Here is a 576,716-nt window from a genome sequence, read left to right on the forward strand (position 1 = left end):
AGGATTTAGAAAAGGCAGAAGCACTCTAGACCATGCCTTTGTCTTACACCATCTCATAAAGAAGACTAAATCCGGGGTGTATAAATCCCTTTATTTAGCATTCATTGACCTCCTCAGCTTTTGATCTAATTGATAGGGACTTACTGTCCCTATCAATTACAATTACAAATTACACCAGGCAGGAATTGACAAGAGACTGCTGTGGCTGATCCAGTCTCTCCACCAAGACAACCGGCTAAGGGTCCGCCTTGGTTTGAATGGAGCTCTCTCCTGTGAAATCCCAGTTAGAAGAGGTGTGAAACAAGGATGCCTATTGGCTCCTTTCCTGTTTAATTTTTTTATTAATGACCTTATCCCCTCAATGGCCTCCCCTAATTTCTTTCCCCCTTCAGTGGGTACCAGGAAGATAGCCTCCCTACTTTATGCAGATGACCTGGTTCTGCTGTCCTTAAACAAAATTGGGTTGAAAAGAATGTTGGTACGGTTAGAAGAATATTGTGAGGCCCAACATCTACATGTCAATTATTCAAAAACTAAAATAATGATATGCAGGAAATATAGTAGATCAAAATCTACTTGGTCCTTAAATGGTCAACCAATTGCACAGGTCAACACCTTTAAGTATCTGGGTATATGTTTTGACAATCAGCTTCGTTGGAGTCCACATTTGGAGATGACTATGCTGATGGCCGCAAGATCCAGCGGCCAATTAAGGAAATTTTTTTATTCCCGCGGAGGCCAACTCATTAATCCAATGTTAAAAATCTATGTGGCCAAACTTCTTCCCAAAATTTTATATGGTTCAGAGCTTTGGGGACTTTCAGAAAAAGCCAGAATTGAAGTCCTCCAAAATTTATTTATGAAACAGATAACTGGTCTCCCCAAAGGTACTCCTTCAGCCCACCTAAGAGCGGAACTTGGTTTACCCTCCCTGGCAGCCAGGATTGATTTAGCCTTCCTGCGTTATTGGAAAAGGGTATCTCTTACAGAGGGACCCTCCCTCGTAAAATGTTGCTGGCAAGACCATGTGAGGGCGGATGATTGGGCCTCAAAATGTACAGAGCTATTAACAACCTATGATCTCTCCCTAAGCAAACTACTGAATCTTAATCCCTCTGATTTACAAAAATTGATTTTCAATCATGATGCATACCAAGACAGAGCATCAATTGATGCGGCCTCCTTTTTCCCATGGTTCCCAAAATTTAAACTTAACCATGCCCCGGCTGCATATTTTACTAGTTTGACCTGTGCCCCGTGGTGCAGAGCTTTTACAGAATTGCGGTTTCAATCCATGCCCACAGCCAATTTAGAGGGCAGATACAAGGGCATCCCGTTTGCAGAACGTCTCTGCATTTTTGGTTGTAAAATGCCTGAAGACCTAGTACATTATATGTTTCTATGTCCCTTATACCAACATCCCAGAGAAAAGTTTCTAGCCCCTTTTCTGCATCCTGCCAGGGAACTCTCCCACAAAAAACTAGCAATGGAGTTATTAATGGATAATAACATACAGACTACAACCGCCGTGGCTAACTTCGCCCTTGCCGCCAAAAAGCTTAGAGCAATCTATGTAAATTCGCTACGTCTCCAAACTGGAAATGTTTCCTAATTTTAAGTTTCCTGGTTTTAAAAATTATTCCCTGTATTTTTATAGAACCAAATAATGTTTGTCAGTTTTTAAAATGGTTATATGTATATTTTATGGTGCAACGGCCTATGGGCACATGCAAATAAACATTGATTGATTGATTGGATTTATAAAGCCGTGAACAACTAAGGTCCAGGGTATCTTAGGGATTGCTTGAACCTTTGAATCCCAGTTCAATCAATGAGATAATCTGCAGGAACAGCTCTGGCCATCCCCTGCATTGGCAAGACTCATTTAACATCGACACGAAATCAAGCCTTCAGTACCATCAGCCCAGTCCTCTGGAATGCTCTGCCAACAGAGATTATTTATTTATTTATTTTATTACATTTTTAGACCGCCCTATAACAATAAGCTCCCAGGGCGGTGTACAGCATAATAAAACAGGTTAAAATACAAGTGAATGTAGATACACAATAAAACATAATTAAAAATTTTCAATTTTAAATTCAAATTTTAAAATTTTTAAAATGCCTGGGCGAAGAGGTAGGTCTTTACCTGGCGCCGAAAAGATAACAAAGAAGGCGCCAGGCGTATCTCATCAGGGAGGGCGTTCCATACTTCGGGGGCCACCACTGAGAAGGCCCTAGCTCTAGTTATCGTTCTCCGTGCCTCCCTATGCGTTGGGACACGGAGAAGGGCCTTCGACGTCGAGTGCAGCGACCGGGTAGGTACATAGCGGGAGAGGCGTTCCGCCAGGTATTGCGGTCCGATGCCATTAAGGGCTTTATAGGGAAGAACCAACACTTTGAATCTGGCCCGGAAACATATTGGTAGCCAGTGCAGCTGGGCCAGGACAGGTGTTATATGATCAAATTTTTTTGTCCCAGTAAGAACTCTGGCCGCAGCATTCTGCACCAGCTGAAGTTTCCGAACCGTCTTCAGAGGTAACCCTACGTAGAGTGCATTACAGTAGTCCAATCTAGAGGTTACCAGAGCATGGATAACTGTGGCAAGGTTCTCCCTATCCAGGTAGGGTCGTAGTTGGGCTACCAGCCGAAGCTGGTAGAACGCATTCCGTGCCACCGAGGCTACTTGAGCCTCCAGTGACAGGAGCGGATCTAATAAGACCCCCAAACTACGGACCTGTTCCTTTAGGGGGAGTGTAACCCTGTCTAGGGCAGGTCGGACATCAACCATCTGGGCAGAGAGCCCCCCCACCAACAGCATCTCAGTCTTGTCAGGATTGAGTCTCAGTTTATTAGCTCTCATCCAGTCCATTATCGCGGCCAGGCAGTGGTTTAGTACATTAACAGCCTCACCTGAAGAAGATGAAAAGGAGAAGTAGAGCTGCGTATCATCAGCATATTGCTGGAAACGCACTCCAAATCTCCTAATGACCTCGCCCAGCGGCTTCATATAGATATTAAAGAGCATGGGGGACAGAACTGAACCCTGTGGGACCCCGTATTGGAGTATCCAGGGACTCGAGTAATGCTCCCCAAGCACCAACTTCTGGAGATGATTTTTGAGGTAGGAGCACAGCCACCGCCAAGCAGTGCCTCCAACTCCTAAGTCCGCAAGACGTCCCAGAAGGATACCATGGTCAATGGTATCAAAAGCCGCTGAGAGATCAAGGAGAACCAACAGAGTTACACTCCCTCTGTCTTTCTCCCGACAGAGGTCATCATACAGGGCGACCAAGGCTGTTTCTGTACCAAACCCCGGCCGAAAGCCCGATTGACATGGATCCAGATAATCAGTTTCATCCAAGAGAGCCTGGAGCTGGTGAGCGACCACACGCTCTAAAACCTTGCCCAGGAACGGAACATTTGCTACCGGTCTATAGTTGTCAAGATTTTCAGGGTCCAAGGAGGGTTTCTTTAGGAGCGGTCTCACCACCACCTGTTTCAGGCAGGGTGGTACCACTCCCTCTCGTAAAGAGGCATTGATCACCTCCTTGGCCCATCCGGCTGTTCCGTTCCTGCTAGCTTTTATTAGCCATGAGGGGCAAGGATCCAGAGCAGAAGTGGTCGCCCGCACCTGTCCAAGCACCTTGTCCACATCCTCGAGCTGAACCAACTGAAATTCATCCAATAAAACAGGACAGGACTGGGCTCCGGACACCTCATTAGGCTCAACTGCTACAATATTGGAGTCAAGGTCCCGGCGGATGTTTGTGATCTTATCTTGGAAGTGTCTCGCAAACTCATTACACGAGATTCAGCAGGTGCCTTCTGTTTTAACTTTTAAACTCCTGCTGAAAACTTTTCTGTTTTGTCAGGCTTATGCAGGCAATTAAGAAGATGTCTTTGCAATAACTGGTCTTTGTTTTTACTGTATTTGTAATGGTTTTTATTGTACAGGGTTTTTTTCTTTTTTAAACTGCTTTGATGTTTTTAAATGAAATAAAAAATGTAAAAGTGCTGCCCTCAAGTCGATTCCGACTTATGGCGACTGTATGAATAGTGTTTTCATGAGGCTGAGAGGCAGTGACTGGCCCAAGGTCATCCAGTGAACTTCATCGTTATGTGGGGATTCGAACACTGGTCTCCCTAGTCCAACACCTTAACTACTACACAACACTGCCTCTCTTAAATGTAACAGTGGTATACAAATATATTTATAAACAAATAAATGAGTCTGCATGTATGACTAGCATGTGACTTGGTGACTAAAATGGCTACTACAATTCTAGGTTGCATCAACAGAAGTATAGTCTCCAGATTGAAAGAAGTAATAATACCACTCTATTCTGCTTTGGTCAGACCTCAGTTTAAGGATATTGACAAAATGGAACATGTCCAGACTCCACAGAAGGATGACAAAACAGTGTTTGTTTATTGAATTCATATCCTGCCCTTCCTTCTGAAGGAACGAAGGGCAGCAAACACATCAACAAAGCAATTTATTTTTAAAAAGCTGTCTAAGAACAGTTAGTTTAAAAGTCTTTCATCCAATGATCTCTGAGTTGCCAGGATCAGTCTCCTTCAGTCATCAAAGGCCTGGTAAACAATAATGTTTTCAAATTCCTCCTGAAGGTCAATAATGAGGGAAACAGATACACCTCACTGAGGAGGGCATTCCACAAGCAGGGATCTGCCACTAAAAAAGCTCTGTCACAGGTCAGCGCCAACTGGGCAGCCCCCAGTAGTGACTGCACCACCCACAAGGCCTCATCAGCTGATCGTAGGGCCTGAGATGGTAGATACTGGGAAAGGCGCTCTTAGGTACGTGGATGTCCTGGCTAACCCCATTGGATTCAGACCCTGCCCCACTGGTGTATTTTTCTCTGTTACGTTTAATGTGAACTTCGGTCTAGAGCATTTCACGGATCAGCTTACAGGTTACACAGGATTCTGCATCTCTACACAGCATAACTAGGCTTAACTATTCAACTACTACTCAACTGCATTGTTGCAATAATTAGACACACCCCCTAAGTAGGTTTGGGGTGGCCTCTTTCTACTTGCATGGGGAAAGCTGTCACTGAATAGGAATGCGTAGGTGAGCAAGCACTCCTCCTAGTTGGAAAAGTGGTGGCCCTCTGAGCCTGCTGGTGCATCCGCCTGCTTGGCCAGGGCAATGGTAGCGGTGGCACCTCACTGAGATCCTCCTCCTGTAGAGGAGCTTGCATGGTGACAGTGATGGCTTGGGCAAAGAGGGGAGGAGAAGGTAAAATAGCGTTACATGAGGATGCCACACCCAAGTTTCACAAGGCCCATCCAGTTCCATATGCAATATGCCAAAAGGTGGAAACTGAGCCAGCTCACATGGAACCTGAAAGAATTTTTTTTAAAGTTGATTGGAGCCCATGGGCTACACCTGTGGTTCCCATAGCTAAGAAGACTGGCGCTGTCAGAATCTGTGGTGATTTTAAAGTTACCATTAATCCAGTATAATGCGCTGAGCAGTATCCATTGCCCAGAATTGAGGACATTTTTGCTAACCTAGCTGGGGGACAACGTATCAGCAAAATAGACCTAGCAGAGGCTTATTTACAAATGGAAATGGAAGATGATTCTAAGATGTTTCTCACCATAAATACACACAAAGGGCTATATTGTTATAACAGACTTGTTTTTGGAATAGCATCAGCACCAGTGCTTTGGCAGAGAGCCATGGCTCAGGTGCTACAAGGCTGTCCAGGCACTCAGTGCAATTTAGATGACATTATTGTCACTGGAGAGAATGATGAGATGCATTTACAAAACCTCAAGACAGCTCTGCAGAGATTGGCAGACTACAGACTCAGAGTACCATGTGACAAATGTGAGTTTTTTAAACCTAGCATTTCATACCATGGTCACACATGGCCTGCCTTGCCCTTGCAGAGAATTCACATAGAATTTGCAGGACCATTTCTGGGCACAACCTTTTTAGTTGTGGTGGATGCATGTTCCAAGTGGCCAGAAGTGTTTATAATGACTTCAACAGTGGCCATGCATACCATAAAGGTATTGTGAGACCTCTTTGTAAGAACAGGTGTTCCTGAACATCTGGTGAGTGACAATAGACCGCGATTTGTAGCTGAACAGTTTCAAGCCTTCCTGAAAAGGAATGGAATTAGACACATAACATCAGCACAGTATCATCCAGCTTCAAATGGATTGGCTTAAAAAAATGCTTTGTGAGCAATGTTGGGGGAAAACATCACACTGAACCAAAAGCTTGCAAATTTTCTATTTGCATACTGCAACACTGTACATGCAACCAAGCACCTGCAGTGGTCTTGCATCGTACTTTACATTTAAGGTTGAATCTTCTCAAGCCCAATTTGAGAGGAAGCGTTCAGGACAAACAACTGAAACAAGTTGAGCAATCTTCTCATGAAGAAGCACAACAATTCTCAATAGGAAAACCTGTTCTAGCGAGGACTGCAGAGGAGAACAGAAGTGGGTATCTGGGACAATCAAAGAAAGGATTGGACCACTCTCTTATACTGTAGAGATTGCTCCCAACAACATTTGGAGATGACACATTAACCAGTTGAGGAAATCAGGGGGACAGAACAAAGAAGTAGCACCAGACATGACTGGAATTCCAACTGCAATTTCTGAGTCACCACCATCAACACCTGCCCTCGAAGAAGACATTCCACCAGTGGTTGCTCCACAGTCACCAGTACCATCAGACACATCAAGTGTTTCTGCCTGTGGTGACCAGAGCTTGGAAGTAACTAGCTACAAGTAACTAATTACTTGTAATTCATTACTTTTTGAGTAACGAGTGGGTAATTCCTTTACATTTTGATTGTAATTGAACTAGGAGTAATTTTACTACTTTTGTGGAGTAATTGAAACATTTCCAGAATTACTTTTGGACATTACTTGGGGGGGAGCAGGGGAAGTCTTCTGCTCCTCTGATTTGTGGATGAAAATCATGTGCCTCAAACTGGGCTTTTGTGCAGTGTCGCTCTTTCCTCATGCTCTGTGGATGGGTAGGAGGCGACGAGGGAGGCGACGAGGGAGGAGGCGGGGAGTAAGACAGGGTGGAGTGGAGAAAATTATTTTAAAAAATGGATAGTGGTGGTGAAGAATGGAGTGGAGGGGAAAAGGATGCGGAGGTCAAGAACATGGATAAAGGAGGAGAAGGAGGCAGCAGCAGAATGGAGATGAACTGTGGAGGTGAAAGATGACAACGTACATGTGTGTGTGTGTGTGTGTGTGTGTGTGTGTGTGTGTGTGTGTGTGTGTGTGTGTGAATACTGTGTTTGCACTTGGCACACAAAGTGGCCACCACCCTCTGTGGCTACTGTGCTGTATTTGCAGTATTTTAACTTTTTTGCATCTCAGGAGAAAATGTTTGCTTGAGTAAGTGTCCCTTAGTTAGTGGCAGGGCAGGGTCCGGGAGGTGGTTAAGTGAGAGAGATTATGCTGGCTGGCTGAGTGGGGGGGTTGCACTTGGTTTGACCTGCAAAGGTCTGAGTAGTGGCCTCAGCCTCCCTCCCCACCACCCTTACCAGCGGAGAGAGCACCATTGCTATCTTATGAATAAAAATAATTATTCTACTACCTCTGTATGTGTTTATTTTTAATGTTGTTTTAGGCTATTTAGATGTGCAGCAGCCAAGGCCAGCACTTTGTAGGCGTTTTTTTTAAAGTAATTGAAATGTAATTGTAGTGATTACTTTGGAGGAAAGTAAAGTAATCAGTGACTTTCAGAGTAATTGTAATTGTAACGGTAATTACTACTTTTTTGGGCCATGTAACTGTATCTGTAATTTATTATTTTTTAAACGTAATCTTCCAAGCTCTGGTGGTGACAGGCGCTATCCCATTCGAATAAGAAAGCCACCACAGCGCCTAAATTTGTAGAGATAATATGGGTTTATATCCAGCAGGAAGTAGTATAGTGTATTGGGTCAGTGTTATTATGACTGTGATTGTTTAAGTATGTCTTTAATCTATTGTTCTGCCAGTGATTATTTAGGGCTGCCTGGAAAACATATTCGGGCATGCCCCCTGCAGATGTTTCTTCTTCCTGTTCTTTCTTGTTTTAGAATATTCAGTAAAGAAAAAGCTGGCAGCAGAAAACTCTACTCTGACTCCTGTGACTTTTTGGGTAAAGAGCATCAGGAGGACTTAACAAGTACTCCCAGACTGCGAACCTGTTCCTTCAGGGGGAGTGCAACCCCTCCCAGAACAGGTCATACATCTAATGCCAGACACAGGAACCATGCACCCACAGTACTTCTATCAGGATTAAGCCTCAGTTTATTGGCCCCTATGCAGTTTATCACCACTTCCAGACACCTGTCCAATACCTTCACAGTCTTTCCTGATTCCAATGTAGGGAATAGAGCTACATGTCATCAGCATGCTCCAAATCCCCAGATGACAGCTTCCAACAGCTTCATATAGGTGTTGAATAGCATAGGAGACAGAACAGACCATTGTGGGACCCCACAGCCCAGAACACATGGAGCTGAACAAAATCTCCTAGTCCTATTTTCTGGTAGCAGTACTACAGGTAGAAGCGGAGCCACTTTAATATAGTGCCTCCACCTCCCACCTCCCTGAGTCGCTCCAGAAGAACACCATGGTTCAAAGCCACTGAGAGGTCAAGAAGAACCAACGTAAGGGTCATCAATCAGGGCAACTAAGGCTGTTTGGGTGCCAAAACTGGGCCTGAAACCAGACTGGAAAGGATCTAGATAATCTTTCTCCAGACATACCTGCAGCTGCCACCACCCTCTCAACCTCCCTCCCCAGGAACGGAATACTAGAGATTGGATGGTAATTTTCTGAAATCTCTGGATCCAGGGAAGACCTTTTCAAGAGAGGCCATACTACTGCCTCTTTCAAGGCAGTGGGCATAACTCTCTCCCATAATGAGGCATTGACCACTCTTTGGGCCCATCCAGTCAATCCCCTCCTACTAAATTTTACCAGCCATGATAGACAAGGATTGAAAAGGCATATAGTTGACCTCACCACCGCAAGGATGGCTCCTACTAGGAGGAAGGGGGGATATAAATGAATGAATGGATCTTCGGGCTGCAACAAATGAAACTGATCCCTCAGGCTGTAATTTGATGGTGCTCCAGGGACTTTCAACAAGGCTGAACAAGCATGGATCCAAGTCATTTTCCCCTGTTGCAAATCTCTCGCAACAGGCTATTGAATGGTCCACTGGGAGGGCAGGTCAGCATGGCAACCCAAGTCTCTGGTGTGGGGGGTAAGCAGGGGCAACAGGTGTCAAATGCCTACTCCCCATTATTCTACGATAATATTGACTACCCCCTACTCCATCCCTTCTCCTCCCCAGGACCCTGGTAATAGCAGCCCCCTGAACCTTTCCCACCTGCTCCTTCTGATCCAGGATCATAATACCATCACTGATTTTCCCCACCACCCCTAAGTCAACTGCTCATTCCCTTAACAACAAGGCTCAGTATCACATTTACTACTCACCAAGCATCCTGCTTATGTGCCCACAAATGGCTTCCATGCTATCACCAGGTCATAATTCCCCGGCACTGTGTCTCTCACCGAGAGGCTTGGGTTAGGCCCATATGTACCCTCTAGGTTGTTTCTGCCTCTCACAGAGGAATCAGCCCAATCAGCACTCAAACATATCTAATACCCTAGACTGAGTGGATCCCAAAGGGAAAATCTGCTTTGGTATCATCCCTTTGGTGGCAATCCCACCACTGGTGGGACTAATGCCCCAGGTAGCATTCCTTGCAAGCCACTGTGGAACTGTTGGTAAAGGCAAGGCGCAAGTACTTGAAATCAGGAAGTGCCAAGTCAAGCCTGACTGGCCTCTTTAGGAAGCCATGCTCTCTTGCAGAGCCAAACTGCCCTGCAAGAGTACCACAGGTACAGCCAGCAGGCAATAGATGTTAAAGCGCACTATTCATACTCTGCCTGGGCAGATGGTCCAGGTCCCTTATACCTCTGCTGCTAGGGTTAGGTTGGTGCTAACAGACCAGGGCCTAAGGCAGCCTCACCAAAGATGGTGAGGTGCCTGGAGACAAAGACCTTTGGGGAAATGTTGAAGGAGTTGGATACATCTAATCTGGAGAAGAGACTAATTGTTGCAACCCAGGCGCAAGAACAGTTAGATCAGGGAGAGGAGTCAGATGAGGATGAGGTCACTGGGGACATTATAGGAGGGGGGGCTCTGTCAATCTGCAGACTTCCTCACCTATCCCTCCTGCCGAGGCCGATCCCGCCTCGTCTGCGAGTTCCCTGTCTGAGCCATTGGGAAGTGACCCTCTGCGCACGCCAACCCCGCCCACGCTGGAATCCCCGCCTGGCACTTCAAATGCTTCCCCTCCAACCAGTTTCCCGCTCCCTGAGGTCGCACCATCACCTACCAAACCCCACCATCACACGGGGCATCGGAGGCTCACCCCCCCTCACCCCACACAAGAAGCGGGACTTGCAGAGGGTGGAACTGCGGAAGAGCCGCTGGTTATGGGCGAATACCTTCCCTACTTAAGCAGGTGCCCACCCAGACTCTGGTGCTTAGTCAACTCTCCCCATATACGGCAGAGACTGTTTAGGTAGCTTAGCTAGGGAAAGTAGTGAGCTAGAGTAGCCAGGTTTATGAAGTGCACTGCTTTGGATGTAACCATCACCCTAATAAAACAAGAATTAAACCAAGCCTCACCTCCGTCTCGTGTCTCGGGCTTTGGCAGGACAGCTTGACTCAGCCATTACCTCCCTTCACCGACGCTCCCATTACCACCACCATGGAGGCTAGCGACACTGCCAAAGGGGAACTTCAAGGAACCATCGAAGCCTTGTACGCCGAAGTCCAGAATCTCCAAGCAGTAACCCAGAATCTCCAACTTGAGAATCAAAACCTTCGAGCCCTGATTGCCCAAAGAGGTGCGGCACGGGCAGCTGCGCCACCCATCCGAGTCAAGGTGCCAGTGGGACTACCTCCTGGCTATGGTGGACAAAGTGACCAGTTCGCCACATTCCTTACCCAGTGTGAACTATACATACGCGTACATCAAGGTGAGTTTCCGAATGATGATGTGAAGGTGGCATTTATCATCAGCCTCCTGGAAGGGGAAGTGACCAAGTGGGCTAACCTGTACCTCATGAGAAATGACCCTGTCTTGGGTCAATATACCGCCTTCATCGCAGCCATGACTGAGATGTTTCGTGACCCTCAGCGTAAAGAGACAGTTGCCTGCCAGCTAGGAACTTTGAAACAGGGGAAGTGCTCCGTGGGGACCTATACTAACTCGTTTCGCATCTTAGCCCAGGAGCTGGAATACAATGACCCATCTTTGATGTACTTTTAACAGAATGGGCTTAACCCAGAGGTGCTGGACGAATTGGTGTGCACCCCTCCGCCGGCAGAGCTGATGCAGTCATGTTTGCAGATAGACAGTCAGATTGAAGGTCACAGCTTGGAGCGCAGGGTGGAATTTCCACGTTCTCAGGCTCCCACACCTCTCCCCCGCGTCCATTTCCCACCTAGCATGGGAACCTTGACTTTGTCAGGGGTGGAGCCCATGCACATTGGAGGGGCTGGACTGCACCTGTCAGAGGAGAAGGAGAAGTGCAGGAGGGAGGAGTTATGTCTGTATTGCGGGAAAGGGGGCACTTGGCCCGAGGATGCCCCTCCAAAGGAGAAAGAGCTCCGGTGCAGGAAAACTCCAAATCCCAGCTCTTGTAGAGGCCAAAGAGCAAAGCAGACACTGCGGCCTCACCAGCAACCCCTCCCATCACAGCCTGCCCTTCACCTGCCAATTCGACTGACTCTTCCTTTGGGGCGAAGTATCCAGGTCAGCGCCATGATCAACAGTGGAGCTTCATCAAGTTTTATAGACTGGGACTTTGCTCAGGAGCATGACGTGCCCACCCAAATGCTTGAGCAGCCCTTGTCCGTCAAGACCATTGATGGGCAGTCCTTAAAGTCAGGAACTGTTACCAGGGTGACAGAGATGCTAGAAATGGAAATCCCAGGACATGTGGAGAAACTGTCATTCTACATGGCTTCCTTGCCTCTGTTGGGAATGCCCTGGTTGGTTCAGCACAGTCCCACAATTTTCTGGGATGAAGTGGTGGTGGTGCTTGCCATCAGCACTGCCAACCACGGAAAAAGCCTACCCCCGACATTGTGACTGAAGTCGTACAGCAGGAGGGAGTCATCCTGCCAGACAATTATGAGGAGTACCGGATGTGTTTGACAAAAAGGAAGCCAATCAGTTGCCCCCCCATCGACTCTATGACTGTGCCATAAATCTGATGCTGGGGGCACGTATCCCTGCAGGGCGGATATATTCCTTGTCAGAACCGGAGCTAGCGGTGCAAAGGGAATTCCTGGAAACTAACCTGAAGAGGGGCTTCATTTGACCCTCCCAGTCTCTGGCCGGGGCCCCTTTGCTGTTTGTTAAGAAGAAGAATGGAAAGTTATGCCTGTGTAATGACTACCAAGAGCTGAATAAGAACACCATTCCCAACAGCTACCCCCTCCCATCATCACGGAGATGCTGGAGCAACTGCGGTCGGCCAAGATTTATACCAAGCTGGATACGAATCAAGGAGGGGGATGAGTGGAAGACAGCGTTCAAGACATGTTATTGATAGTTTGAGTACTTGGTCATGCCCTTTGGACTATCCAATAGTCCAGGGGTCTTCCAGAACTTCATGAATATTTGAAGGGCTGTCACATAGAAGATTAAACTTTTTTTTCCTGTTGCTCCGGAGGATAGGATTTGAACCAATGGGTTCAGCAGATAATTAAAAAAGGCTTTAGACTAAACATTGGGAAGAATATTCTGATGGCATGAGCTGTTCGATGGTGAAATAGGACTGCCTTGGAAGGTAACAGACTTTCCTTTGTTATATGTTTATAAGCAGAGGCTGAAGTACCACCTGTTGGGGATGCCATAGTAGTCTGGCATTGGTAGGGAATTGGACTAGATACCCTTTGAAGTCCCTTTCCAACCCTATGATTCTCCCCTTTGAGGGAATGCATTTCATGCATATACATATAATATTTCTCCATTATTTTAAAACCAAAAACAACTATGGAAGAGAACAATTAGGAGTGGGGGCCTGCCTCACAATCAGTTTATATTACCACTTTTTATCTCATAGAGTTCCACATGGGTGTGGGAAAAAGCACTGGTGACTTTCTCATATGGAGCACAAAAATGCCCAGCCGAGAAAGCACTGAGCACCCTCCTTCCTGCTGTTCATTCACTGTTTATTTAAGTTGCTGCTCCTTAAACAACAGTGGAAATTTAATGCATAAATTTTCACATAGTACTTCAATATTGTACTGACATATAATTACATCTCTTTTTCAAGATTTTTTTTAAGCACCCAGGAACTTTGCAGATAAGTAAGATGCCCAAGTATTCTGGAGATAGCTCAGTTGTCTCAGCACAAACATAAGCATCTTGAAAAAGGAAGTGGGCTGTAGCTCAGTGGTAGAGCATCTACGTTCCATGCAGAAGGTCTCAGGTTCAGTCCTTAGCATCTCCAGGTAAGGCTGGATGAGACCCAGCTGGAGAGCTGGTGCCAGTTGGACAATATTGAGCTAGAAGGACTAACGGTATGACTTAGTATAAGGCAGATTCCTATGTTCTTCAAGAGGAGATATGAGGACCAAACCAAGAACCAAAACTGCACTAGAAAATGAAATTGTTACATCCTTAGTGTCATTTGGTGTACAATGGAGCTGAGCAAGATATTCCATCTGTATTTTGAAGAAATTCCTATGCTCATCAGTGCCTCAAGGCAATTTCTCTAGAAAATCAATATCCAAATGGATTATATTATTTTAAAAAAACTACTTTTCATGTTGGTTAAACATGCCTGAAAATGAGTATTAGTTTCTTAAAATGCTTTTACAGCATTAGAATGTGAAGTATTGATATGGAAATCGGATACGGCTGTGAGAGTGGTCTATGATGCCAAAGGCACCATCTGACATCTGAAAACCACCAAGTAGATGTTATTAGGATGCTTGATGCTGATCCAGTATCTAATTTTTTAATCTACTGAGTAGAATTTCAAGAATGCTATTGATTAGAGCTCTGGAAACCTATACACAGCTCTCCAGTTATACCAAATGTGAACACTCACCCATGACCTAGTTCCTACTGAAAGGGAGAAATGTGGAAATTGCATCGGTTATTTGGTACATTTTTTCCCTTTAAATGATACACCAACAATCTGGCAAATAAATAGGTAACATGTTCTACAGAAAGAACAAATGAAATTACAGCTGTGAACCCTTTCTTTTATACCAAAGAAAATAAAGAGTATTGGGTTTGTATCCAACACTGATGTTCCACTCACTCACTCACTCAGAAGATATTTCTGCCCAAGCAATGGAATTTCCCTCTCCTTTCCTCTGCAGCCCCCCACGGAGCCTCAAAATCTTTTCCAGATGGTTGGGGGACTCTCCAGAGCAGATTTTGGGGGCATGCAGAGAGAGAAGAGGAAGGATAAACCTTGTTGCATGAGCAGAACTCCACTCAGCATTAGATGCAACCTTATGTATGTATTTGGGATAACAGTAGGAGATTGCAAGCATGCCTTCAAATTACTGGATGCTGCAGAACACACACTCACTTGAACACACACTTCAGCTTAAAGCTGGACTTTTAATCACAGTTGGAATGATTATAGAAGACGATATGCTTTGACACCTTTATTTTGAACCTCTTCCTCTCAACATATTTAAATGATGAAAATCATGGTTGTGCTCAACATACATAGAACTGTTATCAGCATTAATGTTCATTAAAAAAAATAATTGCACTATCCCACAAATTAGTATTTACTATGTGAGGAAATTGCAGCCCTTTGCTTTGTAGAGTACACATTCTATTTGTGATGTGATTTAGTACGAATTTAGGATAGCAGTACAAGTAGGAATCACAAAAAAATTGATGTGGGATGATATTTTTACAGTCAGAGGAAATCAGTGGTATGTAATAATTAAATTCTGTCACTTCAAAGCCCATTGCCAAAGGTTAATACATCTTATTCTAAAACAGACTAGGAACAACATAGTCTGTGTATGTGCCATCAATTAGACCTTGTCCATTATTGTGAATAAACCAACAAGGGACATTTGTGCCATGCTTTACATCTTCTGTGTAATCTTTCTGCCATCCCCTAAAAAGAAAAGAAAAAACACACATTAGTGATATTAAAAGTATGGGCTTAATGCAGAGAAAATATTATTTCCCAGATATTTAAATTACTGCTTACCTGGTTACTGTCAGCTGGTTATTTTTCACGATCATTGTAGCATCTGGTTTCTCAGGATCAGACCCAGGATGGACTTCAAGTATGTTAAAGTCAATTGGGTGAAAAAATTGCCCTAAACGGTAAAGACAGCAATAGCAATTACCGCTATGGGCTTGGGTTGCTTCCACACACTTCAGTCTTTCAGTGGTGCTGAGGCAATTGCTCTTCCGCAATCAGCTGGAACAGCAATTATCATAGCACTTAATATAATGCCAGATTTTCCATTCCCCATTCCTGCAAATCCTTTTCCTATGGGCAAGATCCTAATATATTAACAGCATAACCCTATGGAGGTGTACTCAGAAACGTCCTATTGACTTCAATCCCACGTACGGTTATATAGGATTTCTGTCTACCTGATATGTTTTAAACATTGCTAGACCACTTTTCTATAAAAAATATTCCAAGCAACTTACAGAAAATAAAACAGTGATATATGTCTACTCAGAAGTCAGTTCAGGAAAGATCCTATTTCTCCCTGTGAACCTTGGTAATTTCCTTCTTGTTCTTTCTTTAACACCTTCTACTTCTTGACTACTTTTTAAAAATGAGCTCTGGATACAAAAGTAAACCAGAAATTACACCACAAGTGAGGAACTGACTAATTAATGTATCAGTTCAGAAATGTTGTGGCTATGTACATGGAGAGGAAGACATGAAGTAGTCAAGAAGAAGCTGCTTTATATTTTAAAAAAGGAAAGGAGGAAACCACCAATTAAACTGCCAGTAGATAGGAGAAGCCTCACCAGTGGTATACATGCCAGTGCTACAACTGCGATTTAAGAAATCACCATTAAGTGGAATTGGAGGAGGGGGTCAGGAGAACAACTTAAAAAAACCACTGGATTAACAATGGCTTGGCCAGTCACTTCATCTAGATTCTCCATAAAAGCTGAGTAAAAGACTTAGTTCCACTGTGGAAAAAACAGCTAGCATGAAAACAATCTAGAACTCGCTGAAATGGTAAACAGTTTCTGGGCTGTACTACTTCAGACTGAAGGTGATGGAGATGGGAGCTCACATCAATAACCACTTCTCTATACCCCTCAAAACATAGAATCCTACACACAGAAAATGAAATGTCAATGAGAAGAGTTCCACCTTATGCCTTTGCCCTACACAACTGTTTTCTATGTGCAGGGATTAAAAAATATATATTATCCAGTCATGTGAGCCTCCACCTACAATCTGAAGCTGCACAGGCCAGGCACAAATTTATTACCTCAGTGCAAACTAGGACCTAATTCCCATTAAAAGATCCATTCTTGTTTTATTACAATATTGCTCATAATGACCATTGGTTACTAGAATTATGTCCCCATTCCAAACACATGACTTGGGAATAAAAAACATACACTTCTTAGCATGCCCAGCAATGTTAGGAATATAAATTTAATAAAATTAAATAAATAAATATGTTATGGATGAATCGGTCTATGGGTGGATTATGGATGAATCAGTCTGTTTCCAGTCTATTTCCCACTTTTGCATGTGTTCACTCATTAGTCTGTTTGGCCCCATTTTTCACACTGATCTGCACATTTTTAAAAATCTGCATGAAAAAGGCATTTAAATATGTAGTTTTAAATGCATTTTCTGTCAAAATATGTATTCTGCCAAAAAAATCCTACATGTCTACTCAGAAGTTCCACTGATTTCAATAGAGCTTGATTCATCCAAAGTAAGTGTTAACAGGGTTGCAGACTAAATATATTTTATCTCAAAACATGCATTTTTAGATGCATTTTATTAAAACAAAGTAAAATTTGAGTTGAGAACTACATCAGAAACATTCAGGAAGTACAAAAGCTGATAGATAACTAAGTTCTAATGTCTCCATTAGACTTGGATGTGTGAATCCTTGGCCAGCTCCACGAAAGTTCAGACTAAAACCCACAGTGGATTCTCCAGTGCCCCACTGACGTGGGAGCCACCAGCTGTCACTGGGTCAGTCCATATCAGAATTCACAAAGCTCAAATTCCTCAAGCATCTCTAGTTAGGAACACATTCTCTCTTTTTGCATTAATCTCTCTCTTTCGGGATTGTAGTAGCTAATTTGTAGACAGGTCAAATATGATTGTTCTTAGAGTATCTGTAATATTCTGGGCAGAGAACAGATATAAATATCTATCTTATTATCCACTTGGATGTTTTTCATGGAATGAGGCCAAATCTATGGATGGCCAGTGGTCCTGTCAGGGTAGGACCCAGAGGCAGAAGGCCAGCGCCCCCTTCAGCAGAAGAAGTAGGGGCCAGACGCAGCAAAGGTAGTTGAACACATTTTAAAATAAGTTACAGAACACACGCTACCATCTTAAAAAGGCACCCCATGCACACATACATAAGACTATTAAGTCCAGAATCTAAAATTATCCAACTTGCCATTAAATCCATTTAAGCAGTGGAGACTGGTGGCTGTGATGTCAGTGAGACAGTGAACCTGCTCTGGGTTTTAGTCCGAACCGCTCTGAGTTGTAGTCTTGAAAGTTCAAGACTAAAATGCAGAGAGAATTCACTGCCCCGCTGACATTGGAGCCACCTGTTTCCATTGCATTTAAGCACTTCTTTCCTAGTTTACAAAACAATGGCAAGGGAAAAATTCTTATCATTATGACACAGTTGTGTGTGTGGGGGGGCAAATTAAGGCAAGATATTGTATTATTTAAAATTTGTGTCTGCATAACATGACCCATTTTATAGACCTGTAATAAACAGATGTACAGCCTAATCTTACTAGGGGCTCATCTACATGGTGGTTTACGGTATGTTTGGAGCTACTTACATCTCCTTTTAATTCACATGGTTCACATGATGTTACTGGCAAATAAAAGCTATCATACAGTTTCCCCCCTGTAAATCCATACTAACCCAATCCACTGATAATACGAAAAGTTTAGAACAACAAAGCTCCACTCCACTCCACACATCTTTGCAGATGGTTTAATGGCTTTTTGTGGGCAGGTGAATCGTCACTTTCAACTACTCCCTTTTCTCCACCCACTAACTCTCTCATGAATTCCATTTTGTTTCCGGTGGTTTATCTAGCAACTTCCAACTGCTCTGTCCTCCCCACCCTTCACAGTTTGCTTCAGCCCTCCTTTCTTTCCTCCCTTTCTCCCCAAGTAAACTTCCTTCACTCCTTGTAACTAGGGATAGGAATTACCACTGGATTTTATCATTCTTTCTCATATTCTCTGACTTTGCAGAGAGAATTTTGAACTAACTTTTCTTCGTGCCTGGTTTTTCTGATTTTTTTCCTAAAAAATCTAAAGTGGATTTTAAAAAAAAGTCACCTCAAAAATATCAATATTAATATTTTCTCAAAATACTGATATTGATATTTTATTTAGAATATTGATATTATATTTATTTGTTTTTTCTGCAGGGAAAAATTAACTCAGAAAAAGCAAGGGTCAGTGGAGAAAGAAGGTTCCTGTGAATTATCTTCTTTTCAACCGCCAAACTTCAGTAAGCAGTAGGGGCAGGAGGGAGTGGAAATACTGCACGTGTCAAAAATATTTGAGCATGCCTAGTAATTGAGCAACCAAACGGAGTAAAGGGCAGGGCCACAAGGAAACAGTGATACTAATCCTTCCCAGAGGAATGCCTGCTTGTGTGAATGGAAAACAACGGATTTGAAGCTACCATTAAGCACCAAGTGTGGACCTTGCAAATCTATTACTGAGAAGGAAGCCTTATTTTGCCCAACAGTACTAAGAAACTAATATCCTGTTTCCTCCATCCCACTTCCCCATCATACTTGGTAGTTTACTCCTTTGTTGAAAGATTTGCAAAAACCCATAGTGTTTTACTATCCCCCTTTCAACTCAAAGAAGGCTTTCAAATGTCAGGAAAATGAATATTGCTTTTTTCACATTCAACTTATCAGACTCTTTTTACGAATTCATACCTAATAAACCATGGGTATGCTCAGACAACCTGTGACTATCCAACGTGTAGAATCCTAGAAAATCCTGATGGACTGCATGTTTCCTCCATGCTTGATGCAAAACCACTACAAATGTTGCTCCTTCTCCCATTGAGACTTCCACATTCTTTTTTCGAATGATTTTCAAAGTCAAACTAGTTTGGATAAGAACATACAGTGTGAACAGAAAAATGCAGTGGTTTTCACTAGGAACAACATCACAATTACTGCAGCTGATAAACTTAAGTGAAAAACTTTGGTGAAGCATGTTTAAGAATGCTACATATTTTAACTATTTTATGCATATTTTTGTCCTCCTAACAATCTGCTGGGTCTTGAAATCACATCCTCACCACTTACCCCTCTATCAGATTAAATGGGTAAAAAGCTCTTACTGTGATGGTAAATCTATAAAGCGAGAAATTTTAAGACGGGAATATCTGATCTCAGCCTAATTGTTACTTTATGTCTTTTACATGGAAGTCATAGAAGGTACCTCAAAATTTGACGTAGATCTGGAGTTGCCCACTTTTGGAAAACTTAAGCTATCTGACATAAACAGATGGTATGACAGGGCATGGCATATAGCACTTGCTGATAAGTTGATGCAGCAGTGTAGATTGGCCAGAGGAGAAATTGAGAGGGACTGTATGGGGGGGGGGGATTGGGCTAGCTTGCAAGCACTTTTTGTGATTGGCTTTGCTACTTACCAGATGAAGTTGGGTATTTGTTTTGTTAACTGAGAGGGTACACTGATTCCTGCCTGTATGATGTCAGATAGAACATGTTGTTATGTTTTACTTCTGTCTTTAATCAAATTTATTTTTTTTAAAAAAATTGAAGAGCACTTTACTGTTGTGTATGTTTCATAAGCCAGTGGCATAGGTGCACATCTCCCTTCAACCATGAATTTCTGGCCAGTCACTACCTCTCAGTTTAACTTACTTCACAGGATCAAATGGGAAATGAGACTATGATGCTAGGCCAAGCTTCTTAGAACAAGGAGTAAAAATGAAATTAATTAAATAATAGACTAAACTTTTGAATGGGGTGGAGTTGCATTATTTGTATTTCTTTGCTCAAGAAAAACTATTTTAAAACATATCTGGTAAGTAAATTTCCTCTAGGCAAGGCCCAGGCCCCTGAAGCCAAGCTGCCGCAGCCACCACCCAACCTGAACCACTATAAGCAGCAGCGGCAGCAGCAGAAGCCCGGGGAGCAGCAGTTGAACAAGCCCGAGGAGATGGAAGCAAGCTTATCTGGACACTGGCGGAAGTCACTGCTACCAAGGAATCTGTTTCAGCCTTCTTTGAAGGATACGGACTGTTATATAATGATGGACTTTTATCTCTCTCTCTCTCTCCCTCTCTCTTTTGCAGATTAAATTGATTTGAGTTTTCAGCCTGTTTTTTGATATTTTGGGTGTTATTTATTGATACTGTTGTAGTTTTATTGTTATTATTATGTTCTGAATTGTTTTTATTTTATTGTTTTGTTCTTGCTATGGAAGCCGCTTTGAGGTCACCCGTGATGAAAAGCAGCATACAAATATACTAAATAAATAAATAAATATTTTTTACCCAGGATGTAATAAGGTGATTTCATCAAACCATGTGAATGTCATCTGCTTTGTACCACTGTGAAGCGTGATATTCTCAGGAGTTATTTCAATTTTGAAATTCAGTTGTGTATTTAGAATCCCAAGTCTTCCAATATAGGTATTGTGTATTGGCACTACATCATTGCTGCTCTTCTTATCTCCAGTAAGCTGCCCATTGACAGTAATACCTAAAAGGGGGAAGAGAAGGAAAGCTCTGAGGAAAAAATAAGCCTTGGTAGTTAAAAGAGCAGTTTCCATGAGAAAGTAAAAGTATCATATAAATAAAAATGCATATTTTTATACAGACAAAATAATTGCTACACTGATTAATTTTGTCCTCTCAATTAACTAAGAACTGAGCCCCTAATTCTTAAGCAGCTGATGAGATCCATGTCTGGACAGTGACACCTCAGACTGCAGATTGGGGTTCACATGAAAATATTCCTCCAGGGCTGGCACCAGATGTTGGGATTGGCAGGCACCTGCCTAGCAGTAACAACTGGTGGGGCAACATGGCTGGGGCTCTGTTGCTCCCCCCCAGCTTCCCCACATTGTGGGTCACTGCCACTGACCATGAGGGAGAGGGTAGAGGCACAAGAAGATTGGCGTCGAGTGTCAGGAGTGTCAGATTGGCTCAGCCACTGCACCCCACAGCAGACCAAGCTCCCCCCTCGCCCTCCCTTGGTCTGTAGCAGTGTCCCACAATATTGGGAAGCCAGGAGAGTGACAGAATGCCACCCATGCAGCCCCACTGGCCATTACTGCTGCAGAGACCCACACGTCTGCAGATGGAACAGTTTGTTCTTACCGTAAACGGTATTTTTTCATGGATGACAAGAGGTCTCCACGTGGGTACTGCAGCTCCCCCTACAGCTCAGAGACCGGAAACGCTTCAGCAAACATTTTTTGCTCCTCCCTTATTGCTGAGGCTCAGTTTCATTCTTGTAAAACTCCTATAACAGCCTCAGTTGAACGGAAAGAATATAATAGGTGGAAAAACACAACAGTTGTTAAGAAACAGAATAACAGTTAACGAATAGATAACACGCCCAGGCAAATGAGTAGTCGTGGCACTCAGTGACACCGTCCCATGCCACCAGCCAGATATTAGGGAGGGCCATGGAGACCTCTTGTCATTTACGGTAAAAACAAACTGTTCCTTCTCTCATGGATGACAGAGGTCTCCACGTACGACATACCAAAGCTATGACCTAGGGCGGGTCAGATGGAGGCAGGACCTGTTGCAAGACTCTGTGACCAAAGGAAGCTTTGGCCGAGGCATAGATGTCAATTTTATAATGTTGTGTAGAAGGGGACGACCAGGTAGCCACCTTACAGATTTCCTCTATGGAGGCATTAGTGGAGAAAGCCGCAGAAGTAGCAGCTGATCTGGTGGAATGAGCGGTAAGATTTAATGGAGAAGGTAGGTGTAGGGCTTCGTCTGCCAGAGAGATGCAAGCTCGAATTCACCTTGCCAAAGTATTACGTGACACCTTCTTTCCCAAGGTAGGGGGATGGAAGGATACAAACAGGGCATCAAATGTAGGAAAAGACTCAGTTCTATTAATATAGACATTTAGAGCACGCCTAACGTCTAATGAGTGCCACACCTTCTCTCTGGGATGAGAGGGGTTAGGACAGAAGGAAGGTAGGTTGATTTCATGCTGCCTATGGAAGGCAGAGTTAACTTTGGGGACAAAGGCTGGGTCAGTCCTCAGCTCTACTTTGTCTTTGTGGAATGTACACAGATGTTTTTGGACTGAGAGGGCCTGCAACTCAGACACCCTGTGTGCCGTCGTGACAGCCACCAGGAATATCAATTTGAAAAATAGGACTCTTAGAGGAACAGATCCCAGCAGCTTGAAGGGAGGTTTTTGGAGAGCGCTAAGGATGGCATGCAGGTTCCATGATGAAAATCGATGTAGTACTGGAGGAGTTAAGGCAGTGGCTCCCCAGAGGAATCTTTTGACAAGAGGATGTGCCGGCAGGGACGTAGCGCTGTTGGGAAGTAATATAGATGACAGAGCAGGCACTTGCCGTTTTAAAGTGTTGGGCCGCATGCCCATTTGCAAACCTTCCTGCAGGAACTGCAGAACCTGTGTAACCATTGCCGACTCTGGAGGGATGTTGTGCTTGGTGCACCAGGAGGAGAAAGCCTTCCATGTCGACTGGTAGCTTCAAATGGTGGAAGGGCGCCTTGCCAACAAGATGGTATTCACTACTGCAGGGGAAATACCCAGTGTTAACAGTGACTTACGCTCAACTTCCATGCGGCTAGCCTGAGCCATTGTGGGTCTGGGTGTAGCAGAGGACCTTGGTGGAGTAAGTCTTGACGCTCCGGAAGGTGAAACAGCGGGCTCTGTGCCAGTTGAACAATGTCTGAGAACCAGGGACGTCTTGGCCAATAGGGGGCTACAAGGACCACCTGAGCCACTTCTGCTCTGATTTTCTTTAGGACTCTGGACAACAGAGGAGTTGGTGGAAAGGCGTAGAGTAGGCCTTGTGGCCAGCTTACCGCCAATGCATCCTGTTTCTCTGCTCCACGACTTTGGAAGCGGGAGAAGAATATCTTTGTCTGATGGTTGTTGTCTGATGCAAACAGGTCTATTTTGAATGTGCCGAAATGCGCTTGGAGGGACTGAAATACTTCCGCATTGAGGGACCACTCGCCCGGAAAGAGCTGCTGTCGGCTCAGCCAATCTGCTGTTATGTTTAAGCGACCCTGAATATACTCTGATGAGACTGATGACAGGTGTTGCTCTGCCCATAGCAGCACTGAGGTTGACTCGAGGTTCAGAGACTTCGAGCGAGTACCTCCTTGTTTGATCAGGTGAGTGCGGGTCGACATGTTGTCTGTGCGTATGAGGACATCTGGGAAGACAAGTATGGCTGCAAAGTGACGAAGGACCAGGTGTGCTGCCCGTAACTCTAGCCAGTTGATGCTCTTGGTCTCTTCTACTGACGACCAGCGGCCTTGGATGTAATGGCCTTGGCAATGAGCTCCTCAGCCCTGGAGGCCTGTGTCGGTGGTGATGACTGATCGAGGAGGATCCTGCAAGGGAACTCCCTTCTTTAGGTTCTTTGTCTCCATCCACTAGGCAAGCGAATGCCTGACTGGGCTTGGAAGGAGGACTTGACGGTGGGTGCGAAGTGCAATGTCGGATTGAAAATGCAGAAGGAAAGTTTGGAGTGGGCGGGAGTGTAAGCGTGCCCATGGAGTAATCCCTATAGCTGAGGCCATCATACCTAGTAGTTTGGCAAGCAACATCACATCTGCTGATCGACGTTGCAACAGAATGGATGCTAGGGTGGCAATCTTCTGGATCCTCTCTGGTGACAGGGAGATGAACTGTCGTGCCGTGTCTAGCATTGCCCCTAGGTGGAGCAGCTGTTGAGAGGGGTCCAGCTGACTTTTTTGGGAATTTACTAAGAAGCCGTGATTCCTCAGGAACGTTAGTGCAATCTGCACCTCGTGTTGAGCCTGAAGGAAGGAACTGGAGCAGATAAGAAGGTCGTCCAAATATGGGTATATGTGGAGTCTTGTATCCTTAGACCTGCCACCAACGTCACCATGACTTTGGTGAATACTCGTGGAGCCGACGCTAGTCCAAATGGTAGAGCCTTGTATTGAAAATGGTTTACATTGTAGCAGAAGCGGAGTAATCGCCAGTGTGGCGGAGATATAGGAATGTGCAGGTAGACTTCTTTTAAGTCCACTGATGCAAAAAAGTCTTGTGGAAGCAGAGCCTCTCATATGGACGTAAGGGTCTCCATCCTGAACTTTCTCTGGATTACAAATTGATTTAAGAATTTGAGGTCGAGTACCACGCACCAGGATCCGTCCCTCTTCCCAACCAGGAAGAAGATGGAGTAAAGTCCTGAGAAAAGCTCTCCTGAGGGCACTGCCTCTATGGCAGAAATAGCCAACAGGTGGTGAATTTCATTTAAGATTGCTTGATGCTTTTCCTTGGATTTGGCTATGGGGGAAGGAAGGAATCTGGTGGGCGGGACACCCATGCTTAACACTCATTTGTCCTGGGTAGTGCCTTGCCATTGGGAGGCATACTGGCTTAGACAACCTCCCACCGGTGGTATCAGCACTGAGTCAGAAGCACTGTTGGTTCTGACAACCTTGCCTCACTTGATTAGAGGATCTAGAGGCGGGGCCCTGAGGCTTCTGTGGAAATCTCTGCCTATTCCAGTAGGAATGGCCACCTCTGGTTGTGAACCTGGAGCCCCGAAAGGACTGGAAGGGCTAAAAAGAAGAGCCAGGGCGCTTGTATATACGTTTATCATCTCGCTCTGTGTCAGCATAACTTTCTTTTTATCCCTGGTTTCCACCAGGACCTCATTTAATGCATCATTGCTGAAGAGCTCGGTGCCTGAAAAAGGAACTGAAGCGAGATTGGCCCATGAAGCTGCGTCCACGTCCCAGTGGTTAAGCCATTGATGTCTTCTAGCTACCACTGCAGCTGCCATTGCTCTGCAAGAAAATTGGGAAGAGTCCAATGTAGCATTGGCTATAAATACCAGTGACCTAGATACCTTTAGTAGAGTCTTCTTGAGTCTGGCAGGGTCTCTGTTGGGATCATCCATGAGGTCCTCTACCCATAGCAGAGGCCGAAGTGGAAGCGCGTATTGATAGGGCATTGGCCTCGTGAGAGCGCTTCAGAGCTGCATCTAACTTATGCTCAGAAGGATCTTTGAGCTGCACATCTCCATCTTGTGGCAAGAGCGCATGGGAAAGTAGAGCAGATATAGGCCCATCCATGGCTGGAATGCAAAGCTGGTCCATGACCTCAGCATCTAGGACATAAAACTTATTGGCGTAGTTAATACCTTTCCTGCATTGAAGAGGTAAGTCCCACTCTAACCTCAATTTTTTTAAAAAATGATACTGGCAATGGCATACACCTGGTGGAGGGTTTAGGTACAGGGAGCACCAGTGCACTCTTAGACAAGGGTCCCTGCTGTTTTTGCGCCACATTTAAATCCAGAGCTGTCACCACCTTATGAAATAGAGGGGCAAAATGAGCATCTACAAACAGCCTAAGTGACTCAGTGTCACCATATCTGACCCTTCATTCCATTCCCCCTCTTCAAGGTCTGGTTGTCTGTCTTCGTCAGACTGAATGCCCTCCAGAGTAAGCCCCTGCTGTATGCTATGGCCTCTAGCAACAGAATGAGGGGAGGGGGAAGATGCCCTATCGCTGCAATGGTGCACACTTGAGAGCCTTTTAGAGGCTGGAGGGAATACATCCACATTTTCCCCTAGTGAGGGAGAAGGCCTTTTGGATGCCCTGCTGCTTGCTAATTCCGCAGCCAGATCGCCAATCATAGCTTCCTTAAGCTGTTGTAAAACAGCAGGGGACAGCAGGTCAGAAAGCAAAATCTGCTGCTGTTGGTGCATTGTGTTTAGACCAGATGGCAGGGTGGGGTTAATACATATGGTGTCTCAAGTTCAGCCAGAGGATGCAAGACACCCTTTTGGGCTGCGTTTGCTGCCAGGAATTTCCCCCTGTTTAGTTTCCTTTTTGCAAGGGACAAGAGGGAAAATATCAGATTTATGTGATGCAAAATAGATAGTAGTATGGTGTGTCATGGGTAGGAAGTACCCACATCAGATCTGTTTGCTAATCTAGAAGATCCATGAGCATGGGTCATGGCACATAATCATTCAGTGTGAGATAACAGAAACAGTCAAACTAAGAGCAGGTCAGCCTGGTGGTTAGAGCACAGGGCTGTAATCCAAAAAGACCCCCCCCATTTTATTACGCATCGCATAATAGTTTCCATTTTTCAATCATGTAAATAATATATGGTAAATATTTAAAAAGATATAATACAAGAATGTAATACGAACAATCTACTAAATACTGTAATTCTTACTGTACTGTACTGGCTATATTGTTATTGTATTTTATTATGTTTTATTGTACGCCGCCTAGAGTGGCCATTGGCTAGATAGGCGGCCTATAAATTAAAGTTTATTATTATTATTATTATTATTACATATGCCTTGAACTGGGGAATCATACTGCCTTAGTTCCTCTTCTTCTGATGACAGTTGCTCCAGCTCTCTAGACATGTAAGCAACAAGTCGCAGGGGTTCTGGAGAGCGGAAGCCGTGTTCGAGACAGGCATTAGCGTTAACAATAGGCGGGGGCAAAGGTGTAACATCCCCGGTTGTTCCTGCAGGAACTGTCTGTGCCACTCCGGCTTCCAAAATGGCGGGTGCCACATGTTCATCCGTGAAAATGGCGGGCGCCGCACCACAATGGGCTGACATCGGCTCCATTATAGGTCCCGCTAGCAGGGGAGAGGGATCAGTCGACTCACTATCACAAGCAGGCCTGTGGGGTTCTTGGGAGTCCATACGAGAAGACCCCCCTCCAGAGGGTCCTCTCTGCCAATAAGCAGCCCTTGCTGAGCATTGGCGGGAATCCGGAGCGGGCGGGAACCGACCACGGCCTTGGCCGAGTACTGCCCGGCCTTTTTAGAGTATTTCTTCTTCTTTAAAATGCCACTCTCCATTTTATCCATGTCTTGCAGGGAGTAGAAAGGCAAAGGGGGAGACAAGTCGAATGGACCCACAGAAGAGTAGGAATGACTAAGAGGTAAGTAGGAATTTTTTTTTTTAAACACTGAACAAGTAAAGAGAGAAGTGATTAAATACAAATAGATAGGGAAAAGGTGGTATTAGACGCCACAGGGAGGAAAGAAGCTAATCTAGAGAGGAAGACAGCCAAGTAGGATGTGCTCCAAGCTGAGACAGGAAACGAAACTGAGCCTCAGCAATAAGGGAGGAGCAAAAAACATTTGCTGATGCTTTTCCTGTCTCTGAGCTGTAGGGGGAGCTGCAGTACCCACGTGGAGACCTCTGTCATCCATGAGAGAAGCCCATTACCAGGAGCCCACCTGCTCCTACAACTGCTGCTTCTCATGATTACCACTTGCTCACTCATCCACCCTTTCCCTCTGGCCCATAGAGGGGGACCAGTGGTGGCAAGGAAAATGAAGAGCAGGGGGAGAAGCAGCAGCAGCAAACTACTCACTCACTCAATCACTTGCCAGCTCTCTCTCTAGCAAGTGAGCAGGCAACAGTAGTGAGGAGTAACAGCAGCATCTGGTAACAATCGCTGCAAGGAGGAGGGAGGGCCCCCCACTGAGGGCATCCTGTCTTAAGGGCCCTCCAAACCTGGGGGTAGCCATTTGCTTCTCCACACAATACCATATTTGCATCCCCTTATGGTTAGAAAACTGTCAGGAAGAAGCCTACTCTTTGCTTGACATGACTATTTTCTGTGTGTCAGATTGTTTTGGGTTTTTTTGTCTACAGGTCAATTTACCAGTATATAATGAATATAAGTTGTTTTGAACTTGCTTGGATGTAACTCCCCATCCCCAAGCCAACCTCTACATGTAGTAAAATGGGGAGCAAGTCTTGGGATCATACACTTTCTCCCTGCTCCCCTCACACATTGATTGATTGATTAATTGATCGATTGATTGTATTTATATACCGCCCCATAACCGAAGCTCTCTGGGCGGTTTACAGTACCTAAAAACACTAAAAACACATATACAAATTTAAAACACATCTTTTAAAAACAATTTAAAACACAATTTAAATGTTTAAAACAATTTAAAAACACATGCTAAAAAGCCTGGGAGAAAAGGAAAGTCTTGACCTGGCACCAAAAAGATAACAGTGATGGCGCCATGCGCACCTCATCAGGGAGATCATTCCATAATTTGGGGGCCACCACTGAGAAGGCCATCTCCCTTGTTGCCACCCTCCGAGCTTCCCTTGGAGTAGGCACTCAGAGGAGGGCCTTAGATGTTGAGCATAGTGTATGGGTTGGTTCGTATTGGGAGAGGCGTTTCATCAGGTATTGTGGTCCCAAGCCATGTAAGGCTTTATAGGTTAAAACCAGCATTTTGAATTGAGCTCAGAAACATACAGGCAGCCAATGCAAGCGGGCCAGCATCGGTTTTATATGTTCAGACCGTCTGGTCCCTGTTACCAATCTGGCTGCTGCATTTTACACAAGCTGCAGTTTCCCAACCGTCTTCAAAGGCAGCCCCACGTAGAGTGCATTGCAGTAATCTAACTTGGAGGTTACCAGAGCATGGACAACTGAAGCTAGATTATCCCTGTCCAGATAGGGGTGTAGCTGGGCCACCAAGTGAAGTTGGTAGAAGGCACTCCGTGCCACCGAGGCTACCTGAGCCTCAAGTGACAGAGATGGTTCTAGGAGAACCCCCAAGCTACGAACCTGCTCCTTCAGGGGGAGTGCAACCCCATCCAGGACAGGTTGGACATCCACCATCCGGTCAGAAGAACCACCCACTAGCAGCATCTCAGTCTTGTCTGGATTGAGCCTCAGTTTATTAGCCCACATCCAGTCCATTGTCGCAGTCAGGCACTGGTTCAGCACATTGACAGCCTCACCTGAAGAAGATGAAAAGGAGAAATAGAGATGCGTGTCATCAGCGTACTGATGGCAACACACTCCAAAGCTCCAGATGACCGAACCCAACAGTTTCATGTAAATGTTGAACAGCATGGGGGACAGAACTGACCCCTGCAGAACCCCATACTGGAGAGTCCAGGGTGCTGAGCAATGTTGCCCAAGCACCACCTTCTGGAGGTGACCTGCCAAGTAGGAGCAGAACCACTGCAATGCAGTACCTCCCTCTCCCAACTCAGCCAGTCTCCCCAGAAGGATACTATGGTCGATGGTATTGAAAGCCGCTGAGAGATCAAGGAGAATCAACAGAGTCACACTCCCCCTGTCTCTCTCCCGACATAGGTCATCATACAGGGCGACCAAGGCTGTTTCCATGCCAAAACCAGGCCTGAAACCTGACTGAAATGGATCCAGATAATCGGTCTCATCCAAGAGTGTCTGGAGGTGGCCTGCAACCACTTGTTCAAGGACCTTGCCCAGGAATGGAACATTTGCCACAGGCCTATAGTTATTAAGATTTTCTGGGTCTGAGGAGGGTCCCTTCAGGAGTGGTCTCACTACTGCCTCTTTCAGGCAGCCAGGGACCACCCCCTCTCACAGAGAGACATTAATCACTTCCCTGGCCCAGCTGGCTGTTCCATCCCTGCTAGCTTTTATTAGCCAAGAAGGGCAAGGATCCAGCACAGAAGTGGTTGCACAAACCTGTCCAAGCACCTTGTCAACGTCCTCAAGCTGTACCAACTGAAACTCATCCATGTAGAAGGTTCTACTGTTGCAAACTGGGGGAAATGCAGGATCTCCCTAACCACCCAGTTTAACTGCACTCCATTCTTTCTGGGTATATACAGGATAATCGGAGGGGTACCACAATTTGTGTCAGATCCTTGGGTTCAAGCACTACCTTCTATATGCAGCCCTGGGGGTTGGAATGGAGGGAAGAGCCCAAGCCTCTCAATCTCAATACATGCAGGGGTGACAGAAAAGGAAGTAAAGTCTGAACAGGATCGTAAATCATTTTCCTTCTTTTTAAGCGCTCTCTCTCTCTCTCTCTCTCTTACACAAAGGTTGTGTAAGGGATTATACGGGATCTCATTTCAGGATTTCAAATGCCACAGTGGGTATGAAAATGAAAATGAAAAACCTCTGCCAAACTTTATGTCATGGCCCCAACCTTGATACAGTAGCCGAGACTCTGACACAGAGGGAGTGGATCAGGGAGACCTGAGCCAGAACTATCAATTACAAGCCCCTTGAGCTAGAGAACCTTGAGCTGGGAACCTGGGAGACAGTGCCCATTGAGCCAGATTCCCCCAAGAAACCAACCTCTTCACACTAAGGGGTTCACACTCATCAGTGTCTGCTTGCCAGAACAAGCAACTCCAAGGTGGCTCCAGGCCAGAGGACTATCTCTTTAAGGAACTGCACTCTTGAAAAAGGGGGTGATGCCTGGGAGGCCTAGTCGATTTCCATTTTTATTGCTATTTACTGCTCCTGTTTTTCCAGGTACAAATCAGTCTGCCTTCCTCACAGCTCCTGCCCCTTTGAAGGACCAGAAACATGAGGAGTAAGAACATTTTTACTATAGCACATTAACAATTAATATACATAAGTCTGTCAGTAATGACTGTCAGTTTTTCAAAAGAAAAGTTTACCTGTAGTTGGATCTCTAATTAGGTTTAACACTACACCTGGATCTTCATTAATGTTGAAGCAAAGGGCGTCTTCTTTTTGGGGCACATCAATAATGAAATGTGGATCTCCATCAACTGCAAATAAAGGTTTACATTTAGATCATTCCATCCCTTGTTCCAAGTTCTCTGAAAGCACTGTGTATCTTTTTCTGAATTGACTTCACATTCTATAAACACAGAAAGAGGCTAGAAATGTTGAAATAAAATATTTCTGCTTTTAATGCCCACAGTCCACAACCCAGCACAGAATTAGGATGGAATTACATGTTACTACAGCAAACATCAGTTTTCCCAAAGAACATAAACACTGTGGCGGGGTCGTGGGATCTTTGTAGAGCAGAACTGATGGCATGCCTAATCTGGGTAAATTTTCTTCCTATGCTGTTTTCCCCTCTGCTCGTCTTATTTACAAATCTCAGAGCCTTAAGAGGGAAAACAGTAAGAAAATGGTGGATTGGTGGGGTTTGCAGGGGAGAAGTGGGTTATGGAAGGGTTAAGCACGGCCATTTCTTGCCTACAATTCTTCCTCACAAATGCTCCTCCCCCGCTTTCTCTAATATGGAGTTAGGAGGCTAACACAGAGTGAGGAACCACTTACCTATTTCATAATGTTAGGCATGCTGGAACTACCTATGCTGGGGTGGGGAACCTCTGGGCTTTAGTGTGCCTGCCAGGCCTCCACATTTGACCCGCCAAGCCATTTTAGCCAAGCAACGCCCACCTGCCCGATACCTGATGTCATATATGTATATAACATCATATGTGACATTGGGTGTGGGGCAGGTAAAAAGCTGGCTCAGCCAAAGGTGGTTTGCAGGCACCGCCGATCAGCTGATCGGCAGTACCTGCAAAGTACTATCCAAAACACAGGGCAAGATAATACTTTGAAAGGTGCTTCAGTGGAGACCCAACAATCAGCTGATTGTCACTCTTCAGGAACCTTTCAGAAGCACTATCTTGCCTGGCGCTTTGAAAGAGGCTTCTGAAGATCTCCTGTGGGCAAAAAAGGTCACCTGACAGATGGGTGGCTCCTCCCGTGTGTACATTTTTGTCCACTAGAGGAGATAACGATCTGGTCTGCTGGCCAGATCCAGTTCCCCAGGCCTGGGCTCACAAAAAAAGCCTTTCTAATTGGGATGAAATAAGACCCAAATTTAGTCATAGTTTAAGGGGAAAACAAAGAGGAACATTTGACAATTATTCCAGTTTGACATAAAATATAAACTGTATTTAAGAATTATTGTTTAAAATATATAGTGATATATGGAGATGGGATTGGGATATGGGATCCAATGAGCCTAACACCTTATTCATGCACACCTCAAAATCTTCTGAAGGTATGAATAAAAAAATTACTGAAGGCTTTTTTTCTAAACAACTGCTGCATTGAAATATGTAGCTATTTTATGGTTAAGATGACAATCCTATGTATACTTTCTTGGGAATACGTTTCATTAAACTCCATGGGACTTACTTATGAGTAAACTGGATTCCATGGTAAATAAGAGCTTTCATCTTGTTTTATGCTGCCCACATTTGTTTTAAGAAGTTTTTTTTTAATTGAAACTCTCAAATTATATCAAACTCAAATTAAATCACACACAGACATAGACATAGAGAGTTAGGTGGGTTTGAAATTCTGTAGAATGATTACTGCAGGAGAATATATGGAATATGAAATGCTGCCCAGGGATCCTTTGGGACGAAGGGTGGGATATAAATTTAATAAATAAAAGGGAACATAATCAGCAATTGTTCTATGCAGGGATCATAATAAGCAATTATTCTGAAAATGTAAATGTGTTATTAAAAATATGCAAGAATTCCATAGAATGTTATTTCAAAATAAGGTTAAAATGTGTCAGTGCTTACTACACAATCATTTTCAGCCCAAATACTAGAATCCTTTAACTTGCTTAATGTTTTATCAGCTGGTTTATTTAAGTAATTTATTTTTATGTACTACTTAGTAAATTTTAGATGAAGGGCAGTGGCAAAATAAATAAATATATTGCTCAGCACTGACTGCAACAAGTCTCCATTATTTAGCAATGGGATTTGGGAATGTGCCATAGGTCATCTACTGCCTCTGCCCTGCCTATGTCTGGGTTTCCTACTCCATTTTCTGGTTCTCTCTAACCAGAGTTTGTTAATAACTGTGAATCATCTGGTAAGTCCCCTGCATATGAAACCATGGTCACAAGTAGATTTGCAAACTATGGTTTAGGGGCAATGCTGTCCAATTTGGATGTCATGGCATACCATATTAGACAAAGCTAAGAAGGGAACTTGCACATGAGAAGAGGCAGCGTATGAGCCCTCGAACACATTGTTTATTTATTTAATTTGTATCCCGCCCTTCCTCCCAGCAGGAGACCAGGGGCTTATCCAAACAGAGCGGGATAATCCATGGTTTCCATATTCGGTTTGTCATCTGGTAGTCCTCACTTTGCCTTTTAGTTCGCTCTTTCCCAATTAAAAAAAATGCTTTTTTGCACCTGCACACGCAGCGGTAAGACCCCTACATTCTTTTCGCTTTTTCCAAGCTCCGCCTCTAAAACCTCCCCCTGTCAACCAATTGGTCAGCAAAAAAATTATGTATGCTCCTCTCCCCCTTTGCAACGAAGCACAATATGGCTGTAAAGGAGTTCTCACCTCCAAAGGAAAGGCTGCTGGTCGGTTTCACGCCTGCCTTGTTTGTATTTGCGATATTATGCTTAAATGAATGTATGCTTTTCTGCCTTTATTGATATTTAAGGAGATACACACGCTGGCAATTGCACTTATTTCTCCAAAAAAGCAAGAAACATGTCACCCCCCCTCCTTCTCCCTTTCCTTCTCACCAGAATGAAATTGACAAAGCTTTCCAGAGCAGATGTGAAACCTACCAGCAGCTTTTTCTTGTTTACATTTGCGATATTACACTTAAAGGAATGTATGCTTTTCTGATTTGAAGCAAAACCCCCAGCAAGTACAATGAAATTGACAAAGCTTTCCAGAGGCAGGCTGAAACCGACCACCACCCCCTTTCTCGCTTGCTGTGCATTGCAGATCTCACCCAGTTTGCAGGCTGGCAAAAAATAAAATGCATCTGCGCAGTAGTTGCAGACACCCCCCAACACCCCACCATTGCGATGATTGGTTCAATTTTCCCGGGCTTATTCTCGCACATGCGCAAAAGTGCAGATACGTGATTGGCTGGAATGAGGAGAAGGGGCAAGGGGAAACACCCAAAAACCACCCATCAGCTGTAAAGTCTGCGGTATTGCATCCTAACTCCTGAAGGCACAGCGGATTATTCCTGATTTTAAACAGCAAATCGCATTTTTTCCGGTATTGAAAGGAGCGGATTTAACCTGCGAAAATGCATAACAGCACAAGATGCCATTTGGACGACCGAAAAATAATGAACACACATAGCGGGCGTGTCACACATTTTGCAGTCGTCTGGATGAGCCCCAGGGTGGCAAACAAGGCACTAAAAACACTTTAAAACATCATAAAAACAAATCCTAAGATACATTAAGACAAAACAGCGTTAAAAACATTTTTAAAACTTTTTTTAAGGGTCAAAAACATTATTAAAAAAATATTAAGCAATTCTGACACAGACACAGACTGGGATAAGGTCTCAACTTAAAAGGTTGTTGAAAAAGAAAAGTCTTCAAAAGGCGCCGAAAAGATAGCAGAGAGGGCGCCTGCCTAATATTCAAAGGGAGGGAATTCCACAGGGTAGGTGCCACCACACTAAAGGTCCATTTCCTATATTGTACAGAACGGACCTCCTGATAAGATGGTATCTGCAGGAGGCCCTCACCTACAGAGCGCAGTGATCAATGGGTATATAAGGGATAATACGGTCTTTCAGGTATCCTGGTCCTGAGCTGTATAGGGCTTTGTATGTCAAAACTAGCACCTTGAACTTGGTCCGGTAGCAACTGGGCAGCCAGTGCAATTCTTTCAGTAGCAGGGTGACATGTTGGCGATACCCAACTCCAGTGAGCAGTCTCACCGCCGCATTTTGCACCAGCTGCAGCTTCCGGACCAACCTCAAGGGCAGCCCCACATAGAGTGCATTACAGTAATCCAGCCTGCAGGTTACCAGTGTGTGGACAACAGTGGTCAGGCTATCCCGGTCCAGAAACGGCTGCAGCTGTCCCACCAGCCGAAGCTGGTCAAAGGCACTCCTAGCCACTGAGGTCACCTGGGCCTCTAGCGACAAAGATTGATCCAGGAGCACCCCCAGACTACGGACCTGCTCTTTCAGAGGGAGTACGACCCCATCCAAAGCAGGCAACTGACCAATTATCCGAACTCAGGAACCAGCAACCCACAGTGCCCCCGTCTTGCTAGGATTCAGACTCAGTTTATTGGCCCTCATCCAGCCCACCACCGAGTCCAGGCAGTGGTCCATGGCTTGCACAGCCTCTCCTGATTCAGATGTTACGGAGAAATAGAGCTGGGTATCATCAGCATACTGCTGACACCTTGCCCCAAATCTCCTGAGGACTGCTCCCAAGGGCTTCATACAGATGTTAAACAGCATGGGGGACAAGATGGTACCCTGTGGCACCCCACAGCACAGCTGCCAGGGAGCCGAAAGACAGTCACCCAATGCTATTCTCTGAGAATGATCTTGGAGATAGGATCGGAACCACTGTAAAACAGTGCCTCCAATACCCATCTCACCAAGTCGGCCCAGGAGGATACCATGGTCAATGGTATCAAAAGCCACTGAAAGTTCAAGTAAGAATAACAGGGTCGCACTCCCCCTGTCCTTCTCCCGATAATGGTCATCCATCAGGGTGGCCAAGGCCGAATCAGTCCCATAACCAGACCTGAACCCAGACTGAGATGGGTCAAGATAATCTGTTTCATCCAAGAGTACTTGCAGTTGCTGTGCCACAACCCTCTCAATCACCTTCCCTAAAAAGGAGGTATTTGCAACCGGTTGGTAGTTGTCACAGACCAATGGGTCCAGGGTGGGCTTTTTCAGGAGTGGTCGAATCACTGCCTCTTTCAAGGCAGCTGGAACCACTCCCTCCTGCAATGATGTGTTGACCACTCTCTGGATCCACTCGGTCAGACCCCCTCGGCAAGCTTTAATAAGCCAAGAAGGGCAAGGGTCGAGAAGACACGTTGCTGGCTGCATCATCGCAATCACCTTGTCCAAGTCATCAGGCTGCATCAATTGAAACCGTTCTCAAGAAATTGCAGCAGACGTTGCACTGGACAGCTCGTTGGGGACTACAGTATATGTAGATGGGGCATCAAGAGGGCTTGAAGATCTGCACTGGCTACCAGTTGTTTACTGAGCCCAATTCAAGGTGTTGATGTTAACCTTTAAAGCCCTACATGGTTTCGGTCCAGTGTATCTAAAGGAGCGCCTCCAGCATCACCAAGTATGCCGCCTGACGAGATCAGCCTCTCAAGACCTTCTCTCGGTCCCACCAGTTAGAACAGCTAGACTGGTGCGGACCAGAGAGAGGGCATTCTCGGTTGTGGCCCCCACCCTCTGGAACTCTCTGCCATATGACCTACGCCATGTCCCCTCCTTGGTAGGCTTCCGCCAAGGACTAAAAACATGGCTGTTTCAGCGGGCATACAGAATCACTAGTTAATTTTAATTCTATAGTGTACAGATGTGGGTAAATTGAATATGTTATGATTGTATTTATATGTGTATTTTAAATTTTAATTATGTACGCCACCTAGAGTGGCTGTTTATTCAGCCAGATAGGCGGCCTAAAAATAAAATTTTATTTTATTATTATTTTTTATTAACTATTTGTTAAGTCTCCAAATCATGGTTCATGAAATCTGAACTAGGAGCAGGGTCTCTGTGTAAAGATGGAAATTGGCCACAACATAGAATGCCTTCTAGGAAACTTTAAAGCTTAGTTTTGGAGCACAGAGGCCATCCTCTCCATCATCTGTAAATAATTCAAAACATAACTCACCACTAGTATATCTGTGATAGGTTGGTTGTGCTGCATACACTGGAACAACAGGCGATGATGCTGTGTAGAAAGAAAAGAAAAGTTATCCTGAAGTCAAAATGGAATTCCTATATATGTTTATTGATGAGTGCTGAATTTTCATACTAATTTTAAATGCATGCTTCATAAATATAATGAATATCAGTGCTAGGTCACAGTTATAATGTAAAAAGTGTTCCAGCTATTATTGAGTAAATAAAAGGGAGGAATAACCAAGATACATGCAATAAAATAAACACAGGATGTACTATATATATTGTTAGAAAAAACTCAGTAACCTGAATAAGGGGTTCCTTACAAATCTGCAGGAACAAATCTGCAGAAGACACACCTCAGGAACCTCATACAAGGGTATTCTCTCAACTGCCTAAAATATACACAACAAAATATTGGGCACCTCATTATTTCAGTCATTCCTACAATGATGATAAGAATGTCTATCTACAGTATGTGGACTCCACTGTCCGCCACTATGCTACCAGTATATCTAGCTGTTTATGGGACACCACTAACTTCCCAAGGTAACTAAAGTCAATGGACAATTTTCCAGAGAATAATGTATCGCAGCAATCATGAGTGTGGCGGGTCTATATATCAACATCCCTCACAAAGGTACCCTACATGTTCAAGCCATGTTTTCTTTCATTGTGTTTTTCTCAAATCCCTTCCTCTTTCTCTGTTTATCACGATAAACTACTTAAAATGGAACCATGCTATGAGTGGGAAATTTGCAAGCAAGAAATTTTAGCACATATATGGCCACTTTTCTACTACAAGATTTGAAAGGGGGTAGAGCAGAGACTTTACCCAGTGGGAACTGGGAAGATCTGTTGCCTTGCCTGCAGAATACTCCATGGTATCACACTCTCTCCCCACTGTTGACCATCACTAAGGTTCCTTAGACTGGGAAAGAAGGTGGTGGCACTAACAAGACACAATTCACTGCTATTTAAGGGGCAGCAAGGTCAAGATCCTGGTCACAGTGCTATCTTAGATGGCTTCAAAAGGAAATTTGTCTTTAACAGACAAATTCAAGAGGGATAGGTGTCTTGGTGGCTATAAGCCATGACAGATAAAAACTTCCAGATTCACCACTGAATGTTAGTTCTTTGCGGGGAGCAGGAGCCAAGGTGGGCTCTTTACTTCAGGCCTTTAACACTTGCGGGAAATTATCTTTTCACTTACAAACACTTTGCAATCTCTACACTATTCTCATTAAAATGGATGATGTACTATTCGTGTTCTTTAGGCACAGTGTGGAATTGGAGTGTGAGGCTTTCCAGCAGTCATTGTAGACAGTACTGGGCTTATTGAATGATAGGGAGAGGAGACAGCTGCTTTGGATATCCCAGGTTCACTCCCTGGATTCTGGATGGACCAGTAGTCTGGTCCTTATAAGGTAGCTCTTAATATCCATATAAAAAAACTCTAGGTATATATTGTATTATCTGTAATGCTTTCTTAACTTCATGCTAGTTTTTCCATTAAAAACCTGAAGCAAAGAGTCGCAGGCCCTCACATAAATTGAAAATAAGAATTCATATCTAAATATAGACATGTCCTGTCTTTGGATAAAATATAAGTATTATTGATTAGTATAAGTGAAATGGCATAAGAAATATTTCTACCAAATCTGTTTTTAACAAACTACATTGATTCAGAAATTCAAAATTACAACTTACGTAGACGAGTAGCTGTAAATAAAGAAAATAAAGACATTCAGTGTGAATTTTAAAAAATCTGATATCCTAATTTACTTGATTTGTCACCTTGCAATTCCTGATTAAACCTACCATTTCCACTGTTCTAATGACTCTCTCAACTACTTCCCCATATGTATCCCAGATACATCTAAAATATTTGTTAATGTTATTTTGTGTGTAGAACCTGTATGCCTTAAGATGACTTCCATATGACTCAACAGTTCACACACAATATTTGTATAAGTACTCATTTCAATAAAAGGTATGGTTGTCCTTGATATGAGACCAGTTCAGCTTCAATATTTTGCATTTCTTTAGTTATTTAAAAGTTGTCCACATGGATAATAAACAGGAGGTCATCTCTCTTCGAAGTTACAGCTGCATTTCTTTTTCTTAAGGGAAAAAATAACTGCTTTGCTTTGTCTTGCAAATACTCATAAGGGCAGTGCTAAAGGCCATTTCCCAGAGAAAACCATGGCAAAAGACCATAGCTCACACGCTTTGCATGCAGGTGCAAACTCTGGTATCTCCAGATAGGGCTGGAAAAGACGTGTGAACAAGCTGATGCCAGTTGGTCTTGAGCGTTCACAGTACTGAGCTAGATGGCCAATGGTCTGACTTGGTAAAAGACTTGGTAAAAGGCACCTTCCTGCGTACCACACAGATGTACACCTTTGTAATGTGCAGATGGTCAGATACAAGTCTGTCTTATCAGAATTCTAAATCGTAGCCAAAACTTAACAGACATAACTCAGACTTATACATGAGTCCACTGTGATGTCCCCCCCCCACCAATCCCTGCTTTCCTGCAGCAGGTGGGGGGGATGTCTGCCTCTATATGCTGTATAATATACCCTTTACACACGTACAGAAGCTATTGCCCAACCTTATGTGCAATATTTTCACTCATAGCCTGGGCACTCCACTGTGTCTCTCCCTTATCTCTGGGTGATCCTGGATACTCCTAACCCACTGTGGTAATATTTATAGCTAGGTTGTACTTGTAGCAAACCTTTCCTTCAAGTGATACCCATGTGGTATAAAACTGCCACCCGTTTCAGAATGAAACATCTGTTTAATATACACCAAGAGACACTATAGATTGTATTAGATTCAGTAACATTTGTTTATTCAGCATCCCCCTGACTGATATTTATTGATGGTATGCAGTGATCAAGCATAGGTGTGAGTATGGAATAATAAAAAACAAAATGATACTTTATTATTTACAGATGAGTATTTTTATACCTTACAGACAGAAATAAGCTCTGATACAATATATCCCTATGCTACGCTATCTAACTTAAATCTCTTCCTTTCCCAGACCAACCACTACCCTCTAACACAATTCCTGATTTAACTATCTATCCAAACCCCAGAATAAAACCAACTGACTAACTACCAAAACCTCTCAGTATATTTTAAACACAAACCCTCACTCATTCCCTCCACCCAACCAGAGAATTCAACACCTAATCAGAAACATTCACCACAAACTCTCACTCCATGACATTCCATTTTACCCCTCTCCTCTCTACTTACCAAATAAGGACATATGTTAGCAAATAAATATCAACAAAACCAGGATTACATATTTACATAGTCTTGTGATGTCACATCCACATTTATCACAAAGACACTATATAGTAGTACATACCTATTACCAGCCCACGCTTCCTTGGCATGATTACCGCCATAATTATGGTCCTTTCCCATGTGAATTTTTGAAAAACCTCTTCTTAAATACATATTTAAATGCTTGTTTTCTTTCAACATACATTTTTAAATTAATATTTCTCTCAAAATACATACTAAAATATTTATTTTCTCTCATATTAAAATGCATATTTTCTCTCAAAATGCATGTTTAAACATGTATTTTCATCCAGAATATCTATTAAAATGCATATTTGAAAATTTTTAACTGTGTCACAACATTTAGAGATGTGCAAAAGTGATGGACAGCTGTTTTGATCTGCACATTGGTCCAAGAGGTAATGTCATATAGAAATTCAAAGACTCAGGTCCCACAAGCATCCTTACCTTCTGCTTACTTTACTTTCTTATTCAGATATTAAGAATACGATTAGAAGAAAATATCATGGTTAACCTTGGGAAAATAGGATGCAGAACTCCAGAACCTGATCTCTAAAAGAATTTGCATAGAGCTGTGTAAAAGTTGCATCTGTGCAAATGAGTTCTCAGATTCATTCTGTTCCTCAGGCGGCCAGATGCAAAGGAGTTCATAGCTCTTGTACTTTTAACAGTTTTGTAGCAGAGGAATTTCAGCAAGTACATCTTTTTCTCATCCTTGCATGACAACCTGTTAAAATTTAGTCTTCTGCTCAACTCCTATATAGTAGCCCAGTTATCTTTTGGCTACTGTTCTTGCACTTCTGTATTTGTTTTTATTTCTGAGTTCTAAATATGACATAACTAAAGTTTAAGACTGAAATAACGACATGAACCACGCAAGCTTCAATTGTGTGCAAAGTTTAGAGTACTATTACTGAATCCTGGTAATTTCCCTTAATATCCTTAAAATTAATTAAGGGACAATGCACACCATATAGCTACCTCTCAGAAGCCGCTTTAAATTTCTCCACATTGGAGCAGTCTCCCCACAGCAAACTGTTTGTGCGTGGAGGCTTTCCAAGCAAATGGTGCAATTTTCTTTCCACCACCACAAAGCATCCAAAGCAAATGTCTGCTTGATCCATATGAATAGCTCTGTATACAAATGGCTTGCTCTATGGAAGCTGTCACTACTGGGAGCAACACTCCCCATGTGGTATACATTTACCCAATAATTAAAAGAAAATAATAATTCAAGGTAAAATGTTAATTAAAGTAAAACTTACCATCAGCTGTTTTCAACAATGAAAATAAAAAGAAACAAAAAGAGTTACTTTTTTGTAGAAATATATCCATTTATATGTAAAATTCTTTAAAAACAAACAGTGGAATATTCTATTCTGATATTGTTGTAACCCACCTTGGGACTTTATAGTGAAGGACAGGTAAGAAATCCAATAAATCATTATAATAACCATAATCAAGAAATGGCCTTTGCTTTAAGATTTAGTACTTATAGAATGCACTCTCTTCACCCCACCAAGACTTATATACAGTTGTGTCCCTCCACTGATGGAAGGCTCTTTAATACAGCAGAGGCTTCTGTGAGTGGAAAGAGGGGAAGCAATTTTTGCTGATTCGCCTTCCTTCTGCATCTCCTCTGCACCCCCCATTTGTTCTAGGGCTTGGGGGGGGGCTTTGGAAAAGAATAGGAGGTGGCACTTAGAACGAGCGCAGAAGGGAAATTTGTGAAAATCACTTCCTCCCCCATTATGCTCATAGAACCCTCTGCTGGATCAAAGAGCCTTCTGCCAGCAGAGGGACACAAATTGGTTACAACCCAATATTCCATAGCTATTCACCTAGGATGGATATGTTCTATGTATATAGCTAATCTGAGCATGAGGATTCATGCCACTTAATATAACCAAGTATCATCTCAGACCTCTGCCACAGGTTCATTGTCACTCTTACTCTGGTTTCAAACAAGGTATGAAGACACACCTTCTATATTAGCTGTCCACATTATGCTAGCAACTGTATCCATAGCCCATTCATATACCAACATTAGTTTTATTTTCCTTTTCTGAATATCAGCAGAAATGTTGCTGGGATTCTTTCCCACTGCCAGTAATTGGCCAGAAGACTAAAAAACCTAGGAAGTTAAAGCAGATTTACAAAACAGTGTACCTGTCTCCGGAGTCAACTTGCAATTTTAGTAGTGAATGAAATATACACATCACTGCCATATATTTTTCAAACATGATCTTAACATTCGGCAATTAAATGGGGAGTTAGTTGGGATCACTACCTTCCTGTAGAACATTTTTAAAGTATAATATATCTTTACCTTCCAGAGGCTTGTCAGCAACTGCAGCCTTATCTTCATTGTCTTCTGGCTTTGTGACCACCATGGATGTCAAAGGAGTTACAAATTTATATTTCAGAGACAACTCCAAGGCTTGAGCAGTAAGATTAGTCTTTTCATCATCCTTTGCTGCATTGCTGAATGAAAGGACATTAAATAACTAATTTGCCCTAAGATGTCATATAACAGGGGTGGCTAGCTTAAGGTCTTCCAGAAGTTGTTGGACTCCAATTCTCATCAACCCCAGCCAGCATGGCCAAAACATCAGGATGGCCACAGATGAGCCTTCCCTGTGTTACAGCCCATGGTGCAGATGGTTAAAAAGGATTATACAAACCCATGGAAAATAAGCTTGTCAATGGCTATTAACCATCAAAATAGCTAAGAATTGAACTTCCATGTTATGTAACATAATTGCATAAAGGTCTTTGTACCTTGATGGACAGAATCTATAACTCTATAATTCTCCAAAGAGTTTCTGTACTGGTGAGTTGATATTGCTTGTGCAATAAATCTCTGGTCAAAAACAGAGGGACTTTATTAAGAGTGTCAATTTAAAGTGCAAATCCTGCTTCCAACTTTGCAAACAATTTTGAAAGATTTGGTGGGCCACGGTGGGAATTTATTTGCACTCGGTGGGAATATCAGTGAGGTAAGACAGTAGAGAAGGCAGGGTTTTTTATGCCAGAAAACTGTCATATAAGATTCTGGCATTGGTCATTGGTTAGGGCTAACGATTCTGAAAGAGTCTCAGTAGTATTGCTTAAAAGGAACATAATTCCATTGGTTTCAATAGAAAATTGGATATATTTGTTTAGGATATATTACAGTATATAATCTGATGCCTCTGTTGTAGTCTGTTGGTCAAGAAACTATTTCCTCCCGCCTAAGAAAGGAAGAATTTTTTTAAAAAAATCACCTCCCTCTATGTAGCAAGGGTTTTCGAGTTTTTCGCCATAAAGAATGGCTTCTATATCAACTTGCCTATCAGGGAACATCTGCACATTACAGAGGACTCTAGGAAATGTTCTCGAACACACATTTAGTTCACATGGGGTGGTAGCCAGGTCTGTCATGCCTGACTGTTGTTCTGGATGAACTGTGCCCTAGAACACTCCCCTGAACCTGAATAACATAAGGGAAGATCAGTAGTCATGGGCAGGCTCTTTCAATAACGATACCAATCTTGTCATAAAGGACCCCCAGAAAGCTTCTGAGGAAGACAGGTATAAAGACAACTGCTCTGGGCCCCTGGGACTTGCCAAAACTGGATACAGAACTAGTTGATTAAAATGATTCAGGATCTAATAAAATGTGAACTGGAGAAATAAATTGGAAGAGCAAGTTTTAGTGTTTCATATTAACTGTACTAGAAAGTGCCTCCACAAAGCACAAGACTGATCCAATAAAAGGGTACAAATGTCTCTTGAGGGTACAATTACAGAACAATTCTATGTGTGTACAGTGCAACCCCACTATGAGCTAACTCTAGGAAACTCAATTTTCAGTCTTATTGAATTAAATGTGAGATATTTCACCAAATCTTTGAGCTTATTAATGAAATCAGAAAGTACTCTTCCATACCGTTTTTCCAGAAGTTGTTGAATGGTGAGATAAGCCCATAGTCTCTCAATATAATCCCCAAATATGTATTTCTGATCTTCAAGAGCTTTAGCTGTTTGTTCAATATCTCCTTGTTCAGAGTAAGTCACGTCATCTTCTGCCTGTTAGCAATTTTAAAGAAATCCTTCATTGTACTTATTTATTACCTTGTTTGTGACATCTGTATACTGCTGTTTTGCCAAGGCAATTTGCAGTTTAAAATAATAGCTTAGAAATATAAGACAAAAGACAAAAAGGAATAGGGAGGGAAGAGGGAAATAAGCAAGCTTGGGTACCAAATATTTCATATTGCTGCATAGTGACCAGGAGGAATGGCTGTTGATGACGGTAGTTATGGCAGGGGAGGAGTCAAATGGTGTTTCCAGAGGAGCCAATGGAGGGTGTTTCACTGTCTCACCAATCCCTTAGAGGCAACCAAATAGAATGGTTACATATAAGCATGAAGGAACCTTCTGGGTGGAAAAGAACCCTTTTTTTGTAAAGCAAACAATATGAGAATCATAAAACAGCTGAAACTTTTTTGTATATTTTGTATTATTTTGTATAAATCCTGATGCAGAACTTGTAGCAGTAGCGTACAGCATGGTGGGACAGATGTGCTTACATGACCTTCCAGCTGGTGAGTTGCAGCTGTTTACCAAAAAGGAGATGGGGAGGCGCAAAGTAGCAGTGAGGGCAATAAGGTGTAAACGCACTGGTAGAAGCACCAGATTGGCTCTGCTGTTGTGTTTGCACTACGTTAACTTCACCCCTCCTGGCAACCAGCAGAGACTCACTTGCCAGGAGGTCAGGGAAGTGCCTCCATCCCACCACCTCCTACTGCCTTGAAGAAAACTTCCCATACTAGTACAATACTTTATGTTACTTTACAATAATTTTACAGGAGAGGCAGTAAGCTTTCAGGCAGAAGGCTGAATAACATGGATCTAAAGTGCAGTGAGCCACAAAAACTCTGAATAAATTCACTTCCACATAGGTTAGGAATACAGAACCTGTGATCCTCCAGATTTTTTGGGATGCAACTTCCATAATCCCTGATCATTGTCCACACTGGCCAGGCCTGATGGGGTTTGGAGTCCAACAACATCTTGAGGATCACAGGTTCATATCTGATGTTGGCGAACATGAAATCCTTGTGTAGATAATAAAATGTGATGATCTTCTATACAGCTTTCCAATCAATTCCAATATGAGCCTTTGATGAAGGAATTATGGAGGTGCAAAACAGCCTAGAATGGGTTCATTACAATATGAAATGAGCTTTTTAGAGTTGTCCGAGGGCTACTTCATTCTGGCCCTGAGGACATGATAGTGCCATCGGTAGCCCGCTGTAATGAGTTTGCTGGGCACTTCCAGAATAAGATCTTATGCATCCGCCGGGACTTGGACTCCCAGTTTACAGCAGTTGATCCTAATGAGGTGTCCGGAGCACAGTCTTGTCATGTTTTATTGGATGAGTTTCAGTTGGTTCAGCTCGAGGACGTGGACAAGGTACTTGGACAGGTGCGTGCAACCACTTCTATACTAGATCCTTGCCCCTCCTGGCTAATAAAAACTAGCAGGGATGGAACAGCTGGCTGGGCCGGGGAAGTGATAAACGCCTCTTTACGAGAGGGAGTGGTCCCTAGCTGTCTGAAAGAGGCAGTAGTGAGACCACTTCTGAAAAAACCTTCCTTGGACCCAGAAGACCTTAATAGCTACAGACCAGTCGTGAATGTTCCATTCCTGGGCAAGATCTTGGAATGAGTGGTTGCTGCCCAGCTCCAGGTGCTATTGGATGAAACCGATTATCTAGATCCATTTCAATCGGGTTTTAGGCCAGGTTTTAGCACCGAGACAGCCTTGGTTGCCCTGTACGATGACTTATGTCGGGAGAGGGACGGTGGGAGTGTAACTCTGTTGATTCTCCTTGATCTCTCAGCGGCTTTTGATACCATCGACTGTGGTATCCTTCTGGAGAGGCTCGCGGAGTTGGGAGTTGGGGGCACTGCTTGGCAGTGGTTCCGCTCCTACCTGGCGGGTCATCTCCAGAAGGTAGTGCTTGGGGAACATTGCTCGACACCGTGGGCTCTCCAATGTGGAGTCCTGCAGGGGTCAGTTCTGTCCCCCATGCTTTTTAACATCTACATGAAGCTGCTGAGTGCGGTCATCAGGAGTTTTGGAGTGCGTTGTCACCAGTACGCTGATGACACGCAGCTCTATTTCTCCTTTTCATCTTCTTCAGGTGAGGCTGTCAATGTGCTGAACTGTTGCCTGGCTGCGAAAATGGACTGGATGAGAGCTAATAAACTGAGGCTGAATCCAGACAAGACTGAGATGCTGTTGGTGGGTGATTTCTCTGATCAAATGGTGGATATGCACCCTGTTCTGGATGGGGTTACACTCCCCCTGAAGGAGCGGGTTCGTAGTCTGGGAGTACTTTTAGATCCTTCCCTGTCACTCGAGGCTCAAGTAGCCTTGGTGGCACGGAATGCGTTCTACCAACTTCAGTTGGTAGCCCAGCTACGTCCCTATCTGGACAGGGAGGACCTCACCTCAGTTGTCCATGCTCTGGTAACCTCTGGATTGGATTACTGCAATGCACTCTATGTAGGGCTGCCTTTGAAGACGGTTCGGAAATTACAGCTTGTGCAAAACGCGGCGGCCAGGCTGATAACGAGGACCAGGCGGTCCGAACATATAACACCTGTTGTGGCCTGCTTGCACTGGCTACCTATATGTTTCCGGGCCAGATTCAAAGTGTGGGTTTTAACCTATAAAGCTTTATAAGGTGCGGGACCACAATACCTCCTGGAACGCCTCTCCCGATATGAACCTGCCTGTACACTACGTTCCACATCGAAGGCCCTCCTCCGAGTTCCGACTCATAGAGAGGCTTGGAGGATGGTTACAAGAACTAGGGCCTTCTCAGTGGTGGCCCCCAAATTGTGAAATAGTCTTCCCGTTGAGGTGAGCTTGGCGCCGACATTGCTATCTTTTCGGCGCCAAGTTAAAACCTTTCTCTTTGCTCAGGCATTTTAGTATATGTTTAAATTGGTTTTAGATTTGTGGATTTTTATATATATGTTTTTGTATCGATTTATTTGATTTTATTGTATATACTTCTTGTTGTACACCGCTTGGAGAGCTATGCTAGTGGGGCTGTATAAAAATTTAACAAATAAATAAAAATAAAAATAAATATGTAACAGATACCATCCAAATAAGATTAGTTTTAATGCTATTCAGCCACAATATTCAAGTCTTCTGAGCTACAGTCCTGCCCTTTAAATTGGCAAATGCTATCAGGATAGGGAGTTTAACTAATTTATCAATGGCAAGAAGCAAAGCTTGTGAAAAGCTAATCAAGGCTCAGTAAAAATGCACCAAGTCATGCGCATAAGCAACAAACTTGTGTTTATCAAGAGATGGGTTAGCAGGCCAAATGTGGGAACTTCTGAAGGAATGGTAGACAGGTAAAATCTTCTGAACACTTCAAGCTTGGCCAAGGAAAAAGTCGTACAAACAGTATTTTGAATAAAGGAATGGAATATACATGGAGCTGCCTTTGCTCCCTTGGTGATTCCCAAACAGAATTTGGATCTTTACATAACTGGAAGCTGTTATGCCAGGCTGGCAAATCTGAGTGACCATGGCCCCTCAGAACACATTATCGCTCATGCTTCCAAATGTTACCATTAACAAAACATCACGTAGAACAGCTAAGTAGACACTTACCCCATGAGCTTTCACGTCTGCAAAAATACTGTTGAGGTCATTGTCTATAATACGTCCAGCCACAACAATTTCAGAACCATCATAGTAGTGCTTAAAACTATTTTGAGTCAAGTCAGAGATGGCATTTTCAGGATACTTTAATTCCACTTCTGTAAGTAAGGGATTGGCCACCTCATCATAAAAGCCCTAGAAAATAAAAATTAGACCAATGTTGAACAATTCAGTACTTTCTCACCATAGTTTCAATACAATTTTTAGTATTTTTAATAAAAGAATGCATATAAGCATTACAAACATGCACATTGTAACATTATCTCTTGATAGTCTTGAAGGAAGAGTAAAGGAAACGATTATATGTATGTGCTCTAAAGACAGGTGCTGATCCACCTGAAATCTATACTATCTATCACCAACCAGTATGATGTAATGGGTCATAGACATGCATGTGGGGTGACAAACCATGTTCAAATCATTGCTCAGTGTTTTATTGCACCCCACCTTGGGATTGCTTGTCAATGAAGAAAAGCTAAAAATGCTCTTAAATAAACAAACAAACTTACTCACTGTCAGCATAACCTGTTTTAGTTGTGAGGGTATTGTTGAGAAGCTAAAATGCTGCTTTAAGCTCCTTGGAGGAAATACAGAAAGACAAAGAAATTCAAATATAGAGAACAAGGCAAGCTGTCCATCACAAGATGGCTGTTGATCAATCTTTGCACATTAGCAGCAGGAGAATTTCACCCCCATAAGCTGAAGGAAGACCAAAAAAACCTTAAAATCTTGAGTCGAAAGAGACCTCAACGTTCACCTAGTGCAATCCACTACAGCAGGTGTGGATTGGTCATCCAGATGTTACAAAACTAAAACTCTCATCACCCTTGCCCATTGGTTATGCTTGCTGGGGCTTGCTAGGGGGCTACAGCATTCCTAATAGGCAACCATTCAGCCTCTGCTTAAAAACCTTTACTGAAGAAAATGTGCAGCATAATAATCTTGGTATTCCAAAGGAAATGTTGTAGCTAACATTCTGGCTGAATTTCTCTACTGTCCTTATAATCATAAGGAGGGTAGAGTAGAGATTGCCTTGCCAGAGCATGTATAATGTTAAGCAAAGCGAAGCAGAGTTTTTTGAAGTAATAGCATGCTACAGTAATGAAGTGGAGGAGTCTTCATCCTGAAAAGAAATTACCTTATCTTTTATGACCTTAAAATAAAAGCAAATCTTAGTATAAATATTAGAATAAATTACACTTTTGACATCACTTAATGTTACCATTCTTTACCTGTAACTGTAGGGCTGAATCGGAATCCTCGTAAATACGACGAGCCAATCCATTATTCTCAGCTGCCATCTTTTCTAAAGAGCCGTAGTCAAGATCATAACCAAACCCAAGATTATATAAGGGATATTTCCCTTGAATTGCATCTCTGACATTAGATAAAATTACTTGGGTGTTTCTCTCCCCTGCATGAAAACACAGAAAATAATTAGTGCTGGGTAATTGTTTCTTGGTTACATAACTTTTTTTAAAGCAGTAAAGAAATCCTGTTATATTTGTTTCTAAGATACCAGTATTAATGTTTTTCTTTCCTTTCCCCAAATGGAAAAGGATTCAGAATGGATTTTACAGGCTCATTTTCCTTGGAGATAAGAATTTAGGATACCCACTTAAAGAGAGTGGTGATTATGTTTAATAAACTTAACCCCTTGACCAACGCAGTGGTTCTACACACTGAGTTACTATTGTTACAATACATTGTTATTTATACACTATACATTGTATAAATAATTATAAGCAATTAAATGGTCCTGTATACCAGGGATGCATGTCAAACACACAAATACCTTTACTTAAGAAAGGCTTACTGATGGACTTCTATCATCAATATGGATATAGTTTTAACAAAGTACAAAAAAGAAAATCACAAAAGTCATTTTGAAACACACAGATGTTTTTACAATACAGTCTTGAATGTATCAAAGAGCAGACCTTTGAACGTTGATGAGACTCTTGACCTCTCTACTGAAATCCCCCCCGAAATCTGAAATAACACCTCTCCTATAGATCTCTGTGAAAATCTCTCATTTTCCACAGCCACTTTATGACATGTGAAGGCTATTTTGCCTGTCAGAAAACATACCTTTAGTGGGTCTGCCATCTGTTAACATGATAATTAAAGAAGCACTTCTTTCAGGCAGATAACCATTTTTGTGGGCTTCATTCAGCATTTCAATTCCAGCCATTAAACCACCATTAAGATTTGTCCCTATGGAGAAGCAAAATTTAAAAATAGAGCATGACTAGAAGGGTATTTTGATCACAAACTGTGTGTTTCTTCTAAAATAAGAACGGCATTTCTATGGAATGAAAGAGAAACCATAGTAATATTCCACAGCCAATTACATGTTTAGAATACACATTACAGAATTTTTCTCTCAGGTATTTGAAGGATCACCTGTCCCATGCAAACCTGTATGTCCTAACATCCTGCATGTCCTAACATCTCCTAAAATATACTGTTGGGATCAGGGAGAAGGCCTTTTCTGTAGCTGCACCTGAAGTGGACTGCCTTCAAGTCGTTTCTGACTTATGGCAACCCTATCAATAGGGTTTTCATGGTAAGCAGTATTCAGAGGGGGTTTCACCATTGCCTTCCTCTGAGGCTGAGAGGCAGTGACTGGCCCAAGGTCACCCAGTGAGCTTCATGGCTGTGTGGGGATTTGAACGCTGGTCTCCCAGGTAGTAGTCCAACACTCTAACCACTACACCACACTGGCGTAGCTGCACCTAGGCTATGGAAATCCATTCCAAGGAGGCACATCTCACCCCCCCTTGCCTTCCAGGCAAAACCTTAGTTTTGGGTTTCAGAAAGGTGTTTTATTGCATTGATTTTAATCTGTTGAACTGCTGTAGCACTGATGTAGTGTTGTTTTACTGTTTTTAGCATTTTAATGTTTTTGTTGTTGTTATGTGCCTTCAGGTAGGGCTGTGGAGTCGGTATGCCAGACCTTCGACTCCGACTCTGACTCCGACTCCTCTATTTTTCTACTGTCCGACTCCGACTCCTTCATAAATGGCAAATGAATATTAACTAGTAATAATAAATTTACCATAGTAAAATGGTAGCACAAGGCATTTCATCACCACCACGTGAATCCAGAGCTTGGAAGTTACTTTTTAAAACTACAACTCCCATCAGCCCCAGGGATTGGGCTCGTGGGAGTTGTAGTTCAAAAAAGTAACTTTTCCAAGCTCTGGATTCACATGGTGGTGATGAAATGCCTTGTGCTACCATTTTACTACAGTAAATTTGTTATTACTAGTTAATATACATTTGCTATTTATGAAGGAGTTGGAGTCGGAATCGGAGTCGAAGTCTGTACATTTCTACTAACTCCGACTCCAACTCCACCCAAAATTGCTCCTGACTCCAACTCCGACTCCATGACTCTGACTCCCGACTCCACAGCCCTGCCTTCAAGTCGAATACGACTTATGGAGACCCTATGAATCAGTGACCTCCAAGAGCATCTGTCATAAACCACCCTGTTCAGATCTTGTAAGTTCAGGTCTGTGGCTTCCTTTATGGAATCAATCCATCTCTTGTTTGGCCTTCCTCTTCTTCTACTCCCTTCTTTTCCCCCCAGCATTATTGTCTTTTCTAGTGAATCAGGTCTTCTCATGATGTGTCCAAAGAAGGACAACCTCAGTTTCATCATTTTAGCTTCTAGTGACAGTTCTGGTTTAATTTGTTCTAACACCCAATTATTTGTCTTTTTCGCAGTCCATGGTATGCACAACGCTCTCCTCCAACACCACATTTCAAATGAGTTGATTTTTCTCTTATCCACTTTTTTCACTGTCTAACTTTCACATCCATACATAGAGATCGGGAATACCATGGTCTGAATGATCCTGACTTTAGTGTTCAGTGATACATCTTTGCATTTGAGGACCTCTTCTAGTTCTCTCATAGCTGCCCACCCCAGTCCTAGACTTCTTCTGATTTCTTGACTATTGTCTCCATTTTGGTTAATGACTGTGCCGAGGTATTGATAATCCTTGACAAGTTCAATGTCCTCATTGTCAACTTTAAAGTTACATAAATCTTCTGTTGTCATTACTTTTGTCTTTTTGACATTCAGCTGTAATCCTGCTTTTGTGCTTTCCTCTTTAACGTTTACTGTTTTTGTAGTGTACATTTTAAATTGTTAAATTATGTTTTGATTTTATTGTCAGCCACCTTGAGCTTTTTGTAAGGAAGGTGGGGTATAATTTTTTTTAAAAAATTGAAACGTTAGCATTTTCCCCTCGTTTCCTTCAAGCCATTGTTTGTACAAACAGAACAGGTTCCATGACTGTGGCTGAACTGATGCAATACTAAAAGTAAAAAGCCACTGCTCAGTGGAGACTGGAGAGAGCACATGCTTTTTATGTTCCAGATGTGATCCCCAGTTAAATACTCCCAAATTTTTGGTGCTATGAAAGATCTCTGCATGAGAACTAGGACAGCAGCTAACAGACAGAGTAGACAATCTGGGCTGGATGGACAAGTGGTCTGACAGTATGACAGCTTCATATGAACTCAGAAGAATACACTAGGAGTGTGCAATCATTCTAGGACAAATTAGCAATGAGACAATCAAGGCCCTTTGATTCCTCATAACCCATTGTATGCTAAAGGTACATATTTATTCAATCTTATTTTATCTAGCCATTTATACCCTGCCTTTCTTTGAAAAAATCAAACTTAAGTGACTCCTGATTCAATAGCTATGGAATATTATTACTATTCAAGAGCACCATTTGTGTCTCTTTTGTTTGGTTTCTGTTTCCTTTGCCAGCTGGGGTAGGGGTGGGGAGGAAAATAGCATTCTAACTCTCCATTTTCAACTCAGACACATTGTTAACAAAAGTGCCCATCATTCTTATAGGACCTCTGTTTATGAGTGTTATGGGAAGAAGTGGAGGAATATAAAAAGGTATACAGATGTGCTTCAGTTTATGGTTCCTTCATTCTTCACAAAGTGAGAGAATGAATGGTTTTCCACTTGCCTTTGTGTGCAAATTAAGACACAGCCCCCCCCCATCTCTTTGTGTTTGGAATTTTTATTTTCTAAATTTACGTTGTCTGGTTTGACTGGTTTATTCTCAGTTTTTTGTTTTTTGTTTTTTTTAAGTATTTGAAATACATGAGTTGTTTCGACCTTGAATATTTATTCATTGTCAGTTCATGTGCTTTGGAAGCTAGTTATCATTCTCAGTCAACTAAATGAAAAACATCAAAGTTGCAAGCATAAGAAAGCACCTGTATCTCTCACTGAAAGTGTTGGGCTGTGTTCCCAATGTGCCTTTCTGACAGTTCAGTCCTATGCATACCTACTCAGAAGTAAGCTCCAATGAATTCAGCAGGACTTATTCCCAAGGCAGCTTACTGTACAGGACTGCACTCTAAATTGTATTCCAAATTGCTTACAAAACAGGGGGTCTTTCCAATAACTGTCTGAAATTTGACAGGTGTGATCTCACAGGGCTAGGGTAGTAGAATGCCTGAAAATGTTGAGCCAATTGCATGGAAAACACATACGTTACAAGCAGGAGAAGAGCAGGTAGGCCAAGTATTGAAATAAATTGGAATATAAACAAATAAAATCTTCCCATTGTGTCAGTACACTGATGCCTTTGTTGTTATTGTTGTTATGTGCCTCCAAGTCAACTACGACTTATGGCAACCCTATGAATCAGTGACCTCCAAGAGCATCTGTCATGAGCCACCCTGTTCAAATCTTGTAAGTTCAGGTCTGTGGCTTCCTTTATGGAATCAATCCATCTCTTGTTTGGTCTTCCTCTTTTTCTACTCCCTGCTGTTTTCCGAAGCATTATTATCTTTTCTAATGAATCATGTCTTCTCATTATGTGTCCAAAGTAGGATAACCTCCGTTTCATCATTTTAGCTTCTAGTGATAGCAGAGCTTTTCCGAGTGGTTTAGTACCTTCTAGAACCATTCTCTGGATGCTAGTGCTGACAGAATTAGGTAACTGAAGCCTTTTTAGGGTGTCAACCTATCTTGGGAATATTCTCAGCAGGGAGGTTCACCTTGCATCTGATGATATGGCCTTTTAGCACGAGGTGATATTTTTGTTTGCCCAGGCTTTCTAAAAAATATATTTCTGAGTACAATGCTGCTGATAGAATTGTGTAGCTTTTACTACTGTCCTGCTGCATTAGAATAATTGTGTTAATGTTGTATATCTGAAGATTTTTAGTTTTTTTTATTTACTATGAAGTTCTCTGAAGTTAAGAGCATGATAATAAATAAATAAAACCTCCAAAACTTACATCCAGCTATATTAATATTCTGAACATAACGTCTTGCTTCAGCCAGGTTCTCAGGAGTGGCTTTGATTAAAGTGTTTTTCCATCTGTGTACATCATCGCCAAACAATACAAAATTCAAGTGGTCATCTTCCTTTATATCTTCTAATATTTTTAGCAATGCATCCTTTGTCTAAAGTAAAGTAAACACAAGGACAAATTATTAAAGCCAGAACACTGATAAAGAAACATAAGCTTAAGATGAGTTCACACAGCATGACTGATTGACTGACCGGCCGGCCGGCCGGCCGACCTGTCCTTCACCAAAAGGTCCCAGAGCAGGTTACAACAATTTAAAAATGTATAAGTAAACCCAGTTTAAAAACAACCTAAACAACATCACAGAAAGTAAAAAATATACATCTCAGGTGTTGAAGGCCAGGGTAAAGAGGTGTATCTTCACTGAAAATTGTACAATGAAGTTGCCAGACTCACCTTGATGGGGAGGGAGTTCCACAGCTTAAGGACTGCCACAGAGAATGCCCAATCCCAGACCACCACCACCTTGAACTTCTGAAGGTGGTGGAACTACCAAAAGAGCCCCCTCTGCTGATCTCAACACCCAAGAGGGAATTAGACAGTCTTTCAAATATTTGAGACCTAAGTCATTAAGGGCTTTAAACACTAATGTGAGCACCTTGAACTGGGCTCAGAAACAAACTGGCAACCAATGCAGCTGTTTTAAAACAGTGGTTATAATTGTAAATGGAATCCCAACCAGTAATCTGGCTGCTGCATTTTGGACCAGCTGTAGTTTCCGAGTTGTCTTTAAGGGCAGCCCCACATAGAGCACATTGCAATAATCCAGTCTGGAAGTTACCAGAGCATAGAGCACTGTGGCCAAGTCTTCTCTGTCCAAAAGGGACCAAAGCTGGCAAACCAGCTGGAGCTGGAAAAAGGCACTCCTAGCCACCAAGCCCATCAAAATCTCCAGTGACAGTGTTAGATGAAGGAGTACCCCTAGGCTGCAGAACAGACACCTCCGTTGGGCTTGCTCTAACTGTGACATCCAACTCTGTCCTAATCTGATCAATTTTGTCCGTAAAGTGCCTTGCAAAGTTGTTACAGCAGGCCTCTGAAGGTGTCAGAGCAATGCTCTCTTGGCTAGATGACAAAAGCCCATTCATCACCCAGAAAAGCTCTGCCAGCTGGCTATTTGTGAATTAGGCTTTCTTCACTGCCACCACTGCTACATGGTAGGCATGATACTGCAGCCTTACCCACGTTCTGTCAGGTTCGGGCAGAGATTTGTGCCACCTGCACTCCATTCACCGACCTTCCTGTTTCATCGCACGCACATCACTGAAATATAAAGGTGACCTACGTGCTCCATAGCAACAGCAGGGACACTCAGGAGCGATCATGTCAATGGCTCTATTCATCTCACTATTCCACAGTGAGACAAGAGCCTTGACAGGAGTACTAGCCATGCCAGCCAGAAACTCCCCCAGAACATTCAGGAATCCACCGGATTCCATAGGTCTCTGAGGGCATACCATCTCTGAGGGCAGACCATCTCACCTTGCAGAGTGGAGTAGCTACATTCAACCCAAACCTTACCAGGTAATGGGCCATCCATGACAACAGGTTCACAGTGAGTCCTCTAATCAATGGCATAGTGCCAATCTGCTCTGTGGCAGACCAGGCCAAGGGTATGTTCAGCCAAGTATCTCGTGCCATTGACATATTGGGACAGCCCTATGGTTGTCATGGAGGCCATGAAGGCTCAGGCTGGTCCATTTGAGGCAGCCTCACCATGGATATTGAAGTCCCCCAACACCACCATGAAAGGGTTCTCCAATACCACATCCAAGATCACCTCCGCTGGCTCGGTTAGGGAGGTTGTAGGGCAGTGGGGTGGACGGTACATTAATAACATCCCTGTTCTGTCTCTCTGGCCCAACATCACAAACAGTCCCTCAACCCAAACACAGTGCGGATTGGTCTCCTGGTAAGAGAGATGGAATTTTTATGGATGGTTGAACTTCCCCTCCCTGTCCCTCTGACCTGGAATGGTGCTGCACCAAGTACCCAGGCAGGCACAGCTGGGTTAGCACAGGGCCACTGAGCTCACCCGCCCAGATTTCAGTTACACATGCAAAGTCCGCCCCCTCATCCACAATTAAGAGCTCTACTTGACCACAATCAACTATGGAAAAATCTGTATCAGCCATTTTCCCTCTACAGCAGCACATCTTCCAGCTCCTTTAATCATGGGTTGAAACTATGCCTATGTACAATCAGGCTGCCTTTCTGTGCCATACCATGAAGTCTGGGCTTATATCCAGTGTGATGCCAAATAACTCTCCCATAAGGCACAAGGATTTCCACTTGTGTAATGGGACCTTCCTCCCCCATGCTCCCCCTAAATCTGTTCTGCAGGAGGTGGGAAAGTCCCTTTGCACAAATGTAAATCCTTGTGCTGATGGGACAGCTACATTGGATACAAGTCTATCATTTGTTAAAATTTAACATGCCTGACCTGCATACTGATGCACACAGCTCAGCATTTCCACTTTGTTCCTCCTCTAATCAAAAGGAGAAACAAACCACAGAATGGCTGGCATAATGTCATGGCCAAACGAGCACTCATGGTTTGTTCTTGACTTCCTGAACATGGTTTGAGAGAAACAAACCATGAGTGCTGGTTCAGATGTAATGCTAAGCCAGCTGCTCTCCCACTCAATTAAGGGAAGAGCAAAGTAGGGGCCATCAAACTGTGTGTACCAGCACACCTTGTGTACATTATGTTTAACAAACCATAGCTTAGCATTCTGTATGAATGTGGTTTCAGGATCACACTGACTTTTTCCTATTCATGTGTGTGCTCATGGATGACTTCAGGATGCTCAAACATTTAGGCTACCCAACTTTTGGGAGGCTTGACTCAAAAACTTCAGGACTTATGGGCACTTCCAGCCAGCCAAATTTATTCAGTGAAATTAATCACATAATGGGATGACATTTTCTAACCCAAGACATGACAGTAGAAGAGGAAAGTATTAAAAATAAAAAAGAATGTGCTAGTTTGGTATGATTTTCCTATAAAATAGCTCCTTGCTTCTTAAGAAAGGAAAACACTTGTAAGAAACTTTTTAAAAATTACCAATGCCAGACTGAAGCAGGAGCAAAAGACTCAGATCCTGATCCTGGCATTTCCAGAGTGTACAGACTGCATATGAAGCACATACACAACCTCCTTTAAAAAGATAAAATATCTCTCATGACCCAAATACCATGCACTGTGAAATGGAGGACTCAGAGGAGGCTGAGGCTCTGGCTCCGGCCTTGGGAGAACAACTGCTAAGGCTATCTTCAGGACTCTCTTGACTGGAAGACACAGCTTTGCTGCCGTCCTCCGATTCAGAGGATGAGTCTCTCATGGTACTACTGTTTCCTCAGCTCTGAAGGAGCCAAAGGTTGCAGAAGAAGGTGAGGGTCAGTCAGTGATTCTGGAGAAGCAAGGCTCACTACACTCCAGGTCCAGACAACATATACAGTACGGTCCCACTCATATGGCGGGTTACATTCTGGACCCCCGCTGTAAAGCGAAAACTGCTGTAAAGCGGAACTCATTGAGTAGAATGGTGCGTGATGCCTGAAAACGGCCGTAAAAGCGGAACAAGTGCCGTATGAGTGGGGCTTTAGTCTAATTGCGAATAATTGCAACTGCTGTATTAGTGAATCGCTGTAAAGCGGGGCCCAACTGTATAAGGCTTCAGTTGGAGCTAGGTGCTTGCAGAGCCAACAGCTTGCAACAGGACCCTAGGAGCTCTCAAAGATTCTGTAGGAGCTCTGTGTGCCTCAGACTCTTGACTTGGGTTTCTGATGGGACACTGCTGGGCTTCCCCTGTGAGCATCGAGCTCTTGTAGAGCAGAAGACTATCAGTTATCAAGTGACTGATGGAGAAGGGAGAGCTAGGTGAGGAACTACCCTTATTGCTACTTCTCCTGAACTGTCTCAATCTTTTTTTTCCCTAACTCAGCTCTGTTCTCACAGTCTCAGCTTTTGGATTGGGGAGGCGACCTGTGTGTGCAATGCCCATTTGTGCATTCAGTTTTTCATCTACTGAGAGTTACATATACAGATGTTTCATCTTGCACATGGATGGCCTCTAACTGGATCATGGCAACTGAGTCTCCCCTTACACACACACACACAGCGCTAAAAACACTTTTCAGCCTCTCTCATGCTTTTTGTGAACATCCTAACCAATGTGGAATTTATGTTCAAATGAGAGGCATGAGCAGCACAAAATCAGGTTTGATCATCACATATGAAAACAAGCTGAGAAAAAAGAACAGAGAACCAACCAAACCTTAAGACTAGGAAACAGTAGCACAACAACTTCTGGAAGGCCACCACTCTAACCACTGGCCATGCTGGCTGGGGCTGATGGGAGTTGGAATCCAACAACATCAGGAGGGCAACTGGTTCGCCGTCCAAATATAATGAAATGTTTTCCTGAATTACAGAGCAATCCAAACCCTCCTCACATTGAACTGCGGGGAGCGGGTTAGACTAGGCAGAAGTGTGGATTCCACACACACACATCCAGCTGAGCAGGTTTTCTGATAGCAGCCCTTGGACCACTCCCTTCTACCCACCAAATGTGCAGGTGGGTGGGAGTGCCACTGGCAGGCTGCCCATCAGCAGCAGCCAGTCAGCCAACCTTAGATCTGCTGGGCTGGTTCCTGAGCCTGATCATCCTACACTCCCTTCCCACCCTTCTGCTGCAGCCACCCTGAGTGGCAGGGCTATGGATATAGTAGTGCCCCCATTGGTCCACAAAGCCCTGTCAGCAGCAGCAGGGGAGTTTGGATTATGCCCTAAGGATATAATCTACATAATACCAATATTGTGTGATCTTCACTGGCTCCTGCTATATTCCCAATCCCTGCCTTACAACATGTAATAGTGTAACTCAATAGAGAAGAACTTTAGCAGAAAAGCTGAAAGGAAGGAAATATAGCTTGGCTAGGGTTGGCATCAGAGGGCACCTGCCAAGGGCTTTACCTTAGCAGGGGGCCACCAGGGCTGTTGACCAGCGCCCCCTAGCCCTGTTGCTCCAGCTCCTTGCCATTGCTTTGCCACCCACCCACTCTCTGTCTCTCTCTCTCTATCTCTGTGGCCCAAAGGAAGAAGGCAACTGAGGGATGAGAGCGGGAAGCTGCAACAGCCCCCTTTGTCTGCTCACTCTCCTGCTCTTTCCCTCAAGGGTTTGTAGACACAGCAGGCTGAGAGGAAGTGGAAGAGTGAGTGGGCAAAGCTAAGGAAGCAAGCCCACTGAGGGCATTTGCCCAAGAGCCCTTCAAAACCAGTTTTGTTAGACTGGACACAAAAATATGACTAAGCTTAGATTCAGGCTCTAAGTGCCTAAGCATTTACTCAACAAAAGTATCCCATAAACTCTCTGGGTATTGTGACTAAACTGTGTGGAATAAATGATTACAGGTACATCCTCTCTCTGCTGACTTAAGTGTTGGTGACCTTTAAAGTTGACTTTAGACTATTTGATTACCTGCTGTAGTTTTCGTCCAGACATTGAGATACTGACATCTATGATAAAAACAATGTTCTTAGGTAAATGTGAAACATTTTGTGGTGCAAAGAAGTGTACAAAGTACCCATTGACAATCTGAAAAAGAGAAACAAAAATTTGTGTTGGATGATATTACAATCACATCCACTGGCACATCAGTTAAGATCAGTTCTGTTTACCTGTAAATCACCTGGGGATTCTCTGTTGACATCATATTTTATGATGAAATCTCCATTCAACAGTGTTGTTGGACAATTTACACAGGTCCGTTGTTGGTCAATGGTGGGCTTGAAAGACACGTGGCCCTGAAAGCACAAGCACCTGTCACCTTAAGATTTTAACAAATGATTCTGAAAGACCTTTGTATTCAGTCTGGCATTACTGTAAAATATTGCAAGATAGTTGGTACCTTGTATAGGAAGCACTTTGAAAGCACAAGGCAAAGCTTCGAATAAATGTCTAGCCCAGATCTTCCAGTTAATTATTGCTCTCTCATGTTTAATGGACATTTTTAGTGCTTTAGAACTGTCTTTATGTATCATTATAACATACCTTTTTCCCTGAGAAAGTCTTTTGTATGACTGGCAACAAATCATTGGTGATGAACGATCCTTCTGCCTCCAGATAGCTGATGCCCTGGGGCTCAAATATGTTTGCCTCAATCTGAAATGTTAATTTAAATAATGCTATCATTGACAAAGTCACAAACGTAACAATTCAGAGGTAGATCCACTAAAAGAACATGAGATAAATACATGTAAACAACAAATTTCCTAGACAACAGCTGAAAGAATGATAATTTCTAAACCCTTCTTTGAATCAGAAAAGCACATTTACTAACAATCTTAACGATAGTAAGCATATTTGTAGCAATCATGGCTATGGCAGAATCTCTCATCTTCAACAAGGTGCATTCAGTTCTTTAAATTTCTGTCACTCATTCAAGATTATTTTGATCTATAGCAGATTTACAATATATAAAGGATGTTACCTCAAAGTTATTGACAAGCTGCTTTGGGTTTACTTTTAGAAACAACTCATATTTTCCAAAGATTCGCTTCAACAGCACCTCAAAGGTCAACTCAAAAGTGATCTTGCTGGCTGGTGCTATGTTGACTGAAACACTGAATTTTTCCGTTTTTCTCCCAGAAGCCCTTTATGTGTTACAAAGAAGTTTATATAAGATATTGAAGATGGCACCACATATGCACTGTATTGTGGATATAATACAGGGTCAGCCAACTAACAGTTCCTGAGCTGGTAATCCTATCAAACTGTATTATTTATTTATTTATTAAATTTATATCCTGCCCTTCCTCCCAGGAAGAGCTCAGGGCAGCAAACAAAAACACTAATGGCATTTTAAAACATCTTATAAAACAAAAGACTTTAAAACATATTAAAATAAAACATCTTTAAAAATACATTAAAACAAAACATCTTAAAAACATCTTTAAACATCTTCAAAAACATCTTAAAAAGCAATTCCAACACAGATGCAGACTAGGATAAGGCCTCTTCTTAAAAGGCTTGTTGAAAGAGGAAGGTCTTCAGTAACAGGTAAGAGAGATGGTGCCTGTTTAACATTTAAGGGGAAGGAATTCTAAAGGGTAGGTGCCACAGCACTAAAGGTTCACTTCTTATGTTGTGCGAAATGGACCTCCTGATAAGATGGCATCTGCAGGAGGCCCTCACCTGCAGAGCATAGTGATCGACATCTTGTATTGCAACTTCCATATCTTGAAATAATTAGCAGGGGTCAGAATATTAATGTTAAATCAATAGCAACAATGATTTTGCCATTATGTTCAACAAAATGTACCCATAATTCAGGGGCAACCTTTTTTTGACTGAGGGACACATTGACAGTCAACCACCTCCCTGAAGGCCACATGTCAGCAGCAGGCCAATGTATTTGTGCATGTATGTACACACACACACACAGCACTCATACAGACCAGAGACACAAATACACTCACTACACATGCACATTCACTACACATATAGCACACACATACACTCAGGAGACCTGCAGGCACATGACACTCTCTCCCCAACACATACACACAGACCTCCTGATAAGATGGTATCTGCAGGAGGCCCTAACCTGCAGAGCACAGTGATCAACTGGGTATATAAGAGGTAAGATGATCTTTCAGGTATCCTGGTGCCAAGCTATTTAGGGCTGTGTATTAAAGGCCACCGAGAGATCAAGTAAAGGTCATCCATCAGGATGGCCAAGGGAGATTCAGTCTCATAACCAGGCCTGAACCCAGATTGGAATGGGTCAAGATAATCCGTTTCATCCAAGAGTACTTGCAATTGCTGTGCCACAACCCTCTCACCTTCCCTAAAAAGGGAGTATTTGTGACTGGGCGGTAGTTGTGACATACCAATGGATCCAGGGTGGGCTTTTTCAGGAGAGGTCACACCCTCTCTCAAAGACACATTGACCACATCCTGGATCCACTCAGTCATACCCCCTTAGCAAGCTTTAATAAGCCAAGAAGGGCAAGGGTTGAGAGGACACATTGCTGGCCACATTGTCACAAGCACCTTGTCCATGTCATCAGGCCCATCAACTGAAACTGATCCCAAGAAGTTGCAGCAGACATTGCACTGGACACCTTACTGGGGTCTACAGTAAATATAGATGGGGCATCAAGACTGCCATGGTGGTGAGCAACTCTACCCTTGAAGTGTCTTGCAAACAATTCACTGTGGGCTTCCAAAGGATCTAAAACTCAGTTTCCTGAAGATGACATTAACAGACCCGACAATATGGAAAAGCTCTACCAGACGGCTACTTGAGAATGAGATGAAGGCAGAGAAGTGGGTATGGTTATGATGTTTTACTCATACCCAATCAGCCTCACAGCACATCTTTTGCCACTTGCTCTCTAGCCATCGTCCAGCCTGTTTCATTGCCCTTAGTTCACTGGTATAACGAGATGCAAACCTGGCTCCACAATGCTGCAAAGAGCAGTCAGTGGTAACCATGTTAACAGCCCGACGCATCTTGTTGTTCCACAGCGTAACAAGGGCTTCAACAGGGTCACCTGCTCTATGTATTGGAAACTCCTCCAGGGCATTCAGGAATCCAGTGGATCCCATTAGTCTCTGGGGTGGACGATCTTAATCTGTATACCACCCCTACAGAGGAGGATTAGAGCCATAAATCCAAACTTCACCAGGAAGTGGTCTGACCATGACAATGGGGTGCCATCCAACACCACCCATCTCCAGATCACCCTTTCCTCCATCTGGAGCAAAAAACAAATCGAGGGTGTGTCAGACTGGTGACAACTTGAAACAGTCCCATGGTCGTCAAGGAGGCCAAGAATTCCCAAGCCACTTGTTTCTACTTGTAAAAAGGAAAGAAAACGTTTTTAATTTGCCCGGGCCCTGAGATCTTCAGGAGAGGCCCTTCTCTCAGTCCCAACACCCTCACAAGTGCGATTGGTGGGGACGCGAGATTGGGCCTTCTCAGTGGCTGCTCCTAGGTTGTGGAACTCCCTTCCTAGGGAGGCACGAATGGCCCCCTCCTTGCCATCCTTCCGTTGGCAAGTAAAGACTTTTTTATTCCGACAGGCTTTTGGGATAGAAGGTGTTTAGGATTGGGCTTTACAAGGCTTGTTTTATTGTTTTATATTATTATTTGTATTATTTTAAATTGTTTTTAGATTTTTAAGTGCCTTTAAGGTTTTAAGGTTGTGCATTGTTTAATTGTATTTTAATTGTATGTTTTTCTATGTTTTTAACTACATGTAGTTTTATTTGTAAGCCGCCCTGAGTTCCAGTTTGGAAAAAGGGCGGGGTAAAAATAAAGTTTCATTCATTCATTCATTCAAAAAGTGTTTCCATAATTGAAGCTGCAATCCTATTCACACTTACTAGGAGTAAGCATTATTGAACACAGTGGGACTTACTTTTGAGTAGACATGATTGCTAACATCATATCTGTCTTTTGGATTTTATGTAATGCTGTTCTTGAGCGCATGTGTTCTGTAAATGCAAAACCCTGGCTCTAAGACTGCACAACTTTATAATGGAGTTTGATCACTCCTGCCCATCAAAAGCTGCTCATTCTAGTACATATTGGTCCGCATGATATATCTATTTCAATCCCACTGAAATCCTAATTTTTGTACACAAATTTTGTTTAATCCAAAAATAAGCTAAGAGGATATGGAAGGGTCTCACTCTTACTTTACAAGACCTGCAGTCTGTCCTCTTGAAACTGCCTGTTGATATTGTTGATGGGCAGCCTCTTTTTCCTTTATAGTTCCAGGATAGGTGACACCATCAATAGTCCTATAGAAGAAACAACAGGTAAATTATCTGCATTTCTATGCAGATATATGAAAATATATTCACTGACCTTCTTTGCAATTTATCAAATTAATCAAATTTCCTCCCTGTAAATTATAGTTTATAGGGTTTCATCTTGCTGGATACATTGTATATTGAACATTTTCGATTGTCTCAAATGTTACACCAGGGGTATCTAATGTGGTGATCTTTAGATGTTGTTGGACTCCCATCATCCCTGACTGTTGTCTCTGCTGGCTAGGTTTGATGGACGCTAGAGTACAATATTGGCTACAGCTAGATTAGATTTTTAAACCATGTAAGCATTATTATTACTATTATTTTGCAGTGTCAGTGCACAATTTATGTCCTGCAAAAAAGAAGGGCTCAGTGGTAGAGTTTGTGCACATATAAAGTCTCAGTTTCAGTCCCTGGCATCTTCATGTAGAACCTGGGAAAAAGCCCTGTCTGGAACCCTAGAACAAGGGTGGGAACCTTTTCTGGCCAGTGGGCCAGATTGTTATCTCCCCACTCCCTGGTGGGCCAAATTTGACAGGTGGGCAGCGTTGCCTATTTGACAATCACCTAACATCATTATGACATCAGGTGATGCTGCACTTTGAAATCCCAACTGTTGGGATTTCAAAGCACAGCACTATTTTAAAGCCCTTTTGCTGTTTGCAACTGGCTCTGACAGCCCCTGCGCTCCTATTTTAGTCTCCAGTTTTTGAAGATTCAAATTGGAGTGCTTTCAAGCAGCCCAGAATTTGTGTTTGACCCTCCAAGGCTCAAAGAAACCCCTGCCCCTATCCAAATCCTTGAGGCTCAAACAGGAATGCTGCTTCAACTGAGTAGGATTTAACCCCTGTTCATCAGCTGATGAGTAGGGATTAAATCCTTCTGTTCCTGCTGGGAACATATAGCTCATATAGCTAACAAAGAATTTAACCCTGTCTTTCTGCCCATCAGCTATGTCACCAGAGATGTCAGCTGATGGATGGGTGGTCATAGTTTGGAGAAAATGGCCTCACGAGCCAAACTGGACACCCTGGCAGGCCAAAACTGGCTTGCAGGCTGGAGGCTATCCACCCTTGCCCTAGAGAGCTCCGGCCAGTTAGTAGACAAGATTGGGCTAGATGGAAATAACTTCCTACATTCCTATGAGATGAAAGTGGAAGCGACAGCTATTACCCCAAAGATGATCTTGATGAACTCTTCTGCGAAGGTAGCTGAGGAACAGTGACTGGGTTGATGAGGAACAGCCACAGAGCTGCCCTCCCAGCACTGATGTAACTACAGCTTACGTGAAGGGCACCGGGATGGGACAGGGAGGCAGGAGGTCAGGGCTGTGTGTACACACTGGGAAAGCCAATCCAATGCTCCTGCCTGTGTCTTTGCACAACCATGACCTTGCCACCACCCTGCCCCACCCAGTGCCATCTTGGTAAACTGTAGCAATGCCATTATCAGGATGGCTGCTCTGCCCCATCGGCCAATATTATAGCTGAGAGATGATGTCACTAACATATTATGAACCACCTTGTTATTGTTCTAATTAAAGGCAGTAAATAAATTAGATTAATAAAATTAAAAAGGTTTTATTTCATTATTTAAAATATTTCTGCCTTACCTTTCTAGCTACATGTTCAAGGTAGCTAATACAACAGATTGGGTTGTACTAAGTGCTACTCAGAGTAGACCTGTCAGGCCCAGGATGCAACTCAGGAACCAGACCAGAAGTTGTAGTTAATTCGTGTTTTATTAGAGTAATGTCCAACAAAGACTGCGCTTTCTCATGAAGCAATACAGGGATACAGGTCCTGCGACATTGGGAGAAAGTTGACAGAGCAAGGGGCTGCTTCCCGCCTGTTCTTTAAGAAGGGGCTAAACGGGCGTGCAACCTTTCGCTCCTCCTTAACTCCCCCTCAGGTACTGCCCGCCTTCCCCCCCTTCTCTCCTGTCTTTTCAACCGTCTGCGTGTGCGTGGTGAGCGGGGAGGCATCACCTCCTCCTCTTCTGAAGTGTCCGATTCCCCTATGGGTGATAAAGAAGAGGCTGAGGGTAAACCATCTCTCCGCCTTTCTGCTGTGATCAGCCCTCCCTCTTGCTCTGAGCTGCGGAGAAGGGAGGGCCTGGGAATGTCTGGGGGGGATTCTAAAACTTCAAGGCTCTCAGGCTCCCCGTTGCTAGGCGACCCTATCTCTGGCATGTCCTCTGTTTCGGCTTCGCTCCACAGAGGGTAAGTTCCTCCCTCCTCCCTCTGCCAGCCATTTGAATCCTCTTCTGACAACCCCCCAGGAGCCCAGCTCATCCTCCCGACACCATCCCCCTTCTCAAGCTGTGCCCCCCTCCCCCTGTCTGGCTTGGGGCGGTGAGGAAAACGTTGATGGAAAAGTTTTACTAACTCTGGAGCATGCACATCATCTGCATTTTCCCATGATCTGTCAGCCACTCCATAGCCCTTCCAGTGAATCAAATACTGCAGCTTGTGGCGTCTGATCCTGGAATCCAAGATTTCCTCAACTTCAAACTCAAGCTGCTCATTTATCAGGAGTGGGGACCCAGGAGGCTCCTCCGGCCGCAGCTCACTGGGAGGGGCAGCTTTCGTCAAGAGGGATCGATGAAACACAGGATGTATTTTAAACGTGTCAGGTAGCTTCAGCCGGTACGCCACGGGATTAATTTGAGTTTCTATTTCAAAAGGACCCACCCTTTTGTCTTGTAATTTTCTACATTTGCCCGGCATCTGGAGGAAACGGGTGGACAGCCATACCTGGTCTCCCAGTTGAAGGGGGGGGCCCTCCTTCCTGTGCAGGTCAGCAACTCGCTTGTACTCTGTTTTGGCTTCGTTTAACTGCTGTTTCAGTGTTTGTTGCGCCGCTTGCAATTCTTGTAGGAAGTCCTCAGCTGCCGGTACCAGCATTCCTTCTGAGCTGCTTGGAAAGACTTTAGGATGGAATCCATAATTCGCAAAGAATGGGGTTTGTTGAGTGCTGGAGTGTAGAGAATTGTTGTAGGTGAACTCTGCAAAATGCAAATATGATACCCAGTCAGTCTGTTGATAGGACACATAACTTCTTAAATATCTTTCCAAAACGGCGTTCAAGTGTTCCGTTTGCCCATCTGTCTGGGGGTGATGGGCGGAGGAGAGTTTTAATTCCATCTGCACCTGTTTCCACATTGCTCTCCAAAATTTGGCTGTGAACTGAGTTCCTCGGTCTGAGACTACACTGTTTGGCAACCCATGCAGTCGGTAGACTTCTTTGATGAATAACTTGGCCGTTTCCTTAGCCTCTAAGGCCCCTGCACAATGGAGGAAATGCGCCATTTTGGTGAGTAGATCTACCACGACTAAAACGGCTGTCATTCCTTGGGATTTGGGTAGATCAGTTATAAAATCCATGGAGAGATCCTTCCAGGGTTCATGTGGGACAGGTAGCGGTTGTAACAGTCCTGCTGGTTTTCCTGTTTGTGTTTTTGTCCGCAGACAGGCAGAACAGGACTTTACATAGCTTTCAATATACCTACGCATTTTAGGCCACCAGAAGTCCTTGGCCACGTTCTGAATGGTCTTGTAAATCCCAAAGTGTCCCGCTGTGATGGAATCATGGCACTGGCGTAGGATTCTGAGCCTTAATTCTCCTTCTGGCACATATCTGGCTGTTTTGAACCATAATAGTCCATTCCTCCAGTGAAAGGTTACTTCTGAGTCTTGACTTTGTCCCGTCTCCTGCCCATATTTTAGTACATCTGCATCTTCTTGTTGTGCCTTTTTGAGTTCCTCTTCCCACGAAGGCTGGCATGATCCCAACATTAATTTCTCTGGCGGTATCACGTACTGAGGCTGGTCCTCGGATTCACTTTCTTTGTACTGTGGCTGTCTGGATAAGGCATCAGCTCTCTGGTTTTTGGCTTCGGTTTGGTAAGTGATCTTGAAGTTAAACCTGGTGAAGAACTGGGACCATCTTATTTGTCTCTGGTTCAGCTTTCTGGCAGTTTGGAGGCTTTCCAGGTTCTTGTGGTCGGAGCACACTTCGATCTGATGAGGGGCCCCCTCTAGGTATTGTCTCCAGTTTTCAAAAGAGTCCTTGATGGCCAGCAGCTCCTTCTCCCAAACTGTGTAATTCTTCTCTGCAGGCTTTAACTTCCGAGAGAAGTACGCACAGGGGTGCAGCTCCTTTCCTTCTTGGTCTAATTGCAGAAGGACCCCCCCGATAGTAAAATCTGAAGCATCTGCTTCCACGATGAAAGGGCGGGTCGGGTCAGCAAAGTGCAGAATGGGCTCGGAAGCGAACCTTCTCTTCAGCTCCTCAAAGGCCTGGGTGGCATTCTCTGTCCATTGAAACTTCTTCTTTCCCCTTAAACAGTCAGTCAGAGGAGCTGTCAATTTGGAAAACCCTCAAATGAACTTTCTGTAATAATTGGCAAACCCCAAAAACCGTTGTACATCCTTTTTGGTGACAGGTTGGCCCCAGTCCAATATACAGCTTACTTTCCCTGGGTCCATCTCCACGCCTTCCGCTGAGATTCGATATCCAAGGAAGTCTAGAGACTTGAGGTCAAATCCACATTTCTCTAATTTAGCATACAGGTGATTTTCTCTCAGTCTCTGCAACACCGTCTTCACATGCTGGTCGTGGTCTTCCTGGTTCTTTGAGAACACCAGGATATCATCTAAGTAACAGATTACATATGTGTCCAACAAGTCTCTAAACACGTCGTTCATGAATTTTTGAAAAATTCATGGACTTCCACAAAGCCCGAAAGGCATGACCAGGTATTCATACTGTCCGTAAGCGGTCAAGAACCCTGTTTTCCATTCATCTCCCTGCTTCATCCTGATCAGATTGTACGCTCCTCTCAAATCCAACTTCGTGAAGATTTTTGCAGAGCGCAGTCGGTCCAACAACTCTGAGATCAGGGGCAGCGGGTAGCTGTTGGGGATGGTGATCTGGTTCAATGCGCGATAGTCATTACAGGGTCTGAGTTCCCCCCCTTCTTTTTCACAAACAATAGTGGCACTCCAGCAGGGGTTTGTGAGGGGCGTATGAATCCTCGTCTCAGGTTTTTATCCAGGAATTCCTTCAGGGCCTCCCTCTCATTCTCTGTGAGAGAGTAGATTCTCCCTGATGGAATGCTGGCTCCTGGCACTAGATCAATCGCACAGTCATAAGGGCGGTGGGGGGGTAAAGTCTCTGCCTCCTTTTCATCAAACACATCTTTGAATTCTTCATACTTTGGCGGCAGGGTCACTTGCTCGATCTCTTGCACTGCCCCCGCTAAGGTGTTCTTGATTCCTTCAGGTTGACAGTTCTCCTGGCAATACTGTGAGGTGAACCACACCACCGCCTCCTTCCAACTTATTGTGGGTTCATGCTTTGCTAGCCAGGGCATTCCCAGAATCACCTCAAAGTTCGAGAGATCTGACACGTATAGCGAAATGAACTCTTCGTGCCCGGGGATTTGAAGTTTCACTTCCTCCGTGGCTTGTGTCACCCCTCCTGACTTCAGGGGTCTCCCATCGATAGTCTCCACAGCTAGGGGAGCGTTCAGTTTCCACCGGGAAATTCCATGACGCTTGACTAACTTTACATCAATAAAATTTGTGGAGGCTCCACTGTCAATTAAGGCAGTGGAATTAAACACCACTCCTCTGGAAGTTGTAATCCGAATAGGAAAGACCAACACCCCCTTTGAGGGAGGTTGGATCGTTGGGGGGCCTTTATACAACGCTGCCCCCAGTCCACCGGCCTGCATGTGGACTGGGTGTTCTAGTTTCCCGATGGCTCAGCTTTCCCCCCTTTTAGTCCACAGTCTCTGGCCACGTGGCCCGGCTTTGAACAATAAAAGCATAAACGTTCTCGGCGGCGTCTTTCCTTTTCTTCTTCCGACAGTCTTGGCCTAGCCCCTCCCTGTCCCTCAGCTGCATTACCTGCCATTCCTGCAGAGGGAAGGGTCTTGCTGCGAGATGCTGAGGCTGAGTATCTCGGGACCTCCTGCTTCCTTTCCAGGCGCCTTCCTTCCATCCAGTGATCTATCTGTAGGCATAGCCGGATGAGCCCTGGTAGGTCAGCGGGGGGGGGAGGTCCTGGCCAACTCATCCAGGATTTCAGCATTTAATCCACTCCGGTACATAAACATCAGGGCGGCGTCATTGTAACCAGTTTCCTGGGACAGAATTTTAAAAGCGTTAGTGTACTTGGAAACAGTCCCTTTAGCTTGCTTCAGAGCGCCTAGTTGCCGCGCTACTGTTTCAGCTTTTTGCGGGTCTTGGAACATCTTGGTCATCTCCTGTATAAATCCTCTGTACCTTCTTAAGACAGTATCTTTTCTCATGAGATACGGAGTCACCCATTTTGCAGCTTCTCCCTCCAGGAGGCTAATCACGAAGGCCACTTTAGCCCCATCGTCTGGAAACTCCATGTGTCTGACATCCAGATATAACTCACATTGAGCCACGAAAGTTGCCAACTGATCACTTTGTCCCGCGTATTTTGGGGGCAATCCAATGGGAACCTTTACTGCGGCAGCTGGAGGGGCTGTTTGCATCTGGTCTATCGTGGCCTTCAAGGTTTGATTATCCGTCTTCAGTGCCTTGACTGCTGCTAGCAGGGCTTGGACATCCATCTGCAATTCAGCTACCTTAGTCCTCAAGAGTTTCACTTCTTCCGTCTCAGAAGTGGGGTTCGTCCCCCCGCTGCTCCCTTTGACATCTTGTCCCAGTCAAGTGAAGAGAGCATTGAGGGTGATTTAGGTGGCTCTGTCAAGCTGTCAGGCCCAGGATGCGACTCAGGAACCAGACCAGAGGTTGTAGTTAATTCGTGTTTTATTAGAGTAATGTCCAACAAAGACTGCGCTTTCTCATGAAGCAATACAGGGATACAGGTCCTGCGACATTGGGAGAAAGTTGACAGAGCAAGGGGCTGCTTCCCGCCTGTTCTTTAAGAAGGGGCTAAACGGGCGCGCAACCTTTCGCTCCTCCTTAACTCCCCCTCAGGTACTGCCCGCCTTCCCCCCCTTCTCTCCTGTCTTTTCAACCGTCTGCGTGTGCGTGGTGAGGGGGGAGACATCACCTCCTCCTCTTCTGAAGTGTCCGATTCCCCTATGGGTGATAAAGGAGAGGCTGAGGGTAAACCATCTCTCCGCCTTTCTGCTGTGATCAGCCCTCCCTCTTGCTCTGAGCTGCGGAGAAGGGAGGGCCTGGGAATGTCTGGGGGGGATTCTAAAACTTCAAGGCTCTCAGGCTCCCCGTTGCTAGGCGACCCTATCTCTGGCATGTCCTCTGTTTCGGCTTCGCTCCACAGAGGGTAAGTTCCTCCCTCCTCCCTCTGCCAGCCATTTGAATCCTCTTCTGACAAGCCCCCAGGACCCCAGCTCATCCTCCCGACAAGACCCAATGAAATTAATGGATCTAAGTTGGTCATGTCCATCAATTTCAATGAGTCTGTTTTCAATAGAAGCAACATTGGATACAACCCAAAATGTTGACACAATAAAATGCAATGGTAATTTTGTTGTTCAAAGGTTCACCAGTGCCTTCCGACAGTGACTGACCACTGTGAGAACAGGATGTTGGACTAGATGAGCCACTGCCTGGTCCAGCAGGGCTCTTCTTATGTTCTCTGTTCACCAAAGTCTTTTTTGCAGATTGTGGTAGAGCAGTTTTCTCCAATCTGTGCCTTCCAAATGTTTTTGACTACAGCTCCCATCATCCCTGAACCTTGGCCTTGCTAGTTGCACTAATCAGAGTTGTAGTCCAAAACATCTGGAAGGCATCAGGTTAGGGAAGGCTGGGCTAGAGTACTGCATGAGAAAAGTGTAGTTTTTACCAAATATGCAATCAATCAGAACTTGAATATGAGCCAATTCCACAAATAGGGCTACCTGGGTCAAATACTGGACAACTTGAAAGAAAAGAGCAGAAGAGGACAATTTAATCCACAAACTGAACAAGTCCACACATTCACTGCAACAATTTTCCTAACAAGTTGCACCATATCTCAATCACTTTTTATAAAAAACATATATTTTCAAGGGTGGCCACTGAGTCTATTTGTAAGACAACCATCATCCTTTAAGCACAGAAATCAGATGGAAGGCAAAACAAAGAATGCAACACCATCATCAAGTATTTTAAGTCTATAAACACTGAGTTGTCTTGTGCACAATTCCACAGTATAATAGTTTAGAAAGCAAGTTTTACACACATGGTGAAATTGGTGATGAAAGCTGTCTTGGGGAGCTCCACTTCAAAGATGGCTTCCTTGGACACATTGGCACGATTGGCAGCTCGACTCGTGATGACATTATGGGAAAATCGGGAGGTAATCCTGCAGTCAGTGTTCATGCTGTAGATATCTATCCCATCAGTGATCTGGAGAGACAGAGAAACTAGAAAATAACCACCACTTGTTTGATGCAATAGTGAAACATTCACAAATGAGAATTTGAATAAGCAAAATGTATATAAATAAAACATATCTTCAGTGCATGGTTTTAATCCCTCATTGTGGAACAGGAAATAAACAGTAGATATGTATTACTAGAATTACCTTCCATTTTCCTCATATTTTTGATACTCACAAATAATGGGATAATGTTATGCTCATGGCTACACTGTCAAAGCGCTATTGTTAGACTTTTCATTATTGCACTTCTTGAGACCTCTGTATTCCCCTTTAACTATTTAAATATTAATATTTGTTATATTTTGTAAATATTTATTTACAAATCTACAGGTTGAGCATAGGTGGAAGAGCATAGCTTAATACTCCAAAGTCTGCTGCTCCCACATGAAGCCTGCCAGGGGAGTAACCTATACCCGGAATGCTTCCAGAGCACAATCTCAATGCTCTGTTCTCTCTTCCTTTCTTCAAACCACACATACACACTCGCACACATACACAGTGTGGATGACATCATCTCCAGCCAGGAAAGGGGATGGTTGGCAGAGGAGGGGGAAGACATGCCCCCTTCTCCAAAATTGTCCTCCCATTCCAAAAGGAGTCTCTGGACATTTACTCATCATTCAAAGGAAGATGGTCTACAATTAGTTCCTATATTAACCTACCACCTGAATTCATCTAACAATATAATATGCCTCAGCATCACCTTAATTCATCTAACAATAGAATATGCCTGGACAAAATCTGCCTGGCAGGTGTCAGGCCCACTAACCGTCTCAGACTGAAGAAGCACCAAGTTGGAAGGTACCCTGAGAGATCATCCAGATCAACACACCAAACTCACAATGATATGTAGTTGCCATATCAAGGCAAATTGGTTCATCTCTACCATTAGTGCCTTCTGTGAATGGCAGAAGCTCTCTAAAGTCCTAAGCAGATATAAATCTTTCCCAACCTTCATTTCTGAGATCTTTTTCATTGAAGATCTCAGTGACTGAACTTAAAAACTGTGCATGCAAAGCACGTATTCTACCACTGTGCTAAAACCTCTCCTCATTTAACGCTGTGGTGTAACGTTAAAGTGGGAACACACAAATATCTCATCATAGTAATCTGGAAAAAATATATCTAACCACAGGAGCAATATAAGAGTCAGTCAAGAACAGTACCCCATTATATTCCCTAGCAAATTTACTAGTATGATATATAGGTATGCAAACACATGCCTGTCACATTCTCAACTTTCATCTTCAAGTGTACACTCCAACGATCTTAGGGATACAACTAAAAATATGTGTGAAGAAGCCCTGAGAGGGAAAGCTGTTTCTTCATCCACTACTACTACTACTACCTCAAGAAGGATTTTCAGAAACTGCCAAGAGTCAAGTTAACCTTGCTCTTGAGCACTAGCTCTCATTTTCAAAGGTCCAAAACCTCTCCGTCCCCATTATTTATTTAACTTCAAAACAACTGTGGTGGCTCCAATTTTGATAATGGCAGTGATAAGGGAAAGGAGTGTTTTTTAATCCTCTCTTCATAGTTTAAATTGTCTAACAGGCACAATATATGGATCAAGTGTGTTATACCTCTTTTGGTCCTGATGGTGCAGCGGCACCCCTGGCCTAACCTCAGATAAAATTTCTACTTGGGACTCTTTTTTTTATTATTACTGCTTGTTGATTCAATCCCTTATTTCTACATACCCTTTATTCTGTTCTTGGTTTTACTAAGCAACTTAAGCAAATATGCTGAGCAACATTTGTGCAATTATTGATTGCAGTGGTTCAACAGTTATACTCCCAGCACCTAAAAAATTGGCTTTCTACTAATCACCCATGGTTTCCCACTGATTGACGATGTAAACCACTTTACAACCTGGTGACCTCTATATGTTGTTGGACTGCAACTTTCATCATTCCTTAACACTGGCCATGAAACTTCCACATTTTTTTATTATTATTATTAATCTTAGTAGTAGTAGTAGTAGTAGTTAAATTTATATCCTGCCCTTCCTCCCAGTAGGTTCGAATCCCCACATAGCCATGAAGCTCACTGGGTGACCTTGGGCCAGTCACTGCCTCTCAGCCTCATGAAAACCCTATTCATAGGGTTGCCATAAGTCGGAATCGACTTGAAGGCTGTACATTTACATTTTTAAAAAACATATTCACACAAAATAACTTTAAAAACATCTTTTTAAAAAAAAAGCTTTAAAAACATATTAAAAAGCAATCCCAACACTGGGATAAGGTCTCTACTTTAAAAGGCTTGTTGAAAGAGGAAGGTCTTCAGTAGGTGCCAAAAAGGTAACAGAAATGGTGCCTGTCTAATATTTAAGGGGAGGGAATTCCAAAGGTTCAGTGCCACAGCACTAAAGGTACACTTCCTATGTTGTGCGGAACAGACCTCCTGATAAGATGGCATCTGCAGGAGGCCCTCACCTGCAGAACTTAGTGATAGACATCTTGTATTGCAACTTCCATATCTTGAAATAATTAGTAGGGGTCAGAATATTAATGTTAAATCAATAACAACAACAACAACGATTTTGCCATGATGTTCAACAACATGTACCCATAACTCAGGGGTAATTTGACCAAGGGACACATTGACAGTCAACCATCTCCCCAAAGGCCACATGTCAGCAGTAGGCATAACCAATGTATTTGTGTGTGTATGTACATACACACACAGCACTCATAGAGACCAGAGACACACATTCACTACACATACACATTCATTGCACATGTAGCAAACACACTAATGAGACATGCAGGTACATGGCACTCTTTCCCTACCACATACACATACAGAGAAAGAGAGAGAGAGAATGCTGCCAAGAGCAAGCAAAGGGTTTATATCCAGTCTTAGCACTGTGGCACTTAATGCTAAGATCAGGAGATAAAATCCCTCTGCCCACTCTGTTAAGGTAGCATTTGCCCCCAATTCTCACTGTAGGAGGGAGAGAGAGAGAAAGAGAAAGAGAAAGAGAGAGGGAGAGGGAGAGGGAGAGGGAGAGAGAGAGAGAGAGGAATGCTGCCATTTACTGTTAAAGAGCAAGCAGAGGGCAAATCTCTGATCTTAGTGCTGTGGTGCTCACAGCTGAGACTGAAATCCTTCTACCTGCTCTTTAGATGGATTTTTTTATATATATATATTTTAAAAAACTTTTTTTGGTTTCCATCTAAACTCATTTCAATAATTGATACAAGAAAAAGGGAAATACAAACACAAAGAAAAGGAGAATACATCAATTTTTAAATATTATCTTCACACTAGTAACTGAAGGTGGGGATAACAACCAAATGGTTGTAGAAAGACAGAATTATTTTATGTCCCATTCAAAGCATTGAGATTGGGAGATAAAACACTCCGTTCTTTAGAGATTGTTTTCTAAAAATCAGTCCGGTTACTTTGTCTCTCCTCAGGTTACCCACCCACCCCCGCCATAACTGATGCAACAACAACCTAAGTTAAAAAATAAGACTACTTACAGTATTTGCAGCATTTCTTTTCTGTAAAGATGAAAACAAAGAAAACATGTCATTGTTACTACAGTAATATGGAAATAGTCACAGTAAAAGTTGTAAGCCATACAGCCTACATATTGCATAACATCTCTTTTTTCAATTTACCCTTTATATATTTATATTCATACCCCACTTTTCCAGCACAATTTTCAACACAGCTTAAAATCCAAAATTTAAAAGTCATATAAAATCAACATAAATTAAAGCTATCAATCAAGTATGTGATCACATGTGCATTCCACAACATGTTGCAGTGCTAGGAGCCTGCATGAAGAGAGCCCTGCACTGGTGCGAACACACACAGGACTTTAAAAATGCATAAGAACCGTGTCAGTGCACACTCCTTTGTAAGTACACACACACACCTCTTCCCCCTTTCAAGGGCATCCTCAATTCCTTTCACCTTCAAACAGCCAGAAAAGTCAGTCAAAAGGTTCAGCCCAGTACTGGCAGCCTCATGTATTATAGTAATCCAGCATGGATGTTACCAAAGAATGGGTAACTGGGGCAAATAGCATGGTCATCCCTTTCTAGGAAGGGATCCAGGTGGTGCATGTGCAAAGGCTCTCCATAAATAAATAAAGCTAGTGAAAGGTGTAGTGTGTTGGGTCAGTGTTATTATGACTGTGACTGTCTGAGTATGTCTTTAATCTATTGTTCTGCCAGTGATTATTTAGGGCTGCCTGGAAAACACATTCGGGCATGCCCCCTGTGGGCGTTTCTTCTTCCTGTTCTTTCTTCTTGTTCTAGAATAATCAGTAAAGAGAAAGCAGACAGCAGAAAAACTCTACTCTGACTCCTGTGTCTTTTTGGGTAAAGGGCAGCGGGATGACTTAACAAAAGGCACTCCATAAATAAATTCCATGGACATCCATAGTCAGGGACAGATTTAAAAGCACCACGAATCTTGGTTCCAAAAGAGTGCAACTTGATGCAGTATAGGCCAAATAACTCCGCTATGGTCAGTGACCCCACCTATCTGATCATCCTGGAAACTAGGTGCAGAAGATACAGGAAAATAGGAAAGTGCCCTAAACCATTGGTTCATCTAGCTAGATTATATAGCCACACGAGTCAGCATGGATTTTTTGCATTCCGCAATGTTAAATTGAAAATACCCCCATGCCATTCTGATGCTTCCCATAAGCTCATTTCAAACAAATCCTTACAAAACTTATAGTCCTGAAATCAGAAACGCTTGCTTAACAACCCTGTAAATTTTCATGATGAGAGAATTGAGAGTTCAAAGTGTTAAAAGAGACAGGAAAAAACCAGACCCCTTTTGAACTTTTTTTCTGCCAGAGTTCTCATAATTTGTTGAAATTAATTTAAAAATCAGCCATGTTCACAGAGTACCTATAACCCAGTTTAAAAGTTAAAAAAATGCATGGCTGATTTTTAATTAATTGAAGAAATTTTGCATTGAACTCAATGATAATGTTGGGCATGCTCAGTATTTATTTATTTATTTATTTATTTCATTTATTTCATTTATATACCGCCCTAAGCCTGATGGCTCTCTGGGCGGTGTACATAAGAGATAAAAACAACACAATATATAACTACAGTAAATATAATAAAGTCAAAAACCAAAAACAAACAAATAACAACAAAAAGCAAACAGCATCATAATACAACACTAAAGTACAGTTAAAATACACTTTAAAAACAGATTAAAATACACTTTAAAATGCCTGGGAGAATAAAAAGGTTTTCACCTGATGCCGAAAGGATAGCAGCGTCGGCGCCAGGCGCACCTCATTGGGGAGACTGTTCCACAATTCGGGGGCCACCACCAAAAAGGCCCTAGATCTAGTCACCACCCTCCGAGCTTCTTGATGAGATGGCACTCGGAGGAGGGCCTTAGATGTTGAGCGCAGTGTACGGGTAGGTTCATATTGGGAGAGGCGTTCCACCAGGTATTGCGGTCCCATGCCGTGTAAGGCTTTATAGGTCAAAACCAGCACTTTGAATCTAGCCCGGAAACAAATAGGGAGCCAGTGCAGACGAGCCAGAACAGGTGTTATATGAGCGGACCTTCTGGTCTGCGTCAACAGTCTGGCCGCTGCATTCTGGACTAGCTGTAGTTTCCGAATTATCTTCAAGGGCAGCCCAACGTAGAGCGCATTGCAGTAGTCCAATCTAGAAGTTACCAGAGCATGAACAACAGAGGTGAGGTCATCACCGTCCAGATAGGGACGTAGCTGGGCTACCAAACGAAGATGGTAGAAAGCATTCCATGCCACCGAGGCCACCTGGGCCTCCAGTGACAAGGAAGGATCGAAAAGAACTCCCAAGCTACGAACCTGTTCCTTCAAGGGGAATGTAACCCCATCGAGAACAGGATGAACATCCACCATCTGGGCAGGGGAAGCACTCACCAACATCGTCTCAGTCTTGTCTGGATTGAGCTTCAGTCTGTTCGCTCTCATCCAGTCCATTATCGCGGCTAGGCAATGGTTTAGTATGTTAACAGCCTTAGCTCAGTAAGAACCAACTATCAGTGTTCTAAAAGCCAGACTCCCAGCTGCTGGGCTTGCCTAATCAGGGGGCCACACCCACACCAGACCTTTATTTCACTTTAGGCAGTCATGGCTTCCCCCAAAGAATCCGGGGAAGTGTAGCTTGTGAAAGGTGCTAACAGAATACTCTTATTCCCCTGACAGAGCTCCAGTGGCCAGACTGGTTTAACAGTCAGCCGCTCTGATTGAAGCTCTGTGATGGGAACAGGGCCTCTCCTAGCAACTTTCAGCACCCTTCTCTAATTACACTTCCCAGGATTCTTTGGGAGAAGCCATGACTATTTAAAGTGAAATAAAGGTCTGGTGTGGATGTGGCCAGGGACAGTTTTGGATTAAATTTGGGTGAGAGACTATATGTGCCTGCTGTAAAATAAAAAGGTGGAGGAAATCCTGAAAAAGAATGATACTTGTCACAATGGTTTCCTTTTGGAAAGGAAAGAGGCTTCCCTTTTGGCCAGTGCCCACTCATTCAATCTCCTCCCCTCCCCCTTCCTGCCCTCCTCCTCCCCCCACGCCCCTTGCCCAGGACAGTTTCCCCTATCCTAAGCATCATTGCAGGGGAGTAAATCCCACTGAACTCAATAAGCATGCAAATGAGCAATCCATTCTCAGCAAACTTGCACAGAATCCCATTTTTTACCTCCCGGATTAAAAAGCAGAGAAATTCACTAATAGGCAAAAATTTAAGAATGTACCTTTAGCCAAGAGATATTTCTATCAAACTTTAAAAAGCAGGGATATTGGGCAGCTATAGTGAATGTACCAGGGAAGCAGGAGATCTGACCTCCTCTCTGAGATATTGTACTGCCCTACAAATTTGTCAAAATGCAAACATAATTTGGGTTGGTCTTTCACAGTCCAATCCACTTCCTGTGTAGCTTCGAATAATTTGGTAACATGTGCCTCTGAGCATACGGTTTGCTCTGAATTAGGGGCATAACAAGCATAGAGGTCCGTGGAGACTATTTTACCCTTTTCGCTGCTTAATTGTTTTCCCCACTACTTATCCAAAAAGAAGCTTCTGACAACTCTGGGAAAATGTCTTTAGTGCACATCTAATTGCCCTAGTGATTACAAACTGTAATATTAGATCTTTTCATTTCCATGAAACCCTGGTCTATGAACAGAAACTTGGAGAGAAGATTTTAGGGATGTGTGGGAATTTCACCATTTACTACCTGCCTTTGGTTCCTTTGTTTCTCTGTTTCCATTAGGGATGTGCAAAATGATACTGCAAAAAAATCAAACTTGATGTGACTGTATGAATAATTACATTTTGTGAGACATTTTAACAATCCACAAGTTTAACCTGTTTGCATCAGTAAAACCGACAAAAAATGGATATAGCTATAAAATTGCATTAAGACTGCTTTCTCTTTTCTTTTTGCAGTGTTTTTATCAGTGCTTTAAACACACTGGCCAGGGCCTTTAGGGGAAGAGCTGTATGTAGCTCAGTGGGAAAGTCTGAGGTTCGAGCCCCAGCCTTTCCAGGTAGAGCTGGGAGAGACTTTCTCAGATCCTGGAGAACTGCTGGGAGTCAATAGCAATACTGAGTTTGATGGCCCAACTAAGTATAAGGCAGCTTCTTATGTAATATGGAGATGGTGCAGGAAAGATATGACTACACTGAATGCAAAGTGTTTATATACATATCACTGAGTCCAAAGTTGGAAATAGAAAACAGAACAATGGAGAATTCCTAATGCTTTGGTTCCACTTCAGAAAAGGATTCAGAATTCCAAAAACAAGGGACACATTTGCATTAGGAGAATTTCAGAAACATCCATAATGGTTGGGGGGGGGTAAAAAGAGGAAATGAGCATTACAAAACAAATGACATGGCTTATACTCCCCAGATTATCATACTTATTCTCTGAATTGTAACCTACAGTTCAATCTGTACCCAGGGCAGGTGCTATCATTAGGCCAACTAGGCAGCCACCTAGGGCACAGACCTCAGAGGGGCACAGTACTAACCTTTGAGGGGCACAGTTTTAAACAGATTAGTTTTTTTAACCCTTGGAAAAAATGCAACTGACAATTTATATTTTTTATTTTAAGATAAATTCCCCAACAGTGCTATGGAATATAATTAATTATACAGTCTTATGAAACATTTCTATATTCTGTTTTTTACTGATCCATCAATGGTTGACATATTCAACCTCAAAAGATGTGGTTTTTTGTTTTTGCTGTAAATTGTTCAGCAAAAAAAATGGTGCATCAACCCTACAAGAAACAGGTTCAAAAGACTAGAAGAACATTGGAGCAATTGCCATTTAGAAAACTATCAGACCTGGACAGAACTTGAATTGCACTTATCTAAAGGAAAAACATTTGCTGATATTAACCAGCAGAAAATAAGGCAAGAAGAACAATATTGGCAACAAATCTTGGAACGCTTGATTGCTTTGGTCAACGTTCTTGGCATGCAAAACTTGGCATTCCGTGGTACAACTGAAAAGTTGTACAGTGCTAGCAATGGAAATTGTTTGAAGTTTGTAAAATATCTAGCCCTTTTTGATCCTATCATGAATGAACATACATGTAAATGGCCAATTGCCAAGAAAATCCAACACGGTCACATTTGACTTCAAAAGAGGAAACTTCACAAAAATGAGGGGATTGGTAAAAAGAAAGCTGAAAAACAAAGTCCAGAGGGTCACATCACTCGAAAATGCTTGGAAGTTGTTTAAAAACACTATATTAGAAGCTCAACTGGAGTGCATACTGCAGATCAGAAAAGGTACTGCCAGGGCCAAGAAGATGCCAGCATGGTTAACGAGCAAAGTCAAGGAAGCTCTTAGAGGCAAAAAGTCTTCCTTCAGAAAATGGAAGTCTTGTCCGAATGAAGAAAATAAAAAAGAACACAAACTCTGGCAAAAGAAATGCAAGAAGACAATAAGAGATGCTAAAAAAGAATTTGAGGAGCACATTGCTAAGAACATAAAAACCAACAACAAAAAATTCTATAAATACATTCAAAGCAGGAGACCATCTAGGGAGGCGATTGGACCCTTGGATGATAAGGGAGTCAAAGGTGTACTAAAGAACGATAAGGAGATTGCAGAGAAGCTAAATGAATTCTTTGCATCTGTCTTCACAGTGGAAGATATAGGGCAGATCCCTGAACCTGAACTAACATTTGCAGGAAAGGATTCTGAGGAACTGAGACAAATAGTGGTAACGAGAGAGGAAGTTCTAGGCTTAATGGACAATATAAAAACTGACAAATCACCGGGCCCGGATGGCATCCACCCGAGAGTTCTCAAAGAACTCAAATGTGAAATTGCTGATCTGCTAACTAAAATATGTAACTTGTCCCTCGGGTCCTCCTCCGTGCCTGAGGACTGGAAAGTGGCAAATGTAATGCCAATCTTCAAAAAGGGATCCAGAGGGGATCCCAGAAATTACAGGCCAGTTAGCTTAACTTCTGTCCCTGGAAAACTGGTAGAAAGTATTATTAAAGCCAGATTAACTAAGCACATAGAAGAACAAGCCTTGCTGAAGCAGGGCCAGCATGGCTTCTGCAAGGGAAAGTCCTGTCTCAGTAACCTATTAGAATTCTTTGAGAGTGTCAACAAGCATATAGATAGAGGTGATCCAGTGGACATAGTGTACTTAGACTTTCAAAAAGCTTTTGACAAGGTACCTCACCAAAGACTTCTGAAGAAGCTTAGCAGTCATGGAATAAGAGGAGAGGTCCTCTTGTGGATAAGGAATTGGTTAAGAAGCAGAAAGCAGAGAGTAGGAATAAACGAACAGTTCTCCCAATGGAGGGCTGTAGAAAGTGGAGTCCCTCAAGGATCGGTATTGGGGCCTGTACTTTTCAACTTGTTATTAATGACCTAGAATTAGGAGTGAGCAGTGAAGTGGCCAAGTTTGCTGACGACACTAAATTGTTCAGGGTTGTTAAAACAAAAAGGGATTGCGAAGAGCTCCAAAAAGACATCTCCAAACTGAGTGAATGGGCGAAAAAATGGCAAATGCAATTCAATATAAACAAGTGTAAAATTATGCATATTGGAACAAAAAATCTTAATTTCACATATACGCTCATGGGGTCTGAACTGGCGGTGACCGACCAGGAGAGAGACCTCGGGGTTGTAGTGGACAGCACGATGAAAATGTCGACCCAGTGTGCGGCAGCTGTGAAAAAGGCAAATTCCATGCTAGCGATAATTAGGAAAGGTATTGAAAATAAAACAGCCGATATCATAATGCCGTTGTATAAATCTATGGTGCGGCCGCATTTGGAATACTGTGTACAGTTCTGGTTGCCTCATCTCAAAAAGGATATTATAGAGTTGGAAAAGGTTCAGAAGAGGGCAACCAGAATGATCAAGGGGATGGAGCGACTCCCTTACAAGGAAAGGTTGCAGCATTTGGGGCTTTTTAGTTTAGAGAAAAGGCGGGTCAGAGGAGACATGATAGAAGTGTATAAAATTATGCATGGCATTGAGAAAGTGGATCGAGAAAAGTTCTTCTCCCTCTCTCATAATACTAGAACTCGTGGACATTCAAAGAAGCTGAATGTTGGAAGATTCAGGACAGACAAAAGGAAGTACTTCTTTACTCAGCGCATAGTTAAACTATGGAATTTGCTCCCACAAGATGCAATAATGGCCACCAGCTTGGACGGCTTTAAAAGAAGATTAGACAAATTCATGGAGGACAGGGCTATCAATGGCTACTAGCCGTGATGGCTGTGCTGTGCCACCCTAGTCAGAGGCAGCATGCTTCTGAAACCCAGTTGCCGGAAGCCTCAGGAGGGGAGAGTGTTCTTGCACTTGGGTCCTGCTTGCGGGCTTCCCCCAGGCACCTGGTTGGCCACTGTGAGAACAGGATGCTGGACTAGATGGGCCACTGGCCTGATCCAGCAGGCTCTTCTTATGTTCTTATGTTCTTAACATTTGCGCAGAGTTAAAGATCAAGAAACAATGGTTCACCTCCTAGGAAAAGATATCCAAAATGAGCTTATACAGCTTCTAGCAGGTGCTATAAAGCAGAAACTTTTAGCACATGCAAACTCAGCAAAATACCACTCAATTATTCTGGACTGCACACTTGATGTTAGTCATATTGAACAAATGACAATGATTGTATGTTATGTTGATGTAATCAAACCATCAGATAATGAGATGTCTGAGCCTGATGTTATCATAAGAGAACATTTCTTGGGATTTGTTCCACTAAAGGAGACTACAGGTGCCTTTATGACAGATGCTCTTCTTGGACAGCTTGAGCAAATGGGATTACCAATTGAGAATCTGCGTGGTCAAGGTTATGATAATGGGAGTAACATGAAAGGCAAAGAAAATGGCGTACAAAAGAGAGTCCTGGACATAAACCCACATGCCTTTTTTGTGCCCTGCAATGCACACTCTTTAAACTTGGTAGTCAATGATGCCGCTAAGTGTTGTCTGGAAGCAATTAGTTTCTTAAGTTTGGTTCAACAGATCTATAATTATTTCTCTGCATCAACTCAGCGTTGGCAAATTCTAACTAACCATGTATCAGACTTAGGCATAACTGTTAAGCCAGTGAGCGAAACAAGATAGGGGAGTCAGATCAATGCTTTGAAACCACTGAGATATCATCTTGGTAGTATATATGATGCTTTAATAAAAATCTTTGATGACACAAGCCTAAAAGGTTTATCTGGAAATACTTCCTGAATTGAAGCTAAGGCCCTTGCTGATGCAATTTGTAAGTTCAAGTTTGTGGTATCCCCTGTTACATGGTACAACATCCTTTTTGAAGTCAATCTTACAAGCAAGCTATTACAAAATAAGGAAGCTGATTTAAATTCAGCTACAAGCCAATTGCAAGTGACCAAGAATTACCTTGTGGGCTGCAGGTGTGATGAGGGATTTCAACAAGTTTTGATAGATGCTACTGAGGTTGCAAAGGTGCTAGAAATACTACCAAACTTTGAGACAGTACAGGTTAGAAAAAGGAGAAACGGCAGTTTGAGTATGATGCCCAAGAAGAGGCACCACAAGATCCAAAGCAGAAATTGAAAGTAAGTTTCTACTGCTGTCTAAGACATGCCCATACAATCTGTTGAAGAGAGATTCCAACAGCTATAACAATATAATTCCCTATTTGGCTTCCTGTATGATATATACAGTATCAATGAAAAATCTACTGAAGATGTAAAGGCCTGCAACAATTTGGAAAAATCATTGATGTGCAATGGAAACAAAGATGCTGAAGATGTGTGCTGTGAACTTATAGCAATAGCTCGAAGACTTCCGAATTGTGGAGCGGTCTTTCCGATGGGGTGCGCCTGGCGCCTAAACTTTTGTCTTTTCGGCGCCAGGTTAAAACCTTTTTATTCTCCCAGGCATTTTAACTTAATTTATTTTTTAGCTTTCAATTTATACCAGGCTGTTTTACTGTTTAATATGTATGCTTTTTACTGACCTTTGTAATTTTATTGTATTTTACTCTATATTGTGCACTGCCCTGAGAGCCTTTTGGCTGTGGGTGGTATAGAAATTGAAATAAATAAATAAATAAATAAATAAATAAAGTCTATGCCACCGCAAGGAATACCTCTCTTCATACTACAACAAAAACTCCTGGATAATGTGCCTAATGTTTCTGTTGCTCTAAGGATCCTTCTCACACTTCCAGTGTCAGTGGCAAGTGGTGAAAGCAGTTTCTCAAAGCTCAAACTTATAAAAACTTACATACGCTCAACAATGTTGCAAAAGAGACTAGTTGGCTTGGCAACTATATCAATTGAACATGCCCAAGCATCAGCACTTGACCTGAAGGAATTGGTGACAAAATTTGCAAAGGAAAAGGCATGCAAAGTGAGATTTTGATGTGCCTGAAATTGAAACTTTTAAGAGACTTAAATTTTAACATCACAATTCACAAGATTATTCAAAATGATTTGTGTGCTAAAACATTTTCTTTTGTATTTGAGAAAGATAATAAAAAATTGTTGTATTACTTATTTTTGTAATTTAAAATAAATGTAGCAGTTTCAAGTTTTGTGCTTTTCATTTTTTCTACAAGACATCTGTTTCTGAAAATTGAAGTTAGCAATTTTTTTGGGAGGAGGTGCCTGAACCCTCTCAGAAGTAAGTCTCATTGAGTTCAGTGGGCTCAAGTGTATATAGCACTGCAGACCTAGATGCATATAGCCTTTAGAGTCCAAAAGATAAAGCAGAGTTTTTCTGGGTATCTAGGAGTATGGTTTGATTTCAAGGAGAAACAATTCATAAACAGTTTGTCTTTTGTTCTAGGACTATTCATGCATTAGAAGAAATAAATTTAAATTTTAAGGACCTTGTCTTTGAAGACTTTACTTGACATTTCAATGCCAACATGGGATTTATATGCATCTATCATATAATCATATTATTTCTATCACTGCTTCTTTGTACACTTACCTTGACATTTCTGATATTAGTGATTAAAAAGTCCGAAGTTCCAAGAGCAGGAATCAGTGCCAACAGAGTGTAAAACAGTAGCTGGCTCCCCATGGTCAAAGAATGAACAAGAAAACAGGAAGGATGCACAGCCTTAATAGCCCGTTTTGCAATATATTAATAATTAACCAGACAAAGCCCCAAATATTTATGTAAGCCTTTTGTCAATAGCTGGCCTAGGGCTGCTAGATCTCCAGCATCCCATAGCCTGGGGCTGATATCATTAGGCTGCCAACTCTTTAAAAAGGCAAAACTCGGATATAATACCTAGGCAAGGGGCATGTGACCCAGCAGTAAACGGGCAGAGCCCGAAATGTGACTAACTCAAGTGAGGAATTCGGGGACACCTTTTCAGGGCAGCAGATTGTTGGGGCCCCACCAGGACGTCTTGAAATCTAGCTGCCCAGTCAGCTCGGCTACTGCTCCGCCTCCCCCCATGAACGGCTTTAAAAATTAAGCAGGAAAGCTGAGCAACACAAACAAGGCGGCAGCCGAGGCGTAACTCCTTCTGCAGGCACTTGCACCTTTTGTTCTCTTCTTCATTTGGAAAGAGTGTGAGGGTTGTTTGTGTGCAAATCCAGGCCAGCTGTGGGGAGAAATGAGAAAGATTGCACGCGTGCGCCCTAGTCTAACTCCCCTGCAGCGGAGGGGAAGGGGGCGCTTATTTCAGCCTTCATTATTCTTCTCAACTCTCCTCCTTTTTGCTCTTATCCTCCTTTCTCTTCTGGCAGTAGTCGCCATGCCCTGACTTTGGGACAGCTTTCCCCAGGAAAAACAAGAGCTTGGAAAAGTTACTTTTTCAAACTACAACTCCCATCAGCTCCAGTCAGCATGGCCACTGGATTGGGCTGATGGGAGTTGTAGTTCACAAAAGTAGCTTTTCCAAGCTGTGATATTGGGCAAAAGGTAAAAATTGTCCTTTGCAGCACCAATTCCACAGTAAACTCCCATCTGGCAGCAGCTCCAGGGACAGTCTAAAACCGGGGACGGTGTAAAAGCCGGAATGGAGTGAAATGGGCCAGAATGGACCCTTTATACAAGAAATTGATGCAAAAAACCCCACTGGGATGTGTTAGAGACGCCTGAGAACAACATTTAGGAAACAAAACCATTCCCATATTATATTTTATTGACCCTTTAACAACCAAAATGCCATCTGAAACAGAATGGAATGGCCCAGAACAGCAACTTCCCAGCAAGCCAGACCTACCAAATTCATCAGTCTCACATGGCAAGATGGGATTCATGCAGTAAGCCACAAAACGTCCACAAACGCAATGTTCTGATACCTGTTCCAGGCTATAATACATTGTTATGGAAAACGGCCCAGAACAGCAACTTCCCAGTAAGCCAGATCTATCAAATTCCTCAGACCAACTAGATTCACAGAAGAGTGGATGAGATCAAAGCAACAATTGGCAAAACCTCCACAGAAGCTATGGCCTGGTGCCTCTTCCATGCAATAAACAGTATTCTTATGAAGGTATCTGGAATGACCATTTGTGAGTTAGCCAAAGCAACAACATTACAGTTACAGTTAACCCTTAGAAGGTCTGAACAGCTTGGGACCTTGTTATTTAAAGGACCGCCTGTCTTGGTATGAACTTGCCCAGTCATTAATATCTGCAAGAACTGCCCTTCCCAGGATGCTGTTGCTCGCAGAGGCCTGCCTGTTAGGCATGTATGAAAGACCTTTTTTCCTGTGTCATTCCCAGAGCTTGGAAGTAACTAGTTACAAGTAACGAATTACTTATAATTCATTACTTTTTTGAGTAACGAGTGGGTAATTCCTTTACATTTCGATTGTAATAGAACTAGGAGTAATTTTACTACTTTTGTGGAGTAATTGTAACATTTCCAGAATTACTTTTGGGCACTACTTGGGGGGGAGCAGGGGAAGTCTTCTGCTCCTCTGATTTGTGGATGAAAATCATGTGCCTCAAACTGGGCTTCTGTGCAGTGTCGCTCTTTCCTCATGCTCTGTGGATGGGGAGGAGGAGGACAGTGAGACAGGGTGGAGTGGAGAAAACAATTATTTTAAAAAATGGATAGTGGTGGTGAAGAATGGAGTGGAGGGAACAAGGATCCGGAGGTCAAGAACATGGATAAAGGAGGAGAAGGAGGCAGCAGCAGAATGGAGATAAAGAACTGTGGAGGTGAAAGATGACGACGTGTGTGTGTGTGTGTGTGTGTGTGTGTGTGTGTGTGTGTGTGTGTGTGTGAGAGAGAGAGAGAGAGAGAGAGAGAGAGAGAGAGAATGCTGTGTTTGCACTTGGCACACAAAGTGGCCTCCACCACCCTTTCTGGCTACTGTGCTGTATTTGCAGTATTTTAACTTTTTTGCATCTCTGGGGAAAATGTTTGCTTGAGTGAGTGTCCCTTAGTTGGTGGCAGAGCAGAGTCTGGGAGGTGGTTACGTAAGAGAGATTATGCTGGCTGGCTGAGTGGGGGGGTTGCACTTGGTTTGACGTGCAAACATCTGAGTAGTGGCCTCAGCCTCCCTCCCCACCACCCTTACCAGCGGAGAGACCACCATTGCTATCTTATGAATAAAAAGAATTATTCTACTACCTCTGTATGTGTGTGTTTATTTTTAATGTTGTTTTAGGCTACTTAGATGTGCAGCAGCCAAGGCCAGCACCGTGTAGGCGTTTTTTTAAGTAACTGAAATGTAATTGTAGTGATTACTTTGGAGGAAAAGTAAAGTAATCAGTGACTTTCAGAGTAATTGTAATTGTAACAGTAATTACTACTTTTTGGGCCATGTAACTGTAACTGTAATTTATTACTTTTTAAAAGTAATCTTCCAAGCTCTGGTCATTCCCAAATTGGGTAATGCTCTCCCTTTAGAGCAGAGCTTGGAAAGGTCACTTTTTTTGAACTACAACTCCCATCAGCCCAATCCAGTGGCCATGGTGGCAGGGGCTGATGGGAGTTGTAGTTCAAAAAAGTAACTTTTCCGAGCTCTGCTTTACAGCTGTGACAGGTTCCCATTCTCCTGGCTTCTTAGAAAGACTCTATAGACACATCTTTTTAATTTAGCCTTTCAAGTATTTTTAATTCCTTGTAAATGTTTTATAATGTGTTTTAAATAATTTTATTGATTGTTTTGTGATTTTTATTGTTGTATACCACCTCCGTGGCCTTTTTGGCAAAGAAGGCAGTACAACAACAACAATACAACAACAATTCCCAATGTAGAAAGCAGGTGCAGAGGTTAAAGCCTCCCAAGCCCACATGTCAGGATCCCAGGGCCCATCCATACCAAACTTCAAAATCCATATTTTCCATATTTGATTGGTGGCCTCGAGATCCATATGTGTCCTGTTTGTGGTCGGATTATTGTGAAAACCTGATTATCAAGCATCCATATGTGTGGGCTTTCCCCCCCCTAATTTGCTTTAGCATTTGCCACTCCCCTAAGTCCACCCCTTTTCAGTGATTGATCCATAATGGTCATTTGCTTTTCACACTTTTGGAAGAGCGCAGAAATGTGTTGTTTTTTTAATTCCCACACATTAACAGGTTTGTGGATGTGCTATTGGGTGGGAAGGAGATGAGGGGCTTGGCATATGACAGAGGCCTATTGCAGAAAAGTCTGCAGCATTGCATCCGAGCGCACAGATGTTAATGCGATTGATTATCAATACAGGAAAGCATATTGTTTTGGGATGGTATTTCTAATGTGGATTTGTTAACACGAAAATCTGTACTAGCTTGCAGCATCATATGGACAATGGTGAATTAACGAGGACACAAAGCTATAACACTGCAGATTATACAGTCGGATGGATGGGCCCTTGCTATAGATCAGCAATCCTGCAACTTACTTTTGCAAAACTCAATTTACTTTTGCAAAGCTCATCATGCAACTGGCATCTCATTTAGTTTAGCCCTCCGACTAGCAGTAGCTATCCAAGTTCCTGCTCTCCAGCCTTGTTACCTGAGAGCTTTTAACTGAAAGGTTCTTCTGCCTCCACGTCATGTGCTCTGTTCAATGAGTGAGAGTCCCTCCTACAGGTTCCTGCCTTGAACAATTAATAACCTTGATTTTGAAAGTAGTTATGTCAGAAGTTCAATTCACAGACGACAAACTGGTGAAGTTAAGACACAAATAATTTGGCCCAGAGCTTGACTACTAGGCAGAGGCAGAGTCTGAGCCGAAACACACAAGAGTGCTTTTTTAAACCCAGTTTCTGTGACAGCACATTTATTTCACAGAAGGCAAACTCTTGCTTTCTCCCCCCCACCTTCTGCCAGCCAACATGCACTTCCAATCTCTCTCTCTCTCTTCCTCTTTCTTCCTCCCTCTCCCTCTCCCTCTCCCCAATTAACCATGCATACACAACTTGGTAGCAGCACCAACAGTACTGCTTAGGGGGCTTAAAAACAGCCAGAAAGGGTATTATTAATCACCCCAGAGATTATTGTGTTGTTGCACAGATATCTGCCTGTTACCTCCCATTTCCAAATGGGAGGGGCCACAATGTGCGTGACTGTTGAATTTGTTAGGTCTGGCTCACTGGGAAGTTGCCATTCCAGGCCATTTTCCATCAAAATGTATTATAGCCTGGAACAGGAGTTAGAACGTGGTTTCTATGGAAGTTTTCTGCCTTATTTATTTATTTATTTGATTTCTTAGTCGCCCATCTGGCTGGCTAACCAGTCACTCTGGGCAACGTACAAAATAAGCAAAATAGCACAAAATGACACATCAATACAATAACATTAAAATCTAAAAGCAATGATGTTAAAATCTAGCCCACCCCAAAGGCCTGCCTTATTGCATTAATCCCATCTAGGCATGTGCTGCTGTTATTCACAGGGTCTCCATAACTCAGGATCAACTTGAAGGCAGTCCATTTCCATTTCAGCTCACTGTGAAGTTGCCATTCTGGACTGTTTCCATAAAACATTTTATAGCCCGGAACGAATATTAGAATGTGTTTTGTGTGGGATTTTTGTGGCTTGTTGCAGGAATCCCTTTCAGTTTTGTGCGACTGGTGAATTTGGTAGGTCTGGCTTGCTGGGAAGTTGCTGCTCCAGGGTGTTTTCTGTAAAACATTTTATAACCTGGAGCGGGTATCAGAATGTGGTTTGCATGGATGTTTTGTGCCTTATTGCATGAAGCCCATCTTGTTATGTGTGAGTTGTGAATTTGGCAGGCCTGGCTTGCTGGGAAGTTGCAGGTCCGAGCCATTTTCCATAGAAATGTATTATAGCCCGGAACGGGTATCAGAACGTGGTTTGCATAGATATTTTGTGCCTTATTGCATTAATCCCATTTACAGTAGGGGCCTGCTTTCCGGCACTTCACTTCTCGGCACTTCACTAATGCAGCAGTTTTGAATTGTATCCATGTTCCTTATGTTTGGCACTTGTTCCGTTTTTGCGGCGATTTTGCAATTTTGCGGCATGATGCGAAGACCTTGGAAAAGAGAGACGCTGAGTGCACAAATTGATGGCGCCCGACACCCTGAGTGCATCGTCAGAGCTTGGAAACGTTCCTTTTTTAAACTACAGTTGGGCTGATGGGAGTTGTAGTGGAAACAAGGAACATTTCCAAGCTCTGACGATGCGCTCAGCAGCTGAGTCCAAGAAGGGTGTCTGGCGCCATTTTATTGTCGGTGATTCAGTCTGATTCAGCATTTGTGAGCTCTGCATCTCTCTGTATTCTGGCAATTTTTCAAAGGTTAAGGTTTCTGTATTATATTATATTATATTATATTATATTATATTATATTATATTATATTATATTATATTATATTATATTATATTATATTATATTATATTATATTATATTATATTATATTATATTATACACTGTATATATATATTCTACAAGGCACAGCTATGGGGACTCGCATGGCTCCATCATATGCAAATCTCTTTATGGGTAAACTGGAACAGGAGATCCTCAAAAAGGCCATCAACAAACCACTTATATGGTGGTGATACATTGACGACATCTTTATGGTCTGGACGAATGGGAAAGAGAGTTTGGAACAATTTAAAAATTACATCAACTCTATCCATCCCTCTATTAAGTTTACATTTAATAGTACAAATGACAATCCACACATCCCTTTTCTGGATATCCTTCTTACCATTGAAAACAACAAAATAGCCACTGATCTCTACAGCAAACCCACTGATGCCCACACCTACTTAAACTGGAAATCCTGCCATCCTAGGCATATAAAGAAGAACATTGTGTATAGCTTAGCTCTGAGAATCAAACTTATTTGCAACACTGAAGATAAATACCAGAGAAGGATCAGTGAACTTAAAGAACACCTTCTTCGAAGAAGATATTCTCCACATATTATGAATTGCAACATCCATCGAGCCACCATTCTGTCCAGAGAAAACCTCCTCCATCATACTGAGGTGTCAAAGAGCAGAGAGCAACGGATTCCATTTGTGGCAGATTTCCATCCAGCATCTCCTAACTATCACCGAGCAATCAAGGAGAGCTACCCATTGCTGGCAAACTCTGAACATCTTACCAGAGCCATCAGCAGGCCTCCTGTTATAGCATTTCGCCAACCTCCTAATTTGCGCAGACTGTTGCTGAGAGCTGTGCTTAAGCCACCTATCACCAATCCAGGGTCTCATCCTTGTCACTCCAAACGCTGTATCACCTGTGTGTACCTCAGGGAGACAGCCACTTTTACAAGCACTAGGACAGGCAGGACATATTACATCAAACAGAACATCACCTGCAGGTCCTGCAATATAGTTTACATCATCGAGTGCAAAAGACCAGAATGTCATATCCAATATGTAAGAAAGACCACAACTGACCTACACACACGCTTCAGGAACCACAAATCGGCAATTTTGAAAAAAAAAGTGGAGCAACCAGTTGCAAAGCATTTTAACATCGAGGGTCACAACCTGTTGGACTTTTCCATTACAGCAATAGAGATGCCAGCAGATCCAGCAGCACTGACCAAAAGGGAGAACTTTTGGATTTACTCTCTGGACACATTGGCACCACATGGCCTGAACCTGGAGGACAGTATCAGCACTGCTTAGCTTCTGCAAATGAAGCCCCTCTGAGCATTCCATCCTCAAAGCTCTATTACTGCCACCTTGGTAACAGCATTTGTATGTTGGCAGCAGATGAAGGCGGAAGCTGAAACTTTATGTTAATATAATAAAAACCTCTGTTTGGTTAATCACAATTACGTATATATATATATATATATATATATAATTTATAATATTTATAATTTATAATATATAAATATAATATATATGATATTACATATATATAGTAATATACTGTATATATATATACTGTAATATATATAATATATACTGTATAAAAATATATACAGTAATATTTTTGTGTTAATCACAATGGGATCTCAGTGTAGTACTAGTGATAAAAAAAGGAGTCATAAGCCTCTTACTTTAGCTGCCAAGTTAGAAATGATTAAACTAAGTGAGCAAGGCATGTCTATGCCTGAGATAGGCCGTCAGCTAGGTTTGGCTCACCAAACAGTTAGTACAGTTGTGAACACTAAGGAGAAAGTGTTGAAGGAAATTAAAAGTGCTACACCAGTGAACACTACAGTTGTAAGAAAACGTGATAGCCTTATTGCTGACATGGAAAATTTTTTATTGGCGTGGATTGAAGATCAAACCAGTCATAACATGCCTTTAAGCCGAGCCATCATCCAGGGCAAGGCCCTAAGTCTCTTCAGTACTATGAAGGCTGAGAGAGGCAAGGAAGCTGCTTAGGATAAATTCAAAGCTAGCAGAGGCTGGTTTAATAGGTTTAAGGAAAGAAGCCATCTCCACAACATCAAAGTGCAGGGTGAAGCAGCTAGTGCTGATGCATGAGCAGGGCCGGCTCCAGGCATGTGGAGGCCCTTGGGCATCAGCTTGCCCTGGCCCCCCGGTGTGTGTGTACGTGCATGTGCATATGGGTGCACACCAAGCCCCCCCGCACCTCCCACACCCTCCCTACCTGTCTAGACTTTACCATTGCCCTTAATGAAGATGGCAGCCACGGTTTCCCTAAGGGGAATGAAGCCTCCAACACCATCTTTGTTGATGGCACACGTGCATGCTACACGTGCACATCTCTGCCATCAACTAAGATGGAGGCAGCGGCTTCAGTACCTTAGGGAAGCTGCGGCCGCCATCTTCATTAAGGGCAATGCTAAAAAGCCGGCTGACAGGTAAGTGGGGGGCATGGGGGGCGCGGATCACGGAAGGGGAGTGGAGGGCCCCTCAGGGGCTCCTGTAGCTCCAGGGCCCTCGGGCCAGTGCCCAACCTGGCCAACCTGGCCCTGAACGTGAGCTTGCAAAGATCATCAAAGATGATGGATATACTAAGCAGCAGATTTTCAATGTGGACGAAACGGGCCTATATTGGAAGAAGATGCCATCTAGGACTCTTATTGCTAAAGAGGAGAAGTCAATGCCTGGCTTCAAAGCTGCAAAAGACAGGCTAACTCTCTTGTTGGGGCTAACGCAGCTGGTAGATTGTAAGTTAAAACCTATGATGCTTTATCATTCTGAAAATCCTAGGGCCCTAAAGAACTATGCAAAAGCTAGCTTCCCTGTTCATTATAAATCCAATTCAAAAGCTTGGATGACTGGTGATCTTTTCTTAAATTGGTTCATGGACTATTTTAAGCCTACAGTCGAGGCTTATTGCAAGGAAAAGAAAATTCCTTTTAAGATTTACTTCTTACAGACAATGCCCCTGGCCATCCTAGAGCTCTAGGAGATATGTACAAGGAGATAGATGTTATTTTTCTACCTGCAAATACAACTTAATTGCTGCAGCCTATGGACCAAGGTGTAATTGCAGCGTTTAAATCCTATTACCTAAGAAGAACTTTTGCTAAGGCTATTAATGCCTTAGACAGCGGTACAGTAGCTGGGCAAAGTGAAAATAAATTAAAAGTATTTTGAAAAGGCTTCACGATTTTGGATGGTATAAAAACGATTAGAGATGCATGGCAGGAAGTTAAAGAAACGACATTGAAAGGTGTTTGGAAGAAGCTAATTCCCGCACTTGTGGATGATTGTGAAGGCTTTGAGAATCCAGTGGAGGAAGTCACTACAAATGTTGTGGAAATGGCAAGGGAATTAGAATTGGAAGTCGAGCCTGAGGATGTGGCAGAATTGCTTGTCTGTCATGACGAGACCCTAACACATGAAGATCTTCTTCTGAGTGAAGACCAAAGAAGGATGTTTCGCAAAGAGGAGTCCCATCGTGATGACAGTCCTGCTGTGCCTACAGAAATGACAACCAAGGAATTGGAAGAAGCTATCAACTGTATAGAAATGGGGATGGCAGCTTGTGAGAGATTGATCCAAATTTTGAAATAAGTTCTAAAGTGAATGCAAGCCTTCTAAATGATATTGCATGCTATAAAGAAATTCTAAGGGAAAGGAGATCAGGCAAAGTTCATTGCTTTCCTACTTTAAGAAAGTACCATCTCAACCTTTGACAGCAACAGTTACAGCTAGCCTTGAACAACCTTCAGCATCAACGTCAACATCAACAGCAAGAGCTTCATCCAAGTCTCCACCATAAAAACAAATAAGATTCATTGATGAGTCAGATGATGAAGACTTGGATGACTTGGAGTCAGATGATGAAAATGTGCCAGCCCCAGGGGCAACAGTGAAGGCTTGCCACACAACAGAGAGCCAGCCCGCCTCACAGCCCTAAAGGATGAAAGGGCAGATGATGCCAAACACTTCTCTGCCCAGAGGCTGATCACCTTTGCGTGTGCAGGAATAACACCTGCATCAGCCCCAACCTGCTACTCAGCGCTGTGCCACGAGAACCAGCAAAGACAGAAGCACTGCAGCCAACACTCTAAGATTTTAAGGTAAGCAATATGTGTGCACCGAGTGAGCAAGCGAGCGAGGGGGGGCGGTGGGAGGGCAAGTGGGAGGACGAGCCAGGGAGCCAGCGGTAGTGAGTGAGCAGGCAGGGGGGAGGTTGAGCGGGCCAGGGGGGATGATTGAGCAAGCAGGCAGGGGGGAGGGTGAGCGGGCGAGGTGGAGGACGAGCCAGGGGTAGCGAGCGAGCAAGCAGGCAGGGGGAAGGGTGAGTGGGCAAGGGGGGATGTTCGAGGGAGCTGGCAGGGGGGACGGCAAGCAGGTGAGGGGGAGTATGAGCCAGGGAGCCGGCAGTAGCAGGCAAGAGCGCAGGCAGGGGGGAGACCGAGTGGACAAGGGGGGATGATTGAGAGAGCTGGCGGAGGGTGAGCGAGTGAACCAGTGGGCAAGGGGGAGGGCGAGCGGGCAAGGGGGGACGAGTGAGGAAGCCGGCGGAGGGCGAGCAAGCAGGAGAGGGCAGGCGGGCAGCTCCCTGCTTGCGATCCGCGGCAGGGAACATTACTCCCCCACTATAACGAGGGCGAGTGAACAAGCAAGCGAGGGGAGAGGGCGATGCACGGAAAAGTGGAACATCGATCAGCTGTTGCACAGGGAGCTTCAGGGGCCAAGCGCTGTCAGCTGGAGCTCCACGCGCTACAGCTGATTGATGTTCCATTTTTCAGCGGTTTTCACTTTTCGGCAGGGGTCTGGTCCCTAACCTGCTGTATTAATGGGGCCCTACTGTAGTGATGTGGGACTGGTGAATTTGATAGGGTCTTGCTTGCTGGGAACTTGCTGTGTCTGTGGAAGTTTTGTGGCTTATTGCATGAATCCCATCTAGTTGTATGCAGCTGGTGAGTTTGGTGGGTCTGGGTCACTGGGAAGTTCCTGTTCCTAGCCATTTTTGGTAAAACATATTATAGATCAGAATGGGTATCAGAATGTGGTTTCCGTGAAACTTTTGTGGCTTATTGCATGAATCCCAGCTAGTCATGTGCAGCTGGTGAATTTGGTATTGTGGCTCACTTGGAAGTTGCCGTTCCTAGCCATATCAGAATGGGTATCAGAAAGTGGTTTCTGTGGAAGTTTTGTGGCTTATTGCATGAATCCCATCTAGTCATGAGTGAGTGGAGAATTTCGTAGGCCTGGCTCACTAGGAAGTTGCCATTCTGGGCTGTTTTCTGTAAAACATTTTATACCCTGAAACAGGAATCAGAATGTGGTTTGCATGGACATTTTGTAGCTTATTGCATGTACCCCATCTGGGCTCCTGCTGAGAGGAAGGATGGAATATAACTCTAATATATAAATAATAAATAGCCATGGTGGGCTTGCTGGGTAGTTGCCGTTCCAAGCCATTTTCTGTAAAAACTTCTTATAGCCTGGAACGGGTATCAGAACGTGGTTTGCATGGAAGTTTTTTTTTTGCTTTTTTGCTTTTTACATCAATCCCATGTAGTATGTGGGAATGGCAAGTTTGGTAGGCCTGGCCTGCTTGGGAGTTGCTGTTCCAGGCCATTCCATTCCGTATGGAATGTGAAGGCGATGGGACAGGAGGACCATGGGCTATGCTGGGATTCAGCAGTGGGCGTGGAGGCTTGTTGATCTATGTGTGCTGATGAAAAAGAGGTGTAAGGAAAACTTTTACTAGAAGAGGTCATCAATTCAATATCAGGCAGAAAATATCTGGGGCTGTTCCTGACCAGGTTTAAAAAAAAAAAAAAAGTTGGGAGGGAGGATTTGGAAATCTTGGGAAACACTGGTCAGGGGAAACCCATCCTATGCAACATTTTATTTCAGAATGAGTAGCTCAAATAAATAAATAAATAGTGTTTTCATATTGGTACAGGCGCTGCTGCACACCTCTTAAACTCAAGATTCAAACATAGTAATTTCAGAAATAAGCAACTGCAGTACTCCAATCCAGTTTATACTCCTGATCTGAACTCAACTGCTACTTGCCCCCAAACTCAGATTGTGCGTCTAGCATGTTCACCAATCCCACCAAGCAAAAGGTAGCAGCAAAGAGAGGAATTTCAGCACTTTTTGAAGACCTTGCTTTTTCACTAATTGCTTTTAATAAGCGATTTAACCCCCTTGTGTGTTCATTAATTCACTGGCATTCATATGACAATCCCTGCCATTTTTTACTTTCTCTAGAGAAATCCACACTTCCTGTACCGTGCTATAAACCCATTATTATTTCTGTCTCGATTATTAACCACTCTAATCTCTATAGTGAGGATGTCTTTCCACAATTTTTTTTATTATGGGCAGATGACTGGATTAGATCTCACTCTCTGTCCATGCCTCCCCCTCCTTGCTTATAGTTCTTTTCTGCTTCCTGTACTGAACAAATCACCGGGCCCGGATGGCATCCACCCGAGAGTTCTCAAAGAACTCAAATGTGAAATTGCTGATCTGCTGATCTGAATTTCACATATACGCTCATGGGGTCTGAACTGGCGGTGACCGACCAGGAGAGAGACCTCGGGGTTGTAGTGCACAGCACGATGAAAATGTACTAACCTTTGAGGGGCACAGTTTTAAACAGATTAGTTTTTTTAACCCTTGGAAAAAATGCAACTGACAATTTATATTTTTTATTTTAAGATAAATTCCCCAACAGTGCTATGGAATATAATTAATTATACAGTCTTATGAAACATTTCTATATTCTGTTTTTTACTGATCCATCAATGGTTGACATATTCAACCTCAAAAGATGTGGTTTTTTGTTTTTGCTGTAAATTGTTCAGCAAAAAAAATGGTGCATCAACCCTACAAGAAACAGGTTCAAAAGACTAGAAGAACATTGGAGCAATTGCCATTTAGAAAACTATCAGACCTGGACAGAACTTGAATTGCACTTATCTAAAGGAAAAACATTTGATGATATTAACCAGCAGAAAATAAGGCAAGAAGAACAATATTGGCAACAAATCTTGGAACGCTTGATTGCTTTGGTCAACGTTCTTGGCATGCAAAACTTGGCATTCCGTGGTATAACTGAAAAGTTGTACAGTGCTAGCAATGGAAATTGTTTGAAGTTTGTAAAATATCTAGCCCTTTTTGATCCTATCATGAATGAACATACATGTAAATGGCCAATTGCCAAGAAAATCCAACACGGTCACATTTGACTTCAAAAGAGGAAACTTCACAAAAATGAGGGGATTGGTAAAAAGAAAGCTGAAAAACAAAGTCCAGAGGGTCACATCACTCGAAAATGCTTGGAAGTTGTTTAAAAACACTATATTAGAAGCTCAACTGGAGTGCATACTGCAGATCAGAAAAGGTACTGCCAGGGCCAAGAAGATGCCAGCATGGTTAACGAGCAAAGTCAAGGAAGCTCTTAGAGGCAAAAAGTCTTCCTTCAGAAAATGGAAGTCTTGTCCGAATGAAGAAAATAAAAAAGAACACAAACTCTGGCAAAAGAAATGCAAGAAGACAATAAGAGATGCTAAAAAAGAATTTGAGGAGCACATTGCTAAGAACATAAAAACCAACAACAAAAAATTCTATAAATACATTCAAAGCAGGAGACCATCTAGGGAGGCGATTGGACCCTTGGATGATAAGGGAGTCAAAGGTGTACTAAAGAACGATAAGGAGATTGCAGAGAAGCTAAATGAATTCTTTGCATCTGTCTTCACAGTGGAAGATATAGGGCAGATCCCTGAACCTGAACTAACATTTGCAGGAAAGGATTCTGAGGAACTGAGACAAATAGTGGTAACGAGAGAGGAAGTTCTAGGCTTAATGGACAATATAAAAACTGACAAATCACCGGGCCCGGATGGCATCCACCCGAGAGTTCTCAAAGAACTCAAATGTGAAATTGCTGATCTGCTAACTAAAATATGTAACTTGTCCCTCGGGTCCTCCTCCGTGCCTGAGGACTGGAAAGTGGCAAATGTAACGCCAATCTTCAAAAAGGGATCCAGAGGGGATCCCAGAAATTACAGGCCAGTTAGCTTAACTTCTGTCCCTGGAAAACTGGTAGAAAGTATTATTAAAGCCAGATTAACTAAGCACATAGAAGAACAAGCCTTGCTGAAGCAGGGCCAGCATGGCTTCTGCAAGGGAAAGTCCTGTCTCAGTAACCTATTAGAATTCTTTGAGAGTGTCAACAAGCATATAGATAGAGGTGATCCAGTGGACATAGTGTACTTAGACTTTCAAAAAGCTTTTGACAAAAAAGTGTGCGGCAGCTGTGAAAAAGGCAAATTCCATGCTAGCGATAATTAGGAAAGGTATTGAAAATAAAACAGCCGATATCATAATGCCGTTGTATAAATCTATGGTGCGGCCACATTTGTAATACTGTGTACAGTTCTGGTCGCCTCATCTCAAAAAGGATATTATAGAGTTGGAAAAGGTTCAGAAGAGGGCAACCAGAATGATCAAGGGGATGGAGCGACTCCCTTACAAGGAAAGGTTGCAGCATTTGGGGCTTTTTAGTTTAGAGAAAAGGCGGGTCAGAGGAGACATGATAGAAGTGTATAAAATTATGCATGGCATTGAGAAAGTGGATCGAGAAAAGTTCTTCTCCCTCTCTCATAATACTAGAACTCGTGGACATTCAAAGAAGCTGAATGTTGGAAGATTCAGGACAGACAAAAGGAAGTACTTCTTTACTCAGCGCATAGTTAAACTATGGAATTTGCTCCCACAAGATGCAGTAATGGCCACCAGCTTGGACGGCTTTAAAAGAAGATTAGACAAATTCATGGAGGACAGGGCTATCAATGGCTACTAGCCGTGATGGCTGTGCTGTGCCACCCTAGTCAGAGGCAGCATGCTTCTGAAACCCAGTTGCCGGAAGCCTCAGGAGGGGAGAGTGTTCTTGCACTTGGGTCCTGCTTGCGGGCTTCCCCCAGGCACCTGGTTGGCCACTGTGAGAACAGGATGCTGGACTAGATGGGCCACTGGCCTGATCCAGCAGGCTCTTCTTATGATCTTATGTTATTATGAACCACCAGGGTCCTTCCTCCTTCTGGCTTCTGCAGCTGTATCTCATTGCTTCTCTTTTAAAACTACTATTTTGCAATCAAATGTTTAATGAATATAATTTCCACTTAAAAGTTATTTTGCTATATTATGCAAACAATTCATTGAAAACACAGAATGCCCCACTGTATTAGTAGATTTTAAGTAGTATGTACTATGTTATATGTAATAGTCCAGACAAGGGTATTTTATTAAAAAATGTTTTCAATAAAGGTTGTTTATAATAATAATTTGCACCTTCTGCAGTTTTATTTATTTATTTATTTATTCGACTTATTAGTCGCTTATCTGGCTGAATTGTCAGCCACTCTAAGTGACATACAAACCAGAACATGTAAACATCAAAACATTAAGAGACTAACAATAAAAACTAAACAATAACATAAAAGCAACAAGTTCCAATAATAATAATAGTTGAAGGAATTTCTATTTAAACAGTTAATTAGTGTGTGTGTATACACACACACACACACACACACGTTTTTGCATTCTTCCGGAAAAGCACATGAACAGCAAACTACCTTTATGGACCAATCACCGTAAAGGGGTGGACTTAGGGGCGTGACAAAATGCAAAAGTGAATTAGACAAAAAAAAGGCCACATGTATGGATGCTTGAAAATCAGGCTTTAACAAATAAATCTGATCACAGACAGGACACGGTGGGTGGAAGGGCAGGATATAAATCAAATAATAAATAAATAAATATTAGTAATTAAATAATTACTAAATAATTAGTACTAAGTAGTAAATAAATAGCTAGTAATTCCAAAGTTGCCAGGAACAATCTTTCAACCACATGATCCTCATATTGCAGGTTGGAAGGGGCTATGGCTAGCAGAAAGTGGCTTCTGGCAGCCTTGCAGAATAGTTCTTGCTGAATTCTATAGGTTTGGGATTCAGACTGAGAGGGCGCTTTACAACAGCCATGTGGTATAGTGCTGTTACCTCCCTGTTTCAAGTTAGGGTTGCGGTGCGAGAGTAGCATACATTAACCCTGCAGTGTAATTCACTGTTTTATCCTTATGGGAAGGAGGGGGCTGTGCTGAGAGAGAACACCTTACAGCAGCCCTGCAACCACTCTGAATATGACAGGTCAGAGGTGTGGCCCTCATTATTATTAGAAGCCACATACACCATTGATTTATAGACTCTGCTTTTCAATAACCTTTCCCCCACACCCCTTGTTCACTAAGTTGGCGTCAACCGGTGGGGAAGAGAGATCTGTTGCCAAATCACAACTGAATGAAAAACTTAAGATTTGGCCCTTGATTTCTGTGGGCAGGTTTCCCTTTGATCTCTTTTTTTTTTCTTCAAGTGTTTTTTTTAAAAGTTTTATGGAAAATGAAAATTAAAGACTTCCGGGAAGGGAGACTTCGCTTGTGCCTGCTTTTGAGACGGGCTCCCGCCTCAAAAGAAGCTTATTCAGATATAAATCAGTCAGAACATTTTTTTTTTGACTGATGAAATTTCTCCCAGGCAGGGAGAAACGTAGAGATCAACCTCAAAAGCCTGTTTTTGTTGGGAGGACTGGATTTCATTAATTTATGAGAAAAGGTCCAGCCAGCAATGCCGGACGGACTTCCGAACAAGCTCTATCTGATTAATGCGATACGTTTATCTTTTCTTCAAAGAGAAAACGGACTAACAGGCAAGCACCCTTCTTTCTATTATTTTTTTTACTTGGTTTAAATTGTTGCAGCAAAAAGAGATTTGTCAAATGAATCAGCTTTAAAGAACTTCTGGGTGAGCTATAACTCTTCTCTGTTATTCACGAAATTAACAGCTTATCTCTGCTTCTATTGCAAAAAGCTGTCCTGGAAGTGCATTCTAAAGATATAAACAGAAGAGGGATTTCTATTCCGAGGAACATTATATTGTCTGGGACTATTCTCTTTTTGGTCTATTTTATTTTGACGAATCTGCTTCTTCACGACGCCACTAACTGTTTTGATGCTGGGAACTAAATTTGTTTTGTGTTCTTGAACATAGATAGATAAGGCAGGCTGCTCTGTTTATACTGTGATGTCATCAAGCCTGGAATATTAACCCAATTGTTGCTGAAATAAGAAGTGGTTCTTTATTTTTGTTTTGTTTTGTTTTCGTGGTTTTAAAAATGGCAATCAAGAAAGTGGCTGAGAATCTGGAAGTAATTATGTTTCAGAAAATAATGGATGAGATTGAGATAACGAAACAAACCCTGCGACAGGGCAGTAAGGAGCTGAAAATTGAACTGAGCAAAATGACGCAAGAGCTTAAAGAAATAGGGGATCCTGTGAGAGAGGAGAATGAGATCAGAGATGAGAAAAGAAAAAATAAAGGGAAGATACAAGCCCTGGAGATTGGAACAAATGTGGAATTGGAAAAAGATCTGGAGTTTATGGATATTAGAAATAAAATCTACTGTTTGGAATTTAACGTTATCTCTGAAGAAATTAATGAAGATATTAGAGATAAAGTTATCAATGGCTTGGATAATCTTCTGGACTGGAATGACGTGATGGAGCTTGATATAGAGAAAATCTATGGAATTAACTGCAGCCATGTGACAATGGAAAAACTCTCAAGAGATGAGCCAGTGCATTTTGTAAAAAAGAAGAACAGAGATATGACTTTACAACAATATTTCAGCAACTTATTCAGAATTGATGGCAAGAAAATATTTGGGATAGAGGAAATTCCCATCAGACTCTTATTATATGACTATGGCTATGACAGCAAGATTATTATGGAATACTGATAATGGAAGATTGGACACTGAAATTACTGGACTTAACAGGACTATTGAAGATGGAAGATGGAATTAATAGGGATAATGGAATAATGGCCTATTGAAATTATTGGACCTAACAGATTTTGATGAGATGGATTAATCAATATGTTTATTTGGACTATGGTTATGACAATAAGATTATTATTATTATTAACGAGATGGATTAATCGACATGTTTATTTGGAGAAAAATTGATAGATATATTTCTTAAAGAATTGAAACCTCTCTTTGACTTTTTGTGGAAAGAATAAAGTAATGTTTATGAAATTTGATGATTAATTAAGATAACTACTGGAGGAAAGTGATTTTATAATATAATTTAAGAGACAGGATTGTTATATATTGTAGACCTACAACTGATTTGATCTGCGACAAATGGGAAGTCAACATTTTATTTTTTTGTTTAATCATTTTTGTTTTGTTTTGTTTTTTGTCTTTGAATGTTTTATGATTTTGTTTTGTATGTTTTATGAAAATTTGAATAAAAATTATTGTAAAAAAAAAAAGGAAAATGAAAATTAAAGTATATGTGTGTGTGTGTGTTTATATGTCTCTGGGAAAGAGTTAGAGGGGTGGTGCTGGGGGAGGATAAAGCATACCAGATTGCCATCGGGAAAGGAAAAGAAAGCCAGGAGATGCTTGTACACATATAGTGCAAAAACAGGCATATCTACCGTAGAGAGAAAAGCTTTCCAGTTATTTATGAACCCTATGAGTAACACAAATATTTTTACAAATCAGGGCTTGGAAATATACTTGAATTCAGCAAGAACTATTCTGCAAGGCTTGCATACCCAGATCTGCACACTGCAATTATTTGTATGTTTATTTAGAAGTTAGTTGCACTGCGTTCAGTGGGGGACTTGCTTCTTAGTAAGTGTGTTTATGATTAAGGGACTTGCCTCAGTGATTATGCCCTTCAAGCTTTGCAAGATTTAAATACTATCAATGCAAATCCTTATCAGGCATTCTGAATAGGGCTTCCTGTGGGGAGGAGAGATCATGCACACTAGCTCCACAAACACCCACACAGTCCTCATTGCCATCACCCTCTGCATGTTCCAGGATAATGGTCTGCAATGGGGAAACCTCCTGTACTTACGGCTGAAAAATAATAACGTCCTATCAATGTGCAAATATTAACCTACGTGATTTCCCAATTTTCCCCAGATCCTGCATGTTTTGAAAGCCTGGATAGTCAAAGTTCCAAAACACACAGAAACCTTTGTGAATGCTTCCAGATGACCTGTTTATTGAGTTCATTCTGATTTTTTTTGCAGGGAGTTAGATGGTATTACATTAAAGCAAGTGTTATCCCACACTTTCTAGGATAATATGTGTTAGGATGTAGAGAAGGAGGTGAAGGGGTGCAGGGGAGGAACATTAGCAGGGACATTGAAGTTTCTTTCAGACTTGGGTCTGCATATTTCACATGTCCTTGAGATAAGCACTCTGTAGCTAGAAACAAAAGATAGATATGGTATGGGGCATCAGTTGCAACCGGGGGCCCCTTGAGTGGCGACAACCTTAATATTGCCAGTCTTGCATTTCAAAGACTTACATGTCAAGGTTTATAGGGCAATAGGGAAACTTTAACATTTCTTTCATGATACACTTTGCAACTATATGCGAGGTATTTGGTTTGGGTATGTTACAGGAAACAGGGAGGGAGGAACGTTTCCAGCTTAAACCGGCTTTTATTCATTGAGCCTCTGGAATGTGAAAGGTCAGGTCACCAGGAAATAAACCGATATTAAAATCATATCAAGTCCAAATACATTTCCATCCTAACATATGGTTGAAAGATATACCAGTTTCCAGCCCCACTCTTCCTGATATCCTGTCTTTCAAAAGACTCACAAAAAATAAAACCATCATTTTGAAAATTGCAGATCTACAGATAATTTATTTGTAAGAGTTGATAAATAAGTAGGATGAGGAAATTTGGGAAATCATGTAGGCTAATATTTGCATATTGATAGGACATGATTATATTTCAGGCTCATTGAGCAAGTGAATGAATCCTACTTGATATGACCTCATCAGACCCTAAGTAGACACAATCCTCAGAGGAGTGTGAGCGGATTGACAGCGGTCACTGTGTGCCAATGACTGGGGGTACTGGGGAGGTGGCAAGAGAGTGGGGTACCTGAGGGTTCCAGGGGTTATGTGCTGGGATTTCCACAAGGGTGGAAGCCCAAGTATTATGTTGTTGTGAGTTTGGGAATTGAAATTGATAATTTCTCTGAGTCCCCTTGGAGCCTCCAATTTGGAATCCTGTGCCTTGGCTTGAGAAACTCACTCTGCTGGTCAGATGAATTTCTTTTGTTAAGCTAATAGAGTGGCTAGGTTTGTTAATGGGTCTATCAGGTGCCCAGCAACTGGTGAATGGGCCAGGAAGACCCTCTTGTCATTGAAACTCTTCAGGAGAGCCTCCTCCCTTTCCTGGGGCCGAGGAGAGGATTGTGTTTAGAGTTGTGTCAGAGAAAGGCTGGAACTGGAGGCAGGCAGAGAGACTGGCTCTCTGCACCATGGCTTTAGGATGCCTCCTGTAACCCTGATGGAAAAGCTGGATATTGGACTGCTGATGCCTTGAACCCCTCCATCCTAAGCTCAGTCTGGAATGTGTGTAAATAAATAAACCATATTTCATAAAGACACCACAGTCTCCGCTGACCTTCTTCCCAAGGAAACCAAACCCAGGACAAGTGCAGGGACCCCTGGAAATCCCACCACTCAGAGATTGGGGTGGCGCACAACAATATATTTTCACCAGTGAAATTTGCCCTCACACTGTATAGACTTTTGGCAATGCCTTGTAGCCAATCATATTTGGGTATGTGGATCAGAGGATTTTGCCCAAATCAGTTATATAGGGCATTGGTCTTCAACCGGCAGATCAGGACCCAGTACTGGGTTGTAGCCTAATCTAAGATGGGTCACAAGAGCAGCGCTAATATCATATAAATACATGGTATAAAATTACATTATAGGTTCCCACATGCATGTTTGGGTTTAAAGGTGAGTTCCAAGTCTGAAAACATTGAAGTCTACCAATATAGGGAGTGCATTTCATGTGGGTAAACTTTTTCTTGAATGCTGTCCCCATTCACGTGAATGGATTGATATGTAAAAAAAATTAATATCTCACAATAGAACTGGAAGATAGTATTTCCTTGGACTGCCTATGTAGCTCCTTTCTTATTTATGCTGGTGGTAAGGGAGCTGCTGCAACATGGCTCTGTCCTGCATCACCAAGAAAACATGAAAAGGCCTGGGCCATGTGAAAGAGTCCATAATGCGATTCCTCCCAATGGTAATGGTAGAAACTGAGGCAGTGCTGACATAAGATGAGGAGCTGCAGCATAGTCTCCTTCCACGCGGACTGGAGTTTCTCTTTGTTGTTTGCTTTTGTCATTTTGTTTTACTGGAATGACCAGAAAAGAGTGATTCATAGACACGACACAACACGTAACTCTCAGGTAGTGGCAGTCATTGAGTATTCCTCCAAAAGCTATTATTTTGCCAAACAGGCTTGAATTGTTTTAATCCCATGCAAGCATAGTTGAAAGGTGTACAACTACAGAGGAAACCATTACAAATGTATTTATACAGTAATTTCTTCACTGGGAAAATATCAACATTTTATTCTATTTATTTATTTACTAAATTTATACAGCTGCCCCATAAACATTAAATTATTTTTATATATGATATGAAACCTCAGCTACTGTCAGAGAGGAAAAAATCTGTGAAACATCAAACTCAGGAGGAAAGGCTTAATAGGATATTTATTTCTGCAGGACTGGATGACTTGCCATCATTTCCCCCTAGTTGGAAACCTATGATTCTTGAAATGTGGGGCTGGGTGGGGGAGGGGAATACAGTTAACCATATACACATGGCAGATGTTTCCATGATGATGGTTTTGTTCCACAATCCATCTAGAACTTCTCTACCACCACCACTGCATTTAATACATGACATAATAGCACATATGGGGAATGGGACTTTCTACTGAACAGCTCCGTAGGATATAGTTTTTTGGGAAATAAAAGTGAAAACAAGAGGCCAAACAATCAGAATTTCAGAATCTTTTTCGTAATTGTACTATATATTGCAGACACACACAGAGAGAACACCTTTGTCAACCAGGTGCCCTCCAGATGAATCGTTTTCGGAACAATATATCTCAATTTTTGTTCCTTGTCTGTGTTGCCAAAACAAAACAGAAACAAAAAACTAGCCTCAAATTCATCTGATTCAAAATGTCACAACTCCAAATTTAAAGTTCTGCATTAAACATTTTAAATTTTAATATGTATCAATGAAATGCCAAAGTGAAAATGAAATGCGATAGTTACACTTAATATAAAATGTGGACAGCTGTGTGAAACAATAATATTTTCACTGCTTGTTCTTCAAGAGGTTATATTCAGTGACCAGCAAGTAATAATGCCATTGACTGCTGATTCAATCCTGTAATCTTTCCGACGTTGCCTGAAAATAAATAAATAAATAAATAAATGGAACAATAAGTAGTGGTCTGTGACACACCCACAGTACCCTGTTGAAAACCACATGGGCTTTTCAAGTATTCTCCACACTGGGAAAACTTGATTGACTTTTCAAGCATTTAAAAGGAAGACTCAGAAAACCAAGGGGGTTTCATGCACACATTTTCCCTGACTTTTGTTAGCAAACCTCTTTCCTTTGCAAAGGGGGAGAGGGTAACTGGCAATGGGAAGCTCACAATCAGACACTGAAAATGGTGCCCTTTGAACATGATCATCAGCATCATTTCCTTCAGGGATCATGAGGTTTAGCAGGAGTCTCTGCACAGGAAATTATACTTCAGAGCTTAATGTTAGACAGGCACCTATCTATGAGCCCCACAGCTTTTGAACACCTCCTTTCACAAAAGTAATTGTTTTTTGTTGGCAAAAGCTGGGGGAACTGGGAAAAGAGAGTTAGTAAGAAAGAGATGGGTGGTGAATCTGCTGTAGACTTGGAGGGCTGGGGATGAGTCAAAATGGGGTGTAGCTTTTTGGGGGGAGGGGAGGGAAAATAATTTGAAAATGAGCATAGAAAAGATGCATGTTATCCTTGGAGGGCTCTAAATATCAACAAATACTTTGCTGATATAAATATTTGAGGTAACACTGTTCTATTTGCAAAAACGTTTACCAGTTTACTATATTTTTATTGTCAAACTCTTTCAATATTCCTCTTCAGGTAAAATATCCCTCAAAATACATGGGTTTGTTGGTTATGTGGTAAAAGAGAAATTCAAAAGACTTGAGCATTTTTATCCAGAGAAAAGAAGATAAAGTAGGGGTATCCTAAGTTCTTAACAAGTTTCAAGTATATATACATTAGAGACCAGATAATTCCATACAGCAGGGGTGGGGAACCTCCAGCCTGTGGGCCTAATTAGGCCCACCAGGCGTCCCCATTTGATGGTCCAAGCCATGCCCACCTGTCCTACACCTGACATCACATATGACGCTAGGTGTGGGACAGGTAACTGGCTCAGGTGAAAGGATGTTTGCAGACATCTCCAATCAGCTGATCGGTGGTAACTGCAAAGCTGTTTTCAAAGCCTTGGACAAAATAACTATGCAAAGCAGAGTCTACAATAAGTGGTTTTTGGTGTCTTGTACCTTGTGACATCATGTGATTGTCCATTTGTAATCAATGTCTTCTTCCCTCTGGAGTGTTGGCCAAGGGGACTTTCAAGATGTGTATTAAAGTAAAACTGACCTGAGGAACACAAAGACAAATATTGGCATTTCATCAGCTATGAATGATCCTGGGGTTTTTTAATGCACCAATATACCAGAATGTGAAAACTGGGAAATAGGTATCTCTGTGTTATCTACTACACAGCCCAACCAAAAAAAATATATTTTTTTAGTTACCAAGGATGTTTGAATGACTTTAGGGTAGTTTGGGGGTGCTAAATCCAAAAATGACATTAGTTTTGCTGAATTAGCTCTAGTTTTTGAGATAATGGATACCCCTCAAATGACGATTGTACCCCAATACGACCTGTAGCTGCCGACATATGCAGCAGGGTTTGGTCTGTCTTTTTACTCTTGAACATTGTTTTGCAAGTTTATCCATTGCATATAATATCATATTGATACTTTTTTTTTTTTTGAAGAGGAATATGAGTTTGTCACGAAGAGGCTGCTTAAACAATCCTAATGCTACAGTTAATTCTAGCTAATTCTGCTACAGTAGGGCCGGCTTATACGGTGGGTTCCATTCCGGACCCCCGCCGTAAAGCGGAAAACGCCGTAAAGCGGAACCCCATTGACTTTAATGGGGTGCGTTGTGCAAAAATGACGCAAAAGTGGCAAAATCGGCTTCAAAATTGAAAACGAAAGCCGCCTCATTAGCAGAACGCCGGGAAGCGGAGCGCCGGGAAGCGGGGCCCTACTGTACATTTGTGGCGAATACACTCTGCAAAAACAAAGAAAAAACATCACTGACTTTGTAAAACAAGCATATCTTGCTTATTTTGGAGTGAAACTTGGGCTCCCCATAAGGTTTGCAAAACCTGTGTAGAGTGCCTACGACAGTGGAAAAATGGAGAAAGGAAACGTTTAAACTTTGGTGTGCCTATGGTGTGGAGAGAGCCGCAAAACCATCACGATGATTGTTATTTTTGTGTTGTGAATGTGAAAGGCTTCAATCGCTACAAGAAACATAAGTGGGAGTATCCTGATTTGGACTCAGCAAGGCGACCTGTGCCACACAGCGAAGACGTTCCCATACCAGTGTTTACCTCACTGCCTGACCTTCCATTGTCAGATGTCGAAGAAATGCTGGATGTGGAGTGTAGCAGCCCTGGAAGTGGATATGAAGAAGCTTTTCAACACCTGAGCAGTTCTCCCAAAAAGAACTCAATGATCTGATACGAGACCTCAGTCTGTCAAAGCAAGCATCTGAACTTTTAGCATCCAGGCTAATGGAAAAGAACTGTCTACAGCCGGAAGCTAACATAACAGCTTATCGGACAAGAGAGGAGGGACTTCTTCCGTACTTCAGCCAAGATGAAGAACTTGTATACTGCAATAACATTCCTGGACTTCTTCTCCAAATGGGACTACCGGAATATTGACCAGAAGATTGGCGGCTTTTTATAGACAGCTCCACCAGAAGATTGAAATGTGTTTTATTGCACAATGGTAACTGCTATGCATCTCTTCCAATTGCTCACTCAACAAAACTTAAAGAAGAATATGAAAATATCAAAATGGTCTTGCAGAAGCTCTGCTATCATGAGCACCAGTGGTCTATTTGTGTTGATCTAAAGATGGTGAACTTCTTGCTTGGGCAGCAAAGTGGATACACGAAGTACCCTTGTTTCATCTGCTTATGGGGAAAAAGTGACATGGCCTTCAAGGGAACACATGACTGTAGGTGTAGCGAACATCATGAACAAGCCATTGGTTGACAGAGAAAAAATCATTCTCCCACCACTCCATATCAAGCTTGGACTGATGAAGCAATTTGTTAAGGCCTTGGACGAAGATGGTGATTGCTGCAAATACATTTGTAGATCGTTCCTTGGACTGACTATGGAAAAACTAAAAGCAGTTGTCAAGAACTTCTTGGGTAACCACAAAGCAGACAATTATGAAGAATTGGTGCAAAACATGCTTGCTAACTTTAAACATTTGGGTACTAATATGAGCATAAAGGTACACTATCTCCATAGCCACTTAGACAGATTTCCGGATAATCTTGGTGATTTTAGTAAGGAACAAGGGGAGAGGTTCCATCAGGATATAAAGGTGATGGAGGAAATATATCAAGGCAGATGGGACAGACACATGATGGCAGACTACTGCTGGAGCCTCCAACGTGATTGTCCTGATGCCCCACATAAAAGAAAATCCTACACACAGCGTTTTTCTATGCATTAATTGTGATTAACTGAATCAGCTTACTTTGTTTTAATGTTATTGTACTGAATACAGTGCCATTAGGTATTTCATGTGTTTACTTTTGTATGATTTGAGACAGTTTCCATGTCATTTGTGGGTAGGCTATGCCTGTCCATTAAATATTTTGAATTTATGTTTTTCAATGGGAACATCCATTATCTCAAAAATTAGAGCCAATCTAGCAAAACCGATGCCATATTCGGAATCAGCGACACAAAGTTACCCTAAAATCGATCAAACATCATTGGCAATAAAATTAGTGTTGACCAGGGATCAGTGAAGAAGGATGTTCCATACTAGTTGACATTCTTCTTTAAGAGCACAACAATGTGAGTGATGAGTGTGGAGCAGCGTGGGCCTCAAGAGCATCTTCCTCAGTTTTCATGAAAGCATGTTGCCTGCAACCAGGTCCAGCTCAACTCTGTGCCCAAATGTACTCCTTTCTCTGAGACTGATTGGGGAAGCTTTGCTCCAAGAGATAAAATCCATGGGTCAGCAGGATAGGTTCTAAGTGGTTGTTGTTGTTATGTGCCTTCAAGTCGATTATGACTTATGGCGACCCTATGAATCAGTGACCTCCAATAGCATCTGTTATAAACCACCCTGTTCAGATCTTGTAAGTTCAGGTCTGTGGCTTCCTTTATGGAATCAATCCATCTCTTGTTTGGCCTTCCTCTTCTTCTACTCCCTTGTTTTTCCCAGCATTATTGTCTTTTCTAATAAATCATGTATTCTCATTATGAGTCCAAAGTATGATAACCTCAGTTTCATCATTTTAGCTTCTAGTGATAGTTCTAGTTTAATTTGTTCTAACACACAATTATTTGACTTTTTCACAGTCCATGGTATGCACAAAGCTCTCTTCCAACACCACATTTCAAATGGGTTGATTTTTCCCTTGTCTGCTTTTTTCACTGTCCAATTTTCGCATCCATACACAGAGATCGGGAAAAACGTGGTTTGAATGATCCTGACTTTAGTGTTCAGTGATACATCTTTGCATTTGAGGACCTTTTTTCTAAGTTACATAAATCTTCCATTGTTATTACTTTAAGACTTCTTGACATTCAGCTGTAGTCCTGCTTTTGTGCTTTCCTCTTTAACTTTCATCAGCATTTGTTTCAGATCATTACTGGTTTCTGCTAGTAATATGGTATTCTCTGCATATCTTAAATTATTTATATTTCTCCCTCCAGTTTTCACACCTCCTTCATCTTGGTCCAATCCTGCTTTCCATATGATATGTTCTCGGTACAGATTAAACAAATAGGGTGATAAAATACACCCCTGTCTCACACCCTTTCCAATGGGGAGCCAATCGGTTTCTCCATATTCTGTCCTTACAGTAGCCTCTTGTCCAGAGTATAGGCTGAGCATCAGGACAATCAGATGCTGTGGCACCCCCATTTCTTTTAAAGCATTCCATAGCTTTTCATGATTTACACAGTCAAAGGCTTTGCTGTAATCTACAAAGCACAGGGTGATTTCCTTCTGAAATTCCTTGCTCCATTCCATTATCCAACATATGTTTGCGATATGATCTCTGGTATCTCTTCCATTCCTAAATCCAGCTTGGACATTTGGCATTTCTCGCTCCACATATGGTAAGAGCCTTTGTTGTAGAATCTTGAGCATTACATTACTTGCATGGGATATTAAGGCAATAGTTCGATAATTACTGCATTCCCTGGGATCCCCTTCCTTTGAAATTGGGATGTATATGGAACGCTTCCAGTCTGTGGGCCATTGTTTAGTTTCCCACATTTAAAATTTTTGGACAGATTCAGTTTCATTAGCTTGTAGCAACTCTATTGGTATGCCATCTGTTCCTGATGGTTTGTTTCTTCCAAGTATTTAAAGAGCATTCTAAAATTTCTGGTTCTTCTTCATATGGTTCCTCCATAAATAAATCTGTCAGCCTGGCATCTCTTTTATTGACTTCTTCAGTGTATTGCTTCCATCTTCCTTTTATTTCATCTCGTCCACTCAGTGTGTTCCCCTGTTGTTTATTCAACATCCCTACTCTTGGTATAAATTTCCCTTTCATTTCTCTAAGATTTTGGAATAGGGCTCTTGGGAGGCAGCTGACCAAGAGAGGAGGAGGAGGAGCTCTGGTGAGGCTCGGCGGCGCTCTCTGCGAGGGAGAAGGGACTCGGGATTCCTGACCCTGAAAGACCTGAGAGACTTGGGAGGCAGCTGACCAAGAGAGGAGGAGGAGGAGCTCTGGTGAGGTAAGCAGCTCATCTGCATACTTTCTTTCCCATCAGGCTCGGCGGCGCTCTCTGCGAGGGAGAAGGGACTCGGGATTCCTGACCCTGAAAGACCTGAGAAACTTGGGAGGCAGCTGACCAAGAGGGGAGGAGGAGGAGCTCTGGTGAGGTAAGCAGCTCATCTGCATACTTTCTTTCCCATCAGGCTCGGCGGTGCGTGCCTTATGGCATGCAAATTTAAATAAAAAAACCCAAAAACAAAAAACAAAACTACAATCCGTTCAACTAATTCCTGGCACTGACAACAGAAACATCAAGACTGCCACTGACAACAGAAACAGGAAACAACAAACATAAAATGGAGGGGGATCAAGCAGTTGTTGTCACATGCAACGTGTGTGCTATGTTCATCTTCTTAACGGAAGCCAGACACGATTACACTTGCAGCAAGTGCAGATTGGTGGCGCTCCTAGAAGAAAAGGTTAGGGGGCTGCAGCAACGCATAGACACCCTGCGACTTATCAGAGAAGATAAGGACTTCCTCGATAGAACACAACACAAGAGGAATTAAGGGAGCGACACAAAGTGCAGGAAGAAAGTGACAAGGAAGAACAGGACTGCAACAGCAACAAATCCCCGTGGAGGACTGTCACTGTAAGGGCAAGGAAAAACAGGAGGGATTCAGAACTGCTGCAATGAACAAATCGCTTTCAGCGTCTCTCGGCAGGCAGCACCCCTGAAGAGCCTCAACAAACTCACCTGCATCAAGAGACACTGACTGCAATGGAAGACTCCACACCCCAGAAGAAAGAAGCTGATGCAACCACCGCTCGCGGCAAAAAGAGGAGGGTGCTGGTGGTTGGAGACTCATTGCTCAGGGGGGTAGAGGCACCGGTATGCCAGCCGGACAAAATGAATCGGGAAGTCTGTTGTCTCCCTGGGGCATGCATCCGGGACGTCGCTGACAACCTGCCGAGGCTCATTGGGAAACAAGATAGGTACCACTTTCTCCTCATCCATGTGGGCACAAACAACACGGCCAGAAACACCTTGGAACAGATCACCTTGGACTATGAGGCTCTGGGTAGGAAGGTCAAGGATTTCTGGGCGCAGGTGGTCTTTTCGTCAATTCTTCCCGTGAAGGATAGAGGACTACAAAGGGAAAGGAAGATACTGCAGGTCAATGACTGGTTACGCAGATGGTGTCGATGGGAGAGGTTTGGATTCTGGGACCATGGTCTAAGCTTCTTGGAGGGAGGACTGTTGGCAAGAGATGGGCTGCACCTCATGAGGACTGGGAAGAATCTCTTTGGCAGAAGTATGGCAAAACTCATCAAGAGGGCTTTAAACTAAAGCCTCTGGGGGATGGAGATGATAGCTTAACTACCGATCCAAAGACAGCGGGTTGTAAATGCAAGGATTTGAAGGGTACAGCAGACACTGGGAGAGAGAAAGGGATGCACGGCAAAGCTCACAGTATATTAACAGAGGAATCCAATCAGGACAAAAGAGACTTCTGGTGTCTATATACCAACGTGCGGAGCTTGGGAAACAAGCAAGGGGAGCTTGAAGGCTTAGTGCATCAAGGCAAATTTGACATCATAGGGATAACAGAAACTTGGTGGGATGACTCCCATGATTGGAATATAGCCATTCAAGGATATAAACTCTACAGAAAGAACAGAAGCAACAGAAAAGGAGGGGGAGTAGCGTTATACGTCAAAGACAAATACACCTCTATGGAAATCCAAGAGAGCGAACAAAGGGGTCCGATAGAGACCATTTGGGTAAAAATAAATGGAGAAACAAATAAAGCCAACATGGTACTAGGTGTCTACTACAGACCCCCTGGCCAAGAAGAGGTGGTAGGCAAGGCCTTTCTCAAACAAATATCTGAAATCTCAAGGAGGCAAGAAGTAGTAGTGATGGGGGACTTCAACTACCCGGATATCTGCTGGGAGACAAACTCTGTGAAGCACAAAGCCTCCAACAAATTCCTGATGGGCCTTGCTGATAATTTCCTCTTTCAAAAAGTAGAAGAAGGAACAAGGGGATCGGCAATCCTGGACCTGATCTTAACTAACACGGACGAATTGGTCACGGGAATTAAAGCGGTCAGTACCTTGGGGGAAAGTAAACACGTAATGCTGGAATTCAGGATTCTGGGGAAAGCCAAAGAAGAATATAGTCAAACATGGACCTTGGATTTCAGGAAAGCCGATTTTAGCAAGCTCAGGGAAATGATGGGTAGGATCCCGTGGCTAGATAGACTAAAGAAAAAAGGAGCCCAAGAAGCATGGGAGTTCATGAAGAAGGTATTACAAAAAGCGCAATCGCAAACAATTCCAAAGAGGAAGAAAGATGGAAGACATCGGAAAAAGCCAATGTGGCTACATGGAAGACTGGTGGAGGAGGTAAAAGTAAAAAACAGCATGTATAAAGAATGGAAGGAAGGACGCATCACCAAGGAAGAGTACCGACAAGTGGCTCGGGCTTGCAGGAATAGTGTAAGGAAAGCTAAAACCCAGAATGAGCTGAGGCTGGCGAGGGAAGCGAGGAACAACAAAAAGGGGTTTTTCAGATATGTTCGAAGCAAGAGAAAGACCAAAGAAACAGTGGGACTGCTGCTCAGTGAGGATGGCAAAATGTTGACAGATAACGTGGAAAAAGCAGAACTGCTCAACACCTATTTTGCCTCCGTTTTCTCCCAAAAAGGGAACAGTGTGCAACCTTGCATCGGTAGCAATCTCAGTAAGGGGTCGGGATTGCAGTTCAAGATTGATAAGGAGATAGTCAGGAAATACCTAGTTAACCTAAATGAGTTCAAATCTCCAGGGCCTGATGAACTACATCCCAGAGTATTGAAGGAACTTGCGGATGTACTCTCGGAACCTCTTGCCATCATCTTTGAGAAATCCTGGAGAACGGGAGAGGTGCCGGAGGATTGGAGACGGGCAAACGTCATCCCGCTCTTTAAAAAGGGTAAAAAAGAAGATCCAGGGAATTACTGGCCGGTCAGTCTGACTTCAATACCGGGAAAGATATTAGAACGGATAATAAAAGAGTCCATTGGCAACTATCTAGATGACAATGCTGTGATTAGAAGGAGCCAGCATGGGTTTGTCAAGAAAAAATCCTGTCAAACTAATCTCATCTCTTTTTTTGATCGGGTTACTAGCTTAGTAGATGGTGGAAATGCTGTAGATGTCATCTATCTAGATTTCAGCAAGGCGTTTGACAAAGTCCCCCACGACCTTTTGATTAGCAAACTAGTCAAATGCGGACTACATGGAAATACTGTCAGGTGGATTCACAACTGGTTGGAAAACCGTACTCAAAGAGTAGTCGTCGGTGGCTCTGCTTTGGACTGGAAGGAGGTCTCGAGTGGAGTGCCACAGGGTTCTGTCCTGGGGCCAATACTCTTCAACATTTTTATCAATGACTTAGATGATGAAGTGGAGGGAAGCCTTATGAAGTTTGCGGATGATACGAAACTGGGAGGGATAGCTAACACAATGGAAGACAGGAATAAAATCCAAAGGGACCTGGATAGACTAGAAAATTGGGCTGAAATTAATAAAATGACATTCAATAAAGACAAATGCAGGATTCTGCATTTAGGCCACAAAAGCAAAATGCATGGGTACAGGATGGGAAATACCCGGCTTAGCAGTAGTGCGTGTGAGAAGGACCTTGGAATTGTAGTGGATCACAAGTTGAACATGACCCAGCAGTGTGATGCTGCGGCAAAAGAGGCAAACACGGTTTTGGGCTGCATAAACAGAGCTATAGTTTCCAGGTCGAGGGAAGTAATAGTTCCACTATATTCTGCATTAGTCAGGCCTCATCTGGAATACTGCGTTCAGTTCTGGGCGCCTCATTTTAAGAAAGATATAGACAAGTTAGAGCGGGTTCAGAAGAGGGTGACAAGGATGATAGCCGGTATGGAGAACAAGTCTTATGAGGAAAGGAACTTGGCATGTTCAGTCTGGTGAAGAGAAGGCTGAGGGGTGACATGATTGCACTCTTTAAGTACCTGAAGGGTAGTCACATAGAGGAGGGTACAGATTTGTTCACTGTTGCCCCAGAGGGTAGGACTAGGTCTAATGGTTTTAAGTTGCAGGAGCGTAGATTCAGATTGGACATTAGAAGGAACTTCTTGACAGTAAGGGCAGTTCGGCAATGGAACCGACTGCCTAGGGAGGTGGTGGATCCTCTTCGCTGGATGTCTTCAAGCAGAGGCTGGACAGCTATCTGCGGGAGATGCTCTAGCTGTGGATTTCCTGCTGTGAGCAGGGGGTTGGACTCGATGGCCTACAAGGCCCCTTCCAACTCTATGATTCTATGATTCTACCCTTTTTGTTGTCCTCTTCTATTTCTATACAATAACTATTGTAATAGTCCTCTTTGTCCCTATGTACTAGTTGCTGTATAGTTGCGTTTAGGGTTCTAACCGTGTTTCTGCCTCCTTTTGCTTTCCTTCTCTCTGTAACCATTTTAAGAGTTTCTTCAGTCATCCATTGAAGTCTTTCTCTCTTTTTAACTAGAGGTACTGTCTTTTTGCATTCTTCCCTGACTTCACTCCATAGTTCTTCTGGTTCTCTGTCAACTAAGTTTAAAGCCTCAAATCTGTTCCTTATTTGATCTTTATATTCTTGTGGGAGGTTATTGAAATTGTATTTTGGCATTATGATTGCTTTGTTGTTGTTCTTTAGCTTTACTCTGATTTTCAATATTACCAGTTCATGATCTGTACTGCAGTCTGCTCCTGGTCTTGTTTTCGCAGAAAGTATGGAGCTTCTCCATCTTCTGCCAGCAATTATATAATCAATTATGTAATTGTCAATGCTTGAGAATTTCTAACTTTCCCTGGTTCATGCTTCTCACATTCCATGTTGCTATTGTGTGCGTCCAGACTCTCCTTTAGCATCTGTGCACATCAGTCTCTGGGCTTCCTTTTGGCTTTGACCCAGATGCGTCATTAGTCACAGCGCTACTCGTACTTGTCCTCTGTTCTTCCCCAGTAGCTCGGTGAGTGCCTTCTGGCCTGGGGGTCTCATCTTTCAGCACTATCTCGGGTTGCATTTTGGATAGTTTGTTCATAGGTTTTCGTGGTAAAAGGTATTCAGAGGTGGTTTACCACTGCCTTCCTCTGAATTTGGATGCATCTTAGTCTGGTGTCTCAGGTTTGACCTTTCCGCCTTGGGTGCCCCTGCTAGGAGTCTAGCCTCTTGGTCTAGACTCCTGATGGCATTGCTCTCAGCTTCTTCAACACTCTCAAACCCCCTCACCACCTTATGTTGTGCTTCCTAGAGAGAGCTTCTAAGTGGTAATGGCACAGTTATCGAATATCCTTCTTAGGTAGGTTGGCATTTCAACGTAGTTTCTGTTGGCAGGTTAAGATCTTATTTCCACAGGGTTTTACTTATGCGTACAGCGGTTTTACGTTGTGGTTTTAGGCTGCTATATTGGCTTTGAGGGTTTTATGGGTTTTAATGGTTCTGTAAATCACTATATGCTAAGAAAAGGCTCTAGTAATACATGTCATAGGGATGTCACTAGTTATTGATATGTTATCAGTCGATAACGAGTGACCTGCCTATGGCATCACAATCCCAAGGGTCATCCACTATTTCAAAAGCAAGGCTCATGCACTATTTTAAGGCTGACATAGACTGAGTTCAGTCCAGAATCCTGTACAGCAGGGTTGAGGACCCCTGCACCTGGACCTCAGGTATTTCCAGGGACTCTTCACCTACTCAATTAGTGAATGTTTGGAAACTTTTAATTAAAAATAATAATGTTCCTAAATAGAAGGAGCAGGTGCGCATGTCTTCGCCTCCCTCTCCAGGTATAGAGTAGTATTCTTGTTAGTAGATCCCAACCTGAGTAGCTAGAGCTTCAGAAGACAGCAAAACACTAGTACTTGTCTTCCTAGACATTTCAATATTTAAATTTATTTATAGTATTTATAATACAGTTTAAGAATAAATGGAAATGGACTGTCTTACAGTCAATCCTGACTTATGGCGATCCTATGAATAGGGTTTTCATGGTAAGCAGTATTCAGTGGGGGTTTACCATTGCCTTCCTCTGAGGCTGAGAGGCAGTGACTGGCCCAAGGTCACCCCGTGAACTTTGTGGCTGTGTGGGGATTCAAACCCTGGTCTCCCAGGTCATAGTCCAGCACCTTAACCACTATACCACACTGGCTCTCTTAGAATCTATAATATGATTAATTAATTCATGCTAGTGTGGGACACTCCATTAATTTTTATGTGAGTCAATTCACAGTCAAAAGGATTCCCCTCCAGCCCAAAAGCAGTGTAAACCCTCAGAATTAACTGTTACTTGCTCACGGTCCATTTCCAAAACATTAAGAAAACTGTAGTAGAGGCATTCCAGAATGCAGCTGCAAGATTCTAAATGGCTACAGACTGTTAACACAGCCTCTCTCTCCAAAGATAGGAGAAAAACACCAAGTTGGGCCTCAAAAATGATGACCATCATCATTGGTGTCTGTATTTACAATCATATGAGCATCACTTCCTAGCTATCATAAGATCTAGTGTAGTGACTGAGAGATTGGGCTGTGAACCAGGAGTTCCCAGTTGAAATATAACTTAAGTCATCATGAACTGACTAGGTGGCTTAGGAAAGCTACTTTCTCAGGGCTCCTCCTCCCACCACCACTCCATCTGCAATATAAATCATGCTACCCTCCTTACAGCATTGTTTTATCGATATTTTAAAAAGCATATGAAGTGATTTGATCATACTATAGTGCTATGTAAAAGCCAAGTTTAATTATAATATAAAATAATATAATTATAATATAAAAGTGAAGCCTATTAACATCAGGCAGACACCTTCGCTGTGCCTGCTTAAAAAGCTTTTATTTAGGCAAGCTGATCCAGACACATAGATGCTGATGTGATTTATCTGTTTTTAGTATACTGTTGTTTTAATTCTGTTTTTAAAATGTTTTTAATTTCTTGTTTTTAATTGTTTGTATTGACAATTTTAATAATTTTTGTAAACCACTTAGACGTTTCACATAATCAAGTGGTATATACATTTAGAAAGAAAGAAAGAATTTTTTTTGTTTTTATTATTATTAGGCAACTGCAAAATCTAAATACATACCCAAAAGTCCAGCAACTTTGTCAGAAAAAAGGTCACTATTCTTGAAATACAATCCAAGGAAATTAAGAGGAGCTTTCAAATAGGAAACTTGTATTGTGATACTATCTGGTCCTGCTAGTGAAAGACTCTTTTCCTTTTCAATTGTAAACCTCAACCTAAGAAGGAAATGATGTTGTTATTTCTAAATATATAAGTATTAAAATAAATAAATATTAATATATGGACATTTATACATTACAATAGACTGCCAGTGTTTGTAGAGTTGCGTGACATATAATAATTAATAATTTAATATCAGAGAGACAAACATTAAAAGACAAAATCATCATTATAGAAGGCCAAGCAAAACAAAGGAATGTTAAAAGCCCATTTAAAAACAACCAAAGAAGGGGTTTTACGAATCTTTGGGGAGGCAATTACATGGATGTGGGGCCACTAGTGAAAAGGCTCTGCCTCTGGTGGCCACCATTCTGGTTTTTCCTGGCAGACTATCTGAACCCCATCTTAAGGCTTGGGCAGGTTCTACAGGTGTAGGTAGGCTTTCAAATAACCTGATCCTGTTTAGAGCTTTACATTTAAAGATCAAAATCAGCACCTTAAATTGAAATTGCCATCACTGAAATCAGCACCATCTCCAGACATCTATTCAGAGATCTCACTGCCTCCTTGGAGTTAGTTTCTGTGGTTTCATATAGGTGTTAAAAAGCACAGGGAACAAGATACAATCCAGTGGCATCCCAAAGATCTACGGCCAAGGGATAGAGTACCAGTCCACCAACATAGCCTTCTGAGCATATCCTTCAAAAGGATTGGTAACACGGTAACTCTTTGGCCCCAGTTCCCATTCCAGTAAGGCTCTCCTGGAACAGACATGCACATTCTTAAGGAGCTAGTCTAGCCTGCCAAAGTGTGGGGAAAGAGATTCTTCCACCTCTTTGATATCAGATGTTGCTGCTCCTGCTAAGAATTTTTTCTCTATTTTTCCCCAACTGAATACCACAAAATGTCCCCCTTAGCCTGGAGCAGATTTTCAAGGTTTTACTCAAGGAAAGAAAAAAGGGAGCTGGAACTGTGGAGAAACACCTGCTCTTGAAAAGGGAGCAAAATCAAGTGCTTAAGGCAAGGAGAGAGAGAAGGAAATTTGAAGAAGATGAGAGCAAGGTATTAATGCTATTGGAGATTCAGAAGAGACATCTGTGTTGCCTAGGCAAAACAAACAGACTTGCATCCCAAGCAATATTTGTATCAGTTTTGATCGAATAACTGCTACTCACCAGGCTAAATTGACATATATATTTTGAAGCATCTACCTCAGTTTATGCTTATTTAAGAATATACATCTGCATTCAAACAACATTTTTAAAGTCCTAAATGAGGAGTTCAGTTTACCTAATGTTGTATTTCAACACTAATGATGGATGAAATTTCACATGAATGCTATTATTTGGATACTTGAGCAATGCACTTTGTGACTTGGCAAGGTACATATGTATAGGAGACCAAGAATATGTATGTATGTATGTATGTATGTATGTATGTATGTATGTATGTATGTATGTATGTATCTATCTATCTATCTATCTATCTATCTATCTATCTATCTATCTATCTGGCATCAAAGTCAGACCAATTAACAATGAAAGGAAACTGAGAAGATCAATTTTTACCCATTAGGTGTCACAAATGCATCCTTTGTCCATGGGAAAGAGCGCACATTTCCATGATCATTCAGTATAATTTCTCCCCTTGACACATTGATTTGCATATTGAGCATCTGATAGGTTACTTCAAACTCCACAAACTCTCTGTTTTCTCCAATCTTGCCAGTCACTTTGATCCCTGAAAATATATCAATCCATATATTAATTATTAATTAATATATGCATGATACACAAGAAACACATCAGTATGTTGCGGCCAGAATTGCAAACGTTACAACCAGAGCCAGAAGTTGTGGCTAGCCTTTATTTATAATAATAATAATTATTATAATCATCCATCTCTCCACCCATAGTGCCATTATTGCTGATTTCTATAAGCATATGCATGTAACTTAGCAAAGGGTGATGACACATAGAGATGATACAGATAGGGATAAAGGAAGTATGTCTTGAAACTCTCAACTTTTAAAACAAATAGCACTGATTTAGTGATATGTTGACCTGTGGAACAAGAAATAGCAGCAAGAACGACAACAACAATAAAAAGTGCAACTTGCAATTCAGGGTTGCAGGAAGGATTCCTCAGATAAGGTATGTAAGGCATGTTGACCAATTGAAATGAGCTATATAGACACTAAGTATTATGATTAATGCATGCTATTAACAACAGAAAACCACGCCCTAGCAGTTTTCACTGTAAGCTCTATAAGACCAACAGTGCTGAGAATTCTCTGGTCAGAGGCTTTAATGTATTTGTCACATAGAATTTTATTTATTTATTTATTTAAAATATTTCTATCCCGCCCTTCTACCCTACAATAGGGCACTCAGGGCGGCTACAATAAAATGGCACACATATATAATAAAAGACACAGTAAAAACACAAATGTTACAGTAAATTAAAATGCACAGAATACAATTAAATATATAAAATGCATTATGCATACACATACACACACATACAAACATACACACATGTATATATGTGCATACACATATGAGGGAGTGAGAATAAAAGAACTTAAACAATAAAAATCAAAGATAAAAAACTTAAAACAGTGTCAGGCTGACCCGTCAGTCCCAACCAAAGGCTCTCCGGAACAAAATAGTTTTTACAAGTTTCCGTAAAACCATCAGGGAGCGAGCAAAGAGGGCTTCTTGGGGCAGGGAATTCCAAAGTCTGGGAGCCACAACTGAAAAGGCTTTCTCCAGCATTTTCATAGAGCACTGGACACAACCAAAAGGCCGGACATGAAAGCTGGGAAGCTGACAACAGTTTACATTATAATTCATACCTTTGTCTGGATCAGATAGCAGGGTTATGGGTGCTTGTGACTGTCCTTTGATATTTAAACAAATGGGATATCTTTCACCAGGTAATTGCAAGATGAAATGTGGATATCCTGTAGTCCTGCCTGAGAGGAAAACAAAATCAGGAACTACGGATGTTTGCTTGGTTTTATTGTTTATTTGTTAGATAGCCAGACATTCCTTAGGTCAGAGGTTCCCAAACTATGGTCTGTGGACCACCAGTGGTCTATGAGCTTCATTCAGGTGTTCTGTGACATATCCATATTAAATATCCATATTGATTTTTAATTATATTCTATCGTTTCTTTTATTTTATATTGTATTTTATTGTATTACAATTATGAATTCTATGGAATGTACTAAAATACAATATAAGAAATAAAAGAAGCTAAAAATTACAATTAAATACAAAGCACAGCACATTACAATTTCTGCAGCTGGCAGCAAAATCATTAAATGGGTCCACCAAGATCATCATCAATTTTCAATGGTCCATGGGGGGGGGGGTGAGTTTGAGATCACTGCGTTAGGTGTATCAGTGAGCCAATTCCATCAACAAGGCATGCTAATTGTAGTGGGAGGTATAAAACAGCCCCCTATAATTCTTAAGGCTGCAATTCTTGAGCACTAACAGTTGTTTCCCTCCAGTCAGCACCTCCTCTGTTGTCTCTCCTGAGATTTGAACTGGGAGAGAGGAAATGCCTTCAAGAGGGTTCTTTCCTCCCTTTGTAGGGCCTGAAGTATCTGTTTTCGCAAGGAGCCCTTGTGAGGGCACTGTCTCTCAAACCCTGAGAAACACAGATAGAGGAATTCCCTTTCTTTTTCTGCCCTCCCCACTGTCTCCACAGCAAGTGTTCCTGGGTCCTCACTTTACCACACAAGATGGCACAGTTCTTTTTACAGCAGGACAGCCAGACAGGCTGTGAACACACTAAGTGCCAGAACAAAGTGTTTCCATTAGCCACATCTGGAGGGGAACAGGTTGATCTGCTGATCACTTGCAAAATCTCTTTGAAGCAGAATTTTTAAAAAATGCACTCAAGCTGATCCCACCAGGTTTTACTGTAAAAAGGGGCGCAGTCTGACTAGCATCTTATGCCCTTGTTTTCAGAAGAGAGAGGTAGAGATGCACTGGAACTGGCAGAAGAGTATGTTTCTACTTTGAAAGTCTTCCCAGCCACTAAACTGTCAGCATCCCTCTGAAGCCAAGTTGGCCATTCAGAAAATAATCATTAACACCATTCAACATTTTTTCTTCAGGAAGGAGATGATAGGTTAAAAGACTTATACCTAATACTGCCCTGGGGTGAGTTCAGTTTGAAAATGGATAATATATTGAGAGTCTTGGCAAAGCCAATCCAGGAAGGGAATTGTCAAACCAGTATCAATTTAGTAAACAATGTGGTGTAGTGGTTAAGGTGTTGGGCTACGATCTGGGAGACCAGAGTTTGAATCCCCACACAGCCATGAAGCTCACTGGGTGACCTTGGGCCAGTCACTGCCTCTCAGCCTCAGAGGAAGGCAATGGTAAACCTTCTCTGAATACCGCTTACCATGAAAACCCTATTAATAGGGTCGCCGTAAGTCGGAATCGACTTGAAGGCAGACCATTCATCCATGCCATATCCTGCACATAGATGATAAAAGCAGTCATCCAGTGGGCTTGAAAAATAAACTACAGCAACCAGGAAGGAAGAGAATTCATTGAGTTTTCCCAACTCCCAGATATGAGCTACACTACATATTACAAACATATAAGAACATAAGAAGAGCCTGCTGGATCAGGCCAGTGGCCCATCTAGTCCAGCATCCTGTTCTCACAGTGGCCAACCAGGTGCCTGGGGGAAGCCCGCAAGCAGGACCCGAGTGCAAGAACACTCTCCCCTCCTGAGGCTTCCGGCAACTGGGTTTCAGAAGCATGCTGCCTCTGACTAGGGTGGCACAGCACAGCCATCACGGCTAGTAGCCATTGATAGTCCTGTCCTCCATGAATTTGTCTAATCTTCTTTTAAAGCCATCCAAGCTGGTGGCCATTACTGCATCTTGTGGGAGCAAATTCCATAGTTTAACTATGCGCTGAGTAAAGAAGTACTTCCTTTTGTCTGTCCTGAATCTTCCAACATTCAGCTTCTTTGAATGTCCACGAGTTCTAGTATTATGAGAGAGGGAGAAAAACTTTTCTCGATCCACTTTCTCAATGCCATGCATAATTTTATACACTTCTATCATGTCTCTTCTGACCCGCCTTTTCTCTAAACTAAAAAGCCCCAAATGCCTCGTAATGATCCCCTTGATCATTCTGGTTGCCCTCTTCTGAACCTTTTCCAACTCTATAATATCCTTTTTGAGATGAGGCGACCAGAACTGTACACAGTATTCCAAATGCGGCCGCACCATAGATTTATACAACGGCATTATGATATCGGCTGTTTTATTTTCAATACCTTTCCTAATTATCCCTAGCATGGAATTTGCCTTTTTCACAGCTGCCGCACACTGGGTCGACATTTCATCGTGCTGTCCACTACAACCCCGAGGTCTCTCTCCTGGTCGGTCACCGCCAGTTCAGACCCCATGAGTGTATATGTGAAATTAAGATTTTTTGCTCCAATATGCTCTTAACAAAGCTACAAAGAGTATTAGTTTTTTTTTTTAAATGAACAGCAACCTCAGAAGGCTGTGAATTTCAGAAGACAGGAATTGCCTTATACTAAGGGCTCATCTACATGAGAGCATTTCTTCATAGGAAATACACTTCTTTTACCTTTGCTTTTCATTTGCATCATCCGCAGTTCCTGCTCAAAAGTTAGCTGCTAATTGCTTTTTCCCATTCACACAAGCAGGCATTCCTCTGGGGAGGATTAGTCTTGCTTTTTCCTTGTGGCTCCACCCTCTAATTATACAGTTCCACTCCCTCTGGTTGCTAAGGTGACGAAGCATGCTCAGTTTGTTCTACCAGCTGCAGTAGGTTCCTTTAAAAAAAACCCAGAAGTGCAAATATCTGTGTTGTGTCTGGTAGGATACAGCTGAAATACAACTCTTGGTTTGAGCAGTGTTATGCTTTTGCACACAAGTTAGGTGAAAAAGAAAATAAAGGCACCATTTCCAGCAACATAAAAACAGCCAACAGAATGGAAGATGATTTGGTGGATGAAGTGGCAGTTACGGGAACTCTGGGGGAAAGTGACAACACCATACTTGAATTCTTGATTTTAACAGAAGCGAAAGCTCAGAGTAGCCATATGTGCACCCTGGACTTCAGGAAAGCTGATTTTAATAAACTCAGAACAATTGTAAGTATGGTTCCATGGCAAGCCACCCTAATGAGAAAAAGAGTCCGAGGTGGGTGGGAGTTTCTAAAAAAGGAAATTCTAAAAGCGCAATGGCAAGCAATTCCAACAAGGAAAAAAGGGGGGAAACAACAGAAGAAGCCAATGTGGCTTCGCAAAAAGCTTAGAGATGACCTGAAAACAAAAAAGGACACATACAGGAAGTGGAAAGAAGGCCAGGCCACAAAGGAAGAGTATAGGCAGGTATCATGGAATTGCCGGGATGGTGTCAGGAAAGCTAAAGCTGAGAATGAGCTGAGGCTAGTGAGGGATGCTAAAAGCAACAAAAAAGCTTTCTTCAGGTATGTCCATAGTAAAAGACAGAGAAAAGAAATGGTGGCACAGCTACTCAATGAGGATCGCAAAATGATAACAGTTGACAAAGAAAAGGCAGAAGTGCTCAATTCCTACTCTGGCTCAGTCTTCTCCCAAAATAGGATCTATGACCTTCCTGGGAGACATGAAGTAGAAGGGGCAGGATTGGAGCTTGAGATTGATAGACAAATGGTCAAGGAATACCTGATCACTTTGAACGAGTTCAAATCTCCAGGGCCTGATAAACTGCATTCTAGAGTATTGAAGGAAGTGGCTGAAGAACTGTCAGAACCGCTGTCTATTATCTTTGCAAAATCATGGAGGACTCGTGAAGTGCCAGATGACTGGAGGAGAGCTAATGTTGTCCCTACCTTCAAAAAGGTCAAGAAGGAGGAACCGGGGAACTACAGACCAGTCAGACTAACATCAATCCCTGGAAAAATTCTGGAGCAGATTATAAAGCATGCAATCTGTAAGATCTTTGAAAACAATGCAGTGATTACTAGGAACCAACATGGATTTATGAAGAACAAATCCTGCCAAACTAATCTCATTTTTTGATTGGGTAACCTCCCTTGTGACTGTGGGAATGCTGTGGACATAATCTATCTCGACTTCAGCAAAGCTTTTGACGAAGTGCCCCATGATATTCTGATTAGCAAGCTAGCTAAATGTGGGCTGTATGGAACAACTATTAGATGGATCAACAGTTGGCTCCAGAATCATATTCAAAGAGTGCTTATCAATGATTCCTTCTCAAACTGGGCAGAAGTAATGAGTGGAGTACCACAGGGCTCGGTCCTGGGCCCAGTGCTCTTTAACATTTTTATTAATAACTTGGATAAGGAGGTACAAAGCATGCTTATCAAATTTGCAGATGATACAAAGTTGTGGGGCACAGCTAATACCGTGGAAGACAGAAACAAAATTCAAAGGGACCTTGATAGGCTGGAGCATTGGGCTGAAAACAACAGAATGAAGTTCAGCAGGGATAAATGCAAAGTTCTACACTTAGGAAAAAGAAACCAAATGCACAGTTATAAGATGGGAGATACTTGGCTCAGCAGTACGACATGTGAGAAGGATCTTGGAATTGTCGTTGATCACAAGCTGAATATGAACCAACAGTGTGATGTGGCTGCAAAAAAGGCAAATGCTATATTAGGCTGCATTAACAGAAGTATAGTTTCCAAATCGCGTGAAGTACTAGTTCCCCTCTATTCAGCACTGGTTAGGCCTCATCTTGAATACTGCATCCAGTTCTGGTCTCCGCATTTCAAGTAGGATGCAGACAAACTGGAACAGGTTCAGAGGAGGGCAACAAGGATGATCAGGTGATTGGAAACAAAGCCCTATGAGGAGAGACTGAAAGAAGTGGGCATGTTTAGCCTGGAGAAGAGAAGACTGAGGGGAGATATGATAGCACTCTTCAAGTACATGAAAGGTTGTCACACAGAGGAGGGCTGGGATCTCTTCTTGATCATCCCAGAGTGCAGGACACGGAATAATGAGCTCAAGTTGCAGGAAGCCAGATTTTGACTGGACATCAGGAAAAACTTCCTAACTGTTAGAGCCATACGACAATGGAACCAATTACCTAGAGAGGTAGTGGCCTCTCCGACCCTGGAGGCATTGAAGAGGCAGTTGGACAAGCCATCTGTCGGGAATGTTTTGATTTGGATTCCTGCATTGAGCAGGGGGTTGAATTGAATTGAAACTTTATTTTTACCTCGCCCTTTTTCCAAACTGGAACTCAGGGCGGCTTACAAATAAAACTACATGTAGTTAAAAACATAGAAAAACATACAATTAAAATACAATTAAACTATGCACAACCTTAAAACCGTAAAAGGCACGTAAAAATCTAAAAACAATTTAAAATAATACAGATGATAATATAAAACAATAAAACAAGCCTTGTAAAGCCCAATCCTAAACACCTTCTATCCCAAAAGCCTGTCGGAATAAAAAAGTCTTTACTTGCCGACGGAAGGATGGCAAGGAGGGGACCATTCGTGCCTCCCAAGGAAGGGAGTTCCAGAACCTAGGAGCAGCCACTGAGAAGGCCCTATCTCACGTCCCGACCAATTGCATTTGCGAGGGTGTTGGGACTGAGAGAAGGGCCTCTCCTGAAGATCTCAGGGCCTGGGCAGGCTCGTATAGGGAGATACGGTCTGACAGATAGCCTGGACCTGGGCCATATAGGGCTTTAAAGGTCAAAACCAGCACTCTGAATTGTGACTGGAAACAAACTGGCAGCCAGTGGAGCTGTTGTAACAAGGGAGTTGTATGGTCCCTTGTTGGACTTGATGGCCTTATAGGCCCCTTCCAACTCTACTATTCTATGATTCTATGAGAGCAACTGGACGTTGCTTGTCAGCCTACAGGAAATAAAATGAACACAGGGAGGAGGAGGGAGTGGGCATGGAGAGGGGAATGATTGACATACCCACCTAAAAGCATCGGAGCAAAGCATCTGCAAGCACCAGAGAAAGGGAGTGAAGACTTTTTTCCCCTTCCCTTCTAGTATTATTATGGATTGGGTTAGTACGGATTTACAGGGGGGAAACAGCACGATAGCTTCTGTTTGCTGGAAATGTCATGTGAACCATTCAAATTTAAAGGAGACGTGAGTAGCACCAAACACACAGTAAGCCACAGTGTAGATGAGCCGTAAGACCATTGGTCCATCTAGCTCAGTACTGAGTGTCTGCACTGATTGGCAGTGGCTGTCCAGGGTTTCAGGCAGAAGTCCTTCCCAGCCCCATCTGCAGATGTTGGGGGAATGAATTCGATCTGGCATGGAGGCTGCTTAACCTTCACCTCTCTAAATCTTTTCCCACTCAGAATCCGGCAAGCTGCTTCCCTCCACCCTAACCATGGAATTCTAGATGCACATACCCATATTCCAGATACACCTCAGGGTGGGGTAGGCATATATTAATAGAGAATAAAATATATGTTACTCACTAGGTCTGCTATACGTCCTTGTTCTAAATAATCTAAAATATAGAAATTAGTAATTTTCTTCAGTTGGATGTCATAGGTACTAGATTAGCTTTCTGCAACCTGTTGCCCTCCAGAGATTTTGGACTGCAATTCGCATCACGCCTAATCACTGGTCATATTGGTGGGGATTTTATTTTATTTTTTATTCAATGAGATGTATATTCCATGTAATCATCAAAACCTCTAAGTGATTTACATAAAATATAAAACACACATTAAAATTACCTATAAAATCAAAATATAAACAAAATCAGCACTTTTAAAAAATATACATTATAAAATAAAATTACGAATTAAAATACCTGTTAAATCTACATTTCTGGATTGATGGGAGTTGGTGTCTACCAACAAATGAAGGGCACCAGGTTAGGTAAGGCTGGCCTAGATCATTTTATCAATTTTTATACAGAGGCCTTTGAAATGTCATGGGTGCATTGTGGTGGTTTGGAGGAAAGGAATGTATAGTTTAATTGTACCTTAATTGTATATTTTTGTATGTTTTAACTACATGTAGTTTTATTTGTAAGCTACCCTGAGTTCCAGTTTGGAAAAAGGGTGGGGTAAAAATAAAGTTTCATTCATTAATTCATTCATTCATTCAGTGTCTCTAGACCCCACATTCCCCCTGATGCCATGACGCTCGCCCACTCTCCTAATATCCACCATCCATTTACTCATCAACTGACATTTTCTCACTCAGACTCAGTCCTGCAAGCTTACCCCCAGCAAATGGAATTCAAGATACATGTACCCATAATGCCAACACCTTGGAGGGAAAATATATTAACAGAGAATGATAAATATTACTCACCATCAAATGCTACTTCAAAATCACCTAAAAATATAGAAATTATTAATTTTCTGCCGTTTGACTTCATACTAAATCAGCCTTTCACAACTGGTGGCCTCCAGGGGTTTTGGATTACACATTAGGCCTAATCACTGGTCATATATCCTATCTTCCTGCACTAAAAATGCAGAAATTATTAATATTCTACAGTTTGACTTTATAGGGACTAGTTTATTTAAAAAAATTTCATACAAGCAAATAGCCTGGGAAACATCATGGGTGCATTGTAATGGTTTGGAGGAACGAGCTGTCTCTTTCGCTTACTTTCCACCTCATGCCATGGCCCTTCCCCACTCTCCTAGTTTTCGGCTTCTATTCAGATCACCTGACCCTTCCTTATGCCACTGCCCTCTCCTGATCTCTATTCCCAAGCTTGTTTGCTTCCTCCAGTTCCCTCCCTTTGAGCAAGTCCATCAGCCAGTTTTGCCACTACCCACTCATGATGCGCCCTACATCCACTTCAGCCCTCACAAGCAACTCTACCCCAAATTTCTAACCCTACCATTATCATATCATTATAATGTAGCTGTTCAACAATAAATTTTTCTTGGCAGTGCAACAAAATAAAAGCAATCATGCAGTATTTGAAAATACCAAAGAAAACAATTGTCAAAACTCAGTAAAAACAACATAAAACTGTCCCTAGCAGAGACAGGATAAAACAATTGCTTGAAATCATACTAAAGAGCGACTATACGTTTTTAAAAAAATCACATTCTTAAAAGGCTTAGTTTTTTTTTAAAAAAATACAAGTTTAAAATAAACCTGGGAAAATTAAAAGGTCTTCACATGGCATTGAAAAGATCATAATAAAGGTGTCAGGTGAGCCTCTCTGGGGAGGCTGTTCCATAACCGGGTGCTCTCTCCTTTGTTGCCACACACCTCATGTCACTTGGCATTTGCTCACAGAGTAGGGCCTTTGAAGAGGATCTTAAATGAAGGTAGGTATATATGGGAGGAGGGGAACCTTCAGATCACCTGAACTCAAACTGTTTAGGACTTTATAGGTTAAAACTACTATTGGAAGTAGACACTATCCCTCTGCCCCTGTTTCCTGCTATTTGCTCTCACTCCTTTCACTCTCCCTCCTCAGTACTGTATTCCTTTGTAATGATATATTTTCCATTCTCCATCCCTGGAAGAGGAGTGGAGTTAGAAACCGAGGAGAATGGATCCAGCACCTGCAGGAGAAATAAGAGGTTCAGCCGGGCAGAACTGGAATGGGGGATATAAGGAAAAGGAGAGTAAGCCTCACACCCCATCTGTTATAGGTACCAGTGTGTCCATGTGAAGGGTGTGATAGAAATCCTCACTCTTCAGGACTGTCCCGAGATGTTTGGTGCTTGAGGCGAAGGACTAGATAGCACTCCTCTGCATTGGAAGCCAACCGGACTGGCACTTGAATCTTATTTCAGCACTGGCACTAGGGCATCATCCTCCACTCTGAGGGCAAGAGGTACCAAATTTATGGTATTGGGGGATCTCAACATTCATGCCGAGACCGCTTTGTCTGGGGCGGCTCAGGACTTCATGGCCTCCATGACAGCCATGGGGCTGTCTCAATTTGTTACTGGCCCTACGCATATTTCGGGGCACACTCTAGACTTAATTTTTGCTACTGGAGCAGGGGATGGTGATCTGGGAGTGAGGGATTTTACATCTATTCCTCTGTCATGGACAGATCATCGCCTATTGAGGTGTAGGCTCACAATGTTTTCTCCCCTCTGCAAGGGTGGAGGACCAATTAAGATGGTCCGCCCCCGGAGACTAATGAATCCTGAAGGTTTTCAGAAGGCTCTGGGGAGTTTTCCGGCTGATAAAACTGACGCTCCTGTCGAAACCCTGGTCAATCTGTGGAATACGGAAATGACCCAGGCAGTTGACACGATCGCCCCGGTGCGCTCTCTCCTCTGCAGAGCTCAATTGGCTCCGTGGTTTACCCCGGAGCTAAGAGTGATGAAGCAAGAAAGGAGACGGCTTGAGTGCAAATGGAGACGAACTCCCGACGGCTGTGGTCTTGTACTTGTGAAGATCTCTACCAAGCTCTATGTGAAGGCGGTGAGGGCAGCGAAGAAGCAGTACTTTGCTGCCTCCATTCAGTCATCTTCTAACCGCCCAGCGGAACTTTATAAGGTTGTTCGGGGACTTTTACACTCTGGTCCTCAGAACGCAATAATATCATCAATAGCCCGCTGTAATGAGTTTGCGAGACACTCCCAAGATAAGATCACAAACATCCGCTGGGACCTTGACTCCAATATTGTAGCAGTTGAGCCTAATGAGGTGTCCGGAGCACAGTCCTGTCCTGTTTTATTGGATGAATTTCAGTTGGTTCAGCTCGAGGATGTGGACAAGGTGCTTGGACAGGTGCGGGCGACCACTTCTGCTCTGGATCCTTGCCCCTCATGGCTAATAAAAGCTAGCAGGAACGGAACAGCCGGATGGGCCAAGGAGGTGATCAATGCCTCTTTACGAGAGGGAGTGGTACCACCCTGCCTGAAACAGGAGGTGGTGAGACCGCTCCTAAAGAAACCCTCCTTGGACCCTGAAAATCTTGACAACTATAGACCGGTAGCAAATGTTCCGTTCCTGGGCAAGGTTTTAGAGCGTGTGGTCGCTCACCAGGTCCAGGCTCTCTTGGATGAAACTCATTATCTGGATCCATGTCAATCGGGCTTTCGGCCGGGGTTTGGTACAGAAACAGCCTTGGTCACCCTGTATGATGACCTCTGTCGGGAGAAAGACAGAGGGAGTGTAACTCTGCTGGTTCTCCTTGATCTCTCAGCGGCTTTTGATACCATCGACCATGGTATCCTTCTGGGGCGACTTGCGGACTTGGGAGTTGGAGGCACTGCTTGGCAGTGGCTGTGCTCCTACCTCAAGAATCGTCTCCAGAAGGTGGTGCTTGGGGAGCATTACTCGAGTCCCTGGGTACTCCAATATGGGGTCCCACAGGGTTCAGTTCTGTCCCCCATGCTCTTTAATATCTATATGAAGCCGCTGGGCGAGGTCATTAGGAGATTTGGAGTGCGTTTCCAGCAATATGCTGATGATACGCAGCTCTACTTCTCCTTTTCATCTTCTTCAGGTGAGGCTGTTAATGTACTAAACCACTGCCTGGCCGCGATAATGGACTGGATGAGAGCTAATAAACTGAGACTCAATCCTGACAAGACTGAGATGCTGTTGGTGGGGGGGCTCTCTGCCCAGATGGTTGATGTCCGACCTGCCCTAGATGGGGTTACACTCCCCCTAAAGGAGCAGGTCCATAGTTTGGGGGTCTTATTAGATCCGCTCCTGTCACTGGAGGCTCAAGTAGCCTCGGTGGCACGGAATGCGTTCTACCAGCTTCGGCTGGTAGCCCAACTACGACCCTATCTGGATAAGGAGAACCTTGCCACAGTTATCCATGCTCTGGTAACCTCTAGATTGGACTACTGTAATGCACTCTACGTAGGGTTACCTCTGAAGACGGTTCGGAAACTTCAGCTGGTGCAGAATGCTGCGGCCAGAGTTCTTACTGGGACAAAAAAATTTGATCATATAACACCTGTCCTGGCCCAGCTGCACTGGCTACCAATATGTTTCCGGGCCAGATTCAAAGTGTTGGTTCTTACCTATAAAGCCCTTAACGGCATCGGACCGCAATACCTGGCGGAACGCCTCTCCCGCTATGTACCTACCCGGTCGCTGCGCTCGAAGTCGAAGGCCCTTCTCCGTGTCCCAACGCATAGGGAGGCACAGAGAACGATAACTAGAGCTAGGGCCTTCTCAGTGGTGGCCCCCGAATTATGGAACGCCCTCCCTGATGAGATACGCCTGGCGCCTTCTTTGTTATCTTTTCGGCGCCAGGTAAAGACCTACCTCTTCGCCCAGGCATTTTAAAAATTTTAAAATTTGAATTTAAAATTGAAAATTTTTAATTATGTTTTATTGTGTATTGTATTTACATCCACTTGTATTTTAACCTGTTTTATTATGCTGTACACCGCCCTGGGAGCTTATTGCTATAGGGCGGTCTAAAAATGTAATAAAATAAATAAAATAAAATAAATAATACTCATGGGGGTACAGGACAGACTACATGGTAGACACAGCTCTGTCCTCCAAACACTTGCCACCACTCCCTGCTCTCTCATCACCTGCACCTGATATGCAGAGCCAATGGGGGGGCATTTGGCCTGGTGCCTGAAGTGCGGGGGGGGCTCAGATTAGGACACATGTTAACCTTTTGGCATTTCATCCATTTTGCAACCAGCTATTAATATTACTATTATTACTATTACCACCACCAGCAGCATCCCACCCTTCCTTCCAGAAGAAGCCCAGGGTGGCAAACAAAACACTAAAAACTCTCTAATCTTAAAAACAGACTTTAAAATATATTAAAAGAAAACATCTGTAAAAACATATTAAAAGAAAACATCTGTAAAAACATCTTTATGAAAAGCTTTGAAACATCTTATAAAGCAATCCCAACAGCTATTTTCAGCTCAGAGCTGCAACATTAAGCAAACAAGAGATGTGATTTCGTAAGGCTTTTTTTTGTTAGCCAATACAGAGTTTGTCACATTAAAGAACTGCAAATGATCAGAGGTGTTAATAAAAATGTCTGTTCTGATGGCACAAGATTAGACACTCACTCTTTTATGTGCCTTATTTTGTTTTCTTTTGGCATTTGATCCATTTTGCATCCAGCTATTATTATTATTAATAATAAATAAATAAATAAATAAATAAATAAATAAATAAATAAATAAATAATCCTGCCCTTCCTCCCAGAAGAAGCCCAGGGTAGCAAACAAAACACTAAAAACACTCTAATCTAATCTTAAAAAACAGACTTTGTTGTTGTTGTTATGTGCCTCCAAGTCGACTACGATTTATGCTGACCCTATGAATCAGCAACCTCCAATAGCATCTGTTATAAACCACTCTGTTCAGATCTTGTCAGTTCAGGTCTGTGGCTTCCTTTATGGAATCAATCCATCTCTTCTTTAGCCTTCCTCTTTTTCTACTCCCTTCTGTTTTTCCCAGCATTATTGTCTTTTCTAGTGAATCATGTCTCCAAAGTATGATAACCTCAGTTTCATCATTTTAGCTTCTAATTATAGTTCTGGTTTAATCTGTTCTAACACCCAATTATTTGTCTTTTTCATGGTCCATGGAATGCACAAAGCTCTCCTCCAATACCACATTTCAGATGAGTTGATTTTTCTCTCATCTGCTTTTTTTACTGTCCAACTTTCACATCCATACATAGAGATCGGGAATACCATGGCCCGAATGATCCTGACTTTAGTGTTCAATGATACATTTTTGCATTTGAGGACCTCTTCTAGTTCTCTCATAGCTGCCCTCCCCAGTTCTAGCCTTCTTTTGATTTCTTGACTATTATCTCCATTTGGGTTAATGACTGTGCCAAGATATTGATAATCCTTGACAAGTTCAATGTCCTTGTTGTAACTTTATGTAAAGTTACATAAATCTTTGTTTAGTCTTTAGTCTTCTTGACATTCAGCTGCAGTCCTGCTTTTGTGCTTTCCTCTTTAACTTTCATCAGCATTCGTTTCAAATCGTTATTAGTTTCTGCTAGTAGTATGGTATCGTCTGCATATCTTAAATTATTGATATTTCTTCCTCCAGTTTTCACACCTTCATCTTGGTCCAATCCTGCTTTCCGTATGGTATGTCTGCATATAGATTAAACAAAAGGGTGAGAAAATACACCCCTGTCTCACACCCTTTCCAATGGGGAATCAATCGGTATCTCCATATTCTGTCATTACAGTAGCCTCTTGTCCAGAGTATAGGTTGTGCATCAAGACAATCAGATGCTGTGGCACTCCCATCTCTTTTAAAGCATTCCATAGTTTTTCATGGTCTACACAGTCAAAGGCTTTGCTGTAATCTATAAAGCACAGAGTGATTTCCTTCTGAAATTCCTTGGTCCGTTCCATTATCCAACATATGTTTGCGATATGATCTCCGGTATCTCTTCCCTTTCTAAATCTAGCTTGGACATCTGGCACTTCTGGCTCCATTTATCATAAGAGCCTTTGTTGTAGAATCTTGAGCATTACATTACTTGCATGGGATATTAAGGCAATAGTTCGATAATTACTGCATTCCCTGGGATCCCCTTCCTTTGAAATTGGGATGTATATGGAACTCTTACAGTCTGTGGGCCATTGTTTTCTTTTCTATATTTGTTGACAAATTTTTATCAAAATTTGGGCCGATTCAGTTTCAGTAGCTTGTGGGAACTCTATTGGTATGCCATCTGTTCCTGGTGATTTGTTTCTTCCAAGTATTTTAAGAGCAGCTTTCACCTCGCATTCTAAAATTTCTGGTTCTTCATCATACGGTTCCTCCGTGATTGAATCTGTCATCCTGGCATCTCTTTTATAGAGTTCTTCACTGTATTGCTTCCATCTTCCTTTTATTTTATCTCGGTCAGTCAGTGTGTTCCCCTGTTGATTATTCAACATTCCTTACCCTTGGTTTAAATTTCCCTTTCATTTCTCTAATCTTTTGGAATAGGGCTCTTATTCTACTCTTTTTGTTGTCCTCTTCTATTTTTATACAATAACTATTGTAATAGTTCTCTTTGTCCTTAGGTACTAGTTGCTGTATTATTGCATTTAGGGTTCTAACCATTTTTCTGTCTCCTTTTGCTTTTGCTTTCCTTCTCTCTTTAACCATTTTAAGAGTTTTGTCAGTCATCCATTGCCGTCTGTATCTCTTTTTAACTAGAAGTATTGTCTTTTTGCATTCTTCCCTGATAATGTCTCTGACTTCAATCCAAAGGTCTTCTGGTTCTCTGTCAACTAAGTTTAAAGCCCCAAATCTGTTACTTATTTGATCTTTATATGTTATTTAAATTATATTTTGGCATTGTGATTGCTTTGTTCTTCTTTAGCTTTACTCTGATTTTCGATACTACCAGTTCATGATCTGTACTGCAGTCTGCTCCTGGTCTTGTTTTCGCAGAAAGTATGGAATTTCTCAATCTTCTGCTGTCAATTATATAATCAATTTGATTCCTACATTGACCATTTGGTGATGTACAGTCATCGTTTCGGTTGCTCAAAAATATGTTTGCAAGAAACAAATTATTTTAAAGTTATTGGCTTCACAGAATTCAATAAGTCTTTCTCTTGTGTCATTTCCATCTCCTAAGCCCCATTTTCCACAATTTAAAAGAACAGACTTTAAAATATATTAAAACAAAACATCTTTAAAAACATCTTTAAGAAAATCTGTTTAATGTCTTAAAAAGCTAACCCAACAGCTCTGTTCAGCTCAAAATTAAGCAAACAAGGGATGTGATTTCATAAAATACTTTTTTTTGTTAACCAATATAGATTTTGTCATATTAAAGAACTACAAATCGTCAGAAATATTAATAAAAAGGTATCTCTTCTGATGGCACAAGATTAGACACTCACTCTTTTTTTGGTACCTTATTCTGTTTCATGTGATTTATTCTGTTTAAATTTTTTATTAATTTTTTTAAAAAAATTAAAAAATTATTATGCCTACGGGGCCTCAAAAGTTATTTTATTTGTTTATTTTATTTATTTATTGTGCTTTTAGACCGCCCTTTAGCAACAAGCTCTCAGGGCGGTGTACAACAGAATAAAATCACATTAAAATACAGGTGAGAGTGGATACAATACAGCTATAAAAACATTTTAAAAGCAAGATTAAGACAAAAATAAAATAAAATTACAATTACAATAGATTTAAAGTTAAAATTAAATTAAAATTAAAATTGAAATTAAAATGCCTGGGCAAAGAGGTAGGTCTTTACCTGGCGCCGAAAAGATAACAAAGAAGGCGCCAGGCGTATCTCGTCAGGGAGGGCGTTCCATAATTTGGGGGCCACCACTGAGAAGGCCCTGGATCTAGTTATTGCTCTCCGGGCCTCCCTATGAGTTGGGACCCGGAGAAGGGCCTTCGACGTTGAGCGTAGCAAACGGGTAGGTACATAGCGGGAGAGGCGTTCTACCAGGTATTGCGGTCCGATGCCGTTAAGGGCTTCATAGGTAAGAACCAACACTTTGAATCTGGTATCAACACTTTGAATCTGAAGTTACAAGTGTCCTGGGCCTCTCTAGACTTCTGGGAGTCTTCTCAGTCTGCCTAATGATTGGGCCAGACCTATCCCACAAAAAGGTAGCTTCCTTGTTTCTCCACTTTAAATCCAGTTTCTCAGTTGCAGTCAATAATGTGGGAAACATTTTGGCCACCTTTGTCTCTGACTCCAAAGTAGGTCCAAAGGAAGACATTGCTTCCCTCATCCCCTCTCATTCCTCAATACTTTTGATCACATGCAGTCTGCAACAAACAACATTGGCAACTGGCTTTTACATATATCAACTGTCAACTGATTTTGGCTCAAAGATTCATCTCGAAGAAGAACCACCTGATATGCTTACACAGTGCAAAATCATACAATATCAGCTGTTAAGCAAACAAAACAGTCCCCAGCATCTCCAAGTAAGGCTTGGAGAGACACACACACCCCGCCTGAAATCCTGGAGAGCCACATCTAGTCAGTGGAGACCCTGAGTCTGACTCAGTATAAAGCAGCCTCCTCTGCTTCTATGCTATAACCTCCCTAAGCCCTGCAAAAACCAGCTACAGTAGGGAGCCCCGCTGTAAAGCAAAAACCGCTGTAAAGCAGATCCCATTGATTTACATTGACCAAAATGCTGCCTGGCGGCAAAAAACCGCCATAAAAGCAGAACAAGCACTGTAAAGCGGGGCCTTTCTACAATTCACAACCGCTGTATTAGCGGAACGCTGTAAAGCGAAGCACTGTAAAGCGGGGCCCTACTGTATTCACAATCACTTCCACATCATGAGGATAATTACAGTATGTCACAAATCAAGAAAAAATGGGAAGTGATCTCAAATCTGAACAATTCCAGCACCCCCCAAACATTAATATATTGATAATATGGTGGTTTGGGCTCTCTCCTTGCCCCTTCCAAGGTCTGCCTCTGCCCTACCTCTCTGCCCCTTTCTCCTCCCCTCCTCAGTGTTGCTTTTCATATATTGCCCACATTTCCATTCTACATTCTCCATCTCTGGAAGAGCTTGGGAGACGGAACTGCAGGAGAATAGAAGCAGAGGTAATAAGGGACTCAACAGGGCAGCACAGGATCATCATGTGGGCAGAGTAAAGAGAAATCAAGAAAGAATTCCTCAATCCCGCCAGCTTTAGGTGAGAGCATTTGTAGCAATGACAGCCTCCCCCCTCTCAAAGGCAGCTCCAAGGCTGCAAAAGTGGAGAGATGGGTTGCACTTCCTACTCCCACATTGTCCAGGAATTCATAACCCTGGATGGATGTTTGGGAGAGGGAGGGAAGGAGGACAATGCAGTGTGGAGCAGATGGCTTCCCTGCCCTCTTCCCCGATGGAAGTTATAGCTGGCAAAGTTTGGGAGGATTTGTTGCTCATCCTTCCAGCTATAAGCCAAGAGCTGGAGGGAAAATTCATCCCTTCTTTTTCCTGCCCCTCCTTTCCCAAGATAATTCCTGGATTGCAGTTGGTAGTAGTTTTAGTCCAAACCTTGGACAGCTTCTTGAAAGTTTGGACTAAACCTCAAGGTGGAATCACTGCTCCATTGACATTGAGGCCATCAGTCTCCACTGTTGAGACAACCAGAAATAATTTTGGTCCCATGGGCTCCTCAAATACACGTAATGGTAGGAAAATTACTTCTTTAGACTGTCACTCCCTATTTGCACAGCTCAACCCCCGCAGCAATGAAGACATCTCCCATCCAATGATAAAAACATGCAACCAGTTCATCGATAAATGCCCCACAAGCAATATCCAAAGCATCAAATACTCCAAAGTATGAATGTGACTTACTTGCTAGGGGATCTAGCAGTGGCATAGCTAGAAAGAACATGCAAAATGCATTATTTATTTTAAAAAATGATATGCCTCCTTTTAGGGCAAAACCCTCCCAAGCCAGCTTATATCAAAATGGTTAAAATTACAACATGTAAACAAAGCTATAATATAAAACTGGAATAGTAAAGCATTTCAACATTAACATAGAAGGGATTAAAAAAGCAGTTTGAAGTCATAAAAAAATGTTTTGAGAGTCCATTTTATAGCTTACAGAATAAATGACATACAAATCTCCCATGGGGCCGCTGCAAAAACAGTCCCCTCTCTCATGCCTATGAGTCTGATCTCAATGTCGGGCCCACATGCAGTGCTTCTGATGCCAGTCTCATGGCCTGCGCAGGTTCATATGGATGCAGGCAGTCCTTCAGATAACCTGGTCTCAAAATCTTGGGACTTAAAGGTCATTACCGTTAAATCAGAGGCTTTCTGAATCAGCTAATTTCTGAACAATCTTAAAAGGCAGACCTATGTAGAGTGCATTTGTGGCAACCCCCTTTATTTTGATATGAACCAACAGTGCCATCTAGAGTGTCTGGGACTCTGAACCCATGCAGAGAACTCCTGTTTCAGACAAATATCCTGGGCTTTCATCTGCAATCCATTTTTCCTGATTAATCTCTTTTTTACAATAATTTGATGCTGTGAAAGTAGTTTTTTTTGTAATGGAACTTGAGAGCCATTAAGGTGGAACCAGCCTCTATACAGACTATTTATATCAGAGATGGAAATTATTTCACCTTAGCTTCATTGGTTTAAAAAGGCATTTCTCTACATTTTCTCACTAAAATTGTCTCCATGTGCCAAAACTGCATGGCTATTAAGCTACCCTTGTGTTCCAAAGGTATTTCACAAGGTTCTATTAAGTTCTTTATCCTCTGGGCTTTACTAAAGTTAATCTAGGCTCCTTGTTTAAGATTTTTAGAGTTGGTTTTAAAGAAAGAGGTCCTTGTCAGCTAGGCTTAGAAATAACCCCAAATAACTGAACACCCTAATGGTTTTCAGGCTGGAATCAGCCTTTGGTGGTAGCCTCTCAAGATTATTTTCTAGGGAACCCTTACAAAAAGAGGATCCAACCGGAAGGAAAGCCTCCCATCCCCAATCTGTTACAGCTCCTGCAGAGCACAAGAGTATTCATGGAAATGCACTTCTCCAGGTAAGACTTGGTTCCTCAAAGGGATGTCCCATAGTCGTGTCTAGAAGTAAACAGGACATGTGTAACTGTTCACTCTAGATAGGATTGCAGTTGAAGGATCAGCCAAAGCTACTAAAAAGCACTCCTGGCCTCTTAATGCCACATGCACATCAATAGACAACACTGAGTTCAGGAGAACCCACAGATTGTGAACCTACTCTTTCAGGAGCAGAGCAATCACATCTAGAACCAGTTGCACCCTCCATCCAGATCAGTAGATCTCTACCTGGACTATGGCTGCATACACACCACACATTTAATATGAAGCACATTCTTTCCTCCAAAGAATTCTAGGAATTGTAGTTTACCCCTCACAGGGCTACAATTTCCAGCACCTTAAAAAAAACTACAGTTGTGGTAAAATATATGCTTTAAATGGGCTTTAAACATAGGGTGTGTACGCAGCCCAAGATTCAGCTTATTCACCCTCCTCCTCCTCTGCTTCCCTAGGACTAGCAGGTGAAAGCAAGAGGGAGAAGTATCTGTCAACAGCACACTGACAACCACTGAAGCCCAAACTTCCAGACGACTTCTTCCCACAGTTTCATGTAGATGTTGAAAAGTGTAGGGGACAAGATGGAACACTAAGACATCCCAAAGGCCAGTGACTATGAGGTGGAACAGAAGTCTCCCAAGCATCGCTTTCCAGTCTACATCTCCAAAGAGGAACACAGCCGCTGTAACACCATACATATTAAACATCCATGAGGCTGGGGGGCTTGTGTGTCCCCTGCTTAAGATGATCTCCTTGGACCCAGAAGTGTTAACAACAATTGCCCAGTGGCAAATATTCCCTTTTTGGGCAAGGTGCTCAAGAAGGTGGTGGCAATTCAGCTTCAGGCATGCTTGGAGGAGACTGAATATCTGGATCAATTTCAGTCTGCCTTTAGGCCCGGTCATGGCACTAAACTGTCTTGGTTGTCCTGGTTCATGACATTTATTGAGAGACGGGGGAGCGCAACCCTGTTTGCTTTTCTTAATCTCTTTGCAGCTTTTGATAGCACTGAGGTTGAAGTGTCTGTCACCGGCACACTGATGACCACTGGAGCCCAAACTTCCAGACAACTTCTTCAAATGTGGAGTGGGGGGACATCATCAATTATGTATCATTTGCAGACCAAAAACACCAGCAGAAAATGCTGGTTGTATTCACTGGATTGAATTCTATTCTGGATATGGGATGAATAAGTGGACAATTTCCACTTCTGTTTCTGTCAGAATTCTCTATCTCTATGGGTGGCAAGACAGATCGTTGCAGAACCTACTTCCATTCAGATCACCTGAGCCTTCCTTCTGCCCCAGCCCGCTCCTGATGTCTACCTCCAAGCTTGTTTTCCTATTCAGACTGTCCTGCAAGCTTACCCCCCGGAAATGAAACTTAAGATACATGTACCCATAATGGGAACACCTCAGAGGAAAAATATATTAATAGGGAATAAGATAGATATTACTCACCAGGAAGGTCTACACTGAGATCACCTAAAGATATAGAAATAATTAATTTTCATAATATTATTATTAATTATTATTAAATAAATAAATATTAATTATTAATGTCCCTAGCAAAGACAGGATAAAACAATTGCTTGAAATCATACTAAAGAGCGACTACACGTTTTTAAAAAAATCACATTCTTAAAAGGCTTAGTTTTTTTTAAAAAAAATACAAGTTTAAAATAAACCTGGGAAAATTAAAAGGTCTTCACATGGCATTGAAAAGATCATAATAAAGGTGTCAGGTGAGCCTCTCTGTGGAGGCTGTTCCATAACCGGGTGCTCTCTCCTTTGTTGCCACACACCTCATGTCACTTGGCATTTGCTCACAGAGTAGGGCCTTTGAAGAGGATCTTAAATGAAGGTAGGTATGGTGTAGTGGTTAAGGTGTTGGCCTACGACCTGGGAGACCACAGTTCGAATCCCTACATAGCCATGAAGCTCACTGGGTGACCTTGGGCCAGTCACTGCCTCTCAGCCTCATGAAAACCCTATTCATAGGGTCGCCATAAGTTGGAATCGACTTGAAGGCAGTACATTTACATTTATATATGGGAGGAGGGGAACCTTCAGATCACCTGAACTCAAGCTGTTTAGGACTTTATAGCTTAAATTATTATTGGAAGCAGACACTATCCCTCTGCCCCTGCTATTTACCCTCACTCCTTTCATTCTTCCTCCTCAGTACTGCATTTGTTTGTAATGATTATATAGCCACGAAAGTGGCTGTATACTATAGTAAGCATGGATTTTTTGCATTCCGCAATGTTAAATTGAAAATACCCCCATGCCATTCTGATGCTTCCCATAAGCTCATTTCAAAACAAAACCTTACAAAATTTATAGTCCTGAACTCAAACATGCTTGTTTAACAACCCTGTAAATTTTCATGGTGATACACAAAACAGTCAGAGAGAATCAAGAGTTCAAAGTGTAAAAAGAGAGAGGAAAAAACCAGACATCTTTTGGACTTTTTTCTGTCAGAGTTCTCATAATCTGTTGAAATTAATTAGAAATCAGCCATGTTCACAGAGTACCTGTAATCCTACTACGGATGTTGCCCCATACTCTGACATTCATCTTCTGCAGTTTAAAAGTTAAAAAAATGCCTGCTTATTTTTAATTAATTTAAGAAATTTTGCACTGAACTCAATGATAATGTCAGGCATGCTCAGTAAGAACCAACTGTCAGCGTTTCAAATGCCAGACTCACAGCTGCTTCGCTTGCCTAATCAGGGGGCCATATCAGGGGGCCGCACCCAGGCCAGACCTTTAAGAACATAAGAACATAAGAAGAGCCTGCTGGATCAGGCCAGTGGCCCATCTAGTCCAGCATCCTGTTCTCACAGTGGCCAACCAGGTGCCTGGGGGAAGCCCGCAAGCAGGACCCGAGTGCAAGAACACTCTCCCCTCCTGAGGCTTCCGGCAACTGGGTTTCAGAAGCATGCTGCCTCTGACTAGGGTGGCAGAGCACAGCCATCATGGCTAGTAGCCATTGATAGCCCTGTCCTCCATGAATTTGTCTAATCTTCTTTTAAAGCCGTCCAAGCTGGTGGCCATTACTGCATCTTGTGGGAGCAAATTCCATAGTTTAACTATGCGCTGAGTAAAGAAGTACTTCCTTTTGTCTGTCCTGAATCTTCCAACATTCAGCTTCTTTGAATGTCCACGAGTTCTAGTATTATGAGAGAGGGAGAAGAACTTTTCTCTATCCACATTCTCAATGCCATGCATAATTTTATACACTTCTATCATGTCTCCTCTGACCCGCCTTTTCTCTAAACTAAAAAGCCCCAAATGCTGCAACCTTTCCTCGTAAGGATCCATCCCCTTGATCATTCTGGTTGCCCTCTTCTGAACCTTTTCCAACTCTATAATATCCTTTTTGAGATGAGGCGACCAGAACTGTACACAGTATTCCAAATGCGGCCGCACCATAGATTTATACAACGGCATTATGATATCGGCTGTTTTATTTTCAATACTTTCCTAATTATCCCTAGCATGGAATTTGCCTTTTTCACAGCTGCCGCACACTGGGTCGACATTTTCATCGTGCTGTCCACTACAACCCCGAGGTCTCTCTCCTGGTTGATCACCGCCAGTTCAGACCCCATGAGCGTATCTGTGAAATTAAGATTTTTTGCTCCAATATGCATAATTTTACACTTGTTTATATTGAATTGCATTTGCCATTTTTCCGCCCATTCACTCAGTTTGGAGAGGTCTTTTTGGAGCTCTTCGCAATCCCTTTTTGTTTTAACAACCCTGAACAATTTAGTGTCGTCAGCAAACTTGGCCACTTCACTGCTCACTCCTAATTCTAGGTCATTAATGAACAAGTTGAAAAGTACAGGTCCCAATACCGATCCTTGAGGGACTCCACTTTCTACAGCCCTCCATTGGGAGAACTGTCCGTTTATTCCTACTTTCTGCTTTCTGCTTCTGAACCAATTCCTTATCCACAAGAGGACCTCTCCTCTTATTCCATGACTGCTAAGCTTCCTCAGAAGCCTTTGGTGAGGTACCTTCTCAAACGCTTTTTGAAAGTCTAAGTACACTATGTCCACTGGATCACCTCTATCTATATGCTTGTTGACACTCTCAAAGAATTCTAATAGGTTACTGAGACAGGACTTTCCCTTGCAGAAGACATGCTGGCTCTGCTTCAGCAAGGCTTGTTCTTCTATGTGCTTAGTTAATCTAGCTTTAATAATACTTTCTACCAGTTTTCCAGGGACAGAAGTTAAGCTAACTGGCCTGTAATTTCCGGGATCCCCCCTGGATCCCTTTTTGAAGATTGGTGTTACATTTGCCACTTTCCAGTCCTCAGGCACGGAGGAGGACCCGAGGGACAAGTTACATATTTTAGTTAGCAGATCAGCAATTTCACCTTTGAGTTCTTTGAGAACTCTCGGGTGGATGCCATCTGGGCCCGGTGATTTGTCAGTTTTTATATTGTCCATTAAGCTTAGAACTTCCTCTCTCGTTGCCACTATTTGTCTTAGTTCCTCAGAATCCCTTCCTGCAAATGTTAGTTCAGGTTCAGGGATCTGCCCTATATCTTCCACTGTGAAGACAGATGCAAAGAATTCATTTAGCTTCTCTGCAATCTCCTTATCGTTCTTTAGTACACCTTTGACTCCCTTATCATCCAAGGGTCCAATTGTCTCCCTAGATGGTCTCCTGCTTTGAATGTATTTATAGAATTTTTTGTTGTTGGTTTTTATGTTCTTAGCAATGTGCTCCTCAAATTCTTTTTTAGCATCCCTTATTGTCTTCTTGCATTTCTTTTGCCAGAGTTTGTGTTCTTTTTTATTTTCTTCATTTGGACAAGACTTCCATTTTCTGAAGGAAGACTTTTTGCCTCTAAGAGCTTCCTTGACTTTGCTCGTTAACCATGCTGGCATCTTCTTGGCCCTGGCGGTACCTTTTCTGATCTGCGGTATGCACTCCAGTTGAGCTTCTAATATAGTGTTTTTAAACAACTTCCAAGCATTTTCGAGTGATGTGACCCTCTGGACTTTGTTTTTCAGCTTTCTTTTTACCAATCCCCTCATTTTTGTGAAGTTTCCTCTTTTGAAGTCAAATGTGACCGTGTTGGATTTTCTTGGCAATTGGCCAGTTACATGTATGTTTAATTTAATAGCACTGTGGTCACTGCTCCCAATCGGTTCAACAACACTTACACCTCGCACCAGGTCCCGGTCCCCACTGAGGATTAAGTCCAGGGTTGCCGTCCCTCTGGTCGGTTCCATGACCAACTGATCTAGGGAATAGTCATTTAGAATATCTAGAAACTTTGCTTCTTTGTCATGACTGGAACACATATGCAGCCAGTCTATGTCCGGGTAGTTGAAGTCACCCATTACTACCACATTTCCTAGTTTGGATGCTTCCTCTATTTCATATCTCATCTCAAGGTCTCCCTGAGCATTTTGATTTCACTTTAGACAGTCATGGCTAAAGCTTTGACAGCAGTGGTTTAAATTTGTGTGGGAGACTACATGTGCCTGCTATAGAATAAAACAGTGGGGGAAACCCTGAAAAACAATGATACTGTTCACAATGTTTTGCTTTTGGAAAGGAAAGGGGCTTTCCCTCTGCCCAGTCCCCATATTCAACTGTTAATGCGTCCAAAATAGAAATAGACAAAAGGCTGTCTTCACCATCATATGCCATTGAACAATAGAAAGGGTTTGAAATTAGTAAAAATAAATTTGACATAGATTTCTACAATAAATAACGAGAGAAATATAATTTTCTAGGTTAGATTCTCTGTAGAAATAGTAGTAACACAGAAAAAAAAGCAAATTAAGAAGAATGTGGGCAATATATCTTACCAAAATCTTCCAAGCTACACAGGAAGTAGATTGGACTGTGAAAGACCAACCCAAACTGTGTTTGCATTTTTACAAATTTGTAAGGCAGTATAATATCTTAGAGAGGTCAGGTATCCTGCTCCCCTGAAACACTATAGTTGCCCAATTTCCCTGCCTCTTAAAATTTGATAGAAATATCTGTTGCCTATAAGCACATTTTTAAACCGCAAGGTTTTTTGCCTATTAGTGAATCAATCCTAATTCTAAACAGCTATATCTCAAAGTAATGGTAAAACGTCCAGTCTCTTTAAGACTTGTAGAAGTCATGGTTTTTAACCTTAGAATCTAACTTCCTTGTCCAAATGTATTCTATCTTTTGCTTTTTGCCTTTTTTCTACTGCCCAAACAGAAAGATCCCTTACTGTATGGGATTTATCTTTCTCGTGTTGTATCAGTAGTGCCCCCACGTGATGATGTTTAATGTTGTTAAACATGTACTCCTAATTTTAAATTGTCTTGTTCTTTTGCCTATATATATTTTATTGCAAGAGCAAAGTATGACACACATCACAAATTTATTATTGCATGCTGTAAAATCTCTTAATGCATACCTTTTCATCAATGGGGTTTTTAAATTGTTGTGATCTCAAACAATGACTACAGTATTTCCAATGTCCACAGGAAAAAAATGCCATTCTGATGCATTCTGATGTAAAAAGAGAGCCCTGTTGGACTTCTTTCTGTCAGATTCTCATAATTTGTTGAAATTAATTAAAAATCAGCCATGTTCACAGTGTACCTGTAATCCTATTATTGATCTTGCCCCATAGTCTGACCTTCATCTTCTGCAGTTTAAAAGTTTAAAAAATGCCTGGCTGATTTTTAATTAATTTAAGAAATTTAGCATTGACCACAATGGTAAGGCTGGGCATGCTCAGCAAGAATCAACTGTCAGTGCTCTAAAACCCAGACTCACAGCTGCTGGACTTGGCTAATCAGGGACCACACAGAGGCCAGACCTTTATTTCACTTGAGACAGTCATGACTTTCCCCAAAGAATCCTGGGAAGTATAGTTTGTGAAGGGTGCTGAGAGGAGACTCCTATTCCTCTGACAGAGCTCCAGTGGCTAGACAGTCAGCCATGCGACTGAAGCTAAGTGATGGGAACAGAGCGTCTCCTAGCAACTCTCAGCACCTTTCACTAACTACACTTCCCAGGATTCTTTGGGAGAAGCCATGACTGTCCAAAGCGAAATAAAGGTCTGGTGCGGATGTGGCCAGGGACAGCTTTGGTTTAAATTTGGGTGGGAGGCTACATGCATCTGTGGTAGAATAAAAGGTGGGGGAAACCCTGCAAAAGAATGATACTGTTCACAGTGTTTTCTTTTTGGAAAGAAAATGGGCTTCCCTTCTGCCCAGTGCCCACCCACCCAATCTCCTCCCCTTCCCCTCCCCTTCCCTCCTTGCCCCTCCCCCAGGTCAGTTTCACCTATCCTAAGCATGATTTCGCAGGGGTAAATCCCACTGAACTCAAAAAGCATGCAAGTGATCAAACCTGCCCTTCCCTCCTCCTCCTCCCTCCTATCCCCTCCCTCCCTTACCCTCCCCACCCCTTCTAATTGCCTCCTTCACCCTCCACCCTCCCCCATGGTCAGTTTTACGTATCCTAAGCATAATTGCATGAGAGTAAATCCCACTGAACTCAATAAGCATGCAAATGATCAAAACTGCCGTCCCCTCCTCCCCCCTCCCATACCTCCCTTTTGCCCCTTCCTTCACCCCTCTCCCATCCCCTTCCAATCCCTTCCTTCCCCCTCTCCCTCCTTCTGTTCCCCTCTCCCCCCTTCCTCCTTCCCTCTGCTTTCCCGTCCCCCTCCTCCTCCCCCACGGTCAGTTTTACCTATCCTAGCCATGATTGCACGGGAGTAATTCCCACTGAACTCAATAAGCATGCAGATGATCAGACCTGCCTTTCGCCTCCTTCCCCTCTTCTCTCCCTTCCTCCTCCGTTCCTCCTCTTCTCCTCTCTTCCTTTTTCCTCCTCCCCTGCCCACTCCAGGCATAAAACTCCCACTGAACTCAATAAACATGCAAATGATCAAACCTGCCCTCCTCTTTCCCCTCCTGCCTGCTCCCGTCCCCCTCTACCCCTCCCCATCCCCTGTGGTCATTTTCACCTATCCTTAGCATGATTGCAGGGGTGTAAATCCCACTGAACTCAATAAGCATGCAAATGATCAATCCATTCTCAGCAAACTTGCACAGGATACCATTTCTTACCTCCCAGATTAAAAAACAGAGAAATTCACTAATAGGCAAAAACCCTCCCAGTTTAAGAATGTACCTACAGATATTTCTATCAAACTTCAAAAAGGAGGGAAATTGGAGATCTATAGTAAACGCACCAGGGGAGCAGGAGACCTGGACTCCTCTCTGAGATATTGTACTGCCCTACACATTTGTCAAAATGCAAACACAATTTGGGTTGGTCTTTCACAGTCCAATCCACTTCCTGTGTAGCTTGGAAGAATTTGGTAACGTGTGTCTGAGCATATGGTGAGTGGTGGCAACACTTCCCACCTCCAAAGATGGAGAATTACATTTTTGTATGTTTGTTGGTGTTCTTCTTTGCTTCTTTCCTGTGTTACTACTGTTTCTACAGAGAATTTAATCTAGAAAATTATATTTCTCTCATTATTCATCCTAGAAATCTGTGTCAAATTTATTATTATTAATTTCAAAGCCTTTTTATAGGTCCCGAGTTGCAGTCAATAATGTGGGAAACATTTTGGCCACCTTTGTCTCCGACTCCAAAGTAGGTCCAAAGGAAGACATTGCTTCCCCCATCCCCAGTCATTCCTCAATACTTGTGATCACATGCAGTCTGCAACAAACAACATTGGCAACTGGCTTTTACATATATCAACTGTCAACTAATTTTGGCTGAAAGAGTCATCTTGAAGAAGTACCACCTGATATGATTACACAGTGCAAAATCATACAATATCAGTTGTTTAGCAAACAAATTAAAACAGTAAAACTGGCAGCCTCATACATACTTATTGACAAGGAGAGATAAGCATTCCCCTGCCCCTTTCTGAAGAACTGGAATAGGGCACTGATGAATGTTAGGCCACTTCCAGACTGTCACAATTTTGTGGATAGGATTCAACTGCAGACCAGCAAATTCTTGCACAACACCCCTCCAGATGTTTTGTGCAAGACATGTGACAGCAAAAAAACACTGGAAAGTGTGAAATAATTGTTTGATGTGACACTGCACAACCTCTCTGCAAAAATATTAGAATAAATGTTCAATAAGCAGTAGACATCATTCGCAGGGAAGGGCTGTAGTTCAGTGGTAGAGGGTCTGCTTTGTATGAAGCAGGTCTCAGGTTCCGTCCCCAGCACCTCCAGGTAAGGCTTGGAGAGACACACACACCCCGCCTGAAATCCTGGAGAGCCACATCTAGTCAGTGGAGACCCTGAGTCTGACTCAGTATAAAGCAGCCTCCTCTGCTTCTATGCTATAACCTCCCTAAGCCCTGCAAAAACCAGCTACAGTAGGGAGCCCCGCTGTAAAGCAAAAACCGCTGTAAAGCAGATCCCATTGATTTACATTGACCAAAATGCTGCCTGGCGGCAAAAAACCGCCATAAAAGCAGAACAAGCACTGTAAAGCGGGGCCTTTCTACAATTCACAACCGCTGTATTAGTGGAACGCTGTAAAGCGAAGCACTGTAAAGCGGGGCCCTACTGTATTCACAATCACTTCCACATCATGAGGATAATTACAGTATGTCACAAATCAAGAAAAAATGGGAAGTGATCTCAAATCTGAACAATTCCAGCACCCCCCAAACATTAATATATTGATAATATGGTGGTTTGGGCTCTCTCCTTGCCCCTTCCAAGGTCTGCCTCTGCCCTACCTCTCTGCCCCTTTCTCCTCCCCTCCTCAGTGTTGCTTTTCATATATTGCCCACATTTCCATTCTACATTCTCCATCTCTGGAAGAGCATGGGAGACGGAACTGCAGGAGAATAGAAGCAGAGGTAATAAGGGACTCAACAGGGCAGCACAGGATCATCATGTGGGCAGAGTAAAGAGAAATCAAGAAAGAATTCCTCAATCCCGCCAGCTTTAGGTGAGAGCATTTGTAGCAATGACAGCCTCCCCCCTCTCAAAGGCAGCTCCAAGGCTGCAAAAGTGGAGAGATGGGTTGCACTTCCTACTCCCACATTGTCCAGGAATTCATAACCCTGGATGGATGTTTGGGAGAGGGAGGGAAGGAGGACAATGCAGTGTGGAGCAGATGGCTTCCCTGCCCTCTTCCCCGATGGAAGTTATAGCTGGCAAAGTTTGGGAGGATTTGTTGCTCATCCTTCCAGCTATAAGCCAAGAGCTGGAGGGAAAATTCATCCCTTCTTTTTCCTGCCCCTCCTTTCCCAAGATAATTCCTGGATTGCAGTTGGTAGTAGTTTTAGTCCAAACCTTGGACAGCTTCTTGAAAGTTTGGACTAAACCTCAAGGTGGAATCACTGCTCCATTGACATTGAGGCCATCAGTCTCCACTGTTGAGACAACCAGAAATAATTTTGGTCCCATGGGCTCCTCAAATACACGTAATGGTAGGAAAATTACTTCTTTAGACTGTCACTCCCTATTTGCACAGCTCAACCCCCGCAGCAATGAAGACATCTCCCATCCAATGATAAAAACATGCAACCAGTTCATCGATAAATGCCCCACAAGCAATATCCAAAGCATCAAATACTCCAAAGTATGAATGTGACTTACTTGCTAGGGGATCTAGCAGTGGCATAGCTAGAAAGAACATGCAAAATGCATTATTTATTTTAAAAAATGATATGCCTCCTTTTAGGGCAAAACCCTCCCAAGCCAGCTTATATCAAAATGGTTAAAATTACAACATGTAAACAAAGCTATAATATAAAACTGGAATAGTAAAGCATTTCAACATTAACATAGAAGGGATTAAAAAAGCAGTCTGAAGTCATAAAAAATGTTTTGAGAGTCCATTTTATAGCTTACAGAATAAATGACATACAAATCTCCCATGGGGCCGCTGCAAAAACAGTCCCCTCTCTCATGCCTATGAGTCTGATCTCAATGTCGGGCCCACATGCAGTGCTTCTGATGCCAGTCTCATGGCCTGCGCAGGTTCATATGGATGCAGGCAGTCCTTCAGATAACCTGGTCTCAAAATCTTGGGACTTAAAGGTCATTACCGTTAAATCAGAGGCTTTCTGAATCAGCTAATTTCTGAACAATCTTAAAAGGCAGACCTATGTAGAGTGCATTTGTGGCAACCCCCTTTATTTTGATATGAACCAACAGTGCCATCTAGAGTGTCTGGGACTCTGAACCCATGCAGAGAACTCCTGTTTCAGACAAATATCCTGGGCTTTCATCTGCAATCCATTTTTCCTGATTAATCTCTTTTTTACAATAATTTGATGCTGTGAAAGTAGTTTTTTTTGTAATGGAACTTGAGAGCCATTAAGGTGGAACCAGCCTCTATACAGACTATTTATATCAGAGATGGAAATTATTTCACCTTAGCTTCATTGGTTTAAAAAGGCATTTCTCTACATTTTCTCACTAAAATTGTCTCCATGTGCCAAAACTGCATGGCTATTAAGCTACCCTTGTGTTCCAAAGGTATTTCACAAGGTTCTATTAAGTTCTTTATCCTCTGGGCTTTACTAAAGTTAATCTAGGCTCCTTGTTTAAGATTTTTAGAGTTGGTTTTAAAGAAAGAGGTCCTTGTCAGCTAGGCTTAGAAATAACCCCAAATAGCTGAACACCCTAATGGTTTTCAGGCTGGAATCAGCCTTTGGTGGTAGCCTCTCAAGATTATTTTCTAGGGAACCCTTACAAAAAGAGGATCCAACCGGAAGGAAAGCCTCCCATCCCCAATCTGTTACAGCTCCTGCAGAGCACAAGAGTATTCATGGAAATGCACTTCTCCAGGTAAGACTTGGTTCCTCAAAGGGATGTCCCATAGTCGTGTCTAGAAGTAAACAGGACATGTGTAACTGTTCACTCTAGATAGGATTGCAGTTGAAGGATCAGCCAAAGCTACTAAAAAGCACTCCTGGCCTCTTAATGCCACATGCACATCAATAGACAACACTGAGTTCAGGAGAACCCACAGATTGTGAACCTACTCTTTCAGGAGCAGAGCAATCACATCTAGAACCAGTTGCACCCTCCATCCAGATCAGTAGATCTCTACCTGGACTATGGCTGCATACACACCACACATTTAATATGAAGCACATTCTTTCCTCCAAAGAATTCTAGGAATTGTAGTTTACCCCTCACAGGGCTACAATTTCCAGCACCTTAAAAAAAACTACAGTTGTGGTAAAATATATGCTTTAAATGGGCTTTAAACATAGGGTGTGTACGCAGCCCAAGATTCAGCTTATTCACCCTCCTCCTCCTCTGCTTCCCTAGGACTAGCAGGTGAAAGCAAGAGGGAGAAGTATCTGTCAACAGCACACTGACAACCACTGAAGCCCAAACTTCCAGACGACTTCTTCCCACAGTTTCATGTAGATGTTGAAAAGTGTAGGGGACAAGATGGAACACTAAGACATCCCAAAGGCCAGTGACTATGAGGTGAAACAGAAGTCTCCCAAGCATCGCTTTCCGGGTCTACATCTCCAAAGAGGAACACAGCCGCTGTAACACCATACATATTAAACATCCATGAGGCTGGGGGGCTTGTGTGTCCCCTGCTTAAGATGATCTCCTTGGACCCAGAAGTGTTAACAACAATTGCCCAGTGGCAAATATTCCCTTTTTGGGCAAGGTGCTCAAGAAGGTGGTGGCAATTCAGCTTCAGGCATGCTTGGAGGAGACTGAATATCTGGATCAATTTCAGTCTGCCTTTAGGCCCGGTCATGGCACTAAACTGTCTTGGTTGTCCTGGTTCATGACATTTATTGAGAGACGGGGGAGCGCAACCCTGTTTGCTACTATCTGATACCATAAGATATAGATACTATCTGATACCATAAGATATAGATAGTAGATAGGCTACTATCTGATACCATAAGAACTTTCCTGTGGTGTCCCACAGGGTTCCATCTTGTCTAGGGTTGCCAGGTTCATGGCCTGAGACTGATCCTGTATCTTTAGGAGTAGCGAAAGTCAGCCAAGTGCAGGTGTTCTTACAACTCTGTAATGGGAAAAACCACAAGGTGGAATTCCCTCTTCCCCATTCACAACTTGTAAAGATATAGAAGACCTCTTGGTTGCCAGGCCCGGCCTCCAAGAGGTCTTCTGTATTTTTAAAAGTTGTGCAGAGGGAAGGGAGACTTCCACCTTGTGGTTTTTCCCATTACAGAGTTGCAAGAACACCCGCACTTGGCTGACTTTCGCTTCTCCTAAAGATACAGGATCAGTCTCAGGCCATGGACCTGGCAACCCTAATCTTGTCCCACATACTATTTAACCTCTATGTGAAGCTGTTGGGAACCATCATGAGGGGTTTTGGAGGGAAGTGTAACCTAGATGACACCAGTTCTGTCTCACTGTTCCCTCTGAATTGGGAAAGGCGGTTGTTGTGATGGGACAACAAACTGAAGCTGAATCTTGAAAAGACAGAGGTGTTACATGTTCCAGGTTCTCAAGTCCAGGAGGTGGGAAGACGGCTTGTACTGAATGGGGTTGCACTCCCCTGGAAAGATCAGGTTTGTAGCTAGGGGGTACTCCCGGATCCAACATTGTCACTCGAGACCCAGGTGGCCTTGGTGGCCAGGAGTGCCTATTTCCAGATCTGGATAGTTAGCCAGCTATGGCCCCTTTTGGATAGAGATGAGGTGGCCACAGTACTCCATGCTATGGTAACTTCCAGACTGGATTATTGCAATGCACTCTACGTGGGCCTGCCTTTGAAGACAAAATGGTCCAAAATGCAGAGGCCAGATTACTGGCTGGGATTGCTTTCAGAACTCATAGAACCCCTGTTTTAAAACAATTGCATTGGTTGCCAATTCATTTTCGGGCCCCATTTAAGATGCTCACACTAGTGTTTAAAGCCCTAAACAACTTAGGCCCCAAATATATGAGAGACTCTCTCCTTCCCTACAGTCCCTCTTGGGTGTTTAGGTCAGCAAAGGGGTAGATCTGCCACTCACCATCCCCATTTGTCTGAGATCGTGGCAGCCCCTAAGTTGTGGAATTCCGCCCCCCATAGAGGTGTGTCTGGGACCTCCACTGTATAATTTTTGGTTAATGCTAAAGATGCACCTCTTTACTCTGGCCTTTGACACTTGGGATGTATGTTTTAGTACCCCTCTGATTGTAATTTGTTTTAACAGATTTTAATATTTAATTTTAAAATGTTATAACCCACCCTGGGACCTGCTAGTGAAGGGCAAGTAATAAATTCAATAAATAATAATAATAATAATTTTATATAATGTCCATTAAATTACATAAGTTGCTAACAATTTTGCATGACTAATTATGTAATTTATATAATTACATTGTCATTATGTTATTCTACCCCATCCATTTCAGTGTAAAGGAAACACAATGCAAAGTGGAGTGGGGGGTTGTCATCAATTATATATCATTTGTGGACTGAAAAAAACAGCAGCAGATACTGGTTGTATGCACTAGACTGATTTCTAGTCTCGATATGGGATGAATAAGTGGACACCAGCAATTTCCACTTCCATTTTTGTCAGAATTTTCTGACATCTCTATCCTTGCAGAACCCACCCGGTAATTACCAACGGAAGGCGCAAAACTCTCTGGAACTGCCCATGGAGATAGGAGTAGAACTATGCAAGGAGCCCCCCCCCCCCATATCCTGCAGGCAGTCTGGAAGGTCCATTGACCATGATCAATGACATCAGAAGCACACTGGTTGCTAATTCCTATTTATAAAATGATTTTGATATACTATTTATTATAGATCTTTTTAGGGGAAAAGGCAGAGTGGTTCTCTTCAGGAGGAAAAGGTGTTCTTAGAACTGATTTGTATTATCTACTTTTCACCAAATCCAAGCTGGTAAAAGATTTCCCCAAACAGAGGAACAAATTTTGGAAAAAACATTTTCTGGATGAAAGAACCTTTTGCTTATGGAATATTTGTCCTGTTATTAGAGATACATGATAAGAATACCTTGAGTTCGGAAGGAATTGAACCTGGATGCAGTGGAAATAAATCTATGTCTTCCTGATTTCGCTGTTGACATACTCTGTGCACCTATGAGAGATTCTTATAGTTAGACATTTTTCTGATAATATATAAATTGTTAGGAATAATTACTGGTATTAAATTGCTGAAGTAGGTTACGTACCAGCACTGCCAAACCCTTGAGCTGCACCTCTCACACTCTTCTCATTATCTGGACAAAGAAACAATGACAGGACAAACAACAGCTTCATAGGAATGTAAGCCCCATTTTAATTTTTCTTGTGTTTCCACTAGAGATGGTCTAGAATTCTGCCCAATTCAGATTTGGTACTGAATTTTCCACTTATTTGCTTATTCGCTATAGATTGAATTTTTAGGTAGTGATTTTCCACGGCTATTTTTGCAAATTGATTTTTTTTAAAAAAAAACCACATCTAAAATATTGATATTAATATCAATTTATCTATATTTCCTTTCAAAATATCAGTATTAAAAACAGATTGGTAAAAGCAGCAGCTTGTGGATACAGAATGAACTCAAATCAATACCAGGCTGTTAGGTTGATGGAATACTTTTGAACTGGCACCAGCCAACAGATCCTATCCCTAGTTTCCATCCAATAGATTATACCGTTGCCTTCTGGCGCTTAGGTAGGAATGTTTGCTAATATACCCCTTGCTTGCTTGACTCTTTTGAACTAAAACATTTCATCATAGTAGCATGATTTTCCCTCTCTAGGATGCACACCTTAACATGGTGAGGGGGTTTGAGAGTGTCACGGGAGGGGAATCCTTTTGACTACGAATTTACTCACATAAAAATAAATGGAGTGTCCCACACTAGCATGAATTAATTAACCATATTATAGATTCTTAAACTGTATTATAAATACCATACATAAATTTAAATATTGAAATGTCTAGGAAGACAAGTAGTAGCGTTTTGCTTTCTCCTGAAGCTCTGGCTACTCAGGTTGAGGTCTACTGACTAACAAGAATACTACTCTATGCCTGGAGAGGGAGGTGAAGACATGTGCACCTGCTCCTTCTATTTAGGAACATTATTATTTTTAATTAAAAGTTTCCAAACATTCACTAATTGAGTAGGTGAAGAGTCCCTGGACACACCTGAGGTCCAGGTGCAGGGATCCTCAACCCTGCTGTACAGGATTCTGGACTGAACTCAGACTATGTCAGCCTTAAAATAGTGCATGAGCCTTGCTTTTCAAATAGTGGATGACCCTTGGGATTGTGATGCCATAGGCAGGTCACTCGTTATCGACTGATAACATATCAATAACTAGTGACATCCCTATGACATGTATTACTAGAGCCTTTTCTTAGCACATAGTGATTTACAGAACCATTAAAACCCATAAAACCCTCAAAGCCAATATAGCAGCCTTAAACCACAACATAAAACCACAGCCAGTGTGTCATAGTGGTTAAGGTGTTGGCCTACGACCTGGGAGACCACAGTTCGAATTCCCACACAGCCATGAAACTCACTGGGTGACCTTGGGCCAGTCACTGCCTCTCGGCCTCATGAAAACCCTATTCATAGGGTCGCCATAAGTTGGAATCAACTTGAAGGCAGTACATTTACATTTTTTAGCCATAAGTAAAACCCTGTGGAAATAAGGTAATAAAAAAAGAAAGACCTCAATGGATGACTGAAGAAACTCTTAAAATGGTTAAAGAGAGAAGGAAAGCAAAGACAACATGAGATAGAAACACGGTCAGAACCCTAAATGCAAAAATACAGCAACTAGTAAGTAGGGACAAAGAGAACTATTACAATAGTTATTGTATAGAAATAGAAGAGGACAACAAAAAGGGTAGAACAAGAACCCTATTCCAAAATCTTAGAGAAAGGAAAGGGAAATTTATACCAAGAGTAGGGATGTTGAATAAACAACAGGGGAACACACTGACTGACCAAGATGAAATAAAAGGAAGATGGAAGCAATACAGTGAAGAACTCTATAAAAGAGATGCCAGGACTACAGATTCATTCATGGAGGAACCATATGATGAAGAACCAGAAATTTTAGAATGTGAGGTGAAATCTGCTCTTAAAATACTTGAAAGAAACAAATCACCAGGAACAGATGGCATACCAATAGAGTTGCTACAAGCTACTGAGACTGAATCTATCCAAATTTTGACAAAAAGTTGTCAAGAAATATGGAAAACTAAACAATGGCCCACAGACTGGAAGCATTCCATACACATCCCAATTCCAAAGAAAGGGGATCCCAGGGAATGCAGTAATTATCGAACTATTTCCTTAATATCCCATGCAAGTAAAGTAATGCTCAAGATTCTACAACAAAGGCTCTTACCATATATGGAGCGAGAAATGCCAGATGTCCAAGCTAGATTTAGAAAGGGAAGAGAAAGGCACCAGAGATCATATCACAAACATACGTTGAATAACGGAGCGGACCAAGGAATTTCAGAAGAAAATGACCCTGTGCTTTATAGATTACAGCAAAGCCTTTGACTGTGTAGATCATGAAAAAATATGGAATGCTTTAAAAGAAATGGGAGTGCCACAGCGTCTGATTGTCTTGATGCACAACCTATACTGTGGACAAGAGGCTACAATAAGGACAGAATATGGAGAAACCAATTGATTCCCCATCGCAAAAGGGTATGAGACAGGGGTGCATTTTATCACCCTATTTGTTTAATCTATATGCAGAACATATCATACGGAAAGCGGGATTGGACCAAGATGAAGGATGTATGAAAATTGGAGGGAGAAATATCAATAATTTAAGATATGCAGAAGATACCATACTAGTAGCAGAAACCAGTAACAATTTGAAATGCATGCTGATGAAAGTTAAAGCAGGACTACAGCTGAACATCAAAAAGACTAAAGTAATGACAACAGAAGATTTATGTAACTTTAAAGTTGACAATAAGGACATTGAACTTGTCAAGGATTATCAATACCTTGGCACAGTCATTAACCAAAATCTAGACCATAGTCAAGAAATTAGAAGAAGGCTAGGACTGGGGAGAACAGCTGTGAGACAACTAGAAAACGTCCTCAAATGCAAAGCTGCATCACTGAACACTAAAGTCAGGATCATTCAGACCATGGTATTCCCAATCTCTATGTATGGATGTGAAAGTTAGACAGTGAAAAAAGTGGGTAAGAGAAAAATGAACTCATTTGAAATGTGGTGTTGGAGGAGAGCTTTGCACATACCATGGACTGCAAAAAAGACAAATAATTGGGTGTTAGAATAAATTAAACCAGAACTGTCACTAGAAGCAAAAATAGTGAAACTGAGGTTATCATACTTTGGACACATGACGAGAAGACATGATTCACGAGAAAAGACAATAATGCTGGGGAGAACAGGAGAGAGTAAAAAAAGAGGAATGCCAAGCAATAGGTGGATTGATTCCATCAAGGAAGCCACAGACCTGAATTTACAAGATCTGAACAGGATGGTTCATGAGAGATGCCCTTGGAGGTCACTGATTCATAGGGTCTCCATAAGTCCTAATCGACTTGAAGGCACATAACAACAACAACAACATTCTAAGCATATCAATCACTGTACTTAACCAAGTTATATTGCAGAAATGCTCAAACAAAATCAGGGATAATGCCAAAGAGCCTGCCTATTATATTATTCTAAGCATTTCAGACTATTGCCAATTGAAAGATATATTTAATATCAGCGACATCATTTTCTTCTCCCAGTTATGTTACATTTAATAATTATTTTTGTTTCTGACTCTTTTACCACTGTTCCCAGCATACATGCATAGTCAGAGCTTTCAACTCTTCTAGCACTGAACTTGAATGAGACTCAAAAGATAAAGGGATGTACAAATTATTGTATTGTTTCTGTTTGACATTGGAACATTTTGTTCTGGTTTACCTGCCTCTGTAGGTTTGTTTGCCACATCTTGAGCATCAGGTTTGGTGACCACCATGGAAGTGAGGGGTGTAACAAAACTGAACTTCAAGGAGAGGTTCAAAGCTAGAGCTTCCAGTTCTCCCCGCTGTTCTCCTTCAGCTAATGCACTAGAATGCAGAGACAAAACCTGCATTGTTTGTGTTCTACATGTAATCCAGAGAAACATAAATACAAGGAACAATGTGCTTCAGGTTTTGTGTTAGGAATATTGGTATGTATCCAACTAAATCATTGCACATATGGAACAACGTTCACAAGTGCAACAGAACTTCCCCTTCCTTTCCTTTCTCTGTGTGCTCCCTGCATCACCCTCCCATCTGCTCCTGAGGATTGGGGAAAACTTCAGAACAGATTTGAGATACGTGCAGTGGGAGGAGAGGTTGAAGACGTTCTGTTGTCTTGCGGAAGTTAGTCCCTGCTCACAGCAATTTAGCTCAATACAACCCATTATGATTTACTTGCTTTCAGTGAAACAGACTGTGAAATAACAAAAGCCAAGGAATCATCAGCATGAACCAAGATATTGCAGAAGATAAGTGCTTCTTAAGTCACTGAGCAAATAATAGTCTCTTAAACCATATTATTAGCTTACGATTTTTCTAGTAGTTGTTGAATTGTCAAGTAGGCCCATAGTCTCTCAATGAAATTTCCAAAGATGTATTTCTGATGCTGAAATACTTGCTCCTTTTCGCTTACATTTGCATCTTCCTTAAGAGTAAGTTCACTGGCACGCTGAAAAGGGAGGTTGGAATGGGAGTTATTCAATAGTAATAGCCAATCTGAATATGAGTAACACACCTGAGCTCCTCCTGGGAGGAAGGGCGGGATATAAATAAATAAATAAATAAATAAATAAATAAATAGTTTTCTACAAAGGCTATTGCTAAAGGAAAAACCTGTTTAAACAAACTATAAAAAACTTGATGTGAGAGCAGAGTTGGGATCTGTTTGCTTGGTACATTAAAAAAATGAGTAAAATAATGATAAAAATAATAACATTAAGCCATCAGGCTAACTCCTGTAAATTCGTCAAATGGCATTTTACACGAATAAATTTACTTCCTTGCTGGAGTATATTTTTTGTCCTTATATCACCATTCCTTCTCATAGGAAACTTGGGTACTCAAGTGTATATCAGTTTGGAAACAAAGTGAGCCCATCTAAATTACAATGAAGTTTCTACACATTTGGGGAACTCTCTAAGTAAACAGAAGCATAGGCATTTGTAAATTAAAATAAAATGTTAACATACTCCCATGGCCCTTTCAGATTCTAAGGCCTAGGCTGTGTACACACTCCTGTCTTTTTGCTCCTTCATTGCTCTTTTGGCAGGGGGTAACATTAGGGTTGCCAGGTCTGAAGCATCCCAAACCCTGACATTTTGGGGGTGGGCCTGAGTGATGTCATGGGGTGGGTCCAAGTGACATCATGGGGCAGGTCCAAGTGATGTCACAGGGCGAGTCCAAGTGACATCATGGGGCGGGTCCAACTGATGTCATTAAGCATGATACATTAAGCATCAACCACAGTTGCTTGGCACATACAATTCATGCAAAAACATTTATCTGATTGGAAATTAAAATAGAAATCTTAGCTAAAAGATGGAGCCTGGGTAGGGAACATTTAATCTAGCCATTTCGCTTCTGGCAAAAAGGGTTCAAGTGCCCTCAGGCCAGGCCAGGCCAGTCACCAGAAGGCCACTGTAGGAAGAAAGGAGCCGAGTGTTGTGGAGCTGTTAGATGGGAGCACTCAGGAGTAGAGATGGATGCCCCTGAAGGCTGCAATTCTAAACACACTTACTAAGGGACTAAATCCCATAGAACTCAATAGGACTTACTTCTCAGTAGATATGGTTTGGATTGTGTTGTTGATAAAGCTTGACTGGGGATCCTTGCAAAGATATCCATAGCCAAGTAGGGTTGGCAACCCCCGCCTGGAATGCACTGCCCCTACCTTTTAACATCCAAATTTCTTTACGGATTTGACCCTTCACTTCAGAAAGAGGTCTGAGTAATGAGTAAGAAGATTCTCTTCCCTTTCGTCTTGCCTGTGGGCTGCTATAAACTCACTTCATCAACCAACCCAATTCAAGTAAATATAATTGACAGAGAGAAAGCACACTTGATTTGGTCTACCTTCATAGGCAGCAGCTTGGGAACAACAGTTGCAACCACGCTGCCCAGTATGTGAATTCTCTTTTACTACTATTGGACAAGAAACAAACAACAAGGTGCATCATCAGTGGGTTTAAGAAGGTTGAGTGGAGCGCATGGAACCACTGTTGTTGCTTCTATGGATGAAAGGGAGTGAGGATAAAGATAAATGAAATGCAAATAGAAAAATAAAAATAAAAGACAATGATAATTTCTTAACTGCAATACCATACCAACCACAACAACATTCCTACGAGTAAGGCAGAAAACTAAGCATCTCACAACCAGTCAGGATTCCTAACCAAAACCCAAAAATATGAAAAATGAAGAAATATTTGTATAAGCACAACTATCAAATTTATTATTTACACAACCTGTAAACATATTTATAGTGCAATCCTACATTTATTTATTCAGAAGCAAGTCCCAATATATTCAATGGGGCTTACTCAAACAGGGACAGAACTACAACCGAAAGTGATAAGCAACTTCATTCACGCAACCCAAAATTCAGAATCATGCCACTTTAAGCTGTTTTGCAACTGTTTATACTTGTTTTTATGGCTATTGCATTTTAAAGGGATTTATTTCTTATTGTGAGCTGCATTGGTTTCCAGACTGCAACCCTACCTCACAGGGTTGTTGGAACGATTCCCATATATACACACACACTGGAGATGTAAAAATGCATACACCCCATATAATAGTTTATTGTCAAACCCAGTTGATCATTGCAGAACATTAAAAAAATTAAAATCAGTATTAGTTTCCTATATAATAAAAACTGTGATACCTAAGTAAGCCCTGCCTAATTGCTTTAAAAATAGGATTGGAGTGGGAGAGAAAGATATACAACACAAACACAGTTCTTTCCTATGTTCACTCAAAAGTCCCATCAATTTACAGCACAATCCTAACCAAGTCTACTCAAAAGGAAGTCCTATTGCATTCAATGGGGTTTACTCTGGGTGTGTTTACTCTGGATAGCAAGTACTGGATTAAAGATTCAGTCTGGAAGTTTGCAAAACACTGCCCTCTTCAAAATTTAAATCTGTCTGACTCCTACACACAAGAGAGAAAAAGACTGAAAGCGTACATATTCAATCTGTGAGATGTTCAGAAAAGCAGGAAAAAGCACGTTTCTGAGCCTTGGGCCAGTCACTGCCTCTCAGCCTCAGAGGGAGGCAATGGTAAACCCCCTCTGAATACCACTTACCATGAAAACGCTGTTCATAGAGTCGCCATAAATTGGAATCGACTTGAAGGCAGAGACAATTCAATTTGACTCTAATTTTTGGCTCTATAATTCCTTGTCAATCACAACCCTGATTTCTTATTGGCTAAAAACCTGAAACAGCAGGGATTAGAGCAGAACTTAGAGCAACTAAGAAGTTGTGGGGAAGGTGGCTGACGTTTTGGTGTATATCTCTAGAACCAGACCACCTAGAAACTTTTTTTTTTAAATGAAAGCTGAAAGTCCGGAGATTAAGGTGAGTCACCTGGAGACGCAGAGGGGACCCCCAAAAACCAGAGTCTCTGGTTGAAAAACAGAGGTCTAGTAATCCTAGGTAACATGCTGCTGCCAAGTCACAGGTATGCTAAAGTTCTAGATTTATTGCAATAAAGTAGTGGCAAATTCGGAAGTGCAAGATCCCTTCGTGTTAGTCACAGCCCCTCCCCCATTTTGTTGCTGAGTTGGGAATGAGATACTTGTTAATGCCTTCTCCCATAACAAACATCCCTAGGTGCCAATAAGCATGAAAGGGGAGAGTCTGAAAAGAGTCTTCTCAGTGGCTCACTCGCCTTCTTTCACTCTGATTGGCTCCAATCAGCAGGAAAGGTCAAGAAAACATGTTAGAAAACTCTTCTCAGGGGCTAACACATTCCCCTTTCATGTTGATAGGCTTACAGGATGCTGGAGACATTAGGACCTGCTGGGACCCTGCTCCCCAAAAAAGTAAAGGGTTGAAGACCCCCTGAGACCCTGGATGACTACACCCCTGGTTGTTTTCTATAAGTAGCTCTCACTTCTATTACTTCCTGTCCTGTCGGGTAGGGGTGTGTGTGCGTGTGTGTTTGTGGAATGGTAAAAGAATTGGCAGACTAGATTAGATGCTGGGGATACACTACAATACTCTGTTGGAGGCCTAACTTGGTTCGAATCCCCACACAGCCATGAAACTCACTGGGTGACCCTGGGCCAGTCACTGCCTCTCAGCCTCAGAGGAAGGCAATGGTAAACCACCTCTGAATACTGCTTACCATGAAAACCCTATTCATAGGGTCACCATAAGTCGGGATTGACTTGAAGGCAGTACACACATATGCATATTGGGATTTTTGGGGGGGGGAGACTCATGGTTTTGAAGTGATTGCATGTGCCGTATGTTGTGAGGGAGCTGTCCTGAGATCATCAGGGTGGAGGGAGATAGATAAATGTAACAAATAAATAAATTACATGGAGGAAAACCTTCAGTTTAAGATAGGAATTAGGCATTTACAAGTTTTGCTCATGCTACAAAAGAAATAGAAAGTGCAAATTAAGGAACAAGCTTTAATGTCTGCATCATACAAACCGTAAAGACTTTATGCATCCTCAGATATTATGTTCACTTATACCCACAAAGTATATGCACATTTTGCCCTGAATTTTGGTGATCTTTCAGCTTGATAGGCTGAAGGGAATGCACCCAGGCAGAAATTTTACAGGTTCAGCTTCCCCACTCATTTGATACAGCTGCACCTGATGAACTTCTGTTTCTTAATTTTGATGGGGAGTATTCCCCCATCATTTCAGGCCATGAGCTCACATCCTTACAGGCTTTTAATTTCTGTGAAAATGAATCTAACAGATTATTTAGGATTTCTCAGAGTTTGGCATATAGTCTCATATATGAAGAAACTGTTTATTAGTTTAACAAAGTTTGTTTAGTGAAATCTCCAGTACAACTTTATTAACAGTAACTAAATAAATAAATAGGATGCATTTTCCTTTCCATTTTTTTAAAAAATCTTGAAAGGAAAAGCACAGCTCTCAGTTTCAAAGCATCATGTACTACAAAATGTTGGGAACATGAAATGACTTTGTAGCCTTAGTTGTTCATACAAAAGAAGCCAATTTTTTTAATGGTACTTACTGCTTGAGCCTTAATTTCCACAGGAAAAACTTCAACTTCATTATCAAGTTTTCCAGCTACAACAATTTCAGAGCCATCAAAGAGCAGCTTGAAATTATTCTGAGTGATTTCCAGTGCAGCACTGCCTGGATACTTCATTTCAATCTCCTTCAGGATGGGTGTAGCTACCTCATGATAAAAGTCCTTGAATGAAACAGACAAAAAGAGGTAACCATAAAAACATCTGGAAATACATAGACAGATTTTGGCATACCTGGAGGTATTTTTGAGACTATTTATTTATTCAAAATATTTGTGTATGTTTTGATTATTGGTTTCCCCTACCTGGAGCTGTAGAGCTGCATCTGAGTCCTCGTATATACGCCGTGCAACTCCCCCATTTTCTAGAGCCATCTTCTCCAAAAATGTGTAGCTGACATCAAATCCAAAGCCAAGACAGTAGAGGAAATACTTCCCGTTATTATCTCTCTGGATATTTTTTTGAATCTGAGCAATATCTATTACACCTGCCAAATTAAGAAAAATATATGTAAACATACCCCAGCCACTGATAAAATAATTAAAACATGCTGCATTTTGAAAGAAACAAGTCAGTGTTTGGAGAGCATGCAAAATATTAATGAGATTACAAACACTGACTTTTCAAGTTAAAAAAAATATGTCAGAAGCAAAGAATATAGGATATTTGTGTTATACTATGATACATATTTCTTCCTTAGCAAGAAAAATGTTTGATATTTAGGATTTCCTATTTCTAATACAGAAACTACAGGAACACTGGATGGGAGCCAGATTAGGCTATATTGTTTTGTCATTTGGCAGCTCATGGGTAGAACTTGGCTCAATCTGGTAAGTCCGAAGTAGATCCACACACAAAGTAGATCTGGAGGGTTGTGCATGTTGGGGGAAGGGAGACCTGAAACCTAATTATTATAACCTCCCAGGTATCAACACTGTCCCTTCTTTATCCTTGTTCATCAAAAATCATTCCATTCTCCTTGTGCTGTTGCCTTTAGAATCCATACCAAGTCATAGCACTCCTCTTATAAAAATGTAGGTGGTGAGTGCCGACAGAAACTGAGCCAAAATTGGGTGGCTGAGAAACAAGGAGATATCAGCAGACTTGTGGGAAGTCAAGGGTTGAACCAGTACCAAAAAATAGCTTTTTAAAAAAAGATTAGGGAGCAAAAACAAGCCAAAGAGTACTGAACATGCTTATTACCCATGAATGTTGAATATCAGTTGAAAAGAAACACAGAAAACTAAGGGTTGCGGCCTATTGCCGAAATAAAACACAAACACCATTCATTGGGTTAAATCATGGGCCACTTTATTAAACGGAATCAATTAGAATAATGAACCTGCAGAGGGGAAATCAAGTACAGGAGCATTCTGATGATCCAGGCAAAGCCTGCTTGCAGCCATAGGGCAACCAAACCCTTGCCTGAGCCCGGGGCTGCCCTGTGCCAGACCCCCAGCTCAGGCCACACCCTGAAGATGTGTAGGGGGTCCAACCCGCATCACCGCCCCCCGGAGCCGTGAAACTCCGAGCGGATGAGGCACGTTGGCCCCAAAGGCGGCCCGTGTTCTGCCCCCCGGGCCGTATAGCCCTGAGCTGCAGGCCCCCGGACCGCCAATCGCCCCCAAAGGTGCCTAAAGGTGTCACCTAGCTGCCCTTTCCCTTTAAACCTTTTCCCGCACTTCTTTGCCACAAGTGACCGTTGACATATTGAAGCTAAAAACACACCAATCAGCCTATTAACCCCAAAGGCACCCGTGCTAACCCTTGACCCGTCCCCCCAACCACAGTGTGGAGTAGGCAAAAGAAACCTGCCAGCAAAGCGAGGCAGGCAGGCCAAAAATTCCTAGTCGGCCCCGTAGCGACCAAATGAATCACACTGCAGTAGAGGGAGGGTCGGGCGGGCGCCGCCAAAATTCAAAGGAGGGCGGGAGGCTGGTGGAGTGGCCTTAAATGGCCTTCAGCTGCCCCGCCTCCTACTGTGCGTCACGACGGCGCGCTGGCGCGCCACGTGCGCACGCACACACCCTTGATGGCGGCCTGGCTTCGGCAGCAGCCGCAAACACGCCCCTTTGCCCGGCAGGTACTGGGCACGGAACGGGATTGCGGCCTATTGCCGAAATAAAACACAAACACCATTCATTGGGTTAAATCATGGGCCACTTTATTAAACGGAATCAATTAGAATAATGAACCTGCAGAGGGGAAATCAAGTGCGGGAGCATTCTGATGATCCAGGCAAAGCCTGCTTGCAGCCATAGGGCGACCAAACCTTGCCTGAGCCCGGGGCTGCCCTGTGCCAGACCCCCAGCTCAGGCCACACCCAGAAGATGTGTAGGGGGTCCAACCCGCATCACCGCCCCCCGGAGCCGTGAAACTCCGAGCGGATGAGGCACGTTGGCCCCAAAGGCGGCCCGTGTTCTGCCCCCCGGGCCGTATAGCCCTGAGCTGCAGGCCCCCGGACCGCCAATCGCCCCCAAAGGTGCCTAAAGGTGTCACCTAGCTGCCCTTTCCCTTTAAACCTTTTCCCGCACTTCTTTGCCACAAAAGGGGGACAAGCCTCTGCTTAGTCTCCCTTTACCCCACACCCGATAAGAATCTCATGCAGACCCCTCTGCAGGTCCATCAGGAGGATGGCATCGTTGCCTCCCGAACTGCATGTCCAAGCATGTCTGCCACTGAGGGCCTTGCCCTCCATGTCCGACCACAGCAGACAACCCAAGGCTACCGAGGCCTCAACTGCATGTCCTCACATGCCTGCCACTGAGGGCCTTGCCCTCCATGTCTGACCACAGCAGACGACCCAAGGCTACCGTGGCCTCAACTGCATGTCCTCACATGCCTGCCACTGAGGGCCTTGCCCTCCATGTCTGACCACAGCAGACGACCCGAGGCTACCAAGGCCTCAGCTGCATGTCCTCACATGCCTGCCACTGAGGGCCTTGCCCTTCCTGTCTGACCATAGCAGACGACCAGAGGCTATTGTGGCCTCAACTGCATGTTCTCACATGTCTTGCCCTTCAGTAACCTTCTGCCCTGAACCCTGCTGGAACGACATGGGTAGGAGACCATTCCAGCGCATACTCTGTCGACCCAGTCACCAAACCATGGCCCACCATCAGAGGCCCAGCTGTGAACCAATGTGCGTTTGCGGCCCCAAGGCCAGCCTATGAGCTCATGCCATGGCTGCAGAGTAGACTGCGCATCTGCTCCATCCCCGTCCAGCAACCTGCCAAAAACAGAAACAATCGTGAACAGTTGGGTCCCAGACCTTCAGACTCGCCCCTGGGGTGAATGTATTCCATGCGCCCCCTACTTCCACCTCCTAACGGCCTGCACCTGCATATACAAAAACCAAATAGACCGTCCCAGGTAGGCAATTCCACTGCCGGGTAGGCAACCCCAATTCCGGAGGGGCATGACCCTCAAACCCCCATGGGTCCGCTCCCAGGCATCGCGACACTAGACCGAAACTTTATGAGGGAAGATCCCTCCCCCTGAATATCAGGCAACCAGGCCTATAGCTTCCGGCCAAAAACACTATGTCGCCGTCATGGGGAAGTGTCCAGACCAGGGGAGGGTAAAATAATGTGGAATGACTCTTGTACCCCTGGTCTGCCTGGAAACAAACCTTGGACCCCAGGATGGCTCGAAGGGAAGTCTGACCTGGCCCCAAACACCCCCACCCCCCATCCGGAAGGCTCCAAAATTAAGTGTGAGGGGTGCTACATGTAACCGCTGAGCTTTGAAGCATGATGGTCACAGGGCACCTCCCTGATCAACAATCCCTGGCGGGTCAGGTGAACATGGAGGGTGAGGATAAGGGGTATGGGGGTGTGCATGGGCCAGCTGGCCAGCACATGACATATCCCAAGACATGTGAATGGTCCTAAAGGCCCCCTGCAAGCCTACCTTGCGACACACTGACAGACAAGCTTTACTCCTACCATCTGTGATGAATTCCAGGACATGATTCCTAGGAATAGGCCACACTTTGCATAGCCCCTGCCATCCCCCAACTCCCAGGAATCCCCTCCTGCCCTGACCATCTCTGACTCCCCTCCCCCATCTCCCAGTATGCGGTATGGGACTAGCAGAGTCGGTCCTTCCTCTAACTGAAACACCATTGACACACTGCAGGAACGGAGGGGGCCACACCGCAGGTTGGCGCATAAGGCAGCCAAAACCCTGAACCTGTGGTAAGGCTGTGAAATCCCTGTTATGGCACTATAAACCCCACCGCAGAAGGCCCCCAATACCTGAAGGGCAGAAAGCAAACACTTTCCCAGCCCCTGAAAACTTCAGGATCTTGATCTGCAACAATTCAAGCTTTTCCCAGGCAGCCTGCAGCCCTGGGTCCAAAAGTCAATTTTAATACCCTGGAAGGTGAACACTGGGGCAGGATCCTCCACTTTCCCAGCTGCCAAAAGAACTCCCCAGTTCATAGCTACGCTATAAACTGTGCCATCAAGCGCTAACATGCATCCAAAGTCTGCCCTACCCGAGAACTGGACATCATGAAAATAGTGCCCCACCGCTTCTGGGGCCTCTCGTCTCCTGGCTGTCCCTTCCAAGAAGGGGCTGAAGTGCTCCATCCAAGAATACAGCAGCCCATAGGTAATGCTCTGCTGCATAGTTGACCTAAAAGGCAAAACTCAGCAGCTCAAAATCCACCATGTGTAACAGCTGGCAACGCAGGCAGATTAGCTGCCACACTTGCCCATAAGGCATCTCTGCCACAGGTGCGCACTATATTGAATGAAGTGTAGTGCACTGTGCATAGACTATCTGGTATGAAGCCATCACTGACTGACCCCACTTGTATGACGGATGGTGAATCAGGTAGACTTTGCCCACTGCCACTTTGGGCACTATACGGGGGGGGCACTGAGAGAGCAGAGGTAGGGGATGATGGGAAGGGGCCAATAACCCTGCCCAACTGTATGTCTTCATCAATTGTCCCCTGGACCAGTGCGTCCATAGGATCTGGAAAACCGCATAATAAAGAAAAACCACATCATAAAATGAGTCTCCCCATAACTGGGCAGTCTGCAAGCAAGGTCCATAGCCCTCGAGCGTAGCTGGGAAGGGACACTTTTCTCAAGCAGCCTCTGCTGGGGGCTGCTTCCCACTCCTTTGGGGGGCCCTGGCCCCACATATCCTTCTGGCTTGTTGTTGTGCCTTTAATAGCAGGTTCGTATTCAGCAGTTATTAGATGGCATGGAGTTAAGCAATGTCATCTTCTAATGTCTGCAGATCAAATGACTCTTAAAAGCACAGGACTAGAGGCCTGTAAAAAGGTGGGCACCTTATCTACAGACCAGTTTGTAAACTAGCTAAAGAGAAGATGCAAGCAAATGTGCAGCCTGCACGTGATTAATTCCATTATGTTTAAATAATTTACTCAGAGAAATATGAATTGGACCAATTCTATGCATACTTACTTATGAGAAAATCCCCGAGTGTATCGTTACTTCTTCCCCCGGAAGGGTGCATGTGATTGGACACATACAGCAGAATCCTATGTGTGTTTACTCAGAATACCACAGATTAAATGGGTCTTAGGACAGAGGTTTATGGGACTTAACTGATGGAAAGGTTCATATATTTTTACCTGGGTTTTGAAGAACGTATTTGGGGGGGGGAGAAGCTTGACAGTGAAAAAAGGGGGGATGAGTTCCCTTTGCATTTGGAGTTGAAGTAGTTTTGGAGGTGAGGTTGCAGCACTAACTGGGGGTCCCTACTGGCTCCTGCAGCCTCCTTTCTGTCTCCAGCTGCCCCCCACCCTCATCAAAAAGCCTCTGCTCTTTGTAATTACATTGCATTGCTCCAATCCAAATGGCCGCTACGTTATGACAGAGCATCTTTCTAGGTTATTCTGCAAAAGAAGTGGTGGCCACAGGCAGCAGGAGGGTGTGGGAGTGCAGGCAATTTTTTTTGGGGGGGGGGGCCTCTCATCTCAAGTTCTCCCTAATTGACTAACCCCTTCTCTGAACTTTCCTGGTTTGCAAAACAGTGAGGAAGTGGGATGGCCTTCTCAGTACATCCCTTAATAAAAGCATCCCCTCTCCAGCTGCCCCTGGAATGCCCCCAGTGTCAGATAGCCCACTACCTCTCTAGGTAATTGGTAACTGAAAAGTAACATTTAGTTTAAACTAAAAATACACTTCAGTATCAAGAAAAGGAGTCTATTCCTATTTTGCTTTCTGTAATGGGAAGGGGACCCCAATAGAAGTATCTCCTGGCCCTAACTGGAGGTTTGCCACCCATTACAGCATTGTGAGAGACATGTAGTGAGCAAGCGGCAATGTCAATTGCCACATAAAGTGTGGAACTGGACCTAAATACATAGAAGAGGAGAGAGACAGCTCTTCGTCTATGCATCATCCCTTTACCTGCTGCATTACTATGCTTAGAGAAACAGACAGGAGCTCTCCATGAATACTTGCCTCTATGTTCTTCACAGAAGCCTGCCTGCATAAATATTTTGTTTAGTTTAAATAGAAAATCCTTAAAATAACCTTTTCCCCTACTGTTCTTTTCAAATTATATTTAATCCATAAAAATGCTGACTGTAATTCACCTTCAGCTAAAGTAAACATTTCTCTCTGCATACTTAAAACACAGACACACATGCCCTGGGTTGCAAGACATATTTGGCTTTTCCAATCTCTCTTTTACTATCAGCATAGAATTAAATTTTAAACATTGTCTCTCCCCTTACTCCACATATTCCAGGTTTATGATAGAAAGTCTAGGGTACTATTTAACTAGAAGTAGGTTGTTGTGTTTCCCTTAATCCCAAACATTATTTCTATGATAAATGATGGAATCAGAAGGTGATAGTTTGAAGGAAAGAAACAGGAGAGAGCAGAAGAGCATCAAAGGTGCCCCCATAGCAGTGCAGTTTGTTTAGGCCTGACATGTTCTGAATTAAAGATTCTTCCTCAGGGGTAACTGAAACTGAAACTGTAACTGGAAGGCCACCCGTGCCCCGCTGCGGCTGAAAGTCCTCACGCGTCTCGTCGCAGCCGCAAGGCCGGCCCATCAGAGGCCTCACCGCGGCTGAAAGTCCTCCCGTGCCTCGCCGCCGCTGGAAGTCCCCATGTGCCTCGTCGCAGCCGCGAGGCCGGCCCATCAAAGGCCTCGCCGTGGCCGGAAGGCCTCCCGAGCCTCGCCGCGGCCCGAAGGCCCCTCGCGTCCCGCTGCCGCCGCTGCCCCCGCTAGGCCGGCGCACCAATGGGCCCGCCGCGGCCGGAAGGCTCCCCGCGGCGCGCAGCAGCCGCCGCCACAAGGCCTCCGCCGCCAAAATTCAAAGGAGGGCGGGAGGCTGGTGGAGTGGCCTTAAATGGCCTTCAGCTGCCCCGCCTCCTACTGTGCGTCACGACGGCGCGCTGGCGCGCCACGTGCGCACGCACACACCCTTGATGGCGGCCTGGCTTCGGCAGCAGCCGCAAACACGCCCCTTTGCCCGGCAGGTACCGGGCACGGAACGGGAATGGGGAAGTATAATGCCCTTCTGTTAGGATGGAGGATATACTGCAAATTTTGTTGCAGGTACCACTGGTTTGAACTCATAAAACTGATCTCAGTGGGTCTTACTCTCAGGTTTTCCCATGCTCCTTATTTTGTTCGCTCTATGTTCTACTGTGAGTATTTTACAAGACTGAGCAGTATGTGAGAACTTCAAGATAACTTGATATAAGGGCCCAATAATATAACAGGTACTATAATGTGACTGCTCTGTAAAATAGCCAAGTGTTGAGTAACAGGTGTGTATCAGAAGAACAGCACTGATTTCTAACAGGCAAGTATTGTGGAAGGGAAAGGAATGAATGGACGTAACAGCCAGGATAGGAAGAAACAGCATATATTATTATTATTTGCTAAATTTGTATCTTGCCCTTCCTCCTGGTAGGAGCCCAGGGTGGCAAACAAAAACACTAAAACCCTCTAAAACATCTTAAAAACAGACTTTAAAATATATTAAACCAAACATATTTAACAACATATTTTTTTAAAAAAGCGTTCAAAACACATTAAGAAGCAATTCCAACACAGACGCAGACTAAAAATCAACATCTGAAAGATAATTATGAGACGTGAGGAAATGTTATGGAAACATATAGCATAAGAAGCAAGCCCTGTCCAGGTAAGCTTCAGCAACTTCCTCCTCCCTCCTTTTGTATCACTCAGGCTCTTCTGCTTATTTGATTATCTCTTTACCAAGGGTATGGGCATATAAATCCTGGCTGAATGTTTGAGAAGTTTGAAAGAAACACATCTAAAGATATGAATCAAGATAAACTTTTGTGGAAGGGTTGAAATTGCATGTTAGTGCAGAGAAGGGATAGGGAAAGGTAGAGGAAAGAGGGAAAATTCTCTCTCTGAGAGAGACAAGAGAGACATTTATATATATATATATATATATATATATATATATACATACACACACACACACACATATGATGTTTAATTGAACTTTGTTGACAAGTATGCATTAAAATTAATAAAATATAAATTAATAAACAGACTGTTGCTCTTTTGCTGTTTCTAATTTACCTTCAGTGGGTTGACCATCTGTCAGCAAAATAATCATTGAAATGCTTTTGTCTGGCAATACCTCAGCAGTGGTATCCTTGTCCAGTAAGTTTATTGCTGTCTGAAGGGCACCATTGATATCTGTTGCTGTAATGGGAAAGAAAACATGAGAGTGAATTTGACCATAGAGTTGGATTGTTCTAGAGAGGAGGAGACTTCAAAAGGCATGGAAGGAGACAGTCAAGGCCACTCCAACCTTTAGACAAGGTAAGGTGGTGGACTCTGGCTGCTGACTTTGAGTGTCATGAAAAGGCAGCCAGTTAATCACTATTTCATTTGATATTATTGTAATGTTTACCACCGAGGAGGGGCGAGAGGCATTTGTGGGGTTTTCTACTTCATGTGTCAAAATAACTTGACCAGCCTTGAATGACTTGGCACCTTGATTGGCAGTGGCCAGGGATGGGGTGGGGCATTTGCTGCTCCACTCCAGGCAGCGAAATACTGCCCTGGGAGAATGGAGAAAGGAAAAAAAGAGCTATAAAAGTAGATATCTATGCCTTAAAGAAAAGAAAACAAGCCTATGAACATAAAGAAAAATAACCCCAAATATACAAAGATTAAAGGTATCCAGTAAAGAATTAATATGCTGAACGGTTAATGGCAAAGTCTAAAATTGAATACAGAAGGGGTAAGGTTACCAATGAAGGGAAACCAATAGAGGGGGAAAAAATAAGTCAAGCAGTTGAGTGAAAAACTGAAATAAAAAGCTGAAAATTAGGTATGGGATATCTCTCCCTTTTAAAAATTAATTGGAATGAGCATTTCTGTTTAAAACTGTGCTGAAAAGTTTGACAAGTCTGCATGGTTGACAGATTTACCTCCTTGAGCATTAATGGTCTCAACATGTCGTTTAGCCATCGCCACGTTCTCCTCTGTGGCTTGAAATAAAGACGATTGCCACTCAATCACATTTCCACTAAAGGTGACTAAATTAAAATGGTCTTCGGGATTAAGATCTTCCAAAATCTTTTTCATTGCCTCTCTTGTCTATAGAAACGAGTAAAGCAACATATATTTTTTCAGCCATGTATTTATAGTCAGAACCTGAAACCTAAAATTGACTTGTATCCAGAGAAAGATTTCTGCAGTGTGTGCGCCTAACAGCTTAATCCTAGACATATCTGCTCAGAAGTAAGTCTTACTGAGTTCAATGGAACTTACTCCCAAGTAAGTGGGCACAGAACTGTAACCTAACAACTACATATGTTGATGCATATTTCCTGTACAGAAGTGTTTTAAGGACCTCTACATACCAGCTGTTTGGGGCAAAATATGTGCCAGAACAACTGTTTGAGTCTGTGTTGTGTAACTATGATTTGGTACCAATTTCAGATTTCATTCTAGACTGTTAGAAATCCATAAAAGATATGTTATTCCTCCTGAAAATCCTGTTTTATGGTCTGTTAAAAAAAAAGTCAAGAGGTAGCCATTCTTCTATGGGAGAAGGGTCGTAGCTCAGTGGCAGAGCGTCTGCCTTGCATGCAGAAGGTCCCAGGTTCAATCCTCGGTATCTCCAGGTAGGGCTAGGAGACAATTCTGTCTGAAACTCTGGAGAGCTGCTGCCAGTGTAGACAATACCAAGCTAGATGGACCACGGTATAAGGCAGCTACCTAGGCTCCTGTATTCTCTTAAGAAAACTGACTTGACAGGAAGCGTGTCAGCACTGAAAGTTACTTAGATAAGTGCCAATATGTGGTGGGTTCACACAAGAGGATAGTGCCTGTGGTAGTAGGACGGGAGTGGTCTGCTGCTGCTCTTCTGCTGTTAGTCAAAAGAAGGTATGGCAATGTGTCATTTCATCAGAGCTTGGAAAAGTTATTCTTTTGAACTACAACTCCCATCAGCCCAATCCAGTGGCCATGCTGGCTAGGGCTGATGGGAGTTGTAGTTTTAAAAAAGTAACTTTTCCAAGCTCTGCATTTCATGGAGTGCAGCAACAGGGGCAATGCATCTTCTCCGGTGCTTTATGCTCACACAGACCCAACCAACTTCCAGGAGGTTACATAGCTTTGCCTGGAATATGCTTGAGGTGTTACAAAAGTCAGCAAAAGCAGTTATACCAGAGAGAGAGAGAGAGAGAAAGAGAGAGAGAGAGAGAGAGAGAGAGAACAAGTGAATGTGGGCAATAACAGTCCGACAATCTGGCTTTCATTTCTTCAAAGGGTATCATGTCTTGTGTAAACAGTCGAGGACGCAGTGGCTTTGAAAAATCGAAGGGCGGGGAGTATATCCCAGCTACTGGAAATGACCAGGCCCAAAGTGTCAAAACCTCTGCTGTTCTGTCTGTTCGGATAGAAACAGTTGGGGCCTGCTGAATGATGAAAAAAATGAAATGAACTGCCTTCAAGTCTATTCTGACTTATGGGCAACCCTATGAATAGGGTTTTCATGGTAAGCGGTGTTCAGAGGTGGTTTTACCATTGCCTTCCTCTGAGGCTGAGAGGCATACCCAATAAACTAAGATTCATTTTGATTGTTGAAGAGACATGGGTTGCTGTCCTTTGAATTTAGCATGCATTTAATTTCACATGCACAAGTAAACTCCAGAACATTTTCTATTTGGAAACAAATTACCTGCTGGATTTTCTTGCCACTCATAGATCCACTCTTATCTATAACAAAGACAACATTTTTGGGAAATGTTGGCATTTGACTGGGTGCAAAATAATGCACAAAATACCCATTAACAATCTGAAAACAAAATAAGTGATATTAATGTATTGCTCATACATATTTCAATACAACAGTGTATAAACTAATGAAATTAAAATGAATTAAAGTATATAATAATGTTGCTGTACTCATTACATTCCAGAAAATGAAAGTTTGTGTGAAGACATTGATTTCCATGTGTCAGTTCAACTCTATCATGTGCACAACAGCCTGCTGTCTGAGGGGTTCAACCAACCCTGATGAAGAGAAAGCAAGTGTAATCCTGCCTATGTCACACTAAGTCACACTGAGCTCAACTGGGCTTTCTCCCAGGTAACTGAATATAGGATTGGATCCTCAATGAACCTTTTATTTAAACACCCGGCTTTATTGGTATGTCAACTGGAATTTGTGTGTCATTGCCTAAAGATAATTACACAATTAATTTTAATAAACTACTACTTGTCTTTCTACCAGAGACCACATGCCTTTACAGTTATCCCTGGCAAAATTACTGTAGGAATTTCCATACAGAACAGGCAAAAGACAAGCTGACAACTGTTTGCCATTGGTCTGAAGGAAGCTTCTCTCATCTCTCCCACTTAGTAAAAAACCTAGAAAATTGACTGGCATTTCTAATCTCAGGAAAAGGTTATGTTACAATTCAGTTCTGGTTCTTTTTCAAACAAAAGGCTAGTTTTTAATATTTCAATATGCTGAACGCATGAAAAGTTTGAGGGTTGCTGCCTGAAATTGAGATCATACAATTTGTAAAAGGCCCTTTTCCAGTGTTTTTCCCCCTTGAAATTAGCTAATTGATGTCCATTACTCTGAACTCTCAGTTATCTTTTACCTGTATATCACCTGCAGTGACACCCCTTTTAACATCATAACGTATGACAAAATCTCCATCTAGCAGAGTGTCTTCCAGTTCAGGGTTTTTTCTTTGTTGAGTTCTGGTTGGTTTAAATGAAATGTGGGCCTAAATATGAGGCAGAAAAGCGAACAGTCAAGCTAACGTAGGAGGACCAGTGATTCACACATGCACCCGATATTAAGTCTTCTGCTCCATATCATATATACCTTGGTCTCATTCTGCACCTTTGTTAGAGCATTGTTCAGTTCATTGGTCATGAAGGTGCTGTCAGTTTCCAAGAAACTTATACCTTGTGGTTCAAAGATGTGGGTATCAATCTGAAGAAAATAAAAAGATACATTAGGGTTATATATTTCAGCTGTAACATGGGGCCGGCGTGGGTGGTGGCATTTGTGACAACAGCCTCTTTTGAGAATTTACCTGAAAGTTATTAACAAGTTGTTTGGGCTTGACCTTGATCAGCAATTCATACTTGCCCAGCTTTCGCTTGAGTAACTCCTCATATATCAGCTCGAAGGTAACCTTAGAAGCCACTGCAATATTGACTGAAACATGAAATTGTTCTAGTTTTCTTCCAATTGATCTGGGAAATAAGAAATCCAGGCTTTATTTATGCAACAGTTTAGCAGCTCATCCTCCAGTTTGTATGGGAAATAAATTCTGGATGATATTCAGTTGTATCCATCCACTAGTGAAATGGGCTCTGATGAGCGATGGGACTTTTCATTCTCCTCCTCCTCCCCTTGCAAACCGTCTGTGCCTGCCAAATCTGGATGGGGGGGGACACAGAGGCATGCGGGGAGGGGGAGAAAGATAGGTCCATTCCATAAGTAGAGGTCCACTCATATGGCATGGGATGGCATGGGATTTCACCCATGTATTTTTCACAGAGCAGTGTATTATCCCATGACAAAACATTGCCCAAAGGCTTTAGTCACCAATGTAATTTACAAGCTTTTTTTACTCACACACCACTCTAATTCTTTAAGTTAAATCCCAAGAACTGAAGGTATTGTATTGATACATGCTGCATGTTTGCACTAATCTGGAAAGGGTTACCTAAACAGAGGGTGTTAATTAAACAAAACCAAAATAGGTGACCCATACCAGAGAGAGAACTTATTTCAAGTTCAGGGTCATTTATTGTTCCAAGCAAAAGGCATCAGCTCATCCAGTCATAGGCAAGAGACAGCAATGCCAGTTTGATGGGCAAGGAAGGTTCAAGGATAGGACTTGTCAATCTGCACAGGTATACTTGTGCTGAAACTGGGGTGCAGACACTGAAGACACGACTCCAATACTTTCCATAGTAGTTTAGAAGAGGGAATTCTGGCAGGTGCAATCTGTCTTGTTAAGGTGAATACTGCCAATGATGATCAGAAAGCCTTTATGTGACGCTTCCATTCATCCCTGGAGTGCTGAAACAGCAGTGTCCAACACCAGGAATCCACAGAAATTGACTTTTCTAGAGTGCCTAATAGGGACACAAAGAGCTCTGCAAACTACTTGTCCCTGGCCTCCCTGCAGATGGGACGCTGCTGAGCATTTTCACTTCACTACCCCAAGAGCCCTGGGACATGACATTTCTAGGACATCAGGAGCTTTTTTTTTTTTTTAGTACTAGGGTCCCTCTAAAACATGTCATTTTTCAAGAACCCTTGCTAGAGAAAAACTTCCCCAGGAAATAGCAGTCCATTCATAACATAGCTGAGCATTATCATTTCCCAGGTTCATATTCAAAGCCCAGAAAATGTTTGAATTTCAGGGACGTCACCACCCAATACCAGTGAGTTTTTGATATGGTATCTGCAACCCTCAGCAGATCCACATCATTAAAGCCAAAAGGAGTTCTTTTAAATTAAACAAATGATAAACTAGTAAAATCTATGCTCTTTTACAGTGTTACAAATTCAGTATATTCAAAATGCAGATGGAGTCCATTAAGACTTATGTTCTAAGAACAGTGGGTTGGATTTACCACGGTGTGAACAGAATACCACTTTCACAATGGATATTTCACCTCCTTTGCCCTGCAGCCCCTAAAAGACCTTTCTGGAGGGTAAGAGGATCCTCCTACACAGTACAGCTGTTGCACAGAAGACTGCCGTGGGAGAGGGAGCCCTGTTCATGCAAGGTTCCTCCACCTCATTTTTGCAATTCACTTTTCCAGTGCAGAGGGGAGAGAAGGAGACAAAATGACCCATTACATAAGCACAACTTTGGATCCAACCCACTTTGTCCTGGGGTTGGAACAGTTAATGAATGTATTTGCTTAATAATCATGGTTGACCTACATTTAGGGACAGGGTGAAATTTTTACTCAGATTATGGAGTTTGATGCCTCCTAATTGTACTGTGATTATTTGCTCAACTCTTTTGGTTTAGTTTGCCTTTTCTTGACTCACTTCAGCTTTTGGGAATGATGTTAAGGATGCTAAGAGATAACAGCAATGACTAGTAAAGTAGCTGGTGTTTGTAAGTAGCTTTCAAAATATTCCAATATATTTCTATCCACTCTGTAGTTTACCCATGGCAGGAATGTCAGGGGGAAAAATAGCTGCTTACTTGACCAATCCAGCAGTTTTCCCTTGCGAAACAGCAGCATCATACTGATCTTGTGCAGATTTCTTCTCCTTAATTATTCCAGGATATATTTTTCCATCTATGATCCTTAAAAATCAGGATTTTGAACAGTTATAGTCATTGGGAAGACAACATTTGCTGGTTCAGAGATGGACAAGAAGAACATAGTTAGAAAGCAAGGGTAGCCAATGTGGTGCCCTCCAGATCTGTGGGGGACCACTTGTATCATCCCTGACTATTGGCCATGCTAGCTGGAGCTGCTGGGAGTTGGAGTCCAACAATATCTAGAGGGCACTATGTTGACTACCCCCTGGTCTAAGCTCACTGGCAAAAAGAGAAAGAAACTATATTCTACATTTTCTCAGTATGATTTTCTCTGCACATTCAGAACTTAACCATGCATTAGATGAAGTTATGGAGGTAAAATATCAAGCCGCAATCATCCAGCTCTTCATAACATTTCCGCCAAATAATATTTCTGACTTTAACCAATACAAATACCACTCCTGCTGCATTTTAACTCTGCATCATGGCCACTTGTGGGACAGCTTCTGCAAAGTCATCTCTCTCAAACAAGTAAGTTCCTCTCAATGGGTCACTAAAAAGGTGTAGTCTTGTTCATACTGTCCACACCCAGAGACACTTTGGGTTGTATCAAGAGTGCAATCTGGATACCAGCAATGAACTGGCAGGGGATTTTTGCAGAGTTTTCCCCTATGCAGCCCCCTCTGCCCCCAAAATCTGCTCTGGAGATTCTTTCAGAACAGTGTGGGACGTGATGCTGGAAGAGAAGGTAAAACCAATTTTATCTCTGGATGCGAGGGAAAGGTAAAACCAATTTTAATCAGATTCTGTTTTCATAAATTTAAAGGTGAAAATTGTTTCCTCCTTCCGCTCATTGGGATATTCAGGTTGTGGCACTGGAAACTCCAATGGATCAACTCACTTCCACAAATGGAAGGAGGCTTTCTGTTCATGGAATAGCAGGGACTGAATCCAACCCTCTATCTTTTAAGATGCCCTAGAGATATGCTTACAAAGCCTTACATGCTGAAGTTTGTGATGAAGGCAGTCTTGGGTAATTCCACTTCAAAAAGAGCCTCCTTGGATTCATTTGCTCTGTTGACAACTCTGCTGGTGATGACTGTGTGGGCAAATCGTGATGTAACTTTGCAGTCCACATGCAGGCTGTAGATTTCAATGGCATTCTGAGGAAGAACAGGAGAAGATTCTGTGAATCAGTTCAACTTCTTCTACACCAAAATGTGTTTATGTAGAGCTATAAAAGTCAGTATGATCAACTCTCTTCCAGATAGGGGACATCAAACTAATGGCAAAGCTAAATTATTATTGTAGAAGCCAATTATATTTTTGATTGGCAATCAAAATAGCAGCTTTGGGCAGGACTATGAGTTTTGTAGAATTCCTCCCTATTGGGAATAAAACACTAACACTTGTAACAAGTAATCTGAACTAGGGGGTGAGGAATAGACAGAAAGGCAACCTACTCTTCCCTCGCTGATTCCTTCTTTAAAATAACTACTTGTTGATATGCAGATTGTTTTTCTCAGGCTTTACTTCCTCTTTCTTTGTAGCTAGTAAGCGTGTGTGAGTGTTAACCTCATGACTCCATAATGGGCCACATGCACTCAGAATGGCTTTATTTCCCAGGAGCAATAAACCTTAAGTTTCTTTATTTTTTCAACCACCAATCTTACCAGACTAATCGTTTCTGCACTCCACTGCTATATATATATCAAACTCCAACATGCCCTGGGTTATAAAGTTCTTGTGCAGCCTTCATGCTGACTGCATGCAGCATTTGGCTGGGTTAACATACTGTGGGTGGGTGTGTTTTTTCTTTAATCAAACATTGAGTGACCCTGGACTATCTACTTTTGGAACTTTTAGATATTCAGAGAAAAAGGATTATGCTTTTGAGGGCTCCTCCTGTTATTTTAAGTTTCATATTTCACGATGACACTGTCCCACCACAATAAGATATGATAGTGATTCACATGGCTTTCTTAAATGTTTATCTGAAGTCTGATTTCCACTGAAGTCAGAATTTTGTGAAGATGGAAAGCAGTGATAAAGTACTCAACAAAGTTTGTAAATTTTGTGTACCGCTGAAGTGGATCATGATTAGGTTATAAAAATATGGATGAGTATTTTAATCCTGTGCATGTCTACATCCATGGGTAGAGTAAGCTCACTGAACTCAGTGGGTAACTAAGTGTGCATAGAATTGCAGGCTTAATCTTTTTCTCCCCCCCCCCATATAATAAGTGTTGTACAACTGCTAAGTTTAATGATAAAAGCAGAATCTTTCTGGGATAAGTTTTTCTCTCCCTCTCATAATGCTAGAAGTAGAACACACAGATATCCAATGAAGCTGAATGTTGGTAGATTCAGGACAGACAAAAGAAAGTACTTCTTCACACAGTGCATAGTTAAACTATAGAGTTCGCTCCCAGAAAAGTATGGGTGCATGCACACCATATATTTAAAGTACATTTCCTCCCTCAAAGAATCCTGGGAACTGTAGTTTGCTCCTCACAGAGCTACAATTTGAGGCACCCTTAACAAACTAGCTTCCAGGATTCTTGGAGTGGGATATGCTTTAAATGTATTGTGTGTACACAGCCATAGCGATGGCCACCAACAGGAACTAGACAAATTCTGGGAGGATAAAGCTATCAAAGGCCTTGTCTCCATGGTTGGAGGCAGTATGTCTCCAAATACCAATTGCTGGAAACCGCAGGAGGGGACAGAGCTCTTGCTTGTGGGCTTTGCATAGGCATCTGGTTAGCCACCGTGAGGACAGGATGCGAGCCTAGCTGGCCGATTGGCCTGATCCAGCAAGGCTCTTTTTATGTTGTTATGTAATCTTAGTAAAACTGAATCTTACTTATCTCTTGTTAAAAAACAAGCAAATCTGCCTTTCTTTGAAAATGCTGATTGGTTATAGGAACCTAGGAAGCTGCTTTATATGAATAATACTTGGTAGTGCAATGGTAAATGTTGAAGTGCAGGAGTCCATCATGACAAGTTCCATAGCCATGACCCTGAGGAGGTTCCATTACCATGGCTGCACAGAAAGTTCCAAAATACAGGTGGCTGTATTGTATATAATATAGATACCAACTCCTTTTCTCACACTCACTGCAACGAGCACCGGTATGTAGCATAATACCCAGTTCATTAGGATCGGCACAACTGTTATCCAATGCATAGTTTCCTGGGAGTAAACTCCGTTGAACTCAACGGTGCTGACTGCATAGGTTCAACTCATAAAATGTGTGCTATGCTAGCCAATGTTGTGTGAGCAGAAGTAATGAGAATTCTCCATCCTCTCCTTCCCTCTCTTCAGCCTTCATGACTCCAAATCTGCTCTGGAGAATCCCCCAAGCCTTAGAAATACAAAAATTCTTGCAAAGAAGCATTACCAGTTAAACTGCTAGCATTAAGTAGGAACCACACCAATGAAAAGGAAAGAAGGCTCTAGCCTCGTTCTCTGATTTCTTCTATGCTAATCTTTCATAAGTGAACTTGAAAGCCTCATTATTACCACTTTTATTGTCAGAGCAAGAAGAGTCCCTTAATTACCCTGGTACTCTGGCAGATGATGTTAATATTGCTATGAAAAGCTGCAGTCCCCCTCCACTATGCCACTGGTCAGACCCTTGGTCCATCTAGCTCACTCTTGCCCTACACTGACTGGCAGGTTCTCCAGTGTTACAGACAGAAGCCTTTCTAGCCCTACATGGAGAAGCTGGGAACTGAACCTGGAATCTTTGGCATGCAGACAAGATGTTCTAACCCTGAGCTATGGCTCTTTCCAGGTTATACACTAAATTAATTCTTTATTGCCCGCCTACCCCCAGTTGGTATTTTGAGATAGCATGATTATCTCAATGCATGATTATCTTCACTAGCTTTCTCGGGCGTTTAATTGTGCCCATGAGAGGTCTACTCATGTGAATAGTGTAAGGGAAAGGAGTCAGAGAAGACAGCAGCTCAGTTTCTAAGAACAAGAACTCCCTATTATGTGTTGTTAACCCCCCTCCCATTAAACTAAGTTTTATTTAATGACTGGATATCACAGATTCATATACATTTCCCCCATATTCTTAAAAAAAAAAAAAAGGAGACATGCCTAACCAAAAAAACAAGGACAAATACCTCAGGTACTGCAGGTTCGGTGAATACTGCCAGTGAAGAAAAAGCCAGCCACACAACAAAAAATTGCCTTTCCATTTTGGAAGTGACAAATTCACAGAAGAGAACTTATTTATAGGAAAGAGTTAATGAACAACTAAGATCTGAGTGAGTCTGGGAAATGAACAGGCCTAATATTTACCCTCTGAAACAGAACATTATGATTGAAACAGAAAATCCCTCCCCCCCCCAAAAAAAATCTGGCTGAACAAGTGAAAGAAAAAAAAGTAGTCTACTCAAAACATCTCCAAAGCCTTTCATAGATACTGAAAATATTTATGAGTGTCATCTCCACTCCTTTACACATGCAGTTTTAAGAAGAGGTCTGTACTATTAAAATCTGCATATTATTTATACATACACACATACGTTCATATACTGTATTTATATTAAGCCTCCTGCTGTCCATGTGTTACCACAGGAAGCTTAATCGTGGCAAGATGTTACTGTGCTACTACTTGCAACAGTGTAAGATAATTCGGTATCCTATCCCCAGTCAACAGTGAAATAAAGAGCTCCCAAAGTAACAAATGCGGCAAAAATTATGTCCGCAATAAATGCAGAGCAACCCTCCACCAATCACAATATCACCTACTGTAGACAATTCCTTCAGCAGACTACCAAGTATGTACAGAAAGGCCAGATGTGCACTATACATTAAAGAAGCATATGCCACAAATCAGCCTTTCCCAACCAGTGTGCCTCCAGATGTTGTTGGACCACAACTCCATCAGCCTCAGCCAGCATTGCCAATGGTCAGGAAAGATGGGAATTGTGGTCCAACAACATCTGGAGGCACACTGGCTGGGAAAGGCTATGCCACATTAAATAATCATGGCTTCCCCTAAAGGTCCTGGCAACTGGAGTTTGTTAAGATGCTGAGAGTTATTAGGAGATTCTTATTCCCCTCACAGAGCGACAATTCCCAGGGAACTGTATCCCTGCCTAGTGTACAGGGCTGGTGCCAGGCATGACTGGGCCCCTGGGCACCAGCCTGCCCTCTGCTCACAGTGCCCACCCGCATGCCCCACCTACCTCTCCCATTGCCTCATGTTAACCACTTGTGCGCTGCGCGCTCATGTGTGCCATCAACCAAGATGATGGGGGCTTATTGAAGCCTGAATGGTCTGTATGAGGGGGTGCTCCCTTTCTGCAATCTATGGCAGAGTCAGGAGTTGACACTACTGTGGATCGTGGAATGGGAGAGCTACCCTCCCACCCTAAGGAGGGGCCCCTGGGCCTTGCGTGGCCGTCTGGCACCAGTTCTGCTATAGTGTGTATGTTTTCCTTTTCCCAAGGCAATGGCTATGGAAGGTGGCAGTTCCTTCTATCCCCAGCTTCATCAGTCCAGATCAGATTGTAAAGTAATAGCAGGGCTGATTGAGGAACTGCAGGTATGGGTTCGAGTCTCCCTCAGCACTAAACATTTCCACAGCCAATATTTCAGGACAGTATGCAACTGATATGTATATGATCACCACATCACATAAATAACTATTCTGCAGCAGAAAGATGCAGAGACATACATCATTTTCAGAACACTGTGCCAGTTTTAAAATGGATTCATTGGCTTCTCCCACTAGGCACATTTCAAAGTGGTGCTTTCTTTCTATAAAGAGCTATGGTAAGGCCAGGGTATCCCAAGGACCACTTACATACAGACACATTAAGATCAGCTGGGGAGTCCCTCCTCCTGTTGTCCCTGCCCACAGAAATTAGATTGGCAATGACTAAAAATTGGGCCTTTCTTCTTACTCATGGCCAGGTTTTGGAATGCCCACCCCAGGGCTTTTTAAAAGGTGCACCCTTCCTATGAGTTGTAGGTGCCGTGTGGAAATGTCTTCTTAAGGAACTGTAACTTGTGCTGTTTTATTTCTGCTGATATTTTCCTTGTTTTGTAAGCCACGTCCAAAATGACCAGTTGAAAAGTGGGATAGAAATAGCTCAAATAAATAATGTTGCAGGAAATACCAGGGTACATGGAGCAGTTGGCAAGGCTAACATCCTCTGGGGCTGGTGCTAGAGCAGGAACACTTTTAGGAACACCCAGGGCTCATCTACACAGTGGTTTAGTGTGTGTTTGGTGCTACTTACATCCCCTTTTAATTTGCATGATTCACATGACATTACTGGCAAACAGAAACTATCACAGTTTTACCCCTGTAAATCCGTACTAACCCAATCCTCTGATAATGCAAAAAAGGAAGGAAAAAGCATCTTCACTCTATATCTCTAGTGCTTGCAGACACTTTGCTCCAATGCTTTTAGATGAGTGTATTAATCATTCCCCCCTCCATGTCCACTCCTTCCTCCTCCCTTTGTTCATTTCATTTCCAGTTGAAAAGTGGGATAGAAATAGCTTAAATAAATAATGTTGCAGGAAATACCAGGGTACATGGAGCAGTTGGCAAGGCTAACATCCTCTGGGGCTGGTGCTACTTGTGGGCTTCCCATAGGCATCTGATTGGCTACTGTGAGAACAGGATGCTGGATTAGATGGGAAACTGGCCTGATCCAGTAAGTTCTTCTTACGAAACGTATGCCATCCTTTGCCCATACAGGCACTGACCTTGAACTATTTCATTGCTGGAACTTGTGCATGCAGGGAGGAAAATAGATTTGATAGGAAGGATGGACTCAGATGTTTATCACAAATATTTCGAAATAGTGACCCTTGATAATCGTTTGATACCCCTTGCTGGCAGACGGGGCCACACACTTTTAATCAGTTCCCCCCACCAGCCCTCTGTAACCCCCCCTGAAATCCACTCTGGAGGATTGGGATCCCTCCAGAAGCCAAAATCTTATGACTGCCAAGTATTTATTTATGGAGAGTCATAGGTGGCAACTGAACTGTTTGTGTAACTCACTCAAGGTCTGACTACGTAAGCCCCAGCATGACCCAACTACTCTTCCTTCCGGAGTAATGTAGCTGGGTTCAAGTCTATAAAACTGCCGCCCTGGGCTCCTACTGGGAGGAAGGGCAGGATATAAATCTAATAAATTAAAAAATAAATAAAATGACCTCATCACCTTTGTGGCTCAGTGCTCTTTTTCTCCCTTTCCAATTTGACTGCATTCAGACATGGGGGTTATTGTGTTAGTTTTATGGATTATAATGGTAACATTTCTGTCCCAATTTCTAAAATTCCTAAGGCCAGTGGAATCAAGGAGCATCCCTAGACTATGTACCTGCTTCTTCAAGGGGAGTGCAACCTCATCCAGAGCTGACAGCCTTCCTATTTTCCAAGAATCACCAATCTATAATACCCTCAGCTTGACGAGTTTTAGTCTCAACTTAGCACCCGCCCAACGTGTTATGGCCCACCGACACTGATCTAGCACATTTTCAACTTTACCTGAACCAGATGGTAAGGAGAAATGAAGCTGGGTATCATCCACATGTCAATGACACTTTGCCCCAAACCTCCTGATGATGGCTCCCAACAGCTTCATCCTCACCGCCACACAGTAGGCATGGTTATGAAGTTTTACTTGTGCCCACTTGGCCTCACAGCGTGTCTTTTGCCCCTTCCACTCTAGCCGTCATCCAGCCTGTTTCATTGCCCTTAGTTCACTGATGTACCAAGTTGCCAACAGGGCCTCCACAATGCCGGAGAGGACACTCAGGGGCAACCATGTTAAGAGCTGAACACACCTTGTTGTTCCACAGTGTGACAAGGGCTTCAACAGGGTCACCTGCTCTATTTACTGGAACTCCTCCAAGGCATTCAGGAATCTAGTGGATCTATTTGTGCTTTCACACAACGTAGAAGCCAGTTCAAGAAATCTAACAGAATATAATGGAAGTACTTGTTTCCATGAGAAATGATTTCAGGAATATTCTGTTTGCAAGCCCTAAAATCCAGTAAGTTGTGGTAGTTTTGCACTGTCATTATGCTGTGATCATGTGGCCAGCAGAGGTGCAGTATCCCAGCATGCAATTCACTCCCACTTTTTACCTCATTAAAATTGTGCCAGTATTCCAGCATAGGTGTGGGTAGCAGTCCCCCCCCCAAAAAAAAACATGTCAGAAACGAAAGGAAGAGGGATCACGAGACATGACGTTTTGGTTCTGATACTGTTTTGGAAAATGTGACTTTGATAAATTTAGCTTTAAACTCAAATTGAATCAAATCTCTCCCCCATCCCTCCTCAGGGGTGGGGAACATCCACGGGCTGAATGCAGCCTTCAGGTTTCTAAACTTAGCCCTTGGGACTCTCCATAAGTCATGTCCCCCTCGCCAGGCCACACCCATCACAGGCAGTTTTCCACGCACTCCTCTCAGGCACTTTTGCCTTCCTGAAACTTGTCCTTCAACTGTAATGCCATCTCTTTCTCACCTGGATGGAAGTGTGTGTGGGGAGGGAGTTTCAAACTTACTTTTAACTCCAGGCCTGCCTACCACTGGCACGAGGACCCCAGAAGGGTAAAAAAAAAAAAAGGTTTCCTACCCCTGCTATAACACATACCTGTGTTATGAGTTCCACATACATGTATGACCCTGGGGACATGATATTTGGAATTTTTCATCAGGAGATGGTTGCATGCTGTGGGGGATATTATACTATACTTCTACTTGTTTTAATTACTTGGAGGAATCAGCAAAAAACCACAGAGTCCCAATTTGGTTTTTAAAAATAGAAAAAGGTGTATTTGTTGACAGAAACAAAATGGCAGCATGTAAAATGGTTTTGTGGCTTGTAGCAGCAGATGAAATGTTTACAGAAGAATAAAATGGTTTGTTCAAACAGAGAGAGCTTAATGCAGTTTACCCAAACCTGCATTGCCTGGACCAGCTTAACTTGTTGCTGTGACAGAGATAGAAACAGAGGAAGGTGGCTGTATAAGGAGCAAGGAGTGGCAGTAGGGATCCGGCAAGCTGAACTGGATGCCTAAACACATATGGGGAATGCTTTGATGCTAATGGCATAGATTTGTATCACACAAGGGCAGAAGAATAGAGTGATTTAAGAAATGGAAGACGTAAAGGAAAAACACCAATAATTACTTGTTACAATGAGAAGAGAAAGAGAGGAGAGGGTTTAGCGGCGTGGCTGTATTACTGAGCTCTGTGAGTGACTAGGCACCTACCTTGTGGCTATATACCACAGTCTGCAAATACTAGAAAGCGGACTGTGGATAATCCAGGCTCTTGACCTGATAGAGGATCAAAGGTATTCCAGCCTTTGTAGGTTGCCTTTCAGCCCCGCACCAAGTGCCATCCAAGTAAGCAACCTGAGGTCTTTAGAACCCTCCCAGTATAGTTCCGGAAAGAGAACTATTCTTTAAGGGAGAACATAAGGCTTATGTCCCCCCTTCAGGTTCCTGACAAACCTGAAGAAAATAACAAACATGGAAAGAGACAAAGGAACAAGAGAGAGGAGGTAAGGGTTAATGGGAGAGGGAAATAAAGCAGAGCTGGTCAGAACCCAAGCAGAATTGGGCAGCCTGTAAAGCACCTTGGACTGAGGTGTGCTGTTTTCCAAAACACTAAATCATGGTCCAAACCAAATCTTGAGGTTGGCATACTCCCCTAATACATAACTGTATAACTGACATAACACTGTCGGTACAGTGAAAGAAATTTATCATACTAGAAACATAATGATCCAAGGAATATAATGATCCTTCTGGTCATTGGCTTGGACCCAAAACGGTGTGTGTGTGTGGGGAGTATTCAACTAGATTGTGCAAGGACTAGTGCTAGTAGTAGTACAGGGAGAATTCTCCCCTTCCTTCCCCTTTGCACGCCCCGCATCATTCCTAAATCTGCTCTGGAGGATTGGGGAAACCCCCAGCTCAGATTTTGGGGATGCATGGGGGGAGGAGAGGGAAAGATCGTTCTGTTGTGCAAGGAGAAATCGGAACAATCTACTTAGCACTATGTTGAATACAACCCAGAGTTTCCATGAGTGGAACTCTGCTCATTTGATACCCCTTGCTGGCAGACGGGGCCACACACTTTTAATCAGTTCCCCCCACCAGCCCTCTGTACCCCCCCCTGAAATCCACTCTGGACTATTGGGATACCTCCAGGAACAATGTGGGAAATGGTGCATAAGGCTGTAGGGGGAAATCCCCTCCTTTTCTCCAGTGGGCACCTTCAGTGGATCTCAGTTCCTTCTGTGAATGGAAAGAGCATTTCTGTTAACGGTAGGGAGATTGTGCATCCACCTCTTTGGATTGGTGTGTTTGTTTTGATTTAGAAAATAGAGGTAAAGAATACAGGCATACAGTACATGCTGCAAAATTTTAAATAGGCAGATTCTTCATATTAGTACAGGTTACTAAGGACACCAGAGATAAGTGCAGAAGTGTTGTATAGGTTTTTAAACCATGAAGCTGAGAGCTCCCCTGTGAGGCTCTCTTCTGCAAATGTTCTGCTACAGCAGGAACACTTTCAGAAACACTCAGGGCTCATCTACACAGTGGTTTAGTGTGTGTTTGGTGCTACTTACATCCCCTTTTAATTTGCATGATTCACATGACATTACTGGCAAACAGAAGCTATCACAGTTTTGCCCCTGTAAATCCTTAGTAACCCAATCCTCTGATAATGCGAAAAAGGAAGGAAAAAACTTCTTCACTCCGTATCTCTAGTGCTTGCAGACACTTTGCTCCAATGCTTTTAGATGAGTGTATTAATCATTTCCCCCTCCATGCCCACTCCCTCCTCCCTTTGTTCATTTCATTTCCTGTGGGCTGAAAAGAAACCTCCGCTTTCCTCTCCCATTCTGCAAGCTTTTTTTATGTTGCTGCAAACAGTGCCTCTGTTTTCTTCCCCCCCCTAACTTGTGCGCAAAAGCATAACACTGCTCAAAGATTTGCATTTCAGCCGTATTGTACCAGGGAAAGCACAGATATTCACACTTCTGGGTTTTTTTTTTAAAAGGAACCTACTGCAGCATGCTTAGTTGCCAAGCAACCAGAGTGAATGGAAATGTTAGATTAGAGGGCTTGGTCATTAAGAAACTGCGTGATTAATCCTTCCCCTCAGTGTGAATAGAAAGCACTGTATTTGCAGCTGGCATTGAGCCCTTACTGTGGATGGTACAAATAGAAAAAGGAGGTAAAAACAGTGTCTTTAGTATGAAGTAATTCTCCCATGTGGATAAGCCCACAGAATCTACTGATCAAATTCAACAATTTGTCCTTACAGATTTAAGAGAGGACTCCTCTGCGATCTTCTGGAATCTGGTAAGATGTCAGAAAGCAGCCTTAATACTGCACAGACTTCCTAGGAGGGTCAGCCATGACTTAGAACATTGAAGAGGATTACTCTGTTCTAGAATGTTAGGACTTGGTGTGGCGTTACTGCTTCAGCCATTGCCCCCAAAATAGAGGAGGATGACTGACGGAAACAGTAATATGGTGCAGGTAACTATTATAGACTAGTCAAGCTATAACAGGCAGGGGTAGGATATTAGAGAGCAAAGTCCAGGGAGAAGACCTTGGAGACTTTTCCTCACAAAGAAGGAAAAGCCTTTCCGTAGACAATGCCCACTATAACATGCACTTGCCCAGAGCTTGGAAGTAATTTGTTACAAGTAACGAATTACTTGCAATTCATTACGTTTTTGAGGAACGAGTGGGTAATTCCTTTACATTTTGATTGTAATAGAACTAGGAGTAATTTTATTGCTTTTGTGGAGTAATTGTAATGTTTCCAGCATTACTTTTGGGTGTTGCTTGGGGAGGGGAGGAGGGGAAGTCTTCTGCTCCTCTGATTTGTGGATGAAAATCATGTGCCTCAAACTGGGCTTGTGTGCAGCTTTGCTCTTCCCTCATGCTCTGTGGGTGGGGAGGAGGTGACGAGGGAGGAGGTGGAGAGTGAGACAGGGGTAGAGTGGAGAAAATTGTTTTAAAAAATGGACGGTGGTGGAGAAGAATGTAGTGGAAGGCAAGAACATGGATAAAGGAGAAGGAGGCAGCAGCAGAATGGAGATAAAGAACTGTGGAGGTGAAAGATGGCAGTGTGTGTGTGTGTGAATACTGAGTTTGCACTTGGCACACAAAGTGACCTCCACACACCATCTAAGGCTACTGTTCTGCATTTGCAATATTTTAACTTTTTTGCATCTCGGGAAAATGTTTGCTTGAGTGAGTGTCCCTTAGTTGGTGGCAGGGCAGGGTCTGGGAGGTGGTTAAGTGAGAGAGATTATGCTGGCTGGCTGAGTGGGGGAGGTTGCACTTGGTTTGATGTGCAAACATCTGAGTAGTGGCCTCAGCCTCCCTCCCCACCTCCCTTACCAGCGGAGAGACCGCCATTGCTATCTTATGGATAAAAATAATTATTCTACTACCTCTGTATGTGTGTGTTTATTTTTAATGTTGTTTTAGGCTACTTATATGTACAGGAGCCGAGGCCAGCACCTTGTAGGCGGTTTTTTTAAGTAACTGAAATGTAATTGTAGTGATTACTTTTGAGAAAAGGTAATCAATTACTTTCAGAGCAATTGTATTTGTAACGGTAATTACTACTTTTGGGGCCATATAATTGTAACTGTAATTTATTACTTTTAAAAAGTAATCTTCCAAGCTCTGCACTTGCCTCATCCATTCTAACACAGGATATATTTTTTTTCTATTCAGAAATACTTTCATACGTAAATTAATACAAGCCAATCATAACTTATTAAGGCTGCAGTTTTATGCTTATTTACCCAAGAGTAATCTCTATGGAACTCAGTGCGTACTCACCATACCTTTAAAGCACATCCCCCCCAAATAATCATGGGTACTGTAGTTTATCCCTCACAGAGCTACATTTCCCAGCACCCTTAACAAATTATAGTTACCAGGATTCTTTGGAGGAGAGGATATGCTTTACATAGACAGACACAGACACACAGACACACACACACACACACACAGAGAGAGAGAGAGAGAGAGAGTGAGAGAGAGAGAGAGAGAGAGAGAGAGAGAGAGAGAATATTGGATTAACAGGATGGAAGGAATGTAGAAGGCTGATTTATATACACCCGCTTTCCCCACCTGGTGCCCTCAAGATGTTGTTGGACTACAACTCCCATCGTTCCTGACCATTAGCCATGCTGGCTTGGGAGAAAGGAACTCCAAAATATCTGGAGAGCACCAGGTTCTGCCAACATGGCCAGTGGTCAGAGATGATGCGACTCGTAGTCAGCAACATCTGGAGGGCATTGAGTTGGGGAAGCTCACACACATGGGTGTGGACACACAATATATGGGAGTAGAAGCTGGCAACTTTCAGAATGGTCTCTATATCAACTTCCAAGTCTGAAAGCCCTTGTGTAGAGACCAAGTGCTATATCATTTGGCCAATTTGTATCTCAATTCCTCCATTCTTGATCAAATAGGCAGACTTCTTTTGGGGTGTTCACTCCTATTCCCATCGCCAAGAAGAGAGCAAGTAAAAATTGCTGCGGTTGTTTGCCTTACCCTGTCACTTTGCTGCAGTGAAGATCTATCTGCTTGCTCTCCTGGGATGGCTGTTGCCAAAGCACAGCTGATCAAGAACAGGAGTGGCTCTAGATACATTGCTGTCTGGAATGAGTCTCTTCCTTCCGGATGATGGAATGGAAATCTTGACTCTCAGAACTGGGGGCTATATATAATTTGGCATTAACTAGCGAACGGCTGAAACCAATAATACTGTTCAGTGCCTGCCCTCCACTAACAACAACAAAATAGACTAATCTTCATGCTGGGCACCACTTGGGCAAACCCACAAACTGCTCCAGTTATTTGTACAAGGAAGTTGTTATGTAAGGGAAGTTGTTTTTCTGCAGGAAATAAAGTGCTTAGCCAAAATCAAAACCACCATGCTTTATTGGTTTTACACCTCAACATTATAATCACACTTGGAACTGGGACATTGTTCTGGAACATCAATTTAATGCAAAGAATCATGTACGTATGTAACAAAATTGGTCGTTGCAATACCAGCCCACACCCAGTAACTACCACCCTTATTTGAATCATCCGCTGCACAGCTAGGGAAGAAATAACCCCCCACAATGTATAAAAAGAAGTATCTTTCAATGCAAGTTCTCTTGTTAATTAGTAATTAAGAAAATTAAATGAACAGCGCAAGTAATAAGACTGCTGTATGTGGAAGCAAAATATGGGGTTAAGTACTCCATGAATATTCATCACAGATCTCGAAAGTGGCAGTCAGCCAAAGACACTCTTTGGAGGCTCTTCTTTGGGTTTATCAAATACAGTTTCCCCCCCTGTGCGGTCTCGGCTGAATACGGACGGAGCAGCAGAGCCAGCTTGCTCTGGAAAAAGAACAAGAGCCAATTAATGCTTCAGCAAGAATGGTTCACACACAACGGCAGCTGCAAAAACATCCCATTGAAACCTACACAATCTACACTTAAAAGGGGCCTGTTTGTCACACGTTCAGGGATGAAGTGTACACAGAATGGTTGGATACTGTACTTTTTAAAAATGTAACACATTCATCTACAATAGGACACTTCCTCTCCAACTTGGAAAGGAAAATCCCCCTGAGAAATTTAGATGAAGTAGGATGCACAGGAACAGCTAGGCATTGAGTGTTAGAGCAACGGTAGCCTCAATCCTGCAACTAATACTGTTGTGATCACAGGACAAAACCCAGTAGGGAGGGGAGAACCTTGCCTCAGTATCTGCCAGAGGAGAAATGCCTGCTTGTGGGGATGTTTGTTTGAAGAGGGAAGGAAAAGGCATATGTTCAGTTGGCACGTATTCTTCAAGAACAGAGACAGAGAAAAAACAAGGTTCTTGTGACTGCAGGACATTCCTGCCTAGAAAGGGGTAACCTTTCATGATTTTGGTTTCATTTCATTAGTAATGAGCTACAAGGTAAACAGGGCTGGTGTTCATTCATCAACATTTCATCTAAGTTTAGAATTTAAATTAAGTTTATTAAAGACTGCTCTTGCCTGGACAAGAACAAGATGGGAAATAGATGTGTGCGTTGTGTGTGTGCACCAGGGTTGTAGTCGCACAGGGTCTCAAGGGTTTTAGACCCTTTACTTTTTGGGGAGCAGGGTCCCTGTGTTTCCAGCATCCTACAAGCCAATCACCATGAAAGGGGAGTGTGTTGGTTAGTGAGAGGAGTCTTCTAATATGCTTCCTTGTCCTTTCCTGCTGATTTGAGCCAATCAGAGTGAAAGGAGGTGAGTCAGCCACGGAGAAGACTCTTTTCAGTAGCTAACTCTCCTCTTCTCCCAGGCATTTTAGCATGTTGTTTTACATTGTTTTTTTTTAAAGTGTGTTTTTAAATTTGTATATTTGTTTTTAATGTCCGCACATATAACACCTGTCCTGGCTCATTTGCACTGGCTACCTATTTGTTTCCGGGCTAAATTCAAAGTGCTAGTTTTGACTTATAAAGCCTTACACGGCGCGGGACCACAATACCTAGCGGAACGCCTCTCCTGATATGAACCTACCCGCTCACTACGTTCAACATCAAAGGCCCTCCTCCGAGTCCCGACCCACAGAGAGGCTCGGAGGGTTGTAACAAGATCCAGGGCCTTTTCAATAGTGGCCCCCGAATTATGGAACAGTCTCCCCAATGAGGTACGCCTGGTGCCTACACTTTTATCTTTTCAGCGCCAGGTTAAAACCTTTTTATTCTCCCAGGCATTTTAACTTAATTTATTTTTTAGCTTTCAATTTATACCAGGCTGTTTTACTGTTTAATATGTATGCTTTTTACTGACCTTTGTAATTTTATTGTATTTTACTCTATGTTGTGCACTGCCCTGAGAGCCTTTTGGCTGTGGGCAGTATAGAAATCGAAATAAATAAATAAAATAAAATAAAATAAATAAATAATTGTTGTAAACCACTCAGAGAGCTTTGGCTATGGGGCGGTATACAAATGTAATTAATAATAATAATAACGCTCCCTCCTTTCAAGCTGATTGGCTCCTAGGGACGTCTGCTGTTGTGGAAGAAGGCTACAACTCAGTAGCTAAAAAGGGTGTGTGTGGCTGCGACTGTCATGAAGGGACCCTGCAATTCTAAATTTGCCACTACACTACTGGTGTGCATGCACTGTAATTTCCTTCTTTCTGGTAAGAAACTGGTATGGCTGAGTCAGTAGCCTCAGCTTGTCAGGTGTGTAAGTGTAACTGAAAGAGCCCATTCCACTCACAGATGTGTGTACTGCTGGAACTGAAGACAATACAGGTGGATAGAAGCTTCTGTAAAAGTGGTGTGTCATTAACAGGCTAATGTGAACTAGTCCTAAGATATTTTGCTTAAGTAGGTTTCCCCACCCCTCCATATCCCATAGCGCTGAAGTCCTGACAGGACCAAATGAACACATTATCAAAATTTATTTATTTATTTATATCCCGCCGTTCCTCTCAGTAAGAGCCCAGAGCAGCAAACAAAAGCACTAAAAACACTCTAAAACATCATAAAAACAGACTTTAAAATATAGTACAACAAAACATCCTTAAAAACATATTAAAACAAACCATATTTAAAAACATATTGTTTTTTTTAAATCTTTAAAAACATCTCAGAAAGCAATTCCAACCCAGATGCAGACTGGGATAAGGTCTCTACTTAAAAGGCTTGTTGAAAGAGGAAGGTCTTCAGTAGGCACCAAAAAGATAACAGAGGTGGTGCCTGTCTTATATTTAAGGGGAGGGAATCCCAAAGTGTCAGTGCCACTACACTAAAGATCCGTTTCCTATATTGAACAGAACAGACCTCACCCACAGAGCGGATCCAAAATTATCTAAACTGGTCAAGCATTCTCTGTGATATCAGTCGTTTTGTCCATTCATGATCACAGTTCAAGCTGCTTTCATCAGGGCAAAATTTACATTTTATTCCTCACACTATCTTACTGAGCCTAAAATTGTTTCAACAAACCTTTTCAAATACCAAATGAAGACACCTGTGTGTCACAAGGTAAGGCATCACTGCCTTCATCCAGGAAGGCTCAGAGCACTAGAGGTTATCTTGCTTTCTATTGTATTATTGCCCCAGTCATTTAAAACACCTAACTTCCCAGCAAAGCTTAAGATGGTAACTTTACATTTGTCAGTGTCAAATTGGACTTGAAAGCAGAACTTTAGTATGCCTGCTGTTGGAATTTGAAATCTGTCTTCCCAATAATCTGTTTAGCATTGAATGCTGGATAATCTGTTGTTTAAAAGACTTACACTCCCAAGCATCCATTCCCACAGTTCTAGAAGTTGCACGTCTAAGTAGGTAATAGGCCAGAAAGAATAGTGATACACCTTACCACATTGCTTCATGACTTGGTAGGTTTTGGATTTGATTTCCTGGTTGCTAGAGAGTTTTCCTTTAGCCCCTTTGAGGTCTTCCTCTTTCACTGGAGGGCGCTTCTTTTTCACAGGAGCTGGCTAAAAAGGAAGACAATTTGTGCAAAAAAAATGGAGCAATGTCAGATAATGGCTGCAAGAGAGATGACTTGCTAGTCTATTAATATTAAGCTGTTCTATCCAATCACCTGACCACATACTTTCAGGTAGCCATCTGAATCATGTTAATTAGCTCATGTGATCCTCACTCACATACAGGAACTTATGCAGAAGGAATTCACACCCAGTAAAATAAAGTAGGGCTGAGTTAAAATAGACTTAAAATTCTCAGTGCTACTTGTCAGTGGTAAAGTTCCCAAATATTCTATGTGGGAAGGTGGAATTCTGCAACATTTTGGTTATATGTGTATGTGGGTGTGTAAATCTCAGGATGTCTTACAAAAATGTCTTCTGAGAACCTTTGACTCATTTATTATTATTATTAAATTTTCTTAATCCTCACCTTTCGGCCAAAGACCCTCAAGGCAGCTTACAAAGAAAACTAAACACAGGTATGAAAATACAATATAAAAATACAATAAAAGCAATACAATTTACAAAAATTAAATTAAATAACAAATAATGTTACAATAACAAATACAATTAAATAACAAATAACATTATCATTATTAGCAGCCCCCAAGAGGCAGAAGGGCGACAGGGACCCGCTGCAACAAAACTGCCCGTTGCCCCAACATTCATTTAATGTTGAATGAAAAATATTAAATATATATTCACTAATATACCGGGGGGGGGGGACCACGTTGAGGTTTAAGAACATACTTGTAGCCAAGAAATATTTCTATCAAACTTTAAACAGCAGAGAAATTGGGCAGCTATAGTGAATGCACCAGGGGAGCAGGAGACCTGACCTCCTCTCCGATATATTGGACTGCCCTACAAATCTGTAAAAATGCAAACACAATTTGGGTTGGTCTTTCACAGTCCAATCCACTTCCTGTATAGCTTGGAATAATATGGTGAAATGTGCCTCTGAGCATATGGTGAATGGTGGCATCACCTGCAATCAGGACTGAATCTCCAAAATGGGAGAATTACATTTTTGCATGTTTGCTGGTGTTCTTACCTTGCTTATTTCCTGTGTGACTACTGTTTCTACAGAGAATAACCTAGAAAATTGTATGTCAGTCATTATTTCTCCTAGAAATCTGTGTCAAATTTTTATTATTTTCAAAGCTTTTTATTGGTCAATGCCATATGATGGTGAAGACATGATGGTTTATGTTTCAAACTGGAGGTCATATTCTATTTTTACTTTGGGTGCATTAATAGTTGAATCTGAAACTGCAGCTTTGATGTAAAATCAAACTGATTACAATATGTTGCTACTTAAGCAATGAATCTAGCTGTTGGAAAAAAACAAATTTGGCCTGCCCAAGATGCATGTGTTCAGGAAGGATGGGCACGGTCAATTAAAAACTTAGAGCACACCTAGAAATTTGCTAGAATATATTTTACTTCCTGCTGTTTTATCTTGTGCAAACTAAGACACTCCTCGTGTCCACTGGAGACTATTCTGCAGCATGGTCAGTGCCATTATTCCACAATTGTTTTTGGAGGTTTGTTTAGTGTAAATTATGCAAAGTGTTGCTGTATTTCACAAAAGCAGAAGAAAATAATTTACCATAGGAAACTTTACAAAAATTGCAAACATATTTAAAGTGAATATCTGAAGTACATCAGCTATCTTAATATTGTTGCTTCCTCTCTGCTAAAACAAGATCAGCACAGCACATGTCTTGTTTCTGTTATTTGGGCTGATCGCAGGTATTGCCATCACTCACCAAATGGTTTTTGCCTTAGTGAATTTCTCTGCTTTTCAGTCCAGGAGGTAAGAAATGTGACCCTGTGTAAGTGCTGAGAATGGATAGCTCATTTGCATGATTATTGAGTTCAATGGGATTTACTCCTATGCAGTCATGCTTAGGAAAAGTGAAACTGACTACAGGAGAGGAGGATAAGGAGGAGAGAGGAAGGGATGGAGTGGAGAGAGGGGAGGGAGGAGGAGGGGAAAGGGGGATGGGAGGGAGAGGGTAGGGGCAGGAGGGAGGTAATAGGAGGGGGGAGGCAGGTTTGATCATTTGCATGCTTTTTGAGTTCAGCTGGATTTACTCCTATGCAGTCATGCTTAGGAAAAGTGAAACTGACTACAAGAGAGGAGGATAAGGAGGAGAGAGGAAGGGATGGAGTGGAGAGAGGGGAAGGGGAGGAGGAGGGAAAAGGGGGATGGGAGGGAGAGGGTAGGGGCAGGAGGAAGGTTTGATCATTTGCATGCTTTTTGAGTTCAGCTGGATTTACTCCCATGCAATCATGCTTAGGAAAGGTGAAACTGATCATGGGGGCAGATGGCTGTTCTGCTGAATATTCTTTCCAGGGAGCTCTGGTACTCACTAATGGTTTGGAGAAAACCCAATAAAATAAAATAAAATAAAATATAAAATAAAATAAAATAAAATAAAATATAAAATAAAATAAAATAAAATATAAAATAAAATAAAATATTCCTTTCTGATAAATGGTCCAGCTCTAGAATAAAGACATTTATTATGCTTATACTAAAGAGCTTACAAAATAAAATCCACCCTAAAGTATTGAATGGATGCAGCATAACCAACCAGCCTCCTTGCATTAGTTGTGATAACCATCCTCAGTGGTTTGATTCTGAATTGACCATCTTCCCTTGAGTAATATTTGCATATTCAAGAGAGTAAGGTTTATTTATTTATTTATTTATTTATTAAATTTATATACCGCCCGACTAGCAATAGCTCTCTGGGCGGTGAACATAAAATAGCATAAAAATACAATGAATAACAAAATAATACTAAAATACAATCATCAATCCAATACAATAAACATTTTAAAAAGTAAATCAGTGTAACTTAAAATGCTTCAGAGAATAGGAAGGTTTTGACCTGGCGCCGGAAGGAGAGCAGAGTCGGCGCCAGGCGTACTTCCTCGGGGAGACTGTTCCATAGTTCGGGGGCCACTACTGAGAAGGCCCTAGATCTTGTCATCACCCTCCGGGCCTCCCTGTGAGTTGGAACCCGGAGGAGGGCCTTCGTAGCAGAACGTAGTGCACGGGCCGGTTCATATCGGAAGAGGCGTTCCGCAAGGTATCGTGGTCCCGCACCGTATAAGGCTTTATAGGTTAATACCAACACTTTGAATCTAGCCCGGAAACATATTGGCAACCAGTGCAAGCTGGCCAGAACAGGTGTTATATGCTCGGACCGCTTGGTCCTTGTCAGCAATCTGGCCGCCACATTTTGCACTAGTTGTAGCTTCTGAACTGTCTTCAAAGGTAGCCCTACGTAAAGCGCATTACAGTAATCCAAACGTGAGGTTACCAGAGCATGTACCACTGATGTAAGGTCCTCTTTACTCAAATAGGGACGTAGCTGGGCTACCAACCGAAGTTGGTAAAACGCATTCCTAACCACCGAGGCTACTTGAGCCTCAAGTGAGAGGGAAGAGTCTAAAAAGACTCCCAGACTACGAGCAATGGGTTGCAATGGGACAGATCTAATGACCGGTGTCCTTAAAGACTAATAGCCAGAGGAGTTATAGGAATGGATAGTAGTACATTCCCCTGTATATCTTGACAGTTTTCACAAAAGGCTTCCAAAGACTGACTTATAACCAGGTAAGATCACTTAGAACTGGAGGGAATGCTGAAAGAAACCAAGAGGGCTCTAGAATCCTAATCATTTGCGCCAACATATTAGTGTGCCAAGGAACATCAGTTCATAATATCTGTTTAAGATGTAACATTCCATACCAAAATGATGCCTGAGTACACAAAATTGTACTTTCACATATTCTTTCCTTATTATTCTCAGATCTCTTTTCCCTCCCTCCTCTCCCCATTGAGATTTAGATTTAAGTTCCTTGGGGTGAAGTTCTATACATTACTTCAGCGGACTATGTAAACTGATCAGGGCTAGCCGCAGGCATGCCGGGGCCCTTGGGTGCCAGCCTGCCCTGGGCCCCTCCGCTCCCCCTCCGTGATCCGTGGAACTTAAGCATCCACAGACCGCAAGACAGGAGCTTCCACGCCGCCCACCATCCCCACGCTTCACCTACCTTTCCATTGTTTTTTGCGGCGCGCGCAGGTTTGCCATTAATCAAGATGGCGGTTGAGGTTTCCCTAAGGGGCTGAAGCCTCTGCCACCATCTTTGTTGATGGCAGCAATGCGTGCATGTAGCACGTGTGCATGCCATCAGCCAAGATGGTAGCAGAGGCTTCAGCCCCTTAAGGAAACCTTGGTCACCATCTTGATTGATGGCAAATCTGTGCACTGCAAAAAACAACGGAAAGGTAGGTAAACGGGGGGATAGCAGGGGGATGGCAGTCCGCAGATGCTTCTGCTGATTGCAGAAGGAGAGCGGAGGGCCCCCTGTAGATCCAGGGGCCCTCGGGCCAGTGCCCCACCTGGCCGCCCTTTAGAACCGGCTCTGAAACTGATGATGCTACATAATGAAGAGGGTTATGGTGATAATGTACAGGAATAGCTGTTGCCTATGTCCTGCCTTAAGTACATATGTGCAGCTTGGACACCATGTTTTACTCACTTGTCAGCATCGAATAAAAAAACAACCCGTGATGTGTTGTAACTTGCCCAGTCAACCTCTCTAGTTTAATCTCTTTGGGAAGCAGAAGATGCCACTGTTTGTGTGTGTATTTTTTCTTTTGGCAGTAAACTTCTCTCAGCTTTTGTTTAACTTGGTGGTGTGGGTCATCTCTCCATTTCTGAGATTTTCTCAAATGCAAAACGATCCACCTTTGTCCAGTGTAAGCGGGAGCTACTGCTTTTGCTAAAGCAACAGTAAAGCTAGTCTGTCCATCTTGGGGCAGACATAAATGAGAATGGGCACAATACCACCAAAGAACTTTATTTAGGTCAAGTGTAGCAAAGCAGTGTATTTGAAGCAATGGCAATGTCTGCATATTTAAAGAATGCATGGGAATAGCTTGCTACCAGTTTACTGTGGGAACAAAAAAGCATTTCAGACCCCAGGGAACAAAACAGTTTGCTGTGGGAACAAAACAACAGCACCCGCCAAATAATATAAAGGCTGAAATTTAAAAGCTTTGTTTTTCAAAAACTGGCTGATATCTACGGGAATGAAATGGCAGTGTTAGAATATTTGGTGGCCTGAGAACAAGGAAGAGAGGGCCTGAATACTGGATGGGAAACATCCTATTTTGCACAATGGCTGTAGTTGAATGGTAGAGCATCTGCCTTGGTTTAATCCCCAGCTTCTTCAGGTAGGGCTGGGAATGTTCAGTGCCTGAAACCCTGGAGAGCCATTACCTGTCAGTACAGACAATATTAGCTAGATGGGGCAATGATCTGGCACAGCATAAGGCACTTCCTATGTTCTATGCAATGACAGGGCTAGTCTATACTTTATAATGTTGCCATGTGGTGGCTATTTTAAAAGCACTCCATGTGGCAACTATCACATGACAAACCATTATTGTTGTCTTGTGGCACCTTAAAGACTACAAAATAAATTATGACATAAGCTTTTGTGGACGGGGCACTTCCAGACAACCTGTTTATTGAGTATTCATCCTGCTTTGTTGGCAGGGAGATTAGATGACCACAGCGACTGAGTGAGCACTCATTCTGATTTAGTGATAGGGAGGTTAGAGAACATGGCATCGAATCAGGGGTTATCCCACACTTTCCAGTGCATTTCCTCATCTTTATTGCGAAGAATCTGATATTTTGAAGATGCAGGTTTGTTGCGGAACCGGAATTTGCTGATGTGTGATTAAATCCCACACAAAAACATAGTGAACACCCTAGAGTCCACTTCTTCAGGTGCATAGAGTGTGATCCTCAGTTGCTAGTCAACAGTTGCTTAGTTATAATAAAATGTGTGTATTTTAAAGGTACAATGAGACACAGTTTTCACCACCACAGACAAAATAATGCCTCTGACTAGACATTATTGCAGAGCAGCTCTCTACATACAACTGAGGTAATTTTCTGCAGATCAGTCAACTCCTGGTTGTTCATGCTGGCACAAAATGTCTTGATTGCGTGGCAAGCCATTCCACAGGAGTAGCTCACCATGTTACAAATGACCAAATGATTTAAAGCAGCCTTCATGAAGCAGGGTAACTTGCAGGCCTAGCCCTACCTCCACTCCCCCAATAGTCAACAGTCACTACAGACCAGAGATTAGCAGTTCTGCCAGCATCAAGAGCATAATGTGATTCCTGCCAGGGAACACATTATTTCCAATGTTATTGAAGTGACCAGTTTAGTCATGGGCAAGGCTTTCAGCCAGAATCCATTCCGATGTTTGCAGTCACAACAATATATCCTACAATTTATCTGAAACTGTGACAGGGAACAGAGTGCTTGTTTAGAAGAGCTCTAATATTGCCTCCAGCTATGACTTATTTTGAACAGAAACTAAGCAGAACCAAATTCCTAGACACAGCCTGCTCAAGCAGCTTCCGAATAGCTGCTGTGTGTGCATAAGATGCTCCAAAATTCCCTTTCATCCTAGCTGTGACATAATTGGCTCCATTTGGAAATTAAAGTTTGTATGTCCCATTTGATGAAAATTCCCTAACATCATAAAAGGTAGCTCTACGTTCTACATCCTTGTTAGCATAATATCTCCCTCCTACACACACACAAAACCCCAGCCCTGAATAGACAGGGAGAAAACTTCAGCTTTGCAGATTATCCAGCCAAATAGTTAACCCAAGTATTGTAAAATGCTTGTCTCAACAGCAAACTTTATTCTGTTGTCAGACATTAGCAGAATGTTAGATCATTAAGATTTTTGCCTTGTATTTAGCATAGAACCTACCTCTATAGCATATAGAAAGTACAAATAACCATGATTAACACATTGTTCAGAGCAATTCCAACATTGTGCAAGCAAAACTACTCTACAGGCATATAACTCTAAATTTAATAATTCTATGAAAATAGTATGGTGTATTAAAACACTAGACCTATAGCCTTAAATGTATTCATTGATACTGGAGAAAAAAGCAGGGCAAGAGACAGCTAAACCACGTTTTTCTTAGTCTCTAGTACTTGCTAGAATAATTGGCAAACTAGCAGTTGACAAAACAGATTTACTGCTGAACCCGGGGAAATAAACAAAGTTGTACAGCACAAAAGACAGCTGGGGAAGAATGAAGTTAAACCATCAGAAATACATTGCTGATTAAGTTTGCAACCAATACCTATAAAGCCACCAGAGCTGCAGATAAGCACACAATGCTAACCAGGTGAAGTCTAGTAAGTGAAGGGGAAAAAGAAGAGAGATTTATACCTGTGACATGGCTGTGGGACTCACACAAACTGAGCTAGCCGTCTCCTTGCCTTAAATCCAAAGGCTGAGATAGCCTGTCGCCTCTAGCTTATATAGGCTCTCGTATGAGGTCAGTCCCCCGGGTCATCTTCCCAATCTAGTTCCTGGTGTTTGGGGTTGACACAGCCTTGATGTTGAGAGGTTTATTCTTAGCGGTGATGACTGAAGTTTGCAGCATTTACTGAGCTGTATGACTGGAGCGAGAAGAGCAGCACAAGTGACAAGAAAAGACAGCTGGGCCAGGAGAACTATGTGGAAGTCTTGTCCTTTCTGCTTGAACAAGTGCTGGTTCCAAGGAAACACTCTGAGCCTCTATTTATAGCTTTAAAGGGCAATGCTTTGTGTTGCAGATACTTCCTTTGGGCTGCAGCACCAGGCATACATAGACATTTCACTGAAAATAGGTAGGGCATGAGGGGGAAAAGGATTCTCTGGCTTACATTTCAATAATGCTACAGTGGGGACACTCACAGGGGAATATCAATGGGAAAAGAAGGAGCTTAAACCTTCTCCTATCTGCTCATTCTCCTCTGCAAGAAGTCCACCCCCTGGGGCCATTTTTACAATTGATTCTGATCACTCCCTCCAGCTGGATTCCAAAGCCAAGAATTAGGCCCCATTACAGCTGGGAAAGGGACATCATTGAAGGCAAACAAGCAGAAAAGTCATCTAGATAAGTTGGGGGGTGCTGTTGATTGGGAACCCTTTTATTCAGGATGGAGATATTCAACTTGTCCTAGATGGGGTTACACCCTTCCTGAAGGATCAAGTATAGTTTGTCCTGGAACTGGCAACATCTCTGTATCCACAGGTAGTCTCAGTGGCCAAGAAAATCTTTGCCAGCTTCAGCTGGTTTGCAGACTGCAACCCTGAGACAAAGCCTCTGTTGACTCATATATTGAGTATCTTCAGACAGGACTCCTGCAGTGTTCTATGGGGTTGCTTTTAAAAAAATAGTTCAGAAACTACAATTACTCCAGAATGCAGCGGCCAGAATGCTGGCAACAGCTAGCCAATCAGTGCATATTCACACCAACTCTATAATTATTTGTTATAACTAAGTGCCTAGACCTTTAAGGCCCTACATAGTATGACCTGAACATCTGAAAAGATTATTCACTAATAGAAAAAAATACTTGTGGTTTAAGTACGTACCTATAGCCAACAGATATTTCTATCAAACTTTAAAAAGCAGGGAAATTGGGCAGCTATAGTGAATGCACCAGGAGAACATTTTGGAAGAATTTGGTAACATGTGCCTCTGAGCATACGGTAATAATCAACAGATTATGAGAATTCTGAAAGAAAGAAGTCCAAAAGGGGTCTGGTTTCTTCCTCTCTTTTTACACTTTGAACTCTATTCTCTCTGACTGTTTTGTGCATCAGCATGAAAATTTAGAGGGTTGTTAAGCAAGCGTTTCTGAGTTCAGGATTATAAGTGTTGTAAGGTTTTGTTTTGAAATGAGCTTATGGGAAGCATCAGAATGGCATGGGGGTATTTTCAATTTAACATTGTGGAATGCGAAAAATTCATGCTGACTATAATATACCACCACTCTTGTGGGTGTATAATTTCAGCAGAAATCAGCCAAGAAAGCACCATCTCTTGCCATCTTTCGGCATGCTATAAACAACTCTGCTCTAGAAGACTTTTCTTGCTGAAGTCTTTCTCTACTCTGGTTCTTAGGTTCTGCTTCAATATTTTAATGCCAATATAGTTTAGGTGGAATGGATTGGATCCAGACTATCTGTCACATTTGGTACCATTGATTTCAATGAGATCCAAGTCAGCTATGACTAATTTTACATACTGTTTTCAATAGGACCAAAGTGTGACTAACAACATGGATCCTCCTTTTAATTGTTTTTATTGCTAATGTAAATATTCTAGTTTGAAAGGTGGGGTATAAATAAACAAAACAATATTTGTAAGGAGAACAGAAGGTGCAGGAGGGGTTCAGCACCCATTCCAACTAACTTCTGTAGTTCAGCCCCCAACACACATTTTTGTTGTCAGCAAGCACGTGCGCACTCCCCCCTGCATTTGCTGCTAGTTCAGCCTGCACACACAAATCAACAAGAGGTCAGCTCAGGCTGTACATATGCTTTGTAAAGACTACTGATGACATACAAAGCACACCAAACAGTGTAACTGTGTTGAATTTCCCACTTAGGATTCTCAGACGAAAATGTTGTTTGTTTTTATGCAAATTCAACTTTCAATAGCTTTGCTTGCAAAATCCTATTAATTCTGGTTGGAAGAATATGTTCTTCCAAAGTTATTTTCACAAGTTGTTTCAAATCAAATGGGTTCACAGAAACAAGTCTGAATAGTTTTAGTACTACACCACCAAGATGACATCATTTCTACAAAGGTTGTGATACAGACAATCGCTTTCTAGAAAGCTGCAACAGCATAACGTTACTTATATCTTTCAGCAATACCCTGCCGTTCAATATAAAGTGCCATAGTTGGCATGTAGAGTTTCAGACCAGGACTGAGACCCAGATTCAAATCCCTGAGAAGTGATGAAGCTCAGCAGGTGAAGTTAGCTAGAGCCTCTCGGATAGCCTACCTCACAAGGCAGTTGAGAGGATAAAATAGGAGAGGGAAAAAACCAGGTACATTGTGCCTTGCATTTCTTGGAGGAAAGGAAGATGACAAATGAAATTAGTGAGTAAATAATATTCCCTATTCCCCTCTATTTCCCCTAGAGATGCCTAATAATTTATTGCTCTCTTGGAATCATACAAAGAGGAAAAAATATTTTAAACACACACAAATATGAAAACAACAATCTTTCCCGCTACCTAATCATGCCCATGCTCCAATGAAACACCACAGGAAGACAAGGGGCTGAAACTGACAAAATTGTCTGGATGCTCCAGAAAAAGTGAGTGAACATAGAATGGCAATTGCAGAGAAGAGGGCTAGTGTGGAAGTAATGTTAGTCCAGAGAAGTCACTGTAGACAAATAGCAAAAGTAAAAATTATGCCTGCATGAGCTAAGATTCTTAATTTGGGCCAACATTCAAAAGAACTGCGCAACTGATTCTGAAAGCCCAAGGCAGCTTTGGGCTTTTGTTCATCAAAAAGCAGGAATATGTCAAGCTGCTTTTGGTGACTTTGAAAAGTAGGTTGTGATACAGTATAGGGGTAAAATGTCAAAACTCACACTGGTGCACTTAAGTTTTTGATCGTTCCCAAAATATTATTTGGATCCCTGGTATGGTGTTCTAGGCCTGGCTCTTTAAATATGCATTTTAAAATTAACAGTCAACATACAGAAAGGTCAAGCAAACTGATGCAGCACAACCATTTAATTTGTTTTGTTTCAGCATTGTAAATATCCTCCCTATCATAGCATTTATCAGCCATGGAAGTTCTGTGCTTTGGAGGTTTACAAATCCAGGAATAGAAGACCAAAATAGTCATGTTCAGATTGATTACTTTGAAATGGATCTTATGGAGAAAGAAGGGTGTCTGTTTTTCCTTGCACACGTTTCTTGTATACACAGCCTGAGAAACAGCTTCAGGTGATGCCTTGTTTTTACATTGACCCACAAAGCTCATCCTGCACCAAAAGCAAAACACAAACAAGAACCCCCTTACTCTGATTATCCTCCAGGGCTCCAAAGGTCTCCGCACATATATGCCTACATAGCATGTACTCTGGTGGTTCTCCTTCCACGGGTTAGCACGGATTCAACCCCTTTTCAGTGTTTGCTGCTCCTCGTTAACACTATCTTAAATAAAATCAACATGCAGGCTGTGAGGTAAAGACAGCTACTGACAATTTTCTATTAAGTTAAAAGTTTATTGTAAACCATCATTTAGGTATATAACATTCTTTCCATTTTAATGAAACACCATCTGTTAAGCATGATCTGGAGGGCATCTTGACTCACAATTTTAATCTCACGGCCTTACTTCCACCTTCATTTTAAACTCCAAATACACACAAAATCCTAATTACAAACAGCATCCCTTAAAAATAAGTTTTGATGTATTGCAAGTCTCCCATGAACTGATGTGGCTGGATTTGTGTGCGCTCGCCATCACACTACTTTTGTATGCATACTACAGATCTGCAGTTAGCAATGCACAAGGGCACTGATGCCTGGCTTTCAAAATAGAAACATTAAAGCTGAATAGCCCTCCTCCCACCACTTTCCTTCCAGCAAGGCATAGTTGGAAACCAAGCACATGCTTGTGAGGGAATGCCTTTGCAACACTGCATTGCGGTAATTTGTTTCACAATTCAACAAGTATAAGGTCTTTTCCCTGAAGAGAAGCTTGGAACACATTTTATCAGCAACATTAATATACAACATTTCATTTAAAGATAGTCAAGGAGACATTAATACATTAAAACCAGAAAAGGATGACTACGTAATGACCACAGGATGTCCAAAATAATTATGTTGGGCACATGATATCATCCAGTCAATGAGGCAAATCATGGTCTATTTCATTTCTAGATCTCATCCATTTGACAAGGGGAAGCTCTTAGTCTCTCTATCAAATTCAGCACAGTATTATTTCTGTTTTAAGTATAGGGAGAACTGAATCACGTTAGTCACATTAGAATCAGATTTCTAAAGCAGAGACTGAAGTACACTTTTTTGTGATGAGATCTTTACAAATTGATTTTTGGAGATCAATTTACATCTTGCCTACTTTCTCTGTCCTCTTCCAACTGTCAAAACTCACTGAAGAATATGCCAAAGCACTCAAATCAATTTAAGTGCAAGACAAAATGAAGCACTAGGTACTACTTTCCCTGGAAAGAAGAGAACACAGCCATTTGTTCAATGTTAGCTAAGATGAATCCCCCTCCCCCCACCACAAAGTTTTCTTTTTCTACTTTTGGAAAGGTGCAATAAAATAAATAATTTAATTTACAGAATTGCTTACTGAATGTATATTCAAGCCATCAATCAACTTCTTCACATGGTGCATAACCCATGGAATTCACTGCCGTGAGATAAAGTGATGACCATCAGCTTTGATAGCTTTATGAATGTTTATGGACAACTGATTTATCAGTCATGATATCAGCATGGAGCTTCTTTGTATAGAAGTAGTATGCCTCTAAACACCAGTTACTGGGGACTTCAAAGGAGGATGCCATCAATTTTAATCCCTGCTTAACAGCTGAAAGGCATCTGGCTGACTGCTACTGGAAACAGAATGCTCAACCAGGTAAAGGCAATTATTTTTCTTCTTAAATGTGCTCAGTGTCCACTTATTGACATCTGAGCATTGCAAACCCCACCTTTGGCCAGTAGTGCTTCATTTTGTCAGGCTGTACGACACACACTCTTGTGCTATACAACAATGCAGCAAAAAGCAAAATAGTGTACCCTCCTTTCTTCAGATTTTTTAAAATAAGCTGCTCTATGATGCCTAGTGCTATTCAATAAAATGAGGTCTGCTTAAAGTTGGAATATTTAACACATTTAAGGCTTTGGGTTTGTTTGTTTTTTAAGACTCTCCCATCCCAACACTGCTTAAAACAGACATTTTACACAATTGAAGCCACAGGAAGAAATGAATCAAGTTAAGCTTTTGGATTTAGTCAGCTCTCTGTTATTAGAATGAAAAGGTAAATGGCATATAGCAGGTCTCATATCCATTTGTAAAGTCAGTTCAATTGACAAATTGTATCTGCATCTGCTGTCCTGCACAGATGAGATGCCATTCGCACAATTATGAATCCATGAATGGATTTTTAAAAAGTAAATTACATATGCAGGCCCCCCAATATGCAATGGGACCTGGGCATGGGAAAGTGCAGAGGTACTTTGCCCTGTGCTGTGGCCCCCAATTCCAGATGAGGGCCTGCCTCTTATTTGCATATGAATCACACTGAGGTTAAGGATGTGGATGCACTGCGGAGGAAGGACCTCTTTGCATGTAACTTTGGCCCTAAGAATCTCACAAAGGTATGTGAGAACCTTCCTTAGGGTATGATTCTCAACAGAACAGTTATTTATACAATTAGAAATATACAGTGAAAATATATAAAAAATTAGTAAGTTAGGCGGCAACATTGATCAAGAACATTTCTCTGCCTCCTAATAGAGGCTTTATCTCGCTTTATATTTAAATAAACATTGGTTTCCCTTTGTTTTTAACCTGAACACCAACAGGTAACAATGTATTGCAAGTAAGTTGCAGTGCAAAACAACACCGTTTAGAATGTCGCTTTGAAATGCCATGGTCCAGTAAGATGCCTCTTATGGGCAGCAGGGTAAGTGAGGCAAACTCCTGCTATTAAAACAGCAAAAAACAGCAATGGAGCTTTTTCCTTCTAAGGCCCAATCACAGCCCCCCAACACAAGCAACTTGTGCAGCTTACCACGTTTAGCGCAGACTACACATATAAAACTGTAAAAAAAGTATCTTTGAAAAGTCTGAGCTCTTGCCACTGAAAGTGTTTTAAGGCTTGAAATATAGTCTGATACTCAGATACTGTATAAGTTACATGTTTGCATTTTTTTCTGAAATCACTTTTCCTGTGTTGTAGTACCAAAGATTTAAATGAGATGGAAAACTCTCAAAACAGTAACTAGTATCAAAGTAACTCATGGACGCCAAATCAGTATTCCATTGACAGATATCATTTTCAGTAACCACAGGATAGCCGAACAACAAAAGCTGCACTACCTTGATGTAAATAGATGAACAGATGAATTATGCACACTACACCTCTGGTCTATTTCAGCTGAAATGAGACAGGTTTGTTTTTTAGGAAACTGAGGGATAAACTACTGATAAAGTCATTAGTGCCTTTATGGTTGTCAACTGAATCATGTTAAGGATCAACAAAAATGCTCCAAGGAGAAACAGAATTACAACTCCTGTTACATCAGTATTCATAGTTGTGGATCACACAAAGGCCCAACTGTGCTATGTTATCTTTTCGAGGAAAGGTGGTTTGTTTGTTTTTAAGGAATGTTGCTTCAGCTTTGGAATAGTTGAGATACGGGATCAGACTACTTACAAGTACTTAAGAAGCCAACATTACTAAAGTCTCTAAAATGTTCAGTTGACAAATAGAAGAAACATTTGAAATACTTGTTGCTTTTATGCTAAAGTGAACAGGACCATGTACACACAGAACAGTATGCATGCTACAGAACTGTGCTTTGGTTCAACCGCACTCCAGTTCAAGACTATGTATACCTAGTAGCCAGTTGGCCACCGTTTCCCTTTATCACGTTACATGCCATTATGTGACAGACACATTTTAAAATATTTTTACTGCAAGTTTTTGACCTTTTTACTGCACACAAAAAGTAACATAATTTTCTTTGACAAACACAATCCTTAAATATCCCAGTATGAAAATATAACTTAAATATAAAAGTTCAGATAGATTTGAAAAAAAAAATTTTTTTTGATCAGCCTATTAGTTTCATAAGTACCCCTTAAGAACTAAACTTACATAAGAATGTTAAGTTACAATTTGTAACTGTAAAACAATTCTGTTCTAGGAATACGTTGCAAAGGCCAGTTTGTAGTTATAAAACATACTGATTCCAACTTTGTTAATCTGATGTCTCTTTCAGAATATCATTCAGGAACCTCAGATGAAACAATGATGTTCTATGGCGTCTCTTCTGAAGGATCACATCCAAATCACTTCGGTGACAAGAACTTTTCCACACATGATGAAAATATACTCTTGCATATTTGGTCAGTGTTTCCATAGTGCAACTGAACTAGTAGCTTTTCCAACTGTCCATATTCTGCTTCTTTGAGTCACAGTTTTCAGGTAATAAGCATAATGTGATCAAGTGAAAATCCACTGACTGTGGACATTGCTGTCATAAAACCTGCAAATGTGCAGGCCACAGAACCTGTCATACAGGCAGACCAAATCGATGCTTCTTTTTCTTGACAGACTTTAAATTAGTCAGTCTCCGAAGATCATCTTCAACATCTGATTCTTCCATTTCATCATCTGCCGAAATTAGGATCTATGGGCAAAATGATATGTAATTAGACAGAATTCATTCTTATTTTCCCTTCCTTACCCAGAAGTATATCCAAACTCAAACACACCTTAAAAAAGGAGGAAGAGTTGACAGCTAAACAAACAGTATATAGGACCACTTAGGTTTTAAAGTAACCTTTAACCTTACCCTTAATCAACACCTCAAAAAGAGTACATAGAATGATTTGATTAAATTAATGCTTTTGTAAGTGTGTCAGGAAATACTTCAGATGATTTCCTAGGAGCCACCTAGAGAGCTTTGTGGGGAAAAGTCTACAACTCTTTAATATTTTCAAAGACAGAACAACAAATAACCAGTGATACAAACAGAAGATTAACTAATAAAGATATCTGGAAGCTTGGTCCCATTTGTTATGACAAAGAGCCAAAGCTCCAAGTGAGAGAATAATGGGCTCTGCTCCCCATTCCTGCCATTTTACATCACTGTATAACATTAAAGCCTCTTACTAAGAGAACACCCTTAGATATCACCCATTTAAGTTCTCCCTGGAGCAGCCTCTCACTTTCACTCATTAAATGTAGCCTAGTGAGCTGTTTTACTCCATATATGGTAGAGATGGATTATCTTTTTCTGCTGCTTCCAATTAGTAGGATTCAAATAAGGAATTTGTTGCTATTGTGAACATTTCTTCAATTGTGGCTCATGGTTAATACATGGTTTTATTTGTGTAAGTCACTATAAACACTGATATGCGGGACAAAAGTCTATAAATAAAACACGTATCAAGTATCAACTTCATACTTAAGCATGAATGAAAGCAGCAGCCATTTATGATTTATCTCTTAGCATTAATCACACTTGGCACAACTGTGGGACAAGTTTTTGGTGTGCACTAGCCAAAACTTTGAGAGGTGGGTTTTTTAGGATACACGCAGATAGTATTTCTCCATTAAAAAATATTGTAGAAGCCCATAAAAAGGTAAGAGCTTCATTAAGAGGCTCTGAACCCATTCCTATGAGTGAGTGATGGGGAAGTCAGAAACTGGACAGCTTGGGGTTGGTAATGTAATATTTCAATTTGATTAATTGGGAAAAACCCAACTGGATTGGACTAAACAGGGAAGACCCAAAACACCATTAAAGTTCCAAAGCAAAAACTAAAGTTACAGAAAGTAACTACATCACTCCCTTGCCATTTGTTTACTGTAGGAACCAAATTAATCGCAAATACAGAACTCGCCTCTGATTCAGATTCTTCGTGTGACGCCGCTCTCCTGTATCGAACTTTGCTTCCATTCCTTGTATCTTGCCCTGCTTCTTTTTCTTCCAGTTTAGCTTTTGTTTTCCCTTTCTTCATGAGGAAGTTATCAACTACCCAGAACATGAATGCCTATTGCAAAGAAGTCAATGTTAAATGCCATCTGTCATTCCTTCTATAGGACAGGAGTTAGATTCAAGTGACTTGGAGTAACGCCTAGATAAATATATAATAAGTTACATCAGCCCCTAAGACTGCTGAATACCCTAAACTTATGTTCAGCAAGTCATTTCTCAAGACAGCATGAAGGAAATATTTAGAACAGAACTGGCTAACATGATGCCTTTCAGATGCTGTTGGATTCCAACTTCCATCAGCTGCAGCTATCATGGTCAGCGGCCAGGGATGTTGGGAGGTGTAGCCTAGCAACATCTGCAAGGCACCACACTGGCTACCTCTGGTGTTGAGCATTTCACTGTGATGGCACCATGGCAATAAAACATGTAGATTACTGCATACTTAGCCAACTTTAGATTTAGTGGGCAAACATATGCAACTGCACTCACTTCTAAATACAAATTCTCATGCCCAATGAATTTTCACATTGCTCCTGTATCTAATTACTTAGCAGAGTAGAGAAAGCAGATTAAAAAATCCAAATGGTTGCCAAGATAACAGAAGCAGTCAAAACAACTATTTACTTTTATACTCAAGATACATTAATTTGAAATATGTGCTCTCTGTTGTGACTTATGATTGAAAGACTGACTGACTGACTGGAAATATGTGCCAAGCTCAGATTTGGTGTTCAGGAAAGAGTCTGGATTAAGTTCTCCACATTGTAGTCTGAATTATCTTGCTTAATACTGGATGTTCAAATTTTCACTCACACATTATCAGACATGAGATTCACTGGTCACCCATCTATTAAAAATGCAACATCTGAAAAGATGATCCCAGCCAAAGACAGGCTGCATATATCTCATTTTAATAGTTATTTATGTGATTTATACTGTAACACAGTTATGTTTGATCATTTGACAAGTTAAATGACGTGAAATACAAAATCTGGTTAGTTAACTTATGAAATAATGACATTAAATACTAATGTATTGTAATTATTTATATCTACCAAAGTTATGTAACGATAAGTGCATGCAAGCAGTATAGGAAAGTCTCAGCTATAGAAACAAGTTGTTTAGCATGAAAAGTAAATAGTACTACACATAACAAGTATAAAACGTTTTAAAAACGTGGAATGTGTGCATATCGTTGTGAACCCTCACTTTTGCCTTTGCTGCTAGAAATTATCACAATGCTCCCAATAAAAACAGCATTCTTGGCTTCTTGGAACTTAGAGACAAGTAACTCAAATAAATTCATGTGCCTCAATCTGAAGACACAATAAAGTTTATGGTGACTCTCCAACAATTTAATTCCTTTTTTAAAAAACAAGATAGTCAAGAAGATATAAAGCACTGAAAACCTGTATTTGGACAGACCATGATTCAGCTCCAACAAGGAGGGTTTTTAGTTGTGTTTTTAATCCTGCAATTTTATCTTATTTTTTATTAAGTTACATATTTATGTTTTAAAAAGCATTCATTTAAATATGCTGTCACCAATACTAACACTTTGAGAAAAATAATTGGATTGAAACCAGTAAGAAATTGGTAACAGATGATTCTCTACTTTCAAAAGCAAAGTGAAAGTGGTGGGAGAGGGGCTTGTCACTTGTCTATGGGTGTTCTTACAATCACCATTATGGAATAGAATCACTATTTCTTTGAAGAGGATATAGAAGCGAGAATTTTTTTATACCCGCCATGCAATTAAATATTATGTTCATGAATTACACAGGAGCCAATTAACATTTTAAAAGTTTATGACATCAACTTTATGTGATTATAATGTTCCCCTCGGGTGCCATCACAATATATTTGTACTTCAAGAATTACTATTTTTAAACACGCTAAATATCCAGAAGATGTTCATTTATACTAACATTTACAAAGAAGGGCACTATTAGCATGACAATAGCCAACTCCAGCTGAGGATTCTCTATAGGATTCAATAAAGCTACCTGTAAAGAGAAAAAGAAGCACATCAATGCCATGGAATTACATACATTTACAACAAAGGTCTCGTTGGTTTCACGATGTGCAATATCAGGTTAAAAGGATGTGCAGCTTGGAAGAGTTGACGGGACAGAAATATTTCTTTTTAATTGAGTGAAACTGTGACTGGACTTCCCCCAACCCTCCAGAGAATAAGGGGGCGGCAGGGGGAAGGAGAGGAAGGTGAAGTCCTCTTGCACAAGTGGAAGTCTGTTCTACTCATGCACAGACATCATCAGATACAACTTACAACATAAAAATGATGTTAGGCTTGTTTCTAAAATGATAGGTGGCAAAGTGAGACTCTGATGCATCTAAAAGATCTGCACCTATTTCACTAGGGAGTGAAACAATACATTGAACATTAACATTTTCTGGCTTTAAGTCAAAGTGATTACAATGCACCACTGATCAGCAACAAATTTATTTTAAAACACATTGCCTAGAAACCACTGTTCAAAGACTTGAATAGTAAAGCCTTAAGTACCAGAGACCTCTCCTTGTATAACTTCTTTTTATGAGGCAGACCAGCAGAGTTCTGTGGCCTTGCAACTTTCCAGTCAGCTTCATGCAAGCTGAGCTCAGTAAAGATTAAATTGAAAAAAGGCGGGTGGTAGAAATTATATGTTGTTGCAGAACACACAGGCAAGTCACCTGTCCTCCTTCTAGACTGGCTTATTGCATGACCCACTGACTCAAGTTTTCAGCACTACATATTTAGTTGCTTGTCATTGCCCTAAAGTGTATTACAAGATCCTACTCTCACCACATTTAAGTTGGCAGGTCTTTTGTTATGGAGCATCACTTTCCATAGATACATTCAGCTGTATGTTTTCAGGACCCACCCTATTCCTGTGACTGTAATGCATTTTAATTGTTTTTAACATCAGTTTAAATTTCTGTACCCTGCCCTGGTACCTGCTGATGAAGGGCGGGCAATAAATGGACCATTGGTCTCACCTGAAGGGTGATTTTCCTATGAGGATGGGCATCACAACGGGTTTTAGCTCCACCTATCGTGCGAAGGCAAGAATGTCTTTGAAGTCAAGACTAGGGGCGTCAGGCCCCTCCCACTCTCCAGTTCATTCGCAGCGAGTCTAAGGAGAGATATCTAAAAATACAAGAACAAGGCCAACAGGCCTGGCAGCAGGAAAATAACACAATAGTACCATGCATAGTAACATGACTCCAACATAGCGGTATAACAGGACTAGAAGTCTTGACTTCGCTTTTAAATTTAAATATAATAGCATAACAGTAATATAGAACACATTAGAAAATATATAGTCATCCTCCAACTGGGAGGGTCGTGATGTCCGTCCTCATAGGAAAATCACCCTTCAGGTGAGACCAATGGTACATTTTCCCTATGAGTCCGGCCATCACAACGGGATGTACCCCAGCAGCCCAAACAGGGAGGGACCACCCACGTGTTAATCGTCATTAAGAACCTGTTGCAACACTCGTCTGCCAAAAGAAGCGTCAGCAGAGGCATAGCGATCAATTTTATAATGCCTTATAAACGAGTGTGGGGTAGACCAGACTGCAGCCCTACAAATATCGGCAACAGGAGCATTAGTGGCAAAAGCAGCCGAAGTGGCAGCTGACCTGGTAGAATGAGCCGTTATACTAGCTGGAACTGACAGCTTCAGAGACTCATATGCTAAAGTAATACATGCCCTTAACCAACGGGATAAGGTAGGATTGGAAACTTTATGCCCCACAGACCTTGGATGAAAGGATACAAACAGAGACTCAGTTCGCCGTATATCCTGGGTCCTAGACAGGTAGGTCTTGAGAGCCCTCCGGACATCCAACGAATGCCAAGCCTTCTCGAGAGGATGGGTAGGATTCGGGCAAAAGGAAGGCAAAACAATGTCCTGGTTGCAATGGAACACTGAATCAACCTTGGGACGGAAGGAAGGATCAGTTTTCAGAACAACAGAGTCCTTATGGAAGACGCAGAGATGGCGAGCGGAAGACAATGCGCCCAACTCCGAAACTCGTCTAGCAGATGTGATTGCGATCAGGAACAAGACCTTGAAGGACAGTATACGAAGAGGCACAGTCCTGATGGGTTCAAACGGAGGACGTTGCAAAGCCTGCAGAACCTTCGGCAAACTCCATGAGGGAAACCGATGGACAACAGCCGGAGAGCGTAGGGCGACTCCCCTCAAAAAACGTTTGATGAACGGATGTGAGGAAATATGATCTCCAGGAGAGGACACTGAGAGAATGGACGACAGAGTGGACGCATGTCGACGTAGGGTGTTGGGTCGAAGTCCCATCATAAAGCCGCTATGGAGAAATTGGAGCACCTGATGCACAGTGGCCTGGGATGGATCATGGTGGTGGGACTGACACCACTTGGAGAAAGCCACCCAGGTATGTTGATAAATACGGGTGGTAGATGGTCTTCTCGAGGCCAAAATAATATCAATCACAGCGTCAGACAGTCCAGCTGACCTCAGATGTCCCCGTTCAAACGCCACGCTGTTAGATTGAACCAAGTAGGGTCCTGGTGCAGTACTGGACCCTGGGATAGAAGGTCTGGCCTTACTGGAAGTGTCCAAGGATCCATCATTGACATTGCCAGAAGATCTGAAAACCACGGTCGGCGTGGCCAAAATGGTGCTATCAGAACCAGCTGTGCCCTTTCGGTTCGCGCCTTCCTCAAGATTTTGGCTAACAATGGTATGGGAGGAAAGGCGTACAATAGACCGTCTGGCCACGGTGTTGTCAGAGCATCCACTGCTTCTGCTGTTGAGTCCAGGTATCGGGCAAAGTACCTGGGAAGCTGGCAATTGCGACTGGAGGCAAACAGATCGACCGAGAGGGCGCCGAACCGACACTGGAGACGATGGAAAATGGCTGGATGAAGTTTCCATTCTCCCGGAAAGACCTGTTGTCTGCTGAGCCAGTCTGCTGTCACATTCCAAATCCCTCTGAGGTGCTCTGCTTTCAGGGATTGTAGATGTTGTTCTGCCCAGACAAAGATGAGGGAGGCTAAGTCCTGCAGAGGACGAGACCTGGTGCCCCCCTGTCTGTTCAAATGTGATTTTACACACGTGTTGTCTGTTCGAATGAGCACATGATGCAAAGGGAACAGAGACTGAAAATGACATAGGGCTAAGTGGACAGCCTTTAGTTCCAAGCCAGTTGATGCTTTGGGATTGCTCTGTGTTGGACCAAACCCCCTGAACGTACTGGGAGTTGCAGTGGGCTCCCCAACCTATGAGGCTGGCATCTGTGGTTACAACGGTTCTGCGGGGTTCTCTGAACGACGTGCCCTTGGAGAGGTGTTGAACCTTGGTCCACCAGCGGAAGGAGAGGCGCAGTGCGGGGCTCAAGCGAACTTTGCGATGGTTGGAGCTGGCAATGTCTTTTTGAAAAGGCAACAGAATCCATTGAAGGGGCCGAGTGTGGGCTCGAGCCCATGGCACAATGTGGATTGTAGATATGAACATCCCGAGCGCTCTGGCGAGAAGCATGACGTCTGCGGATGTTTGTTGCATCAGGAACCTTGCGATGCTTGTGATGGCAGTGATGCGATCTGGAGCCAAGAAGACCATTGCCTGCAGGGTGTCCAACATTGCCCCTAGATGTAGTAGGCGTTGGGTTGGTTGGAGATGGCTTTTGTCGAAGTTGACAAGCCAGCCGTAGGCCTGCAAAACATTGAGGGTGATCAGTAAATGATGATGAGCCAGTTCCTCCGACTTGGCCCGTATTAGTAAATCATCCAAATATGGGTAGATATGAACCCCTTGGGTCCGGAGGTAAGCCACTAGGATGAGTAGCACCTTGGTAAACACTCTTGGAGCAGAGGAGAGGCCGAATGGCATTGCTCTATATTGAAAATGCTGGTGGCCAAACGCAAAACGAAGAAACTTTCTGTGGGCTATGCAAACGGGCACATGGAGATACGCTTCCTTAAGGTCGATAGAAGCCAGGAAGTCTCCTTCATGCAGACTCTCCGTAATGGAGTGGAGTGATTCCATTTTGAACCTGCGATATGTTACAAAACGGTTGACAAACTTGAGGTCCAATACCGCCCTCCATGATAAATCTCGTTTTGGCACAGCAAATAAGAGGGAGTACACCCTTCCGACCTCTCAGTTGTGGGAACTGGCTCTATCGCCGCTATGTCCAAGAGGTGGTGTATAGCTGTCTGCATAATGTTGTGCCTGGCTGGTGCCCTTGGGCAAGGAGACGGGTGGAATCTGTCTGGTGGGGTTGTCCAGAACTCTATGGTATAACCATAACTGAAAAGGTCCCTGATCCAGGAGACCTTAGTAAGGCGCAGCCATCGACCTCCAAAATTAAGTAATCTGCCACCTATGGGGAGGGCGTTAAGACTACTTGCGTAGGCGAGGGCCTCCCTTAAATGAGGACGATGAGTTGCCCCTGCGCCCTTGGTACTGACCTCTGCCCTGGAAGCGTCGGTTCCAGGAGCCCCTGAATGCGTTGGGGTCATAGGGTCTGAAGTCGCGGCCTCGTCCTCCTGGCCGCGTTCCTCGAAAGGGCTGGTTAGAACGGAATGAAGGAAATCGCCTGAAAGGCCTGTGGTCGCTGTTCTTGACTGTGGCCAGAACCGGTTTGTGGGCGTCTTTTGGATCAACCAGCACTGCCTTTAGAGCTTCCTCGCCGAAGAGTAGAGATCCGGAGTAAGGAGCCCTGGACAGATTCAATCTGGCCGCTGAATCAGCTTGCCAGTGGCGAAGCCAGAGGGTGCGACGAGCGACTATTTGAGCCGTCATGGCTCGTGCCCTAATTGAGTGGCATCCAAAGTGGCATCGGCCACAAAGGCTGCTGTCTTACGCAATTTCAATAGTGCTCTTCTGAGGGTGACAGGATCAGGGTTAGAATCCTCTAGAAGGTCATCCAGCCACATCATAGATGCTCTGGAGAAGATGGAGGCTGAAGCGGAGGCACGCATGGCCAGGGTAGTGGCCTCGTGATTCTTGCGGAGGGCAAAGTCTATTTGTCGCTCAGTAGTGTCTTTTAGGTGGGATTCCCCTTCCCTGGGCAAAAGCGATCGTGAAACGAGGTGAGCGATTGGTTCATCTATGCCAGGGACATCTAACTTGGTGGCAAAGTCCAGGGCTAGGGCGTAAAGTCTGTCAGCCAGGTTCTTGAAGCGTCGAGCTTTGAGTGGATGGGCCCATTCTTCAGAGGCTAATTTGGTAATTAGGTCCGGCACCGGGATGTAGTGCTCAGTCGGTGCAGGGGATTTGAGGACCTTGGCCCCTTTGATAGCTGGGGCGGGCGAAGTTGAAGGCGCAGTCTGGAGACCAAGGGTATTGACTACCCTGCGTGCTAGCGGCTGATAATCTGAAGTATTAAACAAGCGATACGATGTATCCTCCTCATGATCTGAATAGTCGCTCCAGTCGTCTCCTTCAACATGGTCAGTGAAAGCTGACTCCTCCGCATACGAGGTTTCGTCCGTACATCTGCCTCTGGCTACATCAAAGGGATCTGGTGATCCGGAAGAATGAGCTTCATGACACGCACGTTGGACCATGTTAAGTGGAGGTATGGCAGGAACTTGTGGTAGTGACTGCATTTGGGTGAAACATGCCAGCATGGCTTGAAGTTGGGAGAGGAAATCAGGAGACAGCTGCAGACCGGACTTAGCTCAATCTATGCTATAATTCCAATCTTGTTCGTACGAAGGCAAGAATGAACTGGAGAGTGGGAGGGGCCTGACGCCCCTAGTCTTGACTTCAAAGACATTCTTGCCTTCGCACGATAGGTGGAGCTAAAACCCGTTGTGATGGCCGGACTCATAGGGAAAATATCATCACCACTGCCACCATCTCCTCCCCTCTTCTCATCTGGAACACTCCCCTCCATATATCTAACCTCCTTTCCATATAACCAGAGTGTCTCCTTCCACATCTTAAAAGAGCACAGCCAGCACCAAGCCAGAAATTATTTATGAACATATGCTGCTTAGATAAACCTGAACATATGGAACCATGTCAAGGTTTGAGTGCTAAAATTTTAACAACCAAAATAATTTTCTGATGATTTCATGTGTATTTCTGGCAACTTTGAGGGACTCCAGGGAAATGTTGGATTGTCAACATTTTACGCTCATTTGGGAGCTGTGCACATTTTATAGGAAGCATCCAGTGTAGCAGTCTGATAATCAAAGTGAAGATATTGGCTGCATTTGTATACAGTACATCTGGATTCCTTTCTTATCCTGTCTTACTGTGAATGAACAGTGTGCTCATACATATAGTCTGGTTGCTCCTGCTTCACTTCTCGCCTCATGCAATCAGGTCAATCAAACCAGGAAGCTGCAGTTAAGCTTGGCTTCCTATAATGTCTGAACCTGCAATCCTGGCTTGTGGCTCCCAAACAAGCCAGGATTCGTAAACCACCTTCAAACACTGGTTTATGATCCTAGTTTGTTTGGGAGCCACAAACCAGGATAGCAGGTCACACATCATGGGAAGCCAAGCTTCCTAGTTTGTTTTACTTGCCTGTGTGAAGGGAGGAGTGAACAAACTGCATGCATTAAATCAGGATAAGCCAATAATCCTGGCATACTGGCAAACACAGCCATTATGTTAGTTATAATAGAGTTCAAAGATTAAAAGCAAATCACATGCTAAATCCAAAGTATAACAAGTTTTGCATTTTATGTGTCTGTTTATCAGAAACAGGTAAAAGGGACAATAGTGTGAACTGATATGTTTAAAGAAATGTTTAATTCAGAAAACGCAAGTGATATTTTTCTAGACAGCAATAAAAATGAATACAAAATCATTCAGACTAACTTGAGGTTATTGATTTCAATGCGTCTACTCTGGGTATGACTTTGTCTCATAAAATCATGTATATGTTACAGAAAATATAAAATGTGAATATTAGCATTTGCTGGTAATTGTGAAGGTATCAGGTCAATTGTATTTTCTGCTATACAAATTTCACTCTTGTTGTGATCTCTAAACTAGAACATTCATCTACTTTTGATTCATATCTCCAGTAATTCATTTCAAGTGGTCTACTCTGAGTATGACTTGAATACAGCTCACAGAATAAATTGTACCTGAAACATCTACTTAGCAGGTCAAAAGGACGATGTCTGAACAGATGGTTAATCATACCCTAACTAAAACAATATGGTGTCTTACTGTTATGGCTTATAGACACCATGAATAATTTCATTAGGTTATTTGTGAACACTGACCTAGGTTCATTAAATTAAAGCACTGATAACTATCTGGTGTACCAATTTTTTTTTACCTCTTTCCACTGAGGTATTAGGAGAACAATTATTATGATGGTTTTCTCAAACATCATGATCACTATGTACAATGCACACTGGCCTACCCAAGCACTGCACTGAAGGGGGTCACCTAAAAGAAAACAGAAATAGTTAGCAAGGTATCTAGCAGGCAAGCTTGCAATCACATTTGAGTTGCTCATAAAACACTATTAGATCTTAAGCAAAACCCCTGGATTCCTGGTTATTCATTATATGTAAAAATACTTTATCCTTGTAACCCAGACTTACACGGTTTCAGAAGTTGAAAATGAACACACACAAAGGAAAAGCACCAATTTCCCATGTGGAGGGCTTTGCATGGAGGGCTCTTCTAGTGTCATTCATTCATCATTCATCAGTTTATTACATTTATATCCTGCCCTTCTTCCCAGAAGGAGCCCAGGGCAGCAAACAAAAACACTCTAAAACATCTTAAAAACAAAAGACTGAAACATATTAAAACAAAACATCTCTAAAAATATATATATATATTTAAAAAACAGCTTCAAATACATCTTAAAAAGCAACTCGAACATAGATGCAGACTGGAATAAGGTCTCTACTTAAAAGGCTTGTTGAATGAGAAAATGAGAGTGCATTTAAACAAGAATTACCACCTTTAGTGTTGTGTCTTGTGTGGCAAGTGGCTGGATCTTCTAATCAAACTTAAAACATGATACACACCTTTATTTATTTATTTATTACATTTATATACTGCCCCATAGCCGAAGCTCTCTGGGTGGTTTACAGGAATTAAATACAGCACATTGTCTCCAGAATGAGAAAACTAAAGACAAAACCAAATCAACTGCACCTGTAATAATGACTAACTAGTGACCGTTTCAACGGACTTCTAGGATGTAATAAGAGATCAAACATCTAACTACAGTAGTGCTTACAATAAGCTTTTGAAAGAGAGACTGTACATGTCTATGTCATCCTACCACATGCCTGTCCACCCTGTTCCTTAAATCTTCCATCAAATCATTAAGGGTAATGCCCATTCCTTCAAAGTTCATAATAAAAATACTGAAAGGTAATGGACCTTTCTCTAACTTCTGCAAATGTCATTGGATAGCTTTTCACAATTTAGTACCGATACAAAAAATTAAGCATTGCTTGTTAAATTTGTACCCACCCTTCCTCTGTGGAGGTCAAATCAGGGGGCCCTAGCCATGACTTCAAAACAGAAACTTATTAGAAATGAGGGGATTGGTAAAAAGAAAGTTGAAAAGGAAAGTCAAGAATCAAAGCTCTCCAGAATGTTTGAGTTATTTAAAGCCACAACAATGGAAGCCCAGCTACAATTAATACCACAGAATAGGAAAGTACCATCAATCCCAAGAAGGCACCAGCATAGTCAATGGGCAAAGTCAACAAAGATATTAGAGGGTTTCCTTCAGAAAAACTGAAGTCTTGCCCAAATAAGAACAAAAAGGAACACAAACTTTGGCAAAAGAAACGCCATGACAATAAGGTATGCCTTTTTTTGAGTAGCATATTGTTAAAAACATTAAAAACAAGAATAAAATATGTAACAGAAGCAGGAACTCTGCTAGGGTGGCAGCTGGAATACTGGACAACAAAAGGTCTAGAAGGTAAGCTAGAGATGTCATGGCCCTGGGATTCAGACTCCCCATGTGCTGGGGATGAGACCAGGGATTTGGGGTGGAAGAGGGAATTGCCCAGGGCCAGCCCCAGCTGTCTGTACTAATCCAGAAGCATTGGCATAAGAGTAGCCTGTTGTGCCAGTATTTCTATGGCACAAGGAGGTAATGTTGCCCTCTTCTTAGTTCAGTAGCCCTAATGGAACAGTCTCCTGTTTCATGAGAGTCACTGACTGCTGAAGCAGGCTCGGCCCCTTTAAATGAAGATGCTTCTCTCATGGAAGGTGGGGCCAGAAAGTTGTACGCCTCATCAGTAAAATTGTATTAACAAATCAGACATTGAGATGCTATCTATTGAAGAATTCTAACCCCCACCCCACGTGAATGGCTTATCTTCTAACAAAAATATGTAACTTGTTTCTAAGAGCAGCTTCTGTACCTGAAGGCGGGAGGGAGGGGAATGGATCCTGGAAATTATAGGCCAGTTAGCTTAACAACTGAGCAGGGTAAATTGTTGGAAAGATTATTAAAGATAAAATCAGCAAACATATAGAAGAACTGCTGAAAAAGAACCGACATGGTTTTTACAAAGGTTAAGCCCTGTCTCATTAACCTTTTAGAGTTTTTTTTTAAGAGTGTCAACTAGCATGTGAATGAGGTAAAGGAGCTCTATGCTGGCGAAGGCCAGAGGAACTGGGTGGAGGAACACCTATGCCAAATCCACTTCTCCCAGCCCAGCACACAGGAAGTTCTGGGGGAGGACCTGAGCTGGCCTGGGATCCTGTGGATCTCAAACACATCTTGTTGCTGCCACATGACTGCACTGGGTCCAATCACTGTGCCAGCTCCGAGCTGACACAGCGATCTGATTGCCCCCCTCTTCTGTTTTGGCCAACATGCTTGGCAGGGTGGTGGAGGCGACAGTGGTCCTGCTGCTCTGATAACATATCTTAATTAATTCACATTAATTGCAATTCATTTTCCTCTGGGTACTTCACAACAGGCTTTATTATTTGCTTGAACATTTTCCGAAGTATAGAAGACAAACTAAAATACATTTAATTCCCCTTAAGACTGACATTGTATTCACTCCTCTCTAGTCTTCTAGGACCATATTAATTTCTCAAATATATTTGCTATACAACTCATCACATTTTTAGCACTATTTAAAATATTTAGCTGAAGTCACTACAGGATTCTTTGGAGTTTTTAATGAACTATTTCGCTGGAGAGGGAACTGGACTACCTAATACATGCCAGTACAAATATATGATTAAAAAAACTGGTGGAGTTCAGTTCCTGTTTATACACATTTATGAGAGTTGGATAAATGGTAACGTACCAGCAAAAAGATAAGTTTGTAAAAGCTTGCGCACACACTTTGATTTGCTATAATGGTTCTTAAAAAGCAGTGTCAGTACATCTAGAATGCACCTTTTTTAATATTTCACCTTCAGCTTTCAAGTCAGTTTCATGGAATCTTCAAATACAGACCTAACAGCTGAGCTTGAGAACTCTGCAATGGAAAGTTAAATACCTTTAAACAGCTGTAATGTGGAATGGACCCTGGTCATTTCCTTTTCTGGCATGGCTTTGAAAGACACACACCAGATATTTTACTTGCTGGTCTTGATGTTTATAATGTCTTTTAGGTCGGCGCTATATAACACTTGAGCACTTCACACTCTGAAGTCTGGAAATTTCTAATAAGTTACAAAAGTATAGCCCACGTGCCTTCAATTAAATATAATTGGGATAACAGTTAATTATATATCATTAACAAACATTTCAGCAATAAGAATTCAAGCCTCTCTTTTCCAATCCAGATTCTGAATTGGCATATTGGGACCATCTCTCTTAGTTCAGTATGAAGTGGAATTTGAAATGTGCACACAGCTTTCTCTATCTGTGGGTTTTCCAAGACCGTAACAAGTTTTCATGTATCTGAAGGTTATTAAATTTGGTTCAATAGTAAAATTAAAATGATAAAATCTCTAGGGTCTCTCTCATTTTCTTCCTCAAGGCAGCATAGTTCCCTCATTCTATTACTGCTCCTTACAGAGAGCGTACAAGAGCCAGACCTTTCTCTGTGGCTCTAAACACCCTCCTGATCGAGATCCATCAAGTCCCCTTTCGAAGCATCTTGCCAGAAAAGGAAGACAGTCTTGTATTGGCGGGCTTTCCTCCAGGATATATGAGCTGCAAGCCAATTGATTGCCCCCCTCTGGGTTTTCTTCTCTAATGGACATTCCAAATCCTGTGGCTACTGAAGGCCACTGGGGTGTGAGCAATTTTTTGTACTTCTGCAAACTCTGGGGTTCCTTCAAGCACACCAATACCTTCTCTTTTACTCCCCCCCCGCTCTCCTGTTTTGGCTCCAATCCTGTTGACATGGAGGCATTGAGCTCAGCATTAAAAGGGATTAATGGTTATTTACCATTATTATAGATTATTGAAAGTTGTCACACTAAGGCAGCAATCCTTCACATATGTTCCTGCATACACTTTCACGTATAAATTTCTGGGTACCTACTGTCATTGATATAGCAAAACTCATCGTAATTTCACAATCCATTCAGATGCTCGGAGATGCTTCCCAGAATACATAATTCCTATATGGAAGTCATTTCTATATAACAAACTGCTCAAGGTGTGCAGCAAGAAGAGGAGACTTACTTAAGGGACAGAGACACACTAAGCTGCCTTTCCTTCCTCTCTTCTTCATGTATCTGAAGACAAATTGTGGCAACTTGCAAGATACAAGAATCCCATCTTTCATTAAAAAAAGGGGAAACAAATTTCTGTTCTTTACTCTGGCAAAGATCAGGCATACAGATGGAACTATAAAACCAACTCTCGGCAATTGTGTTCCCTGACTCCTTCCCATCTGTTTACTTACACTGCAAGTCTGCTGGGAGGAGTTTGTGTTGTATCTGTTTTATATTGTATAGAGCCTGGTTTATTCAAGTGCTTGTGAAATAAAAAATATTATTAATTAGTCACAAGGAACCCATAGTCATCAACATATAAATACTGATTAAAGGTTATTCCACAATTTCTAAAGGAAATAAACAGCTTTACTTATATAACATGGGAAGGGCGCAAAACTTAAGGGCAATTTTTCTTTCTTCACTACAGTCTACACTGCATGTCCCCTTACTGCAGGAATTTCCCCACCAGAGTAGTGTCCTGATAAACAGGTTGGGAAGACAAAGCAGGGATTAGCCTCTTGGCGTTGGCATCAGTATAGAAAACCCTCACTTATATGACCAGCTTCCCCATTACAGATATATACAAGTACGGATGGATCTGTGTACAAAAGATAAATGCAAACATCATTGTTGCACTGCTTATTCTCAGGTTAAAATAGGAATAGTAAGATTTTCAATAAATCAAAATATAACTTTCTATGTATTTTTTCCTAAATAAAAATGTATAGACCAAAAGTCAAGAAATGCATGGCAACAAGCACTGGAACAGATGTTTAATAGCCTCTGTTTTATAACAACTTAGGAGTTTGTGAAGACATCCATTTTGCACAACCCAAATGGAGTTCCCACTAACTGAGTGACAGGAGGCTGAGAAAAGAAAGCAACAACAGAGAATCCAGAGTTCTGGATATTGCCTTTCTTCAAAGCACCAATCATACAGATCCAGTGCAGATATAATACTGCCACCATTCAAAAAAGGTTAATAGACTGGATGAAGATAGTTTGCTCCCACCTCTTATTACATGTAAATACAATGCTACACTATGGTGTTAACCGTAGTATAGCATTATATCTCCAGTGACCCTAATCAGTCCTGAAAGATTCCCTTCAAATTTTAAGCCCTGTTGAAAAGCTGACTGACTACCATCCATATAGATGTAATGCTACACCATAGTTAACACTGACAAGAGAAAGGAGAGCTGATTTTACAAGGCAGAGAGTAGAACGCTTGCAAGCCAAGGGGTGGCCAACACAATGCTCTCCAGATGTTGCAGACTACAGCCCTCATCATTCCTGACCATCTCATCATTCCTGACCATTGGTCACAAAATACAAGCATACATTTTACCAGTTTTCTGGTTCTCAGCTATTATCTTACTTTTGTTCTGTGATGAAATGGTAGTACTCATATTTAATATAACCGTTAACCAAATGAGACTGTTAAAGGAGGATAAATGCTAGAGTCTAGACTCAGACTCCCCCACTCTCCCCATGCAACTTCATCTGCCATACCAACAGCAACTCCTTCTGCATATGTGGTGAACTCTCTTCTCACTATCAAATTAAATCCATAAAAATACAGGCTTTCAATATGCGAATGGAGTTGTTATCCTATAGACGTCATACCAAACTATCACCAGGGATCAAATACTACATCCAAGAAAGTGGATGAGCGCATAGGAGACAAACAATCTGAAAATGCAAGGAAGGTCACAAAGTGTTTCGGGGGAAAGTGAATGCTACGTTTCCTATTCCTACACACCATTCAAAATATTCTCTTCATTAGTCACCAACTCCTTTTTTTCTGCTTGCCACTTTTGAAGCCAAGAAAGTTTTCTAGAGCAGTTTGTGATATTCCAAGAGATTTTTGCTCAGACAGAAATCCCACTGGGTATGCCTAAAGTCAGTCTTTGGATCTTGGCAAAATTGCAGGGCTAAACCTCAGAAATTCTAAACTATCCTAGATATTTTTAAGCTCTGGCAAGACATTTATTTCTCAATCCAATATGAAAGGGGAGCAAATGTCTCTTTGAATAGAAATTTCGAGGTATCCAAACTGGCACAGTGTCGGGTTTATTTGCATCTGGGGTTTCCCTGAACCCACTAGCGAACTGAAAGCAATGGGGAACGGGATCGATAGCAGGCTTATGGAAATCCCAGATATAAACACTGTACTGTACCAAACCAGATATGACATCTAATCCAGGGAGAGAGAGAGTGGGGCAAGCACGTGCACGTGCTCAAGACTTGCCAGGTTCCTAGACTGAGGATATTTTGGAGATGGCTAGTAAGGAAATCAAGGTTCAGAACAAAAGTATTCCTCCCAAAGACCACCAAGATAGGGAGAGTCTTCACATGAGCCTGAACCTATGGCCCTATTCAGACACTCTTTTTTGATTCCCATGCAATGAAGGGTAGGGATGTGCTAGTTAGTGCGACCCATTCTGGCAAAAGTCTGCAGCAGGGAATTTAGAAACCTGCACTACTAGGGTTCTAAACTGCATGGAAAACTTTAACAAATATAGCAGGTTTCCCAGTGCAGATGTTCACCCTCCAATGCATGGAGGATGGTGGAGTGGGCTTGGAGACATGACAGATTGGGAGAACAATTGAATGGGGCTTTGCTGTGTTCTATACCAAGTTCAGATATGTTACTACTACTATTTGTTTGTCTGTTTAGTGCCATCAATGCGAGTGATACAAGAGGACAGAAGGGAAGAAAAATGGAAGCGGGGGAAAACAAGAGAATATTCACTTATTTCAATTACATGTACTTAGGCTTAATGACTCTTGAGCATGGGAACTAGGGGGAAGTGGCAAAGGCTTCATGGAGCAGGTAAGAGAAGAGACATCAATGCTGGTGATTCTGGGGGGCAGTTCCAATCATAAGGGACAAAAGGTCCCTCATTTGAGGGAGCAGGAGAAATAAACTTCTGACCAGGTCTTTAGGTCTCAAAGGTAGTAACAAATCTATTGCAGATCATCATTCTTGGACAACTGATGTGCTGTTTTCTGATGGAGAAATGCTGTGTTTTTAGGAAATTCATCCACAATTGTACTTTGGCAATTTATAGTATCCTTAGAGAGAAAAAAGTTGCACATGTGCAAATGCTGATACGTTAATTACATTAAAAACTGTCCAAATAGTAAGTAATTAAACCAGCTTAGCCCCAAAAGCATTCTTTCAAAGAATAAATATCTTTACCATATTCACCAAAGCGAAGAGACTCCCACTGCTGCCATTCAACAATGCTGCTTACTGCCCGCACACCAGCGTAAATTAGCAACATTCCTAAGGTGGCATCTAGCAGAAAGTTAATTAGGTACCTAAAGTGGTAAGAAAAAAAAACCACAAAGGAAATCTAAGGATGGACATATCTTAGAGCTACCTAGCGTTCATAATCACAATCTCCAACCCCATAGACTATTATCTATCAACTCCAAGCAGCTGTTTGCCTTTGTCAGTGCCTTCACATTTTCAATCTTGATGCCTAGAAACATGGGTAATCACAGTGTTATTTTCAGATATGATATTCTTCATTCTTAGTTTTTAATGGTAGCATAGCAAGCACAGGTACAAAGAAACACTCAAGAGACAGAGTAGTACAGTGGTCACAGCAATGGACTAGCACCAAGTCAATCCAGACTGAAATCCCTGCTCAGTCATTAAGTTCACTGGGTATACAGGCATACCCCGCTTAAAGTCGCTTCACTTAAAGTCGCCTCGCTATAAAGTACATGCTCCATACTCCACCATACCCCACTTTAATGTACGCACTTCGCAATAACGGACACTTAATGGCATGACGCCGCTGCCATCTAGTGGCAACTACGGTGCAGTACATGCATAGATAATTGCTTCACTTTAAGTACATTTTCACTTTACATACACGCTCCAGTCCCATTGCGTATGTTAAAGCGGGATATGCCTGTACTTGGTTCAGTCACACATTTTCAGCTTAGCCTACGCTTAGAGGGTAGTTGGCAGGGTAAAAAAATTATGTGCAGTTGCTTGAATGCAAAAGCACTAGTAAAAAAGGCAAATGAAGCTGTGTCAGAGGTGGAGTTTGTTCTTGTGAAAAAAAGAAAACCCTAAATATATACATTACTATAGAATGAGAGGCCAGATGGATTAATATATTTTGATTGATCAGCTTAGATACATACATCTGAGTTATTATTATACAAGAGGCCACCAGAGGTCACTATTGCCTTGGAAAATAATCAAGCTGTGCACTTATTACACTACTAAATGACCATCTATGACAGAGTCGCTCCATTTCGAGGAAAATTAGGGTTTAACTTAGGTTTATAATTTAAAGAAAACTATTCATTGTAAGAGAGTGATAGCCTGATGATGTTCTGCACTACACAGATGTTTATGAAGCATCCGACTTCTTAACCTGACTCAGCAAGAGGGCACCTCATAGATTTCTAACTTTGTTGGATAGGTATTTAAACCAGTATTTCTAATTTTGTTGGCTAGTATTTTAAACAGTTTGGGATCAGAATAATTCAATAATGCCCTGAGGCCACAAATCCAGAGATGAGGCTGTCCAATGCACCCCTGCAAAAGTCAGTACTCTGGCCTAGCTTCCTTCCAATCATCTTCCAGTGATGATAGGCAACATGGAGGATGACTGGATCTTTCAACAGCTCCTGATGGAGAAATGAAACAGAAAGATCTGCCCTTAGATGAGGTATGCCCAGAACAGTGGCTCCTGCCAAGACACACAGGAAAGGGGTAGTCTTTTTCTTACACTGAAAGGTTCACTTTTAGTGTGTGGAATAGTGACACATGCCTCCAATTTTAGTTTTAAATGTTATACAGCTGTCAGAAGAAACAGTGAATTAACCCTGGCCAGGTGTGCTGCCTTAGCACCACAACAACCTCCACCACAAGAGCAAGCCACTTCTCAGATATATTCATTAGGGATAAAATGTAATAGATAGGATCCAAAGGGTTGGAACCTTTAAATCCAACCCATGGACTTGCCTTCCAAGCAAATGATTTTTAATCTGATAAAGGAGATCCAACACATCTGTTACCAGCAGGGCTGTGGAGTCGGCAGCAATTTTGGGTGGAGTCGGTAGAAATGTACCGACTCCGACTTCAAAATAAATTTTGGTTGACAATTTAAAAAAAATATAAATTCACCATGTCAAAGAAGCTTCCCATGAAGTCAGCTGTATTTGAGCATTTCACCATAAGTCAGGATGGAAAACATTTTGTGTGTCTGTGTATGACACAGGACCCAGATGAAGACAAATGCTGTGATGCCAAGATCAGCGCATATTCAGGCAGCAATAAAAATTCTCCTATGAGAGCTTCCAATTTAAAAAGACATTTACAGCCCTTTCCAGTGCTGTGGAGTTGGAAGCAATTTTGGGTAGAGTCAGAGTCGGACAGCAGAAAAATAGAGGAGTCGGAGTCGAAGGTTTGGTGTACCGACTCCACAGCCCTGGTTACCAGAAATCCTCACATGATCCACTCTTAGTACAACTCTTAAGCTTGTGGACAGTGGGAATTTTGTCTGGACTGCAACAGAGGAAGATATTGTTTAAAAACTCTCCTCACAGAACTGATCCCCCTCCCTCTGCTATTTAAAGATTTTAAATTTTTTTTTTAAGATGAATGTACTTGAAGTGATGTATTTATTGAAAAATCCTGGATGGGCAATGGTGAGGCAGCGGCATCCTCAAACCCATCACTCATGCTGGGTAGGGTGGAAGTGTGTGGGGGGGGAGCGGACGGAGATAATATTCAGATGACACCTAACTCTATCTCTTTGTTTCATTTGAATCAGGAGACGCAGTGGTGCCATGTGTCCAGAGTTCTCATGCCTGGGAGGTGGGAAGATGGCTTGTTCTGGATGGTCTGCAGCTTAGAAGTACTCCTGGATCCAACACTGTCACTGGAGGCTTAGGTGGCCTCAGTGGCTAGAAGTGCCTTTTTCCAGCTCCGGCCGATTTGCCAGCTTCGGCCTCTTTTGGACAGAGATGACCTGGCTACAGTACTCTATGCTCTGATAATTTCCAGATTGGATTGCTGCAATGCACTCTATGTGGCCCTTGAAGACAACTTGGAAACTTCAATTGATCCAAAATGCAGCAGCCAGATTACTGGATGGGGTTCCCTTTAGATGTCATATAACCCATTTTAAAACAGCTGCACTGGTTGCCAATTCGTTTCTGGACCTAATTCAAGATGATTACACAAGTACCTAGGGTTTTAATCAACTTGGGTCCCAAATATCTGAAAGACCACCTCCTTCCTTACAGACCTTCTCGAGTGTTGAGATCAGCAGAGGGGGCCCTTTTGGTAGTTCCACCATCCTCAGAGCTTTGGGGTGGTGGCAGCCCGAGAGAGGGCATTCTCTGTGGCAGCCCCTAACTTGTGGAACTTCCAACTAAGGTGCATCTGGCAACTTCATTGTACAGTTTTAGGCAAATGCTGAAGACACAGCTCTTTACCCTGGCCTTTGATACCTGAGATACATAATTTTAGGACCCACCTATATTGTTATTTTATATGGTTTTTAATTGTTAAATTGTTGTAACCTGCCCTGAGACCTTTGGGTGAAGGGTGGATAATAAAAGTTGATGGGGATGATGACAATAATGATGATGATGATAATAATAGGCAAAAGCCTACTCCGGGCTTGTATAGCAAACAGTTCCACACTTAGCCTGATGCCAAAACGGGATGGCAGTGGGGATGGGTCCAGAATCCACTGGATTCTGGACGAGTTCAGCCCCAGCCTGCCCCTGGAATGCCATTTCAGGACTTTCTGTGGCTGCCACCAGTGGGTAGCCCACCAGTTGTACTGCTGCCTGCCTCGGAGTTCTGTGCTGGCAAAGTAAAGTTAGTATCATTCTGTGGGCAGAGGCCAGTAGGACTGTTCTGGGGTATTCAGTTCCAGCCCAGCAAATCAGGGGTCTGGATTGCATCCTTAGCATCATATGTAATTTGACCCTTGAATCTAAAGTGATTGGTGCTTTCACTATTAAAGCTTATTTAGTCAATGTTTACTATGGAAATAAGTAGCCCAAACTGAATCTCATTCTGTTCAGATGCGCAGCTGCTCATGATGTGTAAAATTCAACCCAAATCTGTATATCCTTATTATCTAACTCCAACAGAATGGGTCTATAAAGCACTGTGTGTACACACATAGGCACTACTTACAGTGAACAAGGGTCTTCTTCAGTAAGGTCTGATAAATACACATTGGCAAAGTGGATAAATAACATCCCTATGGCTTGTTTGGAAGTATCCAAAAACCTACAGAAAGTAAAAAAGAAAAAGTCTTCATATTAACCACTGACCATATAGATATCCTCACTAAAACTGCAAGTTGTTAGAAAGAAGAAAATACCAAAGATGTTGACACAGTTTTGAACGTTTTCCAAAGGCTGCCTTTCTTCACAGGGAACTTTCCAGGGGCCACATAGTAGGAGTGGGGATGGGAGGCAAAAGTGATGACTGTTCACTCCGTACAGTAGGGCTAGAACCAGCCACACAAAAGTCAGACATTTCTATACACACCCAATCCCTTTCCATTCTCCATCAAAGCAAGCAACAGGTAGTGACACATTTTAGCAGGAGAAAGCACTGGAGGAGGGTACAGAGCAGGGGCAGGGAGGGGATGTGGCCTGGGAGAGTCCTGAGGACCGGATAGAGTCCCGAAAGGCTGCATTTTGCCCTCAGGCATGAGGTTCTCCACCCGTTTTATTCTTCGCATGCCCAGAAGCCTACCCTAGTACAGGATTATCAAATTTACAAACACTGACTGATAATGGTGGAAGGTGCATTAGGGGACTTCTAGCTACTCAGGCCGGCACTTTGGATGGGTGTTCTACAGCACTGATTACCTGGTCATGGACAGTTTGCCCTCAGCCAGATGGAAGCTGGGCAGGTGTCTCTTTAGTCCCTTGTAAACCATTCTAAATGCATTTGCATCCATGTATGGTACTTTGGTTACTTGCTTTGTTCAAATTGTTCCTTGTTTTGTGATCGTGTTTTTAAATTGCTTTTTTTTTAAAGTGTTTTTAAATTTGTTTATTTGTTTTTAATGTTTTTAATTGTTGTAAACTACCCAGAGAGCTTCGGCTATGGGGCGGTATACAAATGTAATAAATAATAATAATAATCGTGTTAAAAATGAACGAACAACATATTTTCAAAAAACAAATGTTGACTGATTGGGTGAAAGGTAATGACATAGAAGTGCCATTCATCCGGCCACCAGCAGGCAAGTTGAGTTTTGCACTTGACATTCTGATACATTTCTCACTTTTCTACATCTGTGTGTCAACCTGCATTGAGCAAGGGGTTAGACGATGGCCTTATAGGCCCCTTCCAACTCTACTATTCTATGAACCTTAAAATGAGCTAACCCTAGAATGAGTGCTACCCTTCCTATCCAAGGGATGCTGGGGTCTCCCAAAATTACTAATCTGATGGATGAAGAGCTTATCTACCCCCAATTTGCCACCATCCCAAATCTTGTTATTTCAAATCCTTCATGAGCTTCACTACTGCCTCCAACTGCCAGCTCTGCTATGCCAGTAAGCCTCATACCCTTCACCTTACACATCACCTTTCAATTCCAGTCCTGCCAGCTGAAGTCTCTACATGCCACCACCCATTCCATACTTCTCTGGATTAGCTACCAAATACCAGCAAACTGCAGGTTTCATGCTTTACTCTGCACTCTGCTCTTCTGTAACATCCAGACCCCTTGACACCTGCATTGCTAATCTGAAAGAGAACACTGAGAAAGGCATACACTGAGATAGGCAGTATCAGCAAATGCTAAACCAGCCCTAAGGTCGTCAGCTTTCAAACCCAAAGGATTTCTATGTAGTGTGAAAGAGATACCATAGGGCACACCAGGAATCCTAGAGGGCCTAATCAATCCCTTGGGCCTTGCGCTTGATAGCCCTGTTTTAGCATCACTGAGTCTTTGGGGACATGTTTTGTTGCAGAGTATGCAATCAGGAAGAGGCAGGCAGCTTTGGCTTGAGCAGTGAGTGCATTACAGTGGGACTGAAGCTAAGCAAAGCTTTTAACGGTCTTTTGTAAGCAGGACAAATCTCTTTAGAAAAAGGAGTTTACTTCAGAACTTACAGCAAATTGGTGGCAGGACAAGGGAAAGAATTCATATCACTTATTATATTCTTTGCTCAAACAAACAGGTAATGCTTCTTCCCATCATTTAAATTTTTGCTATTTAGCTCTATGTTTGCCAGGCACAGGAAGACTCTCTTAATGCAATTTTCTTTTAAAAGGACAGAGTTGCGAGCTAATATTCACATACATATCTGTCTTGGTGCTCATGTAGTTTGAAAATCACAATCTGATATATTGCAGTCAGGTTGCACCTGCCTGTCTTTTGTAATGCATCCCGAGGGTTCACAATCTAGGAAAGGTAAGGCACTCTAGGAACAATACAAAACACTTACCAAATTCTCCAAGGACGTCTTTCATGCTTTGGTTCTCTGAAGCGTTTCACTGAAAGAGAATTAAAGATAATCAGTAGATTGCCAAAGCTGCACCAACCAAGCCCCCTCCCCAGGCTTAGCTGAATCTACATGTACATCTGCTCATGAATTTCCTCTTGAATAGTGGACTAGATTTCATATTCTCTTATGAAACCTAGTCCACTATTCGAGAGCAAATTGCAATCGAACACGCCTAACACTCTTAACAGGTAGGCACATGTGTTCCATTCCAAGGTGTTCTCCGGTACTAATCTACTATATATTTTATTGTTGAGTAATACACAGCCCTTTCTTCTGTCCTTTTGCTAAAGGCCTGACTCAAGTGGTCAGCAATACAGTAAATATAATGGCCTTCAAATCCAGAGTTGCGTGACTCATTTAGAACAGTGCAAAATTATAGAACTAAGTCATTCCATTAAAAACAAAACAAGGAAATATTTATGCCATGTAAACAACCGAAGAGAACAATTTAAGGCAGTTTGCCAAGAACGAAATTGAAAGGTCACAATAAAAAAATACAAGCCAAGACAATGCACTTATTGCTTGAAGTAGTGTGTCCACTTTATTGGGAACATGTGATCTTTATGGTTATTGCTTGAAACAGTAGCATGAAAATGAGAGCAAAGGGCTCAACTTGCTTTGCAAGTGCAACACCCTGGGGAGAAGGCAGATTATCTTAATGCTGTTTTAGTTTAGAAATAGTACTGAAATGCCAGTTTACATAAGCTTATAAAAATACAACCTACAGTTTGTCAACTGTCTACACATCATGCAACCACATTAACTTTCACAGTTAATAGGTAATCTAGGTAAATTATGGTCATCATGTTCCTGGGAATAGAAATGAATTACTGAAAGGTTGAGGAAGTTGTACAGCTAGAAGCTAGAAACAAGCAAGAAGATTGCTGGAGTGAATGCTGGAGGGAATGGTTCATTTGAGCTATATATATTGAGATGAATACTGCAATTAAGCACAGAAAGTGCCAGCAAACAAGGAGGGCAAGACAAAATCCATAAAATGCAAGGAATTATACAACTACTTGACATAATGCAAGATAACCCAGAAACGAAAACAAAAAACAGCGAAGTAGATGCAGCATATTGTGTCAGAAATGGCAGAAATTTTCCTTCCAGATTCTCTCAATTTTACCTTGTTTGAGACAGAATGCAGAGGACTATCTCAATCGCTACAATGCAGGTCACTCATGTGTTGGTTGGTACTGGTGGTGACAGTTAGCAACAGAGCTGTTTGGCAAATTTTTCTTCCATCAGATTTTTCCTCCAAGTACCTTGCACTGTGGGACTCTGAAGCCCTGGTCCTCTTCTTGTCTTCTGATCTACTTGCATATCTCCCCTCACTTTCCCCAGCTTAGCCTCAATCAACTTTATCAATATTTATGTAGTTGTCATAGTTAGCTCTTTCTGTGAAGAAAACTAATTTAAATGTATAAGCAGCTAGTACAGTCTAGCATATTTTTCTCCATTTCCCCCATCTGATAATATATGTAAACAGATGAAAGACTGAATTACTTAACCACCCATATCCAGTGATTTTTAAAGCAATTCTTTTGAGCCCCAGTGGGGCAGACTGAAGTTGCATGCTTGGAAAACCTGAATTGTTACTACTAGGAACACTGATCTCATAGCATAATTTTAACGAGCATTATACTTTGTCTTTTGTAACAGACCAAATGGGGGTATGGAAGCTGTATACTAGGGGTAGCTAAAGTGGTGCCTTCCATATGTTGCTGGACTACAATCCTATCATTCCTGACCATTGGCCATGCTGGCTGGGGCTGATGTGAATTAGGGTCCAACAACATCTGGAAGGCACCAGGTTGGCCACCCCGCTGTATAGAAATAGATTCTTGCTGGGGCTAATGGGAGTTGCATTGCCCACAAAGTGATCAAAACTTAGAATGCTACCTTGTGTGCAATACCGAGAGCTCCTTCAGATTATACTTATTGAGCATTCATCCCGATTTATTTGCACAAAGCTTGCATAGAAAGGTTGTATGAGGTTTGTTCTCTGTTGAGTATTTATTCAGATTTGCTTGCCCAAGGGTTACATGGCTTTCCATCAATTGGTAGTTATCCCAGTCTTTTTAGTGCATTTTCCCATTACTTTCCTACTGGCAAAAACTCTGTTTTATTAAAAAAACCAAAGTGGATTTGTTGGGCCAGAGTGCTTTAATTCACTTTAATTGTGCAAACCTCAATTTATGGTATGTGATTGAATTCCTCCTGAAAAATACTAACAGTCTGGCAGTGACCAGAGATTATCTTCACAACGTGCATTTCGATTTTAAACTCTGTGCTAATTTTGAAGCATGGTATTAATCAATGGCAGACACCAAAAAATGTTGTTTGCACACACAGTACCAGAATTCTTCAAAGTAGTAAAATGAAGTTGAAGTTCAGACTGGCCAACAGGCAAACTGTAGACTGCCAACTGGAAAGGAATTAGAAAATAAAATCTGAGAGTTGGAAGAGAGTCTGCTTTTTTTTCCCCTGGAGAAAAAAAATATTGAGACTATTCCAGGTATCTAATGCTGTTTCATTTGTAGAACAGAATCAAAGAAAATTACAAAAAGCTGTTTAAAGGGAGACCAGCTTGCAATACACCTAACAAGAAGCTGGTATCAAAGTCCAGGAAGAAACAATTCTTCAGAACAACAGAAAAGATCAGGAGGAGAATAAATATTTCACTATCATGCACTTAAGAAATTTCTTTCAATAGCATGATATATTTTTCTATAATTTGGACGAGGCAAAGCTATTTGCTTTTTATTACTTATGAAGCCCTAAATGGCCTGGGACCAGGTTATCTGAAGGACCACTTCCTCTCACTCATGCTCTGCTTTCAACATCTAAGGTCTTGCTTCCTGTGCTGCCACCTCTGGAGGTGTGCTTGGCGGGGATATAAGAGTGAGCCTTCTCAATAGCAGCGCTCAGATTGCTTGGAGCTCTATCCCAAAAGAGGTTGTTGTTTACTTCTCAAATTTTAGGAGGGCAGCATATACATTTTTATTCTATTCTACTTTTGATCAATTTGGAAACTGACCCTGTTGTTACATGGTTCTCTCAAGCTGCTTTTTAATGATTTAACTGTTACAATGTATTTAACCAAACTCCTCCTCTGGCACAGCTGAAGTCAGGGGTGGGGAACCTTTGGTCCTCCAGATGTTGCTGAACTACAACTCTCACCCAGCAAGCAGAGCCAATGGCCAGGAATGATGGGAGTTGTAGTTTGGCAACATCTGGAGGGCCAAAGGTTCCTCACATCTGCCCTAGGTAGTGTGTTTTAAAAACACACTGGAATGCATTGCAACCTCCTCAAATGGGCACACAATCACGTTTTTAGTTTAGCACAGGGGTGGGGAAACTCCATCCTGTGGGCCAAACTTGGCCCACCAGGCATCCCCCATTTTGGGAAAGTCACACCCACCCATCCTACACCTGACGTTATAAATTACATGTAGGTATGTATGATGACATGACATCAGATGTGAGTAGAGATGTGAAGGCCCAGAAAAAAACCTGGAAAAATTGGGAAAAAACAGTTTTAGTATTTTTTCCCAGACCCTGAGGGGAAAAACCTGGAAAAATGTTTCTTTCCCTAATTTTTCCATTTCCCCCTCAGGGCTTCACATCTGCGTGTGGGGCAGGGAAGGGTGGGACTTTGAAGGAATAACTGGGAGCTTAATGTGGGCCCCCAATTGTTCTTTTGCTGGAGCAAGGTGCGCTCCTACCTTACTCAAGGAGTGGGAACCAGTTTCCACTGAATGAACATAAGAACATAAGAAGAGCCTGCTGGATCAGGTCAGTGGCCCATCTAGTCCAGCATCCTGTTCTCACAGTGGCCAACCAGGTGCCTGGGGGAAGCCCGCAAGCAGGACCCGAGTGCAAGAACACTCCCCCCTCCTGAGGCTTCCGGCAACTGGTTTTCAGAAGTATGCTGCCTCTGACTAGGGTGGCAGAGCACAGCCATCATGGCTAGTAGCTGTGATGAAAACGGTTATCCTTTCCAGTTCTACTCTTTGAAGCTGCCCTGCATGACTCCTTTTCACCTCTGACATTGCAAAGGACTTTGTGAGCCTCCCCGTGCTTCTCCTTTCCACCTCCAACATTGGCTTGCAAAGCATAGGTCTGGCAACACTCCTCGCACTGTGATTCCCATGCTTATGGGTAAACCAAGGTATACACAATACATTTTATGTTTCTAAAGTAACAAAGTGACTTTCAATCTGTAAAGGGTGCTTAAAAATAAGTACTGCATATTTTTAAAAAAAATTCCCCAGAGGGGAAACAAAGCTTTTTCCCCATGAATTCAAAATTTCTCATTTCTTTAATCTTTATTAGTTTTAAAAATAAACATAACCAACAAAACACAAAATAATATTCTATATGGATCATAATCATGCTGCTTATAAAGTTTACATTTTGATCATTCATAGTAAATTATTAACACAATTTTCATTTGTACATTAGTACTGTTCTCTTACTTTCCTGCAGCATTGTTGAATATCATTCCTATCCTTTCATTTGGTGGATCATTTAATAATAGTACCATATCCATGCGTATGTCAAGTCACTGGCAGAGGGATCCTTGTATCTTGTAAATGTAGGTAATTAATAAAATCATACCATACTGAAAGGAAATTAGTTCCTTTACTTTGTCCTCTTGCTCTCTTTCAATCATCTGTTAATTTTTCCAGTAGAGCTAGATCCCAAAATGTTTTATACCAAGAATCTATATTTGCTTCTTTAAGGTTTCCAAAATTGTGAAATACTAATCTTTGCTGCTACCATCAAAAACCTTACCTACTTCTTATCTTTAATATCAAGATGGTCATTCAGAAATAAATTCAATATTGCTAATTGTGGTGTCAAGGTGATTTTTTGTTGGGTTATCTGTTCAATCTCCTTTATCACAGATGCCCCAAATATGCAAATTTCTGGCACTGCCACCACATATGTATGGATGTGCCGGTTCTTTGATACTCCCTCCATTGAAGATGTTCCTGGATTCATCAATGTTATTTTTCTAGGTGTCAGATTCCACCAACATATGATTTTCAGAGACAGTTCTCTGTGTTTAGCTGGTATTGTTCCGTGTGGTGACTTATTCCATTGTGTTACCCCAGTCTTCCCTATCTATTTCAATTCCAAGTTTCCTTTCCCACCATGTAATATATGTATTAGATGTCAGGCCATTCGAATCCTCTGAACATGCTAATATTAATTTCTTAAATCTGGTGAATCTCAGTGTCACAGATTCTTTTATTTCTGGATTATTACAAATTTGATTTATTCCCATAATAACCATGGGAGTGGGATCTGCTGCAGTTGATTTTTTAACTTGTCTTCTCCAATGGGCATTCTGTTCAGACAAAAATAACAGAGATGATATAATTCCTTGGCACACCAGCACTTAATTTCATAAACACAATTTTTATTGAAAAACGCAGGGTGGTATGCCAAGGGAATCAGAGGAGATATTGTAAGAAGTAAAACAGTAACCTTTTCCTTCCAGGCCTTAAACATTGTGTGTAAATCTATTTTCCATTTCATTCAAAGATCAGAGTTTATTTTTAAGAAAGGAGAAGACATTTATTGGGACCCCATCTTTTGACATCATTTCTGTTTGTACCCATTGCTTACTTATATCTCCTAATATAAATAGGATAATATGACCTATTTGATTTGCCAAATAATACATTTCTAAAATTGGAATTCCCCATCCTCCCACTTTGGAGTTAAGATACAAACCTTTTTTACTGACCCATATTCTCTTTTGCCCCAAAATAAATTGATTTATCTGCCGCTGCCATAAAAGTAATTGCTTTAAGGGGACTTTGATTGGAAGAACTTGAAATAAAAAGGTAAGTTTTGGTGTTGTTTTTATCAGAGCCAATTTATCCATCAAAGTAAAATGGGATATTTTCCATCTTTAAAATTTCTGGAAATTTTACATTGCTAGTCATATCCAAAGCTACATCAGAGATAAGCTAACTTCTAACTTTACAAAGGATGGAGATTCTGGGGAAGAGGACCATTTTGGGGGTATGGTATGGAAAATTTCACGGGTAAGTGTCCTTTAAACCTCCTGTAAATATTCAGATACACACTCCAATATGAAGAGTGATTACTCCTGTTAACTTTGATGTTTTGCTGCTCCAAGGATGAGACAAATTAAAAGAAAAAAGCTGAAAAAATCCACCACCTTAAAAACTAAGTATTGCACACTGAAGGCTCTTCTCATGAAACCAAGCTGTCCAAGCATATACGTTTCAATCTAGAAAATTAACAAACATCCCTTAAACAACTTTGTTTTTAATCCATCTGCAGCATTTATTTTATAGGATACCAAAGCTTTAACAAATTGTACCACACATCACAAATTGTACCTGCCATTTAAAAGCATTAAATCTTTTCAAAGTTCTACCTGTCAGGTGTTCTAGAGTCTGCTACAAGCCTTGTGTAACAGAACCATGCAAGTAAGCAAGGTCCAGCATGCACTCAAACTATACAGAGCTTGGAAAAGTTACTTTTTTGAACTACAACTCCCATCAGCCCCAGCTAGCATGGCCACTGAATTGGTCTGATGGGAGTTGTAGTTCAAAAAAGTAACTTTTCCAAGCTCTGAACTATCATCAGTAATTCAGTTAAAAGTAATGGAAGTGACATACACCAGCAATTCTTGTTGGCCTAAAAAGCATGAACGTATACTTGTCTTAATGGTAATTGTTGTCAGGCAATTAATAGGTTTTTGAGAAAGAATAGAGTCTGTCAGTCACAGGCCACTATAGTTTTTAGTTTTTAACAGAACTGTGTATTAACTTACAGAGATCTCATCCAAGATCAAAGGCCCACATTTTGCACATGAACACACGCTACTGGCTGCTTTGGAAATAACCACACACAAAACAAACATGCACAAGCTGCTTATATAATCATATGTGAAATTATGCAAGTCTATTTTACCACATCCGGGTGTGCCTGAAAACTATTGCATGACTTGATCATATATTAGATTCTAAAAGATCTATCTGCCAATAAGGATGTCAGCGTTCCTATAAAGATGCCTTCAGATGGCACACATTAAATGAGATGTGACAATCTCAAATGACACTTGCAGAATATTAGTTTTTCCAATTACATCTATCCAATTCTAAAGGACAAATTCTGCTTCAGGTATACTGGCAGGGAGCCTTCCCAAGTAAATTGAACTAGTTGAATCACCCAATGATAGTCTTTTTTCCTTCCCTCCATGGAAAGGAACAGCTACAGGAAAAAATCAAGAAGTCAGAACTGAGAAGAATCCTCTCCTTCCCAATTGGAAGAAATAAAGAGAAGCAAGATGAGCAAAGGCCAACTGCCAAACAGTCTTGGAAGAAGCAGCATGAACAAAGAAGGGGTGCTTACTGGGGAGGTAGCCAAAGTCAAGTAAGTGTACTTTGGCGTCAGTCCTACAATTGCTTTGTGATAATGGATGTCTCGGGTCCCAAGGAAAAGACAGCGACCTGCAGTCAATGGGAAGCCCTCAATCTCAGTGTGTCAAATATAAGCCTGCACTATACAATCTTGCTGCAAAGCTAGAGATGTGGAGGTCTGGGGAAAAAAATTAGAACATTTGGGGGGCAGGAAATGGAAAAATACCCCCCCATTTTTTTCAGTTTTTTTCTGGACCTTCACATCTTTACGCAAAGCATTCTTGTCAGGCTGGTGGAGGTATAGGGAAAGGAAAGGTGAAGGACTGATGCATTGAATTCCTCTCAAGCAGCTTTCAGACAGCTGGAAACAGGAACTGCTATGGTAGAAAGAGACGATACATGGAATTTTGCTAGGCAGATATGATTTTTTATGAACAAACTAGACTCAGAAGATGAGCAAACACATATGCTGGGAGTATAATCACAGCATTAACAGCAAACACATCTGGATAGCCTAATAAAAGAAAGCAGTTAAAGTGCAACAGCTAAAAATATGGAACATCCCATTCTTCTCCAGACTTTGATCCTACCCCCAAAAATCTACATTCATCCCATTTCATTATCCCCAACAACTCAGGACAATCTAGTTTTAAAAACTGAGCTGACTATAGGCAGGTTTCATTAAGTTAACTGATCTAGACAATGGTATGGATCCTAGGGTAAGTAAATATAATTTCCTGTCCCATCCTCCCTCTGAAAGGGGGCTCCTAAACCGTGTGAACTGGGCTGTAGGGGGAGGGAAATATCAGAAAACTGATTGTTTAGACATGATTTTTAGTGATCCCCCTCTCAACCAGCACCCTTCTATATTGTTCAGGAAGGCCCTCCAAAAAGGGTTTTCAGGGGATGCAGATAGCTGCCAGGAAGATGAGACACAACTTTTCTTCAGTGAACTTTCTTCCATTCATTTAGGACCAAAGCTAACAAGACTCCTGTTAAAATATTGTTTGTACACAAGTGCAAGAAATACATTAAATGGCAGATGCACACGAGAAATACATCTCTGTGCCAAATACACTTATTTCTATGAAAAGTCTTAATGTAGGGGTAGGTAGAAAGGGCCAGTGTGGTGTAGTGGTTAGAGTGCTGGACTATGACCTGGAAGACCAAGGTTCGAATCCCCACACAGTCATGAAGCTCACTGGGTGACCTTGGGCCAGTCACTGCCTCTCAGCCTCAGAGGAAGGCAATGGTAAAACCACCTCTGAATACCGCTTACCATGAAAACCCTATTCATAGGGTCACCATAAGTCGGAATCGACTTGAAGGCAGTCCATTTACATTTTAGGGGTAGGTAGACTAGTTGCCTCCCATGAGCCCAAACTAGAGTGGCCAATGGTCAGGGATGAGTGAGCTGTAGTCCAACAGTATCTGGTGGGCACATTGGTTACCACTGCCTTAATGCATTCTAGCTATATCACAACAGGCTACAGAACACATAAGTCACTGTGATCCTACACAGTATCACTAGGCATGCCTACTCAGCTAAGACATTGTCACAGCAACTTGACACTCCCCCAAGACCACTTAAGGAGGCTTGGGGGGGGCACAGTACTTGCGCAGGAACTTCTTCCAGATTGGGACTGGGCAAGCAAACGGACACTCCTTCACAAGGGATGGGGAGATGGGTCAGTCTGTTCACACCTGTGCATCTGCCAGCATGCCCTTGGTGAAGCAAAATTTCTTGATACCCTAAATTGCGCAGGGGGTTGGACTTGATGGCCTTATAGGCCCCTTCCAACTCTACTATTCTATGAAATGACTGTGCCCTATAACAGTTGGTCATGGAACCGGCCAGAGGGACAGCAATCCTGGACTTAATCTTAGGTGGCATCCAGAACCTGGTGCAAGATGTAAGTGTTGAACCGATTGAGAGCAGTGACCATAGTGCTATTAAATTAAACATATATGCAAACAGCCAATTGCCAAAAAAATCCAACAAGGTCACATTTGACTTCAAAGGAGGAAACATCTCCAAAATGAGGGGATTGGTAAAAAGAAAGTTGAAAAACAAAGTCCAGAGGGTCAAATCAGTCCAAAATGCTTAAACGTTGTTCAAAAACACAATGTTAGAAGCTTAACTGGAGTGAATGCCACAGACCAGAAAAGATACCACCACGGCCAAGAGGATGCCAGCGTGGTTAATGAGCAGAATCAAAGCAGTTATTAGAGATAGGAAGACTTTCTTCAAAAAATGGAAGTCTTGTCTGAATGAGGAAAATAAAAAGGAACACAAAGTCTGACAAAAAAAATGCAAGAAGACAGTAGGGGATGCTAAAAAAGAATTTGAGGAGCACATTACTAAGAACATAAAAACCAATGACAAAACATTATTTAAATACATTCAAACCAGGAGACAGTCTAGGGAGGCGATTCGACCCTTGGATGATAAGGAAGCCAAAGGTGTACTAAAGAAGGATATGGAAACTGCAGAGAAGCTAAATGAACTGTTTGCATCGATCTTCACAGTGGGGGATATAGGGGAGATCCTTGAACTACTGTAACATTAGCAGGAACAGAATCTGAGAAACTGAGGCAAATAGTGGTGATGAGAGATGACGTTCTAGTCTTATTAGACAAAAAACCTAACAGATCACCAGCTGATAGCTCAATGAAGATGTTGACCTGGTGTGCGGCAGCTGTGGAAAAGGCAAATTTCATGCTGAGGACCATTAGGAAAGATATTGAAAATAAAACTGCTGATATCATAATGCAGCTGTATAAATCTATTGCCCAGCCACATTTGGACTACTGCATATAGTTCTGGTCGCCTCACCTCAAAAAGGATATTGTAGAGTTGGAAAAGGTTTAGAAAAGGGCAACCAGAATGATCAAGAGGATGGAGTGACTCCCCTATGAGGAAAGGTTGCAGCATCTGGGGCTTTTTAGTTTAGAGAAAAGGCAAGTCAGAGGTGACATGAGAGAAGAGTATAAAATAATGCATGGCAGGAGAAAGTGGATAGAGAAAAGGTTTTCTCCCTCTTGCATAACACTAGAACTCACGGACATTCAATGAAGTTGAATGTTGGAAGATTCAGGACAGACAAAGGAATGTACTTCTTCACACAGAGCACAGTTAAACTATGGAATTTGATCCCAACAAGAAGCAGTGATGACCACCAACCGGGATGGTTTTAAATGAGGATTAGACAAATTCATGAAGGATAAGGCTATCAATGGCTATTAGCCATGATGGCAATGCTCTGCCACCACAGTCAGAGGCAGTATGCTTCTGAAAACCAGATGCTGAAAGCTGCAGGAAGGAAGAGTGCTCTTGCACTCAGGTCCTGCTGGCTGGCTTCCCAAGGGCATCTGGTGGCCACTGGGAGAACAGGACGCTGGACTAGATGGGCCACTGGCCTGATCTAGCAGGCTCTTTTTATGTTCTTATGGGGAAGAGCCAATTCTGCTAAGTCGTCTCCTCCCCAGGATGCACCTCCAACTCCCCCCCCCCCCGAGGCTGTGTCGGAGGTGACTCAGAAGGCAGCTCTGGAGAATGGGCAGGATCAGGAGACACAATGGGAGATGGTTCTATAGTCGGTTCAGGCTCCACAGCAGCAACAGGAACCTCAGGGGCAGAACTATCATTAACCAAATTATGGAAGTCCTCCCCAGTCCCAGACCCCTCCCTCTGCAGACCACTGGGACCTCTGCCCTCAGATCCTAGTCCTCATCCTCCTCTTGGTCACCTGGCCAGGAGTTCTCAATGGGGTCCATGACAGTTCATCCAAGATAAACTGAAGAGCCTGAGTGAGCCTATTTATTCATGAAAGAGGCATTTTCTTCCTCCCAAACTATTTTTAGTTCGCCATACATGCATTACTAACCACACCAACAGAAGTGTGCATTTATTTATTTATTTTTAAATTCATATCCTGCCTCCTCCCAGGCCATCAAAGACATGCCTACAAAGCAATTTCCTATACATCTGAATTAGTGTTTACACAGACACACACACACTAAAAGCAGCACAGGAACAGGGATGTAAGAGAATCTTTCAGAGACAACAGGTTGCACATAGGAATTTTGTATATTCTCCTTCTGTGCAGACTGCACCATCTACAGTGGCCTCATGACTTCCGCCATATGTCATGCAGACTATGTAGAGCACAGGCACCACAAAGCTTGTTACATTGAACGCACTGGCTAAATGCTTCAAAGCCCTCATACAAAAAGAACACCTACAAGGGATGTGGCAGGCCTCGGTAGAGGAAAAGCTCCAGTCTCACCACTTACAGTGGAGGGAAAAGCTTCATTAAGCATTCTAAGAGAAAAGAATAATGTCAGGAACATCAGAGATTATTTGAGTTTCTTATGCAAGGAATTGCAAGACATTTCTCGATAAAGTAGGACTACATTATTTAAATTTGGTGGATGCGATCCAAGAGGCTAACTATGAAGGCGTGCCTTTATTTATAACACTTATTTATGCCCCACTTTCTAAACTGATTTTCCAAAGCAGCTTACATTAAAAGAAGCATTAAAAACCAGAAGAATACAGGAAAAATGTAATTATGTGGGGGGGGGGTTGGTAAATATGTTGTAAACTGCTTCAATGTTATGAAATTGCAATATACAAGTATTATTTTATAAATAAATACAATAAAAATAAATAGGACAGTCAATTATAAGACACCTTCTGGAATAGAAATGTTTTCAACAGCTGTCTAAAAAACAGCAAGGAAGGGAGCTCTTCAGACCTCTCCAGGGAGAGAATTCCACAGCTCTGGCATCAACGATTAATTACCAACCAGATATTTGCTAAGCCAAAGAACAGTATGGCTAATGTAGATATTAAAGCCAGGGCTGATTCATATGCCCAAAGGTTGTCTTTAAGATGTTATTTAAAGTCCTAGGTAGCCAGGACACATTATTACCAGCAATTCAAGCTAAGAGTAGAAATGAATTAATAATGAATATAACTGATATAGGATGGGCGGTTTTCAGCAATTTCAGCCTTCACCATGGTGTGCTGTCATCTGATGAGTATGACAAGCAGACTTCCAATTCTGAGGGCGCAGAGGTGGTTGCATCACAGCAGTTGCATGGCAATCTCCACCATGTCCCCAGCTCCAAAGCTGGAAGGAAGCCTAGGGGCTGTTTGGCCCTCCTCTGGAAGGCCAGTGAGGAGAGGGAGAGGGGGGTTGGCTACTGTTGCATGAAAGTGCTTGGGGTGCCCTAAGTGGCTGAGTGTCTATCAGTTTTGAAATAAGGCCACCCAAGCATATGGGAATAGCTCAACCTACTTGAGAGACTATGTCTGCGGAACTTGTGAGTGGTGGTGATGATGATATAACAACAACAACAACAATAAAAGCTCACTTGGGCCATTCACTCAGCTTAACCTACCTCACAGGGTTGTTGTGAGGGGGAGAACCATGTTTGTATGCCACCTTGAGCTCCTTAGGAGAAATGTGGGATATAAATTTAGTAGTAGTAGCAGCAGCAGTAGCAACTACGTATGTTTCAAAGTCGAAAGGGGGTGAAGAATTGGAAAATTCACAGGGGTCAGACAAGTGCCTGTGTGGTCCAAGGACTCACAGAATGTTGATGGCAGCTGAGCCTTCTGAAAGCAAGAGAGAAAAAAGGTCCTTTAAAAAAAAGAAGTCGGGCAGGTTGCACAAGCTTATCAATTAAGTCTATGGTTGAAAGCAACTGAGACATATAACACTAGGTGTCAGTTGAGAAGGAAAAAAAGGAAAGCAGAGGGCTGGGACAGGAGGAATGTTTCAAGAGGGAAGGAGAAGAAAGGAGGATACCTTTTTGGTGTTACATAGCTGCAAAATGCTTAGATGCTGGCTTGAAGCCCTCCAGTGCTATATAACATAGTAGGGGAAGGTGGGGTGGAGGACAGAGAAAAATTAGTGTCTGTTTCCCTCTCCCTCTCTCATGAACTCTACCCTCCTCCATGAGGCCTAAAGTAGGCTCCTGTTCCCTGCTGGCTGGAGTCTTCAAAAGGAGTGCACCATTTAAGAGGTGGGGATACATTAACACTTTTTTTTAAAGGTCCCATGTGCACTAGTCATTACTGGTTATATATATCATAAGCCAAAATAATGTGTGCGCTTACACAGTGCTTAAGACATAGCATGTGTTATATAGGAACATGCCACAGTGAGCTCCAAATTGTCTAAGGCTCAGTACAGCATATACTTCTGCCTGGAGATCCATGTTTACAAGCTCAGGTTTAGCTGCAAGCATCTCTTCTGATAAAAAGGGTGCTTCCAGATGGAGGTTAATTGTGAAATTGGAAGCTGCTCATGCACACAAGCTTTTTGCATGTTGACATGATGTCCTTATAAAAATGCCAGCTTACTTTTAATTTTTACATTTAATCCAGATTTGTGTTTACAGCAGAAACGGGTTAAGTAAAATAACCCATTATGTATCCATAGTCACTGTTAGCATGGAAGCTCATTAGAGCATTTCTTTGTGGGTTATTTGTCAAGTGTGGTGATGTTTCAGTTGGTAATCCCTATCGCCACATCCCTACTTGTTGGCTCCTCCCCTGAGCACAACCTAGCCGTTTTGTTTTCAGCAGCCCCAAATACAACTGTGCCAAAAGTCACATACTGAAGGCATGTAGGAATTCCAACACCACAGTTCAGAGGAGCTATTCTCCCAAAATCTCAACAAATATGGGAAATTACCTTGACAACTAATCAGATTAGATACATCAGAACCTATTTAAAAATACAAGGGTCTTGAACAAGACTTCTTTATCAGAATAACTAACTACCAGTCTTGCACAAAACTTCTATTAAAAATTCCATTTTTTAAACTAGAATTAGAATTAGAGTATGAAGAAAAATATTTTTTTGGTTTCTACGGCAAGAGCTGTCCATGGTGCTCAAACAAGATTTTTATCCTTTCAAAATAATAACCTCTGAACAAAGCAAAAGATAAAGCAGTCTAAAGCCAAATAAACGATTCCCTCCCACAAGATAATTAGTATACGTAATCTTCATTAGGATTTGAAAAATGCTTACTATGCTCAAAAGAGATATTTATCAATCCAATATGATTTGGACCTTACTGGTACTCCTTTAGGCAAATCTAAAAATTATTAGAGACCTACCATTTTTCTTCCAGTTCCATAATAGCTAAAGTTCAGTGAGAAGAGATGGTGTCACTGGAAATGAGAATAAAAATGAAGCTACATACTTCCACATTATTGGACTGTTGGAAGACCAAATGTATACCAAGAAAGTTACAAGTTAAAGAAACAGGGATATTACATGCAAAAGAGAATTTAATTAATAACTGTGTACTTTTAAGTAAAGGCTCCTTGGATCTTATGATCCTTATAATAGAAGCATTTGAAAAGGAAGCTAAAAATGAAAACAGATATATATGTGACAGAAATGACTTATATAGCATTGAATAGAAAAATGAGGATTTACAGGGCCAGAAATATAAGAAGTTTCTTATAGACAAAAGAGACTATGAGGACAATAAAGTATATATATTTTTGCCATCAAAAAGAGAAAGAACACAAACAAGTGTCTTTTAGAGATTGATTTATTTATTTATTAAATGTATATCCCACCCTTCCTCCGAAAAGGAGCGCTAGAAGGGAATTCATGAGAGGATGGTTATGCAACTTCCATCTCTAAATCTTTTTTGGACAGGTCCAACACAAATTGGAAACAAAGGCATTACAAGAACATAAAAACATCCTTGGGAAAGCCTAAAGTCTCAACTGAAGAGCGGGAAAAAAATAGTTATCAATTTCTCTAATAAAGTACTCACTAATCAATAATGTAATGTATTGAATAAGAAATTTCTTTTGTTCCTACATCTTATGACCGTTTATCAATAAGAATATCAATAAGAATATTTATCTATAAATACAGATTTATTAGAAATACAGTTACGAGACTTCTACAAAGATACTGTACATCAGGATTGTAATTCCAAAATCTCCTTTCATCCTAAAACTAGGTTTGTTGTTCCTCCAGGGACAGTAAGGTCATGAATCCAAGTTTTTGAGGAACTAATAATACTAAAGAGATTTACACAGCAATTCTACCCAGAGAAGGCTGGCGTAAGTAGAGCTTTGGCAAGTAAAGGCAGCACAGAGGTCCACTACATCCTAACTCCATTCAAGAGCCCTCTGACTCTCTGAACTGACTCTCACTGTGTATTTTTACTTACACCACCCTTTTTTCCAGCATGTCTTCCGATGGGACTGAGGGCCACAGGACCAAGTTGAACAAGTGTAGGATGCAGGGTAAGTCCCCCTCCCCTTGGTTCTGCCCCAATACATCCCTAGAACATCCCATTTTCAGGGCTTCCATGGGTTCAACTGCACTGGTCTTGGTTATGCCAGGGACAGTTTTCCTCAGCTGCACTGTAGCTGTGCCAAGGTTGGGGGTTTCTGTGCCAAACCCCTTCCTCCTTCGCTGGAGATCTCCCATAACCTAACTCCTCTAGGCCCAGCATAAACACCAACAGTATTGCACCCTTAGATATGATACACATATGTCTATTGGGAATCCTCATGGGTGAACCTGTCACCCACATGTTCCTTGAAATGTTTCCTAGAGAGGAGGGAGATCTTTTTGCCAGAAATATACCATGCACTTGGTCCTGAAATGTGCCAACACAGTGTGTGTACAGCCTAAGAAATGTAGTTCAAACCAGGCTAAAGCAAAGCTTTCTTTTATTTGAAGAAAGGAGAACAGAGATCAAAAAATTATTGGTTGTGTGGCACTATTAATTATTAACATACTAACTCATTCATAACTCTAAACTAAAGAGAGAAAAGGTCCCTACTGCTATAAGAAATAACAGGTAGCAGAGATTAGCTATTCTAGGCCCAAGCGAGTGGACAATGGAACACAGCTGCAGTGATGTGAAGGACTTCTAACCAAAAAGCAGGAAGAATCATAGAATCATAGAGTTGGAAGGGGCCTTGTAGGCCATCGAATCCAACTCCCTGCTCACAGCAGGAAATCCACAGCTAGAGCATCTCCCGCAGATAGCTGTCCAGCCTCTGCTTGAAGACATCCAGCGAAGGGGATCCCACCACCTCCCTAGGCAGTCAGTTCCATTGCCGAACTGCCCTTACTGTCAAGAAGTTCCTTCTAATGTCCAATCTGAATCTACGCTCCTGCAACTTAAAACCATTAGACCTAGTCCTACCCTCTGGGGCAGCAGAGAACAAATCTGTACCCTCCTCTATGTGACAGCCCTTCAGGTACTTGAAGAGTGCAATCATGTCACCCCTCGGCCTTCTCTTCACCAGACTGAACATGCCAAGTTCCTTCAACCTTTCCTCATAAGACTTGTTCTCCATACCGGCTATCATCCTCGTCACCCTCTTCTGAACCCGCTCTAACTTGTCTATATCTTTCTTAAAATGAGGCGCCCAGAACTGAACGCAGTATTCCACTTCGTCTCAAGGTTTGCACCAAGCCATAGACTCCCTTCCCAATTTGTAGCCTGAAGTCCTGCACTAAGTTCCTTGACAGTGTAGTTATACATGTTGGAGCTCAGATTGCCATCTGATATCTCAAACCTGCTCTTAAAATTTTTTAATTGCTTACAATTCAATGTGAAAAGGAGGGGTCTGGGTATGAGGTGATCTTATGCTATGAATGTATTTCTTGCTGACATTCTGAGAAAAACTGGTAATGCTAGCTATAAACAGCAGGATTATCTGCTAGGAAAAAAGGGAATCTACCAAGAAATAAGATAACATTTAATTCAGGGTCTGAACATTCCTCTGGAACTCTCAAATTATTATTTTGAGGATTATTGCAATAGATGCCTGCATCCATATTTTTCAGTAAGGCCTAAACGGTCAGGAAAACAAGGTGTGTGTGTGTGAGTAATCCAGGGTGCCTTTATGGTTACCAAATCTCTTGCTCAAAATTAACCAGATGCTGGTCTGCCCTGAACACATGCCCTAACAGATATTTTAGGAACTAGGGGAGCTCTGTCCGCCCACCTGCTCCACTCGCCACCTCCCTGCTTGCTCCGCTCACCAACCAGGGACTCCTAAACACACCCACACCCAAACCCTCCTCCCCAATGGGTTGCTAAGCTTATTCTTCTCTTCCCCCCCAAACGGGTTGCCAAACTCCCTCCTCTCCTCCCCTTTAGACCTTATCCTTCAAGGAGGGAGGCCGCCAGCTGAGGTGAGGAACACAGGAACAGTGAGAAGTGGCCAGGGCAGTGCCTCAGCAACCATCCTTCTCTCCTCGCCTTCCACCTCTTAGTCCGTTGGTGAAGTGTGGGGGAGCAACAGCAGGACGGCTGATGAGGAACTACCCTGGGCTGTCCTGACTGTTCCTCTGTGGCTTGCCCAGCCACCTCTCTCTCCCACTGTGCTTGCTCACTTGCCTCATGCCTGCCTCGCTTGTCTGCTGTCCTTGTTTGCCTCATGCCTGCCACCCACCCCGCCCCCATGGAATGCAGCCATCACACCGCGTGGCAGCATACAAAATATTATATATATATATACAAAACATGAAAACCAATGGATTAATTAGAATAATTTAGAGACAGGCATTAGGTAATTTGGCAAAGGATGACAACATTATTATTAAATCCACAGCCAAAGAGGGATCATTGTGTTGATAGATAGAATGAACAGGTCGTTTATAGACAGATCAGTGTCATAATATCTGAAACTGTCTCCTTCTTTACACCCTCTCACGTGTTAAGACAGCAGAGGACCATTTTGGTAGTTCCACCGCCCTCAGAAGCTCAGGAGATGGCAGCCTGGAAGAGGGCATTTTTTAAATAGCAGACCTTGTGGAATTTCCTCCTTACTGAGGTGCATCTGGCACCTCCATAATGTAGTTTCTGTCATATGCTGAAGACGCACCACTTTATCTTTGATATCTGATATAAATATATATCCCCTTGTTCTTGCGATTCATTTGAATATTTTTAAAGAAGTATAGTTCATGTGACAAGAACCCTGTTCACAAGAGATACTATGAAATTGGATATCTGTTCAAGTAAGTTTAGCCTTAGGATCTTATGATTTAACTCGGAGAGAATGATTTCTGTGGAACAAGGAGTCCCGAGCGCCAGAGTTCTATATATTACCTAGAATCAATAAGGGGATTTACCCCCCAACCCCTAGGGAGGCCCACAGTTTCAGGATGTGACTCCACCTTAGAACCATTTCAAAATATGTAAGGTTTTTGGCTCATTTTGTGATCCAATTGAGATCCTATGTAAAAGAATCCATGAACTTTATGACTAAACTTACAACACTAAACTTACAACTTACATTGACTTTGACAATATATTAATGCCTTTGGATGTTGCTTCGCTTTATACAAATATTCTACAGAAAGAAGCAATATATAGCATAAAGTTCTGGATCTGTGCGAAAAGATACTACCCTCCTCATTATATTGTAGTCCTCCCAGAATTGTTTACTTTCCCCTAGAAATTATTTTGTATTCTATCATAAATATTACTGGCAGATACAAAGAGTAGCCATGGGATCTCCTATAACACCAGAATGGGCAAATTTATGTATGGGAAAATATATATATCAATAGAAATTCCTTTTCCCTATTTTGTTAAATTTGGGGGTAGAAATATATTGATATATTTCTTGTTTGGCAAGGGAAGAAGGGAAAGTGGGTGAACAATATGACTAAGAACATTAAATCAGAGATGGCTAAAGATAATAAAAATATTAATTTTTGGACACTCTAGTTAAAAGAAGAGCTAGTGAGCGGGCTGAGGACTACATTTTATAAGAAAAGGATAGATTTAAATAAATAGCTCACGCCCCAAAATTCCTTATGAGCAACTCTTAAGAATTAACATAAATGGTTCAAACACTAGAAATTATGATGAGTCTGAAAAATTGCATCAAGCCATGAGACAATGCTTTCCCTTTCTGTAGCCAACTTAATGTGAATTGGATATGATTATTTGGATATGATTATGATTAATTGATTATTTTTTGTTTGCTTGGTTTGTTGTAGGTTTGTTCCGTAAAAATTCGGAAGCTCAAATAAAGTAGAAAAAAATGCATCATCTGTATACAGAATGCTTATCCAGGAAGAATATTACAGAGAGCTATAAAAAGGGTGGCTAAAAATGAACAGAGTATCTTTTTCTTTGTAACAAAACAAGATTCTGAGTAATAAAATGGTATGTAGCTTGCCTTTTAATAAGATTAGTTAACACAATCTATTAGTATTGGTATTTGATGAGGTATATTACTGGATGGAGGGAGAAACCTTATATAGTTCGTAAGAGTCAAAAATACAGATAGCTTAGCAGTCAGAAGTGATACCTCTGAGAAAATTGCCCTTACTAACCAGTCTCTTTTGTCACGATAAATTCCTCCAATAGGATTTTTTTCCTGTGGACATTGGATATATTGTAGTCATTGTTTGAGATCACAACAATTTAAAACTCCCACTGATGATTAAGAGATTTTACAGCATGCAATAATAAATTTGTAATGTGTGCCATACTTTGCTCTTGCAATAAAATTTATGTAGATAAAATAACAAGACAATTTAAAATTAGAAGTACATATTGAACAACATTAAACGTCATACAGCTGGATGTAAAATCAGACTGATTACAATATGTTGCTACTTAAGCAATGACTCCAGCTGTTGGAAAAAACAAACTAGGCCTGCCCAAGATGCAGGTTTACAGCCTGCTATAAGGAAAAGAAGGAGGAGGGCAGGTTTGATAATTTGCATGTTTATTGAGTTCAGTGGGATCTACTTCCGTGCAATCATGCTTAGGATAGGTGAAACTGACCATGCGGAGGGAAGCCCAGAGTGGGCAGGGGAGGAGAAAGAAGAGGGGAAGAGAGGAAGATGGGAGGAGGAAGGGAGAGGAGAGGAAAGGCAGGTCTGATCATTTCCATGCTTATTGAATTCAATGGGATTTACTCCTGTGCAATCATGGCCAGGATAGGTAAAACTGACTATGGGGAAGGAATAGTGGGAGAAGAGAGGAGAGGGAAGGAAGGAGGGAGAGAGGAGGAAAAAGGAGTGGGGGGAGAAGGAGAGGATTGGAAGGGGGAGGGGGAAGGAAGGGGTTGGAAGGGGGAGGGCAGGGGCAAAAGGGAGGTGATGGGAGGAAGGAGGAGGGCAGGGCAGGATTGATAATTTGCATGCTTATTGAGTTCAAGGAGATTTACTCCTGTGCAATCATTCTTGAAAATGAAATGGACTGCCTTCAAGTCGATTCCAGCTTAGGGCAACACTATGAATAGAGTTTTCATGGTAAGCGGTATTCAGAGGTGGTTTACCATTGCCTTCCTCTGAGGCTGAAAGGCAGTGAGCTTCTTGGCTGTGTGGAGATTTGAACCCTGGTCTCCCACATCAGACTTCTAGGATAGGTAAAACTGTCTATGGGGGAGGAGGAGGCGGAGGGCGGAGGGGAAGGGAAGGAGGAGGAGGGGTAATGCGGGGATTGGAAGGGGATGGGAAGGAAAGGGAGGAGTGAAGGAAGGGGAAGAGGCAAGAGGGAGGGGATAGGAGGGGAGGGCACGTTTGATCATTTGCATGCTTTTTGAGTTCAGTGGGATTTACTTCTGTGCAATCATGCTTAGGATAGGTGAAACTGACCTGGGGGAGGGTCGGTGGGGAGGAGGAGGGCAGGAAGGGGGAGGGAAGGAGACTAAGTGTGTGGGCACTAGGCAGAAGGGAAGCTCCTTTCCTTTCCAAAAGGAAAACATTGTGAACAGTATCATTGCTTTTCAGTGTTTCCCCCACCTTTTTATTCTATAGCAGGCACATGTAGCCTCCCACCCAAATTTAAACAAAAGCTGTCCCTGGCCACATTCACACCAGACCTTTATTTCACTTTAGACAGTCACGGCTTCTCCCAAAGAATCCTGGGAAGTGTAGTTAGCGAAGGGTGCTGAGAGTTGCTAGATGCCCTGTTCCACTCACAGAGCTTCAGTCAGAGCGGCTAACTGTTAAACCACTCTGGCCACTGGAGCTCTGTCAGGGGAATAGGAGTCTCCTCTTAGCCCCCTTCACAAACTACAATTCCCAGGATTCTTTGGGGGAAGTCATGACTGTCTCAAGTGGAATAAAGGTCTGGTGTGGGTGTGGCCCCGATTAGGCAAGCCAAGCAGTTGTGAGTTTGGCTTTTGGAACACTAGCAGTCGGTTCTTACTGAGCATGCCTGACATTATCACTGAGTTCAATGACAAATTTCTTAAATTAATTAAAAATCAGCCAGGCATTTTTTAACTTTTAAACTGCAGAAGATTAAGGTCTGGGTATGGGGCAAGGTCAGTAATAGGATTACAGGTACTCTGTGAACATGGCTGATTTTTAATTAATTTCAACAGATTACGAGAACTCTGACAGAAAAAAGTCCAAAAGGGGTCTGGTCTCTCTCTCTCTTTTTACACTTTGAACTCTCGATTCTCTCTGACTGTTTTGTGTATCGCCATGAAAAGTCAGAGGGTTGTTAAGCAAGTGTTTCTGATTCAGGACTATAAGTTTTGTATGGTTTTGTTTTGAAATGGGCTTATGGGAAGCATCAGAATGGCATGGGGGTTATTTTCAATTTAACATTGCAGAATGTGAAAAATCCACGGCGACTATAGTATACAGCCACTCTTGTGGCTGTATAATAAATGGATGTATTTGGCCCTAACTGCTCAATTTAGCATAGCACAATACAAGAGGCAGTACATTAAAATGTTGAATCTTTGTTGCTGTGACTAGGCTATTTTTTATATTTTACATGTGTATATATACTGTTCTTATAAAATCTGGCATAAATATTGGGACTTTTGCTGCTCTGTTAGAATTCTGTTACTTTAAAGATATATATTGCACTTTTTAAAATTTGTTTTTGAATGTGGGGTAATAACTGCTCTCCTATTGAGTCTATTCTGGCTTTTATACAGATTATTTATTGAGAGATTTTCATACAATATAGTATTCCGTATTTATAAGTACTTCAAAATTGATTTCAATTTTACATGAAAAAGATCCAATAGAGTCTGAAACATGTTGGATCAATAAGTATCTCTTTTGGCTACCTCACTGCTTTTTGTTTCTATATACAGTTCTTTTTTGGGGTTCCCATTTTTGTTGCATTTTGGCTATGACATTCACAAATGTTTGTGTCGATGAATTCCATTACCCAACTGTTTCTTTGTATGATTGATAAATCACAGAATAATTTTCTAATACCATTCCACAACAAGTCTTCTTACCTCATCAGTTTCTTTACTTTTATTACAACCAACGACAGAAGGAAGTTTTAACAGAATTTCAAGAACAAAAACAATATTTGCATAATTGAGCCACAACAAATAGCTAGAATGATAACGATGCTTTCTAGCAATGATTTCGGCCTTCCCATACTTGCACTTATGTAGCCAAAACTATGCCACACATATGCAAGTGGGAGGCACTGGCAGACCCTGAGATACGTACAAGTACAGAAAAAGAACAAAAAAAACCCCTAAGGTGAAGAATTGCCGAAACAGCCCCATCATAATTTAACAGCACAGAATGTTGAAATAATGAGGGGAAAATCTGACAGGGTGGGAAGGGAAAATGACATGGAGCGGTGGGAAAGAGATAAAGAGTACCAAGAGAATCATCTTGTTGTCTTGATAGGTCATTTCCTGGTTCGCACTGAAAAGTTGTTAACAACAACATCTAACCACTTCTCCCAGAAGTAGTCCAGGATGGCAAACAAATGGCAAAACACCAAAAACATCTATAAAACATATTTAAAAAAAAAATCTTTAAAAGCATCTTAACAACAATTCCAAAACAGATGTGGACTGGGATAAGGTCTCCGCTTAAAAGCTTTGTTGAAAGAAAAAGGCCTTCAGCAGGCACTGAAAAGACAACAGAGATGATGGCTGTTTAATATTTAAGAGGAGGGAAATCCAAAGAGTAGTTGTTTTTAAATGTTCCCAGATACAGAAGTGAGAGCTGCCCATAAAAGTCAATGGAGAAATCTTAAGCCTTTGATATAGTTAGGACTGGACACCAGTGTGTCTATCCATCCCCCTTTAAAAAAATAGCAAAGAGAAGAGTTTCTGCTCTAGTTCTTTAGCGCAAAAGATTAAAAAAACCTCTTGTAGTTCACTGTCCTATCCCCAATATAGGTTGGAGCTGAGTTGTTCACGGCTAATACTGCAGGTCAGAGGTGAGGCTGAGACTAGTTTGGATTCCCAGTGAAACTCCCTCAAATCTCTCAGGTTGCAGCAAAGGTCAGTCTATTGAATTGCTTGCTGATACCTCCCAGGCCAAGTCAAGCACCCAAACACATACAGAAGCCTCATGCTTCATTGACTGGTTTGTTTGAGGGAAAACTAGCTGCACATTTACAAACTGAAAAAAATACACAAGCCAACTAAAGATAGACCCGGGATTAGTTTATGGGCTGTATCTAATGCTGCAGCTCCACTGATGCAACAGACTTCTATGCGTGCAAAAGAACTTCTTCTCCTCCTATCCTCTGCAGCCCCCTCCCATGTGCCCTCAAAATCAGCTCTGGAGGGTTGGGGAGCCTGTGGAACAGATCTGGTGGGGCTGCACGGGGAGAAGAGGAAAGAGATCCCGTTTTGCGAATGGAATTCCACTCACGCAACATTAGATACAACCCTTTGCCAAAGATGCACTGCAACATTTTGTTGCAGGGTCTCCATCTGTACATGAAATATGAAAACATATTGTATATGTCACACACCAAAACAAGAGGTGCTGATAATTATGGAGGACTGGAATGCAAAAGTAGGGAACAGAGAAGAACTAGGAATTGTGGGGAAATGGGGCTAAAGAGACAGAAATGAAGCAGGAGAAAGACTTATTGAATTCTATGAAGCCAATAATTTGTTTCTTGCAAACACTTTTTCTGAGCAACCAAAAAGATGACTGTACATGTGGACATCCCCAAATAGTCGATATAGGAATCAAATTGATTATACAATTAGAAGCAGGAGAAAGAAGTTCCATACTTTCTGCGAAAACAAGACCAGGAGCAGACTGCGGTACAGATCATGAACTGGTAATATTGAAAATCAGAGTAAAGCTAAAGAACAACAACAAAGCAATCATAATGCCAAAATACAATTTAAATAACATTCCAGAAGAATATAAAGATCTAGCAGGGGCACCCAAGGTGGAAAGGTCAAACCTGACACACCAGACTAAGATGCATCCAAATTCAGAGGAAGGCAATGGTAAACCACCTCTGAATACCTCTTACCACGAAAACCCTATAAACAGAGTATCCAAAATGCAACACAAGATAGTGCTGGAAGATGAGACCTCCAGGTCAGAAGGCATTCACTGAGCTACTGGGGAAGAACAAAGGACAAGTACGAGTAGCGCTGTGACTAATTACAGATCTGGGTCAAAGCCAAAAGGAAGCCCAGAGGCTGATGTGCACAGATGCTAAAGGAGAGTCCGGAGTTGTACAACGCGCACAATAGGAACATGGCTTGTGAGAAGCATGAACCAGGGTAAGTTAGAAATTGTCAAGCATTGACAATTATATAATTGATTATATAACTGGAAGCAGAAGATGGAGAAGCTCCATACCTTCTGCGAAAACAAGACCAGGAGCAGACTGCAGTACAGATCATGAACTGGTAATATTGAAAATCAGAGTAAAGCTAAAGAACAACAACAAAGCAATCATAATGCCAAAATACAATTTAAAAAACATCCCACAAGAATATAAAGATCAAACAAGGAACAGATTTGAGGCTTTAAGCTTAGTTGACAGAGAACCAGAAGAACTATGGAGTGAAGTCAGAGACATTATCAGGGAAGAACGCAAAAAGACAATACCTCTAGTGAAAAAGAGACAAAAACCTCAATGGATGACTGAAGAAACTCTTAAAATGGTTAAAGAGAGAAGGAAAGCAAAAGCAAAAGGAGATAGAAACACGGTTAGAACCTACATGCAACTATACAGCGACTAGTACATAGGGACAAAGAGAACTATTATAATAGTTATTGTATAGAAATAGAAGAGGACAATAAAAAGGGTATAACAAGAGCCCTATTCCAAAATCTTAGAGAAATGAAAGGGAAATTTATACCAAGAGTAGGGGTGCTGAATAATCAACAGGGGAACACACTGACTGACCTAGATGAAATAAAAGGAAGATGGAAGCAATACACTGAAGAACTCCATAAAAGAAATGCAAAGATAACATTCACTCATGAAGGAAGCATATGATGAAGAACCAGAAATTTTAGAATGTGAGATGAAAGCTGCTCATAAAATACTTGCAAAAAACAAATCACCGGGAACAAATGGCATACTAATAGTGTTGCTACAAGCAACCGAGACTGAATCTGTCCAAATTTTGACAAGAATTTGTCAAGAAATATGAAAAAGAAAACAATGGAGCACAGACTGGAAGCGTTCAATATACATCCCAAATCCAAAGAAAGGGGATCCCAGGGAATGCAGTAATATCAAACTATTGCCTTAAGATCCCATGCAAGTAAAGTAATGCTCAAGATTCTACAACAAAGGCTCTTACCATATATGGAGCGAGAAATGCCAGATGTCCAAGCAGGACTTAGAAAGGGAAGAGTACCAGAGATCATACTGCAAACATACGTTGGATAATAGAACAGACCAAGGAATTTCAGAAGAAAATCACCCTATGCTTTACAGATTACAGCAAAACCTTTGACTGTGTAGATCATGAAAAACTATGGAATGCTTTAAAAGAAATGGGGGTGCCACAGCATCTGATTGTCCTGATGCACAACCTATACTCTTGACAAGAGGCTACTATAAGGACAGAATATGGAAAAACCGACTGGTTCCCCATCGGAAAGGGTGTGAGACAGGGGTGTATTTTATCACCCTATTTGTTTAATCTATACACAGAACATAACATACAGAAAGCAGGATTGGACCAAGGTGAAGGAGGTGTGAAAACTGGAGGGAGAAATATCAATAACTGAAGATGTGCAAACGTTACCATGCTCTTAGCAGAAACCAGTAATGATGTGAAACGAATGCTGATGAAAGTTAAAGAGGAAAGCACAAAAGCAGGACTACAGCTGAACATCAAAAAGACTAAAGTAATGACAACAGAAGATTTATGTAACTTTGAAGTTCACAATGAGGACATTGAACTTGTCAAGGATTATCAATACCCCGGCACAGTCATTAACCAAAACAGAGACAATAGTCAAGAAATCAGAAGAAGGCTAGGACTGGGGAGGGCAGCTGTGACAGAACTAGAAAAGGTCCACAAATGTAAAGATGTATCACTGAACACTAAAGTCAGGACCATTCAGACCATGGTATTCCCAATCTCTATGTATGGATGTGAAAGTTGGACAGTGAAAAAAGTGGACAAGAGAAAAATCAACTCATTTGAAATGTGGTGTTAGAGGAGAGCTTTGCTCATACCATGCACTGTGAAAAAGACAAATAATTGGTTGTTAGAACAAATTAAACCAGAACTATCACTAGAAGCTAAAATGATGAAACTGAGATTATCATATTTTGGCCACATCATGAGAAGACATGATCTACTAGAAAAGACAGTAACACTGGGAAAAATAGAATGGAGTAGAAAAAGAGGAAGACCAAACAAGAGATGGATTGATTCCATAAAGGAAGCCACAGACCTGAACTTACAAGATCTGAACAGGGTGGTTTATAACAGATGCTATTGGAGGTTGCTGATTCATAGGGTCACCATAAGTCATAATCAACTTGAAGGCATATAACAACACAACAAAAACAACTGCATATGTATATAAAAACAGCAATCTCATTTCTCTTGTGCCCCTCCTTATGTTGCCAAAAGCACCATTCAAAATATATATGCTCTGGCCATATTTGTACTAAACTTCAACTTCCTTTACATAGGAAACTAATGTAAATAGATGACAACTGATAGTAACAACAAAACAAATTGAGTGAGAACCTACACTATATGTATTTAAATATCCTTACCCAATGAAATGTTTTTATTAAACAGTAATTAAGGTTCACTGTTATCTATTATGTGTCCACATCACCAGGCCAGAACTGAGCTTAAAGATGCCAATGATACATGATACAAAGTTAAGGGACAAGGAGAGGGAGATACCATACCTCAATGAAACAGTACATTACACTGCATTCAGAAGGTCTCCAGTGTGGCTGGCAGTGGGGCGCCATGTCAATACCATGGGAGGGGAGCAGGATCAAGCCTGCCAGCTCTGCACTATGCTTAGCATTTTATTCATTTAAATGTTGTTATATACTATTTACGGCAGAAAACCTCTAAGGGAATTACAAACCCACCCACCCCGCAAACGTTAAAAACAAGATGACACAAATTTATAAAAGTGTAGATAAAATCAGCATTTTTAAAACAATTATAATTAATAAACTTACAAGTTCTGGGGAGGCATGAAAGGGACGTGTCCATATGTATATACAGATTAACACGTGGAAGCCTCTTCACATGAGGGAATCCTGAGACAGAATGATAATTTGTACAGTCGGTTCATACTGATACTGTCTGTGTCCTGGGGCACTCAGTGGCATGACTGGTAGGAACAATCCATCTCTCACTCTCATATATTCATGAACTTGTCATACAGCTCACGACAGCACCTCCAGTTAAAATTTATCTATATATTTTATTTAAGGTTTTTACATATTGCTTAATTACCCCAATCGTGTACATAAAAATTGTGTTTTTTTAAGAAAAGATGGATAAAGTCCATTAAAATTAATCATAAAAACAGAAAACTTCTTTAAAATGCCTACTGAAAAAGAAAGGTGCCTGAGGTTCAACAGGGAGGGGGGCCTCTCTAATCTCAGCCAGGATGGAGTTCCACAGAATCGAGCACACAATACTGAACACACAGCGTCTGCTGGATACGAACTGTGCATCTGAGCCATGGAGGACCACTAACAGTGACTCTCCTGACGATCTCAGCGAATGGGCAGAGATATAAAGGATCAGGTAGTCCCTAAGGACTGTACACAGCAGAGCTGGGAAAGGGTTGAAGTCTTTAAGAGGTTAGAGAAGACAATAATGTGCTAGATATCATTGGTTTTTTAACTGTTGGGTTGTGACCCACAACTGGGTTTTAGTCTGACATGATGGATTGTAAAAGTAGCATCTATATATAACTATATAGTTAAAAAAATACACCAAGAAGTCCTAAGATGCATGTTTGGGCTAAAGATGAATGCCAGATTGAAAAGATTGACTCCTACTGGGCTAGATAGATCATCAGTCTAAATAATGCTTCTTCAAATGGTCAGCATTCAACACATGGGTCTTTAAATAATACAATGTAAAGGTATTTTGCAAGACAGATCAGAATGAAAATAAGGGTAGTATGTGAATGGCAAAGATTACTATCTGTGAAATTAAGAGTACATATATTGAGAATGAAATATGGAAGGGTTCCAAAATGATAGTAGGGCAAGACCCTTATTAAGCTAATCAAAATATGACAAACTAGCTTTCAAGTTCTCTTCACCAGACTAAATAAAGAGAGAAAAGAGAAAAAATGCTGGCTAATGTTGGAGGATGCAACACTTCTCTAGAGTACTAACCACAGGTCATAGTGCATAAGCCATTAAAAAAAACATTCTCTAGTTTGCAAACATGAGCCAGTCTGCTAGATTCACAGAGTTTGGATTCTCAAAACAAATCTACATGGTTCCTGCACACAGCAGCTGAAAGCATGATAGTGAGAAGGCAGACAGCTACTGCAACCATACTTCTGAAAAAGCCAACTCATGATTGTATTTATATGTGTATTTTAAATTTTAATTATGTACGCCGCCTAGAGTGGCTGTTTATTCAGCCAGATAGGCGGCCTAAAAATAAAATTTTATTATTATTATTATAAAACAACTTGCTATATTTATTCTTGTAGAATAACAGCTAGAACACACACACAGCTTTTATTTCGTAAAATACTTTCCATAGGTTGTAAGCAGTTACAGTTCAGAATGGACATGCTCCTGAAACTCATGCTTGATAACCAGTAAGCTGAAAATGAAGTCACATGAAATACCATTGCCCACATAAGGTCCACCTGTCCCCATTACAGCTAACAAAGTGCACATGCAGATCCAAGTAAAATGTGATATCATAAGTAGTTTGCTCCAGAAGATGACAAAAGCAGTTAGATAATAAAGTTAGAACAGTGTGTTTCTATAAATGTGACAAATTGAAAGGATGACAACAATAGCATTATTATGGTGGGCATGGGAGAGTTCTTGGCGCATTTTATCAGGGCAAGATTAGAAAGCATGCCAGGTAAAACAGGGACTCCTTCACAGGGCAGCAATAAATTCATGGCAAGCCCAAACTCCATGTTGGTAGTCAATGAAATTGGGACTAAGCAAATTTCTTAGAAGGAGTCATACAGCTGGCAAGGGGAAAGTTACTAGGACCTTTGAGCAGAGAGATTCTAGCAACATATTGAAATGGATTTAAAGAAACCCAAACCCATCTACCTGGACACCTGCCACCCTTTGGTAGTGCCACTGTACAAGAAAAATGCCCATGCTGAAAGACACTCTTCACACTACATCATGCTCTAACATGGAGTGGAATCAGTACTGAGAACATGTATGAGGATTTTACCAAAATAAGGAGGAGTGGAGGAGAGAAAGGGGGACTCAGCTATGAATTTGAGGATGCAGCTGGAGATAGAACAAAGCCACGGAGGCGACACCGATCTTTTCCGATGCCCGGCCTAGCATCTTGGGGTGTGTGATTAAGAGCGATGGGGGTGGGGGAGAGAGTTGGGAAAGCATGAGAAATTCCCACTCGGACATGGACAGAGAAAGGAGAGCGGGATCTAGGCAGGGACTGAGTCATGTTCTGTCTTACTGCGAAAATGAAAACTTGCATGAAGTTGCAGGAAAAGGAAAGAAGAAAAGGGGACATTGCGAGTCCCAGCCAGGGAGGGAGAGAAGAGGATGCCCCAGGAAAGAGGGATGGAGCGGGGGTTACGAGGGGCTGAGGAGGCGAGCGGGAGGACTCTCTGTGGCAAAGCGGCCCTCGTAGGGGAAGGAAAGGGGGAGAAGGGGAGAGAAGGGTGCTGGGCCAATGACTCACGCATGAGGAGGCTGAAGGCCACGACCCCGAGGAGCCCCTGCAGGAAGATGCCGAAGCTGTCCATCAGGGCCCCGTTCTCGCAGCCACGATAGTCTGCCCCACCCCCGGGCGAAGTGGAAGCGCCGCCACTGCTGCTTGGCAGAGAGCCCGGCCTGGGCGTGACAAAGAGGGAGCTGTTGGGGGCTAGGGAGCCCCCCATGGCGGACTGAACGCGCAGCCGGGCAGGTGCGCCGCAGGGAGGGCTCCTGGCTGGCTCGCTCGCACGCTCCGCAGCGCTTCCTGGGGAGGAGGCGGAACCCCACGCGCGACGTGGCGCGTCACTACTAACGTGTGACGCAAGGCGCCACGGACTGGCTTCGCTCGAAGCCTCAGGGGAGGAGTCAAGAAACAGCCCTGTTTGGGGGCGGGGCTTAGCGCTAGAGCATTTGCCGTGCAGCCCCTCAGGTGAAAGAAAAGAACAAGGCAGATTTCTCTTGAAAACTGTTTATCTTGAAAGGTTGTTCGTCGCCTTGCTGAATGTTTTGGTCGATTAAGAGGGTAGAAGCGTATATAACCCCTTCTGTTCCCCCCTGCCGAGATGCAAAAGGTCGGTTCCAAGCTAATTAACTGTCCGACCGAGCGAGTTGTTTGGGTTCAGTTTCAGCACCGAGTCTAACGGGGCTGCCTTCCAAGAAGCTTCGCTTTCGTCGTCGAGTTTGTGGGGTGATGAAGAGTACGAAGAGGAGGTGGGGTGATGGACAGTATGAAGAGTGATGAAGTGAAGAGTACGCGCTGCGAAACAGAGGGCTTCTCACCTGTGCCGCACGACTAAGACTCCGACCCCGTTCCTCACTGGAGGACGCCCCACCCCCACCCCCACCCCCACCCCACCCCGTAGCTCATGATAAGAAGTCGAGGAAAACGGCCGTTTCTTCTGCCAGCTTAATCGGTATGGAGTAGCTGCTGCGCCTGCATAAAGCTATCTTGTAATCCTCGGGTGTGACTAAAGCGAAGTTTTAAGTTAACGCATTTGCTCTTGTACAGCCACGGGTACCACATGTAACTGGAAGTAGGAAGTGGTAAGGGTTATTTGTTAGCCATCTCCAACATAATCTGGAACACGGTATCTTCTGAACTCTGGTGTCATATTTATTTCCCAATGACATTCCTATGGCATAGGAAGTGAGCAAGTCATGTTCTGCTACGACTTACAGTAGGGCCCCGCTTACGGCACTTCGTTTTACAGCGATTCGCTAATATAACAGTCTCAATTAGACGCAATTAGACTAAAGCCCCACTCATAGGCGCTTGTTCCGCTTTTTACGGCACCATTCTATTCAATGAGTTCTGCTTTACAGGGGGGGTCCGGAACATAACCTGCCGTATGAGTGGGGCCCAACTGTATCTACCATTTTCTGCTTCTGAGACTTAAAGGCCTCCTCAGCTGTTATTTCTGAAACTAGTACCCGCTATCCTTCCAAGCGAAAGAGTGGATGGGGGAGGGGATTAGATACAGGGAAATCTGGCATTGTACCAAACCTGAGATACCTTTTTACACATGCATGAGTGCAGTACATGCTATTTATGTGAGAAATGAATATCTTGCCAAAGCTCTGAAGTGGCAGCTTTTAGGATGTTTGGAGACGGCTAATAAAGAACTCAGTTTAGACTTATTAAGGCTGAGCATAGGGACTTGAGCTCAAGAGTTGCATCCTCTCATGTCTTAGCTGGTGTTAAGGCTCAAAGCCTCATTGAGCCCTATTGTACAAATAGCATTGATAAACATGTGTGCCTGTTAATATATTATACTCAAGTCTAGTATGGGCATCTCCTAGCAGTGGAAATTTGCATCCTAGCCTAAGACTTTTACTGTTATAATTCTCTGCTTGCTACAAAACTGTATTTTTCTTTCCTTGCATGTAGACTGCATTCTTACTTACCTCAGAGTAAACCCAACTGAATTCAATAAAGCTTACTTCTGAGTAGACATGGTTGACTGTAGTAAGACACTCTACTTCTTGGTGACTTGTGTAGTCCAGTCTATTATAACATGAAGTGTTTTTATGTAGAATTTTATGTAATAAAGAAACAAAAAACCCCATCTACATGCATCTAGTATACTTAAAATGGGTTGTATCATCTTTAGAGGATATGTCACAAAACTAGTTTGTGTCTTGTGTCTGCAAAGAACTGTTTTCTCACAATGATTTATAACTGTGAACTGGGATATTAGTATCACATTCATGTGTACTGTATCTGTTGATGAAATATCCACTGTATTGATACGTACAATGAAGACATATCAATACATGAGCAAATATTTATCTTGTTGTATACTAGATAAATATATGCCAGGCTATTGCATATCAACCTGAGTCTTTGCTTTGTTGTGTCTGAGCTGTGATTATTTTTCTACTCAGCGAAGGAAATAACAAGGAAAGATGCTTTAAGTGAGTAGTGGAAATAGTTCCAATACACAATCATTACCTTCAGTAGCATATGCTTTCAGGATGGAGAATATGACACAAAATCACTTCTACATTTTATCTAAAGAATGCTTTAGCGTATACAGCACCAATAGCCATGGACAAATGATGCATTGTTATCCTATTGCTCTCTGCCATTTATCACTGAAGCTTTTCAAATAGATATTAAGCTATACAAAGTTTCCAGTTAATTTCAATATTGAGTTAGACAGCAGATATGAACATCTGAATATGTCATTGAGTGAGGCTGCAATCCATGTCAACTCAAAAGTAAGTTCCATTGAGTTCAGTAGGACTTATGCCCAGGTAAGTGTGTTTTGGATTGCAGCCTAAGTCAGACCAGCAACTCCAGTACTCTCAACTGTGCCTGGCAGTGGCTCTCAGACAGGTTGTTCCCTATGTGATATATGGCAGAGAGTGGCATGCAAAGCATGTGCTGCTACACCTGAGCAATGGCCCCTTATGTGGTATATGATTTAAAAAAGCAAGCATATGTATTGTATCAAAAGGAAAAGGTTTTAGCTTGCAAATGTTTATAAATCAAAAACGTTAGTGTGCTTTATGTGAAGCATTAAGAGGATGGGATTTGCAATGAAAATAATACATTCCAGTATATTTTTAAATCTTTTGAAGCTTGTTAATGGCAAATTCAATGTCTGATCATGTGATGACTAGCAGCCGAACGACTGAAAATTATGATTGCTGCTGAAATAAGTGTTAAAACTTAGGCTGCAATCCAGTACTTACCTGGGAGTAAGTCCCATTGAACCCAATGGAGCTTACTTCTGAGTAGACTTGCATTGGATTGCATTCAGACATACAAGGTGATCTAATTGTTGCAGCCATTAAGGTATGACATTGCGTATGGAACACACAAACTTCAAAGCATTTGAAATAGTTAACATTGAGATATCCAGACTTCCAATATTACCTAAGAAATGCAGTTTCAAGTAATCATGCTATAGTTCTTGGTTAACTCTTGTACAATGCTTAGCTGTGAGTTTATACTGGGCTACTTTTATTATAATTACTTTAGTTTCTGCTTCTTCAGGCTGCAATCCTAAATTCACTTACTCCCAGGCAAGTCCCACTGAACACAAACCATGCTTACATCTGAGTAGACATGCATAGGATTGCATTGTAGGTGGCAGAATTTTACACTACATGTCAGTTGTATACACTTAACACTCAAGGTTCTATCACTCTCCTTCCTTATAAGGCTTTACTATGTAAGCAATTTAGCACTGAGAAGTGGATTCCCCTTCGTGGATCAAGTACTAACACTGTTGAGCAAAGGGCACTTTAATTTTGTTTTTCTGTTTTAGTTAAAATGTTAAATGTTTTAGTTAAAATAACTCTTGTTGGAGAGCACCTATGAAAAGACCATGACACACAAACACTTCAAATGCCAGACTCTGAAGTTGGCTCCATGTATATTCAAGTTGCAAGGTTCCTCTGGAGATGAAGCAAATACCCAGCCACATTTTAACATTAAATTCAACATTATTAAAAGTAGAGGTATCCATCAAAGACAAAAATTGTTTTGATTCCCACTTTGGCAAATGAATTAATACAGCTCACGATAGATTTGGAGGGCCCGCCCTTTGCCCTGGGTCCAAAGCAGACCTTCTTTCGGGAAAATCTGTGGTTTCATGTTTCCCCATTGACTTAAATGGGGAAGTGAACAAAGTTAATTTTTTATTGAATTGGATTAAATATACAAAGTAGCAGTTCGAGTAGGGGAAGCCTGCCAGGCTTTAGACAGATAGGTGTAATTTTGTGTAAGGGGAGCCTTCAAAGTTGGGGATGAAAGGATTTGCTTACCACCACCACACCCAGTGATTGGGGGGGTGTATTTATGGAAATGGCTTAGATTGAAGTGGTGTCTCTGGTAAGCTTAATGAAAAACTTTTTTGTCTTAAATTGATAGCTGTCAGTCCCAGAACTAGACTCCTGCCTTTTACAGAGTGGCTGGGGGTGAATATATAGATTTCCCCAGGTGCCCTGTGTCTCCAGTTCAATCACAAATCTTCAGGAAGAACAGGATCTCTTCACTGCAGTCTGCTTCAGAGGACACCTGTTCAAGCAAGCCCCTTCTCCCTCCAAAGCAGTTCACTTTGGTGCAGGATTTATCTGAACCAACTGCACAGCCCTCATTAAGATAGCAAGTGTCATCTTGAGTTATTCATCACTTTACACTAGCAGATCTCTGCATGCGATACTACTGGGAGATATTAATTGCTGCTAATTATTTTTACATGTTTAAACATTAATTCAATAAAAGCATTTACTAAGTTACTTCTAATATGAGCAAAAAGCTGTCACCTTTCGTCAGACAAAAAATTGTATGCAGCACAATCTTATGCATGTTTGTTCAGAAATAAGTCCCACCTACTACACTCAACGGGCTTATGCCCAGATAAATGTGCTTAAAATTGCATCCTTAGTTCTACAAGCAACAATACAAGCTGATTTCATTACATGCCAGCAATACTACCTAAGTTTGGTTCTGGTGCTACCTTAATCAGCACTTCTGCAGAGCCATGACAGCGAAAAATCAACATAAAATGGGCTTTGAAACACTTGCACAAACAGCAGTCTTAAAGTCTGAAGCCAGAAGTAGATCTGGGAAGCTATTTTTTGTGGGGGAGGGAGCATTTCCATGGGGAGGGAACTCAAAAATCCAAACTCTCAACCACCACTTACTATGTTCAGTTGAAAAAAATATATATGTGTTTGTTCTGATGAACAATGAAATCTTAACCGCTACTAGTATATCGCCTCTGAATACCAGCTGCTGGGGAACAGGAGAGTTGCTGTTGGACTCATGTGCTTGTGGGCTTCCCAGCGGCATTTGATTGGCCATTGTGAGAACAGAATTCTGGACTAGAAAGACTTTTGGTCTATATAGCAGGGTTCTTACATTATTATTTGCAATTGCAAAAAGTTATTTATATAGCCCAAGGAAAGTTTTCTTAGGACCAACAATTGGAAATGAGAAACATAACGTATTTGAAGTAAAAATAAAAAATGTCACCTTTTTTCTAGGCAAACTGATTGCAAGAGCTATCTGCCTAAGAGGGCCACAGGCAAATAGGCCAGCACTTGGAATGTAAGATAAAGCTTCTTGAATTATAATTGTAAAGTACTTCGAAATTCACCTTTGTGAGTATGGAGCCTCAAGTGCTTGTTATGTATTAGTAATACAATCCAATCTTTCCTCAATGACATATGTAACATGGAATTCTGAGCACTCAACAATAATCAACATTAACATAAAAGGAAACTGGTGCCAATTTAAGTATTTTTAATTTACTTCCAATCACTCAAAACAGTCATGAAGTACCACAAAATTATGTACGCTTACAAAAAACCCCAAGCAAAATAATCCATTTAAAATATTTTAACCCTTTAACTGATACAACTATCCAGCAAAGGAGGAACTTTAGTAGGCATATTTTTATGTGCATATTTCTCTATTTTTAATTTTTTTCCTCAATTCACGCATATATATTAATTAAATCAAAGAAAAAATACAGCAAGCAGGAGGGACAACACAATACACATCTTTAAATTCCTTTTTTAAAAAAAACAAAGCAGGGAAAGTGCATGTCAAATGAGTTATTACAACGAACAGATCTACATATATGCTGGCAGTATCTGCCCCAGGAGGCTCTTTCAAGAGATTTCTGATTGTCTAAAAACACTAACAGAACTGGTCCAGAGGATGATGGGAAAATGTGTGTAAAATGCTGGGTGAGAATGGGGCAGGGTAACAACAGATGCTGACAAATAAGCCTCTATGATATATAGTAAGTACTTAAGGCTTTGTAGGAGTTGCAATTAAAGGAGTAAATTCTTCACAAAACAACCATCTATTTAAGTCACTTCAACCAAGTTACTTGATGTTCCAAAGATCTTGTCATTCCAGTTTCCACAGTCCTGAAGGTTAAGACAAGCCAGGTGGAACTTTGCATTTAATTGTTGAAGAAGAAACTTGCTTCATTCCATGAGTCAAGCTTCAGTTGTTTACTGCTGCTCTTTGATTGTGTTATTTTAAGCAATTTTAATCTGGACTAGCAGCATTGTAAGGATTAGATCCAATTTCTGACAAGCAAGTAACCAATATGTAAAAATTGCTATATTTCCAGCATTTCTCCAATTTTCATGCTTTTCAAAGACAATATATAAAAAAATCGCATTAGTGATGTTCACTATAGATCTCATTTGCTACAAATTCAGCCTGCACTGGGCTAGGTTACTGAACACTCAGAGGTGGATCCAGAGAACTAGCCATGGAAGGCAGTAGGCAGGAGACTTTTGAATAGCAGCCTGTTGAACAGGATGTTGTGTGTGTGGCATGGCAAACTGGGGGGGGGGGGAGAACATACAAAAGTCAGGCAGAGGTACCTACTGTAACTGGACTTTCTGCTGAAAGAGATGCTTCCATCTCACTTTCTACTATCTCCCCTTTCTATCTCAACACCTGGCCTCAGCAGAGTCTCTAGCTCAGAACCTTTTCAAGGGGCTCCCAGGGAGACGAGGCGGGGGGAAGTCCCCTTCCACCTATTCTCTCCTGTGGGATCTCTGGATCCAGTTCATAGGGAATACAATTAGATTGTATAAGCAGCTTTTAAAATTACATGCTCAATCTGTTCTAACCTTTTAACCAAAAGGCTACATTTGAAAACAAAGTTCATATATGAATGATTTAGGAAAAGTTAATAGCAGCATGAGTTCTTAGCACACAGTCAAGCTTGCAGTCATAAGGCTTTCAGGCAAGGTCAATCCTTTTGTGCTTAGTAAATCTTGGGTATTCTGGATATTACTTTCAGAGTAAGCAAAATCTTAGGTAAAGTGGAAAGTCTGCTATGGAAGTTTTATCTAAAACATTGTTTCCCCCCCCCATTTTTTTTTGCAACACGTTTTGTGCAAATTCAATGTGTACAGAAAGAAAAAAGCTGAAGCAAAGATGTGCACTGACTATCCTGGCTTTAAACTTCATAATCTGGTATATTTGCAAAATCTTCCTACAATCCATCCTCTTTTGCACCAGTTAGCCTTTAGCTAGTAATACATAAGTCTGTGCACATCACATGAAAAGTGTGTGCTCAATTCACTAAGGGACAAGCCATCTAATGAGGGTGGGGGAGGGTCTGTAGTGCTAGAAATGCCAAATTCTAAGCTGTGCTGCTCTCACTAGGAGAGAATGCTCTAGAGCTGCTATACTTTCCCACCTATCCCCAGGATGTATTGAGAGAACAGGAGGGCCTTGGATGCAGATCCTTCCTTGATCCACCCTTGGAATGCACCATTTACACCCGACACAGAGGTGAATGGTGGCAGTCCTTTCTATGGCAGCTGGGAGAGGGTTTCTGAATGTTGACTTCCTTCTCAGCCTGCAGAGGGAGAAATACGCAAAATCCTATGGCCCCTGGAATTGTGCCCTAATTTACACACTGCTCTAGATTTAGTATATCACTTATTCTATTATACTGCAAAGCATTATGGGAGGAGTGGCTAGCCTCTGGGTGTGGGAAGTCTGACCAGTGTCACAAATGTTTTTTTCCCCAGCAGCAGCAAAAAAAAAAAGGGGGGGGATTCAAGTGGAATGAGTGTAGAGGTTTATAAGTATGTCTTATATGCTTGCATGCAAATGTGTGTGATAGTGTGGGATGGTCACACCCACCACTAGCATACAGCCCTGGAGAGTTGGCCATGGTTAAATGCAGTCCTTGGGCCAAAAAAGGCTAGTCACCCCTGATTTATGGGATAAGGACTAATAAAGCTTCCATTATCTTAAGAGGATTGAAAATGCAGATTGGGTACATACATTATAAAGCACTGTCAAATTCTCTCCCCTAAAACCTATTTCTTACAGAGTCTGGAATGAGCACTACATGGCACTGGCTTCCCACTTTCTTTCCCCAAGTTTCTAGCATTATAGAAGTGGTAGCTATTCTAAGTAAAATTAGACCAGAACTATCTCACATTTTATTTGATAGCTGTGCCAGTTAAAAGAATGCAACTCAAGACCTTTCAGTGTAGTCAAATATTATATATTAAATTTTCTCTCCTCTAGCTTTGTAGACTGTGGTTTCCCCAAAAAAAGCCAATCAAAGGGAAAACCTACTTTATTACCTATGTGTTTAACAGTTTCTAAGAATTTATTTTCAATGTACAGTAGTCACTGTATAGCAACTAACCACCAGAGACCTAAACATTGTATTTTCTTTTCCCTACTCCCTACTTTGGGTGCATATACTTTATTCCTTGCAAGAATGTCATTGGCATAGTAAAAATATACACTGTTATCTAATTTTGCAGATTTGCTCCCACTCTATTACAGTAACACAAGAGCCTTTCGAATGTCTTATCAGTATTAAGTCAGATAACCTTCCTGTTGAGCCCATTTGTGCAGTAAATGCAAATAAATGAAGTGTTTGTAGATGAAGTTACATTTCACTGAAGTTAGAGAATATTCCAGAGCTGCTTTGTAGATGGCCTCGAGTTCAGCCCTCAAGACATGCTTGAATTGCCCCAAGAAATTAACTGTACAAAAATCCCTGTGTTGCATAGAAATGACTCAAAGTAACAAACAATGGAAAGCATCTCTCTTTTTGAAAGCCCCTAAATGGATCCCATTGGGATCAAATTGCTAAGGTAGGACAGAAATATTAGCCTATAAATATATCCCAGATAGCCAGCACCTACTGTACTGGCTTCAGAAACATAGTTGACTTATTTACAGCAATGCATGGAATATGAAAGTTTTACTTTAAAAACCCTGAAAATCTTAAGACATAGAAGTTTGTATATATGCTGTTCTTACAATTTCCTTTTTGATATTTTTCAGAAGGTACCCAACAGTAACCTTTTTAATAGAGCAAAAGATACACTGAAGCTAATGAAAAAAACTGGATCCCCACCCCCTCCTAGCCCACTGCCAGAGACAGGCATTCACACCCACACATACAAGTACATTTCTCATAAATAAAGGAACCAGTTCAATAGTACTCATTTCAATATACAAATGTAATTGCAAACTTGGTCCATATGGTCATTTATGTAGCGTTTAATGTACTAAACCTACTTTGGTTGAAACCTGAAGTATGAAAGCTCTATCATTCTCTGCATCCATACTCTAGGGTCTCATAAACCTAGGGAGATTTATGAATGTCTTTCAAGACACAATACACCCTCTTCCTAAACAGCACTCATGTATATCCTGGAATATAAATTTGCAGGAAGACAACAACTTTCAACCTGTGAAGATCAAATATCCACAGTGACCAGATATACTTCAAATTTAACATACACATATAATGGATGCGGAAGTCCACCTGGTGCGTGATTGGATCCCAGTGAATCTGGACCCACTTTGCAGAAATCAAAAACGGTAATTATTCAGTAATGTGCACCTACAATTAGTTGCTGCAGTTGTGGGAAACTGCTGTATAGATAAGCATCAGCCAGTTGACCAGTTGAATTCTCTCTACATTAATCCACAAAGTCATGTGGAGAACTATGGAACCCCATCTCTTAATGTGTATACACAGTCAGTATATGCCGCATGAACTGTGCCACAAAAAGGAAACCACAAATCAGTTCTTACATACTTAGAAAAGGGAAGACAACATTCCACCCATGCATTTACAAAAACACTACAATTATCTGGAGAATTTCTTTAAACTTTTGAGAATTGGTAGGAGCTCAACATTTCTGTTCTTCCTCTACAGATGCAAGCTCAGTTTCCCAAAACAAATGATAACATAAGAAAACTCAATCCCAATCTCATGTATTTTCCCCTATAAAAAGTAACATGCAATATTCTACTAAATCGTTTCAAAAAGAGAAATAATATTAAAGTGTCAATATTTCTGTGCAGCTTTCAGTAAAAAAATTGAAAGTTTAGGTTGCAGCTTATCTGTAAAGCAGATCCATACATTAACATTCAAACTTCTGTTCTACAATTCCCACAACTTTTCCCCTCTGTGCCTTTACCAGCAGCATGACAGACAGAAATTCCATCAGGCACAATCTTCACCACTACTCCCTCTCCATTATAAATGAGCTCTACCTTTTTGAATTTGTGACTGTCAAGTAACTGTTGGAGGCACAGGGCTCTGTCAAGTGAAAAAAAGTTGGCATTCCTATTTTGATGGCAGAAAAGGACCTGTTGCATAGCCATATATGACTTTCCTTGAAGAATTTATTTCCCTCGTAGCTTTTTCAGGTTGTAGAGGTAGAGGGCAAGCTCCAAAATAAATGCCACACACAAAAAATCTGGCTGCACTTTAGTTTTCATGCTTTTGGCCACACCACTTATCTTGGCAATCAGCTAGCTTACATTTTTAAAAATATATTTTTAAGACAAAGAAAATGGGGTAGTCCTGCAAATGGCAAGGAGATTTCCATCAATCTGCATTTCCTCTCACATACTGTTGGTTTGTCCGTTTCAGACCAGAACTACAGCAAAAAAAATTCCCCTCGGAGAGATTTCAACCACCTTTATTCATTAAAAAAAAAGTCCTGGTATACAGAACGAGCAATCACTAACATTCTTAAGCCAACAGACAGCTGTGAAAAGAGCTGGGATTGCGTTAATGTTTTGCTCCAATTTTCTTTCCTCCCCTCAAAGTGCAAGACTGCAAATGCCAGTTTATAAGCAGTTTCCATATGATCTTCCTTGCCTCTCCCTACCAAAGGAAGAGCAGGATGCTGCAGTTGTGCTTTGAAAACTCATTTTCCATCTTATTGCCCTCTCCCTTTAGTCAGCAAACTGCTGGTAAAAGGCCAATTTGACCCTTTCAATGTGATGACAAAGTTTAATGGCTGGGCCAAGTTTCAAGTCCATGCACTCCTGAACAGTCGGAAGGGTGAGCAGGAGAAGTGCCTGTCCATCTATTTCCTGTTGTGAGACACAGAATAGGATTCAGAATTAATGAGCAATAACCTCAAGATGCATTAAATAGTGCTAAATATGTAGTGTGATTAAAAGCTAACAAATCAAATTAGAAAATATCCCCTAGACGTATAAATGTGAGGATCAATAAAGCCAAAATATTTACAATGCTAGAAAGTTATTGCGAGAGCCATTACTGGTTTCATGTGCTGAATTAACAACTGTCAACAGTGAAACAGAATACCTGATCCAGAAATATTCTAGCTAATGAGGCACAGTCTGTAGATTTGAGGAACCGCACAACATCAGCTACACTCCATTCCAGAGGGTTGCTGTCCAGCTGCAGCTTTTCACCAACTTCTATCTTTATTTCCTATCCCACAAGTCCCAAAACAAAAGCAAAGATATTAAATTTGCCCTGCTCAAGAATATCTACTCTTTCCACGTATTCCCACCAACTCCATGTAAGTGAGCATATCTCTTGAACAGAGCCATAGATCACAACATTTTGAATTCCCAATGTTTAGGTTAAGTTCTATATGTCACAGATTTTGTGTGTGGGTATGCACTTATTAAAATTAAATTCATGAAGTATAGACCATGTAGTCAGAATTGGACCACTGGTCTCACCTGAAGGGTGATTTTCATAGGAGGACTGCCATCAAGCGGGTAACATAGCTCCACCTATCATCCAAAGGCAAGAATGTTTTGAAGTCAAGACTAGGGGAATCAGGCCCCTCCCACTCTCACAGTGAGTCCAAAGAGAGATATCTAAAAATGCAGGGAAAAAGGCCAACGGGCCTACCAGCAAGAACATAACACAATAGCAATATTCATAATAATATGACTCTAACATAGTGATATAACAGTAATAGCAGTCTTGACTTCACTAGTAAATCTAAATACAATAGCGTAACAGGAATATATAAAAACCCCAGAAAAATATCTAGGTATCCTCCAACTGGGAGGGTCGTGATGGCAGTCATCCTATGAAAATCACCCTTCAGGTGACACCAATGGTCCATTTTCCACAGGAGGACTGCCATCAAGTGGGATGTACCAAAGCAGCCCATAACAGGGAGGGACGACCCACATCCTAATCATCATTAAGAACCTGTTGCAAAACTCGCCTGCCAAAAGAGGCATCGGCAGAGGCATAATGATCTATTTTGTACTGCCTTATAAACGAATGTGGGGTAGACCAAACAGCAGCTCTGCAAATATCAGCAACAGGAGCGTTGGTAGCAAAAGCAGCCGTAGTGGCCGCTGATCTAGTGGAATGAGCCGTTATTTTAGATGGAACAGGAAGCTTAAGGGACTCATAAGCTAAGGTAATACATGCGCGCAACCAGCGGGATAAGGTGGAATTAGCTACTTTATGCCCCATGTAACGTGGATGAAAAGATACAAGCAAAGACTCAGTTCATCGTATATCCTGGGTCTGAGACAGGTAGGTCTTGAGAGCCCTCCGAACATCCAATGAATGCCAAGCCTTCTCTAGAGGATGGGTAGGATTCGGACAAAAGGAAGGAAGAACAATGTCCTGGTTGCAATGGAAAACTGAATTGACCTTGGGATGGAAGGAAGGATCAGTCTTCAGCACAACAGAGTCCCTGTGAAAAACACAGAGATGGCGGGCAGAAGACAATGCACCCAGTTCTGAAACTCGTCTCGCAGAGGTGATCGCGATCAGGAACAGGACCTTGAATGACAACAGACGTAAAGGCACAGTCCTAAGGGGTTAGAACGGAGGACGTTGTAAAGCCTGCAGAACCTTCGACAAACTCCATGAGGGAAAGCGGTGGAATACAGCCGGTGAGCGTACAGCGGTTCCCCTCAGAAAATGTTTGATGAATGGATGTGAGGCAATAGTAGCACCAGCGGAGGACACTGAGAGAATGGACGACAGAGTGGACGCATGTCGACGTAAGGTGTTGGGTCTAAGACCCATCATGAGGCCCCTATGAAGGAATTGCAGCACCTGTTGTATTGTGGCCTAGGAAGGATTGAGGTTCTGGGACTGACACCACCTGGAGAATGCCACCCAAGTATGTTGATATATACGAGTGGTAGATGGTCGTCTCGAGGCCAATATAATGTCAATAACAGCGTCAGACAGGCCAGCAGACCTCAAATGTCCCCGTTCAAAAGCCATGCTGTTAGGTTGAGCCAATTGGGGTCCTGATGCCATATTGGGCCCTGGGATAAGAGGTCTGGCCTGACTGGGAGCGTCCAAGGGTCCGTCACTGACATGGCAAGGAGGTCCGAGAACCACGGTCGACGGGGCCAAAATGGTGCTATCAGAACCAGCTTGGCCCTCTCGCGTCGTGCCTTCCTCAAGGTTCTGGCTAACAGTGGTATTGGAGGGAAGGCGTACAATAGGCCATCCGGCCACCGTAGCAACAGAGCATCCACCGCTTCCGCTGTCGTGTCCAGGTATCGTGCGAAGTACCTAGGTAGCTGGCAATTGCGACTGGAGGCAAACAGATCGACTGAGAAGACGCCGAACCAACGCTGGAGAAGATGGAAAATGGTCGGATGAAGTTTCCATTCTCCCAGAAAAACCTGTTGTCTGCTGAGCCAGTCTGCTGTCACATTCCAAACTCCTCTGAGATGTTCTGCTTTCAAGGATTGTAGATGTTGTTCTGCCCAGTCGAATATGAGGTAAGCTAGGTTCTGCAGAGAACGGGACATGGTTCCCCCTTGTCTGTTTAAATGAGATTTCGCACACGTGTTGTCCGTTCGAATGAGAACATGGTCCAAGGGGAACAGAGACTGAAAATGGAGCAGAGCTAAGTGGACAGCCTTTAGTTCCAGCCAATTGATGCTCTGAGTCTGCTCTGCTTCGGTCCAACCCCCCTGAACGAACTGGGAGTTGCAGTGGGCTCCCCAGCAGAGGAGACTGGCATCTGTGGTGATAACAGTCCTGCGGGGTTCTCTGAATGGAGTGCCCTGGGTGAGATGTTGGACCCTCGTCCACCAGCGGAATGAAAGACGCAGTGCGGGGTTCAAGGGGATTGTTCGATGATTGGACCTGGCAATGTCCTGCTGAAACGGTAACAAAGCCCACTGAAGTTGGCGAGTATGAGCTCGAGCCCATGGCACAATATGGATGGTGGACACCAACATGCCGAGAGCCCTTGCTAGAAGCATGACGTCTGCGGTTGCGTGGTGCATCAGAGACCGTGCGATGTCTATGACAGCGGTTATGCAGTCTGGAGACAGGAACACCGTCGCCTGCAGGGTGTCTAACATTGCCCCTAGATGTTGTAGGCGTTGGGTTGGTTGGTTAGAGATGGCTCTTGTTGAAATTGACTAGCCAGTCATAGTTCTGCAAGACATGGAGCGTGAGCTTTAGATGGCGATGAGCCAGCTCCCTGGAACTCGCCCGTATTAAAAGATCGTCCAAGTAGAGGTAGATATGCACCCCTTGAAGCCGGAGGTAAGCCACTAGGATGAGTAGCACCTTGGTAAATACTCTCGGGGCAGACAAGAGACCGAACGGCATCGCTTGATATTGAAAATGCTGGGGGCCGAAGGCAAACCGAAGGAATTTTCTATGGGCTATGCAAATAGGCACATGGAGATACACTTCCTTTAGGTCGATAGAAGCCAGGAAGTCTCCTTCGTGAAGGCTTTCTGTAATGGAGTGGAGGGATTCAACTTTGAATCTGCGATACTTTACGAAACGGTTGATGAACTTGAGGTCCAACTCCGCCCTCCATGACAGATCTCGTTTGGGCACAGTAAATAGGAGGGAGTACACCCCTTCCGACCTCTCTGTTGTAGGGACTGGCTCTATTGCCGCTGTGTCCAAGAGGTGATGTATGGCTGTCTGCATGATGCAGTGCCTGGATGGTGCCTTGGGACAAGAGAGGGATGAAATCTGTCTGGAGGGGTTGCCCAAAACTCTAGTGTATAGCCATAACAAAAAAGATCTCTGATCCAGGCGACCTGAGTCAGACGCAGCCAATGGTCTCCAAACAGAAGCAGTCTGCCCCCGACCGGTATCGCATCAGTACTGTCTGTGCTGGCGAGACCCTCCCCGATATGAGGACGTTGCAGTACCTCTGCGTCCCTGGTACTGACCTCTGGGAAATGTCTGTTCCAGGCTCCCCTGGAGGAACGGAAATCATTGGTTTGGAAATCGCGGCCTCGTCCCCTGGGCCACGCTCCTCGAAAGGGCTGGGTCGGGTGGTATGAGGTGAAACGTCTGAAGGGCCTGCGATCAACGTTCCTGACAGTGGCCAAGACAGGCTTCCGAGCATCCTTGGGGTCAACAAGTACTGCCTTTAGGGCTTCCTCGCCAAAGAGTAATGAGCCCAAATAAGGTGCCCTTGATAAGTTAACCCTGGCTGTAGAGTCTGCTTGCCAGTGACGAAGCCAGAGGGTCTGCCGAGCGACTACCTGAGTTGCCATAGCTCTTGCTCCCAGCTGATTTGCGTCCAAGGTGGCATCAGCCACAATGCCACCATCTTGCGTAATTTCACCAGTGACCTCCTCAGAGAGATAGGATCAGGATTAGGATCATCTAAGAGGTCATCCAACCACATCATCGCTGCCCTGGAAAAGATGGAGGCTGATGCCGAGGCTCGCATGGAGAAAGTGGTGGCCTCATGGTTTTTGCGTAAGGCAAAGTCCAGCCTCCGCTCAGTGGCGTCCTTTAAATGTGAGTCCCCTTCTCTCGGCAAAAGGGATCTAGTGACTAGACTGGAAATTGGCTCGTCTATGCCGGGGACGGCCAGTCTACTTGTAAAATCCAGAGCCAAAGAGTAAAGCTTGTCCGCAAGGGTGTTAAAATGGCGTGTTTGTAATGGGTGAGACCATTCGTCCTTGGCCAGTTTGGCAATAGGATCTGGCACAGGAAGGTAGTGCTCTGCTGGTGTGGGGGATTTCAGGACCCTGGCCCCTTTAATAGCGGGAGTGGTAGCTGCAGGTTGTGTAGATTGGAGACCAAGGGTGTTCAATACTCTGCGAGCAAGGGGCTGATAATCGGAGGGATCAAACAGGCGATAAGATGTATCTTCCTCTTGTTCCGACTGATCACTCCACTCGTCTCCTTCAGCTTGCATAGCAAATGATGGATCCTCCCCACAAGAAACGTCATCAACAAACCTGCCCCTGGCAATGTCAAAAGGGTTTGGAGAGCATGATGGATCTGCCTCATTGCGTGCATAGTGGCTCATATCATCTGGTTGTCTGCAAACACTCCGCTGAGGCATGGCAGTGACCTGTGACTGCGTTTGAGAGAAGAACGATAGCATGTCTTGTAGCTGCGATATGAACTCCTGAGACAGCTGCAGCCCCGGTGTGGGAGATGGTTGCACTTGTAGAGGCAAAGATATGGGCGGTTCAGCAGGCTGAGAAGATGAATGAGCCCTAGGTGGTAATATGGGAGGAGGATAGCTGGCTGCTGGCTGGTCAGGAAACCCTGCAAAGGCCTCCTCGGAGGATGCGGCCGGAGAATTAAAGAGATTTGTTAATGGTTCTTGGCCCGCCTCCTCAGAAACCAGGACAGAGACGTAGCATGCCCGCTTGGTTGTGCTGTGGCTGGATATATGCTTGGTTTTGGCAACCGCTCTGGTGTGCTTGTGCTTAGTTGCCTTAGATTGTTTAGGCTTGGTTGCCTGAGCTGTCACTGGCTGTTCCGCCATCATATATTTTTGAGGGGGTTCAGTACACAGCCACGGATGGGGCAGAATGTACAGACCCAACAGGCTCAGTACACGGCCACGGATGGGGCAGAATGCACCGGCTCAGATGGCTAAGTATACGCCCGCAGATGGGGGAGAATATACAGTTCCAAACAGCCTTAGTACACGGCCACAGATGGGGCAGAATGTATAATTTCGAACAGCCTTGGTACACGGCCACGGATGGGGCAGAATGTATAATTTCGAACAGCCTTGGTACACGGCCACGGATGGGGCAGAATGTATAATTTCGAACAGCCTTGGTACACGGCCACGGATGGGGCAGAATGTATAATTTCGAACAGGCTTGGTACACGGCCACGGATGGGGCAGAATGTACAGTTCCAAACAGGCTTGGTACACGGCCACGGATGGGGCAGAATGTACAGTTCCAAACAGGCTTGGTACACGGCCACGGATGGGGCAGAATGTACAGTTCCAAACAGGCTTGGTACACGGCCACGGATGGGGCAGAATGTACAGTTCCAAACAGGCTTGGTACACGGCCACGGATGGGGCAGAATGTACAGTTCCAAACAGGCTTGGTACACGGCCACGGATGGGGCAGAATGTACAGTTCCAAACAGGCTTGGTACACGGCCACGGATGGGGCAGAATGTACAGTTCCAAACAGGCTTGGTACACGGCCACGGATGGGGCAGAATGTACAGTTCCAAACAGCTTCAGCAGTCAGCCTCAGTCAGCAGTTTGAGTTGAGAGACCTGTGTTCTACTCTGCAGCACACACACAGAAACTGACAAAAAAAGGCCTTGAAAAGAATCCTTTACTGTTGTAAGGGTTAAACAGAAAGGGCGGGAAAAGGGGGAACTATTAAAATGGCGCCCGCTAAAAGAGCGGGAAAATAAGCCAATCAGAAAAGCATAGGGACAAGGAAGAAGCAATGGCAGTCACTGAAGAACACCAGTGAGCTGAAACAGGGCCGACCGAAAACACTGCTGCAGCAGAGCAGCGTCAAAATAAGCTCTACAGCTGTAGGGCTGAAGGACGCAATCGCAACTTTAAGGGCCAGCCGTGAAAATCACTGCCGAGGAGGCAGAATGGCCTGCGAAATCCCTACAGTCATTGAGACAGTCGCAGCTAGCGGGGGGGGGGGCAATTGGCAAAGAAAGCTGCAAAACGGGAAGGAGCCTGAGGTCAGTCGCGGCGAGATTTAAAATGCCGCGGAACGAGCCAGGGAGGGAGGGAGACGGAGCAGCCCAACTAAATAAAGGGCCACTGGAAAGGCAAAAAGAGCCGCAGCCGCAGGCTCCTGGGGAGGAAAGACCAAAGGAGCCACCACGAAAGTAGGCGGCAATCTATAAAATACACGAGACAGCGGAGGCGCAGAGCAGGAAGCTGCAGCCGCAAGCTCCTGGATTAAGGCTGTGTCCGCCGCCTGAGGAAGGGAGAGCCGCAGCCGCGGTCTCCCAGTAAGTCGCCGTTCAGGCAGGGACTGAGGAAACAAGGGCGAAGAGCAACCCCCCAAAGAAATTCCCCAGGACAATAAAAAACAAAGACAGAAAAAGAACAATCAGTCCCACACACACTAAATTAAATAACGGAACTTATCTACGCTATCTTATACTCCAACTTGAACGGACGAAAGGCAAGAATGAACTGGAGAGAGGGAGGGGCCTGATGCCCCTAGTCTTGACTTCAAAACATTCTTGCCTTTGGACGATAGGTGGAGCTATGTTACCCGCTTGATGGCAGTCCTCCTGTGGAAAATCACAAAATATCCATCTCTCTGCTGTTACTCTCCCCCCCCCCAGTTGTATGTCCTTGTGATTACAGCAAAAAATTGTTGACAGATTAGCACTTTGGGGGGAAATCCTCAGATCCTAGCAACTAGGCGAGTTCTATATATGGGGCTTCCAGCAAGCAATAGGTGGAACATGTGTACTTTTGCCTCACCCTAATCACTCTAATATTGTGTGCACTGGTTTCTCATGTACGTTGGAAGAAGTGATGTTGTTGTAGAGAGTTAGGTACGCAAAAGATTGCAATAACTCCAAATTAAATGCAAGTATATACACCAAATTATTGTGTACATGGATTTGGCACAACTAACTTATTTCAAGTGGGGAGATGAGGACTGGGACCCTGGTGTACCTGGAAGGAGTGTTTAAGCTTTCTCCTCTGTGCTGTGGAGTTTCAATGCCCTCCCTCACTACTGTTTGCCTTGGGAGGGAAACATCCACTGGCACTAACGACAGCTTCCTTCCCAGAGTAAATAGTAGCTTGGAATGGGGTCACATTTATTGTGATCACAGCACAGGGAAAGGTGAAACCTGCCACTCCTGATCCAAGTCCTGGAATTGTTATTTAAGTAACAAAGAATAGACATGTATATGATTAAAATGCAGTGAAACTGATCAGATTGCTTCTAAAGGTTATTTTGATAATTCGTTCTCAAGAGGGCCTGGTTCTTCTGGGTTAGTCCCCAAGTCAGTATAAAGACTATTTCCTCCCATGCTCATTGGAGTAGTTATTTTTTCCCATTTGCTGTTAATAGATCTGATGAATATGAGCATGTATTACCATTTAAATAACAAATGGGAATAAAGGTCTCAATGTGCAAAGTGCATCATTAAATGGCTAAATGATCTAGGGTTGTATCTAACCAAATAATTGCTACCGTGGAATGACTTCAATGAACACAATGGAACTTCCCCTTCTCCTCCCCCTGCACACCCCCCAAATCTGCTCTGGGGATTCCTAGAAATTTAGTTGGATGCATCCCTAAATGAACAAGATACCTCTTTCTGAAAGCTAGATTCTCACTGCTAAGGTATTCTGCTTTTTAAATTTAAGATATACCTTTGGTGAAGGAGGTTTATTTTCATCATCTGAGAAGAAAAAGGCGCGTAGTTTCCTTTTCCGTTTGTCCCGGTCCTGAGCCCCAAAATGAGATTGCTCACTCTGTGTGGGGGAGGATGACTGCGATTTCTTTTCTGATACTTCAGATTCTTCAAGCAGTTCCTCTTGATGCTCAGAGGTACTATCTTCTGTAAGAGATTCTTCATCTACCTCATCTTGGTCGTCATCCTCTTCACCTCCACTGCCCTGAAATGGTACAGAAAGGAGACGGGGAGGTTGAGAGTAGTGGTAGTTAGCAAAGACTGTGTGCAAAAACATACTCAAATGCCAATTTATTAAATACCTACACTGCATATCGTGTATTAAATAAATCTTATATGGTATCATACCTGGGGTGAGCCAGCAGGTGTGTTATCCACAGAGGTAGAAGAGCGCTTCTTCTTATGAACGAAGAAGTTTTTCCGTTTCTTTCTTTTCCTGCTTGCCTTCTTCATGCTTGTCTCTGTGTTGCTGTGGATACCTGGTGGCCGACCAATCCTTTTGTTTCTTCGCTTCCCATAATAATGGGCTGTGGGAAATTAATAGAAAAGATACTAACTGTGAAATATCAGGATGACTCATCTTTTGTTAGCCAAAGTAAGCCCAATATACATCAAGCTTCCATAGTCTTCTCCTAGCATCATGTTTTATTGAGGGTATTTATACACCACCAGGATGAGATAAATGAGGACTATCTATACAGCCTATTGTTGGTGGTTGATACCCAATGCAATATCCTATGGGTATGCGTCACAGAAAAAGATGATATATGGTTTGTTGTTCTTATGTGCCTTCAAGTCGATTACGACTTATGGCAACCCTATGAATCAGCGACCTCCAATAGCATCTGTGATAAACCATCCTGTTCAGATATTGTAAGTTCAGGTTACTTATACTAGCTATTGGAATCTAGTAACTACATAAATAGCACAGTGATTCAAAGAAGGGGTGGAGTGGCAAACAGCTGAACATCAAATTAGTCTGCAACAATTCAAGTCCAGCTTCTCAACACGTACGTGGTGACCCTACTAGAAGTGATGAAAGGGAGGAATAGGGTCATTTAAGGCAAGAGATACTAGCACAAGGACAGTGGACATGCAGAAGCTTTGAAGGCATTTATGTATGAAGGTGAGCACAACAGCAAAGAGTATGGGACTATCAACAGCTTCCCAGGGGTAATTTAGACCAAACTTCAAATCTCATGTAGCTTCATAAAATGAGGGTAAAAATGTTAGGAGAACTATTTCTAGATCACTCACATTATAAGTAGTTTGCCTGAGATCAACAGGAACCCCAATAAAAGCCATAGGGAGGATCTAGTGTACTTTTTGAGTAACCTGTGCTGCTACACTAACTGTATAAGGACTCTGTGGACAGATTTTTGGTACAAGGCAAGATGAAATGTTGATGGTATGATCATAGTACAATGGTGCTTTGAACATATATAAACTAAGATGGACGCAACCAGCATTTATTGGAAATTACACTTTCCAGCCACTGACCCACAATGTAGAATTGCTCAGTAGAGGATCAGAAAATTCATTTGTTGGGCTGGCCATCACAATTACTCACTGTATTTGGTTTTTGTCAGGACAGAACAGTTCTCTGAACACTTGTCTAGCACCATTTGTGGTCCAAAGAGATTTGGACAACATTCAAGTTTGATGCAGGTCTGCCTGCAGAAGTCTGTGACTCGATCAGCTGTTCTTACAACTTCCACTGTGGCGCGGTAGCTCTTTCCTTTATACCTGTAGCAAGAAAAAAATATTTGATAATAACGAAGAAGACAATATTCTGGAAGCCAAACAACTTCAAATGTTTAATGCAATTTTATATGTTTAATATACAAAAAATGCTTTAGGATAGGGAAATGTTGCGCATCACCATTCTCAAATAGACACACTCCTACTGTACTGGTATGGACCTAGAACAAATGATGCAATAGTAGCATCCCAAGCACCAAGGAACCCTGGAACAGTCACATTCATGACAGCCATGATAACCAGGTAAGGGTATTTAGGAATGTGGGGCAGCAATTGTAAATAATGCTAGAAAACTCTCAGGGGTTAGCATTACAAAAGGTGAAAAACTTTCTTTGTATTGTCTAATCAAAGGATAAACACATGATACAGGACGGAAACAATTTACTTTGCTTTCAGGGTCTCTCCATATCCATGCCATGCCGCTTCCTCATCCAGTTGTATTTCTCTAAGAACACGGCTAGGTTTGTAGGCAGCATTGATCAACAAAGAGAGAACCTGAGAATGGAAAAGTAAAGAGTGGAGGAAATCATTAAGCAAGTAATTTTTAACTGTTAATATGACTTAGTAGATGAATTCTATTATCTGAATTAACCACTGAGAAACCTAATGTTAGAGTCAAATATACATGCATAATAAGTTTAGTAAGAACAACAGTACTTGAAAACAAAAACAGGTAATAAATGAGGACTTAGCCAAGAATTTATTGATTCCCAAAGTTTCCCAATTATAGCAGCTCTTAATGTTCAGTATAGCCTAGCTGTCTTTCCACATTTCCTTCAGAGTTGTTCAGGGCAAAGTACTGTTGTTAATCTTGCAAATGTTGTTGCTTTCTTTGATAAAGGCAACCCAAAATTTTGGAGAAGACCTTTGTCTGGGGGCGGGGGGAGAACATTTCTGGGGTTTTCTCACTCTACCCACCCCAAGGAGGCCACTACACAGAATTTTCTCAGAATATTTTCTAACATTTTTTGTGATGGCTGCCATTTCACTCCCACAATGGCATTGTGCAGAATGCAAAATGGTGACCAGACTGCCACCACTTGCAGTAGCAGCAAAACAAGAGCAACTCCCAATAAACTGGTGGAGAATTTTCCCTCTCCAGGGGAAATTCAGTGAAATGGTTTCCCCCATTTCTCTCTCCACAGATAAGGTGGAGAATTGAAAAACCATCTACACACAAGCTCTATTATTAGAACAAAGGATTCTGAACAAAGGATAGGTGGAAAATGGCAGGAGAAACAGGTAAGCAAAGCACTAATGAAGCTAATCTAAGGGAATTTGGAATAAGATTTCACACATTTCTTTCAGGAAGGGATATTTACTATTGGGAGAGAGGGAAAGAGGAGTCCTAGAAAGGCTGGCCAAAGTAGCTATAACAATGAGCTGAAAAACAGGCATTGAAGGAAACAAGAGGTGGCAAAAACTGAAAATAAGATTGCTGGTAGCATTTTATATAAATCTATGGGGTGTTCTTATTTGGAATAAATACCCACGGCCACAGTAACATTGGATCAAATAGAATAGGTTTGGTAAAGACCTTAGAACCAACTTTCTAAGATATTTATCCTTGTGTTTAAATATCTAGAACAATCCTTGAGTGATAATTGTCCAGTTAAATTTACTCTGAGTAGTAAGACAGCCACATTAAAAAAAATACTTTAATTGGAAAATAATTCAGAATAGTGAACCAATTGAAAACTTACACAAAAAGGGCTTTACACTGTTATACCATGGATATTAAACAGTATCTGACAAAGCTGCTGCTTTGAGGAATAACCAATGGCATTTAAGATGTTGCAGAACTTCCTTCCCCAGAGGCAGTTCCTATAATCAAAGATGTTCTCAAAGGCCTGTAAATTTGTCATAACAGATCAAATCACTGACACATCAAATCTAATATTCTGCTGTGGGCAGTTTCTGCTACTGTTCAGCGGCAGGTGTATAGTCTCTTCTCCATAATGCCACTTAGGCATTTCTGTAATACAAAAAAAAATTACAGAATCCTACAGAGGTCTTATTTCCCCTAACACCTTTTCATTTATTTTACGGGATGTCTATGCTCCCTTTCCACTTCAGAAATAAAGCACTCAAGGCAGGTATCATAATACACGAAATAGATGAAAATGTCATAATCTAACTCCTTGTGTTACACAATCTGTGAAAAACTATGATTTTTGCAATTCTTTCTTTCATCTGCAAAGCTATTCTGGAGGTTTGGGGACCTCTACAGAACAGTGGGGAGTGCAGGAGCAAATTGCCTTTCCCCACTAAGAGCCTCTGCCGCATTCTCAGTCCTTTCCAAGAATGACATGGCATGGCTGGATCCCAGGCAATTAGTTAAGAAGTATACTTCTCATTGAGGTGATAAACCCGTATCTGGGCTGCAGAGCTTCAGACAAGAGGTGATGAAATGCTAAGAAAAATCACAGTTACTGAGCCAATTCCAAATCAAATCAAAAGGAATTTGCACATCACTAGTGTTAGTCCTCCTGAGGCAACTGGAGTTTAAAAGGTTATCCAGAGCAATCTGGTCTTTTGCAGTGTTTCTGATTATAGGTAAGGATGTTGCCAAAATCTTGTTTTTGATTTTGGGCCTGGGGAAACTGCAGCTGGTGCAAAATGCAGCGGCGTGACTGCTTACTGGGGCAGGGTATCACCAACATGTTACCCCACTGCTGAAAGAATTGGACTGGCTGCCCATTAGATACTGGGCCAAGTTCAAGGTTTTAGTTTTGGTGTAGAAAGCTCTACGTTGCTTGGGACCGGGTTACCTGAAAGATTGTCTTACCCCTTATATACCCAGTCAATCACTAAGCTCTGCAGGCAAGGGCCTCCTGCAGATACCATCTTATCAGGAGGTCTGTTCCGCACAACATAGGAAGCAGACCTTTAGTGTTGTGGCACCAACCCTTTGGAATTCCCTCCCTTAAATATTAGGTGCCATCTGTTATCTTTTTGGTGTCTATTGACGACCTTCCTGTTTCAACAAGCCTTTTTAGAGACATTATCCCAGTCTGTGTTAGAATTGCTTTTTAAGATGTTTTTAAAAGATGTTTTGTTTTAATATGTTTTAAAGTCCTTTGTCTTTAGGATGTTTTAAAGTGCTTTTCGTATTTCTGTTTGCCGCCCTGGGCTCCTTCTGGGAGTGAGGACGGGGTATAAATTTAATAAATAAATACATAGATAAATACTAGGGTTTGCCACACATACTTGGAAGCCTCTGGCATATCATGTAACAATAAAAGCTGATCACATCAGCATCATCTCTATGATGTAGCAGAAATCTTCTGGCTGCTCCAAAGCTGGATTCAGAACTTCCATGGGATATGGATTGTGAAATCTGGTTCCGATGAACCATTCCCAGAGCGGATGCAAGGGGGTGTAATTATTTCATGTTATAGGCTTTAGTGGTTGAGAAGTATGTTGAGTGACATAATGCTGCCAAACCCATCCATATCTTTATTATCAAAATTCTAATCTAAACAGAGGTAAGCTAGTACATTATTTTATAGGTCTACACTTTTCTGTAGTTACCTCGAGTGCTGCAATAACGTATTTCTAGTCTACTATAATATAGAGGGGGTGCCTGTACAGATTAAAGGAGCCATGTTTTACAAATGCCCTTACCTCTTTAAGAACAAGGACACAATTCCCTGGTCCCACAGACTGTGGCAGTTCAGCAATTCTACCTTTGTTAAGGTATGGCCCTGAGAAGCAGCGGTGATTAAAGTAGATCTTTGGACAGCAGTATTTACCATTTGTTACAACTGGAAAAATAAAACAATTTCAGAATGGTCTGTGCAAGCATGTGCTTTAAATACTAGCATTTAGAAGGCCATTTAAGTAACAGATACAGGGTCATATTCAACGCTGCAGCTCTGTTGGTGCAACAGACTTCTGTGAACACCAGAGAGCTTCCCCTTCTTCTCTTGTTCCCATCAGCCCCCCCCCCCAGCCTCATAAGCAGCAACGGAGGGTTGGACGACTCTCCAGATAAGATCTGGGGTGTGGGGGGAGAAAAGAGGAAACAAATGTCTTGTGCCAGCAGAATTATGCATGCAGAGCACTGGATACTGCCACGGTTTCACACACATACATTTTTATTTTTGATAACCCTTTGGTCTGAACTAAATACTGTATTTTATGAAATTTGTTCTGCCCCATCATAGTCAATTTATTTATTTTGTAGGTTGGATCCAGATAAACATCAGCAGATAAACATCCTAGTCCTCAGAAAAAAGTAGTAAGGAAGCCAAGCCATAAGTCACATGGTCTTCAATGTCTGTATACTAATGCACAAAGCATGGGAAACAAGCAGGACGAACTTGAACTCTTAATACAGGAGAATAATTACGACTTGATAGGTATAACTGAAACTTGGTGGGATGACTCCCATGACTGGAATATAATTGAAGGATATGACTTGTTCACAAAGAACAGAAGGAATAAAAAGGGAGGTGGAGTCATGCTATATGTTAAAAATATGTATCCCTGCACAGAAATACAGGAAGATGAGCTTGGTAGCTCCACCGAGAGTATCTGGATTAAAATTAATGGGGCAAGTAATAAAAGGAATGTGGTGCTAAAAGGAATGTGGTGCTTGGAGTCTACTACTGACCACCCAATCAAGGAGAAGATGAGAATGTAACTTTTGAAAAGCAAATTGCCAATGTTTCCAGGAGGCATGATGTAGTAGTAATGGGGGACTTCAATTATCCCAGTATCTGTTGGGAGACAAATTCTGCCAAACACAGCTCCTCCAAGAAATTTCTGACTTGTGTTGCAGATAACTTCCTCCTACAGAAAGTGGAGGAAGCAACCAGAGGATCAGCTATCCTAGACTTGATTCTAACCAATAGAGATGATTTGGTGGATGAAGTGGCAGTTACAGGAACTCTGGAGGAAAGTGACCACACCATACTTGAGTTCTTGATTTTAACAGAAGCAAAAGCTGAGAGTAGCCATATGCGTACCCTGGACTTCAGGAAAGCTGATTTTAATAAACCCAGAACAATTTTAAGTGCGGTTCCATGGCAAGAGAACCTAATGAGAAAATGAGTCCAAGATGGGTGGAAGTTTCTGAAAAAGGGAATTCTAAAAGCGTAATGGCAAGCAATTCCAACAAGGAAAAAAGGGGGGGGGGAACAGCAGAAGAAGCCGATGTGGCTTCACAAAAAGCTTAGGGATGACCTGAAAACAAAAAAGGACACATATAGGAAGTGGAAAGAAGGCCAGGCCACAAAGGAAGAGTACAGGCATGTATCATGGAAATGCAGGGATGGTGTCAGGAAGGCTAAAGCTGAGAATGAGCTGAGGTTAGCAAGAGATGCTAAAAGCAACAAAAAAGCTTTCTTCAGGTACGTCCATAGTAAAAGACAGAGAAAAGAAATGGTGGCACAGCTACTCAATGAGGATGGCAAAATGATAAGAGATGACAAAGGCAGCAGTGCTTAATTCCCACTTTGCCTCAGTCTTCTCCCAAAAAAGGGTCTATGACCCTCCCAGGAAACATGAAGTAGAAGGGGCAGGATTGGCACTTGAGATTGATAGGCAAACGGTCAAGGAATACTTAATTACTTTGAACGAGTTCGAATTGGCAGGGCCCGATAAACTGCATCCTAGAGTATTGAAGGAACTGGCTGAAGAACTCTCAGAACCGCTCTCTATTATTTTTGTGAAATCATGGAGGACTGGTGAAGTGCCAGATGACTGGAGGATAGCTAATGTTGTCCCTATCTTCAAAAAGGGCAAAAAGGAGGAACCAGGGAACTACAGACCAGTCAGCCTAACATCAATCCCTGGAAAAACCCTGGAGCAGATTATGAAGCAGTCAATCTGTAAGCACCTTGAAAACAATGCAGTGATTACTAGGAGCCAACATGGATTTATGGAGAACAAATCCTGCCAAACTGATCTTATCGCATTTTTTGATCGGGTAACCTCCCTTGTAGACTGTGGGAATGCTGTGGACATATGTCGACTTCAACAAAGCTTTTGACAAATTGCCCCATGATATTCTGATTAGTAAACTAGCTAAATGTGGGCTGGATGGAACAACTAGAAGGTGGATCCACAGTTGGCTCCAGAATTGTACTCAAAGAGTGCTTATCGATGGCTCTTTCTTAAACTGGGCGGAAGTAACAAGCGGGGTACCACAGGGCTCGGCCCAGGGCCCAGTGCTCTTCAACATTTTTATTAACGACTTGGATGAGGAGGTACAGAGCATGCTTATCAAATTTGAGGATGATATAAAATTGGGGGGCACAGCTAATACCATGGAAGACAGAAACAAAATTCAAAGGGACCTTGATAGGTTGGGGCATTGGGCTGAAAACAACAGAGTGAAATTCAACAGGGATAAATGCAAAGTTCTACACTAAGGAAAAAGAAACCAAATGCACAGTTATAAGATGGGGGATACTTGGCTCAGCAATACGACATGTGAGAAGGATCTTGGAATTGTCGTTGATCACAAGCTGAATATGAGCCAACAGTGGCTGCAAAAAAGGCAAATGCTATATTAGGTTGCATTAACAGAAGTTTAGTTTCCAAATCGCATGAAGTATTAGTTCCCCTCTATTCAGCACTGGTTAGGCCTCATCTTGCGTACTGCATCCAGTTCTGGTCTCCGCACTTCAAGAAGGATGAAGACAAACCGGAACAGGTTCAGAGGAGGGCAACAAGGATGATCAGGGGACTGGAAACAAAGCCTTGTGAGGAGAGACTGAAAGAACTGGGCATGTTTAGCCTGGAGAAGAGAAGACTGAGGGAAAATATGATAGCACTCTTAAAAGTACATGAAAGGTTCTCACACACAGGAGGGCTGGGATCTCTTCTCGATCGTCCCAGAGTGCAGGACAATGAATAATGGGCTCAAGTTGCAGGAAGCCAGACTTTGACTGGACATCAGGAAAAACTTCCTAACTGTTAGAGCCATATGACAATGGAAACAATTACCTAGAGAGGTAGTGGGCTCTCCGACACTGGAGGCATTCAAGAGGCATCTGGACAGCCATCTCTCGGGAATGCTTTGATTTGGATTCCTGCATTGAGCAGGGGGTTGGACTTGATGGCCTTATAGGCCCCTTCCAACTCTACTATTCTATGAATTCTGCTCCACTGTAGTTCTCTGCACCCCATTTCCCAAAGCTTCTCCTGAGGGATGGAGCACAGGAGACTGCAGCGGAATGGGGGAATTCACCCAAGATTCAGGAAGATAACTTGAGCACATGGAAGTACCTTTTCACTGGTACAAAACCCCTTTGAACAGCACACACACACATGGATTGACACAACTAAAAACTGGGCCATATTCAGCTATGTGACAATGTCACAAAGTCAAACCAAAACCTAAACAAGGGCTTGTGTACACTGCCTATGCCTGATATTCTGGGATCCCCCTCCCTGCCACCCACCCCCGTATCACAGCTTACCCCAATCAGCAGGGTGAGTTGGGTGCCCCTAGAGGAGGCAGTGCACTGCTGGGGGAGGAAGGTGTGGGGAAACCAGCTTCTGCCAGCCCAGTTATGCACACATTTCTCTAGTTTAGGGATGGGATCCATTGGCTGGTGCTGGTTCAAAAGCATTCCATTGATCTAACAGACTGGTATCAATTCAAGTTTGTTCTTTGTCCACTACCTGCTGCTTTTATTGAACTGCTTTCCCCCCTTGCAAAATATTGGTATTTGAAAGGAAGTATCGATAAATGAAACATTAATAAAATTATCATTCTTAATATCAATATTTTAGAGGCAGATTTTTTTTTTTAAAAAATCAGTTTTTGAAAATAGCCGCAGAAAATCAGTACATAAAAAGCTGATCTGCAATGATAAATAAACAAATTAATGGGAAATTTGGTTCCAAATCTGAATTGGGCAGAATTCTAGCACATCCCTACTCTGGATCCAATCTGTTATGTGTTAACATTAAACCAAAGAGTATAGTTAAATTGCTTATAGTTAATTGCTCTAGTTTACAAAGTAAGTCAGCATCCTATGTGATGTAAGATAATTAAAGTTATCGATATACCAATAGCTATTTCATTCTAGCTATGCTTGGACTGAAAGTCGCTTTCTTTTAAAGCTCTAATTCCGGAGGTTTATAATCAGCGTTTATAGAAATAGGATTGTATTGACATAACATCTCTCCACTGAAAAACCAATTAAATCCCAGAATCAGCAGTAGCCACTTCTGCAAAACTTACATTAGGCAGCACCTCAAACACACATTCTGCTGCACTGCAAGTCATGCAATAGGATTTGAGCGAGTATCAATTGTTTTGTTTAGCTATTTTAGCAGCAGATGTACTTATTCAACATTCATTCATTCAACAGTTTAACAAATGATTAGATTACACCATCTGGCACATACGAATGTTACTGTCACACAGTCTTTTGTTTATACAGTTGCCAGAGTGCTTTGCAAAGGAGAGCACAGAAATCCATTGCAGAACTAAAAAAAGTTCAAAGTACAAGCAGGAAGTGCTGGTGAGAAACAGCCTCAACCCAACAGGGTATTCTAGATACCTAAGCCAGCAGCAATTGATGTTTTGCCTGGAACACAAATACACATCTCTTTCTCTCTCTCTCTCTCTCTCTCACACCCACCCACCCACACCAGTTTATAGCTTCATTCTCCAACTACTGCGCATGAGCTCTCTCCCCCCCCCCTCTTACTGGTGTCAGCCGAGTTCAGTTCCTGGCTCTTCAGTCCCTCATGGGCAGTCCTTGAAGACAATATCCTGACAGAAGACAAGATGCAAAGCAAAAAAGAAAGATGGCATTACTCATACTTGAGTTTCACTTTGTGGCTCTTTGTTCTTCATACTGTTTTTTAAAGCAAAAGGGATTTGTGGCTCTAGCATACATTTCAATTCATTGTCTCCCTATCCCACTTCCCTTCTCTCATCCCTGTGACATTGCTATTCCCTCCCTATTGCTCAAACCTTATTATAACTAAGCCAAGGCACAAGAAATGGAAAACAGTAACAAATTCTTTCCCTACCTAACCCCGCCTCCATTGTTTCCCTGTATGGAAACTGAGGAATATCCCTAGTAACTTTTCCTAATGTTGCATGCCCAAGACAAAAATGGGCCAGGAGACTTAAAGCTTGCAATCATCCAAGAACCAGAGAAGGCAGACAACATACTTAAGAGCCTGTTATGCTATAAATATTATCATCACCACCACCCTGGCTTCCTACTGGGAGGAAATACAGGATATTACTTAAATAAATAAATAAATAATAAATCTCAATCCCAACTATTATATGACAGCAAGATCCACTGGTAGATCCACTAATGGCAGATCAATTCCAGAGTACTGCAACATATTGAACAGGCATTCCCCACATATTAAGGTATTGATTAATGGAATGATCTTTGCTGAATTAGTTGGATCTCCATTGTTATCTACTTTTCTAACACGAGTCCGTTTTCTGCTATTGCAGTCCAAATGCAGATTCATGAGGCTAACCATCAATGTTGCATTTTGGGACCTGATGTGAAAAAGAACTAAATAATAACTCTTTCCCCTCCATACCTTTCAAGCAGAAAAAAAGTGCTCCCAGTCCCAGCAGCACTTATGAAAGGGAAGAGAGCTGGAATAAAGTCAGTGACTCAGATATATATTGCTATGGTTCATTCTCATAGTGGGAAACCATGACTTTATTTTATATATATATAAATATATATATATAAAATAATTATATATATATATAAAATAAAGTCATGGTTTCCCACTATGAGAATGAACCATAGCAAGCCTTTGGGCTTGTGAGTCCCCCTGCTACTCCTCTTTTCCACCTATGAGGAAAAGCTTTTGATTTTAAAAGAACCACAGCTTCCCACAACATCTGAACTTGGAGAATTGTGGGTTTGTTTAAATAGTCTTCCCCAACCTGGTGCCCTCCAGATGATTTGGACTACAGCTCCCATCAACCTCAAGGAGGGGGTACACATTGGAAAGGGTAGTTTAAAACAGTGGTAAGAGAACCAGCTAGGTTCTGAGACCACTGTTTGATCCTGGATTATTCTTACTAACCATAGCTTAAGCAAACCATAGCTCCCCAAATTCAGATATCATGGGGATGTGTCATTAGTTTAAAATCCAAACAGTTTATTTCAATCTCTATCTTGTGGATTCAAAAACAGGACAGGGAAGCACATGAATCTGAGGCTCACTGCAACTTGTTCTTATAAAGAGAGGCCATAATTTCCCATTTAGTGTGAACTCTGAACCAAAGAGTTTTCAGACCTGCCTCCCACCGATTTGACACGCACTGCTTACATTCGCAGCAGCCAAGTCCTAGCCAGTTTAAGATATATAACAGCCTGGTTTCTGTGGGAATTAGAAAAGTAATACCCAAAGCTGCCCTAACTCACAGAGAAGTACAAAATTTGCAGCATTTCAGTAGTGGCATGTTTTTTTTTCTACCATAGGCAAGCAGAACAGGAACAGAAAGGCAATGTACAGGTCGTTTTCTTGACTGGCCTAGCACTGTGGAAAATTATTTGTTGAACATATATCCCATTGCGGGTGCGCACACTGCGCGCACATTGCTGCCATCAACCAAGATGGCGGCAGAGGCTTCAGTCCCTTATGGAAACCTTGGCCGCCATCTTGATTGATGGCAACCCTGCACACGCAGTGCGCGCAGCCGCAAAGAACAGCAGAGAAAGGTAGGTGAAGCAGGGGGGATGGTGGCAGCTGGCGGCTGGCTTGGAAGCTCTTGTCTTGCTATCCGCGGCGTGGCTTGTGCCATGGATCGCGGAAGGGCAGCGGAGGGCCCCTCTGGGCCCCCCCAGGGGCTCCTGTAGCTGCGGGCCCCTTGGGCCAGTGCCCAACCTGGCTGCCCTTTGGAACCAGCTCTGTGCAGAAGAAATGTAGATGACCTGAGGAATTTATGGTACATCCAGAGGGAGAATATTATAGCACGCCAGAGCAGCAAATGTTTAACATTTCCAACTACTAAGCAACTGAGCTCTAGCAAACTGTCATGGTATTCAAGTGTCCCAAAAAAGAACAGGCCATTGCTAGAGATGAGTAATAAGTTTAATGCTTACTGTTTCTCTGGTTGAACCACTGCAATTTTCTTTTCTTTGTTCACTGCAAGTCAAAGATAAGACACACTGAAAAACCAGTATGCCATTTTAAAAGGTTTCCAGTGATAACACACACATTTTATTTCACAATCTTCTATATGTAGAATCTCAGCATTTACCTGGAGAGGCTGTAGACTATAGCCTTGTTTTGCAGCTGCCTGGGGGCACCTAGACACTAACCACTTGTGAAACATGAGGAACTGAGCAAAAAAACCTCAAACACAAGCGAATCCTGAACTTTCAAGCCTGGTCACACAGGATTTTCTACTTCCAAAACTTACAAAGATGCATTTCTCAAATTCAGAACTTATAGTGTGCTATAAGTCTAAATGCAAAGGCTTATACATTACCCATCTATTGTTGCTCCAGTATACAATATCCCAAAGGTTTAGATTACTGCTAGGTTCTAGTGTAGATTAGCAAAATATTAATCTAAAGTCTCTTAAAACTTTCCAGTCTTTCTTCTCTAGGAGCTTGATCTTGTGCTGTTTGATAGAGGTATAGTGTGAGAGTGTTTTATCATTGTCTGTAAGTAATGCATACATTCTGTAGTACTCGATTATTACAATCAGTTCCATAATACATGCAATTTCAACATGTATTATAGTAAATGTATAATTCATACCTACTGCCCTGCGAGGAGGTCTAAGCTGGTACCCATTAGTTTCACACCAGCCTACTGGAAATATATTCATGGATTCCACACTCATTATGCATTCAGGGACTGGCATTTTAGAACCTATTAAAATAAAAACAGAACATGTTAGCCAAATCTATTGTTTGTTGCAATTGGATTCACAACAGAAATAATAGCTTACTGTAACATGTCTGTGTACCTGCATATTTGAATCAGATATAAGTTGTATGACAGGATCTTACAAACAGAACAAATAGGAATCTATCAGGGAACAAGCCTTTGATTGTCTTTGGTAGGATTTTTATCAGGAGAAATAAAGACATGAAAGGCCAAAACAGGTGTTTCTTTATAGTTGCTTTCAGAGCCATTTTTAGAAATAAGGCAGCTTGCTGGTGAAGACTTATAACATTCAGAAAAGGCAGTGGTGTTAACATGATACTTGAAGAACGCAAGTGATATTCAAAACATCTGTTCTTCAAAATACAACTTACTTTCCAGCTGTAGCCAGAGATAAGAATCCTTCACCTTTGTAACAGTCGCTACACAAATTTCTTCTGGATCTTGCGAGTTTACTGCCTCAAGTTTCATGTTCTCCTTAAAGCCATGGTCAGAATTTAGCTTAAAAAAGCCAGAACAAGAAAAACACTTAGGCAGAACATACAGTTTTAAGAGCATCAGGTTCAATACCAAAGAGGGGAATTGTTCAGAACACGTTTAGTGTAGTGGACTCTTGGAGGAGATCATGAGGGCCTAAAAATTGTAAGTTCAGAACAACATCAGCAAGTGGCTGATTTTAGATCACCAGGAGAATGTCAACTGGGCATCCAAATGAGTATTAAAAGGGGAAAAATGCATTTGTGGTAGAACATGCAAGATACTCGCTTCAAATTCACACCTTGCAATACTGAAAATCAAAACTGAATGAACAAAAAGGATACCATACGCAAAATTAGAAACATGCTTTATGTCCAAAGATGGACAAAACAGCCAACAAGACGGTAAGCCACTTCAGGCTAAAAATGGGAACCTTTATGATTTCCTTTTCTAAGCATTAAGCAGGATCCAAAAAGCTGCATGTGGTATTCCATGCATGTACCAGGCCTTCCCCTTCCACCACAGTCCCATGTGCCCTTACAAACAATTGTTCCTGTAGACTGGAGACTCTTTAGAGCAGGGATGGGGAACCTGTGGTTCTTCAGATCTTTTTGAACTACAACTTCCATCATCCCTGGCCACTGGCCATGCTGAGGCAAAATACAACGTGGCTTGAAGGGTTTTCAAAATTCACCAAATAAACCCTAGCCCTTCACTCAAGAATGGCTTCCCACCTATTTTTGGTATCCCAGTAAATAAATTCCTGAACCTAAAAACTAGATTTTAGGAAGAAGGTCTAGCTTGCGCCCCTATATTCTAGCTGCTCAGATTCTCCCCTTCTGCAAAATATTTCATCATATGAACCTTCACCTGCAGCCTAAACGGTCTAGGGAAGACAGACAGGTATACCACTTCATCTGTGGTTTGTGGCTGAAGACATGAAAAGCCACTGCTAAACTTTTAAGTCTTGAGATATCATCAATTTTAGTAGAATTAGCCAACTATTAAAATACTACAAACATTTCTTTAAAGTTTATGGTATTTTGAGAAGTCATTTCCTAAAAAACCCACAGATATTTTAATCTTTTGCTTTATTATGTGCTGTGGCTAACAAGCTTTAAAATTCAATAAAATATGCACTGCTGAATGAACACATTATATTGTGAATGCTCACCGAGGGAAAACAGCTTTGGGGAGCAGCCTCAGTTCCGCACTGCTTGAGATAGTCTGCCCAATCAAAGTCTTGCCCAGGATAACCTATGAAAGAGCAAGCAAAGCAACTCGTATATATTACTACATTTTAATCTTACCCTTTCCTCCAAAGGGGCCAGGGTGGTGTTCATGATCCTGTCCTCCATTTTATTCTCACAACCACCCTGTGATGTAGATTACATTGAGAGACACTGACTGTCCAGGGTCATCCACTGAGCTTCATAGCTGTGTGGGATTTCTGCCTGGGTCTCTCAACTTCTTGTCCAACATTTTTTAATACCACAATGGCTTACTTAAGCTTGAGAATTACATGAGTTTCTGAAGACACACAAATACCTTTATTCTCAAACTAGTTTTTGCACAGTACTTGAAAAATTGATGCCCAATGTCTTTCCCAGACCACTTTTATAGTCACTATAAGAAATCTTGCCTCACCTGCATTGTTATTAAATTGCCTCAGTCTCTGCAATATAACTCAAAAAACAAAGTTCTAGCTTGTGGAACACAGCGTTTTCTGATATAAAAGTATAATTCTTCCAGTTCAACTGTTGATATGAGATCAGACATATAGACTCTGAATACACACCAGGCGGAGGGCTAAGATGCAAGCCATTCTTTAGACTCCACTGCACAGGGAAAATACCAGAACTGTTGACATGACAGATGTAAGACCGGCTTATGGTACGTTCTGGTCGCAAATCATCTATTTCTATCAAAAAATATTTATCATTGAACACCTGCAAAAGAAAAAGGAACAGCTTTGACACAAAGACTATTTTGCTGATATATAAAGCTTTCTGAGTTATTGTCCCATGCTAAGCCTGTAATATTATTATTTATTGAATTTATATCCCACTGTTCCTCCTAAAGGTATCCAGAGTGACAAACCTATAAACACTTTTAAAAAAACACCTGCAAAAAGGAACACAAATTTATGCGTTACCCTTGGGTTGTATGAAACACTGAGAATAGACCTACTGAAATTAATGACCATAACCAACTAAAGTCCATTCATTTCAATGGTTCTATTATGAGGAGGATCTAGTTGGATACAACCCATTGTTATTTATTGGCTAGGAACCAAAGCTGTGTTAAGTACATCCTAGGAATGAGCATGCTCAATGGGGTGTAGCTGTTTTTCTTTGAACAACTAGCCTCCACGGCATACCACAAGCTAATTTTGAAAATCACCTGAGTTTCAAAAGTAGATTGTCACAAAGCATGAGAGAAGGGGACTGCTGTATGTGAAAAATAACTCAAAAGATTTCTTGGCTATGTGGAACTTGCTGTGCCGTTCTTTGCCATCTCACCATTTGTAAACAACTGGAAACATTCTTTTTTCAGTTACAAAAGTACAAAAAAAAATGAAACAGACAAAAGCTGCAAGCAACACCCTGCAATCAACAAAAAGGTTTTGTTATTTAAAAAAAAACTTCATTTTTTAAAAGAAATAATAGGAGAGGCAGGGGACCTTCATGGACACTAGGGAGTGTTTGAGAGCACCATGGTGCCTACCAACATCACCTTGGGAACCCCAGTTCTAAATACATGTTCTAGCTCTAGCCTTCTTTTAAAATGCTTCAATGTTTGTACTATGTCCTAGCTGGCTAAGTTAGAAAAAAGTGACTAATAATATAATAAATAAATAAAAGTAAGAGGGTGGCAAAGTACACCAGATTCTTTCATGACTAATAATACCACCACCAAGGGCTCATCCTATGACAAGGAGAACTGCAATTACAATAATGAGCTGCAGAAGTTGATTTGATTGTGGCTAGCAAAGGGACTGTGTTAAATGTGTAGTTGATAGAAGATGGAGAAAAGCGTAACTAGACAGGGATGGGACTGTGAAAATGCAGTCCAAATTTGTCAAATAGATAAGCTATTTTATGTTTAAATTGTGATGAGGCATCTTAGAAAGAATAAGATATAGAAAAGAAAGACAGGTAAGATAAAGGGAATGTTGGTTAGGTAACAAAAAAAGGATCAAAATTGCTGACATTACAAAACTTAAAGCTGTCATGGTGGTTCTCTGCTGAGAAAATGACACAAGAACTGTGCATCTGTTCCAGACACACTGTCATCATGACATCTATACTTGTAAGAAATAAGAGTTCTGAACTGAAAATTTCAGTTATTTTTACAACAAAAGGGCAGAGTGGTTTGTCTATAAACATCTCTACAGGTACAATTTTTAAATTGACGTGAGTACTGCACATTTGTTAACAGTACTTGTTGTTTGGACCATGTGGGTTGTTCATTATAATTAAAGTGTCACATCTGGAAAACATGTATGGCCAAAACTGGGGGCCTCATTAGGGATCTGGGAAGTGAAGCCAATAGGATTGAAGAGAGATCCAGTGCCTCGCTAATTCCAAGGGAGTTTTTCACAGCAGTAGTTTAAAAAACTGATTGGGAATCATCATCCCTGAAAAGATTCAGCAGACAAGGCTTATACTTAGTCCTGCCTCCAAACTGTATCAATATTAAAGGAAAAGCAAGAGATTCTCTATGACTAGTATTTAACATAGTTTCTTTTACAAATATCAATAAAAATGGTAATGACAGTTGAAACTGCTTATTAACTGTCACAAACATCTTAACTGCTATGAGCTGACATAGTTTCAAATCCCCCAAAGCCAAGGGAATATTTTTAAGACCAGAGTATGTGATGGCAAACACCACCTTGAGAGCTTTGAAAAAAAATATGCAAAAACAAAGGAAACTGTTGGTCCCTAAGAAATTAAGTTCCAAAATTCAGTCAGTCAGTGCCATTATTAGAATCATCCAAAATGTCACAAAATAGTAAACAATCTTTCGAGTTCTTCCAAATTCTTCATACTGGTGGATGATAAACAAAGGGGTTGGGAGATGGGGGGAAAGCTGGCTAGATATTGTAGCCACAAAGTCTGCATTTAGTCACAATCTTAAAATGCAGTGAAGAAGGAGATGACGGACTTAACTGAAGTAGGCTCTACTAGGCACTACGCAGGTTTCAGATTACACCTAGGATTGCTGTGGCAAAGAAACACACAATGAGCCTGTGGGATGCAACACAAAAGCATAGTTTACTCCAGCTTTCCCCAACCTGGTGCCCTTCAGATGTTTTGGATTCCAACTCTCATTGTCCATGACCGCTGCTGGGGATGATGGGAGTTGGACTCCAAAATGTCTGGAGGGCACCAGGTTGGAGAGGGCAGGCATAGCACAATGAGGATGAGGTGCTGCGTGCCTTGGGTGTGCCCATGCCCCACCTGTTGGGCTTCTCCTGTTCTCCAGTATGTGACAGGTGAATGGCCCTACCTACCTGTCAAAAGCTGCCCATGGAGGGTAAGTTCTGGATCCATGTCCTACACCTGGCTTAAAGTGATCCCACCTTTTGTCTCAAATGTGGGTAGATGAAAAAATAGTATTTTTTAATTATATATGGAGAAATACTTTTCACTGAAATAGAGTAAGTTTTAAAAAATGTTACACCTAGCAGCTAGGGAACTTCAGACGATATTCTGGTACCTTTGTAACTGTAGCTGGTGAGATGACAAAAGGAGCCTTTGGATCGACAGCCTCTAACTTCATGTTCACAGAGAAGGAATGAGTTCCTACAATAGGTTTGTCCTAAAAATGACAACAGGAATATGTTAAATTAGCACTGAGGTCCTTTATCAATGAGACAGAAAATTGTTCACAATAGAAGAGATGCACAGTATGGACTTCCACTGATGTAATAGAAAAACATAACCTTATCCTTTAGCATTTCAAATGAGTCACATCAGTTTATCCTGGCCCTTCAAAAGTTATTCAGCTTACAGGAAACCAGCAAATAAAAATTGGCAGCAATTGCGCTGTTACCAAAATGGACATGACATTCTGCTTTTGTTTCAGTGAGGCTGGAGGTTGACAAATACTACTCAGGAATTTCTAATTTGCAGCATAGTGAAGGCAGTAAAAAAAACCCTCTTAGCAGAGACCATTTAATGTGAGGGGAAAAATAGTCCAGGAAATTCTTGTTACTTGAAATTGAACAAAAAACCCTAGATATCAAGAACAGAATACTACAAGTGTAGTGTCCTGGGCGGTCCAACCCTAACTTTCCTTAGTCAATGATTTTATGTTCCCTGCCCAATGCCATTTCCGAGATGCTACTATTGGTAATGATTTGGAAACTTCATATGCTACAAAATATGGAAGGCCACTTAAAACAAAAGGTAGGTTAATGGGAAACTATGCAGTAGAAAAAAAGAACATTAGCTCCATAATGCCTTCTAGATAATTCAAAAGGACCGAAGCACTATGGCCGGTACACCTTGGAGAGTTCCTGCTCTTCTATGACCCAGTACATTAACACCAACCAAGAGTGGCCCCTCTGAACTATGCCATATGGATACCAATACCTCAAGTGAGCACAGAGAAGCCCTTTTGGGTACTGCCCCAGTTATCAAGTTCCCTGGCCTAGGAAAAACTTGGCAAAGCCAAAGCATCTTTAGAAAGTATTGCAAACTCTTATTTGGTCTGGAGTTTGGTGTCTGCAGATGGAAGGAGTCAATAATGTATCTGTTTTATTGTAGTATTTTATCTAATGTATATTTCAGGTGCTCACTCACTTGGAGCCAATAAGATCCAACATGCAACAAACAAACAAACATGTGGTTGGTTCCCAGCCTATTGGATTGGATCCAGAGTGTCCCTTCCACAACAGAAGTAACTGTGATCCAGTGGAGCCTCCTGCTGGAGGAAGGGGATGATTTTCCCCAATTCCCACTTCCACCTATACCCCCCACACTATTCCATAAGGTCCCCCAACCATCCAGAACAGCTTCTTGGGGGCACAGGCAAAAGGAGACTGAAAATCACATGCTCCAATCCTCCAGCAGGAGCATCCTGTGAACGGAGTTCAATTGATGTGAACTCTGGATCCAAGTCATTATATTTAAGCCATACAATTTGTTAAAAGTTTAGGTGGAGTGATCAAATGGAAAATCCCAGCTCTCCTACCTTAAATAAATCAGTGGGAACCAAAGATTCTTCTTCCTCCTCTTTTATTTTTGCTAGGATCTCCTGCCATTCTGCCTCAGTCTTCAAATGCCTAACAACTTCAATAAAAGAATGATAGCTTGTTAATCATGCTAAGAGTAAAGCACATCCCTTTTAAAAATGAGTCCATTAAGCTACCTTTATGTCATGGCTAAGTCAATAACCTGAGAATAATTAAAACCACAAATTACTTAAATTGTTCATGGAGACTAAGGTGCAAGTTTTTTCCATCAGCACTCCCTATGAGCCTCATGGCGAATGATTTTTAAAATTGCCCCCACAGATGCATGGATTTTCCACTGAGACTCCCCTTTAATAGTTCTTATGCAAAATCTTTTAATTGCTTTTTACAGAAGCAGTCTGGAGATTGAGCTGGAGGAATGGCAAATAGCTGATAAGGAATCCTTGAACTTATCTCCAGTGTGCTATTTATGTGTGCCCTTGGATTGGGCTTAAAAGTACATGCCCAGAGAGCGTGCAGGACTTTCATTTGGATTGCTTCAAGTTTATTAACAGACAAAAGAACTACCAGACTATGTATCTAGAGCAATTTGCCTGTTTTCATGGCAATTGTGTTTGCCACTCAAACTTTGAGAAGAAAATGGAAAGCCCCCAAGTCCAGTACATGTATTCATGTAATGCCTGCATCCTTCTTGGATGGGGTATCAAGGCTCAAAATCCTTGTTATATTTGTTTTAACTGAATCATAGGAATGATAGTGTATTCTAAACTTAAGTGAACTTCACAGTGCAGAACTCTGCAGTATAGCATTCAAGCACATGCAAAATCTCAGAGAATCTGTTTGGATGGTCAACATGCCCAAATATGAGACAGGGGTACAATATGTGGAAATGTACATGTTTTTCTACTCTTTAAGTGCAATTTGCTCCAAGCAGATGAATCTTATTAACAACCCCACAAGCAAGTACATGTTTTTTAAAAAGTTTTTTTCTTTAAATCTTGCAATCCTGTTTTTGTGATTGAAAATGCAGTTTTATACCTAGTGGAGGTTCAAGGATATATCCTTGCTGAGTTGTCCAACCCACTGGATGGAGAATAGGATCCAAGTAGAACATCCATAAGTCATATTGTTCTAAATCTCCAAGACCTTCATAACGCAGTTTGAGCCTTCCACCAATATTTTCCAGAACATTGACTATCCAAGCTCCTAGAGAATCATTCAAGTGTTGACATTCTAGTCTTGAACCAGGTGCAATGAGATCCAAGGGATTCTTCCCTTGATGGAGCTGCAGAGGAAAAGGGAGGAAGAAAGATGAATGGCAACTGTCCAGTCACCTACCCTGAAAAGATATCAAGACAAAATATTCATTCCCATTGCTCTTGCTGAATTATGCACAGACACCTACTACAAATACTGTTCGTGGAGTGAAAGCGTTAACAAGAATTCTGGCCAGATGTGGCTAATTCACAACATGCAGCTTCCATTTAAACTCTTGGTAGACACATAGCTAAGATCATGGTAGTTTGTAGTTCATACAATGAGTAGGAACCTGCATTTGTCTCCATGCTTTCCCATCAAGCAATTTTGCTTCACCATTTGGGGCTAAAAAAATATATGATCTAGTCTCCTTTAAAAATACTTCCCCCTTTTTATTTATAAGGAAAGGGTTAGCAAATAGTTTTGCTACATCATTTTTAGTGAGCCCATCTCCTCCATATCTACTCTGAAAAACATAACTTGTTATGTACTCTGGTTAAGGGCCTCACTTCTCTTTAACTGTGTATCCCCAACACCCTCTCTTCCAGGAAGTGGCTGGATGTCTTGTGTTTTAAATATATTATTATGTTGTAATGCTTGCATTATTTCACCCAATACCACCGCCGGACTGTTTGCAGAAGCATTAGCTTCCCAAAACAGCAAACTGCATTAAAGGAGAACCTAATGATGGAATTAGCATTCACTAATTTGCCCACAAAAACACACACTTCCTTCAATGGCTTGGTAGTATGGAGAAAATCCTTTCCATTTCAAGAGGACCCAAATACTTTTATTACTTTATTTCATATAAAACAAAGCAAGCATAAATAGGTCAGCTACATGAAAGGACCTTCACTGGAAAGAAGTGACTATTTTGAAAGTGTAAAGATTATTTTTTTAATATCCTGAGCATTACGTATACACAAAACCCAGATAAGTCTTATGATTAGGTAAAATATATTCTAAGAATGGCTATGCACGAAAAATACACTGAAACAGTAGTCAACCTGCATGGGCTTCATACGTTTTGGGGACTTGTCACCTCAAATGTCAAATGAGCATGGTGACCCCAAATTATTTTCCAATTTGGTTTTTAATTTACACCAGAGAACAGTTTAATTACCCTCCTATTAGGAAACTGCTATTCCCCTGACAGAGCTCCAGTGGCCAGAATGGTTTAACAGTCAGCTCCTATTCTGGGGACTGTAACTCTGTGAGGGGAATATGGTGTCTCCTAGCAACTCTCAGCACCCTTCATTAACTACACTTCCCAAGATTCTTTGGGGGAAGCTACGAGTGTCTAAAGTGGAATAAAGGTCTGGTGTGCATGTGGCCGGGGACAGCTTTTGTTTAAATTTGGGTGGGAGACTACATATGCCTGCTGTAGAATAAAAAGGTGGGGGAAACCCAGGGAAACAATGATACTGTTCACAATGTTTTCATTTTGGAAAGGAAAGGGGGTTTCCCCCTGCCCAGTGCCCACCCACCCAATCTCCTCTCCTCTATTCTCTCCCGCTTCCTGCCCCTCCCCCGGGTCAGTTTCACCTATCCTAAGCATGATTGCACAGGAGTAAATCCCACTGAACTCAAAAAGCATGCAAATGATCAAACCTGCCCTCCCCTGCCCCTTCCTTTGCCGTTCACCTTCCCCACCTCCCCCGTCCCCCATCCCCTTTTCTTCCTCCCCAATGGTCAGTTTTACCTATCCTAAGCATGATTGCACGGGAGTAAATCCCATTGAACTCAATAAGCATTCAAATGACCAGATCTGCCTTTCCCCTTCCCCTCCCCTCTTCCTTCTCCTCCTCCCCTGCTCACTTCAGCCCTCCCTCTCTCCCTGTGGTCAGTTTTACCTATCCTAAGAATGATTGCACCGGAGTAAATCCCACTGAATTCAATAAGCATGCAAATGATCAAACCTGCCCTCCTCCCACCCTTGAATTGATTGAACTGATTGAAACTTTATTTTTACCCTGCCCTTTTCCAAACTGGAACTCAGGGCAGCTTACAAATAGAACTACATGTAATTAAAAACATAGAAAAACATACAATTAAAATACAATTAAACTATGCACAACCTTCAAACCTTAAAAGGCACTTAAAAATCTAAAAACAATTTAAAATACAAATAATAATACAGAACAATAAAACAAGCCTTGTAAAGCCCTTCCACCTATTCCCCTCCCCATCCTCCCCTGCCAACTCCAGCTTTCCCTCCCTTGTAGTCAGTTTCGCCTATGCTAAGCATGATTGCAGAGGAGTAAATCCCATTGAATTCATTAAGCATGCAAACGATCAACCCATTCTCAGCAAATTTGCACAGGATCCCATTTCTTAAAAAACAAAGAAATTCACTAATAGGCAAAAAACCCACAATGTTGCAGTTTAAGAACACACCTATAGATGTTGCCATCACTCACCATATGCTCAGAGGAACGTTACCAAATTCTTCCAAGCTGCACAGGAAGTGGGTTGGACTGTGAACGACCAACCCAAATTGTGTTTGCATTTTGACAAAGTTGTAGGGTAGTACAGTATCTCAGAGAGGTCAGGTGTGCTGCTCCCCTGGTGCATTCACTATAGCTGCCCAATTTCTCTGCTTTTAAAGTTGGATAGAAATATCTATTGGCTATAGGTATGTTCTTAAACTGCAAGAGTTTTTTTTTTGCTTATTAGTGAAATTAGTGAGTTTGTTAGCCTTCATCCCATTACTGCTGCTAGTCACTAATTCAGATTATGAATAGTATTTATTTATTTATTTTTATTTAATTTAATTTATATACCGCCCTAAGCCAAAAAGGCTCTCTGGGCGGTGTACATAGAGGATAAACAAGAAAATATATGAATAGAACAAATATAAGAAAATCAAAAAGCAAAACAAACAAAGAACAGAAACCAAACAACATCAGAACATACCAGCAATGAAACACTGTTTTAAAATACACTACAAAACAATTTCTTTAAAAAGAATATTTAACATTTTTAAAATGCCTGGGAGTATAAAAAGGTTTTCACCTGGCGCCGAAAAGATAGCAGCGTCGGCGCCAGGCGTACCTCATCGGGGAGACTATTCCACAATTCGGGGGCCACCACTGAAAAGGCCCTGGATCTAGTCACCGCCCTCCGAGCTTCTCGATGTGATGGAGAAACAAAGCTGACTGTCATCCACATACTGGAGACAATGCACCTTGAATCCGCCAATGATTCTCCCAATGGTTTCACGTAGGTGTTAAATAGCACATGGGACAAGATCAAACCATGAGGGAGACTATGAACTAAGGGCTAAGAAACTGAACAGGAATGTCCTCAACATCACCTTCTGAAACTAACCGCCAAGAAAGGACCTGAACCATCATAATATGGTTCCAAGTTCTGGCTGCAAGACTGGCAAGTCCTGAATTTGAACACACACACAGTCTAGACATTTATGCACAAATAGCTGCGAAGACAAATGAATAGCAGAGTATTTTACTATCCAAATGTGGGCCGAGTAAGGTATTTTACTGAACAGTTCTCTAGAATTTACTATGTCCAAGTGGAACATAAAACTGAACTAGGTTTTAAGAATTAGGAACAAACTTTGGGATCTAACAACCCCCTCCCCCATCCCAATCTGCCCAGATTCACTAATGTAAGTGATGATCACTAACCCACGTGACAATCATTAGCATTCTCAAAGCAAGTCTAGAAACTGAGATTGCAATTCTATCTACACTAGCTTGGAAGCGAGCCCCATCAAATTCAATGAAACCTATACCAAGAATACACAGTTAGGATTGCAGCCCAAATTATATGTATACATTTCATTGTGCCCTTCTAAACAATCCAGTTAAAAGTGAAACTTCAGCTGTGTCAGTTGTCAGTACATTCACTTTGGTAAAGGAGGCAGGTGAAGATATACCAGAAGACAACTGTAGCCACAAAGTCTAACCCAAAGGGTTTTTGTTTTTTTTAACTGATTGAAGGTGTAGTAAGGGCTAAGTCAGTATTGCTCCCAATGCGCCTACACACTTACACCTTCTAGAAGACTGGCAGGGGCACTGCACGCTCCTTTCAAAGTCTGCTGAAGGAATTCCTCCTGGTTAGAAATCTTATCTTTGATGCCTAAAATGAAGAAAAAGATGTCAGTCAGTATGCTTTAGTGCCAGGTATGCTTTAATTTAAATTCCTATATTGAGCAGGGGGTTGGACTTGATGGCCTTATAGGCTCCTTCCAGCTCTATTCTATGATTGTATGATTCTATTCATTCCTGCTATCTTATAGCAACGTAACAGAGTTATATTTATCCTGGGAAGGTCAAAAACAGCCCCACGTTTCCACTCCTAAACAGATTTGCAACGTTTGCTTTGCTCAGCAGCAGAACCTGCCATTAAGAATATTTTTATGATCTCAATAATAATTTTTGTAGAGTTCACGGCTGGAGGCCACTTCTAAGGTGGGAACTGGCAGAGGAACTGAACTATTACAAACACAGAGACAGATTTTCATTACTGATATTAATGGATCCAAGAAGTAGTTGAGTGAAAAATTGATTCATCTGTAGCCGTTTTACAGATGTTACAGCAAAATGGTAATAGTGGATACAGGAGTAATTCACACGAATTCATTCTAAGCAGAGGTTTATGGAGAACCAAACATAGAAGGTTATGCAGAAATCCAGAATGGGGCTTTGTCCCCCACAAAATACAGTGCCTTGCAAAAGTAATCAGACCCCTGACCAATGCTCTCAAATTACTGAATTACAAATGGTACATTGTAATTTCATTCTGTATGATATTTTATTTTGAAACACTGAAACTCAAAATCAGTTATTGTAAGGTGACATTGGTTTTATGTTGGGAAATGTTTGTAAGAAACATAAAAAACTCAAACATGCTGCTTGCATAAGTATTCAACCCCCACACATTAATATTTAGTAAGAGCCAACTTGCGCTGCAATAACAGCTTTAAGTCTTTTGGGATAGGTACCAGCTTTGCACATAGTGTTGAAGAGATTTTGGCCCATTCTTCTTGGCAGATCCGCTCCAGGTCGTTCAGGTTGGTTGGACATCGCTTGTGGACCACAATTTTCAAAGCGTGCCACAGATTTTCAATGGGATTGAGATCAGGACTTTGACTGGGCCACTGTAGGACACTCACCTTTTTGTTCTTGAGACACTCCAATGTTGCTTTGGCCTTATACTTGGGATCATTGTCCTGCTGAAAAGTGAATTTCCTCCCAAGCTTCCAATATTAGTGGACTTAAGCAGGTTCTCTTGCAGTATTTCCCTGTATTTTGCTCCTTCCATTCTTCCTTCAATTTTAACAAGATGCCCAGTCCCTTCTGATGAGAAGCATCCCCACAGCATGATGCTGCCACCACCATACTTCACTGTAGGGACGGTGTGTCTTTTTTTTATCATTAATTTTTATTCAAATTTTCAAAGACAAAAAACGAAACAAAACACAAATAATTAAACAATAAAATAAAATGTTGACTTCCGATTTGTCGCAGATCAGTTATAGGTCTACAATATATAACAATCCTGTCTCTTAAATTATATTATAAAATCACTTTCCTCCAGTAGTTATCTTAATTAATCATCAAATCTCATAAACATTACTTTATTCTTTCCACAAAAAGTCAAAGAGAGGTTTCAATTCTTTGAGAAATATATCTATCAATTTTTCTCCAAATAAGCATGTCGATTAATCCATCTCGTTCAAATCTGTTAGGTCCAATAATTTCAATAGCCATTCTTCCATTATCAATGTTAATTCCATCTTCCATCTTCAATAATCCTGTTAAGTCCAGTAATTTCAGTAGCCATTCTTCCATTATCAGTATCCCATAATAATCTTGTTGTCATAGCCATAGTCCAAATAAACATATCGATTAATCCATCTCATCAAATCTGTTAGGTCCAATAATTTCAATAGCCATTCTTCCATTATCAATATTAATTCCATCTTCCATCTTCAATAGTCCTGTTAAGTCCAGTAATTTCAATATCCATTCTTCCATTATCAGTATCCCATAATAATCTTGCTGTCATAGCCATAGTCATATAATAAGAGTCTGATGGGAATTTCCTTTGTCACAAATATTTCCTTGCCATCAATTCTGAATATGTTGCTGAAATATTGTTGTAAAGTCATATCTCTGTTCTTTTTTACAAAATGCACTGGCTCATCTCTTGAGAGTTTTTCCATTGTCACATATCTGTAGTTAATTCCATAGATTTTTTCTATGTCAAGCTCCATCACATCATTCCAGTCCAGAAAATTATCCAAGACATTGATAACTTTATCTCTAATATCTTCATTAATTTCTTCAGAGACAACGTTGAATTCCAAACAGTAAACTTTGTTTCTAATATCCATAAACTCCAGATCTTTTTCCAATTCCACATTTGTTCCAATCTCCAGGGCTTGTATCTTCCCTTTAATTTTTCTTTTCTCATCTCTGATCTCATCAATCTCCTCTCTCATAAGATCCCCTATTTCTTTAAGCTCCTGCGTCATTTTGCCAAATTCAATTTTCATCTCCTGTCTACCCTCTCAGGGTTTGTTTCGTTAGCTCAATCTCATCCATTATTTTCTGAAACATAATTCCAGAGTCTCAGCCACTTTCTTGATTGCCATTCTTAAAACCACTAAAAAAAACACCCACTTCTTATTTCAGCAACAATTGGGTTAATATTCCAGGCTTGATGACATCACAGTGTAGACAGTACAGCCTGCCTTATCTCTTATATGTTCAGGAATACAAAACAAATTTAGTTCCCAGCATCAAAACAGTTAGTGGCGTCGTGAACAAGCAGATTCGTCAAAATGAAATAGACCAAAAAGAAAGTAGTCCTGGACATATAATATTCCAAAGTTCATAAATCAAATTTATTTATTTTTTTCCCTCCTCGGAATAGAAATCCCTCTTCCGTTTGTATCTTTAGAATGCACTTCCAGGCCAGCTTTTTGCAATAAAAACAAAGATAAGCTTTTTCAATTTCTTTCCTCCTTAATTTCGTGAATAAAAGAGAAGAGTTATAACTCACCCAGAAATTCTTTATAGCTGATTCACTGACAAATCTCTTTTTGCTGCAACAATTTAAACCAAGTGAAAAAAAAAATAGAAAGAAGGATGCTTGCCTGTTAAAGTCCGTTTTTCTTTGAAGAAAAGATAAACGTCGTCTCGCTTAATCAGTTAGAGCTTGTTTGGAAGTCCGTCCGGCATTGCTGGCTGAACCTTCTCTCATAATATCTCAATATCTGTCGGAACGCTTCTCCCGCTATGAACCAGCTCGTACACTACGGTCTGCTACGAAGGCCCTCCTCCGGGTCCCGACTCATAGGGAGGCCCGGAGGGCAGTGACAAGATCAAGGGCCTTCTCAGTGGTGGCCCCCGAACTATGGAATAGTCTCCCCGAGGAGGTTCGCCTGGCGCCGACACTATCATCCTTTCGGCGCCAGGTTAAAACCTTTCTCTACTCCGAGGCATTTTAATTTTTTGTTAATGATTGTAATGTTTGTAATTTGATTTTAGCCTTTGCTGTTTTTAGATTGTGAAATTTGATTTTAGACTGATGTTTTTGTATTATGTTGTATTTTATTGTATCTATGTTCACCGCCCAGAGAGCTATTGCTAGTCAGGCTGTATATAAGTTTTAAAAATAAATAAATAAATAAATAAATGAAATCCAGTCCTCCCAACAAAAACAGGCTTTTGTGATTAATCTCTACGTTTCTCCCTGCCCGGGAGAAAATCTTTACCAGTCAAACAGAACGTTCTGACTGATTTTAAAACTGAAAAAGCTTCTTCTGAGACGAGAGCTCGTCTCAAAAAGCAGGCACAAGCGAAGTCACCCTTCCCAGAAGTCTCTGTAGGGACGGTGTGTCTTGAGGCATGGGCAGTGTTAGGTTTGCGTCACACATAGCGCTTTGAGTTTTGGCCAAAAAGCTCTATCTTGGTCTCATCTGACCACAAAACAGTTTCCCACATCGTAGCTGGGGCACTCTCATGCTTTCTGGCAAACTCCAGACATACTTTCAGATGGTACTTTTTGAGTAATGGCTTCTTTCTTGCCACCCTCCCATACAGGCCAGCTATGCAGAGCTCTTGATATGGTTGACTGGTGTACCATTACTCCACTCCCAGCCACTGAATTCTGTAACTTATTCAAAGTGATTGTTGGCCTCTCTGTGGCTTCTCTCACAAGTCTCCTTCTTGTTCGAGCGCTGAGTTTTGAGGGACGGCCTTTTCTTGGCAGTGCCTGGATGGTGTGATGCAGCTTCCACTTCCTAATTATTGATCCAACTGTGCTCACTGGGATATCCAAACACTTGGAAATTATTTTGTACCCTTTCTCTAATCTATGCATTTGGATTACATTATCTCTTACTTCTGTAGAATACTCTTTGGTCTTCATTTTCCTTCAGATCCATAGCCTGACCAATGATCTTTCAACAGTGGGGTTTTTATTCTGACCAATGTGACAGCAACTTTAATGGTTCACAGGTGGAGGCCAATGATAAAGTAACTGTGTCCTCGATAGGGCAATTTCTTTCATCTGTGGAAACTGGGAGCTTCCACAGCACAGGGGTTGAATATTTATACAAACAACATTTTTCAGTTTTTTATGTTTCTTACAAACATTTCCCAACGTAAAGCCAATGTCACCTTATAAGAATTGATTTTGAGCTGCAGTATTTCAAAATAAAATATCATACAGAACAAAATTACAATGTACCATTTGTAATTCAGAAATATGAGAGCATTGGTCAGGGGCCTCAGTTCTTTTGCAAGGCACAGTATATTCATCTGTAGGTGGTTTACTTTATGAAAAAAATTATAAGCTTGCAGGTCAAGGACTAGAGCCAAACCTGCCCTTCTTCCAATGATGGATTGTTACCTTCAGGCACTTTGAGAATCTTCTTGTTTTGCTCACACCAGCCAATTGGATGCAAATCAGCTGTCATGATGTCACACCAAAAGTCTACCTTCCGATCCTCTCCATAACCATCATATCGCAATAGTAGTAACGGCCCACAAGTGGTAATGATTGTGGCAATCCAGTATGTATCAGGGCCAGGTTTGACAGCAACCTCTAGTTTCATGCCTGGTGCAAAGCCATTTTGCGGGCTAGTGTCCACCTAAAAAAACCAAAGAGCAAGCGAGATCTTAATATATGGCTGTGGTTGCAATTTGATCCCCTCTTTTTAAAAAATATTTTGCATGGGACAGGAACAACTTTTTTTTTACAGTGATATAGAACTAAGGCATAGCTTTTTTAGATCTGGGTTTAGCCAAACTCACCACAAGATTTGGACTCAGTGGTAAGGAAACAATGCTAAAGCAGAAGTCACACTTATTTCAGAACTGGTCACTTATTTTTCACACAAAATAAAAGGCAATTATGACCAGAAAAAGTGTGAGAAAAATATCAACACAGCAGAATATGATGAAAGCTCACCAGTATTTGAGCTCAGACATTGCATGAAAAGCAAAGGAGGCCACTGACATCTTATCATAACACAATGCGATGTGAAAAAATTATATATAGCCAATTCACAACGCACAGTCTAGTAGAACAGAATAGACAATTCAATTTGTAAGCCTCTAAAAAGATAATATGCTGCTAAAAGCCAAAATAAATTTATTTAAAATGATCATCTCACACTAGCTCCTTTCCTGCCTTCAACTGACATTAACAAGTCCAATCATAGGTATACAACCAGCCCCAGCACTTTCAGGGTATATGAGGGAAAGGGAGGGAGGAGGGGAAAAAAAAAGCTTTCCAGTGCATTTAGGTGTCTAGCATTTATACATCTGCCTTTGCATACAATATAAGCCTATAAGAAGGAAACCACTAACAACTGTATTTTCTTCCATTACGAGGCTAACTAATAGAATAGTAATAGAATAAAGTTCCAACAGTTCAAAGCTCAGCAGAAGAACTTCAGTGCATTCTCAGTACAGTGTGTAACCTCCCAGAGCCTACCAGCCAAAACAGTTCTGAAAGTTATTTCCCTGTGTACCACTTTACAACATACTGCCACATCATTGCCCTCGACTTGAATTAAATTTTTACACTAGTAAATCCTACTTGGAGATTACCTCTGTGTAGGAAAAGTCACTATGAAATGGTCCTTACTGAGATGGTGCGTTCAATAAAGTAAGTGAATTGGAAGTAAGAAGAGTGTGCAAGCCTCTGCCTAAAGGAGAATCCAAGCTGGTGTCCCTTTCCATTAGATCTTAGCGAATGAAACTACTTTGCAGCATGTCTGACTTATCACTGTAGCTTTCTATTTTGTTACTGACTACCTGTCTTCTTGTTGCAGTTAGGAAGTACAGGAGCACCAAGCCAAGCACAGTAACAGTAAAGACAAAAGATCTTAAATACTCAGGTCCTTCAAGCTCTCAATTTTCCTTCAAATCTATTCAACTGTTCTATTTTACACTGCATTACAGGAGAAGCATGTTTACTAACATATATGACCCCCCCACACACACACACTTTATTCTGCCGGCATGGCCCAAGATGTATCAAGCAGGAAGGGAATTACACACTGTTTCCTACATTAATACATCACCTACTGCAATGCAATCATAAAAAGGAGGGAGAATGAATCCCTTTCCCCAAAGGACTTCAATGTAACAAACATGGCAGTGAACAACAAACAGAAAGTGGGAAAAAAACAATTACACACGGATACACAGCTTACCAAGTGCAAGTAAGTATGGCTAGAATACTTGTGGATTACAGCCGATACATTTATAAAATGCTCACTCATGTTCAAACAGCACCCTCTTATGGTAGTCTGGCAAGACTGCAGTGAACATACTTGATATTAAAATATGGTTAACTCTGCGCATCTTTTCACCCTAGTTTCTAATGGTTGCATACTTCAGACCAGAAGATAGCTGTGGAGAAAAATTTATATAACTGCCTGTATAATTGTTTCTACTGCATAATACTTTCTGTGCTTGCACGTAACAGTAAGCAAAGAAGCTTGGCTTAGTACTGTGCAACCAACCCATTCATTCTCATTTTACTCCTCCCCTAGCATAAGTGGGTAAGCACACCAGGAAGGGGATAGCGTAACATTATGCCTGAGCCCAGGATTGTGGCTTGTTTCTTCTAAACAAGCCGTGAGTTAATCAGACTAAAACTATGGTTTGTTGTCTTACAGATTGTGGCTTATTAAGGAGCAACAAACTATGAACCCAGGTTCAGACATAACATGAACCCACCCGCTTCTTGGTTTGGTTATCTGTTCATGCCAGGGAGGAGTTAAGCAGGAACACTCAAGCCACACACACCAGCATGCAGCACATGCACAGTATGGCTTCTTAAGCCAAAGTTCTCGACTTACCATTAACATATGAACCTGGCATTTTTCAGCAAGCGAAAAGTAAACTGATTTAAGAAAAAAATTATCTTCAGAATAGAGCCCTAATAGAATGGCAACCCCAGCTGTATTAGAAATCTGCAAATATATTATGTTAATCCTGCCACAGGTTAATTACAAGGCAAGTATAGTTTGCACAGGTTAACAAAAGGCACCGGTTTAGCCACAGGAGGACAACCTTAGTTCTGTGAGGATAAAACAGAGAGGCACAGGAATAGATATTGAATTAATCTGTAAACATGCAAAACAGTGTTCCTATTTGGCTTAAATCCTGGGAGTAGCACTCAAGGTTTGAATCCTTAAATCAGCAGTTTAGCTGAGGAAAACGGCTAGTTATTTCCCGCTTGAATTTTGCCTTCTTTTATAGGGTTTTTTTTGGGGGGGGGGACCCTCTTGGTGGGTAGTCTGCAGGTGTGCTGGACTAAACAAAAAAAAATCCCAGCCAGAAACTACATTGTCAGAAATCTTGTTCAACATGCTTCCCCAGAGAAAGCTATATACATATTTACAAGTATTACTACTACAAAAGTAAAGCAACAGGAGCCAAGCCAAAAACAAAGCTCTGCACTGCTAGTTAACAATAGCCTACTTGCCTTTGTCTTCCCTCCCCCATTCTCCAACTCCCACCTTCTACAGGACTAAAGTCTTCTATATATATCAGGCTCCTCCCTTCTCCAGGTGCTTCGTCAAGGGATGACATAGGACCACACCCATTTCCAAAACCACATAAAACTGTGATTCAACAGCCAGCTAGTTTCTTAACAAGGCCTTCTCCCTACACACTCCAATGTCTCAGCAACTCTGTGCTAGTTAGAGAAAACAAACCATCAAGGTGAGAACAAAAACATTACAGTAAACAGATGTTTACAAATCAACAACCCAGAAAGTATGGAAGCTTACAATTCCTAGTTAAAACTATTATTTCTTCACCCTTTCCCTATCCCTGCTTTAAGGAAGGTCCATTGACTTTGTGTAGCATGATCATATCCACATTGCGTATCAGTGGAGCCATGATAGTTTCCCATTACTGGAGGTACAAGGATCAATTTCCAGGCAGGGCTCACTGCTGAATGTGGCGGGAAATACATAAAATTTAGAGAATTAGGGACAAAATAAGAGCTGTTCCGGAATCCAGAACTTTGCTCAAACATTTTTGCCATCTATAATTTCCAAAGGCTCATATAAAAAGTATCTGATAAATTTTACACTGGCTAAACCAAATTAGATGGGTAACTATGGATGTGCATTAACAAATAAACCTAGAAGTTCACTAAAGCAAAAAAAAAGCAGTAGAATACTAGCTTTATTAGGATCTACTAAAAGTCACAAAGGACAAGTAACCTGGACAGATAGGCGACCAATAAATAAAATTTTATTATTATTATTATTATTAAGGAGTGAGCTATCTGTTGAGTTTCTTCCTCAGGATAAACAAACCAACAAACCAAACAGGATGGATGAATGAAAGAAAAAGAGAAAGATACTGCAGGTGCCTCTTACTGACAACAAGTGGCAGTCTTCAAAAAGCTCTGTGTAGACTAATTAACTGAATTTGTAGAACTGCAAAAGATTTTCCTTTGTATCAAAAGCATGGTAGGCCAAAGAATCAATGGCCACTCTCTTTGAAAATCTAAACATTAGCAGTTATTTGGATCTATCTCTAGCACTAACTGGAATGCACAGGCCATCTTGTAAGACAAAATACAGAAGCTCTTCAATAAAGCTATCATCCCCTAATGGGACCTGTGAAGACACTGTTAAAAGTCTAAAAATAGCAAAAAAGCTAAACAGATGCATTTAGATTTCTCAAGTATTTGAAATCAAAAGAGCTCCTTCACATTATGGCTCTCTGGGGATTAGAGCTCAAAGAATACATTAAAAAGAAAAGAAAAGACTGACCAGATGCTTACTTACATGTTTAAATGAACCATGGGGTGCTGCTGTTGCTCCTGTATCTTCCAGATACTCATCCCAATTGAATTCTGCTTCTTCCACACCTGATCCTGCATCTACAATAAATCAGAAAAGGCACAGCAGCCTCTAAGGAAAAACAGTGGCTTGCCATTTTAAATTCCTTTCTTGTGAAGAGGCTGTTCACTTTGCTTAGGAAATATGCTAAAGGAGTACAGTAGGGCCCCATTCATACGGCGGGTTAAGTTTCAGACCCCCGCCGAAAAGCGAAACCCGCCAAAAAGCAGAACTCCATCAATAAACTGGCGCCCAACACCTGGAAACCGCAGTGAAAGCAGAACAAGTGCTGTATGAGTGGGGCCTTACTCTAATTGAAAGCCACCGTATTAGCGGAAAGCCGATAAGCGGGGCCCTACTGTACATTAAAAAGCCAAATAGACATCTTGCTTATTAATACAGCCTTGGGGATCAAACTAAAACAATAAATATTCCCGTCTATAATACAGGAAGAGTTAAGGAAGATGACAAAAAAAAGCAACAACCTCTAGAATATTGGGGGTGGCACTTTGGGGGAGTACTTAAAACAGCACAAACTAGCACAAGAGATTTTACACTCCAGATGTCATTAAAGCTATGCCACCTGTGCTAGTTAGCCGGCAATGTGAATTACTGAAGGCTCCATGCTGATTCAATATATTTGATACCCGAGATGTACTGAGGGCACTTCTGTAAGAAAATCCATTTGAAAAGATATAACATGTAGCAAAAGTAAGTGGAATTCTGTGAAAAATAGGAACTCTTTGCATGTTAAATTGGTTGAAAGCTCAGCCAAAAAACACGGAACAGCAATCAATAAAATGGGCAGGAGAAATATGAACATTACAAGCAAGCCCTTGGGTGGTGGTCACTAAGCAACTTGGAGATACACAAGGAGAGGGCAACAGCTCCTTCACAAGCACATTTGACTTGTGGCTTACATCTATAAGTAGTACACTCTTGGTTTAAAATGTTAACAGCATCAATCCTTAAAACAGAAATATCGCTCACTAGGCCCGACCGTGCTGTAAGTAAAGCTCTTGACTCCAAAAACACACCTCATGGATGCGTACTTGGACAGCATTGCCTAAACTCTAATTGACAATTCAAATGATGTCAGATTTTCCTGTTAACATTTCAATTTATGTAACTAGTTTGCCTTCACAAAAAAAAAATTCTGTAATAACTTAAAACGCAGATACACACCCCATACATGTTAGGCATCATATGGAAAAGATGAATAGTATGGCATTCTACAGTACAATCCTAACCCCCTCCCTCAATGCTGATGGTTGGAGGTGGTTAGGATAGTCTTCTCTCCACTATTCCTCTGTTGGCGAAGGGGTGCATCACTGGTTTGGGGGGTCCACTATGGTGAAGGGGGCCCCAGCTTCACCCAGTTGGGCACCCAGTTGCCCTGCTACTCCCTGTCTGGGGTTAGGTTTGTTCTTACACTGTATTAATTTTATGTCCCATTCTATCCACAGAAGGTCTGTTGGTAACCTTGAAAAGAATAAATATCAGCAAAAAGTTATAAAAATGTGTGTTTTTAAACACAATTTTTAAAAACATCCTGCTTTTAAAAACTCATCTTTACTATCCTCAGCCACCTAATGCTGGCATAGTCAAAAAGGTTCACAAGCAAACCTTTTATCAAACCTCAGGAAGAAACACTTATTAACTCTCAGTATACAAAGGACAATAAACATCAGACTTAGCTGATCCTGAGATTCAATACAGATTATATAGGAGAGAGAGAAAGCATATGCAGGATAGGTAGAGCAGGTTCCTGTTCCATATCTAAGAATCTCAGTGGTGGCCCCCGAATTATGGAACGCCCTCCCTGACGAGATACGCCTGGCGTCTTCTTTGTTATCCTTTCGGCGCCAGGTAAAGACCTACCTCTTTGCCCAGGCATTTACATTTTTTTTTTTAAATCTGATTTTAAATTTGAAAATTTTAATTATGTTTTATTGTGTATTGTATTCACATCCACTTGTATTTTAACCTGTTTTACTATGCTGTACACCGCCCTGGGAGCTTATTGCTATAGGGCGGTCTAAAAATGTAATAAAATAAATAAATAAAATCCTAGCGATCATTTAAAAATATGTTTCCCAGCTTGTGTAGTTTGAAAAGTTTAAAAATGCAAGGCAGAAATACTGAAGAACGAGAATGTAATAGAAGGCCAAATTTTATGCCTTTTTCAAAAATTAGTTCTCCAGAAAGCAGTTGGACAAACTACATTTTCCAAAAATCATGCTGCACTGTGCTTAGAAGTGACTTAGGGAGCAATCCGATACTGAAAATAAGCCAGCTGAGGGGGGCGATAGGATTCAGTGGAAGCCCAGCTATGCTGGCAGAACATGGACAGCACAGGAGAAGTGCCGTATCTTATATCCCTTCAATCCACAGACATGCCTTTAACACTGAAACTTTACAGCATCCCCAGATCTAGCTGAAAGAATTTCCCTTCTGTTGACTTCCAACAGGAGGGGGAGAGAAAATCAAAACGTTGATGTTAAAATGACAGAGCATAGGATGCAAGTGCAGACTGCAAACACCCCAGTGCAGCACCACATACCATCACTACCAATACACAGGGAAACCATAACTCAGATGATAGGGTGCATGGCTTGGGCCTACATCCTGCTGTCTCCTGCTCTGGGTGAGTTGTTAGGGAACTGCTCTGTGGTGTTTGCTGTGTGTATTCTACGTCCCAGGAGTTCCCTCTCTTTTGCCTCTGTTTATTTTTTTAAAAAAAACAGACATGGAAAAGGTGATTAGGGCCATGTTTGGCCCTTACTCCTGCTAGGGCTCAATTTCCTGTTTCCTGCTTGTGAACACCATTGCCTTAAGTAGTGAACCATTGGAAGTTGCTGTTGTCAGTGTGTGTCTGGCCTTGTTGCATGTCCTGACTGCTACCCGTGGCTATAATAAAAAGGTCTTTTTTTCCCTGGGTGGTTCTTGAACCCTTAAATTAATTGCACTGTTGCTACAATCAACTTCATAGTCTCCACTGCAGTTTCCTAAAAAAACCAAACCAACATGCCAAGAAAACCTCTAGATTGGACTACTGTAATGCACTCTACGTAGGGTTACCTCTGAAGACGGTTCGGAAACTTCAGCTAGTGCAGAATGCTGCGGCCAGAGTTCTTACCGGGACTAAAAAATAGGATCATATAACTCCTGTCCTGGCCCAGCTGCACTGGCTACCAATATGTTTCCGGGCCAGATTCAAAGTGTTGGTTCTTACCTATAAAGCCCTTAACGGCACTGGACCGCAATACCTGGTGGAACGCCTCTCCCGCTATGTACCAGCCCGTTCACTGCGCCTGACGTCGAAGGCCCTTCTCCGGGTTCCAACGCATATGGAGGCCCGGAGAGTAATAACTAGAGCTAGGGCCTTCTCGGTGGTGGCCCCCGAGTTATGGAATGCCCTCCCTGACGAGATACGCCTGGCGCCTTCTTTGTTATCTTTTCGGCGCCAGGTAAAGACCTACCTCTTTGCCCAGGCATTTTAAATTCTACTTTAATTTGTCTTTGTCTTAATTTTGTTTATATATTTTTATACTGTATTGTTTTCATGTTTATTTGTGTTTTAACCTGTTTTTATCTTTTGTACACCGCCCTGAGAGCTTGTTGCTATAGGGCGGTTTAAAAATGTAAATAAATAAATAAATAAATAAAATAAATAAAATAAATAAATAAAAACACCAGGGGACTTCACTTCAGGCCATTTAGTTTAACATCTGTCCCAGGAAAACCGGTAGACTGCAAGTTCTACAAATGCTAGAAACATTTTTTAAAAAATAGAATCTAGGAATCCTGACTCGTTTGGGAGGCAACTACCCTCCTCTCCTCCTGCAGAAACCCATGTGCACTCTGAAGGCATGCTGCCATGGGATCTATGAGTATTGAGGATGTTGTGCTGGGTGCCTTCTCCTTCTTCCCCTTTGTGTGTGTTGTGCCCATAAAATAGTGACTGTGAGGAGTATATGGGAATTCAAGGCCCTCCTGGAGGTATGTCTGAGGACTGGAAGTAGAGGCTGTGACACAACTTGGACTTATAGAGGGTGGGTTTTGGAGTCATCGTGCATGCCGGATGGTGATACAGGGAGTATGCCGATAGTGTGTCGCCATAACTGAAAGTTCATTTTCTGCCTCTGCGTGGGCAGTATGTGGGTGTCATCTCCACCACCGCTCACAATTGGTGGGATGTGGTGGTATATCCAGAAATGCTGTGAATGTTTCTCATTTCAGGCTTTTTAGTACTTTTTTGTTTTTCCCCTTTCCTCCTGGGCTGAGCATGCATTGGAAATGGCAGCTGTAGCAATGGCATATCTCCTGTCTCAGCATAATCAGAGTATAGGATTTGCTGTTAGTATATAACCAGGTCCACATATAATTCCTTTGTGCAGCCTGAAGTCTGCTTAATTGCATTTGTTATGTAACTGAAAAATACACATACCTGTCAGAGAAGAGTATCGGGAAAGTCATTGTCAAGTTTCAAAATTTAAATGCATGTTATGGTAAGGAATTAAGCTGTATATTATTATTAATAATACCTGGGCAGTAAATACTGGGTGGGGCTAGTTATTCAATACAGAATAACCATGCACTTCCTTAGTGAAGTGGGTAGCAGGAATGCCAACATTTCAACATTAGTGAAAGATTCTAACACTTCCAAGTCTCTATTTATGGCAGATTGCATCACCCACATTAATTATACTGCAATATTACTCACTTTGTCAGCATATTTATACCGTGAAAGAAAAAAGGCCGTACACACTCAAAATGGAAAATTTACAGCACTTTAGGTCACAGAATATGAAGGCCCAATAACCATTAGCAGAGTTCCAAAGTCTGTACCTATGTATGGTTTGTGATTATATCGAGAGGAATCACAAAATTCATACTCTTGCATGAAAGAGCATAGTACCTACGCTCCATCTAAACAAGCTCTGTGAAGTGAGCATAAACTTTAATAAATTCTGCAAACTAAAAGGAGCGGTAGCTACAAACAGAATACTTATTAAAAATAAAGCAGCAGCAGGAGGAGAGAAGTGAAAAAGGAAACATATTGGCTGGGTTCAGACATAATGATAAAACAGTGATTTATGGTTTGTGCAAAAGAGTTGGGCTTACATGCTCCCCCCTCCCCTCCCCTCCTCAGGAGTGGCTCCAAGTAGATTGGAAACTTTTGTTTCCAACTGCATTTAGCCACAAATTATGACCAAATCCTAAAATGTGATTAATCTCAACGATGGTTAGTTGAAATAAGCCAGCTTCATAACCTATGGTTTGAAGATGGCTTGTTGCAAATAACTGTAATTATTTGTTTGGGTTCAGAAATAATGGTAAACTGTGGCCAGTCTAAATCAGAAGCAAAAGCTTCTAAAAACTCTCCCTTCCAGTTATGATGTAAGACAAAGAGGGGAGCAGGGGTGTAGTTGTCCAAGGTTTCAGGGGTCTTAGTCCCCTTTTGGAGACCCCTTCTGATTGGGGGGGTTGAAAAAGGCGTGATCGCAATCAGCTGAGAGGCGCGGCAGCGCAGTAGCAGAGGCTCTGGTTCAGCACAAGCAGCAGCAGCACAGGCTGCTCTCAGGAGCAGCTGGGATCGGCTGGGAGGTGTGGCGGTGGCAGCGCGCGAAGGCTGCATGCTGGGACGGCTGCTGGTAAGAGCAGGAACGCATTGCATGCTGGGATGGCTGTCACGTGAGCAGTGGCAGCTAGCGCAAAACTCCCGCAATCGTTCCCAGCCTGCTATCAGAATTTTTCTGGTATCATTTATTGTGGAAATTAGTGCTAAACTTCCACTACGTTCCACCAGAATTCTGGAGCTACCTGTTATGTCATGTGAAAGCTCAAATTTTATACACAATTTAACAGGAAATAAATTGTCAGAATAACGGAATAAAGTGAAAGCCAGAGGAGAGGCACAAGAAAATTCTGCGTGAAATAGGAACCTATACAGATCAGCTGATGAAGGCTGTTTTGTTTTTTTAAAGCTGTGGACACAGTGTATTGTAAGCACCTAGAAAGTACACAACTGAAGAGAAATACAGCAATGCTCTGCCTTCACTTTAAAGCAACTTTACCCATGGCTTATTGTTTTGATCATCTGTCACAAGAATGCAAAACTAATGAACAAGATTAATCTGTCCAGAATATATTTACAACTGAGAAGATACCTGTGGTAACCCCAGGCTCCATAACTGCAGTACTTGTCTCATGCTGCTGTTCTCCATTCATCTCCACAGCAATCTGGCAATAATCCTTGGGAGCAGGAAGGAGCGAAAGCCAACCAGTCACTGCCTTGATCTCATCTGCTCTCCAATGTCTTTGCTTCTGCAAGCTTCCAGTATGATCAGACAAAAACTGTAAAGGAGAAATTTAAAACATTATTTTTATTTATAATTCCAGGACAACTAAATGACTGCTTCTTCCGTTTGTGGAATTAGGGCAAGTTTTAGGGGAAAAAATGTCAGAGGCCACATCTATTCTATTTCCAAAAGGCATACAATTTTGAATACAATGTGAAAATATCTTCATGCCTGAATATTGCAAATAAAAAAGCAGGGTTAAAGCAAACTAATTATTGCTGTATCTGCATTTAGTTATACAGAAATCATTTTGTTTACATACATATTTATCCTGCTCATCAGACATAAGGAATGGCTCACATTTATTCTAAATTTTCGTATTCCACATCAAAAGTTCTGTCTAGATAATATAAATCAGGTTTGACATACAGGGAACTTTTCGTTAAGGTACATAAAAATTTAAAATAAATTTGATACATTCATTACGTGAACAACATCCTTTGTATCTTTAATATCTTTAATAACGTTTGTATGAGAAAATTTGAGAAAAATTCTAAGTTCTAGAAAACTGCCTTTTACAGAGTAAGTTAAAGGCAGTTCTCCAGAACTTAGATTTTTTCTCAAATATATACCATGCATATTTTCAAGCAATGGACAATTGGCATGGATATTAGCAACAAAGACTTTGGCAATTATACTTTTTGGGGGGAGAAGCAAGGCCTTTTGAGTGGTGGCTCCAAAATTGTGTACGTCTCTGTCAGATATGTGCCAGAACTGACAGTTGGCCCTTTTCAGAGGTGGTGTTAAATCTCTTTTTAAACAGGTCTTTTGAGATGTAAAAGCCTGGGAATTTTTGTTGCTGTTGCCTTCTACCTTATGCTAGTTTTCCAGCTTTATGTTGTGATTCATATTGTGACTTGCTTTAACGGCTGTGTTTGAAAAGCAGGCTATAAATCCATAAAATGAATACTTATTTTAATTAAACAGCCAAAATATCTTAATGTTTAAAATCAATGCATTTATGATTTCTACATTGAGAAATTCAAGCCCCATCACAACAAATATGTCAGCAATATAAATCTAATCTGTTCCTGGATTCTATGAAAGATACAGTATCACACTAATCTCTGCTACTCTCACTTTATCCTTTCACTGAATAAGGGCAAGTTGCCCTTGGCTGGCTACAGAACTGCTCCCAGCATTGACCCAAGGTACCATGCTCCCCTGCAGGTCTATGTGTTGACCCCCAAAAAGAAAAGACAACCAAAACGGACATAACAGCAACGTCCATTACTGCTAACTGGCAAAAAGCTCCCAGGTTCCTGTTAGATTATGTCAGGGCGCAGCAGAGTAAACAACTCAAACTGTTGAAAAGCAGCAACTATATTCAAATTATTATTTAAACATTGAGCCCACCCTAGCTAGGGTACATTAACCACTTAAAATTGCTTCTCCTAGCAGTTCAAACATTGGAAATTATGGCAGATCTACCTCACCTAGCAAGAAACAACACTAACTCTCATTTGTATTGTAAATTGCATTCTTCTCTTAGCCGAAAGGCGGCTGTGTGATCCAGCCTCCTAAGATACCGTGAGATTTGCTCATTACAATTTTTGTTCAGCAAGATTTTAAAGCACGGATAGCTAATCTGTGGCTCTCTGGATGTGGCCAATGGAAGCTGGAAAGTCCTACAACCTCTGAAGGCTGACAGATTGCTCATCCAGATATAACAATGTGTTTCTAAATTACAGACTAAGATTGGAATCCATGTAATATCAACGCTGCAACATCTTCACTCGCTCTAATAGTTGGGACCAGGATACCTAAATGCCTGCCTTCTTCCATATAAACCTACCCATACACTGTGGGCATCAGGGAAGGCCAACCATACTCTATGCCTGCCTTCAATAGAAGCAAGCTGCAGAGGAATGCAGGAGGGAGCCTTCTTGATATTGGCACCTCAGAATGCTTTGCCCCAGGAAATCCAGCTGACTTCCTCTTCCTGCCTTACAAAAAATGGACCTTTGCATGAGCTACTGTATTGCTTTTAATTTTGGTTTTCATTATGCAGTTTTGTTACTGCTGGATTTCTTTGCTGCGCTTTTTATTGTTTGCTGTTAATTTGGTTTTACAATGCTTTATTGTAATTAATTTTATGACTGTAAGCCGCCTGTAGGTTCCATACTTGGGAAAGAAGGGCAGCATATAAACCTGGATGTACTTTGTACTCTTGTATCATCAAGCAAGCAAGGCCTGAAAGTACTGGCTAGAGAAAAGGAATAGCAGAGTAAGTGGTTTGCGTTTTCATGTCAATAGAACCAACATAAAAGCATGTTTATATAGCACAGACTTCCCAAAAGATTTCCCCTCCATTCTTAATCACACATTACAAATATTGTCTTCCTAATTTGGTCTCAAATCAGCTCAAGATGGAAATACCTAGAGTTTATTTTCCAGTTCACAAATTTGGTATTGCAAACTGGTAATTGGGTATGTGGCTAAGAAATGTTGTAAGCAAATCAGCATACAGGGCTGGCTGCAGGGCCTACCCCAGCAATGTAACATTGCAGTGGTGCCGCCATTGCCCAAAGCACAGTACACTGAACATACACGGGTATTGTGCAGCTATGCACACAATGCCTTCTGCAGCAAAGGAGCAGGTGAAAGCACCAGCAGTTTCAAGATATTTTTCATCTCTACTGGCATCACTTACAACTAAAAATGCAATGCCAATGCCTAAAACTCAAAAGATGTTTCAAAGTCCTGGACACAAGGCACTCTTTCATCATTACAGCTATAATTTATATGCTTGGAATGTCACTTTGATATTTACATGCCACTATGGGCACAAGTGACTAAAATTATAGATTTCTTTATAACAAAGTGTCATGCTGTGACTAGAGTGGACAGAAAAATTAACCCCAATAAACTGACTGTATATGCTTGTCTAGGTAAAAAAAGAAAAATATATATTTATTTTCAATGTATATTAGTGGTGCACATTCTTGTTGGATGGGAAGATAATTGCCCATGAACATGAACGACAACAAGGTTAAAATCAGTCTAGATGAATTCAGAGTAAATTAGTTACTACATAAAAATATGTTAATGTTCTAAAAGCCAAAGTAGCCAAGGTTTCTAATGGATTCCCCCCCCCACCCAAAGTTAAAGTCATCTGTTTTCCTGCTATTCATGATACATATCTCGTAGATAACTTTCTACAAAATAATCATATTAACTCATCATCTGTTTATACTCAAATTTAGGGCATTAATGTAATACAGCAACAGCAAATTCCTATCACACTGTTCTGCATATTCCAATCTACATAATTTTACTCCATATACCTCCATATACAAGTTGCTGGATGAACTCTTGTTGGAAAGTTAAAAAACATTCTGAGTATTCCATATGGAATGTCAACTAGAGTTTACATTAGCTTCATAATTTTTTGAAAGCAAGACAAAACACGAGACTGGTAATATCACATATTTGTGAATTAAAACATTAACAGAAGGGTTTCTGCTACTGAAATTAAAAGTGGCCATTTAATCTGAGTTTGGACTCAATAAGCCTGGAAAGAAGCCCGCATTTTAAGATGGCAGTACTTCTTGTTGAGTTCTTGATTCCCTAAAGAATTTGAATTTGTTCTAGTTCGTCGCTTGTATTAGAACATAACTTTTGTACAATGAGTTAAAATGCATGAATAAAAAGAACTTAATTTGTTTAGCGGAACCTAGGAAACTTCTTTGTGCTGAGTCAGTACATCCAGTGCAGTATTGGCTACAGTTTGGCGGCAGCAGCTCTCCAGGGGCTCAGGCAGGGAGTCTCTCCTAGTCCTACCAGGAGATGACAGGGATTGAACCTGGGACCTTCTGTATACAAAGCACATGTTCTACCACTAAACTATGGCTGTTCCTCCATCACAGAGATGTGATGTTTTAGAGTTAGGTGATCATTTGGGAGCTCACTCTGTCTAACAGAAGTTGAGTCCTAAGCAGAATAGGATAAGTAGAATAACCAGATCAGGGCTGTAGCACAGAAAGAGGGGGGCTTAACCCTTTGCCCCTGCCAGGGTCTCAATCTGGATTCAGATCTGAGCTACAGAAGGGGCATACAGTTAAGTTCCTCCCCATCCAAGATCTCAATCCATTTCCCTCCCACCCCCCGGGTATTTATCAACACACACACACACAACCATGCAAGGACATATGATTTATGAACACCACCACTTCTAGTTGGGCCATCAGAGAAGTTAAACATAAAAATAGTGTTTTTTTTGCCACAACAGGAAGCAGGCATAATCCAGAGGGGGGGGGTATTTCAAGAAGTACACAGAACACTTTCAATTACTTGTGCTTACTTGCCAAATAAAATGACTTCAGTCTTTTCACAGCAACTAATCCGTATCTGCTCCTCTGTCACAACCAAACACAGTAACAGTGGAGACCAAGAGCTGGGTAGGGTCACAGAACAAGAACATTCAATATATCTGCTTTAAACTGCTGCATAACCTCATCCAATTACATCATACACACAAAGAGAGACAGAATATGTGTGTGTGTATAGATGGATGGATGGAACAGAAACAGGCAATAGGCAGAAGCCCAAGGACATCGCAAATAAATCTAGAGTAGATAATCATCCCTTCCAAGGCTACTTCCATACAGACACAGACACTCAAAAAGGGATCCCGGAGACTTACCTAAACCTTCACTTGTCCCATCCATACTTTATTAAAGTCCTATTTTAGTAGAACACCTTTTTTCCATACTAAGAAATCAGATCACTTCTTTTAAAAATTGTAGAGAATAAACAGCATAGCAGTTAACCAACAGGGGGTGGAAACCCTGAAATATGGACTTTCAAAGATGGTGAGAGAGAAAAAGAAGTGATAACATGGCAAGATACTAGAAGTAGTTATCTTTCTCTCTCTGAAGTCTTTAGGAAACTTAACTCTTCCACATTTTCACTAAAGACAAATGATTCTTCATGTAATGCAATCCCCCTTGCAAACTATTATACCGTTCAGAGTAAAAGGAAGTAAAAAACTCATGAGCGCATTTACTTACAATGTTGGAATTCCGTAGAAAAGAGGAGCTACAATGTTCTGTGACAGTTGAAAGAGGTAGACAATGGGGGAGGGGCATCTGACTAGTAACTTGGTGGTGGTGGTAGAATCTGGCTCGTTTTCAGTGTCTTAGTAAATGGGTCACTCTTGGTATGAATTCACTAATAGGCAAAAAAACCCTTGTGGTTAAAGAACATACCTATAACCAACAGATATTTTTATCAAACTTTAAAAAGCAGGGAAATTGGGCAGCTGTAGTGAATGCACCAGGGGAGCAGGAGACTTGACCTCCTCTTCGAGATATTGTTCTGCCCTACAAATTTGCCAAAATGCAAACACCATTTGAGTTGGTCTTTCACAGTCCAATTCACTTCCTGTGTGGCTTGGAAGAATTTGGTAACGTGCCTATGGTGCGTGCTGGCAACACCTGCAATCACTCCAAATAACAGAAACAAGACATGTGCTGTGCTGATCTTGTTTTAGCAGGGAGGAAGCAACAATATAAGACAGCTGATATAATTCAGATAGTCACTTTATATATGTTTGATTTAATTTGCAATTTTAGTGAGGTTTCCTATAGTAAATCATTTCCTTTTGCTTCTGTTTCTGTGAATCTGTGAAGTACAGCAACACTTTGCAAAATTTACACTAAAAAAACTCCAAAAACAATTGTGGAATAATGGCACTAATTATTCTGCAGAATAGTCACCATTGAGCATGAGGAGTGTCTCTGTTTGCACAAGATAAAATAGTGGGAGGTGAAATATATTCTAGTAAATTTGTAGGTGTGCTCTATGTTTTTAATCGACCATGCCCACCTTTCCTTAAGTAGAATGGTTTCAGCATAACTGGCTGAACACATGCATCTTGGGCAGGCCAAGTTTGTTTCTTCCAACAGCTAGATTCATTGCGTCAGTAGCAACATATTGTAATCAGTCTAATTTTACATCAATCAAGCTGCGGTGTCAGATTCAACTGTTAATGCACCCAAAATAGAAATAGAACATAACCTCCAGTTTGAAACCAAAATGGTCTTCATCATCATATGATACTGACCAATAAAAAGGCTTTGAAATTAATAAAAATAAATTTGACACAGATTTCTAGGATGAATAATGACAGAAGTAAAATTTTCTAGGTTATATTCTCTGCAGAAACATTAGTAACACAGGAAAGAAGCAAAGAAGAACACCAACAAACATACAAAAATATAATTCTCCATCTTTAGAGATGCAGTCCTTATTGCAGGTGTTGCCACCACCACTCACCATATGCTCAGAGGCACACATTACCAAATTCTTCCAAACTACACAGGAAGTGGATTGGACTGTGAAAGACCGGTCCAAATGGTGTTTGCATTTTGACAAATTTGTAGGGCAGTACAGTATCTCAGAGAGGAGGTCAGGTCTCCTGCTCCCCTGGTGCATTCACTATAGCTGCCCAATTTCCCTGCTTTTTAAAGTTTGGCAGAAATATCTGTGGGCTATAGGTATGTTATTAAACCACAAGGTTTTTTGCCTGTCAGTGAATTTCTCTGCTTTTTAATCCGGGAAGAAATGGGATCCTGTGCAAGTTTGCTGAGAATGGATTGATCATTTGCATGCTTATTAAGTTCAATGGGAATTACTCCCCTGCAGTAATGCTTAGGATAAGTAAACTGACCACAGGGTAGGAGGGAGAGCAGAGGGAAGGGAGGAGGGGGGATAGGAACAGGCAGGGGGAGGGGAGGAGGAGGGCAGGTTTGATCATTTGCATGCTTACTAAGTTCAGTGGGATTTCCTCCCATTCAATCAAAAGCCAACGTGGCTACACGGAAGACTGGTGGAGGAGGTAAAAGTAAAAACGAGCATGTATAAAGAATGGAAGGAAGGACGCATCACCAAGGAAGAGTACCGACGAGCGGCTCAGGCTTGCAGGGATAGCGTAAGGAAAGCTAAAACCCAAAATGAGCTGAGGCTGGCGAGGGAAGCGAGGAACAACAAAAAGGGGTTTTTCAGATATGTTCGAAGCAAGAGAAAGACCAAGCAAACGGTGGGACTGCTGCTCAATGAAGATGGCAAAATGTTGACAGATAACAAGGAAAAAGCAGAACTGCTCTACACCTATTTTGCCGCCGTTTTCTCCCAAAAAGGGAACAGTGTGCAACCTTGCATCGGTAGCAATCTCAGTAAGGGGTCGGGACTGCAGTTCGAGATTGATAAGGAGATAGTCAGGAAATACCTAGTTAACCTAAATGAGTTCAAATCTCCAGGGCCTGATGAACTGCATCCCAGAGTATTGAAGGAACTTGCGGATGTACTCTCGGAACCTCTTGCCATCATCTTTGAGAAATCCTGGAGAACGGGAGAGGTGCCGGAGGATTGGAGACGGGCAAACGTCATCCCGCTCTTTAAAAAGGGTAAAAAAGAAGATCCGGGGAATTACAGGCCGGTCAGTCTGACTTCAATACCGGGAAACGGATAATAAAAGAGTCCATTGGCAACTATCTAGATGACAATGCTGTGATTACAAGGAGCCAGCATGGGTTTGTCAAGAAAAAATCCTGTCAAACTAATCTCATCTCTTTTTTTGATCGGGTCACTAGCTTAGTAGATGGTGGAAATGCTGTAGATGTCATCTATCTAGATTTCAGCAAGGCGTTTGACAAAGTCCCCCACGACCTTTTGATTAGCAAACTAGTCAAATGCGGACTACATGGAAATACTGTCAGGTGGATTCACAACTGGTTGGAAAACCGTACTCAAAGAGTGGTCGTCGGTGGCTCTGCTTCGGACTGGAAGGAGGTCTCGAGTGGAGTGCCACAGGGTTCTGTCCTGGGGCCGATACTCTTCAACATTTTTATCAATGACTTAGATGATGGGGTGGAGGGAAGCCTTATGAAGTTTGCAGATGATACGAAACTGGGAGGGATAGCTAACACAATGGAAGACAGGAATAAAATCCAAAGGGACCTGGATAGACTAGAAAATCGGGCTGAAATTAATAAAATGACATTCAATAAAGACAAATGCAGGATTCTGCATTTAGGCCACAAAAACAAAATGCACGGGTACAGGATGGGAAATACCCGGCTTAGCAGTAGTGCGTGTGAGAAGGACCTTGGAATTGTAGTGGATCGCAAGTTGAACATGACCCAGCAGTGTGATGCTGCGGCAAAAAAGGCAAACACAGTTTTGTTCTGCATAAACAGAGCTATAGTTTCCAGGTCGAGGGAAGTAATAGTCCCACTATATTCTGCATTGGTCAGGCCTCATCTGGAATACTGCGTTCAGTTCTGGGCGCCTCATTTTAAGAAAGATATAGACAAGTTAGAGCGGGTTCAGAAGAGGGCGACGAGGATGATAGCCGGTATGGAGAACAAGTCTTATGAGGAAAGGTTGAAGGAACTTGGCATGTTCAGTCTGGTGAAGAGAAGGCTGAGGGGTGACATGATTGCACTCTTTAAGTACCTGAAGGGCTGTCACATAGAGGAGGGTACAGATTTGTTCTCTGCTGCCCCAGAGGGTAGGACTAGGTCTAATGGTTTTAAGTTGCAGGAGCGTAAATTCAGATTGGACATTAGAAATAACTTCTTGACAGTAAGGGCAGTTCGGCAATGGAACCGACTGCCTAGGGAGGTGGTGGGATCCCCTTCGCTGGATGTCTTCAAGCAGAGGCTGGACAGCTATCTGCGGGAGATGCTCTAGCTGTGGATTTCCTGCTGTGAGCAGGGGGTTGGACTCGATGGCCTACAAGACCCCTTCCAACTCTATGATTCTATGATTCTATGCTTAGGATACGTAAAACTGACCACGGGGGAGGGAGGGCTGGAGTAGGCAGGGGAGGCTAAGGAAGAGAGGGGGAAGACTGGTCTGATCATGCTTATTGAGTTTAATGGGATTTACTCCCATGCAATCATGTTTAGGATAGATGAAACTGACCACGGGGAAGCGGGGAAGGCTGGAGTAGGCAGAGGAGGAGGAAGAAGGGAGGGGAGTGGGAAAGCAGGTCTGATCATGCTTACTGAGTTCAATGAAATTTACTCCTGTGCAATCATGCTTAGGATAGGTGAAACTGACCATCAGGGGGGAGGAGAGGGAAGGAGGAAGGGGGAGGAGGAAGGAAGGGAGAGGGAGAAGATTAGAAGGGGAGGGGTGAGGAGGGGTGAGGGAAGGAACAGAGGAGGAGGAGGAGGATAACAGGATAGGTTTGATCATATGCATGCTTATTGAGTTCAGTGGGATTTACTCCTGCACAATCATGCTTAGGATAGGTGAAACTGACCTGAGGGAAGGGCAGGGAAGTGGAGGGAGGGGAGGAGAATGGGAGGGTGGGTGGCCACTGGGCAGCGGGTGTATAATAAATTCAGTGTTACATGAACAAATTCAATCCCTTTGATTTTAATTTAAGCCTTGATTATTTTGCAAAATAACACAGTCAGTATAGGTTATCCTAAAACACGGAGGTGTCAGGTCAGATGGGGCTTCAATTGTCCACATTAAATAAATTAGGGACAGGCAAACTTCAGGCTTGCAGAATCTCCTTTGTTCTTTAGTGGAACCCTGAGATCCACCATCTCTCCCCAGTTGGTATCTGTACTGGATTCTGTATTGATTAGACATACACACACTACGGCTGGGGAAGAATTTTGATACAATTCACATTTCAAGCCAAATCTATCAAATTTGCACGTTCCAAAACAATGAGAACTGAAACATAGCCATCCTTCAAAATTCACACTAATTTGAATATTGTGATGCAGTCTGCCAACCAAAGTGTTTACAAAAAAACATGTATTAGTGAAAATGTGCATAAAAATGAATGTGAGTGAAAATACAATGCAAAAATACATTATGTGATGAGAAATAGCTTGCAAAGATGTGTACATTGGTCAAAACTGCCTACAAAATTGTGTATTTTGGAAATTCACACTAAAATGTTGAGATTTTTCATGAAGATTTTTTTTAAAAAAAATACAAATTGCTGTACAAATGTGGAAAAGTGAATTTTAAAATTAGAAAAATAAGAAACTGAGAGAACCAAAATTGACAGATATTTCCATCCCTAACACACATAGACATTGGGGGGGGGAGGTGTTTTAAAACATTTTTGTACATATACTTGTTTTTAAATTGTTTTTGTGTATGTAAATATTTTTGCTGTTTTTATATATGCAGTTCTGTGTATATTTTTATTATAAAAAATCTCTGCTGTCTTTTCAGTGCCTTTTGAAGACTTTCCTCTTTCAACAAGACTTTTAAGTTGAGACCTATCCCAGTCTGCGTCTGTGTTAGAATTGCTTGTTAATATGTTTTCTTTAATATGTTTTAACCCTTTTTTAAAAAGATGTTTTTAAAGCTTTTTAAAATGTTTTTAACATTGTTTTGTTTTAATGTATTTTAAGGTTTTTTTATGATGTTTTGAAGTGTTTTTCGCGTTTCTGTTTGCCACCCTGGGCTCCTGCTGGGAGGAAGGGCGGGATATAAATCAAATAATAAATAAATTAATAAATAAATAAACTGCTTTGTGCTTTTATTATAACTATAGCTTTGTGCAAAAGACACATACTTAGAATTATAGAATTCTGAGCTTGGGAATTTGCTATGAGTACCACAACTGGGTGGTTCTCACAGTTTTACAGAAAAATCCTCCAACACCAACCTTCCTTAACTTCAGCAGTATAATTTAGAACAGGCAAGGTGGGGAGTCATTTTGCTGCTGCTATTATTAAACAACTACTGCAAATCATCCAGAGATCTACCAGTAGATCTGGATCCACCTTCTGCCCAGCCCTGATTTAAATCATGTTTGCTTTTAAGAGATTTGACATTGCTTGTTCTCTCTAACCCTGAGGAATAAAATACTGGTTACAAAGCATATTAAGTAGCGATGCTAACTTAAGCAAAGATGTTCTGGTGTGCTCTTATGCTTTTAACAAAAGCTTGATGTGCAGAAATCAACAGGCAAAGCTCTTTGCAGCATAGAAATAAGTATCATCATCTGCAATACCTGCATATTGCACTACTGTCAAAGGCAAAGCTACAGGGGTGCTTGAGAAGATGGCAAGCCTACTAAGAGAACTAAAACAGGTAAGTGGAACAAGCGATAGTGCCACATATATGACCTAAAATGGAAGAAGAAACACTAAGAAAAGTAGAGGACACATGCCAACACAAAACATTGCCTCTGGAATTATTGTAATAGATTATGAGTGCACATCACAATCTGAGAGCTTGCCATTCAGCCCATCTTATTAGTCCTTCAAGTTTATACTTATACGTCAATCAGAAATTTGTACAGAAATATGGATACACACTGCCTGTTTCATAGCAGATAATTGCTACTGGAACTTGGGGAAAACTCTTTTAAGAAATGCTTTTTTTGTTTCTGCAAACAGTTTTCATCCAATTTTTTTTTTTTAAAGTTTGACTCAATTATTTCCTTTACACTACAGTAAGTGAAGGTTAGCTACAGCTGCCTGATTGCGGCCTATTGCCGAAATAAAACACAAACACAATTCATTGGGTTAAATCATGGGCCACTTTATTAAACGGAATCAATTAGAATAATGAACCTGCAGAGGGGAAATCAAGTGCGGGAGCATTCTGATGATCCAGGCAAAGCCTGCTTGCAGCCATAGGGCAACCAAACCTTGCCTGAGCCCGGGGCTGCCCTGTGCCAGACCCCAGCTCAAGCCACACCCTGAAGATGTGTAGGGGGTCCAACCCGCATCACCGCCCCCCGGAGCCGTGAAACTCCGAGCGGATGAGGCACGTTGGCCCCAAAGGCGGCCCGTGTTCTGCCCCCTGGGCCGTATAGCCCTGAGCTGCAGGCCCCCGGACCGCCAATCGCCCCCAAAGGTGCCTAAAGGTGTCACCTAGCTGCCCTTTCCCTTTAAACCTTTTCCTGCACTTCTTTGCCACAAAAGGGGGACAAGCCTCTGCTTAGTCTCCCTTTACCCCACACCCAATAACCTCTGCAGGTTCATCAGGAAGATGCCATTGTTACCCCACAAACTGCATGTCCACGCATGCCTGCCACTGAGGGCCTTGCCCTCCATGTCTGACCACAGCAGACAACCCAAGGCTACCGAGGCCTCAACTGCATGTCCTCACATGCCTGCCACTGAGGGCCTTGCCCTCCATGTCTGACCACAGCAGACGACCCAAGGCTACTGTGGCCTCAACTGCATGTCCTCACATGCCTGCCACTGAGGGCATTGCCCTCCATGTCTGACCAGAGCAGACGACCCAAGGCTACCGGGGCCTCAGCTGCATGTCCTCACTTAACAGTGTGCGATGGGGGAAGTTCAAGCTCCTCCTTGACTATCCGCCACCAGTTTTGTGTGTGTCTCTTTGGAGGGGTGGTGGTGGGAAGTGTTTTTTTTTTCTAATTATGCAACACTGGCAGTTGTGTGCTTTGAGCAATGGCTTCCTCCATTGTTCTATGTTGCCTCAAATCTTTTTTTTTAAAGAAAGGATCTAAATGTACAAAACAGATGATTTTATTTTATTATATTCCAAAACGTCATACAGCATTTTATAATCTAAGAGACTATCAAAGAGGCTTACCCAATGAATGCACAGCAACAAAAACAAGATCAATTAAGAACAATTAAAACCAACAGTACCTAAAACAAAACGAATACTCAAATGTTTGAAAACAATAATATCAGTGTATCTGGGCAAATGCTTTTTAAAAATCAAGTTTGGTTCCCTGTGGACAGTATTCCATAATCAGAGTGCCAGAACAGAGAAGTTTGCCCAGCTGTCACCCAGGTTCCATGCCAGAGAGGTCTTGAAAGGTAAACTCCAGCACTGTCAGCGGCTAGCAGCCAGTAGCCAGACTAGTTGTTTCAGAACTGACAAGGAATTTTGTCTTCAACCAGTCCCAGGCTATAGTTTGTCAACTTAATTACATATTGACCAAGCAGTCCTCAAAAACTCTGTAGTAAGTATCATACATTAAAATAATGTTAGCCTATAAGGAGTTGACATAATGCACCCGCCATAGCTAATTAAAGGTACTTCGTGACACAGAAGACACTTGTGTCCCTTAGGTCAGATCTAAAGTACCCCAAGACTGTGAAACTTGATCCTTGGTGGGGAGTGCAACCCTGCCCAGAAAATGCTGAACATCACCTCGCAAGTCAGATGAACCACCCACTAAGACTTGGTCTTGCTCTGAATGAGCATCAGTTTATTGGCCCTCATCCATCAGCGTTGTTTATTTGTATGCTACCTTTCTACAGTAAATCATGCTCAAAGTGGCTCAGAACATCAAAAAGTTGACATAATTCACTAACAGTTACAAGACATAATATTTAAATAGTCCTAAACAATAAATGAAAACATCTCTTATTAATATACAATAAAATTAAACAATCCACTGATAATTCATAATAAGGTCTAACAATAAAAATAGAAGAAAATAATCCTGATAACAGCAAAAATAATGCATCTCCAAAAATAAATCTTGCCCCAGCAACAACCCTTAAACAATACCCCATCCATCCAGTCCATTATTTACTCCAGACACCGGTTCAGCATCTCCATAGCCTCCCCTGAATCTGAAGAAAAGGCAAAATAGAGTTATATATCTTGATGACCACCTAAATTCAGTAGTTCGATACATATGTTAAAGAATCACAGGGAACAAACTACACCCTTTTGGAAACACCCTAGTATAATTGCCATGGAACACAACAATGACCCCAAGCACCATCTTCTGGAAACAGCCATAAAAATAGGAGCAGAGCTATTAAATGATCGTGGCGCCAATCTCAGAGAGCTAGTTAATTTAAGGATACCATGGTTAATTTCCTTATCACAGCATCAGGCAGACCAAGATTGTAAATATGTTTTATTGATGGTAGTTAGAGCCACTGTGGTACAAGCTTTTGGGCAGCCCTTTGCTTCATGCCTTAAAATTTACCTTGGTGACCCCACTTTTCCTGCTTCCTGCAAATTTAAGGTTGTAGCCAATGAAGTCATCCCACCTGCACACCAGGACTTTTTCTCCCAACATATCCCCCAGATCTGTTCTGGGTTTTCTCCTAACCTTAGCAGATTCGAGAGGTCCTGGGGGAAAGAAAAAGACAGGTAGTCCTGTTGACAGAGGCAGAAGTCCTTGCACTAACGGGATGACTTCAAGGGATACAACACTCAGTGTGTGATTCTCTTCTTTCTGCATCCTGCCAGCTTGCATCCCTGTAGTAGTTCTCACAAAATTGCTAGATATATTTGTGAAAATGCATTTCAAGATTATATTCATTTGAATTTCAAGCAGATTCAAAGTTGCCTAGCACCCAACTCCCAAACCCAAACTCTGGCACAAATGGCTTTATGGAAAGCAAAGCAAAGCAAAGCAAAGCAAAGCAAAGCAAAGCAAAGCAAAGCAAACCTGAATTCAGGCTATATGCAGATCTTACATTTTTTGAGCAGTAGAGCTACTCGGAAAGTGCCCCCAAAGTGTTCCATACTATAGGCTGAACTCAGGAGAAGCCAGCTGCGCACAGTACTGATTGGCTGCTGCCTACAATGTCACAAACATACCTCTCCCCAATCTGTGAAGCTGTTTTTACATTTTTTTAAAAAAAGTTATAAATGTAAAATAAAAGGAGGCAAAGGGGGAGAAACAAGACTAGGCCAGTGTGTAGTTCACTGGTGTGTTTCTATTTTTTAATCTCTGATGGATTTTAAATGTTATATTAGATTCTTTTAAAAACTGTTAAGTCCCCTTGAGACAGAAACATTTGCAGTAAGTGACAAATAAATATAATAAGAAATATGTATAGCTGTTATTTACACTGCAAAGCTGGGAGGAAGCTCATCCCATGCAAGAAAACCTTTCTACTATGGCTGTTTTAAGGTAATGCATTCTTAGCGTTCCATCTGCCTGCTTCAACCTCCCCACTCCTTTCATTTAATGGAAATGGACTGCCTTCAAGTCGATCCTGGCTTATGGCGACCCTAATGAATAGGGTTTTCATGGTAAGCAGTCTTCAGAGGGAGTTTACCATTGCCTCCCTCTCAGGCTAGTCCTCCCCAGCTGGATAGGGCCTGCTCAGCTTGCCACAGCTGCACAAGCCAGCCCCTTCCTAGTCTGCAACTGCCAGCTGGGGGGCAACTGGGCTCCTTGGGACTATGCAGCTTGCCCACGGCTGCACAGGTGGCAGGGCACGTAACCCCTGAGCCACTCACTGTGGGGGTGATCCTTAGCTGGCCCTTGACACCCAGGAGACACGAGCGGGGATTTGAACTCATAGACTCTGGACTCCCAGCCAGGCTCTCCTCCCCACTGTGCTATACCAGCTGTCTCCTTTCATTTAAATCCAATCTAAATACAGAAGTGCTCGATAAATTGAAGCACTTTTTTTAAAAAAAAAAAGGCTGAAAAAGAACAGCTAGATTTTCAAAACTTCTGTAAAGGCCCTGGACAACTTTTTGCAGGAAGTTCAGGACATAAATTTAATAATAAACAATGATGTCAATTATCTTAAGCGGCTTCTGTCGAGTGCTCTACAGTTGAAAAGTTGAACGTTCATTTAGATCCCTAAATACTGCTTTCAGATTTTAAATGCCAGGCTCCTCTTTTTAAACACATGTTCCTCAACACCGAAGGGGAAAAAATACTGAGTACATTTATGGTCCATTTCTGATGTTTTAGTATTTGTTTCAAATTGATGTTCCTGAACAGGAAATGTTCTCCAAATTATATCCTCATCTCGTCCTCCTATTTATTCCTACAGTACTAAGGCACCCAGGGCCGGTTCTAAAGGGCGGCCAGGTTGGGCACTGGCCCAGGGTCCCGGAGCTACAGGAGCCCCTGAGGGGCCCTCCGCTCCCCTTCTGTGATCTGAGCCCCCCCATGCCCCCCACTTACCTGTCAGCTGGCTTTTTAGCATTGCCCTTAATGAAGATGGTGGCCGCAGCTTCCCTAAGGTACTGAAGCCGCTGCCACCATCTTAGTTGATGGCAGAGATGTGCGGCCGCCATCTTCATTAAGGGCAATGGTAAAGACTAGACAGGTAGGGGGCTGTGGGGGGGCTGCACGCACGGACACACACACACCAGGGGGCCAGGGCAAGCTGATGCCCAAGGGCCCCCCGCATGCCTGGAGCCAGCCCTGAAGGCACCACTCAGGTGTAACCCTGCTGCTATGATAACGCTGCAAAAATAATTTAGGGGAGGAAATCACCAAAGAACTTGTTAGGCAAGCAATTCCATTACTCATGGTTAAAATGGGTTCAGGAAGAACAAATGTTCGATAAAACCCTTGCAAACAAAGTGCTCTTTGATGGTTTAATGGGGATGGCAACTCTGTATTTGCTACATTTACCATCAGACACATATTTTGTATAAAAGATACAATCAATACAACTATAAGCGCTTTCAAAGTCAAAACGGCAAAGATTGCAGTCAGTTTTATCATAGCAAATTATAAGAAAATATAGAGCGGGGCAGGGTGGCAGTGCTTGTGTGAAAGCACTGCAACAGACAGGCTTTTTTAAAATGTGAAAGCCTATGCTGATTTGACTGGAAAACATAAGCAGCAACAAAACTGGGCCCAATACTTGAAAGGGATTCAGTCTGTTGTATGCGTGGGAGGGGGGGAAGTCACGGTTCCAGGGAACTTTAACTCAATTTGATGTCCTGTAACTGTGCAGGATATCTGGAATCAAAGATTAAATGGCTTCCCTGCAAGAGATGAAATTCTGTGGGCAATCCATTTTGACTGCAGTCTTCTATGGCTCCCTCTACCCTGCATTTTTAACTTTAGATATGATATAAATTTTTCATTATATCTTACAACTGAAACTAGGTTTTAGCGTATGAAGTTAGACCCCCTGAGGACAAGCTCAGTTATGTGTAAATAACTGCTGGATAAACTTGAAGAAAGTGTTCTAAACAGGGCTGAGTAGATTTTAACTGATACAATGTCACAGGAAAATAAATGAGTAGAGAAAAAATACTTCCACCAAAAAAGACCAACTGATTGCATGCTGACTGTTTCGTTTTACCAAGAGCTGGGCTAGAGACCTAGAGAGACTGACTTCCTTGCAGGCCCACCTAGTCAATGAGAAAGTTGGCAAGGCACGCATAGTTCATTCTGCTCATTCTATCTCAGCAGAAAGTAGTAAATGTGTGTTTTGATCATGAAAAGATAGAAGTAAGGCAAAGAACAAGGAGATTCCTAGGATTTTTCCATTGTTCAGCTCACTTTGGCTTACCCCTTAAGACATGTAAACAGATCAGAGCTGAAGCAAGTTTAGGGGGTTGTTATCTCAGGCTAAGCTATGATTTTGTAAACAGACACTCAGCCATACAGGATTAAGGAATGGACAAAGACAACCTGGATATTACAACTAGAGGATTTCATGGCAAATCTTCAAACTCACCTAATCTGCAAATTCCCCAATCATTATACTTGGCTTGCCTTCTTACATTCCTTAATTCTGTGTGGTGTGAAGGTATATTTACACCACCATTTATCATAAGATTACAATAGTTTTTTAAAAAAATCTCCTTTTATAATATTGGGTAACCCATGTCAGTCATACTCAAAGTAGACCCACTGAGTTCAATAGACTCAAGCCTTGTTCAAAGGTGCTAGACAACAGCTGGCACTACATAAGTGCATTCAGAACATATTTGTTCACTACACAAAAACAGATGCAGTAAAGTCATATGATGGTGACTTGATCATACTGAAAAGTAAAATGTGAAACAAGGTTGAAATATTCTGCATTCATTGTAGGATACTTGAAAGGACAAAAGACTATTTTTGTTAGATCAATTATCCTCAAAGTGGTTCTGAAAAAGCTCAAACTAGTCTGAGGAAATGTTTGTTTCAGCAGCATCATTTCTGTTATTTGATTTTCAAAACCCTGCCCTTTTATTTATAGATGTGGTATTTGCTCCATAATAACTGATTAGTAAAGGCTGTAAATGAGCATCAACCTGTGCACGTGTGAAAGATACAAAATGAGACAGCAGTATCAAAAGCTAAAGATTTAAATAATATTCAGATAAATCTGCACATCCTCCCCCCTTTGTCACTTGAATTTTAATTTTGCAGTTCTTGCAATTTTGTGCTTTGTGTCAGTACTTGATAAAGTGAATGCATATAACTTCCACATGCATTAATTTTTATCAACCAGACAACACATCAACAATCTGATTGATTTTTTTTTTTAACTAGACATGTTCAGTGATTTATTACAATTTTTATTTATTTTTACTTATTAAATTTACATCCCTCCCAAGGGAGCCTAGGGTGGCAAACACTTTTGTGGTAAAAATACAGTTAAAAATAAAATTTAAAAAATCTAAAAACCATGAAGCACAATAAAACTTTTACAAGAAGTTTAAGAACAGAGATAACTAAATCATGTATTTGGACAGAGCCACTGAAACAGAAAAGTTTTCAGTAGGTGTCTAAAAGTTTGATCATCAACTGTTACTTAATCGTTCAGAAAAAAATTAAGGGTGCAACGGCATTACATATAGACACTGATTGGTATTTGCTATATCAAATGTGAGCCTATATACAATCATCCATGCCATCGATACCATGCTGCTCATTGACTACATGCTAATGTGCAGCTTAAGTTTCTTGAAAAAATAATGTTCAGAACAATGCAATTGCTACTGCAATTGCTGTCCCAGTCCCATAGGGAACATAGGAAGCTGCAATATACCAAGTCAGATCACTGGTCATCTAGCTCAATATTGTCTACACTGACTGGAAGCAACTCTTCATTTTTTCAGACAGGGGTCTCTCCCAGCCATACATGGAGATGCCAGAGTTTGAAACTGGGACCTTTTGCATGCAAAACAGTTGTTCTGCCGCTGAGCTAACTCCTTCCTCCAATGTAGCTACATTAGAACTGCAGCAGCCCAATGTCATGTCCACATCACTGCCTCTTGTTGCATTTGAATTGGGTTTGCCCATGTACCTCTCTAGTTTCTTTGTTGACCTTTCTGCTCACCTTTGTGCATTGGACAAATATACGTACAAAGATTACTACAAGGCATGCAATGAGGTCTACAAAAAGTGCAACAAAATAACAGAAAATGTGCAAGTCATGCAACAAGGGGCAAAAGTAGGCCATTGGTCCTATCTATAAGTAACTCCACTAAAGGATTATAATCCAGCCATTCATTCACAAATTTCACGAGGCCAATGTTCCTCGAGATTTTGTTTAGAAATCAAAAGAGAAGCTTGTAGCTTTTTAAACATGATCAATTATTCTCCCATAACAAAATCTAGAACAGGAGTGGGAAACCTCAGGCCCACGGACCAAACTTGGCTCACCAGGCCTCCCCACTTGGCCAGCCTACACCCACCTGCCCTACACCTGACATTATTCATGGTATCAGGTATGGGGCAGGTAACGGTGGGGCTTCAAAGAAACAACTGGGAGCTTAAAATGGGCTACTGATTGTTCCTTTGCTGGAGCAAGGCACACTTCAGCTGGTGGGTGGTGGGAACACACTTTGCTCAAGGAGGGGAAAGCTGTTTCTATTCAAATGACACATTTTCTCCCTCCCAGCACTGCTTTCATGCTGCTCCATTAAATCTCTGAAAATTGTGGAGGTTTAAAGGAGCAGTGTAGGGCTGTTTGAAAGCCCTTTGTAAATAGCTCACACTGCTCTTTTAAACCTGTTTTCAGAGGGTTAAAGGAGTAGCACGAAGCTGCTTCCAAAAGGGTGTTAAAATCAGAGGTAAAGAACAGCGTGGGGCCATCTGAAAGCTCCTTGCACGTAGCCTTGCAAAGGGCTTTCAAACAGCCCCCGCGCTGTGCTTTGAAGTCCTGACAATTTGGACTTCAAAGCATAGCATCACCTGCCATCGTTATATCATCAAACCCTGCCCCCTTGTCAGATCTGATCCGCCAAAGATAGGGCCAGCCAGAAAAGGTTCCCCATCTCTGATCAAAAAGAAACTTCTACCTAGAAAGCTGCCTTGTATCAAGTCAGGTTTATGCTGATGGAAGTTGTAGTCCAAAACACCTGGAGGGCACCAGGTTGGCAAAGACTGGTACAGAATGTCAAAACACTCCTTACAACATCCTTGGAAGGTAGGTGGTATTGTCCCCATATTGCAGATATGCTGAGGCATGCCCTTCTCCAGTGTTCTCCTTTTTAAACAAACAAACAAAAAAGAACATGGCAGCTGACCCCATGACCCACTGCAGTCCATCCCCTCATGACATACTCAGATATAAAAATGGATTACAGAAAGTTGCTCATCAGCCAAGGAAAGCAAGGGTTTAGGGGAAGATGATTGCTAATCCTCTCAATTTAGAGAATATAGAATAAGCAGTAGATTTTTATATCGCTTTGCTATTACTAAAATGCAATACACTGCTTATCTGAGAGGCATTTTCAATTACCATGCAGAAGGACCCTGAAAATCACGACATCATTATGAATCAGTGCCATAACCATAATAGCAGACTTTGCACTATTGCTGTACTTCCAGAGCTTTTATGTGTACCAAATCCACAGAAAAGCAGGGATAACTAGCAATAGCCCCTCTACTTCCCAATAAGCAACAATACCAGCAACGCAAGCGACCAGACATCAGGTGAGCAGTGGCATCCCACCATGCTGTCCACTATTGAAAACTAGCAGATACTATACGTTTTAAGGTAGTTTCACCCTAATGCTGTTAAGAGTGTTTAGATCCAAGACACTCGTATCAACATCAGATATTCAGATGAGCATTATTGCTTTCCATGACATGCTTCTGACACTTTTACGAACACTCTTAAAGCTGTTGCCATGAAATTGTAGGGGATTTTGAAATTGGCAAGCACATGTTAAGAAAAATGCCATGTTCACTCTACCACCTCGACTCAGGCTACAGACTCTCAACTGCCATTCCCATAGACAATACGAGACAACACCCGCCACTTGTAATCCCCAAAAATACTCTGGCTCAGATTGGCACACTATATACTGAAAGTGAAAGCCTACCTATATTCCAAACAGAATTCATTACGAAGTCGCCATCACTAGGCTTTCCAATGCAACCTTTAATACACTTTTGTGGCTAAACACAGTTTTTCCAGAAGGTGGAAAGGTAAGCCATCCTGGGCTCCTTCGGGAGGCCAGGTGGGATATATATTGAATGAACAACAACTATGGAGAAGACAAAATGAGGGCAGACTGAGCATCTGTAGATCCTTCTTGAGTCCCATATGATATGGAACTATCCTGGATGAAGGCTATGAGGGGGAAACATAAGCACTGACCTGACAGAGTGGGCTGTTTTCCCATTGAAGACAAAGGATGACATGGGCATTGACAGAACTAATGAGATTGCCCTTTTCGTATCACAGGTGGTAGCACAAAGGAGCAAGAGCAAAGTGGCAAGGGGCACCGAAACATAAGTTTTTGTGGCATCCTTTGTGGGTGCTAATGCATTTAATATATTATTTTACCAGTGGATTTAGGCCTCTAGAAAGCCAATCAACAGGTGTGTTACTATTCCAAGGTTTAATTAGATTGCAACCAGGTTAGGGATGGGATTTGTTGGCCAGTGCCGATTAGAAAGCATTCGGCCAACGTAGCAGGCTGGCATTGATTTGAGTTCGTTCTGTATCCTCTAACTTCTGCTTTTACCGATCCGTGTTTTTCCCCGCTTGGAAACAATATTGATATTAATAGCTGTATTTTAAAAGGAAATATCCATATTGTGGAAATATTGATATTTTAAAAGGAAATATTGATAAATTACCATTCTCACAATCGATGTTTTGGCAGATTTTTTTTAAAAAGCCCATATTCAAAAATTGCAGCAGAAATTCGCTACATTAAAATCCGATCCTCAGTGATTGAGAATAAAGCAAATCAATGGAAAATTTGGTATGAAATCCAAATTGGGCAGAATTCAAGCACATCCCTAAGCCAGATATAGAGTAGGGTGTGTACATATTTTGCAGATACCAAGCCTGCTAAATAGAACACTCCCATGTTCTATGTTAATCGAGGACAGTGTACATTTACTACTTTCTTGCCCTTTCTGACAAGTCCAGTTCTACCTCACCTTTCCAGGGAAAATGGATTCGTTTTGAACCAAGGTACTGCAAGAAACTCTCAAATGGCAAGAGAATGTGCTTCCTTGGCAACAGTGCATCTTGTTCTATCAAAGAAGTATTTTAAGAGTTGGTGTTCTATGTACAGTAGAAGTAGGGCTGAGAAGAGTAGTAGCATTCAATGCATTCATATACTAGGTACAGCAAACCTGAAAATGACCTGCAGACAATTACTAGGGGAACTAAGTGGACAGACACCGATTGGTGCTGGTACAAAAGGACAGGTTGTTTTTTAATGTTCTGCATTGTGCTCCACCAAATTCTGAGAAGTGGCATTCACTCTTTTTTTTATTACAGTTTGTAACTTCAACATTTAGCATAATAAATAATAATGTAAAACACATTTTTAGTTTTGAATATTCTGTGCGCTGTGGCCACAGTGAGCGAGCCAGAGGCGGCCAATGGGGCTCCGGTGGTGTGGGCTCTGGTGGTGTGGGATTGGTTCCAGCTTCTCCCTTCTGATGAAGTGGACAAGGTGCTTTCAACCTTAAAACCAACCACTTGCTTACTCGACCCTTGCCCGTCATGGCTCATTATGAGCTGCAAGGACAGACTGGGCAAGGGGATCAAAATGGTGGTAAATACGTTCCTGGAAGAGGGAGTAATGCCATCAGCTCTCAAGGAGGCAGTAATAAAACCAGTTCTAAAGAAGCCCTCCTTGGATCCCCAAGATCTGAACAACTTTCGCCCAGTCTCAAATCTGCCATTCTTGGGCAAGGTGGTTGAGCGGGTGGTGGCAAAGCAGTTGCAAATGCATTTGGAGGAAGCGGATTATCTGGATCCATTTCAATCAGGCTTCAGGCCTGGACATGGGACTGAAATGGCCTTGGTCACCTTGGTGGATGATATGAGGAGGGCGTTGGATAGGGGCAAATGCACCTTCCTTGTCCTCCTGGATCTCTCAGCGGCTTTTGATACCGTTGACCACAGTATCCTTCTGGACCGCCTGAAGAGGTTAGGCATAGGGGGCACTGTATTGCAGTGGTTCCGTTCCTTCCTCTCTGGTAGGTAACCAGAGAGTGGCATTGGGGGATGAGGTTTCAGATCCTTGGCCTCTCACTTGTGGGGTGCCACAGGGCTCCATCCTCTCCCCGATGCTGTTCAACATCTATATAAAGCCGCTGGGGGCTATCATCAGAAGATTTGGGCTGCAGTGTCACCAGTATGCTGACGACATGCAGCTCTATCTCTCATTCAAATCTTCACCGAGGTTGGCTGTAGAAACCCTATCCAAGCGCCTGGAGTGGGTGAGTGGCTGGAAGGGAAGGAATAAGCTGAACCCTGACAAAACCGAGGTACTATTTGTGGGAGACAAGGGAAGGTTGGGGGATGTTGACCTGGTGCTCAGTGGGGTACAATTGCCCCTGAAAGACCAGGTCCGCAACATGGGGGTCATTCTTGACTCCCAGCTGTCCATGGAGGCTCAGGTCTCGGCTGTGAGCCGGGCGGCGCTGTATCAACTCCATCTGATACGGAGGCTGCGCCCCTACCTTCCCAACCATCTGCTCCCATCTGTGGTACATGCCCTGGTCTCCTCTCGCCTAGACTACTGTAATGCACACTACGTGGGGTTACCCTTGAAAACGGTCTGGAAGCTGCAACTGGTACAGAATGCGGCGGCTCACCTGATTAAAGGCAGCCGCCGGCGAGATCACATCACTCCAGTGCTGAAGGAGTTGCACTGGTTACCGGTTGTTTTCTGGGCCCAATTCAAGGTGTTGGTTCTGACCTTTAAAACCCTATACGGTTTTGGCCCAGTCTATCTGAAGGAGCGCCTCCAACATTATCAGGGATGCTGCTCAACAAGATCAGCCTCAAAAGGCCTTCTCTCTATCCCACCAGTTAAAACAGCTAGACTGGTGAGAACTAGGGAGAGGGTTTTTTCAATTGTGGCCCCCACTTTGTGGAATTCCCTCCCAAATGATCTCCGCCATGCTCCCTCTATCATGAGCTTCCGCCGGGCCTTGAAGACCTGGCACTTCAGGCAGGCTTTTGGGGTGGGTTAGGTTTTATTATTATTGTTGAGATTTTTAATGTTTTAATGTATTTGTATGTTTTTATTTTGTATGTCGCCCAGAGTGGCTGGACAGCCAGCCAGATGGGCGACTAATAAATTTAATAAAATAAATAAATAAATAATATCCCTTGTAAAGCTTATTGTGAGGTAGGCCACCTCTCAAAACTCAAGAACAGCTCCATTTCCATTCTGGTTACACATGTACAACCAACAGAAAATGAAATACATTCAAGAGATACCTTTTCAGTCTTCTCAGTGGAGTAAGGGAAAGAAAGGTACTGAGGAAAGGGCTCAATACACCCTACAAACAACTCTGATCTCTTGCACAATATTTGTACATGTTGCGTGTCAGTTGTTCATTTGCCTGATGAGATCCTGTATGAGTGATTAAACATTACACAGCATGCTTAGCTATCCTTTTCCAGGTAGAGGGCTGCATGTTAAAATGCACATGCCTATTTTTTTTTTTTTTTAAATGAACACAATCTGGGAGGTGGGCTTGTGGGGCCACAAAAATCTTTTAGTATCACAGTGGAGAATAATAATAATAATATTTTCAAATCATTATTTTTTAGAAACTTTTTTGAAAAAAAACGGACTGGGGGTCTTGGGACACTAAAATAATGTTTGGCCTTGCGGCATCACAGCTAGGGGCCACCTCTGCATTATAGGATCCATGGCTTACAAACTCTAGTTCCCATTCACATAATAGAAGAGTTATTTGCTTGTTGCTGGTGATATTTTGTGCAGTTGCTCTGACAAGAATATATGCCTGAAATAGCAATTCCTGTTAAACGGAGCTATGACAATTTAAAAAAGAAAAAGAAAAAAGTGGCTCAATGGTTATTTTTCCATCCTCCGACTATAAGTTTGTACAATATGCACTTGTTAACATGATCAATTGCACACAAACCTTTAAAAAATGAGGTTGCTTGTGTTTTTAAAAACACACACACAAAGACAAGGCTTTATGTATGGCTATGTGTACGGTATGTGCATTAAGTCTGAAAAGCATTCTAGAGAAATGAAGTACTGCCTAAGCATTAAATTGCTTTGAGTGACACTCTACGGTTTGTTTAAAGTGAGACTAAAATAAGTCTTCTCATCTGTAAACAGCAACAGCTATAGAGCTACTTTAAAATTGGAATCTTTTAGAATTGTAAGAGCCAAGAAAAAAAGCTGCAGCTCAATATGACAAAGCTGGAGTTGCTCCCAATCACACCAATTAATATACTAGAGTACTTAAGATAGAAGGCAGAAGAATTTGTATCCTTTGCTTCCTGTCTTTCAGCAGCCAACAACAGAAGATCACCAGTGGCTCTGCAATTTTCTATCAGGTAGCTGTATGGAGTCCTTAGTAGAGAGGGACTGTAGAAATATGTTGAAATTGCCCTCAGTTTAACTCCCTTTCCTTAGTGAATAGTAAATAAAGGAGAGGGGATATAGGAGGGAAAATGCACCAAGTCTAATAAAAGTTGAACTAGCTCGCTTTTTGTATGTGCAGCAAGTGGAAATGGGCAAGCCAGGATGGAAAGGGCCCAACTGATTTTGCTCGCACTGTGTGGAACTCAGCACGCTACTTTTCATCAACTCCTCAAACTGAGTTTCTAGCAAAAGTAGCTGTCAACCAAAGAGTTATGACTTATTTAATATGTAACATTGTCCTATAGCAATGATCCCTTGCAGCACTTTAGCTGGTGATTTGTTTAATGAAATAAGGAGGGATGTTGAAAGTTACTGAGGGGTCTCAACTCAGCTCTGCTTCCTCTTGAGATAAGCAAATCATTATCCCAACAACAACAGCAGCAGCAATGAACCTGGGGAAAGCTCAGCCTAGTACTTCTAGAAAGATTTACCAACAGATAAATCTGTTCCAGGGTTGATAAAAACCAAGGCTTTTTTAAAAAAATTAAAAACCGGATTTTTAAAATTAAACCGGATTTTTAAAATTTAAATCAGATTTCAAAATTTTCTTAAAACAATTGGTAAAAAAGCCTAGGTCAAAGATATAATCATGAATACTAATTATACAACTTCTAATTATATTCTATGAATATGTTAACATCAGTTCATGCAGACATGACATGCATGCTCTCCCCCAAGGCTTTGCCTTTCTCTAAGTGCAAAGATAGAGGTCAATGAATACAGATGGAGTAGATCTGAACAAGGAGACGACCACTGAAGTGGTAATCCAGCTCTTGACAGCAGTAGCCTCTTCCACAGGTGTAGAGATATTTTTTTCTTCCTTGGGACTAATTCATTCTAGACTGAGAAATAAATTGGGAACTGAAAAAGCAGGAAAGCTTGTATTTCTTTTCCAGGCAATGAACAAGACAAAAGGTAAAGAAGACTGAGTTAACTTCTTAACTGAGCAACCCAATATTTTAAGTTTCTTATGTCGACTTAGTTGAAATTGCCTAAATTTTATTTTTTAAAGAACTACATTTATCTAAAAATTGAAATAGTTAACCATTCAAAACTCCATGCGCATGTTTTGTTAATGTTGTTGTACTAACCACTGTTTGGTGGTGGTGATTTTGGCTCATCGTGATTAATTGAACAATTGGAGCTGGTTCATCTTCTGAATGACTTCACAAGTTCATTCTACTTTAGTACTAATATGACCAAATTATCACCCCAGTTTTTCATGTAAATTAATCTGAAAACAATTCAGAATAATTGCTTAGTGTGTACTTACCTTCTAATGAAACCTACGTATCTGAATATTTATTGAGGTTATTTTAAACAATAATGTACTTCTACTAAAAATGATGATTAAATAGAATCTTCCTCACTAGTGATTAAACTGTGATTTAAATCATTAAAACTGAGTCTCAGAGAAGCTATTTAAATCATGATTTAAATCAATTTTATTTACAACAAATCAACCCTGGTCCCTTCATTAATGTATTCCTTCCACCAGCAACAGCCATCTGCAATGAGGAGATCCAGTGTAAGGGCACAGTGTAATGCCTCATGATAGCAGCCAAGCCTATGCAACCAACACCATATGATTCTCTAGCAATGTAAAAATGTGTTGTTGATTCACAATGCAATCCTAAATTAACTACTTCAATTGACAAATCACATCAACAAATCCTTGAATACAAACCCTACAATGAAGAAGGCAGGAACCAGTGGAAGCTGGTCCATTAAGACAACTGGGGCACTGCCCTACAACATGGAGCAAAATATAAAATAAAACAGAAGTCCCCCCCCCCAAAAAAAGTGAAGCCACACTATTTTCTGTTCCCCACATACTCATTAGCCTTCCACGTGAACTCCAGCAAACATTTCTGTCAATCTCCCATTCTCTGGCCAATCGACTCCTTGTACTGCCCATCCAATGCTAAGCCAAAACTACTGCTATGATCAGGAGGTCCCTCCCATCTCCAAGCAGAAAAAATATATGCAGTTAGTAACCCCTAAACCTCTCCAGGCACTTTGACTGTCCCCCCCTTCATTTACATCCCAACAGGCAAACTAGCCAACCAGGCTACTGTAATTAGCATACAGCACAATACAGTACAACAATACCAAAAGAGGGTATTGGCTATGAAGCTGTAGTTAGCCAATCAGAATCATGCATTCCTTCTGAGTTTGCACACTTATCTCTTCCCTTGGCTGGAATATACTGAGTTTATCAGAGAGTTAAACTCCTATTTCTCCTCACAGAGCTACTGTTTCCAGCAGGGCTGTGGAGTCGGAGTCGGAAGCAATTTTGGGTGGAGTCGGAAGCAATTTTGGGTGGAGTCGGAGTCGGTAGAAATGTACTGACTCCGACTTCAAAATAAAATTAATATTTTAATATTAATATTAATTTATTAATATTAATACATTAATATACATTTGCCATTTATGAAGGAGTCAGTCTGAGTCAGACAGTAGAAAACATTTGCCATTTATGAAGGAGTCGGACAGTAGAAAAATAGGAGTCAGAGTCGAAGGTTTGACATACCGACTCCACAGCCCTGGTTTCCAGAGTGGTTTAACAGGTCCTCATAGCACAGAACTCTGAGAATTGTAGCTCTATGAAGAGAATAGGTGTCTCCTAATGCTTTACAAACTGCACTTCCCAGGATACTTTGGGGGAATCAATGATTATTTAAGTGGAATAATAGTAGAATAAATGTATGGTGTGAATGTGGTCTAGGTCATAGTTTGGCTCAGAGTGACGTGCAAACCAGACAAATGAGATCTGCACATTACCTTAAGTTCAATGCCTGGAGATAATTTTCTCCAGTATCTTAGGCAGACACCGGGAAATAAACACACACCTGCCACTGCATTTTGCTTTTTGCTGTTCTGGGGTTTCTTGATCAAGAACAGGAAAGGGAACCTTCTTTAGGCAGACAGGATTTCAGAGAGTAAACAAAAAATGGTGTAAGGGAAGCTTTGCGCCATGGCAAACTACAGACATCCATTCAACCTATGATGCAGGATCCTCTGCATAATATAAATGGGATAACAATTTTTTTGTGTGGCTATTTCACACAGTGAAATGCTCGTTTTACATTTTGAATTCAAGTATGGATAGGATTGTGGGTATACTGCAATTTGGTGTAAGTGCAGAAAAGGTTTGGGGTACTGCATGAAGAATACTTGTTCCTAATGTGTATTTTGGTCTACAATTTTTCTTGCCGTGGCAAGTATTTAGACTTAGGCTGCTTTCACACATGAGGCTGATTGCGTTCGTTTAACGGATTAAAAAGGTAGCGTTTCTGTCCTGATTTCTAAAATCCCTTTCACACTGCGGTAAGGAACAGCAGCTTTTTCAGCTGATATACCGACATTTCACGCAACTGTCTTTCACACGGCTTGTTTTCGTCCCTCACCCATACACACTGTTCCCCACTGTGTAGGAGGTCTAAGATCTTGTCCTGTTGCCATGCAAGCCTTCTTCCTGTCTGATTTTTTAAATTGTTTTAGTGGTATCAAGACAGGAGTGTGTGTGGGAAATGCTGCTGCTATCTGCACTGATGCCGGAATACCGGTACAATGTTCATCAGGGACCCCCCCCCTGTGCGCCACTAAAGGGTGGGAACACACTGCATGCTGGGATGCCTCTCATGTGAACAGCTGCAGCTAGTGAAAAACTCCTGCAATCTTCTGTGTCTTGCTAACCGATTATTTCTGGTATCAGAAATTAGCGCTAAACTTCCACTACATTCCACTAGAATTCTGGAGCTAGCTTGTGTGTGATATGAAAGATCAAATATAATGTGCAAATTACCCGGTAAGAAATTGTCCGAATAACGGAACGAAGTGCAGTGTGAAAGTAGCCTTCTTCTGGTGAACATGAAGAATCCCAGGCTTCTCCCAATTCCAGCACTGCAGCAGAGAGAAGTGTGTGTGTGATTTCTGTCCTGTTCTTAGCCCCAAAGTTGTGAGGAAGGGCTCATCCAGACTACTATAAAATGTATGACACGTCCGCTATGTGTGTTCATTATTTTTCGGTCGTCCAAATGACGTCTCGCGCTGTTACGCATTTTCACGGGTTAAATCCACTCCTTGCAATACCGGCAAAAATGCGATTTGCTGTTTAAAATCGGGAATCATCCGCTGTGCCTTCAGGAGTTAGGATGCAATACCGCAGACTTTACAGCTGATGGGCAGTTCTTGGGCGTTTCCCCTTGCCCCTTCTCCTCATTCCAGCCAATCACGTATCTGCACTTTTGCGCATGTGCGAGAATAAGCCTTCTTCTGGTGAACATGAAGAATCCCAGGCTTCTCCCAATTCCAGCACTGCAGCAGAGAGAAGTGCGTGTGTGATTTCTGCCCTGTTCTTAGCCCCAAAGTTGTGAGGAAGGGCTCATCCAGAAAATTGAACCAATCATCGCAATGGTGGGATGTTGGGGGGGGGGGATCTGCAACTACTGCGCAGATGCATTTTATTTTTTGCCAGCCTGCAAACTGGGCGGCTGCTCTGGGTGACATCTGCAATGCACAGCAAGCGAGAAAGGGGGGAGGGTCGGTTTCAGCCTGCCTCCGGAAAGCTTTGTCAATTTCATTCTACTTGCTGGGGGTTTTGCTTCAAATCAGAAAAGCATACATTCCTGTAAGTGTAATATCACAAATACAAACTTAGAAAAGGGCTTCTGGTCGGTTTCAGCCTGCCTCCAGAAAGCTTTGTCAATTTCATTCTACTTGCTGGGGGTTTTGCTTCAAATCAGAAAAGCATACATTGGTTTAAGTGTAATATCACAAATACAAACAAGGCAGGCGTGAAACTGACCAGCAGCCTTTCCTTCCAAGGCGACAACTCCTTTACAGCCATATTGTGCTTCGTTGCAAAGGGGGAGAGGAGCATACGTAATTTTTTTGCTGACCAATTGGTTGATAGGGGGAGGTTTTAGAGGCGGAGCTTGGAAAAAGCGCTAAGAATGTAAGGGTCTTACTGCTGCGTGTGCAAAAAAGCATTTTTTTTAATTGGGAAAGAGCGAACTAAAAGGCAAAGTGAGGACTATCAGATGACAAACAATATGGAAACTGTGGATTATCCCGCTCCATTTGGATAAGCCTGAAACCTGGGACTTGTTTTGACTCTGTGTTTGCCAGGGTCTAAGGGCAAGCCTTCACACTCCTTTCAGTTCTAAGATGGAGGGGGTGGGGCTTATTTTCAGACTGAATCCCCCACCTCCCATAGAGAAAGGGGCAGGGGTTTTCCCTGGTCTCATGCTGTGTTTTGGAGATATAACACAAAGTCAGACCCCGCCCTTTCAGAGAAGGGTGACATCCTGATAGCCGCAATTGTTTTTTTGGTGGCCACCAAAACCTAGACAAAATTTTATACCTGTTTTTTTTACTCACAAATGGCCATCTGATTAATCAATAGGTAGCCAGTTTTTTTTAGAAAAAGGTAACCAGTCACTACTCCAAGTGACAACAGGCCAGTATTTTCACTTTAAGTAATACTATTATTTGCCCAGGCATATAGAATTGTCAGGGGCATCACAGCCATCAGAATTTGTGCCAGAAGCCAGTACCATAGTAGCATGTCTTCCATACTCTCCCTCCCAAGTTCTTTGTGCACTCTTCCCAGGAGTGTGGACACAGATTTCTGATAACAACGCAGACAACATATCACCAACATGTGTACATGTGCATACAGGGCTGGCACCAGCCTGCCCCAGGCCTGCAGTGCCATAGCCCAACCCCTCCATACAGACGGCGTGGGGCTAATAAGCCCACCTGAGCATCCCACCAATCTCTCCGGTCCCTGTGAATGACATGCGTGCTGAGAGCACATGCCTGCCATCAACCAAGATGACAGCAGGAGCATCAGCTCCTTAGGGAAGCCCCTGCCGCCATCTCGGTTGATGGCAGCCATGCACACACAGCGCACACATCATTCACAGGGATGGGAGAGGTAGGTGGGGCATGCTTGCAGGCTTACCGAAGCTCGCACTAACTGTATTGTGGGGGGTGCCTGGGACCTCCCTCTCTGTGATCTGTGGCAGGGTTGGGAGCTGACGCTGCTGCTGATCACAGAATGGAAGCACTACCTTCCCACCCTAAGGAGGGGCCCTTCAAGGGCTCCTCTGCCAGAGCCCGACCTGGCCGCCCTTTGGCGCCAGCCCTGTGTGCATGTGACTAAATCACTAGTGATCATGTGTGTGTGTGTGTGAGTGTGAGAGAAAGACAGAAATTCTAAAGAGCAATCCACACAAATCTGCTTCTCTATGCACTCTACTGAATTCATGAGGTCCATGAATGGTTAGTGGCTAGTGCCTGAAGCACATTTAAACCATTTTATCACATCTCATTACAACTCAAGAGGACTGATAACAATTCAATATCTAAAATTACATCATAAAAAAGAGAAACACATACTGCAATAAAATATAAAAACAGCCACAGCTATAAATCCCAGTATTTCAACCCAACAAATTAGGCACATAACAATCTTCCTTCATGCCCGCTCATTTGACAAGGAGAGATGCTCATATCCATCCCCAAGTATACAGTACAGAGTGAAAACTATATCCATCAAAAATGAATTTTTTTACAGATGCAGACAGATAACAAGGAGTTAGCTCCTCTGCTAACAATGACACAATGGCAGGAAAGGCTTCTTTGCCAGAATTTAATTTCAGATACAAAACTAGTGATAAAGTAGTAACACAGCTTACATTTGAACTTCAATCACTTGTTGCTGATATCTGTTCTCACTTATAAACAATATGTGGAAGTCTATGCCACTTTGCATTGTGAAAGTGTATACAACAACCAGTCACTTGAAGTACCCATATATTTTTTACTACCTCAAAACCTGCATCCCTGCGATATTAATGGAGTTGATATTAGCAACTTCAGGCGAGCCCACAGGGTTTTATGTAACTTACCTTTAGTCATCAACATTGTTACTTGGACTTGTTCACAGAGATGACATATTTAAAAGAACTACAGGAAGCACAAAGCTATTATTGCAGTAATTTCTTACTAATACAACAGAAAAAGGTTGCAGATTTTTCTACAATTATCCGAGTTCTGTTTACTTTGGAAAGTAAACACACACGGCTCTTTACAGCATGGTAACTCACACACCACAGCATGCACATTATACCGAGGGCAGTCATTGCTAACATCCTGCTATGTGCTGAGATGAATCAGGTATGAATGTGTGACCAAAATTCTCACCACTTAACACATGTTACAGATAAACCATTTTACTTAGTATTTACATGCTCACAGTGCTAAATTACCACTTTGGAAATGGCTGTCTGAACTCAGAACAAAACTGTAAAAATCAAGAAAAGAAGCAAATGGAAGAGGATTTGTAATGGAAAAAAATATCCTTGCATACCCTTTCAATGCAATTGAAAATGTTACTGTCCCTCTAACTCAGGAGTTCCCTTGAGGATTTAGACACCCTAAAAGTTAAAGTCACCCTTCCACCAAAACAAAAGCAGTTAAGCATACTGTACCCTTTCCCAGACCACCTAGGTCCTTATGACAACACTCTTCTCCTGTCCCTCCCTGCCACTAGCCTCTTTCTCCCTCTCATACATGCAATGGTGCCAACAGAATCATCTCCAAATAATTATTCTTTGGAGCTCTAATTTTAGCAACACCATTTCTCAGTAAACATAATTAAAGGAAATTAAAACAGACAGAGGACATTTTTAGAAGGCAGGAAAAATGTATTTCTAAGCCTACACGCTTCCCATCCTGAAAGCTGAATGTGAACTAGGATCCCAAGTTCTATCATGACCATTTTCAGTCCTACAAAGTTTCGTATTTCCTAGCATTTTTCCAATGAGCTATTACTCAGAGTAAAGATTGTTAGACAAGCATTTTCACATTCATTCTCACACGAGGTTGCCAGTTTCAAAATGGGATGGGACAGAGTTCCTGCATGTTCAGACAGGGGGGTTTCCATCGTGGTAGCCCCAAGATATTGTTGGACTCCAACTCCCATCATCTTTAACCATGTTGGCTGGGGCTGATGAGAGCTGGGAGTCCAATAAGATCTGGAGGACACAGTGATCGCTATCCCTGGTTTAAACAGTGGTAAAAAAACGAGAGCTATGGCAGCTATGGCTGCACTGGAGGGGGGGAAGCAATAAATTAAACAATTTTTGGCGGGCTGACTGGTTGTAGGGGGAGGAGATTCCCAATTCATATTATATTAGTTCTTTTTCTATCATCTCTCACATTCCATTTTTCCTTTTCACCTTACGAAGCATACCACCACACCGTTAACTTTACAGTTTTTGGAGGAGAGGTAATTTCATTTGGGTGTGCAGTTAAGAGCCAAAGATCAATATATTATTTTTAAAAGAATCAGTAGTCCAAACTGGAGCTACATACCTCAGATCTAGATGACTACTGGAATATGGCTATTTAACTAAATGGGTACAAAGAGTGGAAATAAAAGTTACGCCAAACATCATGGAGAAGGCTGCCTCTAGTTTGGGCAGGAGAAAGCTCCCCAACAGTGAGTGATGGTACATGCAGAGAGGACACAGAAATAAATGAAGGAGAATTGGTGACACTGGAGAAGTTAGAGGGGACTTCGAGGAATAAAGACACCACTGTGTTCCCATCACCACTTCAGTCCTGCAGAGGCTGGACAGTGAGCAGTTTTTATTGGGGAGGGGAGAGAAGGAAAAGACTGGTATTGACCCTCATAAGCTGGCCTTCAATTAGGGTTATATGCCTCTCAGCATATCTTTGGAGTAGATAAATCCACTGCTTGAGGCTTCTCTCCCCTACCCCACTGCTTTATATTTTGTTATTTTGAATGCTTGGGCTCAGCTCACTGTGGAAAGTCAGCATATAACTAAACTCAAATCAATCAATTAAAAAAACATCCAGTGCTTCCATGAGCGTGGCTTCACAGGAAAGGCATGGCGGAGGCGGCCTTGGATTTATTCCACATTAGCATTTTGGATCCCAAGAGGTCTAGGGAGGAATACTACAAGTGTAAGTACTTGTACATCATGGTCTCGTAGGCAATGCTAAATGGCAAATGAAGATTCAGGGATGTGTACTCCAGTGTTGATGGGCACCTCCTTCTCTGGGTTGGAGTGCTAGACAATGGAGTTCCAGTGCGTCCCCTCATCCTTGCAGACCAGCCATTTGCCTTGCAGGCCTGGCTGATGGCTACTTAAAAGTATCCAAAGACCTGCATTGACAGGAATTTCAACTACCACCACATGCTACTTTCACAGTGAGCCTTTGGGCATTTAAAAGCAAAGTGAAGGTCACTTTACAACTTTCCGATCATAGAGGAAAACCTTGCTGTTGATGTCATCTTGGTTTGCTGTATCCTACACATCTGCAAGATGACATCCTGCTGGAGGAGCACCCAAACCTACCCAGCCCAGGCAGGGATGCAGCATCCATGGAAGGACAGCTGGACAGTAATCCTCCTTAGCCATTCAACTGCCAGCAAGTGAATGCAGGGCATCTGCATATCCTAGTTCATTTGAGGCCACTATCTACACCTTCCCAGTCAGGCTGCTACTGACTTGTGCCTTCCCTCACACTACCAGCAGCCACAAGACTCACTCCCCATTCTGACTCTACTTGAGAATGCCTCTCCTCCCTCACCACTCTTCCTTTTATATTCAGTCACATGAATGGCTGCCTGCTTTTTTCGTAAATCAATAAAGCTTGGTCATTAAAGAAAAATGTGTTTTTATTGGCAGAGGGTACACCTGAGGTGGGAAGAGAAGGGGTGATTTGGCTCTCTGGTTAGCTTTCTGAAGATGCTTACTGGTTAATAGAATTTCATACAGGTGGGGCTGCTTCCAAGGTGTTCGGTGGTGTGGACTTTTTCTTCTGGAAAATAAAATGGAAATGTTTGATAGCTTCAAGTACTATGGTGATTAGCGATGGCAACCATTTTCTCCAAGATGGGATGACAAGGCTCTAGAATAGTTCTCATTCCATGTTGGGGAAAGAGGTTTCCTTTCGGGTAGGTGCATGTTTGGGGTGTTTGTACATTTCAAGTCTATGCCTTTGTGATGTTTTTTCCCCTTCCAAAGACTCATACCTTTTGCCTGTTGAGATGAAAAGGTGCCATGGGCCAGATCTTGCCCAGGAGCCGGTGTTTCTCTATCCCTGTTCTATAAACTACTTGAAGCATGGGAAATGGCTCTTGCCATGCAGAGCAAGAAAGATTTCTGTTTTGTTTCAGGAACAATGACCTGTTTCTCCAAGCAAGTCTCTTTAGGATTTAATGAAAATTTCTTTTTTCAAATCCTCACAACTCCACAAAACACAACATTCTCTCTTTTTTAAACATGGATGTTGAACATAAGGCCCAAAGCCTGCTTGGGTTCTTTAGGAATCTCATAATACCTCTACCGTACTTCACAAATTGATAAGCCTTTTTCGGGGTAAGGAAGTCGATGCCCTTATTAGGGCAATAGAGGGCAGACACATGAATGGCTACTACTGCATGCTACAGAAACCCACCCATGGTATAGCTGCGAAGGAGTCCAGGAGTGTGGCGAACGAAAGAATGGCATTCAGTAACCTAAGCAGAAAAAGTGACTTTTCTGTCATCAAATTTTGGGTGCGACCTCAAGCACCTACTGGGTAGGGAATTTTGCCCTCCACATTACTTGCGTTTGACACACCTGGTTTATCCCATCCCATTCCCATTATGTATTAATGTAATTATTATCTATTTTAAACTACCTCTTCAAAATTAAGTGCTTACTACTATTCAAATATGTATGACAGGGAAGGCTTTATAATAAGCATACTTAATTCAATCTATTGCCTGTTAATGATTTGTACATCTTACAAAATGCTAGCTTCATAGTCGATGTATGAATAAAAGGCAATACATTCATGCTGCATTTTTACTCAAATTGTTTGAGTTTGGATGAAAATGCTTCCTGACCCACAGGCTGCCTATTAGCACCCCTGGTTTAGATCAACAGGGTGTTTCAAAGAGCCCCAGGTACAAAGTCATTTGGGGCAAACACCAGATGCAGTGAGACTCTTTGGGGGCCAACTGCCATTCTCTACCACTGGAGCAGAGAACAATAACAACGTGCATCTTGATAAATTCAGTGCTGCGCAGCAGTGAAAAACAAGAGACTGATTTTTCTGCAGTCTTATAATCTTTCAAGGCAGAGTGCAAGCCGGAAGGGAATTAAGACAAGAGGAAAGGGAGGGAACGATCAGAATGCGAGCCAAGGATAAACAAGTAGGTCTTCATTATCAGAGGTAACTTGCCTCTGAACAACAGTTGCTGGGTTATCATGACTATAAGAGGGTTACTGCAATCATGACCCGCTTGTAGCCTTCCCATAGGCATTTGTGAGAACAGAATCCTGGATTAGGTGGGCTGTGGGTGTCTCAGTGCTAGAGCATCTGCTTCATATTTTATTTATTTATTATTTAATTTATATCCCGCCCTTCCTCCCAGCAGGAGCCCAGGGCAGCAAACAAAAGCAGTAAAAACACTTTAAAACATCATAAGAACAGACCTTAAAATACATTAAAACAAAACAACTTTAAAAACACTTTAAAAACTTCTTAAATAAAAAGGATTAAAAAACATATTGTTTAGAAGCAATTCCAACACAGAAGCAGACTGGGATAGGTCTTAAAAGGCTTATTGAAAGAGGAAAGTCTTCAATAGGTGCCAAAAGATAACAGAGATGGCGCCTGTCTAATATTTAAGGGGAGGGAATTCCACAGGGTAGGTGCCACCACACTACGTTGTGCAGAACGGACCTCCTGATAAGATGGTATCTGCAGGAGATCCTCACCTGCACAGCGCAGTGATCGACTGGGTATATAAGGGATAAGATGGTCTTTCAGGTATCTTGGTCCCAAGCTATATAGGGCTTTGTACATCAGAACTAGAACCTTGAACTTGGCCCGGTAGCAAAAGTGCAATTCTTTCAGGAGTGGGGTGACATGTTGGCAATACGCTGCTGCATTTTGCACCAGCTGAAGCTTCCGGACCAACCTCAAGGGCAGCCCAACACAGAGCGCATTACAGTAATCCAGCCTAGAGGTTACCAGTGTGTGGACAACAGTGGTCAGGCTATCCCGGTCCAGAAACGGCCACAGCTGTCTTATCAGCCAAAGATGGTAAAAGGCACTCCTAGGCACTGAGGTCACCTGGGCCTCTGGCGACAAAGATGGATCCAGGAGCACCCCCAGACTACGGACCTGCTCTTTCAGAGGGAGTACAACCCCATCCAAAACAGGCAACTGACCAATTATCTGAACTTGGGAACCACCAACCCACAGTGCCTCCGTCTTGCTAGGATTCAGACTCAGTTTATTGGCCCTCATCCAACCCACCACCGAGTCCAAGCAGCAGTCCAGAGCTTGCACGACCTCTCCTGATTCAGATGTTACAGAGAAATAGAGCTGGGTATCGTCAGCATACTGCTGACACCTTGCCCCAAAGCTCCTGATGACCGCTCCCAAGGGCTTCATATAGATGTTAAACAGCATGGGGGCAACATGGTACCAGTGGCACCCCACAGCACAACTGCCAGAGGGCTGAAAGACAATCACCCAATGCTATTCTCTGAAAACAACCGTGGAGATAGGATCGGAACTACTGTAAAGCAGTGCCTCCAATACCCATCTCACCAAGTCGGCCCAGAAGGATACCATGGTCAATGGTATCAAAGGTCACTGAGAGATTAAGTAAGAATAACAGGGCCACACTCTCCCTGTCCTTCTCCCGATAAAGGTCATCCATCAGGGCAACCAGGGCCAATTCAGTCCCATAACCAGGCCTGAACCCAGAATGAGATGGGTCAAGATAATCTGTTTCATCCAAGAGTACTTGCAATTGCTGCACCACAACCCTCTCAATCACCTTCCCTAAAAAGGGGGTATTTGCAACCAGTCAGTAGTTGTCACAAACCAATGGGTCCACGGTGGGCTTTTTCAGGAGTGGTCGGATCACCGCCTCTTTCAAGGTGGCTGGAACCACTCCCTCCTGCAATGATGCGTTGACCACACTCTGGTGTCATGGCCCCATCAGAGGACTCATCAGACGAGGATGACTCGGGAGTAACAGCAGCAGACCCAGAAGCAGCAGACCCAGAAGGAGAAATGGGGGAAACTCCTGAGAACCCAGTTCCTGCTCCCCCTCAGCTGCAGAGCACCCCAGACACAGCTGAAGCCCTTCAGCCAGACGCAGCCAGTGAACAGGATACTCCCCCCTCACGGGCAGAACGTAGACAACAGAAGGTCAGGCAGAAGAGGGGCAGGCCTGTCCACTTAAGGCCAAAACGCTGATGGCTCACACCTGCTGACAAACCTGCTCCTTAAAAGTCAAACCTTGGCTTCAGCTTGTTGCTGACTACAACGTCAGGCGTGACCACTGTGTGTCTTCCTATCCCCTGAACCTTGACTTGGACTGATCTCTCGGCAAACTAGACCAGGACCTTCACTGACGTCCCTTCTGGATTTCTGGCCTGGCACGTAAGCTTTGAATGGCCTCTGCCCTTATCTTGCTTCCTCCTTGCTAGCCTGGCAGATTTATAGCCAAGCTGCTGGCTGAGGACTTACGGCCTGGCAATTACCAAGGAATCTCCAGCCCTGCCTGCACCCCCACCAACACTGCTGTCTCAGTGAAGAGCTGACATCTGGATCCACTCAGTCAAACCCCCTCTGCAAGCTTTAATAAGCCAAGAAGGGCAAGGGTCCAGAGGACATTGCTGGCCGCATCATTACAAGCACCTTTTCTCTGTCATCAGGCCGCATCAACTGAAACCGTTCATATGCAGGAAGTCCCAGGTCCAATATCTGGCAATTCCACGTAGAGCTGCAAAAAGTTGTCTGAAATTCTGGACAGCCATAACCGGTTAGAATAGACAATTCTGAGATAGACCAATGGTCTGACTGGGTATAAGGTAGCTTTCTATGTTCCTGTCGTGGGCTTTTGGCTGGAGGACATGGGCCTTATGGGCTTTTGGCTGCAGAGCATGTGCATGTGAGGCATTTAAGGAAATTATGCTTTTTTAAATATGCTGGTGTTGACCCTTTAGATCGCCTGAATTTGATCATACATTTTTTGACATGGCAAAGCAACCATCAGATGCTTTCTCTCTCCTTTCATAGAGAGAGCAGATATTTACCACCTTTTAAAGAAAATGGTCAAGTCCAAACTCCAAAAAGGTGCTGGGGAAGAGCAATGTGGACCACATGGAAAAAGTAATCATTTGCAATCAGCCATTTAGTTCTGCCTGGCTTATTAATTTGGTTGATTAAATTATGCCAGGTCATTAAATCATTGCTTGCTATGGCAATTTAGTTAATAAATCAGGGGGGTGCGACTAAATTTTTTGAGAGAGCCAGCTTTCTGAACACAAAACATGCTCTGCAATATCCAATCAGAAACATTTAGCTTTGATATTCAATGCAGCATGGCAAACCCATCAAAGCCCTCAATTTAAGCAGAATGTAAGCACTGAACTTTCTGTTTCCTCACAATCACTACATGAATGTAACAAGATGTAATACTCCCCTGCGTATATTCATATGTACCCAACTCAAGGCACAATAGCAGGCTAAGCTATATTTATGTTAGCAACTGCTTGGCTTCCTGTGGCATTTACTACAGGACACATCCCTACTTTGGGTCCGTTCACATATGCCCAGCAGTAAAATTACTCACTGGAGCATTTTAAACACCACAGTGGTTTAAAATACTTCCCATTTCATTGCTATTGCAAAAGCACCTGTAACAGCATTTGCCATACTATCCATGAATTTTATGGTAATAGGATATTACATGGATTTGTAGACTAAATCTAGGTCTCTTTTACTTCTTAAGAAAATAGCATAATACTGTTGTTGTTATGTGCCTTCAGGACGATTACGACTTATGGCAACCCCATGAATCAGCGACCTCCAAGAGCATCTGTCATGAACCACCCTGCTCAGATCTTGTAAGTTCAGGTCTGTGGCTTCCTTTATGGAATCAATCCATCTCGTTTGGCCTTCCTCTTTTTCTACTTCCTTCTGTTTTTCCAAGCATTATTGTCTTTTCTAGTGAATCATGTCTTCTCATGATGTGTCCAAAGTATGATAACCTCAGTTTCAACATTTTAGCTTCAAGTGATAGTTCTGGTTTAATTTGTTCTAACACCCAATTATTTGTCTTTTTCGCAGTCCATGGTATGTGCAAAGCTCTCCTCCAGCACCACATTGATTTTTCTCTTATCCGCCTTTTTCACTGTCCAACTTTCACATCCATACATAGAGATCAGGAATACCATGGTCTGAATGATCCTGACTTTAGCGTTCAGTGATACGTCTTTGCATATGAGGACCTTTTCTAGTTCTCTCACAGCTGCCCTCCACAGTCCTAGCCTTCTTCTGATTTCTTGACTATTGTCTCCATTTTGGTTAATGACTGTGCCGAGGTATTGATAATCCTTGACAAGTTCAATGTTCTCATTGTCAACTTTAAAGTTACATAAATCTTCTGTTGTCATTACTTTAGTCTTCTTGACGTTCAGCTGCAGTCCTGCTTTTGTGCTTTCCTCTTTAACTTTCATCAGCATTCGTTTCAAATCATGACTGGTTTCTGCTAAGAGTATGGTATCGTCTGCATATCTTAAATTATTGATGTTTCTCCCTCCAGTTATCACACCTCCTTCATCTTGGTCCAATCCCGCTTTCCGTATGGTATGTTCTGCTTACAGATTAAACAAATAGGGTGACAAAATACACCCGTCTCACACCCTTTCCGATGGGGAACCAATTGGTTTCTCCATATTCTGTCCTTACAGTAGCCTCTTGTCCAGAGTATAGGTTGCGCATCAAGACAATCAGATGCTGTGGCACCCCCATTTCTTTTAAAGCATTCCATAGCTTTTCATGATCTACACAGTCAAAGGCTTTGCTGTAGTCTATAAAGCACAGGGTGATTTTCTTCTGAAATTCCTTGGTCCGTTCCATTATCCAACGTATGTTTGCAATATGATCTCTGGTGCCTCTTCCCCTTCTAAATCCAGCTTGGACATCTGGCATTTCTCACTCCATATATGGTAAGAGCCTTTGTTGTAGAATCTTGAGCATAATACTACAAAACCTAAAATATGGGCAGAATTCAAAAGCTTCCTCTGTAAAAGTGATTCACTGTATGGTAGATATTGAAGGATTTACTTCCACTAGAATAGCTCTATTTCCCCCCCTTTTTAGAGCACTCAAAAATTACAATACAAACTAACCACATAAAATTAAGCAACCAGAAAAGTGCCCCAAAAACCCCACCACCCTGTTCCTGATAGGGTTGCTCTACCCCATAAGGATTGGTTTTGCAGCCTGGAGGTGGTCCTTAATCAAGCTTTTCAGGCTAAAGAGGCATCTGTGGCACACAGGGTTGGTTCACATAGCGATTTAATGTGAGATTGGTGTCCGTTTAATTTGCAGAGTTTACATGACATTGCAGGCAAAGGGAAGTTGTGTGTTGCTGCTTTTCCCTTTAAATCCGAATTAAACCAACCCACTGAAAATGCGGAAAGTGAAGGAAAAACTGTCTCCGAGAGTTCACTCCTTCCATGTAGGCACTTTGCTCCGATGTTTTTTGCTGGGGGGTGGATAGTCACTTTCAGATACTCCCCTTTCTCCGCCCACTAAACTCTCCATGAATTCCATTTCATTCCCAGTGGCTCAACAAGCAACTTCCGACTGACTGCTCCTGAACTGCTGCAGCCCTCCTTTCTTTCGTCCCTTTCTCGCACAGTAAATTCCCTTCCGTTCTTTCTTTCTTTTTTAAATTTAGGCACAGTTCGAACTCTTTTCACCCAAACTCCCTCACGCTTTGCAAAAGGGAAGCTGAACTACCCCCGTGACACTCCCGCACAGCGTCGCCAATCTGCAGAAAGGAAGCGAATGTTGGGCTGCGAAGCATGTTCCGGCGGCAATGCCCTGGCACAATAGAAATGGGGCAGCCCAGGGAGCAGAACAGCTAATAACTTCAGCAGCCGCACACAAGTGTGCACACATGCAGAACTCATGCTGATCTCTCTCTCTCTCACCCCCCCATCACCCCTTTCCCCCCAGAGATCAGCAATAACCGAAAGAAAAGGGAACCTTCAGGGTGGGACCTACATTTAAGACTTTGCATTCCGGGCAAGGCTGAGGGGAAAGGAAATGAAAGAGAGCGGGCAGAACAGGTGAAGGAGGGGAAAAATCATTGGTCTTACACGGTGAAAGAGAAAGGCAAGTTCTGGCTCCATGTGGAGCGAATGTCCTGAGATAATTAGAAAATCCTGTGCACTGTGCAAGCAATGTGACAGAAGACGTGTGCGTGCGCACACACACGCACTTCCACTAAAAATTGCATTTCATACGTACTTAATAAAAAGGGGAGTTGCTATAAATATATCAGGTGGAAATGAAACTGACAGAAAAGTTTTTCATGTCAGTTGCACCCCACCTCTCTCCTTGCTTGTGCAATTGACAAGAAACAATTACAGGAATACGCATTAACGCAATGGGTCCAGAGCGAGTACATAAACCGAAAATGTACTTAAAGTGAAGCACTACCTGTTTTTCACTTATCGATACATATACTGCACTGCAATCGTCATATACGGGCATAACTGATGTAAATAACGCATTTATAACTAAAATAAACACAGTAGCGCTTATTTTAAGAAAAAGTTTGTAGTTGGAAACTGATCGGGCAGTGGCGTCATGTCGTTAAGTGTCCGTTCTTGCAAAGCGAGTGTATGTAAACAGGGGAATGGTGCTACTGTAAATATGTCCATACTTGCGAGTGTCCGTAAAGTGAAGGTCCGTATAGCGGGGTATTCCTGTACACAAAAAAACCCTTCCCTTCTCCGTTAGCAATACACTAGGGCCCCACTCATACAGTGGTTAGGTTCCAGACCTCTGCCGAAAAGCGAAAATTGCCAAAAAGTGGAACATAGCCTCTTTTTCACAAATAGTAACAGAAAGAAAAAGAGAGAGCCCAGCTCCAAAGGCGCCCAGGCCAGTTGCAAGCCAGCAGCAACAACTCCAGTGACCCTGCCCACCGCGGGGGCCCTTTGCCAGCTGCATCGGGTCGCAGGCTCTTTCCTGCTGCCGCAAGCACAGTGCTCACTGCATGGCTGTAGGTGGAAGACACATGTCGCTGTTGCCATCACGCCTTGCTCCGGGGCTGCGCTTCACATGCCTTGCCTCCGTCGGAAGGAGCAGTGTAGCAGACCAAACTGAAAGTAGCTGTGCATCGGCCTGCCAGGAAAAGGGGAAAGGATGGAGCAGGAGGCGGCAGCGGAGCCCAAAGCAACACACCTCCACCCCGCCCATGTGCACCGCCACTCCCAGAGGAGGAAGAGAAGGGGGCAGAGGATGGGGCTGAACTCAGCATGTGCCCAGGGAAACTGAGCCTTCACTCCTTATCAGGACTGGCCCCAGCACAGCATCTACTATTGGGCTCCATCCGGACATCATCTAAAAAATGATAGGCACAGGCTCCTCTCGCTTGGGGCAGGAGAACAAGAGGCCCATTTTGAATGGCACAGATTTAAAAGTGCAAACCTCTGGCTAGTTGCGCAGTTCATGAAACGTCGTGGCATCGCAAGGCGGCTTCCTTTTCTATGCCAGCCGTGGCCTGAAGCGACTTGGGTGACGGGGAGGGCACATTGTGTTTTGCAGCCCAATTTCGAGACTGCTCCCTTTGCTGTACAGCCCAATTTGATCATGCAGTTTGGAAATTGGGTGTTTAAGAAAACAAACCCACCTTCCATGAGGGAATAATTAGGCAAATTGACGCCTTCGATAACTTGCACCCAGCTTCCCTCAGTTGGTGTGTGTTTTCCCTTTTCAACGTGTTTGTTTGCTTGCTGGTGAAAACCGCCGTATTAGCGGAACACCGGGAAGCAGAACACCGAAAAGCAGGACCCTACTGTACTTCGGATGAAGTAAACATGTAAATTTGGGGGCGGGGCCACAAGGAAACAGCGATACTAAACCTTTTCATATGTGAATGGAAAACAGCGGATTGGAACATAGTGTGAATCTTGCAAATCTATCACGATGAATAAAGCTGCGTCTTTAATCTGAAGTTCAGGTCCCATGTGAACCAGCCCAGAGTGTCTTTATCAGCTGATGTTACTTCACTGGCTTCTCCTTTATAGGGAGGTTGACCATAGTCATCCAAGTCAGACTACTGTAATACATTGTATATGGGGCTGCTTTTGAAAACTAGTCCAAAATTTAGCTGCTAATTTGGAACAATGTTGGGAACCTATCTTGCTGATATTTCTAGAACTTTCACACTCCTAAACTTAAAAATAAATTCCTAAAAGAGAGCAAGAGAGAACTTGCACTAACCACAGTGGAGGAAAATGAGTGGGAAAATGCCTGTTTAGCATAAAACTCCCACAAACAGAGAAAGATTAAAAGTTACCTAGCAAGTGCTCAGAAGAGCTCTTACAGCTGTAAATTGGTAGCAAAGTTGTGTGTGTGTTGAAGCCGGAACCGGATTCTAGGGCCAGGAACTCTATGCTTTAAGATTTCAGCTCCTTAGGAGACTCACAAGCCCTGCCCCTTCAGTTGCTTTGAGTTGGGATTACAGCAAGGCAACAGAATTCCATTCCTAGAAACTCCCTAGTCCTTGCAAAGAAGATGGTGTGTGAGAAGACTCCAGCTGAGACAGAGAGAATCCAAAAATTTGCCCCTTTCTTTTAAGAATGTAACATAGGAGGACCTGTAAGGAGAAAAGTAAGGGTGGGGATTTCTCCAACTATGTGGAAAGTGAGGTGGGGTATACTCTGTACTAGTCAAGTTTTCTTTTTGGAATGGGGCGGTTTCCTCCACACTAATCTTTAAACCTTATTTTCAGAATTGGGGTTGAGATTACTATCATGCCTCAGGCAGGATGTTGGTATGCTGGTTTCTGGTTTACTGAAAAGGTACTGTTCCCTGGTTTCCAAAAAAGGTATTTTTTATTTGCCTAGGTACATTCCAACCCAAGTCTTGATTGCATTAAGGTGTATTCTGTTGTTAAGAGGAAATCCCACTTCTAGGGGTTGATTAGATTTACTTGCGGAAGGGGTTTGATATTTTGTTTTGCAAATTCCTGTACTGTTGCCAGTAGAGTCAGGCAGAGTATGTATGTATATATATGCATTAGATTTGTTAGTCACTTGTTACCCAAAGGTCTCCAAGCAACTTACAATACATTTCAAAACACACATATATATTATACCATATACTCCACAACAGTCACAGCAAGCTTTGTCATCACACTAACAATGATCAATATCATCTTACTCTATCAAAAGTGGGGGGGGGGCAGACATAAGAGTAGAGAGCAAGGCAGCCCAGCACTGGAACCCATGTCAATATGCAAGGGTCAAAGGAGGGTGATTTCCCAGTATACGTCACTACTATGGCCAAGTTTCCAGTCCAATTATTTTGAACCTAAAAATGGTCTGCAGCAGGTTGTCAACTTGTCATGTCACAAAATGGGTGGTGACCAGAGAGAGGCTTGGTTGATGATTTTCTTTTATTTTCCCAGGCTTATAAGGTTTTACTATTATGCATTCTGGCTTCAGAACATGGTTAAAGGGTAGCATATACATGTTTAAAAACAAACATATTCTTCTTCCAAATAACCAAACAAGATGCACACTGCAAAAATATGGTCTCTGTTTTCGGTGAACCTCCAAGGAAAGAAAAATCCAAGGTGGCGGTTCACCTGCCAGGTGTTCCTTCTTAATGTATAGAATATTCTTTTTTAACTTGAAATACAAATAAACTTACTAACACTGAGTAAGTGTGCAGAGGACTGCAGCCTTATACAGAGTCAGATTCAAGCCCACTTCCTTCAGTGGGAATTCAATCCATCCATCCATGGCAATTTGATTACTCTCCAACTCTTCATCCCTTTGCAGTCAGTCAAACTGCATAGAAATCTACGCATCGATACAGCAAGATTGAAAATCATACTTATTCACCCCATCTCCAGCCACTATGCACTACTTGCAACTTCCATAGAGAGTCTACACATGCAGGAGCTCAATACACTATCTTAACTTTTCACTTCTGCAGGGTACGTATGGCATATTCAGAGCATACATGCATAGGCCACGTGAAAAGTTACAAATCAGTACATATGTTAGGATGGAGGCAAGCAGGGACAACCCTGATTCCCCCTTCCCCACTCCATGCACACACTTCTATGCAATTTGATCACCAGCACAAAGCTCTTTTCTCTCAAAGTCACATTAAATTTGGTGCCAAAAATAGATACAAAACATAGTACTACAATCATAAGAGACAAAAATTAGTCCTCTCCGTCACTATTATACTGAAAAGAATGTATATGTCTATTTAGTCCAAAGCTACATCATACATCTGTAAAGATGAAAAAAAGTGTAGCTTGAATTTCAAAAAGATGAACTTGTCTTCCTCTATTTGAATCTTTCAAGCAGCTATGGAAGTAATAGAATAGAATTTTAGACTGAAAAGAAAAGCAAACAAGGTGGCCAAACAAATGCTGCAGCTAAGTGTCATAAAATTTTACTCTAATCCAGGCAGATGCATCGGCATAAGTATCTGGATTGGAGTAAACATATAATTTATAGATTAAAAAGAAATCAGTGTAATAACCAATCTGAATTGCTTACATAAGTGTATTCAAATATTTAATTCAGGAAACACCACACCTCTGCTTGAATGGCAATAAAAAACACCTGTGAGTAACCATAAGTTTGTGAACTCCAGTGCCTTCCTTTAGCAGGCATTGTTACCCATTTTCACTGTTAATTTACAGCATATTATTCAACAGCGGGTGTTGGTGACTGATTATCTGTGTTGAATTCTGAGAAGTCCCAGTTTAATACCTTAGTCAATACTATGAACAACCCGATGCATTATTCAGTCAAGGAACATGGGATATGGACTACCACCAAGTGCCCTTGTGCCAGAACAATATCAATATTGATAACCTTTCCAGCACCTATGCTACCCAGGGATAACATCAACACAATGGGATTAGATTGCATGGCTGACATATCCAAGCTATGCAAATACAACTGAGTGGCACAGAATCTTGGGTGGCTCACACACCAAAAACTATGAGTGTTAAGTTAAAAAAATAGTACACTTTGGCCCAGTCCAGACATCACTTTTGACAGTCAAACCAAAGTTGGCAATGTGCTCAAAGAGTCTCTCCTCTCCTTGTGGACACTTACCCCGTATCCTATTTTGTGGTAACAGGCTATGGTTACCATTCACCAGGGTTTATTCTAGCATGCAGCTAAACACATTTTGTGCAGCATCAAAAAATCTGTGCAATGTGAAGTAATTTTTTGTGCAGTTGGGCATATGGGATTTAATAAGGAGCTAGGTAGTTTTTAAAAAAGAAATAGATGAGAAAAGATAAAAAGCAACAGAAAATGGAGATAAACAGTGGTTCCTTTCAAATCTTCATAACCTTATACTAATAGTCAGCACTTTTTTGGTAAAAAATGAAGTGCTGGTACTCATATCTTGATAAAAGTGCCATGAGTGCCAGCACAAAATAGTGGCATGGGCAGCAAAAGAAGAAGTGGCAGTACTCCACACCAGTGAGTACTGTCACAAAAAAGACCTGCCAACAGAATATTATGGGACAAATTACTTTATTATTTGATTTATATCCTGCCCTTCCTCCCAGCAGGAGCCCAGGGCAGCAAACAAAAGCACTAAAAACACTTCAAAATATCATAAAAACAGACTTTGAAATACATTAAAACAAAACATCTTTAAAAACATTTTTTAATCCAAGACATCTTAAAAAAAAGCTTAAACACATATTGTTCTTTTAAAAAGTCTAAAAACATATTAAAAAGCAATTCTAACACAGACGCAGATGGGAATATGGTCTCAACTTAAAAGGCTTGTTGAAAGAGGAAGGTCTTCAAAAGGCGCCGAAAAGATAGCAGAGAGGGCGCCTGCCTAATATTTAAGGGGAGGGAATTCCACAGGGTAGGTGCTGCCACACTAAAGGTCCGTTTCCTATATTGTGCAGAACGGACCTCCTGATAAGATGATATCTGCAGGAGGCCCTCACCTGCAGAGCGCACTGATCAATGGGTATATAAGGGATAAGACGGTCTTTCAGGTATCCTGGTCCCGGGCTGTATAGGGCTTTGTTTACCAAGACTAGAACCTTGAACTTGGCCTGGTAGCAAATAGGCAGTCAGTGCAATTCTTTTAACAGCTGGGTGACATGTTGGCAATACCCTGTCCCAGTGAGCAGTCTCGCCACCACATTTTGCACCAGCTGCAGCTTCCGGACCAACCTCAACGGCAGCCCAACATAGAGTGCATTACAGTAATCCAGACTACTGGTTACCAGTGTGTGGACAACAGTGGTCAGGCTATCCCGGTCCAGAAACGGCCGCAGCTGTCTTACCAGCCAAAGTTGGTAAAAGGCACTCCTAGGCACTGAGGTCACCTGGATCTCTAACGACAAAGATGGATCCAGGAGCACCCCCAGACTACGGACCTGCTCTTTCAGAGGGAGTACGACCACATCCAAAGCAGGCAACTGACCAATTATCTGAACTCAGGAATCACCAACCCACAGTGCCTCCATCTTGCTAGGATTCCGACTCAGTTTACTGTCTCTTATCCAGCCCACCATCGAGCTATGGGTATGGGAGCTGCTACTAAAAACAACACCCTAACCCAATACTCTTGAGTTCCCTGAACTATAGTTCTTTGGATCCTAGGTTTACATCTTCAGAGAACTTGTTAGGGGTCTTTTGGTACAGATGCCATAACACCAACAATCCAATCAGTTTCGCAATTGTTCTTCATATCTATGCAGATATAAAGTCTGTAGTACAAAAGGCACGTGGGCTGCATGGTCAAAGGTTTTAGATTATGCTCCCAGGTAGCACAAAGGCCCTATTTAGTTGCAAACAAGGGCATGTTCCATCCATGCATGGGCACAATAACCTCACACAAAAGGATTGCAATAGGGATCAATAAAAGCTGATTTCCTCTTTTGAGTGCTGACACACATACAGCACACCAGGCTATTACAGGGGACCAGGGGGGCTGTGTGGGCTTCCCATATTCCTCTTCAGCTCTTTCTCCCAACTCAGCAGGGCTGTGGAGTCAGTATGTCAAATCTTCGACTCCGACTCCTCTATTTTTCTACTGTCTGACTCCGACTCCGACTCCTCTATTTTTCTACTGTCCGACTCCAACTCCTTCATAAATGGCAAATGTATATTAATTTTTCTACTGTCTGACTCAGACTCTGACTCCTTCATAAATGGCAAATGTATATTAATGTATTATTAATAAATTAATATTAATATTAATATATTAATTTTATTTTGAAGTCGGAGTCAGTACATTTCTACTGACTCCAACTCCACCCAAAATTGCTTCCATCTCTGACTCCACGACTCCGACTCCACAGCCCTGCAACTCAGTACAAATTACCCATTATGAGATTAGTACAACATATAGAATAAGCACTGAGTGACCCTCCTGCCCAACTGGACAGTGAATGCCAAGCAAGTTATTTATTCACTATCATTTGCTCCATTATTTTCTAGACAATTAACTTTAACCTTCTTGGCAATATATTATTATATACCAAATTCTAAAGGGAATGCTCCTATGTTTTTTTCTAATGAGATTTAAGTAATGTTGCTATGCACTAACAGCCGGAGTTTGATTCCAACGAAAGGAGGAAGTCGAGTCTCCGGTAAAAGGGGTCGAGGTCCACTCAGCCTTCCATCCATCCGTGGTTGGTAAAATGAGTACCCGGCCTATGCTGGGGGGTAAAGAAAAGCCAGGGAACTGGCAATCCCACCCCATATATACGGTCTGCCTAGTAAACGTCACAAGACGTCACCCTAAGAGTTGGAAACGACTCGCACTATAAGTGCGGGGACACCTTTACCTTCACTTTAAGGTTTATTAAGCTTTTACATTTCTATGATATAGAAATTTTACGCTATGATACAGCATGTTTGTGCATATTTATTGATATACAATATTTAATAAATATTTCCATTTAAAAGTACTATTAACTGCAGAGCCACTTCTTCAGTTAAAACACTGAGTGATCTATAGGCAGAAACAGCAATTCCACCCAACTATTCCTATACAGTTCTTACGGTTCCTTAATTCCTACCAGGGCTGTGGAGTCGGAGTTGTGGAGTCAGAAGCAATTTTGGGTGGAGTCAGTAGAAATGTACTGACTCTGACTTCAAAATAAAATTAATAATTTGTTTTTTGTTTTAATGTATTTTAAGGTCTTTTTATGATGTCTTAAAAGTGTTTTTAGCGTTTCTGTTTGCCGCCCTGGGCTCCTGTTAGGAGGAAGGGCGGGATATAAATCAAATAATAAATAAATAAATAATATACATTTGCCATTTATGAAGGAGTCAGAGTCAGACAGTAGAAAAATAGAGGAGGCGGAGTCGAAGGTTTGACGTACCGACTCCACAGCCCTGATTCCTACCAAGGTTGTGTTCCTCAAACCAGTTAAACAAGAATCTTAATCTACTTCACTTTGCTACTGTGGTGGAAATCCAACAGCTGGTTTGTATTTCAAATTATAAGGATGTTACTGTTGACAACCCCAGGAGTTGCTTGCACCTTGCAATATTCCACACATAAATACCCACTTTTGTTGTTCTTTATCGCAGCAACTGTAATTTTCCATCAGGCCGCAAGAACATAACAGGAAGCTGACTTACACTGAATCAGATCATTGGCCCATCTAATTCAGGACTGTCTTTGCTGACTGGCATTGGTTCTTCAGGGTTTCAGACAAAAGACATTCCTAGTCCTACCTGGAGATGGCCAGGGAATGAACCCAGGAAAGCAGAGGCTCTGTCACAGAGGCCCTTCACCAGCATCACTTATGAAAAGCATCCTAAGGGTCAAATTACATGCTATGTGAATAGTCCTGGGATATGGTATGAAGAAGGCATATGAGACTACCACTCTGCTGAAGCAAAGCAGGTCAGTGCCTGGATGGGCAACCACCTGTGAAACACATGTAAGTTGTCTTGGGTTCCATGATGGAAGAAAGGCAGGATAGAAATAGAAGACAATCAAAGAATAGTGTGCTTCTTCCAGCATGCTTAGCGCTGGGCATGTTCTCTCTTGGGGGGAAAAAGCAGCTACGGGGGCAGGGAAGCAATACAGGTCAGGGGTGCGGTACAGGGCGTGGAGTTATACTTGTCTCTATGCTTTTTTCTCCACTGGAAACCACTCTCCCAACAAAGCTGTTATAGCCCTGTGTAGCACACCTCAATACAGATTATACTACTATCCCCAATTGCTGGTTTTTGTGACAAAAAAGCATGGCCAACGCTAAGCACGCTAAAATAAACATGTTATTAAGGCAGCCACCCGGATGTTGCTGGGCTCCAGCAGCCATCGTCCCAGACCGTAGTCCATGCTGACTGGATCTGCTGGGGAGCTGGGACTCCTGGAAGGCACCAGACTAGGGGAAACTGGATTAATGCAACATGTAGTTTGGCCCTTGAGTGCTCAATGCCTTGCAGGTATCCAGATCAGACAATTCCATTATCTGCCTCAGGGATATGGTTTCAGGCAGAGAGACAAGGTAAAAGTTTGCTGAATAATAATGTTCAATAATTTAGGAAAAGCTGTGCAAGTTTTCCGGATCCTGAAAGATCAGTCCTAGAAAAATCTGAGGACCCATACTGCAAATTCACCAAAATATTCAGCACCACATAGTGTTTCATTGGAACATCAAGAATTCATCACCTGTATCTTTCATCACCAAAACACAAAGAGAATATCAAAGCATTTTTAATAGCCACATCATTTTAAGATACTATCAGATTCAGCTATTTGCTATAATGGGAATTCCTTATAACCGATTTTGCTAATGAAAAATGGTTTATTCAACTTTGTAAAGGAAAAGGAATGTCCTCAAGAATAAACAGCAAACAAATGAAAACAGATTAAGTGAACAAAGGACAAACTATTAATCTTCTAAACCAGGAAGATCTTATCAAGGGTGGCCCAGAATGCAAAGGAATAGCAATGATCCAGTTCACCACAATAAACTGCCAAGATTAATCCAGAACCTTAGATTAACAATCAAGGAATCAATCCACCAGATATTGATGTTGTTCAATCAGCATTCATTTCAACGGGGAGTCTGTAAGCTCCATTGGAATGAATAGAGGTTAAGCAGCGGTGTGTGGTAGATTTAATCCTGTACCCAGTAATAGGCCTACAAATCCATTGAAATGAGAGATTTCTACAAGCACAAGTGGGTGCAGAACTATAGTTTTAACAGTTTAATCAGAATGAACTGTCAATTGCCCAGCAGGGATTGCGTGCACTGCCAGTTGCCAATTATACTGAACAGTTTTGTTAAAGGAAGAAAAGGAACCTGAGCACTGTATTAAAATGATATTCTCTCTCATATTACTTTCATATTCACAATAGTGGATGTACAACTTTTGACTATGAAAGTAACCAGTTTGCTTTACAAAGTACAAATTATCAAAAATAATTTGATTTTAGCTTAATTCCAATTAAGTGCATTTAGGGTGGCAGCCTTGCATCCCAAACCTAGGCTTTAATTAAGGTCTCAGCACTCTATTTTTTTCCCTAGAAGTAAACACCAGTTTGCAGTCTTAGTCTTTTTCATTCTTACAAGAAAAATATATGAACATTTTATGTTTAAGGAATTGAGATTGAAAGATGGTGACTTGTCCAAAGTCACTTAGCATTCATGCAGAGGTTTGAATCCATATTGCCAGGTCCAATTTTAAAATGCCATCCGCTGGACCATGCTGTTTTTTACATGTTACTTGGCTTCATTTCTCATACAACCTTAAACCATTTTAAACATTCATCCTTCACACAACACTTGAGTACCTCCCATGATTTTAATGCTGGCACAAAATATTCTCCTTAATTGTTCACATAATTTAATTTCATGGAATACAACACTGAACTTTCTCCACAATTTGTCACCCACAAAGCAAGATAAGCTAACTCGCATATTACAAGTCAGAAATGTGGAAAGCACATGTTTCAGAAGCTACTGTATATTCTAGCCATTGATCTCTGTCAAAACGTAAGGTACAGAATCCTGAAGCAGAAATATATTTCTGAAAGAAATGGCAGAGCCACTAAAACCTTCAATTCATGCTCAAGTTAGAAAACACACCCTTAAGCCAATGATAACGGCTTAAACGGTGAAGTTGCATGCTATTTACCAAATCAGCATGCATAAGGTTATGTACAGCCATCTTCACTGAACACCTTTTGACCTGTCCTTGCACAGGTGGACTTCCCATTGTAACCACAAAGTTCCCTAGAGGCAAGTGAAGGAGGAAGAGAGCTTGGACAAAAAAGCTGTTACATTCAGACAAGGGACTTTGCGCTAGTGTAATTGCCTGAATGACCCCAGGGAGCGAGTACATGCTGTAGTAAACATTATTCAAGGACCCTGCAGACTTTTATGCTATCACAATACATCCCCTTTGTCATCTGACAAGGAAAACACATGAAGCAGTTTCAACTTTCTCCCATGGAAGTACGGTAAATGGGAACTGCACTGACAATACCCAAGGACTGGAATATCAGTATTCTTATACAGTACAGACTAGAAGACTAAGCAATCATGAAGATTTCTGATCTATTAAGCCTATTCTCTAGCAAGGTCATAGTACATGAGAGCTTGCTAACATTCAAGTGCATACAATGAAAGTACAGTTTCCTCAATTTTATTTTTCTTTGTCCTTCATAAAACAGTCAACATAAATAAGATCCCCGTAAGCTGGAGTTCCTTATTCCTATTCCAAGGTGTCTTTTACAGCGGAATACTATAGCAGATATTTATAATCAATAATCACCACTGTGCACCTCTCTGGCAACTTGGAAGAAATAGATTAGTTTGGTTCAATGGGTAAAAAAAAAGTTTAATATCAGGATTATAACAAAAACGTTTTTATTTCAAGACTTGCCAAGGAGCTGCTACACAATTTACAGCAACAGTACTACTTCTGTGAGGCAAGTAAGAATGATGGAAGTCTTGTTGTTATGTGCCTTCAAGTCGATTACGACTTACCGCAACCCTATGAATCAGCGACCTCCAATAGCATCTGTTATAAACCACCCTGTTCAGATCTTGTAAGTTCAGGTCTGCGGCTTCCTTTAAGGAATCTTTTGTTGTCCATGCACTGGTAACCTCCAGGTTGGATTACTGTAATGCACTCTATGTGGGCCTGCCCTTGAGGTTGGTCTGGAAGCTGCAGCTGGTGCAAAATGAGGCAGCGGGACTGCTCACTGGGACAGGGTATTGCCAACATGTCACCCCACTGCTGAAAGAATTCCACTGGCTGCCCATTTGCTACCGGGCCAAGTCCAAGGTTCTAGTTTTGACATATAAAGCCCTATACAGCTCAGGACCAGGATACCTGAAAAACCATCTTACCCCTTATATACCCATCGATCACTCGCTCTACAGGTGAGGGCCTCCTGCAGATACCATCTTATCAGGAGGTTTGTTCTGCACAATATAGGAAATGGACCTTTAGTGTGGCGGCACCTACCCTGTGGAATTCCCTCCCTTTGAACATTAGGCAGGCACCATCTCTGCTATCTTTTTGGCGCCTTTTGAAGACTTTCCTCTTTCAACAAGCCTTTTAGGTTGAGACCTACTCCAGTCTGCATCTGTGTTAGAATTGCTTAATATGTTTTTTTAAAATGTTTTTAAAGCTATTTTGTTTTATGTATTTTAAGATCTGTTTTTATGACGTTTTAAAGTGTTTTTAGCGCTTTGTTTGCCACCCTGGGCTCCTGCTGGGAGGAAGGGTGGGATACAAATTAATTAATTAATTAATTAATTAAATAAATAAATAATCTTTTGGTTGGTCTTCCTCTTTTTCTTCCTCTTCTGTTTTTAGTCTACTATATGCAAAAGACCTGAGTTCTCAAACAGAACAAGCTATGAAAATGTGATGAATAAAAGTATCAACACATGTCACAGGTAGCAGTTTAGTACACATTTACTTTTTAAACTAATGGGGAGTTTTATTTCAAAATAAAACTAAATTCATTCTATATCCTTGTTCACACACAACTCCAAGGCAAACTATGGCTTAGTACAAACAAGCAAATGTATGTGCTCCCAGAAAGATTGTGGACACTTTACTCCTCTCTGATCGTTTTGCTCCTACACTAAGTCACCATTTCGCTTAGCGTGTCATCCAGCCCAGGGCTTGTGGTGTACCTCTTCCAAACAAACCATGAGCTGTAACCCATAGGACAAACCTTGGTTACAGCTTGTGGTTTGTCTGGAGAGAACAAAACTTGGTAATTTTCTATGGAAAATAGGTTACTGTTCACTCACTTGTAAGAAAATGTTTTACATCCTTTCTTCAATATATCTTCCCCATGTAGTTGAACTATTTCAACAATTGTTTGCCAAGGAATGATAATAATAAATTCTTTTCCACTTTTCCATTTTACAGTTCACTACTTAGTCCACCAAGGTAGTCTTAAATTGAAATGAACTTCCCCTCTCAGTTTCACTTCTCCTGAAGCAGAAGCTGCTTTGTATCTCCTGAGTTTCAAGGTCTCGTTCAACCATAATATTATGGTTTTATGTGCACGAGCAGTGTCTTGCTTCACAATGCTGAAGTTGCAGGCCCTTCATTCCACCCCTGCTCCTGCCAGGAAACAAGCCATGGTTTGGCTTGCTGTGTCGTCCAAACCTAAGCTTATAGTTTGTTTTCCCCAAACTACATGCCTAGGTTTGGGCAATGCAACTATCAATGCCATGGCTTGTTTCCTGGTAGAAGCAGGGGGAGAGAGACCCATGCCCACAATTTCACCAGTGGGTGGCAGCACACTGCTCATTCACATTAAACCATTGTTTAGCTTAACTATGAGTTAATGTGATGCGCAAACCAGGTCATAGAAGTGCTGAGAAGTAAGATTATATGCTTATTGCAAGAAATCACAGGTAAAACATGAACACTAGCCTGAAAGCAGATGAATTTAGTAGATAATAGAAGAAACTGAGTTTGAACTCCATTTTTATCCTAGAATGTCTTAAAAGAAACACACATACTTGACATTTGATATAAATGCATAATTAAATCCATTCATCTATATGAAAGCATTAATTCTAAATATATTTACACTCCAGTAAGAGATAATTCAAATGTACAGGAATTACAGATAGTACAGCCCTTCCTGCAGGTGGGGGAGTTGACACCTTTCTGGCAATCTGATGCACTCACTTAATCATGCTAAGATTCTAGCAATGCTGTCATCTCAGTTCTAAACTCCCTCATTTGCCTTTGCTGTCCAAGGGTTCTTTACTTAGCTATAAACACGCAGAAATAATATATAATCCAGTCCTTCTTGGACTACAACACTTTTCATCAAATTATTGAGAAGGGGGGAGGACAGCGAGCATTTCATTTTAAAGTACCTGCAACCCAAACAGAACACATCCCTGTACATCTTAGGCTGCATACACACCACCATGTATTTAAGATGCATTATTTCCCTCAAAGAATCCTGGGAACTGTAGTTTACCCTTCATAGAACTACAGCTGCCAGCACCCTTAAACTGCAGTTCCCAGGATTCTTTGGGGAAAATAATGCACTTTAAAGGTATGGTGTATGCAACCTTAGGGAAAAACAAGCTTAAAATCCTTCTCCTCAGCACGAACACTTTTATGCAGGGAAGGGGTTTTCGGCTTTGGGGAAAAAATACCAGGGAATCACCGAAAAGTGTAATTTTTCTACTTCCAATCTCAAGTGGTACAATCTCGGAAGAGCTGTACCACATATATGAATTGGCTTTACATATGGTCCATATAGGTGCATTTAGAAACTAGGCCTAAGACAATGTTGTCACTTTAATGGGATTTAACTGTAAAGCAAAAGGTGCATTATAAGACAACCTTGCTGGAATGCTAGCCTGATTACAGCCTCTACTGCAGTCAACTCTGAAAATATAAGCTACACATTGCTGACTCACCATTACCCAAAGAGTTTAAGAACCAGCCTAAACACAGTATCCAGGAACTAGTTCTCTTGAAAAACACTAGGACAACGTCCATGTAATGTGGTTGTAAGTAAGTTTTAGGGCCTTTTCTTGTCTATTGTGTTGTATGTAGATATAACAGGGAGTTGAGTCCTGTGGTTTTTGAGCCCCATGGACAATTCATCTATATACAATGAAATAAAATCAAAGTGTACATTTTGTGTACTGTCAGTAACCTGCGATGCAAATTTGGGCAACGTCCATCGTCTATAGCTGCCTGTTACTTAAGTATTACATCTGTCTTTTCATTAGAGGGAAAAGGGTTTTTTTAAGCCTCCATTTCTGCGAAGTAGTAGGTGTAGATGTGTGTATGGTTAAGACATTCCATATAATAAAAAAGCTTAACATTGCTCTCCCCAACATATTCACTACATAACAATCAAATAGCTTAGCCTGATGTAGAACAGCTACTATTATAATTCAGTGGGCAGAAAATATCAGTTTTCTTACATAAATGTTAGGGTTCCACACCTCACACTCTGGATTACTAAAATGTTTGCTATGGAAACTCCCAGGCTCCTGCAGCAGTAAGCCCTGAGAAGAAAGTGGCAGCAGAAAGAGCACCTATGTAGCACCACGTTCTTATCAGTGAAGATTTTTATATTGGAATTTTACTTTCCAAGTGGCTAAAGGCAGAGGCAAAGCTATGAGCCTTAAGCATTACAGACTTTTAAACACCTATTATGATGACAGCAAATTTCTCCAAAGCAGATATTCCACTAAAACCCACATGGGACCATTAAAAAGACATCACTCTGGCCTAGGAAAGGCCTAATAGCATTATTTTTAAGAGCTGATTAACTGCCTGGCCTTTACTCCTGCAAAAGAAATTGTCACAAGTCTCATTTCTAGACTATGCTCCCCGCTTTCATTAAGGACAATGGTACCACTTCCTCTGAGGCAGCCCTTAGTTCCTGCGCAGAAACGCATTTAAATGGAATTGATTCCCAAATTGTTTTTCCTTCACAAGTCCTTCTTCCATGGGAAGCTTATTTCCACAACTTCAAACAAATTTGTTATGGCACTGTTCTGGCTTCCACTACATCCAACTGCAGCATGTATCCCAAAATTAGGATTTATTGATTTAGGTGCATCCTCAGGTACAGGGCAACACCTGTTTTCTTGAGTGCAAGAGGGAGGGAGGGAGAACAGCAGAAGAGGGTGGAAACTGAAAGACAGTAGACCGGAGAAGAGTTGTCTTTCAACTGAAAGTAGAGTCCCGCAGGAGGAAGCATCGGTCGCACTTGTAAGATGGGTAACGAGGGGGCTGGGCTAGTGTAACTTTGCCGCACTATAATCAAGCTTAATCAAAACAACCGTGGGCAGCAGCTGTCGATCGTATCTACCTTCCTCACTCCCCCCAAAAAAGTAGCGATTTAGGGTGCCAGGTTGATGTTATGAGCTGGGAACTACCATAAACATCAGATGGGTAACAAACTACGTAGCGGTCTTCAGAAAAAGTGTGCGCTCCCGATGGAGTTCCCGGAGCGTGGGTTTAAAGATCACTTCCCCGCCATGGGGAGGAAGAGAGGAAAAACAGCCGAATCGTAAGGAAGGCCTCATCTTTTTCAAATGAAGCCATTTTAAAAACGATAATAATAATGTTGATGATAACGTATCAGTCAATCAGTTCTTCCGGAAAAGCAAAACACATGGCCACAAAAGTTCATGAGAAGTTACCTTGAAACGACTTTTCTTCTAACCTACGCACTCAGTTCCAAGTTCGAAAGAGAAGGTGCATCAAACAGTAATCGCCCAGTCACGGATTCAAGAAACCAAAGGGGGGGGGAGAGAGGCTCCTGCTTTTCCCGGGCACACAATACTGAAACATACACACACACCTCGAAAAAGAGAAAGCACCTCCTGTGTTCAGCGCCTAGGAACTTTTTACGAGTGCAGCGAGAAAGAAATGCGAAAGAAACGGCGGTCAATCAGGCGCCCCCTTTCGGGCCCACAGCTACCCGGACGCGGCGCGCCCCTCTCCTGGGTTGCGGGAACTTGCGCGAAGCGCTACAACCGCACGCAGAGTTGGCGCTCTCACTGCTACTGCTGCAGCGGCGGCGGCTCTAGGCTGAACATCTGAGCGAAGCGCTCGCCGCTCACTCCCCCTCCCCTAGCGCTGCGCTCCTCCTGCTCGCCTGGCTGCTGCTACCGCCCTCCCTCGCCGTCTCCCGCATCAAACTTCAGGAGCCGAAAAAAAACCTTTCCGACGGCCGGGCAGGCAGCAAAACGCGCCCAGCAGCTGCAGCGGGCGCCACCCTACCCACAAGGACACGCATCCCGCGCCCGCCTTACCTGCGGGGAGTTTTTCCAGCCCTGCGCCGCTGCCGGGGCTCGGGCAAGGCTCGCCGGCGCTCCGCTCACCGCCTCATTCCAATATGGCACGGTCGGCCCAGGCGCATGCGCCCGCCGTCTCTCTCCCCGGTCCCCTCCCCTCGCTCCTGGTTTTTTGGGCGCTCGCAACACACTCCCTCGCGCTCGGACACGCTGAGCCTCGGCGCCGGTGGGGGACGATCACCCGGTGCCAGGCTCTTCTCTTCAGGCCCCGCCGAAATAAAGCCACGACGACAAAATTAAACTTGCTCCCCCAGCACTTTGGGCGCCGAGAGGCGACGTGAGCCCCCGCCGCCTCCGCCCGTCGCAGCGCCACCCTGTCCCCGAGGATTTCCCGCGGGGCGCGCACCTGCCTCAAGTTATTCAGCGCGCAATTGTGGGAGGTGCGCGTCCACCCGAACCGAAGGGGGTGGGGTGGAGTGGGGGAGAAGGAGCTAAAATGAACCACAATCTTCAGTGTGTTGGAATGAAGCGGGCGAGGCAGCTGGAGGGGCTTCGGCAGAGCCAGGCAGGCGCTGTCAGCTTAGCTCTCCATCCAGCGCGCTGGCCTGCCGAGCTTGGAGAGCCATTAACTACTTGAGCCTGTTTGCTTACACTAAAACCGGCTGACTCCAGTAGGGGGCTGGTTTAAGGGCAATAAATACCCCGGCTAAAACGCTTTACAGCTGGGCACAGTCATGTTTTCTCCTTTGACTGCCAAGTTGATCCCCCCCCGAAAAGAACTCCGACTTCCTTCTCTCTCTCCCTCCCCGGTTTTTCTTTTTGGGGGGCCTAAAACGGACAGCGCCATGGGTTAACCGATACGATACTAAGCCCCGCTTGGCTTTTTGTTAAGATCTCTATTCTTATTTCACTGCTGTTTACGCCGGATCCTGCAACCATTTGCCCTCCCCTCCCCCTTGCTCCTCTTTCCCCCTCCCCTGCAAAAGATGTAGGACGGAAGCGCGGCCCAAGTGCGTACACGCTGTAGTAGAGGATGGCGGCAAAGAAGGCGGCTAGGTGGCGGCAGCTGTTAATGCGTTGAAGGGCGGGATGAATTAAAACATCCTAAACCGAAATTAAAATTGGAAGAGGGAGAGAAAAAAATAGATGGGGAAAGAAAGGAGGAGGATTGTGCAACACCGAGAACCTCATGACCACGCGCCTGTGCAATCAGAGAAGAGTAATAAAAGCGAGCGAGTTTCACGCAGCTTAAAGGCGACAGGAGGCGAAAGAGGGATACCCGCGTAGCCAGGAGCCAACTGGATCCTTGCAAGAACCTCGATTTGGAGCAGGGGGTGGGGAAAGAGATCTAATTTCCAGGACCCTCCCTCTGCGTTCGCGCCTTCCACAGCCAGCCAGCCATTGCCACCCGCCACTCTGGATTTTTGCAGCGTCTCGAACGCTATTTACTGTAGATCTGACATATATCTACTACACTTCTTTTTAACCCGTTCCATCCACACAAACGTCCTTGTTGGTGTGCCGGTCTTTAAATGGCTAATGGTGTGCACTGAGTGCTCCATGCGTTGAAGACACCAGTTGACAGCATACGGGAATAACCGATCAGCGTGCCGGAAAAAGTCGTATGGAACTCGAGAAACGGCCAGCGTGGTCTCGGATAGAAGCAAAAAGGATGCGCCGAGGCCGAGAAACATGTAGAAACACCAAACACTGCGAGATTTCCAGACAGGAAGAAGGCATGTAGAAAACGAAGGCGGGTAATAAATCCAAGGCAGGCAAATTTTCGCCCTGCAGTCCAGATCTGACCAACTTCGCCACTCTTTTACATCATTTTCCCGCTTCCATTGAAAATGCTGGGCAATTCCACTACAGTACTGGCAAATGTAACAGGACTTTTGTTTTGCGGTGGTGGTGGTGGGGATAACTTCCCAAACAATTAAAAAGAAACCTCAAGATGTCTCAACTTGAGCCTAGAATATGCCATCTGCATGATCTGAAGAGATGAGATGGTGATCGATTTTATTGCTCGTGTTAAAATCTGCAAAATTATGTAAAATCTCTTCGATATGTTAAAAAGAAAAGATGGTAGCTTCCGCTTGGGGTTTCTCGTATTCTTGCACTGATCAAACTTAAAAGGAACTCCACCTGAAGAACGAAGAAGATGCTACCTTAAAAGGAGTAACGACGATATCTATCTGCTTCTGAGTCGGTCTGCTCCTTAGCCAAAGGCAAGGTGAGCTGCAGTCTGCATGAAATTCTCTGCGTAAAGAAAGAACAAGACAGAAGCAACTTCAGACAGCAAATGCCTTGTCAGACCACTAGAGGGTGGTCCCTTCATACGCTTTGTAAGGAAAACTAACGAACGGAGCATCCTGAATAAGGCTGCAATCCCATGCACGCTTCCTTGAGAGTAAGGCCCTTTGAAATAAGTTGGTCTTTCTAGGAAACATGCACAGGCTCAGGCTGCAACAATCCCTTAAACTTAATTTTTCCGTACTTCCTGTTTTGTTTTTAAAAGGCATTCGGAACACACACAATACAACTCCCCCCCCCAAAAAAGGCAAAAAAGAATCTCTCTCCAACTGAAAAAATACCATTGTGAAATCTTATAGGTGTAACACTCCAGTGGTCACTGGTTTCCATATCTTTGATTTAAAACTATTAAGGAACAAGAGTGTTTTACATCACTATTCAAGCTGAAAATGCAAACCAATTAATTTGCAGTAAATTGGAAAACCACACTCTGTGAACATGGCTGATTTTTAATTAATTTCAACAGATTATGTTAAATTGTTTATTAAAAATGTGTTTTTAAATTTGTATATTTGTTTTTAGTTGTTGTAAACCGCCCAGAGAGCTTCGGCTATGGGGCGGTATACAAATGCAATAAATAAATAAATAAATAAATAAATCGCCATAACTAGTCAGCAGAAAAAGCTTCACTACTTCAGGGTGAAATTCTCTTATATTATGCTTGAATTCCATTTCCCCCCATCCTTTTTTTCCCTTTCAAATTAAGGCTATAATCCTATTTGTTTATTTTATTATTACATTTGTATATCACATGCCTTGCAGTAAATCACATTGAACTCTATAGGACATACTTCTGAGTAGGTATGCACAGAATTGCACCATACTGTAGTCCATTGAATAAAAGCCCTATGCAGGGGCTCTTACACTGTGTGTATGGAGGGGCTGTGTGTGCTGGGCCTCCCTCACTGCATTCTGAATCTTTGTTGAGCATTATGATTGCAAGCTTGTCTGGTTAATGTGGTTACAATGCTCCTTGCGATTAGAAACCCTGATGGGAGAATTGTGTTTTCAGTCGAACACACTTATAAGCAGTTTTCAGGCTTTCCCAGTCAATATGGGAAGGTCAAGAGAGAGGAAGGGTGTGGCCAGCAAGTGCACCTCTGCCGTAAATATTATTTAAGAACAACTGAATTATCAGAGTAAGGCATGCAAACTTTACTTACTCCCCCACCTTTTTAATACTACAGATGCTCACTTGGCATGTCATTCCCTTTCCCTTTCATTAATGTGGTCTCTCCAATAAAATTGAACACAAAGACTTTTCTGGAAATACACCAAATGTTTTTTTTCAAGGCTGTGAAGAACATATTTAGCAGAAGTTGATTAGCTGAGTTAATTATTTTAAGTGACTAGAAAGTATCTAATTTCTCTTAACCCTGCAGGCCTTAAGTACATTAGATAACAACACCCCCAGAAGCTTTGGTCTTTGTATTGAAGCCTTTTTAAAAATAAGATAACATGTTTTTTTGTTTTTGTTTCTCAGCTCATGGTCAGTATTTCAGGCTACAGAGGGGCTTGAAATCTTAAGCATTCTTCAAATAAGTTCTTGTAGTTTGTACTTCAAATAGGTCTTAAGATAACAATGTTCATTGAAGTCAGTCTTATGATAAGAAAACTGTTGAGGCCTAAAGGCCTAGTATTCACATTACCCCATGGTGGGGGAGCTGTTGCAGCAGCATTGCCGGGGCAACTTAAGAAACCCCGGACTACATGGGAGAAGGCCACACTATGACACACTATTGTCAGCTCTTGAGAAACCGGATTTATTCCCACAACATGGGGATCAGGCCACGTGGTCTTGTACTTCTGAAGTTACCTGGCAGTGAAGAAAGGAGCAGAACTGGGGTGGTTCCCACACCACCAATAGTGTAGTGGCAATTTCAGAAGTGCAGCGTCCCTTCATGCCACAGACCTTTATAGCCATTCCCCATATTCCACTTTGCCTTGTCTTCCTTGTTGACCTCCCCTACAGCAGACATCCCTAGGAGCCAATCAGCATGAAAGGTGAGGCTGCAGGTTAGCTACAAGAAGAGTTTCCTCAATGGCTGATTCACCTTTCACCCTGATTGACTCCAATCAGCACGAAAGGGCAAGGACTCTTCTCAGTGACTAACATGCAGTGGCTCATACACAGGAACCTGGCTGGGACCCCACTCCCCAAAATGCAAGGGGTATATGATCTTGTGTGAGCTGAAATGACTACATCCCTGCACACCACTATAGTAATGTGAGTACTAGGCCTAAAGGTGCCGTTCTCCACCCTGTGTGAGTGTGTGGAGCAGGCCCGTGTAGCCTCCCCTCGCTCACCATATCCACACTAAGCGCACCACTGCCATGCATAGAACCTCCATTTCAAGGAATGGCCCTGCCAGCAGGGGCAACAGCAGCTCTCTGAGCAAGGAGTCACTGTTGTGAGGCTTGGAGAGTTACACTGATGTCTTAGTTCTACTGCAGAAGGCAATGGGACTGATAGACAACAGGAGAGTTCCATCTCAACAATATAACAAACATGATTTGGACTGCAATCTAGGTCCCTGCTGTAAAATGAAGCCAAATTGCAGGGTATTGCAACACACATCCTGATCTTCTAGTTTGCTACAAAAACCACCGGAGTGCCTAGTGCTGGGTGTGCCCAAATAGTACAATGCCCCAAGTGCTGGAATGCTACGCTGACAAAGATGTCACTGAGAGAGGGGAGCTGGTGGGGTCAAAATGTGGCAGCCTTGCATCTGAAGGCTGCTATGGTGCCGTACAGTTGTTTCTTCTTGGGTGGGAGGGAGGATTTGCTTGGGCAGGGCTAGAACTGAACGGTTGTGCCTGCTTGATGGACTCCAGCCACTTCTTTAGCCACTGTTTGTGCCACCACAGCTGTTGTGGATTTCTAGGGCTGAGTTTGAACCTGATCCTCAAAGCATGTGCTGTAAATGATGGCAGCTAAAGTGGGATTCTTGCTGATCCTTTGAGGGTTGGGCTGTTCCTTCCACATGTGAAAATGCATACACAGATTACATCCATCTGCCCAGGAATCCTCCTTTAATGCTGATAATATCCAACTGGAAAATCAACAAGAGAAATTTCCCTATTTTATGAAAGTAAGATTGTAAAAACAGCATAAAGCTAGTCATGCACATATTATTGTATCAAATATATCACAAGCTTGTATTCCATATGTTATTCTGGAAAGTCTAATGCATCATTTAAATGTATTTATTCAATACATCCTGTCCTAAAATCTCTTGCTAAGGATTTTTAATATGCAGTTTCCCTCTGTCACTTCACAGTTTTTGATTGAAAATTTTGATCTCTCTTCATTCCTTGAAGGACTATTGTTAGACATTGCTTAAACCATCAGCTTATTTTATGTTCCCGGATAAGTGTGTCTTGCCAACTAGTTTAACTCCAAATACATAAGAAATGTTCAAAGCTACTGAGTGACTTTTTCATCATGTTTCTTTGTTCCCCATATCTGGAAGGTTTCTTTCTTTTTCAGCTAGGGAAGCTGCTGTAATGAGAGCCACACAAGCAACTATATATTTCTGATTTATTTCCAAATAAGATGGGTCTCAGTGGAGCTAAAGTTAGTCATCATGACTTTCAATTATTTTCAATAAGACTTGGTCACAGATTTAACAAGATTGTGGCCACAGTACTGAAGCCATATTCTTGTGCTGAGTGAAGTTGGGAGAGAGAACACTCTATGGTTGCTTTCTATTTACTGATGGAGGAAGAGTAAACATGAAAGGATAAATGTTCCAAATATTTGGAATGCAAGTCATACCCACTGTAGGGATGAGAACAGGTATGTCTAATCTGACAGGAGAATGTGTGGATGGACAAAGGAAAAGATAGCAAATTTTGTTTTATCTTGGTTTAGGATTCCAGGGGCTAGAACTACCTACCTGTGTGCTTGGTTCAGCATTCCTATACCTGATTTGTAAATTAACAGATTATTCCAAAGATCCCTTAAGTTTCCAAAACTCCCTCTTCCAAAGAAAACCCATAGTGTAATGAATGCCCTGAGCATCCTTGTGTTCTGGAAAGGGAGACTGCAAAACATTATTGAGTTGATACATAAAAGCACACCTAACTTACATCTATTGATGTCTGCAGCTGTGCTTCAACTATAACATAGCCAGATACACAACCCAATAAACCTTTTTTAAAAACAACAGAAATGACAAAAATTTAAGACATTATCTGCACCAAGCACTATAAGGTTTTTAACTCCTTTACAAGGGCATATGTAAACATTTGAATTAAAAAATGACTTTAGTTTAGAAAAGTTAAGCAGAGAACAAGGATAAACTGGAACTGGTATGTTTCTGTGCTTGCCTCGGATCACAGCCTCTGGTTTTCTAGCAGTGATTCAGGCAGTCTAAAATATGATTCTAAGAAACTCAGTTTTCTCTATGAACAGGAGTAAGTTTGTTTTTTCGCTATCCATTGTTGAGAGAGGAAAAATGCAATCAGCAAATGATGTGTGTGAAAAGCCTCAGAAAACAGAAAAAGGAAGGGTGGAGTTCTCTAGTGGTCAGAACACAGGATGTTTTTGCACTACAAACTGCTCTCGCTCTCTCTAACCCAGCCCATCACTGTCTTCCCGCCTGTTGTCCCCTGTACCCAATCCCATTTTTCAACTAATTCTGCCAAAAAGCTGCAATCAAGAATCAATACAAGTTAAACACATTAAATTAAACCAAGCAAGTGTAGCTAGGTAGAAGATAGCAAATGCTGAATTTAGATTTTTCATGTGGGAGTATTTGGTGTGTGGAATGGGATAGTAGTGGTGTAAATATAGAATCCTAGACCATATATTAGTTGAAATTGACACCACCTGTTTAGGAATAGTGTATAGAAACTGCATATAAGAGGCAATAAAGTTTACACAGTAAACCATGCACTTCTCTATGTGAGCTTCTAATCTGACTTGTGCATCCTCTGCTCTGACCTGAAACCAAATGTTCAGTAGCTGATATATGCATTCTCCTCATCCCTTTGGAAACAATGTGTGCATGATTTCATTTGATCACAAATAATATATGCTACTTTTGGAAGGCAGTTTTGGCTTTTTGACAGATATGTGAAAGCAACTACATGCTAGTGAAAGCTGCCCTCTGAAAAAAGTTTGGTGTTACAGAATAGGCTTATTCAAAGCATATCACGGAAAGAGTGGTGTCTTCAGCTATGATGCAAGCAGATGTCTTCTGCCAGAAACAAAGTACTTGGAAGATGGGAATTCATAAAGGCCTTTTGTGCTGCACAGCACCTCTCCAATGATACCACACTATCAAGGCTCCTCACAAAGCTGCTAAAGGGTATTCCATCCCCACCTCCCTACTCACCCACAAGGAAACATTACTCAAGACTTCTCTCCTACAAAGGGACTTGTTTCACTTTGTGAAAACTCAGTTGTACATTGTCCACTCTCAGAAGATGGGACATGGACTACAAACGTAATAGTTTGAGCTATCATGAACGGTGAGTTCAGGTTTTAAGAATGCTTTTCAGGTACAGAAAAGGATAGGGATGCAATATCAACCCCTGTGGTTGGCTGGCACCATGAATTATCTGGATTGGCCAGGCCTAATACAAATGCTATGTACCTAGCCTTCTGCCTTGCCTGGTTGACAGAGCAATACTTTCTTATACTTCAGGTCCTCCAGCTCCAGTAACCAAGCTCCAGGACCCTGGATTGGAAACACACATTCCAGATCTGGATCTTGGTAATCGATCTCATTCTGGCCTTGAATGACACCCTTAACTTGGCTCTGATATATGGCGCATCAGTAGGCAATCTGCTCCCTGTAAAAGATGGGAAGAACAAGACAACAGCTTCATAATTCTAATAATTAATAACTTGGTGGAACCTGAGTCCAAATTTTCAGCTATGGGAAATGCGTGTGTGTTCCCCACTAGCACCTGTTTCTTTCCTTCTCCATAGCTGAAGTTGTTTAAGCATTCTGTTAGCTTGCTGGTTTATTGCTATGAACAGCAGCATTATGTAACAAAGCCATGCCCAGTGTAATGCGGCATAGATAGCATCAAGCTTCAAGAATCTTGCCTTAATAGCCTGCCTAGGCCAGCATCCTGAAGGCAACATGAGTTTTGGCTGTGTTTAAAAGAAAAGAAAAATCCCCCCCTTTTGTGAATTTGTTTCTGGAAATGCCTACAGAGGAAAGAAGTGTATGTGACTGTGTGTGTATGCGGCTCAGGTGCTGCAGCTGGGTCATGTATGTAGGCACAGTGGTTGTGCTACTACTTATCTACTGAGCATGTGGCGTGGCTCAAAATGGTTACTGTGTGCACTGGAGATACAGGAATGCTGTTAAGTCGTCACTGCACGTACAGAGTGTGAGCAGCTGAGTACAGGCAGTGCTTGTGCTGCAGAATAAGCAGTTCCAAGGGAGGAGCAAGTGGCACAGCATAATCATTGTCTTCGGCAGCAGATATTATTCTGACCCTTCAGCAGCCACCAAAGCATTATTATGGCTCTATGGTGCTTTCTAGAGCAGCAGTTTGACATGTAGGAATGAAGATACTCGTCTCATTTGTGGGAAAGCAACAAGGTTCTAATTATTTGTACTTGCAGTCAGATTTTGAGCTCAGAGTTTATTTGCTCCATAATGATTGCAAGGCTAGAATATTGTTAGGTCCAAACCCAACACGCAAGCCGTCACTGTCTACTCAGCTCACATCCACCCGGGAAGGTGCGGAGTTGAGAGCAATAACCCACTGCCAGAGATCAGGAAATAAGTTGCCAAAACTACATTTGCAAAGGGGTCCCAAAACTTGCCAGCAAGTTGCCTTTCAGAAGTGGGAACCCCGTTTATTGAAATACAGTAGATTATATAGATTCCACAATGGTTACAAAAATGGGGAGCAGACATCATAAACTACAAGAAAAATAACTGTAGACAAAGTAACTTTTAGATATGTAAAGAGGGGTGCTTAAAGTAACAAAGCTAGGAACATCTTGCTTCTTTTGCAGACATTCACTTGCATAGTTTGTGCAACCTTGAGATAAGCGCTAGGAGCCAAAAGAACAAAGTACAGATAGGAAAAGGGGAGTATTGAAACAAGAGAGGCCCTTCAGTGGGGGATACATTCAGGTTACATTTCTGCATTTACAAACAGATACGTGTAGAAATCTATAGACGTTAAAAGAAACATTAGCTTTCTTTGTGCTCAGGGTCAGCAATATGATACAATCTATAGGGTATTGATATTAAATGCATAAGGAAGGAAGGAAGTCATCTTCAGTTTATTCAGGCTTTTATTTACCCAGCCACCTGGAGTGTGGGGTCAGGTCAGGGGGAAATAAACCGATATCATGTTTATATAGGCTTAGGTCCAGGCTATCTGTTAGATCGTATCTCCCCTTATGAACCTGCTCGGTCTTTGAGATCATCTGGTGAGACTCTTCTCTCTATTCCATCTTCTTCGCAAGTTTTTCTTGCGCAGACACAGCATAGGGCCTTCTCAGTGGCTGCCCCTAGATTATGGAACTCTCTCCCCAAATGAGGTTCGTACAGCTCCCTCGTTATCATCTTTTCATACCCAGTTGAAGCCTGTTTTGTTTAGACGGGCTTTTAATTAATAATGTTTATCTATTTTTAATCTATTTTGGATTTAATGTACTTTTAACTGTTTAATTGTATTCTTGTTTGATTTTAATTGTGGGTTTTTTTTAATCTAATTATGTTTTAATTGTAAGCTGCCCTGAGTCTTTGGAGAAAGGGCGGGGTATAAATATTTTAAATAAATAAATAATAAATAAATAAATATCAACCTTCATTTTCTTAACCCAACAGTCCCCCTCTCAGCACTGATTGAGCCCATGGATCAATCAGTAAGCTGCATTTAACTACTTGTGGTCTTAAGGGAGTTTACTTGAACTTAAGGTTAAGGAGAAAGGGGGCCAGGTATTGGTCTGAGGTAGTGAGGTTCAGTAGAGCCCACCATGCCGTGATCCAAGTTATGTTAAGCACCACATATGTTCCATTTCAAAGACCCCAGCTGCTTTGGATTGTAGAGTAAATGGTGTGTGTGTGCAAATCATATCTCTATTACCTTAACTGTGTTGCTGACACATACTTCATTGCTCAACGTCCCGCTCAGCGTGAGCTCCCCCTCTAGTTCCTGGGCTGCTGTAATGTTTGGGAATGAAAATGGAAGGGGACAGACGTAACAGGTCCCCGTTTTGGAGCTGCAGTCTCTAAGGCGGCCAAAAGGGTGGTTGCCCCCCCATCCCTGGGTGGCTATGGGTGCCCCATCTCACCTGTTAGGTCCAGGCCTACGTGTTTTTTCTTATTGCTGTCCTGGTGTTGACGTGCTCTTTTCTTGTCACGTAGAGTTTCATAGCATGTGAGGGCTCCTGTCTCTACACAGAACTTTGGGGTCTGTGTATTTTGTGGGCGATATGTGATCATGTTGTGCTCAATTGCAAGGGTGGTTTCATCTATTTTTGTTGGACATGCAGTATGTATTGAGTTCCCCATTTGCCATGTGTGGTCAATGTGAAAAGGAGGAGTCTTAGTGTGAGGAGACCCCATATGCGTGTGTGTATATCTGCATGTGTATTTCTAACTGACACCAAAAAAAACTAAGGCTCTTTCTAACGAACAATGGAATTCACTGTGGGTGGGGGGAAATCTGCCAAAGTATAAGATAACATTTATGCAACAGCGTTTAACTCTGCCCTTGTTTTCCTTTGCACAAAACCTCTGGAACGCATCACCAGCCATGCCATCAGGTGGGGGTGTGTGAGAGTTGGGGTGGGAGTTATAGCTCTTGGCCTTGCACCTCCTAGAGTCCACTTGAACTAACATGGGGTTAGCCAAGCCGTACCACTCCGCCCCTTTTTTTTGAAAGGCAGATGTACACAGCTGTCCTTTCACATATTAGTAATCACAATCCTGCCCCCGGGCTCCAATGCTGACTTCCAATTGGTGTAATTGTGCTATATGAGATGGAAACACATTACAAGGGCCAATTAGACAAAGATCAGAATTTTCTGGAAAGCCAAAACCACCACAACGGGGTGCAGTATAAGGTTGAAACCTCCTCTGGCGTCCTCACCCCAGCCAAACAGGGAATTCCACCATCCATGTGCCTCTATCTGTGAGAGCTTATCTATGATATGAGTGACTGCATGACGATCATGTGTTATCTGACGTGTAACTTGCACTCCTAAACATTGCACTATTCCTAACCATTGTTATGACAGAATGGGAAAGTAAACAAATGGGCGCGAAAATAATTATGCAATGGGCCAAAACTCTACACTGATGAACCCCACATCTGAAATAGCCAAATTCTGTAAACCCCCTGTTACAAAATCACTCAGAGGGATTTGAAAAGCAAAAACATCCTAGGAGCAAAACAGCCATAACATATAAATTATGAAAGGAAAAAAACAACAACGGTCAACACATCCTTAAAGGACAATGCATAAATAATTACACTCAATATTATAATGGACATAAAACAAGTATCATGGTGTTGAAACATGCTGTGGGATGGCTTGCACAAAGTTCATCCTCTGGAAACCAGCTGGTCATGTTCAGTGGAAGCTGTAACTGAACTGTGTATGGTTTGCCGATGCTAGGCAGAAAAACTGGAATAATGAAAAGAATAGTCATTCCCCCTCCCCCCGAGTGATTGTGATAAAGATTGCAAGCTTGCACAACATGGGACATCTCGCCAGAAGAAATAGTGGTGTCCATTTCAGGTCAATGGCCAAGTAGACCTGTCAGTTCCTATAGTTGGGGAAGAATGAAGCAGGCCCCTATGCTGTTATTGTAGTACATGCTGGAGAATGGCACGCCAGTTGCATAGCTATGTCCTGGCCCAGGGCGTTGGTACCGGCTTCATGTCAGTGATCTGTGAGGCTCCAGTCAAAAATGCCTGCAATAAATCTCCTGTGACACACACACAAAAAGAAAACGTTCCTTTTGGAGAAAATGCTTCCTTTACAAATCATTCAGCGCAGGAGATTAAATATAAAAAAATAAAATATATTAATGGCCACAGAGGAGACTTCTGAACAAAAGTGGACAAAAACCAAAATATTGTGTTGCAACTAACAATTTTAGCTGCTTTGCACCTTGCACTAAATATTCCCACTAGTAGTGAAAAAAAGATGTAATTAAAAGGTTTCAGACAGACGAACACATAACGATACTACACATTCTAACTTTCGAGTTTCCCTAGTCTCTGGCCATGTACAAATGTTGCCCAAGAAAGTAGCCATGAAAAGCAGCCTTTAAGAAGAAGGGGGATTACTTTGCAGCTTCTACACAGACTGGAGAAGACGACTTTAAGAAACTTAATAAGAGAAGGGAGCTCCGGAGGAAATAAAATCTTGCACACAGGAATACAAGGAGAGAGAGAAAGAAAAACAATTTGCAGCTGCATTCTTAAATTACCAAAATATACTTATGCTTTAAATCAGACAGTAGAAAACTTCTTAATTTCTTAACACTATACCAGAGTGACAAAAGGGAGATCCTGAAGGTTCTCCTTTATACCCATGTAAAAACAAAACAAACATTGTTAACATTTATCAATCAAGACAGACAAATGAAAACCCGTAATAAAGGGAGATTCCTGGCTTCTGCTTCATCCTATAATTGGAAAGGCAAATGGGATAAAAAGATTAGACTTCTGATCATATACAAATGCATAAAAAAACCCTTTTTCTCCTCTCACAACTTACACATCACCCCAAGAGGGCCTTCCTTCACCGGAATACTCCCCCTCTGTCCCATGATATCTGGCAGAGATTTCTCAACAGCTACTTTACCCACGTGCTGTCGACTAGATCGTCATCTCTAACAACCGAGAGAATAACTCTTGTGGCGCCTGTTGCCCGAGGAAGAGGGGTACCTCCGGCAGCACGAGGTTCGCACAGGAGATCCCGGACGAGCCTTCAATTGTTAGGTCCAAACCCAACACGCAAGCCATCACTGTCTACTCAGCTCACATCCACCTGGGAAGGTGCGGAGTTGAGAGCAATAACCCACTGCCAGAGCTCAGGAAATAAGTTGCCAAAATTACCTTTGCAAAGGGGTCCCAAAACCTGCCAGCAAGTTGCCTTTCAGAAATGGGAACCCCGTTTATTGAAATACAGTAGATTATATAGATTCCCCAGTGGTTACAAAAATGGGGAGCAGACGTCATAAACTACAAGAAAAATAACTGTAGGCAAAGTAACTTTTAGATATGTAAAGAGGGGTGCTTAAAGTGACAAAGCTAGGAACATCTTGCTTCTTTTGCAGACATTCACTTGCATAGTTTGTGCAACCTTGAGATAAGCGCTAGGAGCCAAAAGAACAAAGTACAGATAGGAAAAGGGGAGTATTGAAACAAGAGAGGCCCTTCAGTGGGGGATACATTCAGGTTACATTTCTGCATTTACAAACAGATACGTGTAGAAATCTATAGACATGTTAAAAGAAACATTAGCTTTCTTTGTGCTCGGGGTCAGCAATATGATACAATCTATAGGGTATTGATATTGAATGCATAAGGAAGGAATGGAGTCATCTCCAGTTTATTCAGGCTTTTATTTACCCAGCCACCTGGCGTGTGGGGTCAGGTCAGGGGGAAATAAACTGATATCATGTTTATATCAACCTTCATTTTCTTAACCCAACAATGTTAATGGCACTTCAAAGTCTCTTTCTTTAGTTGTATCATCCAACCAAGTAATTATATTACCAGCCTTTTCTTCTTTATTTTGAAATGCAAGAGGAAGAATGAGGAACACAGAGAAAAAATAAGGATTTTTCTTTACAGGGCCACAATCTCTGGATTCTTCTACTCCTTTTGTAGGTTTGTAACCCCTTCAGTTTTCTGTGGCTCTTTGCTTCACAACATGCAAGATCAGAAAACTCAGTTGGTGTTTCCACCACCTATACACCCACAGCAATGTGAAATATGTTGTCAAGCAATCAGTATAACCACATGACTTCAAACAAAGGGCAAAATCTTAGAATCAGAATAGCAGAGTTGGAAGGGGCCTATTAGGCCATTGAGTCCAACCTCGTTCAATGCAGGAATCCAACCTGACAGATGGCTGTCCAGCTGCCTCTTGAAGGCCTCCAGTGTTGGAAGGCCCACCACCTCCCTAGGAAATTGGTTCCATTTTCATACCACTCTAACAGGAAGTTTTTCCTGATGTCCAGTCGAAATCTGGCTTCCTGCAACTTGAGTCCATTATTCTGTGTCCTGTACTCTGGGACAATAGAGAAAAGATCCTGACCCTCCTCTGTGTGTCAACCTTTCAAGTACTTGAAGAGTGCTATCCTATCTCCCATCAGTCTTCTCTTCTCAAGGTTAAACATGGCCAGTTCTTTCAGGCTGTCCTCGTGGGGCTTTGTTGCCAGTCCCCTGATCATCCTTGTTGCTCTCCTATGAACCTGTTCCAGTTTGTCTGCATCCTTCTTAAAGTATGGTGTCCAGATCTGGATGGTGTACTCAAGATGAAGCCTAACCAGTGTCGAATAGAGAGGAACTAGTACTTCCCATGATTTGGGAACTATACTTCTGTTAATTAGGGTTGCCAGGTTCAGGGACTGATCCTGATCCTGTATCTTTAGGAGAAGAGAAAGTCAGCCAAGTTCAGGTGTTCTTGCAACACTGTAATGGGGAAAACCACAAGGTGGCATTCTCCCTCCCCCCTGCACAACTTTTAAAGATACAAAAGACCTCTTCGTTGCCAGGCAAGATACAGGATCAGTCTCAGGCCCTGAGCCTGGCAACCCTACTGTTAATGCAGCCTAAAATAGCATTTGTCTGTTCTGCAGCCACATTCACAATCACCAACAATTCCAAGATCCTTCTCGCATATAATATTGCTGAGCCAAGTATCCCCCATCTTATAACTGTGCATTTGGTTTCTTTTTCCTAGGTGTAGAAGTATGGCACTTATCCCTGCTAAATTTTATTCTGTTGTTTTCAGCCCAGTGCTCCAACCTAGTGTTCCAGTCTATCAGGATCACTTTGGATTTTGTTAGCTATCCCTCCCAATTTTGTATCATCTGCAAATTTAATAAGTATTCCCTGCACCTTCTCATCCAAGCCATTAATAAAAACGTTGAAGAGCACTGGGCCAAGGACAGCCCTGTGGCAGCCGCTCATTACCTCCCCCAGTTTGAGAAGCAACTATTGATAAGCACTCTTTGAGTACGATTCTGTAGTCAACAATACCTTCTAATTTTACAATGCGCTAGTAAGAGGCTCTGCTCATGGAACACATATCAAGAAGACAGATAATAGTTTGTTTAACTGCATAAGCAGGCACAGCAATTTTGCTGTAGGAGATGCTTCAGCTCTGATGCCAAGAGTCACTCTGAAACAAATTTAGGGTAAAGACACACTTACTGTTGCGCCGGTTTCAATGTGTCTCTACTTCTCTTTTTTCAAAAAGGGGGACCATGACACTAGTCAAACTACAGCCCTTTTTACTCTTAAAACTTTGTCGGATCATCTCCAGTGTTTTTTTTTTTTTAATGCTGCTTCAGAAAGGTTTCAGAACTGATTGGTAGATCAACCCCTTTGTCTTCCAGGTGTGGCCAGTGGAAATGCTTTGCTGCAGGCTCAGGCAGAAAAAGTGATTGCCCCAATGCTTTGCTGTGGGTGGTCCTGAAAAGTCTGAAGGCAGCAATGGGGAAGAGAGCTGTGACCAGCAGAGGGCAGTGTAGCATCAAAATGCAGCCAGAAAAACCATTCTGGCTACTTTTGAAGTGACTAGTGTGCCCACAGCCCTAGTGGAAAGAAATAATAAACTGAACCCTATCAAGACTTATTCAATGAGTCTCTCAGGTTAGTATGAATAGGATTTCAATCTTAAAGGTTAACAAACATCCTCTTGGCTTTCACCTTATTTGGCATGTTCCCTGATCTATTTCACACAAAAAAGGCAAAATTTGATAGCTCCCCCTTCATTATCCTTTTTGCACCACCTTTGATAAGGAAAACCTTATCTATGTCATCAGGCCGCATCAACTGAAACTGTTCTCAAGAAGTTGCAGTAGACGTTGCAGTAGACGTTGCACTAGACACCTCATTGGGGACTACAGTAGATGTGGATGGGCATCAAGACTGCTGTGGAGGCGAGCAACTTTACCCTCAAAGTGCCTTGCAAACAATTCACAGTGGGCCTCTGAAGGGTCTAAAACTCCATTTCCTGGAGTTGATGTGAACAGACCCCTGACAATATGGAAAAGCTCCACTGGACGGCTACTTGAGGATGCTATGGAGGCAGAGAAGTGGGCCTTCTTCACCGCCCTCACCACCACACAGTAGGCACTGTTACGATGATTTACTCGTGCCCAATCAGCCTCACAGCACATCTTTCACCACTTGCGCTCCAGCCGTCATCTAACCTGTTTTATTGCCCTTAACTCACTGGTGTACAAAGGTGCAAATTGGCCTCCACAATGCTGGAGAGGGCGCTCAGGGGCAACTGTGAACTCCCTGAGGGCATTCAGGAATCCAGTGGATTCCAGTAGTCTTCGGGGGCAGACCATCTTAATTTGTCCACCACCCTTGCAGGGAAGGATCGGAGCCACAAGTCTAAACTTCACTAGGAAGTGGTCTGACCATGACAATGGGGTGACATCCACCCCTCCTACCTCCAGACCTCCCCTTCCTCCATCTGGAGCAAAAACCAAGTCGAGGGTGTGCCCTGTTCTATGTGTCAGGCTGCTGACAACTTGAGACAGCCCCATGGTCATCATGGAGGCCATGAAGTCCTGAACCAGAACACTAGAGGCAGCCTCAGCATGGACATTGAAATCACCAAGGACTTCTCCAATACCACAGCCGAGATGGCCTCCACCAGTCAGAGAAGTTGCCAGCCAGTAGGGTGGATGGTACACCAGCAGCAACCCTAGTTTACTGTCTCCTTGGCCCGACACCAGGCTCAGGCCCTCACAGCCAGCTCCAAGACAGAGTGGTTTCCTGCTGACAGAGATGGTAGTTCTGTAGACCACAGCAATTTCTTCCCCCATCCCTGCAGCCTGTGCTTGTGTTGCACCGAGTATCCAGGTAGGCAAAGCTGGGTCAGATCAACTGCTCCCAGCTCACCCAACCAGGTGTTCAAAAATGTGTTCAAAATCCACATCCTAAATAATACCCTTTTGTATTTCCTCTCCCTGAGAATTAGGAAGATAATGGGTGATCCATAATATAAGTTCCTTTTGTAGCTGAGAGCATCCAAAACTTACAGTGCCCTTCCGGTAATCTGTTTATTTACAAATATACAGTCTAAGAAAGTTTTCACAAGGACGCATAGGAGTAAGCAGACAAGATAGGTGCTTTCTAGTCCCAAGCAATAAGAAAGCCAGTGTGATAGAAGGAATAGAAATTTGGTTGTGGACTGAAGACCAGGGCTGGCACCAGAGGGTGGCCAGGTCAGGCCCTGGCCGAGGGCCCTTGAAGGGTTCTGCAATCTGTGGCAGCATTGGCTCCTGACCCTGCCACAGATCGCAGAGAGGGAGCTCCCAGGCAGCCGCCCTACAACCGTACAAGCCTGCAATGCCCACCTGCACACCCACCTACATCTTCTGTTGGGGTGAATGCTGACCGTGCTGCGTGCATGCCTGCCATCAACCACAATGGTGGCCCAGTCTTCCCTATGGGGCTGCTGCCTCTGCTGCCATCTATTAAAGGGAGCCCATGGGTGGCATTAGTGGTAGCTACAGATCTGTCAATTTCCGTTCTCTCAGTTTCTCATTTTTCCAATCTTAAATTCAGTTCTCTACATTTCTGCAGCAATCTGTGATTTTTTTAATTCTCATGAAAATTCTCCAACATTTTAGTACAAATTTCTCCTAATAAACACACTTTGTAGGCAGTTTTGACTAAGGTACACATTTTTGCAATTTCTCGTCATATAATCCGTTTTTATGTTATTTTCACTCATATATTCATTTTTATGCACACTTTCCCCTAACATATGCATTTCTGTAAACTTTGGTTGGAGAACTGCATTACAAAAATCAAATAAGTGTGAATTTTGAAGGATGGCTGTGTTTCAGTTCTCATATCATTTTGGAAAGTACGAATTTGATAGGTTAAGCTTGACATTTAAATTGAATCAAATTCCTTGCCCATCCCTAGTGCTAGCTCAAAGATGCCAGGTGCCAGTGACAGCCTTGCTATTATCTCACACTATCCTTGTGAGGATGCAGTAGGATAGCCCCAGTGATACTATCTGTAGCATCCTGAAGAAAAGGCAAACATTCTTTTCTGTTGGTATTTAGAAGCCAGGAAAAACCACATGGCATGCACTCACCATATGATTCTGAGTTCTTATTTTCCCACTTTCTTGACTGGCTATGTTTAATGCTATCATTATCTGTCATTTTTTGTTATTTATTGAACTTGTTTTCAATGAATAATACAAGAGTTTTGTTTCAATCCTTGTTTATTAGGCACTTTGGGGTCCTATTGATAGGTCAGCAGGATGGAGTAAAAATATCTTGATAAGTGAATAGCTAACAGCGAACTTACTCGAAAATGTTTTCTCCAAACCTCAGGCTAAAAACCTACAACTACTACAAATGTTTACTTGCAATTGCAAGTTAGTGTGACTCCTTTGTCCATTCTTGAACATCAGGGAGATATTAAAGTAAGTCAAATCCTAACACTGTAAAAAAAAATCATTTATTTCAGTGACACTTATTTCTATTAAGTCTGTTTAGGATTGCAGTCCTTGGCTGCGTTGAACACTCAGGTATTGCTTTAATCCCCATTGTTATAAACTAGGACTATTACAACTTTATTGGGAAACTGATTAGCAATAGGCAGAAGAAATAAATACTTTTTCTTATTTAGGCCAATTATGCTACAATCCTGTAAACAAAGTCTCATTGAGCTTAGTTGGACTTACTTCTGAATAGACATAAAGACTGCAATATAAGTGTTCTTTAGAACAGTTAGAGAGTCTGAATATATTTTTGGCATCAATATTAAAGTCGACACAATATTCCATGAATGACTCAGAAACAGAGCTCCAGACTTAAGTTAGAAATAGATCTAATGCAGATTACATTCTTTTGATGATTAAACTATACGATTACATTATGAGATGTATTACTCCATTGCTGCAGGAGATAGAGCCTACTTCATTCTCTACATCGAGCCGGGGACACAAAAGACAGCCATTTTCAAATCAAACAACACTCTAGCTCATATAGGTGTTTACATTCACATTGCAGATGCAGGATATGGAAATAATGTGTTTGGTGTCACCTGAAGAAAGCCCATAGATAACTGACTCCTCTGTGGGTCATTACTGTTAAAAGTATATACTGCATGGTGTTTTCAGCTGTTTCCCAACTTCTCTAAGGCATCTCAGTGCCAATCCAAGACATATTGCTGCCTAAAGCAGAGCCCAAACGCCCCCTCCCCACTGGGGCCAACAGTTTCAAAAGAGTCCCAGTACCATTCAGACACAAATTCCTGCCTTCATCTATTCCCTCAACCCTTACCAGCATTCTGCCTGAAGCATCATGCCTGAAGCAGGTTGCTTCTACCTGGTGCAGGGTGGTGTGGTGGTGGTTGGGCTCTGAGAAACTGGACCCCTGCACGGAAATAAATCACAGGTCCTGCTGGAAGAAGGTGGGGAGGTGATTTTTGCTGATTGGCCTTTCCCCCTGTGGTTCCCTTCTTTGTTCTCTGAAAAGCTACTCTAGAGGGTTTTGGAAACCCTTTTGAACAGCATGGTTCGTGGTGCTGTGGAATGCAGGGGGAAGGGGGAATTGACAAAAATTGTCTCCCGCCTCCCTGCTTCCATCAGTGGAAAACCTCTCCTCAGTCAAAGTCCCTTCAGTTAACAGAAGGATGTAATTTTTATGGCACATCCATTCCTTGATCCAGACTTGGATTCCAGAATGCTCTGGGCTAAGCATAGAGGAGTCCACCCTAGGACTTACAGTAGGCAGACACAGGGCAAGGGATTCCAGAAGGAAGAACACCAGTGTGCATGTAGCTATAAGCAAAGAAGAAGCTCTATAATAAACCTGTCACCTAATGAACATAGTCTGAGTCCAGATTCTTAAGAGTCCCAGGTTTCTGAATTCAACAACGAGGTCCTTCCATTCAAAAAGGGCAACTTAGGATCCAAGCCCGCATATTATTAGCCGAGCAAATGTTCTTCAATCATTACATACAGAAATGATACCATTTAGTGTAGTGAAAACAAATGGTGGCATGGGTTTTCTATAAAACATTAAAAGTTGCCTTGGTTCCATATTGCTCCACAGCTGTGAATTCTCTCTTTCTGGAGACTTGCCCAAGTCTCAAAATCCTTAAGAAACATTAATACTTTTGTAATTTGACTGACTTTTGTTCACTGGTGTTAAACTGAGGCGTATATATAGCACAATTTAGTGATGATTTTGTTGTTTAAAAAGTCTTAACTGGACAAAGGCCTTGGAATAAGTACAATAGACTGTCAGACTGCCTGTAGATTTTCGCAGGGTTTTGTTAATTTGTCTTGAAGCATATCTCAACCTTTAAAACTGATACATAAATCTTCAAAACTGATATATAAGATTATATTTCTCAAAATACTTATGAATGAGTAGTCCCACTAAATGACTGGAATACTGCTAGCTCTTAGGGTATTCATAGACTTTTCCCAGCAGTTGCATGATGGGTACATATCCAACAAATCCAGCCTTTCCCATCATGCAGGTGCATTGATGCGGGAAGCACCTCCTGTTGGATTTCTGCCTGCCACGGTGCTGCTAAAGAGTACTGATAGAAAATGGTGGCAACCTGACTGGCTCCACATAATCATAGCCTCAATAAAAACTAAAATGGCAAAACTGACACACTATTTATGAAACAAAGGCAAAGGCAACAAGAAGTTAACTTGATGGCAAACTGGAACCCTGTTATTGATTACTGTAGACGGAACCTACTGCTTCCACAATCAAAAGGTGGTTTTGAACATCTGGTTGGTCAAAATTTGGACTGTAAAATCAAAGAACCAATTGGCTACTTGCTCATGGTAGCTAGTCTGACCATCACATGCTTTCAGAAGTATATGGAAATTTGGTATGACAAAGTCTGGTTTCTGACCATGTTGGAAAAGCTAATGCAAAAATGTTTGCTTACACAGAGGGATATTAAGAATAGAGACTTTTCATCCAGTCTGGTTTGACTGTATTAAATATATAAAAAAGGAAGCAGGGCCCCCAAATATACCAGTAAGGGATGTGAGTTTATGGAACTCTTAATAGCTAGAAGACTTCAGTGACCACTATCTTGGGAACTCTATGATGCACACTGTTGAACTCGTGAAGAGAGACAGAATAATCAGACTGAATGCTGACTTTTGTTTTATATCTTATTTATTTTTGCTTACCTTTGTTGTAATTTTGGAGATTTTTCTCATATTGGTTATTTATGATTTGTAGCCTTATTTTTTTACAAAATAACAGAATTAACAAAAAGTATATTTTTAAAAAGGTGGTTTATCAATGATCTAAATGATCTAAATATAAATATAAAGATGCCCTTGTGATATATAATATTGTTTACTGATCACTATGATATTAGCTAAGAGTAAGAAAGAATTGGGCCCAGGTGAAATGTTTAAAATATTGATCGTTGTATGGAATGTTTAAGTAGAAAATTATATTTATATAATATGATGGTGTATGGTTGTTTCTATTATGAATAACATTCTAAGGCTTCACTATGGATATAATAATAATTTTTAAAAATGTAAATGCTCCTTTGTAGCAGTGAGTTTCCTATCAATAAATTGAAATAAATAATAAAATCAAATAAGACTTCCTGCTTTTCTTTGGAGTTCCTCTTAAGATTGCTTCTTTCACAACACCCATAGTGGTTCTAGTATTAGTAGTAATAGTAGTTTATTATTATTATTATTATTATTATTATTATTATTTCAGTCTCTTATCTTTCACCATAAAGCCCCAGGTTGGATTACAGCAACTAAAAAATACAATATTACAATCAGTTTAAAACAAATTACAGTCAAGAAAAGAGGATGGGTCCTAAAAATATATCTCTCAAGTATCAAAGGCCAGGGTAAAGAGATACGCTTTCAGTGTACGACGGAAATTATATCATGAAAGTGCCAGATGCACCTCTGTGGGAACTGGAGAGGGAATTCCACAGCTTAGGGGTGCCACTGAGAATGCCCTCTCCCAGGCCATCAGAAAAAATTGGACAGTGAAAAAAGCAGATAAGAGAAAAATCAACTTATTTGAAATGTGGTGTTGGAGGAGAGCTTTGTGCATACCACAGACGGCAAAAGAGACAAATAATTGGGTGTTAGAACAAATTAAACCAGAACTATCACTAGAAGCTAAAATGATGAAACCGAGGTTATCATACTTTGGACACATAACGAGAAGACATGATTCACTAGAAAAGATAATAATGCTTGGAAAAACAGAAGGGAGTAGAAAAAGAGGAAGGCCAGACACTAAATGGATTGACTCCATAAAGGAAGCCACAGACCTGAACTTACAAGATCTGAACAGGGTGGTTCATGACAGATGCTCTTGGAGGTCATTGATTCATAGGGTCGCCATAAGTCGTAATTAACTTGAAGGCATATGACGACAACATAATTACTAAGAGAGCCCCCTCTGCTGATTGTAATACCCAAGAGGGACTGTAGGTAAGGAGGCAGTCTTCCAGATATTTGAGGCCTAAATCATTTAAGGCTTTCATCGCTAATGTGAGCAGCACTTTGAACTGGGGCCAGAACTGACAACAAGTGCAGCTGTTATAAAACAGGTTATTATGGGAGTTCTAAATAGGATCCCAGCAAGTAATCAGGCTGCTGCATTTTGGACCAGTTGCCTCACTCCTATAGGAGAGTTGTGCTGCTATATCAGAGATGGAAGAGCTGTGTAAAGCCCCAGGCCTCCATGGGACACTCCTTCTTCTGGCGTAGCTATTCGTTTGCTGAACAGCTAAGATTTCTGCCCTTTGAGGTCAAGAAGGGGAAGCTTTTGTTGCACTTGTTGTATTTAAAATACAAGGGGAAATGTGGCTATTAAATCCATTGCACAAAAGTCCTAAAGGATGTTTGAGTCCAACACTGATGGGAACCAAAGACAAAATGAACATATAACGTGTAATAATTTTGTGCATATGGACTGCATGCTTCATTTATTTTTGTAGGGTGTTATTTTAAGTGGCATCTGACTATTTAGCCGTACCAGTGCTCTTTTTAATTAAGAGAGGAAAATGAAGGTTTTGTTCCTGCCATTTAAAATGTATTTAAGAAAAATGGGCGAAAGTTAAGTAATTGGATTTAGTCATCAGCTCTGAAAGGTTGACTGTGAGGGGGGAATACGAAGCAACGGGGAGCCAACAAAGGTCAAATGAAGTCTCTCTTTCAATAATGCTTCTGGACTACAGGTAGCCAGCAAATAATTGGTGGTGGGAGTACCGTCCTGGTTCGGGTCTGCTGGAAAAAAAAATCTGTTAGCTGAAAAAGAAAATGGAGCAGGAAACATGACTTATACAGGGTGTAATTCTTCTCTGCTTGACATCACATGGGCAGCCTACTTAATCCAAACTACTTGCATTTATGCCAGTTCAGCTGCACTGCTTAGCATGAGTTGAACTCAGGTACTTTGACCTAAATATAAGAGGGGAGAGGGAAAGAACCTGCCACAGGGGATGTCAGTTTGGGCAAGATCTTCTGGGGCATACATTGCATGTACTTCGCTGCTCATTGCACCCATTCTGGGTTGGATGGGACGGTTGTGAAGAAACAGCTATGTTTAAAGAGTTCTCATGGAGACACAGACTTGCCATCTTAGTGAGAACAAGGCCATAGGTCGTGTGGTCCTATTCTGCATCATATTATGGAAAGGTACAGCAGGTTTGTTTACTAGGCTAAGAGTGTTGGTCAAGTGTCCATGACTTCTCTTGTACTTTATTTATTCACAATTCTGTATACCACTTTAAATAACAAAAAATATCTAAATGGTCTACAATAAACAATACAGTAACATTTTAAAAATTCAATAAAATAACCTTAAAAACAATATAATATCACAAATAAAACTGAGCAATACCCAAAACAAAAGAAAAGTCAGAGTCCAGGAAAGCTTTGGTAAACACACACATTTTAAAGAGCCATTTAAAAGTCATTACTGTCTCCACCTCACAAATTACCCAAGGAAGGGTGTTCCAGGGTATGGGTACATCACTGAGAAAGGCGGCTTCTGTGTTGTCACCAAGTGACAATTTGCTGGTTGGGAAACAACCAGCAAGGTTTCCTCAGAGGATATTAAACATTGGCTTGGTCTGCCAGAGGAGGCAGTCTGCAAGGTATCCTGGCCCCAAGTTGTTAGGACTTTCAATGTCAACAAGAACACCTTGAATTTGGTTCAGTAGCCAACCTTCAGCCAGTGCAGATGTTTCCACACTGGTATAATATGTGTAAAGCTGGGTGTCCCACTAAGAAGTTAAGTTAAGAAGTCAAAGTCCTCTTGCTCAGTAATGTTAACTTCTGGAAAACTGCCTGCCTTGCTTTCATATTTTGTCCCCCCTCCCTTGCATCTTTTCAATAAAAGTTTAGAACTGTGCATCAGATCACAGAGGTTTCTGTTTGTTTCTTTTAGCACCACTAAACATTCAAGAACAAAGCAACAAGGTTACTACCAGAATGCTTGCTGCATGACAGAGTGTTAGTTCTTCAGCAGGTGTACTAGGGTTTTGTAGGTGCATCTTTTAGTGCTATAACAACATGAAAATCCAAAATGCTCATCACAGCGCTGCGAGTGGCAAAAGGTATTTTGGGCTATGGCAGCTTCATTTTCAGCTTAGTGGTAAACCAGAAATTCTCAGGTTTGAATGTCATCTTTTCTGGGAAACCCAATGGGTTGCCTTGGGCCACTTGCTGTTTTTCTGCTTCAGCCTTCATTGGCAATATAGGGATAATAATGACGAGCGTACATTACATGATTGTTGGAATGACTGTTGAGATGATGTACGTGGTATGCTACATAAAAGCTAAGGATTATTATTAACTTGTTGGAACCAGGGCAATACTCATTTCTGCCCTGAACATCTATTGTTAGGGATGGCCGTGCAGCAAAAATGTGAGAGACCCAGCCCTGTCCTGATTCAGTTGTACCAAAGTAAAATGGATGCAAGCCTACCATTAACATTCTTTCTGGGAAAGATTCTCAGTTGTGATGTTTGGAAATGAATATTTAATTATACACTTGCATAATTCCTATATTTTTATTTATTAAATTTCTTAGACCCCTACTACTAAAAATAGTCTCAAGGCAACTTACAGTATAAAAACTACTATAAAATATATATTATATGCTGTACTTCCCAGTGGGATTTACATAAGCTAAATCAACAGTGAAGTACTCTGCAGCTTTTGCCTGTAGCTTGTGCACCCTGAAGAGACAGAGGCTGGCTCTCTTGAGTAGCCTCTCCTTGTGAAGAGAATAGAGAATATACTGATTGGGGTTTGGATTTTGATCTTCAGAATTGGTATTAGCTCCACAATCAATGTTCTAAGTTCAGTGTTCATTGAACTTAATGGGACTTACTTCTGCATAGGATGATGTTGTCACTCTCTCAGCCATGTGATAAAGATCAGAGAATCTATTTTCATCTCTGTTCTGTGAGAAAGAGCCAGGAATGTGTCCTATCAAAATGTGCCTGATAGTAAACCCAACTAGCCATTATGTGGATGTATGTATCCTTTAATGTATGTTTCATGACCTGAAATCTAGAATGTTAAACGTAGTTCAACATTGCTGAAATAGCTTAGTAAGATTATGCATAGAGTTACTTTAGGATAAGATAATAATTTTGAATTATGTCATAAAATGTTAGATTTTTATTAAGATGATCAATAGCATCAAAATAAAAATAATGGCACTTTACAGAGAAAAAAGGGATGGGTCTCTGTCCCAAGGAGCTTGCAATCTAAAAATTGACACAGGGAAACAATAGACAGAGACTAAGAGGAAAAGGACATGCTATTGTTTCAGTGCCACATGCCTAATTTGAGTTATAGGCTGAATTACAGCATGACATGGCAACTTGGAGGTTGTGCCAAAGGCTTTGTGGAAAAGGTGGGTCATAATAAGCAATTTGAAAGAAATAAGAGAGGAGGCACCCTAGTGTTCGGGGAAGCAGTTTCAAGCATACACAGAGAGAGGGAAGGATTTTTGGAGGGAGCAGGAAAATAGAAGATTATTTAGATGAAGGAGTGAAGATAACAGGAAGAGATGTATTGGCATATAAGAGTGGTAAGACAAGGAGGGGGCAAGGCCATGGAGAACTTTAAAGGTAAACTGATGCAGGTGCCGGCTCTAGCAAAGAGCAGGAAGCAACTATGGAGTTTTAAGGAGGAAATTCTTGGAGAGACAAGCCAGCTAAATTATTTTGGCAGCAGAGTGCTGGATAGACATGAGGGGACCACAGAGAGAAAACAGAAGTTCCTAGAGGAGAAGGCTGAAGAAGTCCAGGTAAAAGAAGTCCAGGACATGGAGCAGAATTTTTGCCAAGGGGTAAGAGAGGAAGGGTCATATTTTTGTAGTGTTATAAAGGGAGAAGCAGCACCACTTGGCTAAAGAGAAAATATGGGGAATAAGGGAGAGAGAGAAATCAAAGAGAAAGTTAAAACTGTGCACAGTGAGAAAAATGTAGCCAACATGGTGATATATATTGATTCTCCCACTTTAATTCTCAAGAAAATGGGTAGGAGGTGTTTGAGAATATAAGAACTGATTAAAAAGGACATATTTTTAATTAATTAATTAATTAATATCCTGCCCTTCCTCCAGTAGGAGCCTAACATCTGGGGTCCTGAAAGGATAAATGGGGCATTGCTGGTACAGAAATAAATAGATGAATCAAATACAAACTGCAAAGTAGACCTTTATTTCTTCGCACAGAACATACTAGAAAGCTTGTCAGATTGTTACTAATGATCTGGTCTTTTTGACATGTACAGAAGTAGAAGGTTATTGTCATTCAGAATCCTTACTGCTTTGGAAGGAAAAATTCATTCCATCATTATAACTGTCCATCAGAACATTTATTTAAAAAAAATACTTTTATGATGTCGAAACCAAATTTTAAAAAAGCCAAAAATTATTTGTTTAAACTGACATTTTCAAAAGGCAATCCTATTTAAAACAAATCAAATTGGGGACATAGTCTCTCTGTAATTCTATAGAGAATCAATCTGGAATTTATTGGCACAACATGAGTGACTTGAAATCAAAGTTTAAAAAACTTCAAATGATGATTCTCCATAGAGACTGTTGCAGCAGAAATACCCTAAATATTTGTTTTTTAAAAAATCTGACCCATTGACAAATTTTCACTTGAACAAAGTTATTTCTCCAGGCCAAGTATGTCTTTTTCCTTAGCTCTAAACCAATTCTTTGCCAATCTGGTGCCTTCAAGATGTTGTTGTACTATAACTCCTGATAGAAATGGTAGTCCCAAACATCTGGAATGCATCAGGCTGGTGAATGCTCTGTTAAACAGCTCTTCTGAGCATTATCTGTTCCCTGTGTGTTCCTCTCAGTCCTTCTATGGTTGCTTTTTATGATGTTGCATCCCGGCAGACATTGTGTAGCCTCAGCTAACTCAATCTGTATGAAGCTAATGTGGATGGAAAATAAAAAATAAATGCAACCTGGATTAGCTTGATTTAGGCTTAGGTGATAGCATGAAAACAAAACAGAAAAAAACCCTAAACTTTGCAACTGTCATGACTATTACTCTAAGTATCACAGGCCTTGTTGAACTTGCCAATCTGTGCATGGGGGAAGGAGACAAGAGACAATTGTACTGATTACTTGGGATATGGTAGTAATACTAGGATGAAAGTGGAATTGACTTACAATGTATACTTCAGATCATGCAGAGTAATTGCCCCTTAATACCCTTTAATCATCCTGGCTTTCAATATGGCCTGTCAAAGTGACGGGCCTTTCACTAGTTTTGTGTAAACACGCTTCTAGGAAGCACGGTACTTAAGCAGGAAAGTCTATACTTTTCTGGTATTTAATGATAAGCTGGAAAAGAGATAATTGATCAGAGGTAAGAGCAAATTCATCATGAGGTTCTAGCATATATTCCAGGACAACATTGAAAATTTAAAAGAAAATCATGTGGAAGCCTTTAAAATTAGCATAATGCACACTGGCTATTTGAAAAGAATAAATGCACTGCCTGTTAGCCAAAACAGATTTTTGAGACTTCTTCTTCTTAACATCCCATTCATCTTGTCGAATCTATTTCATGTTTTATTCATGACTTTCTGAATTCTTTTACAAAATTATAATGCTGAACAAAATTAGCAAAGTGCTAACAGACCTTTTAAAAATCCTCATGAACTCTTTTTCATGGAGGGATAATGAAAAATGATATTGAAAAATAGCCCTTTTTACAAACTCAAGAGAAGCTATTTAATAACTGCAATAACACACTCAGCTGTAATAATGCACTCCAGTGATTTGATTATCACCAGATAAACACACTGTTTGGTTGGCTGAGTGCATCAAGTATAATGTACACAGTTGCAATGAACACGGTGATTTTCGGGCAAAATATCTGCCCTCATTGTGAAAACATTACTTTCAGTATCAAAGGCTGTAAGAGAACAAGCCTATTTCTTCAGTAATTACTGATGTGTGCAATTCTTTTTTTTCTAATTTAAAACATTAGAATATCCCCAGTAAAGTGTTTCCTTAAAATGCCTTTCCAGAAATGGTTTCAAGTTCAGTTTGGTTATTGCCAATTATTTAACATTTGCCATACAGTTTCAGTATGTCTAAGACAGACCTACTGAAGGGGCAAGATTTCCCTAGCATGGAAATGTAATAATGGCTGGGGAAAAGCTTTAGTTGCTGAAAGGAGTTCCCATTATGCAGCTGTTAAAAGTTATAGCTTCAAGGGGAGGGCCATAGCTCCGTGATAGAGCACATGCTTTACATGCAAAGGCCCCGGGTTCAATCACTGGCATCTCCAGGTAGGGCTAGGAAAGATTCCTGTCTGAAATTCTGGAGAGCCGTTGCCAGCTGTATAGTGAGCGAGATGTACCCATAATCTCACTTGGTATAAACCAGCTGCCTATCTTCCTACAGCTGTCCAGTGACAAAAAGGGCCCATCATTGTGCCATTTGGGTGCCCTATCATTGTCGTGGGCTTCATGTGCTTTGCAACTGCATACCTAGAGCTGAAAGGGCCATGTAAAAGATGAATGTAAGATGACAAATGCAAAATTAACAAAGATGTGGTTTCCTGAATATGTTTTAAAAACATCTAAATACATGCATGGCTGTTGAAAGAAAGCTACTGCCCAGTTTAGTAGGGTACCCGTATGGCCAAGTTTGCTTCCTTCACATGCTGAACAGGACAATATGGTAACAAGGTTTAATTATAGCCAGATCTTGATAACCAAAACTCTTGCCATTAAGTTGCTCAGTTAGGAAAGACAATTATGTAGGAGTGTTCTCCTGGCAAGACACACTGTTACTTTTTCTACAGACAGTTCCCTCCTGGCGCCCCTCAATCCACCCACCACCACAGAGAAGGAGGAGGCAGGAGAGGAGGGGGACTCCCAAGCCAAATGATACAGCAGAGGCCTCAGGAACAGCCTTTCTGATCAGGGCCAGACCCACACATATGGATGCTTGATAAGCAAGTTTTCACAATAATCCAACCACAAACAGGACATGTACGGCTCTCGAGGCCACCAACTGAATATGGAAAATGCGGATTTTGCGGTTAGGTATGGATGGGCCCAAAATCTAAGCAAACAGAGGCGTCACTGACTAACTTTCACAGGGGCCCCTATTGGCAGGGTTGTGATGGGTATCCATATCAGATAAGGAGAAGAGGCTACAGTACAGACAACTTAACACTGTTGGCTCTTCTGGGCCTTCCCTCGATGAGCTTTGGTTGTCAAGCCAACCTGGCCTCTTACTTTTTTTTTTTTCAATTAATTTTTATTCTAATTTTCAAAACCAAAATAATACAAAAAGAAAACAACACAAATCAATAACTAATACAATACAAAAAAAATACATATATATAAAAATATTGACTTCCGATTTGTCATAGTTCAGCTATAAATCTATAATATATAACAAACCTATCTCTTAATAGATTATAAAATCACCTTCCTCCAGCGGTTATCTTAGTTGGTTTCAAATCTCATTAACATCATATCATTTTAATATTCCACAAAAAGTCAAAGAGAAGTTTCCAATCCTTGAGATATATATCAATGAATTTTTTTTCTAAATAAACATGCCAATTAATCCAGCTCATCAAATCTACTAAATCCAGTAATTTCAAAACACTATAATTCAACTATAAATCTATAATATATAACAGACCTATCTCTTAATAGATTATAAAATCACCTTCCTCCAGCAGTTATCTTAGTTGGTTTCAAATCTCATTAACATCATATCATTTTAATCTTCCACAAAAAGTCAAAGAGAAGTTTCCAATCCTTGAGATATATGTCAATCAATTTTTTTTCTAAATAAACATGTCAATTAATCCAACTCATCAAATCTACTGAGTCCAGTAGTTTCAAATCGCTCTTCTGTCATTATCCATATTGGGTCCATCTTCCATCTTTACGCACCCAAAAATCTTGCTGTCATAGTCATATAATAAAAGTCTGATAGGAATTTCCTCCATCACAGATATTTTCTTACCATCAAATCCAAACGTAACACTGAAGTATTGTTTCAAAGCCGTATCTCTGCTCCTCTTTTCCACATGATACACTAGTACATTTCTTGAAGGTTTTTCCATTGACACAAAACAGGGATTAATTCTATTAACTTTCTCCATTTCAAGTTCCATCAAATCCTTCCAGTCCAGGAATTTTTTTGAACCGATAATATCTTTATCTCCAATCTCTTCAATTCCTTCAGAGACAGCGCTGTATTCCAAACTGTAATATTTATCTCCAGGATCCGTCACAACCAGGAAATCCAAATCTTTTTTCATGTCCATATTTAAGCCAATCTCCATAGATTGAACCTTGCCTTTAATTTCTCTTTCATCCTTTTTTTGTTTTCCAGATCTATCTTTATTCTCCTTTCTCATAGAATCCTGAGTTTCTTTCAGCTCCTGTCTCATTTCATGAAATTCAGTTCTCCACGCTTGTCTATTATTTCTCAGTTCTTGTTTTATTGAGTTAATCCCATCCATTATTTTCTGAAGCATGTCTAGAAATAAAGTCCCTTCTTGTACATCCATGATCTTCTTAATTGCCATTCTTAAAACCAAAAGAACAAAACTCCTTCAATTTTCAATGTCCCAAGCAAAGAGCAGTTTATTTCTTTATCCAGTTACAAAGGAGTTAATCTTTCCAACCAACTAACGTCACACGCTAGACAGTCCTTATCTCTTAAATGTCCAGAAGTGCAAAAACAGCTTTTAGTTCACAGCGTTCAAATAACTAGTAGCAGAGAGAATGAGCAGATTCGTCAACAACAACAAAAAAAAGTAGATCAGAAAAAATAGTCCCTTATATATATTACACAAAAGTCTTGTAAATCAAAAAGATTTCTTATCTCTCCCAATCAGAAAGCTCTCATCCATTGTAATCTTTAAAACGCAATTTTCCATGTCAGCTTTTTGCAATAATAATAAAAAAAGATAAGCTATTTATATTTTCTTCCCCCTTAGTTCTGTAAATAAAGAAGGAAAGTCTTACCTCATCTAGGTTATCTTAATTGCTGTTACTTTGACAAATCTCTTTAGCTATATAGATAAGAAAATGATAAATGTAGACAGGAGGTTTGCCTGCTAGTCTGTTAAAAAAAAACGGGTCACTTATCCAGCTGAGCTAGCATAAAATCCTTGCTCTGTCTGAACTGCTGGAAGACAGACAATTCTGACGAATTCCAGGCTCCAACAATCAAAACAAAACTATGTGGCAGATCTCACGCTTCTTCCTTATCTGGAAGAAATCATCCCCAGTCAGAAAAAACCCTTCTGACTGAATTTAAAACTGGATAAGTTTCATCCAAGACGGGAGCCCGTCTCAGAGGCAGCACAGGCGGAGGGATCCTCCTGGGAAGTCCCCAACCTGGCCTCTTACTTGATGCTGCTGCTGGTGAAAGCCAGGTCAGTCCACAAGAATCATGCTCTCATCCATGATTTAATTGTGGATGAAGTGGCTATCCTGATGTGCAGGCCCGCCCTTAGCATGTGCAGGGCCCGGGGCAAAAGCATAGCTGCCCCCCCCACATTCTTTTTTACTCTCTCTCTATATTTATATATATATATATAAAGAGAGAGAGAGAGAGAGAGAGATTTTATTTACGAATATATATAATTATAATATTTACAATTGTTTATAATCAAATTCACGTCTCTGTTGTCTTCCTCCCAGGTAAGTGTGTATTGGACTGCAGCCTTAAGAGATTTTTGAATATTGGTCCTTTCACATTGCCTTTTCTTAATTTCTCTCGCATTAGCGGAACAATTTCAGGCATGCTTACTCACAGTGAGTTCAACAGGGCTACTCTAAAAGAGTGTGTATTGAACTGTAGCTTTAAAAAACTCTGTGCAAAACGTGGAGCCGGATCCTAGGCATTTTACTCAAAAGCAACCCCCAACGAGCTCAATAGGGCTTACTCCAAAGTGAGTGTGTAAAGGATTGCAAACTGAAGTGGGAAGCTGCACAAAAGGTTCCTCTACAACCCTAGGCAAAGTTACTAGGGGAGGCAGGTCTGTCCAACTTTGGGGGAATTTCCTTTGGAGTAAATAAGTTAAATAACAGGGTTTGGGGCAAAGATGTTGAATCTCTTTACCCCACCCAAATCACATGGGATCAATCTTCTGGAGTCCCTGTGTTTTGGGTTATTAAGGGTTATTTAGACAGGAACCAGAAAAAGCAGGAGTTTAAAAAATCATTTGTATTTTCTTCTTCATTATTTGCGATTTAAGCTGGAGCATATTCAAGAGCAAGCCTGCGACATTTGCTGTAAGTCTCTCTCTCACTCACACACACGAAGCTAGAGACGCTGGCTGAAGGCAAAAGCTACAGTGCAGCTTTTGCCATGTGAGGGGCTCCTAACGCAGCTCGCTCCACAGGCCAGCTGAGCTTCTCCTTGGATAGCCTCCCCCACTAGGATTACAATAGGATACCCTTCCAGATAACAGCCACGGCGATCCTCACCTAGGGGAAGTCACATCAGGAACTTTTACATCTGATTAACCGTGCTTTTCCGAAGCAAGGTGGTTGATACGGCTGCCGTCCTACCTAGTTTCGAGGGAGGGGGGCTGAGTTCCACTGAAATCAAGGGTCTTGCTTCTAGGAATGCCTAATCACATTGACCACAATCCAGCCGAAATTAAATGACTTGTAAATCCCATTGCAGGTGCTGAACTTTCTCACTGCTGGCTGCAGCTTTGGCATGGTGGGCGGGCAGGCAGGTGAGCAAGCCCCTGTTCTGGGCGGAGAAAAAGACAGCGAGCGAGCGCTGCGCCCTGCCTGGCGTGGCGAAGGCAAGCAGGCAGGGAGGGAGGAGCCGGCTGGTGAGCAGATTGCCAAAGTGCGTGGCCCCCCAAAGTGCGGGGCCCATGGCAACTGCCCTGCTTCCCGGTGCCTAAGGGTGGGTCTGCTGATGTGCATAACTGGAACCTGGATGGATGAGCTGGGTGGGCCTGATCTGATCCAGCTGTATTAACCTAGGCCAGCCTTTCCCAACCAGTGTGCCTCCAGATGTTGTTGGACCACAACTCCCATCAGCCTCAGCTAGCATTGCCAATGGTCAGGAAGATGGGAGTTGTAGTCCAACAACATCTGGAGGCACACTTGTTGGGAAAGGCTGACCTAGGCACTGACACAGGCTGGAGGGATGGGGATGGGCAACATCATTCACTGGAAGCATCCTGCTCACACAGACCAATCTGAGAGCCAGTTTTGAAGGGTTTCTCCTAGTATTGTGTTAGAAAGACAGAAGAAGAATCCTGTTGATGTAACTGCCATCCCACTATCCAAGACCCTCCCTGCCTGAACAGTGCAGGTGGTTTGGAGGTGTTGTTGGAATTCTGCAGATGATTGTGCTGGGAGCACACTGAGGCTACCATGTCTGATTTGGCTCAGGAGTTCATGGCTTTCATGGTAAATTTGAAGGTGTCTCAATATATTGGGGTGGGGAACCTGCTAGATGCCGACCTTTGCCACCCCACAAAGGCCTGGGGCTATAAATTGAGGACAGTAAATTTAGTCTGAATTCTGACAAGACAGAGATGTTGTTGGGTCTGGAAGTTGAGAACACAGCCTGTTCTTGATGGAGTCACACTCCCCATGAAGGAGCAGGTACATAGCTCAGGGTGCCCCTGGATCCATTATTGTCACTTAAAGTCCAGGTGGCTTCAGCGGCTAGGAATGCCTATTTCTAGCTATGGCTGGTTCAGCACGGTGGCCACAAAGATTCATGCTCTGGTCATCTCCCAGCTAGACTACAGTGATAGTTTTTTCACTGATGAGTCTAATGAAGTACATACTTTTTTGTGATTGGGTTGGGTGGGTGAGTGGGAAAGCTTTGTACTGTCCTTCTTCCTGGTCATTTTCCTGCCCCACATATATCATTATAGATTTTTTTTCTTGGTTCCTCTAAGGGCCAAACCTCACGTTCCATAGGAAACCTAAAAGCTTTTGTGGAGGTGGGGGTGGATTTTGAACAGGGCCATGGGAATCTAAACCTTTTCTGTTTGTGTAAGTTCCCCAGTGCAAATCCTCTCGAAGCTGTTTTTAGCTGTGGGGTGGAGAGTAGAGAATGACACATAGGAATTAACTTGCTGTGTCTTATAGTATTCTCTATAGCTAATAGCAGCTCTGGGAAGGAAGATTTGCATGGGGAATGGTTGCAGGGGAAAAGAGCTGGAGATCACACTCCACCTGACCTTGGCCCTTTTCAAAATCCCCACCCCCCATCTCTTTTGTTGTTGTTGTAATATGCCTTCAAGTCGATTCTGACTTATGGTGACACTATGAATCAGTGACCTCCAAGAACATCTGTCATGAACCACCCTGTTCAGATCTTGTAAGTTCAGGTCTGTAGCTTCCTTTATGGAATCAATCCATCTCTTGTTTGGCCTTCCTCTTTTTCTACTCCCTTCTGTTTTCCCCAGCATTATGGTCTTTTCTAGTGAATCATGTCTTCTCGTTATGTGTCCAAAGTATGATAACCTCAGTTTCATCATTTTAGCTTCTAGTGATAGTTCTGGTTTAATTTGTTCTAACACCCAATTATTTGTCTTTTTCACAGTGCATGGTATGTGCAAAGCTCTCCTCCAACACCGCATTTCAAATGAGTTGATTTTTCTCTTGTCCACTTTTTTCACTGTCCAACTTTCACATCCATACATAGAGATCGGGAATACCATAGTCTGAATGATCCTGACTTTGGTGTTCAGTGATACATCTTTGCATTTGGGGACCTTTTCTAGTTCTCTCATAGCTGCCCTCCCCAGTCCTAGCCTCCTTCTGATTTCTTGACTATTGTCTCCATTTTGTTGCTTCCTCCCTGGTAAAACAAGATCAGCACAGCACATGTCTTGTTTCTGTTATTGGGGCTGATTGTAGGTGTTGCCAACCACTCACCTTATACTCAGAGGCACACGTTACCCAATTCTTCCAAGCTACACAGGAAGTGGATTGGACTGTGAAAGACCAACCCAAATTGTGTTTGCATTTTGACAGATTTGTAGGGCAGTACAATATCTCAGAGAGGAGGTCAGGTCTCCTGCTCTGGTGCATTCACTATAGCTGCCAAATTTCCCTGCTTTTTAAAGTTTGATAGAAATATCTCTTGGCTATAGGTACGTTCTTAAACCGCAATTTTTTTTTTGTCTATTAGTGAATTTCTCTGCTTTTTTATCTGGGAGGAGCAAGTTTGCTAAGGATGGATTGATCATTTGTCTGCTTATTGAGTTCAATGGGATTTACTCCTCTGCAATCATGCTTAGGATCGGTGAAACTGACCATGGGCGGATGGAGAGGAGAGGAGGAAGAAGGGCAGGGGTAGGGGAGGAGGAGGACAGAGGGAAAGAGGGGGATGAGAGCAGGCAGGAAGGGGAGGGCAGGTTTGATCATTTGCATGCTTATTGAGTTCAGTGGGATTTACTCCTGCACAATCAAGGTTAGGATAGGTAAAACTGACCATGGGGAGGGAAGCCTGGAGTGGGCAGGGAGGAAGGGAGAGGAGAGGGAAAGGAGGGAAGGGGAAGGGGAGAGGGGGAAGGAGAGCAGTTAGGGGGAGGGAGAGGCAGGTCTGATCATTTGCATGCTTATTGCATTTAATGGGATTTACTCCCATGCAATCATGCTTAGAACAGGTAAAACTGACTGTGGAGGGGGAATGGACAGGAGAGGGAAGGAGGGGAGAGGGGAAGGGAGAGGAAAGAAGGGGGAGGGAGGGCAAAGGAAGTGGAGGAAAGGGGCAAAAGGGGGATAGGAGGGAGGAGGAGAGGAGGGTAGGTTTGATTATTTGCATGCCTTTTGAGTTTAATGGGATTTACTCCTGTACAATCATGCTTAGGATAGATGAAATTGACCTGTGGGAGGGGCAGGGGGAAGGGGGAGAGAAGGGGAGGAAGGGGAGTGGTAGGGTGAAAGGGGAAGGGGGAGGGGAGAAGGTTGCATGGGTGGGCAATGGGCAGAGGAAAAGCCCCTTTCCTTTCCAAAAGGAAAACATTGTGAACAGTATCGGTATCTTTCAGGGTTTCCTCCACCTTTTTATTCTACAGCAGGCACATGTAGTCTCCCATCCAAATTTAAACCAAAGCTGACCCTGGCCACATCCACACCAGACCTTTATTTCACTTTAGACAGTAATGGCTTTCCCCAAAGAATCATGGGAAGTGTAATTTGTGAAGGGTGCTAAGAGTTGCTTGGAGAGGCCGTATTCCCCTCACAGAGCTACAGTCCCCAGAAGAGGGGCTGACTGTTAATTCTGGCCACCAGAATTCTGTCAGGGGAATAGGAGTCTCCTAGGAACTCTCAGCACGCTTCACAAACAACACTTCCCAGGATTCTTTGGGGGAAGCCAGAATTGTCTAAATTGGAATAACTGTCTGGCCTAGGTGTGGCCTCTGATTAGCCAAGCCAAACAGCTGTGAGTCTGGCTTTTGTAACACTGACAGTGGGTTCTTACTGAGCATGCCCAATGTAATAATAGACTTCAATGTTAAGTTTCTTAAATTAATTAAAAATCAGCCAGGCATTTTTTAAAACTTTTAAACTGCAGAAGATGAAGGTCAGAGTATGGGCCAAGGTCAGTAATAGGATTACAGGCACTCTGTGAACATGGCTGATTTTTAATTAATTTCAACAAATTATGAGAACTCTGACAGAAAAAAGTCCAACAGGGGTCTGGAATTTTTTCCTCTTGTTTTACACTTTGATTCTCTCTGACTGTTTTGTGTATTGCCATGAAAACTTAGAAGGTTGTTAAGTAAGTGTTTCTGAGTTCAGGACTATAAGTTTTGTAAAGTTTGTATGGAAGCAGCGGAGTGGCATGGAGGATATTTTCAATTTAACATTGTGGAATGCAAAAAATCCATGCTGGCTATATAATAACATGGCTTTCATGGCTATATGACAGGGCCAGTTCTAAAGGGTGGCCAGATGGGGCACTGGCCTGAGGGTCCCTGGAGCTACAGGGGCCCCTGAGGCCCCCCGCTCTACTTCTGCAATCCATGGCAACAGCTGCAGATCGCAGGGCAGGAGCTTCCGTTTGCCATCCATTCACTCACTCCACCTACCTGTCTCCTGCCTTTTAGTATTGCGCTTAATGAAGATGGCGGCCGAGGTTTCCCTAAGATACTGAAGCCCCTGCCGCCATCTTGGTTGATGGCAGAGATGCGTGCGCATAGCACACACACATGCCATCAACCAAGATGGCGGTGGAGGCTTCATCCTCTTAGGGAAACTGTGTCCGCCATCTTGGTTTATAGCAATGCTAAAAGACAAGAGACAGGTAGGTGGGGCGAGCGAAATGGTGGGCAGGCAGAAGCTCCTGCCCTGCGATCCACAGCTGTTGCCGTGGATCATGGAAGGGGAGCAGAGGGGCCCCTGTAGCTCAAGGGGAAGCGGACACAGGTAGGTGTGGGGAGAAGGAGAGCGGAGACAGGTAGGTGGGGGGCATGGGGGGCCACACATGCACACACACACACACGTACACATGCCGGGCCCCGGGGCAAGCTGATGCCCAAGGGCCCCGGCATGCTTGGGGCCAGCCCTGCTGTATGATAACATATCAAGAACATCTAAAATCAATTCTATACTTTCCCAGCTAACAATTTCAAGGTTGCCTTATGGGGAGTAGGGTCCCAAAGTCTCCAGTATTCTGTGAGCCAATCAGCATGAAAGGAAGTGTCTTCTAAGATGCTTCTTTATCATTTCCTGCTGATTGGAGTCAATCAGAGTTAAAGGAGACAAGTCAGCCACTGAGAAGACTCTTCAGTAGCTAACACTCCTTCCTTTCATGCTCATTGACTACTAGAGGCATCTGTTGTTGTGGGAGAAGGCATGAACAAGGATCTCATTCTCAGCCCAGCAGCAAAAAAGTGGGAGGGGGCATGGCTGTGACTACCATGAAGGCATCCCGCGCTTCTGAATTTGTCACTACACTACTGATAAAGAGGGGGACTGATGCACCACAACAAGGAGTGCATTTCACAAACAGGGAACTGCCACCAAGAAGGCCCTGTCTTGGGATAACTCCAACCAGGCAGCACCCAGCGGTAGCACTACCAACAGGACCTTCCCTGCCGATTTTAGGCCCCAAGATGGTTGATATTGGGGGAGTTGCTTCTTTAGATGACCCAAGCCATTTAGGGCTTTGTATGGTAGTGCTAACACCTTGAATTGGACCTGGGAGCCTGGTGGTACTGTAGATGAACATGTAGTCTTGCCCTCTCTCTTGTTCCCTCTCATCACATTTTGCACTGTTCTTTGCAGGAAAAGGAGATGCAGTGTACTGCTCGTCAGTCAACGATTGTCAGATGGTGACACAGAGGATTGACCTCAAAATGGTTTGAGAGGAGGAGCACACAAGTGTTTCAGGTAGAGTTTTAGAACTAGTTTCTCAGGCTTTCTCTCTATATTTGTCAACTTGAAGAGGCACCATGTGAAATTCATGACTAACAGCCATACACAGCAGGAATTATTTCACAGGTAATGCTTTTCCCATCACTGTCTCTCCGTACTAAAAAAAAGCTGCACAAAGGAGGTCTGACAGAAAAAAAATATGGCAGCCCTGGTGATAATTGTAAGCATGTTTAAGAGTCGTCGTTTCTCTGCAATGATTTTCAGTGGAATGTCCTTGCATGAGCAGGAAAAGGAATTTCCCTCAAAAGTTACTTTAAAATGTGAGTGAAATATAAATCTGACCACATGGGGGCACCTTCAACAGGGGAAATGTCACAGGAGAATGAAAGAAAAACTCCTAATTCTGTTTGCCTATCTTCAGGTATTCTTTTCTTCAAATATCTGTCTTCAGATTTTTTAAAACAAGTTTTAGTTCAAATCTTTAGCCCAAAGCTATCCTTTTTATTGGCAGCTGAAAATCACTGCAGAGAAACGACGACTCTTAAACATGCTTACAATTAAGCACACTGAATTCAAGGTATGCTGCAATTGGGTTCCAGATTTTAATGTTGTTTACTCAGCAGTCTTTTTCCAAATATAGACTAGAATTGGCCAAATGTCATAAGGGTGAGTTTACATTTCATGTCAACGTAAGTCATTCAAATTATTTTGTGAATTTATTAGGGCAGTAATTATCTTTTCATAATACTAATATTTAATACACAAATGCTATATTATTAAAATTATTTACCAGAGATTGTTGAATGGATTTTATCAGGTAATTTGTGAACCCATTTTGCCCAAACAGCCAAAGAAACTCGATTATCTAGAAGCCCCTGGTTTGATCCTGTGCTTTGGCAAAGCTGTCTGGCTTTGCTTGCTGTGTTCCTTTGAGACAGTATTTCTTTAACTATAAGGATAGGCAAACATGTCAATTTTGGGTTTTCGAAGTTATTTATTTTTCCAATGTTAAGTTAAGGTCTCCACATTTCTACATTTGTTTGCATTTGTTTTTTAAGTCCTCATGAAACTTCATCAGCATTTTAGTGCGAATTTCTCCTAATATGCACCAGTTTATATGTATTTTTGCCTGACATACACATCTTTGAAGATAAATTTTCCTTTAATACGATGCATTTTGTATGATACTTTCGCTGATATAAATATTTTTATATACACTTTATCCCAGTATATGCATTTTTGAACATATTGTGTGACTGGAGAACTGTATTGTAACATTTGAAGAATTTTGAATGTCAAAGGATAACTGTGTTTTGGTTCTTGTATTGTTTTGGAAAGTGAATTAGGTAGGTTCACCTTTAAATGTGAACTGAACCAAATTTTCCCTCATCCCTATCTGACTCAGAGCCAGCAACAGACTGCAGCAGACCCTCAGCCCCCTCTCCTCCATGCAGCAGGCATAAGCTTAAACAGTCCTGGTTGCTATGTCAGCACACTAGCACGCTGTGTGTGCATGCACACCATCATGCAAGATGGCAGCAGGGACGTCAACACATTCAAGTTTCCGCTGCCAGATTGAGAGCTATGGTCTTGGTATCCAAGTTGGTAAAGTTTGAAAAAGGTAAGTTATTTTTGGTACCATTCATATTTTAACTATTATTATACACCCAGAAAAGGCCTTTTCTGAACTGAGTCAAGTGCATACAAGGGGTTTAAAAACTAGTTCTGTATTTTTAAATGATGTTTTATTCCCTTGTCCTCTATTTTTTTCTGTCCTCTCCCTCTCCTTGAGTCCACTGATGTCATCTATTTTTACTGTGAGTCCTTTCTGGGATAAGGGCCCATGTATACAATTAAGCTGTGTGTTATCCACCCTGAACCCTTGCGATCAGGTGGGATTCACTGATTGACTGAATTAAAGGATTTTATATCCTTCAAAAACTGTTCTAGGGCAGCTTACTCAACACAGTAAGAACAGTAATATAATAATATCCATGCAAAAACACCTTATAATAGCCAAACACCAATGGCGTGTTTGTGTGTGTATGTAAACAAATCACCATTGTAGGAAATGACCTGAGATGTAACTACAGCTTTTCTACCAAGGAGCTCCATGGTTGTATGAGTAAAGCCAGGAACAATTCTTCAATGACAGAAAGCAACAAGGCTATATTTATCATTTTAGTGAATAATTCAAGCAATTCAGGATTCATCAGTTAAATATAAATCATAACATGGCAAGACATGTGCCATGGCCAAGCTGAGCATTGGTGTTCCTTATTAATTACCTGACACACAAGCATGATTTTTCAAATAAGTATGGCATTTACATTAATTTCTGCATTGAGAATCAAACTGTCCCAATGGTATGCAAAGGTCTGAGGGTCAATGTGCCCTTTGGTATATTTTATGGCTTGATTTATTTATTCTGTATACTACAATGGCCCAGATATTAATTCAAGAGCACATGAATCATTTTAAAAGGTCTTGTTGGCCAAGGTATGGATGGCACTGATTTAACTCATGTATTTGCCATGTTTGTAATTAGATACCTCTGTTGAACAAGTCTATAAAACTTGGTACACATATTCAGTAGAGCATGATTCTGTATTCCATATTTGAAAATTAGCATATCTACCTGTTTTGTGAAAAATATGGTCAAAAACAGTTTTACTTACAAAAAAAGAGCACAAAAAGAACTCTGCTGGACTAATGTCCAAAGGGACATTGACCCCAGCACCCTGTTTTCCACAGTGACCAACCTGATGCTCCTAGGAAGCCACAAGTGTATGAGTAACAGTAATAGAACAGCCCCATGGCCACTCATGAACTTACTATTAAATGCTGAAGAGCTTAATGTGTGTTCGTTGGGTTTCACTGTGTTAGGGATAGCTTGAAAGAAACAGCCACTTAGAATTCACATCACTACCTCCATTTGTGGACTTTTTTATTTATATACTTAGCTATTAAAATGAATAAACCATCCACCAGTGCAAGACTCCCAGGCTGGTGTACAATAAGAGCAATAAAGCCAATATAATAAAACACCATATAAAATCAAAGTAAATCACAGGAGCAGCAGCCAATAACTAGTGGGTAAATCAGTAAATGCATAAAATCCAGCAAGCTATAAAAGAAACCCAAAACCAAACAACTAAGACTAGTTATAAAACATACCTGGGATGCCTTGGATTGTTTAAGGTCTTCATTTGGCCCAGATAACCATTCTATGGATGAGAATAATAATACTGATAAATAAAATAAAAAGACATCAAAGTTAACACCATGAGAACTTCTCAGGGGGAGTGTTCCATATATAGGGTACTACCACTGAGAAATCCCTTTCCCTGGTTATCACCAACCTATTTTCAGATATGATGAGAGGACACAGAGCCCTTCACAAAGCGTTTAGGTAGGTTGATGCAACAGAAGGCAACCTTCATGTAAGTCCCAGGCCATTGAGGGCTTTCCATTATTTTGAATTGGCCTAGAAATGGAGAGCCAATTCAGCTGATACTTTCTGTAGAATCAGTCCTAGTTACTAACCAAACAGCTGGAGTTTACACTAACTGAAGTTTCCAGGAGACTTCAAAGGCAGCCCCACATGCAACACATTACAGTAGCTAGGCTATCTATTAATAAGAACAGCCCTGTGACACTGGGCCTTATTTGTTTGAATTAAAAATATATTTTGCTTATTTTTGGCTTAAAGTAAAAGGTGCTAGGCCTGTTTAGAATTATAGCATAAGCAAACTGACAGTTAACTTGCTTGTGTATTAATTTGCTGAAAGTTAATTTACTTGTGTGTGTGTGTTAAAAGAAATGCTAATTTGCTGACTTGCATTATCATTGTTTGTTTGAAGCTGCGTTTGCAAAAATAAGGTCTCAGGCTTTTTGTTTCAATGTCCAGCTGTACTGTAGAAAAGTATCAAACTTTGTTGCAGATACAAGGTCAAAATGAACATAACAAGTGTGAAAAACAAGTTCCAAATATGGTTACCAGAAGGAAGTGGGCATGGATTAAGTGATGTAGTTATGATCATAATGATGCATGAATAATTAGTAAAACAAAGTTGATAAAAAGGCCAGCAAGGCATAGTTTGTCAGAACTAGCTTGCTACTTCTCCATGTGCACATGTTAGAAATAAATATACTCCATCCTCCATCTTGTTTCGTTCATTCTTGAGCTCTATTGGGTGAGTATCTGGGAGCGAACCCCCAGCCACTAGGACCCCTAAAAGGGGCCAGGGCGTTTTGTTTATAACAAATTTGGCGACATTCCGCCGGGACATCATCTTGCTGGCATTCCTCTTTGCCTCGGACGTGGTCTCTGCAGGGGGTTGGGAAGAGCGCTCCAGGCTATCTTCAGCCTGCCCAAGCCTGTAGGAGCGGATTGGGGCGACGAGGTATTGCTGGGATGACTCCCTTTTAAATCGAAACAAGGTTGGAGCGGAGCAGGGGATTGAAAGTTTCAACGTTCCTGGTTGGCAGTGGTAAGGAGCCCAGTGGGCTTAAATGTGCAGAGAGTGGTGTGTGAGAGTGTGTGTATGAGACAGGGCTTATCCGCAGCGGTTTACCCTGAAGCGAGAGCGGACCTCCAGTAGTGCATTTCCCACGTCCTCGCGAGAGGCTGGGCCACGAACAGAGGGAAGCGGGTGTTGTAAGTCATCTGTCTGTTGTTTCGTCTTAGACACTTCCCCTGGTAGATAGGAAGAGCTACCCGAGTGTCACATGTTGTCTGCAAAGGGCAGTGGGGACTGGACATGGGAGAGATGGGGAATGGTGCTTCGAAACAGGAGGGGACAGAGGGGACAGTCAAGAAAGGGTCCAGAAAGAGTCAGAAGAAAAAGGGCGATTGGAAAATGACCCCCCTTGAATGTATTTTGCAAAATTTCTCTAGGTTTAAGAAAAGTGTTATTTCTTCTGGAGGGCCAGTCCCGAATGAAGAGCAATTGTTAACCTTTTGTAATGAAGAGTGGGTGCAGTTGGGTATTGATTGGCCGCTGGGAGGGACGTTTAACATTACAAGGGCTCGGCAGTTGGAAGCCACCCTCTATGACATGCTGCCAGATGAGACAACCTCGTGGTGGTATGCTAGGGGGTGGAGAATCATCTGCCTAGACCCACCGCAAGAGTGTGCGCTGGAGATGGCCTTGGCTCAATGCCAAATTAATAAGGGGAAGAAATTGGAAATAAAGCCCCCAGTCCTCCAGGCAGAAGAAGAGGAATGGCTGGTTTCACCTACGGCCCCACCTCCGGCCATTCCTTTGCCAGCACCACCAGTACCACCAGTGCCACCGCAGACAGTTCAGCCACCACAGATGGTCCAACTGCCACCAGCCCAAGTTGTGTCACCCACCCAAGTTCAGGCTGTGCCATCAGTTCAAGTACAGCCTCCAACGTATCAGCAGTCTACTGTCTCGCAGACCCAGTCCACTAGTTTTGGAACTCCTTCTGGAACTGTGGTAGCGTTCCAAGACTTAAGCCAATCACCCATTGCTGGAACTTCGTCCGGAACTGCAGCAGCGTTCCAGGATTTAAGTCAATCTTCAGGGCGGATAAGACAAGAATATGATATTTTGGACCGTTATGCCTATTCTGTATTACAAAGCCAAGGTTTAGGAGTCTCGCCCCAAATGATTAACCCACGTCTCCAGATGATTGAGGAAGTTAGGAGAATCAAGGAGTGGACGGACACACCTTGCGGAGTGGGCGGACATATAGTTCCACTCCCATAAGTAGAGATGCAGGCAGAAATAACCCTACACCAGAGGATATTTTGGCCGATGCCTCTCACCTTATGGCACCAATGCAAGAGATGCTAGATGGCCAGGGACAAATTGCCTATGTACACGTGCCCTTTACTACTTCTGATTTATATAATTGGAAAAATCAGATGCCAGGCCTGAGAGAAGACCAAGATAAACATTGCCAATTGTGGGAGACTATTTTTGCTAGCCACCACCCTACTTGGGCGGATATACAGACATTGATGAATACTCTTCTCAGTTCAGAGGAAAAGTCATTAGTACTCTCCCAAGCCACGGCTCTTGCATTGGAAGAGCAAAGACAAGGTGGCAACGCACCTGGTCTAGCCCCAGTACATGTTTTACCAACTGTGGACCCTCGTAGGTGGATTCAAACTCCAGGAGTAGGAGCCCCTGAGATTACTAGGTATAAAAGACTGATTTTATATGGACTTAAGCATGCCATCCCCAAGCCAATGAATGTGGCAAAATTATATGAAATTCATCAGGAGAAAGAGGAAACTCCCTCTTCCTTTCTTAACCGCCTTACTACAGCTATGTGGAGATTTACTACCCTTAATCCCGAGGCAGCTGAAAATCAACGGCTTCTAATTTCCTTGTTTATTGGCCAAAGTTCTTCAGACATTTGAAAGAAACTGCAGAAGGTGGAAGGAGTTATGGGGATGGGACTTGGGGAAATAATAGACATTGTGTTCAAGGTCTATGTAAATAGGGATGAAGCAAGTAAGAAGGAAGAAGGAAAGTTGATGAAAAAGCAATGCAGCATGCTTGAAAAGCAATGCGATTTGATTGCGGCAGTGGTTGGTGTAAACCAAAGAGGCAAGGAAAGAGGGCCAAGGATGAGAATAGAGAAGGACCAGTGTGCCAAGTGCTTGAAAAAAGGTCCTTGGGCGAAAGACTGCAGAAATGAGAGGGTTCCTAGGGTCCGCCAGGATGAGAGAAGAGGCTTGTATGGCTATAGAGAAGTCCCTGGCTCTCGGGACAACTATAGGGAACCCAGGACAGTCTTAAGTTCTGATCCAAATCCACCTCATGCCCGGATCGCGGTTGTCAGAGGGCAGGAGGAGGAGTCAGAATGAAGGTGGACAGGATATGAGGGCGGCTCGTGGGAAGAACCATATGTGTCCCTTACCCTGAATAATTCGGTGGTCCAAGGATTAGTGGATACAGGAGCGGCCTTCTCTATGATTCCACGAGCAATGTCCCATCTACCCTTGACCCTCACTAAAGAAACTAAAGATGTAATGGGAATAGAAGGACAGCGTCGTCGAATCCCTTTGTCCCAACCCATACAGGTACACCTTCCTGGTAAGGAAGATAAGCAACAATATTTTACATATCAGTTTTTGGTTTCGGACGGATGCCCCATTGCAATATTTGGAAGGGACCTTCTAGCAAAACTTCAGGCCCAGATCACTTTTAGAGGAAACACCTTGGAAGTGGTGATACCAAAGCAGCAAGAATGCGCTTTTCAAATGATCTTAAGGGGGGAGTTAGAGGCCAAAGAGAAACAACAATGGGAGGCCCCAGAAGGAATCCACCCTGATGTTTGGGCCAGGAAGAATAATCCCGCTCGTGCGGTTAACGCTGAACCAGTGAAGGTCAGGTTGAAGCCTGGGGTAGGCCCAACTCCAGTACGTCAATTTCCTTTGAAACTAGAAGTACGCTTGAGCCTGAAGGAATTAGTGACAGACTTCATCCGATACCAATGGTTACATCAAACTACTAGTCCACACAATACCCCCATATTTGGAGTTTCCAAGGAAGGCCGCCCAGGACAGTATAGGATGGTGCAAGATTTGTGAATTATCAACGAAAAAGTTCTAGAAGATGTCCCAGTAGTACCAAATCCACATACTTTGTTGGCTCATGTACCTGGCAATACTACCCGATTTACTGTCATCGACTTGAAAGATGCATTCTTTTCAATACCCCTTCATGAGGACAGCCAAGACCTTTTTGCGTTTCAATGGGAAGATCCAGTTGACCATTGGCAGTGTCAACTAACATGGTCCGTGTTGCCTCAAGGATTTATCAGTTCCCCATCTGAATTTACAAAGGCTTTGCAGAAAGATTTAGGACCATGGTATAAACAACAACCAAAGTCAGCATTGCTGGTCTACGTGGATGATCTTTTGATCTGTAGCCCAGATAAGAGGAGCAATGAGCAGGATGCTGTGAGCCTATTGAATCATTTGCATGCCTGTGGATATCGAGTGTCCAAGGATAAGGTACAATGGAACCAGAAGCAAGTGACGTACCTAGGATACCAGCTATCACAGGAGGGACGAATGTTGTCAACTGAAAGGCGGATGGCGATCTGTGGTTTACCAGCACCAACGAATGTCAGAGAACTACGATCATTTTTGGGTTTGGCTGGCTTTTGCCGACAATGGATACCAAATTACAGTAGTTATGCCACTCCCTTGTATGAGTTACTGAAGAAGGAAATAGATTGGAAATGGACTAAAGAATGTAACCAAGCTTTTGAAAACATCAAACGAGCTTTGCAGAAAGCACCAGCCTTAGCCTTACCAGATAGGCTCAAACCATACAGACTTTATGTTTCAGAAAACAAGGAAACTGCGAGTGGAGTTTTGACACAGCAGTGGGGCCCTGACCATCTACCTGTGGGCTACTACTCGTCTCAACTGGATCCTGTAGCAAGAGGATGGCCAGCATGCCTACGTATTGTGGCAGCCACAGGAATCCTTTTGAAGAAAGCTGAAAAGATCATGATGGGAGCCCCTGTGGAAGTGCTGGGACCGCATGATTTGAGAAGAATCCTGGGAGAGAAAGCAGCTAAGGTTCTCAGTCCAAGTAGGCTTACCCCAGTATGAACAACAGTTGCTGGGACGACAAGGCTTACGTTTGAAAGCTTGTAATACTCTGAATCCAGCGACATTACTGCCTCAACCAGGAGAATTGGTGCATGATTGCATCCAGACACTGGAATGCTCATTGAAACCCTGAGTAGATTTGACGGATCAGCCAATAACTGGGCGACACATATATATAGATGGAAGTTCGGAGGTGATAGATGGACAACGGTATGCAGGTTACGCCGTGTGTGAGGATTTGAAGGCCATAAAGAGTGTCAAGTTACCAGCCACCTATTCAGCACAAATGGCAGAATTGGCTGCGGCCATAGATGCTTTAAAGGAATTGGACCAGCAGGAAGGGAATATATATACTGATTCCAAGTATGTATTCCAAACGGCACATGCCTTTGCTATGTTATGGAAAGAAAGAGGTTTCATTAAAAGTGATGGGCACAGAATTGAGCATCAACAGATGATAAAGGAATTTTTGGACTGTGTTCAACTACCAAAGAAAGTAGCTATTAGCCATGTGAAGGCCCATGGGAAAGAAACAGATCCAGCTAGGCGGAAAGGAAATCACCAAGCGGATGAGGCAGCAAAGGAAGCAGCGCTGAGTGGACAGTCGTTGGAGAAGAATTTAATGAACATCATGATCCCATGGAGAGAGTTGATTCCTCAATATTCTAAGAAGGAGGAAGATGCTGCAGTACAGTATGGGGCTCAGAAGTTACCTAATGGTTGGTGGCAGTTACCCACAGGACTAATTTTCGTCCCAAGAACAGTACTTCGGGCCCTTGTAACGGAGACACATAGACAGACTCACCTTGGAGGCAATGCTTTAGGAGATCTTTTGATCAGACAAGTAGTTGCACCAGGATTATATGAAGAGACAAAGTGAGCAGTATATGGATGTACTATTTGTGCAGCGACTAATCCTGCTCCAAAGCCACCACCAGCTATGGGAGGAAGACCATGGGCCTACTATCCTTTCCAGAGACTACAAATTGATTTTGCAGAGTTACCTAGGTGTCAAGGGTACAAATACTTGTTAGTAATTATTGATCAGTTGACTGGATGGGTGGAGGCATTTCCAACTCGAAACGCAACAGCTACGGTAGTTGCAAAGACTTTGTTAAAGGAGATTTTTTCAAGATACAACATGCCAGAGACATTTGAGTCAGATCAAGGACCGCATTTTGTGAGCAAGATAATTTGTGCTGTAAGTGCGGCCTTAGGGTTCAAGTGGAACCTTCATACTCCCTGGAGACCACAATCATCCAGTCGAGTTGAACGGGCAAACCGGACGGTTAAGACTTTGTTGATTAAATTATGTCAAGAAACCAAATTGAATTGGGTAACAGCATTGCCATTGGCTTTGACCATCATGAGAAATACTCCAAGGGGAAAAACGAAATTGACTCCTTTTGAGTCACTGTTTGGCAGACCTCCCATTGAGCCTGGGCCCCAGACAGAGATTAGTGGGGAATTGGGGAACAGACAGTTATTGGAGTATGTTACTGCCTTGCAGGGTGTTTTGTCCTCTATTCACAGGCACAATCGTGAGTTTCAGAGGTTACCCTTGGATGTGGCAATCCATCAATATCAACCCGGTGATTGGGTACGAGTTCGGAAGTGGAAGCAAGAGCCCTTGCAGCCCACGTGGGGACCGCCTGAGCAGATTATCCTGATTACCGAATCGGCAGTAAAACTCGTAGGTCACAAGCGATGGGTCCACGCTAGCCGGATAAAGAGAACAGAGCCTGTCATTACTGAGGAACCAGAGAAGGGAGTAGCCAAGGACTCCCTACCTGGAGGGGTGAAGGATCAAGCGCCTGAAGAAAAGTGGTTGTCGGAAACCGTGCCGGGTTTCAACCTGAAGCTCAAGTTGAAGAGACAGAGACTGAGATTGTATGGAAGGATCAAGAGAGCCTTTTCCCATCCAGGCTATTAGTACACAAGTGCTAGGAGATCCTAGAAGGAAGGTTCCAATAACAGTAGTCCAATTTGTAGATACGTGTACTAAGAATAGAAAACAACATCTACATACTATTGCTCGAACCTTTCTGAATTCTGTTCTTCCACCCGATATTGATCTCAGAACTGTACGCCTGAGGTGGTAGATGGGAGGGTCTCCACCAACATCACCACCGGAAGTGTTTCCCAGTGATTGGAGAGGAGACACCTGGGGACGTGTTACAGTAACTGTTATTTTGCCTGGCGTCCCTAGAATTGTTGATACACATAAAAGTCCTTTTCAAGATTATAATCTTATTTTAAAAACGAATCTCACACATCGACGACGTGTGTGGCGTAGATGGGCAGATTGATACATTCTAGACCAAGGCCCTTAATTGCTACATAAAATAGCGTAGTAGGGTAATGAGTGGCTCAATACGTCCTTCTCCTCTTAGAGCTACAACAAATCCTGCAGCAGTAAGGCTGAACACAGGTGCCTCAGTGGTGATACATCAAGCTTGTGTACCTCCTGGACAAATACTTCAGCGGTGGTATATAGTTGTGAAGACCTTTTTGTTTTCAAGACATTTTTAAGTATTAGCTTAGATTGTATCTTATGTCAAGATGGGAAGAAACTCTGCAGATATTAGCTCTTTGGGCTTTAAGTCTATGTTTGGTGTTGTTTTGTGTCTCATTTCTTTATTTGTGGTATATATCTGCTTCCCAACTCCTTTTTCCATGCAAGAAACGAGAATACGTAGAAGTCAAAGGCGCTCATTCCAGGAGGAGAAAAGGGAAAATGTGTTTGTTAAACTCGCTCAAGAGGTAGCCAAGGGGTTTAACCTCACAAATTGTTGGATCTGTGGAAGTCCGAAAGGATTTTTAAAATGGCCATGGATAGGATTTCCCCTTGCACCTCACTGGCTTTTGAGTAATAAAAGTGAGGTACATGTTAATCTAAGCACTTGGACAGAGCCACATGAATGGGAGTTGTACAAATCAAGTTTGGGCAAATATTGCCTCCAACAGAATATTTCTAGAGGCAGGTATGTTGGAATCAGTAAATGTAATTGGACGTTGGGATGGCGTGAGTATTGTTCCATTAATGGCTGTCCAGTTACAAATTGTACTACATTTGTTTCTCAATGGAACAATACACATGTCCAACTCATAAATGGAACATGGTGTTCATGTATCCCTGATGCACGTAATCGGAGTTCATGTAGATCCAAGTGTGAATCCACAGATATTCAATTGAATGAATGCCAAGAAAGAAACTTAACGGTTCCTGTAGTCTTGAAAGATCAAGGTTGGTTATGGAAACACCTTAATGGGACTGTCATTTTGGGATTTCAGAATTATTGGGCAGTATGGAACCAAACCAGTAATGATACTAAATGTACTTACAGGAATGAATCCCAATTATGGAAATGTAGTTTTGTTCTGGGACAAGGGTATCGTATTGTCACAGGCCCCCTTGGTTCAAAGGATACTTATTACATCCCTTATAATAAAGACTCTCCAATTCTACATAATGCTACTATGCCTGCGCTAAAAGGACACTATTGGATTTGTGGTCAAAAGGCTTATGCAATTCTCCCCTTAAATTGGACTGGCATTTGCTATGTTGGAATTATACAGCCAATGTATACCATAAAAGGTGGAAATCTAAATCCTTTAGTCCCAGTGTTTGATGAAGAACAGTCCGCAAGAAAGAAAAGGGCACTTGATCTTTCTTTGACAAAGGGCCAAGGGAATGATTGGGAAGATACTTGGCCTCCAGAACATATCATTGCAACTTATGATCCTGCCTCTTGGGCACATGATGGCACAGCGGGATACCGTGGCCCAATATATATTTTGAATTGCCTTATTAGACTCCAGGCAGTATTAGAGATAATAACCAATCAAACAGCTAAAGCCTTAACATTGCTTGCTGATCAATCAACTCAAATGAGGGAGGCTATACTCCAAAACAGACTGGCCTTGGATTATTTATTAGCCAAAGAAGGAGGGGTTTGCGGACTCCTTAATTTGACAGAATGTTGTGTGAAAATTGATGACAATGGCGAAGTAATAAAAGATATTGCTAATAAGTTCAAAAAGCTTGCTTATGTCCCAGTGCAAACTTGGAAAGGAATAAATCTTGGAGCTTGGGGAAGTTGGTTCAATTGGTTTGGAGGAATGAAGACAATGATTGTATTGGTTATTCTGATTTTAATGGGATGTATGCTTTTGCCTTGCTTAAAGCCCATAATTATGAACGGTATTCGTAGTATAGCAGATAATGCAGCTAAGAATAGTATGCAAATGTATGGTAAAATTATGTATCAACAAGTTATCCAAAATGAAGAAGCTATATGATATAAATATCAAAAAGCTTCTAAGGGGGGAATTGTGACACTGGGCCTTATTTGTTTGAATTAAAAATGTATTTTGCTTATTTTTGGCTTAAAGTAAAAGGTGCTAGGCCTGTTTAGAATTATAGCATAAGCAAACTGACAGTTAACTTGCTTGTGTATTAATTTGCTGACAGTTAATTTACTTGTGTGTGTGTGTTAAAAGAAATGCTAATTTGCTGACTTGCATTATCATTGTTTGTTTGAAGCTGCGTTTGCAAAAATAAGGTCTCAGGCTTTTTGTTTCAATGTCCAGCTGTACTGTAGAAAAGTATCAAACTTTGTTGCAGATACAAGGTCAAAATGAACATAACAAGTGTGAAAAACAAGTTCCAAATATGGTTACCAGAAGGAAGTGGGCATGGATTAAGTGATGTAGTTATGATCATAATGATGCATGAATAATTAGTAAAACACAGTTGATAAAAAGGCCAGCAAGGCATAGTTTGTCAGAACTAGCTTGCTACTTCTCCATGTGCACATGTTAGAAATAAATATACTCCATCCTCCATCTTGTTTCGTTCATTCTTGAGCTCTATTGGGTGAGTATCTGGGAGCGAACCCCCAGCCACTAGGACCCCTAAAAGGGGCCAGGGCGTTTTGTTTATAACAGCCCTGCTGGATCAGACCAAGGGTCCATCTAGTCCAGCTTCCTGTTTCCAACAGTGGTAGTTAATGCCATAGATTGTGTGAAGAAGTACTTTTTTTCCTCTTTTTTGAATTTACTCATCTGGTTCACATGTCATGTGCTAAGCGAAACCATGGCTTAGTGTTCATGTGCCAGTCTGCAGACTTCTGGAGAGGTGCTGTCACAGCTTGTGCATCAGTGTGACATAATCTTATGGTTCCCACCTGGATCTCTAATGATAATACTGTGTCACATACTTAGACTGTGAGCCTGGTACTTTTGAGGAGTACATCCTTATACAGGCAGGTTGAATACTACCTTCTGAGTCAGACAGACTACTATGGTCCTCTTTCTATGAGGCTCAAACAAAAAAAGAGGGTATTACTCTCATTAGCCCCTTCAATTTCATTAAAGATTTTATAGAGTTTGACAGTCGCTGTGTACTTTCCGTAATGATCTCTCCAGTAATAGAGATTCCCCATTGATTTCAAAAACAGTGCCTTGACCACAAAATACAATTACTGCCCAAAATGCTAATGGCAAAATAGATATTCCAGCCTGTAATCTGAAAGTGCCTGGAGGACAACAGTGACATGCATACATTAATGCACTTAGTTCATAACTAGACATTTAATTCAACACAGGCATGCCACTGAAAAACATAGGTGTTCTCCGAACTGCCCATTTCCAAAGCATGACACTTGCTGAGTTGAGGTTTCACGGCCATAATGATTAAATGATAGCATCAAAAATGTGGTGAGTAACTAATCAACCCATGCTAAACCAGTTGTGAAGGCAGTGAGTCACTAAATTGTTTCCATCTCTTATTCTAGGGCTCTTCCATACAAACTGTTTTTTGAGCATTCATCCTGATTGGTTTGCACCAAGCTTACTCAGAGATTTGCCCTGTCTTTATTGATCATTTGTTCTGATATGTTTGTGGGGCCATTATGTAACAATCAGCATTCATCCTGATTTGCTTGAGGGGTATTTGTTTATCTTCCCATTCCTCATTTGACACTCCTCAGTGCATTTTCCCATCACTTTCCTGATCACAAAAGTCTGTTGTTTTTAGTGGATTTGTTGCGCTACAGGAACAGAACACTTCAATCCACTTTAATTGTGCAAACCTAAATTTCTGATGTGCATTTGAATTTCTCCTGCAAAATACTTACAGTCTGGAGGCGACCTTAGTCACATTTATCACAAGGATGGGAACAGGTAAGACTAAAATCGTAATTCAAAAACTGTTCAATTTAGAGGAAAACGTTGCAAAAAAAAGTTGAAAATTAAAATACAAAAAGGAAAAGCAGCAAAAGTAAGGCCTCTTGAACTGTATGATTAATTGGCAATTGATTGCTTGATGTACTTGGCCAAACGTTTTGACCGACTGTTCTCCTGCTGTCTGAATCACAAGTTCATGCTTTTTTTAATCTTTGTAAACTTCTTTCAGAACAGAATAAGTAATGAGTAAAAACAAAGAAAGTAATTAGTAATGAGCCTCTGGGAAGTCCAGTGAATCTCATGTCATCACATTCAGCATTCATAACTTACTTTAGGTGCCAATTGTTGTCTTTTGTATCATGCTATTGGATGTTATGTGAAAAGCTAAAATTTTATCTTACTCAACGTCCTTTTAAAAAATGGTTTCAGAACTAGGTTCCTTAGGAACACATATACATTGGCATTTGTTGCAGAAAATGAGCTATCAAAAGTATGCATTTTATTACAAATTAATGTTGAGTAAGGTTTCTTCATTATACAAAAGAAGTGCTAGGCCATCTTTTTGTTACTTTTGCTTTAAAATTATTTTCCTGTGATGTGGGTACTAACAGATTGACAGCAAAAGTGGATCCTGCGAACACTTATGGTTGCAAAGAGACTTGTACTTCAAAGTTGGAAAGATAAAACACCCACCATCCATTACTTAATGGTCTGGTTGGATCTTACTGCCCTTTCTACATTTGAACATCTAGCTTATAATCACCAGTCTCGTTCTGATATCTTTTTTGGACATATGCACTGCTTATATTAATATGTTTAAATTAGGATTGATGGGTTATTCTTATTGTTAAGCATGAGTGACATTTCTTTTTTCTTAGTGATATATTTGCAGTGAAAGCATATTTAAAAAACGTTGCCTTTATTCAATGGTTCTGAAGAAAAAAGAGGGAAAATGTTGTGCACTTAACAGTCATCTTAGGGTCAACTGCACCCCATTTAAAATTCAGTTTTTACCACTATCATGAGAAGGAAAAATCAATGAATAATACAAGGTACATTAATTTTTACTGAGGTGTGTGTGAATAGTCATAAGATGGTAGTCACCATTCGCATTCACTAGTGTTGGAGGAAGGAAGGATTGCCACTAAGGTGACAGTCAACTGATTTTTTTCAAGGGTTAAAGAAAATGGAGTTCATTTGTTCCCTGCCTGCCCCTGTGGTCAGTGCAGGAGTGCCACATGAACCCCTTTTATTGTTGTGCAAAGATTTGGAGGATAGGTGAGTTGGAGAAGCAGGTTGTTGATGCAATGAGATGGGATGCTTCAACTTGGATATCTCCACTTGTAGAAATCCCCCAACCATTTGCCACACATATCCTTTCATTTGAGGGTTATGCATGCACAAATATCTGCATGTAAATGTGCATTTCCAAGGAATTCATAGAGTCCTTTTGGCCCCACAATTATTATTTTATTTTTATTTATTATTTTTATTTGTTAAATTTCTATACCGCCCGACTAGCATAGCTCTCTGGGCGGTGTACAACAGAGAAATAATACAACAAAGAAATATAAATATACACAGTATATAAGTAGCCAAACAATAATAATAAACAACAAACTAATGAAAACATCTCAATAAATATACAATTAAGCAATCCCCACACACTTCACAACAGTGTCTAACAAAAATATGCTGTAGTCCAAATAACAGCAAAAATGAATCTCCAAAATTAAATCTTGACCCCCAAAACAACTGAAAAACAACTAACCCCAGTAGTCTATAGACATCCCGAGCAGCAGGTTCACGCGCACATACACATGCACACGGTCTCTGGCCCCTTCAGCAGTTGCTGTTTTTGTAGCTGGAGAGAGACAGGGCCCCACCCTTCCAGGCCAGGTGGAAATTAGCCAGAAATGCAGGGAGCAGGTCTTGCAGAAACTCACACAGGTAGATGGTCTCTGGCCCCTTCAGCAGTTGCTGCTTTTGTAGCTGGAGAGAGACAGGGCCCCGCCCTTCCAGGCCAGGTGGAAATTAGCCAGAAATGCAGGGAGCAGGTCTTGCAGAAACTCACACAGGTAGATGGTCTCTGGTCCCTTCAGCAGTTGCTGCTTTTGTAGCTGGAGAGAGACAGGGCCCCACCCCTCCAGGCCAGGTGGAAATTAGCCAGAAATGCAGGGAGCAGGTCTTGCAGAAACTCACACAGGTAGATGGTCTCTGGCCCCTTCAGCAGTTGCTGCTTTTGTAGCTGGAGAGAGACAGGGCCCCGCCCTTCCAGGCCAGGTGGAAATTAGCCAGAAATGCAGGGAGCAGGTCTTGCAGAAACTCACACAGGTAGATGGTCTCTGGCCCCTTCAGCAGTTGCTGCTTTTGTAGCTGGAGAGAGACAGGGCCCCGCCCTTCCAGGCCAGGTGGAAATCAGCCAGAAATGCAGGGAGCAGGTCTTGCAGAAACTCACACAGGTAGATGGTCTCTGGCCCCTTCAGCAGTTGCTGCTTTTGTAGCTGGAGAGAGACAGGGCCCCGCCCCTCCAGGCCAGGTGGAAATTAGCCAGAAATGCAGGGAGCAGGTCTTGCAGAAACACACAGGTAGATGGTCTCTGGCCCCTTCAGCAGTTGCTGCTTTTGTAGCTGGAGAGAGACAGGGCCCCACCCTTCCAGGCCAGGTGGAAATTAGCCAGAAATGCAGGGAGCAGGTCTTGCAGAAACACACAGGTAGATGGTCTCTGGCCCCTTCAGCAGTTGCTGCTTTTGTAGCTGGAGAGAGACAGGGCCCCGCCCTTCCAGGCCAGGTGGAAATTAGCCAGAAATGCAGGGAGCAGGTCTTGCAGAAACTCACACAGGTAGATGGTCTCTGGCCCCTTCAGCAGTTGCTGCTTTTGTAGCTGGAGAGAGACAGGGCCCCACCCCTCCAGGCCAGGTGGAAATTAGCCAGAAATGCAGGGAGCAGGTCTTGCAGAAACACACAGGTAGATGGTCTCTGGCCCCTTCAGCAATTGCTGCTTTTGTAGCTGGAGAGAGACAGGGCCCCACCCTTCCAGGCCAGGTGGAAATTAGCCAGAAATGCAGGGAGCAGGTCTTGCAGAAACACACAGGTAGATGGTCTCTGGCCCCTTCAGCAGTTGCTGCTTTTGTAGCTGGAGAGAGACAGGGCCCCAGCCCTCCAGGCCAGGTGGAAATTAGCCAGAAATGCAGGGAGCAGGTCTTGCAGAAACTCACACAGGTAGATGGTCTCTGGCCCCTTCAGCAGTTGCTGCTTTTGTAGCTGGAGAGAGACAGGGCCCCGCCCTTCCAGGCCAGGTGGAAATCAGCCAGAAATGCAGGGAGCAGGTCTTGCAGAAACTCACACAGGTAGATTAACACAGTCAGACAGGTTAACCTGAGAGATGGTGACTTATCCCTATGCCATGCACTGAGCTTCATGAATGAATGAATATTACAGGAATGGTGCAACAGAATTTCCTAGACCATAAATACTGCCACCTGCAATCCTCGCATTCACATAATGCAAAGAGCGTTATCCTTCCCTGGACAACCAGCACAATACCTTTTAAAATAAATTCTGTTAAAATCAGTCATTCTACACTCTGCCTTTCTTTTTGTGTGTGTAAGAAATGTCATACCTTCCATGTATAGGCTGCTGAGAGAAACAGCCTGTGGAAAAATGACAACCGAACCCTCAGCTTCACTTCTTAGAAGACACTTGATACATGTTCTTGACTTCTCTGTCTGAGCTCCAAATTCTTTAGCCTGTCAAAAGCCTCTAGCCCTGAACATCCCTCAGTCAGTGACACATAGTAATGCTAGACTGTTATGTAGACACGTGAGCATGCTCACTGCAGTCTGCTAAAGAGAGCCTGACTTTGATAGAGGTTCTGTTTTCTTGCCGATCACAGCCTTTTGACTGGGTTTGAATCATTTCTCTCCACTTCCGGCATTTGTTTGGTCAGATATGCCTGACACCCTGGTCCTCCTCCCTACTGCTTTCAAATAAAATAATAAAAGGTACATCTGAAGTCCCTTAAGAGATTTCAGCATGCTGTGTTTCATATGTGGTTGTGTCTGTATACAAATATACAGTGTGTGCATGCGTGTGTGTGCATGGTTGTCTTCTGCAAAATTGTCTCTTTCATGCACTTCATACTTGATTACAGCAGGAATAATGCTGCCATAGCATGCAGGACTTTCCAATTTTCTATGAATCTAAACATACAAAAAATTGATTCAATTTACTGGGACCAATGCACAGAGTCAAGCACTTAAATTTCATTTATTTTAATGTGACCTAGTTTTTTCTGTGACTTATGCTCACCTTGCTCTGAAATGTATCCTATATAATTTTTTCATGTTCCATTTTGTTCAGGCATGTGACATTTTCATCTATGTTTGCTATTTTTTTTAGTATAGATCATTTGGTACCCGTCTGTTGAAAGAAACAGATGATGCCCTGCACCACTTCAGCCCTAGAAGTAGCAGGAATACATATTTGGATATTTAAACTGTCACATAGGCATTACATGCTCACACACTTACATATGAACATGGACTTTTTCAGTTTGAAACGGAGAGTGCTGGGCAATAGGCCGCCAAGAACATGAGAGCTAAAGCACAAGTTGTAGTAAGTCAGATGCTTGAGCTGAGTGGAACGCTGGGGTTAATCTACAGCGGCAGTAGCAGGTGCAGTGGAGCAGCACCACACTTGCTGCCTCCTGACAGTGAGATCACTGCCTCTTATTGGGATGGTGTGGGGAGCAGTGTGAAGCTGAGGACGAGGCTGTGTGGATGCACTGGCAGGAGTGCTAGAATCAGCTAGGTCAAGTGTGTTCATGCAGCCCTAACTTTGCAGCCATGTCCTGCCCTATAAGTAGCAGTGATGCTGCTGTCAGTAGGTGGGTGGCACAGCGCTATCCCACTGGGCCAGCCCCTCTGGATCCATAGGAGGCCCAAGAAGAAGTCAGTGGTAACTGCAATCCAGGATCTAGAAACAAATTAGCTTGTCTAAGGCTGCATACACACTAGCCTGTTTGTAGCACAAAAATGTAGGGTTTTTTCCTCCATCTGAAATCATTCATGCTCATCTTCAACACACTGCTTTCAGTCTAGATTGATTCTAGATCCTGCCACCCCACAAGGGTGGGTGTGGTTGCTATATACACATTTGAAAACCTTGCCCTTGATTAGTTTATCCATGCCCTTTCCTTCCTGCACATGCTCCAGGTGAATGAAGACATGGCGGTTGCAATCTTGGTATAGGCCCACTCACAACATCAATGAGCAGGTGTGGATACACCCCCCATTACAAGACTGCCTACATCTGTTTTCAAATGGACACACTGCAGGTTAATACAGAATATGAAATAGGCTTTTATTTATGCTGTGTAGCTTGGAAGAATTTGGTAACGTGCCTCTGAGCATATGGTGAGCGGTGGCAGCACCTGCAATCAGTCCAAATAATAGAAACAAAACATGTGCTGTGCTGATCCTGTTTTAGCAGGGAGGAAGCAACAATATTAATATACAGTTGATAAAGTTCAGCTAGTCACTTTAAATATGTTTGATTTACTTTGCAATTTTAGCAAAACTTTCCTATAGTAAATCATTTTCTTTTGCTTCTGTTTCCTTCTGGGAAGGAGGAGATTGGAAGGGGAAGGGGAGGGAGGGGCAAGTTAAGGGGAGGGGAGGGGCAAGAGGGAAGGAGGGAGGGTTTGATCAGTTGCATACTTTTTGAGTTCAGTGGGATTTGTGTGCAATCATGTTTAGGATAGGTGAAACTGACCTGAGGGATGGCAGGGAGGAGGAGGGGAGGGGATTGTGTAGGTGGGCACTGGGCAGAAGGGAAGCCCCTTTACTTTCCAAAAGGAAAACATTGTGAACAGTATCATTGCTTTTCAGCATTTCCCCCACCTTCTTATTCTACAGCAGGCACATGCAGTCTCCCACCCAAATTTAAACCAAAGCTGTCCCTGGCCACATCCACACCAGGCCTTTATTTCACTTTAGACAGTCATGGCTTCTCCCAAAGAATCCTGGGAAGTGTAGTTAGTGAAGGGTTCTGAGAGTTGCTAGGAGATGCCCTGATCCCCTCACAGAGCTTCAGTCAGAGCGGCTGACTATTAAACCACTCTGGCTACTGGAGCTCTGCCAGGGGAATAAGAGTCTCCTCTCAGCACCCTTCATGAACTGTACTTCCCAGGATTCTTTGGGGGAAGCCATGACTGTCTGAAGTGAAATAAATGCCTGGAGTGGGTGTGGCCCCCTGATTAGGCAAGCCCAGCAGCTGTGAGTCTGGCTTTTAGAACACTGATAGTTGATTCTTACTGAGCATGCCCAATGTTATCAATGAGTTCCATGTAAAATTTCTTAAATTAATTAAGTCAGCCAGGCACTTTTTTAACTTTTAAACTGCAGAAGATGAAGGTCTGAGTATGGGGCAAGGTCAGTAATAGGATTGCAGGTACACTGTGAACATGGCTGATTTTTATTTAATTTCAACAGATTATGAGAACTCTGACAGAAAAGTCCAAAAGGGGTCTGGGTTTTTCCCCTCTCTTTTTACACTTTGAACTCTTGATTCTCTCTGACTCTTTTGTGTATGGCCATGAAAATTGAGAGGGTTGTTAAGCAAGCATTTCTGAGTTCAGGACTATAATCTTTGTAAGGTTTTGTTTTGAAGTGAGCTTATGGGAAGCATCAGAATGGCATGGGGGTATTTTCAATTTAACATTGCAGAATGCGAAAAATCCACACTGACTATAGTATACAGCCACTCTTGTGGCTGTATAATATTGTGTGTAGATAGCCTAAATCTCAACATCCAGTAATTAGGGAGATGTCCAAATCAGGAACTACTGAGGCAATAGCCAAATAGCAAATTTGTTTATTTAATGTATTTATTATTTGATTTATATCCTGCCCTTCCTCCCAGCAGGAGCCCAAGGTGGCAAGTTGGGTCATTTCAAAGAGCAGGTCATGGTAGAGTGCTATGTGTCTTCCTTTACAGAGGAGAATCTTCTATTTGAAGGGCTATTTAAAGTACCATTTTGCTTTTGGGTTTTTCTGTTGGGTTTTTCCTCATGAAACAGGTGCCTCATTGTAAAACAGGTCCCTTGTCATAAAAGAAGAAGTGAGGTGGCTATTAATACACCTTGCTTAACAAAGAACGCATCCCAGGAATTGCAGTATGTATGAAAATAAATCTGCCACAAGAAAAACCATGCAAATACGGCTTAGGTCCAGGCTATTTATCTGACCGTATCTCCCTGTATGAGCCTGCCCGGGCCCTGAGATCCTCAGGAGAGGCCCTTCTCTCAATACCTACATCTTCTCAAGTACGACTAGTGGGGACGCGTGAGAGGGCCTTCTCGGTGGCTGCCCCTAGGCTTTGGAATTCCCTTCCTAGGGAGATAAGAATGACCCCCTCTTTGCAGTCCTTCCGCCGACAAGCAAAGACCTTCCTATTCCAGCAAGCCTTTGGAATTGAAGGCTAAGGATAGGGCGTGAAGGGTGCTGCATTGCTAATGTCTATTATATCATTTTTAAACTAGTCTGAATTCTTTTAGCTATATGTGTGTATGGTTTTAATATTGGAAATAGTTTAATCTTATTTTAATGTAGACTTTGTATGTTTTTAATTATATGTATTTTTTATCTGGAAGCCGCCATGAGTTCCAGTTTTGGAAAAATGGCGGGGTATAAATAAAGATGATGATGATGATGATGATGATAAAACATAAGTCAGGGAATGAAAATGAACATTAAATAAAACTGTTACAACCATAAGCATACTAGTCATGACCCAGCCACATCAAGAATTTTACAGTCCCACTGATTTTAATCTGAGAGATTTAAGAATTTTAATTCTTCAGTTTACCTCTCCATCCCATCCCCAGTGGGATTTCAAAGAGAATAACTTTTGACAGATTGTACCCACTGCCTGTATTTATTATTTATTTAAGACATTTGCATGTTTTTTACAAATATTTATTTCTTTATTAAAACATTCTAATACCACCCTTTGTTGCAAATTCCAGAGTGGTTTACAACAATTTATATTTTTTAAAAAAACAAACAAACATGACCACCAAATAAAAGAAACCAGAAAAATAGAAAATCCACAGTAGGAAAATACAAATACTAAAATATGGGTTATAAGTGTAGCAAATTATTTATTGATTATACCACCTCTTCAAGATACTTCAAGATTCTTCCAGGCTATTTGCATCTTCCAACAGAAAATACATAATAAAACAAGAAATAGCCATAAGAACTAATTAACAACAACAGCCAATGCAATGCAATATTATTTACTGCAGTAACAAGATTAGGCCACAGCTTCCACTGAGCATCCATAGACCTTTTGCAATCAGTGAGCATCCACAGTGTTGGAAGCACTGTGCATCCTTTGGAAGCTTTGGAACTTCTCCTAAAAGCCACAAGAACAGAACAGCTGTAGTCCTCATTAGTTTTATAATTACCAAACTCAGTCGGACTGATCCACTACTAATCTCTTTTATACAGACCATTTTATCCTTACTACACAAATTCTAATGACAAATTCTTACAGCAGCCAATGTGTAATGGAATATTTCCACAAAGTCCTACATTTCAAATGTGCCATGCCCGTTAGGAGTGTTGACATTCTTGGTTTATAACCATGCCTAACGCAGGGCTCCTGTTGAGATCCCTTATTAGGTAATTAAAATACATAAAAGTCTTCATAACCTCAGATCAAAGCTCCCTGGGAGACACAAATATATTTAAAGAGATACAGGAAAATCGTGGACTCGTGTCAGATATAAAATCATTATTAACAAACCTCTTCTGTTCCTGCTCCCCCTGCTATTTTAGTAGTAAAACACTATCATTGCACTTCTGAGGGGATATAGCAATATGCCAGAGGGGTTGTGCTAACTCCATTACATAAAAGATCAGAAAGACACTAGTACCACTTATTTTGAGTTAATTAACACTAGTACACTGCTGATCACATGGCCGCTTGTATCTTAGGTTATAATGTTTTGTACACATGCTCACCTGGAACGTATTTTCAACAGAAGCCTTAAGAGCTACTAAAGAAATACTTGTGCTTCTCCATGGTGGTTTTAGCACAGCACATCATCCTGATATGCTCTATCTAATCTTCTGCAGAAAAGCAAAAACTCAAAGAGAACTGACAGAAATGTTATTCATCATTTCATTTGCTGGTCAAGCAAGTACAGACTTCTTGTAAATGGGAATATAGGAAAGTGTACAAGGTAAATATGCCTTTTCCAGGATCCTTCGTTGCATTCAGTTTTTGATGCTATGGGGCACAATCAGCACCCTGCTGACTTCAATGGCAAATCACCCTCTGATTTGATTGGACAGTATGCTGAAATCCTAAACCCACTTACTAGGCAGTAACTCCCAATGAACCCAGTGAGATTTACTTCTAAGTACACATACATACAATTATCTATTTATTCTGAATAAACATACAGCATACATTTGTCTGCTCACTCTTGAGTAGACATCAGCACAATTGTCTATTTGTTCTGCCAGTCACAGGAAGTGTTTAACATTCAAGCAGAAACCTTATCCCAGTCTGCATCTGTGTTGGAATTGCTCTTTATTTATTTATTATTTCGATTTATATACCGCCCTTAGCAAAAGTAGCTCTCAGGGCGGTGAACAAACAAAGTAAAATACAATATATCATAATAAAAGACCACAAAAACATATACAAACAAACAACAAAAAACACGACAAAAACGAAATACAGCACAAATTAAAGAAAATACAGATTAAAAGATTAGAAAGGTTAAGAAGATTAAAAGATTAAAATGCCTGGGAGCATAAAAAGGTCTTTACCTGGCGCCGAAAAGATAGGAGTGTAGGCGCCAGGCGTACCTCTTCGGGGAGGCTGTTCCACAACAGAAAAGGCCCTAGATCTGGTGACCACCCTCCGGGCTTCCCGATTGGTTGGTACCCGGAGGAGGGCCTTAGATTCTGAACGAAGTGAACGGGTAGGTTCGTAGCGAGAGAGGCGTTCCACAAGGTATTGAGGTCCCACGCCGTGTAAGGCTTTATAGGTCAAAACCAGCACCTTGAATCTTGCCCGGAAGCAAATAGGAAGCCAGTGAAGACGCGCCAGAATAGGTGTTATATGCGAAGACCGACTGGTCCTCGTCAATAGTCTGGCAGCCGCGTTCTGCACCAGCTGAAGCTTCCGAAATGTCTTCAAGGGCAGCCCTACGTAGAGCGCATTACAGTAATCTAATCTTGAAGTTACCAGAGCATGAACAACGGAGGCGAGGTCATCCCTGTCCAGATAGGGGCGTAGTTGGGCTACCAGACGAAGATGGTAAAATGCATTCCGTGCCACCGAGGCCACTTGGGCCTCGAGAGACAAGGAAGAGTCGAAAAGAACCCCCAAACTACATACCTGTTCTTTCAGGGGGAGTGTAACCCCATCCAGAACAGGGTGAACATCCACCATCTGAGCGGGGAAGGCGCTCACCAACAGTGTCTCGGTCTTGTCTGGATTGAGTCTCAGTTTATTAGCTCTCATCCAGTCCATTATCGCGGTCAGGCAACGGTTCAGCACATCAACAGACTCACCTGAAGAAGATGAAAAGGAGAAATAGAGCTGCGTGTCATCAGCATATTGATGGCAACGCACTCCAAAACTCCTGATGACCGCACCAAGCGGCTGCATGTAGATGTTGAAAAGCATGGGGGACAAGACTGACCCCTGGGGGACTCCACAATGGAGAGTCCATGGTGTCGAGTGATGTTCCCCAAGCACTACCTTCTGGTGATGATCCGCGAAATAGGAGCGGAACCACTGCCAAGCAGTGCCCCCGACACCCAACTCCGCGAGTCTCCCCAGAAGGATACCATGGTCGATGGTATCAAACGCCGCTGAGAGATCAAGGAGAATCAACAGAGTCACACTCCCCCTGTCCCTCTCCTGACAAAGGTCATCATACAGGGCGACCAAGGCTGTTTCAGTGCCAAAACCGGGCCTAAAACCGGATTGAAACGGATCTAGATAATCGGTTTCATCCAAGAGCGCCTGGAGCTGGCTGGCAACCACCCGTTCCAAAACCTTGCCCAAAAAAGGGACATTCACCACCGGTCTATAGTTATTCAAATTATCTGGGTCCAAGGAGGGTTTCTTTAAAAGAGGTCTCACTACTGCCTCCTTGAGGCTACCAGGGACTACTCCCTCCCTCAAGGAGGCATTAACCACTTCCTTGGCCCAACCGGTGGTCCCAGCCCTGCTAGCTTTCACTAGCCAAGATGGGCAAGGATCCAGAACAGACGTGGTTGCCCAAACCATTCCAAGCACCTTGTCCACTTCCTCAAGCTGCACCAATTGAAACTCATCCAATAAAGAAGGACAAGGCCGTGCTCCGGACACTTCAATAGATTCATCTGTCACAACATCAGAGTCAAGATCCCTGCGGATACATGCGATCTTATCTTGAAAGTGTCCAGCAATTTCGTTGCAGCGGGCTTCAGATGTTTCCATAGTATCGTGGGGGCCAGAGTGTAAAAGCCCACGCACGACTTTGAAAAGCTCCGCTTTTTAAAGATTTTTTTAAAGATGTTTTTAAAGATTTTTTTAAAAAAATATGTTGTAAGATGTTTTGTTTTTAAGATGTTTTTGGTATTTTGTCGCTTGTTTGCCACCCTGGGCTCCTTCTGGGAGGAAAGGTGGGATACAAATTTAAATAACAACAATAATGTTAATAATCTAGTTCTTCTTTGATATAGAAACTTATACACTGCTCACAGTCCAGTAGAGTTAAAAGTACTTAAGATGATTTGTAGAGCATTTTCACACTTGACCCTTGAATGTGTGTACACATGTGGGATAATAAGAGGAAGCTAGTAAGTGGAAGAAAGCTAAATAAACTGAATGTCCATTCTAAGCCATGTAGGTTTTACGTTCATATTATATGCATGGCAAATGGGAAAATCCCAAAACAATTTAAGACCTTTTATTAATGTTCTCCACCTTCCTCCTTCTTTCAGGCTGTCTGTTGAACATGCAAAGAGAATAAATCAATAAATAAATCCCAGTATCACTCCCATTGCCTCCCAACATCCAGGTCACTTTTACGTATGAAACTTTTTTTTTAATCTCCAGTACTCAAGAGGAAATGGCCAACTACCTAGTACAGAAATGAACACCAAAAACAGAAGTGAGAAACACTGAATAAGGAAAGGAAATGACTGAGTGGATATTATTAGTATCTCATGACTTTTTTAAAAAATGTGATTGGTTGTTGAAGGATTTCAGATCCAAACTTTAAAAATGATTTTATTTTATTTGTAAGTCAAAGAAAAATCATTCCTTATGCACATACATTCAAAATAGGTAAAGGTTTAAAGCAATCCTCATCTGATGCTCACTTAGTCATGCAGAATGTGCATGCACAGAAACTTCAAATTAGCTGGTAATCAATCTCAGTTTGAATGGTGAGAATATTTCAGCTGGCTAGATGCAAAGCAAGTCTTATTACATGTCAGAGCATTTTTGAACCTGACAGAGTTGACCTATGAATTAACCAATTTTGAGTTTCGGCAGCATCATTAATAATAAATAGAGCAACATTTAACAAATGAAAGCCATTGATCACTGAAACCATAACTTATTTCTTCATGGAGTCTTTTTTTTAGCTGTGTTACATCCTGAGCCTTCTTTAGCAATTCAGTAGGTGTTGGTTAGTTTCCTGCTTTACAATGTCAGCTTGCTAAAACAACTTTGACAGCTACCAGCATGTTCTCTAAGAGAGATCCATCCTTGACTACCAACCCCATTATCAAGCATGTTCAACAATACCAAGGGATCCAAATTCAGCCTAAGTTTAGTCATCCTATAAATTTCAGCAATGAAGTCCATTCAGTAATGGTCTATACATTTACATTTCCACCAAATAGTTATCAATTTTTCTTTTGAATACATTACATTTCCACAAATAGTAGTAATAGATTTATATATTTTGCTCGGCCTCTCAAGAGCCAGATATCATCTGTATAACATTATGCACTGAACTTTTAAAAAATGTAAACGGAAAGACAACAACAATGTATGGATTTGTATTGAACAAAAAAATTTCTTTTCTCCTTTGTTGAAGTAATTGTTTATCTTAGATCTTAATCCCATTTAGTCTTTAATGATCCACCTTAGAGAGCAACCCAAAAAAGATATATACAGCAGCCTTTCCTATCCTTTGGGTCCCCAGATGTTGTTGGACTACAACTCCCATCAGCCCCAGCCAGCATGGCCAATGGTCAGGAATGATGGGAATTACAGTCCAGCAACATCTGGGGACCCAAAGGTTGGGAAGGGTTGATATATAGTAATCCTTAGTTTTATTAGGTTTTTCAATTAATTTTTCAACCCTGGTCAAAGTTGTGCAACAATATCCGCCCAGTACATTGCTGTAATGGAAAGAAATGGATCTGAAAAGTCTGGAAATAAGGCAGTTGCTGGCATTGCATTTTTCTTACTTTATTTTGTCTCTGAAGTGTTTGAACTCCTATACCATATATTCCCACCACCACTTAAAATGTCCCAGTCGCTTAACAATGTTAAAATGGGCATAACTGAAGCTAGAAGGGCAACATCTGGAGAAAGTTTACCATGCAACTAGCCCAGGGGATCTTTGTGCTTATATTTCTTGAACAGCACTTCCTTGTGCTACACAGCAATCTGCTTTTGAAACTAAGGGGTTAGTGATAAGGTATGGACAAACTGATATTAAAGACGGGAAAACTACTACTGGGCCTGCTCAAGTCCTTGAGTACACCTAAAGTTGCAAGATGGATCCCAGCCAGGGCCAGCCCTACCATTAGGCAGAGTGGGGGACCCAGAGCAGGCAAAGTTGTGAGTGCTGCACATCCTGCCTTGCCATTTCCTGAGCTGGCCTGTTGTCCTCAGATGTAGTAACGGATGCTGTCCTGTTGCCAGTCTTGAAGCAAGTTTCAGCTGCTGAGCTGGTCAACTTTGTACAATGGGGAGACGCCTTCCTCTTCTTTCCCTCTGGCAGCAAAATATCTTGGGCCAGCTCTATTCCAAAATATTAGCCTTGGCTTTGGTGTCAGTTTAATTTACAACATGCTTTATGGCTCCTTTTTCAGATAGTGCTTTTAATGACATCCCCGCTGCATCTTTTTCCATAGACATCCTGGCTGTGTTCCAATTCTGCTTAATTTTTTTTTGAGGTTTCTTCAGCAATGTACTGGCTTAGATCCTGCCATAAGTGAATGGAAGGAAATACATAGAATTTAAGTTTCCCATCTCCTCTTCCCATCTGCAGCTCCTGTGCTCCCTGGAAAGCCTCTCCAGAGGTTTAGAGACCCTCCTGAACAATGTGAGATGGGGTCAGAGAGGGCTGCTGGGAAAGGTGGAATTGTCCCAAATCAGGTGGACCTCCACCTGGCAATGCCTCCCTCCCACAGCAGCCCCCTGTGCCCTATCTTACATTGTTCAGGAGAGTCCCGTGACCCTCCGGGGAGGTATTTTGGGGTGAACAGATAGATGGGAGAAGAGGAGAAGCTTTCCTGGTAAAAAGTCCCTTTTGTTCCCTTATCTTCAGATCCAAGCCCTGAATATGAAACCTAGCCTTCTTTTTAGCCCAAATAAATATAAGAATCATCCCTTGCCCTAATGGCAGTATGAATGTATGACGAATAGCAATGGCATGAACATTCATAGAGCTGAAATTCTTGTCATCCAGGAGACAACCTAAATATGATTGTAATTGATTTGTTAACAGTTCAAAGTTAAAGAAGTATTTCCTTGGGAACTTAGTGTTTATGGGCATTCTACCCACTAGGATCTTTTTCCATCCCTAGTTCTGCATATGGGAGTATTTTCAGACATGTCCTGTGCTTCCAACTTTTAATACAATTATTAAAAGTAAATTTAAGAAAGCAGGGGATTTGGAGTAAAAAAAATTAACCCTTTGTTGCATTTTCCCTTTGACCCTAACCCACCTCCATTTTGGATTTAAGATTAGTTTGAAGGTTTTAAAAAACATCATTATTATTGGGGCATAAGAGGCTCTGTGCTGCACTTTGAAGCTTATTGTATGAAGGCAAGGGACTTTGGGTCGAGCACTTTGTATCTTTGAAGTCTAATATGCCCCCACCCTGGTTTTGCTGTATGTTTAGTTTGGAGGGTTTTTCTCTCTCCAAGCCGACTCTGCTTACTGCACTTTGAAGCTTTGCAAACACAAAGGGGGAAAAGCTAATCCAATCAGCTAAACTGTAGGTTGGCTTGCAATTGTATCTACATTTCCCCCATCATTATTTCTGTGCAGGGAGCCAGCACAAAAGTTGTGCACGGATAACCATGCCCCTTTTTCTTTCCAAAGCAATTTTCAGGGGAATGGACAGATCCATCAAAACCAAGGATATTATTAAGAACGTAAGAAGAGCCCTGCTGGATTAAGCCAAAGGCCCACCTAGCCCAGCATCCCATTCTTACAGTGATCAACCAGATGCCTATGGAAGCCTGCAAGAAGGACCTGAGTGTAACAGCACTCTCCCCACTTGTGATGCCCAGCAACTGATATGCAGTGGCATACTGCCTCCGACAGTGGAGGTAGAACATATCCTCCATAGATTTGTCTAATTGTCTTTTTAAGACATCACTACCTCTTGTGGAAGCATATTCCATAGTTTAACTGTGTGTTGTGTGAAGAAGTACTTGCTTTTGTCTATCCTGAATCTTCCAACATTCAGTTTCATGAGATCAGGAGAGCCGCATTTGTCACTCTCAGGGCTTATCCAAACGGAGCAGGATAATCCACGGTTTCCATATTCGGTTTGTCATCTGATAGTCCTCACTTTTCCTTTTAGTTCGCTCTTTCCCAATTAAAAAAAACGCTTTTTTGCACCCGCACATGCCGCGGTAAGACCCCTACATTCTTTTCACTTTTTCCAAGCTCCACCTCTAAAACCTCCCCGTATCAACCAATTGGTCAGCAAAAAAATTATGTATGCTCCTCTCCCCCTTTGCAATGAAGCACAATATGGCTGTAAAGGAGTTCTCACCTGGAAGGAAAGGCTGCTGGTCGGTTTCACGCCTGCCTTGTTTGTATTTGCGATATTATGCTTAAATGAATATGCTTTTCTGCCTTTATTGATATTTAAGGAGATACACACGCTGGCAATTGCACTTATTTCTCCAAAAAAGCAAGAAACGTGTCACCCCCCCTCCTTCTCCCTTTCCTTCCCACCACCACCTTTCCTTCCCACAGAGAATGAAATTGACAAAGCTTGCCGAGCAGGCTTGAAACCGACCAGCAGCCCTTTTCTTGTTTGTATTTGCAATATTACACTTAAACGAATGTATGCTTTTCTGCCTTTATTGATATTTAAGGAGATACACACGCTGGCAATTGCACTTATTTCTCCAAAAAAGCAAGAAACGTGTCACCCCCCCTCCTTCTCCCTTTCCTTCCCACAGAGAATGAAATTGACAAAGCTTTCCAGAGGAGGCGTGAAACCTACCAGCAGCCCTTTTCTTGTTTGTATTTGCGATATTACACTTAAACTAATGTATGCTTTTCTGATTTGAAGCAAAACCCCCAGCAAGTAGAATGAAATTGACAAAGCTTTCCGAGGAGGCAGGCTGAAACCGACCCCCCCTTTCTCGCTTGCTGTGCATTGCAGATCTCACCCAGAGTGGCCGCCCAGTTTGCAGGCTGGCAAAAAATAAAATGCACCTGCGCAGTAGTTGCAGACTCCTCCCCCAACACCCCACCATAACGATGATTGGTTCAATTTTCCCAGGCTTATTCTCGCACATGCGCAAAAGTGAAGATACGTGATTGGCTGGAATGAGGAGAAGGGGCAAGGGGAAATGCCCAAGAGCCGCCCATCAGCTGTAAAGTCCGCGGTATTGCATCCTAACTCCTGAAGGCACAGCGAATGATTCCTGATTTTAAACAACAAATCGTATTTTTGCCGGTATTGCAAGGAGAAGATTCAACCCGCGAAAATGTGTAACAGTGCGAGACATCATTTGGATGACCAAAAAATAATGAACACACATAGCGGGAGTGTCACACATTTTGCAGTCGTCTGGATGAGCCCTCAGTCTTGGTAGAATGTGCATGCTTGGGTAACAAAGGTTTGTTTTTATGCTTTCCTTTATCAATAGTTACTTATTTCTAAGATGCAGTCAGATGTCTGCAAAAATTAGTCTCCTAGGGTGGCCACTTAAGCATTGCCAAACATGAGGAAATGTATCACCAAAAAAAGGGAGAAAAGATACATTTGCGTAACATTTGCATATTCTAATTTATATGTATAGATAGAAATATAGGAAGCTACCTTATACCAAGTCAGACCATTGGTCCATCCAGCTCAGTATTGGAATTCTGACGTTCAAAACTGTTTTAGGGTTTCAGGCCGGAGTCCTTCCTAGCCCTACCAGGAGATGTTGGGGAATGAATATGGGATCGTTATAGGCACAGCATGTTTTCTACCACTGAGCTACAGCCCTTCCCTAACTGCAAATTTAGAAATAATTGCTAACATTTAAACAGAAATGCAATATATCTCACCAGAGGAGGAAAGATGTGAAGATGCTCAGTCTGCTATTCAGGTGCTAGCTGTTGATGGGCAAATTGAAGGCCTCTGCTCTCCCTTCGTATGGTTCTTTATCTTGAATCAAAATTTAGTCTGGACAGCCTTTCAAATAGCTGACTCTCCCATGTCCCTAGGATAGTGGTTCCCAAACTTTTTTCCCCATGGACCACTTGAAAATTGCTGAGGGTCCTGGCAGACCACTTAAATGCTTTTTCTGCCTGTTGTAGCAATTGTAATGCGCTGTCCTAGATGCTGTATGATTTTTAATTGTATTTTATTGCTTCTTTTATTCCTATATATTGTATTTTATTGTATTACAATAAAAATTCCATAGAATTCAAACTGTAATACAAGAAAATACAATATATAAGATTCCATTGAATTCAAATTGTAATACAAGAAAATACAATATAATAAATAAAAGAACCAAGAAAAATACAATTAAAAATCAATTTTGAATATTTAATATGATGGATGTGTTGTTTCCCGTCTCCAGCCAAAAATCCACAGACACACCACAGACCACCTGAATGAAGCTCACAGACCATAGTTTGGAACCTGTGCTCTAGAAAATACATGAATGTGGAGAGACAGGCAATAACACATCTGCAGTTCATTTATGACTGTTGTCTTATTGACTCATCCACTTTGCATTTGCTCTCAGTTTACTTCCAATTTATTTATTGTTACTGCCCCCGCCCCAAATTTTCCACACAACCTGTGGCATGTACATTGAGTTAGAACCACGAGTGGAAGAAAAATAGCTGCTGGTGCTGTTCTGCAAATGTTTGCACAACAGCTTCAAGAGTTGTTGCCAGAGAGCACTAGCTTGCCTCCATTCTGGGTCCCCGTATGAGCACCTTGGCTCAAAAATCTCCATTTTGTGTGGAAAAGTAAGCTGGAAAGACCTAGCAAGCTAGGACAGAATTCCTTTGCAGTTTCCTGTTGACACCTTCTGTTGAGATGAAAAAGGGAATATATCCTTTCTTTATACGCTGACTTGAGGCATCCACGAGCTAGAGGGAGCCCCAGCTGACAAATCGTCAAGGCCCCAGCTGACAAAGCGTCAAGGCGAGTTAAGCAGCAGAGCGAAAAGAGGGTAAGTAGCTCCCATTTATTCCATTATTTAATTGAAGTAAAACAGCTCAGAGCAATAAGTAATAAGGGCAGCCCAAGGTCACCCTGAGCTAGGAGCCAAATCCTGAAAGAACCTATATCTTAGGAGACAGATCCTAGGAGAAGGAAGCCCATAGAAAGCTAGTTTTCAACACCACCCTAGCAGGAAAGCTTCAGGGGACACTGTAAACAAGGCTAAATTCCAGTCGGAGAGAAGGGGGAAAAGGAAACTCCACCGACACATACAGGGAGAGAGTCAGCGCAGTCCTTGCTAAAAAGGGCAGCTTCAGCCTTCCTGAAACACAACCACAAGCTCTGTTTCCCTAGGTTAAAGAAAGGTCAGGCTGTTCTAGGTGGGAAAACAACAAACACAAAAGACTTGCCTGGAAGCCGCAGCCCCTTGATTAGATTAAAAGCAGCCAAAAGCTTAAACAGCCCCGCCCCTCGCTCAGGAAGGAAGGAAGCCTGAGAGAATACTAAAGAGTTAAGCCCCAGCTGATAGCCATCAGCCTCAAGTAACACATCATTGGCTGGCAGCAGTAGCTGGGAGAAACCAGCCACACATATAAAGTCAGAGCACCCTAGCGAGGGAGCCTGCTCCACGAGCTAGAGGGAGCCCCAGCTGACCAAGCGTCAAGGCGAGTTAAGCAGCAGAGCGAGTTCGGCAGCAGGGCGAGGAGGCCAGGGCCCCCCACTCTGCCCGTCTGTTCCCTGACCTCAACTAAACCGCAGTCTCCAACCCATTGACGTAATAAACCTTAAACAAAACTATGCAGGTAAGAAGCCAGCAGGGGTGTGGGGGCTTTCCAGTGTTTTGCACCGCCTGCAGCATGTACGACTATCTGCCTGTTGGACAGAAGTCGTGGGTGTGCTCTCGGTGCAATGAGCTCCTGGCTCTCCGGGAATGACTTCATTTCCTTGAGGCCAAGGTGGCAGACCTGGAAAAGCTGAGAGAGGCAGAGAGGTGTGTGGAGGAGGCCTTCAGGGACGTTATAGCTGTGTCCCACTCCAACAATGATAGCTCTCCTGCTATCATGGACAACGATGGTCTCGGGGAAGGAGAGCATCCAGCTGAGGAAGAGGGAAACGATCCCTTAGAAGGGACCCATTCCTTGGGGGATGAGCAGCTATCCTCTCGTGCCGAGGATATATCTCCAGGGGCTGGAGGGATCCTTGTAGTGGGTGATTCAATCATTAGGAATATAGACAGTGGGGTGTGTGATGGGCGTGTAGACCGCAAGGTGTTTTGCCTGCCTGGTGCGAAGGTTGCGGATATCGCCTGTCGTTTAGATACTTTGGTAGACAGTGCTGGGAAGGAGTCAGTGGTCGTGGTGCACGTTGGCACCAACGACATGGGGAAATGCAGCCGTGAGGTCCTGGAAGCAAAATTTAGGTTGCTAGGTAGGATGCTGAAAGCCAGGACCTCCAAGGTGGCTTTCTCTGAAATGCTACCAGTTCCACGCACAGGACCAGCCAGACAGGCCCAGCTTCGCAGTCTCAATGCGTGGATGAGACGATGGTGTCGGGTGGAAGGGTTTGGATTTGTTAGACACTGGGGAACATTTTGGGACAAGCCGGGCCTGTACAAAAGGGACGGGCTCCACTTGAACCAGAATGGAACCAGACTGCTGGCACTTAAAATTAGAAAGGTAGCAGAGCAGCTTTTAAACTGACTGAGGGGGGAAACCCGACAGGAGCTGAGAAAGGTCCGGTTCGGAATAAACCTCCCCCCTGGGATAAAAACCAAAGAAATGATGAAATTTTAAAAGGGGTAGGCCTAGAAGTAGGCATTGTGAGAGCAGGGGCACAGGATATAAATTCAGAAGAGCAAAATTACCACAGGCCTAACCACAAGTGCCAAAGACACTTGAAGAGAGACACTGCTTACAAGTGCCTGTACGCTAATGCTAGGAGCCTCCGAACCAAGATGGGAGAACTGGAGTGCTTGGTCTTAGAGAAGAGCATTGATATAGAGAGCATAACGGAGACCTGGTGGAATGGAGAAAACCAGTGGGATACGGTTATCCCTGGATATAAACTATATTGGAAGGACAGTGAAGGACGTATTGGTGGCGGAGTCGCTCTATACGTGAAAGAAGGCATTGAATCCAGCAAGCTCGAAACCCCAAAAGAGGCAGACTCCTCCACAGAATCGTTGTGGGTGGTGATACCGTGCCTCAGGAGGGACTTAATACTGGGAACGATCTATCGTCCCCCTGATCAAAATGCTCAGGGAGACCTTGAGATGAGATATGAAATCGAGGAAGCATCCAAACTAGGAAATGTGGTAGTAATGGGTGACTTCAACTACCCGGACATAGACTGGCTGCATATGTGTTCCAGTCATGACAAAGAAGCAAAGTTTCTAGATATTCTAAATGACTATTCCCTAGATCAGTTGGTCATGGAACCGACCAGAGGGACGGCAACCCTGGACTTAATCCTCAGTGGGGACCGGGACCTGGTGCGAGATGTAAGTGTTGTTGAACCGATTGGGAGAAGTGACCACAGTGCTATTAAATTAAACATACATGTAACTGGCCAATTGCCAAGAAAATCCAACACGGTCACATTTGACTTCAAAAGAGGAAACTTCACAAAAATGAGGGGATTGGTAAAAAGAAAGCTGAAAAACAAAGTCCAGAGGGTCACATCACTCGAAAATGCTTGGAAGTTGTTTAAAAACACTATATTAGAAGCTCAACTGGAGTGCATACCGCAGATCAGAAAAGGTACCGCCAGGGCCAAGAAGATGCCAGCATGGTTAACGAGCAAAGTCAAGGAAGCTCTTAGAGGCAAAAAGTCTTCCTTCAGAAAATGGAAGTCTTGTCCGAATGAAGAAAATAAAAAAGAACACAAACTCTGGCAAAAGAAATGCAAGAAGACAATAAGGGATGCTAAAAAAGAATTTGAGGAGCACATTGCTAAGAACATAAAAACCAACAACAAAAAATTCTATAAATACATTCAAAGCAGGAGACCATCTAGGGAGACAATTGGACCCTTGGATGATAAGGGAGTCAAAGGTGTACTAAAGAACGATAAGGAGATTGCAGAGAAGCTAAATGAATTCTTTGCATCTGTCTTCACAGTGGAAGATATAGGGCAGATCCCTGAACCTGAACTAACATTTGCAGGAAGGGATTCTGAGGAACTGAGACAAATAGTGGTAACGAGAGAGGAAGTTCTAAGCTTAATGGACAATATAAAAACTGACAAATCACCGGGCCCGGATGGCATCCACCCGAGAGTTCTCAAAGAACTCAAAGGTGAAATTGCTGATCTGCTAACTAAAATATGTAACTTGTCCCTCGGGTCCTCCTCCGTGCCTGAGGACTGGAAAGTGGCAAATGTAACGCCAATCTTCAAAAAGGGATCCAGAGGGGATCCCGGAAATTACAGGCCAGTTAGCTTAACTTCTGTCCCTGGAAAACTGGTAGAAAGTATTATTAAAGCTAGATTAACTAAGCACATAGAAGAACAAGCCTTGCTGAAGCAGAGCCAGCATGGCTTCTGCAAGGAAAAGTCCTGTCTCAGTAACCTATTAGAATTCTTTGAGAGTGTCAACAAGCATATAGATAGAGGTGATCCAGTGGACATAGTGTACTTAGACTTTCAAAAAGTGTTTGACAAGGTACCTCACCAAAGGCTTCTGAGGAAGCTTAGCAGTCATGGAATAAGAGGAGAGGTCCTCTTGTGGATAAGGAATTGGTTAAGAAGCAGAAAGCAGAGAGTAGCAATATATGGACAGTTCCCCCAATGGAGGGCTGTAGAAAGTGGAGTCCCTCAAGGATCGGTATTGGGACCTGTACTTTTCAACTTGTTCATTAATGACCTAGAATTAGGAGTGAGCAGTGAAGTGGCCAAGTTTGCTGACGACACTAAATTGTTCAGGGTTGTTAAAACAAAAAGGGATTGCGAAGAGCTCCAAAAAGACCTCTCCAAACTGAGTGAATGGGCGGAAAAATGGCAAATGCAATTCAATATAAACAAGTGTAAAATTATACATATTGGAGCAAAAAATCTGAATTTCACATATACGCTCATGGGGTCTGAACTGGCAGTGACCGACCAGGAGAGAGACCTCGGGGTTGTAGTGGACAGCACGATGAAAATGTCGACCCAGTGTGCGGCAACTGTGAAAAAGGCAAATTCCATGCTAGCAATAATTAGGAAAGGTATTGAAAATAAAACAGCCGATATCATAATGCCGTTGTATAAATCTATGGTGCGGCCCCATTTGGAATACTGTGTACAGTTCTGGTCGCCTCATCTCAAAAAGGATATTATAGAGTTGGAAAAGGTTCAGAAGAGGGCAACCAGAATGATCAAGGGGATGGAGCGACTCCCTTACGAGGAAAGGTTGCAGCATTTGGGGCTTTTTAGTTTAGAGAAAAGGCGGGTCAGAGGAGACATGATAGAAGTGTATAAAATTATGCATGGCATTGAGAAAGTGGATCGAGAAAAGTTCTTCTCCCTCTCTCATAATACTAGAACTCGTGGACATTCAAAGAAGCTGAATGTTGGAAGATTCAGGACAGACGAAAGGAAGTACTTCTTTACTCAGCGCATAGTTAAACTATGGAATTTGCTCCCACAAGATGCAGTAATGGCCACCAGCTTGGATGGCTTTAAAAGAAGATTAGACAAATTCATGGAGGACAGGGCTATCAATGGCTACTAGCCATGATGGCTGTGCTGTGCCACCCTAGTCAGAGGCAGCATGCTTCTGAAAACCAGTTGCCGGAAGCCTCAGGAGGGGAGAGTGTTCTTGCACTCGGGTCCTGCTTGCGGGCTTCCCCCAGGCACCTGGTTGGCCACTGTGAGAACAGGATGCTGGACTAGATGGGCCACTGGCCTGATCCAGCAGGCTCTTCTTATGTTCTTATGGAATCACCAACGTTTAATCTCCTCTGCTTCCTAATAAATCAAGGCAACACATTAACCCTTTTCAGGCATTCAAAAAGAATTTGTGAGGGCTCAGCATTGGGGATGGGGGTGGGAGTACATGCACCCCCCTGATTGGATAGACCTGAAGGGGGCTTAAGAATGGTCAGTTGAACACACTTAGAGGCATCCTTGCCATCAGGAATTCCGATTCACAGCACAGGAGTGGTTGGGAGTAGAGTGGGTGAACTCATCCTGCATGGGGCTGTTGGGTGCAGGGCTGGCATGCATGGTCCCCTCTCCCTCCCTGGTTTGAATCATCATGTGTTCTTTTTCTATGCCAGAAGAACTTGTATCACTGCCCAGTTGATGAACAGGAACCTTGAGTTTTGAAAAGACAGCTACCTAGAGCCCAGACCCTCCCCTCCTTTTGTTAAGCAGGAGAAGGCAATCACCTTTCTTTTGTTCAGCTGGAGATAATCCATGTCCTCTTTTGTATTGCTTGTTTTCTAAATCTATATCTTGTTGGATTTTTTATATATAGTATAGTCTGTTAAGACTGGTTGTTGACAAAATAAAGAAACTTAAGGTTTATTACTGCAAAGAAATAAAATCTTACATGCTGTTGCTGCTATTGTGGAGCCACGAGGCTTGCAGTGCACCCACAGGCACTATCTCTGACTGCCTAGAAAGAAAGAGAAAGGAAAAAGAGGAGAAGCAAAGCCTGCATAAACAAATAAACAGAGCTTGGAAAAGTTACTTTTTTTTAACTACAATTCCCATCAGCCCAATCCAGTGGCCAAGCTGACTGGGGCTGATGGGAGTTGTAGTTCAAAAAAGTAACTTTTCCAAGCTCTGCAAATAAACAAGTAGTTTAAAGAGGGAATCAGTGAGGGAAGAACAGGTGGCCTTTCTGTCTTATGACCCCAACTGGTTCAGGTTACTTGTAACATGTTTGGGGATGGTACTCCCAACATAACTGTCTTAGGGCCAAACTACACATGATGTGAAATGTTTCTTTTCATCTAACATGCAGGTATTTTAAAATTCCAGTTGCATCAACTAGGGAGCAGTTAATTCATCAGCCCAAGCAGAAGGGATATCCAGCAGGACAGCTCCCTCTAATACACCAACCAAGTTTAACAACCCCCCAGACCATGAGTAAATAAATGTTTTAAGTTGGAACTGAAGCAAGACAAGAGTCAGCCCCAACCAATCCTCAGAGGGAAGCCATGTCATAAAAGAAGTGCCAACACAGAGAAGGACCTTTCCTCCATCACAACATAATGTACCTCTTGCAGTGACAGGACACCAGTGCCCTGAGGGTCTTAACACATGGCTGTCCCTTTGGAATTTCCTTCCTTTAAATATTAGACAGTCACTGTCTCTGCTGTCTTTTGACACCTACTGAAGACCTTCCCCCTTCAACAAGCCTTTAAGCAGATATCTTTCCCAGTTTGCATCTGTATTGGAATTGTTTTTAAGATGTGTTTTATTGTTTTATTGGTTGTTGTTTGCCACCCTGGGCTCCTTTGAGAGGAAGGGCAGGATACTACTACTACTACTACTACTACTACTCCTCAGGCTGGTATCTAGGTCCATGGATGAGTAGGAAGGAAGGTTTCCCTGGCACACTCTTGTCCTCTACACCATATTTGCTTATTAAAGGTATTTTTTTTTACTCCTAGCCATTTTTTTTCTTTGCACAGTCACAGATGGAAAGTGTTTCTTGCAGAGAACATTTTTTTAAAAAAAATGTTTTAAAAAATCTTTTTTAAGATCATGCTAACTTGAGTTCTTTTTCACTTTTGGTGGGAACCTCAATCTTGCATATGTATAAAGAGCTGTTGAATGGAGATGATTTTGTAGTTTAACACAATTCACATTATTCTGATTTGTTTCAGGAATTGTTGCGAGGCAATATATCAGACAAAGGGATTTTACAAAGAGAAGAATGATCTATTTTGCAGTTTTTTCTATCATCATATATGTGGAGGATGCACTTTATGCATTTAGTTTTTAAAAGCCAGTAGAAGTGCTTAGAAGTGCGTAAATTAAACAGAAACATGGTGGGAACCAGTCATGGTTCAAAAGTGTTGAAAAAGTTGGATAGACTGACGGAGAGGCTGCTGCTTTATCTATATAGGGGATGACCTATGTTTTGAACTCCAGCTTCCAACAGCCTAGGTCAGCCAGAGATGAAGGGAATTGTATGTCAGCAACATTTGGAAGGCCACAGGTCCCCTATCCCTGATCCATAGTATCAACTAATAACTCTACAGCTATACAAACTAATGAAATGGAAGATATTTTTAAGAAATGTGCATCTTGATCTTGAGAATTTTTATTTAGAGGTAACATTCACTGAGTTCAAAGGGATATATGCCCGAGTAAGTATTACAGGATTGCAGCCTTGAGGACCCTATTTAAATAGTAACAATCATTGGTAATATACTGTCCTGCATCTGACTTAATAAGTGAAATATACACACACTTTAACCAGCCCTAAATGAAACAACCAGCAATTTATATATATCTCCTGCACGTTTTACTGTTAGTAAGTCTGGCTCCAGTGATACATGATGTGACAGTGCTAATGAGTTCTGACTCATGCTTTTATATACTGAGTGGTGCTGTTATGCTTTCAAGACAGCATGGCTGGTTGCCAGCTAGATCTCTTAATTTTCGTAGTACACTGTATAAACTCAAAGAAGCAGATCAATTACCGACACTGACTTCACCAAATGTGGCACCTTGCTAGAGCAAGTATTTCATCTATAGATAAATCACAATTTCCCATCTATGGATTTGTGTCATTTCACTTAATGGAAATGAAATCAAATACATCTATTCAAGATACTTAATATACATATCTTGGTAAAAGGCCATATTCTGGAGTTCTAAATCAAAAGATGAACTGAACAGTTCTAATTGGCACTAGCTCCAAAACAAAATATGACACGCACAAAAGATTGGAAGCACTTTGTAATAACCACCCCCTACCTGCAATCAGATCCTCTCCAGCATCAATCATAGTTTAGAATTTTTGAGCCTGTATTATTAATATTCACTAATAGGCAAAAAAAACCCTTGCGGTTTAAGAATGTACCTATAGCCCACATATATTTCTATCAATCTTTAAAAAGCAGGGAAATTGGGCAGCTATTGTGAATGCACCAGAGAGACCTGAACTTATTGTACTGCCCTACAAATATGTCAAAATGCAAACACAATTTGGGTTGGTCTTTCAACAGTCCAATCCACTTGCTGTGTAGCTTGGAGGAATTTGGTAACAAGTGCCTCTGAGCATATGGTGAGTGGTGGCAACACTTGCCATCTCCAAAGATGGAGAATTATGTTTTTGTAGGTATTCTTCTTCCTTTGCTTCTTTCCTCTGTTACTAATGTTTCTACAGAGAATCTAATCAAGAAAATTTTATTTCCCTCATGATTCATCCTACAAATCTGTGTCAAATTTATTTTTATTAATTTCAAAGCCTTTTTATTGGTCAATGTCATATGATGGTGAAGACAGCCTTTTGCGTTTCAAATTGGAGGTTATGTTCTATTTCTATTTTGGGTGTATTAACAGTTGAATCTGAAACAGTAGTTTAATGTAAAATCAGACTGATTACAATATGTTGCTACTTCATCATTGGCTCTAGCTGTTGGAAAAAAGAGGATGCATGTTTTCAACCTGCTATGTTTAAACCATTTCATTTAAGGCAAGGTGGGCACAGTCAATTAAAAACATAGAGCACACATAGCATTTTGCTAGAATATATTTCACCTCCCACTGTTTTATCTTGTGCAGATTGAGACACTCCTGAGGTCCACTGGAGACTATTCTGCAGAATAGTCAGTGCCATTACTCCACAATTATTTTTGGAGGGTTTTTTACTGTAAATTTTGCACATATTCACATATTCAAAGATATAAAAACAAAATAAAATGATTTCCTATAGGAAACCTCACTAAAATTGCAAAGGAAATCAGACATATTTAAAATGACTATCTGAACTATATCAACTGTCTTAATAATGTTGCTTCCTCCCTGCTAAAACAAGATCAGCACAGCACATGTCTTCTTTCTATTATTTGGGCTGATTGCAGGTGTTGCCACCACTCACCATATGCTCAGAGGCACACGTTACTAAATTCTTCCAAGCTACACAGGAAGTGGATTGGCTTGTGAAAGACCAACCCAAATTGTGTTTGCATTTTGACAAATTTGTAGGGCAGTACAATATCTCAGAGAGGAGTTCAGGTCTCATGCTCCCCTGGTGCATTCACAATAGCTGCCCAATTTCCCTGCTTTTTAAAGTTTGATAGAAATATCTGTGGGCTATAGGTACGTTCTTAAACAACAAAGGTTTTTTTGCCTATTTGTGAATTTCCCTGCTTTTTCATCCGGCAGGTAAGAAATGGGATCCTGTGCAAGTTTGCTGAGAACGGATTGATCATTTGCATGTTTATTGAGTTCAGTGGGATTTACTCCCTTGCAATCATGCTTAGGATAACTAAAACTGACCAGGAGGGAGGGAGGGAGGGCTGGAGTGGGCAGGGGAGGAGGAAGAAGGAAGAGGGGAGGGGAGGAGGAAGGAAGAGGAGAGGGGAAGGAGGGGAAAGGCAGGTCTGATTATCTGCATGCTTATTGAGTTCAATGGGATTTACTCCTATGCAATCATGGTTAGGATAGGTAAAACTGACCATGGGGGAGGAGTAGGGGGAGAGGGAAGGAGATGGAGCAGATTGGAGGGGGGAAAGGAAGAGGGAGGGGAGGGCAGGTTTGATTATTTGCATGCTTATAGAGTTCAATGGTATTTACTCATGTCCAATCATGCTTAAGATAGGTAAAAGTGACTGTGGGGAGGAGGAAGGGGATGGGGAGGAGGGAAAAGGGGAAGGAGGGGATGGGAAGGGAAGGGGGAGGGAAGGGGCAAGAGGGAGGGGATAGGAGGGAGGAGAAGGGAGGGTGGGTTTGATCATTTGTATACTTTTCGAGTTCAATGGGATTTAATTCTGTGCTTGAAATATAGTTAGTGAAGGGCATTGAGAGTTGCTAGGAGATGCCCTGATCCCCTCATAGAGCTTCAGTCAGAGCACAGCTCTGCCAGGGGAAGAAGAGTCTCCTTGCAGCATCCTTCATAAACTACACTTCTCAGGATTCTTTGGGAGAATCCATGACTGTCTGAAGTGAAATAAAGATCTGGTGTGGGTGTGGTCCCCTGATTAGGCAAGCCCAGCAGCTGTGAGTCTGGCTTTTAGAACACTGATAGTTGGTTCTTACTGAGCATGCCCAATGTTATCACTGAGTTCCATGTAAAATTTCTTAAATTAATTAAAAGTCAGCCAGGCATTTTTTAAACTTTTATACTGCAGAAGATGAAGGTCAGAGTATGGGGGCAAGGTCAGTAATAGGATTACATGTACTCTATGAACATGGCTGTATTTTTTAATGAATTTCAACAAATTATGAGAACTTTGACAGAAAAAATTCCAAAAGGGGTCTGGGTTTTCCCCCTCTCTTTTTAGTCTTTGAACTCTCTATTCTTTCTGACTGTTTTGTGTATTGCCATGAAAATTGAGAGGGTTGTTAAGCAAGCGTTTCTAAGTTCAGGACTATAAGTTTTGTAAGGTTTTGTTTTGAAATGAGTTTGCAGGAAGCATCAGAATGGCATGGGGGTATTTTCAATTTCACATTGTGGAGTGTGAAAAATCCACGCTGGCTATAGTATACAGCCACTCTTGTGGCTGTATAATATTGCAGTCTCCAGTCATGTTTAAGGATGTTGTTTTTTGAGGGACTCAAAAAACTTAAAATATTAATATTAAATAATACTGTCAATAATAGTATTTTTTTTATAATGATAACACATTAAATGCATTAAAAATGGAACACATTAACATTACAATACTTGGAGTGAGTGAATTAAAATTGATTAAAATGGGACACTTTCAATCCAGCAAATACAAAATATTTTATGCAGGAAATGAGAAATTAAGAAGAAACAGGGTTGCTTTAATAGTGAGAAGTGATGTAGCAAAAGTAATTAGGAGCTATAACGCAAGGTCTGAGCTAGTGATAACAATGAGATTTAACGGGAAACCTATTTACATACCCATCATCCAAGTGTATGGTCCAACGGCAAACACAGAAGAGGAGGAATTAGAGAGATTTTATGCAGAAGTACAGGAAGAAAGTGATCACACACCAAAACAAGATGTTCTGATAATCATGGGGGACTGGAATGCAAAAGCAGGGAACAGAGAAGAACTAAAAATTGTGGGGAAATGGGGCTTAGGAGACAGAAATGAACCAGGATAAAGACTTATTGAATTCTGCGAAGCCAATAATTGGTTTCTTGCAAACACATTTTTTGAGCAATCAAAAAGACGACTGTACACATGGACATCACCAAATGGTCAATATAGGAATCAAATTGATTATATAATTGGTAACAAAAGATGTAGAAATTCCATACTTTCTACGATAATAAGACCATGAGCAGACTGCGGTACAGATCATGAACTGGTAATATCGAAAATCAGAGCAAAGCTAAAGAAGACCAACAAAGCAATCATAATGCCAAAACACAATTTAAATAACATCCCAGAAGAATATAAATATCAAATAAGGAACAGATTTGAGGCTTTAAACTTAGTTGACAGAGAACCAGAAGAACTGTGGATTAAAGACGATACCTCTAGTTAAAAAGAGAGAAAGACCTCAATGGATGACTGAAGAAACTCTTAAAATGGTTAAACAGAGAAGGAAAGCAAAAGCAAAAGGAGACAGAAACACAGTCAGAGCCCTAAATGCAATAATATAGCGACTAGTATGTAGGGATAAAGAGAACTACTACAGTAGTTATTGTCAGAGCTTGGAAAAGTTATTTTTTTGAACTACAACTCCCATCAGCCCCAGCCAGCATGGCCACTGGATTGGGCTGATGGGAGTTGTAGTTCAAAAAAGTAAATTTTCCAAGCTCTGGTTATTGTATAAAACAAAAAGGGTAGAACAAGAGCCCTATTCCAAAATATTAGAGAAATTAAAGGGAAATTTAAACCAAGAGTAGGGATGGTGAATAATCAACAGGGGAACAGACTGGCTGACAGAGATAAAAGGAAAGGAAGACGGAATCAATACACTGAAGAACTATATAAAAGCGATGCAAGCATGACAGATTCATTCACGGAGGAAGCATATGATGAAGAACCAGAAATTTTAGAATGTGAGGTGAAAGCTGCTCTTAAAGTATTTGGAAAAAACAAACCACTAGATAGAACCAATATAGCTGCTACAAGTTACTGAGACTGAATCTGTCCAAATTTTGACCAAAAAATGTCAACAAATATGGAAAATAAAACAATGTCCCACAGACTGGAAGCTTTCAATATATATCCCAATTCCAAAGAAAGGGAATCCCAGGGAATGCAGTAATTATCGAACTATTGCCTTAATATCCCATGCAAGTAAAGCAATGCTCAAGATTCTACAACAAAGGCTCTTACCATATATGGAGCGAGAAATGCAGATGCCCAAGCTGGATTTAGAAAGGGAAGAGGCACCAGAGATCATATCGCAAACATACATTGGATAATGGAATGGACCAAGGAATTTTAGAAGAAAATTACCCTGTGCTTTATAGATTACACCACACCTTTGATTGTGTAGATCATGAAAAACTATGGAATGCTTTAAAAGAAAGGTGGTGCCACAGCATCTGATCGTCCTGATGTGCAATCTATACTCTCGACAAGAAGCTACTGTAAGGACAGAATATGGAGAATCCAATAGGTTCCCAATCGGAAAGGGTATGAGCCAAGGTGTATTTTATCACCCTACTTGTTTAATCTATATGCAGAACATATCATATGGAAAGTGAGATTGGACCAAGATGAAGGTGTGGAAATTGGAGGGAGAAATATCAATAATTTAAGATATGCAGACGATACCATACTACTAGCAGAAACCAGTAACGAATTCTGATAAATGTTAAAGAGGAAAGTACAAAAGCAGGACTACGGCTGAACAGCAAGAAGACTAAAGTAATGACAACAGAAGGCATATGTAACTTTAAAGTTGACAATGAGGACATTGAACTTGTCAAGGATTATCAATACATTGGCACAGTCATTAACCAAAATGGAGACAATAGTCAAGAAATTAGAAGAAGGCTAGGACTGGCGAGGGCAGCTATAAGAAAACTAGAAATGGTCCTCAAATGCAAAGATTTATCACGGAACGCTAAAGTCAGGATCATTCAGACCATGGTATTCCTGATCTCTATCTATGGATGTGAAAGTTGGACAGTGAAAAAAGTGGAAAAGAGAAAAAATAACGCATTTGAAATGTGATGTTGGAGGAGAGCTTTGCGGATACCATGGACCACAAAAAAAACACATAATTGGGTGTTAGAACAAATTAAACCAGAACTATCACTAGAAGCTAAAATGATGAAACTGAGGTTATACTTTGGACACATAATGAGAAGACATGATTTTATTTATTTATTTATTTATTTATTATTTGATTTATATCCCACCCTTCCTCCCAGCAGGAGCCCAGGGCAGCAAATGATCACTAGAAAAGACAATAATGCTGGGAAAAACAGAAGGGAGTAGAAAAAGAGGAAGACCAAACAAGAGATGGATTGATTCCATAAAGGAAGCCACAGATGTGAACTTACAAGATCTGAACAGGGTGATTTATAACAGATGCTATTGGAGCTCACTGATTCATAGGGTTGCCATAAGTCGAAATTGACTTGAAGGCACATAGCAACAACAATCCCAATTCTGCTCCCCTTCATTTTTAACGGTTGGATCTGAAGGTGTTTTTCTGTTCACAAAAGGGCTTTTTTACACCTCACACTAAGTTGTTACATAAGAAAAGAGAAATGAAATCATATACTGTAGCTGCCTTGGACATGGAAAGGCAGGCTATAAATTCAATCTGTCAATCAATGTTTCAGTCATTCAGTCTGTTCCTTCTCTTTCTTCCTATATAATAAAAATGTAATCCATCATGCGGCATGATGGCAGGGGCATGGTGTGGCAGCAAAGTCCACTGGGTAAATGGGAGGACTATCAAGTGGTGGCAGCAGCCGCAGCTATTCAGACTCCATCAGCAGTGGCTCTGCAGGTCCCAAGTAGTTGTGCAAGCCCCATTGGTAGCAGCCATACAGGTTGCACAGGCCCCGTCGCTGGTGGCCACAGGTTCTACCACTGGCAGCCACACATGCCTCACTGCTGGTGGCACACAGGTCACACAGGCCCCATCACCTGCAGCCACATAGATCACACAGACTCCATTGGCGGTGGCTGCGTAGGATGCACAGGCTCCACCAGCGGTGGCTGTGCAGGCCCAGGCCACAGCAATGACAGAGGCCCCAGCATCAGAGGAGGCTATGGAGGCTGCAGCGGTGACAGAGGTGGAGGAGGCCGCAGAAGGTAGAAGGGCTGCAGTCTGGGCCTGGGCAGCCCAACAGCCAAGGCAAGTGGGTTGGGCTGTGTGTGGGTGCCTGGGAGCGGGCGGCAGTGTGTGCGCGTGCGCACTTGTGGGACAGACAGTGAGCCCTGCTGTGTGTGCATGTCCATGTATGCTTGGGGGTGTTTGGGGTTTGTGTCTGTCTGCTTGGGGGTGGGGAGTTGGCAAGCGAAGTGAGGAGGGGGCTCTGCCCCCCCTAGACTATGTATATATTTCTTGTATACGTGAAAGCAAGTGGAATGCTACAATTTATCTATTAAAAACACTGCATGAACTTTTCTGCTGGCATTTGCAAAACAGTGCTAGTGCTTGTTTTCATTCTGCCACAGTTCTTTGGGTCCAACCCAAAGATTTTATTTCCCCTCTCCAACCCTCATAGCTGGATCATAATTCCCTTCCATCAAAACCACATATCAGTCATGATGACATGAAATTCAACTTGAATACAAAGGTGAGATTCTAGGTAAGTATTATGCAACTGTCGGCTTTCATATTTAGTCTGGCCCATATCCCAAGGACGTCCTTTTATTATTATGTGGAGACAAAACGAAAGTCAAGCATCTTTCTGAGATAAACATGGCCACTATGAAACTTTACTGTGTAACCTTAGGAAAGAGTTGGTGCATGAATGTTTTTCATGGTCTCTTCCCATTTCTTTTTCCTTTTTTCCCTTCCTCTCTCTCTCTTATACTGCAAACCATTAGCTTAAAAAGAAGTGTGGACTAGAATGCTTTGGCAGAAGCAGCATTCAAATGTAGTAAATAAATAACAAAGACATAACTAATTGAAGCCAGTATTGCTGGAGATATATGGGCACATTTTAGCTATTGGTGAATATTGACTAATTGCAACCCTTAGGGTTTGTTACTGCATATAAAGGAAGGGAAAAAACTTACCAGAATTTATCAGAACTTACCAGGGACTGCAGTAGTTAATATATTCGTGAGATCTTTGCTCCTCTCTGCTCCTCTCTTGGAGAGTTTTGGCTGGGAGGCTGCAACAAAGGCCAAAGCAAAGGTGCAAATTAAACATGCTGCCAGTCTGCAGAAAGCCTTTGGCTAGTGTTACATTTTTTATGTGGGACTCATCATAATGTGCTCTCACTGTATCTTATTCCAAACATTACTTCAGCAGGCCTTGTAATCATATAGCAGAATCCTAGTGACAGGAAAACCTCAAGGGACAGAGTATTCCAATTTACAGAACATATTTAATATTTGAGAACATCAAGTTGAACTTTTTTTTAAGTGTTGCCCTGAGGAATTTAGATGTCAGCTAGCCCTGGGAAAGTTTTGAATCTGACCATAACTTTTTCGAGGCAGAACGAGACATATTCCTAAGCCAGTGTTTGCCTTCCTATACTCATGGACTTTCTGCTTCTGATAATCCCTGGTTGTTCTTTCTCCTCTGCCCTTTTGCTTTCAGGGCTCAGCTGAGGGAGGCAGGGAAAATATTTAAAACAGCCTCAGGGTCTTGTGTAGGGGAGACTTGCTACTTGGGGAAGGGTTAAACGCCTCCTCCCTCACTCTGATTAAATTCCTGAAAGCACCCCCAAGCCCCATATTAGCATCATGAGGGAAACATGGGGTGGGCTGTTTTATTCTGCTTTTGGTTTTATTGTATCAAAATTGCTTAATTGAATTGTAATTTTGTTTTCTGATAAGCTGCTTTAGGGCTCTTTTTAGGGCTGAAAGGTAGCACACCAATGATCATATAAAGTACAACTGATTAGTATAATGCTCAGTAAAAACCAACTGTCAGTGTTCTAAAAGCCAGACTCACAGCTGCTTGGCTTGGCTAATTAGGGGCCACACCCACACCAGACTTTGATTTCATGTGAGACAGTCATGGCTTCCCCAAAGAATCCTGGGAAGTGTAGTTTGTGAAGGGTGCTTAGAGGAGGCTTCTATTGTCCTGGCAGAACTCCAGTGGCCAGAGTGGTTTAACAGTCAGCCGCTCTGATTGACGTTTTGTGAGGAGAACAGGGCCTCTCCTAGAAACTCTCAGCACCCTTCACTAACTACACTTCCCAGGATACTTTGGGAGAAGCCATGACTGCCTAAAGTGAAATAACAGTCTGGTGTAAATGTAGTCAGGGACAGTTTTGGTCTAAATTTGGGTGGGAGGCTACATGTGCCTGCTGTAGAATAAAAAAGTGGGAGAAACACTGAAAAAGAATGATAGTGTTCACAACGTTTTCCTTTTGGAAATGAAAGGGGCTTCTCCTCTGCCCAGTCCCACCCACCCAATCTCCTCCCCCTCCCCTCCCAGTCCTGCTCTCCTCCTCCCCCCCCCGGTCAGTTTCACCTATCCTAAGCCTGATTGCACAGGAGTAAATCCCACAGAAATCAAAAAGCATACAAATGATGAAACCTGTTCTCCCCTCCTCCTCCCTCCTATCCCCTCCCTCCCCTTCCCTCTCCTTTCCTTCCCCCCTCCCTTCCCCTCTCCCGTCTTCCAATACCCTCCTTCCCCCTCCTCCTCCTCCCCCTCCTCCTCCCCCATGGTCATTTTTACTTATACTAGGACCATGACCTGGGAGACCAGGGTTCAAATCCCCACACAGCCATGAAGCTCACTGGGTGACCTTGGGCCAGTCACTGCCTCTCAACCTCAGAGGAAGGCAATGGTAAACCACCTCTGAATACCGCTTACCTTTAAAAGCCTATTCATAGTGTCATCATACTTTGGAATTTATTTATTTATTTATAACCATATTTGTATACCGCTATTTCATTTCAAAAAACATCAAAGCAATTTACAACAAATAAGAATCACTTCATTTTCAAGCCTGATTGCATGGGAGTAAATCTCATTGAACTCAATAAGTATGTAAATGATCAAACCTGCCCTCCCCCTCCCTCCTATCATGTCCCTTTTGCCCCTTCCCTCCCCCTTCCTTCACCCCTCCCTCTCCCCTTCAATCACCTCCTTCCCCTTCCCACTCCTTCTGCTCTCCTCTCCCCCTTCTTCCTTTCCTCTACTCTCCCCTACCCCTCCTCCTCCTCCACGGTCAGTTTTACCTGTCCTAGTCATGATTGCACAGGGGTAAATCCCATTGAACTCAATAAGCATGCAAATGATCAGACCTGCCTTTCCCCTCCTTCCCCTCTCCTCTCCCTTCCTCCTCCCTTCTTCCACTCCTCCCCTCTTCCTTCTTCCTCCTCCCCTGCTCACTCCAGGCTTCCCTCCTCATGGTCAGTTTTACCTATCCTAAGCATGATTGCACGGGAGTAAATCCCACTGAACTCAATAAACATGCAAATGATCAAACCTGTCCTCCTCCCCTCCCCCTTCTGCCTGCTCCCCTCCTCCCCTCCCTATACACCATACAGCATCATATGACATCGACCAATAAAAAGGATTTGAAATTAATAAAAATAAATTTGACACAGAGTTCTAGGATTCATAATGAGAGAAATATAATTTTATAGGTTAGATTCTCTGTAGAAATAGTAGTAACACAGAAAAGAAGCAAAGTAAGAAGAACATCAACAAACATACAAAACTGTAATTCTCCATCTTTGGAGATGGCAGGTGTTGCCACCACTCACCATATGCTCAGAGGCACATATTACCAAATTCTTCCAAGCTACACAGGAAGTAGATTGGACTGTGAAAGACGAACCCAAATTGTGTTTGCATTTTGACCAATTTGTAGGACAGTACAATATCTGAAAGAGGAGGCCAGGTCTCCTGCTCCCCTGGTGCATTCACTATTGCTGCCCAATTTCCCTGCTTTTTAAAGTTTGATAGAAATACCTGTTGATTATAGGTACACTGTTAAACCACAAGGTTTTTTGCCTATTAGTGAATACTTCTATAAATAAAATAAACTAAAGCAAGTTGTACATCTTCAGACAAATTCTGCAAGATCTATCCTTTTCTTCAGCTTAAATGTCATAAATATGGAACAAGGTGTGTATCTGTCGGTTTTTGAATAAATGTTTATTTATTTATTACAAAATGTATACCCTGTCCTTCCTCCGAAAGGGGGCCAATGGTGGTAAACAAGTAATAAAATACTAAACATCTTAAAAATGAAATTTTGCACAGCTGTTAATGGGCAAAGAGGCCATTCCATTAATTACAGATATAGACAAATATTGCAGAAGCCAGAAGAAAAGAAGACGTTTTGCTTTCTCACTCTCATATTATACTGGGAAAGGATGTTCCAGGAACATTCAAATTTATAATAATTACTGTTTTGTTAGTCAGCCTGGAAACAGACAATGTTATATCAATTCTGGCTTTCCTGCTGATTTTTGAACAGCTGAATATGCAAAATTCATTGATGCTAAAGTTGCTGAATAAGGAGCTGTTTCTAAGAGCTTTAACAGCTAGGATTGTCCCGAGCAATAAAACTCTGTTGTGTCAGATTAGGGTCTATGATCTCTGTGCCAAACTCTTTCACACTGGACTACTAATGGGAGAACAGATTGTTTTTATTTATTGAATTGGTTTACCTGTCCATCCCTGCAAGGTCCTCAAGATGGTTACATGTAGAAAATACCCAAGAACAAAAATAATCCCACCCCAAAATAACATAATACAACACGTTTGTTTATTTAATTTATTTATTATTTGATTTATATCCCGCCCTTCTTCCCAGCAACTTGAAGTCATCCCTGACTCCGTCATCTCACCTGGTATAAGGCAGCTTCATATGAATTTAGTGTTAACCCTTAGTGACAGTATCATGCATCAGCAATGGCTGAGTATTACATTCAGGAGCTTTTGTATAGGGGAAAAATGTGTGTGTGTGCGTGTGCAAGCTAACAAAACAAGTGCTGTAATAGCACTGGACAGAAATGGAAAGGAACTGAAAAGTAAAGTTGAAGGATGCTCCATCCAATAATAATCAGTGGAACAATGCCTGGAGAGGATTGACGTTGAGCAAGAGCTGTCCACCAGAAGGAAAGAATCAGCAGGCAGGAGCCTGTTCCCTGGGAAAAGAAAGTATTGGATTGGCAGGGGCCACTATTCAAGTGAGATCTTAAATGATGCTGTTCTGCTGGATTTGTGGCACCACCATTCATCCGAGAACTGTTGCAAATGTTACATACCCCCTGGCTTGGGGGTATGAAATTTAGCATCTCTGGGCATGCTCTTTGTTTTTTGAGCCAGAATCTTTCAAGGACCCTTGGCAGTTAATGAAGTGGGGTAGCTACAGGTTTTAATGCCTCACCTGAGAGCCTGAGTTTAGGGATTAAGCTGTAGAGCAGGGATGGGGAACCTGTGGCGCTCCAGATGTTGTTGATTGGATTACGGCTCCCATCACCCTTGGGCATTGGCCATACTGGCACTCATGGGAGTTGCAGTCCAACAATACCTGAGGCTCACAGGCTCCTCATCCCTGGTGTAGGGTGAAGTGTTATGGTGTTCCTTAGGGTACCCTTGTCCTTTGGACTGGGCCTTGGGTAAGCTTGGGAACACAGTCTTCACTGGTGAAGCAAATTCCTGTGATCCATATCTGTATAGACTTCTTCTACCTCAGAGTCAATGTCTGAGGTCTCTAGAACTGGGATATAAAGACTGGAGCTGGAACATAAGCACATACTCTACCACTGAGCTATGGCCTCACCCAGATCTTTAAAAACTGATTAGTATACAGGTTACTATTTCAGATAATGTCCCCCCAACAAATCTCAGTGTAATAGTTCCCCTCCAGTTTCCAGATCTGCATGATTGTTGTTGTTACTGAAAATATGTTGCCCATTGCAGAATGAATATAGTACACCACCCTGAAATCCAAGTAAGGTAAATAGCAGGATTATAAATATTTTAATAAAGAAAAACAATGACACTATACTTGATTCTTTATTTTTGTTAGGTAATAGGCTGTAACATTAAAAAAACACATTTGCCTATATATAATCTAATATATATAATCTATGCACTTGACCAAATTCTTTTTTTTTTTTTCAATAATTTTTATTCAGATTTTCATAAAACATACAAGACGAAATCATAAAACATTCAAAGACAAAAAACAAAATCAAAAATAGTTAAACAAAAAGAAAAAAAGAAAAAAAAAACAAAAATAAAAAATAAAGAGTAAAATATTGACTTCCCATTTGTCAAAGATCAAATCAGTTATAAGTCTATAATATATAACAATCCTGTCTCTTAAGTCATATTATAAAATCACTTTCCTCCAGTAGTTATCTTACTTAATCATCAAATCTCATAAACATTACTTTATTCTTTCCACAAAAAGTCAAAGAGAGGTTTCAATTCTTTAAGAAATATATCTATCAATTTTTTTTTCCAGATAAGCATATCGATTAATCCATCTCATTACTAATTATGATAATCTTATTGTCATAACCATAGTCAAAATAAACATTTCAATTAATCCATCACATCAGAATCTGTTAGGTTCAGTAATTTCAGTAGCCATTGTTCTATTATCCCTATTAGTTCCATTTTCCATCTTCCATCTTCAGTAGTCTTGTTAAGTCCAGTAATTTCAGTATCCAATCTTCCATTATCAGTATTCCATAATAATCTTGCTGTCAAAGCCATAGTCATATAGTAAGAGTCTGATGGGAATTACCTCTATCCCAAATATTTTCTTGCCATCCATTCTGAATAGGTTGCTGAAATACTGCTGTAAAATCATATCTCTGTTCTTTTTTTCAAAATACACTGGGTCATCTCTTGAAAGTTTTTCCATTGTCACATGGCTGCAGTTAATTCCATAGATTTTCTCTATATTGGGCTCCATCACATCATTCCAGTCCAGAAGATTATCCATGCCATTGATAACTTTATCTCTAGAATCTTCATTAATTTCTTCAGAGATAACATTGAGTTCCAAACAATTGATTTTATTTCTAAAGTCCATAGACTCCAAATCTTGTTCCTGTTCCACGTTTGTTCCAATCTCCGGGATCTCCTCTCTCACAGGGACCCCTGTTCCAGTCTCCAGGGTCTCCTCTCTCACAGGGACCCCTTTAATCTCCTGTGTCTCCAAACAATAGATTTTGTTTCTAAAGTCCATAGACTCCAAATCTTTTTCCTGTTCCACGTTTGTTCCAATCTCCGGGGTCTCCTCTCTCACAGGGACCCCTTCCAGGGTCACCTCTCTCACAGGGACCCCTATATCTTTAATCTCCTGCTTCATTTTACTCAATTCAATTTTCAGCTCCTTACAACCCTGTCGCAGGTTTTGTTTCGTTATCTCAATCTCATCCATTATTTTCTGAAACATAGTTATTTCCAGATTCTCAGCCACTTTCTTAATTGCCATTTTAAAAGAAAAATATAGGAAAACCACTTCTTATTTCAGCAACAATTGGGTTAATACTCCAAACTTGGTGACATCACAGTATAAACAGAGCAGACAGCCTTATCTCTCCATGCTTAAGTAAACAAAATGCAGTTCCCAGGATCGAAACAATTAATGGCGGTCGTCAGGAAACAGATTCGTCAAAATAAAATAGACCAAAAAGAGAGTAGTCTCAGACAATATAATATTCTTCAAAATAAAAATCTGGAATAGAAATCCCTCTTCTGTGTATATCTTTAGAATGCAAATCCAGGACAGCTTTTTGCAACAAAAACAGAGATAAGCTATTAATTAGTGAGTAGCAGAGAGAAGTTATGGCTCCCCAGTGAGATGTCAAAAACCGATCAATCTGGCAAATCTCTTTTAAACAGCAACAATTTAAGTCAAGTAAAAGAAAAATATAGAAAGAAGGGTGCTTGCCTGTTAGTGCGTTCTCTCTTAGAAGATAAGATGAACGTTCGCTTTATCAGATAGAGCTTGTTGTTGAAAATCCGTCCCACCTTCGTCGGCTGGACCTCGTCCCATAAATTAATGAGATCTGGTCGTCCCAACAAAAATAGGCTTTGAGGTTAATCTCTTCGTTTCTCCCTACCCGGGAGAAGTTTAATCAGTCAAAAAAAAAAAAAAAACTGACTGATATATCTGAATAAGCTTCTTTTGAGGCAGGAGCCCGTCTCAAAAGCAGGCACAGGCTAAGTCACCCTTCCCGGAAGTGCACTTGACCAAATTCTTGAGGAAGCAGGTGTTCTTGTTACAGCATATTCCCTGCCACGACACAAAATGAAGTAAATTCCATTTGGCTGATTTTTTTTTTATAAAAAAACACTCTCTGGTAATACCAGAATTCCAGTAGCGTTGCATTGAGATAATCCAAGTGCAAAAATCACCATGTGATTCATTGCACTTATGAATTAGGAGCTTGCTCATTTTTACTAACTGTAGAGCAATTTCCATTTCTGTTAAATATTTAAAAGATCTACAATAGTTTGGACAAGCATTTTCACTGTTACACACTGGGTCTAATCAATTTAACTCATGCTGCTTCCTTTCATGTTATATGACTAGTCATTTAAGCTGTTTGCTGTCATTCTGATTTCTTTACTCTTTTCAAAAACAAGAAAGTAATAAATTTTCCATCATTATCAATCCATACATAACCACACATAACCATAACATCAGCCGTTGTTTAAGTATTCAGGCGAAAAAACCCCTCTTCCTATTAAATGTATTATGAAACCAAACTTTTATCCAGCTTAGCATTTGCAAAATGCTACTGCTCTAGTCTTGTTTCAGGGTTCAGCATTCATTTCATTCTTAAATTCTTTCTACAGTATAGGCACATTTTACCAAATTCTTCCAAGCTACACAGCAAGTGGATTGTACTGTAAAAGACCAACCCATATTGTGCTTGCATTCTGACAAATTTGTAGGGTAGTCCAATATCTCAGAGAGGAGTTCAGGTCTCCTGCTCCCCTGGTGCATTCACTATAGCTGCCCAATTTCCCTGCTTTTTAAAGTTTGATAGATATAGCTGTGGACTACAGGTATGTTCTTAAACCGCAAGGTTTTTTGCCTATTAGTGAATTTCCCTGCTTTTTAATCCGGGGGGTAAGAAATGGAATCCTGTGCAAGTTTGCTGAGAATGGATTGATCATTTGCATGCTTATTGAGTTCAATGGGACTTACTCCTATGCAATCTTGGTTAGGATAGGAAAAACTGACCATGGGGGAGAAGGAAAGGGGAGTGGGAAGGGGAAGAAGTGTATTGGAGGGGGGCAAAGGAAGGGGGAGGGGAGGGCAGGTTGCATGTTTATAGAGTTCAATGGTATTTACTTCCATGCAATCATGCTTAAGATAGGTAGAACTGACCACGGGGAGGAGGAAGAGGAGAGGGAAGGGGAAGGAGGAAATTGGAAGGGGATGGGGAGGGAGGGGCAAAGGAAGGGGGAGGGAAGGGGCAAGAGGGAGGGGATAGGAGGAAGGAGAAGCAAGGGAGGGTTTGATCATTTGCATACTTTTTGAGTTCAATGGGATTTATTTCTATGCAATCATGTTTGAAAATGGAAATGGACTGCCTTCAAGTCAATGCCGACTTATGATGACCCTATGAATAGGGTTTTCATGGTAAACAGAAGTCAGAGGTATTTTCACCATTGCCTTCCTCTGAGGCTGAGAGGCAGTGACTGGCCCAAGGTCACCCAGGAAGCTTCATGGCTGTGTGGGGATTCAAACCCTGGTCTCCCAGTTCATAGTCCAACACTAACCCAGGGAAGCGGCAAGGAGGGGAGGGGGAGGAGATTGGGTGGGTGGGCACTGGGCAGAAGCGAAGCCCCTTTCCTTTCCAAAAGGAAAACTTTGAACAGTATCATTCTTTTTCAGGCTTTCCCTCACCTTTTTATTCTACAGCAGGCACATGTAGCCTCGCACCCAAATTTAAACCAAAGCTGTCCCTAGCCACATCCACACCAGGCTTTTATTTCACTTTGGAGAGTCATGGCTTCTCTCAAAGAATCCTAGGAAGTGTAGTTAGTGAAGGGTGCTGAGAGTTGCTAGGAGACACCCAGTTCCCCTCACAGACTTCAATCAGAGTGGCTGACTGTTAAACCAGTCTGGCCACTGAAGCTCTCTCAGTGGAACATGAGTCTCCTCTCAACACCCTTCACAAACTACACTTCCCAGGATTCTCTGAGGGAACCCACGACTGTCTTAAGTGAAATCAAAGTCTGGTGTGGGTGTGGCCCTTTGATTAGCCAAGCCCAGCAGCTGTGAGGCTTTTAGAACTCTGACAGTTGGTTCTTACTGAGCATGCCCGCCCTTATCATTGGCTTCAAGCCAAAGTTTCTTAAATTAATTAAAAATCAGCCAGGCATTTTTTTAAACTTTTAAACTGCAGAAGATGAAGGCCAGAGTATGGGGCAAGGTCAGTATTAGGATTACAGGTACTCTGTGAACATGGCTGATTTTTAATGAATTTCAACAGATTATGAGAACTCTCAGGGGGAAAAGTTCAAAAGAGCTCTGGGTTTTCTCTCTCTCTTTAGACTTTGAACTCTCAGTTCTCTCTGACTGTTTTGTGTATAGCCATTAAAATTTAGAGGGTTGTTAAGCAAGCATTTCTGAGTTCAGGACTATATGTTTTGTAAGGTTTTGTTTTGAATTGAGCTTATGGGAAGCATCAGAATGGCACGGGGGGTATTTTCAATTTAACATTGTGGAATGTGAAAATCCACGCTGGCTATAGTATACAGCCACTCTCGTGGCTGTATAATACAATATGTAAGAAATAAACGTAGCAATTAAAATATAATTAAAAATTATCCAGCATAGTGCATTCGATTTGCTACAACAGGCAAAAAAATCATTAAGTGATCGGCCAAGATCCCCAGCAATTTTCAAGTAGTCAATGGGGGGAAACGTTTGGGAACCACTGACTGTTCTAAGTCAAAGCAGCACTTGCAACAAAAATGTCAGAATGCGGAAAGTGGGGAATAGAATGGATTCCAGCCAATCTTTTCCATTCTTCACAGTTTTCCCGTTTCCCTTCACAGAGCATGCTCAGTTGTCATTGAGCCAGTCCTGTAGCCAGCCTTCCTTGTTAGGAGGGGCAGCCACATTTCTAGGTGAAGCATGGGGAAGGGGAGAGGCACATAGCACCAGCTAATTCCCCACACACACACTGTTGGAGAGGAAGTGAGGGCCAGGCCAGGGGAAGGGAAAGGCAGTGACCTTCCCTCTCACTCTTCCTCCACACAAAGAGTATGTTAACTGAAAAAAATGAAGTTTAATGTGTTGAATTGTCTCATCCTTTTTTGAGAGATTCCCAGGAATACCAGACTCAAAAACTTGACTTTGCCTATAGCTGCAGTCCCTTTTCATCTGTGGTCTGTTCTTGTGTTCTGAATCTTCATGATCTCCTTTGGCAAAAATAATGAGCTCCTGAGCTTGGCTTTCATGCTGTATTATGTATCTCAGTTTTAGATTCCACCTGAAAAACAAACCTGTCCATACACCACCTTAGGGAAGGGCAGAGAAAAAATAAACACTATAGAGTGTGTTTGTTAACCCATCCTTGAGAGTCCCTCCTTCTTGTTCCTGGCCTTTAGATTTTCCTTCCTATCAAGTGAAAACTTTTTAACTGACTGCTGTATAAAGGACAAATTAACCAATTGGAAACTAATTGTGGGAAGCAATTGATTTTTTTTTTACTGGTTGTTGGGTTGATTTTTCTGTCCAGAAAACCTGAAGAGGCTGAGCTGTGCATGTTGAGAAAATCAGAAATTAAGACTGAGTTACAGTCCAGGTGTCCAGCTGCCAGCTAGCTAACAGTAGTGTACACAGCAATATTTCTATTAATCTACTGCTGTTTTCAACCTTTGTCATCAATTAATCAAGAAAAAGAAGAAATAGTCACTATGATTGTGAGTATAGTGAGTACTTTAAAAGAGTAAAGGGTGGAGATTTTTTCATATCATAAAGTTCAGAGCTTGGAAAAGTTACTTTTTTGAACTACAACTCCCATCAGCCCAATCCAGTGGCCATGCTGGCTGGGGCTGATGGGAGTTGTAGTTCAAAAAAGTAACTTTTCCAAGCTCTGAAAGTTATATCTTTATTTCACCCTTAGCAACAAGCACCCAATCCTGCTCTACTCATTATAATAACTATAGAATAAACAAACTCTTATTTCTTACTGCAGGCAAACAAACATGTTTCTTTACTGCTGGCTGGGCAGACAACACAACTGACAATGAAACTGAGAAGCAGAGCAAAGTTCAAGGGGTGGACTGGAGTATAACTCTAGTCCATAATACAAAGTTCTAATATTTAACTCTTTGAGGGTCATGTTACTATACAGGCTGCTTTTTTCAGGATCATTTAAGTAATTATAGGATGATTGTGGTCATGAAAAATTCACTCTCAGTCAGGGAAAGTCTTCAGTGAGGAGACTCTGGGGGGCTCTTTCAGGTGAGGCTTTTGTTGTGCACTTGCCCTACCTTATTCACTGGATTTTTCAGAGGGTCTTATTCTGAAATTGCTCCTGTTCTTAAAACAAGCTGTCATTCTTTAATGGAGGCTGTCATTGTATGTCATGTCACAAATTAAAAAGAAGGCAATTTCCCCAAAAAAATCTGGGAGGGCAAAGCACAGCTGTTGAGAGGGTTGGCACTCCACCATCCCCCTGGCTACAGGCCTGCATTGAACTGTGTTTTTTTTCTGGGGTTGGTTGTGGTTCTCTCCCCCTCCTTTTCTGTCCTGAAGATTTTGTGCACATCTCAGAATTCCACCAAATCTGTTGGCACTTTTTTTCTACATGGGCTATGCCAGTTTTGTTGCTTGAGCAAAACCACCAGCATTAGTAAAATATTAGCCTAGTTTGCATGTCACATTAAACTAGAGTTTAAAACTAATTACGGTTCAATCTGAATGTGCAGCGTGCTTATGCATGCTGCTCAAGAGTTCCCATGGTGTTCCTCCCCTGCTCCTACATGGATGAAGCAAGCCAGAGTTTGGCTTGTTGCTTTGTCCTAATCCAGGCTGTCGTTTGTTCCCACAGACCAAGAACAAACTGTGGATACCACTCATGGTGTGTTTGGAGAGAAACAAACCAGGAGCCCAGGTTCAGGTGACATGACAAGCCACACTATGACTTGTTTTGTCCATGCATCAAACTGTTGGTGGGTTTCTCCAAGATCAGTTTCGTGTTCTTGTTGTTGATTATGGTGATGATGTTGTTGTTTTGCAAACACTTCTACACAATAAGTGTTGGGGGATGCCATAGGACCACCACCACCCCATGGCAAATGCAAAATGTGGAAACTTTGCAAAGAGACAAGGAGCTAAAATTTAGGCACTCTAAGAATTGTATAGGTAACTTGCAGGACAATAGCATGCATGTCTATTCAGAAGTAAGTCTTTTTTGTTTAACGGGGCTTACTTCCTTCATGTAAGTTAAAATGAGTCAGGACTGGAATAATCAGGCTGGATTGGGGCTGATTTCACACATGGGGCTTATTGCATCAGTTTTGCAGATTGAAATGGTAGCGCTTCTGTCTCATTTTCTAAAATTCCTTTCACACTGCGGTACCTGTTCTGTTAAGGAACTGTGGCTTTTTCAGCTGATATATTGGCATTTTGTACAAATGTCTTTCACACTGTTGCAACGAACAACGTCTTATTTTTGTCCCTCACCTGTTATACACACGCGCACTATAGTTCCCCCATAATTCACGACACAAGTTAGTGCGAGATTTTATTTTATTTTTTTTGGCTGGTGTATGCCAATATGCAAGGGATGGAGGAGAATTTTGATTCATTTCACATTTAAAGCAGATTCTATCAAATTCACACTTTCCAAAACTACAGTATATGAGATCTGAAACACAGGTATCCTTCAAAATTCACACTTATCTGAATTTTACAATGCAGCTTTCCAACCAAGCAGTGTTCCCTCTAAGATCGGGCTGCCAGGAAGAGCTAGGGTGGCAGCTGATGGAGACTGGCGGAGACTAAAGGGACTTTCTGTTGTTAGAAAGAATGAGACTGCATATAACATCATGGTTGGGGTGCTCTAGTAGCTAAGTTGAAACTGCTTTAATTTTCTTTTACTCTGGCAATATTGATTAGACATGTAATGCGGTCTCCTATAATATGTTATGTTATACTTATGGTGTGGGAATAGTTTTTGTGTTGTAATATTTGCTATTTGTTATTTTTTCTATTATGGTATTATTTTGCTTTAAATTGTTTTGTAATTGTTTCCTTTTGTTGCAAGCTATTTCAATTATTGTGTTCTTGCTTCCTTTTTGTAAGTCACTTTAAGTTCTATTGTTGAAAAAAGCGACTAATAAATACTAGTAATAAATAAATAAATAAATATAGCATTCAGTTTTAATGATGACTGAGCCAGACGGATGTGCTCCATATTTACAGCGTATGGAGGTTTTTCAGGATATTGCTGAAAGATACATTGTCTTACCCCTTGTGACTAAACAATCCTGTTGTGAGCTAACCTCTGTCATTAGGCTGAGAATAAATTGTTGATTATTCTGGACTTATTTGATCCTGCGGAGACATTTATGGGTTCTGCATAATCTAGAGCAGTGTTCTTCAACTTTGGCTCCTCATGTTGTTGGATTATAACTGCCATAAGAACATAAGAAGAGCCTGCTGGATCAGGCCAGTGGCCCATCTAGTCCAGCATCCTGTTCTCACAGTGGCCAACCAGGTGCCTGGGGGAAGCCCGCAAGCAGGACCCGAGTGCAAGAACACTCTCCCCTCCTGAGGCTTCCGGCAACTGGTTTTCAGAAGCATGCTGCCTCTGACTAGGGTGGCAGAGCACAGCCATCATGGCTAGTAGCCATTGATAGCCCTGTCCTCCATGAATTTGTCTAATCTTCTTTTAAAGCCATCCAAGCTGGTGGCCATTACTGCATCTTGTGGGAGCAAATTCCATAGTTTAACTATGCGCTGAGTAAAGAAGTACTTCCTTTTGTCTGTCCTGAATCTTCCAACATTCAGCTTCTTTGAATGTCCACGAGTTCTAGTATTATGAGAGAGGGAGAAGAACTTTTCTCTATCCACTTTCTCAATGCCATGCATAATTTTATACACTTCTATCATGTCTCCTCTGACCCGCCTTTTCTCTAAACTAAAAAGCCCCAAATGCTGCAACCTTTCCTCGTAAGGGAATGATGCCTCAACCAATGGCTAAGCTGTCTGGGGATGATGGGAGTTGTAGTCCAAGAATATTTGGGGACCCAAAGTTGAAGAACAGTGATCTAGAGGATGTTTCAAGTCTCTGGTCCCTCCTCCAGGAATCTTGGCTCATTTCTTCTCTCAGTCTGCTCAGCTTTTTAGGGATGGGCTATCAGCTAAACCACCTGTATATGACATATCCCCTAGGAAAGTTAAATCAGTTTTCCCCATAATTTAGGGAGGCTCATATTCGCAATGTTTGAGATACCCTAAAAAAAGGCATTAGCCCTTCTGCTCCAGTGTGATGTGTTCTTGTCCATTGTTTATCTAGGCTAACTGATAGAAAAGTAAAGCAACTAATTATCTCCAGATGGTACTTTGAAAAAGATATAGCTGATTGAGGTAGAAAACTACACTCTGGAGAGAAATAATGATGGGTTCTGGAATCTCTTGAAACGTGAAGAGCAATCTGATCATTCCCCAGAGACTGAACAGCAACTGGGATTGCTGCAAACAATAGTGAAGCTCAGACAACAACAGAGAGTTTACTATAAAGAGACGTATCATCCCAGAGATGCGTCATCTTGAGACATGTACTACTACATAATCTGTTTCTTTCTTTATTCTCTCACATGACTTTCCCCATGCTAATTGGTTTATTTCTGTGGTACCATCAAGGTGTTATTAGGGACAAACTAACTGGAAAATGGTGGCTCTAGTCTAGGATCTTTGAGCACATTTCAAGATTCAGATGACATCTATCCTGTATGCCTGCCATATTGAGCTTAGCTAAAAGTACGACTTAAGCCTTTAACTAGACATTTTACTTGAACCTTTAACTTTTAGTTAAATTGGATAAACTCAAAGAAGGTAACTATATATATATATATATATATATATATATATATATATACACATGCAAAGATTGTAGCCAGTTCCATTCTAAATATATCTTCCCTAATAAATAAAAATGTAAGAAGTCATAATGTTACCAGTCATCAAGCAGCAAATCACTTTGCCACAGACAGGTGGTACTCTGAGCTACAGCGTGAATGCTCCAGCATTCCGTGGCAGGGCAGGTGCTGCAGGAGAATAGGTGAGTGAGGTGGGGGAGAGGGGGGCAGGCAAGCAACCAACTGACCGACTGACTGAGTTGTGTGAGCAGCCGTGAGGCATGCTGGCATCAGGTGAATGAGGTGGTGGCAGCCAAGCAGCAATGCTTGGCAGAACTGGGTCATTTGGCAAAGGGGTGGGGGCTACTTGGTGTTGTCATTCCTGGGGTTAGGTGGTAGGGTTGGTGCACAAATAGTGCAACGGCTACAGACCCTAGTGCAGTGTGTGTGTGTGTGTGTGTGTGTGTATATATACCACTCTAGTTGTGATTGTAATTTGAACTGTTTTTAATGCAGTATTTTACATTGTTGTGACCTGCCCTGGGACCTTGTGGTGAAGGACGAGTAATAAATCTAATCATCATCATCATCAGTATTTAAAACAATAATCTATCTAAAATATCCATCAAATTGGGGGGGAGGATATTTGTTGGGGTGGATGCTTAGACAGTGTGCTGAAAGTATGATGGTGTTGTATATATAAAGCCAAGTATCATATAAAACCCATCAACAAGCAGTCAATTAAAAACAGAAATGATTGTATCCAATGAAGTCATCCTGTTAACACAAGGACTTCTGCCCGCACAACAGGACTTCCTCTCCTTCTTCCCATGCCCCCCCATTTGCTGCAGAGGGCTGGGAGAACTCCAAACAGACTGGGGATGCACAGGGCTGCCGAGAGCGGGTTCGGGCCCTGGTGAATTTTTTTTTCAGGCTCCCCATCAAGAGCGGACCAGCTAAAAATCTTTACACTTTAATCTTTTATATCATTATTATTTTCTTTGAAATTCACCAGTTTTACAATGGATGCCAAAAACAATCGACAAATAATGATACTACCAAGAAAGATAAAAACATATGCAACATAGTCAGGCCTGGGCCCCCTTCCAGACCGCCAGGCCCCAGTAATTTGTACCAGCTTCCCCCCCTTGTTGACCCTGGGGGTGCATGGGGGTTTGTGGGGAGAGGAGAGTAGCTGTGGGAAGTACTCTGGGGAGAGTAGCTCTGGGGGAGTATCTTTGGCAGCAGGAAAAGAAATGGGTACACTTGATTGGGATTTGAGGGTCTGGGGAGCCTGGACTATCAGTTCCTTTTCACATTTTTTAAAACATGTTGGATTTTAAGCATGTTAAAAAGGAAAAAAGGAAATAATATACAGGCCTATTCAGAAATAAGCTTGAGTTGAACTGGAGTTCGATTGAGTTCAACTGGACCAGTGGATGCTGAACCATTTGGCCAAGTTGGGTACTCACTTGCCTGCCTGCCTGCCTGCCGTACTTACAACCTGTCCAGGGAGTGGCAATGCTTGTCAGCTTCCTCCTCTTTAGTCTCAGTGCTGCCCTTGAACAGCTCAGTAGGGAGGATGGGGCGAAAACTAGAATTAGTCGGCAGCACCTCTCATTGGCTCTAGCGCCACCTCTGTGCCTTTCGCCCTATCAGTCCCAATGGCCACCAGCCACCACTGAACTGGACATACTCCCAGGTAACTGGGCATGGCATGGCATCCTAATTAGACAATTTCCATGTTTATATACAAAAATACCACACAATATTTCACTTTTAAAAATATCATTAACACTGACATGGAGATCAGACACATCTAAAAAAGGCAGAACCACAACAAAAAAAGCTATCAAGAGAAACAAAGCTGGTTCACTAACTTGTTCGCACACCTCTCTGCACGTGCACCAGTCCTCCTCCTCTTCTTCCCTGCACCTGCTGCCTGGATGAGCACCTGGGATCGAATGCCAACAAAAATATTGACTTGTGAGGTATTTGCCTTAGACAACTCTAATCTTCAGGACTGAGGAAAGATGAGTACTGGAAGAAAGGAATTAGGCTCTAAAACTGGGATGGAGAACCTGTGGCCCTCCAGATGTTGCTGGACTACAGCTCCCAACATCCCTGACCATTGGTCTTGCTAGCTGGGGCTGATAGGAATTGGAGTGCAAGAACATCTGAAGGAATGCCAGTCTTGCTAATCCTTTCAGTTAAATTTTCACTTAAATTCATGATAAACTGAACTGGTGACTTCAACTGCTTTCCAATCAAAACCATCCATTCATAATCTACATTCCCTCTGTAAGTGATCTCATCGTCCCAGGGATTCACAAAAGTGAAAAATGGCTTATTGTGAGTAATTGAACTGTACCTTTGCTAGTACAAATATAAGGAGTTGGTATGTGTGCGGGGAGGGCATTAGTTAGGAAAGGAAATAGCCACCCCGATGCAGGTATGGGTGAAATGTATGCCAAATCAACCTTCAGCACACATACCTCTAGCTGGATGAGAAACTACAAGTGTCCAAACGTATCTGATGTCAGTGGGGCAGTGAATCTGCTCCGGGCTTTTATCTGAACTTTCAAAGAGATGTCCAAGATGCAAAGTTCAGACTAAAACCCAAAGAGAATTAACTTCCCCACTGACATCGAAGCCACCAGTCTCTACTGCAAAACGGAGAGAGAGAGAGAGAGAGAGAGAGTTTATTCCTCCAATCCAGCTGCCCAAGTAAGAGGCAATAGCAGCAACTGGCTGTTTAAGAGGAGGAGGAGAAGAGGGCTGGGTTGAGTTTTCTGTCCTGTTCAACAGCTAATATACATGATTGCTACCTTTCTAACATGCCTGCCTCAGCTCAGGCCTTGGTCACTGAGGATGTGCACAGTTGATTTGGGTCCAGTGCCCTAGGGGTTTATTTTTCTAGTTCAGCCACCCTTCTGTCAATAATATTAAATGAATTAGTAGTCCCATCAATTTGTTGAAACTGTAGAGGACTATCTTCATCAATGTAATTTAGTAACTACTTTCCGTGACTTACCCTCTTCTAGTGTAAAAGTGCAACAAAACGCTTGCAAAGTGGTAAGACAGGTTTCACTGCAATACAATATTCATTTTCTATGTATGAAGAATGCTCAGAGACTAATCTCTGGGTATTGTTCCATGGCTGTGGGACTTGCTGCCTTGAGGGGCTGTCTCCTTGTCTCACATTGCTTCAGTTGCTATGAGGTTTCTTGGGTTGTTTGTCCTTTTCTATCCCTTGTGGATAGCATTTATCTCTGTTTATTTTTTAAGTTAAGAAATTCATGGAATATCATATGTTTGGGAATAGGTCCCTAAGCACTGTATTCATAAGATACAATTATTCATAGAGTTGTTTTCTTACTTTTTTTAAAAAAACCCAGAAGCTTAGACCATGCTGTCATTTTGGAACAGATATTTAGGCTAGAGTCCTGAAATGGCCCACCCATAAGTAGTTTTATTTATTTATTTATTTATTTATTATCCTACCCTTCCTCCCAAAGGGAGCCCAGGGTGGCAAATTAATACTAGTGGGCCAGTATTCTGCAGCACATATAACAGTGGTTAAAGTGTTTCACATACAGTATACTGCTATATTCTGCAGTATACTGTATGTGAAACACTTCAGACACTTAAACAAACATCATATACATGCTAAGTGGTGGTGTTTTTATGCAGTGGCTAATTAACTACAGGCATACCCTGCTTTAACGTATGCAATGGGACCGGAGAGTATACTTTAAGTGAAAATAACCTTTAAGTGAAGCAATTGTCTTCACTTGTACTCCACGCAATCACTACTAGATGGCAGCGGCGTCATGCCAATAAAGTATACGTTATTGCGAAGCGCGCAAACGTTAAGCGGGGTATGGGGACAAATGGAGCATGTACGTTATAGCAAGGCAACATTAAGCGGGGCAACATTAAGCGGGGTATGCCTGTATAATAGCCACTCCTTCATGACAGTAAAATATGTTTAAGGACCAGAACAGACTGAAAGATTCTGTGGAAACCCAATATATATGCCATCAACCCATATTGCACAATAAGAACTTCATTGCTCAAAGCTAAGGATCAAATTTGTTTTGTAATTTTTGGTGGGGTCCAATTGTTTATGACAATTAATTCAAATGGAATATTGCCAGATGGCTGTACATCTAGTCTTTTAGTTCCAATCTTTAAGACAGGCAATTGGGATGACCCCCCAAACTGCCATCCAATCAGTCTTAAGAACATAAGAAGAGCCTGCTGGATCAGGCCAGTGGCCCATCTAGTCCAGCATCCTGTTCTCACAGTGGCCAACCAGGTGCCTGGGGGAAGCCCGCAAGCAGGACCCGAGTGCAAGAACACTCTCCCCTCCTGAGGCTTCCGGCAACTGGTTTTCAGAAGCATGCTGCCTCTGACTAGGGTGGCAGAGCACAGCCATCATGGCTAGTAGCCATTGATAGCCCTGTCCTCCATGAATTTGTCTAATCTTCTTTTAAAGCCATCCAAGCTGGTGGCCATTACTGCATCTTGTGGGAGCAAATTCCATAGTTTAACTATGCGCTGAGTAAAGAAGTACTTCCTTTTGTCTGTCCTGAATCTTCCAACATTCAGCTTCTTTGAATGTCCACGAGTTCTAGCATTATGAGAGAGGGAGAAGAACTTTTCTCTATCCACTTTCTCAATGCCATGCATAATTTTATACACTTCTATCATGTCTCCTCTGACCCGCCTTTTCTCTAAACTAAAAAGCCCCAAATGCTGCAACCTTTCCTCGTAAGGGAGTCGCTCCATCCCCTTGATCATTCTGGTTGCCCTCTTCTGAACCTTTTCCAACTCTATAATATCCTTTTTGAGATGAGGCGACCAGAACTGTACACAGTATTCCAAATGCGGCCGCACCATAGATTTATACAACGGCATTATGATATCGGCTGTTTTATTTTCAATACCTTTCCTAATTATTGCTAGCATGGAATTTGCCTTTTTCACAGCTGCCGCACACTGGGTCGACATTTTCATCGTGCTGTCCACTACAACCCCGAGGTCTCTCTCCTGGTCGGTCACCGCCAGTTCAGACCCCATGAGCGTATATGTGAAATTCAGATTTTTTGCTCCAATATGCATAATTTTACACTTGTTTATATTGAATTGCATTTGCCATTTTTCCGCCCATTCACTCAGTTTGGAGAGGTCTTTTTGGAGCTCTTCGCAATCCCTTTTTGTTTTAACAACCCTGAACAATTTAGTGTCGTCAGCAAACTTGGCCACTTCACTGCTCACTCCTAATTCTAGGTCATTAATGAACAAGTTGGAAAGTACAGGTCCCAATACCGATCCTTGAGGGACTCCATTTTCTACAGCCCTCCATTGGGAGAACTGTCCGTTTATTCCTACTCTCTGCTTTCTGCTTCTGAACCAATTCCTTATCCACAAGAGGACCTCTCCTCTTATTCCATGACTGCTAAGCTTCCTCAGAAGCCTTTGGTGAGGTACCTTCTCAAACGCTTTTTGAAAGTCTAAGTACACTATGTCCACTGGATCACCTCTATCTATATGCTTGTTGACACTCTCAAAGAATTCTAATAGGTTACTGAGACAGGACTTTTCCTTGCAGAAGCCATGCTGGCTCTGCTTCAGCAAGGCTTGTTCTTCTATGTGCTTAGTTAATCTAGCTTTAATAATACTTTCTACCAGTTTTCCAGTCTTCTTGATGTTCGTACAAAAATATATGTACAGCATCTTTTAGATAAGTTAGAAAAATGGGCCAGAGAAAATCAGGTTCTTTCCTCAAGGCAGGCTGGCTTTTGCAAGGGACAAAGCACAATTGATCTGTTTTTTGTTTTGTATTACAGTAGGGCCCCACTCATACGGCGGGTTAGGTTCCAGACCCCCACTGTAAAGCAAAAACCGCTGTAAAGCGGAACTCATTGAATAAAATGGCACGCAACGCCCGGAAACCACCGTAAAAGCGGAACAAGCGCTGTATGAGTGGGGCTTTCGTCTAATTGCGTCTAACTGAGACCGCTGCATTAGCGAAGCGCTGTAAAGTGGGGCCCTACTGTACTTTATTCAGAAGTACATTAGTAGCACAGCCCACCCCCCTAAAAAAGGTATGTCACTTTTGTTGATCTCCCATCTACCTTTGACTTCATCAAATGGCAGCATCCATGGGAAAAACTAACAGTTACTTCATTAGATAAACAACTGCTATTTCTTATATAGCACCTCTACTCTAATAGCAATGTCACAATTTGAACTGGATTTGTGGGCACTGAATATTTACATCAAGAGGTGTAAACCAGGCTGCATTCAAAAAAGTCCAGTGCTGCTGTGCAGATATGGTTCTTCTGTTTTAAAAGGTATTATTTAATTAATTTCTCATACTCTGTAGGTATGAAAAAAAATTACTCTCCAAATGTGTAACTTATTGCAAGCAGGAAGGTTTCTCTATTCATTACAGTAAAACCACAGTGGTGGTGTTTGCAAAAGGCATAAGTAGACTCCATGGGTTCTGGATGGCCTTCCTTTTCACAGTTAACACACTGCAGGAGGCAAATGGCATTGAGGCTTCTCTGGATTCTTTTTGTCTCCTAGGTCCTTGATCTGTTCTCCTCCCTCTTTGTTTTGGGCCATAATTGCAGCCCTGCTTGACACAGCTGACAGGGGAAGAGGGCAAGTAAGAAGGCTGATGGAGGAATGAGCCAGGAGAAGTCACATCTGCATCAGCTTAATTGCTCACAGCCTCTTATCTTTGAAAGATGCAACATTGTCAGATGGAAACATGGTGGCCCTCATTTCAAGGAAGTCCTGATGCCTGTTCTTAAATCTCTACCTCCAGCACACCATGCCTCATGTGAATTCACCACTCTCATATGATACCAGCTTAAAACTGTGGCTGAGGTGTTTTCTGTTTATCTCTCCCATCCCGGAACCCCCGCTATTGTTTTCTTGCCTCTTAAAAGCAGCAGGTATTTTCACTGGGAGCATTCATATTGCTATGTGAGTTTGAGTACAGTCAGTTCCCGAGAGACCTTCTCACAGGGCGAATTAGCTATCAGACTTCTGAATGCCATTCTAGGGGATGTCTTATTATGGCTGCAAAAAGATTTTACGTGGTGATAAAGCCAAAGTCTTCTCTGTGGTTTTATTTCAGGCAGAGGTTCAATTAGTCACTTGTATAATTCACACACTTTTATTTTGTGGGTGACATATTTATTAATGGATATTTTTGTGGTGTTCTTTCTGGCCTATAGATTTGAAGATAAAATCTCTGCTAAAGTATGTGCTTTCCCTAACTCTTCTCCATTCAGCTTCTTTTGAAATAAAATGTCCCCATTGTTGCCCTCTCTAATCAATGTTTCCAGCCTATTATATTCTCGTCTGTCTTCATTCCCCAGTCACTGTTTTCAAGCTTTCACATGCAAAAGACTGTTCTCCATCTATACTGTAGCCTACTGCTTATCACCTGCTGTATACTATTGTTATCTAGTTCTGACCAGTTTGTTACTGGGCTTGGTCTATTCAGCTGATAGGTTTCTTTTGATCAGAAATACCAAAAGAAAATGACACCCGTCTAGCAAGTAACTCAGCTGAAAGAAAATCCAGGTCTTCATCTTGATTGCTCTTTGAACATCCTTAGGAATGTTTGAACATTTCATTGAGCTGACTCAATTATTCCTTAACAGCAGTCCTTTCTGGGCCTGGCAAGCGAAAACTAAGAATGAGAAATAATAGTAAAAAAACCTTGGGGACTTCCCCACTCCATAATAAGAGAGATTAACTGACTACAAATAGTGAAAACACTTGGCCCAAAATGTGACATTTGGGGAAATGGCAAAGCCAGCTGAAAGAGGAGGTGGGGACCTCCGTCCCAGGGAGCAAATGGAACTTTTCAAGACTTTCTGTCCTGACTATGGACTGTTCCCAGGTCACATCCTCTCACTAGCCCTTCTCCATGCCCTGCTTGAGTACTTTTGCCTGGCTGGCATGCTTCCTAGACCTGTGATAATACCTCATTTGCCTGGATGGAGAGGGATTTGTGTGTGCCCTCTGACTTCCATGTAGCTAACACATAGCACACTGTGCAAAGGTAAGAGTCACATGTATTGTTCCACGCACATTTGCCACCAGCTTTGACAATCACTGGCATTTGGTCAGTGGAAGGTGCATGGCTTTGCATCGGTTACCCAGTGCATGTGGACGAAGTTATAATAGGGAGTTCTGTCCCTTTCTCCCAGCTCCTGAATGCTTGGCACTTCTGTACTAGAAACTCCTACAAAACTTCTAGAGTTTAGGCCTAGTTAGAGGGAAATCAAATGTCCTCATAATTAACAGAAGATTGTGGCTGCCATCTTACTCATAGGAAGAGAGAGTACTATTGCACTCAGGTCCTGCTTGTGGGCTTCATGAAGGCATCTGGTTGGCCACTTTAAGAACACAATACTGGATTAGATGGACCTTTGGTCTGATCCAGCAGGGCTCTTCTTAAATTCTTATTAGTCAATCCTTTCCATGTTTACTCCAAAGAAACACCCATCTGTTTCAATGATTTACTTCCCAGTAACTATATGCTAGGTTAGGCTGAGAGACAGTGACTGGCCCTGGGTTACCCAGCAAGCTTCAGAAAAATGTCCAGTAGATTAGAATATCATGTCTTTTAGAATATCCCAAATAATCTATTCAGTTGGAGGCTGAGAGGTGTCACTAGCAACTGCATGTCACATCTACCACACTGGGGACATGTAACTTATTGCAGAGAGCAGTGACAATACAGATCAAGTCGCTTGGGAATGTATCACTCCAACTCCTTAAATTAATGAAGGAAAATGTATTAAATGGAAGATTCTTTGTACTGAAGTTAATCCTAATATGCAATTCCAAGTAGCTGCAGTTTGCATTTTAAACCAGCTTGCATTCATTTCCCTAAGGATGCAAAACATCTTTTCAGTGTAAAGAAACAGTGCTGGTTCTGCCACAAAGGTTAGTCTAAAACAGTGAAATTTAAAAGCAGTTTGTCATGCTTGTATTTTTAGTCATTTTCTCACTACTGAAAATATGTACATGTTAAGGGGAATGAATGTTGAGTGGTTAATGTGCATAATCTGGCAATTGTGCACATTCACCAGAACTCATGGAGAATGTACACATAAACCTTTCATGAAGTGAGAACTGTGCACATTTCCTGATCAACATATATATAATCTCTAACAGACCTTGGGAATGTGCATATCTCGGCTGAATTTTGTACGTTTTCCAGCCATTATGCATAATCCCCAACGGGCTGTAGGGAAAGTGCATATATCACCTGAATTTTGTACATTCTCTGGCTATTATCTCTGGCTAACAGAATGGAATTTTAAAAGGACAAATGCACATTTCTATACCTAGGAAAAACAAACCAGTTATAAGATGGGGGATGCTTGCCTCAGCAATAATACATGTGAGAAGGATCTTGGAATTGTTGTTGATCATAAGCTGAATATGAGCTAACAGTGTGGTGTGGCTGCAAAAAAAAAAAGCAGATGTTATTTTAGGCTGCATTAACAGAAGTATAATTTCCAGATCGTGTGAAGTACTAGTTGCCCTCTATTCAGCACTGATTAGGCCTCATCTTGAGCACTGCATCTAGTTCTGGACACCGCACTTTAAGAAGGATGCAGACAAAATAGAAAGGTTCAGAAGAGGGCAACAAGGATGGTCAGGGGGCTGGAAACAAAGCCCCATGAGGACAGACTGAAAGTACTGGGCATGTTTAGCCTTGAGAAGACTGAGGAGATATGATAGCACTCTTCAAGTACTTGAAAGGTTGTCACACAGAGGAGGGCCAAGAACTCTTCTCGATCATCCCAGAGTGCAGGACACGGAATAATGGGCTCAAGTTACAGGAAGCCAGATTTCGACTGAACATCAGGAAAAACTTCCTAACTGTTAGAGCAGTAAACCAATGGAACCAATTCCCTAGGGAGGTGGAGGGCTCTCCAACACTGGAGGCATTCAAGAGGCAGCTGGGCAGCTACTTGCCAGGAATGCTGTAAATTGGATTCTTGCACTGAGCAGGGGGTTGGACTCAATGGCCTTATAGACCCTTCCAACTCTATTATTCTATGATTCTATGATCTTCAGCAGGCCTTGGGGAACGTACATATCTCAATTGCATTTTGTACATTTTCCAGGCAATATGCACATTCTCCAGTCAGCATGCATTGTCTCCAAGAATATGCATTTTTTCTATCTCTTGTTCAGAAGTGTGCAATCTGCATCTCTCCTCCATCTGCTTCAGCCCCACTACCTAATATCATATGACCCACAACATTTTCTCCCACTGATCAGCAGAGCAGCAGGAGGTGGGGGGGGGCTCCAGATAAAGATTAACATTTTTCTGCAGTTCAGCTCCCATTTAACCATTCTCACTTGATCCCCAGTCAGCTGAGCAGCACAAGGGGGGGGGTTTGCAAGGAGATGAAAGTTTTCAACCTTTCCTCCACCTCCCATAATGGAAAGTGCCCCCCCATTATTAACATAAGGAAAAAGCTTAATAGCAGTATGGGTCAATCTTCATGGGAACCACGTGGGAGGGAAGATTTAACCAGCTGAGGAAGGGTTACCTAGCCCAGAAATGAGGGCTGGGAGAGGAAGAGTGTGCAGTGCCTTTTTTTTCCCTGGTGGTACTCAGAGGCACAGAGTGCTGGTACCTTTTTTAAAAAAAACACCACCACATTCCCACCTCTTTATAAGAGGACTTATTGGGGCTTCTTCTTCTTCTTCTTCTTCTTCTTCTTCTTCTTCTTCTTCTTCTTCTTCGTATTATTATTTGATTTATACCCCATCCTTCCTCCCAGCAGGAGCCCAGAGTGGCAAACAAAAACACTAAAAACATTAAAACATCATAAAAACAAACTTTAAAACACATTAAAACAAAACATCTTCAAAAATGTTACTTAATAAAAGCTATCAAAACATCTTCGAAGATTAAAAACCTTTTAAAAAAGAATGTTTAAGCAATTCCAACACAGATGCAGACCGGTATTATTGTGCATAGGATTGTGCTGTGCAATTGCAGTTACAGGGGCCTACTTTCAGTTTGAGGAGTTAAGTCAGTGCCTTCATGGAAGAGGAGAATAAGAGAGGATTTGAAGGAAGAGCCAGAGTATGCACCATGTATATGATCAAATAGGAAGTTCAAGGTACAGAGAGCATGAAATAAGGGAGGGTGGAATTCTTTTAAGGAACAAGAGACTTTTGTGACTAAAGGAATAGTTGCAGTGGCTTGCAGGCAAATATCCCATCATCCAATCTCATTTGCCAGATTAAGACAATCAAGGTGTGTGTGGGGCCCCAGGATCACACCCACTTCCTCATCCCTATCTTCCACTCATTTGTCTGATCTGAAGCCTATGTGTGTATACCACATGTGCATATGTACAACTGCTCCCCCCCCCAAGTAATGCACAAAAGTAATGCTGGGAACATTACAATTGCTCCTCAAAAGTAATGAAGTTACTACTCGTTCTATTACCAGCAAAATGTAATGAAGTTACCCACTCGTTACTCAAAAAAGTAATAAAGTACAAGTAATTCGTTACTTGTAACTAGTTACTTCCAAGCTCTGCTCTCTCTCTCATATATACTGCTATTAAACAGTTCATTCTGTTATTGGACTTCTGTTATGGTATCACAATCTTTCTGTTTAGAAAAGCTTTCAGGGCCTGACTTTACTAGTACCTGGCCTGCATTGCTTTCTTGGAGTGGCTTTTTCGGATCCTTTTAGTTGTTGTCTTACCTCTTGGCTCTTCTCTTTGGTTTTTGATTTTAATTATTTTATGGTTCTTATATGTGACCCAGCTTAACTTTTATAAGGAAAGGGGAGGTGCACACTGTGATGTCCTCGTATATATATGACTGTAAATATGGTAAGTGCGGGTTTATTAGAGTGTATATGGTAAATGGACTGTGTGAGAGGGGGAAGTACATGGGCTGGAAGGCTGGAAAATGTTGTATTATGATCGGCTGAGCGTTTGAGTGTCTGAAGGTATAAATGAGAGGATGACAGTTGAGAGGGGGTTGGTTTGGTTGGTGGGAGTTCTGAGGGAGGCTGTTGGTTGGTTTTGTGGGTTGGATTGGATTAGGCTGGTAGTGGGGCAGGTTATTGACGACTAGAAACATAAAGAGTAACACATCTGATGAAACCATAAGCTTGTTAAACTATACCTTTAAGTGATCTTGTTATTCCTATGTATATAAATAAATATTTCTTGGTTTACCTAATGCCTGATCCTTGGCTGGGTTTACACAGACTAGAAGGGTGGGCAGGGCTTATACCAAGGTTGGAAAACAGTATCAATGGTGGCAGCATTGAAGAGATAGTGTAACATCATCAGGTATCCAGAGCAACCCAGGGCTGTATTCTTTATAGGCACAAAGATACAGGTGGGTTGTGGCCTGCAAGTGCACCCAGACACAAAGTATCAATAGGCCAGAAGGAGACTAAGGCACAGTCTCAAGGCAATATTGAATTACAGGGAATGCCTGGTGGTGCTGCCTAGCAGTGGGATCTTGAGAGAACTTTGCTAGAGCCAGTGAGAACCATTTAAAGACCAGGACAAGGTGGTGACCACAGGTGGGATCCTAGCAGGTGGCGCCTGAGGTGGGATCCTGACAGGAAGGATCCTGACACACACATTTTAAAATGAATTTAAAAAAAACCCTTTCTCTCTATTCTTACTAAAACTACTTTGGTGCGTCATTTGAGGTTCACCGTTTTGCAGATTTGACCATGTCAAATAGGTAACACCGGAGAAGAAGTGTTGTTTTTTTTACTCTGACAAGCTTTTGCCTTACCAGCTATCTGATGTTTTATTTAAAGGTTGTGTTGTATCTGAGGTCTCTGCCTCGATGCATTATTTAATGTATTGTTTTACATGATACTGTGATTTTAAGTTGTTGTAAGCCACCCTGAGTAGTGCATAGACAAAAGCTGGCTAATCCATGGCCATGTTGTTAGACTATAATTCCCACTGTCCCTGCCCATTGACCCTGCTGCCTGGGGCTGATGGGAGATGGAGTCAAAGATCTACAATGCCACAGGTTAGCCACCCCTGCCAGAGATACTAGAAGGACAGAACAGAAAGAATTCATTTATTTATCTTTAGTTCTACAGACATGTTTTACTTTCTGTATAACTAAAAATAAAAAAATAAAAAATTGAATTCTTGCAGTCCTGTGATAGCTTAAGAAGGCATCGTGCTAGTGACAGCCAGTTTAAGACTACAGTGTTGTTAGAATTAGAAAAGGCCCAGCCTTAATTCAACTGTTAATATGATTACACATCCACTCATGCTGACTATTGTTTCTTTTCTGGAAGGTGTTTCAGAGAATGATCTCCTCTGAAGTTGACGTAATATCTCTACCAGGTATTCTATGCAGCATTTAAATGCATGTAAATAAAGTAAGGGCATTACAATAAAGTACTAGTGGTATATTCCCTTGTGACTCTTCCCTTCTATTCATTCATATATATTCCTTTTAGATATACTTGTTCTTGCATCTCTGGGATTTCCCCAAGCACAACAATATTATGAAAGATGACGAACAGTGTTTTCTGTGCATGCAGAATCTCTGTTGCAATTTAAAACTTGGCTCCGCTTGTGAAATCCATGATGTGAAATATATGAGTATGTATTACCAATCCTTGTGATGATTCAGTAGCTACTGCAATATGTTCTGCATTTTTGAGAGAGATACAAATAAAGGCTTTAAGAGCTAAAGAATCCTCTGGTGTGTGTTTAACCTCAAGGCTATTACCATTTTCCTGCTTAGCCAAATGAATGTGATAGGAAAACATTTACAGTTGCCCGAGGATTCATCTTTTGCGTGTTGTGCGAGTATTACAGGAGGGAAAATGCCTTTGATTTATGCTGATATGCTCTAGTAGGAGATACATTTTCAATTAGCAGTTGGGACTTTTTGATTTAGAAGGGGACATGCTAAATGCAGCAGACCTTTATCATCATCTGGTTTATTAAGATATATGTTTGGTTTAACAGCACTGTATGAAATTCAGTAGTTGATATATTGGATTGAGCAACTGATGTGCCAGAGAAAGAGGCCCTGCTTGATCCATTGCCCCAATGTCAAGGGCTGATTAATAGCTTTGCTGGATACAATGAAATTTCAGATGAGAGGCCTATTTTAAAAACTGAACACCACATTTAGAAAACTACAGATAATCTGCTTTAGTAATTAATTATATGCCCAATTTAGTAGCTAATATGTGAGATCCAGTGTTTGGGTTGTTCTCTCTTCTATGTTCAGTTATTTATATCAAGATTGGCGGGCCCAGTGTGTTTTACTTCATGAGACATGGTCATTATTCCCCTCAAGATCCATTCCTTTCGACTTCTCCTGTGCCCATCCATCTTCTAACCCGCATTTATTTATTTATGTATTGCTTATTGTAAATTGTATTGTTTTTATTGATGTATTTTTATATTTGTTTTTTGTAAGCCGCCTTCAGGACCTTTTGGCCAAAAGGCGGGTTAGAAATAAACAACAACATTAATTATTATTCCCATTTTACAGATGAAGGGAGGAATTGAAGGTGAGAGAATTATTTACTTTACAGTAAGTTAATAAGATCAGGATTGCCAATATTTGAGGCTTCAAACACTGTGAGCAAGCAACACAGTGAAGTTGCTGTTAGCAGATATATGTCTATGACCAAATTAGCTATAGGTGAGATGTGGAAATATAAATGCCCCCCAGCAACTCAACAGTGAATACCAAGAATCTAAAATATAGGTATAATTGGTGGTACATATCAAGAATCTTCACAGACATGGCAAACGTTCATATTTCTTAATTCCTTGATATCATTTATTAATTACTTGGAAGAGCAAGAATAGACATTGAATCAACCAGCAAAGTGTTAATGTACAAAGCCCAGAACAACTTGGATCCAGGATACCTTAAGGATGGCCTGAGCCTTTATATCCCATCTCGATCACTGAGAGCATTCGGAGAAGGGCTGTTAGTTGTCCCCAGGCTGTGTATACACTCCTGCTTATTCTGCATCCTCTGCACTCCCACGCTGTTTTGGGAAGTGGTGTACACAGCACATTAGCCACAATCTGTATCTAACCTATATCTGTCCTGCAGTTTCTTATGACATAATGTTTTTCCTCAAACCAGCTTTGATCCGAATTGAGAAAAAGAATGACATAGCTGTGTTTTAATATGGCAATGTATACGCAGCCACAAAAGCCTGACTGGCCTCACCTAGAAGTTGGGCTTTTTAGGGTTGCTATTCCCATGCTGTGGAATACTCTTCCAGTAGAGATCCAGTAAACATCCTCACTTTTGACTTTCAGGCATCTCTTGAGGACTTTTTTATGCTGACAGGCTTGTGCAGTTGTTTAATTATCTTTTCAGATGAGCTAGTCATTCTTGCAATTATTTTGTATTGTTTTATATTTTATGTTTTAATGTATTTGCATATATGGTCATCCACCACCTTGGCATTTTATGTGAACATCTTATAAGTAAATATACTGTGAGTTCATAAGGTCCCTCCATGTGTGAGTGGTATGTGGGTGGTATGTGGGTGGCAGCAGCAGCACTATCCCTGATTGGTGGACAATGGTGATATTTCCAGGGACACTGGGTGTATATCTTCCATTTTAATGCTGCCTTTGGGTTTTTTTGGTTATGTCCCCCCCCCCTTCTTGGGATGAGCATGCATAGGATACAATGGCTATTCTCTAGCATACTGGCACCTTTCCCCTCACCCCACTCGCAGCATAATCTCTACCACTCAGTTGAACCTCCTTTAGAAATTGTTCATGGCTTAAAGTACACATTGCCTGTTCTTTTTGTTTCAGTATGTATATTTGGCTGTTATAAACTGAATTAGGACACGTTTAAGTTTAGGAGAGGAAGTTTACTTTTACTTTCAGTTTAAGCTTTACAAACGTTTCTAGAATTATAATTTTGTAACAGCTAAAATTTTGAGAAGTTTTTAATGTATGGGTTGCCAGGTCAGAAGCATCCCAAACCCTGAGATTTTGGGGGTTGGCCCAAGTGATGATATGGGGCGGGTCCAAGTGACATCACAGGGCAGGTCTGAGTGATGTCATGGGGCGGGCCCGAGTGATGTCATTAAGCATGATACATTAAGCATCAACCACAGTTGCTTGGCACATACAATTAAAACAAAAACATTTCTCTGATTGGAAATTAAGATAGAAAACTTAGCTAAAAGATGGAGCCTGAGTAGGAAACATTTAATCTAATTAAACTTGCTTCTGGTAAAAAGGGTTTAAGTGCCCTCAGGCCAGGCCAGTCACCAGAAGGCCATTGTAAGAAGAAAGGAGCCTAGTGTTGTGGAGCTGTTAGATGGGAGCACTCAGGAGTAAAGATGGATGCCTCCGAAGGCTGCAATTCTAAACACACTTACTAAGGGACTAAGCCCCATAGAACTCAATAGGACTTACTCCTCAGTAGATATGGTTTGGATTGTGTTATTGGTAAAGGATGACTAGGAATCCTCTGCAAAGATATCCATAGCTAAGTAGGGTTGGCAACCCCCTGCCTGGAATGCTCTGCCCCTATCTTTTAACATCCAAATTTCTTTACAGATTTGACCCTTCAGAAAGAGGTCTGAGAAATGAGTAAGAAGATTCTCTACCCTTTTCTGTCTACCCTGTGGGCTGCTATAAACTCACGTCATCAGCCAACCCAATTCCAGTGAATATAATTGACAGAGAGAAAGCACACGATTTGGTCTACCTTCATAGGCAGCAGCTTGCGAACAACATTGATGGTTGATGTTATGAGGAGGGCTATGGATAGAGGAGAATTCACCTTCCTTGTCCTCCTGGATCTCTCAGCGGCTTTTGATACCGTTGACCACGGTATCCTGTTAGATCGCCTGGGAGGGTTGGGAATAGGAGGCACTGTTTTACAGTGGTTCCATTCCTTTCTCTCTGACAGGCATCAACAGGTAGCATTGGGGGATGAGATTACAGACCCTTGGCCTCTCACTTGTGGAGTGCCACAGGGTTCTACTCTCTCTCCCATGCTATTTAACATCTATTTAAAACCGCTGGGTGGTATCATCAGGAGATTTGGGCTGCGGTGTCACCAATATGCTGATGACACGCAGCTCTATCTCTCGTTTAAATCTTCACCGGAGTTGGCTGTAGAGACCTTGTCCAAGTGCCTGGAATCCGTGAGTGGATGGATGGGAAGAAACAGGCTGAAGCTCAATCCTGATAAAACCGAGGTACTGCTTGTGGATGACAGGGGAAAGTTGGGTATTGTTGACCTGGAACTCAATGGGGTAAGATTGCCCCTGAAGGATCAAGTCCGCAGCCTCGGGGTTATTCTTGACTCCAAGCTGTCCATGGAGGCTCAGATTTCGGCAGTGAGCCGGGCAGCTTGGTATCAGTTACACCTGATACGGAGGCTGCAACCCTACCTCCCTGCTCATCAGCTCCCACTGGTAGTGCATGCACTGGTCACCTCTTGACTGGACTACTGCAATGCGCTCTACGTGGGGCTACCCTTGAAAACGACCCGGAAACTACAGCTGGTACAAAATGCGGCGGCCCGTTTACTTACAAATAGCCGCCGCCGTGATCACATTACGCCGGTGTTAGTTCATCTACACTGGCTTCCAGTTGCTTTCCGGGCCCAATTCAAGGTGTTGGTATTAACCTTTAAAGCCCTATACGGTCTCGGCCCAGTTTACCTGAAGGAGCACCTCCAGTACCACCAACTTAGCCGCCTGACTAGATCAGCCACGCAGGGCCTTCTCTCAGTACCACCAACGAAAACAGCTAGGTTGGTGGGAACTAGGGAGAGGGCATTTTCAGTGGCGGCCCCCACTCTCTGGAACTCCCTCCCATTCGATCTTCGACATGCCCCTTCCCTGGATGCATTTCGCCGAGCATTAAAAACCTGGCTCTTTGGACAGGCCTTCGGGACCTCCGGGGTGGGCTAAGCTTTTATCACTATTACTGAATGCCCGTTGTTTACATACTGTTTTATGCTGTAATTTAATCCTTTATTGTCGACTGTATTGTATTGCTATGTATTTTAAATCATATTTTAAATTGTATTTTACTGGAATTTAATTGTATACGTCGCCTAGAGTGGCCTTGGCCAGATAGGCGACACAAAAATTAAATTATTATTATTATTAACAATTGCAGCCACGCTGCCCCATATGTGAATTCTCTTTTACCACTATTGGGCAAGAAAACAACAACAAGGTGCATAATCAGTGGGTTTAAGAAGGTTGAGTGGAGCACATGGAACCACTGTTGTTGCTTCTGTGGATGAAAGGGAGTGAGGATAAAGGTAAATGAAATGCAAACAGAAAAACAAAAACAAAACACAGTGATGATTTCTTAAATGCAATACCATACCAACCACAACAAGATTCTTATGAGTAAGGCAGAAAACTCAGCATCCCACAACCAGTCAGGAGTCCTAACCAAAAACCAAAACTAAAAAAATCCTGGCAGCCAGTCAGCCAAGGTCACAGAAATCCCCATGCAGCACAACCTGACCCAGGGGCTGCAGTTAGTGCAGAATGCTGTGGCACGATTGCTGACATGAATGAGACCCTATCAGCACATAATACCTCTGATCTGAAATTTGTACTGGTTGCTGATTTGCTACTAGGCCAAATTCAAGGTGTGCTTTCCATGTTACGGGTGCCTCATAGTACTTGTTCTGCTCTTGTAAGGTGTGGAAGCACCTATGCTTTGGAACTCCCTGCCTATTGACATTAGCAGGTGCCTGCATTGTACTATTTTTGGCACCTTCAAAAATATTTTTGTTAAGGCAAGCCTACTCAGACATGTAGAGGCTATTATTTTTTATCCCCTCGCTGGATCGTCACCTTGTAGTGGTGAGTGGGCTTGTGTGTTTCGATGAACCCTATGAGCGATGCCGTAGGGAGTCATGTACCCCCAGCAGGGTCACCCATGGTGGTAAGGTCAAGGGAGAAGAATCAGACAAAGAACGATCCAAGAAAGGCCTCAATGGCAGAACAGGAGGATAACAATGTGTATGTTATGATGTTTTCTGTCAAGATTGTGTGTTGATCGTCATGCGCCTATCTCCCCACATAAAACAAATTAATGCACAAGCGTCTTCCAACCAAAACAAAACAAAACAAAAGCCCCATGGCGATCGGAGAATGGTGACGGGGGCAGGACTGTGAAATCCAGAAGCCCCTAGTCCGGGACCAGCACATGGGCAGCGGATACAGACTCAGTCATCCTGGCTCAAGGACCGAGGCAGTTGAGTAGTTCCGCAGCTATATCCACAACTGAGCAGTCCTATTCAGGATCCACTCTTCTCACCCCATATGGAGAGGGGGCTAGAAAAGGTGCCCTAAACATAGTCTGCCTCATCTCTCTCCCTGACTGGAACACCATGTCCAGTGGGGTCACCACTTAGCAGTCGCAAAAGACAAATGAACTTTGGAACGTGGAATATACGGACATTGCTGGAGAATACAGATAGTGAATGTCCTGAACGCAGGACTGCCATCATCGCGAGGGAGTTGAGACATTTTAATATTGACATAGCAGCACTCCAAGAAACTCAAAGAGCAGGAGAGGGACAACTGAAGGAAGAAAAACGAGGTTACACCTTCTTCTGGAAAGGACTGCCTGAACAAGAACGACGAATACATGGAGTAGGCTTTGCTATGAAAACTGATCTTGTAAAGCTCTTGTCAGAAGTTTCTACTGGCATTAATGAATGACTCTCAACTCTCTGATTAAAACTCGCCAGCAGGCAACTATTCTAAGTGCTTATGCACCAACATTAGATGCTGATGAAGACATCAAGGAAAATTTTTATACCCAGCTGGGCACCATCTTATCAGAGATACCTAAGGAGAATAAAATTATCCTCCTGGGCGATTTTAATGCAAGAGTTGGGCGTGATTTTGATTTATGGCCCAAAACCATTGGGAAAGGAGTTGGCAATAGCAACCTGAATGGAATTCTACTTCTGACTAAATGTGCAGAGCATAATCTTGTTATTACAAACACACTCTTTCGCCAGAAGGATAAATTTAAAACATCATGGAAGCACCCTCAGTTGAAGCACTGGCATCTCCTGGATTACATAATTGTCCGTGCCAGAGATCATTGTGATGTACTCCTCACTAGGGCCATGATGAGTGCCGATGACTGCTGGACAGATCACCGATTAATTCGATCCACTATGGCCATTAATATTGATCCTCAACGTAGGCTCCAAGGAAGAAAACCAAGGCATAAAATGAACATCCACGCCCTTCAAGATCCTATTAAGCAAGCCTGCTTTCAAACAACTCTCAAGAAACATCTACCTACAGAACTCCCTGAAAACGTCGCGGAACACTGGAGTAAACTGAAGACTTCCATCATTGCAGCATGTGAACAAACTATTGGATACCAAACTAAGAAACATCAGGACTGGTTTGATGAGAATGATAGTGAGATTGAACATATCATTGACAAGAAAAGAGAAGCGTTCCAGATATGGCAAAAAGACAATAATTGTGCTGCTAAGAAAAAAAATCTATGCCAGTGCAAAGGCTGAGGTCCAAAGAAGAACTCGAGAACTTAATAACGCCTGGTGGATAAAGAAAGCTCAAGAAATCCAGCATTTTGCAGATGCTCATGACGCACAGGGCTTTTTTAATGCCACAAAGGCCATCTATGGACCAACAAATTATGGTACAAATCCCTTACGCTCAATAGATGGTACCAAACTTCTAAAGGACAAAGATTCTATTGCACTGCATTGGAAAGAGCATTACCACGACCTCCTTAATCATAACTCTTATGTGGCTGATGAGGTCTTCTTGCAAATCCCACAACAAATTAGAGATGAGCTTGCAGTATCCCCTAATTTGGATGAAGTCAGTAAAGCCACTAATCAAATGAAGAATAACAAAGCTAGTGGACCTTATGGAATTCCTGCTGAAGTCTTTAAAGAAGGTGGGCCTGAACTTACACAACAACTTCATAAGCTCATCAAAACAATCTGGATGAGGGAGGAGATCCTGGAAGACTTTAGGGATGCTATAATTATCACTCTTTTCAAGAAGGGTGATAGAACAGATTGTGAGAACTATCATGGTATCTCTCTTCTAGCTACTGCAGGTAAAATCCTTGCAAGGATCCTCGCAAATCACCTCCTACCTATCTCAGAAGACTCCTCCCTGAATCCCAAAATGGTTTCCATCCTTCCAAGGGGACAGTGGACATGATCTTCACAGCACGACAGCTTCAAGAAAAATGCAGGAAGCAAAACCAACCTCTGTATATGGCATTTATTGATCTGACTAAGGCCTTTGATACTGTAAATCAAACTGCTCTCTGGGCCATCCTTCTGAAAATTGGATGCCCTGATAAATTTGTGAATATTTTGCGACTCCTCCATGACGGCGACAATTTTGGATAACAATGGCTCTCAAAGTTATCCATTCAAAGTGGGATCAGGCATCAAACAGAGATGCGTCATTGCTCCGACCTTATTTGCTATTTTCATTGCCATGATTCTACACCTTGTTGAGGGGAAACTTCCCACTGGTGTGGAAATCACATATCGAACAGATGGAAAGCTTTTTAATCTCAGTAAGCTAAAAGCAAAAACTAAGGTAATTACAACCTCAGTTGTAGAACTTCAATATGCCAATGATAATGTAGTCTCTGCACATTCAGAGGAAGATCTTCAAACTATCCTAAATGTCTTTGCAGAAGCATACGAAAAGCTTGGCCTCTCGCTTAACATCAAAAAAACCAAAGTGCTTCATCAGCAAGTGCGAACCAATCCCTCTGTAACACCATCAATCCAGCTTAATGTTATGATGTTGGAGAATGTCGATCACTTTTCTTATCTTGACAGCCATCTCTCTGTAAAAGCTGACATCGATGCTGAAATTCAGCATCGTCTGAGCTCTGCGAGTGCCTCATTCTCCCGAATGAAGCGTAGAGTGTTTGAGGATCGGGATATTCGCAGGGAGACCAAAATCCTTATTTACAAAGCCATTGTACTACCAACCTTACTGTACGCCTGTGAAACATGGACCATCTATAAACGCCACTCCCAACTTCTTGAAAGATTCCACCAATGCTGCCTCTGGAAAATTCTGCAAATTACTTGGGAAGACAGGCGGACTAATGTTAGTGTATTGGAAGAAGCAAAGACCACCAGTGTTGAAACAATGATCCTTCAACGACTTCCGGGAAGGGTGACTTCGCTTGTGCCTGCTTTTGAGACGGGCTCCCGCCTCAAAAGAAGCTTATTCAGATATAAATCAGTCAGAACATTTTTTTTTGACTGATGAAATTTCTCCCGGGCAGGGAGAAACGTAGAGATCAACCTCAAAAGCCTGTTTTTGTTGGGAGGACTGGATTTCATTAATTTATGAGAAAAGGTCCAGCCAACAATGCCGGACGGACTTCCAAACTTTTGCTCTATCTGTTTAATGCGATACGTTTATCTTTTCTTCAAAGAGAAAACCGACTAACAGGCAAGCACCCTTCTTTCTATTATTTTTCTTACTTGGTTTAAATTGTTGCAGCAAAAGGAGATTTGTCAGATTGATCGGCTTTGAAGTACTTCTGGGTGAGCTATAACTCTTCTCTGTTATTCACGAAATTAACAGCTTATCTCTGTTTCTGTTGCAAAAAGCTGTCCTGGAAGTGCATCCTAAAGATATAAACAGAAGAGGGATTTCTATTCCGAGGAATGTTATATTGTCTGGGACTATTCTCTTTTTGGTCTATTTTATTTCGACGAATCTGCTTCTTCACAACGCCACTAACTGTTTTGATGCTGGGAACCAAATTTGTTTTGTATTCTTGAACATAGAGAGATAAGGCAGGCTGCTCTGTTTATACTGTGATGTCATCAAGCCTGGAATATTAACCCAATTGTTGCTGAAATAAGAAGTGGTTCTTCTTTACTTCTGTTTTGCTTTGTTTTCGTGGTTTTAAAAATGGCAATCAAGAAAGTGGCTGAGAATCTGGAAGTAATTATGTTTCAGAAAATAATGGATGAGATTGAGATAACGAAACAAACCCTGCGACAGGGCAGTAAGGAGCTGAAAATTGAACTGAGCAAAATGACGCAGGAGTTTAAAGAAATAGGGGATCCTGTGAGAGAGGAGAATGAGATCAGAGATGAGAAAAGAAAAAATAAAGGGAAGATACAAGCCCTGGAGATTGGAACAAATGTGGAATTGGAAAAAGATCTGGAGTTTATGGATATTAGAAATAAAATCTACTGTTTGGAATTTAACGTTATCTCTGAAGAAATTAATGAAGATATTAGAGATAAAGTTATCAATGGCTTGGATAATCTTCTGGACTGGAATGACGTGATGGAGTTTGATATAGTGAAAATCTATGGAATTAACTGCAGCCATGTGACAATGGAAAAACTCTCAAGAGATGAGCCAGTGCATTTTGTAAAAAAGAAGAACAGAGATATGACTTTACAACAGTACTTCAGCAACTTATTCAGAATGGATGGCAAGAAAATATTTGGGATAGAGGAAATTCCCATCAGACTCTTATTATATGACTATGGCTATGACAGCAAGATTATTATGGAATACTGATAATGGAAGATTGGACACTGAAATTACTGGACTTAACAGGACTATTGAAGATGGAAGATGAAATTAATAGGGATAATGGAATAATGGCTATTGAAATTATTGGACCTAACAGATTTTGATGAGATGGATTAATCGAAATGTTTATTTGGAGAAAAATTGATAGATATATTTCTTAAAGAATTGAAACCTCTCTTTGACTTTTTGTGGAAAGAATAAAGTAATGTTTATGAGATTTGATGATTAATTAAGATAACTACTGGAGGAAAGTGATTTTATAATATAATTTAAGAGACAGGATTGTTATATATTGTAGACCTATAACTGATTTGATCTGTGACAAATGGGAAGTCAATATTTTATTTTTTTGTTTAATCATTTTTGTTTTGTTTTGTTTTTTGTCTTTGAATGTTTTATGATTTTGTTTTGTATGTTTTATGAAAATTTGAATAAAAATTATTGTAAAAAAAAGAAAAGAAACAATGATCCTTCAACATCAACTTTGTTGGACCGGCCCATGTTGTTTGAATGCCTGATCACCGTATTCCAAAGCAGCTACTTTACTCCCAACTTAAGGATGGAAAACGGAATATCAGTGGACAGCAAAAGAGGTTTAAAGATGTTCTCAAAGCTAATCTAAAAAAATGTAACATGAGCATCGAGAACTGGGAAGCCTTGGCCCATGAGCATCTCAATTATCAAAGGTGCAATGAACTTTGAAGAAGCACGAGTACAGGGCGAAAGGGACAAACGAGCTAAGCGGAAGCCATGTCAAACAAATCCTCATTGCAACCATCTTCCATCTGGAAACCTATGTCCTCACTGTGGGAGGCTGTGTGGATCCAGAATTGGCCTCCACTGCCACTTATGGACCCACAGTTAAAGACCTAACCCTGGAAGACAATCTTACTCGACCATGAGTGATTGCCAATGATTATTTTTTATCTATTTTTAACTCACTGTTGGTTTTATTATTTTGACTGTTTTAAATACCTGTCTTTCACTGTTTTTCCCTATAAGTGTATTGTTTTAATTTCTGTTATAAGCCACTTTGAGGTTTTTTATAATAAAGCAGTATATAAATGTTGGAAAATAAATAAATAAATAAATAAATTTTGGAGTCACTGTGGCCTGTGGGTCTCTTTCCTCTTTTGTACCAAGTCAGGCCATTTGATACCATCTAGCTCAGTACTGATGACATGGACTAGCACTGGCTCTCCAGGATTCCAGGCAATAGTCTCTTCCAGAGATTGAATTTTGGACCTTTGCATGCAAAAGATGTGCCCTACCACTGAGCTACAGCCCTTCTAAAAAATGTATCTTTTAAAATTGTTCTTTTCAATTCACTAATGTATGCACAGCATACTAGGGCAGATCTACACCATGCATTTAAAGCACATTCAACATACATTTGAAGCACATGAATCCCACTACAGAATACTGGAACTGTAGTTTGTTAAGGGTGGTGGGAACTATAACTGTGAGGGGTGAACTTCACTTCCCAGGATTCTCTGGGGGAAGCCATGTGCTTTAAATGTGAGTTGCATGTGCTTTAAATGTATTATGTGGATCTTCATTACTTCATAAACTTTTCCTATGTATAAATCATTTTAATTAAATTTTAAAATGGAAATAAGCTATAAAGTTTACTTTGTGACCATGGCCTATGCAGCATCTCTCAGCCTAACCTACCCCTCAAGGTGAAAAGAACAGAGGGAAACCATGACCACCCCAAGGAAGAAGGGCACACTTAAAATGCAGAGGAAATTATCATTTGTAAATAATAATTTACAACCATAGTGTGAAATCAGATACATATCAACACATACTATGAAGATATATTTATATAAGCATGAATGTAAAAGATGTTTATTATTTATACAACCAGTTAAGATATTTATAGTGCAATCTTATGCATGTTTACTCAGAAGCAAGTCCCAATGTATTCAATGGGGCTTACTCAGACAGGGAAGCATGCACGGGACTGGAATTCAGTGATAAGGAACTTCACTCACCCAATCCAAAATTCAGAATCCTGCAACTTTAAGCTGTTTTGCAACTGTGTTATATTTGTTTTACAGTTACTGGATTTTAAATGACTTTATTTCTTGTTCTGAGCTGCCTTGGTTTCCAATTCTACCTCACAGGGTTGTTGGAAATATTCCATATATACACACACTGGAGATGTAACAATACATACACCCCATATAATAGTTTATTGTCAAAACCAGTTGGCCACTGCAGAACTTTAAAAAAAAAAAACTATTAGTTTCCTGCGAAATAAAAGCAGTGACACCTAATGAAGCCTTACTGCTTTTTTTAAAGGATTGGAGGGAGAGAGAAAGATTTACAACACAATCCTTTTCTATGCTCACTCAAAACTCCCATTGATTTTCAGCGTGTCTACTCAAAAGTAAGTCCTACTGAATTCAATGGGGTTAGCTCCCAGGTATGTGGAATTAGCATTAAAATTTTACTCCAGAAAAAAATCATATTGGGAAGGTTTTTAAAACAGGTTATGAATAAGTCAAATAAGCTGCCCTCTTCCACAGTCCTGTAAAATTTAAACTTTGACTCCTTAAATAGAAAAGTATAACACTGAAGCATGTACACTTTTTAAAACTTCTGTTCAAAAATTATTTGAAAAATAAAAAGTATAATATACTATTTTTGCAAGTAATTAAAAAAACCCTTACATATACACTTTTATGCCTACCAAGATCCTGCTGTAATCTTTTGTTGTAGTGCAATCCTATGCATGTTTACTCAGAACCAAGTCCCAATCCTGTACAGGGAAATACTCTTTATGCTGCTGAAAGTTATATAGTTACTGAATTCCTGATGTGAGAAAAGCAGGAAAGGAAACTGTTTTCAGAACCTGAAATGAGGTTAGCTCTTGCTATTGTCAATCAAAACCCTGACTTCATTTATTGGCTAAAATGTTGAAAGGGCAGGGATTAGAGCAGAACTTAGAACAGCTATCAGAAATTGCTGAGGGGAGCAGCGGACATTTTGGTGTATATCTCGGAAACCAGACCACATAGAAACTTAATTTTTTAAATGAAACCTGAAAGTCCAGGGATTAAGATAAGTCACACGGAGACCTGGAGAGGTCAAAAAACAAAACGGAGTCTGTGGCCAGCATATATTCTGATGTTCCTTAATTCATTTGGCAAAGGCCATGCCACACTAGGGCTTGCCAACTTTTGGGGCACATTTACAAACCAGATAAACTGTGGTGGGCACCACGCACACACATGGCAACCACCATGTATGGGCATTGGGTAAACACAAATCATAATCATGCACACACACATGCACACACACTCCCCCACCAGCAATTAGGCTTGAAAAATGTGCTTTTATTTTATTCCAAGCCTATTTGGGGGGGGCATTGGTCTTCCTGGAGTGTGCACATTTCCAGCTGCAGTTTCCAACTGCAGTTTCCAGAATATTAGGTTCCCCACCCACCCACAACAATTAGATTTGAAAAAAGCCTTTGATTGGAGCCAATAAAAGGTTCCCCCCCAGCCTAATTATAGTGGGGGAGAGGCAGATTAACCCTTATTCTCCCCCATTGTAATTAGGCTTGGGGGAGGAAGGGCATTTTATTGGCTACAAGCCTTATTGCAGCATGAGGTGCTTTAGGTGGGGAGGTCACAACTGGGGAGGGAAAGGGCTGCTACAAATAACCCCTTCTTCATTGCAATTGGATGTGAAAGAAGCCTTCTGTTGTAGCTAATAGAATGTTTTTTTTTCAAGACTATTGCAATATGGGGGTGTTTTCAAAGAGGGAGTTTTCTCCTCTCCCCAGCTATAATTTTGCCCCAAAAGCTGTGAAATTCCGCCATGCCTTTTGAAGCCTAATTTCAGTGGTGGGGAGGGGCAGTTGGATGGGACCCCATGGACAACAGAGAAGGCCTCTGTGGGCATATGGGTATCCGTAAGTGACACTTGGGCAAACCATGCATCAAGCTGTCCCTACCCCAGCATTGCTGCAAATGCAAAGCTTTGCTTTCTTGAGAAGTACAACATTCAGTGATTATTTGTCCTGATCTACAGCAATTTTATGCACCCAGCTGTCATGCAACATATTGTTGTATGAGAAACATTGTCATGTGAATAACTTTTGTGGCCATGAAATGGCACCCAAAACAAAAGAGAAAGATCAGATTAATTTCCTCTATTGTCCCAATAGTGTATGTTTTGCAAGCACGTTGATTCTTGATGAGATATCTGTTTTCATGAACAAACAACTCTCAAACTAGCCACGGGAAGGTGTGTTGTGGGACATGTAAGATTGGGCAGTGAGCCAGAAGCAGCCTGGAGTGAGGAACTGATTGTGCACTTCTGAAAAGAGATAGATAAAGGCATGTTTCTTGGAGACTGTGCATACTGAACAGAGAATGTGCATCTTGCCCAGAGAATATACAAAATGCCTTTGAGATATGTATATTCCCCAAGCCCTGCTTGAGATTATGCATATTGACCGGAGAATATAGAAAATGTAGATGATATCTGCACATTTCCCAAGGCCTGTTGGAGATTATGTATATTGACCAGGGAATGTGCACAATTCCCTCTTCATGAAAGGTTAATGTTAATGAGCCCTGATGAATGTGCACAATGGCCAGTTATTATGCACGTTAACCATTCAACTTACATTCACCTTAACATACATATTATTTAAAAAGGCATTTGCACAAAATGCTGTCATGCTTCATGACGTGTGCTGGCATGTATGAGAGTAATTTATTGGTGAATCTCGTAAGATTCATAAATCCAGAGTGGCTCACTTTTCCCATTACAGCTACAGTAATGTTTTGCTGATATCTAACCTACATTGTCTAGGGTTGCCATATTGCCCGGATAGCCGGGTTTTACCCGGATTCTATGCATGCCGCCCGGCGCCCGGCTAGCCCCTTACGTGGCCCGGATTCTCAGCTTTAATTTTTTTTAAAAATTAAGTTTCTAGGTGGTCCGGTTCTCGAGATATACATAAAAACGTCAGCCACCCCCCTTGACTGTTAAATCTTTCTTTGAACAGTACTGTACTATAGCACTTTGTAGCTTTAACTCCGCCCGTTCAGCATTGCAGCCAATCAGGGATTGTGTTTCAGTTTCATTGACCTCAGGCAGTGTCTAGAAAACAAAATGGTGGTTTCAACCCCCCCCCCCGTTTATCTGAAAATCTCATAAATTGGGTAAGTATATACATTTCAGTTTTTTTTCCTCTTGTGTGCAGGAGTCAGAGCTTGGGCAGTGTTTTGAAAACCTTCCCAATACTTGCTTTTTGTAAAAGCAATGCTAATCCCATATGCCCAAAGTAAATCCCATTTAATTCAATAGGACTTACTTTGAGTAGACATGGTTATGAATGTGCTGAAAATCAATGGGACTTTGGAGTGAATGTAAAAAAGAATTATGTTTGTGTTCTAACTCTTTCTGTCTCCAGTCCAATTTTAAAGCAAGTAGGCAGGGCTTACTTAGGTATTACAGTTTTTATTCTGTAGGAAAGTAATACTGATTTTTTAAATACTAGTACTGATTTTTCTGCAATGACCAACTGGTTTGACGATAAACTATTATATGGGCTGTATGTATTTATACATCTGCTGTGTGTGCGTGTGCGTGTATGGAGTCTTTCCAACACCCCTGTGAGGTAGGGTTGGAAACCAAGGCAGCTCACAACAAGAAATAAAGCCATTTAAAATCCAATGACCATAAAACAAGTATAAACAGTTGCAAAACAGCGTAAAGTGGCATGATTCGGAATTTTGGGTTGTGTGAATGAAGTTGCTTATCACTTGAGGTTGCAGTTCTGTCCCTGTTTGAGTAAGCCCCACTGAATACGCTGGGACTTGCTTCTGAATAAATAAACTTAGGATTGCACTATAAATATCTTTACAGTTTGTGTAAATAATAAATATATTTGATAGTCATGCTTATATACATATTTCTTCATTTATCATATTTTTGGTTTTTGGTTAGGAATCCTGACTGGTTGTGAGATGCTTAGTTTTTTGCCTTACTCATAGGAATCTTGTTGTGGTTGGTATGGTATTACATTTAGGAAAGTGTTACTGCCTTCTGTGTTTTTTTTTCCTATTTGCAATTCACTTATCTTTAACCTCACTCCATTACAGCCATAGAAGCAACAGCAGCATATGCAAGATAATTAACTCCCATTAGTGATAAGAACAAGAATTTATAATTATTATTTCAATTAAAACAAGAGGCTTCTCAATACTTTGAAGAGGACCAGATATTTATTTTCTTTCTGAGCCCAGGACTGAGTCTTTCATGATGCCCAGGGAGCAGGAGAGTAGTCGATAAGACCGACATCCTGGCATTGGTAATCTAATTAGCAAGGTATGTGTGGGGTTGTTGCACACTTCCAGGCCCAGTTTCATTTTGAGTATGGAGGTGGAACCTGTGTAGATGTGGTTGAGAAATTTTGAGTTAAGCAAAGCTCTGCTTTTATAAAACCTAAGAAATATACAGATACTTTGAATGTCTGAGTGCCTGCACCAGTGGAATACTGGAGGAACTTGTAAAACTTGCTGCAACAGTATTTAGAACTGAGCATGTGGTGTGAAAGACTCCTTTTCCTAACATTTTGGCTTGTTTTTCTCCACCCACCACATCTCTGAAATATATTGTATATGTTATGGTTAACCGTGCTGCTGCCCTGACTTACTTTATGTTTGTTGCTATTTTGTGTTTTTATTATGTTTTTATATTGATTGTGTATTTTTATTGTTTTTATTATATTTGTAAGCTGTGCTGAGCTCTGTTTTTAACAGCAAAAGGGCAGGATATAAGTTCTCTTAATCAATCAATAAATACTCCATAGTGTTGGAAACTAGAGTCTAGGCATTTAAGGCTGAAAATGTTGCTTAAAAAAAAGATTTCTCACATCTTTCCCCAGTTTTTGGTGGCAATTCCTAGGCACAAAAACAAAACAACTGGACAATCCAAATATTAATATGCAAATATTTGCATAATATGCAAATAATTTGCATAATATGCAAATTAACCTGCCCGGATTTGTGGAACTGGAATATGGCAACCCTCATTATCATGATAAGAATATAAAACTCCAATCTATAAACACAATATGCTGCTTCTGGCTTCTTTTTACACAAAAAATTATGACATCTTTAAGACTTTCCTAAAATATATTTATTGATTATGAATAGTGCTGTCACATTATATGAAATCACTCTTACAGTCTTGGATCTTTGTCTGCATATTCCATCCTTGCTTTTACAACTTAGCAGATCTGAACATACCTTAAGCTATTTTGGTGTCCTCAAGCTTCTCTCCCTCCCCACACTCACTCTCATTTGTGCATTATTTTGATTCATGAACACAAAGGAGTGCTAGACTTGTGAAATACAGAAAGTGTATTTAATATCACACCATGGCAATACATCACTTACCGACCCTCAGCCAAGAGCATCTCCCCAGGATGACAAAGTGGAAAACAGCTGGTCTTGCAGCTGCATCATGACAGGATTCATCAAGTCTCATTCAACTTATACTGAAAAGAAAAGTTAACAATGGCACAGGGCAAAATATCAAAGTGCATAGGTAATTGGAAGGCAGATGCAAAATGCAAAATATCAGATGTTCATGAAATGGGAACAAACTCCAAATTACTGTCACACTGAAAACAACCTAAATATTGGGGATCTGAGAAAAAACAAAAACAAAAAGTCTAGTATGACAGTTGCTTCTGAGTTCTGTAATGATGGTCACAGTTCTTCTCTCAGTTTCCTCAAAAAGCAGATCCCCAGAGAGGATTAGAGCACCCCCTATGATTGGTTGGGCCCACCCGAGGATGATCAGCTGCAGATGTAGCCAAGGCTAATTGATAAAAAGGGAAAGATGCAGCCCATTTTCTAGGAAGCAGTAACTGACTGCAGCATTTTGCTTGCTATGCATTTGGACAAGAGCTTTGTTGTGGAAGGAGAAGCTGAGCTTGAGAGCTAACATGTGGAGAGGGAGACAGAGTTGAGGTTGAGAGTGCAGAGGCTGAGAGTGAGCTTGGAGTTCTTTTATCATTCTGTAATATTAATAAATGCTGTCATTTCAGTCTAATTGGGAACCTTTTTAAAAAAAATTAAATATCAAACTATTACCACCCTGCAACTTTCAAACCACTTCTGTGGGCTCTGCATATTCTAAAAGTGCAAATGTTTGAATGCAGGTCTAAACTATCCAGGAAATTTCTTTAAGTGGGAGACGCTTTCAACACAAAACCAAGATTAAAGACAAAAGCAATCTTCAAAACTTACATGACAGTTATGTAATGAATGGCTGGCATGGAAAGCTGAGAATGTAAAATACAAAATGTTTCCCTTTTCATCTGTGGTTTTCATGAAAGCCATAATGGCCTTGTGATACCTGCTGAGCTGTGGCTCAGTATTGGTGTAGTCTTAGAGTTTTCTCTTTAGCAAAAGCAATGAATTTTTACTTGCTTGCAAGATAAATAGTTCCAGAACGTTGTTTTGGATAGGAAGATTAATTAATTAATTAATTAAAAAATAATTTGAAAGCTTCAGTTCACAAATTCCCCATCCTGGAAAAGCAATGAAGATGTAGATATCTGGCATGGTATTAATCACTTAGTCCGGAACAGCACAATTAGTTGCGCTCTGCAGGTATTCCAGTTCAAGATCTACTAGGTTTGGGCTATTGGTCTTTAGCCAAAATTTCTTATATTTAAGAGACTGTAACACTGTGCAAATGACAAGTCTCTAGTCCTCCTAGAAAGAACATTAGGAAGCAAAATGTGCAGGTACCCTGCTAAGCAATTTCTGTGAAACGAACCAGCCTGGCTGATCCCTCCTGTAAGTGATTTTAGCCAATAAGTGAAGTTAGAGCTGTGCTTGATAAATGAACTGTTTCGACACCCTTTCCTGCTTCTGTCTTATTTACTTGTTAAATGTGTATCCTACTCTTCTTCCCAGTAGGAGCACAGTGTTGAAAAACCAGAAAAACAACACAGCCTCACCCGTGCCACCCCACTAGCCAATACTGGTCATTACTTCCACAAGAAGTCGTGATGGCCACCAACTTGGATGGCTTTAAAAGAGGCCAATTCATGGAGGATAAGGCTATCAACTGCTACTAGTCATGATGGCTATGTCCTAGATCCACTGTCAGGAGGCAGTATGCCTCAAAATGCCAGTTGCTGGGAATCACAAGAGGGGAGAGTGCTATTGTGCTCATGTCCTCTTGTGGGCTTTCCATAGGCATCTGGTTGGCCACTGTGAGAACTGAATGCTGGACTATGTGGGCCACTGGCCTGATCGAGCAGGCTCTTAATATATTCTTATGATCATGTGGTCATTGGCAACTCTGACATCTGTGACTTCTCACATACCAGTGCAGAAATGTGATAGGAAAGGTCTCAATACTGAAAGATTTCTCAGTTTTGGCCTGGCTTTGTTTAGTTTGGACATCTATAGGGTCTGTTCGCAAGGTCTAAGAATGCGCATGGATCAGCAGCAGTGGACACAATTCCAAGTTTCCCCTTGTAACACGAACACGGTTTTCATTTCCCTTCCTGTCATTGCATTTTGCTTTCATAAGCTCTTGGCCTAACCATTAATCTCGCATGCAAAATCTCTTCTCAGAATATAAAGGTCTGTTCAGAACATTGCTTCAGTGAAAAATGTAGACAGTGCAAAAAGTCCATTTTCCAGCAAGCAACAGGACAAGAGTTTATTTTTATCAGTCACGTCATACTTCAGCAGCAGGAGACACATGGCATCAAAATGCTACTATACAGACATTTGCAATTCAAATCCTTGTGGGATTAATTATGCTCACTAACATTTGGCCCAGTCTGCAGCTAATTTAAGCAGATGTATTTGGAATTAAACTGGTTTGGTCTCATTTATCTAAATGAGTCTAAATTATTTAACACCCTGATCCTAAACACATTTACATGGAAACAAGTTCTACAGATTTGAATGGAATTTTACATCCAAGTGTATTTAGCATTACATCCTCATATCCAAGGATTTTGCTTGGAACTGAAATGTGGACCAGGTTCTTTTCTTCCTCCTCTAAGGCTGCTTTCACACTGCGCTTTATTCCATTATTCTGACAGTTTCTTACCTGGTAATTTACTCATTATATTTGATCTTTCACACGATGTACAAGCTAGCTCCAGAATTCTAGTGGAATGTAGTGCAAGTTTAGCGCAAGTTTCCATGATAAATAATATCAGAAATAATCTGTTAGCAAGGCTGGGAACCCAGAAAATCATGGAGGAGGGGGGTCGTTAGCTGCAGCCGCTCATGTGACAGGCATCCCAGCATGCAGTGCATTCCCATCCTTTAGTCATGTGGGGTTTTTTTACCTGACAAAAATTGTACCGGTATTCCAGCATCAGTGCAGATAGCAGCAGCATTTTCCACACGCACCCCTGTGTCGATACAATTAAAATAATTTAAAAATTCAGATCCTAAAGGGAGAGGGCTTGCATGGCGATGGAACGAGTACTTAGACCTCCTACACAGTGGGGAACAGTGCGCATGTGTATAATGGGTGAGGAATGAAAACAAGCCGTGTGAAAGACAGTTATGCAAAATGTTGGTATATCAGCTGCAAAAGCTGCTATTCCTTGACATAACAGGTACTGCAGTGTGAAAGGGATTTTAGAAATTGGGACGGAAGCGCTACCTTTTTAATCCGTTAAACTAGCGCAATCAGCCCCATGTGTGAAAGCTGCCTATATTCACTTCCCAGTGAATATGCCATTTTATTGCATACATTATTATTTATTATTGTTATTATTCACATTTGTATCCTACGCTTCCTCAAGGATGGATGTCCGTTATATATACACTTTTTAAAAATTATGCCTGGGCCCCTATTATTTCTCTTTCCCTTTTCCTTCATTCCAAGCTTCATGTCTGGACAGGACACTTAGGGTCCATGGGGGATGTAGAGGGAATTCTGAAAACCAGTGTGATGTGACAAACAACATCATTTGGATATAGATTTCATTTACTAGCCACAATAGATTCTTGACAATTAAAAGAAATGTGCAGCCTTTTTTTTTAGAAGTGGCACTCATTTTGCTTTTACACCACGAAGTAGGGGAATACAATGCAAGCTGCCTTAGATAGACCAGTTACAAAGGACTGGTTTAACCAACCATTTGACAGAGTCAGGTTGGATTCAAGACAGTTTAAGGTCTGAGTTTATTTACAGATCAGTTCTCAATTTAGACTGAAGCTGATTTTGGGGAAAACATATAAAAACGCAATATTTCATAAGAAATAATCGGATAGATACATGGTAGGTTGTGGCTAACATCGTGTGTACACTGCTTGCCAAACCAGAAGTGGGAGCACAGTGAATGCAGAGTAAATGGGAAGTGCGTACAAGGCCTGTCTGCAGCATAAGCCCCAAATGAAGCTGATTTAACTGAAAATAATGCCAGGGATATATCACAAACCATAGAGCGAAAAAGATCAGAAGAAGTTAAACAAGAAGGCATGGATCCAAGAGAAGGCTGAAAGGTTAGAACTAGCACTGAAAATTGGAGGTGGGCATCTGATAAAGCTACTGACAAGTAGGAGGGAACAAAAAAGGTGGCATGACTGCTACAGTATCCTAAAAGTGATGGCTTTAATCACTGTAAAAACTAGAATGCTGTGTACACATGCCTACCATCATTCAAGATGGTGGGTGGGGCATCCCTAAGGGGTTAATGCCCCTGCCGCCATCTTGGGTGATGGTAGGCGTGTGCACGCGGTGTGTTCTCATTCTGACGCAGCAACATGGGAGGTCGCATGGGCAGGCTTATTTAATTCCATGCTGCCTGCATTGGGAGGGAATGTTTGATCACCTGAGCCCGGGACACTCTGGTGCCCAAGGGCCCAGGGCCAGTTCTAAAGGGCGGCCAGGTTGGGCACTGGCCCAACGGCCCCTGGAGCTACAGGGGCCCCCTCAGCCACCCCCCCGCTCCCCTTCCGTGATCCACGCCCCCCCACATCTCCCCACTTACCTGTCTGCTGTCTTTTATCATTGCCCTTAACGAAGATGGCGGCCATGGTTTCCCTAAGGTACTGAAGCCCCTGCTGCCATCTTAGTTGATGGCAGAGATGCGCGCATGTAGCATGCATGCATGCCATTAGCAAAGATGGCGGCGGAGGCTTCTTCCCCTTAGGGAAACTGTGGCCGCCATCTTGGTTAATGGCAATAGTAAAAGACAGGAGACAGGTAGGTGGGGGGGCTGCGTGCATGCGCAAATGTGAACACGCACACATGACAGGGACCAGGGCAAGCTAATGCCCAAGGGCCCCGGCATTCCTGGAGCCGGCCCTGCAAGTGCCCTGTCATGCCTGCTGCCGGCCCTAGAGGTGGGGAGGGAGTTCCACAACTTAGGGGCTGCCACAGAGAATGCCCTCTCCCAGGCTGCCACCCCCCCAAGCTTTTCAGGGTGGTGGAACTACCAAAAGGGCCCTCTTCTTTGCTGATTTCAACACCAGAGAGGGTCTGCAGTGAAGGAGGTGGTCTTGCAGATATTTGGGACCTAAGTTGTTTTGGGCTTTATACACTAACATGAGTACCTTTAATTGGGCCCAGAAATGAACTGGCAACCAATGCAGCTGTTTTAAAACATATGCTATATGAGTTGTAAAGGGAACCCCAGCCAGTATTCTGGCCACTGCATTTTGGACTAGGCTTAGCATGGATGTGCAGCATAGTTATTTGTGTTAGGTCTTGCTGTTTATGTGGAAAGAAAAATGAAAAATGAAAGAGGATAAGCACATATTAACAAGCTATTTCCTTACCCTGCAAATTTGTCAGAGTAGTGACACATCATAATTTCCTAAGTGCTACATACCAATGTCAGGTTGCTATGGAATTGCTATGGTGAGCATTTTTATGAACATAATGGCAACAACATTTCAATACTCAATCATTGTTATAATGAGTACTCAATATATATGTGTGTGAGAGGGGGGATGCAATTAGTAGTGCTAGTGATATCACCCTTGGGATGTAGGGATGCTGCTGTACAAAAGGCAAAAAGTTTATCTAAGTAGGAGAACTCTGAGTTAATACTTGGTTGCATGTTCAGCATTTTCACATTCTTTATTTTCTATACCTTATCATTTTGTTTTAATTTCTTGGGATTGGTATCTTGTAGCACTTTAAAGGCTAACAAATGTAGAAGTGGACTTTACAAGTCCACATGGCAACAGTGGGGTATCTCTGGCCCATTGACCTCTGGCCTGCCTGACCTCTCCATTTGTTTCACAAGGCTATTTTGGCCAGGTCAGGCCACATCCATCTGCTGTCACATGCTGACTTTTTGCGCTAGTATTTAGTGGACATGGCAGGTATTGTGAAAATAGCCTGGCACAATACCTGCAGAGTACAGAGTAAATTGACAAGAAGTGCTCATGTGCCCCACACAACCACACAGTGAACCAGCCTAACCCAATTTGCAGTTCTGGAATCTTTGAATTTCAGATTCAATTGTCCTGTGGTGCACATATCATAATAGCTTGTTCCATAATTCAACAGATGGGCTTTATTTCTTTCTATGTAGCTGTATGTAGGAGTTTTGGGCTGCTCTCTCAAGCAGCAGTATGAATGTTTCATGTGGCAGCCATCTCACTCTATTATAGGCATCCTATGCCAGCTGTAGTTGATGAGTAATTTAATACAGTGTTTCCCCTTTTCTCTGACTAGGAACACTGTCTGACTGCCTTGTTGATAACATGCATGTCTTGGCAGATCCAGCCTGGGGCTCACTGCACATCAGCAGAGATGCTTAAGGCATGGTGAGTGACCAGAAATGGAACATCATTAGGGCATATGAACCATGCAGGTATAACTTCAGCTCATGATTTTTCTCCCATGTATCGATTCTTTCCTTGATGTGACAGGCCAATCTTCTTAGCTCACTTGCTGTCAGCCACTGTTTTTTGTCTTCTAGTAAGTCTCCAATGTGTTTGATTGGGGTTGGTGGTGTTTCAGTCTTCATGTTAAATGTAAGGTTACTGTATCTGTGCAAGAAAGAATACCAGAATTTAATTTTTTGCTTTGCTTGTAGACACTTAACTTTATATCTGTGCTTTATATGGGAAATTAATGAAAGGGCAGACTGAGGGATGTGCTGAGTTAGATGACTTATAGCCAAGAGATGTTGGGGATCATTCTTTCTAGGAAGGAAGACTGTGATGACAGAATCAGGCTCTGCCAGGTGATATGAGAGCCTCAGTGCTGCTGCAGGGCTGGGAAAGCGGAATGAACAAACTAGCAAGACAAGAACAAGCAATCATCAGACAGGTAGATAACTTAACAGCAGGGAGAGAAAACCAAGATGGAATCAAGAGCCAGGAATACAATTCAGTAATAGGCAAAAAACCTTGCAGTTTAAGAATGTACCTATAGCCCACAGATATTTCTATCAAACTTTAAAAAGCAGGGAAATTGGGCAGCTATAGTGAATGCATCAGGGGAGCAGGAGACCTGACCTACTCTCTGAGATATTGTACTGCCCTACAAATTTGTCAAAATGCAAACACAATATGGGTTGGTCTTTCAAAGTCCAATCCACTTGCTGTGTAGCTTGGAAGAATTTGATAACATGTGCCTCTGAGCATATGGTGAGCGTATTGAAGGGGGGCAAAGGAAGGGGGAGGGGAGGGCAGGTCTGAACATTTGCATGCTTATAGAGTTCAATGGTATTTACTTCTGTGCAATCATGCTTAAGATAGGTAAAACTGACCATAGGGAGGAGGAAGGGGAGGTAGAGGAGGAGGAAGGTGAAGGAGGGGATTGGAAGGGGATGGGGAGGGAGGGGCAAAGGAAGGGGGAGGGAAGGGGCAAGAGGGAGGGGATAGGAGGGAGAAGGGAGGGTGGGTTTGATCTAGGGTTGCCAGGCTCAGGGCCTGAGAATGATTCTGTATCTTTAAGAGAAGAGAAAATTCAGCCAAGAACAGGTTTTCTTGCTACACTGTAATGGGAAAAACCACAAGGTGAAATTCTCCCTTTCTCCTGCACGTTTAAAGATACAGAAGACCTCTTTGAGGCTGGGCCTGGCAACCCTAGTTTGATCATTTGCATACTTTTTGAGTTCAATGGGATTTATTTCTGTGCAATCATGTTTGAAAATGGAAATGGAGTGCCTTCAAGTCGACTGAACTTATGGTGACCCTATGAATAGGGTTTTCATGGTAAATGGAATTCCGAGGTGGTTTTACCATTGCCTTCCTCTGAGGCTGAGAGGCAGTGACTGGCCCAAGGCCACCCTTTCAGCTTCATGGCAGTGTGGGGATTCGAACCCTGGTCTCCCTGGTCATAGTCCAACACTGACCTGGGGGAGGGATGGGGGAGGGGGAGGGGAGGAGATTGGGTGGGTAGGCACTGGGCAGAGGGGAAAACCCTTTCCTTTCCAAAAGGAAAACATTGTGAACAGTATCATTGGTTTTCAGCGTTTTCCCCACCTTTTTATTCTACAGCAGGCACATGTAGCCTCCCACCCAAATTTAAACCAAAGCTGTCCCTGGCCACATCCACACCAGACCTTTATTTCACTTTGGAGAGTCATGGCTTCTCTCAGCGAATCCTGGGAAGTATAGTTAGTGAAGGGTGCTGAGAGTTGCTAGGAGATGCCCTGTTCCCCTCACAGAGCTTCAATCAGAGTGTCTGACTGTTAAACCAGTCTGGCCATTGAAGCACTCTCGGTGGAACAGGAGTCTCCTCTCAGCACCCTTCACAAACTACACTTCCCAGGATTCTCTGAGGGAAGCCATGACTGTCTTAAGTGAAATCAAAGTCTGGTGTGGGTGTGGCCCTCTGATTAGCCAAGCCCAGCAGCTGTGAGGCTTTTAGAACTCTGACAGTTGGTTCTTACTGAGCATGCTCCGCGCTATCATTGGGTCCCAGCCAAAATTTATTAAATTAATTAAAAATCAGCCAGGCATTTTTTTTAAATTTTAAACTGTAGCAGATGATGGTCAGAGTATGGGGCAAGGTCAGTATTAGGATTACAGGTACTCTGTGAACATGGCTGATTTTTAATGAATTTCAACAGATTATGAGAACTCTCAAAGAAAAAAGTCCAAAAGGGCTCTGGGGTTTTTTTCTCTGTTTTTAGACTTTGAACTCTCTATTCTGTCTGACGGTTTTGTGTATCGCCATGAAAATTGAGAGGATTGTTCAGCAAGCATTTCTGAGTTCAGGACTGTAAGTTTTGTAAGGTTTTGTTTTGAAATGAGCTTATGGGAAGCCTCAGAATGGCATGGGGGTATTTTCAATTTAACATTGTGGAGTGTGAAAAATCCACGCTGGCTATAGTATACAGCTACTCGTGTGGCTGTATAATGTTAACTTGTTCTTCAGTTAAGAGCTAGAAGATGACTGGGAAGAGCCACAGACAACTCAGATGTGTGGTTTTATTGTCTAGAAAGCACCTTAATTAAGACCCTTCCTTCTTCTGAAGTGCTGAGTCACACAGATTTGATATCTCACAGTGACACAGTGCACACTTTCTTCTTCTGAGGAGCAGGAGAGTGCAGCTCCAGTTTTGATAGGTTTTCTGTGCCCAACTATGGGTAGAGACATGCTTACTGTTATGCCAGTTCCAGTGCGACTCCTCCTCTGTTTTCTGAAAACAGGAGCACACAACACTAGTCAAGCTCTGCCACTTTGTACTCTAAAACTTGGTCGGATGATCAGCTTCAGACAGATTTTGCAACTGATTGGTAGAGCAACCCGTTGACCCTCCAGGTGTGGCCAATGGCATTGCTTTGCTTTTGGCCCAACACTTTGCTGTGGGCAGTCCTGAAAGATCTGAAGTCAGCAATGAGGATAGGAAGTGTGTCCAGCCGAGGGCAGAGTTGCTTAAAATGCAGCCAGAAAAACCATTCTCGCTGCTTTTGAAGTGACTAGAGTGCCCACAGCCTACATCAGAATCTGTGGGGGAGCTATCAGATAGCTCTCCTAATGGAGAACTGATGCTGGATCCAAGGGCTTTGATGTGATATTGATAAGCCCAAACTCTCCACCCTGACAACCTAACACCATTCCTTCTCTAGTGAACCCAAGTTTACCTGGCAGAACGTACCCAGGACTTCATTTTTGCCAGAATTCTGCCAGGAAATATGTGGCCAGTTCTCGGGATGATGCCCTGGTATATTTGAAGAAAAATGTCTCTGGGCATATACAGAGTACATTTCTCTCATCAATAAAAAACCCAATCTATCCTTACTCTTAGAGTAAAGGAAAATGGCAGTGGCAGCTTACACTGGTACTACTGTCCTGTTGCTAAAAGTTCAGACCAGTACTCAATACTGGAAAGTTTCCCCTTTACTTTCACCACTGATTTCATTCCCCAACTTCAATATGTGTGTAGTGCTGAACCCAAACTGAGTGGAACATGCTTATTTGTTACCCTCATTAATGTCTCAGCAATGACGGAAGGCGTTTTAGGAACAATCAAGTTCATTCCTATCCAGAAACTGAAAGCCTATTCATAGAGTACATACTGAGCTTATTAAGTTTTTGTCCCCAGAGAACACAGTCATTATGCTTGTGAAACATTGCTCATATTTCCTCTTGCTTAAATTTTAAGGTAATATTGCGGATATAGAATAAGAAGCTGGGGGGGCGGGAAGCCCTGCTTTTCTGTCATACTTTTCTTTTAAATGTCAAAGCAGATAGACGATGGAAAGCTAAGAATCTGCAGGAGCTCACTGATCCTTGATATTGCTGTGATTTCAAATGTTATTCAGATTAATGCTTTCCAGCTTCAGTGTTGCCAATTGCGTGTACGTTCCTTGCTCTAGTTGCCCTGACTTAGCTCTTCTATCATTCCCCAACAACTGAAAGGGCTATAAGCTACAAACTGCATACTGAAATGGTACATCAGTACATTCTCTAATGGTTAAAGTGAATGAAATTTGCAAAGATAGTTACTCTGATTAAACTGACTATTACCAGGATTATTCTGCCCATCACTTGGGTTACATGGGTTAACTTGGAAAAATTGCACACTTTATAATATTTTAGAAAACAGAATACTTAATACCAGAACACAAGGCTTTTAATGAAAAGTAGTAGTAAGAAGTGAAATATCTTAACATATCATCAGAAGAAGGGATCATCTCAGCACAGGTTTGCACAAATATATATACTATCCTAAACATGAGTTGTATTCAGTACTAGTCCTCCTCAGCAAATGAACCCAAGTTAGTTATGCCCACTAGTGTTTGTTCAGAAGTAAGTCTGTCTGAATTTAATGAGTCTTACATCCAGGTAATAGGGGTTAGGATTGCAGTCTTAAATATGTTGTGAGCAGAGCTTGGAAAAGTTACTTTTTTGAACTACAACTCCCATCAGCCCCAGCCAGCATGGCCACTGGATTGGGCTGATGGGAGTTGTAGTTCAAAAAAGTAACTTTTCCAAGCTCTGGTTGTGAGCCCTGCCAGGTGGGGGTGGACAGGTGGGGGCGAGACAGAGGATGAGGATGTGGACTGGGATGAATCACTTGGGGAGGTGTCAAGCAGCAGAACGGACCTAGAGGGTGCCCAGACCCCAGTCTTTGACACCACAGACCCTGCAACTCTAGGCCATCCTGCGGGAACTCAACCTGGTTTGTCAGACACTTCCCAGCCGGACGCACCTCCACTTCCCATGCCTAAACTGACAGTTTGCAGCCCCCCTCCATTGGAGGGGGAAGATGAGAGGCTAGCAGAGACTCTACCTTGGCCCCACACTTGAAGACTCTTGAGGTGAGAAATTCAACAGACCCAGCTAAGGAGGAGCCTTTGTTTGCACATGTGCTCCCAACCTACTTAAGCAAACTTGGGGGGGGGAACAGTTGCTGCGTCAATGTCTTGGAGCCACAAAGTCATGCTTAGCTAGAGCTAGAGAGAGATGCTCAGTACCCAGAAAGAGTAGCTAGTTACATGAGCTGCTGTGCACTGCAGCTGTCTGTTATTTTTATAAAAAGAGAAAACACCACTGTCAAGTCTGCGTCTGAGTCTCTCAACTTCGGGCAGAACAAAATATGTGAATGAATTCTCATAGATCAACTGACTTGGACAGAACTCTCCTGTAATCTCAAAAGCAATATTTTCCCATGAACTTTCAGCAATGAATTGTCAAATATGCCTGCACGTGTGATGTCACCTTGGAACTCATTCATACAGTTCTCCAAAGTGTGACATTCTAGTGGCAGTGTTTGTCCTTTTTATGATACTCTTGCAAGCATCTCGTAACATAATATCCTGTCCCCGTGCCACACATCAGGACAGATTTCTGATCAGGGATACACCTTGTTGTGGAGCCTTTTCAGATTCTTATCCTTGCCTTGCTTTCAAAGTAAGGAAAATGGAACTGACCAGACATTTTGCACATTTGGGGTGGTGTGCACTATAACACCAAAGAAGGGAAAGAACAGAGCCTTCAAAAATTAATCAGTAAAAACAAAATGTAGGCCCAAGGTAATAGTCCATTATCACTGCTTGAGGGTTTGGTGGATGAGAGAGGGGATTGGTCTCTTCATGAAAGCAATTATTGTTGAGAAAATATTTTCTTGCCTTTGATGGTTTAAAGGTGGTGGAAGGGGGACCTGGGGGAGCAACTTGACCTTGCACTATGAGTCATTATATGGTCCACCAGGCTCTTCTCCTCTGTATCTGCTTATATAATTCTTTAAAAGTAATCCATTGGTGGTTCTATATCCTGGCACATTTAGCACATATAACGGGCTTGGGGTTGCCATGTTGTTAGCGTGGATGCTTGGATAAAGGAACTTACTGTCATATGTTTTGGGAATGTGCGTGGATATTGGTATTTTAGGACAAATTGCTGGGGGAAAGTAGCTCTATAATTGGAAGAAGATTGATCCGAGACCCAAAATTATGTTTACCATCTATGCTTTGTGATGAAAATGCTGATATTATGTTCAAATCTTTAGTTATTTTTTTTACTGGTAGCAGCCCAGTTAACAGTGAATGAGTGGTATAAAAAGGCTCTGCATATATTTACAATGGAAAAGTTAACTCATGAACTTCAAATAATCAGGGGAGAAGCAATACCTGAGGACTGCTGCTATTTGGTGGCCTTTCATATCGTAAATAAATTTATTTCGGGCAAGGACCAGCCAGGGCCTTTCATATCCTATATGGATAGGCATATGGTGTCTTGTTACCTCCCAAAGAAATATAGTTCTATTTGGAAGATTCAATGAAATATATCTGTGTATATACACACCTCTCCAGTTATTGTCTCACCTTACTGTGAACAGAATCTTCCCATGGAATTGTTTTTTGTGTATTGTGTTTGTCAGACTGAAGAGTTTTATATCTTATTGTAGTTTGTTTTTATTGTAATTATTTTTAACACTTAATAATTTCTTACATTTAATACCTATTTATTCATTAATCCATTCAATTCATATCAGGGCAGCAAACATCATCATCATCACAACAACAAGAACAATAATGTCTAAAAACTAGTTTAAAAACATTCTAAAACCAATTTAAAAAACATTTTCTCAATCAGTGGTCTTCGGGTTGCCAAGGGACAGTGTCTTTTAGCCATCAAATGTCTGGGTAAACAGGTATGTTTTTAAATTCCACACAAAAGTCAGTAATGAGAGAGACAGATGCATCTCACCAGGGAGGGCATTCCATAAATGGGGAACTGCCACTATAAAGGCCCTATCATGGGTCAATGCCAACCGGGCAGCCCCCAGTGGCAGCACCTCTTACAAAGTCTCATCTGCTGATTGCAGGGTTTAAGATATTGGGGAAGGTGCTGTTTTAGGTACTTGGGTCCTAAGCCATTTAGGGCTTTATATGCTCATACTGACACCTTGAATTGAGCCCAGTAATTCACTGACAGCCAGTGAAGTCAGGACCGGCAGGGCTGGTTCTAAAGGGCGGCCAGGTGGGGCACTGGCCTGAGGGCCCCTGGAGCTACAGGGGACCCTCCGCTCTCCTTCTGCGATTTGCGGAAGCATCCATGGACCACTATCCCCCACTTTACGTACCTTTCCGTTGTTTTTTGCAGCGTGCAGATTTGCCATCAATCAAGATGGCAGCCGAGGATTCTTTAAGGTGATGAAGCCTCTGCCACCATCTTGGTTGATGGCACGCATGCGTGCCACACGTGCGCATTGCTGCCATCAACCAAGATGGTGGCAGAGGCTTCAGCCCCTTAGGGAAACCTCGGCCGCCATCTTGATTGATGGCAAACCTGTGTGCGCCGCAAAAAACAACGGAAAGGTAGGTGAAGCGGGGGGATAGCGGGGGGATGGCGGGCAGCGTTGAAGCTCTTGTCTTGTGGTCCGTGGATGCTTAAGTTCTGCAGATTGCGGAAGGGGAGCGGAGGGGCCCAGGGCAGGCTGGTACCGCCTGGGGCAGGCCCTGAGGACCGGTGACACATGGTGTCATCGGGCTGCCCCACTTACCAGCCTAGCAGCTGCATTCTAACCTAGCTGCCTTGATCATCTTCAAGGGCAGCCCCACGTACAGCACATTACAGTAGTTCAGAGGTCATTAGAATATGGACAACTGAGGCTAGGCTATCCCAGCCCAAGAACAGCTGTAACTGCCTTATTAGCCTAAGCTGAGCATAACATCCCTGCTCCACTGACACCTTTTCTGGTGCCTGCTTAAAACATTTTTGTTCAAGCAAGCCTATCTACACATGCAGATATTGACATGTTTTAATCTCTTTTTAGTCTACTGTTAATTTTAATGACCTTTTAAATGTTTTTACTTGTGTTTAGCTGTTTTTAGTCCCATTAATTTACAGCACAATCCTAACCATGTCTACTCAAAAGTAAGTTCTATTGAATTCAATGGGTTTACTCTGGGTATGTGGGATTAGCACATACTCCTGCACAGAGAAAAAGACTTTTGCTACTGCTGAAAGTATGTACTTACTCAATTTATGAGATTTTCAGATAAGCAGGAAAAAACAACATTCTGGCCTTGCAATGCCTGGAGGTCAACACTTTTTATCACAGCACACACACACACACCCCGGCAGGGCTCATAATCCAGATTAAACCTGGAAACAATTATTCCAGTTTTATTGCTGGTATTCAACACACTGATAAACTATAGCTGCTGAAATTTTCCCCCACCTCAGAGCAACAGCACTGTGAGAATACCAAGCAGAAGCAATTACAGCTATAGAGATCAATGGCTTTGTTCAACCTCTTGGTTTTCCAATCTCTCTCTCTCAGCTCTGCTCTTGACAAACTAGGACCCCAATAGCTTAACCCAAATGCTTAGAGAGCCACAAACTGTGGGATAATATATCCTTTATTTAGAAATATGCTAGAGCAGAAGATAGGAGACATTTAACCAACAAGAAATACAAGTGAAACCTGCAGCAAAATGTTGCAGCATAGAGTGCTTCTGTTCAGCCATGCTTTCCTCAATTCCACCCCCCCTCCGTTTTCCATTCCCTTCCTCCAAAGGTCAGCATTCTGTGACCACTAAGCATACTTAGTCCTTATGGGGCTGTTTTGGGGATTCCTCTCCTTATGGTTCTCTGTGTATTTCTCCTCATATATGCATTTATTGTAAACAGTTTTGCCCTATTTGCAAGCAATTTCCCTAATATTATACATTTTTGTACATTCTTGCCAATATACACATTCTTGTGTAATATACTCCTTTTTGTAAGTCTCTTTGGTTGGAGAAGTACATCCCAACATTCGCAAAAGTATGAGTTTGAAAGGATAGCTGTGTTTGGGTTCGTGTATTTGGCAGGTGTGCATTAAAATGCAGTCTGAACCAAATCCCCCCCCATCCCTAACTGCCACACAGCCTGTAGAACTATAAATCTGGAGGTAAGATGTCCCAGGTCGTTAAAAATAAATAAATAAAAACTAAACAGTTTCATTTTCAAATGACTTCTGGGAAATGCACTGGGCATTCTATTCTTATATGATATTCCAAATACTGGTTGCAGTTACTGTTTGCTTGAAGTAAATTGTTCTTTCCTGGGAATAGTATAGGCAACAAGGCATGCCCCGGGCAACCAGATAGATGGATGGTAAGTGCAAAAAGCTGCTAAAGTGTGAAATAAAAGCACCAGGTAGCTTCTGTCATGTGGAGTGCATAGCTTTCCAATTTACAGTCTTACAACAACTGGATTAAATGTTTTTGAAGTTAAATTGAATAAACAGGTTTTCTTAGGCTTCGGAAATAGGTCTTTTTACACCAATTTCTTTCCAAGCCTATCCAGATATATTTTAGATTAAATCAACAGAGTAAAGATTAAACAAATGTTGTGTTGTGCACATAAGAAAGTGTTTAAACAACAGCAACAAGAAACAAGAAACCCTTATTTGTAAAACTGTGTTACAGTCAGCTGCATAAAATATCCAGGTTGCCCAAGTTGTAAGGATGTAGTTCACCTTACTAACCTACATCTGTAACCATTAGGAGTGGGTGACAAATTTAGTTCAGTTCACATTTCAAACCAAATCTATCAAATTCACACTTTCCAAAACAATATGAAAGCTGAAACACAGCCATCTTTTAAAATTCGCATTTATTCAAATGTTGGATTGCAGCTCACCACCCATACAATATTTACAAAAATGCATATGTTAGGGCAAAGTGTGCAGAAAAATGAATATATGAGTGAAAATAAAAAAATGCATAATATGACAAAAATTGCTTGCCAAAATGTGTATATTAGTCAAAGCTGCCTACAAAATTGTGTTTATTAGGAGAAATTTGCACTAAAATGCTGGAGAACTTTCATAAGGATTTTTTTTTAAAAAACTGCAAATTGCTGCAGAAATGTAGAGAACTGAATTGAAGACTGGAACAATGAGAAACAAAGAGAACTGAAATTGACAGATCTTTCCATCCCTAGTAACCATTGAAGTTCAGCTGATAACATTGCAGAAGATAATGTATGCTGATATTACTGCTGGAACTAGTTCGATTCTGATTCAGTTATCTGTTTTATGTGTGAGCATGGGCTTCTTTACATCTTTGAAGAGTAGCTCTCCTGCATCTTATGAGATGCTGCTTCTGGGGCCCACTTCATATGTTACCAGAGGGGCACAAAAGCATTTTTTCTATGGCCCTAACCCACACCACTCTGGTAATATCTGCATGAGCCAGCTTTTACTCCCGTTTTTTCCTTGTGTTCATGCAGGTGCTTAACTACTTACTTTCACATTGAGGCTGAGATGTTTTGTCAAGCAGGGCTTTCCTCATGCACATTTTAAGATTGGAAAGCGCACTTTAATGATAGCACTGAAAAAGAGAAAGCCCAGCCTCTCCATCACCTTGATTATGAGTGTATAGTAGAATATGCCAGAAACAGCTGAGCATGAGAGGCTCTGAATGTCCGTGGTCTGCCCTAGTCCATCACCTGTGTCCTGTTTATTGGGGAAGGGTCATATGCAGCAATGTAGCAACAGGGGGAGGGCAAATGAGGGCTTTGTCCCCCAAATGATAATTTTGCCCCCCAATGAAATTTTGCTTCGGTCCCCAAATTTCTAGCATTGCAGTAACATAAAACTTCAGTTGAGCTTTTAGAAACACAATTTAGGCATCCAAAGAGAGGGGCAGGGCAAAGTTACCAAGGGAATGTGAACACAGCAAATATAAGAGTTAAAAGTATGAATGAAGTAAACACAAGTCTTGATGGATGGGGAGGGAGCTGGCAAACCTAAGTGTTTGCAATTGGAGGAAGGAAAGGTGGGAAGGACAGTATTGTTATGTTGTGCACTATGGAGCATCTCCCCCTCCCCTGTAATGCTCAGCCAGCCTCTGGAGGTGGTGTACGTTATTAGCAAATCTGGTGGGTGTGCCTTGGCTTTTGGGCCTAGACCGTGCAGCAGCCTAGCCTAGTCCAGGGCATGACCTGAGAAGAAGCAGAGAGGTCAGTGAGCTGGCTCGCCAAGACCCAGGAAGCTAATGAGACCTTATTAACTTAGCCCAGGCAAGGGGAGCTGGAATACTGTGTGTTTAAAAAGTTGAAAAATATATCATTTCAGTCCTTTCAGCTGGTCCCATTTAAAAATGGTTTTGAAGAATATAATGTGGCTAGAGCCTTAGCTGCAACAGGTTTAGACCTCCACCCAACTGTGCAAATGATTATTATAAGTCACCTCATTTAACTTTTCTCATGCAAACTTATGTACTACCAAAATAGAGCGTGTGAGATTTGCTTGTGGAGCCATCAGAAGCAGCTGGTTGGCCCAGAGCCTTTCTATAGAACAGAGACTGTGCGCATGTACAGTAAATTCTAGCACCTGTAGTTTGGGGAGATGTATAGTTCCTATGTGACATGCTGTCAAGCATTTTCTCATGAAAAGTGATGCTTATAGGTATTAATTTAATTTTTACAGTGAAACTTCTCTTAATTGCTTTCCTGGCATGGCAAAGGAGACCAGGGTAGTTAGTTCCAGGAAGTAGCTACCTCAGGAGAACTGAACTCACAGTTCACAAGCTTAATAAAACATTGTACCTGCACAAGGAAGCTTTCCCATGCATGTATACTTTGTATGCTGCAGAACTCACCTTTGGTGCATCTTCAGCTTGTGTGAAAATTCATTCTCAGTTTTGACACATACAGGCGTTCAGTGCTTCATCAGAGAAAAGCAAATTTAGTAATCTTGGCTTTTGAAAGTAATATATTTGAAGGAATTTCAAGTGAACAGTTCTGCAAGTTTGCAGAGAAATCACAGCACATTAGACTTTATTAAGAGTTCAGATTATTATAGTAGGATGACTTGCACAATATACATTTACTTCCTAGTCACTGTTATTTAGTTTACACAACCATTTTGCATGTGGACAATATTTGTATTTTAAATTGATTTGCTTTTTTGTAAACTTCAGAAGTCATAGTGCTTAATTCAAATGCATAAATTGGGGTTTATTTCCCCCCCCAGAAGCCTCTTTTATAGTGACTGAAGCCCCAACCCTTTGGATCCCCCCTCCCAATTTTTGCCTCTGCCCACCCAATGAAAATTGTCTCACTACACTCCTGGTCATACCTCACTGGTAGAACACATGCGTTGCCTGCAAAAGATCCCAGGGTTTGCCCCAAGCATCTCTATGTAGGAATAGGAACTACTTCTGCCTGAAGTCCTGGAGACCTGCTGCTGTTCACTGTAGGCAATATGGAGCTAGATGGACCAGTGGTCTGACTCAGCTTAAGGCAGTTTCCTATGTTGATTATGCAAACTGTACTATGAGAAAGCCTGGTTTTAAAATGGATGGATTGTGCATGCATGAAGAATGGAATTACAACAGCACCACAGCTAATGAATAGCAGATTCATAACCGGCAGCAGTCCAGAAACAGACTGGTGTACCTGGCACTACAACATGGAGAAATCTATATCAATTAAAATATATTGTCAGAGAGCTATTTGAACTAGATGTATTGCTGTGCTCTAGAACTATGATTTTTGGAGGAAACATCCTAATTTGTATTGAAGACAGCATCATCTCTCTATGGAATTCTGATTGAGAAAACAGCATCTACAGTTTACAATCTAATAAATGTTTAAATATATCTCACAGATTGTAAAGAGAATACATCTTAGAGTGCAATCCTGTACCTGTTCACTCAGAAGTAGGCTCCAAATAGACTATAATCCTGTACTCGCTTATCTAGAGGTCTCAGTGAACTCAATAGGGCTTACTTTTTAGTAGACATATGTAGGAGTGTACTGTTAAGTCAAGCTTTAGCCTGGGGCTATGGACTGATTAGAGAAAGTTTCACTGAGGCGGGGCTTGCCACCGGCGGGGTCGCCACCAAAGGGGATTGCCCCTTGGGGAGTCCCGAGGGCGCTACCCCCTTCTATTTTTAAAAAAAACAATATAGAGGAGATTGGTAGTTGGGAGGGTGTATGGTGCATGTGTAGTTCCTGTGCAGGGTGAGTGCCTGTGCAGTGAACTGAACAATAGGAGAATGTTGCCAGATGCCTTCAGAGTGAGAGTCTGTAACTGGCAGAAGGCTGGCCCTCCCTGGGTGTGAGACGGGGGGGAGTAGATGAGCCTTGTGTGAGAGATATTGAGTGGGTCTGACTGTTCCCAGTTCTCTGAGGCCTACTGGGATAATTGGTTCAGATAGGTGTTGTTGGTGGGCTCTTGTTGAGTCCATATTAGGTGTTTACGAGGAATCTTAGTAAGGAGGAACATGGGTGATGCGAACCCAATTTCAGTGATTATGGGTAGAGGGAGGTATGGCCCTGTGGAGGTGGTGAACTACCATAGAAGATGAGGGCAAGGCTATCTATGCCTTGTTCCACTCTCCCATTCCTCTCATGGCCAGGTTCCTCATTGCTCATCTGCTGTGCCTACCGGCCTGTGTGTGCTGTTGTTTAACACCAGATCGGTACACAATAATACCACACACATCCATGATTTGATCATGGATGAGGGTGCCAATTTGGTGTGCATTACTGAGACCTGGGTGGGTGAGCTGGGAGGAGCTGATCCGACCCAGCTTTGTCCACCTGGATACTCCGTGCAACACCAGCACAGGCTGCAGGGACAGGGGGAGAGGAGTTGCTGTGGTCTACAGAACTTCCATCTCTGTCACCAGGAAACCACTCTGTCATGGAGCTGGCTGTGAGGGCCTGCACCTGGTGTCAGGCCAAGGAGACAGTACAGCTGTTGTACAGTCCACTCTGCTGCCCGGCAGCTTCTCTGACCGAGCTGGTGGAGGCCGTCTCAGCTGTGGTATTGGAGGAGCCCAGAATGATAGTCCTGGGTGATTTCAATGTCCATGCTGAGGCTGCCTCTAGTGTTACGGCTTGGGACTTCATGTCCTCCATGACGACCATGGGGCTGTCTCAAGTTGTCAACGGCCTGGCGCTCCAGATGGAGGAAGGGGTGATCTGGAGATAAGGGGTGGATGTCACCCCATAGTCATGGTCAGTTCACTTCCTCGTGAAGTTTAGACTTAGCGCTCCGATCTTCCCCTGCAGGAGTGATGGACAGATTAAGATGGTCCACCCCCGGAGACTAATGGAATCCATAGGCAGTGGCGTCACAAGGGGGGTGCGGGGGGTGCAGACCGCACCAGGTGACACCATCAGAGGGGTGTGACTCTCAGCTTTAATTAAAAAAAAATTAAGTTTCTAGGTGGTCCGGTTCTTGAGATATACATAAAAATGTCACTGCCCCCCAGCGGCGTGACTAGGGGGGGGTGCAGACCACACCAGGTGACACCATCAGAGGGGGGTGATTCTCACCTTTAATTTAAAAAAAAATTAAGTTTCTAGGTGGTCCGGTTCTCGAGATATACATAAAAATGTCAGCCGCCCCGTTAAATCTTTTTTTATACTACTGTATAGCACTTCGTAGCTTTAACTCCGCCCATTCAGGATTGCAGTCAATCAGTGAAGTGTTTGTTTGACCTGTGCCAGTGTCTAGTAAACCTCATTGCAAGGCCAGAAAATGGTGGTTTCCCCCCCGTTTATCTGAAAATCTCATAAATTGGGTAAGTGTATATATTTCAGTTTTTTCCCCTCTTGTGTGTAGGAGTCAGATCCTGGGCAGTGTTTTCAAAACCTTCCCAATACTTGCTTTTGTGAGGGTAAAAGCATTGCTAATCCCATATCTCCAGAGTAAATCCCATTGAATTCAATAGGATTTACTTTTGAGTAGACATGGTTATGAACATGCTGAAAATCAATGGGACTTTGGAGTGAATGTAAAAAAGAATTGTGTTTGTGTTCTAACTCTTTCTGTCCTCTTCTCCAGTCCTATTTTAAATCAAATAGGCAGGGCTTACTTAGGTATTACAGGTTTTATTCTGTAGGAAACTAATACTGATTTTTTAAAAACTAATACTGATTTTTCTGCAATGACCAACTGGTTTGACAATAAACTATTATATGGGCTGTATGTATTTATACATCTGCAGTGTGTGTGTGTAGTCTTTCCAACACCCCTGTGAGGTAGGGTTGGAAACCAAGGCAGCTCACAACAAGAAATAAAGCCATTTAAAATCCAATAACCATAAAGCAAGAATAAACAGTTGGAAAACAGCCTAAAGAGGCATGATTCTGAATTTTGGGTTGGGTGAATGAAGTTTATTTATTTATTATTTGATTTATATCCCGCCCTTCCTCCCAGTAGGAGCCCAGGGCGGCAAACAAAAGCACTAAAAGCACTTTAAAACATCATAAAAACAGACTTTAAAATATATTAAAACATCTTTGAAAATAGTTTTTAAAAGCTTTAAAAAACATTTTTTTAAAAAACAAAGAAAAGGCTTAAAAACATATTAAAAAGCAATTCCAACACAGATTCAGACGTGGATAAGGTCTCAACTTAAAAGAACAAGTTGAAAGAACAAGTTCCTTATCACTTGAGGCTGTGGTTCTCTGCACACTTCCCAGTTTGAGTAAGCCCCATTGAATACATTGGGACTTGCTTCTGAGTAAACAAACATCGGATTGCACTATAAATATATTTACATATTGTGTAATTCATAAACATATTTGAGAGTCATGTTTATATAAATATTTCTTCCTACTGTGTCCCAATAAGTATTTGATTTCACGCTATGGTTATAGATGATTTTTTCCTCTACATTTTAAGTGTGCCCTTCTTCCTGGGGGTGGTCATGGTTCTCCGTTGTTTTCATCCTGAGGGGAGGATAGGCTGAGAGATGGTGAGTAGCACATTTAAGGTCTTTTCACCTCCCCCCCCCTTTTTATTTGTATTTATTTTATATTTCTCCAATATCTTCCCCTGGCTGTTTTTATATATTTTAAATATTTTTAGATTAAATAAATAGGAACTCATAATTGTGAACCTCCCTAAAAGCAATTTACCTATCCTTACGTTTTGGCAAAGTGATGGTGTGAAGGCATGCTGGTAGAACAAGAGACCATGTTTGAGGCATGTTATAAGGTGTTTGAGGACTTTGTCACACATTACTTTTTGAGACCTGTAGATTCATGTTGGAAAGAACATGTGCACGTATTGAATGGTGGCTTGGGTGCTGTTTTTTCAGTCTACGCTCCATGTGTAGCGAAGGTGATACATCATCTGGCAGCTAGCTTCATAACGTGAGAATGAAAAACATTTGGATCACCATTCACTTGTTTACTTTTTTCACTATTGAGACCACTTCATATATTACTTTTTCATACACAGAAATTTAATCTTTGTATACGAAAAAGTATTTTGTAAAATGTAAAGGACAGTGGCTGCCCAGTCAGTATAACCACTGTACAAGATCTACTCAGCCACTGTAATTACCTTTTTGTTTTGAGTGCCCTTTTGTCTGGGTCTTGGTTCAGGTGTGTATCCAACTTTGATGTGCTTATGGAAGGGGTGTGCAAGTAGTGCCCCCCCCCAAGTGTGGAGGCTTGGACAAACATTGTGTTATGGAAAACCAACGTCTGTGTGAAAGTACATATTTGGGAATGCCATCAGTGTAATCCTAAACACGCTTAATAAATAATGTCGAACTTGCATGTCACAAAATATATTACAGTCATGTCCATAAGCACCAGGAGGGTAGTCGCCCAGGGGATCTTAGTCCCTCTGCTTTTTTGGGAGCAGGGTCCCTATGTCTCCAAGCATCCTACAGTCAGCATGAAAAGGGAGTGTGTTAGTCACTGAGAAGAGTCTTCTAATAGGCTTCCTTGCCTTTTCTGCAGATTGGAGCCAATCAGAGTGAAAGGAGGTGAGTCAGCCACTGAGAAGACTCTTCTCAGTAGCTAACGCTCTCCACTTTCATGCTGATTGGCTCCTAGAGATGTTTGTTGTTGTGAGAGAATGCAGTAACAAAGATCTCATTCTTAATCCAGGAGCAAAAAAGGGTGTACGTGGCTGTAACTATCATCAAAGGACTCTGCAGCTCTGAATTTTCTACAAAACAACTGATAAATACCTATGTAACATTGTGTCTGGAGACTTATTATTAAGAATCACTTTCCATAATTGTAAGGAGGTGTGTCCACACGCATGCATCCCAGGCACCTAAATGAGGGGAGAGAGCAGCATAGGGACAGAAGCAGGTGTCTTAGTCCAGGGGTTCCCAAACCTTTCTTCTACATAGACCACTTGAAAATTGCTGAGGGTCTGAAAGTATCTGAAAATTTACTATGGGCATATGCAAGATAATTAAGTCCCATTAGTAATAAGAGCAAGAATTTGAGCTGTGCGTATGATATTGTAATTTAAAGGTGTAATTTTAATTTTGCTAGTTGTTTATGTCACTACTATTGCCATTACATTCAGTGATATATGGGAATTACGATTTACGAGTAACATTAGTACAAAAAACATTACTAAGGATTCTGTATGGTCTTATACGGGAGGAGGTCCATGGGGGTGACACCATGAGTTACCGCACCGGGTGACACCAACCCTAGTGACGCCACTGTCCATAGGATTCCTGAATGCCCTGGGGGAGTTCCCAGTAGATAGAGCAGGTGACCCTGTTGAAGCACTTGTCACACTGTGGAACAGTGAGGCATGTCAGGGTCTTGACATGGTTGCCCCTGAGTGCCCTCTCCAGCATTGTGGAGCCCAGTTTGCACCTTGGTACTCCAGTGAGCTAAGGGCAATGAAACAGGCTGGACAATGGCTAGAGTGCAAGTGGCAAAAGATGTGCTGTGAGGCTGATTGGGCACGAGTAAAACATCATAACTGTGCCTACTGTGCAGTGGTGAGAGTAGTGAAGAATGCCCACTTCTCTGCCTCCATCACATCCTCAAGTAGCTGTCCAGTGGAGGTTTTCCGTATTGTCAGGGGTCTGTTGACATCAACTCCAGGAAATGGAGTTTTAGACCCTTCGGAGACCCACTGTGAATTGTTTGCAAGGCACTTTGAGGGTAAAGTTGCTCGCCTCCATAGCAATCTTGATGCCTCATCCACATCTACTGTAGTCCCCAATGAGGTGTCCAGTGCAACATCTGCTGCAGCTCCTTGGGAACAGTTTCAGTTGATGTGGCCTGGTGATGTGGACAAGGTGCTTGCAACGATGTGGCCAGCAACGTGTTATCTCGACCCTTGTACTTCTTGGCTTATTAAAGCTTGCCGAGGGGTTTTTTAACCGAGTGGATCCAGGGTGTGGTCACCACATTGTTGTTGGAGGGAGTCGTTCCAGCCTCCCTGAAAAAGGCAGTGATCTGACCACTCCTGAAAAAGCTCACCCTGGACCCATTGGTTTGCGACAACTATCACCCAGTCGCAAATACCCCCTTCTTAGGGAAGGTGTTGGAGACAGTTGTGGCACAGCAATTGCAAGTACTCGTGGATGAAACAGATTATCTTGACCCATTCCAGTTTGGGTTCAGGCCTGGTTATGGGACTGAATTGCCGTGGTTGCCTTGGTGGATGACCTTTATCAGGAGAAGGACAGGGGGAGTTTGACCCTGTTACTCTTACTTGATTTCTCAGTGGCTTTTGATACCATTGACTATGGTATCCTTCTGGGCCGACTTGGTGAGATGGGTATTGGAGGCACTGTTTTACAGTGGTTCTGATCCTATCTCCAAAGTCATTTTCAGAGAATAGCATTGGGTGATTATCTTTCAGCCGCCTGGCAGTTCTCCTGTGGGGTGCCTCAGGGTACCATCTCATCCCCCATGCTGTTTAGCATCTATATGAAGCCCTTGGGAGCAAGTGTCAGCAGTACACTGACGATACCCAGCTGTATTTCTCTGTAACATCTGAATCAGGGGAGGCTGTGCAAGCCGTGGACCCCTGCCTGGACTCAGTGGTGGGCTGGATGAGGGCCAATAAATTGAGTCTGAATCCTAGCAAGATGGAGACACTATGGGTTGGTGGTTCCTGAGTTTGCATAGTTGGTCAGTTGCCTGCTTTGGATGGGGTCGTACTCCCTCTGAAAGAGGAGGTCCATAGTATGGGGTTGCTCTTGGATCTGTCTTCGTTGCTAGAGGCCCAGGTGACCTCAGTGGCTTGGAGTGCCATTTATCAGCTTCGGCTGATAAGACAGCTGCGGCCCTTTCTGGCCCGGGATAGCTTGACCACTGTTATCCATGCACTGGTAACCTCCAGGCTGGGTTACTGTAATGCGCTGCATGTGGGGCTACCCTGGAGGTTGGTCTGGAAGCTGCAGCTGGTGCAAAATACAGCTGCAAGACTTCTCACTGGGGGCAGGGTATCGCCAACATGTCACCGCACTGCTGAAAAAATTGCACTGGCTACCTATTAGCTACCAGACTAAGTTCAAGGTTCTGGTTTTAGTGTACAAAACCCTATACAGCTTGGGACCAGGATACCTGAAAGACTGTCTTACACCTTATATACCCAGTCGATCACAATGCTCTGCAGGTGAGGACCTCCTGCAGATACCATCTTTTCAGGAGGTCCGTTTTGCACAACATAGGAAACGGATTAGTGTACTGGCATCTACCCTTTGGAATTCCGTCCCCTTCAATATTAGACAGGCGCCATCTCTGTTATCTTTTTGACACTTACTGAAGACCTTCCTCTTTCAACAAGCCTTTTAAGTAGAGACCTTATCCCAGTCTGCGTCTGTGTTGGAATTGCTTTTTAATGTTTTTAAACCTTTTTTTAAAAAAAAAAAATAGATGTTTTTAAAGCTTTTAAAATGTTTTTAAAGTTGTTTTGTGTTAATATGTTTTTAATTGTTGTTTCGTTTTAATACATTTTACAGTCTGTTTTTATGATGTTGTTTTTAATGCTTTTGTTTGCCACCCTGGGGCTCCTACTGGGAGAAAGGGTGGGATATTTTATGTAACACTGTAATGGGAAAAACCACAAGGTGAAATTCTCCCTTCCCCCTGCACAACTTTTAAAGATACAGAAGACCCCTTGGAGGCTGGGCTTGGCAACCAAGAGGTCTTTTGTATCTTTAAAAGTTGTGCAGGGGGAAGGGAGAATTCCACCTTGTAGTTTTTCCCATTATAGTGTTGCAAGAAAACCTATACTTGGCTGAATTTTCCCCTCTCTTAAAGATACAGAATCATTCTCAGGCCCTAAGCCTGGCAGCCCTACTCTGAGGCAAGTGTGACTGAAATGTTTTTTTCTAGTACTCCACAATGTTTTGTAGATGGTCCTCACCCTCGTCATCTACAACAAAGCTTCAGTACCTCTGTTAACTACATCTGCACACATAAAATAATTTATTTTATTACTCTTGTCTACAAGCACAACATTATTATATAGTTGTCTCCAGGTGTCACTAGGTTAAGGTTGCAATGCAATATATGTCTACTCAGAAGTCAGTTCCATTGTGTTGAATGAGACCTACTCCCAGGTAAGTGTATTGGATTGCAACTTTAGTTGTGTCTGGGTGGAATCAGGAGTTTCTGTTCTTGTAGGAGAGATAAGTTTTTGTCTAGCTTCCTGAGTACTGATGTGTCCATATACTGTATATCTTCCATATACTGTATATCTTCTCTTTTGTCCTTCCTTCTCCTGTTTATTCACAACTGAAATTTAGATGGTTAGTTCTTTGGGGCAGTGACATGCCTCTTTTGCACATGTTTTTCAGTACTAGTAGTGTAATAATAATCTGGTATCCTGCCCACTTACAGCCCCACTGTGAAACCTTTAGTGACTGTCTAAATGCCATTCAGCTGAGAACGATTTGCAACCAATTTCCCCTTGAAATGTAATTGTGATTTACATGAAGTGTGTCATTACCTGAGGATCATGATGGAGGGCTGCCCAGTCTGTCTCCAAGAATTCTCCCTCAATAATGTTACACAAATGTAGCTCTTATTGAAATAGCCATTAATGCCCAGAGCTGTGTTGAATGTCTATGAATTGCCCAATTACTAGAGATGGATGTGGTTTGCAGTGTTGCACATTGATATAAATGCATTGATCTTTTCCCCAAGTTATTAAAGCCAGGAGGGATTGCAAACACTCCTGCTGCACAGTTCCATAATGCACCTTATTGATTCTATGAATTCACAGTAACTCAGCACTTGTTTTCACAGATGTCTGGTATCAACAGCAAATGCCGTTTTCACTGTATTTTTATTTGTTAAAATGCTTTAATGGAAAGCTGAAAGTGCATAGACATTCCTAAATTCTCCCATGACAGCATCTACCAGGTAATAAAGGTAAATGAAAGCTTCTACTAAGAAGAATAAAAGCTGCAACCCAGAGGAAAATATGTATTATCCACAATACATTCAAAAGCCCCAATCCAGCAAAACTGGTGAGTTGTATGTGACGAAGTCAAACTCAGAGGAAACCCATTAAAATCAATGAACATATGGCTTACTTTAGTCCATTAATTTCATTGGGTCCACTCAGAGTGTTACTTAGTCACATACAATTCCATGAGTATGCATTCCTTTTGGAACAAATGAACAACTGAGTTAAGTAGGGCCTGTTTGGTTCAGTTTTCATTCATTCAGAAACAAATGCAATTAGTAATGAAGGGGCACAACTAGAGATGTGCAACTGCTCTGTACCAGGACTGAATGATGAGACTAATTGGGGTGATTTCAGGTAATTGTACCCCTCCATAAGTCAATAAATGCACCCTGAGTTGTATCAAAGCCTTGTGGATCAGGCCAATGGCCCATCTAGTCCAGCATTCTGTTCTCACAGTGGTGAACCAAGCATGAGCCCCCTAAAAAGAATGAGACTAAAAGAGTGTGGTCACATCCACACCACACGTTTAAAGCATATGGCTTCACCCAAGGAAACCTGGAAACCATTGTTTTCCCCTCACAGGGCTACAGTTCCCAGCACCCTTAACAAAGTAGTTTCCAGGATTCTTTGAGGGAAGCCATGTGTGTCATCTTGGTCTGGTGGACCTGTGCGAGCAGCCCCCCGGCCCCCGCCTGCCCCCCAGCCGGCCTGGACCAGCTACTCCACCGTCTCTTCCTCCTCCACCCCATCCCCCTTTCCTTTCACTCTGTTTGGCTTCAAGGTCTCCCCGCCTGAGGAGAAGGAAAAGAAACCCTCACGCAGCGCCCCGCTGTCACCCCCGCTGTCACCCCCACCGTCTCTCCCCACAGTGCTCCACTGCTGCCCAAGAAGGGCACCATCTCAGGCTCGCCTGGGCAGTTGGCCATTCGATGCTACTTGATGCCGCTGCCTGGGATTGGGCTGCCGGGAAGAACTAGGGTGGTGGCTGATGCTTTAATTCTTTTTCTACTTTTGCAGTACTGATGGAATATGTAATGTGGCCTTCTATTATATGTTATATTATATTTATAGTGTGGAATTAATTCATATATTTTGACACATCTGCAATTTGTTATTTTTTATTATGGTTGTATTATTTTGATTGAAATTGCCTTGCAATTGTTTGCTCTTATAAGTTATTTCAATTATTGTGTTTTTGCTTTCTTGTTGTAAGTCGCTTTGAGTTCTACTGTTGAAAAAAAGCGACTAACAAATGCCAGTAATAAATAAATAAATAAATAAATAAATAAATAAATGTAAATAATGGGCTCAAGTTACAGGAAACCAGATTTTGCCTGAACATCAGGAAAACTTCCTAACTTTTGGAGCAGTACCTGGGAGCAATTACCTGGGAGGTGGTGGGCTGTCCATCACTGAAGGCCTTCAAGAGGCAGATGGACAGCCACCTGCTGGGTATGCTTTAAGTTGGATTCCTGCATTAAGCAGGGGTTGGAATTGATGGCCTTATAGGCCCTTTCTAACTCTACTATTCTCTGAAACAAAAAGTTATAATACTGAAAACACACACATGTGAGGGAGAGACTGTTAGATGCACATCCATGTGATCTGAATAGCAGCCAAATTGCAGAGTCCAAACAATTTTGGATGTTTTCTCTAAATGTTACTTTTTAAAAATTTGAAAGACATTGATTTTGTATTGAACTTGCATAAAGATTTATATCTGCTCCCTCAGACACATCTGTCACTGTCCACTGAAGAGGTAAAGTCAGCATGTACTCAGTTTGCCACCTGTTTTTCATGTTGGCATTTGTGTAAATAAGCTCCAAAGTCACCATGACACAAGCAAAAGCCAGTGTTCAAGTTTTTCTCATACAAATACCCTGCTATGTGTTGAAACTAAGGTAGTAAAATTTACCTTATGCAGACTTTCCTATCTCAGAAACAAATTGTGGATGCAGTGCCAATGGACATTCAAAAAAGCAGCCTTTGAGGTACATCAGCCTCATGCCTTCCTCCATTCAGACCTATGTTTCAACAGTCTAGAACTTAATTCTATTTGAAGAAACATCAGCATTATAAACCTTCCCTTTTTATGTCCCACTCCCCACTGCTTGTGCTCATTCATTATTGGTTCTATATTTTGCTCTTCATGTTCTACACTGTGAAAATCCTTTAGGTATCTTGCAGTTAGCTTTCATTAGTCACGTTGACTCATTCAGAAAATGAGGGCTAATTCCACATGAGTTCATAAAAGAATAGATCAGTTTCAGAGAGTCTAAAACAGAGCAGAGCTAACACATTCCATTGACAAGGTCGAGAAATAAATGACCCAGCTTTCCTCTGATGTGACTTGTAACAGGTTTTAAGAGTGTGCCGTGTTGCCAATCTTGCTGCTGTTGTCGTTATGTGCCTTCAAGTCGATTACGACTTATGGCGACCCTATGAATCAGTAACCTCCAACACCATCTGTCATGAACCACCCTGTTCAGATCTTGTAAGTTCAGGTCTGTGGCTTCCTTTATGGAATCAAAACAACTCTTGTTTGGCCTTCCTCTTTTTCTACTTCCTTCTGTTTTTCCCAGCATTATTGTCTTTTCTAGTGAATCAGGTCTTCTCATGATGTGTCCAAAGTATGATAACCTCAGTTTCATCATTTTAGCTTTTACTGACAGTTCTTGTCTCATTTGTTCTAACACCCAATTATTTGTCTTTTTCGCAGTCCATGGTATGTGCAAAGCTCTCCTCCAGCACCACATTTCAAATGAGTTGATTTTTCTCTTATCTACCTTTTCACTGTCCAACTTTCACATCCCTACATAGAGATCGGGAATACCATGGTCTGAATGATCCTGACTTTAGTGTTCAGTGATACGTCATTGCATTTGAGGACCTTTTTTAGTTCTCTCACAGCTGCCCTCCCCAGTCCTAGCCTTCTTCTGATTTCTTGACTATTGTCTCCATTTTGGTTAATGACTGTGCAGAGGTATTGATAATCCTTGACAAGTTCAATGTCCTCATTGTCAACTGTAAAGTTGCATAAATCTTCTGTTGTCATTACTTTAGTCTTCTTGACGTTCAGCGGTAGTCCCGCTTTTGTGCTTTCCTCTTTAACTTTCATCAGCATTCGTTTCAAATCATTACTGGTTTCTGCTAGTAGTATGGTATCATCTGCATATCTTAAATTATTGATGTTTCTCCTTCCAATTTTCACATCTCCTTCATCTTGGTTCAGTCCCGCTTTCCATATGGCATGTTCTGCTTACAGATTAAACAATAGGGTGATAAAATACACCCCTGTCTCACACCCTTTCCGATGGGGAACCAATCGGTTTCTCCATATTCTGTCCTTACAGTAGCCTCTTGTCCAGAGTATAGGTTGCGCATCAGGACAATCAGATGCTGTGGCACTCCCATTTCCTTTAAAGCATTCCATAGTTTTTCATGATGTACACAGTCAAAGGCTTTGCTGTAGTCTATAAAGCACAGGGTGATTTTCTTCTGAAATTCCTTGCTCTGTTCCATTATCCAACGTATGATTGAGATGTGATCTCTGCTGCCTCTTCCCTTTCTAAATCCAGCTTGGACGTCTGGCATTTCTTGCTCCATATATGGTAAGAGCCTTTGTTGCAGAATCTTGAGCATTACTTTACTTGCATGGGATATTAAGGCAATAGTTCGATAATTGCTGCATTCTCTCGGATCCCCTTTCTTTGGAATTGGGATGTATATGGAACGCTTCCAGTCTGTGGGCCATTGTTTAGTTTTCCATATTTCTTGACAACTTTTTGTCAAAATTTGGACAGATTCAGTCTCAGTAGCTTGTAGCAACTCTATTGGTATGCCATCTATTCCTGGTGATTTGTTCCTTCCAAGAATTTTACGAGCAGCTTTCACCTCACGTTCTAAAATTTCTGGTTCTTCATCATACATCCGTGAATGAATCTGTCATCCTGGCATCTCTTTTATAGAGTTCTTCAGTGTATTGCTTCCATCTTCCTTTTATTTCATCTCGGTCAGTCAGTGTGTTCCCCTGTTGAATATTCAACATCCCTACTCGTGGTTTAGATTTCCCTTTCATTTCTCTAATCTTTTGGAATAGGACTCTTGTTCTTCCCATTTGGTTGTCCTTTTCTATTTGTATACAATAACTATTGTAATAGTTTTCTTTGTCCCTACGTACTAGTCATTGTATAATTGCATTTGGAGTTCTGACTGTGTTCCTATCTCCTTTTGCTTTTGCTTTCCTTCTGTCTTTAACCATTTTAAGAGTTTCTTCAGTCATCCATTGAGGTCTTTCTCTTTTTTTAACTAGAGGTATTGTCTTTTTGCATTCTTCCCTGATAATGTCCCTGACTTCAGTCCATAGTTCTTCTGATTCTCTGTCAACTAAGTTTAAAGCCTCAAACCTGTTCCTTATTTGATCTTTATATTCTTCTGGGATGTTATTTAAATTGTATTTTGGCATTATGAGTGCTTTGTTCTTGTTTAGCTTTACTCTGATTTTTGATACAATCAGTTCATGATCTGTACTGTAGTCTGCTCCTGGTCTTGTTTTTGCCAAAAGTATGGAACTTCTCCATCTTCTGTTTCCAATTATATAATCAATTTGATTCCTATATTGACCATCTGGTGATGTCCATGTGCACAGTCATCTTTTTGGTTGCTCAAAAAATGTGTTCGCAAGAAACAAACCATTGGCTTCACAGAATTCAGTAAGTCTTTCTCCTGCTTGATTTCTGTCTCCTAAGCCCCATTTCCCCACAATTCCTAGTTCTTCTCTATTCCCCACTTTTGCATTCCAGTCCCCCATGATTATCATCATATCTTGTTTTGGTGTGTGATCAATTTCCTCCTGTACCTCTGCGTAAAATCTTTCCAATTCTTATTCTTCTGCATTTGACGTTGGAGCGTAGACTTGGATGATGGTTATGTTAATAGGTTTCCCGTTTAATCTCATTGATATCACTCGCTCAGACCTTGCATTGTAGCTCCTAATTGCTTTTGCTGCATCACTTCTCACTATTAAAGCAACCCCATTTCTTCTTGATTTCTCATTTCCTGCATAAAATATTTTGTAGTTGCCTGATTGAAAATGTCCCATTCCAGTCCATTTTAATTCAGTCACGCCAAGTATTGTAATGTTGATATGCTCCGTTTCTTGCTTGACAATTTCTAACTTTCCCTGGTTCATGTTTCTCACATTCCATGTTCCTATTGTGTGTGTCGTACAACTCCGGACCCACCTTTCGCATCTGTGTGCATCAGCCTCTGGGCTTCCTTTCGGCTTTGACCCAGCTGCGTCATTAGTCACAGCGCTACTCGTACTTGTCCTTTGTTCTTCCCCAGTATCTTGTTGAGTGCCTTCTGACCTGGGGGTCTCATCTTCCAGCACTATCTTGTGTTGCATTTTGGATACTATGATCAATCTTGCTAATGATCGTTAAAGCTCAGTGGCGTCACTAGGGTTGGTGTCACCCGGTGCAGTAACTCATGGTGTCACCCCATTGGACCTCCTCCCGTATCAGACCATACAGAATCCTTAGTAATTTTTTTTGTACTAATGTTACTCGTAAATCGTAATTCCCATATATCACTGAATGTAATGGCAATAGTAGTGACATAAACAACTAGCAAAATTAAAATTACACCTTTACATTACAATATCATACGCACAGCTCAAATTCTTGCTCTTATCACTAATGGGAGTTAATTATCTTGCATATGCCCATAGTAAATTTTCAGATACTTTCAGACCCTCAGCAATTTTCAAGTGGTCTATGTAGAAGAAAGGTTTGGGAAGCCCTGGAATAAGACACCTGCTTCTGTCCCCATGCTGCTCTCTCCCCTCATTTAGGTGCCTGGGATGCATGCGTGTGGACACACCTCCTTACAATTATGGAAAGTGATTCTTAATAATACGTCTCCAGACACAAAGTTACATAGGTATTTATCAGTTGTTTAGTAGAAAATTCAGAGCTGCAGGGTCCCTTCATGATAGTTACAGCCACGTACACTCTTTTTTGCTCCTGGATTAAGAATGAGATCTTTGTTACTGCATTCTCTCACAACAACAAAGTGGAGAGCGTCAGCAACTGAGAAGAGTCTTCTCAGTGGCTGACTCACCTCCTTTCACTCTGATTGGCTCCAATCAGCAGGAAAGGCAAGGAAGCCTATTAGAAGACTCTTCTCAGTGACTAACACACTCCCTTTTCATGCTGACTGTAGGATGCTTGGAGACATAGGGACCCTGCTCCCAAAAAAGCAGAGGGACTAAGATCCCCTGGGCGACTACCCTCCTGGTGCTTATGGACATGACCGTGATATATTTTGTGACGTGCAAGTTCGACATTATTAAGTGTGTTTAGGATTACACTGATGGCATTCCCAAATATGTACTTTCACACAGACGTTGGTTTTCCATAACACAATGTTTGTCCAAGCCTCCACACTTGGGGGGGGCACTACTTGCACACCCCTTCCATAAGCACATCAAAGTTGGATACACACCTGAACCAAGACCCAGACAAAAGGGCACTCAAAACAAAAAGGTAATTACAGTGGCTGAGTAGATCTTGTACAGTGGTTATACTGACTGGGCAGCTACTGTCCTTCACATTTTACAAAATACTTTTTCGTATACAAAGATTAAATTTCTGTGTATGAAAAAGTAATATATGAAGTGGTCTCTATAGTCAGAAAAGTAAACAAATGAATGGTGATCCAAATGTTTTTCATTCTCACGTTATGAAGCTAGCTGCTAGATGATGTATCACCTTCCCTGCGCATGCAGCTTAGACTGAAAAAACAGCACCCAAGCCACCATTCAATACATGCACATGTTCTTTCCAACATGAATCTACAGGTCTCAAAAAGTAATGTGTGACAAAGTCCTCAAATACCTTATAACATGCCTCAAACATGGTCTCTTGTTCTACCAGCATGCCTTCACACCATCACTTTGCCAAAACATAAGGATAGGTAAATTGCTTTTAGGGAGGTTCACAATTATGAGTTCCTATTTATTTAATCTAAAAATATTTAAAATACATAAAAACAGCCAGGGGAAGATATTGGAGAAATATAAAATAAATACAAATAAAAAGGGGGGGGAGGTGAAAAGACCTTAAATGTGCTACTCACCATCTCTCAGCCTATCCTCCCCTCAGGATGAAAACAACGGAGAACCATGACCACCCCCAGGAAGAAGGGCACACTTAAAATGTAGAGGAAAAAATCATCTACAACCATAGTGTAAAATCAAATACTTATTGGGACACAGTATGAAGAAATATTTATATAAACATGACTCTCAAATATGTTTATGAATTACACAATCTGTAAATATATTTATAGTGCAATCCAATGTTTGTTTACTCAGAAGCAAGTCCCAATGTATTCAATGGGGCTTACTCAAACTGGGAAGTGTGCAGAGAACCACAGCCTCAACTGATAAGGAACTTGTTCTTTCAACTTGTTCTTTTAAGTTGAGACCTTATCCACGTCTGAATCTGTGTTGGAATTGCTTTTTAATATGTTTTTAAGCCTTTTCTTTTTAAAAAAGCTTTTAAAAACTATTTTCAAAGATGTTTTAATATATTTTAAAGTCCGTTTTTATGATGTTTTAAAGTGCTTTTAGTGCTTTTGTTTGCCGCCCTGGGCTCCTACTGGGAGGAAGGGCAGGATATAAATCAAATAATAAATAAATAAACTTCATTCACCCAACCCAAAATTCAGAATCATGCTTCTTTAGGCTATTTTCCAACTGTTTATTCTTGCTTTATGGTTATTGGATTTTAAATGGCTTTATTTCTTGTTGTGAGCTGCCTTGGTTTCCAACCCTACCTCACAGGGGTGTTGGAAAGACTACACACACACACTGCAGATGTATAAATACATACAGCCCATATAATAGTTTATTGTCAAACCAGTTGGTCATTGCAGAAAAATCAGTATTAGTTTTTAAAAAATCAGTATTAGTTTCCTACAGAATAAAAACTGAAATACCTAAGTAAGCCCTGCCTACTTGCTTTAGAACTGGAGGGGGGGGGGCAGAAAGAGAACACAAACACAATTCTTTTTTACATTCACTCCAAAGTCCCATTGATTTTCAGCACATTCATAACCATGTCTACTCAAAAGTAAATCCTATTGAATTCAATGGGATTTACTCTGGACATATGGGATTAGCAATGCTTTTACCCCCACATAAGCAAGTATTGGGAAGGTTTTGAAAACACTGCCCAGGATCTGACTCCTACACACAAGAGGGGAAAAAACTGAAATGTATATACTTACCCAATTTATGAGATTTTCAGATAAACGGGGGGGTGGGGGAACCACCATTTTCTGGCCTTGCAATGAGGTTTACTAGACACTGGCACAGGTCAAACAAACACTTCACTGATTGGCTGCAATCCTGAACGGGCAGGGTTAAAGCTACGAAGTGCTATACAGTAGTTTAAAAAAAGATTTAACCGGGGCAGCTGATGTTTTTATGTATATCTCGAGAACCAGACCACCTAGAAACTTAATTTTTTTTAAATTAAAGGTGAGAATCACCCCCCCTCTGATGGTGTCACCTGGTGTGGTCCGCACCCCCCGCACCCCCCTAGTGATGGCACTGGGGGGTGGCTGACATTTTTATGTATATCTCGAGAACCGGACCACCTAGAAACTTAATTTTTAAAAAAATTAAAGCTGAGAATCACCCCCCTCTGATGGTGTCACCTGGTGTGGTCTGCACCCCCCATGACCCCCTAGTGATGGCACTGGGGGGGTGACTGACATTTTTATGCATATCTCGAGAACCGGACCACCTAGAAACTTAATTTTTTTTAAATTAAAGCTGAGAATCACCCCCCTCTGATGGTGTCACCTGGTGCGGTCCGCACCCCCTGCACCCCCCTAGTGACACCACTGCAATATGGAATGGATGGGAAAAGGCACTTCCATAGGCCAGTGGAGGTTACCTAATCCCGTACTGCTAGATTGTGATGGGCAGGCAGGAAGCTCTGCCAGCCTGGGAGGAGACCTGCCCTGCCCCTTTACCCCAAAGTGCCTTTGGAAACCTACACTTGTGCTGAAGGGGAGGAGTCCATACCTCTGCCTACAAAGACTGTGTTGCTGCTGAGGTCCTCCTTCAGCAGTCCTTCCTAAACAACCCTCTGCTCAGAATAACGAAGTTTTGTAAGAGACGTGGGAGAAAATATAGTAGGTTGTTTTCCTTAGGGGCTTGGGGGGATCAGTGGTTCTTCTTGTTTGTATGTTTTGTTTTGTTTTTAAGATTTTTTTCTTTTTACTTTAGGATTATACCTTTTGAGTTTTTATTTTCTATTGTATTGTTCTACCATGGTAATTGTAAGAGTATCCATGAGGATGTCCCTTTATCTAATTATTTTTATTTTTATCTACTTAGGCTTGTCAAATGACTCCTAATTATATGCTGTACTGCATTTGAATTGCATTGTATGTTGTCTTGTGATTTATTTATTATTGTTTTCTGAGTTTTGCTTGGTCTATTTTTTTTCTTTTCTTTATCTTTATGCTGTATATGTTTTTTTTGTAAGTCGCTTTGAGTTTCAATCTGGAAAAAGTGACTAACAAATATCATTAATAATAATAATAATAATAATAATCAAACCTTGTTGTAGCAAAATGCCCTGAGGACGAGGCATTGCCATGTTGTAGAGGTGTGCCATGTTGTGTGGTGATGAGGCCATGTGACACAATCACACTCTTGTTTCCCCAGGGAAACCTCATGTGCTTTATTCCAATTAAGGGGTAGGGCACATATGCCCCTAGCCACAGCCAGAAGAGCAGTGAAGTTAAAAACAATGAGAAGAGCAGACAGGCTTTGACAGTAAAAAGCATTGTTACTTAGGAGTGCTGTTCATCTGATCCATGCCTAACCACCTAGAGGTAAGAATAAGTGGGGTGACTACCACCTAAAGGGAGAAATGTGTATTCACATACACATGCAGGCATGTGCACATGTACACACACGCACACACAATGTATGCACAGAGGCACCTCATTACTATCTAACCATCCTCTCCTGCCTCTGAAAGCCGCTCACCACTACCACCGCTGAAAAAATTACCTGTATGCTAAAAACCTATCTAACTAATTGCCATCTGCTTAATAGGTGCGTGAGGATAGGCATCTCTGTATTCAGTATTAGGCAGTACACTTGAAATCCCCAGGTGGGATGTGGATAAACAAATGGGACAGCTGTCACAATTTTTTTCCCACTGCTTGCAGGCCTCCCAGGTACATCTGGCTGCCTATCACCTGAGACGGATTGCTCAAGTTAGATGGTTTTTTAAATCTCATCCAGCGAGGCAATTCTTATGTGGCAAAGAATAACCGTTTCTCCCCATTGCATCTTGTCTCATGTGGAAAGAGCCCTACTATAATCCCCTTTTGCAGGTAAAATAGGAAGGGATCAGCACAGGGTCAGCTTGTGGCATATGTGGCTAGCGTGAAGTTGACATGTGGAAGTGCTTCTGATTCCATGACCCCCACCCCATAAGCCCACATAACTGAAAGAAGCGGGGAGGGGGACCTTGCAATTGTGCAAAAGGGAACTTGGAAGCTGTTGAAAAGAAAGACTCCTTGTGCTTCGGTAGCACAATTCTTTAGTGCTGAAACTTGGGAGGGAAAAGCAACACTCAGTTCTGTGTGTCTGCTTACTGCGGGGATGGTGCCCTCCAGGTGCTGATCGACAACAACCCCCATCATTCCTGGCCATTGGCCATGCCGCCTGGGCCTGACAGGAGTTGGAGTCCAACACAACAGCTGGGCTGCCACAGGTTCTGAACCCTGATTTACTGGGGCTCCTAGTACTTTGGCTGCTCTGGCAATTTTGTCAGTAGCACCACAGCTGAGCATGGCACTGCTTGCTTCTCAGTGGAATCATTTCATTTACAATGGCAGAACTTTCAAACTTGATTTCTTTTGTGGAAAGAGCACTTTAGTGCATGTTATGTTATTTCTGCTTGGAATGCTAAAATGTCCTGCAATTTTTGTAGGTCTAATAAAAAAAAGGGTACATCTCTCATGATAGCTTGGGAATAATAGATGCCATCACACCTAGTTTTTCTAGGCTAAAGAAGCTTTGATCTACAGCCATTTTATCATCATCATCATCATCATCATCTAAAATGGTTACATCACCATCAGCCCCTGTAAATTATCTGCACCTACCTAGAGAAGGGCTCAACTCATTCTTTGCCTTCCCTTTTTCTATCACACACACCTAAAATACATTAAGCACTTTACAAGATGCTAAGTATTTTACAAGATGCTAAGTGCTTGACAGCCCTTGCAGAGTGATTACTTGTTATCGACTTATGATATCCTCCAGAGGCAGCTGGCTCAACAAATCTCAACTATGATTGTATGAAGCAAATTGCAAACTTTTTCTCAGCTAAGCCGAGCTGACTTGGCAGGCTAGATGATAAAGCAGAGAGCCAGGACTCAGATTGTTATGCAGAACATCTCTTGAAAAACGCTGGCATCTCCGGGTTATGTCTGAGGTCTTTGCTGTGGAGGTTTGGCCAGAAGGAAAGCTGTTGTAGCAAAGCTATTTTATTTGTACTATAATATATACAAAACCTATTTGCATGATGCTCCATGCATCTTCATTCAATTATTTGCATATCTGTTTGAACAAGGAATGAATTATGCTACCATATAAACACTTAGTATGCAGGAGAATCAAGTTCTCAACTTTGTTTTCAGGACCGGAATTGCATTTAAAAATACAAACCTGGAATGAAATGTGTTATTACATGTAAATATTTAAACAGAATGTTTCTGTTTAATTGATCTTCATACTCCCTTTGCTATCAGAATAGGAAAGTTACATTTTCAAAAGCACCTAAAATCCCATTTTCAAAACTAGCCATGTAAATTATTTAAAGCTGAATACAGTAAAGTCACAGAATTTAGGCATGAAAGCCACTAATAATCACTGCTATCATACTGCCAATGAAAGATGTGGCTTCAACACACTTTCTAGGTTCCACATGGCAAAATAATGGGTTGTCACCATCTTTGGGGATAACAGAGCAGGAGCAATTTTGCTTTAAACTGTTATTACATGCAGATTGTTTAGCATGCAGAATAAATTACAATATTTTTCACAGGTATAGTAATGGTTGAGAAGGGGTGGAAGGGTTTTCAGCATCTACCACTTCCAAAAAATAACTCTGGGTGACTCAACTGGTCTTCAGCCAGATATACAGAGTAGGAAAAGACAGTAAGAAAGAGACATTTTCTCAGTCCTAGAGCTGTGACATCTCAAGCCATTTGTTAGCCACAATCCAAAACAAAGTTTGGTGGAGTTAAATGCATTGACACCAGTTAGATCAACTGGGTTGTCATCAACGAACCTGATTCAACTGTAAGTGCTTGCAGAGCAACCTGGGTTGTATGTGAAGTCCTCTTAGACAAGCAGCAATTGCCATGTTCAGTTGATCAATGGGGAGGATAGAGGATTCTCTTGAAGAGGTGATAGGTGTAATGATTACGACTTAAGACAAGATGCCTGAAGTCATTTTTATTTGTCTTGGCTTTTGGATCCTGAAGTGTCATTTGTGGTGCAATTCTACAGAAAATTGTGTAGCTATTGTTTGTGGTATTTTATTTGTTGGTTTTAAGAATAGTTTTATTATGATTATGGTATTTTATTATTATCGCTAAGCTACCCTGTGCTCCATTTTGGTGAAAGGGTGGGATAAATCTATCAAATACATAAAATTCAGTATGCACAGGACAACCATTTGCACATCTAATCGCTAGGTATGCGGTTGGATTCAGTCTAGAGCAACTTAGTATTAGGGTTGCCAGGTTCATGGCCTGAGACTGATCCTGTATCTTTAGGAGAAGAGAAAGTCAGCCAAGTGCAGGTCTTCTTGCAACACTGTAATGAGAAAAACCACAAGGTGGAATTCTCCCTTTCCCTTGCACAACTTTTAGGCCCGGCCTACAAGAGGTCTTCTGTATCTTTAAAAGTTGTGCAGGGGAAAGGGAGAATTCCATCTTGTGGTTTTTCTCATTACAGTGTTGCAAGAAGACCTGCACTTGGCTGACTTTCTCTTCTCCTAAAGATACAGGATCAGTCTCAGGCCATGAACCTGGCAACCCTACTCAGTAGTATATAACTTCTGCAGGATGGTGAGGTGTGGGGGGAGACCTAAAACAGTCCAGTGATCTTTCAAGAGAACAATTCTTGATCCTCAAGGGCATGTTGAAAGATTTCTGACTTTTAGAGGCTTACAGGCTTAGCAACAATGTTGATGTAGGACCCAGGTTCAAATCTCCATTCAGCCATGAGGTTCACTAGTGACCGTGAGCCAGTCATTCTCTCATAGCCAACAACAGGGTTGCTGTGAGGATAAAATGGAGAGGGGAGAACCATGTACACTGCCTTGAACCCCCTGAAGAAAAGACAGGATGGTGATATAGATAGAGATATATGAAAAGATTTTTTTAAAAATGCATGTAATATACACACATAAAGGAAACTGCACTATTTAAATCTGAGAATGTGTCTTTCACCTGTTTTTCTTTCAGGATTTGTGCAACAAATTCTACTGCTATCTCTTCATTATAAATTCTCACTGTCAGGAGTTTCTCTCTTATTTATATCAAATCACTTCAGATGTCACTCTACTGTTAAAATTGTTAGCCTCTAGGCATTGTATTTTTCAGCAATGGATTTGAATTAACTTTGCAATTTTTTGAGACATGATGTGAGCATAGGAAAAACCTTTCAAAAGGCTTCCATTTTATTTAAACCAATTCTTTGTTTAATCTGTATAGTTGAGAAAGGAAGCACACCCACGCAGCTGGCAATTAATAAACCAGCTTTACTTGCATTTGCTTCTTTCCCAGGTGCTTGTGGCCTGGCACCTTTATGCCTTCCCTTGGCTGGTACCAACAATGAGCATGCCCAGAGGTGTGAAAGACCTGAGCATACACTGAAACAGAGATTGGTATGTATTTGAAAATGAAATAAAGATTTCATAAAGGATAAATTCTATTTACATATATTGATATTTAAAATTCAAAGAAGTACATGCACTCTTTCTATGCAAAAAAATTGGGATATAACCATTTTGCCTTGTATATACAGTATGTTTTAAAAAGCAGATGATGTGAAGGCCAGCCTTAGCCCTGGTTTTGTATACTTAGAAGGTTGACAATTCTCTTTGCTTGGTGCAGGGACAGACATGTTGAGGTCTTTTTCTAGTAGACATTAAAAAATATGACTGCATGCACACTTCCCCTTTTTCATGCATAGAACGGGTGAAGCAGATGATCTGCACAATGGCCCAGAAAATGTAAGCCCATATTTGCCCAGACGAAATGTGTGCTGGGACTATCTCCTCCTGAGAGCCTATTCACAAAATGGGCCACCACCACTGAGAAGACCCTCGGTGAATCACTTGGTGGATCAAGAGAATGGTCAGCATAGTAAGTGTGTTTATTTATTTATTGGATTTATATCCCGCCCTTCCTCCCAGTACCATCTTTCAGTTATCTAACTTATTTCTGCATGTTTTTTTAAAGTCTCTCTGGCAAGCATATAGTAGCACTGATGGAGAATTAGGAACATAGGAAGTTGCTTTATGCTGAGTCAGAACATCGGTCCGCTTACCTCAGTACTGTCTATGCTACGGCTGAGGATATTGAGATTTGGGGTCCAAAAACATCTGGGGGGCACCCTCCAGGATCTCCACCTCTGGATTACACTAATTTATTTATTTATTGCATTTGTATACCGCCCCATAGCCAAAGCTCTCTGGGAGGTTTGCAACAATTAAAAACATTAAAAACAAATATACAAATTTAAAAACACATTTTTAAAAAGCAATTTAAAAAACACATGCTAAAATGCCTGGGAGAAGAGGAAAGTCTTGACCTGGCACTGAAAAGATAACAGTGTTGCCACCAGACGTGCCTCGTCATGAACATCATTCCATAATTTTGGGGCCACCACTGAGAAGGCCCTCTGCCTTGTTGCCAGCCTCCAAGCTTCCCTCGGAGTAGGCACCCGGAGGAGGGCCTTGGAGCGTAGTGTACGGGTGGGTTCATGTTGGGAGAAGCGTTCCATCAGGTATTGTGGTCCTAAGCCATGTAAAGATTTATAGGTTAAAACCAGCACCTTGAATCAAGCTCGGAAACATGCAGGCAGCCAATGCAAGTGGGCCAGAATCACTTTTATATGTTCAAACCATCTGGTCCCTGTTACCAATCTGGCTGCTGCATTTTGCACAAGCTGCAGTTTCCAAACAGTCTTCAAAGGCAGCCCCATGTAGCACGCATTGCAGTAATCTAACTTGGAGGTTACCAGAGCATGGACAACTGAAGCCAGGTTATCCCTGTCCAGATAGGGGCGTAGCTGGGCCACCAACCAAAGTTGGTAGAAGGCACTCTGTGCCACCGAGGCTACCTGAGCCTCAAGTGACAGAGATGGTTGTAGGAGAATCCCCAAGCTACGAACCTGCTCCTTCAAGGGGAGTGCAACCCCATCCAGGACAGGTTGGACATCCACCATCCAGTCAGAAGAACAACCCACTAGCAGCATCTCAGTTTTGTCTGGATTGAGCCTCAGTTTATTAGCCCTCATCCAGTCCATTGTCGCAGCCAGGCACTGGTTCAGCACATTGACAGCCTCACCTGAAGAAGATGAAAAGGAGAAATAGAGCCGCGTGTCATCAGCATACTGATGGCAGCACACTCCAAAGCGCCGGATGACTGCACCCAACAGTTTCATGCAGATGTTGAACAGCATGGGGGACAGAACTGACCCCTGCAGAACCCCATACTGGAGAGTCCAGGGCAGAGCTTGGAAAAGTTACTTTTTTGAACTACAACTCCCATTAGCCCCAGCCAGCATGGCCAGTGGATTGGGCTGATGGGAGTTGTAGTTCAAAAAAGTAACTTTTCCAAGCTCTGGTCCAGGGTGCCGAGCAATGTTCCCCAAGCACCACCTTCTGGAGCCGACCCATCAAGTAGGAGCGGAACCACAGCAGCAGGTCCTCAGGATTATGATATAAATCTTTCCTTGGCAGCAGGAGATATTCAGGGATTGAACCTGGTGTCCTTTGCATGCAAAGCAGAGGCTACAGCTCCTCCCCTTAGGTTGATTTCACTGATCCAATGGCCTGCTTGGAGTACCCAAAGAATGGCTAATGTTAGATATCATATATGAAATGATATAATGCATAACCAGCATGCCAAAAAAGGAAGAGAGAAGTGGCCAACAGAGCCAACAATGTAGCAGGTACTGTATTTCCAATCTTAATCTGTTGCAGCAAAACCAACACTTTTCAAGGAGAACAAGTTTGAGCATCTGATGAAGTGAACCTGAGCTCATGAAATTGTGCATTTTGTTAGTTTTTCCATGTGCCACAAACTCCTTGTTTTTATCAATGGAGGAGCATCTCCAAAGTTGTGGGATTTTAGCCTTCCGCTTGTATCGGTCTGAAGCCTATTGGAAAATCTCTTCTTGCCTTTTTGTGGATGGGAAAGGTAATATCTTTCTTCACATGAATGAAATGCTGTGGTTGCTATTATATGATAACAAGGAGGAACACTGATGCAGAGGGCAGAAATTCACCATTTCGAAGGGCATCTAGGCGACATGAATTTATTTAGCACAAGAGGGCAGATTCTCCAGAAAGACCATCATACATTGTGACAGGTGCCTGTGGCTTGCTTCATATTTCCCTGAATCAATTCAGTGACAAAAGGAAGGGGAGAAGGGGGAGGAAAAAGCATTTTGACAGGCATACGGATCAGTCAAAGTAACCGTTGCTTGCAGCAGAAGACAAGGTTTCTGGTTGGGAAGAAGCCTTTTGATCAGTCCTTTTGTCAGGTTGCACAAGTTCGCAATAAGGTGCAAGCAACACCTGTTCACACACATCACCTCCCCAAAGACCTTGCTTTAATATGAATTCTGAGATATGTCAGATTTGGGTTTAGCTAGATGCAAATGTTTAGAGAAAATATCTCCCCCCTTTTAGACTACCCTCTACTCCCCTGTCTGTGAAAGAAGACATTTGTCTTTTCATAGCCACTTCATAGAACAGAGAAGGAGACTGAAACCAAGCTGACCCCATGGCTCTTTTTATGCTGCAAGTATAAATATAGGACTAAGTGATTTAAAGTGGTGAACTCCTACAAGGCTGCCCCACTCCCTTAGCAGCAATGCCCTATTGTTTAATGAATCACCTCTTCCATCCTTTGAAATAAAATAGTACTTTTCAAGACTCACTGTCCCCTTCTCTTCCACTTGAGTGGCCATCTCCCTTAAAAAAATATTGTGATCAGGTTATACCTACTTGCCCATTATATGGAAATAGCATTACACCTTCAAGATTTAGTAATCTTTAAGGGACCACAAAACTCTCCGTTTTTGTTTTTGTTTTGCATTGATGAAAGATCAGGGATAGGGATAGTGAATTGTTAAAATTATAATCTATTTAATTTCATCACCTGAAAAGGCCCTACTAGTTTTGTCAGCCAAACTACTGTGTAGTATACAAATAAAACAAAATCAGAGAGTTTTTTTTCCAAATATATGACTCCTAGCCAGAAATAGAATCCAATCTCTTTTGAGACTTGTTGCTTATAGAAACTGGTATTGATATTTTTCATGCCAATGCCTAACTATGCTGCGTTCAGAAATCAGAGCACCATCTATTCTATTTCTGCATCTACCTCTAGCACCCGGAAAAGTAACTGTACCACAATGAACTTGTTTTCCTATCAGGCAAAACCACCACAGAACTGAATATTTGGGATAAGGTAAAGAAAAGATTGCTTTGAAAAAGGTACTGGAATGAAAGCCCTGTTCTATCCCTCTGGGGTTCCGTTTAATGGAGAGGCAACACCTGTGCTAAATTCAGCTTAGTGAAAGTTTGGCTGGTTCACACTTGCATGCTTAGTGCTTTGATAATGCCTTGCATGCATGAAGAATCCACAATCTAACATCACAAGATGCAGTTTTCATATAATTGCAAATGGAAAGCTTTATGGTGGAGTCAATTTACATTCCTGGGGATCAGATAGCTCCACACAACTAAACAAGGAAGCCAAACAATGTAAAACAGGTGAAAGCAAATATTCCCAATCTGAACTTGGGAGAGTTTTCTTCCAGACTTTGAATATGGCATTCAGTTACCTTGTACTGTGTTATGATTCCTTAGTATAATTCTACTTATGTGATTGATTTTTTTCTTTCACCTTCTATTTAAGAACGAGTTGTTTGCCAGGGAGCAAAGCACAGTCAGATCTGTTGTGGAAAATGGTTGAAACCAGTGCAGTATTCTGATATCATCAATAACTAGAGAGAAGATTCTTGCTCTAGGTCATCACCTTGTTAGCACATTCGTCTCAAAAAGCAGAATGTAAATATTTAAATAAATACATAAAAATATAGTAATCTCGTGTAGAAAAATCAAATGATGCAAATGCCTTTGTAAAGCAGCCCTTAGTTTTGAAGCAACAGCTATGCCACCATCTTCTTATAAGAGAATCTTAACCATTTATGTCCAGGGGAATGCTTAAATCTTAACAATATTAACAAAAGCCACTTGACTGGGTTGCAGTGTCTCAATTAGTTATATTATTTCTGATACTGTAAAATAGTCATGGAAGGTAATTAAGTTGGACTTGGTTACCATCAGAAATAGTGAGACGCAGAAGGAAAATATAGCAAATGAAAAGTTAATAACTCAGCAATCAGCAATGTACTGTAACTATTATTGGGCAGTATTAGATGAATTCTGATGGTTCCATTAATATATTTCCATTTTGGTCAGAAGAGAACAACAAACAAAGATAATGTAGGGCTAGGGAATATAACCTAAATGAATCTATTTAACAGATAGAATTTTACCCTTGTGGAATCCATGCTAGGTATTTTCAGCAAGACTTGTTCTTCTATATGCTTTAATAATGACTTCCGTCACTTTTCCTGGAACAGATGTTAAGCTAACCAGCCTGTAATTTCCTGGATCCCCCTAGATCCTTTTTAAAAATCTGATGTTACATTGGCCACTTTTCATTCCTTAGATGTGGCAGCTTTCTGCATTCTGAATGAAGATAGGCTCGTGCCCTTGGGGCAGGGTGCCATTATGGGTTGGAGTGTGGCCCAGGCAGCAGCAGATGGAACATACAATTCTCACCTGTGCTCAAGTTCTTGAAGGACGACCTGTAATATCAGGTGGTCCCATGAGAGCTCCAAAGGGGCAGAGGCAGGCCAAGGTCTATCAGAAGCTTTGGCCTATCAGCCTCCGGCCCCTTTCTTTGTGCATTGGCTGTCCCATCCACTCCTCTTCCATTTTAGCACTTCACTGAGCTGTTCCTGACAGGGCCGCTGGTTGATGTGGTTGGCTAGAATAATAGAAATAGAATAGTAGTAGGGCAGGTCAGAACATCCCAAACCCTGAGATTTCAGGGGCTCGCCCTAGTGATGTATTTAAGCATGATACATTAAGCATCAACCACAGGTGCTTGGACCATACAATTAAAACAAAAACATTTCTCTGACTGGAAATTAAAATAGAAATCTTAGCTAAAAGATGGTATTACCAGGTCCAGCTGAAGTGACAGGATCATTTCTTCTCACCTGCTTAAGGGAGCCTGGGTAGGGAACATTTAATCTAGCCTACTTGCTTCTGGCAAGAAGGGTGTTAAGTGCCTTCAGGCCAGGCCAGTCACCAGAAGGTCACTGTAGGAAGAAAGGAGCCTAGTGTTGTGGAGATTTTAGATGGGAGCACTTAGGAGTAAAGATGGATGCCCCTGAAGGCTGCATTTCTAAACACACTTCCTAAGGGACTAAGCTTCATAGAACTTAGTTCTGAGTAGATATAGTTTGGATTGTGCTATTGGTAAAGCTTGACTAGGGATCCTTTGCAAAGATATCCATATCAAAGCAGGGTTTACAACTCCCTGTCTGGAATGTCCAGCCCTTGCCTTTTAACATGGCTGCTCCAAACTTCTTTACAGACGTGAGCCTTTACTACAGAGAGAGGTTTGAGAAATGAGTAAGAGTTAATAAGATTCTTCTGCCTACCCCGTGGGCTGCTATAAACTCACTTTGACACCCAACACAATTCCAGTGAGTAATAATTGACAGAGAAAATACACATGGTTGGTCTACCTTCACAGCTTGGGAACAACAGCAACTGCAGCCACACTTCCCAGTATTTGATTTCTATTTTACCACTATTCAGCAAGAAACAAACTGTCATGCTACCAACAAGGTGCATCATCAATGGGTTTAAGAGGTTTGAGCTGAGTGCATGGAACCACTGTTGTTGCTTCTATGGATGTAAGGGAGTGAGGTTAAAGGTAAATGAAATGCAAATAGAAAAAGAAAAGACAGTGATGATTTCCTAAATGCAATACCATACCAACCACAACAAGGTTCCTATGAGTAAGTCAGAAAACTCAGCAACCCACAACCAGTCAGGAATCCTAACCAAAACTAAAAAAATCCTGGCAGCTAGTCAGCCAATGTTACAGAAATCCCCGTGCAGCACAACCTGACCCGGGGGCTGCAGTTAGTGCAGAATACTGTGGCACAATTGCTGACACAAGTGAGACCCTATCAGCACATAATACCTCTGCTCTGAAATCTGCACTGGTTGCTGATTTGCTACCAGGCCAAGTTCAAGGTGTGCTTTCCATGTTACGGGTTCCTCATAGTACTTGTTCTGCTCTTGTAAGAAATCAGTCCTTTAGTGTGGCAGCACCTAAGCTTTGGAACTCCCTGGCTATTGACACTAAGCAGACACCTTTATTCTACTGTATATGGCACCTGCTAAACACATTTTTGTTTAGGCAAGCCTACCCAGGCATGTAGAGGCTATTATGTTTTTATCTGTTTTTAATTCATTGTTGGTTTTATTTTGAATGTTTTAAATACCTGTCTTTAACTTTTTTGCCAATAATTTTATTGCTTTATTTCCTTCTATAAACCATGTTGAGGCTTTTTACAATAAAGCGGGATATAAATGTTGTAAATAAAATACATAAATAAATTTCAGAGTCACTGTGGGCCTTGGGTCTCTTTCCACTCTGCCTTATACAGACACAGGCCATTTGGTACCATCTAGCTCATTATTGATGACATGGACTAGCATTGGCTCTCCAGGATTCCAGACAATAGCCTTTTGCCCTAACTCTGAGCTACAGCCCTTCCCTATTTAAAAAAGGATATTTTTAAAAGTTCAGTTCACTAATGAATGCACAGCATACCTAGGGCAGATCCACACCATGCATTTAAAGCACATTCAACACACATTTGAAGCACATGAATCCCACCACAGAATCATGGGAACTGTAGTTTGTTAAGGGTAGTTGGAACTATAACTGTGAGGGGGAAACTACACTTCTCAGGATTCTTTGGGGGGAGTTATGTGCTTTAAATGCAAGTTGAATGTGCTTTAAATGCATGGTGTGGATCTATTTCATAAACTTTGCCTGCATGTAAATCATTTTAATTATTTTTTAAATGCAAATGAATTGTAAAGTTTATTGGATGACCATGGGCTACTCACCATCTCTCAGTGCAATCTGCCCCTCAGGATGAAAACAACAGAGGGCAACCATGACTACCCCAAGGAAGAAGAGCACACTTAAACTGTAGAGGAAATAATAATGTATAAACATCATGTGAAATCAGATACTTATTGGGACATAGTATGAAGAAATATTTATATAACCATGTATATCAAAGATGATGATTATTACCACAACCTGTAAAGATATTTATAGTGCAATCCTATGCATGTTTACTCAGAAGCAAGTCCCAATGTATTTAAATGGGGCTTACTAAAACAGGGAAGCGTGCACAGAACTGCAACCTCAAATGATAAGGAACTTCACTCACCAATCCAAAATTCAGAATCATTCCACTTTAAGCTGCTTTGCAACTGTTTTATATTTGTTGTTATGGTTTTTGGATTTTGGAGGATTTTTTTTTAAATAATTTTTATTCAAATTTTTCAAAAGACAAACAAAACAAAGTCAAACAACAAAAACATAACAATACAACAAAAGAAAAAAAATAAAATAGTTGACTTCCGATTTGTCGCAGATCAGCTATAAGTATATAATATATATCAAAACTGTCCCTTAATATATACATACAGGATCACTTTTCTCCATAGGCTATCTTAGTTAATCGTCAAATCCCAATATCATCATTTTATTTTGATCTTTCAACAAAAAGTCTAAGAGAGGCTTCCATTCCTTAAGAAATGTGTCTGTCGATTTTTCTCTAAGTAAACATGTCAATTTATCCATCTCTACTAAGTCCATTAATTTCAATAGCCATTCTTCCGTTGTTGGTGTTGATTCCATTTTCCACTTTTGTGCATATAATAATCTTGCTGCCGTAATCATATATAATATTATTCTTCCATATTTCTTTTCTATTTGTTTATCCATAAAACCCAATAAAAAAAATTCTGGTTTTGACTGAATATTTATCTTTAGAATTTTTTGCATCATCCTACCTATCTGTGCCCAAAATGATTTTGCCTTTTTACACAACCACCACATATGATAAAATGATCCTTCTTGTTGTTTACATTTCCAACAAACATTAGAAACATTACTATACATTTTTGACAACTTTTCTGGAGTCATGTACCAACGATACATCATTTTATAGAAATTTTCTTTAAGATTATAGCATAATGTAAATCTCAAGCCTTTTTTCCACATATTTTCCCATTGATCCATTTGTATGTTATAACCAAAAATTTTTGCCTACTTTACCATACACTCTTTTACTTGTTCTTCTTCCATATCCATTTTCAGCAAGAGTTTATACATTTTCGCAATTGTATTTTCATCATTTGTACACAAACCTATTTCAAAATCAGATTTACTTATTTCAAACCCATACATTTTCTTATCCATTTTATATCTTTCTAACAATTGTAAATAGGCAAACCATTGAGAACTATATCCTTCCTTTATCAGTTGTTCTCTCTCTTTCATTATATATTCTCCATGTACATTTTCTAATAGTTCTTGATAAGTTAACCATTTCTCTTTTCCAGCCATTTCTCTTCTGTAAAACGCTTCTTGACTTGAGACACATAATGGTATTTTCGAATAGAACCTTGGTTTATATCTATTCCATATTTTCAACAGAGGACGTCTTATAAAATGATTATTAAAGTCTACATTTACTTTTACTTTGTCATACCATAGATATCCATGCCATCCCCACTTCAGGTTATGGCCCTCCAAATCCAATAGTCTTTTATTCCTCAATAAAATCCGTTCCTTTATCCAGACTAAACAACAGGCAGCAAAATAAAGTCTTAGATTTGGTAATCCCAGTCCTCCTCTTTCTTTGGCGTCTTGTAGTAGTTTAAATTTAACTCTTGGTTTTTTTCCTTGCCATACAAATTTAGAGATATCTTTTTGCCATTGTTTAAAAGGTAAGTCAGAGGATATTACAGGTATTGTTTGAAACAAAAACATCATTCTCGGTAATACATTCATTTTTATCACAGATATTCTACTCATTAATGACAATTGTAGTTTATCCCATCTTAGCAGATCTTTCTTAATCTCTGTCCATAATTTTTCATAATTATTATGAAACAACTTTGAATTTTTATTTGTCATAATAATACCTAAATATTTCAACTTTTTCTCTATTGCAAAATCTGTCTTGTCCATTAACTCTTTCTGTTCCCTTAAAGATAAATTTTCCACCAACATCTTTGTTTTTTTATTGTTGATCTTAAATCCTGCTAACGGTCCAAATTCTTTTAATTTGTCCATCAATGCATTAATTCCTTCCAAAGGGTTTTCTAATACAATTATCAAATCATCAGCAAATGCTCTCAGTTTATATTCTTCTTTTTTTATCTTTAGTCCCGAAATCCTTTTATCTTGCCTTATATCTCTAAGCAGCACTTCTAAGACCAGAATAAATAGAAGGGGAGATAATGGACATCCCTGTCTTGTACCCTTTTGTATTTCACATGAATCCGTTAAATCTCCATTAACAGTTATCTGA

General features: G+C 41.9%; 5 protein-coding genes and 1 pseudogene across 25 annotated transcripts; 1 reads left to right on the top strand and 5 right to left on the bottom strand.

The window, feature by feature from the left end:
• Nucleotides 1-14,712: 14,712 nt before the first annotated feature.
• On the bottom strand, nt 14,713-86,218 carry LOC133380553 (inter-alpha-trypsin inhibitor heavy chain H3-like). Its single transcript, XM_061618012.1, has 21 exons — nt 86,108-86,218; nt 76,141-76,161; nt 72,449-72,615; nt 64,140-64,244; nt 60,922-61,084; nt 60,483-60,593; nt 60,110-60,235; nt 59,910-60,026; nt 54,352-54,520; nt 50,152-50,277; nt 49,293-49,474; nt 48,010-48,195; nt 44,254-44,393; nt 42,652-42,806; nt 37,469-37,483; nt 36,985-37,044; nt 30,986-31,099; nt 20,840-21,047; nt 19,242-19,414; nt 15,292-15,403; nt 14,713-15,195 (listed from the first exon to the last, which is right to left on the bottom strand). The coding sequence occupies exons 1-21, from the start codon at nt 86,198-86,200 to the stop codon at nt 15,066-15,068; spliced, it is 2,673 nt and encodes an 890-aa protein (XP_061473996.1). The 5' UTR covers nt 86,201-86,218; the 3' UTR covers nt 14,713-15,065.
• Nucleotides 86,219-93,515: 7,297 nt separating this feature from the next.
• LOC133378797 (tigger transposable element-derived protein 1-like) lies at nt 93,516-95,712 on the top strand (annotated as a pseudogene).
• Nucleotides 95,713-107,563: 11,851 nt separating this feature from the next.
• Nucleotides 107,564-185,966, bottom strand: ITIH4 (inter-alpha-trypsin inhibitor heavy chain 4). Of its 9 annotated transcripts, XM_061617999.1 has the most exons (24): nt 185,862-185,966; nt 182,724-182,884; nt 181,659-181,763; nt 179,514-179,676; nt 179,300-179,410; nt 179,070-179,198; nt 178,139-178,255; nt 176,382-176,550; nt 175,522-175,647; nt 167,265-167,446; nt 166,941-167,123; nt 162,243-162,382; nt 161,612-161,757; nt 157,868-157,915; nt 157,690-157,773; nt 153,321-153,347; nt 144,160-144,183; nt 141,468-141,494; nt 131,541-131,564; nt 124,061-124,180; nt 122,772-122,943; nt 121,105-121,259; nt 109,454-109,553; nt 107,564-108,290 (listed from the first exon to the last, which is right to left on the bottom strand). In XM_061617999.1, the coding sequence occupies exons 1-24, from the start codon at nt 185,934-185,936 to the stop codon at nt 108,212-108,214; spliced, it is 2,667 nt and encodes an 888-aa protein (XP_061473983.1). In that variant the 5' UTR covers nt 185,937-185,966; the 3' UTR covers nt 107,564-108,211. The 9 variants fall into 9 exon arrangements, with proteins under 9 accessions (XP_061473983.1, XP_061473986.1, XP_061473985.1 ...); XM_061618002.1 differs by lacking the exon at nt 153,321-153,347; XM_061618001.1 differs by lacking the exon at nt 141,468-141,494.
• Nucleotides 185,967-195,693: 9,727 nt separating this feature from the next.
• On the bottom strand, nt 195,694-206,702 carry MUSTN1 (musculoskeletal, embryonic nuclear protein 1). Its single transcript, XM_061618027.1, has 3 exons — nt 206,556-206,702; nt 199,142-199,262; nt 195,694-196,163 (listed from the first exon to the last, which is right to left on the bottom strand). Exons 1-3 carry the CDS (start codon nt 206,562-206,564, stop codon nt 196,057-196,059), a joined length of 237 nt encoding a protein of 78 aa, XP_061474011.1. The 5' UTR covers nt 206,565-206,702; the 3' UTR covers nt 195,694-196,056.
• A 3,713-nt stretch (nt 206,703-210,415) lies between these two features.
• Nucleotides 210,416-270,404, bottom strand: STIMATE (STIM activating enhancer). Of its 9 annotated transcripts, XM_061618024.1 has the most exons (9): nt 269,594-269,974; nt 266,896-266,976; nt 239,006-239,054; nt 236,727-236,822; nt 232,743-232,864; nt 225,198-225,310; nt 217,826-217,903; nt 215,803-215,952; nt 210,416-214,583 (listed from the first exon to the last, which is right to left on the bottom strand). In XM_061618024.1, the coding sequence occupies exons 1-9, from the start codon at nt 269,790-269,792 to the stop codon at nt 214,467-214,469; spliced, it is 1,005 nt and encodes a 334-aa protein (XP_061474008.1). In that variant the 5' UTR covers nt 269,793-269,974; the 3' UTR covers nt 210,416-214,466. The 9 variants fall into 9 exon arrangements, 6 of the variants coding, with proteins under 6 accessions (XP_061474008.1, XP_061474010.1, XP_061474004.1 ...); XM_061618026.1 differs by lacking the exon at nt 266,896-266,976 and having other exon boundaries at nt 269,594-269,968; XM_061618021.1 differs by lacking the exons at nt 210,416-214,583; nt 215,803-215,952; nt 217,826-217,903 and adding an exon at nt 221,947-223,497 and having other exon boundaries at nt 269,594-270,404.
• Nucleotides 270,405-275,348: 4,944 nt separating this feature from the next.
• On the bottom strand, nt 275,349-392,007 carry SFMBT1 (Scm like with four mbt domains 1). 5 transcript variants are annotated; one of them, XM_061618018.1, is made up of 21 exons: nt 391,740-392,007; nt 330,604-330,790; nt 324,377-324,471; nt 319,963-320,203; nt 315,089-315,177; nt 310,855-311,101; nt 309,816-309,913; nt 308,337-308,438; nt 305,410-305,560; nt 304,786-304,868; nt 303,509-303,635; nt 303,006-303,119; nt 302,342-302,384; nt 299,954-300,018; nt 294,906-295,045; nt 291,664-291,773; nt 291,088-291,263; nt 289,866-290,044; nt 289,477-289,722; nt 281,208-281,336; nt 275,349-280,969 (listed from the first exon to the last, which is right to left on the bottom strand). In XM_061618018.1, the coding sequence occupies exons 2-21, from the start codon at nt 330,662-330,664 to the stop codon at nt 280,829-280,831; spliced, it is 2,637 nt and encodes an 878-aa protein (XP_061474002.1). In that variant the 5' UTR covers nt 330,665-330,790; nt 391,740-392,007; the 3' UTR covers nt 275,349-280,828. The 5 variants fall into 5 exon arrangements, with proteins under 5 accessions (XP_061474002.1, XP_061474003.1, XP_061473999.1 ...); XM_061618019.1 differs by lacking the exon at nt 391,740-392,007 and adding an exon at nt 391,128-391,628; XM_061618015.1 differs by lacking the exon at nt 391,740-392,007 and adding an exon at nt 390,740-391,628.
• Between the last annotated feature and the right edge of the window lie 184,709 nt (nt 392,008-576,716).

The sequence above is a fragment of the Rhineura floridana genome, chromosome 3 (genome assembly GCF_030035675.1).
Source record: "Rhineura floridana isolate rRhiFlo1 chromosome 3, rRhiFlo1.hap2, whole genome shotgun sequence".
Classification (NCBI taxonomy): Eukaryota; Metazoa; Chordata; class Lepidosauria; order Squamata; family Rhineuridae; genus Rhineura; species Rhineura floridana.

Excerpts from the sequence above, each read along its gene's own strand:
- LOC133380553 (XM_061618012.1), bottom strand. The coding sequence starts at position 86,200 with ATGGGGAGCCAGCTACTGTTTTACACTCTGTTGGCACTGATTCCTGCT. Across the intron at positions 64,245-72,448 it reads TTCATCACCAATTTCACCAT|GACTATTGATGGTGTCACCT; the intron begins GTGTGTAAAACT and ends TTTCTTCTATAG. Across the intron at positions 42,807-44,253 it reads CAACAACTTCTGGAAAAACG|CAATGCAGCAAAGGATGATG; the intron begins GTATGGAAGAGT and ends CCTTTCATTCAG.
- ITIH4 (XM_061617999.1), bottom strand. The coding sequence starts at position 185,936 with ATGGAAAGGCAATTTTTTGTTGTGTGGCTGGCTTTTTCTTCACTGGCA. Across the intron at positions 182,885-185,861 it reads CCGAACCTGCAGTACCTGAG|AATGCCATTGAAATCTACAG; the intron begins GTATTTGTCCTT and ends GTTCTTCCTCAG. Across the intron at positions 179,199-179,299 it reads AGGTGCAGAATGAGACCAAG|GCCCACATTTCATTTAAACC; the intron begins GTATATATGATA and ends CCTCATATTTAG.
- MUSTN1 (XM_061618027.1), bottom strand. Across the intron at positions 196,164-199,141 it reads CCAAGTCATGAAGCAATGTG|AGCAAGCTGGCTCTGCTGCT; the intron begins GTAAGGTGTATC and ends TTCTTTTTCCAG.
- STIMATE (XM_061618020.1), bottom strand. The coding sequence starts at position 222,411 with ATGACCCCAACGCATTCAGGGGCTCCTGGAACCGACGCTTCCAGGGCA. Across the intron at positions 221,603-222,360 it reads CCGACGCTTCCAGGGCAGAG|GCCTACGGCTGGCTTGTCAA; the intron begins GTCAGTACCAAG and ends AATGTTTTGCAG.
- SFMBT1 (XM_061618018.1), bottom strand. The coding sequence starts at position 330,664 with ATGAATGGAGAACAGCAGCATGAGACAAGTACTGCAGTTATGGAGCCT. Across the intron at positions 320,204-324,376 it reads CCCATGGTTCATTTAAACAT|GTGGACACTAGCCCGCAAAA; the intron begins GTAAGTAAGCAT and ends TGGTTTTTTTAG. Across the intron at positions 309,914-310,854 it reads TATCCTTGAACCTCCACTAG|TTGTTAGGCATTTGAAGACT; the intron begins GTATAAAACTGC and ends CTTTTATTGAAG.